The 487,587-nt window shown below is 42.1% G+C and overlaps 1 protein-coding gene and 3 long non-coding RNA genes across 7 annotated transcripts; all 4 read left to right on the top strand.

Moving 5' to 3' along the window:
* The first annotated feature begins 1,458 nt into the window (after positions 1 to 1,458).
* On the top strand, positions 1,459 to 251,082 carry LOC131402318 (uncharacterized). 3 transcript variants are annotated; one of them, XR_009218530.1, is made up of 5 exons: positions 4,157 to 4,397; positions 4,995 to 5,065; positions 5,386 to 5,508; positions 12,201 to 12,322; positions 250,118 to 251,082. It is a non-coding gene; the product is annotated as an uncharacterized LOC131402318 (long non-coding RNA). The 3 variants fall into 3 exon arrangements; XR_009218528.1 differs by lacking the exons at positions 4,157 to 4,397; positions 4,995 to 5,065 and adding an exon at positions 1,459 to 1,525; XR_009218529.1 differs by lacking the exons at positions 4,157 to 4,397; positions 4,995 to 5,065 and adding an exon at positions 5,146 to 5,176.
* Positions 111,301 to 114,854, top strand: LOC131402320 (uncharacterized). The gene is made up of 3 exons (XR_009218533.1): positions 111,301 to 111,372; positions 113,973 to 114,285; positions 114,457 to 114,854. It is a non-coding gene; the product is annotated as an uncharacterized LOC131402320 (long non-coding RNA).
* On the top strand, positions 117,700 to 120,401 carry LOC131402322 (uncharacterized). Its single transcript, XR_009218535.1, has 2 exons — positions 117,700 to 117,897; positions 120,127 to 120,401. It is a non-coding gene; the product is annotated as an uncharacterized LOC131402322 (long non-coding RNA).
* On the top strand, positions 235,239 to 236,436 carry LOC131402317 (ral-GDS-related protein-like). 2 transcript variants are annotated; one of them, XR_009218527.1, is made up of 2 exons: positions 235,239 to 235,322; positions 235,423 to 235,508. XR_009218527.1 is itself a non-coding variant. In XM_058537145.1 (2 exons), exons 1-2 carry the CDS (start codon positions 235,272 to 235,274, stop codon positions 236,341 to 236,343), a joined length of 303 nt encoding a protein of 100 aa, XP_058393128.1. In that variant the 5' UTR covers positions 235,239 to 235,271; the 3' UTR covers positions 236,344 to 236,436. The 2 variants fall into 2 exon arrangements, 1 of the variants encoding a protein (XP_058393128.1); XM_058537145.1 differs by lacking the exon at positions 235,423 to 235,508 and adding an exon at positions 236,092 to 236,436.
* Positions 251,083 to 487,587: the final 236,505 nt, after the last annotated feature.

Here is a 487,587-nt window from a genome sequence, read left to right as displayed (position 1 = left end):
GAGAAGCTTAATCTCATGGCCTTCCCTCCTAAGCTGGTGGTGGAGCAGTTGACCATGATGGATGCGGTGAGCAGCTGGGCTTTCAGGGCAGAGTGGGGCAGGCCTTCCCTCTGCTATCGTTGCCCCAGACCTGATCCAGACTCCTATGATCTGGGCCCAAATCCAGGCTCCACTCTTTACCAACCATAAGACCTGGGCAACTTTCTGAACACCCAAGCCTTTGCTGTCCACCTGCAGACCGTGGAGATGGACATTAAGAGGACCTGCTGCACAGAGTGACTGTGCCAACTCCATGAGGTAGAAGAGACGGAAAGCTGGGTGGGCCCTGGCTCATCTGTGCAGGGAGGGGCTCACTGTGTACAGCCTGGTCCCTGGTGGCCCAACCGCTGCTCAGGAGGCTCAACAGCCTCAGGACTTATTAGACATCTGATGTGTATTTCACTACAAGGGAGACAGACAAGGCCTGTGGTTGTAGCTGCCACGTGGGGATGCGCATCAGAATGTGGAGTGGGACCAGAGGGGGGATCAGGGTATTGGAAGATGCCCCCTTAGGATGAACCGAGTTGAGCCACCGTCTGGAGCTTGGAGTTAGCCAGGACGGGCTGGGTCAAAAGCCCCTCTCCCTTCCCTGCCAGTATTGGGTCCTGGGTCCTCCTGTGCTGGGTGTCCTCGGGGGACAGAGAAGAAAAGCCAGGGACTGTCACAAGGCTCAGGCCACATCCTGAGCTTTCTGAGCTCCAGCTCTAAACTGTGACTCCTGTGTGGGACTTTGGGGGCTATAGACACAGACCTGGGATGTGGCAGGGCACGGTGACACTCCCCCTGTTCTCCAGGACCTCTTCCGGAAGGTGATGCCCTCTCCGTGCCTGGGATCCACCTGGGGCAAGAGGAGCAAGCCCGAAATGAACACCAGACACCCACCGTCCAGGCCACCATCGACCACGTCAGAAGGGTGGCCAGCTTCGTCATCACCCCCTGCCTCGGGGACCCAAGCATGACAGCCCAGGACAGGGCGAGGGTGGTGGAGTGCTGGATCCAGGTGGCCCAGGTGTGCTGTGGGAGGCCCAGTGGAGCCCCTCTCTGAAGTCTTGGGAACTGCCTCTCCACCTTTATCAGCTCCCAGGATTGCAGTGTGTGGTCTAAGCCCCTGTACAGTCCCTAGACCCTTCCTGCCAGGGGCCCGCTGACTTTAACTCCAGGTCCCAGTGAGAGGATGCTCACTTCCTACCTGGCTCCTTCCCTGGGTTGAGCTAAAATCCTGCTCCCTGTGAGTGTTACTCTTTGGGTCCTAAATGTGCCCTTCTGGGACTCCCTGAGCATCTGTCTCATCCAGGAGGGGAGATTTAAATAGAAGGGAACTGAAGCTAGAGCAAGCGGGGCTACAGTGCCCCACCTCACAGCTCATTCTCTTCCCTTCCCCAGGAGTGCGAGATCCTGAAAAACTTCTCCTCGCCCCGCACTGTCATCTCTGCTCTGCAGAAAACCTCCACAAGCCACCTGAAGAACACACGGGGGAAGTTTCCCGGTGGGTAGGCCTCTCTCCATAGGAGGACCAGGGTGGATGGGGGATCTCCTGTGTGTCTGCCATTGGCCCCTCAGTCAGCTGGGAACTCCTGGGAGGCAGCAAATGCTGGGGACAGGGCCTGGGCCTCGGCAGGGGGTCTCTAAGCCTCCCGGGTCCTTAGTCACCAGTTCTGCTTCAGGACTTGGCTTCCCTGAGTGTCGGGTACTCAGTTGAGCCACATTGGAGATTTTCAAGTGTTTATAGCAACAGAACTCTATGCCCAGTTGAAACTCAAAGCAGTCAAAACAGAGCTGCTCTGTAGAGCTGGGGAGTGGAGACCCCAGTGACCAACAGGAGAGCCCCCTCCCAGTCCCATGAGACCTTAGCGCTCAGAGGAGCCCAGTGAGAGGACTCCTCCAGGCAGTTTGAATCTCTCGGGTTTGCAGAGAAAAGGGATTTGCATTCAGACCCCTCACATTATTCCTAAATTTATCCCTCATTCTTTCCCCTCCCCTGAGAGAGAACCCTGATAATCTTAAGGAACTCAATAGTCAAGACAAGTCCTTGAGCAGAGACCTGATGATCCAGGTAGAGTGGAGGCTGGGGGTCTGGAAAGAGAGGAGGGGTGCGGAGGAGGGATGCTGGGCAGGCTGTGGTTTTGATAGTTTCTCCCTTGAACTTTCTCTGAAACATTCCCGTCTATCTCATCCAGATTAACAAGCAGAGGGATCTGTTCTGCCCATGGGCAGGTGGGGTGCCGTTTGTGGGCGGGAGGCCCTGGTCATGGGACACAATGGTGTTGGCTGGGCTGTTCCAGGAGGAGTTGCCGAGCTGGCGCCATCAACAGGTCTCTGGCTTCCATGTATGTCCATCCTGCTGGATGTAGCTTCTTCCAGGCTGTTGGGTGGTTGGTGTGGGTTTAGCCCTCAGCCTAAACCTATCCTCAGGAAGCCAGGACCCTGCTGCTCCTTCTATCTTCACCACATCTCCAAGGGGCTGCAGCCTGCTTGCCCCAGGGATGTGCGTGGCAGAGGATTCCCATGGCCCAGGTGCACAAACAGGCTGCTCATCCTTAGGTGGCAGATGTGTGTGCATTCTGGGACTCCCCTCTGGACCCCTAGAGCAGTCACTTGAGTGAACCACAGGAGTCTAACCTGAGTGCCTGGTTGGCAATGACATATGCCCCCGGTGGCTTATGAGAAGCATCTAGGCAACTGATGGATTCTTAGTGAACCCTGCTGAAAGGAAGTTAGGAGCCTCATGTAAACAGGGAATCAAAATGTCCTGTCATCCCCTTCCCTGTTGATCAGAGGTGGCACCTTGGGGGTCCAGTTCCTGAGTGGATAAAGAAAGAGTTCAGGGGCCTGCCCCGTGGCGCAAGCGGTTAAGTGCGCGCACTCCGCTGCAGCGGCTGAGGGTTCACCGGTTCGGGTCCCAGGCACGCACCGACGCACCGCTTGTCGACCTATGATGTGGCAGCATCCCATATAAAGTGGAGGAAGATGGGCATGGATGTTAGCCCTGGGCCAGTCTTCCTCAGCAAAAAAAGAGGAGGATTGGCAGATGTTAGCACAAGGCTGATCTCCTCACAAAAAAAAAAAAAAGGATTCAGTGCAGGGGAATGTCCTGAGGCGTTCCTTGGGGAGGAGAAGGCTTTGGCTTGGCCTCTGGCCCAGCCTGGGGCCCAGACACTCCACGGGACTGGGGCAGGCAGGAGCCACTCAACCAGACTCCCAAGACACCCCGTCCTCTCCATCCATGACTCAGCCCAGGACCAAGCTTTGAGAGCTCAGGGGACAGGACTGTTTTCAGTGGTGGGGCTGGGGTTAGGTGAGGATGTTGGAACAGGGCCTCTGGCTGAGAGGGGCAAGTGGCCTCTCCTCTGTGGGCCCCTGAGCACCTCTGCCCATGTTTGGGCCTTTGTCTCCTCATCAGGGAAATGGAGGGACGGTGATTGTGTTGTGCAGGTCTCACAGGGTGGTGTTGAGGTAAGAGGGAGGAAAGGAATGTGGGAGCTTTCTGCCTGCTCCACCTGGAGGGGTGAGGGCCAGAACAAGGATGACAGTCTTGTGACAGTGAGTCCTCATAAGAACCTGTGTGGTAGCTGGAGTTCTCACACTTTCCAGATGAGGAAACAGGCTCAAGGAGGCCAGGCCACGAGCCCAAGCTCACACCCAGAGTGAGAGTTGGAGCTGGGCTTGTTCTGGAATCACAAGACCTTGGAGGATGGAATGACATTGATACCAGTTGACTCAAGTCAGATGTCCAGTGTCGGAGGCCAGTGGTGCTGGAGAGAAATGGGGTGAGGGGAGTATTGCCTCGCTGACACTGTCCTCGACCCTGACAGGAGGGGCCCTTCACGGTTGCCCCCCCAGAGAGCAACCCCCAGAGAGTGCAGGAGAAGCAGGAGCAGCAGCAGGTGAGTGTGCCTGTGGGGGAGGGGCTCTGCGCTCCCAGCTGGAGGCCTCAAATCAAGAGAGGAGGGCCCTTCCTCTTGGTGCCACAGTGCCCAAATCCCCCAGTAGAAGTGACCAAGAGGAGGGCCTGGAAGATCTGGTGCAGGATGGGTTGTTTTGGGGAGGGCCAGGGAAGGCACACCATGTGATTTGCCAGGAGCCGGCCCTGGGAGGAGGAGTGTGGTGTTCTTGGGGTGTGAAGGGAGGAAGAATTGAGGGGAGGCTGCTGAGGATCCTAGGCTGCTCCTCGTGGGAACCCTGTGGTGGGCCAGGTGGCTGAGGGTGGGGACTTTTCAGGAGAGGGTCTACATGGGCTCTACTTGAGAGCAAGGGCTCATCCCACCCGCACCCCGATGTCACAGGGTGTCTTCCCCTATCTTGGCAATCTGCTCAGTGACCTGCTGATGCTGCAACTGGCGATGGTTGACTATCTCGAGGTGGGTGAACCTGAGGACTAGGCAGGAAGGACCAGGATTCTGAGCCTTGGGATGCGGGAGCCCCCAAACTGAGCTCTGAGTTCTCAGCACTTGGCACATCTCCTGTCATGAGAGCCTCGCAGCTGCCCCTGGGAGATGGGGCATCAGGCTCTTCTTAGGGATGAGTGAAAAGAGGCTTTGCCAGAGACACCCATTCCAGTTCCTCAGGCTGGGGAAGCTCAGAGCTGCCTGATGGCACAGCTGCGTGAGGTTTTATCTGAGCTGGACTCAGCCTCCAACTCCTATGCTGTCCATGAAGGGAGAGAGAAGTCGGGTCCCCCCAAGTCAGGCAGCACATATGTGGCTGAGCAGTCCCCTCTGCCTGAGGCCTCAGCTTCCAAGTCTGTCATCAGAGAGTTGTGCTGCCAGGTCCCTCAGTCTCACCCCCATGTCCTCCTACTCTGGAGCCCAGAGCCCGGCCTAGGTCCAAGTCCTCTTTTCTCTGCGTGCCCGGCCCCCTCTGGGGACCTGGCATTAGTGCAACATGAGAAGGGGTGGGCATAGGGGCTAGTCAGGCTGGGGGCTCTGTCTGATGGACTTTGGCTGTCTACCTTCCAGGGGAATGAGATCAACCTTGAGAAGAGGACTGAGGAGCAGCTGTGGCACTCCCTGCAGGGGAGGGGAAAGAGGTGGAAATCAGAGACCTTCTGGGCAGAACAGTCCCTGGCTTCACCCCCTGTATCTTACATTGAGTGGAAGAGTTTGATAACAGAGAAGTGGGAGACCCATCCAATTGGCGGGTGGGTTGAGGGGAGGATGGCATCAAGGATATCTTCCTGGAGGAGGGGCTGATTATTCCCATTCTGATAACTGGTAGAGCCTGGATGGAACTGGAGGGAAGGATGGTTTCCAGGACTGGTCCCCTGCCCCACCCCTCACCTCCAACAAGGCCCCTGCAGCATCCCCCACCCAGGCCCTGTCTGCATCCTCTCCTTTCCTCTGGTCCCAGGAATACCGAGTCATGAGGAAGATCCTGCTGCTCCAGGAGGCTGCCAAGAATTACAACCTAGAACCCGAGGGAGCGATTTGCGGCCTGGCTCCAGGACATGCAGTTGCTCAACGAGAATGAGAGGTGAGGCCGAGCAGGAGTTGGGTGAGGGCAGGGGTGGACTCTCCCTGTTGGTCAGTCCAGAGAGCCTGTCTCCATGGTCCCCCACTCATCCCCCGGCCTTATTACATGGTGACCTCTGGGACACCCAGACTCCAGCTGCTGAGCAGGCAGTAGGGGGATACCTGAGGTGTGGTTCCTGGTAGGGTCACAGGTGCCTCTCTGTCCTGTAGCTACAAACTGTCCTGCCAGCCAGAGCCCTAGAAAATACGCAAGGCCAAGAAGAACCGGCCATCATCAAGGTCTGGGGTGAGTGAGTGTCTGGGCCGGGGTGACTGACTCCTGGGGGTTCAGTAAGTCTTCGGGCTAAGCGTGGCCTTGGGGAGTCGGATAGCTGCCACTGGGATCCCAGCTCCACTATTGACCAGTCCTGTGACTGGGGTGACTCTCTTCAGCTTCCTGAGACTCCGTTTCCCTCTCTGTGAAATAGGTGATACTAAATGACGGCTCACGTGGCAGGGACGAATGGGGTACTGGTGGCTGACAGCACTGAGCACAGGGTCTGAAGCACCCAGTGCAGTGGGGACAGGGTGGGGAGCCATGATTCAGAGGGAGGCCGCAGAAGATAACCCGACTCTTCTACTCAGCCCCCAGGCCCCAACCCCGAACCCCGTATCAGTGGCCGATCACAGCCCCATCCTCAGCAGCGGGGACACAGTTGGGATGCTTGTGATGCACCAGGCCAGCTCCTCCCACTTGATGGGAAGGGGAGCATTGTAAGCTGATTCCTGGGGTCCCCTGAAGCCCAAGAGAGAAGGGACGACCCCATCCCAGCTCCCTGACATCTCTACCTCAGCACCTACTCACCCATTGGGGAGGGTCAGTGGTTATTTGTTGTAAATAATAAATGACATATTTGAATATTATATTAAAGTCCTGTTTCCTTCACAGCTTGGGAGTTGTGGTGTGGTTCTCTCGCTTTCTGTAGGCATGTGAGTGAGACACAGAATCTCACATTTCTCCTTGAATCAGGAACTCTTCTGAGTCATCAACTTATTGTCTGTTGGAGAAGGGAGAAAGGCCAGCCCCTTTTTTGGCTAGTGACGTCACTCCCAATTCCCCCTAACTCCTAGGACAAGTTCATTTCAGTATCATTCAGCTGCTCCAGGGGCGGACACGGCCCCCCTCCCATTCTCTTGGGATTTAAAGGTTGATGGTACTTTCACAGGCAAAGCAACAACCACTGAAATGTGGGTGTCTTTAAAACAGCACTACCCAGGACCAGGTCGTGCCATAGGCAGGGGGTGCCTTTCTACATTCTGGAGGAAGAGAGAATGTTTTCTGCTTCTCTTGTTGAGGTTTCTTTTGACCAAATTTTAGGAACTTGTAGTTTTCTAGTTCAATCTCTGGAATTGCATCAGCTCTAAGTGGGGAAAACAATGTAAAAAGATCAAAACATGCACATGGAGAGGACAAGGCCTGAAAAGGTGATTTGCAAATGGACTAAAGGCAGACAGGACTTTCCCTCCTGAGACCCCTCTAGTGCCTCCATGTTCACTACTGACCTAGAATTGAATCTTGCTGGGATCCTTGTCCAGGACTGTTAATTCTGTTTCCCGCTTGTTTTGTATCCAATGGGAAAGATTTGTGATGCAGCTTTAAGGCTACCACTGGGCCTCATTCCATAAAAACGACCGCTCTCTGTGAACCAGGATTTCCAGCACACCTGCCTTCCTTATGCCATTCACTTTAGGGCAGAAATTCCCTAGAAGGCTCCTCCCTGGCTTGGGCTGATGGATCCCGGGTGAGCTCTACTTTACCAGGATAAGGGACCATAATCCTGACCAGTGAGTGACCCCACACTGTCCCTTGCTGTCCAAGGTGACTTCTGAGGCCATGTCATTCTGAGGTCCATGGTCTTGGACAGTCCTCCAGTTTACACACTCAGTGTTGATGTTGCCAACTTGTCCAAATGGGGCAATTGGGCCCGAGCCATTAAAGTGTGTCCCCCCTGGGTGGTTGTGTTTTTTTCCCCAGTCTTGTGCTGTGGTTACATTACAACCACCTGATGGGGTGTGAACCCTGTTTGGAGCTTTGAAAGATGAGGCATGACAGGGGTGTGGGGTGGTCCAGCAGGAAATGCCACGGAACTGATGATCCATGGTGGTGTATGAACACAGCCTTACCAATTAAAATACTGAAATGCTTCCCATCTGGTGGTGAATAGACACTGCTCTGAGCTCACACCGAGAACCCACCCCACGACAAGAGCTTTCAAAGGGTTACCAAGTGGCATTTTGAACCTCATCCCTTGGAAACACCCTGTAAGACAAGGGCCAGATGAATCACTTGGCACTTGTGAGTTATCGCCTCCTGTCTGATGGCTGCAAGTGTCACCCAGACACACAGGCTGGACTCTGCCAGGGAAGCCTTCTTAGGACAGCTAGAAGCTGAGGATGATTCCTGGTTCCCAACATCCCAGGCCCTTCCTGACATGGCACAGCCACCCAGGAAAGTGGTTTGGTAATGAAAAGACTGGGAAGGCAATACTTCGCCTCCAAAGAGAAAGAGAAGTGCCAACAGCGAAAGCTGGATCCCTCAAATAGTCAATTAAATCTCAACAAGCAGTGAGTTCTTGTCAGATTACTGATGCCGAAATGGTCTCTTTTGATAATAGCATGATCCCCCAGCTGCCATGTCCATCTTCATGAATCAAATTTCCAACACATATGGATCTAAAAAACTGAGGGAAATCTGGTATTTCCTTAGATGCAACTCTGAAGTAGCATGCAAGAAGGAACACAAAAATGGAGACCAAAAGTAAATATCTAATTTGAGAACATAGACATCGAAGTGCTTTTGAAATAATATTTTGGAATCTATTGGAATATTACACAAAAAGAATAATCCACTTTAAGTAGGTTTTACTGTGACTGTATGGAGCAAAACTGAATCATCCCGTGACGTTGATAACTCGCTGATGACTTGAAAGTACAAATAAATAACATACATAGTAAAGAAAAATGAGAGAACAGCATGAAAAAGGAAGATCTTTCTCTCCTCACCTGAAACTCAACCTCTCACCTCAGAAAGAAACCACTGTCTATATTTTCTGTCACGCAGCAGAGTTTAATAAAAGAAACATATTGGTATATTTCAAAGTTTCAAGAGCTCAAAGCAAGGAAACATTATGGACGCTGCCAAGAGACCTCACTGAGGTGCCTGCTCCATTTCGTCTGCTGTCAAGATGGCCTTCTTGGCCCCTCACTTTCTCTGCCTCACTAGCAAGTCTGTCCGCCTTCAGTGCTACCACCAGTCTCTCTCCTGTGCTCTTCACTGCCCTTTCCTCCTTCCTGATACCTTCCTCAGTCGCCGGAAATTGTTGGCAGTGGAGCTGTGGAATGCACAGATCAGCTCCTGGAATCATCTCTGCCAAATCTGAAGACCGGCAGGAGTGGGCATGGGACCTGGAGTGCAGACCACCTGCGAGCACACCTGGCAGGGATTCACCTGTGTGACTAGGTGCAAGTTTTTGCAACGCTTTTGTAAGATTGAAAGGAGTTACTAGATGTCCTGGTGTTCAGCATCACTAATCATCAGGGAATGCAAATCAAAACCACAATGAGCTGTCACTTCACACCTGTTAAGATGCCCATTATCAAAAAAACTAAAGATGGCAAATGTTGGTGAGGATGTGGAGAAAAGGAACCCTTGTGGGAATGTAAACTAGTACAACCATTATGGAAAACAGTATGGAGCTTACTCCAAAAATGAAAACTAGCATATGATCCAGCAATCCCACTTCTGGTATATGCCCACAGGATTGAACTCAGGGTCTCAAAGAAATACCTGCACTCTAATGTTCATTGTAGCTAATTCACGATAGACAAGATATGGAAGTAACCTAAATGTCACTGATGGATGAATGGATAAAGAAATGGAATATTAGTCAACCTTGAGAAAAGAAGGAGATCCTGCCATTTTTGACAACATGGATGGACTTAGAAGACATTATGCTAAGCGAAATAAGGCAGACAGAGAAAGGCAAATACTCACTTATATGTGGAATCTTAAATAGTCAAACTCATACAAGCAGAGGTTAGAAGAGTGGTTGCCAGGGGTTGAGGGGATGGAGAAATGGGGAGCTGATGATCAAAGGATACAGAGTTTCAGTAATCAAGATAAATAAGTTCTGGAGATCTAGGATATGGCATAGTGCTTACAGCTAACAAGACTGTATTGCATACATCACATTTGCTAATAGTGTAGATATTAAGAGTTCTTACCACAGAATAATAGTAATAAAGGAGATGAGAGAAAACTTTGGGAGGTGATGGATATGTTTGTGGCCTTGATGGTGGTGACAGTCTCAAGGGTGTATACTTATGTCCAAATTCATCAAGTTGTATATGGAAAAGTATGACACCATCGTTGATTCTTCTGCACCTTGAAATACGCCGTGTCCTCATCACAAGAGAAAAAAAATTGTAACTATGTATGGGGACGGATGTTAACTGGACTTATTGTGGTGATCATTTCAACATTTATACAAACACTGAATCATTATGTTGTACCGCTGAAACTAATTTAATGTTGTATGTTAACTTTACCTCAATAAAAAAAAAACACACACACAACAGAAAAAAACCATTTTAATATTGTAAATGAGTTCAGTGAATCCCTGAAACTGCCCCATTCTCATATGAGAGTTACAGGAAGCAGAGAGGATGAAGTAAGATGGAAGAAAGTTGTACAAAACAGTGTTCAAATTAAAATCATTTAAGTTGATATCAACTCCTTGTGGCAAAGTTCTGTGAGCACCAATCTTCTTTCACATTTTTCCTGGAAAAGCATACCTTCAGATCCAACCCATAATAGTTTCCTCATTTGCTCTAATAAGAAAATTTTAACTTAATAAATAAAACCAAAAGCATCCCTTATGTATGAATAAAGTTAGTGAACTTTACAGAGAAAAGAGCATATTTGCACAATCTCAATAAAGGTAACAGAAGAACGGAATGATGATGAAGTCTCATTCAAGCTTATCTTTGAAAGCCAGTAAAACCAGGTTATCTTTTCAAGAAAGTGTGTAGAGCTGTCAACCTTGGAAGATAGAAATAGTGACCTCCTCTGCAGCAAAAGTCATGCTTGCTTACTGCCCATTATAATAAAAATAACACCCCTCCCCAGGCCAAAGGGCAGCAGACTTCCTGCCTGTTATCAAAGATATGAGTTCCTTAAGCTCTGAGTTCTTGCAACCCTCTGTATGTCTCCTGGCCCACTGTGTATCACCCTTTGGGAAGTGAGATTTAGTGAACCAGTGCAAATGTTGATACTCGGGCCAGTGCCATTGCTCTGTCATTAAGTCCTTTGTCTCTGACCCATGGGTCTCGTGTCTTTTGCCAGCATCTGTAAGACCATGGTAGGCTAACTTATTGGTTTGCAGGTAAGGTAAAATGTCAGACCATTCACAGTTCCTGACAAGCCCTTAAAGTAACTAGTTGTCTTAGGAACAGAGAGCTATCCAGAACAATATGCATGGATGGTCTTCATAGAAGACTTCATGCAACCAAAACTTTAATAAGTGTCTCTGACCTCTTTTATTTCTACCTCAATTAGAAGGAGAGGTACCAAGCTTTATAGACCTAGGGTTTATGCAAGCCACGTGAAGACCCAGTGACCAGAAACTTCCCATGGGGAGCATTACAGATGGGCATATTTCCAAAATGGACCCATATGCCTCCCGATCATCCAAAAGACAGTACATTATCTTAATTTATGATGATTTGATTCATTAAAATCTTGTGATGGGCCAAAGATACACTTCTAAGAGGAATGAGGCACATGGCAGTTGTAAGCAGACTAACACATTTGGTGAATATCAAACTCTGAACTAACTTTAGTGTTCTAATCAATCAAAAGGTACAACAAATTTAATTAGGTAGATTAAATGATATTTAATGGTATGCCTGATTATTACTCTGCAATAATGAACAAGCAGCTCATGTAAATAACTATAATTGGCCTTTAAAATATGAGAGTCAGGACTGTTTGAGATAAGCTGGAGAGAAGGAAGGGGAGAAATAGATAAAAGCTAGCTGCTCTGACGCCACTCTCAGGACCCCTGGATCTACATGTAACCCAGGAGATCGAGGCAGATGGCTGTGTGCCTAGATCCTCCTGCACTGTGGTTCTCAGGGATGTCACAGGGCTGAAGCAGCTTCCTGAATCGTGTTTACACGTCCATGTGTACAATACCCTTGACCAAGGGGATGAACCACCATTCAATCATCCCTTACACCCCTCTAATTAACAATTAGATTTCAGAATCATTGTACCATTAAATGATAATTTATTCCTCAAACCTGTAGGATGCCGAGCTAAAAGAAAATCAAATTTCAATGGCTTCTTTTCTTTGAAGGACCAAGATGTTCTTTCACACTTAGAATCCGGATTAGAGGATAAATCCATCAAGTCAATGGAAACAACTTAAGAAATGGACAGAGGGATATTTCATTCATATATACACAGTTTGCACTGTGGCAAAAATAGAGTTATATTTTAAAAAATTAGAATTTTTTGAAATTTTATAGATATTACTGACTTTGTTCTGCTTATACTCCCTTTGGTTTACCAAATCAAACTCACTCTTTAATGGGCATTTCTAGCACTGAGTGCTAATAACAGCAGCTTTTTTAAATTCTTATTTTTCCCAGGTCAAAGACCAAGGGAAGAGGTCATCAAGAGGTCAAGTCTAATCTACCTATGGATGTGGCAGCCTTAACTATGGATGTTCAAACCAGACATTGCCAGCAGAACCACATCTCTTCACCCATAGGTGAGTTTTTACTAGTAATCACAGAGACTTGAGGATATCAAAGGAAATTCTTTATTAAGAACCAAAGTTATAGATCCCTATCTTGGGTTCTTTACTTTGAATTTTTGACCAAATCATATGCATTTATTGGACCATGTTCAAGTCTATGATCTTTAGAAGATGCAGCTTACAGCTGAAGAGAAACAGATACAACACCAATATCTTACCCTCTCTGAAGCCCAACTGAGAGCCCCTGGAGTCAGAAGTTTTCAAGACAAGGAAAAGTCATTCTTCTTCTGAACAGAGAGTAGAGGTTATTCAAACATTCAACTATAAATTGTTAACATGACTTGTTAGAATGTGATGGAGCAAGCCTCATACCTTCTAAGTTTCATGATTTTTCTCCAGAATACTGAGAGGGATGACCTTAAAGTCCAGTTTCCCCATAAATGTCTCTATTCAGTGATAAAATTAAATTCCCTATAAAATAATTCCCATAGGGCTGGCCCCGTCGCTTAGTGGTTAAGTGCTTTGCTACTGGTGGCCCAGGTTCAGATCCGGCATGCACTAACACGCTGCTTCTCCGGCCATGCTGAGGCCACATCCCACATACAGCAACTAGAAGGATGTGCAACTATGATGTACAACTATTTACTGGGGCTTTGGGGGAAAAAAAGGAGAAGGATTGGCAACAGATGTTAACTCAGAGCCGGTCTGCCTAGGCAAAAAGAGGAGGATTGGCATGGATATTACCTCAGGGCTGATCTTCCTCACACACACACAAAAATAATAGTAATAACAATAATAATACCCATAAAATTGTTAAAAATATATCATAGTCTCTGACCAAGAGGAAACAAGGAAAATTGAGCAGTTGAATAGCAGTGTAATAAACTCCATACAAGGATCTTACTGCAGCATTATGTATAATAGTGAAACTGGACATAATCCCATCTCTATCAAAGAAGAAATAAACAGATCATGGTATTCCTGTTCTTTGGAGTACCTCTAAAACTTCTAAAAAGCTAAGTTAGGGTGGCGAGCACTGATAAGGAGAGACATCTATGATATATAGTTTGGGAAACAGCAAATTGCAAAATGATGTAGTTATGTCATTTATGTTAAAAAAAACTTTATGTGTATTTATATATTCATAGGAAATGTCCAGAACAATAAGCTGCAACCTCTTAACTATAGTTCCTTCTGAGTAGGGGAGTGAGTTTGCAGGGAAAGGGATGGATGGGGTAGGTTTCGCTTTACTCTAAATAGATCTGGGTTACTTGACTTTTTTTATAGTATGTAATTCTTTCATAATTAGAAAAATGAGTGATGTGACCGTTTGGTGCAGGGCAATACTATTATGTTCACCTGTCTCTGTACTGTATGTTACTGCACAGCACGGACTGTAGGAGAAAGCCCAGAGGAGCAATGAAGACAAAGAAGACATAACACCTGCAAAAAGTCAGTGGAGTATTTCTCCATAACAAACCTTCCAGGTGAGTGACGGTCAGTATCTTCCACTGCTCCAGCTCTCACAATAAACCTAGAACCTGCCCTGGGTAAGCTGGAGGACCATGCCTGACTAGTCCACTCCCTGCATGGGGCCGGTTTGTGCAGGGTGACTGTCATCAAGCAGACAATGGACTCAGGTTGGGGTGTGTGCCTTTGGAGAGGATGGCAGAGAGGCACAAATTGGAACGCCAGCTAAGTGCACACACCTGAGAGGCGGAGTTCCAAGTTGAGACTCAAAATGTACCAAGAAACTGTGTGAAGTGAAGGAAGCTACTCGACCTCTCTGAGCCTCAGTGTTCCCCCCTGTAAAATGGGGATCACAGAGCTCTACCTCACAGAGCTGTTGGGGAAGATACATAAAAGTGCCTGGGACAGTCAGTGTCACATTATTAACAAAGTCGTCTCCGACTTCAGAAAATCAATGAAAAGAATAATGTTGATGAGACCAAAGATGAGATGCCCAGCTTCGTAAGCAGCCCCAGCAGCATGAGAATGAGAGGAGCTCCGAGTAAGCAGGGTTCTTCACAGCTCCACTGGAGAGGATGAACGTGGGCTACACCAGGATAAAGGGCTGTTGTACAGTGACATGTGTAGTGAGAGTGGGTCCCTAAAGATACTGTGAAATAGAGTTGCACACAGTGGCTCCTAGGAAACAACTACAAAGCAATGAATGCAGCAGATAGGAGTGGGAATGGGGCAAGCAGAGGAAGGTCAGAGCTACAAAATCTGACGGAAGACACTGAACCACGACGAGTGCCCAGCTCTGTCAACAGCTGCTGTGGTTGTGCCAGGAGATCAAACGTTTGAGACAGCCATTGTGAGGACTGCTGGGAGTACAGTTGTCACTGCGGCCACACCTCAACAGCAGTGCATCGGAGCACACACACCCCGAGACTTTCCTCTCTATTAATCCTTGTTTTAAGATGATGAATATCCTCATATTACAATGTTTCCTTCCAACACTTGTGGACGAGTGTCATCAGAACCCCCTGAAGAGGGCACAGGTCAGAGTAGGATGGAACACTGGGGGCTGGGGGAGCGGCGCTGCACCTGACTACACGGACTATCACCCGGGCCTATTGAACACTAGAGAAGAACCCGAGGATGTGGTCTAATGAGACTTCCCTCTCTTGCCACATTCAGAGACACTACACACTTTCTCATCCTTTCTTTACAAAAATGTTAAAGAATTCATGTGTCATTAATTCATACAGAGGCAAATTCTTGACAAAGTGACAGGGTCCAGTTTCCATGACCAGGTTTTTCAGTTGCTTTGATAATATCCCACATTCAGAAATCGGAAATGTAACCTATTGGGATGTGTAATATAAACAGGGACTTTTTTTCCTGTAGATCAACGCCCAGATTTTTAGGGACGACATAAATCATGAAAGCTGCTAACCATTCCTCCACAGGTTTCAATAAGACTTTTAAGTTAATTTACCAATCTCAGGAAAAGAGAATTTGGCAATTCAAAATTTTTGTTTCTGCATTCAAACGTACAGTACAGCCAAGAGAATGAGCAGAAAAAAATTAACAGGAAGGTCTTGCTTGCATTTTATCTTTTGCAAATAAGCAGGATATTTTATGCTCTATTCCTTTCACCACTCTAATCAATTTTTAAAGAATATGGTACCTCTGACTATCCCTAGGCATGTTTATCTGGGAACCTTGTCAGAATTCAAAGCAGAGATGTTAAAGCTGACGGGTTTCAAATGCTGCCCAAGTGCTGTCTACCTTGAACGTCCCTCTCCCAAAGCTGGACGACTGGTCTCTTCCTGAGTGATCAGAGTCGCCACCCGTGTCCCTGAGAGACTGGCCACTCATGCCTGAGCTGAGATTAGGTGATCAATCTAAAGGGCAAAATGCTTAAGCTATTCTCATCTTAAGGTTGCTGTTTTGGAGGCCACTGCACTGGAATGCGTTGGTGAAAACGGCCTACTAGATACTTGCCTGGGAATTGGGTTGTTCTCCTCTGCTCTTAGCGGATCCTGGGGAAACCAGTGATTAACCTCACAGATGCCTCAACTTCCATATCTGCAAAAAAGGCAAGCAACAGCTAATGTTACCACCCTGCAAAGCTCTTAAGTTGTACTTGCAAGAGCGGCCACAAGGGGAAATTTCTCTCAAAAGCTGATGAAATGATGGCACTTTGGCTGGAGAAGGCAGAGGGCAGCAGGCAAAGTGGAAAGTTTCTGGGATGTCAAACCAGTTCCCATAAGCACTTTAGAGAAGCACCTTTCCCTGGACTAGGTAGGAGGCTGTGGAAAGACCCACAGGCACGCAGGTGGGAGGAGGAATCAAGCAATGGAGGGAGGCGGTGTGGAAGAGGCACGAGTCTGACTTCAATTTTGGACAAAACCAGTTGCACGCTGCAGGCCCTCGGCTGCCCATGCAGCCGCCACACCCTCCTAACTCCCTGGTCCCACTCCTCCCGTCGCATCCCTCCGGGACTCAGCCCACGTGCAGCGGGTGCAGGACCAGAGTCCTGAGTCAAGGGCGGTTTGGCCCTCGGCTAAGCGCACACAGCCCTGCTCCTCCCCCCGGGGTTAGGCACCGCCCCATGCTCACAGCCTCCTGGGATTTGTAGTCCTGCAGTCCTGCAAGCTCCCAGCTGGGAGCGGTTAAGAGACAAAAGCTCCCAGCATACACAGCTAGGGGCCCCAACTCCCACCTTGTCCCCCCGCCCCTGGTCCCCATACCTCTGCTTCACCCCACCCTCTACCCCGCCTCTTCTCTATACCTAGCCCACTCTCTATGCCCTGCCCACCCCCCAGAGTATGCGCAGTGTGGTTGGGCTGCATCCCTTGAGGCCCGCACTCAGGTAGGGGTGGGGCTCACCAGCCTGGCTATTGCTGAGAATGCTTGCAGCCCTCGTGGAAACTTCCTGGCCAGTATTTGAAATGTAAATTCAATATCTAAAATGGAAATACTGGGTGCCTGGGATTCAGGAATTTGCCTTTTCAAGGCCACCTGTCCTACCATCCCCTCCATCCCTCCAGGTTGCCATAATCCTCCCTCTGGCTCCCGTGGTCAAGGTCGCTGCAGAGATCCTTCCCTTGGACCTCGCCCACCTGAAGGGCCCATACCCATCATAAAAACTCAAAGCCATGACACTTGCCAAATTGAGCCAAAAATGGAAAGACCCAGGGGACCACGCAAGGGTGAGGGCATTAATAGATACTTGGAAGTATTAAAATCCATCTGATGATGCCATGAGTGAACATGTTCCACTTTAAAACAAAACACTGCTGTTATTCTGAGATATTGAGTTAGGATCTTTGTGCAAATATGCAGGATTTAAAGTGTTTATTGATGTATAACATGAGTACAGAAATATACGCAGAAGTCATCCATGTAAACCTCAAAGAATTATTACAAAGTGAACACACTTGTGTGACCAAGAACTAGCACAGCTTCACTCAGGCGCTGACAATCCCTTTCTCCCTCCTTCCTCCCAAAAGGTAACCGATATCTTACCAGCAAACACTGTATATCGAGTTTGTCTTCTTATACAAGTGTTTTATTACAGAACAATTTAAACAATATACAAAATAAACAAAATAGCATAGTCGGCCCGTCACGCAGCTTCAACAACTACTAATTGTCTGCCAATTTTGTTTCATCCACATTCCATCCCATTCCCACCTCACTTTATTAATCTTTTAGTTCTTTGTGTGTGCGGGGGGGGGGGGTAAGATGTACGCACACAGAAAGACACAACTCTCAACTCTACAGTTTTGGCAAATAAACATGCCCATATAACCTTCACCCCTTTAAGACTAGAATAGTTCCATCACCCCCAGAAAACTCTTTCCTGTTCCTTCCCAGGCAATTTTTTCTTTCCCCCGAGGCAACTACTGTTCTGGTTTTTTCAGCATAGTTTCATCTTGGCTGAAATCATCCCACGTGTTTTGTTTTCTGTCCAGCTTGCCTCCCTCGGCACGAGGTTGATGAGACTCACCCAGCACGTGTGTGTCAGCGTTTGCTCCTCGGCACGGCTGAGGGCGTTCTGCTCTGTGGTTGCCCTACAGTGCGCTCGTCTTTCTCCTGGGGATGTGCAGGTCATCTCCTGTGAACATTCTTGTACAAACCCTTTTTTTTGCTGCTTAATTCCTTTATTAGCATTTAAGTGACACATCTTTGCATTTTATAGTGGTTGGTCCAGATTACAATATGCATCTTTAACATATCACAGCCTACCTAGACTTAATAGTGCACCAGTTTAATCAATGTAAAATATGGAAGTCTTGCTACAGAACAGTTCCATTTACCTATGTCTGTCCCTTATGCTATTGTTGTCATAAGTTTTACATCTACCCATGTTATAAATCCCACAATACAGTGTTATAATTTTTGCTTTAAATAGTCATAGGTCTTTTAAAGAAATTAAGAGAAAAAAGTTAAGTATTTGGAGGGAGATGCTTTGAGGCTCTGCAAATGTACTGTTTCTTCTTTAAGTTTCACCCACAGTTTTTGCATTCATCAATCAGTCTTGCTCACAGTAATTTCTTTTTATGTGTGTGAGGGAGATCAGCCCTGAGCTAACATCCATGCTAATCCTCCTCTTTTTGCTGAGGAAGACCGGCTCTGAGCTAACATCTATTGCCAATCCTCCTCCTTTATTTTTGCCCCAAAGCCCCAGTAGATAGTTGTATGTCATAGTTGCACATCCTTCTAGTTGCTGTATGTGGGACGAGGCTTCAGCATGGCCAGAGAAGCGGTGCGTCGGTGGGCGCCCGGGATCCGAACCCGGGCCACCAGTAGCGGAGCGTGCGCACTTAACCGCTAAGCCACCAGGCCTGCCCTTGCTCACAGTAATTATTACTGTGGTGTTTTAGTGGCGATTTTCTATTCCATGCTATCCAGCCACGTTTATTATTTGGAATTCTGTGAGAAAGATTCCGCCCCTACTTCTCCCTTCCTTCTTCCTCTCTTTCTCTCTTTCTCTCATTCTTTTTTTTTTCTCTTTCTTTCTTCCTTTCTTATTTAATCTATTTTATATCAGTATAGACTCATGGATATTTACTTTGTTCTCTGGGTAATAATCCAATGCCACCATTATTTATTTTGTTGCTCACAATTTTCCAGCTTGAGCCATTGGGAAGTCTTTCAGATTGATTCCTTTTGACACATCTCATCATTTTCTGTGTTTTGTTAAAGCACTTTCCTACTTTCTGGCACTACAGGATGTTCCAGGTTCATCTTGTATTTTCCATCTCCAGTCCTAGAATTAGCCACTTCTCCAAGAAAACCTGCTTCTTTTAATTGGAGAATGATATAAACCCAGATCTGGGAACTAGGTGTGCTCATTGATACTAGAGTGTCACTGCTTCTAGATCCACTCAGCAGAGCTTGGAAATGTATGTATGAATAGAAACTCAGGTATACACATCTATCTATTGATCTATCAATCTATCTATCAATCTAACTATCTGGATAGATATATTAAAAGAGACATGGATTCATACTGATACTTCCAACTCCAATCCAGCACCACAGAGTTTATTCTAGCATTCTCTTTTTGTTTATATGTAACTTCTTTTACCAACAGTGAGAAACTTAACTCCAGTTATCTACAATATATTTACTAATGTGTCAACTAGTTTCAGAATTGCTAATCCATACCCTTATGAAAAACACATTTATCACCTAGTGTACAGTGTTTGTGTCCAGTACTTTAGTTTTACAGTATCCCATCAAAGCACTGTCTTCCAAAGTTACTTAGGTCAGGACCTTTCATCCCCACCCCTTCTGTGTGGTTATGTCACATGCTTGTAATACAGTTAGATTCATTTGTCACTGCACTCCATCTGAGTTCCCCAGCATCCTGATTGATTTTTAAAATTTGCAGAGTAAAATTCACTCTTTGCAGTGTACAGTTCTATGGGTTTTGACAACTTTATGGTCATGTATCCACCTCCACAGTACCATACAGAGCTGTTTTTTCACCCCTAAAATTCTCTCATACTGTCTCTTTGTAGTCAACCGCTTCCCCCACTCCATCCCTTGGCAACCACTGATCACTTTGCATCCCTGTAATTCTGCCTTTTCTAGAAAGTCATATAAATGGAATTATATACCATATAGCCTTTTGAATCTGGCTTCCTTCACTTAGAGAAATGCATCCAAGATTCATCCATCTTGTTGTGTGAATCAAGAGTTTATCCTTTTGATTGCCAAGTACTATTCTAATGTACCGATGCACCACAGTTTCTTTCTCCATTCACCTGATGAAGGACATTTAGTTTATTTCCAGCTTTTGGCAATTATGAATAAAATGGCTATAAAGATTCACACAAAGGTTTTTGTTTAAACATGAGTTTTCAATTTGCGTCAGTAAATCTCTAGGAGTGGGATATCTGAGTCATATAATAAGTGTATGTTTAACTTTATAAGAACCTGCTAAACTGTTTTCCGAATGCAACTATCATGTTGCATTCCCAGTTCTAGTTGCTCCTAGTCCTCACCAGCACTTGGTATTTGCAATTTTATTTTTTATTTTAGCCACTAATAGGTGTATGGTATCTTATTGTGGCTTCTGCTTCCTTTATGAAAGTGAGTTCTGCTAAATATAGAATCCTGTGTTGACTTTTGGGTTTTCTTTCTGCACTTGAAAGATGTCATTTTATTATTGATTTGTTTCTTTTGTTTTTGATAATGTATCATCCATCATTCACATTATTTCTCCCTGTATGTAATGTCTTCCCCTGTATATATCTATTTCCCTGACTGCTTTCAAGATTTCCCTTTTATCTTTGGATATTAGCAGCTTGACTATCACGTGCCTAGGTATGGTTTTAATTTGTATTTTATTTTGTGTGTTTCCTGACTTTCTTGGATCTAAAATTTAAGACTTTCCACCAAATTTTGGAAATTATGCTATTACTTATTGATTTGCCTTTCTGCCTCATTTAATTTTTCTGTCTCTCCCCTCTCTGCTGGGGACTCAATCATCTCACAGGTTGTAAGGCTCTCTTCATTTTTCTTCAAAATTTTTACATTCTTTTCTTCAGACTGGATAATTTCTATTGCCCTATCTTCATGTTTCTTCTACTGTTTCTGATCTAATGGTAAACTCTAAGGTATTTTTTTTATTTCATCTTCCTATTTGGTTCTCTTTTGTAATTTCCATTTCTCTGCTGAGTTTCCACATCTGTTCATTCATTATGAGAATATTTTTGTTTACCACCATGATCATCTTTATAATAGCTACTTTCTTATGCTTGTTTGCTAATTGAAACACCTTAGGGATAGCTTCTACTGCCTGCTTTTGCTCATATATGGATCACACTTTCCTATTTCTTCAAATCTCATGATTTTTTAAATTTTTTCCTGGAAACCATGAATGATAGTTAAAGAGACTCTGGATTCTATTGTATCCCTTTGAAGAGTGTTGTTGTTTTTCTAGCAGGGAGTTAACTTGGCTGGACTGAAACTCCAATCCTATCTCTTTTACAGTGAGCATAGCTGAAATCCTCATTCAGTTCTTTCATCTTCCAACTGTTTTTACACTAGGCCCTCTGGGGCCTACCCTGCATGTGTGTTGTTCAAAGATCTGCCAATTTGGTGTGTGTAGGGGGGAGACATTCATACTTATTTTGAGATTTTCCTCTTTGTGGGTCCCTCTCTTCCTGAATTTCTCCCCTAACTTTCCAGCTACTCTGCCAGACCCAAAAGACATCCTCTAACATTACAAGTAAGACTGTAGTTTCTCCCCTGTCCGGGCCATGTACAGATTTTGGAATGCTTTGAGGTAAAAGACTCAAGCTTACAAATATCTCCTGGTGCAATTCCCATCATTTAAGGGAAGACTCCCTCTCAGTTCTGCTTGCTTTGGAAGAGATTTATACATACACACATATACACATTTATTATATGTGTATTACATATAGATACATGATTCTCTATAAATATATAAAATATTTTATGCAGATTTTATCATTGTTATCTGTGAGAGTGTTAGTTCAACATGCTACTCCACCATTACTGGAAGCCAGACCTCGGTTTTGTTTCTTTTTTGGATTTTATATAAATGGAATTATAAAATATATAGCCATTTGAATATAATTTCTTTTATGCCACATTATGGTTTTGATATTTATCCATGCTATTGTGTGTAGCTAGTGTTTGTTTATTTGTTGAAAATAATTAATTTTTTTAAATGGTCATAAAATATGCATAACATAAAATTCACCATTTTAACCATTTTTAAGTATACAGTTCAGTGACATTCAGTACATTCACATTATTGTGTAGTTATAACCTCCAACCATCCACAGATCTATTTTCACCTTGCACTGAAACTTTGTGCCCATTAAGCAACAACTCTCTGCTGTCTCTCCCTCTTACCCCTGGGAACCACCATTCTCCTTTCTATTCCTATGAATTTGACTACTCTAAGTATCTTATATGAGTGGAATCATACAGTATTTTTCCTTTTGTGGCTGGCTTTATTTCACTTAGCATAAAGTCCTTAAGGTTCATCCATGTCATAGCATGTGTCAGAAATCCTTCCTTTTTAAGAGTGAATGGTATTCCACTGTGTGTGTCCACCACATTTTTTTTTGTCAATTCATCCGTTGATGGACACCTGGCTTGCTTCCAGCTTCTGGCTATTTTGAATAACACTGTTAACAACACGGGTGTACGTATATGTCTTTATACCTCTGCATTGAGTTCTTTTGAGTGTATACCTATAAATAGTGTTCTGAGCTTCATTTTCTCCCATGTGGGAGGGTTCCTCAGACCTCCAACAAGCAATTCTTGGGATGTCAGCTGGTCGTCAGATAATTCAACTCAATTTGATGCAGTCAACCCAGAGATACATCAGATTCCACAGGTTGAGGGCTCAATCCTATAAGACTGCACACCCACCCAACCTCACCTCAACTTCAGATGCCAGTTAGAAGCCCAGGCTGTTACCTGTACTTCTGACTGACTGGCTATAAACCAGAGGTTCCCACAACCTCCTCCTTGGGTTTCATTAATTTTCTAGAGTGGCTCACAATACTCAGAGAAACATTTACTAGATCACTAGTTTATTATAAAAGGATATAACTCAAGAACAGCCTGATGGAAGTGGCTCATAGGGAAAGGTATGTAAGAAAGGGCACAGAGCTTTTATGCCATCTCCAGGTGCACCACTCTCCAGGAACTCCTTGTCATTGGCAACCTGGAAGCTCTCTGAACCTCTTTCTATTGGGATTTTTATGGAGGATCCCACATGTAGGCATGATCAATTATTAACTCAATGTCCAACCCCTCTCCCCTCTCTGGAGGATAAGGAGTAGAGCTAAACATTCCAATCTTCTAATCAGGGCTTGGTCTGTCTGGTGACCAGCCCCCATCCAGGAGCCATCCAGGAGCCCACCCAGAGTTGCCTCAATAGAACAAAAGATTCTCCTAGTGTTCTTATCACTTAGGAAATAACAAGGGTTTTAGGAGCTCTGTGTCAGGGATGGAGTCAAAGACAAATATTAGAACAAGAGATGCTACTAGTGTTCTTATCATTTAGGAAATTACAAGGGTTTTAGGAGTTCTGTGCCAGGAACTGGAGGCAGAGACCAATAAATATATTTTCTATTATTTCAGAACCCATAAGTGGAATTGCTAGATCATATGGTAATTCTATTTTTAATTTTTGAAGGAACTACCATACTGTTTTCCACAGTTTTATATTCTCACCATCAGAGTACATGGGTTCCAATTTCTCAACATTCTTGCCAACATGTTATTTTCTGATTTTGTGATAGTAACTATCCTAATGGGTGTGAAGATGTATCTCATTGTGGTTTTATTTTGCATTTTCCTGATACTTAGTGACGTTGAGCATCTTTTCATGTGTGTATGGGCCATTTTTTATCTTCTTTGGAGAAATGTCTATTCAAGTCCTTTGTGCATTTTTAAATTGGGTTGTTTTTTTTTTATTGTTGAGTTGTGGGAGTTCTTTATATATTCTAGATATTAATCCCTTATCAGATATGTGATTTGCAAATATTCTCAACCATTCTGTGGGTGGCCTTTTTACTCTGTTGATAGTATCTTGTGATACAGAAAACTTTTGCATTTTGATGAAGTCCAATTTGTTATTTTTTTTGTTGCTTATGTCTTTGGTGTCATATTAAAGAAATCACTGTTGGCAATGACATTTGGACACAATGACACACAGATTTTACCCTGTGTTTTCTTCTAAGGATTTTATAGCTTCAACTCTAACGTTCAAATCTTTGATCTATTTTGACTTAATTTTTGTATATGGTGTAAGGTAAGCATCCAACCTCATTCTTTTGCATGTGGGTATCCAGTTTTCCCAGCACCATTTGTTGAAAAACTTATCCTTTCTCCAATGAATGGTCTTTGCACCCTTTTCAAAAATCATTTGACCATATATGCAAAGGTTTATTTCTGGGCTGTCTATACTATTTCATTAGAATATTGTGTGTATTTATGCCAGTACCTCACTGTTTTGATTACTTTGTAGTAAGTTTTGAAATCAGGAAGTATGAGTTCTCTAACTTTCTTCTTCTTTTTCTAGATTGTTTTGGCTATTCAGAGTGCCTTGAGAGTCCATAGGCATTATAGGACAGATTTTTCTATTTTTGCAAAATCATCATTGAAACTTTTATCTTTTTGGATAAGTTGATTCTTAAGTATTTTACTCTTTTTGATGACATTGTAAATAAAAATGTAAAGTTTGTAGATTTCTTTTCCAGATTACTTATTATTAATGTATAGAAGAAAAACTAATTTTTGCATGTTGATTTTGTATCCCACTACTCTGCAGAATTTATTAGTTCTAACAATTTTTTTGTGGAATTTTTAGGGGTTTCAACATATAAGATAATATTTGTAAACAAATATAATATTACTTCTTCCTTTCCAATTTGGATGCTATTTCTTTCTTTTTCTTGCCTAATTGCTTTGTCTGGAACTTCTAATACCATGTTGAATAGAAGTGGTGAATGTGGGCCTTCTTGCCATGTTCCTGATCTTAAAGGAAAAGGTTTCAGTCTTTCACCCTTGAATATGCTGTTCTGTGTGAATTTCTATATATGGCTTTTATTATATTGAAGTAGCTTCCTTTAACCCTGAAGGATTTTTAGTGTTTTAACGTGAAAGCATGTTCAGTTTTGTCAAACGCTTTTTCTGCATCCATTGAGATGATCTTTTTATTTTTTCCTTCATTTTGTTAATGTGGTTTATTACATTGATTCATTTTCATATATTGAAACATCCTTGCATTCCAGGAATAAATCTCACCTAAAAATGATGTATAATCCTTTTAATATGCTGCTGAATTTGGTTTGTTACTATTTTATTGAGGATTTTTGTATCAATATTCATCAAAGATATTGTAGTTTTCTACAATAGAAATTGTACTTTTCTCTTCTGTTGTATTCTATTGTAGTTTTCCATTTCTGTAGTTTCAAAGATCGATCATTTTATTTTCTCTTAGCGTCTTTGGCACTGATATCAGGATAGTGCTAACCCCACAGGATGAGTTTAGAAGTAGTTTCTCCTCTTCAACTTTTTGAAAGGGTTTTAAAAGAATTGGTGTTATTTAATTTAAAAAAAATGTTTTGTGCCCAGGAATAAATTCAGCATAAAATAAATACAAATAAATATTTTTTTAAAATGTGAAAAAGTTGTTTTCCTAAAATAAGTTAAAAATTAAGCAAGTACATCACTTACCACTTTATTTCTTAAAATTTTTAACCTAATAATAGACATGAACAAATTGTTAGAATTAAAATGACTCAAGTGTTAATTTTCTTCATTGCAAATTTTCTGAGAGAAGTATATGATGCCATCATGTATGACATCTTTTATGAAAAAATGGTCATTTTTTATAGTATTTGAGAACATTATGAATTTTCCCAGTGGCCTCTGTTATGCAAAGTTATCTTTTCAACATATATGTCTTATCATCATCCTTACCAAATTAACAAACTCTGTCAGGTGCTAATTAATCAACTACTTTTCATATGATTCAGGTTCTCCACCATTAATTTCCCTAACCATCAGGAAATTCTACAACTTCTCAAGATTAAGAATTTTACCTTACACTCTATTTATCTCATGTGGTTTAAAACATCCAAAAATCATTGATAAACTGACCCTGCCCAAACTAAAGCATGGTGAATTATAAAAGATCGTCTCCGTTAAGTGGGGAGGGATTTCAGGTTGAACTGAATTTTATAAGTGGTCAATTTATTACAGTGTATTGTTCTCTTATGTATTTCAATTCTTTTTTAAAAAAAGTGATAGTTGAGGGCACTTAGATAATAAAAAGTTGAGAAAATAAGGAACTGATATACTTTGTAAGCTTCAAATGTTTTCAAGCATAAGATACAATAAGAACTAAAACTAAGAAATGGCAGAGGAAATAGAGATAAGAGGATGAAATTGCAAAACTGAATCTATAATAATATCTCAATGGCTAGCATTGTGGTGCCAAGAAGGTGGTGAAGTCAAAGAATTCGTAAAGATGATAATAAACAGACTGCAAAGAAAAAAGATGGAATTTTTATAGAGAGAATTTTTACAGCGATATTACAGATCGAGAACTGGGAAGAGAAGTTGGAGTGAGAGACTATCTGCTTGTTAAATTACTCTGACTGTAGAGAACAAAAAACCAATTTGCTGAAATCTTTGTTTCCCTCTATGACCCTATCTTTATCTGTAAAATCTCAGCTCTGAATCAAAGTCACAATCCAGCTTTTCCATCGCTGAGGAACAGAGCATTTAAGCTCATCTGAAACCTCATCTGCCCAGCCTGTGAAAGAAGGCTGGCCATCCATTCTCACAGAGGAGCCAACTGGAGGTAGGATTTTTGGTTCTGAATTCAGCTAAACATCTTCAAAGAATTGTGTCTGGCCTTCCTCATCCAAGGCTATCAGTGAAGGGCTGGCTGGCTTTCAGAGAAGACCAATTCACAGTCCCCTGAGACATTTTCTGTTGAGCTCTCTAGAGAAGGCTGTGGGGCTTGTCAGTAAGAGTTGATTTCTGTACGGGTTATATTTTTTAAAATTTATTCAGAGATTTATAAAGAAATTTATATGGTATTACTTATTATCAAGAAAAAATGTTGTCTATTCTCTGGTCATTTAAGCAAAATCCTCCTCCCAGGGACCACTCATGGACAAAGTCCAGATTTAATCTCCAAGTGTCTGCCAGGCACACTGTGGTCAGTGGGAAGGCCTACTGGGTTAGTTAACACAGTATTATATTTTATATATTACCAATTTTGAGATTATTTGTATTTAAAAATACTGTTTCAAACCTCTAAATCATTGTAAGTGGTAGAGTCTGCCATCTGCTTTGGCTGAACAATTATATACAATAAGTCAGCCAAAACTCTTCCATTCCTGTATAATCTTATATGTGGGTGGTAATGGTTGGTTCTTATAGATTGTTTGAACACGTGCATATCACAAAATACAAGTGACCATTAAAAATTAAAATGTTCACCAAATACAAGACTCTCTGATTCCTAGAAAAAGAAAACAATACTGTAACATTAAGGCTAAAACTGTCAAAAAGGAAGCCAAGATACACTCAAGTCAAGCTTTTGCTGAAAAGTTAATTGACTCATCTTTGAAACTTTGTCATGTTTATTGTGTAAGCAAGATACTTTCAGAGCCGAGAATATAGAAAGTGCTTATTGGTAAGTTAACATTGTGATCGTTTATTTTGTAAATGTTAATATGAGAGATGTAATTCATTTTCCACTATATTCAGATTTTCAAGTTCTGCTAAATCTAAGGCCACATTACTGGCAAGTTGGGATACCTCTAGACATCTGAAAAATATGAGTCCTACACAGAAGCATATAAATTCTCTATTCATCAGGTTCTAAATTCTAAAACATTCTAAGGTTTTGGAACAAACCAATGGCATTCCACATTTACAGTAAGGCTGCATGTGCAATACATGATCCTATAGGAAGAGAAATCCAGATTTTAAATAAAAGAGATTGTGAACAAAAAATAAAGTATATTTTCACGTCTGAAAGTGGATTTCAAGAAAGAAAGGACTCTCAGAACATGTGGTAAGTGGTAAATAAGTTACCCAAGGGTCTCTAAAAGAGAACATATTGTGGAAAAAAAAGCCTAAAAGCAGAGAGCTAAAATGGCATCTCTGGAATCCTTATGATGAAACAGACGCTGAACTACTTTTTCCTAAAATTTAAAATGCATCTTATCCTCTAAACAAATACCACCACGCTCCAGGGAGCTTACCTGGACATGGTGACGTGTTGGAATCATTTTTCTAATTCATTGGTTCTTAAACTTGATGGGCACCAGAAGCACCGGGAGGCCTTGTTGAAACCCAGATTGTCGGGCCCCACCGCAGAGTTTCCAGTTCAGCAGGTCTGTGGTGGCACCGGAGAATTTGCATTTCTACCGAGTTCCCAGGTGATGCTGATGCTGCAGGTCCAGGGACCCCACTTTGAGAACCACAGCCTAACTTACACCCTATATATGGTTACCAAATCCATTATTTCATCCTTTGGCTGCTACTTTTCCTTTATCACATCAGCACCTTAGATCCGAATCTCCTCACCTAACAATGGGAATACTTGGAGAATTTAACAGCTGGTCCTCCTTTCCAGCTCAGTTCTCCCTCTTCCTCTCAATACTACATTCTCTTGCCAGGTAATTGTTCCTTAAACATCAGTTCATCATAGATCTTCCTTGCTCAAAATCTCATGGCTCTTATGCTGAGCACAAGATATTTTAAATTCTCTACTTGGCTCATACGGTTTGTAATAGCCTGTAGAATGTGGACACCCTGATCCTTACCCTGCCTACTATAAAGAAGTACGTGAAGATTACATAAGATACAGTCAGTTCTCGTTATGCACAATGTGGCATTCTATAAAGTTGCTGTGAACACTGAATTGGTGAATATGACCCACTGCTCCTATGGGAAATGCAGGGTTAGGTTGCTGCAAGCCTTAGTCACAATTTCTTCAACTGATCAACACATAACCTTGTTCTCTGTGTGTTTCTCGTTAAAGTCACCTTATTTAATATATATTGTTGATATATTAACATTGAACTCACACCAACAGCACTGTACCTCGTCTGAAAGAAGATTGTCCAACACACATACTTTCTCTGTAAAGGTACGTCACAGCCTCCTGCCCTGAAGAACACCAGGCAGCATTGCAGCACTACACATGGGGGACATATTAAACAGCAAAATCATCAACACAAGGCACAAAAAGATAAGAAATGAGGCAATAAATAGACTGCAAGAAGGACACTTGTTTACGGTGTGGGCTGAAACGAGGACAGAGGGTCACCTGGTTCCCCCTCAGCTGGGAACGTGCACGTCCAGTGAATCAAATGTTTCCCCACTTTGTGCATATCTGCAAATGGACATGAAAGCCCTGTGGGTGTTTATTCGGAGGCTGCCAGTACATTTTAGCTAGTGGGCAAGTATGCAAACACGGAATCCACAAATAATGAGGATCAACTATATTATGAAGGCATCTTTTCAAAACCAGAGTATTGCTCAGATATAAGAGCAATAATGATAACTTAAGGTAGCTAACATTTTAGTGCCTACTATGTCCCAGGAGCTCTTCTAAGTACTTTACATAAGTTAATGCATTTAAATCTCACTAAAACCCTATGAGACAAGAGTTATCAGTAGCCGCATTTTATAGATGAGGAAACTAAGGCTCAGAGAGTAAATACTTTGCACCTGTTCCCCAGTTAAAAGTGGAATAACTGGGATTTGTGCCCAGACAAACTGGTCCAAAGCCCACAGCCTCAACCACTATGGTAGGAATGTGAGCGGATTTTCTACCACTCCCTGAAAAGCCCCTTCTGCTCCAGTCAGTGTGGTCTCCCACATACTTATTCACTCATCAAACATTTTCTGAGTGCCCCAAAGGTGTCAGGTACTGTGTTTAGATACTGGAAGGACTAATAGAATGTCGAAGCAAATAATCCAACCAATATATAAATCAAAATTGGGTTGAGTTTATTATGAGCCAACCTTTGAGGGCCATAAAGCCCAGGAGAGTCCTTTCACAAAGAAATGGAGGCCCAAAGAAGTGAGGTGTACAGAGTGGTTATATACCATCAAAGACCATGTATCACATGTGATTGCAATGTCCCTTTTACAGTAGTCATGATGTTGACCTGTCAGCACGTCAATTGATGGACACAGTGGGTATCAGGTCTGCTGTCTCCATGTGCGTGGCTGTTGTCTCGAGTTGGGTGGTCACAGGATGAGCACAGCAATCAAATCCTAGCCTAGGGAGAAATGCTTATCCTTAAGGAAATGCCAATGTGGGGGAAGTTGCATTTACAACTTAAGGACATTGCTTTTGTCTTTGGGACATGTTAATTGCTTAAAGCGGATATACAATGGATGAACAGAGGCTACAGGCCCCTTTTGGGAAAAAAAAAAAAACCAAGTTCAGGCCCAATTAGTTTTACACCAAATGGCTTCCCCATGTGCTCCAATATATCCTATTGCTTGCCATTTATTCATCAAGAAGAAGGATAGTCTCAGCTTTAAGGAGGTCACTGTCTATGAGACAGTTATGGAAAAGTAGATAAGTACAGGGTCCCAGAGTGGGGACATCAAAAGGGGTCTCTAGATGGAGACCTCTCAGGAAAAGTGTCCAAGAGGAAGGAACATTTGACATGAGTTTAGATTGAGAAATAGGAATTAAGTTGATCAAAAAAGAGGGTAGGAAGACAGAAGAAACACATATAAAAAGACAGATATAAAGGATGCTAAAGCTTTCAGAAAATTGCCAGCCATTTTTAAGGCTGGAACAAAGCGAACATGTAGGAAACAGTGGGTGATGAGGCTAAAGATGAGGACGGCAAGGCAAAGCCTGCGTGTCCAGCTCAGGAGTCTGAATGATCTCACGGATGCTCTGAGCAGTCATTGAAAGGGTTAAGCAGATGTCAGATTTAAGCAAATTTGGATTCTAGAAGGTAACTTTGGAGGCATTTTGGAGGAAAGATTAGAAAAAATTAAGACTGGAAGTAAAGGGACCTGTTGGGAGACTGGGCAGCGATCCAGATAAGATAGGCCTTGGCTCAGGCAGGGGGGCTGCAGGTGGAGGAGACCAGGAGGTGGGAGGCAGTGCTGGGCTCCTGCAGGAGGAAACTGAGCTGCCTCTCAGTCACGGGAAGACTGTGCCTGTCGTGGCCTCCACACCCCCATGCCCAAATGTCATGTTCCTTTCTACGTCTGTACCTTTCCCCTCTTCCCCCATCTGAAATCCTCACTCTTTCTTCCCTCCACCTGCCCAAAAGTGGTCCCTTTGAGGACATGATCTAGTCCACCTCTCCTAAGAGGCCGTCCTTAATTACAATTTCTCAATAACATTCTCATTTTTTTAAGTTCTGTAATACAACATAAACTAAATACCTTGGCAGAATCTAAATACATCTTGCAAACCATGTCATGGATGTGGAGGAGCTTGGAACCTTATAATTCTTTGTATTTCCTTCAATACCTACCACAGATACCTTGCACATATAGGTCAATGGATATCCAGTAAAGTTCAGTAAAGAAGAAGCACCTTTTATTAGCTAAGAACTTTTATGAGCTCAGTTATTCCTTTAGATCAGCTGCTTGAATCACTTGTCTTTCTCCACAGGTCAACAGTGTTGCCCAGCACAAATGAATTTCACATCTTCTCAAACTCAATAGAGCAAAGATGGAACTTCATTCCCCCTGCAAGCCTTGCTGCCCTACAGAAAAGCAAAAACAACGTGTGACATCTAATTCTTTCTCCACATTCTCATCCTAAATTGCAACTGTTTTCCAGATGCTAACCGGTTTTCATTCTTAAAACTGACAGAAAAGTTTCTCATTATTTCCTTTTCTTTCTTTTTTTGTGAGGAAGATCAGCCCTGAGCTAACTTCCGATGTCAATCTTCCTCTTTTTGCTGAGGAAGATTGGCCCTGGATTAACATCTGCGCCTATCTTCCCCTACTTTATATGGGATGCTACCACAGCATGGTTTGACAAGCGGTGCATCGGTGTGCGCCAGGATCCGAACCTGTGAACCCGGGGCCGCCGCAGCGGAGCATGTGCATTTAACCGCTGTGCCACAGGGCTGGCCCCTCTCTTTATTTCTAAAGCTGAAATGTCTAAATTGTTCTCTGGGCTAGTTGGAGTTTCCACAAAATGAAAACGCACATTCCAGAAAAATCGTTATCTTTCCAGGATAATCCTTAATATATTATGGTAAACACCTTGGCAAAATGTCACTGATTTTCAATGTCAGTGCCTCCACAAGGGTATCCTCGCATTGTCTCCCGTCCCAACCACCTCTCACTTTGCCTCTCCCCAGGCTCATGGGCTCAAAGTGTTTACTGAGCACTAAGAATGAGCAGAGTCTGAGGGAGACTTCAAGGATGACTAAGCCACGTTTTCTGACCCCAACCATCTCTCTCCATCTCTCCTTTAACCTCTATTTTTTTTTACTCTGGTTTCTACTTTAGTTGTTTACTTGTCTTGTGAATTGTTCTTTTGTGGTTTATAATTACCATGTAAATCCATATTACTTTTTGCCTTCGAGTTTTGAAAGAGCTTACATTAAACAAGGTTTTTTTCCCAGCCCTTTGATGTGTCTAATACCTTCCAACGCAATTCAAGTGGCTTCTTGCTTTTACGTCTCCATCATTATTCCTTCAGAATTATGTTCATCCCACACTTGTGATCTGACCAATGCTGCTTTACTCTTTAAACTTTTCTATGCCAAGATTCACGTGAGGAATCCCTCAAACACCATCAGCTAGGCGACCCCACATTCCTGACATCTGTTTCCTTGATTTGTTCCTAAATAAAGATGTTACTTTTTTTGTTTTGTTTTGTGAGGAAGATCAGCCCTGAGCTAACATCCCTGCTAATCCTCCTCTTTTTGCTGAGGAAGACCGGCTCTGAGCTAACATCTATTGCCAATCCTCTTCCATTTTTTTTCCGCAAAGCACCATTGGATAGTTGTATGTCATAGTTGCACATCCTTCTATGTGCTGTATGTGGGACACGGCCTCAGAATGGCCAGAGAAGCGGTGCGTCAGTGCTCGTCCAGGATCCAAACCTAGGCTGCCAGTAGCGAAGTGCGCGCACTTAACCGCTAAGCCACGAGGCCAGCCCAAGGTGTTTCTGAAACTAATAATAAATTGTACCAAGTGGTCATTGTATAAAAAGCACTATCACAGATACCTTCAAGAGAACAAATGGAAAAGAATATTTAATTCCTCAGATAGGTTTGCAACCAAATGACGCGTTGAGGGGACCAGGGGGCACTGATAAGAGCAGTGATCCTAAGAGAACAGTTTTAAGTCAATTTCAAATGAGGTTAATACTGGAATGAGATAGTATTTTACCAGTTATCTGAAATCAGAAGCATTTTTCTGACCTTTGAGAGTTTATTTGCATATAAACTGTACATGTGGGGTAAGAGAGTGCTGATATTGTTTAATTTCTTGTTATTATTCAGCACTTTGTAACAGATGTGGCTATTCACAATTAATAAATATCGTAATGTGGAGAGACCCAACTTTCAACTGCCTGATATTATCATTTCTTACACAAAGCTAGAGTTTTAAAGATCAAATTTCATTCTAGTTACTTGTCAACTAGTCCATTTATCAGAATGATGCTGAGTTTTAGGAAAATACTTCAAAACACAAATTTTATATGTAATTTCAAAAGCAAAAAATGAGTTAAAAACTGGGTGGTAACCCGTTTTGCTACAATATATTAATCTTTAACATGGGAGCAAACATTTTTAGAGAATATAATTGAAATTTGCCTGTTTGTATATTGTAGAATGTTAAAGGATTTACAGTTTTAATAGTATTTCAAATACCAGAGAATAAAAAACAGAATTTTTTCAGTTTTGTGAAATAATTTTTTAGACATAGCATATTTTCACAGCATATTACTTGAAAATAAAATAATCAGTTAGTGATATTTAAGTAATGTGGTTTTATTTTAAACTTGTTCATTCCATAGGAGCATCAATAAAAGCGCTTCAGGAGTGGCTGACGCTCTTTCCCTCCACATGAGCACCAGCTGCGTTTGCTTTAAGCATCAGACTCTCAGGCAACACCATAGCCCTCAACTCCGTTTAGTTGAGAAAAGGCTTTATGAGCCGTGTGTTTTTTTCTAGGGGTATGGAGCTCCCAGACTTATTAACTACAGGGAGAAAGTAAGAGTCAGAACACATTCAATAAACTCCAGTGTGCTCAGGTGAGAGGATAGGTGCCTGAACTCACATCTGAAAAAGAACTTAGAGGATGCTTTCTGACTCTGCTTCGTGCCTTTGACTAAGTAATCCTGGACATCGCCGTTACGGCCACAGAATAACACAAGCAGCCTTGATGGACCAGAAATCCTCCTTTGTCCATCATTTGTACAGAGCAAACTGGCTTAAGATCTCTCATTTCCTGCTGCAGTGGTAATTTACAGAGATACAAAACTGCCATCTAGTGACTAAGAAGAAAACAGCAAGGTGCTTTACATGGAAAATGAAATTGTAAGTTTTTTTAAAAAGAACAGTGCAGCACTAAAGTTGGTAAAGTTGACACAATGTGACACATGAAAGTTATAGTAAAACTGAAAAATGTGTAGGTGAAGTAATCAGTTGTTCTCTCTGTCTCTAAAACATGTCTTGACATCTGACTCATAAATAGTTAGTTTAAATATAATAGAATAACTTTGGAAATAAACTTCTCATCTCATCTCATCCAATGATGCTGGCAAGAACTGGTATTAAATAGCCAGATGGTGAGTACCCATGTTGCAGTACCATTTTTATCACAGTGGAGAGAATAGAGGCATAAAACCCAACAGACTGATCTTCAGATCTTCCCTCTACCCTTGATCAATTTTGTGAACATAGTCTTATTTTGTTTGTGAGGAAGATCAGCCCTGTGCTAATATCTGCCAATCCTCATCTTTTTTTGCTGAGGAAGACTGGCCCTGGGGTAACATCCGTGCCCATCTTCCTCCACTTTATACGGGAGGCCACCACAGCATGCCTTGCCAAGCGGTGCATCGGCGCGCGCCCAGGATCCGAACCAGTGAACCCCGGGCTGGTGCAGCGGACCGCGCACACTTAACCGCTTGCGCCACCGAGCAAGCCCCTAAACATGGTTTTCTTTATCAGTTAAATATGAATTATAATAGTTACTTTAAAGGATTACTGTAAGAATTGCATGAGGTAATACAGTAAAGGAACCGGTGTAGAGTGATAGTTAATTCTCCTGCCCTGTCTCTCTTCTATGAAACATACACAAATCATCTAAGGAGAGAACTCGTCTATACAATAAACTTATGACAAAGAGTCAATTGCTCCAGAAGTAAGGGCCACCATTGTTGAGGGCTTAACCTCAACTGCTTCCAAATACTGTTAACTCTCAATTAATTTTATGTCTTCCAGACACTTCACTGGCTAGAAGGAAAGAAGGTGTGAAATTTAAATTGATGTATTTCACCCTTGAATGGCAAAGCTGTAACATCAGGTGTTTTAAATCACCTAGTTCGTCAGGTTTTCTGCTTATTATTATATATTTACCATGGTTCACAGCCCGAGAAAAATAGAAAATCATTATAATTTTGCACACATGAATATATATCTTGACCATTACAGCTGGAATCTTAATATGTAGAGCAATGTTGTACATGTTTTGTCCTTGTTGATAGTACAGAATACTTTTGTCCAGGTTTTCTTTGGCATTATCATATATACTGAAGAACTCAGTAACATATGCCCTGGAGATAAGGATTTAGAAAAATCTAACATGCTATCCTAGTCATGCCTCAAAAAAAAAAAAAAAAAGCTATAAAAATAATGAGAGAATATTTTGAAGGCATTATTTTTCTTAATTATTTCCAACTTTATGTCCATTTACCTGTTTTTAATCATTCTGCATCCTATTCGCTATTGGCTAATCATCTCAAGGTAATTAAATTACCCTCAGCTGAATCCACCATGCCTCTTCAAGTGCCCCAGCCTGATGTTGGTTTCAGCTCTGACAAATGTAGCTGGGAAAACCTGTTTTGTGGCACTATTCTTAAGGATATCTTTACTCTTACAATAATAGCTATATTTTTGAAAGGCACCAGTGGATTATAAAATCAAGTACTCGACCAATGTTGTATCCTCATTTTCCCTCCAGGGCGAGGACAACTTTCATGTGTAATGCAGGGCTGCTGCTTTATTTTCTCCTTTCAAGACATTTTATTACTTGTAAAACATGTCGATGTAAATAATCCATAATCAATCTATAAATCAAAATTGGGGCGAGTTTATTAGGAACTAACTTTTGAAGACCATGGCCCTGGGCCTTCCTTCCCTAAGGAAGGAAGGGCACCGAAGAAGTGGTGTGTACAGAGTGGTTATATACTGTGAAAGAGTATGTATCACATGAGATTGCAATGTCCCTTTCACAATAGCCACAAGATCGCCCTGCCAGGTTGCCCTGCCAGAATAGCTATTGATGGACACAGTGAGGAGCAGGTCCACTGTCTCGATGGGCATGGCTGGTGTCAGGTCTGTTGTCTAGAGCTGGGCTGTCACAGGATGACTGCAGCAGTCAAATCCTAGCCTAGGGAAAAATGCTTATCCTTAAGGAAATGCCAAGGATGGGGAAGTTGCATCCTTATCTTAAGGCCATTTACTCTTATTTTGGGACATGGCAAAGCAGATACACAATGCAGGCGACAGGCCCTTCTGGAAAAACAAACCCAGGCCGAATTACTTTTACCCCAAACGGCTTCCTCATATGCTCCAATATATCCTATTGCTTGCCATTTATTTATCATTTTCCCCTTTTTGATTTATAATCTTTTGATAGAAAGCATTGATGATCAAAATACTGTCCGTCAGCCCCAGGGTGGTTGCTGCCTGCCCTGGGTCCCTCATGTCCCTCGGTGCCAGGCTTTTATCTCATTTATTTGCCCACTTGTCCCCGTTTGGGGGGATTTAATTGAATATAGTGGACAAGCAAAGAGGTATACATATATTAATAGAGGAAGCATTTCTTGGGTTTTGGATTAATTTTAGGTTGTTGCACAAGCATTGTGTATGTGCTTTTTATCACTGCTTGTATTTAAGCTACGCACAATTATAGAACAAGTACAATAACAATGATAATAATTTAACATCTTTGAAAAGATTAGTTTAAAATGAGTTCTTAGGCATAGTCCTTATCAAAAAGGGAAGTTTGTCCAAGGTTATAAGATCAATCAACCACCTCAGCTTTCATTACTCCAGCCTACATGACAGTCTTACAGCACTGAGTAAAGAAAACAGCAATTAGTTTAAATATTATGGCTAGTACAAGAATTTCAAGAAGTAATAGAAATAGGAATTGCAATCCAGATCAAAAAAGGGAACCAATACCAGAAGGGAGACAACCAAACAACTCAAGACTGAGCGCAGGCTCGCTTAAGGCATTCACCTGCTTTTTCATGGGCTTTAGCAGAGACGACACATTGGAAGACTCGTCAGGTATGAAAACACAGCATTCAGTTTGAATGATTGTACATGTACCACCTTGGGATGTAGTTTAAATATCTAAGGCCATTCTATTTTGAAAGACAGTCTTTTTATTAAAGACATTTTAGTATTTAATAAGGCAATTCCTGCTTGACTGTCACTAAGCGCTTCTGTATGTGATGTGACATCCTTTAGTCCTAAAAAAGGAACAAATATAGCTAGCTGCTCGGTGGTCATACCAGGGGAACACTGAATGAGCCCGTCTGGCCTTAAGCAGAGAAAGGTTGGCAGGAGTTGTCACTGTGAATCCTTCCCTGCATTTAAGGGAAGATCGGGTGCAGTGTTTTAGCCATCAGAGCAGTAGTCAAGGCCAGAGATTTGTTCTATACAACCATTAAGTTATATTAGGAGCCACCCGATAAATGCCTGGACATTAAGACCAGTCTGTTCCAAATCAAGCACCTTCCTTAAGTATGATAGTATTCTGAAAATCTTAACTGTAACAATTATAAAATAAGTATACAGTTTAAGCATAACAAAGGTTTAAATGAGTGGATTTAAGGTTGGGAATACAGTCCTGGTCCGGAGTCTTGGGACAGCTGTCTACAAGTGATGTTGTCTTCTTCTCATCCTGGTTTGGAGATATTCGTATTGGCCAGTTGAAGTCAGGTTTCAGAAATAGGAAGTGTAACGCGCTTAGAGGCAAAAGCCTCTTTTTAAAACAAGAAATGTGAATCCATGAGTCTATGTCTTTTGATTCTGCAGCGCACGAACTGGTTAAAAGTACCTGATATATTCCTTTCCAATAGGGCTGTAGAGTCTTTTATTTGATGACTCTTCTGATAAATAAATTTTCTAGGTTATCATCCTTAAGGTCTGGGAGGGCTCTGTAAAAAGAATCGGCTACCGACTTCTCATATATATATATATATATATATATATATTTTTTTTTAAGTGTCTCAATGAGACCTTGGCAGTAATTAAGATATTTTCTTTACGTGAAGTTGATTCATACATTTCTTTTTCTAATTGCATAGGCTGTCCAGTTATTATCTCAAAAGGAGACAGCCGATGTTTAGTAAAGGGCGTAGATGTAAGATTGAGGACCAGTAGTGGAAGAGCTTTCAGCCATGAGATGAAATGTTCCTGAAAGCTTTGCCAATTGAGTTTTGATTGTGCCGTTAGTTCTTTCCACCAATCGTGAGGATTGGGAATGTTAAGCGCAGTGGAAATGCTGTATCATTGGCCCAATATTAAAATAGACTAATTATTTGTCCAGTGAAATGAGTTCCCTGGTCACTATGTAACTCAGCAGGAATTCCCCAAACAGGACTTATTCTCTCTAATAGCAATTTACCTACTATTAGAGCCATTGCTCTTCTGCAAGGAAAGGCCTCAACCCAATGTGAGAACATGCAGTCATTACGAGATATATTTATCCTTGAGATGGTGGCATTTGGAGACAGTCCGATTGCTATACCTCAAAGGGTCCTTTAGTAAAGGCGAAGTGGCCTTGTGATTCATGTAGTAGTGTCCCTAGATGATATTTGGGGCATATAACACAATCAGTATAGCTTTATGAGCCACTGTGGGAGAAGGTTTTTAAAAGCATTGCTCTTCCCACAAAATTATCTTTTCAGGTGCCCAATGGGTTAATTGGTGTATATGCTGGAGCAGTGGCAATTGTGCTCCAATAGGTACTATGGGTTTTTTTACTGGGTGCAAACCACATCTGTGAGGGGCTGTCAAAAACTCCCCCTTTTGACTCCTATATCTGTTTCTCTTTTTCCGTGGCGATTTCTTTCAAGCCTGTGGAAAGAAGTCTTTTATTGGGTTAGCAGAGTTACTAGGAATAAGCAGGTGTGGGAGGTCAAGATTTGGCCACCCTGAAATATATCTCTTTACCTCGATTGTTTTCTCTGACGGACATTTGACCTCCCCCACTAACTGCCTAAAGAATTTGACATAGTAACTCTTTCCCGTAACAGATCTTCTATCTGATGGCTGTAATATAATGTAAAATAGATGTTACAATAGGAAAGACACCAACAAGCCCATCTTATCAGAAGTTCTGTCTCTCTGGCCACATTGTCTGGATGGCCCTGTGAGGAGTTGCCAGACAAACATTTACATTTATAAGGGAAATCTCCATTTGTAAAGGGATCTCTCTCTCTGTATTGGGAAGAGGGAGTATGACTTCATTTCTAGAAACTTATCAATGTGGAAGGTGAGGCCTTAAATCTGCATAATAACCTCACTCTTGTTTACAGAGCTTTAGTGGTGATCTCCTGTAACTGACACCCCCCACCCCCAACATCCTCCTCTGTCTTTACATAAAGACGGTATTTAAGATGAGAATTTCTGCTATTGTGTTGAGAAACGCAGTGTCCCTGGTTTCTCCCATGTATACATGTTATTATAGTTGGTATTATTTTCTCCAGCTAACCTGTCTTGTTTTTTATTTGGCCAGCCATAAGAACCTTAAGGGAAAGGGCAGAAGGTGATTCTCCCTCTTCCCCCACACAGGCATTCTCGAGGCTGGACAGCATATCCAGCTTGGTAATATCTTGTTTATCACTTAAGTAAGACTCATCTGTATACCAAATTAAATAGAATGCAGTCGTGGTCCTTCCTCTTGTAATGTTGGAAGCAAGATAACAGGGTTAAAATAGTGAGTAATATTTACCTACGCAGTATAACCTAAGAAGTTTTCTCATTTACTTGACAATGCTGCCCGTGCAATTTAGTATACTTAACAAGTCTAGTTAGTTTAGTATCTCCCTCTTTATAAGAAGAGATAAAATTTTCTTGAGAATTGCCAGGGCCCTTTGAAAATTCTCAAAGAAAAAGGTTATTAGACAGACTTTATTTAGGATATGAATTTTGGGGAGATTGTCAAAAATATAGAAGGGTTTTAAACACTTGGTCAGACAAGATCAAGGAGTTGCTGCTCTTGTAGCAGTGAAATCATGCTTAGTTAACAAACAGCAGTTAAACAGTCAAAAAGACCTTAATAGAGAGACCTCAGTCTTTTGAACTTAGGAAATTACCTTAACAAAACAGATCTCTGTTCTTTAGATAAACTTAACTCAAAGGTGAAGAAAAATCTTTTTACGTAATAACCTCTATCGAGAGTAGATTAAGAGTAGAATAGGGCCGGCCCCGTAGCTTAGCGGTTGAGTGCGCACTCTCCACTGCTGGCGGCCCTGGTTCGCATCCCAGGCTTGCACCGACGCACTGCTTCTTCAGCCATGATGAGGCCATGTCCCACATACAGCAAATAGAAGGATGTGCAACTATGATGTACAAGTATCTACTGGGGCTTTGGGGGAAGATAAAAAAGAGTAGAATAAAATTATCCCTTTAAAAGGATGAAGACCAAATTTGAATTTTGTACCAGCTTACTTTTGATATTAAAAATCATTTACTTAGTTGGATTTAGTTTAATCTTAGCCAACTTGACCATGTATAAAACTCCTCAGGGTTTCTCTTCAACAAACCTTCTATAACTTTTTGTTTACATTCAGAATTTGTACCATGCGCTCCTTTTTTTCCTTCTAGTACTTTTCAGGGCAAATTTATCTTTCTTAACCAAACAAAAATATTTCCATTTTTCATATCTTCTTAATGAAAACACACATCCTTACTCTCCTTGAATACAAACATAGTTTTCTTAATTTTTTAGTAGCTTAATCACATCTTAGAAATTTTTAACGCTTAGAAACCTTAATTTTTAAGTAAAAACTAAGTAAGCAATTATAAAATTTCTTTTACCATAGCATTTCGTGGCTTGACAAATTTATGTGGACACATTTTATAATTTTGGGAAACGTTACTTTATAGTACAATCTGTTAAATAAAACACAAGACATGTTTACCAATAGACCCAAAACACCTTTTAGTTTTTCTGTAATAAGGCAAAATTAGATAAACTTATATTTAGCAATCAATGTCTAATATTTTATCTTATTTGGAAATGATCTAGATACTCAATGAATTTTTTTTTTTCTGAGGAAGATCAGCCCTGAGCTAACATCCGTGCTAATCCTCCTCTTTTCTTGAGGAAGACTGGCCCTGGGCTAACATTTGTGCCCATCTTCCTCCACTTTATATGGGACGCCGCCACAGCATGGCCTGACAAGTGGTGCATCGCTGCGCACCCAGGATCCGAACCCGAGTCACCAGCAGCGGAGCGCGCGCACTTAACCGCCAAGTCACGCGGCCCGCCCCTCAATAATTATTTAGATTGCCTACAAGACTTTATGAGACATTAGATAATATTAGCCATCATTTACTATTTTTGAGACCAGTTTTGTAATAGAAATAACATCAATTTATTTGACGAATAAAGGCTGCATATCTGCATTATATCCAATGCTGAAAACTAACAAGCTTAAATAAGCTTTTATTTACCAAAGATTATTTCATATCACGTTAACTGGAAAAACATGTGGATTTAGAAACAACTTTTGTAAGTGCTTACTTCAAGTTAATTGAATAGACATCTTGATTTTGACCCTACCCTCCGGAGGTAAAATATCACGCACATATAACATACACGTAGAGACACACACATAAAGAACAGACAAATGCAACAAAGATTTTATAGTCGCTGTTTTAGAAAATTTATTAGTTTCTATCTGCAGAAAGCTTCTTAACCATTTTTTTTTCTTTCAGTCTTAGGCCCCCTGCTGTCTTAGCACTTGGGCAAGTCTCCTGGGTTCAGAGGCCAGGCCACCCAGCCAGGAACGGTCCAGCAAACTCAATTTCCCACTTTTCTTTGCTTTTATTTTGCTACAAAGTCTGAACAATTTCTAGGGACTGTGTAGTCGGTCAGGAGTGTGCTGCTTGTGAGTGTTACTCGCTAAAGAAAGGTCGTAATCACTCTCTTACGTACCACGGTTTCTCCCGCCCGCAGTCTAGGTACTGCCGTGGGGGTTTGGAGCGCGGGTGACCAACCCTCCTGTGCGCGTCCCCGGACGAACCTGTGATTAATTAACATGAATGATAGTGGAACTCCCTAAAGGAAGGACCGTTACACGTCGTGGTGTTCGCCTCTGACACCGCCGATGAGATTCTCAGTTGCCTGAGAATGCCCGAAAGGCCGGGAGGAGCAATGTCCCTTTTCTTCAGAGCTGAACAGATTCAGTCTCTCATTTCTCTATCAAGCAGTTTTGTTCATACTTTATAAACATAATTCTTCCCAATTTTAAGCCATATTAATAAGTCACCCTGCCCCATTCACTCCAAAAGTTCCCCCTAGGCTCCCCAGGCCTATGAAATTCCCTTTACATTTCTCTTTCCTAGGAATTCCTCCCTAGGTTCCTCTGACCTAGAGAATGTACCAGCACCCCCTTAAGACACCTAACCTTAAGCCTTGAAAACAGCTCAAATAAATTCTGGACCGTCGACTTAAAATAAAGAGGTCTAGGTTTCAGGAGAACTCACTGGGGTCACCTGAAGAATGCAGTGATCTGGAGGGCACAATGGGCCCCTATTGGTACCCAATGCCAGTTCAGTGTAGATTCCAGGTGGTCTCTGGTGGGTTTCTCTGAAATCCTGCCATAACTACACCAACAAATGTCTATGTAAATAATCTGTAACCAATGTATAAATCAAAATTGGGGTGAATTTATTATGAACCAACTTTTGAGGACCATGGCCCTGGGCCTTCCTTCCATTAGGAAGGAAGGGCACTGAAGAAGTGGGATGTACAGAGCGGTTATATATCGTCAAAGAGCATGTATCACATAGGATTGTAATGTACCTTTTACATTAGCCACAAGATCACCATGCCAGGTTGCCCTGCCAGAATAGCTATTGATGGACACAGCAGGGAGCAGGTCTGCTGTCTCGATGGGCATGGCTGGTGTCAGGTCTGTTGTCTGGAGCTGGGTGGTCACAGGATGAGTGAAGCAGTATAATCCCAGCCTAGGGAGAAATGCTTGTCCTTAAGGCAATGCCAATGAGGGGGAAGCTGCATCCTTATCTTAAGGGCATTTACTCTTCTCTTTGAGACATGGCAAAGCAGATACACAATGCAGGCGACAGGCCCTTTTGGAAAAACAAACTCAGGCCGAATTAGATTTACCCCAAACGGCTTCCTCATATGCTCCAATATACCCTATTGTTTGCCATTTATTTATCAAGCTCAGGGCATGTATTTCAAACAGAAATCATCGAGAATAGCATGAACTAGTCACTTACCAACAGATGTCACTGTGGCAACAGAAAATTAACAAGTGGCCATCAAATATAACCATTTTCCCAAATATTGTATTTCACTGAGTTAATCAAAAAGGGATTCTTCTTTCTTATACTCACAAATCTCAACTCTGAACTTAACACTAGTGGTAGCCAATCTTGAATAAAGACCTTTAACATCAAAGCCAGCCAATAGATCTTGTTAAAGCAAATCCAAACTTGGGAACACTTTGTTTTCAGTCACATGCAAATCCTCTCAAACTCAAGATGGGTCCTGGTTTTGTGCAGATGGAGAAAAGCTTCTCTTCCTCTTTTTCTATTCAGATAGTGCAGGGAAGAGCCCAAGAGGTCTCCTGGTGGAACATGAACAGTTCTTTACATTAGAAACGCAGGCAGTGTTTCCTAGCTTCTTTTCTATAGGCCGAGCGAGACCTGCTGACCTGCCCAGAGGAGCAAACTTCTGGGGTCCAACAGTAAATAAGACTGTGTGCAGTTTACCACACAAATGAACTACAAAGATGTATCAAGAAATATTTTTTTTTAAATCAATCATTACTTTTTTTTTAAGATTTTTTATTTATTTATTTTCCCCCCAAAGCCCCAGTAGATAGTTGTATGTCATAGCTGCACATCCTTCTAGTTGCTGTATGTGGGACGCGGCCTCAGCATGGCTGGAGAAGCAGTGTGTCGGTGAACACCTGGGATCCGAGCCCAGGATCCGAACCCGGGCCGCCAGCAGCGGAGCGCGCGCACTTAACCGCTAAGCCACGGGGTCGGCCCTCAAGAAATATTTTGAACACTCACACCTAAGCTCTCAGTTTCCCTCTAATTCCATGGCTGCCTGATCTGAATTCATTCTCCATCCCCATCCCTTTCGTGATAGTTTTTATCTCCTTGAATCACCATGTTATAACATCTAAGAGAAATTTATCAAAACACTTTCTTCAAAATAGCTAACTGAACTATAAAAGTTGTAGAGGGTCAAGATTTTAAGATGAACGTGATGTACAGAGTAACTGTACTACCAAATAAAAAGAAAATAAATGAGAACAATAAGAGAAGGAAGAAAAAAATGATAAGGAATAAATAAGGAATATAATAGAGAGTAAAAGTAAGAAAGAGAGAAAAAAGAAGAAAGAAGGTGTAGGAAAGAGAAAGAGTCAGGAGAAGCATGAGAAATGGCAAAAAGGGGCACGAGCAGAGGGAAGACACCATGTTCAGAGGGAATGACAAGTCAACTGGCTTCCGAGCAGGGCTCAGGTCTAGAGTCACTGGGCTGCATTTGAGAACTCCACTCAGTTCTAACATCCACGGAATGACCACGCCTCATCCAAACTCTGACGACACTGATTACCAGCGCTGTCTTCTCCCGGGATCTGCTGGAGCTTTGGGAACTGCCTCTGTCAGCAGCTCTGGGACTGACAGAGTCCCCACTAAATATTCATCAACTGGGATTGTGGTTTTCATTTTGAATTACATTTTTTAAATTTTATTTATTTTTATTTTTCCCCTAAAGCCCCAGTATACAGTTGTATGTCATAGCTGCACATCCTTCTAGTTGCTGTATGTGGGACGCGGCCTCAGCATGGCCAGAGAAGCTTTGTGTCTGTTTGCGCCTAGGATCTGAACCAGGGCCACCAGCAATGGAGCGTGTGCACCTAACTGCTAAGCCATGGGGTCGGCCCAGGATGGTTGTTTTGAAAGAGTAACCCAGAAAGAGATCTCTCAAGGGTACATTTAATCCTGCCAACTCCTTCACTCACCCATCTGAAGAGTTAAGACACTAAACTTTTTTATTTTTTAATTACTGTGAAGAAATTTAGAAGAAAATTTTTCTGGCAAAATTTTAAATGTTCCATCTTCTTTGAAGTTACCTCACAAAATTCTGAACATAATCTAAAATTCTGGGCTCCCTACAGTTCCAAACATGTTTCAGAAATGATCTCTTTATCATCACAACGTAAGCCTATGCCTTATAAAACAAAATAAACTTGGATGAGTTTTATCTTGTAGAGAGAAGGCAGCAAGAAAAAGAGTAGGATGTGCCTTTCTACTATGAAGGAAAATAAATGAAATCATCAAAATATACAAAATATGCCTCTAAAACTGAATGAAGCAGTCTCTAAAGAATTTTACATTTTAAGTAAAAATGCACCTATATAAAATTATACATCAGTTTGTCTGAAATCTAGTCAACTTGATAGAAGAAGAATTCATTCAGTTTCATTTAAATAGCATGACTTATGATTAGCTGCATAATAAATGGCAGATATTTTTATTCTGGTATACCATGTCCTTCCACCAATGAACGTGGCCTTAAACCTGTAATTTTCCTAAAAGGGGCCAACCGGATGTTCTGCTTATTTGATTATTTAATAGTATGGATCTACTCCTCATTGCCAACGAAGGATGTCTACACACAGGCTTTAGTTTGCATATGTAATGGGAAATGCAGACTGAGTTTACAAAAAGAAAAATTGAAAATGGAGCATTGTCTTGAGGAGACATGGTCAATCTGTTCAAGAACATTTTCTACTTTGGTCAAATGAGAAGCTGAGAGAGAATGCTGTCGGCCTCTTCCTTGGCCCCTTATAGAATTCTGCATTACCTCAATTGAACGTGTCCTAAAGTGTTTGAACTAAACTTGGAAATGAGTTGATGATACTGTATTTGCATCATGTCACACTGAATCTCTTTCATTTAGACACCATTCAAAACACTTTTTGGGACATTAGAGGCCAGGAAAGTTTTGCTTCTCTGAGAGACTGTTGCTTTTAATCTCATGGACATGAGATAATAGAGAATTGTTCCCATTTCCCTTTCTACTTTAAACCTGAGGGATACATTTCCAACTACCTTTAAAAACTGCGGGTCCTTCCGAAACACATTTCAGTGCACTGGCTTACTTCAGCTTCATCTCATTGTTCCATCCTAAATTCCTTTCAGTTTGATCTATTTTCCTTTGTAATCCTTTTGTATACCTAGATATTTAAAAGCTGCTCAAATCTATATTGGAGAAATGTTGGGTTATAGTTCTTTCAGCCAGCATGTAAACCCAATTTTTAGGGTTTCTACACAAAAAGTTTCTGCCGTGTTTCTACCAGTTCTCCTTCTATATTTTTTCCTCCAAGATTTCCTGTGACAAAATTGCCTTTCTAAAAGCCAGTCCTCTGTTCATTCTCTTGGCCAGTCACATTTTCATAGAAAGATAAAGGATTGGATTTTCCAAAGATGCAACAAGAATGATCAAGTCCTGATCCACACCTAGATATGCTGCTCCTGTTCTCCAAGAATTTTAAAACTAAAGTTAATTATCTCTTTCATTTTATTTAAATCTATTGAGTAACCTTGGCACTGAGCCCCTAAACTGGTCCACAGCCTGCTTCAGCATACACAAAACTCTCTCTCAAATGCTTGCATTCATGTGCTTAGTAGGTATTTTATTTATTTTGATCTTATTCCACAAAAGAGCATCATTTATTCATTCAAATACTTAAGTATACACTATGTGCCCAAAGGTCTTGAAATGTTGGCAGTCTGCAAGGAAGACAGATATGTATGAACAGATAAATTACAATACAGAAATAATTTGAATGAAAGAGATATGAATAAACTGCCATGGGACTCCAGGAAAAGAACCACCATGGGGGGTGGACACGGTTTGTACCATCTAAGTAAAGGAAAATGAAGATAGAGAACATAAAGAGAAAACAAGATAAATGGAAACGTGTTTTTCTTATTAATGTTTCTGCCACCAACTTTTGGAGCACACTGCTTGCTGATGTCCTTTCTAGCCAATCTTATCCTTCAGCAGGCTTCTATAGACTTCAAAAATTCGATTGTACCAAGCTAGGCTCCTCCGTGGAGACAATCCCAAATATGTAGAGAGTCAGGAGGGGATCAGAAGATTCACAGGAATCTGCAGGCCTTCTGCACCTCACTGGTGGGGAGGGGCACCGAGGCTTCACCTTGGCCTCTGTCTCCAAGTTCACATGAAGGATGGTCCGTACCTTCCTCCACTTATGAAGGTGGAGATAAACATCTTTCACAGACGGGATTATAGAAAAATTAAAGTGAGAGCCATGAAAGAGGCAGAGGAGGTAGCACCATGAATCTGAAGTAACTGGACATGTGAATTAGTAACCACTATAACGAAGAGCTTAGGACAAAAAAAACAAGTTCTCAATTTTCTAAGATGGAAATGCAAGTCTTTCTTCTTCAAAAAAAAAGTCATTGAACCCTTTCCTTTAAAATAAAATTGAAAGGGGTCACATGTTGCAAATAACGGTTTTAACCATGATGTCACTACACAATAATGTGTAGCAATCAGTTGTTACGTGCACTGCAAATAGTTCATTACTTAATAATTATGTTATCAAAGTTTGCTATTGATATATATATTTTAGTAAATAGTAGACTGTGTGCAAAGTTGTCACTATATTATTGACAGTGTCACTCTTACAAGTGAAGACATGACTAGGAGGGAAAAGATGGTGTGACCTCAGATTGCTAGAGTCACAGCAAGAAAAGTGAAGAAAGTGCCATCAAGGCATTTGGACAAAAGGATGCTATATGGCTGTTGGGTTTATAACAGATCAACTGGAGAAAAACAAGTCATTACATTAAATTACTCTCTACTTACCTCCATCACCCTCTCCAAGGACACATATATTAAAATGACACAATATATTACATGAAAAATTACTTGCTCTGTCATTTTGAAAACTACATCAAATAATGAAGAAGAAACTAGGTTACAAACATCCTGTTATCAATTCCAACTACCATCTTTTACCAAACTAAAACTCTATCACTAATTAACATGCAATCTAGAGCTCCTCCAGTATACAAAATCAATAACTTAAAATGTTTCATAACTTTTTTTAAATTGTCCTAAAATTTTAGAGAATAATATAAATATATCTCTTGGAAAAGTTGAGAAAGATAAAGACACTAGGAAAGGAAATGATGAAAATATTACCCTAATCAATGATGTAAAACACAAGATATGAACAACTGTTAAGAAGAATTCTCTATGAAATTGATCAATTCTACTATCTCCACACCTGGCTATTTCTTATCAGTAATTTGATGCATAAACAAATAGAATAGTGTATTTAATCAGATAAATTATTTTAGTTGTGTGCTTTTCCTTTGAAAACTTCATATGCTTTTATGTGCTTGCTTTATTTTCAGGTGGTGTCACATTAGAACACCCTCATCTCTGAAGATCTTTGCATTAAGGAACTCTACCTTTGCCCTTGATCAACTGAACTCAGAGTTATGATAAACTCAGAGACCTACATGGAACAATGTTTTCTACGTCTTATCTCCCATGAGTAGTTCACGTCAGGGAGTATAGTCCACCAAGTAAACACTAAGCAGTGTCTCAAAAGCATCGGATACTAAAAGGAGGACATGCAGGGCTGGGTGTGGACCTCCATTCAGTGCCTTAGTGCAAAGAAGAAAGAGGTAAATGCATCCCTCCAGAGACTGGGATAAAAACAGGAGGTTAAAAGCACGAGGCTCCCTTTGTAGGTCTTTAAGCAGGGACGTGGAATAAAACTGTTGACACTGTGGATCATTGTTGGTTTTACAGGGAACTCATGAGGAAGATAAGGAGATGAAATAATGATAATTATAATAACAGCACCAAACACTTCTACTTAACCAGGCACTGCACTCTGAATGTTAATTCTGTGCTTGAACGTACATTAACTCCCATAACCCTCAAAATATCCTGACGTAGTCGATGTTGTGCTTCTCATAATTTCATAGATGAAGAGACTGGGTACAGTGGCTGGAAAACTCAGCCAGGTTACAAAGCGGATAAATGGCCGAGCCCAAGCTCAGTGCTCTTCTGTGATGCTCTTGGACTACAACTCCAAGTGAAGTCTCTAATGACTATCTTTCTCTCTATAATCCAATGGGGGGAAAACCAAAATTCTTAACTCTAACACCCATGCTATCATTTAGGAAATGTTAGTGAGGAAGAGATTTATGAATAGTAATAATGCCCTTATATTTACTCTTCACTTATAGATCAGACATCAATATTCCTGATCAGTCCACCAAGAAGAAACTGGGACATTATTATGCCAAAAAGAAGAAAAAACAAGGAATAAAACAACCAAATTCCTTTAAACATCATTACACAAATGTGATTCTTAATTCCATATGACAAATATAAAGTGCTTTCCTGGTTTGGGGCTCAATATAAAGCTGATGTTAATATCATGTTATCTTCCCAGCCAATAACACAAAATACTTTAAGAGAACAAAAGGGAGAAAGACAAAAAACAACCCAACAGAAAAATAAATATTACATCTGAACGCTGTACAATTTTTTAAAGATTACTTAAGTGTTAGATTTAGTAAAATTTGTATCTCTATCTTGCCTTTCCCAGTTATCTCTGAAGGTAAAGAAAAGGACTAAGAAAAGCACAACGAAGCCAGTTAGGGAAGCGAGTCAGCGGGAAGAGGTGAGGTGGCCGCCCCTCTGCAGACGACAGACAGAAATCTCCCCTGTGAGCCGTCTCAGGCCTCACAAGATGTGGAGCTTTGACCTCGGGCAGTGGCTACAGCTAGACACCAGCAGCAGTGCTTCTCAGACTTCAGTCTACACGATAATAACTGGACAAGTCCAGTGTCCCTTCCCCGGAATTCTAACTCAGCAGCTTTGAAGTTGGGACACGAGAATTTTCCATTTAAGAAGCCTAAGAGTGATTTTCCTTGAGTTATTGGCAGATTATGACCAAAGGCATACCTTGAAGAGAAGCACAAACTCACTACCCAGTATGCACTGCACAGATACTTTGTGTCACACACTCTCAGAACATTCCCTGCCCCAGGGGTCCCACCTGCTTCAGCATCCTAGGGCCTGTGTTCTTCATCAGGAGGTTCCGAGGGTGGCAAAGCAGACAGGACTCACCTGGGAAACTGCCCTTCTGTGTAATTCAGTGAGTGCGTGGGCTGCCTGCAGCCCAGGTGTAAAATGGGTCTTGCTATATTTAAAAATAAATTTCTTTTTAATTTTATTGAGGTCATATGGCTTATAACTGTGTAAATTTCAGGCGTACATTACTATATTTCAGTTCTGTATAGACTGGATCATGTTCCCCACCAATAGTCTTGTTTTCATCTGTCACCATACATATGTGCCCCTTTACACCTTTCCCTCTTTCCCTCTGGTAACTACAATCTGTACTCCTTATCTATGTGTTTGTTTATTTTCCAAATATGAGTGAACTCAATCAGTATTTTTCTTTGTCTATCTGACTCGTTTCACTTAGTATAATACCGTCAATGTCCATCCATACTTTCACAAATGGCATGAGGTTGTCTTCTTTATGGCTGAGTAGTATTCCATAGTATATATGTATATATATCACATCTTTATTCATTCATCCATTGATAAGTACTTGAGTTGCTTCCCAGTGTTGGCTATTGTGAATAATGCTGTGAAGAACATAGGGGCGCATACATTTTTTGAATTACAGACTTCATATTCTTCAGATAAATATCCAGAGGTAGAATAGCTGGATCTTATGGTATTTTTATTTTTAATTTTTTGAGTAATCTCCATCCTTTTTTCCATTGTGGCTGCAGCAGTTTTTATTCCCACCAGCAATGTATGAGGGTTCCCTTTTCTCCACATCATTTTCAACACTTATTATTTCTTGCCTTTTTAATTATAGCCATTCTGATGGGTGTGATGTGATATCTCGTTGTAGTTTTGATTTGCATTGCCCTAATAATTAGTGATGTTGAACATCTTTCATGTGCCTGTTGGCCATCTGTATAACTTCTTTGGAAAAATGTCTTTTCATATCCTCTGCTCATGTTTTGATCAGGTCGTTCATTTTTTTGTTGTGGAGTTGTTTGTGTTCATTATATATTTTGGAAATTAACCCCTTGTCAGATATATGATTTGCAAATATTTTCTCCCAGTTGTTAGGTTGTCTTTTCATTTTGTTGACAGTTTCCTTTGCTGTGCAGAAACTTTTTAGTCTGATGTAGTCCCACTTCCTTATTTTTTCTTTTGTTTCCCTTGCCTGACAAGAGACAAAGACAGACATTACATAAGGATAAAAGGGACATTTCACCAAGAAGACATAATACATTAATATACATGCACCTAACACAGGAGCAACAAACTATATAAAGCAACTATTATCAGACTTAAAGGGAAAAATTGACAGCAACACAATAATTGTAGGAGACTTCAACACCCCACCCACATCAATGGATTGATCATCCACACAGAAAGTCAACAAGGAAACAGTGGCCTTATATGAAACATCAGACCAGATGGTCTTAATAGATATATATAGAACATTTCATCCTAAAACAGCAGAATACACATTCTTCTCAAGTTCACATGGAACATTATCAAAGATAGAAATACGTTGGGAAACAAAGCAAGCCTCAATATTTCTAAGAAGACTGAAATCATATCACGCATTTTTCTGACCACAAGTGTATGAAACTAGAAATCAACTAGAAGAAAAAATTGGAAAAGTCACAAATATTTGGACAGTAAACCACATGCTACTGAACAACTATTGGATCAATGAATAAGTCAAAGGAGAATTCAAAATATACCTAGAGACAAATGAAAATGAAAAACAACATATGAAAACATATGGGATGCAACAAAAGTAGTACTAAGAGTGAAATTTATAGCAATACAAGCCTACCTCAAGGAATGAGAAAAAGCCCAAATAAACAATCTAACACAGTATCTAAAAGAACTAGAAAAAGAAGAATAAACAAAGCCTAAAGTCAGTAGAAGGACAGAAATAAAAATCAGAGCAGAAATAGATGAAAGAGAGGCTAGAAAAAGAACAGAAAAGTTCAATGAAACTAAGAGCTGATTCTTTGAGACGATAAGTCTCTTTCTTTAGAGGTAGAGATGGCACGTGGGCCGAGATTATAAGATCAGAAAATCCAGACACTCAATCGGAGAGCTCCCTGAACTTTAAGCATCTTTTAAGCAATTTCTTAGCATCTTTACTACATTCAAATATGCTGTCCCTTTAACATCTGTTTGAATACGTGTGGCAAAGTCAAAGGACAGCGTATACTAGGCACCACAGGATGATAATAGCTTCCCTGCCTTCAACAACAAAAGGTCCAGGAAACCGAATTATCTTGGGTCCAAGTTGGGAAGTGTTTTGGAGAAATATAGTGAAAAAGTAAATAAACCAGACAAGAATGAAAGAATTGGACAGGGATCTGCTGGCAAAGAAAACTTTTCCCAGCTACAGGCCAATAGAATCTGGACAGAATGAGAAGGCTCACAACTACACCTGGCACCAGGGAATAAAGTGGAAATCTCACAAAGGAGGCCACTTTGAGGCCTATAAACACCTTGCAAAGCTACTCATTAGGGTTTCAGAACAACAACATGTTTAGGGTGTGTGTGTTCCATATCCGCACGTCCCGGGTTCTCCTCATGACATTTGCCTTACCTATATGTATATTCCGCTAAACCTTTGTGGATTATAAAGCAAAGCGAAGAGAGTAAGAGTGTGGCAGAGGTAAAGCGCAAATTAAAAGCAAAAAACATACTGTAGTCATCATGTTGAGACTATAAAGTAAACTGAATTAACTGATGGACAGGAGATGCTCTTTCTGTAATTTTTTTAAATAAATTAAGAAATTCATAAAATATTCTTCAACATTGACGGTAATATACAACGCATAGATGAGTTAGTTCAAGCTTTACCTTCAGGGACAGTCATTGACCCTAATAGAGAATTCAGATTCCAGGGGTCAGCTAGTCTTGTATCAGAAAGTGTCACATTTCAGACCTGGCTGTGCGTTTCAGCTATTCACGTCTCTTTAAGCTGTTTAGTCATATCTAGGGCCGGCCCCATGGCTTAGCGGTTGGGTGCACGCGCTCCGCTGCTGGCGGCCTGGGTTCGGATCCCGGGTGCGCACCGACACGCCACTTCTCTGGCCATGCTGAGGCCGTGTCCCACATGCAGCAGCTGGAAGGATGTGCAACTATGACATACAGCTATCTACTGGGGTTTTGGAGGGGAAAAAATAAATAAATAAAATCTTTAAGCTAGTCATATCTTGATAAGCACCACAGGCTTTGCTACTTAGCTTACTGAATATCAGAAATAGCTTTTCATTGGTGAAATGAGTGGTTCGTTTAATTAGCATGAATTTAGAAATGAGCTCTCATTGGTGAAACTGAAGGGATTCTGTATATGTGGATTGGCCAAAACATCAGAGAATATACTCATACTTAGAGGAAGAAGGTAAGAGTCGGGCAAGCGAGATGTCACGTGTGATGTCCTGACAGTGCTGCGCCAGCTGCTGGTTTAGGAAAATGTCTCCCTGCCTGTTGCCAGCCATTAGGCACAAGATCTTGCCTCCTTCATATCTGTATCATGTGAACCTTTCATGGAAGGTGTAGCCGGGCATCTATCCGGGTAGCAAGCTGCACATCCCCTGATGAATGGACTCTTGCTTAGAGCGCTTCATCATCCTAATACAATGCCACTCAGTCTTGGACATCTCTGCCTCCATGTAAAACAGGCGGCACCAACAGCCAAAGAGATAAATGGTTTCACTTAGGATTCCACGTTCACCCCAATACAATGTATGCTATAAGCACTCTATACAACCCCATGTAAACTATATATATATGGAAAGTTCAGTTGGTCCGCCAGGCTTTCAGACACGCCCCAGGGCTCTCACACATTACAGTGCTGTGATGTAATCTCAAAACCTCTCCTTCACCTCATGGCTCCAGTAGCAGAAAATAAGGAAAACACAATTTCTTTCGTGGCTTTTTAGTGTCTACAGATGCCATCTCTTCAAGCAGACTATCACTTATATTTTTCTACATGCCTCCCGTCCACCCCCCAAATTCGTCTCTCCCTGTTTCCTGAGTCAAGCTCCACTCCACTAGAAGGCCCTCCCTGGTCCTCCCCTCACAGAGTCTCATCAATCAATAAAGTCAGGTTGAAGCCCCAGCTCACCTGGACCCCTCTGGAATCAACACACAGACACGGCACACCTGCATCCCTCGTTTTGACAATAATGTTGTGCTGTCTGGAAGGGTAGCGCCTTAACACTTTCATGAGTGTATCTTATCTTCCCTCAAATGCACTGAAAGTCTCTTCAGCATGAGAAGTGTGCACACTTGTCCTGTCAATCCCCCCACTCTTGACAATTCCATGATGACTGCATAACAGCCACTTAATGTCTATTGCATGAACACGCTTGTCAGGTAGAAAAATAAATGAAATGGTTTGTCAATATGAGCAGCAGCTGTAGCTGGTAATCTAATTTTCCTCATTTGCTTAATAAGGTACCAAAAGATACCCACAAACTTTGTGGGTTTCATTTGAAAAACCATGGTAGCAAGTTACCAATTATATCGAAATCTAATGGCAATTACAGAAGATAAAGAAAAATACATAGTAGATAAAAATCCTAGGATATCATCAATACCGGCGCCCGGACAGATCTCCTAACTTTACAAGGCCTCAGCGTACTCATCAGGAAATCATGAATGATACCCGCCCTGGCCCTGTTCATAGGGCTGGTGTGAGGCAGGAGCAAACACTATACGGAAAGAGCTAAGACAATGACAGCTGTTATTCAGAAACAACACACCAGGAGTACCACTCATTTTGACATTTTAAAAATCTATGTTTAGGGCCAGCCCCGTGGCTTAGCGGTTAGGTGTGCGAACTCCACTGTTGGTGGCCTGGGTTCGGATCCCGGGCGCGAACTGACGCACCGCTTCTCTGGCAATGCTGAGGCCGTGTCCCACATACAGCAACTAGAAGGATGTGCAACTATGATATGCAACTATCTGTTGGGGTTTTGGGGGGGGGGGGGGAAGGAGGAGGATTGGCAATAGATGTTAGCTCAGAGCCAGTGTTCCTCAGCAAAAAGAGGAGGATTACCATGGATGTTAGCTCAGGGCTGATCTTCCTCACAAAAAAACAGAAAGAAATGTAGTTATTTTCCAAGTAGGGTAATAAGCTTCTTGTCTACAGACACTATATCCTATAACCCCCGTTTTCCCCAGGATATTACATATTCTGTATACATAACAGACACACAATGAGTACTAAGGAACTGATAAATAAATGGCAAGCAATAGGATATATTGGAGTACATGAGGAAGCCATTTGGGGTAAAACTAATTTGGCCGGAGTTTGTTTTTACAAAGGGGCCTGTCGCCTGCATTGTGTATCTGCTTTCCCATGTCCCAAAGAGAAGAGAATATGCCCTTAAGATAAAGATGCCCTCATTGGCAGAACCTTAAGGATGAGCATTTCTCCCTAAGCTAGGACTTGGTTGCTGCAGTCATCCTGTGACCACCCAGTTTGAGACAACAGACCTGACACCAGCCAAGCCCATCGAGACAGCAGACCTGCTCCCTGCTGTGTCCATCAATAGCTATTCTGGCAGGGCAGTCTGACAGGGCGATCTTGTCACTATAGTAAAAGGGACATTACAATCCTATGTGATACATGCTCTTTGACAGCATATAACTGCTCTCTACACCCCACTTCGTTGATGCCCTTCCTTCCTTAGGGAAGGAAGGCCCTGGCCATGGTCCTCAAAAGGCGGCTCATAATAAACTCACTCCAATTTTGATTTATACATTGATTATGGATTATTTACGTAGACATTTGTTGGTGTAGTCATGGCAGGATTTCAGAGAAACCCACCAGAGACCACCTGGAATCTACACTGAACTGGCATTGGGTACCAATAGGGGCCCACTGTGCCCTCCAGATCACTGCATTCTTCAGGTGACCCCAGTGAGTTCTCCTGAAACCTGGACCTCCTTATTGTAAGTCAACAGTTCAGAGTTTATTTGAGCTGTTTTCAAGGCTTAAGGCTAGCTGTCTTAAGGGGGTACTGGTACATTCCCTAGGTCAGAGGAACCTAGGGCGGAATTCCTAGGAACGAGAAACCCAGGGGGAATTTCCTTAACCAGGGGAGCCTAAGGGGCACTTTTGGAGTGAATGGGGGAGGCTGACCTTTTTAATTTGGCTTAAAATTGGGAAGAATTGTGTTTATAAGGTCTGAACAAAACTGCTTGATAGAGAAATGAGAGACTGAATCTGTTCAGCTCCGAAAAAAAGGGACATTGCTCCTCCCGGCCTTTTGGGCATTCTCAGACCTGAAGCTGTAAAACTGCTAGAAGAAAACATAGGGAAGAGGCTCCTCCACATTGGTCTTGGCAATGATTTTGTGGATACCCCACCAAAACTGCAAACAACAAAAGAAAAAATCAACAAATGGGACTACATCAAACTTAAAAGCTTCTGCCCAGCAAAAGAAACAACCAACAAAATCAAAAGGCTGGGAGAAAAGTTTTACAAACCATGTATCAGATAAAGAGTTAAATATCTAAATTTTATAAAAACTTTATACAACCCATAACAAAATTTATAAAGAACTCATACAACCCAATAACAAAAAAGCAATCCAATTGAAAAATGGGCAAAGGACTAAGTAGACATTTGTCCCAAGAAGACATTTAAATGGCCAACACGTACATTAGAAGGAGCTCAATGTCACTAATCATCAGGGAAATGCAAACCCAAAGCACAAAGAGCTATCACCTCACACCTGTAAGGGTGGTGATCATCAAAGTGACAAGAGATAATAAGTGTTGGCAAGGATGTGAAGAAAAGGAAACCCTTGTGTGCTGTTCATGGGGATTTAAACTGGTGCAGCCACTATGGAAAAGACAGTGGAGGTTCCTGAAAAAATTAAAAATAGATACACTTCAGTGTATTTATCCAAAGAAAATGAAAACACTAACTTGAAAAGATATATACACCCCTGTGATTATTACAGAATTATTTATAATAGCTAAGATATGGAAACAACCTAAATGTCCATCAATAGATGAATGGATAAAGAAAACGTGGTATGGGCTGGCCTGGTGGCATAGTGGTTAAGTGTGTGTGCTCTGCTGTGGCAGCCCGGGGTTCAGATCCCTGGCACGCACTGCCTCACCACTTCTCAGGCCATGTTGTGATGCAGTCCCATATAAAGTGGAGGAAGGTGGGCACGGATGTTAGCACAGGGCCAGTCTTCCTCAGCAAAAAGAGGAGGATTGGCACATGTTAGCTCAGGGCTGATCTTCCTCACAAAAAAAAAGGAAAGAAAATGGGGTATATACTTACAATGGAATATTATTCAGCCATAAAAATGAAAAAATCTTGCCATTTGCAATGTCATGGATGGACCTTGAGGTCATTATAGTAAGTGATATAACTGAGACAGAGAAAGACAAATACCATTTGATCTCAGTTATACATACAATCTGGCTCTGCAGTTTCTCACCAAATTGCCACTGGCAGGCCGAGTCAAGTACCGATTTTCTTTAGTGAATCCAAGGGAATGCCTCTCAGAAAAGGCTTTTAACTGCAGTGTGTCTTGGAATTTATGTGTGAGACAGTCTTAATTCCTAGAGCTGAGAGAGGTTCTGCACGGTCTCAGATCCAGAAATGGAAGACAGAGATAGTTTGGCTCAGCTCTAGGGACAAGACTTTAAGGGCTCTGCCGTTTCTTGCCAAATTGCCACTGGCGGGCCGAGTTGAGAACTGGCTTTCTTTAGTGAGTCCGAGGGAATGACTCTCAGAAAAGGCTTGTAACTGCAGTGTGTCTGGGAAGTTATGTGTGAGAGAGCCTTAATTCCTAGAGCCGAGGGAGGTTCAGGTCAGTCTCCATTTTAGGAATGGAAGACAGGGATAGTTTGTCTCAGCTCTAGGACCAAGCCTGTAAGGGCTCTGCAGTCTTCCTGCCAAACTGCCACTACCAGGCTGAGTGGAAAATGGGCGTTCTTTAATGAATCCGAGGGCATGCCTCTCAGAAAAGGCTTGTAACTGCAGTGTTAGTGGTGGCTGTGTGCCTTGGCAGTTCTGGTGAATGGCTGAAATTCAGTGTTCAGATTATTCAATGTTATGATTTGGGATGTTCAAACAGAAACGGAGCCCCCTGTTCTGTGCCCAGATGGGAATTTATAGAGATATCATGAAGAGAAGTTCAAATTCAGATACAAAATTCAGTTGATTTTCTATATACCAACAAATAATTGGAATATGAAACGATACCGTTAACAACACACACACATACACAAAGAAATCCTCAAGTGTAAATCCAATAAAATATTTACAGATATCTGTGGAAAAAAATATGAGACACTCTTAAAAACAATAAAGGAAAAATAAATCGATTGAGATATATTCCTTGCTCATGATCAAAAGTCACAATATTATTAAGATGTCAATTCATCTTAAATTGATCTAAAGATCCAGTGCAATTCCAATAAAAATCTCACCAAGCTATTTTGTAGATATTGAAGAACTCATTTGAAACCTTGAGTGGTCTAGACAATCCTGATGAAGAACAAATTGATGAACTCACACTTCTCAATGTCAAGATTAATTACAAAGTCAAGAGACTGTGATATTTTACAATACTACAATAATCAAGAGACAGTGATTTTTTTTTTATAATTTTATTTATTTATTGTTTTCCCCCAAAGAACCAGTAGATAGTTGAATGTCATAGCTGCACATCCTTCTAGTTGCTGTATGTGGGATTCAGCCTCAGCATGGCCGGAGAAGCCATGCATCGGTGCACGCCCGGGATCCAAACTGTGATATTTTAAAATGAATGGGGCTGGCCCCATGGCTTGGCGGTTGGGTACGCGCGCTCCGCTGCTGGCGGCCCGGGTTCGGATCCGGGGCGTGAACCGAAGCACTGCTTCTCTGGCCATGCTGGGGCGGCGTCCCACGTGCAGCAGCTGGAAGGATGTGCAGCTGTGACATACAACTATCTACTGGGGCTTTGGGGGAAAAATAAACAAATAAAAATTAAAAAATAAATAAAAAATAAAATGAATAGACATAGAGGTAAATGAAAAAGCACGGAAAGTCCACACACAGACCTCTGCAAATACAGACAACTTGATCTTGGTCAAGACAATAAATGCACTCCAACATAAAAAATAATAGTCTTTTAGGTCTTTAGTCATCATCAACCATGGTGATGATAAAAAAGGACGACCCTATGGAAATAAATGAACCAAGACACCAACTTTGCACCTTAGATATATTTTCTCAAAATCACTCATCAACTTAAATATAAAATGTAAAACTGTAAAAATCATACTGGGAAACAGGAGAAAATCTTCATGATATACAGTTTGATGATTAGTTTTCATGTACAACACAAAAAGCACAATCCATGAGGAAAATAATTGATCATGTGGACTTGGTTAAATTTAAACTGTCCAATCTGGGAAAGGCGGCATTCACAGAGTGGAAATACAAACTCCTGCCTAGGAGAATACATTTGTAAAACACATATCTGCAGAAAGACCTGTATGCAAAATATTCAAAGAACCAATCAAATGCTGCAACAAGAAAACAAACTCCCGAAATTAAAATAAATAGACGAAAATGTGAATAGACAAGTTACCAAAAATATATATATACATGGCAAATAAGCAAATAAAAATTGCTCAACAACAAGGAATTATTGGAAAATAAAATCCATTGTGCATTAAGAAAAAGCAAATTAAAACACCAATGAGATACTCTACTCTTCTAGTAGAATAGCTAAAAAACAAAAACTGACAATACCAATTACTGGTGAGGGGTTAGGAAAATAAGAAATCTCATTCACTGCTGATGGGAATACACACAATACAACCTCTTAAGAAGACATCTTGCTAATTCTTGTGAAGCTAAATATAGTGTCACTATATGGTGCACCAATTGTGCACCAGTGTATTTCTCCAACTACTGTGAAAATATACATCCACACACAGACCCCTAAGAACATCTAAAAAGCAGCTTTATTCACAGTGGCCAAAACCTAGAAGGAACCAATATGTCCTTTAACAAGTGAATGACACCCAAGTGTGGGACACTGAGTGAAGACACTTGAGGCACACATGGGCTACAGGCACAGGGTAAGGAAACACACGAGTTCAGACAAGGGCTAGAGGAACAGTAGATGAAAACACTGGTTGTCTAGATAGGCTGGAGGCACAGAGAATGTAGACAAACACGAGCTGGCATGGGCTGAAGCACAGCGGACAGGCACACTCAGGGGTGGAAAGGGATGCAGACACATGGAGTGAGAGAGACATGTGAGGTCTGGTATAAAATGTGGGCACAGGAGATAGAAACACTCGAGGAAATGTATGCGCTGCAGGTACATGAGAGAATTACATTAGTTGTCTGACATGGGTTTTCGAGAGAGGGGATGGAAACTCATATGGGTTGGCAAGGGCTACAGGAACAAGGAATGGAGAATTTTGAGAGGTGGTATGGACAGAGGGGAGAGAAAATCTTGACAAAACAAAAGGGCAGACATGGGCTGCAGTCATATGAGATGGTGACACTCGACACAAGATATGAGCTTCAGGTAGAGGGACGGAGACACACAAAGGCTGGCATGGTTGCAGACCATGGGCTGGAGACGTTATGGGGCAGACATGGCTTGCAGCACAGAGTTTAGTAATACATTAGGGAAAACAAAAGATACCAGCTACATCTGTGTGTAGCCTTAAATGAATGTATGAGTATGGAAGAAAGACAGGAAATCCACAATCTCAGCTTCTGTCCCAAGAATTAAAAGAGAATAACACTGAAAAAAATACAGATAGGAAACAATAATAAAGATAAGAATCAATGAAATGGAAAAATACTAAAGAAATAAATCAGGCTAAAAGTAGTTATTTTTAAAATATTAATAATGTTAATAAACCACTAGCAACACTGATTAAGGAAAAGAAAAAGAAGTGAAACACAAATGACCAGTATCAGAAATCAAATAAGAAGTATTGTCTACAGAGTGCTTAGATCTTAACGAGATACACCATTTTGTGAAATACTTAGCACTACGAATTAGACAGCAAAGGTCAAAATTCACTTTATAAAAAACCCATATACTGAAACTGACACACAAAAAAACATAAAATAGGAAAACTGACATATCTACTAAATAAATTGAATTGTTAGAACGTCAAGCCAACTAACCAACAAGAACAACAAACACTTTCCACAAGCCAAACTCTAGGTCTGGGATCATTAACTATTCCAGACAGTAGAGGGAGGGAGGAAGGAAAGGTTCAGATTCTAGATTAGACTGAACACAAAAGTAAGTATAGATTTTATTCACATTGAGTACAGTACAAAGATGATTCTTTACCACACAGGACCTCTGAAGTCACCTTTCCACTATACTACCCAATAAATTGAACCTAGAGAAGAACTGGAGAAAAAAAGCACAACACTTAATAAATATTTTTAATACAGTAAAGAAACTGAGGTTATCTAAACAGAAGAGGAAAAGGTTAATAGGTGACAATTACCATCTTCAATGTATGAGGAAGTCCAGAGAAGGCTAACTTTAAAAAGTGGATATAAAGTGAAAATTATTTAAATAACATGAAGAAAAATTTTATCATATGGCAAAGTAATATAGCAGACAATCAACCAATCAATAAAAAACCAATTAATTAATGTATATCATTGATTAGAGATATTAATATTCAACAGAACTAGTTTCTGGAGGTTGTGGAGTTTTTGTCCCTGGAAACTTCTCAGAAACAAACATTAAGCCATTTGTCCTGGATAGACTTTAGACCTTCTCCTGCTGGGGTTCACGACCCCTTCAAGTTTCTTCTGTAATTTTAATCTACTGCTAAATTAAATGAGAGAAGGCATGGTGAAGTCAAATATGAGTGTGGTCTGGGGGGTTCATTAGAGGAGTGGTGGAGAAACAGTGAACACACATGGGATGCCATAGGGTTCTGAGAAGCAGAGGAATAAAAGTATGTAAAGGGCTTGAGACATATTAGGTCCTCAGTAAATAACCATTGTTATCACTAATAATTTGTTTCCAATAGTGTAGATAAAAGAAAGTTGGCTATTCTGTCAAAAAAAATCTTACTCAAAAATGTCTTAATTGACTGAAGATTAAATAATCAAAGCTGGCTTTGTTTTTAATATTCTTTTCTAGCCAGGTAGGGGTCAAGGGAAGCAAGCAAAGGAATTGGGCGACACTTAGGAGAGTCACAAACCTTGAACTTAGCGTAATCTTTGCTTTAGTCTCTGAAAATTCAGGAGCCTCTAGATCCAAATGCCAACACATTGAAGTTGTTGGTGAATCTTGATTAAGATTTTGATAGTTTTGGCTGTCTGCTCAAGGAAAGCATCCTTTGAAACCTAAGGTTTCTAAGCCGGTGGTTCTCAATGTGTAGCTGGTTCAGGAGCATCACCTAGGAAATGGTCAGAGACGTAAATTCTCGGGTCCGCCATCCTACTGGATCACAAACTCTGGGATGGGCTCAGCATTCTGTGTTGTAGGGGACCTCCACACAGTTCTAATGCACACTGGAGTTGGAGAACCACTGTCTTAGGAGAAGCCAGTCCTAGGTACAACATAGAGTTAGCAAGGATTCCTCTCTCACGAGGGCTTCTCCTGAGGCCCCATGGACAAAATAAGGATTCTTTTTTATGGTTCTTTTTATAGGAAGAACTATCCGCTCAACTCCAGGCAGCCTTCTTCAGGAATTTTTCCAATACAACCAGGAGCTCTGAAATTTGGATTCAAAAAAGAAAAAAATATAAAAAATTGGTTCAACGTTCAAGAAATTTTCCTGCTTCAGATTGAGGGTGGAGAAGTAGCTGAAATAGAGAAAATTTTCCCAGAACACTGATCTATCATTTCTTGATGGAAACCACTGACTTCTTTCAGTGGAACTAAACAATGACCAGGAAGGTTATGGTTAGTCTGATGTGTTAGAGGAGAAAGCACAAAGAGGAAAAAAAAAAAAAAAGGAGAGAGGGAAAGTGAGGAAGGGAGATAGAAACAGCGACCATCAGTCAGAGGTAGTGAGAGGCGGGGTAAAGGAATAGAAGATGCAGAGGGAGAGAAGCAGGTGCCGCTCGGTAGGAAACACACCTGTTGATACTGTGCACGTGTGGCTTTCATAGAAAGGTGTAAGGTTTCTAAAAAGCAAAGAAAATAAAAACAAATCCACCCAATATAGTAATTTGTCCTAAATATTAATTGATCAGGTCTGATCACGCTGATGTCTTCCTTCTCCTTTACTTCATTCCTGTCTCAAAGTCTATGTCCTGCCCTTGTCTAAGGCTTCAGAAACACACCACAATTCAAACTTTCACAAGGTGAACTGTTTAAATCATTTCACCTTCTTCTTTCCTTGCCCTTCTGCACAAAATAGATGCCTTACACTGTTAAATTACCTTTCAGTGCCTTTCAAAAAAACTTTAAAAAATTTGATTCTTAAAAGTACAGTTTTAGATTTACAGATAATTGAACAGAGAGTACATAGCGTTCCATACACCCACCGCACTGCCCCTCTCCTCTCCTCCAAGCCCCATCTCCCCTATTATTAGCACCTTACATTAGTGTGATACATTTGTTATAATGAATGAACAATATTGATACATTGTTATGAACTACAGAGCCTAGTTTGAGGGTCACTCTTTGTGTTGTACAGTTCCATGGGTTTTGACACACATATAGTGACATGTAGCCACCATTATGTACAGAACAGTCTCACTACCCTAAAAATCCTCTAAACATCAGATTAGCTGTTAATGGCTTTTTAAAATATTAAGTTGTCAGAATAACGTAAATTTTTACGATGAAAAATGTTCCACAGGTGCTAAGTTTTGTTAGTTTCACTATTATGATCACTATTAGAAATAATGGAAAAAAAATGAATCCCTATATAAATAGCAAAAATCATAGAATTTGAAAGATAAAAAGATCTTTAAGATGAGGAAACCCCATATTCTTCAAGACCCTGCCCTCCAGTCTCTCAGCTTTCTGTGCCATTTATCTGCCAAATCCACTGAGGAGAAAGAAAGACATCGATAAAGAAAAACAAAGCAAAAAACAAATTTTGGTTCTAAGTGGTCCTCTTGAGCCCAATTTAATCAAATACGGATTCTTTTTTATTGCCTATTTGCATCAGGAACATAATTACTAGCTGGAGCCTAATTTGAGAACATTCATTATGAATGAAATGTCATATCTAAGAACAGAATGGAATTCACTGAGGCTTTATTCTTGGAACATTTGTAGGATTAAGTCAGGACACACTGTGAGAGTGATAAATAAGTTCTGTATATTTTTCTTCTCCAAGACCATGGATTTCAGCCACACTTTATACCCATGTACTTTGCAACAATGAAAAACAATTAAACAATGACCTTGAATATTTAGCCCTCAGATTCATTAGTCTTTAAAATATAAATTGAGCAATTTAAATGTAGATGACTGAAAGACTATGGAGATTTCTAGAATGTCACATTAGGTCCTTTAGAAGTGAAGAATTGACTCTATAAAACATTTCTATTCCTTCTCATACCTTGACAATAGTGCTACTGTGACTCTGTTTTAAAGAGGATAATGCCAGGCTTTACTTTAATTTACACGTTTTTAAGTACGTGTACTTAATAATTCTCAGTCTCTTGAAAACTTTTATCATTAAACTCAAACTTCATTTAAATCACCAGACCTATTTGATGAAGTCAACATGATGATTTACTTGCAAACCCCTCAGAAAATTACTAATTTAACCTTACTTTGGATGATCCATTCTAGAACTCAAACTGGATTTGCCAGGCCCGTCAAAACGGCTCATAGCTCTGTGTTTGTACATTTATCTGGGAAGATAGCAACTAAGGGTAATTGTTCTTCCCAGATGCTTTCTTTACCTCAAACAGCAATACTTCCAAAGTTTTAATGAAAATGTGGACAATTTGGTGAAAACCAAGTGACTTGTTTGTTTTAGCATGCCAATGAGATTAGGAAAATAAGTATTTTAATTATTGTTATTGATTATAAAAATCAGAAGAAAACAAACTTCTTTGTCCAAAGACATTTCTGCAAGTGAAATTGTCTAAAAAACTGACAGCTTGCCTCCTCTTTTAACCACTAAACCATAAGAAATGTAATACCGTGGGCAAACACTTGAGCACTGTCACCTGCACAAGTCCCCAGCGCTGTCACCCCATCAAGGCCACAGATCAGGGTGAGGAGTTGGCGGAGGGGAGACGGCTTTGCACTCAGCGTCTTTCCTTCCTGGGTCAGAACTCGGTCCCAGCTGCTCGCTGTCTAGTCTTCTGGGGAAGCAGAGAATTCTTCTGGGGACACGACACACTTCAGGTGTTAAGAATGTCATCATTCTTTTTTAAACAAATGTTAGATCGTGTGACGCACTTCTCAGGACAGGAGGAGCCGCCTCAAGGGAAGGCAGATCTTCTCCAGGAGCTGACGGTCATCCAGGGAGAGCAGAGTCAAGGGCTGCAAAGCGCCAGCCAGCTCCTGCTCGCGTCTCATGGACACCTCGGTAACCACGCGCCCATGCCCGGGCCGTGCCCCCCCCCCAGCCGTTCTCATTGTAGCCTCAGAGGCCCGCGCATGCGCAGAACCGGCGCTCAGAGCGGCAGAGGGGCCGGCGAGCTGGAGAGCTGCGTGACGCGTGCACTGGAGGCAGGGTCCCTGGTGCGGAGGTGGCGGCTGCGCTGGTTTGTGTGTGGGGATTGGCAGTTTCTGGATCCTTCCTCCAGGATTTTCAGCGCTGTGGAGCTCTCCTTTCTGCAGTGTGGAGGAGCGCTGGGCAGGAGGCGGCGCCGAGGTAGGCGGTGGGCGGTGGGCGGCGGGCTCCGCGAGGAGATCTCCGCCGCTGATGGCGGGAGCGCGGTGGGGGGGGGGGTCGGCGGATGGGGACGGGGCTGCTGGCGGGCTGCCTCAGGCGGGGGAGCCAAACCTCTGTCCCTTGGAGGAGCAGAGGAGCGTCGCCTGGCCGGCGGGCCCCTTTGCCTTGGCGGGGCCCCACCTCGGCAGGGCCTCCTGCCCACCCAGCAGAAGTGCAGGGGGCGGCAGGGAGTCGCCTGCCCTCTGTGTGCGCCCTTGAGTTCACGCTCCCCCAGGACCCCGTCTAGGCCAGGTCGCGACATCCCGGGGTGAACACTTTCCTTCAGAAGACGCCCGTGGTCAGCGCTCCTCTGCCTGACTCCGCGCAGGCTATTGGGCTCCTCACTGCGTTCTTGAAACAAATAAGCGTTCCTACTTCCTTGGGACCACTTTTATAGAAAAGCCTAATCCCATTAATGGTTTCTGATAATTGACTCTATATTTGCAAGGGGAACTTTGAAGCCTGTGAATTGTTGTAAACTGCATTTAATGAAAGGAGCTTCAAACAATCCTTGGTGAAAATTATGTAACTTCCTAATAATAACTCACCTTTGGTTAAGATAGATTGATGACTGATCAATTGATGATTGACATAATGTGTATGGAATTTTGGTTTCAGTGGAAAGGTTTTTCTTGGCAGTTGGTGCTAAAATTAAAATCGGATAAGGAGGAGGTTTTTAGAAGTAGTATGTAGTGTGTGTTTTGTCTCCGTACTCATTTAGAATCGTAAGAATTTAGATTTGGAAAGCCCATAGAACAAGAATTTTGAAATTTTGATTTGACATGGTGAAAGGTCAAAAGGCTAAATATGGTAGGATTTCATTTATATGATATTCTAGAAAAGATAAACCATAAAGAAAGACAACAGATCGTTAGTTGCCATTAGTTTTAATATTTAGTTAATTATTTAATTTAATAGTTTAATCATTAGTTTTAATATTTCTGATTAAAAAAATACATTTTAATGATAACATCCTAATTATGCTTTTGGATGATTACAGAAGTTAATAACCTATTAAATTCTGCAGTAGGAACAAATGACTTGTTATTGGTGTCTTTGAAGTGTAAGTATTGGTGGTACTGAAATTTTTAACTAAGCTTTTTGGATTCTGAACTACTGGTTTTTTTACTAGATCATGTGGGACGTGGCATATTACAAGTTTCAAAAGGCTCTTTAAATTATTGTAGCAGGCTGAAGCTATTAAATTGTAATGTAAGAGCTTTATAGATGAAACAGGCAAAATACAAAAAGCCATTCATCATTTTATCTTTGTTAAAAAATCAAGTAAATCTTATCATATACATGAATGACTTTTGGCTAGACAGACCTGAACTTGACAAGATGGACTCATTAGTATGGGGAACTTGTTTTGGAATGTTAAAATGGGAGAAGATATATTAGTTTTACCTGAGGGTGACCTGAGTCAATATGGTGGGTTTAGCTGCTTATACACTCTTTCTGAGTTACGATCTTGATTAAAAATCTGGTCATAGACATACCAAGAAATTTGGACCATTTTATGTATCAACATATTAAGAAGTCCTATTTCTCTAATAGTTTCTGATTTCAGGGTGTCTGGGAAGAACAGTTTCTCAACATAGGTACTTTGGAATATAATTTTTGATAGTTGGCTTATTGAATCATAGAATCGTGGAGATGGAAATAATTTTAGTGGTTGTAGAGCCTAAACTCTTCATTTTCCAGGAAATGGAAAGTGAGGTTTCTTGAGTTAAGTCATCCACAGTCTGACTGCTAGTTAGTGACAGAGTTGGAAGTAAATGCTCGGATGCTTGTCTCCAGATTCTTAGTACAGTGCTCTCTGTGCTGTATACATACTATTAAGGAGACAAACTAATGAGTTGCCTTCTCAGATCATATATGTAGCCAGCAGGGTTGATTCTTTCCCATATGCATTTTTTCCTTTCTTTTTAAAATAACTACTAACTACAATTAATTCATTCTCCTACCATGTCTAATGACTATCCTTATGTGTGTCTCCTTGAGCACACATGGATTCCCTAGAATGGACACCTGCCTGTGAGTGGATTGCTGGGCCAAAGGCTGATGTGCATCGGCAACTTGACGAGCTGCAGCCAAATCATCCTCTGAAGTTTTAACAATTTCCATTCCCACCAACAGTGTATGGGTCATCCTTGCCCTGGGAATTGTCAGATTGGCATTGTCAGATTTTTAAAGGTTTGCCAATCTGATGGGTGAGCAATGATGTATTTGTTTTCCTCTTGTTACAACTGTTTTGACAAATGCAGAGAGCTGTGCCACTACCACCTTCAATATACAGAACAGTTCCAGCACCCAGAACTCCCTTCAGCTGCTCTTTTGTAGTCAATTCTTCCCCCACCCTTAACCCCTGGAGACTAACGATCTGCTGTCTTTCCCTATGGTTTGTCCTTTCTAGAATATCATATAAATGGAATTCTACAGCATTTGGCCTTTTGAGTCTGGATTCCTTCATTTAGCACAATACATTCATTTTAGTGTTCATCCATGTTGTTGCCTGTATCAGCACTTCCTTCTGTTTTATTGCTGAATGTAGTATCCATTGTATGAATGTACCACAGTTTGTCCATCCACCAGTTGAAGGACATTTGAGTTATTTTCAGTTTTGTCTTTTTTGACTATGAATAAAGCTGCTATAAATCTTTGCAAACAAGTTTTTGTGTGAACATAAGTCTTCTTCTCTTGGGTAAGCACTTAAAAGTGGAATTGCTGGGTCACATGGTATGTGTATGTTTAACTTTATTTTAAAAACTGTTTGTGTAGCAAAGTCATGGCCCACAAATGTGTGTTAATCCCTGGAACATAGGAATATATTAGTTTACTTGCCAAAGGTGAATTAAATTTGCAGATGGAATTAAGGTTGCTAATCAACTGACTTCAAAATAGGGCGATTATCCTGGATTATCTAGGTGGGCCCAGTGCATCACAAAGGCCCTTAAAAGGGAAAGAGAAGCAGCAGAGTAGAAAAAGATGCAACAAGGGAAGCAGGGCCAGAGAGATGCAGAGTTTCTGGTTTTGAGGGTGGAGGAGGGGGGCCACAGCCTAAGGAATGTGGTTGTCTCTAGAAGCTTGAAAAGGCTAGGAAATGGATTAACCTTTAGAGTCCCCCAAAAAGAACCCAGCTCTGCCAACACCTTGATTATAGTCCAAGGAGACCCGTGTCAGACTGTTAACCTACAGAACTGTAAAACAATAAATCTGAGTTGTTTTTAAGCCATGAAATTTGTGCTAATTGGTTACAGCAGCATAACAAACTCCACTTTAAAACTTTTCCAAAGAGTCTGAACCACTTTGTGTTCCCACCAGCAATGTAGGAGTGTTCCAGTTACTTTCCATCCTCATTAACACTTGGTATGGTCAACCTCTTTAATTCTAGTCATTCTAATAGGTACGTAGCAGTATGTCAATGTGGTTTTTATGTGCATTTTTCTCATGATTAATGACATTGAGCATCTTTTCATGTGCTTATTTGCCATCTGTGTATCGTCTTTAGTGAAGTCTCCAAATCTGTGCCCATTTTAAACTTGGATTTTCTTATTGCTGAGTTTTGAGGGTTCTTTATAGTCCTGTCAGATATGTGACTGGCAAAAGTCTTCTTCCAGTCTGTGGCTTGCCTTCTCCATCCTCTCACCAGTGTCTTTGGAAGGTCTGTGTAATGTAACTCGAGAGGCTCCACATGAACTTGTCTTCCTTCCTTGGGAAACAGAGTGAGGTTGGAGCACCTGAGTCCAATCAGACGTTGATCAGAGTTGGGGCCGGGTCTCACTTTTAGTAAACCCAGCCCTTCCGCTTTCCCCTGTTCCTGTTTGGTGTGCTCCTCTCCCTCTGGTTCTAAGTCTGGTAGATCTCTGTCTCCTCTGGTTTGGGAGCCCACAGAAAATTCAGCTATGCCCTTCAGACATCTCAGCGCAGTTCTCCAACCTCCTACATTACATCGCTTCACAATATGGCACATTCCCTGAAGGTCAGACTAATAGTATGTTTGGCTTTGGCCACTTCCACCACTGCTGGAGGTTTCACTTTGCTTCGTGGAAGCTTTTGGCCTAGTTCCCCAGATTCCTGTGTGGCACCAAAACTTAGCACAGGTGCTGTGAGGAAGAGCAGTTTGTGTGTCTGAAAGCCCTCAGGTTTCCTCTGCCACACCAGTCCTGCAGAATCACTACAAGTTTGGCTAGTTTCTCTTTTCCCTAGCCGAGACTCAGGCTGAGCAAGCCAGATCCTCGGCAAGCACCCTGAATCAGAAAACGCCTGCAGGAGAAAGAAAGATAAAAATCCTTGCTCACATAAAAGTGTTTTTCTTCTTTCTGGAATTTTAGTTGGTTGGTTCTGAAGCTCTCTGATGCTCTAAAAATATATCTATAATTTATCTGGCTGTGTCCAGTTTTGCAGCAAGTGTGCTTTCCTGTCTTACTCTACTCTAAAACAGAAGTTCCCTTGTCATTAGTTTTTAACTCCATCAGTTATACATTGTCAATATTATTATTGTTTGGTAAAGTCATGCTTTCAATGATTTATTCAGATGTTTACCCTTTTTTATCCTGATGATCCATTTTTACATCTTAGCATTTCTTCTATCAATTTTTTGTTAAAGTACATTCATTTTACTTTTTATTTTTTTTCCTTGAGTAATATTAGCTCTGTGCTAACATCTGTGCCAACCTTCCTCTATTTTGATGTGTGTCACCACCGTGGCATGGCTGATGTGTGGTGTAGGTCCACGCCTAGGCTCTGAACCCATGAACCCAGGCCTTGGAAGCAGAGCGTGCTGAACTTAAACCTCTACACTGGGTGGCTGGCCCCCTTAAAGTACATTCATTAGAAGTTCCTTAATGAGCATTTGTTGGTGGTAATACTCTTAGTAAATGTTTGCATAAAAATATCTTTAGGGGCCGGCCCGGTGGCGCAAGCGGTTAAGTGCACGCTCTCCACTGCGGCGGCCCGGGGTTCGCTGGTTCGGATCCCGGGCGCGCACCGACGCACTGCTTGGTAAGCCATGCTGTGGCGGCGTCCCATATAAAGTGGAGGAAGATAGGCACCGATGTTAGCCCAGGGCCGTCTTCCTCAGCAAAAAAGGAGGAGGATTGGTGGATGTTAGCTCAGGGCTGATCTCCTCACAAAAAAAAAAAAAAAAAAATCTTTAATTCACCCCAGTTCTTGAGATATGGTTTGATTGGGTATACACTGAAAGTTATTTTCTCTCTGTACCTTGAAGATTTAATCCAACTCTCTCTTGCCTTCCATTGTTAAGAAATGTATCATAGGTCTAAATGTAAGTCTCTGTAAGTGTTCTGTCCCTCTGTGGGGCTTTGAATATCTTCTTTTGTATTTGGTGTTCTTTGGTTTCCCTGGATGGATCTGACTCTAGATTTTTTTGTTTTAATTGTGCTTGAGATGTGTTCAGCTGCCTGAATCTAGAATAGAAGTCTTTTATCAATTCTGGAAATTTCTTTGTGTGTGTGTGTGGGGAAAATCAGCCCTGAGCTAACATCCATGCTAATCTTCCTCTTTTTGCTGAGGAAGACTGACTCTGAGCTAACATCTATTGCCAATCCTCCTCCTTTTTTTGTTTCCCCCAAAGCCCCAGTAGATAGTTGTATTTCATAGTTGCACATCCTTCTAGTTGCTGTATGTGGGATGCTGCCTCAGCATGGCCAGAGAAGGGGTGCATTGGTGCGTGCCCAGGATCCAAACCTGGCCCATCAGCAGCACAGCGCGTGCACCTGACCGCTAAGCCATGGGGCTGGCCATGGAATCTTCTGTTATTATGTCTGAATATTCCTTTAAATCATATATATATTTATATTATTTGTGAATAGCTTCTGTTGGAATATGAATGTCCTTTTTCTTGTGTCTTAGAGGAGGAGAGTTCAATAGGGGAAGCTCACTCTGCCATGATGCTGATGTCACTCTCTTCTATATATTTATATGATTTAATTCAAATATATATACACATACTTATTTATACACATTCAATATATATTCATTAAATATATATTATTTAATTCAACATATTGTTCAATATAATGATTTATATTATTCAAAAAATGTACATATCTTATTTCTATATATGATCCTGTACTTGACCAAACTCAAGCCAGGCTCCATTGAGCCCTCTTCTTGACTAGGTCTCAATCTTGGCCAATTATAACTATGGCCTCTCAGCACAAATCATTTCACCCCCCCCACACACGTTATAAGACTTAAACGCTGACATAGTTTCTAACAGCTCAAATCCACTTCCTTAGGATGACCCCTGCCCCCTTAAAGTGCCTGCCAGAGAAAGCTCAAGGCAGCCAAAAGAATTGACTGTTTGTTCTCGCCAACACTCGATCATTGGCCCCTGACATCCTTTTCTTAGAGCATTTACCCAAAAGTGCTTACAACTGTGAATATTTCCTTTGTCCTTTTCAGTTCTATATGTGTCTCCAATAACCCAGGAGTGCATTTCTCAAGGTCCTGAGAGCCATTCCTTGAGCTGAGGACAGGGTGTCTGTCCCAGACTCTGTAAGAGGAGAGAAGTGAAACTTTGATCATTTCCAACCAGCAGACACAACTGGCCAGATCACACTGCACTGACCAACACTGTAACTTTCCCCTCCCTGACTCGACTGAGCCCCTGCTCACCCCTCTGCCTGCTCCCTCATTCTCCCTTTCAAATGTCCAGTCACTTCTGTACAAATCAAATTGAGTTCAGTTCATCCTGTTCCCTCTTCCCTATTGCAGTGGTATATTACTGATTAAAATCTGTCCTGACCACTTTAACTAGAGTCTGGCTTTGTGTATACGCTATATTTAACACACATACAGATAATCTCATGCATATACCAACATAACCATGGGCCCTCCAGGACCAGTTCAACTGACTCCTTCTTATCAACAGAGTAGTTAAGAGTTTTCTTTCAGGAACTGAGACCCCTAGTCCAGTTAAGGCCAGTTGAGACCACCAACCCATCAACTAGGCCTGCGCAAATGCTCAATAAATGCCATTTTTTATATCAAGGAGCTAAAAGCTCCATCCTCAGATCATCATAACACTGCCAATTTCTGAACACACATCAGATGAAGAGCCACAAAGCTTGACTTTGTTTGTGAAGATCATCAATTACCTCATTTCTCCTTACTTCCAATCATCTACCTCCACATGTCAGACCACCCTGCCCTTCATCCCATAAATTGTGCCCCAAGCCTTGCATCGGGGAGACAGATCTGAGACAGACACATGAGCCCTGTCTCCTTGTAGATAAATCTCACAAAATAAAGCTACAATTCTTTTCCCAAAAGTTGATGCCAGAATAATTGGCTTTTTTAATGTGCATTGGGAAAGAGAACCCCAATATTGTGCGGTAACATCAATACATACATATACACTTAATGGATGTTTTATCTTTTCTTTTTTTCTTTGCTGAGGATTCACCCTGAGCTAACATATGTGCCAGTCTTCCTCTATTTTGCATGTGAGTTGCCACTACAGCCTGGCCACTGATGAGTGGTGTAGGTCTACTCCCAGGAATGGAGCGTGGGCTGCTGAAGTAGAGTTCTCTGAACTTAACCACTAGGCCATGGGACCGGCCCATGTCTAATTGTTTTGAAGATGTTACTAGATATGCAATTGAAGTTTCACTATGATCTCTGGATTTCCTTGCTGCTCCTTTAGTCCCTCACTTCAGTGTATGTGTTTCTTGCTCCATTTTTCATGCTAGAGGAATTCTTCAAATATCAAGTGGTCCTTGGCTACCTGTTCATATTTCTGTGATGGGAAGAAAACAGCTGAGTAGGATCTCTGTGGGCCTGATGGGGCCTGTGAATGTCTGGACTCAATGTTTCTTCAGGGATGTTGAGTGTTGAACTAGTAACAGGCAAACAGTGTTGGTGCCCATGCTAGTCTGTAACAACATATTTATTCCACACATTCCTACAATGACAGACATCATCTGAACACATGGAAATGCTGACAACAAACCCACACACACACTATTTGCAAATGACCATCAGCATTCAGACTGTAAACTACACCTGATAATGCACACTGATACTCAGAACATACACACAAACTCAGACACACATACAGACCACTCAGAGCCCACAGTGACTTGAATTCTCTAAACACACACAGACATCAACAAAACACACCTTCTGAGTAGTTTTAAGCCATGAAATTTGTGCTAGTTTGTTACAGCAGCATAACAAACTCCACTTTAAAACTGTTGTCCAGGTGCCAGCCCCATGGCTTAGCGGTTAAGTGCGTCCGCTCTGCTACTGGCGAGCCGGGTTCGGATCCCAGGCCTGCACCGATGCACCGCTTCTCTGGCCATGCTACGGCCGCGTCCCACATACAGCAACTATAAAGATGTGCAACTATGACATACAACTATCTACTGGGGCTTTGGGGAAGAAAAAAAGTAGGAGGATTGGCATAGATGTTAGCTCAGGGTTGATCTTCCTCACAAAAATATAAATAAATAAATAAATAAATAAATAATGGACTGTTTTCCAACCACTTTGTGTTCCCACCAGCAATGTAGGAGTGTTCCAGTTACTTTCCATCCTCATTAACACTTCTTATGGTCCTCCTGTTTAATTCTAGTCATTCCAATAGGTACGTAGCGGTATGTCAATGTGGTTTTTATGTGCATTTTTCTCACGATTAATGACATTGAGCATCTTTTCATGTGCTTATTTACCATCTGTTTATCTTCTTTAGTGAAGTGTCCAAATCTGTGCCCATTTTAAACTTGGATTTTCTTATTGCCGAGTTTTGAGAGTTATTTATTGTCCTGTCAGATATGTGATTTGCAAAGGTCTTCTCCCAGTCTGTGGCTTGCCTTCTCCATCCTCTCACCAGTGTCTTTGGAAGGTCTGTGTAACGTAACTCGAGAGGCTCCACATGACCTTATTGTCCTTTGCTGAGAAACAGAGTGAGGTTGGATCACCTGAGTCCAATCAGATGTTGATCAGAGTTGGGGCTGGGTCTCACTTTTAGTAAACCCAGCCCTTCTGCTTTCCCCGTTCCTGTTTGCTGTGCTCCCCTCCCCCGCACAGGGGTCTGGTTCTAAGTCTGGTAGATCTCTCTCTCTTCAGGTTTGGGAGGCCACAGAAAATTCAGCTACTCCCTTCAGATATCTCAGCGCAGCTCTCCAGCCTCCTACCTTACATCGCTTCACAATATGGCACATTCCCTGAAGGTCAGACTAGCAGTATGTTGGACTTAGGCCACTTCCACCACTTCTGGACGTTTCACTTTGTTTTGTGGAAGCTTTTGGCCTAGTTCCTCAGATTCCTGTGCGGAACCAAAACTTAGCACATGTGCTGTGAGAAAGAGTAGTTGTGTGTTTGCAAGCCCTCAGGTTTCCTCTGCCACACCAGTCCTGCAGAATCACTACAAGTTTGGCTAGTTTCTCTTTTCCCTAGCCGAAGCTCTGACTGAGCAAGCCAGATCCTCGGCAACCAGCTAGAATCAGAAAACACCTGCAGGGGAAAGAAAGATAAATATCCTTGCTCACATAAAAGACTTTTTCTTCTTTCTGGAATTTTAGTTGGTTGATTCTGAAGTTGTCTGATGCTCTAAAAATATATTTATAATTTATCTGCCTGTGTCCAGTTTTGCAGCAAGTGTGCTTTCCTGTCCTAGTCTCCTCTAAAACAGAAGTTCTCTTGTCATTAGTTTTTAACTCCATCTGTTATACATTGTCAATATTATTATTGTTTGGTAAAGTCATGCTTTCAATGATTTATTCAGATGTTACCCTTTTTTACCCTCACGATCCATTTTTACCTCTTAGCAGTTCTTCTATCAGTTTCTTTCTTCTTAAAGAAGAAAGTTTTCACTTTTTAAGTTTTTTTCCTTGAGGAAGATTAGCCCTGGGCTAACATCTGTGCCAGTCTTCCTCTATTTTGTATGTGGGTCACCACCATGGCATGGCTGATGAGTGTTGTAGATCCACTCTTGGGATCCAAACCCACGAACCCAGGCCTTGGAAACGGAGCGTGCTGAACTTAAACCACTACACCAGGTGGCTGGCCCCCTTAAAGTATATTCTTTAGAAGATCCTTAATGAGCATTTGTTGGTGGTAATACCCTTAGTAAATGTTTGCATAAAAATATCTTTAAGTCACCCTAGTTCTTGAGGTATGGTTTGATTGGATATACACTGAAAGTTCTTTTCTCTCTGTACCTGGAAGATTTATTCCAACTCTCTTTTGCCTTCCATTGTTAAGAAATGTATCATAGGTTTAAATGTAAGTCTCTGTAAGTGTTCTGTTCCTCTGTGGAGCTTCGAATATCTTCTTTTGTATTTAGTGTTCTTTGGTTTCCCTGGATGGATCTGGCTCTAGATTTTTTTTTTTTTTTTTTAGTTGTGCTTGAGATGTATTCAGCTGCCTGAATCTAGAGTAGGAGTCTTTTATCAATTCTGTAAATTACTGTTATTATGTCTGAATATTCCTTTAAATCATATATATATTTATATTATTTAATTCAAATATATATAAACATACTTATACATATTTATTATATATTCATTAAATATATATTTATATTATTTAACTCATATTATTCAGTCTAGTGATTTGTATTATTCAAAAAATATACATATATTATTTATATATGTAGATTCCTGTACTTACTATTTGTACTGGGAGAAACACAGAAGAGATAGAAACAGACTGGATTAGTCTTGTCTGAACTCCTATCACGTAGGACTTGAATCATTCAACAAATGAGCCATTAATGGCGGCTATACCACTGGGATCACTTCTCCTTCCTTACCATCGCCTCCCCTCTGTGCTCCCACTCTACTTCCAGGGCAAGTTACCTGTGGCTCCTGAGTGCTGCTCCTTGGCCTGGAAGGGCCTTCCTTCACCACATCCACCCTGTGAGCTCACCTTACCCTTCAAGACTCGACTCCAGTGATGCCTCCTTGGGAAGCCCTCCCTGACGTTCTATCTCCCCAGACCTGCTCTAGGCCACCACCCTGCCTCCTGCCCACGTCCATCACTGCCTGGCACCTTGCTGGGCCCCCTTGTCTGGACTTCATGTCCAGCCCAGCCCCTCAGGAGGGGAGGAAATGCTTAGGCTCAGGGCAATGGAGCAGATTCCTGGACTGTGGTGACACTGCCCACCCCAGGAGAGGTCATTCTTTGGGCCTCTTCCAGCTTGGGCCCAATGCAGCTCAGGGGGAGCCAGGACACAGGGAGGCTGGCTCTGGGCTCAGCAGATCACAGGGTGGGCCTAGGGAAAAGGCACAGGGGGCCACACAGAGGGGCTCGGGGCAAAACTCCAAGTCGACAATACCCTTGCTAAGGGCAGCATGGGCCAAAGGCAGCTGCGCAGGCCGCAGGACGTGCTGGCGAGCCTTTCATCTGCTCAGAGAGTCCCAGGGCTGGATAGAAGGAACTCAGGAGGCCCATCTGAGGTGGAGGTCACCTCGGGGGCATGCAAGCAGAAGCTGAGGGTCCCACAGCAAGTGGAATCTGAAGAGGTGACCCTCAAACTCCTTGCGGCTCTAACGTCTCCGAGTTGGAAGTCAGTCCCCTCAGTCACAGCCTCTAGCTGCCCCCTCACAAGGCTGTGCCTCTCAAACACCGCTACCAAGGAGAGTGGAGGCTGAGGGTGAAGGCAACCTCCTACCCCTGAGAACCGTTGTGATCACAGCCTCCCGCAAGGGGCCAAGGATGATGAGAAAGGGACAGAGGGACTGACCCACATGACTTCCACTCGGATGCTGAACATGCTTGTGATTCACCAGGCCAATCAGTATCTGTCCCCATCCTCCACTCCTCTCTCCCCAAAAGGACATGTCAGTGTTTACTATGACATCCACAGACACATCAAGGGCATCTGGGAAGAATCGTGTACATCTGGAGAGAAGGGCACTGTGAAAACCAGTAATATCTGCATCCATGTGTGCAGATACTGACATCCACATACAGCTGTCACATTCCTCCAGCAGCCCTGGAATACTCTGCAATCACGCTGGCAGATTTTGGCACATGGTAGCCAAACCAACTTGTGGTGTCCCCAAGGGCCACCACTGCTGGGGCCTACCATGAGGGTGGGAGGAGGCAGGGTGCCATGCCTCATCTCACAAAAGTCTGGCTGGTGTCCAGGAGGGTCTCACAGCCTTCGACAATCATGCCCCCCATGGCTATGTTTTCCTGGATGCTCTGTGTTTCATTTACTTCATTGTGCATTATCCTGTGGAGAGAGAAAATGTCAGAGACAGGCTGCCCCACCTCTCAGCGAGAAGGTAATGCCAGGCCTCTGGCCAGACCTAGGAAGAAAGCCTAGGATTCTCAGGTGGATCCTGTGTTCACAAAGGGGGAGAGAGCATGCATATTGAATGCCCGCTCTGCAGGGCACTCTAGGGGCATGATCTCCCATCATCCTTTTGATAGCCCAAGGAGACAGGTGTTGGAAATGTAAATAGAAATTAATAGCTAGAAAGCAGGTCTGATTTAAAAGTCTGAACCACGTGGAACAGAGATGGCAAAACTGGGAGGACAGGAGTACTGGAAAAAACCTTTCTTCATTACTCTGATCTCCACACCACTACTGGGCTTATCTCCATCCATAGAACTCCACCCACCCATCCTTCCTCAGGGCCTTTGCACTTAATGTCTCCACCCTTCCCCCAATGCACTTTATACAGTTGCTTCCTTAATGTTTGGGCCCTGGAATGACTTAGTTTTGGAGCACCTGGCAATCCAGCTGGCTCACGGAAAGACTGACTCCATTAGGCTCCAGCACGTCTTGGGGGGAGCAAGACACACCTTGCCCCTTAATCTAGAAAGAAGGACAACTCTCTTATTTGTCCTGTTCTGACTGCCGCAACACCCCTCCTCCAGGAGGTGGCGCCATTTAACTGCTTTTTAAAAATAGCATTGGCGGTGGGGCCGGCCCCGTGGCTTAGTGGTTAAGTATGCAAGCTCCGCTACCGGTGGCCCGGGTTCGGATCCCCGGTGCTCACCAACGCACCGCTTCTCCAGCCATGCTGGGGACGCGTCCCACATACAGCAACTAGAAGGATGTGCAACTATGACACACAACTATCTACTGGGGCTTTGGGGAAAAAAAGGAGGAGGATTGTCAATAGATGATAGCTCAGAGCCGGTCTTCCTCAGCAAAAGAAAAAAAGGAGGATTACCATGGATGTTAGCTCAGGGCTGATCTTCCTTACCAAAAAAAAAAACAAAAATAGCAGTGGTGGGAAAAGAAGCCTGTGAGTTACCAACTTTGCTAAGAGCCTTGGTGGGTTTTCAGGAGTCTTAGGAGGTTAGTAATCATGTGGGGAGGAGCTTCTGGAGAAATTACCCCACCTACTCCAAGAAAAGCACAAAACCTCTTATTTGTCTGCTGATGCCTCAAATTCTACAACCACGACCAGATCACCAAGAGGGCTGGTTAATGTGTGTGGTAGTAGACACTGTCCAGTTTAACCCTCCCAGCAATGAGAGATGACACTGGTCGAGCTGCATCTCTAATTAATGAACTCAGCGTGATGAGCAAATTACTGGGCCCCTCCGACCCTCAGTTTGCTCACCTGTAGAAGGTCGGAGTGAGGATGGAAGAGAATGCATTTCACTTGCTGACCTCAGGCCCAGCACATGGCAGGCGCTTGAGTAAAGGGCCGTGATCGCTGTTGCTAGTATCACTGGTTGCAAAGGTGTTATTATAAAACTATTATTATCCGTTGTTTTCTGGTTATCAGACTGGGGCATGGAGATGGGGTCTCTTCCTTAGGAGCCTCAGTCTGTCTCTCCCAGCAATGCTCTTCTCAGCAGCCCAGGCCCTAGCCCTCTTCTGGAAGGGACGGGGCACAGGGAGGCACCTTTCAAGGATATGCTAGTTCCCTGGATAGGGATTCATATTTGGAGGTGAGCAAAAGTAAGCAGAACCATTTCTTTTGACGAGGGTGGGGATTTTGCTGAGGAGGGCTGTATTTGCTACAAACAAGGGGGCGATCCCACAGTAGCAACACTAGTTTCACTGTTAGACAAGTGCCAGCTGCAGCTGCTCAGGACTCCTGCCAGCCCCAACTGGAGTTTGTGCTGAGAGCCACACCGTCCAGGCAGCTGGGGAGGAGTTCCCAGGGCCACAGGCTCCCGGGGGAACTGGAAGTGACGACCTGGGTTACAGTGAGCCCAACAGATGAGATTCAGGAGAAAAAGCGGGACAAAGGCCAGAGGTAGGAGAGACCCAGCCCCAGGCGAGGAGTGTTTCTGAGCACAGCCAGAGAGGGTTGGTTATCTGATGGCTTCATGCCTGGCTGGGAGCCTTCCTCAGTCCCCCAAGGGGAGAGAGGAGCATGAAAGGGCTGCTGTCAGGGCGATGGGAAAACTCACTTCTGTGCCATTAAGGTTGTGTTCAGGTCAGATGCAGGTGATCAGGTGGAACAAAGGATGAGTAGGCTTTGGGAAAGGGGATCAGAATCTTAGGATAAATGCCTTGGCACCCATGTGCCTTCCTCGCAACTGCCCGCACCGGGACAGGGCATCCCACAGGGATGAGGAGCCTCGCTGGAGCCCCAAGTCTTCTCCTTGGGGAAGTGTGCAGGATTTGGCTCCTTGGGGTATGAGAGGACTGGGGTCCCCACCCCACAATGGTTTCTGTTAGTCTGCAATCACGCTCTGATTACATCTGCTCCCTGAATGAACCTCCACTCCGGGGCCTGTGCTCTGCCCTAGTCCAGCCTGGTTCTCCCACTGCCAGGCTGGGAGACATGGCCCTACTGGCTGCCTTTTGCTGGACACGGGAAGACATTTAGGGCACTGAGTGGTTGGCAGGGCTGGGGACTGTACCCCACATGCTGCAGAACCACACTCCCTTGCAGCTTCTGGCAGCCCATCACTGCGTATGAGGCTGCTCATCATCTCTTGGCCTCCATAAGGTGCAGACCCCAGGGCTCAGCTCTTGGTACGCACCTCGTTCCTGCCTAAACTCACTCCCCTGGTGATCGCACCACTCATGTGACTTTAAATACCACCTCTGACCTGATGGCTCCTGAATGGCTCACTCCCTTACACTCCAGACCCAAACGTCCTCCTCCCTTCTTGTCCTCTCCACCACTGTTGTCCATCTCAAGTTCAACACGCCCCCAGTAAAGCTCCAATGAAGCAAGAAAGACTTCCCCTCCACACCTGCCCCTCCTGCACCTTTCCCCATCTTGGTTAGCAGCAACTCCAACCTTCTGCTTGCTCAACCAAAAACTCTCGAATCACTCTTGACTCCCATCTTCTCTCTCCCTACATCTAATGCATCAGAAAATCCTGTTGTTTCCATCTTCAAAACACACCCAGAATCTGAACCTCCTGCTCACCTTCGTACCACCACCTGGTGCAGGCAAACCGTCAACTGCTGCCTGTGCTGTTGTAGGCGCCTCCTCCCTGATCCCTCTGCTTCTGACCCGGCAGAGGAAGTTTCCCCCTGGGCTTTGGGGACTGAAAGAGGGGCAGCAGAGGGGCCTTGACCAGAGGGCTGGGGCCTCTGACACTGGACAAGTCATGGGCTTGTCCACCCATGTCACTGCCTGCTGTTGACTGCAGCCTTTGGCACTTGAAGGCCCATCACCCAGGACCCCCTCTGGGGCTCCTATACCACAGGTTGTGACACACTGGCACTGGAGAACAGAGGAAGTTGGCAGAGTGCCTGTGAGTCCCTTGGCGGATCCCCACCCTGGCAGGCGGGCCCACGTGAGTGCCCAGGGCCCTTCCTCGAACCCCATCTCTGCCAGGGACAGCACACCACCCACACAATCCCACCAAGTGCCCCCTGGGCTTGAGCTATGACCTCCTCAGATTGCTCCGTGTCCCTGCTTCCAGGTGGGACAGGCTGGGGGTCCCCCAACACCCACCCCTTGGGATTCTAACCTGAACATGACATTTTACCATCTGGGGCTCAGCAAACTCCCACTGGGGAGCATCCTCAGCCCTGGCCTGTCCACCAGGGGGGGCACCTGGGAGCTGAGTTCACCCAGACAGCACCCCCAGTTTAGCCCTGGCGTTCTCCAAGCTGTTGGCTCGATGTGCTCGTGAAAAGTGGGCCAGGATCTCGTGCAGTGTCAGAATATGCCTGGGAATCTGCAGCAGGGAGAGGCAGGGGGACAGGGACAGAGGCAAGGATGGGGAAGGACAGAGGGACAGGGAGACAAAGGCAAGGAGAGAGACAGTGATGAAACAAGTCAGAGATATAGCAACAATGGAGAGAGGGAGAGAGAGACACCAAGTGGACGGAGAATGGTACTCGCAGCTCCCAGCACTCCCATGAGCAGGGCTGAGGACGGACACCCACAGCACTTCTGATCTCAGACTCTAACGTGGAGGCTCTTCCAGGGTCTTGTCTGAGCCAAGAGCCCAGAGCTTGAGGCTCTAAGCCGGCAAGCAGAAGGGCCTGGAGGTGGGCTCAGGACCAGGAGCTCCCCCTCACCTTCCCACACTGCCTGCTCTGTGAGGCTGGACAGGCCTGCGGTCCACTGGGTCAGGGGCTGGCTGTTACTTCATTCTCCAGGCAGCCCAGACCTGGGGACTGTTAGGGCCTGGGGCCTCCTGGCCATGGGCCCCTGGTGCCCCCAGTTATGGCTTCCTCCCAGCTGGGGCCGTCACTGCCATGGCCCCCCAGCAGGCTCCCCAGCCATGCGCCCTCAAGGACAGGGCTAGGTGCCAGCTGGAGCATGGGGTCAGTGAGGAAGGTCTCCAGAACTCTCTCCTTGCAGTCAGTTTGGCCTCATAGTGCTTCAGCAGCTTGTCAAAGTCACTGTTCTGCTTGCAGTGGGCCAGGATCTGCAGGCTGTACTGGTGGCTGGAGACCAACTCCTGATAGAAATTGACCATGGGCAGCAGGATGGCCAACAGGTCTGCTCGGTGGGATGTCCCACAAGCCCTTGGTCACCCAGCCCCACCCACGGAGGTCAGGGCCAGGCTCAGACCTCCCACCCAGAGACACCCTTGCCTTTGGGGATGACTCTGGCACCACTGCCCTATCCAGGGCCAGATAGGTGGCCTCAGGCAATAGGACAACATCAGAGTCACAGATCTTTATAGAGATGGGGCCCCGACTAGTCTGACTCCTGTGTATTGGAAGGTCGGAGGGGGCTGTTGTGGGTGCTGTGGTGTGCCTCGCCGCCTGAAGGGTCTGAAGGGCCACCCAGCTCTGGAGCTTTGGGGGGGTTGGCTGAGGTCTCTGTGGTAAGTGAATTGCAGCTCCACATCCCCCTTGGCCCTTTCCCCCCCATGAGGCCTTCCTCCCAGAGTGCCCCTCCAGTGACAGAAGTGACCCATCCGAGGTCATAAGGTGAGTCAGTAGCTGGCTTGGAACCAGGTCTCCTGAGTCTCCCATTCCAGTGCTTCCCCCACATGACATGCCCTCCCGAGTCTCGTCCCCTCAGCTGCCTGTCCACTTATCCACGTGTCCCTGTCCTTCCATGCCACCCAAGGTTCAGCAACTTGGGTCTGCTGCTGGCCTGCTCTGTCCCAACCTCTTGGAAACACAGTCCCCTGCCTTCCAGCCCCCAAAAGCCCAGCCAATCTCCCCAAAGTACTGCCCTTCAGTACTTGATTGGCAGGGATGGGTCCACTGAAACCTCTGCTTATAAACTCCATTGAAAAAGAGAAGCATGCCTCCTTTGCGATAAACTCTAAGTGGGAGCTTACACAGGGCATTCCACTACCCAAGGGACGGCACCTTCAACCACGTAACTACAGGAAGTGCAGACCTCGTCTTTCTAGGGCCGATTCCCATTGTGACCTTGGGGGAAAGTGGGGCTCTCTGACTTAGGGAAAGTGAAAAACAAAATGTCACACTCAGTGTGGGAGAGGCGCAATGCAGGGGTCCTGCTATGCAGCCCTCGGGGCCGTCAGGGCGGTTCACCCCGCTCGGAGAGCAGTGACGCAGGGTGGACGGAGTGGGAGCCTTGACCGTGCTTCTACCTTTTGTTTCAGTCATTCTACTTTTGGAAACCTGTCCCAAGGAGACGCTCTCTCATATGAACATTTCAGATGCAGAGATGAGTGTTTCTAGTAACAAAAATTTGCAACAACTCTAAGAGCCAAGGATGGGAGATGGCTGCATGGATGATGGCATGCTCACAGGTACTGGGGCATCATACAGCCATCAAAAAGCATACTTTCAGCATGAGAAAACAATTGTGCTACAATCTTAAGTAAAAAAAAAAAAAACACATTACGATTCAAATTCAATATTCATATGTGTGACATTATGTAAATAAAACGGGGAAAAATCCCAAGATCTGTGCATAGAAAAAATTTGAAGAAAACACAACAAAGTGTTTACAGTGGTTATCTTTGAGAAACAGAACTATGGTTGATACAGCTTTTAACATTTTCTGCTTCTCTAGATTGTCAGATTTTCTCAAATGGGTTCATATATATTATTTTTGAAAGGGAAATGTAGATAAGAAACTAAAAATATATCTCTTCCTCCTAGAAAAACAGCTTTTGCCAACTTGTCTTTCCTCTTCTGCTCCCTCTGAGGGATTCTGTGTTTTTAAGGGGCCACTGTTACATTCGGGGAGGATGGAAGTGCCGCCAGCCTGGAGGAGTGGGCCCTGGAGAGGGACTTCTCAGGTGGAGGCCGGAGCAGGAGGCCTGGGGACCTCTGCCAGGGCTGCCTGCTCATCCAGGCCCCAGAGGGCCAGCTGGAGACGCAGGCCTTCAGCCCTTGGTAGAGATCTGGTGCAAACACACGATGGCCTCACTGACAGAGGAGGCACAGGGTAAGCTCTGGCCACGGAGTTCCTGCCCCTCCAAGGGGCCCTCACCCCCAAGTCCAGCAGAGCTGAGGGGACCAGGGAGAGGGCAGGGGCTGCCACCACCGGTGGGACTCTAGCAGCAAACACCTTTCTCAAGTGACACCTTATGTGAAAACCCCATCAGCGGGATGGACTATGTAACTTGTGAGGCCCAGTGCAGAGAAAATATGCAGGACCCCTTCTTTAAAAAATGACAAAATTTCAAGATGGTGACAGCAGACCACTAAACCAAACACAGACTTTTGTAAACATGGGTCACACGCCTCAGAAGCTGGCAGAGGACGGGAGCTGCTCTCACTGCCAGCCCTCCTGGCACCCTCAGTGCCCACCTGCTGGGGTAACCCTAAGGGATCTTAGAGGAACTCAGGGCTCTGGAGAATTCAGAGGAAATGCCACTGATGATGTGAAAAGAGCTAGGGCTTGAGACCCACGCAGAGCAGGCTCAAATCCTCCTTATGCTGCTTCTCAGCTGTGTGACCTCCAGCAAGATGCCTAACATCTCTGAACCTCAGGTCTTTCCCGTAAAATATGAAGGTGAAATGAGGTCACCCCTGTATGTAATGGGAAAATTTGAGGGCTTGGTGCAGAGAAGGTGCTTAGTAAATGCTAGCTCTCCACCACCCCCTTTTGGGGGAAAACTTAGAAAAGCAAAAACACCCAGATTCTCCCAAGCACGTGCCCTGTCACCACATAAAGAGCCTTGGGGATCATGCCTCCTCACTGGCAGCTTAGCACCAGGCTGGGTAATGGGTCTCTGAGCACCCTCCAGCCACGTTGCTGTGGCTCCCCTCCCAGCACCCTTTTCCCCGCCCATGCTACCCGGCCAGCCAGCTCCAGAACACAGCCCGAGTCTCCTCTCCTAGGATGAGCTGTAAGGATGCCAGAGAGACTTTTGCTACTTCCTGCAGCCCCCTCCCCTCCCAACTGTTCCTCCTCTGCCCCTGCTCAACACCCTCAGCTCCTACCACCCTGGAGACCTGGGAACCTCCCCAATGTGTCTGGGATTTGAGCTGAACGACGGAATGGAAGCCAAAGGGACTCTGTCATACACCCCATTTGTGGACAGGCAAACAGGCTCAGAGAGAAAGAGTGAAACCCCTGGGAGTCAGGGCAGCCCCAGCCTAGAAGCCTGTCCCCCTCTTCCTGCAGTGGTCTCTGTCTTTCTCTGCCACATCAGATGCCCCTCCCTGGTCCCTTTCTCCACGTGTGTTCTCTGCTCCATCTCTCTGTGATGACCCAGCACTTTGGCTGTTGGAGGTCCCTGGTGTTGTCCTCCTTGGGGAGCTGTCACAGGGGACTGTGCCCTCTCCCAGCTGTTTGTGCACTGAGGGCCAACCCCCACCCTGGGGTCTCACTGAGTACAATAAGAGCAGGGGGTGGAAGGTGCTGAGTGGGCGCAGAGACAACCCTGAGCTGTGTGGCAGACGTCCAAAGATAGTAGCTCAGGAAATCACAAACATGCCACAGAGCCAACTCGCCTCCTTTTTCAGGGCATGTGGCTTTGTCCCCTCAAGACCACTTGCTGAACTGCAGGATGAATGGGCTCTGACCATTGAGCCTATGGAGCACTTTGAGAGCAAAATGGGACAGTTACCCAATCTCCACTTTCGGGTTGCTAAAACTACCCCGGCCTGTGCTTGAAGAGCTGCTGAAAATATCTAATGGAGAAATATTCAGGGCTGATGCAGGCTTTTCTGTTTTTTCAATTCTCTGAGAACCTTGGCACATGAAATAATGGCTGTTCTTGGATCTGAACTCTAAAGAGCTAAGGGACTCACACACACACGCTTGTGGAGAGCTCAGAGACTCGTGGGTGCCCAGTCAGCACCCTCACTGCCCTCATGTCAGCACCCCCATCCCAGTCTGCTCTCTTGGCCAGTTCTGGGATTTGCACGCGGTATTCTTTTCTCTTTAGGATGGCAGGGTGTGTGTGTGTGTGTGTGTGTGTAAATGTAGTCTGTATGTTAAACTGATGGCGCTCTTCTCAGAGACATCTACAGGACACCTACTCCCCAGGGACCAGAGCAAAAACCAGATGCAGTCAGGTCAGGCTCTCTGCTCCCTGCAAAAGTAGCACTGGCAGTCTGGGAGCCTAATTTAAGGATCGGGCCGGGTGGGCAAAGCTCTGGAAAGCTGTGAGCCTGCGGACCCTGCAGAAGCCTTGGGACACGGCCCACCCCTGCTACGAGCCAGTGTCAGGTTGGCGGGAGGAGCGCCAGCCCCACTGACCTCGCAGAGGCTGCCTTTCCCTTATCCTGCAGGTCCCTTCTCGGGATGCATTTGCTTTGGATCTGGGTTGGCTTGGCTAACATCCAAGCCTGCTCAGTTGACCTTTGTCAACGATGGTCATGGAGAGTTGGGACTTTGGCTTATACCCCAACTCTCTGGCTACAGTCTAGCTCTGGCTGCCCAACCTGGCCCAATGCCTGGCATCTCAGCTGAGCCCTGCCCACTTGCCACCCCACAGTCTGGCCTTCTTGGCCCATCACAGTCGAACCCTTGTTTGCCACACCCCTTAGGTGCACTGCTCGTTGGCTCCTGCCCCACCCCACTCCCCTCTCTAGAGACAGTGTCTTTAATCCAGAATTCATTTAGTCAGTGCAGTCATTGACGGAGGAATTAGTCCATGGTTTTCTCTCTTTTGTTAGCAGTCAAGGTTTTGCTAAAGATCTCTTTACTTCTTTCTTTTTAAACAGCTGCCACACAACTCAGTTCTCTCTCCTTCATTCTCGATTCCCTCTGACCTGTTCCAAGCCTAAGAGATGCCCATCTCTGTCTCCCTTTGTGCCAATCCTGTCAGCATGTCCTGATGGAGTCTCTGTGGTGGGCACCATCCTGGGCACGGGTGAAACACAGCCAGAGGTGGATAAGTCAGATCCCTTCCCTGGAGGAGCTTCCAGCCTAAGAAGCGGGTCAGATACCCACAGAGGTAACTTATACTCCAACAAGGTGAGGCCAGACCAGAGGTGCACACCTCCTGCAGTGGGAGGGTCTCACCATGGAAGCCACAAGCGCTACCCAGAGGATTAGCAGGACAAAAAAGGAGCCCAATTGGGCTGGCCTTGTGGTGTAGTGGTCAAGTGCACACGCTCTGCTGCTGGCGGCCTGGGGTTCTCATCCCGGGCCTGCACCCATGCACCGCTCGTCAGGCTATGCTGTGGTGGCATCCCATATAAAAGTGGAGGAAAATGGGCACAGATGTTAGCCCAGGGCCAGTCTTCCTCAGCATCAAGAGGAGGATTGGCGTGGATATTTGTTGAAGGCTGATCTTGCTCACACACACAAAAAGGAGCCCAGCAGGTGTGTTATAGAATGGAAGGAATTGGAGCAGAGGGGATGGTGTGAACAAAGATGCAGAGTACGACAGGGTGTTGAGTGCAGGGCAGCAGGGGTGGGGATGGCAGGAGGAACATGGGAAACAGGACTCAAGGCACAGAGTGGGCCCTGCAGAGGGGCTGACTGGGGAGGGGTCAAGGCGGCCCTCTCCATGACAAAGTTGGTTTGCAAACCTGATTCCTCGGCTACAGTTTTACCTTAAACTCTGAATTAAGATCTCTGCAGTTTCTTGCAGAGTCAGGCTTCCAGGATTCTGAGTGCTTCCAAGCCAGGAAAATACCACGACCATCTCTAAACTCCTACCCTGCCTTCTAGGGTTGCTTGAGCAGTCCCAACTTACTTCCAATCATAAATGGGAGAAAAATAGCTATTAAAACAATGAAATGGTGCCAAACTGAAGATTCTAGAGGAGGGGAGGATTCTTCTCAGAGGAGGATGCTCCCTTTGTTTTAGATGGTCCTTGGAGCTTTCTGGTTACAAAAGATGAGGTCCAAGAGGTCTGTTAGGTGGGAGAGAAGAGACTGAGCAAAGCTGGATAGTTTTGCTTAATAAATTTTGTGCAGACTTTTGTTTATGTGTCATCTCCCATTACCTCTAGGAAGAGATGGCTATGGGTGGAGGCTCCAGGGCTGGAGAATATAGAGGGAGTAGAGACAGGGCCGATGTCCTCGAAGTGTGACCTGTGAACAGCCCGCTTAGAAGGGCCTAATACCTGGTTTAAAGCTTCGCTGTTGCTGCCCTGAAATTCTTAAGAGCACTGCACTTTCATTTTGCACTGGGCCCAGCAAAGTATTTAGCTGGTCCTGAAAAAAGGTATAGAGAATCGTATATTGTTAAATGATTAACCACCAGCTCTCTCAAATAAAAACTCTGACTGGTAGCACCGGCCGATTTCCATGGTGTAAACATTCCTACCTTGGCCCATTTTAAGCTACCGAAGGGTGAATAACAAGCTTACAAGATTCTTGAAAATTTCACAAGTGACTTGCAAGTTGGTATGAGCCAGCTCCAGCACATCACTGGACAGGGACGAGGGTCTTGGCAGATAGAGGGATTATGAACACCCCCACCACCAACAAAATGGCAGTTGGGAGCGTGTGGAGAGAGGCCAGTGTGAGGAGAGGAGGTCAGCAAGAAATCCCTGTAGCAGGAAAGGCTGAGTGACAGGAGGTCAGGTATGTCTTCTATTCACATTTAAGCTGTTTTCTGTTTCAGTACTGGAAAACCCCTTGACTGTATCTAAACCATTCAGAAAGTCTGGTCCATACTTGGCTGGTGTCAGGGGCTTGGGGTCTGAAGGAGGAGCCAGTTGGGTGTCATTAGGGCTTTCCTGGATACTCTGGTTCTCCTCCTGGTACAAGGCAGGACTGTACAGCCCAGGACCCTGAAGTCCGGGTGTGATCATGTGACTCACTTTGTCCAGTGAAACATGAGCAGAGCTATCAGGCATGATTTGTCATGATCCTTCCCCTGCCATGGGACTGGTGAATTTCCTGATGGTGGAGCCCCATCAGACTGAGTCCCTGTCTCTGAGTGAGAATGTTGTGGAGCAGAACACACAATGGACACACAATGTGAGAGAGAAAGCAATCTTTGTTGTTTATGCCACTGAGATTCGGAGGCTGTTTGTAATTGCAGCAGAATCTAGCTCCACCTGATGGGCACGTGGAGTGACCACACGGGGACAAGGAGCAGTCAAGACTGAGTGAAGACAGCCACTGTGAGAAGTGATATTAGAAGTCAGGAGAGCAGAATTGGAAACCAGACATGGCTAGGAAAATGGAAGACCCTGAAAATCCTCAGGAATATGTGGGATGGGGTTTGAGGAAGTTTTCTGGCTATCAGGTGGACCATGAGAGCTTGACGCCATCCAGGTGACACAGTGGTTCCTGAACATGCACCTTTTAGATGGCCCATCTCCCCAGCAAGGAAGGAATCAGTTGTGCGGCAGGTACAGGTCAAGGATCTAAAGCCAGGAGACCCAAGGTTAAGCCTGGATTCCAGCGCTGGAAGTGACCTTGGAGTGACCTTGGATAAGTCCCTTCCTCTTCTGTGGACATCAGAGTTCTCAGATCCCTCCCAGCTCTGACGTTCTAAGACACTCTGTCTTTGTCATGGGCGTCACTCATCACTTACTTGTCTCCTTGGCGCCTCCTGCCTACCTGATGGCCTACTTCCTGGGAAATGTGCTCTGTTTCACCTTCCTGGAGCCCCTCCAGAGCACACAGCTGCCCTCTGCCCTGCAGGATGTTTATGTGTGTGTGTGTGTGTGTGTGTGTGTGTGTGTTAGAGAGAGAGAGAGAGAAAGAGAGAGACTATAGCCAGAAAGCTTTACCAAGCTGATCTTTTAAAGTCTTGTTTAAAGAAATCGTTTGCCCTGGAGAGTAATGTACTCAGTTGGAAACATTGTTCCAAATTCCCACCAAAAAGGCCTCTGCTGCCACACTGACACACACACACACACACACACACACACACACACACACACTTTCACTCAAAACTGACCAGTTTGGTGCTCTCCAACACCAGAGAGGGCCCTGCCCTTTGCACCCACCCCTTCTCTGGCCTATCAACCCCCGAAACCTTTCAAGGTCATATGCGACATGAACCCGCACCCTCTTTGGCCATAAAGTGACTCATTTTCTACCTGGGTTCACACCGAAAGCTCTATTATGGTGCCAGTCACACTTTACCACAATCAGACCTTAAGTGTAGAAACTTCCATCTCTTACTGCCTACCACAGAGCCTGATGTCCATTCATTCATCAAGCCCCTACAGAGTACCTACTATGTGCGAGGCAGAAGGGACACAGTGATAAAGGACACTCCTGCCTTCAAGGAGGTCCCACCAGGCTGGATGGAGGACAGACACCCAAGGACCTGGCTCTGACGTGGCATGCTGAGGGTGGGAAAGCCGAGGGAGCAGGGGACGTGGAGCACATTCTGTGATGAGAGTCCCCAGGAGGAGGCATTCGAGCTTGGTAGGATTCCACCAGGCAAGAAAGCGTGGGGGTGGCAGGAGCACTCCAAACAGAAGCCCCAGCATGTGCCAAGGCCAAGAGGTGCACAGCTCATGACCAGGGACACTGGCTGGAGCCCAAAGTGATGGGGAAAGAGGAGCCTGGGGCAGAGGACGAGGCAGTGGTCAGCTGATCTTAGGCAGTTAGTGAACGAGTGATTGAGTGAATGAATGACACCCTTGATCATGAAGCCACTAATCTGGTGCTGGTCCCTAGACCTATTCCCTGGTCCCTAACAAGGACTCAACTTGGCTTCAGGGATATGTGTAGGGCTAGGATAGATCTCAGAATGAACCAGATGGTTTAGACATGGGACAAGCCCTCATCCCAGGAGCCATGTGAGAAGAGGCTACGAGTGGCAAGACTGGCAAGTAGACACTCAGACCTGGGTTCTAGTCCTGGCTCTGCAACCTCCCAGCTGTGTGAGCTTGGGCAGGTGACTTGAGTTCTCTGAACCTGCTTCATCTTTTGATCCTATGAAGATGGCTATGGGGACTGACTAAGGAAGCTTGCCTGACAGTGCCTGATGCAGGGTAGAGGAGGTGTGTGGAATCTTAAACTTTTGTTCAAGCTCAAGTTCCAAGCTGATGTGACCATTAGTTCAGAGCTTGGCAACGGTACCATAAGGTGGAATTGGAAACTTTGGATCTTTGAACATTCCAGGCAGAGCTGGCTTCAAGGGCGTGTGATGGGGTCCTGTGCTCAGAAGGCCCCATGCTTGGGGCTTCAAGTTCTGCAGTTGCCACCCTGAAGTTCTTAATCATTTCTCTTTGAATTTGTTTTCACGAGTAACATCTGATGGAACAATGGAGCACTCCCCAGGGGCGTGGAGCCTCAGCCCTCATGTGTTACTGCCTCCTGCTGCCTCCCTGGGATGGTTTCTCAGCTGCTCGCTCCCCAAACGCCGGCACCCCAGAACCCATGACCTCGTCTACCCTCTGTCTGGGAGGAAATGGGTTGAGTCAGCCAGGAAGACACACCTCCCACTGTGAGTCACCCTCCACCCTCTGCAGGGGCCTCGGGGTAAGTGCAGAAAGGGTGAGTGCAGTGCACACCCGATGGTGTCTCAGGGCAGAGTGAGAAGACAGTGTCTGGCACTAGGTGGGTGACTCAGCATGGGCATCTTACCCACCCCTCATCTAGGTACCAATTGTATCATGGCACAGAGGTTAGAGGAGGTTGGAGGTTGAAATTGGGGGGTCGCCTGTCTGCCATGGGTGGGTTGGTGGGCTGTGAGAAGGAGAGGTCGACTTCCCCGACTCCACCCAGGGCCTTGCATTTTTCCCTTGCATCAGGCCCTACAAATCATGCAGCCAACCCTCGTTAGAATCTATGTTTCCATTTTCCCATCCTCAGCTCAGAGTCCACGGTCCTTGTGTGATGTGGCCAAATGGCTCTGAACATCTGGTGAGCATGGTGAGATGAGGGGGGAGAGGCAATCAGATCATTCGGCGCTGGGGTAGACAGCTGGTGAGGGGCATCTAAGGGACAGAGAGCCAGCGCCTCCCAAGCTTTAATGTAAATGGCAATCGACTGGGATGTTGTGAAAGTGCAGATTCTGATTCTGGAGGTCTGGGCAGGGCCTGAGATTCTGCATTTCCAACATGCTCTTGCTTCATGGACCACAGTTTGAGTAGTGAATTTCTACAAGGCTTAACCTAGGAGCAGCGTGGCCTCCAGACTCATGCGCGGTAAGCCCCTGTAGGAGCTCTTACAACAGGCAGAAGGAACGAATGCTTGGAACTGAGCCAGGATCCCACACTATGACGACCTACCCGGGACTCTGTGTCCCTGGACTCCAGCTGATAATGTGGGAATGCTTAGTCAATGTGGTCATCAGAAAAGTAACTAAAAACTCGCCCATAAATAACCTCACTCAATCCTCACAACCTGGCCAGGCAAATATAAAAAGGCTGTTGTATAGATGAAGGAAGGGAGGCACAGAGGATGGGGGGATGTACTCCAGGTTGCAACTGTCAAGTGGCAGAGGTAGGATCTGAACTCAGATCTAACTAAAGCCCTTCCCACTCTGCCAGCATCACTAAATTTAAGTTTCGAGGCTGGCATAGCTGTGACTGGAAGCTGCTCCCCCTGCTCGTCATGTGCCCCCTGGTCCTGCAGGAGCCTGGAGTGTGAGGTGTTGGGCCTGTGCCCTGTGTCCCCTGGCCAGCCTCCTCTGCACCCCTAGCCAGCAGTCACCTCTGCCTTCAGCCGCTCGATATTGATCTCCCCATCCTCGATCTGCTGCCGTAGCTGCTTGGCCACTGTCTTCTCGCCTCCACGATCTGCAGCAGGTGCAGGTACTCCTGCATCAGCGCTTCATGCTCCCTGGCCAGGGTCTGGTAGCTGTGGACAATCAGACGTGGTAAGACACTGTCTTCTTGTCCCCCAGAGATCCAAGCAAAAGTGGGGCTCCCCCACTGACTGCAATTAGAAGCTCCTGACTCCCAGACATGGTGCACAGGGCCTTGACCTGGCTGCTGTGCTGTTATTGACTGCTCTGGCCCCTTCTCCAACTCCTGTCTCACACTCTGAACTCTGGTCCTCTAACTGAGCCTGTTCTCTCCCCTCCCCCTCCAATCCACCCCCAGGCCTTTGTACAGGCTCACTCTCTTGTTAAGGGTAATGCATTTGGTAACTTTAAGTTAAAGTCAACTCTCAAATGGAAGAACAAAGCCCAGATGACAGCACATCTGTTTACAACACGGTTCACTGAGTATTTTAAGCCCACTGTTGAGACCTACTACTCAGAGAAAGAGATGCCTTTCAAAATATGACTGCTCACTGGCAAGTGCTGTGATTCCCATGGAGAGACTGATGCTGGTGTGTGCCCCCCTCCACACACACACAGAAGTTAGGAAAAGTCTTATGACTCACATAATAGAGGTCTCCGAGGAGAGCAGGGCCAGAATCTCAAGCAGCTCTGAAATGGCTTGAGGGAGCAAGGAAAGGAGTCTGGCCTGGGTTTTTATTGTGGTTTGGTGTTTTAAACAAAAAATCTTCAATGAAATTTGTCAAAGATGGTAACGCATATTTTATTCAGAACCACTGTGATACGCAGAGACCCCTGTGATGTGATTCACAGCGGGGGAGAAATGAGGTTGGGCTCGACTCTAAATGCAGCATGGGCAAGTGGGTTTTCACAGCCAGGCAGCATGGTGGGGGTCAGGGGATGGAAAATTACTAAGAGAAACTCAAGTGTTGGGGTTTCTGGCTAACCTGACCTAATAGGATTCTTACCAGAGACAGGCCAGCGTGATCAGACACCACCTGAGGGATGGTGGAGGAGGAGGAGGAGCCTGAGCAGATCTCAAGTGTGATCAGACATTCGTGAGTGGGTTCTGGTTAAACTGACTTTGCAAGGTTGTTGCTAAAACTGGATTTTACAAGGAAGTGCACAGACAGGCATACAAGAAGGTTCAGGGGCCTGACTAAAGTTTGGTCAAAGCGAAAAATCTTTGCCAGGGCTGAGACCAGGGCAAGACTTCTGCACACAGACAGGGATTGTGTGGTTGGATCCAAAGCCAATGTCAGAGAACAGAGCCTCCGGACTTGTTCCTCAGCTTGTCCAGGTGTGGACACGAGAGGAAGAGGGAGAGGAGAGGAGTAAGCTGTCAGCATACATCAAAAAGTGCAGAGTCTGACCGCTCATTGCAAGGACAAACATGCGTACAAAAATATGCATTCACAATGGCTTGTTTTTATAGAAAGAAACACCAACAGGAAGCTCAAGAATGATCAGAACTGTGCACTGGGGGTGGCTGGAGGGGACCCAGAAGTGTTGGCAGTGACTCTTCTGAGGTTAGACTTTTCTATCTTACAGATTTATCTAATATAAATAGAGAAATTTACACATACCATGTTTTCCCATTTCATAGCTTTTCTTTAATTTAAACTTCGGTACATAGGAAACCATTCTAAGATTTAATTCCTTTAGCACACTAACGGTTACAAAAGAGTAACCATACGAAATGACATTTTCATATCTCTCGCTAAGTAAAAGGACAAGCTGCATCCTAGTTTGTCCTCCACTGCGTCTCACACAGGCAGGATTTTCAGGAGTCAGTGGCACATTATAATGCAAGAGGGGTTTGGGATTATCTCCTTAAACATAGTGGGATTAGTTTGATTAATTTTCTTCACATCAATTAAAATAGAAATTCCATTGTTTTAGCTTTTTAAATCTCAATGTTCTCTAGGGACAAGCACATGCAAACACTGATGTAAAAATGAAAATGCACCTGAAAACTTCAACACATTCATTTCACATCTTGAGATTCTCTTGCCTAAAAACAAAAACTCTATTTAGTTCTACAATTTTCTTGCCTTACTGACATTATATCTCTCCATCAATTCACACTTTTAATCCCAAGAAACTCAAAATGTTATTTCTCATACAGGAAATAAAATTACAAAGAGCTAAGGGAAACCAGAAATATAGGGCTGCACTGCTCAATCGATACAGGAATCCAAAACAAAGAAACACAAATATTGGGATCAACACAGATAAGCTGCCTGCTTCCCACAGGACAGAAGGAAAGCCACATGCAGAAAGTTAAACACATTCTAAACACTCCTGGTAGAGACAGAAGCCCTGGAGTGGGTCAGTCCCTGGTGCAGAAGGGTGGCGATACCTGAACAGCCACAGGAATGGACTCTGGGAGCTCATACACCCTCCCCTGCCTGGGAAGGAAAAGAAGGGCTCCCTCTCTCAGCTTCCACTCTCACAAGTGAGGAGACTCTCGACAGGATGCAGTTTAATGTTGTAACTCAAATGAACCCTAAATTCATAAACTCTAATCCAGACACAGAACTCCTGACATTCACAGACTTTCTCAATGTGAACAAATTACACTCTGCGGGGCCCCTACACTGTGGGTGCAAAACTCCACCCTACGTGTAGACACAGGCTCAAGGGAAGCAAAGGGACAACCTCAGGAAGGGCAGCAACTCCCTCCCCCTGTGCAGGTGCCTTCCCAGCTTTCCAGGGCTCTGTAGCTTCTCTCAGCAGAAAGCCTCCTTCTGCAGTGAGTATGAGCAGGGAGGACACCCAGGAAGAACGTGTGGGCCTCAAGTACTTCTCTGTGCAGGCTCAAGGGGGGCTTATCTTAGAGACCCTGACCCCAGGCCTCTGCTCCCAGTCACGTTGCTTTGGACCACAGTGACCTTGTAAATGGCCAACCCAGTGTTTGAAGAATCCAGCAAATTCACACAAACCTACACTTTAATGGAAAGGAGAGAAGAAAGTTGTAAAGCATTTTTCTAGTTCAACAAGAAAAGCCACATGTATTTATTACTTTCAGAAAATAATGTTAATTAACTATTTCCGTGGAAAGACATTGTTTTATAAACAATTAATCATATTACAACTTGCTGTGCAATTGTAAGCCCTGGAATTCCATTTGAAAATACTGCATCACAAGGAAAAGAACAGAACTAACAATATGACTACACACGCTCAGGGGAGGCAGAAAGGGAAACAAGAATTTTTAACACATACAATGTAATACTAGAATCTTTTTTTTTCTGAAATTTGCCTATTTCTTGCGTCTTTGGAAATATTTTATACTGCTTTTCAAGCCCACTGATTACATAAACTTTAACTTTTGAAAACCTGAGGCTCCACTAAGTGAGTAAATCTTTTCAAGGTGACAAACCCAGGGAGGGGCAGTGCAAACAGGCCAGAACACCCAAGAAAGTTGGCACAGAGGAACCTCCACTCCAAGGCCTTCCCATAGGATGTCTGTGCCAGGAAGGAGCCTGGGAGGGGCACAGGGAGTTCATACGACAGATTCCAGGTGGCCATTCTCTGCTCTTCTCTCGTGGAAAAGAGCCACAGACAAACTATAAATCTCACAGTCAACTCAGCCAAAACCAAACTCCCACAGCTCCCCACCAAGCAGGACCTCTCCAAGTCTCCCCAGCTAAGTTTCTTGACTCAGGCCATAAACTCAGCACCGGCTTCAAGTCCTCCCTCCCCAGCCCCACCCCTCACCACTTCCCATCTGTACACAGTCCTACTGTCTCGATCTCCAAACACACCCAGAATTCAACCTCCTCTCCCCACCCTGACCTACATCTCCAAGGCCTCTTGCCTGGCTTATTGCAACAGCACCCTAACTGGTCTCCTTGCCTCTGCCCCGGCCCCTCTGTGGTATGTTCTCAACAGAGCAGCCAGATCAAGTCTGCTAAACCTATGTCCAGCCATGTTACTCCTGCTCTCAAAACCTTCCAAAGGGTCACCATCTCATTCAGAATAAATCAATGCCCGAGTCCTCGTTATGACCAACAAGGGCCGACGATTGGGCCAAAATCACAACTCTGCTTTCAGCTCCTGCTGCCGTCACCGGCTGTGCCCTGGCCACACTGGCCTCCTTGCTGCTCCCAGAGCAGGCCACTTGCTCTTCCTCCTGCACTGCTTTTGGAGCTTGTTCAAAATCTACCTCTGCGGTGAGACCTTTCCTGGCCCTCCTGGCTACAACTCCACCCCCCTCCAGCCTGGCACACATCACTCTCCCACATGAGCCACACCATTGGTGTCACATCTAGAACGTCACCCAGGGCATGCTTTTTGTGTTTTGCTCACTTCTCTGGCACCAGGGTCTAGGACAATGCATGAACCAAACCTTGCACTCAATAAGAAATGTAGCTTAATGAATGGATAACTATAAAAACTACCAGGAACTGCCTAACCCTTGGGCAAGGGAGGCTGAATCTGTAAGAACACCAGGGGCCAGGAGAGGCTGATCCATTAATCAGCCCTAAAAGGACGCACAGCATCATGTTAGAAAGAAAACTCCCCACCCCATCCTACAAATACCGTACATGTTCTTATCAGCATCAACAGAGGCCTTCAAACACAAACACCTTTTCTACTTTGAAGCAGCCTTCCGTGTCTCATTACCACTCATCGCATGTCTTTTCCTGACTTTACCATGATGACTTTCATATCTAAGGTAATATGACTGATATTAAACTGTGTTTTCTACCTTAACCAAGTCTCTCCTGGGAATGGTCGTAGGTATGTAAGCGGTAATAACCTGAGAACAGATGGAGAAGTAAATAATTCTATTCCTTCCCCCACCGTGTGCCCCCAGCAAACAGTGCATCACTGTCTGATTCTTTATCTTTTTTAAACAAACGTCACCAGAAATACATCTGCTGAACATGCTCCTTTGGAAGTCAGCCACCTCACGTTTAAGTGGCCAGATGCCACAAACCATTGAAATATTGCCTACTAGTCTACTGTACCGTTCCCAAACTGAGATTTCAGTAAATTTACGTTGCAGCTGCCAGGAAAAGAAAAAGGAATTAAAAACAATGCCATCCTGCCGCCTGGTCAGCCTGCTTCGAGGTTCAGCCTGAGGCAGGCGGCACTCTGTGCTCAGGCCCTCCTGGCCGGTCCAGCAGGTGAGTCAGCACGGGGCACTGTGTGGCCTTGGTCTGTGCCACCATCTCTGCTCTGGGTGCCTCGGGCCACTACGGCCTCCCCATGGCCACCAGCACCCACCTTATGGCCTCCACCACCCTCTCAGTCCCACCCCATGACCACCGTGCTCTCCATTGATTTGGGCTGAGGCCTACAATGTCGGGAAACAGGGTATTCTGGAAACGCTCTTCCTTAGGTCACTATCTTCTGGCATTTGCTGTGACTTTTCTGCTCTTTTGATGGCAGTGAGCCTGCCTTGATCTCTGTGATCAGGAATGTGGCTGAGCAAAAGCCGCTTGTACCTCCGGGATGGACGCACCTCCCAGATGCTCTTGCTAGACGGGTCCTGGCAGTGCAGGGAAAGGTGGCTCTGCACTGGAGGTGAGTCCTGGAGAGGCATCTGACAGTGGACTCTGCATTTGACAGCATCCTGGGTGGTGGAGAGCGTGGCCCACTCCTCACCCGGGGGTTTACCCTGGGGACTCGGGGAAGGGGCTCTCTCTTCACTTCTTCCTTGGGCTCCGACAGCATGGTGAGGAGTTTGCCTGTCCCCTGGCTTGGCTCCCTTCATGAGGGCTTCTGGAAATCAGCCAGTTCAGTGAGTCCTTTCCTGCTGACTCCGCACTGGAGGTCCCAAAACAGTGCACTGAACACATTTTACTTTGAAAATCTCCTGGCAGATCCTTTTGTTTTGCATTGCAGGTTCTTGTTGTATTTTGGAAGAGCTGAATGCCACTTGTCTGTAGAATTATTGAAGGTTTACAGTGGTTTGTTCTAAGTCGGAAGTTGTTACAATCTATCCAAAGAACTAGTAATGTGAGCTTGTTTCAGAGGTCAGCCACCCTGCTTTCTTGACAGTTCCTTCAGAGCCTGTGTCCCATAAGTTTTGTTACTGTTTTTGAGAATGAGGCAAAGCACTGCAGTGAAGGTTGCTCTTGGCATGTGTCATTGTTTAACGTGGTCTGGGGGCAAAGGAGGTGGTGGTCCTTTGGTAACTAGTCACAAAGCATTGAGAAAGGTTAGAAGGTCATGTTGCTTGGAACTCCCTGAGGACCTAGTATCCACCTGGTCTGGTCCACAGCGGACTCAGGGGGGCTAGATGACCTCAGGTGGAGCAGAAAGCCCTTGAGAGAGACCCCCCAAACCCCCATGTGCAGAGTTTGGTCTAAATAGAGAATTTACCTTAATGAGGAGAAGAGATGATGAAGTGTCTTGGTCAGTACCTTGCAGGGGCTTGTTGCTTTGTACAGAGAACAGCTTTCCTCCTGGTAAGGGGAGGACAGGAGGAACACGCAACCACAACCCTTGGGGCTGACCTTCTCCTGGCGGCAGTCCTGCATACCTCAGCTACTTGAGCAGAGCTGGGGCCAGACGCCCCGCTGAGTGCCTGGGAGGCTCTGCTGTCCGACACCTGGCCTGGCTTTGAAATAGGGGGACCAACCCTCGCCGTTTTAGCCCATGGACAGCAGGAGGGTTGGGTAGCCATGAGCTTCTAGGAACTATTTCTGAGGCTTCCTGAAGCCTTTCCTGTTGTCTTGATGCCATCCTGTGCTATCTGCCCGAGTGTCTGTGTCCCTACAGGGCACTTACCACAGCCTGGGAGGAGGTATTCACCTTTCTTCCTCCTCTGCCTTAGATGGTCAGTTTCTTAAGGTAGACAGTGGGTCTTTCATCTTTCTATTCCAGTAATAACTTGCAAGCAGAAGGTGCTTCTTAAATCTTTACTAAAGGTTTAAATGGGTAAATTGGCTACAGGTGTCGGTGTTCCCAAAAACACTTGTTTTGTTTCTATACTTGATTATTTTAGGGGTAGACATTTAATCCTTTCTTTCTAGTTACTTTTTCATTTATCCTTGCAGGCTCCACATAAAGGGCTCAATGTCTGGTTCAGTGGTTAAAAGCTGTTCACAGGGATGACTGGACCCCACTAAGCATTCTTTCGTCTGTAGTGAACGTTTCACCAAAAAAAGCTCTTGGAAAGGCTGGATGGTCAGTATTACATGCTCAAGCCATGGCCGTGCCCTCCATCTTCCACCTGATTGAGAAGGGGGGGCTGAAGTCCGTGGCTGCCCCAGGAGAAAGGACACCAGGAAGGCCACCGGGGACCTAAGGAACATGCGAGTGAAGCAGATGGGAAAGGAGGTGCAGGTTCATCGTTGTCCTTGAGGGAAAACCTGAGGGCCTAGCAGGGCTCCCGCAAGTTGAAGCAAGCCACTGTGCAGGGTGAACCTGCACCCAGGGCTACCCAGGAAGCCGCCAGTCAGGAGCAGGTGCAGAGTCTCTGGAAGGAACTCCAGGATACAGTGTGGCCTCCACAGCATCAGGCAGCCAGGGAGATGCAAACATGTCTGCTATGGATGCTGACAATGAGACCCCCCTCCTACCTGCCAGGGTCTCTTAGGTAAGAGTGGCATTTCCGTGGATGACTTTATCCCTCAGGATCTGGGGTGTGCAGATTTATTGGCTGGCAACTTTCTTACACTTTCTTCTCAGAGCACACTCGAGAAAGGTCATCTGTCCCCCACGAGGCTGTTGACCGAAAGAGGTTGAAGAGAGATGTGGAGCCCAGCTGCAGAGGGACCAGCCTTGTGCCTGACTAGGGCTTGGCCCAGAACCCTCAAGTTCATCATTCACAATGATGCCTCAGAAAGCCTCCCAGAGCCCCTCCACCCTCCAACAGATGTCACCTTAAAGCCAGACACAGAAGCTGTGCAGAGCAAGCACAGCAACACCGGCCCCACGTCTCTCAGAAAGGTCATCCTGTCAGCACTGGGGGCCCAAGAACTCCTCAACTCGCTGCACTCCTACTGCTTCTGCTCCCAGGGGAACAGGAGCATGGGTGCCACCTGTGGGAGCAGGTGGAGAAGAATGGCGAGCTGAAGAGGGGCAGCTGCCTACAGCCAGGTGCACACGCTGCAGGAGGAGCTGGACGAGCTGAAGGGAGGGGGCTCCCTGCCTTAGCAGCCTGCTGCCCCCAGCCAGGGTCAGTCCCGGTGCTCGGGGCTCCCCCACTGCCTGCTCATCATGAGGGGTTTCCTGCTATGCAGCAGACGGCCCCTGAGCACTTCTGTGTGCAGCATGCCTGCTGCTGTCTTGGGAGAAGGCTCTGCTGGTAGCCCCCCCTCGCAGACAGGGAGCCCAGGCTGCAGAGCTCACCCCGCCAGTTCTAGGGTGCTCGAGAGGCAGCGGTAGTTGTCAAGGTTTAGCCGCTGGGAAAGGAGGCATTGCAGGTCTGCTGGGAAAGCCAGACCTACACAATGAACGGTGCCTGGATCCTTGTTTTTCCACTTGAACAGGAGAAAATCAGCTTCTGTTGCATCCCTCACACAAATGTAAATTCCAATGAGTTAGGATCTAAATGTGAAATAAAATCGACATAGTAACTATTAGAAAAGTTATAGGAGACTCTTAAAGTCATGGGGAGGTTCTTTCCATTTGTGTTTTAATGAATATCCATGAACTGAAGTCATTTTGAACATTTTAATAATTTCTTTAAAATTTTAAACATCTTTTTGAGTAGAGTACATTCTCTTTTGTAAATATTAAAGCACTACAGAAATATATAAGGTAAGAAGTGGTAAAAACTCCTATTTCTCACCTACCTCCCAGCTTTTATTCCTTGTTGGTAGTAAAATTTGGTGTGTAATCTCCTCAACTCTTCCCTGTGCTTTACATGCATATTTCTCCACCTGTACGAATAGGTTGGATATATTTTTGGTGTGTTTATTGGCTATGTTTCTGATTTTCCCGCTCTCTTACAGTTTAGTAGTTGTAAACATTGGTTTCTCAATATTCCTTATGTATTGAGGGTACCATCTTTTGTCTGTTATACATCCATGGAAAACATTTCCTTACCACATAGTTCATTTAATCTGGATCAGTGCTCGTCTTCCCAGATGTCAGTAACACTTCAGGAGGGAAACGGCTCTATGTGACTGGCTGTTCAGGATCTCCGGGACCCCCCAGGGCAACAACCGTTAGGACAACACAAAACAAGAAACAAAACCCATCCTGCGTGTTTCCAGATGCATTCTGGTGGAAGGACAGCTCCAGTTGAGGACCGCTGATGTTTTGGTCAGAGTTATCCACTATGTTCTCCTATCACGTTAAAGCAGTTTCGGTAGTTTCTTGTACCTGATGGTACAGTTTGGTGCCTTTGTCTGTTCCTCTTGGTCAGACTGTGCAAGGTTTCTCACTGGTACAAGTCTTTCCAGAGAGCCAGCCCTTAACTCCATTGCTTAGGTCTGCATTGTTTTTCCTGCCTCGTGAATCCTCACTTCATTCTGCTGTTGTTGGTTTTATTGTGGTGTTATTCTGGCTCCTGGAGGGAAGTGCTCAGCTTCTTCATGTAGAGTTGATATTCCCTGATACCTGCAGTGGAGGCTGTGTCTCTTCTGTCCCTTAGTCTCCACGCCATGGATTTGGCTCATGCTGCTCTCAGTGCTGCTCATTTCTAAAGAGTTTGTCCTGTCTGTCTGGATCCCCTCTGTAACCTGAGAGATTTAGAAAGGTGTGGACAGATTTTCAAGTGGATAGGTTGGGGGAGGGGAGCCAATATTTTGTGATTATTTTTTATTTTTATTGCTTTAAGGTCCCGTAATATGGTTACTTATAGATTTCTGCCTTTTGGACTCTTTAGAGATTTCACTGTGGCTTAGCACACAGTCCATTGTGGTGACTGTTTCATTGTGGTTTGAGAAGAATGTTTCCTCTCCACTAGTTTCTTATGTTGTTGTCCCTCAGGCTGAGGCTAGATCTAGCTTTTTTGTGTTTGTCAACAGATCTGTTTCCTAACTTATTGTATCACTTAAGGGGAAGAGGAAAGTGACTGAATTGACTTAGTATAAGGAAATAGGAGGCTATCAGATAATGGACTATCTCATACACAAGATTTCTTGCCCAAACCTCAAGGTAAACACTAAACAAATAATCAAAGCAAAACCACATATGATAAACAAAGAGAAAACTAGAAGAATCATAAGACAGAACAACCAAACTGAATTGGCAGTCCAAAACAAATGGGACAAGAAACAAAGGAAATGCAAAAGAACCAGAAAATAAGTGACAAAACAGCAACATTAAGCCCTCATATATCAATAATTACCCTAAATGTAAATGGATTGAACTCTCCAATCAAAAGATACAGAGTGGCAGGAGGGATTAAAAAGCAAGACCCAACAATATGCTGCCTTCAGGAAACACATCTTAGCACTAAAGACAAGCACAGGGTCAGAGTGAAAGGATGGAAGACAATACTCCAAGCTAATGGCAAACAAAAGAAAGCAGGTGTTGCCATACTCACATCAGACAAAGTAGACTTCAAGATAAAACAGGTTAAGAAAGACAAAGAAGGGAAATATATAATGATAAAAGGGACACTACATCAAGAAGACATATCACTTATAAATATATATGCACCCAACATAGGAGCACCAATGTACATAAAGCAACTATTAACAAACCTAAAAGGAGAAATCAACAACAACACAATAATAGTAGGGGATCTTAACACCCCACTTACAGCAATGGATAGATCATCCAGACAAAAAGTTAATAAAGAAATATTAGACTTAAATGAAAAACTGGATGAGATGGACCTAGTAGACATATACAGAGCACTCCATCCAAAAACAGCTGACTACACGTTCTTCTCAAGCGCGCATGGAACATTCTCTAGGATAGACCATATGTTGGGAAACAAAGCAAGCCTCAATAAATTTAAGAAGATTGAAATCATAACAAGCATCTTTTCAGACCATAAGTCTATGAAACTGGAAATGAAACATGAAAAAAAAACTGGGAAAGTGACAAAAATGTGGAGATTAAACAACATGCTACTGAACAACCAATGGATCATTGATGAAATTAAAGGAGAAATCAAAAACTATCTGGAAACAAACGAAAATGATAACATGCCATATAAAGCCATATGGGATGCAGCAAAAGCAGTCCTGGGAGGGAAACTCATAGCGATACAAGCTGCTATTTTTTTTTTTAAGTAAACACTCTTTTCCTTTATCCCTGTCTTCTCCTCTGGTACTTTAATAATGCTTATCTATTTCTTTTCATGGTATCCCATAATTCACACTGCCTTTCCCCATTCCTATGCAGTACCGTTTTTCTTTTTGTTTCTTTGACTGGATGATTTCAAACGACACATCTTCTAGTTCACTAATTATTTCTTGTACATGGTTGAATCTGATTTAGAACCTCTCTATTAAATTCTTCAGTTCAGTCGTTGTGTTCTTCAATTCTAGGATTTCTGTTTGTTTTTCCTTAATGATTTCTGTTTCTATAATGAACTTCTCACTTATTCATGCACTGTTTCCTTATTTCATTTAGTAGTCTATCTATGTTTCCTTAGAGTTTTATGAATTTCTCAAAGAGGGTTGTTCTGAAGCCTTTGTGTCATAGTTCCTATATCTCCATTGCTTGGTCGGTCATTGGAGTTTTATTCTTTTTCTTTGGTGGTGTCATGAGTCTTTGATTATTCGTGATCCTTGTGGCCTTCCATTGGTGTCTGCAAATTTGAGGAAGTAGGCACCTCTTCCACCCTTTACAGACTGGCTTTAGCAAACCAAAGCCTTCATAGTCATCCCATCTAGGGGTCCTGGGTAGGCCATCTGGTGGTGTCCAGGGGCAAGCTTGCTGCTGGAGTCCTTGGACAGCCTGGTACTGGAGTGAGTGGAAAGCTTGGGTCTATGGTATTGTGTCTGGCCCTGGGCACAGCTGGGACCCTGAGATCATGAGTAGCCCCACTGGAGCCTGTTTTGGCAGGTCCTCTTTGAGAGCCTGCAGCCACAGGAGGCATCCAGGGCCATGAGAGTTCGCCAGTGCTGGGATGAGCTGAGAGCCTTGGTTCATGGGAGACTGCCAGGAGCCTGGCACCACGAGAGACAGCTTGTGCTGTGGTAGGCCAGAAGTCTGGATTCCTGGGAGCCTGCTGGGATCCTGGGGCCACAGGAGCTGCCTGAGGCTGCAGAAGCCAGCAGGCACTGGATCAAGATGGAAGCCTGGGTTCATGGGAACCTGCCGGTGCCTGGTGCCATGGGAGCTGCCTGGGGCCGCCTGAGTCAGCAAGCACCTGGGTAAACTGGGGGCCTGGTTTTGTGGGAGCCTGCAAGGAGCCTCGTTCCATAAGAGCTGTCTACAGCTGCTGGAACTGGCAGGTGGTGTGGTGAGCCATGGGCCTGAGTTCCCAGCAGCCCCCTGGGAGCCTGGTGTCATGGAATCTACCTGGGTTGCTGGAGCCAGCAAGTGCTGGAGTGACCTGGGGTCTTGGGTTTGTGGGAGCCCACTGGGGTCTTGGGTTTGCCCTGTTACAGAAGCTCCCTGTGGCTGTGAATGCTGCCTGTGGCTGCCTGGCATACGCAGGAACTTGGGTGAGCCAGGGTCTGGATTCACCAAAGCCCACCAGGAGCCTGGTGCCAAGGACACCACTTGTGGTCACAAGAGCCACCTTGGGCTGTTGAAGACGGCAGCCCCTAGGCTGAGATGGGGCCCTGGGTTCCCAGGAGCCTGGTGGGAGCCTGGTGCCAAGGATGCTGCTTGAGGCCACCAGAGCTGGCATGCTCCAGGGTGAGCCAGGGGCCTGGATTTGCAGAAGCCTGCAGGGAGCCAGCTAGGTCCACGGGAGTCAGCCTGGCGCTGGGGCAGGCTGGCTAAGGTCAGGCAGAGTGGAGAAGTCCCTTCTCATTGGGAGGTGTTTGATTACTGATTCAGTCTGCTTATTTGTTACTGGTCTGTTCAAGATTTCTATTTCTTCATGATTCAGCTTTTGTAGGTTGTTTCTAGGAATTTATCTATTTTGTCTAGGTTATGCAATTTACGAGTGTACACTAGTTCAGAATAGTCTCTTCTGATCTCTTTCTTTCTGAAGCATCTGTTGCAATGCCTCCTCTTTCATTTCTGATTTAGTTTGAGTCATCTTTCTTTGTTTTCCTAGATATTTTATCTAAGGGTTTCTCAATTTTATTTTTTCCAAAACTCAACTTTTACTTTTATTAATCGTCCATACTGTCTTTCATTTTTTTTCCACTCTCCTCTTGGTGACTTCCATCCTTCTGCTAACTTTGGGTTTCATTTTTTCTTTTTTTAATGCTGTGTGTTGTAAGTCAGGTTGTTTCTTTGACATCTTTCTTCTCTTGTAATGTACAAGTTTATCACTATAAATTTTCCTCTTAGTACTACTTTTGCTGCAGCCTATAAGTTTTGGTGTGTTTATTGTTTCTTTTTTTTTTTTTAAAGATTTATTTATTTATTTTCGCCCCAAAGCCCCAGTAGATAGTTGTATGCCATAGTTGCACAGCTTTCTAGTTGCCGTATGTGGGACGCGGCCTCAGCGTGGCCGGAGAAGCAGTGCGTCGGTGTGTGCCCGGGATCCGAACCCGGGCCACCAGCATCAGAGAGCACGCACTTAACCGCTAAGCCACAGGGCTGGCCCATATTGTTTCTTTTTGTGTGTGTGTGATGAAGATTGGCCCTGTGCTAACATCTGCCAATCCTCTTTTATTTTATTTTATTTTATTTTTTGCTGAGGAAGACTGGCCCTGGGCTAACATCCGTGCCCATCTTCCTGCACTTTATATGGGATGCCGCCACAGCATAGCTTGCCAAGCGGTGCGTTGGTGTGCACCCGGGAACTGAGCCGGCGAACTACGGGCCGCCGCAGTGGAGCGCACGCACTTAACCGCTTGTGCCACCCGGCCGGTCCCTATTGTTTCTTTTTGTATGTTTTGAGCTGTTTTCTAATTTCCCTTTTGATTTCTTCTTTGATCTACATTTTTTGTGTGTGAAGAAGATCAGCCCTGAGCTAACATCCATGCCAATCCTCCTCTTTTTGCTCAGGAAGACCGGCCCTGAGCTATCATCCTTGCCCATATTCCTCCACTTTATATGGGATGCCACTACAGCATGGCCTGACAAGCATGGGTTGGTGCGTGCCCAGGATCCGAACCCAGGCCGCCAGCAGCGGAACACATGCACTTAACCGCTACAGCACCTGTCTGCACCCTGATCTACTTTTAAGTTTAAGAGTTTTTGTTGAACTTCCACATATTATGAATGTTCCAGTTTTCCTTCTGTTATTGACTTCTAGTTTCATGCCATTGTGTTTAGAAAAGTTACTTGGTATTATTTCAGTCTTCTTTAATCTTGTTAAGACTTGTTTTGTGACCTAACATGTGATCTGTTCTGGAAAATAGTCTGTGTGCCCTTGAGAAGAGTGTACATTTTGTTGCTGTCCAGTAAAATATTCTGTGTGTGTCTGATAGGTCCATTTAGTATTTAATGTTTTCATGTCTGCTATTTCCTGATTTTCTGTATGGATATTCTATCCGTTAAAAGTGGTCTTTGAAGTCTCCTACTATTTGCAACTTATATACGTGAGAAGGCTCTTATATTGGGTATATATAAAGATCTCTTAGAACTCAATTATAAAAGACAAGTCAATGAAACGGGGTAAGCAACTGGAATAGACATGTCTCCAGGAAATACATAGATGACCAATAAGCACAAGATAGTTGCTCAGTATCATTAATTATTAGGAAAATACAAATTCAAAGCACAATGTGATACTATTTCACACTCAAAATGAAGGCTATATTCAACATAATGGAAAATAACAAGTGTTGGTAAAGATGTGTAGAAAGGGAAACCCACACACATTACTGGTGGGAAAGTAAAATGATGCAGCCACTGCAGAAAACAACTTGGCATTTTCTAAAATCTTAAACCTAGAATTACCATTGACCTGGAGAGGCCCATGGTAGATATGTCCAAAAGAGCAAACTTGCCCATAGACATTCAAAGCAACAGTGTTCACAATGGTCCAAAAGTGAAACAAACCCAAATTTCTATCCAGTTATCACTGCATAAACCAAATGTGGCCTATTCATAATATAGGATATTATAAGCCATAAAAAAGAATTAAGTACTGCTACATGCTCGGCCATGGGTGAATCTTGAAACGTGTGCTCACTGAAGCCATCCACAAAGGCAATAGATAACAGGATGCCATTTGAATGAAATGTCCAGAATAGGAAAATCCATAGGGGGAGAAAACAGATGAGTTGTTTCCATGGGTTTGGGTTAGCAGAAAATAGATTGTGAATGAGTATGGGTTTGTTTGGGGGTGTTGAAAATGTTCTGGAATTAGATAGTGGTGATAGCCACACGACATAATCATTGTGCTAAAAGCCACAGAAATGTATACTTTGAAATACTTAAAACGGTGTAGTCTATGTTAAGCAGATTTTCCACATAAAAATTTTGAATTTTTTAAGTTAATCAGGGTATTGGTTAATTTTAAGTTGCCTGGTATATTTAATAAGTGTAATTAGTGGAGTTATTAGGGGTGGGGCAAGTTGTAGCCAAGAGAGTAAACATCCGACGAGGGCTATAGTAACAAATCCTATGACTATACAAGCAACAGTCTAAAATCCAGTCCATTTCCATTGTCCCCAACTTGGAGAGACCAGCCATGAAAATAGGTCAGTGACCTCGGGGGCCTTTGGTATCTATTCAAAGATTTGGGTAATATTATGCAATATTTTAACCTCTTGGGCCATTTGGTGGAGGTAGGTTTGAACTTCTCTGTTGATGTACACTCAGCAAGTGTGGTTCTAGGAAAGGCACTAACCCCTCCTTCCTTGGCCGGTATAGACAGTCTAGGGCCAGGCCATTTTCTAAAACCATTTAGGCGAGAGACTCATGAGAGTGTTGTTCAGGGGTTAGGATATGTTCCTATGGAGTTGTTGTCCATGTTCTGTTAAGGTTGTTGATACTTCTTAGTTGCCTCAGTTTCCTGATTTTGTGTGGGTAGGGCCACCGCACCTGTGCCCAGTCCAGTCAGTCAATCCTAGTAGAACTGAACACCCAGTGCTATAGGTCTGACATTGTTTCTATGGGTTGGTAGTAGCCTGTCAGGGCAGGAAACTCAGGGGACCTGCGACCTGAGGGAAGCAGGCTGAGAGAGAAACAATAGTGCGTTGCACAATATAGCCTGGAGAAAGCTGCTCAGAGAGCTGGGGAGGAGAGACGCTCACTGGGTGAGAGCCTTGTGATATCAGCCCACAGTGAAACCCAAAAGTGGATGCTCCTGGTGTGAAATACTCCTTAGGTGACTTGAGGTAAAATAATTTGCACCCATTCACTGGTTACCTGTGCTATATGATTTCAAGGGGTATGGTTAAAGTGTTTGTCGGCCAAGAGCTGTTTGTGCCTGGGCACAAAATCACCAAGGTGGCCTCGAAGGCTACCCCAAAATGACCCCTCAAGGAGCAGTTGGGGCAGAAAGTGGGTGGAGCATTTTGAAGGAATCCTGGGGCAAAGATGTTGTTCGATGGAGTTGGCTACAACTGAGTCTCTCTGCAGGGTAAGCCCTTCAGCTGGGGTACAGTAGGTGATTGGAGGCCAAGTGACAGACCCTGTGACTCCTGATTCCCAGTGCACGGTTAGACCTCTAAGCCCATTGGACATAAATGGTTGTGGTGTTTGTGAAGCATCTTGCTGGCAGTGTGGAAAGTATAGGGGACGTGTGGTGGGAGACGTCATGATAGTGTCGGGAGGAGCTGTGTGTGAGATTACAGTGTTGAGGGGGAAGGACTGGAGGCAGGTGCAGTGGGTGTGTGACTAACAATGGTCAATGAAGGGACAGCCGGGGTGTAACTGGGGAAATCAGGGACCAGCAGAAGTAATGTGTTTAAAACAAGACACCAGGGCAGGCCCAGTGGCTTAGCTGTTAAGTGCGCACGCTCCACTACTGGCGGCCTGGGTTCGGATCCCGGGCGTGACCGACGCACCTCTTCCCCAGCCATGCTGAGACTACATCCCACATACAGAAACTAGAAGGATGTGTAACTATGACATACAAATATCTACCTGGGCTTTGGGGAAGGAAAAAAGGAGGAGGATTGGCAATAGATGTTAGCTCAGAGCTGGTCTGCCTCAGGAAAAAGGAAGAGGAGGATCAGCATGGATGTTAGCTCAGGGCTGATCTCCCTCACAAAAAAAATAAATAAATAAAATAATAAAACAAGACACCAGGCCCTAATAGAGCCACTTAGCCTAAGTCTCACGTCAACAAGCCGAGATTTAATTAGACTTTTTGCCCTCCCAGGAATAGAATCATAAACCAGTCAATTGGGAATCGCCTGATGAGCAGCAGGTAGGTCGCCTTCCTAATAGAGCCCTGCCATCCCCTAAAGGAAGGTAACCTTGCCGTAACCAACCCTCTTTTTGGTGTAGTGTAATTTCCTTGTTCCTGCTCCCTTCTGCCTATAAAAGTCTTTCATTTTGTACAGCTCCTTGGAGCTCCTTTCTCTCTGCTAGACTGGATGCTGCCTGATTCATGAACTGTTGAATAAAGCCGATAAGATGTTTAAAATTCACTCAGTTTTATTTTGTTTTGTACCAGTTTGGTGGCAGCAGTGGGATCCAAAGGAGACATCTGATGGCTTAGGGGATGAGAAACACAGGCAGTGGTACCTGCAAAACCTTTGAGTTCTCCATCTTTGTCACTGATTCTGAGAGCCGTGGGTAAGTTCCTCTCAGCAAGTGCTGTAGAGAAACACAGCAGGGGGCTGTGAGGGAGGGTTGGGCGTCACTTGGTAGAAGGGTCTGAAAGGCCTCAATAGGGTGACATTTGCTGGGACCAGAATGACAAGAGGGAGCCAGCCCTTCAGGGGTCTGGAAGCAGTGTGTCAGGGAGATGGCACCACCGGTCCTGAGTCTCACAGGCAGAAGTGAGTTTGGCCAGAGGAGGTCAGAAATATGGCCAGTGCAGCTGGAGGGAGGCTGGGAGGAGAGAACAGGAGCTGGGGTGGAAGGTAGGGCCAGGGCCTGGTAGGCTGTGTCAGTTACCTTTCCCTCTCTGACTTCATTGCCCCTAACCTTGCTTTTCAAAACTACAAATGTTGACTATCTCACAATTTGTGTGTATCAGCAATGAGGCACGTTTTAGCTGGGTGCCTCTGCCTCACTGAGTTGAACAGGTTGGGGCTGTGGCCTCAACTGAGGCTCAACTGGGGGAGGACAAGCCCCCAAGGTCACTCTCAGCCTTCAGGGTTCAGTTTGGACTGAGAGCCTGAGTTCCTTTCTGTCTGTTGGCCTGGGCACCCCCGTGCTTCTCTCCTCTATAGGCCTCCACATTGGGCAGTCCCAAAACACTGGTATTTGATTCCTCAGTTACAGGGATTCGACAGAGTGAGAGAGAGAGATGGAACATGAGAGAGGGAGTAAGAGGAAGTGAGAGACTTGTGTAGTTAAAATTTAGACAAGACATCCCATCACTTTGGCTCTTATTATGTTCAGAAGCCAGTTACTAACCACTTAGTGGCTCCACAGGGATGGCTATGCCATGAGTGGGGTTTACTGGGTACCATTGTGGAGGCTTCCCACCTCATAGGCCAAGATGAGGCCCTTGGGTCTCATTCTCCATAAAACAGGAAACAGTTGAATGGTTTTATGCCACAGAAGGCAGTATCTAAATTTCCGTTAGTTTCAAACCCCTCATGATGCTGACCTGAAAATGAGGCCAAGTTGGAAGTGACTATTCCAATATCACATTGCTAGAATCCAGGCCTGTTTTGAGTGGTGTTCTGTGCTACCTGTCACCCCTTCTTGTTATTCTTCCATCTCTAAGTTTGTGCCTTAGGTACATGTGACACCAGCCCACAGGGGTAATAGATATTATCTCATATACACCGGGTGAGGTCCCTAGGAAGTAGATTCTAGCCTGATCCCCATGGTGCAGGTTTGGAGACTAGGGAGGACCTGAGAGGCACAGGGACTTTCCCAGGATGCAGAACTGGTAAGAAAGAGGAGGTCTGCATTCATCTCTGTCTCCTCAAAGCTAGGACCTGAGTTAGGTTTCCAGGGAACTGTGGCTAGGGCTGTGTAGGCTCCTTGTGTACAGTTCAGGAAGTGACATGAGAGAGGAGGGTGAGCAGCCCGGGCTCAATGGGCAGCTCTGGAGAAATCTGATTGAGGTAAGGGTCCCAGGTAAAGGAATCTTGAAAAATGACCCCATCTCCTTGGTCCTAGGCCTCAACAGATCTTAGAACTCTGGTAACCAGGCACCCACAGTCCCCCATCCAGCTCACTTGAATGGAGACAGCCAAGAAGCAAAAATGTTTTGTTGTTGTATCCAAACTTTTGCAGGATCTGGCCTCAAAAAAACCCAGAAAGAGAATCTTTTTGATTGTTGCCGATGTTGGCTCAGCCCTCATCCCTGACGCCTCTGGGTGTCTGACAGGAGGCAGTGAAGGGTAACATGGGGGAGCCCAGGAAAGGCTAGTGCAGGCCAGGACACAACGGTGATCCCACCTGATCAACCCCACACTCCAGGCCCCTCATAGTGTGTGTGTGTGTGTTTGTGTGTCTGTGTGGAGTGGGGAAGGCAGGGTATGTGGGACAGGCCATTCCTAAGCAGGAGCTTGTTGTTAGGTGTCGGAAACCTGGTGGGTCTGTCACGTTCATACCCCAGATCATGGCTGACAGCATGAGAAGGTGAGCTCCTCTACTCGTATATTATTGAGCCCTAGAGGTTTCATTTCCTTCCCTCCCTGACCAAAGATCTTTGCCAGGATGCCCTCTGTGCCTGAACTGAGGAGCAGACTTTCTCTTGGGGGTTGGCCTCAGTGGCAGTGTGCAGGCCACCCCTGATTCCCTCTGGCCCAGCTCCCAGGCAGTCTTTGCAGAACTCCACTCAGGAGGTCGTCGAGTAGCTGCCCAATGGTTTCAACTCCACCAGCTCACTAGACAAGGAGCAGGTACATGAGGCCACCCACACCATCCAGTGCTGCTCTGAGATGAGAGCAGGAGCAGAGGGCCTCCACACTCAGGACCTTGAGATGATGGGGTTGGACCAGAACTAGGGTGGGACCAGTCAGGGGCTGTCTCTTTTTCAAGCTAAAGGGGACGTACATGCAGGTAACCTTGTCTGGTTCAGAGCTGTGCTCCCTTGACCCTATTTCCCTTGTCTGTTGTGAGTTTAGGAGGCCACTGAGGCAGAGCCAGAGGCTAAAGGGGACTGCAGGCTGGCTATTCCTGGAAGAGAAGTGGGATCTTTCCTGTATTTAGAAGGACACATGGAAAGTCAGCTATGTGAGTGAACCTTTCTCTTTATCCCGCTCCAGAGTCAGCTCCAGAGTTTCAGCCAGCAGCAGAAGCAGAGCTGTGGGCAGTGGTGGAGGTAGAGCTGGCTTCAGCTCCGTTGACACCACCCCCTCTAGCACTGGAGCCAGTGTCCCCTCTACCAGCAGTGTTGGAGGTGGAGCAAGGGCCAACATGGGCTCCAGCAGGAGTGGGAGCTGCTGAGTTGGAGTCACCTGGACCATCATTTCTAGTGGGAAGTCCATCTCCACCTGTGGCTAAGAAGTGTGAGAAGAAGCCCAACCTACGGCCTTCCCTCCTAAGCTGGTGGTGGAGCAGTTGATCGTGATGGATGCAGTGAGCAGCTGGGCTCTGAGGGCGGGGTGGGGTAGGCCTTCCCTCTGCCATCGTTGCCCCAGACCTCATCCAGTCTCCTATGATCTGGGCCCGAATCCTGGCTCCACTCCTTACCAACCATACGACCTGGGCAACTTTCTGAACCCCTAAGCCTTTGCTTTCCACCTGCAGAGCGTAGAGGTGGACACTAACAGGACCTGCTGCACAGAGTGGCTGTGCCGGCTCCTTGAAGAGAAGGAAGGGTGAGCAGGGCCTGGCACATCAGTAGTGGAGGGGAACTCACTGTATGCAGCCAGGTCCCTGGTGGCCCAACCGTCTGCTCAGGAAGCTCAACAGCCTCAGGACTTATTAGACACCTGATGTGTACTCCACTACAAGGGAGACAGACAAGGCCCGTGGTTGTAGCTGCCAGGGGAGAATGTGCATCAGAATGGGGAGTGTGACCAGAGGGGGATCAGTGTGTTGGAAGATGCCCCCTTGGGATGAGCCGAGGTGAGCCACCATCTGGAGCTTGGAGTTAGCCAGGACGGGCTGGATGCAAATGTCCCTCTCCCTTCCCTGCCAGTATTGGGTCCTGGGTCATCCTCTGTGTACCCTCAGTGGACAGAGAAGAAAAGCCAGGGACTCTCACAAGGCTCGGGCCACATCATGAGCTTCCTGAGCTCCAGCTCTAAACTGTGACCCCTGTGTGGGACTTTTGGGGATGTGGACACAGAGCTGGGGTGTGGCAATGTTGGGTGACACTCCCCCTGTTCCCCAGGAGCTCTTCTGGAAGGTGGTGCCCTCTCAGTGCCTGGGCTCCACCTGGGGCAAGAGGAACAAGCCAAGCAATGAGCACCTGGCACACACCGTCCGGGCCACCATCGACCACTTCAGAAGGGTGGCCAGCCTCGTCGTCACCACCTGCCTCGGGGACCCGAGCATGATGGCCCAGGACAGGGTGAGGGTGGTGGAGCGCTGGATCCAGGTGGCCCAGGTGTGCTGTGGGAGGCCCAGTGGAGCCCCTCTCTGGAGCCTTGGGAACTGCCTCCACCTTTATCAGATCCCAGGATTGCAGTGTGTGGTCTAAGCCCCTGCAAGTCCCTAGGCCCTTCTTGCCAGGGGAATGCTGACCTTGACTCCAGGTCCCACTGCAGGGATGCTCACTTCCTACCTGGCTCCCTCCCTGGGTTGAGCTAAAATCCTCCTCCTTGTGAGTGTTGCTCTTTGGGTCCTAAATGTGCCCTTCTGGGGCTCCCTGAGCATCTGTCTCATCCAGGAGAGGAGATTTAAATAGAAGGGGACTGAAGCTAGAGCAAGCAGGGCTCCAGCGCCCCACCTCACAGCTCATTCTCTTCCCTTCCCCAGGAGTGCAAGATCCTGAAGAACTTCTCCTCGCCCTGCACTGTCATCTCTGTTCTGCAGAAAACATCCATATGCCACCTGAAGAACACATGGGGGAAGTTTCCTGGTGGGTAGGCCTCTCTCCATAGGAGGACCAGGGTGGATGGGGGATCTCCCGTACGTCTGCCATTGGCCCCTCAGTCAGCTGGGAACTCCTGGGTGGCAGCAAATGCTTGGAACAGGGCCTGCGCCTCAGCGGTGGGTCTCTAAGTCTCCTGGTGTCCTTAGTGCACCAATTCTGCTTCAGGATTCGGTTTCTCTAAATGCCAGGTACTGGGTTGAGCCACATTGGAGATTTTCAAGTGTTTATAGCAACAGAACTCTATGCCCAGTTGAAACTGAAAGTGGTCAAAAGAGAGCTGCTCTGTATAGCGGGGGAATGGAGACCCCAGTGACCAACAGGAGAGCCCCCTCCCAGTCTCACAAGACCTTAGCCCTCAGAGGAGCCCAGTGAGAGCACTCCTCCAGGCAGTTTGAATCTCTCAGGTTGTCAAAGAAAAAGATTTGCACTCAGACCCCTCACATTATCCCTAAATTTATCCTTCCCTCTTTCCCCTCTCCTCAGGGAGCGCTCTGAAAAACTTAAGGAGCACTATAGCCAAGACGAGTCCTTGAGCAGAGAACTGATGACCAAGGTAGAGTGGAGGCTGGGGGTCTGGAAAGAGGGGAAGGGCCACGGGGGGAGGGGGACTGGGCAAGCTGTGGTTTTGATAGTTTCTCACTTGAGCTTTCTCTGAAACGTTCCCATCTATCTTCTCCAGGTTAACAAGCTTAGGGATCTGTTTGGCCCATGGGCAGGTGGGGTGCCGTTTGTGGGCAGGAGGCCCTGGTCATGCGACACAGTGGTGTTGGCTGTGCTGTTCCAGGGCGAGTTGCCCAGCTGGCGCCATCAGCAGATTTCTGGCTTCCATGCACTTCCGTCCTGCTGAATGTAGCTTCTCCCAGACTGTTGGGTGGTTGGGTGGGTTTATCCCTCAGCCTAAACCTGTCCTCAGGAAGCCAGGCCCCTGCTGCTCCTTCTATCTTCACCATGTCTCCAAGGGGAGAGCACACTGCCTACCCCAGGGACGGGCACAGCAGGGAATTCCCCTGGCCCAGGTGGACAAACAAGATGCTCATCCTTGGATCTGAACAGCTGGACCAGAGACAGATGTGTGTGCGTTCTGCGACCCCTTCTGGACGCCTAGAACAGTCACTCGAGTCAACAACGGAGTCTCACCTGAATGCCTGGTTGGCAATGACATATACCCCAGGTGGCTTATGAGTAGCGCCTAGGCAACTGATAGATTCTTAGTGGATCCTGCTGAAAGGAAGTTAGGAGCTTCATGTAAACAGGGAAGCAAAATGTCCTCTCACCCCTTCCCTGTTGATCAGAGGTGGCACCTTGGGGGTCCAGTTTCTGAGTGGATAAAGAAAGAGTTCAGTGCAGGGGAATATCCTGAGTGGTTCCTTGGGGAGGAGAAGGGTTTGACATTGCCTCTGTCCCAGCCTGGGGGCCAGACACTCCACGAGACTAGGGCAGGCAGGAGCCATTCAACCAGACTCCCAAGACACCACATCCTCTCCATCCACGCCTCGGCCCACGACCAAGCTTCGAGAGCTCGGAGGTCAGGACTGTTGTCAGTGGTGGGGCTGGGGGTTAGGTGAGGATTTTGGAACAGGGTCTCTGGCTGGGAGGGCCAAGTGGCCTCTCCTCTGTGGCCCCTGAGCAACTCACTGCCCCTGTTTGGGCCTCTGTCTCCCCATCAGGGAAATGGAAGGATGGTGATCGTGTGGTGCAGGCCTCACGTGGGGGTGATGAGGTAAGAGGGAGGAAAGGAATGTGGGAGTTTTCTGCCTGCTCCCTGGAGGGGTGAGGGCAAGAACAGTGATGACAGTCATGCGACAGTGAGTCCTCAGGAGAACCTGTGAAGTAGCTGGAGTTCTCACACTTTCCAGATGAGGAAACAGGCTCAGGGAGTCCAGGACGCAAGCCCAAGCTTACACTCAGAGAGTTGAAACTGGGCTTGTTCTGGAATCACAGGACCTTGGAGGGTGGAGTGGCATTGGTACCAGTTGACTCGAGTCAGATATCCAGTGTCGGAGGCGAGTGGTGCTGGAGAGAAATGCGGTGAGGGGACTATGGCCTCACTGACACTGTCCTCGACCCTGACAGGAGGGGCCTTCCACGTTTGCCCCCCGGAAATCAACCCCCAGAGGGTGCAGGAGAAGGAGCAGCAGCAGCAGCAGGTGAGTGTGCCTGTGGGGGAGGGGCTCTGCGTTCCCAGCTGGAGGCCTCAAATCAAGAGAGGAGGGCCCTTTCTCTTGGTGCCACAGTGTCCGAATCCCCCAGTAGAAGTGACCGGGATGGCCTGGAAGAGCTGGTGCAGGATGGGTTTGTTGTGGGGAGGGACAGGGACCGCATACCCTGTGATTTGCTAGAAGCCTGCCCTGGGAGAGGAGGAGGAGGAGTGTGGTGTTCTTGGGGTGTGAAGCAAGGAGGAATTGAGGGGAGGCTAGTAAGGGTCCTAGGCTGTTCCCCGTGGGAACCCTGGGGTGGGCCAGGAGGCTGTGGCTGTGGACTTTTCAGGGGAGGGTCTGCAGGGGGTCGACTTGAGAGCAAGGGCTCATCCCACCCGCACCCCAATGTCACAAGGTGTCGTCCCCTATCTTGGCACTTTCCTTGGTGACCTGCTTATGCTGTGTCTGGCGATGGGTGATTATCTCGAGGTGGGTGAACCTGAGGCCAGGCAGGAAGGACCACGATCCTGAACCTTGGGATGCGGGAGCCCCCGAAATGTGCTCCGAGCTCTCAGCACTTGACACATCTCTCCTGGGAGCCTCGCAGTGGCCCCTGGGAGCTGGGGCATCAGGCCCATCTTAGAGATGAGTGAACAGAGGCTCCACCTGAGACACCCATTCCGGTTCCCCAGGCTGGGGAAACTCAGAGCTGCCTGATGGCACAGCCGCGTGAGGTTTTATCTGAGCTGGACTCAGCCTCTAACTCCCATGTTCCCCATGGAGGGAGAGAGGGGTCGGCCCCCCCCCAAGTCAGGCAGCACATATGTGGCTGAGCAGTCCCCTCTGCCTGAGGCCTCAGCCTCCAAGTCTGTCATCAGAGAGGGTTGTGCTGCCAGGTCCCTCAGCCTCCCCCCATGTCCTCCTTCTCTGGAGCCCAGAGCCCGGCCTAGGTCCAAGTCCTGTTTTCTCTGCATGCTCCGCCCCCTCTGGGGACCTGGCAGTCGGGCACCATGAGAAGGGGTGGACATAAGGGGCTAGTCAGTCTATGGCATTCTGTCTGATGGACTCTGGCTCTCCACCTTCCAGGGGAATGAGATCAACCTTAAGAAAGGGACTGAGGTGAGCAGCTGTGGCACTCCCTGCAGGGGAGGGGAAGGAGGTGGAAATCAGAGACCCTCTGGGCAGAACAGTCCCTGGTTCCACCCCCTGTATCTTACATTGAGTGGAAGACTTCGATAACAGAGAAGTGGGAGACCCATCCAATTGGCGGGTTGGTTGAGGGGAGGATAGCATCAAGGATAACTTCCTGGAGGAGGGGCTGATTATTCCCATTCTGAGAACAGGTAGAGCCTGGATAGAACTGGTGGGAAGGAGCGTTGCCAGGACTGGTCCCCTGCCCCACCCCTCACCCCCCACAAGGCCCCTGCAGCATCCCCCACCCAGGCCCTGTGTGCATCCTCTCCTTCCCTCTGGTCCCAGGAATACTGAGTCATGAGGGAGATGCTGCTGCTCCCAGTGGTTGCAAAGAATTACAACCAGAGCTGGAGGAGTGATTTGGGGCCTGATTCCAGGACATGGAGCTGCTCAACGAGAATGATAGTTGAGGCTGTGCAGGAGTTGAGTGAGGGCAGGGGTGGACTCTCCATGTTGGCCAGTCCAGAGAGCCTGTCTCCATGGCCCCCTGCTCAGCCCCAGGCCTTATTGCTTGGCGAACTCTGGGACACCCAGACTCCAGCTGCTGGGAAGGCAGTGGGGGGATACCTGAGGTGTGGCTCCTGGTAGGCTCACAGGTGTCTCTCTGCCCTGTAGCTACAGCCTGTCCTGCCTGCTGGATCCCCAGATCTAATTGGCCAGCAGAATATTCAAGGCCAAGAAGAGCCGGCCATCATCAACTTCAGGGGTGAGTGAGTGTCTGGGCTGGGGTGACTGACTCCTAGGAGTTCAGTAAAGCTTTGAGCTAAGCGTGTCCTTGGGGAGTCCGATAGCTGGCACTGGGATCCCAGCTCCACTACTGAGCAGTCCTGTGACTGGGGTGACTCTCTTCAGCTTCCTGAGACTCCGTTTCCTCCTCTGTGAAATAGGTGATAGTAAACGATTTCTCCCGTGGCAGGGACAAGTGGGGTACTGGTGGCTAACAGCACTGAGCACAAGGTCTGCAGCACCCAGTGCAGTGGGGACAGGGTGGGTGGCCATGATTCTGAGGGAGGCCCCCCAAGATAACCCGACTCTTCTACTCAGCCCCCAGGCCCCAATACCGAGCCCCATACCAGTGGCCGATCACAGCCCCATCCTCAGCAGCCGGGACACAGCTGGGAAGCTTGCGATGCACCGGGCCAGCTCCTCCCACCTGACAGGAAGGGGAGCATTGTAAGCTGATTCCTGGAGTCCCCTGAAGCCCAAGAGAGAGAGGACGACCCCATCTCAGCTCCCTGACATCCCCCAGCACCTATGAACCCATTGGGGAGGGACAGTAGTTATTTGTTGTAAATAATAAATGCCATGTTTGAATATTATATTAAAGTCCTGTTCCCTTTACAGCCTGGAACTTGTGGTGTGGTTCTGTCGCTTTCTGTAGGCATGTGAGGGAGACACAGAATCTCACATTTCTCCTTGAATCAAGAACTCTTCCGAGTCATCAGCTTATTATATGTGGGAGAAAGGAGAAGGGCCATCCCCTTCTCTGGCTAGTGGGGACAATCCCAAGTCCCCCTAACACCGAGGACCAGTTCATTTCAGTATCATTCAGCTCCTCCAGGAGCAGACACAGCCCACCACCCCTTCTCCTGAGATTTAAAGGTTGAAGGTACTTTCACAGGCAGAGAAAAAAACCACTGAAATGTGGGTGACTTTAAAACAGCACTACGCAGGACCATGTCATGCCACAGGCAGGGGCTGCCTTCCTAATTCTGGAGGAAGAGGGAATGTTTTCTGCTTCTCTTCTTGAGGTTTCTTTTGACCAAATTTTAGGAACTTGTTGTTTTCTAGTTCAATCTCTGGGAATATATCAGCTCTAAGTGGAGAAAACAATGGAAAAAGATCAAAATGTGCACGTTGAGAGGACAAGACCCGCGGAAGTTCATTTGCAGATGGACTATAGGCAGGCAGGACTTTCCCTCCTGAGGGCCCTCTAGGGGCTCCATGTTCACCTCTGACCTAGATTTGAATCCTGCTGGAATCCTTGTCCAGGACCCTGAATTCCTTTTCCTGCTTGATTTGTATCCAGGAGGAAAGATTTGTGATGCAGCTTTTAAGGCTACAGCTGGGCCTTGTTACATAAACATTACTGCTCCCTGTGAACTAGGATTTTCAGCACCCCTGCCTTCCTTATGCAATTCCCTTTAGGACAGAATTTCCCTAGAAAGCCCCAAACCTCCTCCCTGACTTGGCCTGATGGATCCCGAGTGAGCTCTACTTTGCCAGGATAAGGGACCATAATCCTGGCCAGTCAGTGACCCCACATTGTCCCTTGCTGTCCAAGGTGACTTCTGAGCCCGTGTTCTTCTGAGGTCCATGGTCTTGGACAATCCTCAAGTTTACACACTCAGTGTTGGTGCTCCAAACTCGTCCAAATGGGGCAACTGGGCCCAAGCCCTTAAAGTGTGTCAACCCTGGGTGTCTGTGATTTTTTCCCCAGTCTTGTGTTGTGGTTACATTACAACCACCTGCTGGGGTGTGAACCCTGTTTGGAGCTTTGAAAGATCAGGTATGACGGAGGTGTGGGGGGCTCCAGCAGGGAAAGCCACGGAACTGATGATCCATGGACGTACATGAACACAGCCTTACCAATTAAAATACTGAAATGCTCCCCATCTGATGGTGAATAGACACTGCTCTGAGCTCACACCGAGAACCTACCACATGACTAGAAGCTTTCAAAGGGTTACTAAGTGGCATTTTGAAGCTCTTCCCTTGGGAACACCCTGTAAGACGAGGGCCAGATGAATCGCTTGGCACTTGTGAGTTATCGCCTCCTTTCTGATGGCTGCAAGTGTCACCCAGACACACAGGTTGGACTCTGTCAGGGAAGCCTTCTCAGGACAGCCAGAAGCTGAGGATGAATTCTGGTTCCCGGCATCCCAGGCCCTTCCTGACACAGCATAACCACCCAGGAAAGTGGTTTGGTAATGAAAAAACTGGGAAGGCCATACTTTCCCTCCAAAGAGAAAGCGAAGTGCCAACAGTGAAAGATTGATCCCCCAAATAGACAATTGAATCCCAACAAGCAGTGGGTTCTTGTCAGATTACTGATGCTGAAAAGGCCTCTTTTGATAATAGCACGATCCCCCAACTGCCGTGTCCATCTACATGAATAAAATTTCCAACACATATGGATCTAAAAAACTGAGGGAAATCTGGTATTTCCTTAGATGCAACTCTGAAGTAGCATGCAACAAAGAACATAAAAATGGAGACTTAGAAGTAAATATCTAATTTGAGAACATAGACATCGAAGTGCTTTTGAAATAATATTTTGGAATCTATTGGAATATTACACAAAAAGAATAATCCACTTTAAGTAGGTTTTACTGTGACTGTGGGGAAAAACTGAATCATCCCGTGACGTTGATAACTCTCTGCTGACTTGAAAGTAAAAATAAATAATGTGCATAGTAAAGGAAAATGAGAGAACAGCATGAAAAAAGATTTTTCTGTCCTCGCCTGAAACTCAACCTCTCACCTCAGAAAGAAACCACTGTCTATATTTTCTATTTCATGCAGCAGAGTTTAATAAAAGAAACGTATTGGTATGTTTTAAAGTTTCAAGAGCTCAAAGCAAGGAAACATTAGGGACGCTGCCAAGAGACCTCACTGAGGTGCCTGCTCCATTTCATCTGCTGTCAGGACGTCCTTCTTGGCCCCTCACTTTCTCTGCCTCGCTAGCAAGTCTGTCCGCCATCAGTGCTACCACCAGTCTCTCTCCTGTGCTCTTCACTGCCCTTTCCTCCTTCCTGATACCTTCCTCAGTCGCCAGAAATTGTTGACAGTGGAACTGTGGAATGCCCAGATCAGCTCCTGGAATCATCTCTGCCAAATCTGAAGACCGGCAGGAGTGGGCATGGAACCTGGAGTGCAGACTACCTGCGAGCACACCTGGCAGGGATTCACCTGTGTGACTAGGTGCAAGTTTTTGCAACGCTTTGGCAAGATTGAAAGGACTTACCAGTTGTCCTGCATTGCTGCAGGCCTGGAGTCCTTGCGGTCTCTCGGGCCAGCAGACCTGGTGGGGCTGGTCCAAAGTGTCCTCCCAGAGACCCGTCACTGCCAGAATGGGATGGGATTCTAGTATCCGGCCTCTTGAATATGTCACTGGACATCCTCAAAGGGTTGAAGATGCTTAAACCAGGCTTTGGTTTGGACTGGTTCCCACAGTTACACTGCTTCCTCTGTGAAGATGTGACTATCATCCTTCTTTTCCTTTTACCCTACAAAAGTAAATCATGAAATTGGGTCAAATGACAAAGGAACCCTGACTTTTTAGGACAATTATCCTGGTTGTTTTGTACTTCCACCCTCCCTCTGTCCTCCAGGGATAGATCTGACTTGTGTCCTGGGATGTCATCAGGCAAATTTGCATCAAGAACAGAAAGCTCCAGGTCAAAATTCAAGGCTACTCCAGATCATTTCTCCTCCCCCATCCTGTTAACACCCCTCCCTGTTTGAGTGTGTTTCTATTATATTCTTGTCCTTGTCACTCTAAACCGCACAAGTCCTGACACTCCCTCTCAGGGCAGTCGGTCCCCAAACCTTTACTAAATCCCAAATCCTACCATTTCTGTGTTTTCTGACTACTCATTTGCTTAATCCATTGACCACTTGGTGTTCATAGAAGTTAAATCAATAGTGACATTATCAACCACCCCCTGTTAACGACTTACTCCCATATCCCAGATGTTCACATAATCCAAACAATTATGGTCAAAAGTAAATAATTCAGAAAACGTATTCAGTCACCACAAATTCCTGATCTCTAATACTTTTATTCAAACACTCATACAGTAGATACCTGTCCCTCAAGATCAGAAGTAATGCCAGATCACCGATCCCCACCTTAAGTTCCTCCTACACCTATCAATCCTGGATTCCATGGACTATGATCTCAATACTTTCCTTGGAATAATAAAAAATTCCTTACCACTCATTTATGTTGTAAACCTCCAAACCAAGACGTTCCCAATTATCTGCCATGCCGTAGCTACTGCTGGTCTTATAACAAACTGAAGAAAAAACATGAAACATTATCTTTTGGTACCATTGTAAAAACAAAACCATCTGCATCAACTGGGAAGCACCCATAATGCCTGAAAATTTTGTTCTCTTTTTTTGTGTTGGGTCAATAACAAAAAGAAAAATCAATTAAAAAATGGGCAATGGACCAGAATAGACTTTTTCCAGTGAAGACATACAAGGGACCAATAGGTGTATGAAAAGGTGTTCGGCATCACTAATCAGGGAATGCAAATCAAAACCACAATGAGCTATCACTTCACACATGTTAAGATGGTGATTATCAAAAAAACTAAAGACGACAAATGGTGGTGAGGATGTGGAGAAAAGGAACCCTTGTGGGAATGTAAATTAGTACAGCCATTATGGAAAACAGTGAGCTTCCTCCAAAAATGAAAACTAACATATGATGCAGCAATCCCACTTCTAGTATATACCCACAGGAATTGAAATCAGGGTCTCAACGAGATACCTGCTCTCTAATGTTCATTGCAGCTAATTCACAATAGCCAAGACACGGAAGTAACATAAATGTCACTGATGGATGAATGGATAAAGAAATGCAATATTAGTCAACCTTGAAAAAAGAAGGAATTTCTGCCATTTTTGACAACATGGAAGACATTATGCTAAGTAAAATAAGGCAGACAGAGAAAGGCGAATACTCACTTATATGTGGAATCTAAAATAGTCAAACTCATACAAGCACAGGTTAGAATGGTGGTTACCAGGGGCTGGGGGGATGGATAAATAAGGAGCTGATAGTCAAAGGATACAAAATTTCTGTTATCAAGATAAATAAGTTCTGGAGATGTAGGACAAGCATAGTACCTACAGCTGACAAGACTGTATTGCATACGTCACATTTGCTAATAGAGTAGATATTAAGAGTTCTTACCACAGAATAATAGTACAAAAGGAGTTGAGAGAAAACTTTGGGAGGTGATGGATATGTTTGTGGCCTTGATGGTGGTGACAGTCTCAAGGGTGTATACTTAGGTCCAAATCCATCAAGCTGTATATGGAAAAGTAAGACATAATCGTTGATTCCTCTGCACCTTGAAATACACCGTGTCCTCATCACAAGAGAAAAAAATTTGTAACTATGTATGGGGATGGATGTTAACTGGACTTATTGTGGTCATCATTTCAACATATATACAAACAATGAATCATTATGTTGTACCCCTGAAACTAATATAATGTTGTATGTCAACATTACCTCAATAAAGACAATATAACAGAGAAAACCATTTGAATATTGTAAATGAGTTCAGTGAATCCCTGAAACTGCCCCATTCCCATATGAGAGTTACTGGAAGCAGAGAGGATGAAGTAAGATGGAAGAAAGTTGTACAAAACAGTAATCAAATTAAAATCATTTAAGTTGCTATGAGCTCCTTGTGGCAAAGTTCTATGAGCACTGATCATTCACCTTTTCTTGGAAAAGCATACTTTCAGATCCAACCCATAATAGTTTCATTATTTGCTCTAATAAGAAAATTTCAACTTAATAAATAAAACCAAAAGCATCCCTTATGTATGAATAAAGTTAGTGAACTTTACAGAGAAAAGAGCATATTTGCACACTCAATAAAGGAAACAGAAGAACTGAATGATGATTGATTCTCATTCAAGCTTATCTTTGAAAGCCAGTAAAACCAGGTTATCTTTTCAAGGATGTGTGTAGAGCTGTCAGCCTTGGAAGACAGAAATAGTGACCTCCTCTGGAGCAAAGGGCAGGCTTGCTTACTGCCCAGTATAATAGAAATAACACCCCTCCCTGGGGCAAAGGTCAGCAGACTTCCTGCCCATTATCAAAGATTTGAGTTCCTTAAGCTCTGAATTCTTGCAAACCTCTGCATGTCACCCGGCCCACTGTGTATCACCCTGTAAGAAGTGGGATTTAGTGAACCGGTGCAAATGCTGATACTCTGGCCACTGCTATTGCTGTGACATTAAGTCCTTTGTCTCTGACCCATGGGTCTCATGTCTTTTGCCAAGATCTATAAGACCATGGTAGGCTGACTTATTAACTTGCAGGTAAGGTAAAATATCAGGCCTTTCACAGTTCCTGACAAGCGCTTTAAGTAACTAGTAGTCCTAGGAACAGAGAGTTACCCAGAACAATATGCATGGATGGTCTTCATAGAAGACTTCATGCAACCAAAACTTTAATAAGGCTCTCTGACCTCTTTTATTTCTACCCCAATTAGAAGGAGAGGCACCAAGCTATTACAGACCTATGGCTTGTGCAAGCCACCTGGAGACCTAGTGACCAGAAACTTCCCATGGGGAGCAAAGACAGATGGGCATATTTCCAAAATGGACCCATCTGCCTCCCTATCATCCAAAAGACAGTACATTATCTTAATTTATGATGATTTCATTCATTAAAATCTTGTGATGGGCCAAAGATACACTTCTAAGAGGAGTGAGGCACATGGCAGTTGTCAGTAGATTAACAGATTTGGTGAATATGAAACTCTAAACTAAACTTAGTGTTCTAATCAATTATAAGGTACAACAAATTTAATTAGATCAATTAAATGATATTTAATGGTATGCCTGATTATTACTCTGCAATAATGATCAAGAAGCTCATATAAATAACTATAATTGGTCTTACTTTAAAATATGATAGTCAAGACTTTTTGAGATAAGCTGGAGAGAAGGTAGGGGAGAAATAGATAGCTGCTCTAAAGCCACTTTCAAGACAGCTGGATCTACATGTAACCCAGGAGATCGAGGCAGATGGCTGTGTGCCTAGATCCTCCCTGAACTGTGGTTCTCAGGGATGTCACGGGGCTGAAGCAGCTTTCTGAATTGTGTTTACATGTCCATGTGTACAATACCCCTGACCATGAGGATGAAACACCATTCAATCATCCCTTACACCCCTCTAATTTACAATTAGATTTCAAAATCATTGTATCATTACATGATCATTTATTCCTCAAACCTGTAGGATGCCGAGCTAAAAGAAAATCAAATTTCAATGGCTTCTTTTCTTTCAAGGACCAAGACGTTCTTTCACAGTTGGAATACGGATTAGAGGATAAATCCAAGTCAATGGAAACAACTTAAGAAATGAACAGAGGAATATTTCATTCCTATATATACACAGTTTTCACTGTGGCAAAAACAGAGTTACATTTTAAAAAATGAGAATTTTTTGAAATTTTATAGATATTAAAGACATTGTTTTGCTTATATTCCCTTTGGTTTACCAAATGAAACTCACTCTTTAATGGGCATTTCTAGCATTGAGTGCTAATAACAGCAGCTTTTTAAAATTCTTATTTTTCCCCGGTCAAAGACCAAGGGCAGAGGTCATCAAGAGGTCAAGTCTAATCTACCTACAGATGTGGCAGGCTTAACTATGGATGTTCAAGCCAGACATTGCCAGCAGAACCAAATCTCTTCACCCATAGGTGAGTTTTTACTAGTAATCACAGAGACTTAAGAATATCAAAGGAAATTCTGTGGTTTTTTTGTGTGTGTGTGTGAGAAGGACCAGTCCTGAGCTAACATCCAATGTCAATCCCCCACTTTTTTGCTGAGGAAGACCGGCTCTGGGTTAACATCCGTGCCCATCCTCCTCTACTTTATATGGGACACTGCTACAGCATGGCTTAAGAAGCGGTGCATCGCTGTGTGCCTGGGATCTGAACCGGCAAACCCCGGGCCGCTGCAGCGGAGTGTGTGGGCTTAACCGCTTGTGCCACTGGGCAGGTCCTCAAAGGAAATTCTTTATTAAGAACCAAAGTTATAGATTCCTATCTTGGGTTCATTACTTTGAATTTTTGACCCAAATCATATATATCGATTGGACCATGCTCAATTCTATGATCTTTGGAAGATTCAGCCTACAGCTGAAGAGAAACTGATGCGACACCAATATCTTATCCTCTCTGAAGTCCAACTGAGAGCCCCTGGAGTCAGAAGTTTTCAAGACAAGAAAAAGTCATCCTTCTGAACAGAGAGAGTAGAGGCTATTCAAACATTCAACTTTAAATTGTTAACATGACTCGTTAGAATGTGATGGAGCAAGCATAATACCTTCTAAGTTTCAAGATTTTTCTCCAGAATACTGAGATGGATGACCTTGAAGGCCAATTTCCCCATAAATGTATTTATTCAGTGATAAAATTAATTTCCCTATAAAATAATTCCCATAAAAATGTTAAAAATATATCATAGTCTCTCACTAAAAGGAAACAAAGCAAACTGAGCAGTTGAATAGCAGTGCAATAAATTCCATACAATGATCTTACTGCAGCGTTATGTACAATAGTGAAACTGGATATAATCCCATTTCTATCAAAGAAGAAGTAAACAGATTATGGTATTCCTGTTCTTTGGAATACCTCTAAAACATTTAAAATGGTAAGTTAGAATGATGTGCACTGATAACGGGAAACGTCTATGATATATGGTTTAGGAAACAGCAAATTGCAAAACGATGTAGTTATGTAATTTATGTTAAAAACTTTATGTGTGTTTATAAATACATAGGAAATGTCCAGAAGAATAAACCCCACCTTGTTAACAACAGTTCCCTCTGAGTAGAGGAGTGAGTTTTCAGGGAAGAGGATGAAAGTGGAGGGTTTCGCTTTCTATAGATCTGTGTAATTTGACATTTTTAACAGGATGTATTTCTTTCATAATTAGAAAAATGAGTGATGTGGCCATTTTGTGCAGGGCAACAGTATTATGTTCACCAGTCTCTGTACTGTATGTTACTGCACAGCACGGACTGTAGGAGAAAGCCCAGGGGAGCAATGAAGACAAAGAAGACATGACACCCGCAAAAAGAGTATTTCTACATAAACAAACCTTCCAGGCGAGTGATGGTCAGTGTCCACTGCTCCAGCTCTCGCAATAAACCTAGAACCTTCCCAGGATAAGCCGGAGGACCACGCCCAACTAGTCCACTGCCTGCCCGGGGCCTGTTTATGCAAGGTGACTGCCATCAAGCAGATAATGGACTCAGGATGGGGTGAGAGGCGGAGTTCCAAGTGGAGATTCAAAATGTACCAAGAAATTTTGTGAAGTGAAGGAAGCTACTCGACCTCTCTGAGCCTCAGTGTCCCCCCCCCTGTAGAATGGGGATCACAGGTCTACTTCACAGAGCTGTTGGGGAAGATACATAAAAGTGCCTGTGACAGCCAGTGTCCACATTATTAACAAAGTTGTATCTGACTTCAGAATAATCGATGAAAAGAATAATGTTAATGAGACCAAAGACGAGATGCCCAGCTTCGTAAGCAGCATGAGAGTGAGAGGAGCTCTGACTAAGCAGGGTTCTTCACAGCTCCACTGGAGAGGACGAACACGGGCTACACCTGGATAAGTCAATGTTGTACAATGACTCGTGTAGTGAGGGTGGGTCCCTAAAGACACTGCGAAATACAGTTACACACAGTGGCTCCTAGAAAACAACTACAAAGCAATCAACACAGCAGATAGGAATAGGAAAGGGGCAAGCAGAGGAGGGTAAGAGCCACAAAATCTGATGGAAGACACTGAACCACGATGAGCGCCCAGCTCTGTCAACAGCTGTTGTGGTTGCGCTAGGAGATCAAACATCTGAGAAAGCCATTGTGGGGACGCTGGGGGCACAGTGGTCACTGCAGCCACACCTCAACAGCAGTGCATCGGAGCACACACACCCCAAAACTTTCCTCTCCATTAATTCTTGTTTTAAGATGATGAATATCCTCATGTTTCAATGTCTCCTTCCAACCCATGTGGACGAGTGTTGTCAGAACCCCCTGAAAAATGCACAGGCCAGAGTGGGATGGAACACTGGGCGCTGGGGGAGCAGCGCTGCACCTGACCACACGGACTATCACCTGGGCCTATTGAACACGAGAGAAGAATCCGAGGATGTGGTCTAAAGAGAATTCCCTGTCTTGCCACATTCAGAGACACCACAGAGTTTCTCGTCCATTTTACAAAATAACATTTTACAAAAATGTTAGAGAATTCATGTGTCATTTATTCATAAAGAGGCAAATTCTTGACAAAGTGACAGGGTCCAGTTTCCATGACCAGGTTTTTCAGTTGTTTTGATAATATCCCACATTCAGGAATCGGAAATGTAACCTACTGGGATGTGTAATATAAACAAGGACTTTTTTTCATGTAGATCAATGCCCAGATTTTTGGGGAGGACATAAGTCGTGAAAGCTGCTAACCACTCCTCCACAGGTTTCAATAGAACTTTTAAATTAATTTACCAATCTCAGGAAAAGAGATTTTGGCCATTCAAATTTTTTATTTCTGCATTCAAGTGTACAGTACAGCCAAGAGAATAAACAGAAAAAAATTGACAAGAAGATCTTGCTTGCATTTCATCTTTTGCAAATAAGCAAGCTATTTTATGCTCTGTTCCTTTCACTATTCTAATCAATTTTTAAAGAATACGGTACATCTGACTATCCCTGGGCGTGTTTATCCGGGAACTTTGCCGGAATCCAAAGCAGAGATGTTAAAGCTGACGAATTTCAAATGCTGCCCAAGTGCTGTCTACCTTACACATCCGTCTCCCAAAGGTGGACCACCGGTCTCTTCCTGAGGGATCAGAGTCGTCACCTGTGTCTCTGAGAGACTGGCCACTCAGGCCTGAGCTGAGATTAGGTGATCAATCTAAAGGGCAAAATGCTTAAGCTATTCTCATCTTAAGGATGCTGTTTCAGAGGCCTCTACACTGGAATGGGTTGGTGAAAATGGCCTACTAGATACTTTCCTGGGAATTGGCTTGTTCTCCTCTGCTCTTAGCGGATCCTGGGGAAACCAGTGATTAACCTCAAGGATGCCTCAACTTCCACATCTGCAAAAAAGGCAAGCAACAGCCAATGTTACCACCCTGCAAAGCTCTTAAGTTGTGCTTGTAAGAGGGGCCACAAGGGCGAATTTCTCCCAAAAGCTAATGAAATGTTGGCACTTTGGCTGGAGAAGGCAGAGGGCAACATGCAAAGTGGAAAGTTTCTGGGATGTCAAACCAGTTCCCATAAGCATTTTAGAGAAGCACCTGGCCCTGGACTAGGTAGGAGGCTGTGGAAAGACCCACAGGCATGCAGGTGGGAGGAGGAATCAAGCCACGGAGGGAGGCGGTGTGGAAGAGGGATGAGTCTGGCTTCAACTTTGGACAAAAGCAGTTGCACGCTGCAGGCCCGAGGCTGCCCACGCAGCCGCCACACCCTCCTAACTCCCTGGTCCTTCTCGTCCCATCACATCCCTCCGGGGCTCAGTCCACGTGGAGCAGGTGCAGGACAAGTGTCTGCAACCAATGACGGTTTTGCCCTCAGCCAAACACACACCACCCTGTTCCTCCCCCTAGGGCTAGGCACCGCCCTGTGCCCAGAGCATCCTGGGAGTTGTAGTCCTGCAGCCCTACAGGCTGCCTGCTGGGAGCAGTTAAGAGACAAAAGCTCCCAGCATGCACAGCTAGGGGCCCCAATTCCTGCCTCGTCCCTCCGTCCCTGGGCCCCAATCCTCTGCTTCTCCACCCCACTCTCTACCCCGCCTCTTCTCTATACCACACCCACCCTTCATGCCCTGTGTACCCCCCAGAGTATGCGCAGTGAGGATGGACTGCATCCCTTGAGCCCGGTACTCAGGTAGGTGTGGGGCTCACCAGACTAGCTGTTGCTGAGGATGCTTGCAGCCCTATTGGAAGCACCTTGGTCAGTAGTTGAAAAGTAAATTCAATATCTAAAATGGAAATACCGGGTGCCTGGGATCCTGGAATTTGCCTTTTCAAGGCCACCGGTCCTACCATCCCCTGCATCCCTCCAGGCTGCCATGATCCTCCCTCTGGACCCCGTGGTCAGGGTCGCTGCAGAGATCCTCCTTTTGGACCCCACCCACCTGAAGGGCCCATACCTTGGTCAGGCATCTTAGAAGGACTGCCCTGAGACATGTCATAAAAAGGAGAAAACATCACAGTGCACAGCCCCAATTCCTGCATTGTACAGACAGGAAACTCAGATGCACTGGTAAGTGACCCCTAAGCCACTTTGGGTAACCACACTCATGCCCCTTGTCCAACGCTGCACACAGGCTTGTTCACTGGACTTCTTTATCCCAGTGTGGACCTCTTGGCCTCGTTAACACAGGCAACAGCACCAAAACTTCTCGTTGCTCTTTCCCACTATGTTAGGCAAGTTTGTGTAGGAAGGTAATATGCAATTTCTGCTCTACTATAGGGCTGGCTCCTTGGCAACCAGTTTTAATATCCCTTTTTAAATATACCCTCAGAATCACAAAATAATTAAGCAAAATAATTTGTTGCTGTTGGGGGTTATGGTGATAATTCTCTGAAGTCATTTTTCCATTTAGCTACTCTGACTCCAAATACTACAGCACCACATGCTTCTCAGACTGGTGGATGCACAGCTCCACTTCTTTGCAGAGAGGATGCACAACAGCAGAATATCCATGGCCCGACTTTCCGGAGCATCAGTATTACTACAAGATTTAGAAGAAGCAAAGTTATGTCATTTCCGAGGTAAGGAGTTAAAAACTTAAAACTAAGATGAGGTGGGAAAGTCATATGCCATTAATAATTGTCAGTAATCTGTGCCTGAAATGTCAGACTGTCTCTGAGAAAGAACTCTGAGACCCTATTTCCCATTGTTTTCAATAGGAAAAATTAGAAAACATAGCAAATCTATCGAAAAACCCTACCAATTTCCTAAGTCATGATATGGCACCTAGACATAAGTTACGAACATCATGTACTCCTCGTTTTGTTCCTCATTCAACCCAGTCCCACAGGTCTTGAGTGCATGCTGTGAACACTGCACTGTGCTAGGTGTCGAGGCCTTGGTGAGCATCATCGTGGGAGTGGAACTTGCTGGAGAAAGATGACATCATAAAATCTCAAAACCATGCCAGTTACCAAATTGAGGCAAGAATGGAAAGACCCAGGGGACCACACAGGGTGAGGGCATTAATAGATACTTGGGAGTATTAAAATCCATCTGATGATGTCATGAGTGAATGTGTTCCACTTTAAAACAAAACCCTGCTGTTATTCTGAGATATTGAGTTAGGATCTTTGTGCAAATATGCAGGATTTAAAATGTTTATTGATGTATAACATGCGTACAGAAATATATGCAGAAGTCATCCATGTAAACCTCAAAGAATTATTATAAAGTGAAGATACTTGTGTGACCAAGAACTAGCAGCAGCTTCACTCAGACCTGGACAATCCCTTTCTTCCTCCTTCCTCCTCAAAGGTAACCAATATCTTACCAAAAAACACTGTATATCAAGTTTGTCTTCTTATACAAGTGTTTTATTACAGAAAATTTCTGTTTTATTACAGAACAATATCTGAGAGCATTCTGCTCTGTGGATGCCAGAAAAATTTAAACAATATACTAAAAAACAAAATAGCATAGTAGGCCCATCACCCAGCTTCAACAACTACTAATCATCTGCCATTTTTGTTTCATCCACACTCCATCCCATTCCCACCTCACTTTATTATTTTTTTAGTCTTTTGTGTGTGTGTGGAGGTAAGATGTACAGTGAAAGGCACAAATCTCAATTCTATAGTTTTGGCAAATAAACATGCCCATATAACCTTCACCCCTTTAAGAATAGAATGTTTCCAACACCCCCAGAAAACTCCTTCCTGTTCATTCTCAGGCAATTTTTTCCTTCCCCTGAGGCAACCTCTGTTCTGGTTTTTTCACCATAGGTTCATCTTGGCTGAAATCATCCCACGTGTATTGTTTTCTGTCCAGCTTGCCTCCCTCGGCACGAGGTTGATGAGACTCACCCAGCATGTGTGTGTCAGCATTTGCTCCTTGGCACGGCTTAGGGTGTTCTGCTCTGTGGATGCCCCACAGTGTGCTCGTCTTCCTCCTGGGGACTTGCAGGTCATCTCCTGCGAACATTCTTGTACAAAAGCTTTTTGTATGCTGTTTGATTCCTTTATTAGCATTTAAGTGACACACATTTTGCACTTTTTAGTGGTTGTTCCAGATTACAATATACATCTTTAACATATCACAGCCTACCTAGACTTAATACTGCACCAATTTAATCAATGTAAAATATAGAAGCCTTGCTACAGAACAGTTCCACTTAACTCTGTCTGACCTTTGTGCTATTGTTTTCATAAATTTTACATCTACTCATGTTATAAATCCCACAATACAGTGTTATAATTTTTGCTTTAAATAGTCATAGGACTTTTAAATAAATTAAGAGAAAAAAGTTAAGTATTTGGTGGTAGATGCTTTGAGGTTCTGCAAATGTACTGTTTCTTCTTTAAGTTTCACCCACAGTTTTTGCATTCACCAGTCAGTCTTGCCCACAGTAATTATTACTGTGGTGTTCTAGTGGCAATTTTCTATTTCACGCCATCCAGCTGCGGTTATTATTTGGAATTCTGTGAGGAAGATTCCCCTCCTCCCTCTCCCTTCCTTCTTCCTCTCTTTCTCTCTTTCTTTCATTCTTTTTTCCCCCTTTTTTCTTTCTTTCTTATTTAATCTTTTTTATATCAGTATAGACTCATGGATATTTATTTTATTCTCTGGGTAATAATCCAATGCTACCATTATTTATTTTGTTGCTCACAGTTTTCCAACTTGAGCCATTGGGAAGTCTTTCAGATTGATTGCTTTTGACACATCTCATCATTTTCTGTGTTTTTTTTTTACAGCACTTTCAGACTTCCTGGCACTACAAGATGCTCCAGGCTTATCTTGTATTTTCCATCTCCAGCCCTAGAAGTACCCATTTCTCCAAGAAAACCTGCTTATTTTTATTGGAAAATGATATTTAGAAACCAAGATCTAGGAGCTAGGTGTGCTCATTGATACTAGGGTGTCACTGCTTCTAGACCCTCTCAGCAGAGCTTGGAAATGTATGTATGAATATAAACTCAGGTATACACATCTATCAATCGATCTATCAGTCTATCTATCAATCTGTCTATCTGGATAGATATATTAAAAGAGACATGGATTCATACTGAGAATTCCAACTCCAATCCAGCACCACAGAGTTTATTCTAGCATTCTCCTTTTGCTTATTTGTAACTTCTTTCACCAACAGTGAGAAACTTAACTCCAGTTAGCTACAATATATTTACTAATGTGTCAACTACTTTCAGAATTGCTAATCCATACCCTTATGAAAAACAAACTTACCACCTAGAGTACAGTATTTGTGTCGAGTACATTAGTTTTACAATATCCCGTCAAAACATTGTCTTCCACAGTTACTCAGGTCAGGACCTTTCATCTCCACACCTTCAGTGTGGTTATGTCACATGCTCATAATACAGTGAGATTCATTTGTCACTTCATTCCATCTGAGTTCCCTAGCATCCTGATTGATTTTTAAAATTTGCAGAGTAAAATTCACTCTTTGTGGTGTACAGTTCTATGGGTTTTGACAACTTTATGGTCGTATATCCACCCCCACAGTACCATACAGAGCTGTTTTATTCACCCCCAAATTTCTCTCATGCTGTCACTTTGTAGTCAACCCCTTCCCCCACTCCATCCGTTGGCAACCACTGATCATTTTCCATCCCTGTATTTCTGCCTTTGCTGGAATGTCATATAAATGGAATCATATACTATATAGCCTTTTGAATCTGGCTTCCTTCCCTTAGAGAAATGCATCCAAGATTCATCCATGTTGTTGTGTGAATTAAGAGTTTATCCTTTTTATTGCCAAGTAGTATTCTAATGTACCAATGCACCACAGTTTCTTTCTCCATTCACCTTATGAAGGACATTTAGTTTGCTTCCATCTTTGACAATTATGAATAAAATGGCTATGAAGATTCACACAAGGATTTTTCCTTAAACATTAGTTTTCAATTTGTTTCACTAAATACCTAGGTGTGGGATATCTGTGTCATATAATAAGTATATGTTTAACTTTATAAGAACCTGCTAAACTGTTGTCTGAATGCAACTATCATGTTGCATTCCCAGTTCTAGTTGCTCCTAGTCCTCACCAGCACTTTGTAGTTGCAATTTTATTGGTATTTGCAATTTTATTTTTTTATTTTAGCCATCTAATTGGTGTGTGGTATCTTGTTGTGGCTTCTGCTTCCTTTATGAAAGTGAGTTCTGCTAAATATAGGATCCTGTGTTGACTTTTGGGTTTTCTTTCTGTACTTGAAAGATGTGAATTTGTTGTTGATTTGTCTATTTTTTTTTTTATAATATATCATCCTTCATTCACGTTATTTCTCCTTCTATGTAATGTCTTCCCTGGTATGTATGTATTTCCCTGAATGCTTTCAGGATTTTCTTTTTATCTTTGGATTTTAACAGCTTGACTATCATGTGCCAAGGTATGGTTTTATTTTGTATTTTATTTTGTGGGTTTGTTGACTTTCTTAGATCTAAAATTTTAGATTTTCCACCAAATTTTGGAAGTTTTATGTTATTACTTATTGATTTGCCTTTCTGTCTCATTTAATTTTTCTGTCATTCCTCTCTCTGCTGGGGACTCAATCATCTCACAGGTTGTAAGGCTGTCTTCATCTTCCTTCAAAAATTTTACATTCTTTTCTTCAGACTGGATAATTTCTATTGCTCTGTCTTCATGTTTCTTCTACTGTTTCTAATCTACTGGTAAACTCATAAGTACTTTTTTTATTTCATCTTCCTATTTGGTTCGTTTTTATAATTCCCATATCTCTGCTGAGTTTCCACATCTGTTCATTCATTATGAGAATATGTTTCTTTACCACCATTATCATCTTTATAAAAGCTAATTTCTTATCCTAGTCTGCTAATTGCAACAACTTGGGGATAGTTTCTACTGCCTGCTTTTGGTCATATATGGATTACATTTTCCTATTTCTTCAAATCTCATGCTTTTTTAAATTGTGTACTGGAAATCATGTATGATAGTTATAGAGACTTTGGATTCTATTGTATTCCTTTGAAGAGTGTTGTTATTTTTCTAGCAGGGAGTTAACTTGGCTGGACTGAAACTCCAATCCTATCTCCTTTACAGTGGGCATAGCTGAAATCTTCAATCAGATCTTTCATCCTCCAACTGCTGTTTTTACAATAGTCCCTCTGGGACCTACCCTGCATGTGTGTTGTTCAAAGATCTGCCAATTTGGTGTGTGTGGGGGGGAGACTTTCATACATATTTTGAGATTTTCCTCTTAGTGGCTCCCTCCTTTCCAGAATTTCTCCCCTAACTTTCCAGCTACTCTGGCAGCCCCAAAATACATCCTCTAACATTACAAGTAAGACTGTAGTTTCTCCCCTGTCTGGGCCACGTACAGATTTTGGAATGCTTTGAGTTAAAAGCCTCAAGCTTACAAATATCTCCTGGTGCAATTCCCATCATTCAAGGGAAGACTCCCTCTCAGTTCTGCTTGCTTTGGAAGAGATTTATACATACACACATATACACATTTATTGTATGTGTATTACATATAGATACATGAGTCTATGTAAATATATATATATAAAGTATATATATATACTATATATATACAATATGTATATACTATATATATATATATACAATATGTATATACAATAAATATATAAAATATTTTATGCAGATTTTATCACTGTTATCTGTGAGAGTGTTAGTTCAACAAGCTACTCCACCATTACTGGAAGCCAGACCTCGGTTTTGTTTCTTTTTTGGATTTTATATAAATGGAATTATACAATACATAGCCTTTTGAATATAATTTCTTTTATGTATCATTATGGTTGTGATATTCATCCATGCTATTGCATGTAGCTAATGTTCGTTCATTTGTTGAAAATAATTAATTATTTAATGGTCATAAAATATGCATAACATAAAATTAACCATTTTAACCATTTTTATGTGTACAGTTCAGTGATATTCAGTACATTCACATTATTGTGTAGCCATAACTTCCAACCATCCACAGAACTATTTTCACCTTGCACTGAAACTCTGTGCCCATTAAGCAACAACTCCCTGTTATCCCTCCCTCTTGCCCCTGGGAACCACCATTATCCTCTCTATTCCTATGAATTTGACTTCTCTAAGTACCTTATATGAGTAGAATCATACAGTATTTTTCCTTTTGTGGCTGGCTTTATTTCACTTAGAATAAAGTCTTCAAGGTTCATCCATGTCATAGCATACGTCAGAATTCCTTCCTTTTTTTTTTTTGTTTTTTGGTGAGGACTATCGGCCCTGAGTTAACATCTGCCAGTCCTCCTCTTTTTGCTGAGGAAGACTGGCCGTGGACTAACATCCATGTCCATCTTCCTCCACTTTATATGGGAAGCCGCCACAGCATGGCTTGCCAAGCAGTGCATCAGTGCGTGTCCATTATCCGAACCGGTGAACCCCTGGCCACCGCAGCAGAGCGCACGCACTTAACCGCATGCACAACCGGGCGGACCCAGAATTCCTTCCTTTTTAAGGGTGATTGGTATTCCATTATGTTATAAACCACATTTTTCTTTTTTGTCAATTCATCCTTTGATGGACACCTGGCTTACTTCAAGCTTCTGGTTATTTTGAGTAATGCTGTTAAGAACACGGGTGTACATATATGTCTTTATACCTCTGCATTCACTTATTTTGGATGTATACCCATAAATGGTGTTTGAGATTCATTTTTTCACATGGAGGAGGGTTCCCCACACCTCCAACAAGAAATACTTGGAATGGCAGCTGGTCGTCAGATAATTCAACTCAATTTGATGCTGTCAACACAGAGATACATCCGATTCCACAGGTTGAGGGCTCAGTCCTATAAGACTGCACACCCACCCAACCTCACTTCAACTTCATATGTTAGTTAGAAGCCCAGGCTGTTTCCTGTACTTCTGACTGACTGGCTGTAAACCAGAGCTTCCCACAACCTCCTCCTTGGGTTTGATTAATTTGCTAGAGTGGCTCACAAAACTCAGAGAAACATTTCCTAGATCACCAGTTTATTATACAAGGATATAACTCAAGAACAGCCTGTTGGAAGTGGTGCATAGGGAAAGATATGTGAGAAGGGACACAGAGCTTTCATGCAATCTCCAGATGCACCACTCTTCAAGCACTCCTTGTCATTGTCAACCTGGAAGCTCTCTGAACCTCCTTCTATTGGGATTTTTATGGAGGCTCCCTCACGTAGGCATGATCAATTATTAACTCAGTTTCCAGCCCCTCTCCCCTCTCTGGAGGATAAGGGGTAGGGCTAAAAATTCCAAGCTTCTAATGAGGGCTTGGTCTTTCTGGTGACCAGCCCCCATCCAAGAGCCCACCCAGAGTTGCCTCAATAGAACAAAAGATTCTCCTAGTGTTCTTATCACTTAGGAAATTACAAAAGTTTTAGGAGCTCTGTGTCAAGGAATGGGTCAAAGACAAATATTAGAACAAGAGATGCTCTTAGTGTTCTTATTGTTTAGGAAAGTAAAAGGTTTTCAGTAGCTCTGTGCCAGGAATTGGAGGCAGACACCAATAAATATATTTTCTATCATTTCAGAACCCATAAGTGGAAATTCTAGATCATATGGTAATTCTATTTTTAATTTTTGAAGGAACTGCCATACTGTTTTCCAGTTTTATATTCTCACCATCAAAGTATAAGGGTTCCAATTTCTCAACATCCTTACCAACACATGTTATTTTCTTATTTTGTGATAGTAACTATCCTAATGGGTGTGAAGAGGTATCTCATTGTGGTTTTATTTTTGCATTTTCCTGATACTTTGTGATGTTGAGCATCTTTTCATGTGTTTATTGACCATTTTATATCTTCTTTGGAGAAATGTGTATTTAAGTCCTTTGTGCATTTTTAAATTGTTTTTTTTTATTGTTGAGTTGTAGGAGTTCTTTATATATTCTAGTTATTAATCCCTTATCAGATATGTGATTTGCAAATATTTTCAGCCATTCTGTGTGTTGCCTTTTTACTCTGTTGATTTTATCTTGTGATACAGAAAACCTTTGCATTTTAATGAAGTCCAATTTGTTTTTTTGTTGTTGCTTATGTCTTTGGTGTCATATTGAAGAAATCATTGTTGGCAATGGCATTTGGACCCAATGACATGCAGCTTTTTCTCTGTGTTTTCTTCTAAAGATTTTATAGCTTCAACTGTAACATTTATATCTTTGATCCATTTTGAGTTAATTTTTAGATATCGTGTGAGATAAGGGTCCAACCTCATTCTTTTGCATGTGGGTATCCAGTTTTCCCAGCACCATTTGTTGAAAAACTTATCCTTTCTCCAATGAATAGTCTTTGCACTCTTGTCAAAAATCATTTGACCGTATATGTAAAAGTTTATTTCAGGGCTCTGTATACTACTTCGTTAGTATATTGTGTTTGTTTATGCGAGTACTACACTGTTTTGATTACTTTGTAGTAAGTTTTGAAATCAGAAAGTGCGAGTTCTCCAAATTTGTTCTTCTTTTTCTAGATTGTTTTGTCTATTCAGGGTCCCTTGAGAGTCCATATGAATTTTAGGATAGATTTTTCTATTTTTGTAAAAAACATCATTGGAATTTTTACCTCCTTGTGTAAGTTGATTCTTAAGTATTTTACTCTTTCTGATGCTATTGTAAATAAAAATATAATGATTGTAAATTTCTTTTTCAGATTACTTATTATTAATGTATAGAAGAACAACTAATTTTTTCATGTTTATTTTGTGTTCCACTAGTCTGCAGAATTTATTAGTTCTAACAATTATTTATGTGGAATTTTTAGGGGTTTCAACGTATAAGATATTATTTGTAAACAAATATAATATTACTTCTTCCTTTCCAATTTGGATGTTATTTCTTTTTTTATCTTGCCTAATTGCTTTGGCTAGATCTTCTAATATCATGTTGAATAGAAGTGGTGAAAGTGGGCATTCTTGCCTTTTTCCTGATCTTAGAGAAAAAGCTTTCAGTCTTTCACCCATGAGTTCGATGTTATCTGTGGATTTCTGTACATGGCTTTTATTATGTTGAAGTAACTTCCTTTTACTCTGAGGGTTTTTTAGTGTTTTTAACATGAAAGCGTGTTTACTTTTGTCAAACACTTTTTCTGCATCCATCGAGATGATCAGGTGTTTTTTTCCTTCATTCTGTTAATGTGGTTTATTACATTGATTCATTTTCATATATTGAAACATCCTTGCATTCCAGGAATAAATCTCACTTCAAAATGATGTATAATCCTTTCAATATGCTGCTGAATTTGGTTTGCTAATGTTTTATTGAGGATTTTTGTATCACTATTCATCAAAGATATTGACATGTAGTTTTCTTTTCTCTTAGTGTCTTTGGCTTTGATATCAGGGTAGTGCTAACACCCTAGGGTGACTTTAGAAGCATTCTCTCTTCTTCAACTTTTTGGCATAGTTTGAAAAGGATTGGTGTTAGTGAATTAAAAGAAAGTCTTTGGGCCCAGGAATAAATTCAACATAAAGTAATATAAATAAATATTTTTTTAATGTGAAAAATTTTTTTCCTAAAAAAAATTAAAAATTAAGCAAGAACATCACTTATCACTTTATTTCTAAAAAGATTTTTTAACCTAATAGTAAGCATAAACAAATCGTTAGAATTAAAATGACTCAAGTGTTAATTTTCTTCATTGCAAATTTTCTGACAGGAGTATATGATGCCATCATGTATGACATCTTTTACGAAAAAATGGTCATTTTTTTGTAGTATTTGAGAACACTATGAATTTTCCCAGTGGCCTCTGACAATACTCTGATATGCAAAGTTATCTTTTCAACATGTCATATCATCATCCTTACCAAATTAAAAAACTCTGTCAGGTGGTAATTAATCAACTACTTTTCATATGATTCAGGTTCTCTGCCATCAACTTCCCTAACCAACCAGGAAATTCTACAACTTCTGCAAGATTAACAATTTCAGCTTACACTGTATTTGTCTCATATTGTTTAAAACATCCAAAAATCATTGATAAACTGACCCTGCCCAAACTAATGCATGGTGAATTATAAAAGATGGTCTCTGTTAAGTGGGGAGGGATTTCAGGTTGAACTTAATTTTATAAGTGGTCAATTTATGACAGTGTATTGTTCTGTTATGTATTTCATTTTTTTAAAAAGAGTGATAGGGCCGGCCCCGTGGCTCAGCGGTTAAGTGCGTGCGCTCCACTGCTGGCGGCCCGGGTTTGGATCCTGGGCGCGCGCCAACGCACCGCTTCTCCGGCCATGCTGAGGCCGCGTCCCACGTGCAGCGACTAGAGGGATGTGCGGCTATGACATACAACTATCTACTGGGTCTTTGGGGGGAAAAATAAATAAATAAAATTATAAAAAAAAAAGAGTGATAGTTGAGGCCACTTAGATAATCAAAAGTTGAGAAAATAAGGAACTGATATACTCTGTAAGCTTCAAATATTTTCAAGCATAAGATACAATAAGAACTAAAACTAACAAAATGGTAGAGGAGATAGAGATAAGAGGATGAGATTGCAAAACTGAATCTATGATAATATCACAATGGCTAACGTTGCGGTGCCAAGAAGGTGGTGAAGTCAAAGAATTCGTAAAGATGATAATAAACAGACTGCAAAGAAAAAGACTAAAATTTTTATAGAGAGAATTTTACAGCGATATTACAGATAGAGAACAGGGAAGAGAAGTTCGATTAAGAGACAATCTGCTTCTTAAATTACTTCCACAGTAGAGAACAAAAAATCAATTTGCTGAAATACTTATTCCCCTCTATGACCCTATCTTTATCTGCAAAATCTCAGCCCTGGATCAATGTCACAATCCTCCTTTTCCATACTTGGGGAACAGAGCAATTAAGCTCATCTGAAACCTCAACTGCCCAGCCTGTGAAATAAGGCCGGCCATCCATTCTCACAGAGAAGCCAACTGGAGGTAGGATTTTTGCTTCTGAATTCAGCTAAACATCTTCAAAGAATTGTGTCTGGCCTTCATTATCCAGGGCTATCAGTGAAGGGCTGGCTGGCTTTCAGAAAAGAGCAATTCACAGTCAGCTGAGACATTTTCTGGTGAGGTCTCCAGAGAAGGCTGTGGGGCTTGTCAGTAAGAGTTGATTTCTATACAGGTTATAATTTTTATTTATTCAGAGATTAATAAAGAAATTTACATGGTATTACTTGTTATCAAGAACCAATATTGTCTATTCTCTGGTCAGTTATGTAAAATCCTCCTCTCAGGGTCCACCCATGGACAAAGCCCAGATTTAATCTCCAACTGTCTGCCAGGCACTCTGTGGTCCGTGGGAAGCCCTCAAGTTGGCAGCCTCTTCCCTTGTGTCCTGTGCTGGTGTTTAATCTTCCATCTCTTCAGGGCGCAACTAGACAGAGGCCTATCAGATCCTCAAGGGACTTGACATTGGAGAAATGTACTTTTCATTATCTTTAGATTTCTACACTTTTCAAAAAGACTTTCAGCATTTCCAGTAATTGTGCAGCAGTTTACCCAACACTAAGGTTCTCACTATTGAAAATTAAAATAAATAAATTTTGTAAAGCAAAAAAATGATCTTTGCAATTTTGTACAGAATCTATGTAATGGGTGCATCCTTATAAATGGAGGAAAGATAACAAATTTAACTATTTTGGTTAGTTAACACAGTAAGTAATATACTTTATATATTATCAATTTTGAGATTATTTGTATTTAAAAATACTGCTTCAAACCCCTAAATCATTGTAAGTGGTAGAGTCTGCCATCTGCTTTGGCTGAACAGTTATATACAACAAGTCAGCCAAAATTCCTCCATTCCTGTATAATCTTATATATGGGTGGTAATGGTTAGTTCTTATAGATTGTTCGAACACGTGCATATCACAAAACACAAGTGGCCATTAAAAATTAAAATATTCACCAAATACAAGGTTATCTGATTCCCAGAAAAAGAAAATATTACTGTAAAATTAAGGCTAAAACTGTCAAAAAGGAAGCCAAGATACACTCAAGTCAAGCTTTTGCTGAAAAGTTAATTGTCTCATCTTTGAAACTTTATCATGTTTATTATGTAAGCAAGATACTTTCAGAGCTTAGAATATAGAAAGTCATTATTGGTAAGTCAACATTGTGATCATTTATTTTGTAAATGTTAATGTGAGAGATGTAATTCATTTTCTACTATATTAGGATTATCAAGTTCCGCTAAATCTAAGGCCACATTACTGGCAAGTTGGGATACCTCTAGACATCTGAAAAATATGAGTCCTACACAGAAGCTTATACATTCTCTATTCATCAGGTTCTAAATTCTAAAACCTTCTAAGGTTTTGGAACAAACCAATGGCATTCCAAATTGACAGTAGGGCATACATGATCCTATAGGAAGAGAAATTCAGATTTTGTTTTTTTTTAAATTTTATTTATTTATTCATTTTTCCCCCAAAGCCCAAGTAGATAGTTGTATATCATAGCTGCACATCCTTCCAGTTGCTGCATGTGGGAAGCAGCATCAGCATGGCCGGACACGTGGTGTGTCGGTGTGCTCCTGGGATCAGAACCTGGGCCACCAGCAGCAGAACACATGCACTTAACTGCTAAGACACGGGGCCGGCCCAAAAATCCAGATTTTAAGTAGAGGAGCTTGTGCACAAAAATAAAGTAGGTATTCAAGTCTGAAAGGGGATTTCAAGAAGGAAGGGACTCTCAGAACATGTGGTAAGTGGTAAATAACTTACCAAGGGCTCTCTAGAGGAGAACATATTGTGAACAAAACAGCTTCACAGGCAGAGAGCTAAAATGGCATCTCTGGAACCCTTAAAATGAAACAGACGCTAAACTATTTTTTCCTAAAACTTAAAATGCGTCTTATCCTCCAAACAAATACCACCTCCCTGCCTTGCGGCTTACCTGGGCATGGTGACGTGTTGGAATCATTTCTTTAATTCCCTGGCTCTTAAACTTGATGGGCACCAGAAGCACTGGGAGGCCTTGTTGAAACCCAGATTGCCAGGCCCCACCCCAGAGTTTCCAGTTCAGCAGGTCTGCAGCAGCACCTGAGAATTTGCATTTCTACCCAGTTCCCAGGTGATGCTAATGCTACTGGTCCAGGGACCCCACTTTGAGAACCACAGCCTAACTTACACCCTATATATGGTTACCAAATCCATTATTTCATCCTTTGGCTGCTACTTTTCATTTATCACATCAACACCTTAGCTCTGAATCTCCTCACCTAGCAATGGGAATACTTGGAGAGTTTCACAGCTGGTTCTCCTTTCTGGCTCAGTTCTCCCTCTTCCTCTCAATACTACATTCTCTTGCCAGGTAATTGTTCCTTAAACATCAGTTCATCATAGTTCTTCCTTGCTCAAAAACTCATGGCTAGGGGCCAGCCCCGTGGCGTAGCAGTTAAGTGCTCATGCTCTGCTGCTGGCAGCCCAGGTTCGGATCCCAGGTGCACACCAATGCACTGCTTGTCAGGCCATGCTGTGGCGGCGTCCCATATAAAATGGAGGAAGATAGGCACAGATGTTAACCCAGGGTCAGTCTTCCTCAGCAAAAAGAAGAGGATTGGCCATAGATGTTAGCTCAGGGCTGATCTTCCTAACCAAAAAAAAAAAGAAAAAATTCATGGCTCTTATGGTGAGCACAAGACATTTTAAATTCTCTACTTGGCTCATAAGGTCTTTAATAGCCTTACTTGAATAGTAAAATGTGGACACCCTGTTCCCTACCTATCTACTATAAAGGAGTATGTGAGGATTACATAAGATACAGTCAGTTTTCATTATGCACAGTGTGACATTCTATAAATTCACTGTGAACACTGAATCAGTGAATATGCTCCTACGGGAACACTGCTCCTATGGGAAATGCAGGGTTAGGTTCCTGCAAGCTTTAGTCACATTTTCTTCAACTGATCAATACATAACTTTGTTTTCTGTGTTTCTCTTTAAAGTCACCTTATTTAATATATATTGTTGATATATTAACATTGAACTCACACCAACAGCACTGTAACTCGTGACTGAAAGAAGCTTGTCTAACACACATACTTTCTCTGTAAAGACACGTCACAGCCTCTTGCCCTGAGGAACACCAGGCAGCATTGCAGCACTACACATGGGGGACATATTAAACAGCAAAGTCACCAACACAATGCACAAAAAGATAAGAAATGGGGCACTAAATAGACTGCAAGAAGGACACTTGTTTACAGTATGGGCTGAAACAAGAGGGCAGAGCGTCACCTTGTTCCCCTCAGCTGGGAACATGCACGTCGAGTGAATCAAATTTTTCAACACATTGTGCATATCTACAAATGGACATGAAAGCCCTGAGAGTGTTTATTTGGGGGCTGCCAGTTCATTTTAGCTAGTGGGCAAGTGTGCAAACCCGGAATCCACAAATAATGAGGATCAACTATATTATGAAAGCATCTTTTCAAAACCAGAGTATTGCTCAGAAATAAGAGCAATAATGATAACACAACAGCTAACATTTAAGTGCCTACTATGTGCCAGGAGCTCTTCTAAGCACTTTATATTAGTTAATGCATTTCAATCTCACTAAAACCCTATGAGACAGGAGTTAGCAGTAGCCCCATTTTATAGATGAGGAAACTAACGCTCAGAGAGTAAATATTTTGCACAGATTCCCCAGTTGAAAGTGGAATAACTGGGATTGGTGCCCAGACAAACTAGTCCAAAGCCCACAGCCTCAACTACTATGGTGGGAATGTGAGCGAATTTTCTACCACTCCCCAAAAAGCCCCTTCTGCTCCACCAAGTGTGGTCTCCCACATACTTATTCACTCATCAAACATTTTCTGAGTGCCCCAAATGTGTCAGGTACTGTGTTTAGATACTGGAGGGACAAATAGAATGTCAATGCAAATAATCTATAACCAATATATAAATCAAAATTGGGTTGAGTTTATTATGAGCCAACCTTTGAGAACCATATAGCCCAGGGGAGTCCTTTCATGAAGAATGGGAGCACTCCAAAGAAGTGGGGTGTACAGAGTGCTTATATACCATCAAAGAGCATGTACCACTTGTGATTGCAATGTCCCTTTTACAATAGCCACGACATTGACCTGTTGGCACGTTGATTGATGGACACAGTGGGTATCAGGTCTGCTGTCTCCATGGGCGTGGCTGTTGTCTCAAGTTGGGTGGTCACAAGATGAGCACAGCAATCAAATCCTAGCCTAGGGAGAAATGCTTATCCTTAAGGAAATGCCAATGTGGGGGAAGTTGCATTTACATCTTAAGGGCATTGTTCTTGTCTTTTGGACATGTTAATTGCTTAAAGTGGGTATATAATGGATGAACAGAGGCTACAGGCCCCTTTTGGAAAAAAAAAATGGTCAAGCCCAAATAGTTTTACACCAAATTGTTTCCTCATGTGCTCCAATATATCCTATCACTGGCCATTTATTTATCATTTTCCCCCTTTTGATGTATAATCTTTCAACAGAAAGCATTGATGATCAAAATATTGTCCCTCAGAGCCAGGGTGGTTCCTGCGTGCCCTGGGTCTATCATGTCCCTCAGTGCCAGGCTTTTATCTCGTCTATTTGCCCAGTTGTTCACGTTGGGTGGAATTAGTTGGATATTGTGGACAAGCAAAGAGGTACATATATATATATATATATATATATATATATATATATATATATATATATAAACAGAGGAAGCATTTCATGGGTTTTGGATTAATTTTAGGTTGTTGCACAAACATTGTATATGCACTTTTTTAAAATATTTTTTTATATTTTATATTATATTTATTTTTATTTTATATTAAAAAAATATATTTTTAAATATATATAGCCCCTTATGTTACATTGTGCACAATTATATAACAAGTACGGTAACAATGATAATAATTAAACATTTTTTTAAAAGATTAGTTTAAAATGAGTTTTTAGGCATAGTCCTTATCAGAAAAGGAAATTTGTCCAGGGTTATAAGATTGATTGGCCATCTCAAGTCACTGAGCCACCATTACTCTAGTTTGCATGCCAGTCTTACAACACTAAGTAAAGAAAACAATAATCAGTTTGAATATTATGATTAGTACAAGAATTCCAAGAAGTAATAGAAATAGGAATTGCAATCCAGTTCACAAAAAGGAACCAATACCAGGAGGGAGCCAACCAAACAAATCAAGGCTGGGTATAGGATCGCTTAAAGCATTCACCTGTTTTTTCATGTGCTTTAGTAGAGATGACACATTGGAAGACTCGTCAGGTATAAACATACAGTATTCAGTTTGAATGATCGCACGTGTACCACCTTGGGTTGCTGTAAGAATATCTAAGGCCATTCTATTTTGAAGGACGGCTTTTCTCATTAAAGACATTTCAGTATTTAAGAAAGCTATTCTTGCCTGACTATCGTTAAGGGCTTGTTGAGTAAATTTTGTCAGAGCCTCTATATGTGATATGACGTCTTCCAGCCCCAAGGAAGGAGCAAATATAGCTGCTAGGTGGTCATACCAGTGGAACACTGAACGAGCCCATCTGGCCTTAAGGAAAGGCAGATTAGCCACAGATATTAGCTCTGGTCGAATCTTTCCCTGTATCCAAGAGAAGCCAAGAGTGCAGCGCCCTAGCCATCCTGGTGGCAGCCAAGGCTAGAGATTTGTTCCACATAACCATTGAGTTCCATTAGGAGCCATCCAATAGATGCTTGGTCTTCGAGACCAGTCTGTTCCAAACCAATCACTTTTTTTATGTATAATAGTATTCTGACATTACTCGGGGGATATCCAGCCCATCTTTAGAGTGTAATTTGGTAGATTTTGTTTGGAATGATTTCTCTGTTCCCAACATAAAGGTGCTGGTATGTTTAAAGATCCATGGCTAGGAGTAAGCCAAACATACCCATCCAAATTTGTGTGAAACCTTCCATAGTTTTTACTGTAATGTCTGGTTTCTTTTGTTTATCTGCAATTTGTTCGGATAATTGGATGGTTTGAGTAACAGAAAAAGAATGACCGTGTCCTGTATTATTAATAGTATGGGCTATTGACCATGTTTCAGGATCATAATTAGTAATATCAGATGAACTGTGAACATTAGAACTAGATCTTTCTATCACAATAAATTGCTTTAGAGCTTTCCAATCTGTGCCTTGAAAGGGAAAGACCCACCAAGGCAACCCAGAGGTGTTAGAAAGCGGAAGTTGGCCACATAGCCAACAATTGGACTGATTTTTGTGTGTAGCAGAGAAATGTGCCCATTGCAGAAAAACATTGCCGTCAGAGGTCCATTCAGATGTAGACTGGAAAAACAAAGCATTAGGGAAACCTTGAATGGCATTTTTTTTTTGTAATCAACAAAAGGTTTTGTAATTAGGTTCTGATCTATCTTATAAAGTTGAAGGGTAAAGCATTGGTGTAGGAAAATGGTAAGGCAATCTAGAAATTGATTATTTTAGCAATTACATAAAGCTTAAACACTACAAGGGTTTAAATGAGGAGATATAAGGTTAGGAATACGGGCCTGGTCCAGAGTCTCGGGACAGCTGTCTTCAACAGATGTCATCTTCTTCTCATCATGGTTTGGAGATATTCGCCTTGGTCAGTCGAAGTTGGGTGTCAGAGACTGGAGTTGAAGTCCATTCAGGAGGAGAAGACTATGTTAAATGAGAAATGTGAATCCATGAGTCTACGCCTTTTAATTTTGCAGCACATGGATTGGTTAAAAGCACCTGACATGGTCCTTTCCAAAGGGGCTGCAAAGAGTCCTTTATCAGGTGTCTTTTCCAATAAAGAAAATCTCCAGGTTGTAATCCATGATCCTTAAGGTCTTCGTCTCCCGGGAGCTTACTGTGAAAAGAATTAGCTACCAGTTTCTCATTTCTTTTAAGACCCTCAATGAGACCTTGACAATAATGTAAAATATCTCCTTTAAGTAAAGTTGGTTCATACATTTCTTCATTTAATTGCATAGGTCGTCCAGTTATTATTTCGAAAGGAGACAGTCGATATTTACCAAATGATGTAGATCTAAGACTGAGGAGCACTAACGGAAGACCTTTTGGCCATGAGAGATTAAATGCTTCTGAAAGCTTTGCCAATTGAAGTTTGATCCTGCTATTAGTTCTTTCCACCAATTGTGAGGATTGGGGATGGTAAACACAGTGGAAATGCTACATTATTGGCCAAATATTACAAATAGATTTAATTATTTGTCCGGTGAAATGAGTTCCCTTGTCACTATGTAACTCGGTAGGAATTCCTCAAGCAGGAATTATTCTCTCTAATAGTAATTTACCTACTGTTAGAGCCGTTGCTCTTCTGCAAGGAAGGGCCTCAACCCAATGTGAGAAGATACAGATCATTACCAAGATGTATTTATATCCTTGAGGTGGTGGCATTTAGACAAAGTCCAATTGCCATACCTCAAAGGGTCCCTTAGGAAGGGGAAAGAGACCTTGTGACCCATGAAGTGGTTTCCCTGGATTCTACTTTGGGCATATAACACAACGAATATAAGTTGTATGGGCCACTGTGGGAGAAAGTTTCCAAAAGTATTGTTTTCCCCATAAAATCATCTTTTCAGGTGCCCAGTGGGTTAGTTGGTGTATATGTTGGAGCAGGGGCAATTGTGCTCCAACAAGTACTATGAGTTTCCTATTGGGCCCAAACCACATCTGTGAGGGGGGTCTAAAATTCCCCCTTTTGACTGCCATATCTGTTTTTCTTCTTCCGTGGCCACTTCTTGGGCCTGTAGAAGGAAGTCTTTTCCTGGGTTAGCAGAGTTACTAGGAAGCAGCAGGCATTCTCGAGGCTGGGTAGGGCAAGCCTTCAAGGCTGCTTGTTTAGCAGCTGCATCAGCAAGCCGGTTTCCTTTAGCTTCCAAAGTATCAGATTTGGAATGCCCTAGTATTTTAATAATCGCTAGTTGTCTCGGCAGCTGTATAGAATGTAATAATTCTGCAACCTGTTTCTCCGTCTTTATAGGCTGATCTGAAGAGGTTAAAAACCCTCGTTGTTTCCACAGCATTCCAAAGTCATGTGCTACTCCGAAAGCATAACGGCTGTCAGTGTCGATATTTGCTACCTGGTCTCTGGCCAATTGACAAGCTCGAGTTAAAGCAATTGACTCGGCCTTGCTGTGCTGACTTTATCTCTGGTAAATTACGTCTACTGAGGACGTTACTGCATATCCAGCCCGATAACACCCTTGTTCATCCTTTGAGTAAGATCCATCTGTAAACCAAATTAGATCAGCATTATCAATGGGAGTTTCTTGCAAATCATTCCTAGGAGTAAGTAGGTAATTAGTTAATAAATGTAGTAGTGGGCATCTTCTTCTTGTGATGTTGGAAGTAAATTTGCAGGGTTAAGATTATTACACCGGGCTAAGGTAATATTAGGAGCAGAGAGCAACAGAGCTTCATAGGAGGCTAGTCAGCTGACAGAGTAATGCTGAGTGTGATGAGATTTTAGGAGAGATTAGACTGAGTGAGGAACGTAGATAGTCAAAGGAGACCCCATCACTATTTCTTCAGTGGTCTTGCATAAGAGCGCTGCTGCTGAAATGGCTCTCATACAAGGCGGAAGCCCTTTTGCCACTGAGTCTAACTGCTGACTATAATACCCTATAGGTAGATGTCGACCTCCGTGTTTTTGAGTTAAGATACCTAAAACATTTCCTTTATCTTCATGTACGAAGAGGAAAAATGGCAAGCTGTAATTAGGATGTCCTAAGGCTGGTGCTTGGGCCAAAACAGACTTAAAGGTAGTTACTGCCTTCTCTCCTTCTGGTGTCCATTCAATTACATCAGGCTGGTCAGACTTTAGTAATGTATACAAGGGCTGGGCAATAAGTGAAAAGTTAGGTACCCAGTTCCTGCAATATCCAGTTAGTCCTAGGAATCCTCAACTGTTTCTTTGTCTTAGGGAGAGAAAAAGCCAGGATTCCTTTAATCCTTTCAAAATCAATCAACAGTCCATCCTTAGATATCAAGTGTCCTAGATATTTTACAACAGGCAGGCAAAAATGCAATTTGTCCTTGGAGACTTTATGCCCCTTAGATGCTAGCTGTTGCAACAGATAAATTGTGTCCTTCTCAGAATCCAACTTAGTGTTTGAACACAAGAGAAATCATCCACATATTGAATTAAAGTGGAGTCATTAGGGAATTCTATATTCACTAAATCAGCCTGGCGTATCCGGGAAAAATAAGTGGGCATCTCAGTATAGCCCTGTGGCATAACTGTCTAGGTATCCTGACGATCTTCCCACGTGAAGGCAAAAAGATATTGACTATTATTTTCTACGGGAATGTTGAAGAAGGCACTGCATAAATCAGTGACTGAGAAATAGCAGCTGTTAGTTGGAATGGCCGAGAGCAAAGTGTGTGGGTTAGGAACCACAGGATGTCGGGGAATCACGATGTTATTTATAGCTCTGGGATCTTGAACAAATCTCCAGCCTTTCCCATTTGGCTTTTTACAGGCAAGATAGGTGTATTACAGGGACTAGTACAAGGAATTATAAGTCTCTTTTCAAGAAATTCCTGAATGATAGGGCTTATCCCATTTAATGCCTCTGGTCTAAGTGGATATTGCCGAATATTAGATAGAGGCTTAGGGTTGTCAACAGTCACCTTAATAGGAGTGGCTGATTTAATTTTCCCAATAGCTGAAGAGGACGATGACCATAATTCTCTAGGCACTTGTAATAACAGGTCATCAAATTTCTCTTTTATTTGAGTCATTGATTTCACAATCATCAACCTTTCAGCAATTACAGTCTGGTCAGCATCCCGATTTTCTGAATCTAGAATCATTTTGCCCTTTCGTGAAAAGGCAATATGGACGTTGTATTGTTCTAGAAGATCTCGTCCAATCAAATGAATTGGAGCACATTTAACCAGGAGAAACACATTTTTACTGTGATGGTTCTTAATTGAAAAATTATTGGTTCTGATTTAAAAACCTACGTTGGAAAATTCGAAACCTCTACCATTTCAACTGCCTGTTTACTCCGAGGGAGAGGGCAATGAATAAGGGTAGGGTTGAGGACAGATAAGGTAGCCCCGGTATCTACAAGGACCTTTAAAGTTTCTCCTCCATTATTTATCTAATTTCCCCTAAGGCATTTGTGAGGAGGAGGGGAAATGCCCTCTCGTAATCCTTGGAGCAGCCCTATTCCTGTGTTTTGTTGTCACTCCCTAAATCCCATTTGAGTTTATGGCAGTCTTGTTTGAAATGACCGGGATTTTTGCAATAGTAACAAACACGGTGATTTCGTTTCTGGTCAGATTTTAAAAGGATGGCGTTTGTTGGGCCACTAAGCTGTTGTAGCTGTATACTCATAACCTCAGTGGCCTTTTTTTTTTGCTGGAGGGTTTTAAAGATTTTATTTATTTATTTTTTCCCTCCAAAGCCCCAGTAGATAGTTTATGTCATAGCTGCACATCCTTCCAGTTGCTGTATGTGGGATGCATCCCCAGCATGTTCCGGAGAAGTGGTGCGCGCCTGGGATCCGAACCCGGGCTGCCAGCAGCGGAGCGCGTGCCCTTAACCTCTAAGCCACGGGGCCGGCCCTCTGGAGGGTTTTAGATAGTTTATCTGTAATAGTGACAAGAGCACTAGTGTGCATTAAAGTCCAATCCAGTTCATGTCTCTTAACTAATTTTGCTAATTCCTCATCTAATCCTTCCAAGGAAATTGAATTGAAAATTGAATCATTTTAATGATCCTCAAAACATTCGGGAGCCGCCCCAGAGTGCTGTTTGAAGGCTCTCTCAAGCCTTTCGAAATAATCAAAGATAGAGTCCTCGGGTCTGTGCTTACATTGATGGACTTTAGCCCAATCTATCCTCCTGGGAAAAACTACTGGAATGGCTTTGTGTAAGTTTCGAGCGATATCCCTACACTCCTTAAGGCGGTGAGCCTCATGCTTATGGAAATCCTCCAGGGGGTCTCTCCAATCTGCCTCTTTTATCCATTCATTTGCTTTGTTCTCAGACACCAGCAAATGCACAAGCTGATATAAATCTAAATATCCTGTGCATATGTTCTAACAATAAAATCAAATTCTTGAGCAAACTCTAAATGATCTTGCAGAGGGCCTGGGAAGTCCTTCGTCAAATTCTTAAATTCAGTTCTAGTCCAAGGAGTATACACAAGAGCAGGCTCACCTCACCCAGTAACAGTTTTCTCCTTAAAGGCAGCCACTATAACTTTAGGACTTTCAGTATCTGCTCCCTGAGAGTTACTTCTTGTTTTCTCTAGGGGTGGAGGAGGAGGGGAAGGTGAAGGAGGAGGAGGAGGTGAAGGAGGAGGAGAAGGTGACGGAGGAGGAGTAGGTGAGGGAGGAGGAGGAGAGGAAGGAGGAGGAGGTGTGGGAGGAGAGAGAGGAGGAGGAGGTGAGGGAGGAGGAGGAGGTGAGGGAGGAGGAGGAGGTGAGGGAGGAGGAGGAGGAGAGGGAGGAGGAGGAGGTGAGGGAGGAGGAGGAGGTGAGGGAGGAGGAGGTGAAGTGGATAGGTCAGGGTACGGAAGCTCAGAAAGGAAAGGATACACGGGTGCTGAGGGAGAAGGAGATGAGCTCTGAGGTGCTGAAAGCAGCGGTGGTGGAGGAGGTAGAGGAGGTGAAGGGGGTGGACAGCTTCTGACTTCTTATCTCTCTTTAATTCAGAAATATTCTCAGTCAGTTTATGGTTAGTCTCCTGTAAAGAGGTCATTTTATCATTATTACACTTTGAAGCCTCTAAATGCCAATCGTAATAATCTTCCCCTTCTTTTGTTTTGGTTTTATCGCCGGCTTTTTCAACATGGGCGTGCAAATACAGTAGTTTTCAGAGGTCAAACGTTCCCCATTTTGGCCATTTACGACCTAAGTCATCCTTAGTTAACCTTTCCCATTTAGTTAAATACTTGCAAGCATTGTTTCCGTCTGCAGTATACGGGAAACCAGCGGGAGTCCCCGTCGGGGGTTGTCCATCTGGAAGCCGGCAGGCTTTTGAAGCACGGTTTCCCATTTTTAGTTCTGTTTGTTCGTTTGTTTTTTCTAAAGTCTGAACAACTTCTTGAACTGTGTAGTGGGTCACAAGTGTGCTGCTTTGAGTGTTATTCCCTAAAGGAATGTCGTAATCACTGTCTTATTTGTCTAGGTTTCTCCCGCTGGCAGTCTAGGACCACTGTGGCGGTTCGGAGCGCGGGTGACCAACCCTCATGTGCGCATCCCCGGACGAAGCTATAATTAATTAACGTGAGTGATAACGGAATGCCTTATAGGACGGCTACACATCGTGAGGTTCACCTCTGACACTCCTACTGAGGTTTTCCAGTCACCTGTAAAACGCCTTTTCAGCCGGGAGGAGCCATGTCTCTTTTCTTCATAGCTGAACAAGATCAGACTCTCATTTCTCTATCAAGCAGTTTTGTTCAGACCTTATAAACATAATTCTTTCCAATTTTAAAGCCAAATTAAAAGGACAACCAACCCAGTTTACTCCAAGCTTCCCCTAAAGTTCCTTGGCCTGGGAAATTCCCCCTAGGTTTTTCTCCACCTAGGAAATGTACTGGTACCCTTCAAAACCTCTAGTCTTAATATCTTAAAACAGCTCAAATAAACTCTTGGACTATCAACTTAAAATAAAGAGGTCCAGGATTCAGGAGAACTCACCAGGGTCACCTGAAGAATGCAGTGATCCGGGTGGGGCTCAAAGTGCCCCTGCGGTACCAACTGTCGGTTCAGTGTAGATTCCAGGTGGTATCCGGTGGGTTTCTCTGAGATCCTGCCGCAATTACACCAAGAAATGTCGATGCAAATAACCCATAACCAATCTATAAATCAAAACTGGGGTGAGTTTCTTACGAGCCAACCTTTGAAGACCATATAGCCTGGGAGAGTCCTTTCATGAAGAAATGGAGCACTCTGAAGAAGTGGGGTGTACACAGTGGTTATATACTATCAAAGAGCACGTATCACATGTGATTGCAATGTCCCTTTTACAATAGCCGTGACATTGACCTGTGAGCACCTCAATTGATGGACACAGTGGGTATCAGGTCTGCTGTCTCCATGGGCGTGGCTGTTGTCTCGAGTTGGGTGGTCACAGGATGAGCACAGCAATCAAATCCTAGCCTAGGGAGAAATGCTTATCCTTAAGGAAATGCCAATGTGGGGGAAGTTGCATTTACATCTTAAGGGCATTGTTCTTGTCTTTGGGACATGTTAACTGCTTAAAGTGGATGTACAATGGATGAACAGAGGCTACAGGCCCCTTTTGGAAAAAAGTTATAAAAAAATAGGTCAGGCCCAATTAGGTTTACACCAAATGGCTTCCTCATATGCTCCAATGTATCCCACTGCATGCCATTTATTTATCAAGAAGAAGGATAGTCTCAGCTTGAAGGAGCTCACTGTCTATGAGACATGAATAAAACAACAGTTATGGAAAAGCAGATAAGTACAGGGTCCCAGAGTGGGGACATCAAAAGGAGTCTCTAGATGGAGACCTCTCAGGAAAAGTGTCCAAGAGGAAGGAACATTTGATATGAGTTTAGATTAAGAAATAGGAATTAAGTTGATTAAACAAGGGGTAGGAGTGCAGTAGACACACATAAAAAAGGCAGATATAAATGATGCTAAAGCTTTCAGAATATGGGGGTATTTTTAAGGCTGGAACAAAGCGAACATGTAGGAAACAGTGGGTGATGAGGCTAAAGATGAGGACAGCAAGGGAAAGCCTGCGTGTCCAGCTCAGGAGTCTGAATGTTCTCTCCAATGCTCTGAGCAGTCATTGAAAGAGTATAAGCAGATGTCACATTTAAACAAATTTAGATTCTAGAAGGTAACTCTGGAGGCATTGTGGAGGAAAGATTAGAAGAAATTAAGACTGGAAGTAAAGGGACCTGTTGGGAGATTAGGCAGTGATCCAGATAAGATAGGCCTTGGCTCAGGCGGGAGGTCTGCAGGTGGATTAGGCCAGGAAGTGGGAAGCAGTGCTGGGCTCCTGGAGGAGGAAACTGAGCTCCCTCTCAGTCACGGGAAGACTGTGCCTGTCATGGCCTCCCCACCCCCATGCCCAAATGCCATGTTCCTTTCTATGTCTGTACCTTTCCTCTCTTCCCCCATCTGAAATCCTCACACTTTCTTCCCTCCACCTGCCCAAAAGTGGTCCCTTTGAGCACTTGATGTAGTCCACCTCTCCTAAGAAGCTTTCCTTAATTACAATTTCTCGATAACATTCCCATTTTTTTTAGGTTCTCTAATACAACATACACTAAATACCTTGGCAGAATCAAGTGACATCTTGCAAGCCATGTCATGTATGTGGAGGAGCTTGGAACCTTATAATTCTTTGTATTTCCTTCAATACCTACCACAAATACCTTGCACATATAGGTCATGCCTTTAGATTAGCTGCTTGAACCATTTGTCTTTCTCCGCAGGTCAACAGTGTTGCCCAGAACAAATGAATTTTACACCTTCTCAAACTCAATAGAGCCAAGATGGAACTTCATTCCCCCCGCAAGCCTTACTGTCCTAGATAAAAGCAAAAACAACTTGTGACATCTAATTCTTTCTCCACATTCTGATCTCAAATTGCAACTGTTTTCCAGATGCTAACTGGTTTTCATTCTTAAAACTGACAGAAAATTTTCTCATTATTTCCTTTTCTTTCTTTTTTTGTGAGGAAGATCAGCCCTGAGCTAACTTCTGATGCCAACCTTCCTCTTTTTGCTGAGGGAGAATGGCCCTGGATTAACATTTGTGCCCATCTCCCTCTAATTTATATGGGATGTTACCACAGCATGGTTTGACAAGCGGTATGTCGGTGCGCACCAGGATCCGAACCTGTGAACCGGGGCTGTCACAGTGGAGCACGGGCACTTAACCGCTGTGCCACAGGGCTGGCCCCTCTCTTTATTTCTAAAGCTGAAATGTCTCAATCGTTCTCTGGGCTAGTTGGAGTTTCTATAAAATGAAAATGTACATTCCAGAAAAATCCTTAACTTTCCAGAATAATCCATAATATATTATGGTAAACACCTTGGCAAAATGTCACTGATTTTCAACGTCAGTGCCTCCACAAGGGTATCCTTGCATTGTCTTCCCTCCCAACCACCTCTCACTTTGCCCCTCCCCAGGCTCATGGGCTCAAAGTGTTTACTGAGCACTAAGAATGATCAGAGTCTGAGGGAGACTTCAAGGATGACTAAGCCATGTTTTCTGACCCCAACCAGCTCTCTCCATCTCTCCTTTAACCTCTATTTTTCTTATTTTGGTTTCTACTTTAGTTGTTTACTTGTCTTGTGAATTGTTTTGTGGTTTATAATTACCATGTAAATTCATATTACTTTTTGCCTTAGAGTTTAGAAAGAACTTACATTAAACAAGGTTTTCTCCCAGCCCTTTGATGTGTCTAATACCTTCCAATGCAATTCAAGTGGCTTCTTGTTTTTACGTCTCCATCATTATTCCTTCAGAATTATGTTCACCCCACACTTTTGATCTGACCAATGCTGCTTTACTCTTTAAATTTTTCTATGCTGAGACACGTGAAGAATCCCTCAAGCACCATCAACTAGGCTACCCCACATTCCTCACATCTGTTTCCTTGATTTGTTCCTAAATAAAGATATTTCTCTTTTTTTGTGAGGAAGATCAGCCCTGAGCTAACATCCATGCTAATCCTCCTCTTTTTTTTTGCTGAGGAAGACCAGATCTGAGCTAAGATCTATTGCCAATCCTCCTCCTTTTTTTTCCCCCAAAGCCCCACTAGATAGTTGTATGTCATAGTTGCACATCCTTCTAGGTGCTGTATGTGGGATGCAGCCTCAGCATGGCCAGAGAAGCGGTACGTCAGTGCGCGCCCGAGATCAGAACTCAGGCTGCAAGTAGTGCAACGTGCAAACTTAACCGCTAAGCCACAAGGCCGGCCAAAGATGTTTCTGAAACTAATAATAAATTGTACCAAGTGGTCATTGTATAAAAAGCACTGACACAGATACCTTATAGAGAACAAATGGAAAAGAATATTCAATTCCTCAGATAGGTTTGCAATCAAATGAGACATTGAGGGGACCAGGGGGCACTGATCAGAGCAGGATCCTAAGAGAAGAGTTTTAAGTCAATTTCAAATGAGGTTAAAACTGGAATGAGATAGTATTTTACCAGTCAGCTGAAATCATAAGCATTTTCCTGACCTTTGAGTGTTTATTTGCGTATAAACTGTACATGTGGGGTAAGAGAAGGCTTATATTGTTTAATTTCTTTTTATTATTCAGCACTTTGTAATAGATGTGGCTATTCACAATTAATAAATATCATAATGTGGAGAGACCCAACTTTCAACTGCTTGATATTATCAATTCTTACACAAAGCTAGAGTTTTAAAGATCAAATTTCATTCTAGTTACCTGTCAACTAGTCTATTTATATCGGAAAATTGCTGAGTTTTAGGAAAATACTTCAAAACACAAATTTTATATGTAATTTCAAAAGCAAAAAATTAGTTAAAAACTGGGTGGTATCCCGTTTTGCTACCATATATTAATCTTTAACATGGGAGCAAACATTTTTAGAGAATATAATTGATATTTGCCTATTTGTATATTGTAGAACGTTAAAGGAGTTACAGTTTTAATAGTATTTCAAATACCAGAGAATAAAAAACAGAATTGTTTCAGTTTTATGAAATAGTTTCTTAGACGTAGCAGATTTTCACAGCATATTACTTGAAAATAAAATAATCAGTTAGTGAGGTTTAAGCAATGTGGTTTTATTTTAAACTTGCTCATTCCATAAGAGCATCAATAAAAGCGCTTCAGGTGTAGCTGACGCTCTTTCCCTCCATATGAGCACCAGCTGCGTTTGCTTTAAGCATCAGACTCTCGGGCAGCACCATAGCCCTCAACTCCATTTAGTTGAGAAAAGGCTTTATGAGTCGTGTGTTTTTTCTAGGGGTATGGATCTCCCAGACTTATTAACTAGAGGGTGAGAGTAAGAGTCAGAACACATTCATTAAACTCCAGTGTGCTCAGGTGAGAGGGTAAGTACCTGAACTCACATCTGAAGAAGAACTTAGAGGATGCTTTCTGACTCTGCTTCATGCCTCTGACTAAGCAGTCCTGGACATCCCTGTTACGGCCACAGAATAACACAGGCAGCCTTGATGGACCAGAAATCCTCCTATGTCCATCATTTGTACAGAGCAAACTGGCTTAAGACCTCTTGTTTCCTGCTGCAGTGGTAATTTACAGACATACAGAACTGCGATCTAGTGACTAAGAAGAAAACAGCAAGGTGCTTTACATGGAAAATGAAATTGTTAGTGTTTTAAAAAAGAACAGTGAAGCACTAAAGTTGGTAAAGTTGACACAAAGTTGACACAATGTGGCACAACAAAGTTATAATAAAACTGAAAAATGTGTAGGAGAAGTAATCAGTTGTTCTCTATGCCTCTAAAATATGACTTGACATTTGACTCATAAACAGTATAGTTTAAATATAATAGGATAACTTTGGAAGTAAACTTCTCATCTCATCTCATCCAATGATGTTGGCAGGAGCCGGTATTAAATAGCCAGATGGTGAGTACCCATGTTGAAGTACCATTTTTATCACAGTGGAGAGAATAGAGGCATAAAACCCAACAGACTGATGTTCAGATCTTCCCTCTACCCTTGATCAATTTTGTAAACATGGTCTTTTTTATTTTTTTTTGTGAGGAAGATCAGCCCTCTGCTAACTTCTGCCAATCCTCATCTTTTTTTGCTGAGAAAGACCGACCCTGGGCTAACATTCGTGCCCATCTTCCTCCACGTTATACGGGACGCCGCCACAGCATGTCTGGTCAAGCAGTGCATTGGTGCGTGCCCAGGATCAGAACTGGTGAACCCCAGGCTGACGCAGCAGAGTGCGTGTGCTTAACCGCTTGCGCCACAGGGCAGGCCCCTAAACATGGTTTTGTTTATCAGTTAAATATGAATTATAATAGTTACTTTAAAGGATTACTGTAAGAATTGCATGAGGTAATATATATCACTCCACAACCGGTGTGGAGTGATAGTTAATTCTCCCGCCCTGTCTCTCTTCTATGAAACATACACAAATCATCTAAGGAGAGAACTCGTCTATACAATAAACTTATGACAAAGAGTCAATGGCTCCAGAAGTAAGGGCCACCATTGTTGAGGGCTTAACCTCAACTGCTTCCAAATACTCTTAACTCTCAATTAATTTTATGTGCTTTCCGTCTTCCAGACACTTCACTGGCTACAAGGAAAGCAGAAGGTGTGAAATTTAAATTGATCTATTTCACCCTTGAATGTCCAAGCTGTAACATCAGGTGTTTTAAATCACCTAGTTCATCAGGTTTTCTGCTTATTACTATATATTTTACCATGGTTCACTGCCTGAGAAAAATAGAAATTCATTATAATTTTACTCACATGAATATATATCTTAACTATTACAGCTGGAATCTTAATATATAGAGCAATATTGTACATGTTTTGTCCTTGTTGATAGTACAGAATACTTTTGTCCAGGTTTTCTTTGGCATTATCTTATTTAATGAAGAACTCAGTAATATATGTCCTGGAGATAAAGATTTAGAAAAATCTAACATACTATCCTAGTTATGCCTCAAAAAAAAATGCTATAAAATAATGAGAGGATATTTTGAAGGCACTATTTTTCCTAATTATTTCCAACTTTATGTCCCTTTAACTCTTTTTAATCATTCTGCATCTTATTTGCTATTGGCTAATCATCTCACAGTAATTAAATAGCCCTCAGCTGAGTCCACCATGCCTCTTCAAGTGCCCCAGGCTGATGTCACTCTCATAGTTGACAAAAAGAAGCTGGGAAAACCTGTTTTGTGGCACTATTCTTAAGGATATCTTTACTCTTACAATAATAAAGCTATATTTTTGAAAGGCACCAGTGGATTATAAAATCAAGTACTTGACCAATGTTGTATCCTCATTTTCCCTCCAGGGGGAGCACAACTTTCATGTGTAATGCAGGGCTGCTGCTTTATTGTTTTTTCCTTTCAAGATATTACTTGTAAAACATGTCGACGTAAATAATCTATGATCAATCCATAAATCAAATTGGGGTGAGTTTATTATGAACCAACTTTTGAGGACCATGGCCCAGGGCCTTCCTTCCCTAAAGAAGGAAGGGTACCAAAGAAGTGGAGTGTACAGAGCTGTTATATACCATCAAAGAGCATGTATCACATCAGATTGCAATGTCCCTTTCACAATAACCACAAGATCCCCCTGCCAGATTGCCCTGCCAGAATAGCTATTGATGGACACAGTGGGGAGGGCGTGGCTGGTGTCAGGTCTGTTGTCTGGAGCTGGGTGGTCACAGGATCAGTGCAGCAGTCAAATCCCAGCCTAGGGAGAAATGCTTATCCTTAAGGAAATGCCAAGGAGGGGGAAGTTGAATCCTTATATTAAGGGCATTTATTCTTCTCTTTGGGACATGGCAAAGCAGATACACAACGCAGGTGACAGGCCCTTCTGGAAAAACAAACCCAGGCCAAATTTGTTTTACCCCAAACGGCTTCCTCATATGTTCCAATATATCCTATTGCTTGCCATTTATTTGTCATTTTCTCCCTTTTGATCTATAATCTTTTGATAGAAAGCATTGAATGATCAAAATATTGTCCCTCGGCACCAGAGTGGTTGCTGCCTGCCCTGGGTCCCTCATGTCCCTCGGTGCCAGGCTTTTATCTCATTTATTTGCCCAATTGTCCACCTTGGGGGGAATTAATTGGATATAGTGGACAAGCAAAGAGGTATATATATATTAATAGAGGAAGCATTTCATGGGTTTTGGATTAATTTTAGGTTGTTGCACAAACATTGTATCTGTGCTTTTTATGAATCCTTATATTTACGCTATTCACAATTATAGAACAAGTACAGTAACAATGATAATAATTTAACATCTTTGAAAACATTAGTGTAAAATGAGTTCTTAGGCATAGTCCCTATGAAAAAAGGAAGTTGGTCCAAGGTTATAAGATCAATCGACCACCTCAGCTTTCATTACTCTAGCTTACATGACAGTCTTACAGCACTGAGTATAGAAAACAGCAATTAGTTTAAACATTATGGCTAGTACAAGAATTCCAAGAAGTAATAGAAATAGGAATTGCAATGCAGATGGAAAAAGGGAACCAATACCAGAAGGGAGCCAACCGAACAACTCAAGACCGGGTGCAGGCTCGCTTCAGGCATTCACCTGCTTTTTCATGGGCTTTAGCAGAGACGACACATTATAAGACTCGTCAGGTATGAAAACACAGCATTGAGTTTGAATGATTGTACATGTACCACCTTGGGATGTAGTTAAAATATCTAAGGCCCTTCTATTTTGAAGGACAGTGTTTTTATTAAAGACATTTTAGTATTTAATAAGGCAATTCCTGCTTGACTGTCTTTAAGGGCTTCTGTATGTGATGTGACACCATTTAGCCCTAAAAAAGGAACAAATATAGCTAGCTGCTCGGTGGTCATACCAGGGGAACACTGAATGAGCCCGTCTGGCCTTAAGCAGCGGCAGGTTGGCAGCAATTGTCACTGTGAATCCTTCGCTGCATTTAAGGGAAGATCGGGTGCAGAGTTTTAGCCATCAGGCCAGTAGTCAAGGCCAGAGATTTGTTCTATAGAACCATTAAGTTCTATTAGGAGCCACCCGATAAATGCCTGGACTTTAAGACCAGTCTGTTCCAAATCAATCACTTTCCTTAAGTATGATAGTATTCTGAAAATCTTAAATGTAACAATTATAAAATAGGTATACAGTTTAAGCATAACAAAGGTTTAAATGAGTGGATGTAAAGTTGGGAATACAGTCCTGGTCTGGAGTCTTGGGACAGCTGTCTACAACTGATGTTGTCTTCTTCTCATCCTATTTTGGAGATATTTGCTCTCTTCCTATAAGGAGGAAGATACTAAACTTATTAGGCTTACTCAGTATGTTAAACTACATGGGAAGCATTGTCAGACAAGTGATGATAAACATGCTTAGGTGGTAGTTTGTGGGTAAATGTTATTGATATAGGCGTTTTAAAATTGTAAAAATTACTGAAATTCTGATCTGTCCTGGTTATCAGTCATAATTCTGGTTATTATTATTGATGGTGCTCAGGGCAAGCTGCCCCAGGAAGCACCACTCTGGTATGCGGATTATTTCGAGCTGAAGACAATAAGGACTCAGAGAGCTCAGGAAAAATATTTGAGTTTCCCCTCCCAAACTGCCTAAAGAATTTAAAACCAAAAAAAATCTGTTTTAGGAAGGGGTTATTATCATGACTGCTATAAAAGATAATTTAGGATAGAGGTTACAATAGAAAAGGCACCAACAAGCCCATCTTATCCGGAGTCCTGTCTCTCTGGCCACATTCTTTGGATGGCCCTGCAGGAGTTGCCAGACAATCATTTACATTTATAAGGGAAATCTCCATTTGTAAAGGTATCTCCCTCTCTGTTTGGAGAAGAGAGGGGGGGTGAGCTCATTTCTAGTAACTTATCAATGTGGAAGATAAGGCCTTGGGGCTGTATAATAAACCTTACTCTTGTTTACTGTGCTTTAGTGGTAATCTCCTGTAATTGACTCCCCCACCCCCAAAATCCTCCTTTGTCATTGGCTGAAAATGATATTTAAGACGAGAATTTTTGCTATTGTGTTGAGAAACGCAGTGTCCCTGCTTTCTCCCATGTATACATGTTATTAAACTTGGTATTATTTTCTCCTGCTAACCTGTCTTGTTGATTATTTGGCCAGCCAGAAGAACCTTAAGGGAAAGGGCAGAGGGAGATTAGCCCTCTTCCCCCGACAGTTTTGGCGAGCCAGCCAGGAGAAGAACTGGCTGGTAAGTTGTCTTCTCTGGCTGGAAGACCTGCCTTCTCCCTGGACTACTGCAGATGATGAGATACGGGAACGCCTGACGAAAGCCGGCAAAAGGTAAGACTTCTTACCACGTCAGCCTCCCGGAATCTCTATCTGCGGGGTCCGGCGGAAGGAAGTGGTGAGAATTTTTTCTCTTTCTAAATTTAGATTGGCAGGAGAAAATATTTGGGAAACTAGTTTCTTGGGCTTTTAGTGACTCTTGGTTTAAATTTGGTAGAGTACTCTTGGTTTTTGATCTTGATCCCTTTTCCTCCCAGAGATAGTCTCTGTTTTTCTCTTTTGTCTGTGTCTTTTGTCGTAAGAAGGAAATACCATAGGGTAGGACGCAGGCATAGGCCCTATAAGCCTGCTGTCCGGGCCGGCCCCACAGACTGGTGAGTTTGCGGGTCTCACCAGACCGGCGTCTACAAACTTTGCTGTGGGTTATTATGCACATGAAGTGAATGTCATTGCCAAGGGCATCTTGGAAGCCAAAAAGGCCGCAAATTTAAGTGGGCGCGGGTCGAGCAGTTAAGAGCCATTAGGGCGCTCGCCACTTTCAGAAGACTCCCGTGTCAGGATAAGTTGGGTCACGGAACGGGGTAGATGACACAGGTCCCCCGCCAACTGCAAGAAAATGTCCGTGCAACGACGAGGTACTCTGTAAAAGCACACAGTCCCCAACCCCGCGGCACCTCCCCCCCAGGTATTATTCTGGCTCCAAGAGACCTAAGGCGTGACTAAAGCTGTCATTGTGCACAGAAAAAAAAAAAACCGGATGAGGTTTTTCCTTCTGTCTTGTTCTGTGTCCTGAGAAAACTTGGCTTTGTGACCAGTGAGAATATTCTCCTTGGTCTCCACCATACGGAAGGTGCATTTACCGGGGTGCACCTTGGTGGCCAGTCGAGTAGACTGGGGTTCCGAACTGTCTCTTTGTCCGGCTGTGCCAAGTTCTCAGGGGAGTTTGTCATAAAGGGCCCAGTCCATAAGGGCTTTTGTTGTCTTAACCTTCGTTGCTTGTTAGTGCTGGAAAAATCCCATTCCAGTATCGCCCGCCCGGTGTCACAGATTAGCGGGTCTGTGACTGGAGGCGTCCCACACTATTGTGGGAGACCGGAGACACCCTTTTATCCTTACCGCCTGTGCAACAAAGGTCTTTACTTTCTCTGAATATCTTTGGGAGTAAATTCTGTGGATCATGGGGGCTACATCATCTGCGCCCTCACCAGGGACGCCTCTTGCGTCCATGGTAGATTTATTCTAAGCGTGGAAAGTTACCTCCGGGTCTTTCCTTAAAAAGGCTTATTGGTTCGAGTCACTATTGGAATAAATATACAAGTGAAGATCCTACTCGTCAATGGCCAGACGACGGATCCTTTGAATTGGAAAAACTTCTAAATTGGGGAAAAAAAATTTTTTGAGAGCTCTCACATAATTGCTTAATTGGTACCTAAGAATTAAGGCCAGAAAATGGAAGGAAAAAAAAATTTGACTAGTCTTAAGACCTTGACTCAGGTTACAATTAAATTGAAAACATGTAAAAGTGTAAGTGTTGATAAGATTATAAAGGTTGGAATGTTTGAGATAATTTTATACAAAGAGGTTACATCAACTTTGCCTGAGTATGTTTTAAAATGTCTGACTGGGAATGCTTCTCTTGTCCAAAGTTAGAAGACCAAGACCTATTGATAAAAATCTTAATGATAATTATGTTTAAAGGTATAAGAAGTGATAAAAATTGCATAAAATTTTGTAGAAAAAAACTGATGTTATTTCTATTACAGAACTGGTTAACAAAAATAGTAATTTAAATGATGGCTAATTTTATCTAATGTCTTATGAAGTCTTATAGGCAATCTAAATAGTTATTGGAAATAAGTAACTAAATAGTTGTAAAAAAGATAAATGTTAGATAAACTTTAAACAATAATTATGTGTTATTGTGGTTACAGCTTCCAAACTCTTTTTGGTGACTTACAACTTGAGAGTTTTGCTAAGTTTTATGATAAAAATTCACTGAGTATCATCATTTCCAAATAACATAAGATATTAGACATTGATTGCTAAATGTACGTTTGTCTACTTTTGGCTTTTCGTTACAGGAAAACTAAAAGGTGTTTTGGCTCTATTGGTAAACGTGTGTTTTATTAAAAGATTGTACTATAAAGTAACATGTTTCTAGAAGTTATGAAGTATTTATAAATTTTCCAAGCCACAAGATACTAATGTAAAAGAAAGTTTACAATTGTTTACTTAGTTTTTACTTACAAATTAAGGTTTCTAAGGGGTAAAATTCCTAATTAGTATATGTGATTGAAGCTACTAAAAATTAAGAAAAATATGTCTGTGTACAAGGAAAGTAAGATGTATAAAGGTACAAAGAATGGAAATATTTTGTTTGGTTAAGAAAGATAAATTTGTCCTCAAGTACTAGGAGGGAAAAGAAAGACATGGGACAAATTCTGAATGTAAAAGGAAAGTTATAAAAGGTTTGTGGAAGAAGAATTCTGGAAAAAGAGTTTTATGCATGGTCAAGTTGGCTAAGATTGAAATAAATTTTAATTAAGTAAATGAGTTTTAATAGCAGAAATAAGCTGGTGCAAAATTAAAATTTGGTCTTCTGTCTCTTAAAATGATAATTTTCTTAAACTTGATAAAGAGGTTACAAAAGATTTTTCTTTACCTTTGAGTAAGTCTACCTAAAAGACAGAAAAAAAAAAAAAACTGTTAAAATAACTTACTACGTTCAAAAGACTGAGGTCTCTCTATTAAGGCTTTTGGACTGTTAATGCTCTGTTTGCTTTGATTGTTTATATTTTTGACAAGCTCCACCAAAATTCATATCTTAAATAAAGTCTTTTTTTTACTTTTTCTTTGAGAATTTTCAAAGGGCCCTGGAACTTCTCAAAGAAATTTGCTCTCTTCCTATAAGGGGAAAGATACTAAACTTATTAGGCTTATTCAATATGTTCAATTATATGGAAAGCATTGTCAGACCAGTGATGATAAGCCTGCTTAGGTGCTACTATGTGGGCAAATGTTATTGACATAGGTGTTTTAAAATTGTATAACATTACTGAAATTCTGATCTGTCCTGGTTATCAGTCATAATTCTGGTTATTATTATTTTAAAGTGTTGTATGTCACAAAATTAACCAAATTTCCTTGTCAATTGCCATTTTGAGGTCTTGTTGTTTACATACTTATTTCTTTGCTCTAATGCTTTTGCAAAATGTTTCAACTTCAAAAAATTCATAGAAAGGACTCTGACATTTACACTGGAACTGTACAGGCTTCTGACAAACTTTCTGATCATAAAACTGAACTAGGTAAAAAAAAAAATTATAGAAATCTGATGGAGAGACTGATAACTTCATAAAGCTGCTAACAAAAAGATTGGGATCAAGAATAGATTACACAGGACTGAACCAACTGATAAGGATGATTATAATTTTTATGATTTTTCATTTAAAGTATTGCTGAATTTTTAATGTTTTTTCAGATTTAAGAAAAACTTTTTCTCTTTTCTCCTGAGCTAGCTATGACTTATAGCAATTTGGTAAATGATACTTTTATAAATAAAATTGAAATATTTATCTTTTTCTCTCTACCTGATCCCTCAAATTTAGAAACTCTTAGTAAGTAAATATTGTTGTTTTCATGGCAATATAGTTATTTACATAAGTTCAATAAAAATCTGTTCTCCTTATAACAGGACACAATTGGAAACACTGGTTCTATTACCAAGGTTGTGACTGGAACATCATATTTACAATATAACCATACAGCTTTTAAAGAATGAAGATTAGACTTTATGAAATAAAGCCACGTAGAAATATTGGCCTGGTACCTTATGTTCCAAGCAGCACTTACCAGGATAAGTAAAGAATGTCACTTATCTGGCAGGTACAAGGAACCTTGAAATATTTTGGGGAAACCTCGGAATAGAGGAATTCACTCAAATTTATAGGTATTGCAGACAAAGTCTGATGACAAAATCCTTGGCTTGGCTTTCCTGGCCTCGAGAGACCTTTAAAGTTCAATGTGAGATTCCTTATAAAAAGTTCCAGCAAAGCAGATTTAAAAGAGCCTATGTGATCAACTGCTATTCTTGCTGTACCTATGTAAATAATTGAGCCAACTCTATTAAAACTAGACTTATTTTGCAAACTAGTTTTAATTTTGCTATCTTAATAAAAATGAGGGTGATTTTAGAGAAAAAAATTATATTTCAGTAAAAACTATTTCAGTATAAATTTGCGGATATTAGATCCTAGTTTTGTTGTCTTTTGAGGTTTTTACTTTATATCTGTTGACTGGACTGGATCCTGATTTCTTCTAGTCTCCTGAAATATCTGGCTACAGATGTCCAAACTAACGTTTTTGATTTTTTCCATCATTTTCATTTGAAATCACTGAGAACTGAACCTGCCCTTTTTCCTGAAGCCTTACAAACTGAAGCTGATGAACTTGATATAAACTTAAGAGATGACCTGACGACACCATCAGAGACATTTTAAACTGCAAAAGATACTTTGACGCTGACATCTAAAATTCTTCTTCACTGGCAGTCCTCTAAACTCAAAAACTGGTTTACAATTTGCTCTAACCATTAACCTTGTTTTTCTTTCGTTTACACAAATATGCTTTTGGAGTCTGCCATGCTGTTGGCACAATTTGGAAATCCCGTGGTTTCTTAACTTCTGCAGGAACTCCTATTGCTAATGGACACTTAATTACAGCCTTATTACAAGCTATTCACCTTCCTTCAAAAATTGCCATTGTTCATTGTTCAGCCCATACTAAGGAGACTGATGTCATATCTTTAGGAAATGACAGGGCTGACAGAGCTGCTAAACATGCAGCTCACTATGGACCCCCTTATCCGTTTTCCACCCAATTCTTAAACCTGCCTTTATCCCTGACTGATGTTATTAACTATCAGGCAAATGCCCCACAATCTGAAAAAGACAATTGGATACAAAAGGGTGCCAAACAATTATCAGATAGATTATACATTGGACCAAATGGACTTCCAGTAGCTCCTTTTCTTTTGACTTTTTGGCTTGCACTTATCTCCCACCAAATGGGACATATGTGCAAACGGGGGATAGTTAAGGAACTGAAAGACAATTGGTTTTGCCCTGGCATCCATAAAATTTCTGACCAAATCACCTCCCAGTGCACAACTTGCAAATCTTACCAAGTCTCTGGGAGAAATCAGTGTGATCCAGGAAGTCCTCCCAGGCCCACGTTGCCTTTTGCGGCACTCCAAATGGATTTTATAGACTTCCCTTCAGCTTTAGGTTACTCTCACTGTTTGGTTATTGTCTGCATGTTTAGTGGATGGACTGAATGCTATCCGACCAGACATGCAGATGCCACAACAGTGGTAAAGAAATTAATAACTGAAGTTATTCCTCGCTTTGGCATTCCTTTATGGATTGAATCAGACCAAAGAACTCATTTTACAGTAGAGATAAACCACTTGCTTGCAAAAACTCTGGGGTATTCATTAAAATTTCATACCCCATATCACCCTCAGTCATCAGGGCAAGTAGAACGTAAAAATCTAGATATAAAAAGAACTCTAAGAAAAGTCTGTCAAGAAACTGGACTTAAATGTCCAGAGGCTCTGCCCTTGGCCCTTATAAAGATTCAAAATACTCCAAATAGAAGACATGGACTGACTCCTTTTGAAATAGTTTTTGGACGTCCGATGCCTACTGGCGTCTCTAAACCTTCAATTCCTGGATTAAATGAATATTATGGGAACTTAAGTGAACAATTTGATGCTATGACTTGTTATATACAAAAATTAACTAGTATACTTGAAGCATATCATCAACAGGTAGAAGAGGCATGGCCACCACCTTCTGACAAGCCTTGCCATCCCTTTCGACCAGGAGACCGGGTGTACATCAAGGTCTTTAGAAGAAAACACGCACTGTCACCTCGCTGGGAAGGACCTTATGAAGTCTTACTGATGACCTGCACTGCCATCAAAATAAAGGAAAAATCTTCCTGGATCCATGCGAGCCACGCCAAAATAGACCCAGAACATCGCTCTCAAGACAACTGGGAGATAATCCCCACAGGAGACCTTAAACTAAGGAGGGCCAAAAGCCAGGCCCCAGAAGCAGCCGACATCACGAAGTAGACAGCTTTTCCCAAGATCACGGATCAAAAAAACCTACTTTGACCCATTTCCTCCCCCTTGCTTCAAAACTCCCTATATATATACACACTCACACACACAAACTATTAGTGGATATATATATATATATTTTTTTTTTTAATCATTTAATAGAAAGCTGACTGGAGAGTGCTAGTCTCTATCTGTCCCTCTTCCCCTCTCTAAGTCTCCGCTAAGGGCTCTTTTCCCATCCGTGTCTTGCTTTTACTAACCCTCTCCTTTTCAACAGGTCGGGCACAGACCAAACACCCCCTTATGCCAGTTTACCAAGCCCTAGCCACGCTAACTAATCAATCTGACTGTTGGTTATGTCAACAGCTAGATAGTGCAAAAGAACCTGAACTAGTCTTTGTTCCTGCTAATATGAACACCTGGTGGACTAAGTACGGAAAATGGACGAGTAACAGAGTATGGTATCCGCAAGAAGGGAAACTTCACTCTGCTTCTTCTCCTGGTGAGTCACTTGGGCCCCAGAAAGATTACTTAGAAGGTCAAGGACTGTCCCTTGCCCAAGCACAAACAATAAGTGAAAGTTTTTCCCTCTGCATTGAAAGTAAACATGGCGCTGGACCTTTCCTGGGTGATATACCGAGACAATATTGCCGTCAAACTCTGTGGTTTGATTCCGCAGGTGGCATCTTCAGAACTCTCAAGGGAATTGTAAGTGACTCTATCACTACTCCCTCTGGCACAAACATTTGCCAAATCACCAAGTGCTCTGGATGGCCTACGAGCCACCCGTGTGCAACTTGGGGTATAGCAGCTATCCGCATGGTTAAGCTGCCCAATGCCACAGACTATATATGGGTGGATCAAAAATCTGGACTCACCTGGTCCAGCTCATCTGACAGCTATAAAGCTGTCAGAATCAGACTGCAGGCCTCCTGTACCAGCTATTCCGCAATCTGTTCTGTTCTCGCAGACTGACTGGAGTTCATGGAAAATGGAGATGTTTAGGTAGTAACAGTACAAGTGGCACAGATCATGAAATAGTCCAGATCCTGGGAACTACAGACTCAATTCTAACCTTGTCTTTAACCTACACTGGTCTTTTCATTTTATGCGGCAACAAAGTGTATAAAGGATTCCCACCTAATTGGTCAGGACGATGCGGACTTGGATACCTGGCTCCTTCTGTCACCAAACACTCCACCTTAAATGCTAGCCAAATTACAAACTTGGGTTCGTTTGTTCATAAGATTGTGCCACATAAACGTGCCAGTTGAAAAATCATGGAAAATCCACTTGTGTATCACAACTCCAAGTTCTTTTCAGCCTTGAGAGTCCTATTCCCCGGCTTTGGAGATTATGAGTTAGAAAAAGCAATATTAAATCTCTCTATGGTAATGGAACAAGAGTTCAACACCACCATGCAAACCTTAAACATACTCCAGTCAGAGATTAACAGCCTAGCATCTGTGGTGCTCCAAAATCGGCGTGCTCTGAACGTACTCACTGCCCAGCAAGGAGGAGCATGCGCAATCATTGGAGAAAAATGTTGTTTTTATGTGAATCAAACAGGTCAAGTAATATCTAACTTAAATCTATTAAAAGAAAAGATTGACATTTTTCATCAGATAAACGAAGCTCACACATTTTATTGGACTGACTTGTTTCCAGGATTGGGGGACTGGTTTAATGGAGTGTGGGGAAATGTGCTCCGATTTGTTCTTTTCTGCTTGTTCATCCTCATTCTAATCTATGTTCTTTTCTCTCTTTGCAGACTTCTTATCACCCGGGTACTAACACGATTTCTCTCTCCACAGTCACCAGCTCAGCTTTTAATATGTGAAACTTCTAGGGAAGTTTCAGAGGAGGGAACTGATGGTGCTCAGGGCAAGCTGCCCCAGGAAGCACCACTCTGGTATGCGGATTATTTCGAGCTGAAGACAATAAGGACTCAGAGAGCTCAGGAAAAATATTTGAGTTTCCCCTCCCAAACTGCCTAAAGAATTTAAAACCAAAAAAAATCTGTTTTAGGAAGGGGTTATTATCATGACTGCTATAAAAGATAATTTAGGATAGAGGTTACAATAGAAAAGGCACCAACAAGCCCATCTTATCCGGAGTCCTGTCTCTCTGGCCACATTCTTTGGATGGCCCTGCAGGAGTTGCCAGACAATCATTTACATTTATAAGGGAAATCTCCATTTGTAAAGGTATCTCCCTCTCTGTTTGGAGAAGAGAGGGGGGGTGAGCTCATTTCTAGTAACTTATCAATGTGGAAGATAAGGCCTTGGGGCTGTATAATAAACCTTACTCTTGTTTACTGTGCTTTAGTGGTAATCTCCTGTAATTGACTCCCCCACCCCCAAAATCCTCCTTTGTCATTGGCTGAAAATGATATTTAAGACGAGAATTTTTGCTATTGTGTTGAGAAACGCAGTGTCCCTGCTTTCTCCCATGTATACATGTTATTAAACTTGGTATTATTTTCTCCTGCTAACCTGTCTTGTTGATTATTTGGCCAGCCAGAAGAACCTTAAGGGAAAGGGCAGAGGGAGATTAGCCCTCTTCCCCCGACATTATTTTAAAGTGTCGTATGTCACAAAATTAACCAAATTTCTTTGTCAATTGCCATTTTGAGGTCTTGTTAGCAGACTTATTTCTTTGCTCTAATGCTTTTGCAAAATGTTTCAACTTCAGAAAAATTCATGGAAAGGACTGTGACAGTTACACTGGAGTACAGGCTTCTGATAAACTTGTTGATCATAAAACTGAACTGGGTAAGAAATTACAGAAATATGATGGAGAAACTGATGACTTCATGAGGCCACTAACAAAAAGATTGGGATCAAAAATGGATTACACAGGACTGAATGAACTGATAAGGATGATTATAATTTTTATGATTTTTTATTTGAAGTATTGTGGAATTTTTAATGTTTTGTTTTTTCAAATTTAAGGAAAACTTTTTCTCTTTTCTCCTGAGCTAGCTATGACTTATAGCAATTTGCTAAATGATACTTTTGTAAGCAATATTAAATATTTCTCTTTTTCTCTCTACCTGATCCCTCCAGAATTTAAAAACTCTTAGTAAGTAAGTATTGTTGTTTTCATGGCAATATAGTTATTCGCATAAGTTCAATAAGAATCTGTTCTCCTTATAACAGGACACAATTGGAAACACTGGTTATATTACCAAGGCTGTGACTGGAACATCATATTTGCGATGTAGCCATACAGTTTAGAGGAATGAAGATTGGACTTTATGGAATAAAGCCATGTGGAAATATTGGCCTGGTACCTTATGTTCAATGTTCCAAGCAGCATTTACTGGATAAGTAAAGAATGTCACTTATGTAGCAGGTACAAGGAACCTCGAAATATTTTGGGGGAATCTCGGAAGAGAGGAATTCACCCAAATGTGTAGGTATTGCAGGTGTGGGGAGAGAGGGAGAATCCCCCTATGCCCTTTTCCTTAAGGATTTTATGGCTGCCCAAATAATCAACAAGACAGGTTAACAGGAGAAAATAATACCAAGTTTAATAACATGTATACATGGGAGAAAGCAGGGACACTGCGTTTCTCAACACAATAGCAGAAATTCTCGTTTTACATACCATATGGAGCTAATGACAAAGGAGGATGTTGGGGGTGGGGGGAGTCAGTTACAGGAGATTACCACTAAAGCACAGTAAACAAGAGTAAGGCTGTTATGCAGATTTAAGGCCTCACTTTTCACATTGATAAGTTTCTAGGAATGAGTTCATCCCCCCTCTTCCCAAATACAGAGAGGGAGATACCTTTACAAATGGAGATTTCCCTTATAAATGTAAATGTCTGTCTGGCAACTCCTTGCAGGGCCATACAAAGAGACAGTTCTGGAGACAGAACTTCTGATAAGATGGGCTTGTTGGTGCCTTTTCTATTGTAACATCTATTTTACAATATATTACAGCCATTAGATAGAAGATCTGTTCCAGGAAGGAGTTACTACGTCAAATTCTTTAGGCAGTTAGTGGGGGAGGTCAAATGTTCTCAGAGAAAACAACCAAGGTAAAGAGATAGATTTCAGGGTGGCCAAATCTTGATCTCTCACATTATGAACTACAGTCCCTAAATTAAGGGTCACTCTTTATGTTGTACAGTTCCATGGGTTTTGACACACATATAGTGACACGTAGCCACCATTATATACAGAACAATCTCACCACCCTAAAAATCCTCTGAGCATCAGATTAGCTCTTAGTGGCTTTTTAAAATATTAACAGTTGTCAGAATGACGTAAATTTTTACGACGAAAAATGTTCCACAGGTGCTAAGTTTTGTTAGTCTCACTATTATGATCACTATTAGAAATAATGAAAAAAATGAACCCCTATATAAATAGCAAAAATCACAGAATTTTAAAGATAAAAAAGATCTGGAAGTTTAGGAAATCCTACATTCTTCAAGACCCTGCCCTCCAGTCTCTCAGCTTTCTGTGTCATTTATCTGCTGACTCCGCTGAGCAGAAAGAAAGAAATCGATAAAGAAAAACAAAGCAAAAAACAAATTTTGGTTCTAAGTAGTCCTCTTGAGCCCAAGTTAATCAAGCATGGATTCTTTTTTACTTCCTATTTGCATCAGGAACATAATTACTAGCTAGAGCCTAATTTGAGAATATTCATTAGAAATGAAAGATGTCATATTTAAGAACAGAATGGAATTCACTGAGGTTTTATTCTTGGGATATTTGTAGGATTAAGTCAGGACATGCTGCGAGAGTGATAAAGTTCTATATATTTTTCTTCTCCAAGACCATGGATTTCAGACACATTTTATACCCATGTACTTTGCAACAATGAAAAACAATTGAACACTGACCTTGAATATTTTGCCCTCAGATTCATTAGTCTTTAAAATATAAATTGAGCAATTTTATCTAGATGAGTGAAAGACTATGGAGACTTCTAGAATGTCACGTTAGGTCCTTTAGAAGTGAAGAATTGACTTTATAAAGCATTTCTATTCCTTCTCATACCTTGACAATACTGCTACTGTGACTCTGTTTTAAAGAGGATAATGGCAGGCTTTACTCTGATTTGCACCTTTTTGTTTTAAGTGCATTTACTTAACATTTCTCAGCCTCTTTAAAACTTTTATCATTAAGCTCAACCTTCATTTAAATCACCAGACCTATTTGATGAAGGCGACGTGAATATTTACTTGTAAACTCCTCAGAAATTACTGATTTAACCTTACTTCAGATGATCCATTGTAGAACTCAAACTGGATTTCCCAGGCCCCTCATAACGGCTCATAACTGTGTGTTTGTACATTTATCTGGGAAGATATTATCCAAGGGTAATTGTTCTTCCCAAATGCTTTCTTTACCTCAAACAGCAATACTTCCAAAGTTTTAATGAAAATGTGGCCAATTTGGTGAAAACCAAGTGACTTGTTTGTTTTAGCATGCCAATGAGATTAAGAAAATAAGTATTTTAACAATTGTTATTGATTACTAAAATCAGAAATTAAGAAAACAAACTTCTTTGTCCAAAGACATTTCTGCAAGTGAAATCATCGGAAAAACAGACAGCTAGCCTCCCGTTTTAACCACTCAATCATAAGAAATGTAATATGGTGGGCAAACATGTGAGCGTTGTCACCTGCACGAGTCCCCAAAGCTGTGTCCCCATCACGGCCACAGATCAGGGGAAGGAGCCAGCAGAGGGGAGACAGCTGTGCCCTCAGTGTCCTTCCTTCCTAGGTCAGAACTCAGTCCCAGTTGCTCGCTGTCTAGTCTTCTGGGGAAGCAGAGAATTCTTCTGGGGACACGACACGACACATCAGGTGTTAAGGATGTCATTCTTTTTTAAACAAATGTTAGATCATGTAACGTGCTTCTCAGGACAGGAGGAGCCACCTCAAGGGAAGGCAGATTTTCTCCAGGAGCTGATGGTCATCCAGGGAGAGCAGAGTCAAGGGCTGCAGAGAGCCAGCCCGCTTCCGCTCTCCCTCTCAGGGACACCTTGGACCCCACACCCCCACCCCCCTCCCGGTGCCCCTCAGAGGTTCCCATTGTAGCCTTGGAGGCCGCGCATGCGCAGGACTGGCTCTCAGAGCGGCAGAGGGGATGGCGAGCTGGAGAGCCCCGGGGAACGTGCACTGGAGGCGGGGTCCCTGGTGCGGAGGTGGCCTCCTCGGAGGTTTGTGTGGGGGGATGGGCGGTTTCTGGATCCTTCCTCCAGGATTTTCAGCGCTGGGGAGCTCTCCTTTCTGCAGTGTGGAGGAGCGCTGGGCAGGAGGCGGCGCTGAGGTAGGCGGTGGGCGGTGGGCTCGGTGTGGAGATCTCCGCCGCAGATGGCGGGAGCGCGGTGGGGGGTCGGCGGATGGGGCCGGGGGCCGGGGCTGCTGGCGGGCTGCCCCAGGTGGGGGAGCCCAACTCTGTCCCTTGGAGGAGCAGAGGAACGCCGCCTGGCCGGCGGGCCCCTCTGCCTTGGCGGGGCCCCACCCCGGCGGGGCCTCCTGTCCACCCAGCGGAGGTGCAGGGGACGGCAGGGAGTCGCCAGCCCTCTGCGCGCGCCCTTGAGTTCGTGCCCCCGGGGGCCCCGTCTAGGCCAGGTCTCTACATCCCCGGGTGAACACTTTCCTTCAGAAGATGGACTGTGGTCTGCGATCCTCTGCCTGACTCAGCTCAGGCTATTGGGCTCCTCATTGCGTTCTTTAAACAAATAAACGTTCCTACTTCCTTGGGACCACCTTCAGAGAAAAGCCTAATCCCATTAATGGTTTCTGATAATTGACTCTATATTTGCAAGGCGAACTTTGAAGCCTGTGAATTGTTGTAAACTGCATTTAATGAAAGGAGCTTTAAACAGTCTTTGGTGAAAATTATGTAGCTTCCTAATAATAACTCACCATATGTTAACATAGACTGATGACTGATCAATTGATGATTGACATAATGTGTACGGAATTTTGGTTTCAGTGGAAAGGTTTTTCTTGGCAGTTGGTGCTAAATTTAAAATCGGATAAGGAGGAGGTTTTTAGAAGTAGTATATAGTGTGTGTTTTGTCTCCATACTCATTTACAATTGTAAGATTGATTTGGAAAGCTCATAGAACAAGAATTTTCAAATTTTGATTTGGATGAGAGGGTGAAAGGTTAAAAGGCCAAATACGGTAGGATTTCATTTATATGATATTCTAGAAAAGATAAACCATAGGGAAAGACAACAGATCGTTAGTTGCCATTAGTTTTAATATTTAGTTAATCATTTAGTTTAATAGTTTAATCATTAGTTTTAATATCTCTGATTAATAAAATACATTTTATTGATAGCAGCCTAATTATAGTTTTGGATGATACCAGAATTTAACAACCTATTAAATTCTGCAGTAGGAACAAATGACATGTTGGTTATAGGTGTCTTTGAAGTGTAAGTATTGTTGGTAATGAATCTAAATAAGCATTTTTGGATTGTGAACTACTGATTTTTTTACTAGATCCTGTTGGACATGGCATATTACAAGTTTCAAAAGGCTCTTTAAATTATTGTAGCAGGCTGAAGCTATTAAATTGTAATGTAAGAGCTTTATAGATGAAACAGGCAAAAATACAAAAAGCCATTTATCTTTTTATCTTTGTTAAAAAATCAAGTAAATCTTACCATATACATGAATGACTTTTGGCTAGACAGACCTGAACTTGACAAGATGGACTCATTAATATAGTGAATTTGTTTTGCATTGTTAAAATGGGAGAGGACATATGTTTTTCCTGAGGGTGACCCAAGTCAATATGGTAGGTTTCGCTGTTTATATGCTCTTTCTGAGTTACAATCTTGATTAAACAGCTTGTCATAGACGTACCAAGAAATTTGGGCCATTTTATGTATCAATATTTTAAGATATCCTATTTCCCTGATAGTTTCCAGTTTCAGGGTATCTGGGAAAAACAGTTTCTGAACATAGGTACTTTGGAATATAATTTTTGATTGTTGACATTGAATCATAGAATTGTGGAGTTGGAAATGATTTTAGTGGTTGTCGAGCCTAACCTCTTCATTTTCCAGGAAATGGAAAGTGAGGTTTCTCAAGTTAAGTTGTCCATAGTCTGACTGCTACTTAGTGGCAGAGTTGGAACTATATGCTCAGATGCTTGTCTCCAGATTCCTAGTACAGTGCTGTCTGTGCTACATACTATTAAGTAGACAAACCAATGAGTTACCTTCCCAGATCACATATGTAGCCAGCAGGGTTGATTCTTTCCCATATGCATATTTCCTTTCTTTTTTAAATAACTACTAACCACAATTAACTCATTCCCATACCATGTTTAATGACTATACTTGTGTGTGTCTCCTCGAGCACACGTGGATTCCCTAGAATGGAAACCTGCCTGTGAGTGGATTGCTGGACAAGGGGCTGATGTGAATCTGCAACTTGACGAGCTGCAGCCAAATCATCCTCTGAAGTTTTAACAATTTCCATTCCCGCCAACAGTGTCTGAGTCATCCTTGCCCTGGGAATTGTCAGATTGGGATTGTCAGATTTTTAAAGTTTTGCCAATCTGATGAGTGAGAAATGATGTATTTGTTTTCCTCTTTGTACAACTGTTTTGACAAAAGCATAGAGCTGTGCAACTACCAAAATCAAGACACAGAACAGTTCCAGTACCCAGAACTCCCTTGAGCTGCTCTTTTGTAGTCAACTCTTCCCCCACCCTTAACCCCTGGCAACTGATGATCTGTTGTCTTTCCCTATGGTTTGTCTTTTCTAGAATATCATATAAATGGAATCCTACAGTATTTGGCCTTTTGAGTCTGGATTCTTTCATGTAGCACAATACATTCATTTTAGTGTTCATCCATGTTGTTGTCTGTATCAGCAGTTCCTTCTGTTTTATTGCTGAATGTAGTATCGTGTGAATGTACCACAGTTTATCCATACAGCAGTTGTAGGACATTTGAGTTATTTTCAGTTTTGTCTTTTTTGACTATGAATAAAGCTGCTATAAATCTTTGCAAACAAGTTTTTGTGTGAGCATTAGTCTTCTCCTCTTGGGTAAGCACATAGAAGTGGAATTGCTGGGTCACATGGTATGTGTATGTTTAACTTTATTTTAAAAACTGTTTGTGGTAGCAAAGTCATGGCCCACAAAGATGTCCTAATCCCTGGAACCTGGGAATACATTAGTTTACTTGGCAAAGGTGAATTAAGTTTGCAGATGGAATTAAGGTTGCTAATCAACTGACTTCAAAATAGGGAGATTATCCTGGATTATTCAGGTGGGCCCAGTGCATCACAAAGGCCCTTAAAAGGGAAAGAGAAGCAGGAGAGTAGAAAAAAGATGCAACAAGGGAGGCAGGGCAAAAGAGGTGCAGAGTTCTTGGTCTTGAGGGTGGAGGAGGGGGGCCATAGGCTAAGGAACGTGGTGGTCTCTAGAAGCTTGAAAAGGCTAGGAAATTGATTAACATTTACAGTCCCCCCAAAAGAACCTAGCTCTGCCAACACCTTGATTTTAGTCCAAGGAGACCCGTGTCAGACTGCTACCCTACAGAACTGTAAAACAATAAATCTGAGTTGTTTTAAGCCATGAAATTTGTGTTGATTTGTTACAGCAGCATAACAAACTCCACTTTAAAACTGTTTTCCAGGGGCCGGCCCCATTGGTTAGTGGTTAAGTGCGTCCGCTCCAATACTGGCGGCCCAGGTTCGGATCCCGGGCATGCACTGATGCACCGCTTCTCCGCCCATGTTGAGGCCGCATCCCACATACAGCAAATATAAAGATGTGCAACTATGACATACAACTATCTACTGGGGCTTTGGGGAAAAAAAGAGGAGGATTGGCATGAATGTTAGCTCAGGGTTGATCTTCCTCACAAAAAATAAATAAAACTGTTTTCCAAAGAGGCTGAACCACTTTGTCTTCCCACCAGCAATGTAGGAGTGTTCCAGTTACTTTCCACCCTAAATTAACACTTGGTATGTTCATCCTCTTTAATTCTAGTCATTCCAATAGGTACGTAGCAGTATCTCAATGTGGTTTTTATGTGCATTTTTCTCACGATTAATGACGTTGAGCATCTTTTCCTGTGCTTATTTGCCATCTGTGTATCTTCTTTGGTGAAGTGTCCAAATCTGTGCCCATTTTAAACTTGGATTTTCTTATTGCCGAGTTTTGAGTGTTCTTTATAGTCCTGTCAGATATGTGATTTGCAAAGGTCTTCTCCCAGTCTGTGGCTTGCCTTCTCCATCCTCTCACCAGTGTCTTTGGAAGGTCTGTGTAACGTAACTCGAGAGGCTCCACATGACCTTATTGTCCTTCGTTGAGAAACAGAGTGAGGTTGGATCACCTGAGTCCAATCAGACGTTGATCAGAGTTGGGGCTGGGTCTCACTTTTAGTAAACCCAGCCCTTCCGCTTTCCCCGGTTCCTGTTTGCTGTGCTCCCCTCCCCCGCACAGGGGTCTGGTTCTAAGTCTGGTAGATCTCTCTCTCTTCAGGTTTGGGAGCCCACAGAAAATTCAGCTACATCCTTCAGACATCTCAGCGCAGCTCTGCAGCCTCCTACCTTACATCGCTTCACAATATGGCAAATTCCCTGAAGGTCAGACTAGCAATATGTTTGACTTAGGCCACTTCCACCACTTCTGGAGGTTTCACTTTGTTTTGTGGAAGCTTTTGGCCTAGATCCCCAGATTCCTGTGTGGCACCAAAACTTAGTACATGTGCTGTGATAAGAGCAGTTGTGTGTCTGAAAGCCCTCGGGTTTCCTCTGCCACACCAGTCCTGCAGAATCACTGCAAGTTTGGCTAGTTTCTCTTTTCCCTAGCCGAGGCTCTGACTGAGCAAACCAGATCCTCAGCAGGCACCCAGAATCAGAAAACGCCTGCAGGGGAAAGAAAGATAAAAATCCTTGCCCACATAAAAGACTTTTTCTTCTTTTTGGAATTTTAGTTGGTTGATTCTGAAGTTCTCTGATGCTCTGAAAATATATTTATGATTTATCTGGCTTTGTCCAGTTTTGCAGCAAGAATGCTTTCCTGTCCTAGTCTCCTCTAAAACAGAAGTTCTCTTGTCATTAGTTTTTAACTCCATCAGTTATACATTGTCAATATTATTATTGTTTCATTAAGTCATGCTTTCAATGATTTATTCAGATGTGTAACCGTTTTTATCCTCACCATCCGTTTTTACCTCTTGGCATTTCTTCTTCTGTCAATTTCTTTCTCCTTAAAGTACATTCTTTTATAATTTTTAAGTTTTCTCCTTGAGGAAGATTAGCCCTGGGCTAACATCTTTGCCAATCTTCCTTTATTTTGTATCTGGGTCGCCACTATGGCATGGCTGATGAGTGGTGTAGGTCCACACCTGGGATCCAAACCCACAAACTCAGACCTTGGAAGCGGAGTGTGCTGAACTTAAACCACTACACCAGGTGGCTGACCCCCTTAAAGTACATTCTTTAGAAGATCCTTAATGAGCATTTGTTGGTGGTAATACTCTTAGTAAGTGTTCCCATAAAAATATCTTTAAGTCACCCTAGTCCTTGAGATATGGTTTGATTGGATATACACTGAAAGTTATTTTCTCTCTGTACCTTGAATATTTAATCCAACTCTCTCTTGTCTTCCACTGTTAAGAAATGTATCATATGTCTAAATGTAAGTCTCCGTAAGTGTTCTGTTCCTCTGTGGGGCTTTGAGTATCTTCTTTTTTATTTAGTGTTCTTTGCTTTCCCTGGATGGATCTGGCTCTAGATTTTTTTTTTTTAATTGTTCTTGAGATGTATTCAGCTTCCTGAACCTAGAGTAGAAGTCTTTTAGGAATTCTGTAAATTTCTGTTATTATGTGTCAATATTCCTTTAAATCATATATATATTTATATTATTTAATTCAAAAATATATAAACATACACATTCATTATATAATCATTAAATATATATTTAATTCAATATATTATATTATTCAATATACTGATTTATATTATTCAAAAAATATACATATATTATTTATATATGTAGTTTCCTGTACTTGACCAAACTCAAGCCAGGCTCCTTTGAGCCCTATTCTTGTCTAGGCCTCGATCTTGGCCTATAATATCTACAGCCTCTCAGCACAAATGATTTCACCTCCCCACACACAGTTTATAAGACTTAAAAACTGACATAGTTTCTAACAGCTCAAATCCACATCCTTAGGATGACCACTGCCCCCTTAAAGTGCCTGCCTGAGAAAGCTCAAGGCAGCAATAAGGATTGACTGTTCTGGCCAACACTCGATCATTGGACCCTGACATTCCTTTCTTAGAGCATTTACCCAAAAGTGCTTACAACTGTGAATCTTTCCTCTGTCCTTTTGAGTTGTATGTGTGTCTCCTATAACTCAGGAGTGCATTTCTCAAGGTCCTGAGAGCCATTGGAGGACAGGGTGTCTGTCTCCCAGACTCTGTGAGAGCAGAGAAGTGAAACTTTGATCATTTCCAACTAGCAGACACAACTGGCCAGATCACATTGCACTGACCAACACTCTGTAACTTTCCCCTCCCTGACTCTACTGAGCCCCTGCTCACTCCTCTGCCTGCTTCCTCATTCTCCCTTTCAAATGCCCAGTCACCTCTGTACAAATCAAATTGAATTCAGTTCATCCTGTTCCTTCTTCCCTATTGCAGTGGTATATGCCTGATTAAAATCTGTCCTGACCACTTTAACTAGAGCCTGGCTTTGTGTATACTGTACATTTAACACACATACAGATAATCCCATGCATATGCATACACACGCATATACAAACACAACCTTGGGCCCTCCAGGACCAGTTAAACTGACCCCATCTTATCAACAGAGTATTTAAGAGTTTTCTTTCAGGAACTGAGACCCCTCGTCCAGTTCAGACCAGTTGGGACCACCAACTCATCAACTGGGAGTTCACAAATGCTTTATATGTGACGTTTTTGACATCAAGGAGCTAAAAACTCCATTCTCCGATCATGGTAACACTGCCAATTTGTGAACACACATCCGATGAAGAGCCATGAAGCTTGACTTTGCTTGTGCAGATCATCAATTCCCTCACTTCTCCTTACTTCCAATCATGTACCTCCACATGTCAGACCACCCTGCCCTTCATCCCATAAATTGTGCCCCAAGCCCTGGATCAGGGCTTGAGATCTGAGACAGACACATGCCCTCTGTCTCCTTGCAGATCAATCTCACAAAATAAAGCTACACTTCATTTCCCAAAAGCTGATGCCAGAATAATTGGCTTTTTTAATGTGCATTGGGCAAAAGAACCCCAATATTGTGCAGTAACATCAATACATATATATACACTTACTGGTTGTTTTCTCTTTATTTTCTTTGCTGAGGAGGATTCACCCTGAGCTAACATCTGTTGCCAATCTTCTTCTTTTTGCTGAGGAAGATTCACCCTGAGCTCACATCTGTGCCAGCCTTCCTCTATTTTGTATGTGGGTTGCCACCACAGCCTGGCCACTGATGGGTGGTGTAGGTCCACGCCCAGGAACTGCACCTGGACCACTGAAGTGAAGTTCTCTGAACTTAACCACTAGGCCATGGAACTGGCCCATCTCTAATTGTTTTGAAGATGTTACTAGATATGCAGTTGAAGTTTCACTATGATCTCTGGATTTCCTTGCTGCTCCTTTAGTCCCTCACTTCAGTGTATGTGTTTTTTGCTCCATCTTTCATGCTAGAGAAATTCCTCAAATATCAAGTGGTCCTTGGCTACCTGTTCATATGTTTGTGATGGGAAGAAAACAGCTGAGTAGGATCTCTGTGGGCCTGATGGAGCCTGTGAATGTCTGGACTCAATGTTTCTTCAGGGGTGTTGAGTGTTGAACTAGTAACAGGCAAACAATGTTGGTGCCCACACTGATCTCTAACAACTTACTTATTCCACACATTCCCACAATGACAGACATCCTCTGAACATGTGGAAATGCTGACAACACACACCCACACCCACATACACACTATTTGCAAATGACCAGCAGCATTCACACTGTAAACTACACGATAATGAACACTGATACTCAGAAGACACACACAGACACATACAGACCACTCACTGTCTCAGAGACCACAGTGACTTGAACTCTCTAAACACACACACATCAACAAAACACACTTTCACATAGATGCCATAATAGCCATGCACCCTGTGACCATACAGAATTGCTGAACACACACACATCCACACAACAAGGAACGTGGTTGTGCACGAGTGGGCTTGATCAAGAGGTTTTTCACACCTCAGCATCAACATGGACACCCCAGGGCGAGAGAGAGGGGCAGAGGGCACAGGGAAAAAATGTGGGGAGCTGTCAGGAGGCACTTGCATAAAGCACATATGATACCTACAAAGCTGGTTGCTAAATGACATATGACTCAAGGGTATGAGGACCCAAAAGGATCTGAAATGGTACAAAAAAGGTGACTGATACAAACCCATCACAAGATATTTAAATGTAAGGAACAGTGATATTTTAAAAGGCACTGAAGAGAGTGCATCAAAGCTTAGATATAATTCCAAACAATGAATGACATGGAATTCTGGCCAAAGAACAGCCATTATTGCTGTTAAAATTCCTATTTAAATGTTTCTTATAAAATTATAGAAATATTCCTTGAAAAATGACAAATATTCATTGGTTTAAAATATTTAAAACATTTCAGGATAAAATTACTGCAGGTTCCACTTTTTTTTTTAAAGATTTTATTTATTTATTTTTTCCCCCCAAAGCCCCAGTAGATAGTTGTATGTCATAGCTGCACATCCTTCCAGTTGCTGTATGTGGGACGCGGCCCCAGCATAGCCGGAGAAGTGATGCGCGCCCGGGATCCGAACCCGGGCTGCCAGCAGCGGAGCACATGCACCTAACTACTAAGCCACGGGGCCGGCCCCAGGTTCCACTTTTATTGAGTAGCTTTTCTTGGGCAGCTATAAGAGCTGGACAAAGCACACAACAGCTGTTTGGAGGGTTGTAGAACATCCTGTGCAAACAGGACTTGGGGGTCTACAATCTCTGAGACAAAGGAAACACAAGATTGTGAGCACCAGCTCCATGCGGCTTCTCCCCTAAGGCATTTGCTATTTCAGTGGTGAGAGAAGAGAGTCTGAGCAGAAAGAGGAGGAAAAATGAACTGAAATTTGGTTCCAGCCAAGTCCAGTAACTTCTGCTTCCAGTCAGATGTGGTAAAGGCAGAGCAACAGTTAAACATTGATTTAATAAATACTATATGTTTGAAAACACCAAAGGGATGTGGAAGCAAACAGGACTAGATGAAATAAAATTTCAAAAAGGAAAGAGCCTTTTTAGGTGAGATTGCCAGACATGCCCTCACCCGGGGGAATTTGCTTAATCTGGACTCTGATAATCAGACCTGTCTTACCAAAAGACAATTGTAAGTACAGTCTGTCAGAATTGATCTATGTTAGCTTTTAAATAGCACAAGTTTTCTTTGACTGTTAATTTTTACTGCCTCCACTAGGAGACTCTATGTAGGGAAAGACATTGTATCATTTGCCACATGATCTCCAGAACATTCTTCAGTTTGGGCTGTATGACTTCTATAAATATTTGTTAATTGTTGGTTTCATGAATGCTATGGACTGAATGTCTATGTAATCCAATTTCATAAGTTAAAATCCTAATCCCCGACGTGATGGTATTTGGAAGTGGGGCCTTTGTGAGTTAATTAGCTTAGATGAGGCCATGAGTGTAATGCCCCCATGATGAGATTAGTGCCCTTACAAGGAGATGGAGGGCCAGAGCTCTCTCTGCCAGATGAGGGTAGAGCAAGAAGCTGTCCTTCTGCAAAACAGGAAGAGAGCTATCACCAAAAGCCACTCAGCTTGAACCTAGATCTTGAACATCCCAGTCTTCAGAACTGTGAGGAATGCACTTCTCTTGTTAAGAGTGCCCAGTCTAGGGATGGCCCGGTGGTGCAGTGGCTAAGTGCGGGTGCTCTGCTTCGTGGCCCCAGGGTTCATAGGTTCAGATCCCGGGCATGCACTGATGCACTTCTTCTCAAACCATGATGTGGCAGCGTCCCATATAAAAAGTAGAGGAAGATGGGCAAATACGTTAGCTCAGGGCCAATCTTCCTCAGCAAAAAAGAGGAGGATTGGCATCAGATGTTAGCTCAGGGCTGATCTTCCTCACACACACACACACACACAAACACACACACACACACACACACACACACAAAAGCCAAAGATGCCCAGTCTAGGGGTCTGCCCCATGGCCTAATGTTTAAGTTCAATGAGCTCCTCTTCGGTGGCCTGAGTTCGGTTCCTGGACACAGACCTATACCACTCACCAGCAGCCATGCTGTGGGCATGACCCATATACAAAATAGAGGAAGACTGGCAAGGATGTTAGCTCATGGTGAATCTTCCTCAGAAAAATATAAATAAATAAAGTGCCCAGTCTATGATATTTTTGTTACAGCATCCCATACTGACTAGGACACTGACTGTGTGAATAAGTTCATTTAGATTGACGATCCTTCTTCTACATGACACGTTATTGTCAATCATTCCTAAATTGATGTGAGTCAAATTTCCCTTAAGGATCATAAAGATGTTAAGACCCTTCTCCCTAGTTATGCACATATTGATACACATGAAAACATGTTGCGTCAAGTGCTTTATTGACAACTTAGTCTCACACTAGATCTTATTGGCCTTCAGTGAACCTCAGTGTTACAGTCAGTGTATTCCCCAAAGGGCAATAAAGGAAAGTCCCTGGACTGAAGAGGAGTCGGTATCCATCGTGCAGCTCCTGCCCTCTGCCCAGTCAGCTCCAGGGCAGGGTCAATTTACAAGATAGGCTTTTTTCCAGGCAGCTCTGTGTTTCTCCCAGCCTGTTCTCATTTAGGATGATCTCACCAGGAGGAATGAGTGGAAATTTGGAGGGAAGAGCTACAGAAGGCATCTCCCAGGGGAAATTCTTTGTGGTTACATGACCTAGAATATGGACACCTGACTGCTCTAAGGTGTCCTGAAAATGGAACCCTTCCCATGTCTGCCATATCCTTCCATGTCCTCTTTCCCCTCCATCTCTCTGTTCTTGGTGGAAAAATTCCCTTGGCAACGACAATAAAAAAATGAAGGTAGGGAATGGCCCATTTCCAGTCTCAGAATTCTGTGAAATTTTACTGCCTATCCCCAGTCTCCCAGGACTGACACTCTTTTTATTCTTTTAAGATTAGATTACATTTTAATCTCCTTTAATCAGAGTTTTCTCTCATCCTCGTTATGTATATACATGTTCTAATACATAATATTGAAAACATTATTTTTGGCCCTACAATTTCCAGATTCACTCATAGTTGTTTTCTGATGGAAGCATGCATTTGTAATTATGTTTATAACTCCATTAACTATAGAAATGACTAAATGATGAGTAGTAATGTACTAATACAGGAAAATGGTCCATTTTTATTCAACATAAAGTTTCATGTTTTCATCAAGACAAATACATGAATACTTAATTGTTCAGCAAAAACTCTGTGTACAAGTAAGCAATTATAAATCTATTGGAGTTGGTTTACCTTGTCGATTATTCCTTGTTTCCGAATTGTGCATTCAGCATTTCCATGAACCCATTAGAATCCTGCATCTTTATCCTACCATTTTATTTTTTTGTTATAATTTTTATTTATTTATTTTTTCCCCCAAAGCCCCAGTAGATAGTTGTGTGTCATAGCTGCACATCCTTCTAGTTGCTGTATGTGGGACTTGGCCTCAGCATGGCCGGAGAAGCGGTGTGTCGGTGTGCGCCTAGGATCCGAATCCGGGCCACCAGCAGCGTAGCTCTCGCACTTACCACTCAGCCATGGGGCCAGCCCTATCCTCCCGTTTTAAATACTAGGTAATTGACAAAAGTCCACATGACTTGTTCAGTTGTGTGCTAGTGGATCCTTTGTAGGGTGTCTTCCCAGTTACGTTTTCAAATGATCATCGACAAAAGTCCACATTACTTGTTCAGTTGTGTGCTAATGGGTCCTCCGTAGGGTGTCTTCCCGGGTACGTTTTCCAATGTGAACTCCAGCTGATGGCCTTGTGACACTGATATAAATACTGGTGTCTCCACAGATCATGGGGCCAATGATGTGTGGTCCTTTACATAGTCATATATAACCTAATACTTTTCATCCTATTAGTGTAAGGAATTCTATGGAAGGTAGATTGGTGACAATTAACAAAAGATGATTGATTATGAACATGCTGTTAGGGAGAAAAATTGAACCTCTGGGTATAAAGGTTTACTTTTTATGCAATTAATCAGCCGCCCTAACAAACCCTGTTTATAGGCAGGTCTATATACATATATATATTAGATTAAGATTATGTCACCTATTAGTTTGAATGTGCTTTTGTAAAGTATGCCTTGTTTCTCTTGCCCTTTCGTACTGGGAGAAATATGGAATAGCTAGAAACTGACTGGATTACTCTGGTCTGAACTCAGATCATGTAGGGCTTGAATCGTTTAACAAATGAGCGATTAATGGCGGCTACACCACTGGGATCTCCTGATCCAACATCGCGGTCATACACCCTATAGTGGATATGGACAGTAAAATAGGACTGTGCTGTTTTCCCGAGGGTAACTTGTTCTGTTGATCAATATTTTGGATCAATAAGTGATAAAATATTTTGACTAGCTGGTCTAGATTTTAATCACTCAGAGGTTATTTTATTCTCTGAGGTCACCCCAACCAAAATTGTTAGTCCCTTTAAGTTTTGTTAGCCCTTGATTTGGCTTACCTTTGATTTTTTTTAATTAATTGGAGCTCCATAGGGTCTTCTCGTCTTTGTCATTCCCGCCTCTTCAGGGAAAGGTCAATTTCACTGATTAAAAGTAAGAGAGAGTAAAACCCTTGAGTGGCCGTTCATACAAGTCCTCATTTAGACAACAAATGATGATGCTGCCTTTGCAGGGTCCAGTCACTGTGGCCTTTACACCGTGTCACTGGGCAAGCAGTGCCTGTAACACCAGAAATGCCAGAGGAGATGCTTTTGGTAAACAGGTGGGGGTTGTGTTTGCCGAGTTTCTTTTACTTTTTTAAATCTTTGCTTGAATGCCTACCTGTGTTGGGTTAACAGTTAATGTAATAAATAATTATTGGGTTGAATTTATTTTATTGTTAACTTTCGGTGATTATCTATCTGTTCTAAGATTAGGCAAGGAGAAATAATTCTTGTTCCTCATAGTAACAGTACTACTTCTATGAATTAATAGATTAATGCAGTATTAGATTAGGAGTTAGTTTCTGAGATTGAAATTAAGATAAGTATATTGTTGCACCTGAAGGCTTTCTTAATTGGTGGCTGAATTTAGGCCAACTAGTGTATTGTTTGTACTCCCTCTCTAAGGAAGGTTGTATCCTGTATCTAAAAGGCTGTACCTCTTTAGGGCTGAGTCTGGGGAAGGCAGGAGGCTGGACAAGTGTGGAGCTGGCTCTGGCCCAGAGGGATGAGCAAGAGACACAGGACACCTGCTGCCACACACAGCCACAGCAGACATCACCAATCAGTCACGACATGCTGGGCTGCAGAGCCCAGAGAGCCCACCAGTCCTCAACAAGTTGCACACGGAAGCCACTCCCGGGCAGAGCAGGGGGCAGTGATGAACCCATTTGCCATCCCAGCTCCCCTAAGACGTGCTCCAGGCCTCCTTTCCCCACTTACTCCGCCAGCTCCTCACTGTCCTCGGGACTCAGGCCTTCAAGGCCCGCCAGCAGGCTGCTCCAGCACTTCTCCTTCCTTACCATCGCCTCCCCTCTCTGCTCCCACTCTAGTTCCAGGGCAAGTTACCTGTGGCTCCTGAGTGATGCTCCTTGGCCTGGAAGGGCCTTCCTTCACGTCATCCACCCTGTGCATGCCTACTTACCCTTCAAGACTCGACTCCAGTGATGCCTCCTCAGGAAGCCCTCCCTGACGCTCCATCTCCCTAGGCCTGCTCTGGGCCACCACTCTGCCTCCTGCCCACATCTGTCACTGCCTGGAACCTTGCTGGGCCCCATTCTCTGGTCTTCACGTGTACCCCAGCCCCTCAGGTGGGAAGGAAATTCTTAGGCTCAGGGCAATGGAGCAGATTCCTGGACTGTGGTGACACTGCCCACCCCAGGAGAGGTCATTCTTTGGGCCTTTTCCAGCTTTGGCCCATTGCAGCTCAGCTGGAGCCAGGACACAGGGAGGCTGGCTCTGGGCCCAGCAGATCACAGCGTCGGCTTAGGGAAAAGTTACAGGGGGCCACACAGAGGGGCTCGGGACAAAACTCCAAGTCGATGATACCCTTGCTAAGGGCAGCAGGGGCCAAAGGCAGCTGCACAGGCCACAGGAAGTGCTGGCGAGCTTTTCATCTGCTCCGAGAGTCCCAGGGCTGGATAGAAGGAACTCAGGAGGTCCATCTGAGGTGCAGGTCACCTCGGGGGCATGCAAGCAGAAGCTGAGGGTCCCACAGCAAGTGGAATCTGAAGAGGTGACCCTCAAACTCCTTGCGGCACTAACGTCTCTGAGTTGGAAGTCAGTCCCCTCAGTCACAGCCTCTAGCTGCCCCCTCACAGGGTTGTGCCTCACAAACACCGCTCCCAAGGAGAGTGGAGGCTGAGGGTGAAGGCAACCTCCTACCCGTGAGAACCGCTGTGATCACGGCCTCCCACAAGGGGCTAAGGATGATGAGCAAGGGACAGAGGGACTGACCCACATGACTTCCCCTCGGATGCTGAACATGCTTGTGATTCACCAGGCCAATCAGTATCTGTCCTTCTCCTCCACTCCTCTCTCCCCAAAAGGACATGTCAGTGTTTACTATGACATCCAAAGACACATCAAGGGCATCTGGGAAGAATCATGTGTACATCTGGAGAGAAGGGAACTGTGAAAACCAGTAATATCTGCATCCATGTGTGCAGATACCGACATCTACATACAGCTGTCACATTCTTCCAGCAGCCCTGGAATACTCCACAATCATGCTGGCAGGTTTTGGCACATAGTAGCCAAACGAACTGGTGGTGTCCCCAAGTGCCACCACTGCTGGGGTCTACCTTGAGATTTGGGGGAGGCAGGGTGCCATGCCCCATCTCACAAAAGTCTGGCTGGTGTCCAGGAGGGTCTCACAGCCTTCGACAATCATGCCCTCCATGGCTATGTTTTCCTGGATGCTCTTTGTCTTGTTTACTTCATTGTACATTATCCTGTCAGGACAGAAAATGTCAGAGACAGGCTGCCCCCGTCTCTCAGGGAGAAGGGAATGCCGGGCGTCTGGCCAGACCTAGGAAGAAGGCCCGGCACCCAGGATTCTCAGGTGGAGCCTGTGGTCACAAAGGGGGAGAGAGCATGCATATTGAATGCCCGCTCTGCCGGGCACTCTATGGGCATGGTATCACATCATCCTTCTCATAGCCCAAGGAGACAGGTGTTGGAAATGGAAATGGAGAGTAACAGCTAGAAAGCAGGTCTGATTTAAAAGTTTGAACCACGTGGAACTGAGACGGCAAAACTGGGAGGACAGGAGTATAGGAAACAACCTTTCTTCATTACTCTGCCCCCCACACCACTGCTGGCCTTATCTCCATCCATAGAACTCCACCCACCCATCCTTCCTCAGGGCCTTTGCATTTACTGTCTCCACCCCTCCCTCAATGCATGTTATATAGCTGCTTCCTTAATGTTCAGGTCCTGGAATGGCTTAGTTTTGGAGCACCTGGCAATCCAGCTGGCTCAATGAAAGTCTGACTCCCGTAGGCTCCAGCATGTTTGGTGGGAGCAAGACACACCTTGTCCCTTAATGTGAGAATAAGGACAACTCTCCTATTTGTCCTGTTCTGACTGCCGCAACACCCCTCCTCCAGGAGGTGGCGCCATTTAACTGCTTTTTAAAAATAGCATTGGTGGTGGGGCCGGCCCCGTGGCTTAGCGGTTAAGTGTGCACGCTCCGTTACTGGCGGCCCGGGTTCGGATCCCGGGCGCGCACCGACACGCTGCTTCTCCGGCCATGCTGAGGCCACGTCCCACATACAGCAACTAGAAGGATGTGCAACTATGACACACAACTATCTACTGGGGCTTTGGGGAAAAAAAGGAGGAGGATTGGCAATAGATGTTAGCTCAGAGCCGGTCTTCCTCAGCCAAAAAAAAAAACAAAAGGATTAGCGTGGATGTTAGCTCAGGGCTGATCTTCCTCACACACAAACAAATAGCATTCGTTGGAAAAGAGGCCTGTGAGTTGCCAACTTTGTTAAGAGCCTTGGTGGGTTTTCAGGAGTCTTAGGAAGATAGTAATTTTGTGGGGATGAGCATCTGGAGAAAGTACCCCACTTACTCCAAGAAAAGCACAAATGTCTTATTTGTCTGCTGATGCCTCAAATTCTACAACCACGACCAGATCACCAAGAGGGCTGCTTAATATGCATGGCTTCCAAAGTTCTCTAGTAGACACTGTCCAATTTAACCCTCCCAGCAAAGAGAGATGACACTGGTCGAGCTGGATCGGTGATTAACGAACTCAGCGATGAGCCAATTACTGGGCCCCTCTGACCCTCAGTGTGCTCACCTGTAGAATGTCGGAGTGAGGATGGAAAAGAATGCATTTCACGTGCTGACCTCAGGCCCAGCACACACGGCAGGTGCTTGAGTAAAGGGCCGTGATCACTGTTGCTAGTATCACTGGTTGCAAAGGTGTTATTATCCAACTATTATTACCCGTTGTTTTCTGGCTATCAGACTGTGGCATGGAGATGGAGTCTCTTCCTTAGAATCCTCAGTCCCTCCCTCCCAGCAATGCTCTTCTCAGCAGCCCAGTCCCTAGCCCTCTTCTGGAAGGGTCGGGGCACAGGGAGGCACCATTCAAGGATATGCTAGTTCCCTGGATAGGGATTCATTTTTGGAAGTTAGCAAAGGTAAACAGAACCATTTCTTTTGACGATGGTGGAGATTTTGCTGAGGAGGGCTGTATTTGCTACAAACAAGGGGGCGATCCCACAGTAGCAACACTAGTTTCACTGTTAGACAAGTGCCAGCTGCAGCTGCTCAGGACCCCTGCCAGCCCCGGCTGGGTTTTGTGCTGAAAGCCACACCGTCCAGGCAGCTGGGGAGGAGTTCCCAGGGCCGCAGTCTACCGGGGCAGCTGGAATTGACAACCTGGGTTACAGTGAGCCCAAGAGATGAGGTTCAGGAGAAAAAGCGGGACAAAGGCCAGAGGTAGGAGAGAGTCAGCCCCAGGGCAGGAGTGTTTCTGAGCACAGCCAGGGAGGGTTTGTTATCTGATGGCTTCCTGCAGGGCTGGGAGCTTTCCTCAGTCCCCCAAGGGAGAGAGAGAGGAGGATGAAAGGGCTGCTGTCAGGGCTATAGGAAAACCCTCCTCTGTGCCACTAGGGGTGTGTTCAGGCCAGATGCAGGGGATCAGGTGATCAGATGAGTAGGCTTCGGGAAAGGGGATCGGGATCTTAGGATAAATGCCTTGGCACTCATGTGCCTTCCTTGCTATGGCCCGCACCGGTACAGGGCATGCCACAGGGATGAGGAGCCTCGTTGGAGTCCCAAGTCTTCTCCTTGGGGAAGTGTGCAGGATTTGGCTCCTTGGGTCATGAGAGGACTGGGGTCTCCACCCCACAATGGTTTTTGTTAGTCTACAAACACACTCTGATTACATCTGCTCCCTGAATGAACCCCCACTCCGTGGCCTGTGCCCTGCCCTAGTCCAGCCTGGTCCTCCCTCTGCCCAGCTGGGAGACGTGGCCCTACTGGCTGCCTTTTGCTGGGCTCGGGAAGCCATTTAGGGCACTGAGTGGTTGGCAGGGCTGGGTACTGGATCCTACATGCTGCAGACCGACCCTCCTTTGCAGATTCTGGCAGCCCATCGTTGAGTACAAGGCTGCTCATCATCTCTTAGCCTCCATAAGGTGCAGACCCCAGGGGTCAGCTCTTGGTACGCACCTCGTTCCTGCCTAAACCTACTCCCTTGGTGATCTCACCAGTCTTGTGACTTTAAATACCATCTCGAGCTGATGGCTCCTGAATGGCTCACTCCCTTACACTTCAGACTCAAACGCCCTCCTCCATCTTGTCCCCTCCACCACTGTTGTCCATCTCAAGCTCAACATGCCCCCAGTCAAGATCCAGTGAAGCAAGAAAGATTTCCCCTCCACACCTGCCCATCCTGCCAGTTTTTCCATCTTGGTTAGCAGCAACTCCAACCTTCTGCTTGCTCAGCCAAAAACTGTCGAATCACTCTTGCCTCCCATCTTCTCTCTCCCCACATCTAATGCATCAGAAACTCCTGTTGGTTCCATCTTCAAAACACACCCCGAATCTGAACCTCCTCCTCACCTCCACTGCCACCACCTGGTGCAGGCCACCGTCAACTGCTGCCTGGGCTGTTGTAGGCGCCTCCTCCCTGGTCTCTCTGCTTCTGCCCCGGCAGAGGAAGGATCCCCCTGGGCTTTGGAGACTGAATGAGGGGCAGCGGAGGGGCCTTGACCAGAGGGCTGGGGCCTCTGACACTGGAAAAGTCAGGCGTTTGTCCATCCATGACACTGCCTGCTGTGACTGCACCCTTGGGCACATGAAGGCCCATCAGCCAGGACTCCCTCTGGGGCTCCTATACCACAGGTTGTGAGACACTGACACTGGAGAACAGGGGAAGTTGGCAGAGTGTCTGCGAGTCCCTGGGCGGATCCCTGTTCTGGCAGATGGGCCCACGTGAGTGCCCAGGGCCCTTCCTCAAACCCCATCTGTGCCAGGGACAGCACACCACCCACACCATCCCACCAACTGCCCCCTGAGCTTGAGCTGTGAACTCCTCAGATTGCTCCGGAGACCCTGCTTCCAGGTGGGGCAAGCTGGGGGTGCCCCAACCACCACCGCTTGGGATCCTAACCTGAACATGATATTTTAGCATCTGGGGCTCAGGAAACTCCTGCTGGGGAGCATCCTTAGCCCTGGCCTTTCCACTGATGGGGGCACCCCGGAGCCGGGCTCACCCAGAGAGCTCCCCCAGTTTAGCCCTGGCATCGTCCAGTCTGTTGGCTCTATGTGCTCGTGAAAAGTGGGCCAGGAGCTCATGCAGTGTCAGAATGTGCCTGGGAATCTGCGGCAGGGAGAGGCAGGGGGACAGGGCCAGAGGCAAGGAGAGAGACAGTGATGAAGTAAGTCAGAGAGAAAACAGCAATGTAGAGAGGGAGAGAGAGTGACCAAGTGGACGGAGAATGGTTCTCTCAGCAACCAGCACTCTCATGAGCAGGGATGAGGACGGACACCCACAGCACTTCTGATCTCAACTCTAATGTGGAGGATCTTCCAGGGTCTTGTTTGGGGCAAGAGCCCAGATCTTGATGCTCTAAGCCAGCAGGAGAAAGGGCCTGGAGGTGGGCTCAGTACCAGGAGCTCCCGCTCACCTTCCCACACTGCATGCTCTGCGGAGCTGGACAACCCTGCGGTCTGCTGGGTCAAGGGCTGGCCCTAACCCCATTCTCCAGGCAGCTCAGAGCTGGGGCCTGTTAGGGTCTGGGCTCTCCCGGCCATGGCTCCATGGTGCCCCCAGCTGTGGCTTGTTCCCAGCTGGGGCCCTCACTGCCATGGACCCCCAGAAGGCTCCCAAGGCATGTGCCCTCAAGGACAGGGCTAGGTGTCAGCTGGAACATGGGGTCAGTGAGGAAGATCTCCAGAACTCTCTCCTTGCAGTCAGTTTGGCCTCATAGTGCTTCAGCAGCTTGTCAAAGTCACTGTTCTGCTTGCAGTGGGCCAGGATCTGCAGGCTGTACTGGTAGCTGGAGACCAACTCCTGATAGAAATTGACCATGGGCAGCAGGATGTCTAATGGGTCTGCACGAGGAGTGGCTCCACAAGCCCTTGGTCACCCAACCCCACCCACAGAGGTTGAGACATAGTTCAGAGCTCCCACCCAGAGACACCCTTGCCTTTGAGGATGATTCTGGCACCACTGCCCTATCCAGGGCCAGATAGTTGGCCCCAGGCATCAGGACACCATCAGAGTCACAGATCTTTATAGAGATGGGGCCCCATCTTGTCTGACACCTGTGTATTGGAAGGTCGGAGAGGGCTGTTGTGGGTGCTGTGGTGTGCCTCGCCGCCTGAAGGGTCTGAAGGGCTACCCAGCTCCGGAGTTTTGGGGGTTCAGCTGAGGCCTCCGTGGTCACTGAATTGCAGCTCCACATCCCCCTCAGCCCTGGCTCCCCCAAGAGGCCTCCCTCCCAGTGTGCCCCACCAGTGACAGAAGTGACTCATCCGAGGTCATAAGGTGAGTCAGTAGCTGGCCTGGAACCAGGTCTCCTGAGTCCTCCATTCCAGGGCTTCCCTCCACAAGACATGCCCTCCCGAGTCACGTCCCTTCAGCTGTCTGTCCCTTTATCCATTTGTCCCTGTCCTTCCACACCTCCCCAGGCTCAGCAACTTGGGTCTGCTGCTGGCCTGCTCTGTCCCAACCTCTTGGAAACACAATACCCTGCCTTCCAGCTCCCGAAAGCCCAGCCAATCTCCCCAAACCTGCCCTTCAGTACTTGATTGGCAGGGATGGGTCCACTGAAACCTCTGCTTATAAACTCCATTAAAGAAAAACATGCCTCCTTTGCAATAAACTCTAAGTGGGAGCTTACACAGGGCATTCCACTACCCATGGGACGGCACCATCACCCACACAACTACAGGAAGTGCAGACCTCGTCTTTCTAGGGCCTCTTCCCATTGTGACCTTGGGGGAAAAGCGGGGCTCTCTGACTTAGGGAAGTGAACAAGAAAATGTCACACTCAGTGTGGGAGAGGCGCGATGCAGGTGGTCCTACTGTGCAGCCCTCGGGGCCGTCAGGGCGTTGCAGTCAGCTCAGAGAGCAGTGACGCAGGGTGGAAGGAGTGGGAGCCTTGACCGTGCTTCTACCTTTTGTTTCAGTCATTCTACTTTTGGAAACCTGTCCCAAGGAGACGCTCTCTCATAGGAACATTTCAGTTGCAGAGATGAGTGTTTCTAGTAACAAAAATTTGCAACAACTTTAAGAGCCAATGATGGGAGATGGCTGCATGGATGATGGCATGCTCACAGGTACTGGAGGATCATACAGCCATCAAAAAGCATACTTTCAGCATGAGAAAACACTTGTGCTATAATGTTAAGTAAAAAAACAAACACATCAAGATTCAAATTCAACATTCATATATGTGATATTATGTAAATAAAGCGGGGGGAACATCCCAAGGTCTGTGCATAGAAAAAAATTTGAAGAAAACACAACAAAGTGTTTACAGTGGTTATCTTTGGGAAGGAGAACTATGGTTGGTATAGCTTTGAACATTTTCTGATTCTCTAGATTGTCAAATTTTCTCAAATGGGTTCATATACATAATTTTTAAAAGGGAAAAGTAGATAAGGAACTAAAAATATATCACTTCCTCCTAGAAAAACAGCTTTTGCCAACTTGTCTTTCCTCTTCTGCTCCCTCTGAGGGATTCTGTGTGTTTTAAGGTGTGTTTTACACCCCGGGAGGATGGAAGAGCTGCCAGCCTGGAGGAGTGGGCCCTGGAGAGGGACTTCTCAGGTGGATTTTGGTGCAGGTGGGGCTGGGGACCTCTACCAGGGCTGCCTCCTCACCCAGATCCCAGAGGGCCAGCTGGAGATGCAGGTCTTCAGGCCTTGGTCAAGATCTGGTGCAAACACACGATGGCCTCACTGACAGAGGAACCACAGGGTAAGCTCCGGCCACGGAGTTCCTGCCCCTCCAAGACCTCGCCCACAAGTCCAGCAGAGCTGAGGGGACTAGGGAGAGGGCAGGGGCTGCCACCACCGGTGGGACTCGAGCAGCCTTTCTCAAGTGACACCTTATGTGAAAACACCATCAGCGGGATGGACTATGTAACTTGTGGCCCAGTGCAGAGAAAATATGCAGGACCCCTTCTTAAAAAATGACAAAATTTCAAGATGGTGACAGCAGAGCACTAAACCAAACATAGACTTTTCTAAACATGGATCACACGCCCCAGAAGCTGGCAGAGGACGGGAGCTGCTCTCGCTGCCAGCCTTCCTGGCACCCTCAGTGTCCACCTGCTGCGGTGACCCCAAGGGATCTTAGAGGAACTCAGGGCTCTGGAGAATTCAGAGGAAATGCCACTGATGATGTGAAAAGAGCTAGGGCTTGAGACCCACACAGATCAGGCTCAAATCCACCTTATCCTGCTTCTCAGCTGTGTGACCTCCAGCAAGATGCCTAATATCTCTGAACCTCAGGTCTTTCCTGTAAAATATGAAGGTGAAATGATGTCACTCCTGTAAGTAATGGGACAATTTGAGGGCCTGGTACAGAGAAGTTGCTCAGTAAAGACTACCTCTCGACCACCCCCTTTTGTGGGGACAACTTAGAAAAGCAAAAACACCCAGATTCTCCCAAGCACATGCCCTGTCACCACCTAAAGATCCCTGGGTATCATGCCTTCTCACTGACAGCTTAGCACCAGGTTGGGTAATGGGCCTCTGAGCACCCCTGGCAGCCACATTTGCCGTGGCTCCCCTCCCAGCACCCTCTTCCCCGCCCATGCTCCCCAGCCAGCCAGCTCCAGAACACAGCCCGAGTCTCCTCCCTCAGGATGAGCTGTAAGGATACCAGAGAGACTTCCTGCAGCCCCCTCCCCTCCCAACTGTTCCTCCTCTGTTCTTGTTCATCACCCTCAGCTCCTACCACCCTGGAGACCTGGGAACCACCCCAATGTGTCTGGTGTTTGAGCTGAACGACAGAGGGGAAGCCAAAGGGACTCTGTCGTGCACCCCATTTGTAGACAGGAAAACAGACCCAGAGAGAAAGCGTGAAGCCCCCGGGAGTCAGGGCAGCCCCAGCGTAGGAGCCTGTCCTCATATCCCTGCAGTGGTCTCTGTCTTTCTCTGCCACATCAGATGCCCCTCCCTAGTCCCATTCTCCACGTGTGCTCTCTGCTCCCTCCCTCTATGATGACCCAGCACTTTGGGTGTTGGAGTCCCCTGGTGCTTTCCTCTTCTGTGAGCTGCCACGGGGCTGTCTCCTCTCCCAGCAGTTTGTGCCCTGAGGGCAAACCCCCACCTTGGGGTCTCACTCTCTCAGTACAACAAGAGCAGGGGTGGAACGTGCTTAGTGGGCACAGAGACACCCTTGAGCTGTGTGGCACACGTCCAAAGATAGTAGCTCAGGAAATCACAAACATGTCACAGAGCCAGCTCCCCTCCCTTTCCAGGGCATGTGGCTTTGTCCCCTCAAGGCCACTTGCTGAAGCACAGGATGAATGGGCTCTGACAATTGACGGAATGGAGCACTTTGAAAGCAAAATGGGACAGTTAGCCACTCTCCACTTCCGGGTTGCTAAAACTACACCAGCCTGTGCTTGAAGAGCGGCTGAAAATATCTAATGGAGAAATATTCAGTGTCAATGCAAGCTTTTCTATTTTTTCCATTCTCTGAGAACCTAGGCACATGAAATAATGGCTGTTCTTGGATCTGAACTCTAAAGAACTAAGGGACTCACACACAGGCTCATGGAGAGCTCAGAGACACGTGGATGCCCAACCAGCACCCTCACTGCCCTGATTTCATCACCCCCATGCCAGTCTGCTCTCTTTGCCAGTTCTGGGATTTGCACGTGGTAGCCTTTTCTCTTTAGGATTGTGGGGTATGCGTGTGGGTGTGGGTGTGTGGGTAAATGTAGTCTGTACGTAAAACTGATGGCGCTCTTCTCAGAGGCATCTACAGGACATCTACTCCCCTGGGACCAGAGCAAAAACCAGATGCAGTCAGGTCAGATGCTCTGCTGCCTGCACAGGCAACACTGGCAGTCTGGGAGTCTGATTTAAGGATTGTGCTGGGTGGGCAATGCTCTGGAGAGCTGTGAGCTTGGAGACCTTGCAGAAGCCTTGGGCCACGGCCCACCCCTGCTAGGAGCCAATGTCAGGATGGCCGCAGGAACCCCAGCCCCTCTGAGATCACAGAGACAGCCTTTCTCTTATCCTGAAGGTTCCTTCTGAGGATGCATTTGCTTTGGATCCAGGTTGGCTTGGCTGACGTCCAAGGCCTGCTCAGTTGACCTTTGTCAATGATGACCACGGAGAGTTGGGAATTCGGCTTATTATCCCAACTCGCTGGCTAGAGTCCAGCTCTGGCTACCCAACCTGGCTCAATGTCGGGCGTCTCAGCTGAGCCCTGCCCACTTGCCATCCCACAGTCTGGCCTTCTTGGCCCATCAGAGGCAAACCCTCATTTGCCGCATCCCTCGGCGGCACTGCTCGTTCGCTCCTGCCCCACCACAGTCCCCTCTCTGGAGACAGTGTCTTTAATCCAGAATGCATTTAGTCGGTGCAGTCATTGATGGAGGAATTAGTCCATGGTTTTCTCTCTTTTGTTAGCAGTCAAGGTTTTGCTAAAGATCTCTGTACTTCCTGTTTTTCAAACAGCTGCCACACAACTCAGTTCTCTCTCCTTCCTTCTCCATTCCCTCTGGCCTCTTCCAAGCCTAAGAGATGCCCATCTCTGTCTCCCTTTGTGCCAATCCTGTCAGCATGTCCTGATGGAGTTCGTGTGGTGGCACCATGCTGGGCATGGGTGAGACAGCCAGAGGGGGATAAGTCAGATCCCTTCACTGGAGGAGTTTCCAGCCTAAGAAAAGGGTCAGAAACCCACAGAGGTAACTTATACTCCAACAAGGTGAGGCCAGAACAGAGGTGGGCCCCTAATGCAGTGGGAGGGTCTCACCATGGAATCCACAAGTGCTACTCAGAGGTTTTGAAGGACAAAACAGGAGCCCAATTGGGCTGGCCCCGTGCTGTGGTAGTTAAGTGCATGAGCTCCGCTGCTGGTGGCCCGGGATCCAAACTGATGCACCGCTTGTCATGCCATGCTGTGGTTGTGTCCCATATAAAAGTGGAGGAAAATGGGCACAGATATTATCCCATGGCCAGTCTTTCTCAGCAAAAAGTGGAAGATTGGCATGGATGTTAGCTCAGGGCTGACCTTCCTCACAAAAAAAAAAAAAAGAAACTCAACATGTGTGCTAGAGTATAGAAGGAATTGGAGCAGAAGGGATGATGTGAACAAAGATGCAGAATACAACAGGGTGTTGAGTTCAGGGCAGCAGGGGTGGGGATGGCAGGAGGAACATGGGAAACAGGACTCAAGGCATGGAGTGGGCCCTGCAGAGAGGCTGCCTGGGGAGGGTCAAGGTGGCCCTCTCCATGTCAAAGTTGGTTTGTAAACATGATCCCAAGGCTACAGTTTTACTACAAACCCTGAACTGAAGATCTGTGCAGTTTCTTGCAGAGTCAGCCTTCCAGGATTCTGAGTGCTCCCAAGCCAGGAAAATACCATGACCACCTCTAAATTCCTACCCTTCCCTTTGGGCTGCCTGAGCCGTCCCAACTTACTTCCAATCATAAATGGGAGAAAAATAACTATTAAAACAATGAAATGGTGCCAAACTGAGGATTCTAGAGGAGGGAAGGATTCTTCTCAGAAGAGGATGTTCCCTTTGTTTTAGATGGTCCTTGTAGCTTTTTGGTTACAAAAGATGAAGCCCAAGAGGACTCTTTAGATGGGAGAGAAGAGACTGAGCAGAGCTGGACAGTTTTGCTTAATAACTTTGCTTTTGTTTGGGTGTGATCTCCCGTTACCTCTAGGGAGAGTTGGCTGCTGGTGGGGGCTCTGAGTGTAGAGGGTATAGAGGGAGTAGAGACAGGGCCAGTGTCCTCGATGTCTGACCTGTGCACAGCCTGCTAAGAAGGGTCTAATGCCTGGTTTAAGGCTCTGCTGTTGTTGCCTTGAAATTCTTAAGAGCCCTGCATTTTCAATTTGCACTGGGCCCAGCAAAGTATTTAGCTGATCCTGAAAAAAGGTGTAGACAAGGGTATATTGGTAAAGGATTAATGACCAGCTCTCTGAAAGAAAAACTCTGATTGGTAGCACTGGCCAATTTCCATGCTGTAAACATTCCTACCTTGGCCCATTTTAAGCTACCAAAGAGTGAATAACAAGCTTGCAAGATTCTTGAAAATTTCACAACCGACTTGCAAGTTGGTGTGAGCCAGCTCCAGCACATCACTGGATGTAAGGCGAGGGTCTTGGCAGATAAAGGGATTATGAACACCCCCGCACCACCACCAAAATGGCAGTTGGGAGAGTGTGGAGAGAGGCCAGCGTGAGGAGAGGAGGTCAGCAAGAAATCCCTGTAGCAGGAAAGGCTGAGTGACAGGAGGGCAAGGATGTCTTCTATTCAGCTTTCAGCTGTTTTCTGTTTCAGTACTGGAAACCCCCTCGAGTGCATCTAAGCCTTTCAGAAAGTCTGGTCCATACTTGGCCCATGTTGAGGGCTTGGGGAGTGAAGGAGGAGCCAGCTGGGTGTCATTAGGGCTTTCCTGGATACTCTGGTTCTCCTCCTGGGTCAGGGCAGGACTGTACTGCCCAGGGCCCTGAAGTCGGGTGCGGTCATGTGACTCGCTGTGTCCAATAAAACTTGAGCAGAGTTGTCAGGCATCATTTGCCACATTCCTTCCCCTGCCCTGGGACTGGTGAATTTCCTGATGGTGGGAGCCCCGTCAGCCTGTGTCCCTGACTCTGAGTGAGAATTTTGTGGAGCAGAACACACAATGGACACACAGTGTGAGAGAGAAAGCATTCTTTGTTGTTTTAAGCCTCTGAGACTTGGGGGCTGTTTGTAATTGCAGCAGAATCTAGCTCCACCTGACGGACACATGGAGCGACCACAAGGGGGCAAGGAGCAGTCAAGACTGAGTGGAGACTGGCACTGTGAGAAGTGATACAAGAAGCCAGGAGAGCAGAATTGGAAGCCAGATGTGGCCAGGAAAATGGAAGACCCTGAGAATCCTCAGGAATACGTGGGATGGGGCTTGAGGGAGTTTTCTGGCTATCAGGTGACACAGTGTTTCCTGAATATGCACATTTTATATGGCCCGTCTCCCCAGCAAGGAAGGAATAACGTGTGTGGCAGGCACAGGCCACGGATCTACAGCCAGGAGACCCAAAGTTAAGCCTGGATTCCAGCGCTGGAAGTGACCTTGGAGTGACCTTGGATAAGTCCTTTCCTCTTCTGTGGACCTCTCAGTTCTCAGATCCCTCCCAGCTCTGACATTCTATGACCCTCTGTCTTTGTCACGGGCATCATTCATCACTTACTTGGCTCCTCAGCACCTCCTGCCTACCTGATGGCCTACTTCTTGGGAAATGGGCTCTGTTTCAACTTCCTGGAGCCCCTCCAGAACATACAAGTGCCCTCTGCTCTGCAGGGTGTGCGTGTGTGTGTGTGTGTGTGTGTTTGTGTGTGAGAGAGAGAGAGAGAGAGAGTGAGAGTGAGTGAGTGAGGGAGTGAGAGAGAGAGAGAGAGAAAGACTACAGCCAGAAAGGTTTACCAAGCTGATCTTGCAAAGTCTTACTTAGGGGCCGGCTACATGGCTTAGTGGTTAAGTGCACCCGCTGCGCTACTGGTGGCCCGGGTTCGGATCCCGGGTGCGCACTGACGCACCGTTCGTCCAGCCATGATGAGGCGGCGTCCCACATACGACAACTAGATGGATGTGCAACTGTGATATACACTTATGTACTGGGGCTTTAGGGAGAAAAAGGAGGACTGGCAATATATGTTAGCTCACAGCCGGTCTTCCTCAGCAAAAAGAGGAAGATTGGCATGAATGTTAGCTCAGGGCTTATCTTCCTCACACACACACAAAAAAAGCCTTACTTTAAAATATCGTTTTCCCTGGAGAGTAATATACTCAGTTGGAAACGTTGCTCCTAATTCTCACCACAAAGGCCTCTGCTGCCACGCTGACACAAACACACACACACACACTTTCACCAAAACTGACCAGTTTTGTGCTCTCCAGCACCAGAGAGGGCCCTGCCCTTTGCACCCACCCCTTCTCTGGCCTACCAACCCCCGAAAACTTTCAAGGCCATATGCGATATGAACCCATACCTTCTTTGGCCATAAAATGACTCGTTTTCTACCTGGGTTCACACTGCAAACTATATTATGGTGCCCATCACACTCTACCACAATCAGACCTTAAGGCTAGAAGCTTCCATCTCTTTGCTGCCTCCCACAGAACCTGATGTCCATTCATTCATCAAGTCCTTACAGAGTACCTACTATGTGCGAGGCAGAAGGGACAGAGTGATAAAGGACACCCCTGCCTTCAAGGAAGTCCCACCAGACCAGGTGAGGGACAGACACCTGAGGAGCCGGCTCTGCCATGGCATGCTGAGGGTGGGAAAGCTGTGGCAGCAGGGGTCATGGAGCACATTCTGGGATGAGAGTCCCCAGGAGGAGGCATTTGAGCTTGGTAGGATTCCACCAGGCAGGGAAGCGTGGGGGTGGAAGGGGCACTCCATACAGAAGCCCCAGCATATGCAAAGGCCAAGGTGTGCACAGCTCATGACCGGGGACACTGGCTGGAGCCCCGAGTGATGGGGTAAGAGGAGCCTGGGGAAGAGGATGAGGCAGTGGTCAGCAGATTTTAGGCAGTTAGAGAATGAGTGAGTGAGTGAATGACCCCCTTGATCATGAAGCCAGTAACCTGGTACTGGTCCTTAGACCTATTCCTTCGTCCTTAGCAAGGACTCAGCTTGGTTTCAGGGCTATGTGTAGGGCTAGGATAGATCTCAGAATGAACTAGATGGTTTAGACATGGGACAAGCCCCGATCCCAGGACCCACAAGTAGAGTGGCAAGACTGGCAAGCAGACACACAGACCTGGGTTCTAGTCCTGGCTCTGCCACCTCCCAGCTGTGTGAGCTTGGTCAGGTGCCTTGAGTTCTCTGAGCCTGCTTCCTCGTTCCAACCTATGAGGATGGTTATGGGGACTGACTAAGAAAGCATCTCTGACAGTGCCTGCTGCAGTGTAGAGGAGGTGTGTGGAATCTGAAACTTTTGTTCAAGCTCAAGTTTCAAGCTGATGTGATCATTAGTTCAGAGCTTGGCAGCGGCACCATAAGGTGGAATTAGCAACTTCAGAGCGTTGAACATTCTAGGCAGAGCTGGCTTCAAGGGCGTGTGATGGAGTCCTGTGCTCAGAAGGCCCCATGCTTGGGGCTTCAAGTTCTGCAGTTGCAACCTTGAAGTTATTATTTCTCTTTGAATTTGTTTTCATGAGAAACATCTGATGGAACAATGGAGCACACCCCAGGGGCTTGGAGCCTCAGCCCTCATGTGTTCCTGCCTACTGTTGCCTCCCTGGGATGGTGTCTCAGCTGCTTGCTCCTCACATGCCGGCACCCCCAGAACCCATGACCTCCTCTATCCTCTGTCTGGGAGCAAATGGGTGGAGTCAGCCAGGAAGACTCACATTCCACAGTGAGTCACCCTCCACCTTCTGCAGGGGCCTTGGGGTAGGTGCAGAAATGGCGGGTGCAGTGAACAACCGATCCTGTCTCAGGGCAAGGCAAGGAGACAATGCCTGGGCACTAGGTGGGTGACTCAGCAGGGGCATCTTGCCCACCCCTCATCTAGGTACCAAGTGTATCATGGCACAGAGTTTAGAGGAGGTTGAAGGTTGATATTGGGGGGTTGCCTGTCTGCCATGGGTGGGTTGGTGGGCTGTGAGAAGGGGAGATCGACTTCCCCGACTCCACCCAAGGCCTTGCATTTTTCCCTTGCATCAGGCCCTACAAATCATGCAGCCAACCCTGGTTAGAATCTGTTTCCATTTTCCCATCCTCAGCTCAGAGTCCACGGTCCTTATGTGATGTGGCCAAATTGCTCTGAGCATCTGATGCGCACTGGTGAGATGAGGGGGGGAGAGGCAATCACATCATTCGGCGCTGGGGTAGACAGCTGGTGAGGGGCATCTAAGGGACAGAGAGCCAGCGCCTCCCAAGCTTTAATGTAAATGGCAATCGACTGGGATGTTGTGAAAGTGCAGATTCTGATTCTGGAGGTCTGTGCAGGGCCTGAGATTCTGCATTTCTAACATGCTCTTGCTTCATGGACCACATTTTGAGTAGTGAAGTTCTAGAAGCCTTAACCTAGGAACAGCGTGGCCTCCAGACTGATGCCCGGCAAGCCCCTGTAGGAGCTCTTATGACAGGCAGAGGGAACGACTGCTTAGAACTTAGCCAGCAGCCCACACTATGATGACTCACCAGTAACTCTGTGTCCCCGGACACTTCAGCTGATAAAGTGGGAATGCTTAGTCAATGTGGTCATCAGCAGAGTAATTAAAAACTCGCCCATAAATAACCTCACTCAATCCTCACAACTTTGTCAGGCAAGTATAAAAAGGCTGCTTTATAGATGAAGGAATTGAGGCACAGATGATGGGGGGATGTACTCTAGGTTGCAACCGTCAAGTGGCAGAGGTAGGATCTGAACTCAGATCTGGCTAAGGCCCTTCCCACTCTGCCAGCATCACTAAATTTAAGTTTCTAGGCTGGCATAGCTGTGGCTGGAAGCTGGTCCCCCTGCCCATCATGTGCCCCCCCGATCTTGCAGGAGCCCAGAGTGTGAGGTGTTTGGCCTGTGCCCTGGGCCCCCTGGCCAGCCTCCTCTGCACCCCTAGCCAGCAGTCACCTCTGCCTTCAGCCACTCGATATTGATCTCCCCATCCTCGATCTGCTGCCGTAGCTGCTTGGCTACTGTCTTCTCGTCTCCATGATCTGCAGCAGGTGCAGGTACTTCTGCATCAGCTCTTCACACTCCCTGGCCAGGGTCTGGTAGACGTGGACAGACAGATGTGGTAAGACACTGCCTTCTTGTCCCCCAAGAGATCCAACCAGAAATGGGGCTCTGCCACTGACTGCAATTAGGAGATGGTCCTGACTCCCAGATATGGTGTGCGGGGCATTGACCTGGCTGCTGTGCTGTTACTGACTGCTCTGGCTCCTTCTCCAAATCCTGTCTCACATTCTGACCTCTGGTCCTCTAACTGATCCTGTTCTCTCCCCTCTCCCTCCGATCCACATCCTAGGGCCTTTGTACAGGCTCACTCTCTTGTTAGACATAATGCATCTGCTGACTTGAAGTTAAAGTCAATGCTCAAATTGAACAACAAGGATGTGACAGCACATCTGTTTACAACATGGTTCACTGAATATTTTGAGTCCACTGTTGAGACCTACCACTCAGAGAAAGAGATTCCTTTCAAAATATGACTGCTCACTGGCAAGTGCTGGGGTTCCCATGGAGAGACTGATGTTGGTGTGTGCCCCCCTCCACACACGCACCAAAGTTAGGAAAAGTCTTATGACTCGCATAATAGAGGTCTCTGAGGAGAGCAGGGCCAGAATCTGAAGTAGCTCTGAAATGGCTTGAGGGAGCAAGGAAAGGAGCCTGGTCTGGGTTTTTGTTGTGGTTGGAGGTTTTAAAGAAAAATTATTTAATGACACCTGTCAAAGATGGTAAGGCATATTTTATTCAGAACCACTGTGATACGTAGGGACCACCGTGATGGGATTCACAGCGGGGGAGAAATGAGATTGGACTCTACTCTGAATGCAGCATGGGCAAGTGGGAATTCATGGCCAGGCAGCATGGTGGGGGTCACAGGATGGAAAATTACTAAGAGAAAAAACAAGTGTTGGGGTTTTTGGCTAACCTGACCTAACAGGATTCTTACCAAAGAGAGGCCAGAGTGATCAGACACCACCTGAGGGATGGTGGAGGAGGAGGAGGAGCCTGAGCAGATCTCGATGGTGATCAGACATACGGGTGGGTGTTCTGGTTAAACTGAATTAGCAAGGTTCTTGCTAAAACTGGATTTTACAAGGAAGTGTACAGACAGGCCTACAAGAAGGTTCAGGAGCCTGACTAAAGTTTGGTCAAAGCAAGAAATCTTTGCCAGGCGTGAGACCAGGGCAAGAGTTCTGCACACAGACAGGGATTGTGTGGTTGGATCCGAAGCCAGTTCCAGAGAAGGGACTTCTTAATCCTGGTGGGGAAGGAAAAAGCCTCCCAAGAACCATTGCCCCAGCCCCGCCCAGCACGCCCCTCCCCTCCCTGACTCCCTGCTGCCCCTCCTGCCCCAACAGCCATGGGCTTGTCAGGCCAGCGCCAGAGCACCGAGGGCGGATGGAAAGAGCGTCCAGACCCGCAGGGACCTGGTTGTCAGACGCACCGGTCTCACTATGGGAGCTGCCCCCACCCGCTCCACCTGAGGAGCTGCTCCCCCCGACGGCCCCGCCCCAAACCATGCCAGCCAGTCCCAGCGGCTAAGAGTCCAGGCGAGCACAGTCTTCCATGCTGACCGGTGCAGGTGCCCCTACCCGCGTCCCTCTCCCCGCTGCCCAGGAGAATGAGCAGAATGTGATGCTCAACCACTGGGGCCAATCCAGGTGAGCAACGTGGGCAGGGCCAGAAGTGTGGGCGGAAGTGCATCGGTCGCCATCTTGGCGTCCGGCGGGGCCCATCTCGGAGGGCCGGCCACATTCTCCCTCCCCCCTCGGTCTGGGTCATTTGCTATGAACACCGCAGCAGCGACCCATCAGGGCAGCGGAACAGACGCGTTTTGGCAGCGCTACCCCAGGGTGGGTGCATCAGGCAGCAGTTTGCCTAGGCCCACAGATGTGGCCATCTTGCTTTACGGAGGACAGATGGGCACGCGCCGCCATCTTGCCATCCTGCGGGGCGTGGGGACCAGCTCCCACTTGCTGCACAGTGTCGCTTTGAGCCCTACTCTTGTGGTAGTCCCACTGTGGGGCGGAGAAGAGGGGGCCGGAGCCTGGCAGCATGACAGCCTGAGGCCCGGGATGGTGATCACTGCACTGCCACGAACTGCTCCCACCACTGGGCAACGAGGAGAAACAGCCATCTCATTCCACAGGTAACCAGCTGCTGCCGCCCAGTCAGACCCCTGGTGTTCCAGCCCAAGGCAGGCAGCACTCTGTGCTTGGGGTCTCGGGGCCGGTCCAGAAGGTGAGTGAGCGCCGGGCGCTATGTGGCCTTGGTCTGTGCCACTGTCTCTGCTCTGGGCACCTCGGGCCACTGCGGCCATCCCATGGCCACTGGCACCCACCTTATGGCCTCCACCACACTGTCACCCCCACCCCCTGGCCACTCTGCTCTCCACTGATTCAGGCTGGGGCCAACAATGTCAAGAAACAGGGTATTCTGGAAACACTCTTTCTTAGGTCACTATCTTCTTGCATTTGCCATGACTTTTCTGCTCTTTTGATGGCAGGGAGCCTGCCTTGATCTCTGAGATCAGGAATGTGGCTGAGCAAATGCAGCTTCTACCTCCAAATTGACACACCTCTCAGATGCTCTGTTGCTAGAAGGGTCCTGGCAGTGCAGGGAAAGGTGGCTCTGCACTGGAGGTGAGTCCTGGAGAGGCGTCTGACTCTGCAGATTCTGCATGTGACAGCATCCTGGGTGGAGGAGGTTGCAACCCACTCCTCACTGGGAGGCTTACCCTGGGGACTCAGGGAAGGGGCTCCTCTCTTCACTTCTTCCTTGGGATCCCACAGCAAGATGAGGGGTTTGCCTTCCCTTTGGCCTGGCTCCCTTCATGAGGGCTTCTGGAATTCAGCCAGTTGAGTGAGTCCTTTCCTGCAGACTCTGCAATGGAGATCCCAGAACAGTGCACTGAAGACATTCTACTTTGAAAACCTCCTGGCAGATCCTTTTGTTTCATGTTGCAGGTTGTTATTGAATATTTAAAGACCTGAATGCCACTTGTTGTCTTTAGTCTTATTCAAAGTTAACAGTGGTTTGTTTTAAGTCGGAAGTTGTTACAATCCATCCAAAGAACTAGTAATGTGAGCTTGTTTCAGAAGTCAGAGAACATGCTTTCTTGACAGTTTCCTTCAGAGTCTGTGTCCCAAAAGTTTTGTTACTGTTTTTGAGAATGATGCAAAACACTACAGAGAAGGTTGCTCTTGGCATGTGTCATTGTTTAACGTGGTATGGGGGCAAAGGAAGTGGGGGTCCTTTTGTAACTTGTCACAAAGCATTGAGAAATGTTAGAAGGTCAGGTTGCTTGGAACTCCCTGAGGACCTAGTATCCACTCGGCCTCATGAGGGTTAGATGAACTCAGGAGGAGAAGAAAGCCTCGAGAGAGACCCCCTTCCTCCCCATGTGCATAGTTTTCTCTAAATAGAGATTTTACCTTAATGAGGAGAAAAGATTATGAAGTGTCTTGGTCAGTACATTTCAGGGGCTGGTTGCTTGGTACAGGAAGCAGTTTTCCTCCTGGTAGTGGAAGGACAGGAGGAACACAGAACCACAGCTCTTGGGGCTGACCTCCTCTTGGCGGCAGTCCTGCATCCTCGGCTGCTTGAGTAGAGCTGGGGCCAGGCGCCCTGCTGAGTGCCTGGGAGGCTCTGCTGGCCGACACCTGGCCTGGCTTTGAAATAGGGGGACCAATCCTCCCCATTTTAGCACCCAAAGTCCTGCATCCCAGGGACAGCAGGAGGGTTGGACAGCCATGAGCTTCTAGGAACTATTTCTGAGGCTTCCTGAAGCCTTTCGTGTTGTCTTGGTGCCATCCTGTGCTCTCTGCCCGAGCATCTTTGTTCCTACAGGGCACTTACCACAACCTGGGAGAAGGTCTTCACCTTCCTTCCTTCTCTGCCCTACAGATGGTCAGCTCCTTAAGGTAGACAGTGGGTCTTTCATCTTTCTATTACAGTAATAACTTGCAAGCAGAGGTGTTCCTTAAATCTTTACTAAAGTTTTAAATGGGCAAAATTCCTAAGTGTGGGTGTTCCCAAAAACATTTGTTTTGCTTTTATAATTGATTATTTTAGGGGGAGACATTTAATTCTTTCTTTTTAATTACTTTTTCATGTATCCTTGCAGGCTCCACATAAAGGACTCAAAACGTCTTGTCCAGTTGCTAAAAGTTGTTCACAGGGATGACTGGACCCTATTAAGTATTCTTTCATCTGTAGTGAACATTTCACCAAAAAAAACTCTTGAACAGGCTGGAGGGTCAGTACTACATGTTAAAGCCCACGGCCTTGCCCTCCATCTTCCACCTGACTGAGAAGGAGGAGCTGAAGGCCACTGCCGCCCCAGAAGAAATGAGACCAAGATAGCCGCCAGGGACAAGAGGAACATGCCAGTGAAGCAGATGGGAAAGGAGCTTCAGGTTCATCCTCATCCTCGAGGGAAAACCTGAGGGCCCAGGAAGGGTCCCGCAAATTGAAGCGAGCCCTTCTGCAGGGCAAACCCGAACCCAATGCCACCCAGGAAGCCACCAGTCAGGAGCGGGCAAAGAGTCTCTGGAAGGAACTCCAGGAGACAGTGTGGTCTCCACAGCGTGAGGCAGCCAGGGAGATGCAAACAGGTCTGCTGTAGATGCTGGCGATGAGACCGCCTCTTCCCAGCCAGGGCCTGCTGGATAAGAGTGGCATTTCCGTGGGTGACTTTATCCCTCAGGATCTGAGGCATGCAGATTTATTGGCTGGCATCCTTCTTACAGTTTCTCCTCAGCACACACTCAAGAGAGGCCATCTGTCCCTCGAGAGGCTGTTGACCGAAAGAGGCTGAAGAGAGATGTGGAGCCCACCTACAGTGGGGCCAGCCTTGGGCCTGATGAGAGCTTGGCCCAGAGCCCCCACGTTCATCATTCACAATGATGCCTCAGAAACTCTCCCAGAGCCCCTTCACCCTCCAACAGATGTCACCCCGGAGCCAGCCGTGGAAGATGTGCAGGATGAACACAGCAACACCGGCCCCAGGTCCCTCAGCGGGGTCATCCTGTCAGCGCTGGGGCCTAAGAACTCCTGGACTCGCTGCACTCCTACTGCTTCTGGTCCCGGGGGAACAGGAGCACGGGTGCCGCCTGCAGGAGCAGGTGGAGAAGGACAGCGAGCTGAAGAGGGGCAGCTGCCGACAGCCAGGTGCACACGCTGCAGGAGGAGCTGGACGAGCTGAAGGGAGGGGCTCCCTAACTGAGCAGCCTGCTGCCCCCAGCCGAGGTCAGTCCTGGGGCTCAGGGCTCCCCCACTGCCTGCTCCTCATGAGGAGTTTCCTGCTCCACAGCAGACGGCCCCTGAGCACCTCTGTGTGCAGCATGCCTGCTGCTGTCTTGGGAGAAGGCTCTGCTGGTAGCCGCCCCTTGCACACAGGGAGCCCAGGCTGCAGAGCTCACCCCGCTCGCTCTAGGGTGCTCAAGAGGCACCGGTAGTTGTCAGGGTTTAGCAGGTGGGGAAGGAGGCATTGCAGGTCAGCTGGGAAAGCCAGACCTACTCAATGAATGGTGCCTGGATAGTTGGTTTTCCACTTGAACAGGAGAAAATCAGCTTCTGTTGCATCCCTCACACAAATGTAAATTCCAATGAGTTAGGATCTAAATGTGAAATAAAATCGACATAGTAAACTATTGGAAAAGTTATAGGAGACTCTTAACATTATGGGGAGGTGCTTTCCATACATGTTTTAATGAATATCCTTGAACTGAAGTCATTTTGAACATTTTAATAATTTCTTTAAAATTTGAAACATCTTTTTGAGTAGAATACATTCTCTTTTGTAAAAATTAAAACACTAGAGAAATACATAAGCTAAGAAGTGGTAAAAACTCCTATTTCTCACCTACCTCCCAACTTTTATTCCTTGTCGGTAGTAAAATTTGGTGTGTAATCTCCTCCACTGTTTCCTGTGCTTTACCTACATATTTCTCCACCTGTACAAATAGGTTGGATATATTTTTGGTGTGTTTCTTTGCTATGTTTCTGATTTTCCTGCTCTCTTACAGTTTAGTAGTTGTAAACATTGGTTTCTCGATATTCCTTACATATTGAGGGTACCATCTTTTCCCTGTTATACATCCATGGAAAACATTTTCCTACCACATTGCTCATTTAATCTGGATCAGTGCTTGTCTTCCCAGATGTCAGTAACACTTCAAGAGGGAAACGGGTCTATGTGACAGGCTATTCAGGATCTCCGGGACCCCTGGGGCAACAACCAGTAGGACAACCCAAAACAAGAAACAAAACCCATCCCGCATGTTTCCAGATGCATCCTATGGGAAGGACGGCTCCAGCTGAGGACTATTGATGTCCTGGTCAGAGTTATCCACTATGTTCTCATATCACGTTAAAGCTGTTTCTGTAGTTTCTCGTACCTGATGGTACAATTTGGTGCCTTTGTCTGTTCCTCTTGGTGCCTTTGTCTGTTCTTCTTGGTCAGACTGACCAAGGTTTCTCACTGTTACAGGTCTTTCCAGACAGCCAGCCCTTGACTCCATTGCTCAGGTCTATGTTGTTGTTCCTGTCTGGTGAATTCTCCCTTCATTCTGCTGTCATTGGTTTTATTGTGGTGTTGTTCTGGCTCTTGGAGGGAAGTGCTCAGCTTGCTGTACAGGTGATATTCCCTGATACCTGCAGTGGAGGCTGTGTCCTTTCTTCCGTCCCCTTGTCCCCACGTCATGGATTTGCCTCATGCTGCTCTCATTGCTGTTCATTTCTAAAGAGTTTCTCCTGTCTGTCTGGATTCCGTCTTTAACCTGAGAGATTTAGAAGGGTGTGGACAGATTTTCAAGTGGCTATGTTGGGGGAGGGGAGCCAATATTTTGTGATTATTTTTTACTTTTATTGCTTTAAGTTCCAGTAATATAGTCACTTATAGATTTCTGCTTTTTGGACTCTTTAGAGATTTCATTGTGGCTTAGCACACAGTCCATTGTGGTGACTGTTTCATCGTGGTTTGAGGAGAATGTTCGCTCTCCACTAGATGCTTACGTTGTCCCTGGGGCTGAGGCTAGATCTAGCTTTTTTGTGTTTGTCAGCAGATCTGTTTCCTAACTTACTGTATCACTTGACCTGTGGCTTTTTAAGAGAGGTAAGGTAGGTTTCCCTGTGGAAAGGGAAGGCACCTCCCTTGGGGTGCCTGTGTCTTCTTGTTTGTCCAGTTTTGCTTTATGTTTCAAGACCATATTGTTAGGTGCATAAGTGTCCCTGACAGTTATCAACACAGAGAACCCCTTTTTGTCCCATTTAAAGTCTTATTTCTTTATCTCCTTATTTTCAACCGTATTATATCCCTTTATTTTATAACAATATTTTAACTCAACTTGAGAACCTTCATGTTTTTATAGAGCAATTTGATCTATTTACAATTGTGATTATTGATAAATTGGAATGTGAGTCTACCATTTAATTTAATTTTTAATTTGTTAGGTTTTCTCATGATTTTTCTATTCCTTTAGTGGGTGTCTTTCAGCTTTTAGGAACAACCATTTCTGCCTCTCTTTCTGTAAATGCTTAGAGTTGATCAGTTCCTGTGTTTTACACTCCCAACTCATCACCTTCCGGTCCCCGGCTTGAGAATATCTGATCTTAGTTCTGTGTTCTTATTTTCCCCATCAAGCAACCAGGATTGGATGTAAGTATACGTTTTATTGGTTACTTTGTTCACAACTGTTTATTGTATCCAAATTTTTCCTCCTTTTGGAAAGATTTGATGCTATTTTGGAACTCATATGACAGTGAAATTTTGAGACGAATCGAGTCTGAGATAGTCCTTAGGTACTGATGCTGGGGAGCTAGCACCTAACCTCTTAAAGTTGCATCAGTGTGTCAGCAGAGTCGGGATGAGGTCAGAGATATTTAAAAACGTGGAATTGAATGAGGTTTCCTGGAGACACTGTAGCTGTGGAAGGGCCCTGGGCCCAGCCTAGGAGCAGGCAGTGTTTGCAGAGGTGTAGCTGAAGAGGGTCCAGGAAAGGGGCCTGAAATGGTGGAGCATGAAGTTGCAGGAACCATGAGGGGAAAGGGTATTGCAGAAAGGAAGGGTGCTCAGCTGGATGGGATACAGCTCTGATCAGAATGGAGAAAAGATGGCTGGACTCGGCCACATGGGATCACTGGTGACCTCAGTCTCCTTGAGAGGGTGAGAATAAAGCTGGGTCTAGAGTGGGGGAAGGGAAGCCATGGGAGGGCAGTAGGTATGAGGCACTTTATTTAAGAGGTTTAGCCATGAAGGGGAGTTGGGAAAGTGGACAATAACCAAAAGGGAGCATGGGTCCAAGGGAGAGTTTTGTTTGTAAGGCGGAGATTAGCTACAAGGTGTCTGTGCTGCAGGTAGGACCAGATGGGGAGGAGGAGTCTGCTGGGCCCTGAAGAGGTGCCGGGCTGGGCTCCTGTTATGAGAGGTTTGGGGATTCGATTGGAGAGGTAAAAGAAACTTTCCACTCCAAACAAATGGACTGAAGGTATATTTTATTATAGAGAGGATGGTAAAGGTGATAGTCCGCAAACAGATCTGAATAGGTCAAATAATAAGAGGGAAAAAACACCAGCTCGACTGGAAAGGGAAAACATCCCCATCGGCTGAGATAGCAGCACATTTGAATAGGTCATATAATAAGAGGGAAAAACATCAGATCTATCGGATAAGGAAACACCAGATCGACTGAAGTGAAATGACACAAATCAACCAGAAAGAGAAACACCAGGTTGACTGAAAAGAGAACACATCAGATCTATTACTTCACAATAAATCAATTACTCACAACATCCATGCCCCACTGCTGGGAGAGTCCTGTCAATTGACACTGCTGGGCGGGAATCACAGTCCTGGGCAAGGCGTCTCTTCCACAGGTGGAACTCTCACCGTGTCTCAGTCTCCAGCAGTTTATATAAGCAGTTACAGAGTTTACAGAGAGAGCATTCAATGTTCCCATGCACAAATGGTTATCAGTGGCGTACTAGCACTGAGCCCCACCCTCTGGCTATTGTCCCAGCCCAGTAGTTGTGTACGTGCATTGTTTACCCTGCTTATCCTCCCAGCCCAGCTCAGATGGCCAGTCTGCCCCAGGCTGCGGCGCTTGAAGGGCCTTGAATTTTTTACACATTGCAACCATCTCCATGGGAGAAGGGCCAGTTCCCACCATGCAGAAAGCAGCTTTTATATTTCTTTTTGTGCTGGTGGCTGTAGGTCAATGGAGCGGCCAAACATGGCTGTACTAATGTCAAGAGAGCTCCGCTGCCTGGTGACGGGCAGAGAGCAAGAGGACAGATGTGGTCGTGGAAAGGGCGCCCTGTGCCTCTGCTCCTGTGGGCAGTGAGGTGGGCAGTGGTTGGGAGTGGAGGGGCGATGCAGAAGGTGTTAGGTGAACGGCAGGGGGAGGAGGGAGAGGGAGAGAGGACACTGTGGCTTGGTCTTCATGGCTCACATGGAGCTCCCCACTGGGATCTCCGATCACCAACTGTTGACTCTCTTTGATGTTTTCATCAAAATGTCGGCTCTCTTGATGGTTCCCAAGGCTATTATGAATTTGTTCATCAATGAAGGAATCTTTGGGTCATTTTTAAGGGATTCTACGTCAAAGGGGCTCTACATGTGTTTATTCAGTCCATCATCTGTACCCAATCCCTTTGTTTTTGGACAGATTCCATACAACAGAGCAGCCGAGCCAGTGGCCTGCAGGTTCCAGGGTTAGGGAGATTTGCCCTCCAGAAAGCCGATGCTGGTTGGTATTCTCACAGGACGTGGTGCTCTGTCCCTGAGCCCGCTCTAATTCTGGGTGTCATGACATTATAAATCCTGGGGCAGTTCTGTCAGGGCCCATGGTTGGCATTTCTGTGATTAGTGAGGGCAAACATTTTTCTGTGATCATTATCTGTCACTTCCCTGACTGTGCTGTCACCTGCCTTGCTCACTGAGCTCTGAACCTTCCTGGTAGAACCAGGACGTTCACTCTCTATCCAGTGTGATTGCACGTTCCCTCAGTGTACTTGCTTCAAAAATATCTGTTTTCTTCACATTCTTTGATTCCTTGTACATATAATCTAGATTTAATCTGGAGCTTTAAAAATGTTTTATTGTGGAAAACCTTGAACATACACAAATTAAACAGAAAAGTGTGATAGCCCCCCATGTTTCTATTACCCAGCTTCAACATTTATTAATATTCTGATATTCCTGTTTCGTCTATATTTCTACCCACTCCCTACCTTCCATTGATTATTTTTTAATTAATAGATTGTTTTTTAGGAAAGTTTTAGATGGACAGAGAAATTCAGCAGAGAGTGCAGAGCATTTCTCCCTCCTCCCCCACAGTTTCCCCTACGGTTAACATCTTGCTTGACCACCTGTGTTAGTGCAGTCCATTCCTTACAAGTGAGGAGCTGATGCTCATAGAGCGTTCATAACCAAGTCCGTAGTTTACATTAAAGTTCATTGTCTTGCTGTCATGTACTTGGATTTTGACAAATGCATAATCTCATGTATCCACCATGACAGTATCCTACGGAAGAGTTGGATTGCCCTAAAATCCCTGTGCTTTACCTCTTCGTCCCTTGCCCCCCAACTCCTGGCAACACTGATCTTTATACTGTTTCTCTAGTTTTGCCTTTTCTGGAATGTCGTGTAATTGGAATATATGAAAACTATGGAACAGTGTATATAGCCTTTTCCGGTTGGCTTCTTTCACTTAGCAGTATGTATTTAAGTGTCCACTATGTCTTTTTGTGACTTGATAGCTCATTTCTTTTTTTTTCCTTTTTGTATATTGAGTCAAAATATACATAACAAAAAGTGTTTCATCTTAACCATTTTTAAGTGTATACTTCAATGGCGTTAAATACATTTCCACAGTTGTACAGTCACCACCACTATTCATCCACATAACTCTTGTAAATCTGAAACTCTATACCTATTAAACAATAACCCTCCCTTCTCCCCTCCCCCAGCCCTTGGCAGCCACCATTCTACTTACTCTCTCTATGATTTGACTACTCTCAGTTCATACAGTATTTGTCTTTTTGTGACTGGCTTATTTCAGTTAGCATAATGTCTCCAAGGTTAATCCATGTATAGCATATTGGAGAATTTGCTTCCTTTTTAAGACTGAATAATATTCCATTGTATGGATATACTACATTTTGTGTATCCACTCATGTGTCAATAAACACTTGGGTTGCTTCCACGTTTTAGCTATTGTAAATAATACTGCTATGAACATGGGTGTACAAATATCTCTTCAAGGCTCTGCTTTCAAATCTTTTGGGTGTATATGCAGAAGTGGAATTGCTGGATCACATGATAATTCTATGTTCAATTTTTTGGAGGAACATCCACACTGTTTTCCATAGCAGCTGCACCATTTTACATTCCTATCAACAGTGTACAAGTGTTCCCATTTTGCCGCATCTTGGCCAACACTTGCTGTTTTGTCTTTTCGATAGCACTCAACTTAGTGGGTGTGAGGTGGTGTCTCATTGTGGTTTTGATGTGCATTTCCCTAATGATTAGTGGTGTTGAGCATCTTTTCATGTGCTTATATGCCATTTCTAAGTCTTCTTTCGCAACGGAGTCTTCAAATCCATGCCCATTTTTGAATTGGCTTGTTTTTTATTTGTTTAATTTAGGACTTCTCTGTATATTCTGGATACCAGTCTCTTGTCAGAAATATGATTTGCGAATATTTTGTCCCACTCTGTGGGTGCCTCTTGATGTACCAACTTATAAAATTTTCATGGAGTTCAATTTTTCCATTGTTTTTCTTTTGTTACCTGTGCCTTTGGTGTCATATCCAAGAAATCATTGCCAAGTCTGGTGTCATGAAGATTTAATCTCATGTTTTCTTCTAAGAATTTTCTTGTTTGAGGTCTTACATTTATGTCCTTGATCCATTTTGAGTTAATTTTTGTATCTAGTGTTGGATGGGGTCCAGCTTCAAGATTTTGCATGGGGATATCCAGTTTTCCCAGCACCATTTGTTGAAAAGAAACCTTTCTCCATTCCATGGTCTTGGCACCCTTGTCAAAAATCACTTGACCATATATGTGAGGGTTTGTTTCTGGGCTTGCTATTCTATGCCATTGATCTCTATGTTTGTCTTTATGACAATACCATACTATTGATTACTGTAGCTTTGTAGTAAGTTTTGAAATCAGGAAGTGTGAGTCCTCCAGTTTTGTTCTTCTTTTGCAAGATTGTTGTTGGCTGTTCTGAGTCCCTTGAGATTCCATGTGAATTTTAGGACGGGTTTTTCTATTTCTGCAAAAAATATCATTAGGATTTGGATAGGGAATACATTGAATCTGTAGATTGCTTTGGGTAATACTGACACTTTAACAATAGTAAGCCTTCCAATCCATGAACATGGGATGTGTGTCCATTTATGAACGTCTTCTTTAATTTCTTTCTGAAATGTTTTGTAGTTTTTATGGTGTAAGCCTTTCACCTCCTTGGTTAAGTTAATTCCTAAGCATGTTATTCTTTCTGATACTATTATAAATGAATTGTTTTTGTAATTTCCTTTCCAGAGAGCTCATGGTTCGTGTATAGAAATGCTGCCGATTTTTGTGTGTTGACTTTGTATCCTGCTACTTTTCTGAATTCATTTGTTAGATCAAACGGCTTTTTTGTGGAGTCTTTTGGATTTTTCTACATACGACATGATATCATCTTCAAACAGAGACCATTTTACTTATTTCTTTCCAATTTAGATGCCTTTTATTTATTTATTTATTTTTATTGCCTCATGGTTCTGGCTTGAACTTTCAATACTGTGTTGAATAGAAGTGGTGCAAGTGAGCATCCTTGCCTTGTTCCTGATCTTAGAGGAAAAGCTTTCAGTCTTCCATCATTCAGTAATATGTTTGCTGTGTGTTTTTCATATATGGCTTATGTTATGTTGAGGCACTTTCCTTCTATTCCTAGTTTGTTGAGTGTTTTATCATGAAAGGGCGTTGAATTTTGCCAATTGGTTTTCTGCATCAATTGAGTTGGTCATTTTTTTCCCCTTCATTTTCTGGATGTGGCTTATTACATTGATCGATTTTTGTATACCAGGAATAAATTTCACTTGGTGGTAGTGTATAACTCTTTTAATATGCTATTGAATTCATTTTTAATTGGCTAGTATTTTGTTGAGGATTTTTGCATCTATGTTCATCAGGGATAATGGTCTGTAATTTTATTTTCTTTTAGTGTCCTTGTCTAGTGTTGGTATCAGGGTAATGCTGGCCTCGTAAAGTGAGCTTGGAAGTGTTCCCTCTTTTTCAATATTTGACAGAGTGTAAGAAATCTTGTTTTTAATACTTCTTTAAATGTTTTGGTAGAATTCACCAGTGCAGTCATCTGGTCCTGGGTTTTACTTTGTTGAGAGATTTTTTTTTTAGATTTCTTTAAATATTAGTGACATATAACATATGTAAGTTTTAGGTGTTCAAGATGGTGATTTGTGAAAGGATTACCACAATACCCTGAGTTAACACCTCCATTCCCTCACATAATTAACTTGTTTTTTCTAGTGATCACTTTCAAGATCTACTCTCTTAACAAATTTCAAGTCTATAATATAGTATTGTTAATTATGATCACCATGCTGTACATTAGATCCCCAAAACTTGTTCATTTTACAGCTAGAAATTTGTGCAATTTGACTCACATCTCCCCATTTCCCCTAACCCCGGGACCCTGGGAAACCCATTCTTGTCTCTATTCCTTTGAGTTGGGCTTTTTTCGATTTCACATATGAGTGAGAATATATAGTATTTGTCTTTCTCCGTCTGACTTATATCACTTAGCGCAATGCCTCAAGGTCCATCCATGGTATCTCAAAATGCAGGATTTCATTCTCCTGCATGGCTGAATAATATCCCATTATATATTACATGTATACATATATCTCACATTTTCTTTATCTATTTATCCATTGAGGGACACCTGGATTGTGTCCATGTTCTCTGTTTGTGAATAATGTTAAAATGAACATGGGGGTGCAGATATCTCTTCAGAATAGTGACTTCATTTCCTTTGGATATACAAGCAGAAGTGGAATTGCTCATTTATATATATTTCTATTTTTATTTTTTTGAGAAAATTCCATATTTTTTCCATAGTGACTGTAGCAATTTACATTCATACCATCAGTGCACAGGGTTCTCTCTTCTATACAGCCTCGCCAACACTTGTTGTCTGTTGTCTCTTTGAGAATAACCATTCTAGCAGGTGTGAGGTGATATCTCATTGTAGTTTTGATTTCATTTCCCTGATGATGAGTGATTACGAGCATCTTTTCATGTACCTGTTGACCATTTTTATGTCTTCTTTGGAAAAGTATCTATTCAGGTCCTTTGACCATTTTCATATTGTTTTGTTGGTTTCTTTGCTGTTGAGTTGTAAGAGTTTCTTATATACTGTGGATATTAACCCCTTTAGTTTGCCGATTTTTTCATTTGCTATGCAGAAGCTTTTTAGATTGATGTCATCCCACTTGTTAAGTTTTGCATTTGTTGCTTGCACTTTTGATATTATATCCAAAAAACTCGATGTCAAGACCAGTTTCATGGGGCTTTTTTCTCTATATTTTCTTCTAGTTGTTTTATATTTGGTGTCTTACCTTTAAGTCTTTAATTCAATTTGGGATCATTTTTAGAGTGGTGTAAAATAGGGGTCCAATTTCAGTTTTCTGCATGTGGTTATCCAGTTTTCCCAACAGCATTTGTTGTAGAAACTATCCATTCCCCATGGAGTCTTCTTAGCTGACTTGTCAACTGTTAGCAAACTGTATGTGTGTGGTTTTATTTCTGGGTCCTTGATTCTGTTCTATTGGTCTAGATGTCTCATTTTATACCTGTATCATACTGTTTTTATTACTATAGATTTGTAATAAAATTTGAAATCAGAAATTGTGATGCCTTCAGCTTTTTCTTTCTCGGGGTTCCTTTGGTTATTGGAGGTCTTTTGTGGATCCACATGAATATTAGGATTATCTGTTCTATTTCTCTGAAAAATGCCATGGGAATTTTAATAGGAATTGCAGAGAATCTTGAGATGGCATTGAATAGCATGAACATTTTAACAATACTAATTCTTCTGATCCATGAGCATAAGATATCTTTTCATTTCTTTGTGTCTTTGATTTCTTTCCTCTGTGTCTTATAGTTGTTAGTTTCTAGATCTTTCACCTTCTTGGTTAAATTTATTCATGAGTATTTTACTATTTTTGATGGCATTGTAAATAGGATTTTTTTCTTTATATCATTTTTTTTAATAATTTTTATTTATTTATTTGTTCCCCCAAAGCCCCAGTAGATAGTTGTATGTCATAGCTCCACGTCCTTCTAGTTGCTGTATGTGGGACTCGGCCTCAGCATGGCCGGAGACGTGGTGCGTCAGTGCGCGCCCAGGATCCGAACCCCGGCCGCCAGCAGTGGAGCTCGCACACTTTACCGCTAAGCCACGGGGCCGGCCCTTTATATCATTTTTAAATAGTTCATTGTTAGTGTAGAGAAAGGCAAGAGATTTCTATATGTTGATTTTGTCTCCTGCAGCTTGAGTGAATTTGTTTATTAGTCCTAACAGTTTGGGGAGGAGTCTTTAAGTATTTCTCTACATAAAATCATATCTGCAAACAGAGACCACTTTGTTTCTTCATTTCCAATTTAGATGCTTTATATTTCTTTCTCTGGCCAAATGTCTCTGGTTAAGACTTGCAGCAGTATGTTGAAGAGTGGTGTTGAGACTGGGCTCCCTTGTCTTGTTCTTTGTCTTAGCAAGAAAGCTTTCAACCTTTCACTGTTCAATATGATGTTAGCTGTGGGTTTGTCATGTAAACCTTTTATTATGTTTAGGTATGTTCCTTCTGTAACCCTTTCTTGAGAGTTTTTATCATGAAGGGGCGTTGAATTTGTCAAACTGCTTTTTCTGATTTGAGAGATTATTTTAGGATTTTTATCTTTCATTCTATCAATGTGGTGCATCACATTCATTGATTTGCATCATGTTGAACTTGATCATGTTGTTTGATCCTTTTTTTGAGTTTAGATAGTTTTGTTACAATGTGTCTTGGAGAAGAATGTTTTAGTTTGAAATTTTAGGGTGACTGATCGGCTTCAGGACCTTGGATGTCTACATCTCTCCCCAGATTTGGGAGGGTGTCAGCTGCTACTTTTTTAAGTCAACTTTCTTTTCCTTTCTCCCTGTCTTCTCCTCTGGTATTTTAATAATGCTTATCTATTTCTTTTCAAGGTATCCCATAATTCACACTGCCTTTCCCCAATCTTATCTGTTCCTTTTTTTTCTTTTTGCTCCTTTGACTCGATGATTTCAGATGACACATCTTCTAGTGCACTAATTATTTCTTGTACATGGTTGAATCTGATTTAGAAGGTCTCTATTGAATTCTTCAGTTCAGTCATTGTGTTCTTCAACTCTAGGATTTCTGTTTATTTTTCCTTAACGATTTCTGTTTCTATGTTGAACTTCTCACTTGTTCATGCACTATTTCCTTATTTTATTTAGTAGTCTATCTTTGTTTCCTTAGAGTTTTATGAATTTCTCAAAGAGCATTGTTCTGAAGTCTTTGTCACATAGTTCCTATATCTCCATTTCTTTGTCGGTCATTGGAGTTTTATTCTTTTTCTTTGGTGGTGTCGTGGATCTTTGATTATTCATGATCCTTGTGACCTTCCATTGGTGTCTGCAAATTTGAGGAAGTAGGCATTTCTTCCACTTATTACAGACTGGCTTTAGTAAACCAAAGCCTTCACATTCAGCCCATCTAGGGGTCCTGGGTAGGCCATCTGGTGGTGTCCAGGGGCAGGCTTGTTGCTGGAGTCCTTGAGCAGCCTGGTACTGGGGTGAGTGGAAAGCTTGGGTCCACGGTATTGTGTCTGGCCCTGGGCACAGCTGGGACCCTGAGTTCACGAGTAACCCCACTGGACCCTGGTTTGGCAGGTCCTCATTGAGAGCCTGTGACCACAGGAGTCATCCAGGGCCATGAGAGTTGGCCAGAGCTGGGATGATCTGAGAGTCTTGGCTCACGGGAGCCTGCCAGAAGCCTGTGCCATGAGAGACAGTTTGTGCTGGTGTGGGCCAGAAGTCTGGATTCCTGGTAGCCTGGGGCCACAGGAGCTACCTGAGATTGCAGGAGCCAGCAGGCGCTGGGTCAAGATGGAAGACTGGGTTCATGGGAACCTGCCAGTGCCTGGTGCCATGGGAGCTGCCTGGGGCCGCCTGAGTCAGCAAGCACCTGGGTGGGCTGGGGGCTTGGTTCTGCAGAAGCCTGTCAGAAGCCTGGTTCCATGAGAGCTGTCTATGGCTGCTGGAACTGGCAGGTGGTGTGCTAAGCCACGGGCCTGAGTTCCTAGTAGCCCCCGGGGAGCCTGGAGCCATGGAATCTACCTGGGGTAGATCTCTTAGAACTCAATTATAAAAAACAAAGAAGTTTGAAATGAAACTTCATTCAAAGAAATTTGAAATGAAACCATTTTCATTGGTTACCCAATGAAAATGGGTAACTAGCTGCAATGGACATGTCTCCAGGTGAAACACAGATGGCCAATAAGCACTAGATAGATGCTTAGTATCATAAATCATTAAGAAAATGCAAATTCAAAGCATAGTGTGATACTATTTCACACTCAAAATGAAGGCTATACTCCACATAATGGAAAGTAACAAGTGTTAGTAAAGATATGGAGAATGGGAAACCCACATACATTACTGGTGGGAAAGTAATTTGATGCATCCACTGCAGAAAACAGTTTGCCATTTTTAAAAATCTTAAACCTAGAATTACCATGGACCAGGAGAGTCACAAGGTTGGTATGTCCAAAAGACCATTGGAAACATATGTTCAAAGAAAAACTTTTCCATGGATATTCAAAGCAACATTATTCACAGTGGTCCAAAAGTGGAACAAACCCAAATTTCTATCCAGTTATGACTGCATAAACCAAATGTGCCCTATTCATAATATAGGACATTATGGAGCCATAAAAAGGAATAAGCTACTGCTACATGCTCGGCCATGGATGAACCTTGAAACATGTGTGCTCACTGAAGTCGTCCACAAAGGCCACAGATAGCATGATGCCATTTGAATGAACTGTCCAGAATAGGCAAATCAATAGGGAGAGAAAACAGATGAGTTGTTTTCATGGGCTTGGGTTAGGAGAAAATAGTGTGAATGAGTATGGGTTTGTTTGGGGGTGTTGAAAATGTTCTGGAATTAGTTAGTGGTGATAACTACACGACATAATCATTGTACTAAATGGCACTGAACTGTATACTTTAAATGCTTACAACAGTGTATTCTGTGTTAAGTAGATTCTCCATAAAAATTTTGAATTTTTTAAATTAATCAGGGTATTGATTAATTTTAATTTAGTTAATTTAAAGTTGGTTGGGATAGTTAATAAGGGTAATTAATAGAGTTATTAGGGATAGGGCACATTGTAGCCAAGAGAGTAAATATCCGATGATGGCTATAGTAACAGATCCTAAAATTGTACAAGCAACAGTCTAAAATCCAGTCTGTTTCCATTGTCGCCAACTTGGAAAGACCAGCCATGAAAATAGGTCAGTGATCTCGGGGGCCTTGGGTATCTTTTAAAAGATTTAGGTAACATTACGCAATATTTTAACCTCTTGGGCCATCTGGTGGAGGTAGGTTTGAACTTGTGTGTTGATGTACATTCAGCAAGTGGTTCTAAGAAAGGCAAAAACCCCTCCTTCGTTGGTTGGTATAGACAATCTAGGGCCAGGCCATTCTCTAAAACCATTTAGGCAAGAGACTCATGAGACTGTTCCACAAGGGCTAGGATAGGGTCTTATGGAGTTGTTGTCGATGTTGGGTTAAGGTTTTTGATACTTCTTGGTTGCCTCAGTTACCTGATTTTGCGTGGGTAGGGCCACCGCACCTGTGTCCAGTCCAGTCAGTCAGTCCTAGTAGAACTGAACACCCAGTCCTATAGGACTGACAGTGTCTCTATGGGTTGGTGGTAGCCAGTCAGGGCAGGAACCTCAGGGGACCTGCAACCTGAGGGAAGCAGGCTGAGATAGAAACAATGATGTATTGCAGAATATAGCTTGGAGAAATCTGCTCAGAGGGCTGGGGAAGAGAGAGCCTCACTGTGTGAGAGCCTTGTGATATCAGCCTACAGTAAAACCCAAAAGTGGATGTTCCTGGTGTGAAATATTCATTACGGCCTTTGGAAGTAAAACCAGTAATTTGCACCCATTCACTAGTTACCTATGCTATATGATTTCAGGGGGTATGGTTAAAGTGTTTGTCGGCCAAGATCTGTTTGGGCCTGAGCACAAAATCACCAAGGTGGTCTCGAAGGCTACCCCAAAATGACTCCTCAAGGAGCAGTTGGGGCAGAAAGTGGGTGGAGCATTTTGAAGGAAGCCTGGGGCAAAGATGTTGTGCGATTGAGTTGGGTAAAACTGAGTGTCTCCGCAGGGTAAGCCCTTCAGCTGGGGTACAATAGGTGATTGGAGGCCAAGTGACAGACCCTGCGGCTCCTGATTCCCAGTGCACGGGCAGGCCTCTCAGCCCATTGGACATAAATGGTGGTGGTGTTTGTGAAGCATCTTGATGGCAGTGTGGAAAGTATAGGCGACGTGTGGTGGGAGACGTCATGATAGTGTCGGGAGGAGCTGTGTGTGAGATTACGGTGTTGAAGGGGAAGGACTGGAGGCAGGTGCAGTGGGTGTGTGACCAACAATGGTCAGTGAAGGGACAGCCGGGGGGTAACTGGGGAAAGCAGGGACCAGCAGAAGTCATGTGTTTAAAACAAGACACCAGACCCAAATGGAGCCGCTTAGGCTATGCCTCACATAAACAAGTCGAGACTTAATTAGACTTTTGGCCCAGGAATAGAATCTTAAACCAGTCAATCAGGAATCACCTCATGCGCAGCAGGTAGGTCATCTTCCTGATAGAACCCTGCCATCCTCTAAAGGAAAGTAACCTTGCAGTAACCAACCCGCTTTTTTATCTAGTGTAACTTCCTTGTTCTTGCTCCCTTCTGCCTATAAATTCCTTCATTTTGTAGAACTCCTTGGAGGTCCTTTCTCTCTGCTAGACTGGATGCTGCCTGATTCATGAACTGTTGAATAAAGCCAATAAGATGTTTAAAATTTACTGAATTTTATTTTGTTTTGTACCAGTTTGGTGGCAGCAGTGGGATCCAAAGGAGACGCCTGATGGCTTCGAGGATGAGAAACAGTCATTGGTACCAGCAAAACCTTTGAGTTCTCCATCTTTTTCACTGTTTCTGAGGGCTGTGGGTAAGTTTCTCTTGGATCTGAGATCCACTCTGTTTGCCTTGACCTCCTGATCTACCTGGCTTTCCAGTCCAGGGTCAGTGGGTCAGTCTAGACTGACAGGATGCTCTAAGAGAGCATCAGTCTTAGCACTTGGTTAGTCAGCAGTGCCAGGCAAAGGCTTAGTGGTTCAGCTTGAGCTGCCAGATGGTTCTGCCAGGAACCCGAGTCCCTGGCCCTTAGTTAGTCCACAGTCCCCGTTTGTTGGGGTCTGCTGGGTGAGTCTGCAGTCTCCATGTGTTAGGGTCTGCTGCTTCAGTCCGTGGTTCTTGCTAATGGAGAGGAGTGGAAGAAATGTGTGCTCCATGCACATCCAATCTTTGAAAACTTCCTGCGTGCATTTTACATGCATTTTGACCTCTGTTGACTGTTGATGGGTTCTAAGGAAATGGGGAAGGCACAGTGAGGAGGAACTGTGGGTTTCTTCACGACTACCTCGAGGAGGCCCCCCCCCCACCTGAACAGCCATCCGGCACTATTAGAAATGAAAGACATCCGATCACCGTGGATTGGAACACTCCTTATTGTGACGGTATCAACATTATCCAAAGAGATCAACAAATGCAGTGCAGTCCTTATCAAAATCCCAAGGGCATTTTGTGCTGAAATAGAAAAAAACCCATCCTAAGATTCTTATGGAATCTCAAATAAGCCCAGATACCAAAAATAATCTTGAAAGGAGATACTAAGTTGGAGGACTGATTCTTCCTGATTGAAAACTTACTATAAATCTACAGTATCAAAACAGCATTGTCATGGCATAAAGACAGCCATATTGAGCAATGGAAACAGAATTGAGAGCCCAGAAATTAACCCTCACCCATGTGATCAAATGATGTTTGACAAGGGTGCCAAGATTATTAAATGGGGAAAAGTCTTTTCAACAAGTTGTGCTGGAAATAGTGGATATCTACATGCAAAGGAATCAACTTGGACATTTACCTAACACTGTATACATAACTTGATTCCCAGTGAATCAAATACCTAAGTGTAAGAGCTAATGCTATAATACCCTTAGAAGAAAACATAAGGCAAAACTTGACAAGATAGGATTTGGTAATGATTTCATGGTTCTGACACCCAAGAGCAGCCAATAAAATAGGAAAATACATATGCTGGACTTCATGGATATTAAAAAGTTTTGTGCCTCAAAAGCCATTATCAACAGAGTAAAAGCACAACCCATAGGATGGGCGACCATATTTGCAAACCATGTATCTGACAAAGGCTTAATATCCAGAATAGTTAGAGAACTCCTAAATTCAACAACAAAAAACAAACAACTCAAATCAAATTTGAACAAAGTATATGAGTAGACATTTGCTCAAAGAAGATATGCAAATAACCAATAAGCATATGAAAAGATGCTCATCATCAGTAATCATTAGGGAAATGCAAATCAGATACACAGTGAGAGACCACCTCACATTCATTAGGATGGCATCTATCAAAAAGAAAAAAAAAAGAAGAAGAAAAAGAATAGAACCACTGTTGGCCAAGATGTGGAGAAGTTGGAACCCTTGTGTATTGTGGTGGGAATATATAGTTGCTGTAGAAATCAGTATAACAATTCCTAAAAAAAATTAAAAATATAATTATATAGGACCCAGCAATTCCTATTCTGGGTGTATACCCCACCAAGGAGTTGAAAGCATGTTCTCAAAGACATATTTCAACACTCATGTTCATGGCATCATTATTCATAATAGCTAAAACATGGAAGCCACACAAGTATTGTAATCAAGGAAGGGCTTACAGCCCAATGCACCCATTAGCCAAACAGGATACCCGCTCTTGTAGAAGGGGAAAAAGCTTTATTACGAGGTTGGCCAGCAAAGAGACGAAGGTTAAATCTTTCTCCCCAATGGGCTGTTGAAAAGGGCTTGAAAAGGGCAAAGGAGCGGGTGCAGTAAGTTTGGGAGCAGTCCTAGGCATTTTGTGCAAGCACAGATTTTCATGTTCTGTCACACATCCCACGTTCAAAAGATGGTGTCCTTAACATGATTGGCAGGGGAGTTCTTGGTCCCCCAGTTCATCCTCCAGTCACTTATGCAGTTGCAGTTTGAGTCTTGCAAGCCGTCTTGTTGTCTCATTGGTTCAAAGTAGTTGAAACTTGCTTAAGGAAGAGAAATGGAGTTTCTGAAAAGCAACTCTCGGCCCAAGATTAAATCCTTAGTAAATATCATATGGGATATGGCTTAAAAAAGTAGTCTCCAGGGTACTGTTGAGAAAAATCTGGCTGGGGCCCCATTTTATTTTGGGCTTGGTTGTGGGCCTTGCTATGGTATCTGTCCAGGGATGTATGGATGAGCAAAATGTGCTATATACATACAATGGTATATTATTCATCCTTGAAAAATGAAGGAGAGTCTAATATACGGCACACCATGGATGAACCTTCAAGATATTACTCTAAATGAAATAAGCTAGTCACAAAAATACAACCTTGTGTGATTTCCCTTCTAGAGCTTCCTGAAATCACCAGATTCAGAGAGACAGAAAGTAGAATGGTGTTTGCCAGTGGGTGGGAGGAGGGGGAATGGGGGATTATTCATGAATGGGTATAGAGTTTCAGTTTTGTAAAATGAGAAGTGTTCTGAAGATGGATCGTGGTGATGATTGCACAGCAATATTAATGTCTTCAATACACTTCAATACACATTAAAACATACTTAATGTATCTATGGGGCCTGATGACTTGTCCTGGCCGAGCACATGCTTGTGCTGTTGCACATCTTACCCCTCACTGTGCAGTTGGGAAACTGGCCTAGAAAGAGGCAGGTACTGTCCCAGACCACAGGAGGTCGTCAGAGTCCTGAAGACTAGAGAGAGCTCCAGCTTACTTGGCCAAGGCTCCACCTCTTCCCTCAGGTTTCCTTTGGCAATGAGTGGCTTTAAGATCCTAGAGGATTGCTGCGCACCCTTTTCCATATGGGGTCATTTTCCTCTCCTCATCATCACACCTGCACAGGCACACTCCGTCACACTTGACTTCTCATATGGAGAACACTGAGGTGCAGTCAAGAAAGAGCTGACACCGGGGATGTGACAAGAGGCAGGAGGGAGAGAGGTTGGAGGCAGCTCTCCCACGGGGCAGTAGCATCCGTTCTCCTAGATTCGTGCACAGGGGCCCAGAGATGGGAAGAGGAATCCCTAAGGTTCCTAGGTGTCTACCTGTTCCAGATCCATCCCTGGACCAGCCTGGGGATCACAGGACTGGGGTCCTGCAGTCCACCTCTGTGGGCACCCAAAACTGTGATGAGCCCATCCTCCCTTTGTGTAGGCATTGGGAACAGGAGAGAAGATCTCAGTGAGGGTCCTCCTGTATAAAGTGGAGTGCATCCAGCGAGTGACTCCAAGTGTTCCATGCACTCACTACATGTCTGTTGGACTAGGTTCTCTGTTGATGACCTACTGTGCTCTGAAACCCTGAGAAAATGATTTCCAGCCCCTGGAGATCCTTTAGAACTGACGAGGCTAGGGGGCTTGGGTGGATGAGAACTGAGGATAAGGAAGAAGATGCCAGAGCACTGGACACCAAGTCCAGAGTCCAGGGAGAAGACTAATCCTTGTTGGACCCTTGCGGTCCTCATCTGGAAGTAGGGGAAATCATTGTCATGGCTGCAGTTAGGATGCCTTAGGAGTGAAGAGGACACCTGGTGGGGAAAAGCAAGAGAGGTGCACGGTAGGCTCCCGAGATTCCTCCCACTCCCTCGAAGCTGACAGGTCCTGCTGCTTTACCCCTGGGACCCTGGAGAGCATCTGCCTTGAGGACACCTGAAGAAAGATTCCTTTCTGTTTGGAGTTCCGGCCTGGGCAGCAGTGCTAGTTCTGGCCACGAGGGGGCGGGCAGCCTCTTGTGTCAGTGGTGGCCAGTGAGTTTTTGCTTTTATTTTTTTTCAGTTGTATTGAGGTATACTTGATATACAGCACTAAGTTAACATTGCTGTGTGGTATATTTGAAACTTGCTAAGAGAGTAGATCCTAAAAAGTCTCATCATCAGGAAACAATCTTTTTTTCTGTTTGGTGATTGATGTTAACTAAACTTATTTTGGTAACCATTACATAATATATATATATATCAAGTCATTCTGCTGTAATCCTGGAATTTACTTGGTGTCCACTGAACTATTCTTGAGCTCCTGGAGCAGCGAAGAGTCAACCAGAGGTCTTTCTGGCTGTCCCCCTGCCTCAGAAACAACTTGTACCTCCTATTACTAGTGTTCATCTCCACAATGAAAGTTGGTCAAAAGCAGGGGGCGGGGTGCAAGATCTACCCATATACTCATTCAGCAGCTGTGTCCTGAGCACTCACCCTGTGCCAGGTGCCCTGGTGGGCTGAAGTGCAGGATGAAAATGACCAAGTGGTCCCTGCCTGCCGGGAGCTCACAGTCTAGAGGGGAAATGGACAAAAGCAAAGACATGAGAAAGAAAAGAGCAAGTGCTGTAGAGAAACACATCAGGGGGCTGTGAGGGAGGGCTGGGCGTCACTGGGTAGGAGGGTCTGAAAGACCTCTCTAGGGTGACATTTTCTGGGACCGGAATGACAAGAGGGAGTCAGCCTTGCACAAGTCTGGGAGCAGTGTGTCAGGGAGATGGCACCAGTGGTCCTGAGTCTCACAGGCAGAAGTGAGTTTGGCCAGAGGAGGTTAGAAAGGTGGCCAATGCAACTGGAGGGAGGCTGGGAGAAGAGAACAGGAGCTAGGGTGGAAGGTAGGGCCAGGGCCTGGTAGGCTGTGTTCGTTACCTTTCCCTCTCTGACTTCATTGCCCCTAACCTTGCATTTCAAAACAACAAATGTTGACAATCTCACAATTTGTGTGGGTCAGCAATCAGGCATGTTTTAGCTGGGTGCCTCTGTCTCAGTGAGTTTAACAGATTGGGGCTGTGGCCTCAACTGAGGCTCGACTAGGGGAGGACTGGCCCACAAGTTCACTCTCAGCCTTCAGAATTCATTTTGTATTGAGAGCCTGAGTTCCTTTCTGTCTGTTGGCCCAGGCACTCCCTTGCTTCTCTCTTCAATGTGCCTCCACATTGGGCAGCCCCAATACACCGGTATTTGATTCCTCACTTCCAGGGATTTGACAGAGTGAGAGAGAGAGAGATGGCACATGAGAGAGGGAGTAAGAGGAAGTGAGAGACATTTTTAGTTAAAATTTAGACAAGACATCCCATCACTTTGGCTCTTATTATGTTCAGAAGCCAGTTACTAACCTCTTTGTGGTTCCACGGGGAAGTGTATAACATGGGTGGGGCTTACTGGGTACCACTGTGGAGGCTGCCCACCTCATAGGCCAAGATGAGGCACTTCGGTCTCATTCTCCATAAAACAGGAAACAATTGAATGGTTTTATGCCACAGATGGCAATATCTGAATTTCCATTAGTTGCAACCCCCTCATGGTGTTGACCTGAAAATGAGGCCAAGTTGGAAGTGACTGTCCCAATATCACATTCTTGGAGCCCAGGCCTGTTTTGAGTGGTGTTCTGTACTACATCCCACCCCTCCTTGTTATTCTTCCATCTCTAAGTTTGTGCCTTAGGTACATGTGACACCAGCCCACAGGGGTAATAGATATTATCTCATATACACCGGGTGATGTCCCTAGGAAGTAGATTCTAGCTTGATTCCCATGGTGCAGGTTTAGAGACTGGGGAGGACCTGAGAGGCACAGGGACTATCCCAGGATGAAGAAATAGTAAGGAAAAGGAGGTCTGCATTCATCTCTGTCTCCTCAAAACTAGGTCCCTAGTTAGGTTTCCAGGGACCTGTGGGTAGGGCTATGTGGTCTCATTGTGTACAGTTCAAGAGATGACGTGGGGTCATAGACCTCAACAGATCTTAGAACTCTGGTAACCAGGCACCCACATTGCCCCATCCACCTCACTTGATTGGAGACAGTCAACAGGCAAAGATGTTTTGTTGTTGTTTCCCAACTTTTGGAGGATCTGGGCTCAAAAAATCCCAGAAAGAGAATCTTTTTGGTAGTTGGCGATGTTGGCTCAGCCTTAATTCTTGACGCCTCTGGGCATCTGGCAGGAGGCTGTGAAAGGTAACACGGGGCAGCCCAGGGGAGGCTAGTGCAGGCCAGGGCACAGCTGTGATCCCACCTGATCAGCCCCACACCCCTTGCCCCTCTTTGTGTGTGTGTGTGTGTGTGCATGTGTCTGTGAGGAGGAGAGAAGGCAGGACATAAGGGGCGGGTCATTCCTGAGCAGGTGCTGGTTGTTAGGTGTCGGAAACCTAACAGCTAGGTCATGTTCATACTTCAGGCCATGCCTGGCAGCATGAGAAGGTGAGCACCTCTACTCATATTGTTACCGAGCACTAGAGGATTCATCTCCTTCCCTCCCTGACCAGAGTTCTTTGCAGAGATGCCCCTCTGTGCCTGAACTGAGGAACAGATATTCTCTTGGTGGTTGGCCCCAGTGGCAGTGTGCAGGCAGCCCCTGATTTCTTCTGGCCCAGTTCCCAGGCAGTCTTTGCAGAACTCCACTCATTAGGTTGTCGAGTAACTGCCCAATGGTTTCAACTCCACAAACTCACTAGACAAGGGGCAGGTACATGAGGCCACCCACACTTTCCAGTGCTGCTCTGAGATGAGAGCAGGAGCAGAGGGTCTCCACACTCAGGAGCTTGAGATGATGAGGTTGGACTAGAACTAGGGAGGGACCAGACTCAGGCTGTCCCTTTTTGAAGCTAAAGGGGATGTACATGAATGTCACCTTGCCTGGCTAGGAGATGAGCTGCCGTGACCCTCTTACCCTTGTCCGGTGTGAGCTTCTGGAGGCCACTGAGGCAGAGCCAGATGGTAAGGGGGACTGCAGGCTGGGTATTCCTGGAAGGGAGTGGGATCTTTCTTGTGTTTAGAAGGTCACATGGAAAGTCAGCTATGTGGGTGAATCTTTGTTTTTATCCCACTCCAGCGTCAGCTGCTGAGCTCCAGCCAGCGGCAGAAGAAGAGCAGTGGGCAGTGGTGGAGGTAGAGCTGGCTCCAGCTCCGTTGACACCACCCCCTCTAGCACTGGAGCCAGTGTCCCCTCCACCAGCAGTGTTGGAGGTGGAGCAAGGGCCAACATGGGCTCCAGCAGGAGTAGGAGCTGCTTAGCTAGAGTCACCTGGACCATCATTTCTAGTGAGAAGTCCATCTCCACCTGTGGCTCTTAAGGAGCGTGAGAAGCTTAATCTCATGGCCTTCCCTCCTAAGCTGGTGGTGGAGCAGTTTACCATGATGGATGCGGTGAGCAGCTGGGCTTTCAGGGTGGTGTGGGGCAGGCCTTCCCTCTGCTATCGTTGCCCCAGACCTGATCCAGACTCCTATGATCTGGGCCCAAATCCAGGCTCCACCCTTTACCAATCATAAGACCTGGGCAACTTTCTGAACACCCAAGCCTTTGCTGTCCACCTGCAGACCGTGGAGGTGGACATTAAGAGGACCTGTTGCACAGAGTGACTGTGCCAACTCCATGAGGTAGAAGAGATGGAAAGCTGGGTGGGCCCTGGCCCATCTGTGCAGGGAAGGGCTCACTGTGTACAGCCTGGACCCTGGTGGCCCAACCGTCTGCTCAGGAGTCTCAACAGCCTCAGGACTTATTTGACGCCTGATGTGTACTCCACTACAAGGGAGACAGACAAGGCCTGTGGGTGTAGCTGCCACGCGGGGATGTGCATCAGAATGTGGAGTGGGACCAGAGGGGGGATCAGGGTATTGGAAGATGCCCCCTTGGGATGAGCCTAGTTGAGCCACCATCTGGAGCTTGGAGTTAGCCAGCACGGGCTGGGTTCAAATGCCCCTCTCCCTTCCCTGCCAGTATTGGGTCCTGGGTCATCCTGTGCTGGGTGTCCTCAGTGGACAGAGAAGAAAAGCCAGGGACTGTCACAAGGCTCAGGCCACATCCTGAGCTTTCTGAGCTCCAGCTCTAAACTGTGACTCCTGTGTGGGACTTTGGGGGCTGTAGGCACAGACCTGGGGTGTGGCAGGGCTCGGTGACACTCCCCCTGTTCTCCAGGAGCTCTTCCAGAAGGTGGTGTCCTCTCCGTGTCTGGGCTCCACCTGGGGCAAGAGGAACAAGCCCGGCAATGAGCACCAGACACCCAACGTCCAGGCCACCGTCGACCACGTCAGAAGGGTGGCCAGCTTCGTCATCATCCCCTGCCTCGGGGACCCGAGCAAGACAGCCCAGGACAGGGTGAGGGTGGTGGAGCGCTGGATCCAGGTGGCCCAGGTGTGCTGTGGGAGGCCCAGTGGAGCCCCTCTCTGAAGCCTTGGGAACTGCCTCTCCACATTTATCAGCTCCCAGGATTGCAGTGTGTGGTCTAAGCCCCTGCACAGTCCCTAGGACCTTCCTGCCAGGGGCCCGCTGACTTTAACTCCAGGTCCCAGTGAGAGGATGCTCACTTCCTACCTGGCTCCTTCCCTGGGTTGAGCTAAAATCCTGCTCCCTGTGAGTGTTACTCTTTGGGTCCTAAATGTGCCCTTCTGGGACTCCCTGAGCATCTGTCTCATCCAGGAGGGGAGATTTAAATAGAAGGGTACTGAAGCTAGAGCAAGCTGGGCTACAGTGCCCCACCTCACAGCTCATTCTCTTCCCTTCCCCAGGAGTTCGAGATCCTGAAGAACTTCTTCTCGTCCTGCACTGTCAACTCTGCTCTGCAGAAAACCTTCACAAGCCACCTGAAGAACACACGGGGGAAGTTTCCCGGTGGGTAGGCCTCTCTCCATAGGAGGACCAGGGTGGATGGGGGATCTCTTGTATGTCTGCCATTGGCCCCTCAGTCAGCTGGGAACTCCTGGGAGGCAGCAAATGCTGGGGACAGGGCCTGGGCCTCGGCAGGGGGTCTCTAAACCTTCCGGGGTCCTTAATGCACCAGTTCTGCTTTAGGACTCGGCTTCCCTAAGTGTCAGGTACTAAGTTGAGCCAAATTGGAGATTTTCAAGTGTTTATAGCAACAGAACCCCATGCCCAGTTGAAACTCAAAGCAGTCAAAACAGAGCTGTTCTGTAGAACTGGGGAGTGGAGACCCCAGTGACCAACAGGAGAGCCCCCTCCCAGTACCATGAGACCTTAGCGCTCAGAGGAGCCCAGTGAGAACACTCCTTCAGGCAGTTTGAATCTCTTGGGTTTGCAAAGAAAAGGGATTTGCATTCAGACCCCTCACATTATTCCTAAATTTATCCCTTGTTCTTTCCCCTCCCCTGAGAGAGAGCTCTGAAAATCTTAAGGAACTCAATAGTCAAGACAAGTCCTTGAGCAGAGAACTGATGATCAAGGTAGAGTGGAGGCTGGGGGTCTGGAAAGAGAGGAGGGGTGCGGAGGAGGGGCACTGGGCAGGCTGTGGTTTTGATAGTTTCTCCCTTGAACTTTCTCTGAAACATTCCCGTCTATCTCATCCAGATTAACAAGCAGAGGGATCTGTTCTGCCCATGGGAAGGTGGGGTGCCGTTTGTGGGCGGGAGGCCCTGGTCATGAGACACAATGGTGTTGGCTGGGCTGTTCCAGGAGGAGTTGCCGAGCTGGCGCCATCAACAGGTCTCTGGCTTCCATGTATGTCCATCCTGCTGGATGTAGCTTCTTCCAGGCTGTTGGGTGGTTGGGGTGGGTTTAGCCCTCAGCCTAAACCTATCCTCAGGAAGCCAGGACCCTGCTGCTCCTTCTATCTTCACCACATCTCCAAGGGGCTGCATCCTGCCTGCCCCAGGGATGTGCGTGGCAGAGGATTCCCATGGCCCAGGTGGAAAAACAGGCTGCTCATCCTCAGGTGAGAGATGTGTGTGCATTCTGGGACTCCCCACTGGACCCCTAGAGCAGTCACTTCACTTGAATCAACCACAGGAGTCTAACCTGAGTGCCTGGTTGGCAATGACATATGCCCCCAGTGGCTTATGAGAAGCGTCTAGGCAACTGATGGATTCTTAGTGGATCCTGCTGAAAGGACCTTAGGAGCTTCATGTAAACGGGGAATCAAAATGTCCTGTCATCCCCTTCTCTGTTGATCAGAGGTGGCACCTTGGAGGTCCAGTTCTTGAGTGGATAAAGAAAGAGTTCAGGGGCCGTCCCTGTGGCGCAAGCGGTTAAGTGCGCGCACTCCGCTGCGGCGGCTCAGGGTTCGCCGGTTCGGATCCCGGGTGCGCACCGACGCACCGCTTGTCGACCTATGATGTGGCAACGTCCCATATAAAGTGGAGGAAGATGGGCATGGATGTTAGCCCAGGGCCAGTCTTCCTCAGCAAAAAAAGAGGAGGATTGGCAGATGTTAGCACAAGGCTGATCTCCTCACGAAAAAAAAAAAAAGGATTCAGTGCAGGGGAATGTCCTGAGGCGTTCCTTGGGGAGGAGAAGGCTTTGGCTTGGCCTCTGGCCCAGCCTGGGGCCCAGACACTCCACGGGACTGGGGCAGGCAGGAGCCACTCAACCAGACTCCCAAGACACCCCGTCCTCTCCATCCATGACTCAGCCCAGGACCAAGCTTTGAGAGCTCAAGGGACAGGACTCTTGTCAGTGGTGGGGCTGGGGGTTAGGCAAGGATGTTGGAACAGGGCCTCTGACTGAGAGGGGCAAGCGGCCTCTCTTCTGTGGGCCCCTGAGCAACACACTGCCTATGTTTGGGTCTCTGTCTCCTCATCAGGGAAATGGAGGGATGGTGATTGTGTGGTGCAGGCCTCACAGGGTGGTGTTGAGGTAAGAGGGAGGAAAGGAATGTGGGAGCTTTCTGCCTACTCCACCTGGAGGGGTGAGGGCCAGAACAATGATGACAGTCTTGTGACACTGAGTCCTCATGAGAACCTGTGTGGTAGCCGGAGTTCTCACACTTTCCAGATGAGGAAACAGGCTCAAGGAGGCCAGGCCACAAGCCCAAGCTCACACCCAGAGTGAGAGTTGGAGCTGGGCTTGTTCTGGAATCACAAGACCTTGGAGGATGGAATGACATTGGTACCAGTTGACTCAAGTCAGATGTCCAGTGTCGGAGGCCAGTGGTGCTGGAGAGAAATGGGGTGAGGGGAGTATGGCCTCACTGACACTGTCCTCGACCCTGGCAGGAGGGGCCCTCCACGTTTGCTCCCCCAGAGAGCAACCCCCAGAGAGTGCAGGAGAAGCAGCAGCAGCGGCAGGTTAGTGTGCCTGTGGGGGAGGGGCTCTGTGCTCCCAGCTGGAGGCCTGAAATCAAAAGATGAGGGCCCTTCATCTTGGTGCCACAGTGTCTGAATCCCCCAGTAGAAGTGACCAAGAGGAGGGCCTGGAAGAGCTGGTGCAGGATGAGTGTGTTTTGGGGAGGGCAAGGGACTGCACACCCTGTGATTTGCCAGAAGCCGGCCCTGGGAGGTGAGGAGGAGGAGTGTGGTGTTCTTGGGGTGTGAAGGGAGTAGGAATTGACGGGAGGCTGCTGAGGGTCCTAGGCTGCTCCTCGTGGGAACCCTGGGGTGGGCCAGGTGGCTGAGTGTGGGGACTTTTCAGGAGAGGGTCTACATGGGGTCGACTTGAGAGCAAAGGTTCATCCCACCCACACCCCGATGTCACAAGGTGTTGTCCCCTATCTTGGAACTCTGCTCAGTGACCTGCTGATGCTGCACCTGGTGATGGGTGACTATTTCGAGGTGGGTGCACCTGAGGTCTAGGCAGGAAGGACCAGGATTCTGAGCCTTGGGATGCGGGAGCCCCCGAACTGAGCTCTGAGTTCTCAGCACTTGGCACATCTCCTCTCATGAAAGCCTTGCAGCCACCGCTGGCAGCTGGGGCATCAGGCCTATTTTAGCGATGAGTGAACAGAGTTTCTGCCAGAGAAACCCATTCCAGTTACCCAGGCTGGGGAAGCTCAGAGTTGCCTGATGGCAGAGCTGCGTGAGGTTTTATCTGAGCTGGACTCAGCCTGTAACTCCCATGTTGCCCATGAAGGGAGAAAGAAGTCGGCCCCCCCCAAGTCAGGAAGCACATAAGTGCCTGAGCAGTCCCCTCTGCCTGAAGCCTCAGCCTCCAAGTCTGTCATCAGAGAGAGTTGTGCTGCCAGGTCCCTCAGTTACACCCCCATGTCCTCCTCCTCTGGAGCCCAGAGGCAAGCCTAGGTCCAAGTCCTGTTTTCTCTGCATGCCTGGCCCCCTCTGGGGATCTGGCAGTAGTGCAACATGAGAAGGGGTGGGCATAGGGAGCTAGTCAGGCTAGGGGTCTTTGTCTGATGTACTCTGGCTGTCTACCTTCCAGGGGAATGGGATCAACCTTGAGAAGAGTACTGAGGAGCAGCTGTGGCACTCCCTGCAGGGGAGAGGAAGGAGGTGGAAATCAGAGACCTTCTGGGCAGAACAGTCCTTGGCTTCACCCGCTGTATCTTACATTGAGTGGAAGAGTTTGATACCAGAGAAGTGGGAGACCCATCCAATTGGCGGGTGGGTTGAGGGGAGGATGGCATCAAGGAAATCTTCCTGGAGGAGGGGTTGATTATTCCCATTCTGAGAACTGGTAGATCCTGGATGGAACTGGAGGGAAGGATGGTTTCCAGGACTGGTCCCCTGCCCCACTCCTCACCTCCAACAAGACCCCTGCAGCATCCCCCACCCAGGCCCTGTCTGCATCCTCTCCTTCCCTCTGGTCCCAGGAATACCGAGTCATGAGGGAGATCCTGCTGCTCCAGGAGGCTGCAAAGAATTACAAGCTAGAGCCCGAGGGAGCCATTTGGGGCCTCGTTCCAGGACATGGAGTTGCTCAACGAGAATGAGAGGTGAGGCCGGGCAGGAGTTGGGTGAGGGCAGGGGTGGACTCTCCCTGTTGGCCAGTCCAGAGAGCCTGTCTCCATGGTGCCCCACTCATCCCCCGGCCTGATTACATGGTGATCTCTGGGACACCCAGACTCCAGCTGCTGGGCAGGCAGTGGGGGGACCCCTGAGGTGTGGTTCCTGGTAGGCTCACAGGTGCCTCTCTGTCCTGTAGCTACACCTTGTCCTGCCAGCCAGAGCGCTAGACCTAGTTGGCCTGCAGAGTACGCAAGGCCAAGAAGAACCGGCCATCATCAAGGTCAGGGGTGAGTGAGTGTCTGGGCCGGGGTGACTGACTCCTAGGGGTTCAGTAAGGCTTTGGGCTAAGCGTGGCCTTGGGGAGTCGGATAGCTGGCACTGGGATCCCAGCTCCACTATTGACCAGTCCTGTGACTGGGGTGACTCTCTTCAGCTTCCTGAGACTCCGTTTCCCCCTCTGTGAAATAGGTAATACTAAATGATCGCTCACGTGGCAGGGACAAATGGGGTACTGGTGGCTGACAGCACTGAGCACAGGGTCTGAAGCACCCAGTGCAGTGGGGACATGGTGGGGGGCCATGATTCTGAGGGAGGCCACGCAAGATAACCCGACTCTTCTACTCAGCCCCCAGGCCCCAACCCCGAACCCCATACCAGTGGCCGATCACAGCCCCATCCTCAGCAGCGGGGACACAGCTGGGATGCTTGCGATGCACAGGGTCAGCTCCTCCCATTTGATGGGAAGGGGAGCATTGTAAGCTGATTCCTGGGGTCCCCTGAAGCCCAAGAGAGAAGGGATGACCCCATCCCAGCTCCCTGACATCTCTACCTCAGCACCTACTCACCCATTGGGGAGAGACAGTGGTTATTTGTTGTAAATAATAAATGACATATTTGAATATTATATTAAAGTCCTGTTCCCTTTACAGCTTGGGAGTTGTGGTGTGGTTCTGTCGCTTTCTGTAGGCATGTGAGTGAGACACAGAATCTCACATTTCTCCTTGAATCAAGAACTCTTCTGGGCCGGCCCCGTGGCTTAGTGGTTAAGTGCGCACGCTCCGCTGCTGCCGGCCTGGGTTCGGATCCCGGGCGCACACCGATGCACCGCTTCTCCGGCCATGCTGAGGCCACGTCCCACATACAGCAACTAGAAGGATATGCAACTATGACATACAACTATCTACTGGGGCTTTGGGGGAAAAAAATAAATAAATAAAATTATAAAAAAAAAAAAAGAACTCTTCTGAGTCATCAACTTATTGTATGTTGGAGAAGGGAGAAAGGCCAGCCCCCTTTTTGGCTAGTGACATCACTCCCAATTCCCCCTAACTCCGAGAACAAGTTCATTTCAGTATCATTCAGCCGCTCCAGGGGCGGACACGGTCCCCGGCCCGTTCTCCTGGGATTTAAAGGTTAATGGTACTTTCACAGGCAAAGCAACAACCACTGAAATGTGGATGTCTTTAAAACAGCACTACCCAGGACCAGGTCGTGCCATAGGCAGGGGGTGCCTTTCTACATTCTGGAGGAAGAAGGAATGTTTTCTGCTTCTCCTGTTGAGGTTTCTTTTGACCAAATTTTAGGAACTTGTAGTTTTCTAGTTCAATCTCTGGAATTGCATCAGCTGTAAGTGGGGAAAACAATGTAAAAAGATCAAAACATGCATGTGGAGAGGACAAGGCCCGCAAAGGTGATTTGCAAATGGACTAAAGGCAGACAGGACTTTCCCTCCTGATACCCCTCTAGTGCCTCCATGTTCACCACTGACCTAGAATTGAATCCTGCTGGGGTCCATGTCCAGGACTGTGAAATCTGTTTCCTGCTGTTTTGTATCCAATGGGAAAGATCTGTGACGCAGCTTTAAGTCTACCACTGGGCCTCATTCCATAAACACGACCGACCGCTCTCTGTGAACCAGGATTTCCAGCACAACTGCCTTCCTTATGCCATTCACTTTAGGGCAGAAATTCCCTAGAAGGCTCCCAGCCTCCTCCCTGGCTTGGGCTGATGGATCCCGGGTGAGCTCTGCTTTACCAGGATAAGGGACCATAATCCTGACCAGTGAGTGACCCCACACTGTCCCTTGCTGTCCAGGTGACATCTGAGGCCGTGTCATTCTGAGGTCCATGGTCTTAGACAGTCCTCCAGTTTACATACTCAGTGTTGATGTTGCCAACTTGTCCAAATGGGGCAATTTGGCCCGAACCATTAAAGTGTGTCACCCTTGGGTGGTTGTGTTTTTTTCCCCTGTCTTGCGCTGTGGTTACATTACAACCACCTGATGGGTTGTGAACCCTGTTTGGAGCTTTGAAAGATGAGGCATGACAGGGGTGTGGGGTGGTCCAGCAGGAAATGCCACGGAACAGATGATCCATGGTCGTGCATGAACACAGACTTAGCAATTAAAATACTGAAATGCTTCCCATCTGGTGGTGAATAGACACTGCTCTGACCTCACACCGAGAACCCACCCCGTGACCAGGAGCTTTCAAGGGGTTACCAAGTGGCATTTTGAACCTCATCCCTTGGAAACACCCTGTAAGACAAGAGCCAGATGAATCGCTTGGCACTTGTGAGTTATCGCCTCCTTTCTGATGGCTGCAAGTGTCACCCAGACACACAGGCTGGACTCTGCCAGGGAAGCCTTCTCAGGACAGGCAGAAGCTGAGGATGAATCCTGGTTCCCGGCATCCCAGGCCCTTCCTGACAGGGCACAGCCACCCAGGAAAGTGGTTTGGTAATGGAAAGACTATGAAGGCAATACTTCCCCTCCAAAGAGAAAGAGAAGTACCAATAGTGAAAGCTTGATTCCTCAAATAGTCAATTAAATCTCAACAAGCAGTGAGTTCTTGTCAGATTACTGATGCCGAAAAATGGTCTCTTGATAATAGCATAATCCCCCAGCTGCCATGTCCATCTTCATGAATCAAATTTCCAACACATATGGATCTAAAAAACTGAGGGAAATCTGGTATTTCCTTAGATGCAACTCTGAAGTAGCATGCAAGAAGGAACACAAAAATGGAGACCTAGAAGTAAATATCTAATTTGAGAACATAGACATCGAAGTGCTTTGGAAATAATATTTTGGAATCTATTGGAATATTACACAAAAAGAATAATCCACTTTAAGTAGGTTTTACTGTGACTGTATGGGGAAAAACTGAATCATCCTGTGACGTTGATAACTCGCTGCTGACTTGAAAGTACAAATAAATAAAGTACATAGTAAAGGAAAATGAGAGAACAGCATGAAAAAGGAAGATCTTTCTCTCCTCACCTGCAACTCAACCTCTCACCTCAGAAAGAAACCACTGTCTATATTTTCTATTTCACGCAGCAGAGTTTAATAAAAGAAACGTATTGTTATATTTCAAAGTTTCAAGAGCTCAAAGCACAAAAACATTTGGGATGCTGCCAAGAGACCTCACTGAGGTGCCTGCTCCATTTCATCTGCTGTCAAGACGGCCTTCTTGGCCCCTCACTTTCTCTGCCTCACTAGCAAGTCTGTCCGCCATCAGTGCTATCACCAGTCTCTCTCCTGTGCTCTTCACTGCCCTTTCCTCCTTCCTGATACCTTCCTCAGTCGCCAGAAATTGTTGGCAGTGGAGCTGTGGAATGCCCAGATCAGCTCCTGGAATCATCCCTGCCAAATCTGAAGACCGGCAGGAGTGGGCATGGGACCTGGAGTGCAGACCACCTGCGAGCACACCTGGCAGGGATTCACCTGTGTGACTAGGTGCTAGGTTTTGCAACCCTTTGGCAAGCTTGAAAGGAGTTACCAGTTGTCCTGCATTGCTGCAGGCCTGGAGTCCTTGCAGTCTCTCTGGCCAGCAGACCTGGTGGGGCTGGTCCAAGGTGTCCTCCCAGAGACCCTTCATTGCCAGGATGGGATGGAATTCTAGTACCCAGCCTCTTGAATATGTCACTGGACATCCTTATAGGGATGGAGATGTTTAAACCAGGCTTTGGTTTGGACTGGATCCCACAGTTATGCTGCTTCCTCTGTGAAGACGTGGCTATCATCCTTCTTTTCCTCTTACCCTACAAAAGTAAATCATGAAATTGAGACAAATGATAAAGGAAGCCTGCCTTTTTAGGACAATTATCCTGGCTGTTTTGTACTTCCACCCTCCCTCTATCCTCTGGGAATAGATCTGACCTGTGTCCCGGGATGTCATCAGGCAGATTTGCATCAAGAACAGAAAGCTCAAGGTCAAAACTCAAGGCTACTCCAGATCATTTCTCCTCCCCCATCCTGTTAACACCCCCTCCTTGTTTGAGTGTGTTTCTATTCTTTTCTTGTCCTTGTCACTCTCAACCTCATAAGTCCTGGCACTCTCTCTCAGGACAGTCGGTCCCCAGTCCTTTACTAAATCCCAAATCCTACCATTTCTGTGTTTTCTGATTACTCATTTGCTTAATCCATTGACCACTTGGTGTTCATAGCAGTTAAATCAATAGTGATATTATCAACCACCCCCTGTTAACGACTTACTCCCATATCCCAGATGTTCACATAATCCAAATGGTTATGTTCAAAAGTAAATAATTCAGAAAACATATTCACCCACCACAAATTCCTGATCTCTAATATTTTTATTCAAACACTCATACAGTAGATACCTGTGCCTCATGATCACAAGTAGTGCCAGATCACCGATCCTCACCTTAATTTCCTCCTACACCTATCAATCCTGAATTCCACGGACTATGATCTCAATAATTTCCTTGGAATAATAAAAAATTCCTTACCACTCATTTATGTTGTAAACCTCCAAACCCAGAAGATCCCAATTATCTGCCATGCCGCAGCTACTGCTGGTCTTATAACAAGCTGAAGAAAAAGCATGAAACATGATCTTTTGGTACCACTGTAAATACAAAACCATCTGTATCAACTGGGAAGCATCCATAATGCCTGGAAATCTTGTTCTCTTTTTTCGTGTTGGCTCAATAACAAGACGATAAATCAATTTAAAAAATGGGCAAAGGACCAGAGTAGACTTTTCCTAATGAAGACATACAAGTGGCCAACAGGTGTATGAAAAGGTGTTCAGCATCACTAATCATCAGGGAATGCAAATCAAAACCACAATGAGCTATCACTTCACACCTGTTAAGACTGCGATTATCAAAAAAACTAAAGATGGCAAATGTTTTTGAGAATGTGGAGAAAAGGAACCCTTGTGGGAATGTAAACTAGTAAAACCATTATGGAAAACAGTATGGAGCTTACTCCAAAAATGAAAACTAGCATATGATCCAGCAATCCCACTTCTGGTATATGCCCACAGGATTGAACTCAGGGTCTCAAAGAAATACCTGCACTCTAATGTTCATTGTAGCTAATTCACGATAGCCAAGATATGGAAGTAACCTAAATGTCACTGACGGATGAATGGATAAAGAAATGGAATATTAGTCAACCTTGAAAAAAGAAGGAGTTCCTGCCATTTTTGACAACATGGATGGACCTAGAAGACGTTATGCTAAGTGAAATAAGGCAGACAGACAAAGGCAAATACTCATTTATATGTGGAATCTTAAATAGTCAAACTTATACAAGCAGAGGTTAGAATGGTGGTTGCCAGGGGTTAAGGGGATGGAGAAATGGGGAGCTGATGATCAAAGGATACAGAGTTTCAGTAATCAAGATAAATAAGTTCTGGAGATCTAGGATATGGCATAGTGCTTACAGCTAACGAGACTGTATTGCGTACATCACATTTGCTAATAGTGTAGATACTAAGAGTTCTTACTACACAATAATAGTAATAAAGGAGGTGAGAGAAAACTTTGGGAGGTGATGGATATGTTTGTGGCCTTGATGGTGGTGACAGTCTCAAGGGTGTATACTTATGTCCAAATTCATCAAGTTGTATATGGAAAAGTATGACATCATCATTGATTCTTCTGCACCTTGAAGTACGCCGTGTCCTCATCACAAGAGAAAAAAATTTGTAACTATGTATGGGGACATATGTTAACTGGACTTATTGTGGTGATCATTTCAACATTTATACAAACACTGAATTATTGTGTTGTACCGCTGAAACTAATTTAATGTTGTATGTTAACTTTACCTCAATAAAAAAAAAAAACAACAGAAAAAACCATTTTAATATTGTAAATGAGTTCAGTGAATCCCTGAAACTGCCTCATTCCCATATGAGAGTTACAGGAAGCAGAGAGGATGAAGTAAGATGGAAGAAAGTTGTACAAAACACTATTCAAATCAAAATCATTTAAGTTGATATCAACTCCTTGTGGCAAAGTTCTGTGAGCACCGATCTTCTTTCACATTTTTCCTGGAAAAGCATACCTTCAGATCCAACCCATAATAGTTTCCTCATTTGCTCTAATAAGAAAATTTTAACTTAATAAATAAAACCAAAAGCAACCCTTATGTATGAATAAAGTTAGTGAACTTTACAGAGAAAAAAGCATATTTGGACAATCTCAATAAAGGTAACAGAAGAACGGAATGATGATGAAGTCTCATTCAAGCTTACCTTTGAAAGCCAGTAAAACCAGGTTATCTTTTCAAGAATGTGTGTAGAGCTGACAACCTTGGAAGATAGAAATAGTGGCCTCCTCTGGAGCAAAAGGCAGGCTTGCTTACTCCCCAGTATAATAAAAATAACACCCTTCCCCAAACCAAAGGTCAGCAGATTTCCTGCCTCTTATTGAAGATTTGAGTTCCTTAAGCTCTGAGTTCTTGCAACCCTCTGCATGTCTCCTGACCCACTGTGTATCATCCTGCAGGAAGTGGGATTTAGTGAACCAGTGCAAATGTTGATACTCTGGCCACTGCCATTGCTGTGTCATTAAGTCCTGTGTCTCTGACCCATGGGTCTCGTATCTTTTGCCAGCATCTGTAAGACCATGGTAGCTAACTTATTCGTTTGCAGGTAAGGTAAAATATCAGACCATTGACAGTTCCAGACAAGCCCTTAAAGTAGCTAGTAGTCTTAGGAACAGAGAGCTATCCAGAACAATATGCATGGATGGTCTTCATTGAAGACTTCATACAACCAAAACTTTAATAAGTCTCTCTGACCTCTTTTATTTCTACCTCAATTAGAAGGAGAGGCACCAAGCTTTATAGACCTAGGGCTTGTGCAAGCCACCTGGAGACCTAGTGACCAGAAACTTCCCATGGGGAGCAAAGACAGATGGGCATATTTCCAAAATGGACCCATATGCCTCCCGATCATCCAAAAGACAGTACATTATCTTAATTTATGATGATTTGATTCATTAAAATCTTGTGATGGGCCAAAGATACACTTCTAAGAGGAATGAGGCACATGGCAGTTGTAAGCAGATTAACACATTTGGTGAATATCAAACTCTGAATTAACTTTAGTGTTCTAATCAATCAAAAGGTACAACAAATTTAATTAGGTAGATTAAATGATATTTAATGGTATGCCTGATTATTACTCTGCAGTAATGAACAAGCAGCTCATGTAAATAACTATAATTGGTCTTTAAAATATGATAGTCAGGACTGTTTGAGATAAGCTGGAGAGAAGGAAGGGGAGAAATAGATAAAAGCTAGCTGCTCTGACACCACTCTCAAGACCCCTGGATCTACATGTAACCCAGGAGATCTAGGCAGATGGCTGTGTGCCTAGATCCTCCTGCACTGTGGTTCTCAGGGATGTCACAGGGCTGAAGCAGCTTCCTGAATCTTGTTTACACGTCCACGTGTACAATACCCTTGACCATGGGGATGAACCACCATTCATTCATACCTTACACCCCTCTAATTAAAAATTAGATTTCAGAATCATTGTACCATTACATGATAATTTATTCCTCAAACTTGTAGGATGGCGAGCTAAAAGAAAATCAAATTTCAATGGCTTCTTTTCTTTGAAGGACCAAGATGTTCTTTCACACTTAGAATCTGGATTAGAGGATAAATCCATAAAGTCAATGGAAACAACTTAAGAAATGGACAGAGGGATACTTCATTCATGTATACACAGTAATCACAGAGACTTGAGGATATCAAAGGAAATTCTTTATTAAGAACCAAAGTTATGGATTCCTATCTTGGGTTCATTACTTTGAATTTTTGACCCAAATCATATACATTTATTGGACCATGTTCAATTCTATGATCTTTAGAAGATGCAGCCTACAGCTGAAGAGAAACAGATACAACACCAATATCTTACCCTCTCTGAAGCACAACTGAGAGCCCCTGGAGTCAGATGTTTTCTAGACAAGAAAAAGTCATTCTTCCTCTGAACAGAGAGAGTAGTGGCTATTCAAACATTCAACTTTAAATTGTTAACATGACTTGTTAGATTGTGATGGAGCAAGCCTCATACCTTCTAAGTTTCATGATTTTTCTCCAGAATACTGAGATGGATGACCTTAAAGTCCAGTTTCCCCATAAATGTCTTTATTCAGTGATAAAATTAAATTCCCTATAAAATAATTCCCATAGGGCTGGCTCCGTGGCTTAGTGGTTAAGTGTTCTGCTACTGGTGGCCCGGGTTCAGATCCGGCATGCACTAACACGTCGCTTCTCCGGCCATGCTGAAGCCACATCCCACATACAGCAACTAGAAGGATGTGCATCTATGACGTACAACTATTTACTGGGGCTTTGGGGGAAAAAAAGGAGAAGGATTGGCAACAGATGTTAACTCAGAGCCAGTCTTTCTCAGCAAAAAGAGGAGGATTGGCATGGATGTTACCTCAGGGCTGATCTTCCTCACACACAAAAAATAATAATAATAATAACAATAATAATTCCCATAAAATTGTTTAAAATATATCATAGTCTCTGACCAAGAGGAAACAAGGAAAATTGAGCAGTTGAATAGCAGTGTAATAAACTCCATGCAAGGATCTTACTGTAGCATTATGTATAATAGTGAAACTGGACATAATCCCATCTCTATCAAAGAAGAGATAAACAGATCATGGTATTCCTGTTCTTTGGAGTACCTCTAAAACTTCTAAAAAACTAAGTTAGAGTGGCGAGCACTGATAAGGAGAGACATCTATGATATATGGTTTGGGAAACAACAAATTGCAAAATGATGTAGTTATGTCATTTATGTTAAAAAAACTTTATGTGTATTTATAAATTCATAGGAAATGCCCAGAAGAATAAGCTGCAAACTCTTAACAATAGTTCCTTCTGAGTAGGGGAGTGAGTTTGCAGGGAAAGGGATGGATGGGGGAGGTTTCACTTTGCTCTACACAGATCTGGGTAATTTCACTTTTTTTACAGTATGTAACTCTTTCATAATTAGAAAAATGAGTAATGTGACCGTTTGGTGCAGGGCAACAACATTATGTTCCCCAGTCTCTGTACTGTATGTTACTGCACAGCACGGACTGTAAGAGAAAGCCCAGAGAAGCAATGAAGACAAAGAAGACATGACACCTGCAAAAAGTCAGTGGAGTATTTCTACATAACAAACCTTCCAGGTGAGTGATGGTCAGTATCTTCCACTGCTCCAGCTCTCCCAAGAAACCTAGAACCTCCCCAGGGTAAGCTGGAGGACCATGCCCGACTAATCCACTCCCTGCATGGGGCCGGTTTGTGCAGGGTGACTGCCATCAAGCAGAAAATGGACTCAGGATGGGGCGTGTGCCTTTGGAGAGGCTGGCAGAGAGGCACAAAGTGGAACACCAGCTAAGTGCACACACCTGAGAGGCGGAGTTCCAGGTGGAGACTCAAAATGTACCAAGAAACTGTGTGAAGTGAAGGAAGCTACTCAACCTCTCTGAGCCTCAGTGTCCCCCCCCTGTAAAATGGGGATCACAGGCCTACTTCACAGAGCTGTTGGGGAAGATACATAAAAGTGTCTGTTAGAATCAGTGTCACATTATTAACAAAGTCGTCTCTGACTTCAGAAAATCGATGAAAAGAATAATGTTGATGACCAAAGATGAGATGCCCAGCTTCGTAAGCAGCCCCAGCAGCACGAGAATGAGAGGAGCTCCGACTAAGCAGGGTTCTTCACAGCTCCACTGGAGAGGATAAACATGGGCTACACCAGGATAAGGGGCTGTTGTACAGTGACTTGTGTAGTGAGAGTGGGTCCCTAAAGACACTGTGAAATAGAGTTACACACAGTGGCTCCTAGGAAACAACTACAAAGCAATCAACACAGCGGATAGGCGTGGGAATGGGGCAAGCAGAGGAGGGTCAGAGCGACAAAATCTGATGGAAGACACTGAACCACGATGAGTTCCCAGCTCTGTCAACAGCTGCTGTGGTTGCGCCAGGAGATCAAACGCCTGAGACTGCTATTGTGGGGACTGCTGGGAGCACAGTGGTCACTGCGGCCATACCCCAACAGCAGTGCATCAGAGCACACACACCCTGAGACTTTCCTCTCCATTAATCCTTGTTTTAAGATGATGAATATTCTCATGTTACAATGTCTCCTTCCAACACTTGTGGACCAGTGTCATCAGAACCCCCTGAAGAGGGCACAGGCCAGAGTAGGATGGAACACTGGGGGCTGGGGGAGCGGCGCTGCACCTGACTACACGGACTATCACCTGGGCCTATTGAACACGAGAGAAGAACCCTAGGATGTGGTCTAACAAGACTTCCCTATCTTACCACATTCAGAGACACTACACACTCTCATTCTTTCTTTACAAAACTGTTAAAGAATTCATGTGTCATTAATTCATAAAGAGGCAAATTCTTGACAAAGTGACAGGGTCCAGTTTCCATGACCAGGTTTTTCAGTTGTTTTGATAATATCCCACATTCAGGAATCGGAAATGTAACCTATTGGGATGTGTAATATAAACAGGGAGTTTTTTTCATGTAGATCAACGCCCAGATTTTTAGGGACGACATAAATCATGAAAGCTGCTAACCATTCCTCCACAGGTTTCAATAAGACATTTAAGTTAATTTACCAATCTCAGGAAAAGAGAATTTGGCAATTCAAGTTTTTTGTTTCTGCATTCAAACATACAGTACAGCTAAGAGAATGAGCAGAAAAAAATTAACAGGAAGGTCTTGCTTGCATTTTATCTTTTGCAAATAAGCAAGATATTTTATGCTCTGTTCCTTTCACAACTCTAATCAATTTTTAAAGAATATGGTACCTCTGACTATCCCTAGGCATGTTTATGTGGGAACCTTGCCAGAATCCAAAGCAGAGATGTTAAAGGTGACGGGTTTCAAATGCTGCCCAAGTGCTGTCTACCTTGAACATCCCTCTCCCAAAGCTGGATGACTAGTCTCTTCCTGAGTGATCAGAGTCGCCATTCGTGTCCCTGAGAGACTGGCCACTCAGGCCTGAGCTGAGATTAGGTGATCAATCTAAAGGGCAAAATGATTAAGCTATTCTCGTCTTAAGGTTGCTGCTTTGGAGGCCACTGCCCTGGAATGCGTTGGTGAAAATGGCCTACTAGATACTTGCCTGGGAATTGGGTTGTTCTCCTCTGCTCTTAGCGGATCCTGGGGAAACCAGTGATTAACCTCACAGATGCCTTAACTTCCACACCTGTGAAAAAGGCAAGAAAGAGCCAGTGTTACCACCCAGCAAAGCTCTTAAGTTGTACTTGCAAGACCAGCCACAAGGGGGAATCTCTCTCAAAAGCTGATGAAAGGATGGCACTTTGGCTGGAGAAGGCAGAGGGCAGCAGGCAAAGTGGAAAGTTTCTGGGATGTCAAACCAGTTCCCATAAGCATTTTAGAGAAGCACCTGGCCCTGGACTTGGTAGGGGGCTGTGGAAAGACCCACAGGCACGCAGGTGGGAGGAGGAATCAAACAACGGAGGAAGGCGGTGTGGAAGAGGCACGAGTCCGACTTCTATTTTGGACAAAACCAGTTGCACGCTGCAGGCCCTTGGCTGCCCATGCAGCCGCCACATCCACCTAACTCCCTGGTCCCGCTAGTCCCGTCGCATCCCTCTGGGATTCAGTCCACGTGCAGCGGGTGCAGGACCAGAGTCCTGAGTCAAGGGCGGTGTGTCCCTCGGCCAAGCGCACACAGCCCTGTTCCTCCCCCCAGGGTTAGGCACCGCCCCATGCTCACAGCCTCCTGGGATTTGTAGTCCTGCGGTCCTGCAAGCTCCCAGCTGGGAGCGTTTAAGAGACAAAAGCTCCCAGCATACACAGCTAGGGGCCCCAACTCCTACCTTGTCCCCCCGCCCCTGGTCCCCATCCCTCTGCTTCTCCACCCCACTCTCTATTCCGCCTCTTCTCTATACCATGACCACTCTCTATGCCCTGCCCCCCCCCAGAGTATGCGCAGTGTGGTTGGGCTACATCCCTTGAGGCCAGCACTCAGGTAGGGGTGGGGCTCACCAGCCTGGCTATTGCTGAGGATGCTTGCAGCCCTCCTGGAAACTTCCTGGCCAGTATTTGAAGGGTAAATTCTATATCTAAAATGGAAATATTGGGTGCCTGGGATTCTGGAATTTGCCTTTACAAGGCCACCTGTCCTATCATCCCCTCCATCCCTCCAGGTTGCCATGATCCTCCCTCTGGTTCCCGTGGTCAAGGTCGCTGCAGAGATCTTTCCCTTGGACCTCGCCCACCTGAAGGGCCCATACCCATCATAAAAACTCAAAGCCATGCCACTTGCCAAATTGAGGCAAAAATGGAAAGACCCAGGGGGACACGCAAGGATGAGGGCATTAATAGATCCATCTGATGATGTCATGAGTGAACGTGTTCCACTTTAAAACAAAACATTGCTGTTATTCTGAGATATTGAGTTAGGATCTTTGTGCAAATATGAAGGATTTAAAATGTTTATTGATGTATAACATGAGTACAGAAATATATGCAGAAATCATCCATGTAAACCTCAAAGAATTATTACAAAGCGAGCACACTTGTGTGACCAAGAACTAGCACCAGCTTCATTCCAGCGCCAACAATCCATTTCTCCCTCCTTCCTCCCAAAAGGTAAGCGATATCTTACCAGCAAACACTGTATATCGAGTTTGTCTTCTTATACGAGTTTTTTATTACAGAACAATTTAAACAATATACAAAATAAACAAAATAGCATAGTAGGCCCGTCACCCAGCTTCAACAACTACTAACTGTCAGCCAATTTTGTTTCATCCACATTCCATCCCATTCCCACCTCACTTTATTATTCTTTTAGTCCTTTGTGTGTGGGGGGTGTAAGATGTACGCACACTGAAAGACACAACTCTCAACTGTACAGTTTTGGCAAATAAACATGCCCATATAACCTTCACCCCTTTAAGAATAGAATAGTTCCATCACCCCCAGAAAACTCCTTCCTGTTCCTTCCCAGGCAATTTTTTCTTTCCCCCGAGGCAACCACTGCTCTGGTTTTTTCATCATAGGTTCATCTTGGCTGAAATCATCCCAAGTGTTTTGTTTTCTGTCCAGCTTGCCTCCCTCAACACGAGGTTGATGAGACTCACCCAGCATGTGTGTGTCAGCGTTTGCTCCTTGGCATGGCTGAGGGCGTTCTGCTCTGTGGTTGCCCTACAGTGCGCTCGTCTTGCAGGTCATCTCCTGTGAACATTCTTGTACAAACCCTTTTTTTTGCTTCTTAATTCCTTTATTAGCATTTAAGTGACACACCTTTGCATTTTTTAGTGGTTGGTCCAGATTACAATATGCATCTTTAACATATCACTGCCTACCTAGACTTAATAGTGCACCAGTTTAATCAATGTAAAATATGGAAGCCTTGCTACAGAACAGTTCCATTTACCTATGTCTGTCCATTATGTTATTGTTGTCATAAATTTTACATCTACCCATGTTGTAAATCCCACAATACAATGTTATAATTTTTGCTTTAAATAGTCATAGGTCTTTTAAAGAAATTAAGAGAAAAAATTTAAGTATTTGGAGGGAGATGCTTTGAGGCTCTGCAAATGTACTGTTTCTTCTTTAAGTTTCACCCACAGTTTTTGCATTCTTCAGTCAGTCTTGCTCACAGTAATTATTACTGTGGTGTTCTAGTGGCAATTTTCTATTTCATGCTATCCAGCCACGTTTTTATTTGGAATTCTGTGAGGAAGATTCCCCCCCTACTTCTCCCTTCCTTCTTCCTCTCTTTCTCTCTTTCTCTCATTCTTTTTTTTTTTCTCTTTCTTTCTTCCTTTCTTATTTAATCTATTTCATATCAGTATAGACTCATGGATATTTATTTTGTTCTCTGGGTAATAATCCAATGCTACCATTATTTATTTTGTTGCTCACAATTTTCCAGCTTGAGCCATTGGGAAGTCTTTCAGATTGATTCCTTTTGACACATCTCATCATTTTCTGTGTTTTTTTTAAAGCACTTTCCTACTTTCTGGCATTACAAGGTGTTCCAGGTTCATCTTGTATTTTCCATCTCCAGCCCTAGAATTAGCCACTTCTCCAAGAAAACCTGCTTCTTTTTATTGGAGAATGATATAAATGCAGATCTGGGAGCTAGGTGTGCTCATTGATACTAGAGTGTAACTGCTTCTAGACCCACTCAGCAGAGCTTGGAAATGTATGTATGAATATAAACTCAGGTATACACATCTATCTGTTGATCTATCCATCTATCTATCAATCTAACTATCTATCTGGATAGAGATATTAAAAGAGACATGGATTTATACTGATACTTCCAACTCCAATCCAGCACCACAGATTTTATTCTAGCATTCTCCTTTTGTTTATATGTAACTTCTTTTACCAACAGTGAGAAACTTAACTCCAGTTATCTACAATATATTTACTAATGTGTCAACTAGTTTCAGAATTGCTAATCCATACCCTTATGAGAAACACATTTATCACCTAGTGTACAGTGTTTTTGTCCAGTACTTTAGATTTACAGTATCCCGTCAAAGCACTGTCTTCCAAAGTTACTTAGGTCAGGACCTTTCACCCCCACCCCTTCTGTGTGGTTATGTCAGGTGCTTGTAATACAGTGAGATTCATTTGTTGCTGCATTCCATCTGAGTTCCCCAGCATCCTGATTGATTTTTAAAATTTGCAGAGTAAAATTCACTCTTTGCGGTGTACAGTTCTACGGGTTTTGACAACTTTATGGTCGTGTATCCATCTCTACAGTACCATACAGAGCTGTTTTTTTCACCCCCAAAATTCTCTCATACTGTCTCTTTGTAGTCAACCGCTTCCCCCACTCCATCCCTTGGCAACCACTGATCACTTTCCATCTCTGTAATTCTGCCTTTTCTAGAAAGTCATGTAAATGGAATCATATACCATATAGCCTTTTGCATCTGGCTTCCTTCACTTAGAGAAATGCCTCCAAGATTCATCCATGTTGTTGTGTGAATCAAGAGTTTATCCTTTTTATTGCCAAGTACTATTCTAATGTCCCGATGCACCACAGCTTCTTTCTCGACTCACCTGATGAAGGACACTTAGTTTATTTCCAGCTTTTGGCAATTATGAATAAAATGGCTATAAAGATTCACACAAAGGTTTTTGTTTAAACATTAGTTTTTAATTTGTTTCAGTAAATACCTAGGAGGGGGATATCTGAGTCATATAATAAATGTATGTTTAACTTTATAAGAACCTGCTAAACTGTTTTCCAAATGCAACTATCATGTTGCATTCCTAGTTCTAGTTGCTCCTAGTCCGCACCAGCACTTGGTATTTGCAATTTGATTTTTTATTCTAGCTATCTAATATGTGTGCGGTCTCTTATTGTGGCTTCTGCTTCCTTTATGAAAGTGAGTTCTGCTAAATATAGAATCCTGTGTTGACTTTTGGGTTTTCATTTTGCACTTGAAGGATGTCATTTTGTTATTGATTTGTCTCTTTTGTGTTTGATAATGTATCATCCATCATTCACATTATTTCTCCCTGTATGTAATGTCTTCCCATGTATATATGTAGTTCCTTGACTGCTTTCAAGATTTTCCTTTATCTTTGGATTTTAGCAGCTTGACTATCACGTGCCTAGGTATGGTTTTAATTTGTGTTTTATTTTGTGGGTTTCCTGACTTTCTTGGATCTAAAATTTTAGATTTTCCACCAAATTTTGAAAGTTATGCTATTACTTATTGATTTACCTTTCTGCCTCATTTAATTTTTCTGTCTCTCCCCTCTGCTGGAGACTCAATCATCTCACAGGTTGTAAGGCTCTCTTCATTTTTCTTCAAAATTTTTACATTCTTTTCTTCAGGCTAGATAATTTCTATTGCTCTATCTTCATGTTTCTTCTACTGTTTCTCATCTACCGGTAAACTCAAAAGTATTTTTTTATTTCATCTTCTTATTTGGTACTTTTTTGTAATTTCCATTTCTCTGCTGAGTTTCAACATCTGTTCATTCATTATGAGAATATTTTTCTTTACCACCATGATCATCTTTATAATAGTTACTCTCTTATCCTTGTTTGCTAATTGCAACACCTTGAGGATAGCTTCTACTGCCTGCTTTTGCTCATATATGGATTACATTTTCCTATTTCTTCAAATCTCATGATTTTTCAAAATTGTGTACTGGAAACCATGAATGATAGTTATAGAGACTCTGGATTCTATTGTATTCCTTTGAAGAGTGTTGTTGTTTTTCTAGCAGAGAGTTAACTTGGCTGGACTGAAACTCCAATCCTGTCTCCTTTACAGTGAGCATAGCTGAAATCCTCATTCAGGTCTTTCATCTTCCAACTGTTGTTTACACAAGGCCCTCTGGGGCCTACCGTGCATGTGTGTTGTTCAAAGATCTGCCAATTTGGTGTGTGTTGGGGGGAGACATTCATACATATTTTGAGATTTTCCTCTTTGTGTGTCCCTCCCTTCCAGAATTTCTCCCCTAACTTTCCAGCTACTCTGCCAGCCCCAAAATATGTCCTGTAGCATTACAAGTAAGACTGTAGTTTTTCCCCTGTCTGGGCCATGTACAGATTTTGGAATGCTTTGAGGCAAAAGACTCAAGCTTGCAAATATCTCCTGGTGCAATTCCCATCACTTAAGGGAAGACGCTGTCTCAGTTCTGCTTGCTTTGGAAGAGATTTATACATACACACACATACACATTTATTATATGTATATTACATATAGATAAATGATTCTCTATAAATATATATAATATTTTATGCAGATTTTATCATTGTTATCTGTGAGAGTGTTAGTTCAACAAGCTACTCCACCATTACTGGAAGCCAGACCTTGTCTTTTTTGGATTTTATATAAATTGAATTATAAAATATATTGCCTTTTGAATATAATTTCTTTTATGCCGCATTATGATTGTGATAGTTATCTATGCTATTGCATGTAGCTAGTGTTTGTTTATTTGTTGGAAATAATTAATTTTTTTAAATGGTCATAAAATATGCATAACATAAAATTGACCATTTTAACCATTTTTAAGTGTACAGTTCAGTGACATTCAGTACATTCACATTATTGTGTAGCTATAACCTCCAACCATCCACAGAACTATTTTTACCTTGCAGTGAAACTCTGTGCACATTAAGCAACAACTCCCTGTTGTCTCTCCCTCTTGCCCCTGGGAACCACCATTTTCCTTTCTATTCCTATGAATTTGACTACTCTAAGTACCTTATATGAGTAGAATCATACACTATTTTACTTTTGTGGCTGGCTTTATTTCACTTAGCATAAAGTCTTTAAGGTTGATCCATGCCATAGCATGTGTCAGAATTCCTTCCTTTTTAAGGGTGAATGGTATTCCACTGTGTGTATCCAGCACATTTTTTTTGTCAATTCATCCGTTGATGGACACTTGGCTTGCTTCCAGCTTCTGGCTATTTTGAATAACACTGTTAATGACAGGGGTGTATGTATATGTCTTTTTACCTCTGCATTCAGTTCTTTAGGGTGTATACCCATAAATGGTGTTCTGAGATTCATTTTCTCCCATGTGGGAGGGTTCCCCAGACCTCCAACAAGCAATTCTTGGAATGTCAGCTGGTCGTCAGATAATTCAACTCAATTTGATGCTGTCAACACAGAGATACATCCGATTCCACAGGTTGAGGGCTCAGTCCTATAAGACTGCACACCCACCCAACCTCACTTCAACTTCATATGCTAGTTAGAAGCCCAGGTTGTTTCCTGTACTTCTGACTGACTGGCTGTAAACCAGAGCTTCCCACAACCTCCTCCTTGGGTTTGATTAATTTGCTAGAGTGGCTCACAAAACTCAGAGAAACATTTACTAGATCACCAGTTTATTATACAAGGATATAACTCAAGAACAGCCTGATGGAAGTGGCGCATAGGGAAAGGTATGTGAGAAAGAGCACAGAGCTTTTATGCCATCTCCAGGTGCACCACTCTCCAGTCACTCCTTGTCATTGGCAACCTGGAAGCTCTCTGAACCTCCTTCTATTGGGATTTTTACTGAGGCTCCCTCATGTAGGCATGATCAATTATTAACTCAGTTTCCAGCCCCTCTCCCCTGTCTGGAGGATAAGGAGTAGGGCTAAATATTCCAAGCTTCTAATCAGGGCTTGGTCTGTCTGGTGACCAGCCCCCATCCAGGAGCCATCCAGGAGCCCACCCAGAGTTGCCTCAATAGAACAAAAGATTCTCCTAGTGTTCTTATCACTTAGGAAATTACAAGGGTTTTAGGAGCTCTGTGTCAGGGATGGAGTCAAAGACAAATATTAGAACAAGAGATGCTCCTAGTGCTCTTATCATTTAGGAAATTACAAGGGTTTTAGGAGCTCTGTGCCAGGAACTAGAGGCAGAGACCAATAAATATATTTTCTATTATTTCAGAACCCATAAGTGGAAATGCTAGATGATATGGTAATTCTATTTTTAATTTTTGAAGGAACTACCATACTGTTTTCCACAGTTTTATATTCTCACCATCAGAGCACAAGGGTTCCAATTTCTCAACATTCTTGCCAACATGTTATTTTCTGATTTTGTGATAGTAACTATCCTAATGGGTATGAAGATGTATCTCATTGTGGTTTTATTTTGCATTTTCCTGATTCTTAGTGATGTTGAGCATCTTTTCATGTGTGTACTGGCCATTTTTTATCTTGTTTGGAGAAATGTCTATTCGAGTCCTTTGTGCATGTTTAAATTGGGTGTTTTTTTAATTGTTGAGTTGTGAGAGTTCTTTATATATTCTAGATATTAAGCCCTTATCCGATATGTGATTTGCAAATATTCTCAACCATTCTGTGGGTGGCCTTTTTACTTTGTTGATAGTATCTTGTGATACAGAAAACTTTTGCATTTTGATGAAGTCCAATTTGTTATTTTTTTGTTGCTTATGTCTTTAGTGTCATATTAAAGAAATCATTGTTGGCAATGGCATTTGGACTCAATGACACACAGCTTTTACCCTGTGTTTTCTTCTAAGGATTTTATAGCTTCAACTCTAACATTTACATCTTTGATCTATTTTGACTTAATTTTTGTATATGGTGTAAGGTAAGCATCCAACCTCATTCTTTTGCATGTGGGTATCCAGTTTTCCCAGCACCATTTGTTGAAAAACTTATCCTTTCTCCAATGAATGGTCTTTGCACCCTTGTCAAAAATCATTTGACTGTATAAGCAAAGGTTTATTTCTGGGCTCTCTATACTATTTCATTAGTATATTGTGTGTATTTATGCCAGTACCACACTGTTTTGATTACTTTGTAGTAAGTTTTGAAATCAGGAAGTATGAGTTCTCTAACTTTGTTCTTCTTCTTCTAGATTGTTTTGGCTATTCAGGGTCCCTTGAGGGTCCATATGCATTTTAGGACATATTTTTATATTTTTGCAAAAAACATCATTGGAACTTTTACCTCTTTGAATAAGTTGAGTCTTAAGTATTTTATTCTTTTTGATGATATTGTAAATAAAAATGTAATGTCTCTAGATTTCTTTTTCAGATTACTTATTATTAATGTATAGAAGAACAACTAATTTTTGCATGTTGATTTTGTGTCCCACTACTCTGCAGAATTTATTAGTTCTAAAAATTTTTTTCTGGAATTTTTAGGGGTTTCAACATATAAGATAATATTTGTAAACAAATATAATATTACTTCTTCCTTTCCAATTTGGATGCTATTTCTTTCTTTTTCTTGCCTAATTGCTTTGTCTAGAACTTCTAATACCATGTTGAATAGAAGTGGTGAATGTGGGCCTTCTTGCCGTGTTCCTGATCTTCGAGGAAAAGTTTTCAGTCTTTCAACCATGAATATGGTGTTCTGTGTGAATTTCTATATACGGCTTTTATTATGTTGAAGTAGCTTCCTTATATCTGAGGGTTTTTAACATGAAAGCATGTTCAGTTTTGTCAAATGCTTTTTCTGCATCCATTAAGATGATCTTTTTATTTTTTCCTTCATTTTGTTAATGTAGTTTATTACATTGATTTATTTTCATATATTGAAACATCCTTGCATTCCAGGAATAAATCCCACCTAAAAATGATGTATAATCCTTTTAATATGCTGCTGAATTTGGTTTGTTACTATTTTATTGAGGATTTTTGTATCAATATTCATCAAAGATATTGTACTTTTCTACAATAGAAATTGTACTTTTCTCTTCTATTGTATTCTATTATAGTTTTCTATTTCTGTAGTTTCAAACACCTGTCATTTTATTTTCTCTTAGTGTCTTTGGCTCTGATAACAGCATACTGCTAACCCCACAGGAGGACTTTAGAAATAGTCTCTCCTCTTCAACTTTTTGAAAGAGTTTGAAAAGAATTGGTGTTATTTAATTTAAAAAAAAGGCTTTGTGCCCAGGAATAAATTCAGCATAAAATAAATACAAATATTTTTTAAAAATGTGAAAAAGTTGTTTTCCTAAAAGAAATTAAAAATGAAGCAAGTACATTACTTACCACTTTACTACTTAAAATTTTTTTAACCTAATAATAGGCATGAAAAAATTGTTAGAATTAAAATGACTCAAGTGTTCATTTTCTTCATTACAAATTTTCTGACAGAAGTATATGATACCATCATGTATGACATCTTTTATCAAAAAATGGTCATTTTTTGTAGTATTTGAGAACATTACGAATTTTCCCAGTAGCCTCTGACAATACTCTGATATGCAAAGTTATCTTTTCAACATATATGTCTTATCATCATCCTTACCAAATTAACAAACTCTGTCAGGTGCTAATTAATTAACTACTTTTCCTATGATTCAGGTTCTCCGCCATTGATTTCCCTAACCATCAGGAAATTCTACAACTTCTGCAAGATTAACAATTTTACCTTACACTGTATTTCTCTCATGTGGTCTAAAACATCCAAAAATCATTGATAAACTGACCCTGCCCAAACTAAAGCATGGTGAATTATAAAAGATGGTCTCTGTTAAGTGGGGAAGGATTTCAGGTTGAACTTAATTTTACAAGTGGTCAGTTTATTACAGTGTATTGTTCTGTTATGTATTTCACTTCTTTTTTTAAAAAAGTGATAGTTGAGGGCACTTAGATAATAAAAAGTTGAGAAAATAAGGAACTGATATACTTTGTAAGCTTCAAATGTTTTCAAGCATAAAATACAATAAGAACTAAAGCCAAGAAATGGCAGAGGAAATAGAGATAAGAGGATGAAATTGCAAAACCGAATCTATACTAATATCTCAATGGCTAGCGTTGTGGTGCCAAGAAGGTGGTGAAGTCAAAGAATTCGTAAAGATGATAATAAATAGACTGCAAAGAAAAAAGACTGAAATTTTTATAGAGAGAATTTTTACAGCGATATTACAGATCGAGAAGAGGGAAGAGAAGTTGGAGTGAGAGACTATCTGCTTGTTAAATTACTCCCACTGTAGAGAACAAAAATCCAATTTGCTGAAATATTTGTTTCCCTCTATGACCCTATCTTTATCTGCAAAATGTCAGCTCTGAATCAATGTCACAATCCAGCTTTTCCATCCCTGGGGAACAGAGCTCATCTGAAACCTCATCTGCCCCTCCTGTGAAATAAGGCCGGCCATCCATTCTCACAGAGGAGCCAACTGGAGGTAGGATTTTTGGTTCTGAATTCAGCTAAACATCTTCAAAGAATTGTATCTGGCCTTCCTCATCCAAAGCTATCAGTGAAGGGCTGGCTGGCTTTCAGAGAAGACCAATTCACAGTCAGCTGTGACATTTTCTGTTGAGCTTTCTAGAGAAGGCTGTGGGGCTTGTCAGTAAGAGTTGATTTCTGTACGGGTTATATTTTTTTATTTTATTCAGAGATTTATAAAGAAATTTATATGGTAAGTATTACTTATTATCAAGAAAAAATGTTGTCTATTCTTTGGTCATTTAAGCAAAATCCTCCTCTCAGGGCCCACCCATGGACAAAGACCAGATTTAATCTCCAAGCGTCTGCCAGGCACACTGTGGTCAGTGGGAAGGACTCAAGTTGGGAGCCTGTTCTCTTGTGTCCTGTGCTGGTACTTAATCTTCCATCTCTTCAGTGTACTACTAGACAGAGGCTCAAAGGACTTGACATTGGAGAAATGTACTTTTCATTGTCTTTAGACTTTTACACTTTTCAAAAAGACTCTCAGCATTTCCAGTAATTGTGCAGCAGTTTACCCAATACTAAGCTTCTCACTATTAAAAATTAAAATAAATAAACTTTGAAAAGGAAAAAAGTGATCTTTGCAATTTTGTACAGAATCTATATAATGGGTGCATCCTTATAAATGGAGGAAAGGTAACAAATTTAACTCTTTTGGTTAGTTAACACAGTATTATATTTTATATATTACCAATTTTGAGATTATTTGTATTTAAAAATACTGCTTCAAACCCCTAAATCATTGTAAGTGGTAGAGTCTGCCATCTGCCTTGGCTGAACAATTATATACAGTGTCAGCCAAAATTCTTCCATTCCTGTATAATCTTATATATGGGTGGTAATGGTGGGTTATTATAGATTGTTTAAACACGTGCGTATCACAAAATACAAGTGGCCATTAAAAATTAAAATATTCACCAAATACAAGGTTATCTGATTCCTAGAAAAAGAAAACAATACTGTAACATTAAGGCTAAAACTGTCAAAAAGGAAGCCAAGATAGACTCAAGTCAAGCTTTTGCTGAAAAGTTATTTGGCTCATCTTTGAAACTTTATCTTGTTTATTATGTAAGCAAGATACTTTCAGAGACTGGAATATGGAAAGTGCTTATTGGTAAGTTAACATTGTGATCATTTATTTTGTAAATGTTAATACGAGAGAAGTAATTCACTTTTGGGCCGGCCCCGTGGCTTAGCAGTTAAGTGCACGCGCTCTGCTGCTGGTGGCCAGGGTTCGGATCCCGGGAGCGCACTGACGCACCGCTTCTCTGGCCATGCTGAGGCTGTGTCCCACATACAGCAACCAGAAGGATGTGCAGCTATGACATACAAATATCTACTGGGGCTTTGAGGGGAAAAAATAAATAAATAAAATCTTAAAAAAAAAAAAGAAGTAATTCACTTCCTACTATATTAGGATTTTCAAGTTCTGCTAAATCTAAGGCCACATTACTGGCAAGTTGGGATACCTCTAGACATCTGAAAAATATGAGTCCTACAGAGAAACATATAAATTCTCTCTTCATCTTGTTCTAAATTCTAAAACATTCTAAGGTTTTGGAACAAACCAATGACATTCCAAATTTACAGTAAGGCTGCATGTGCCGTACATGATCCTATAAGAAGAGAAATCCGAATTTTAAATAGAGGAGATTGTGTACAAAAATAAAGTACATTTTCACGTCTGAAAGGGTATTTCAAGAAAGAAGGGATTCTCAGAACATGTGGTAAATGGTAAATAACTTACCAGGGGCTCTCTAAAGGAAAACATATTGTGGAAAAAAGATCTTAAATGCAGAGAGCTAAAAGATCTTAAATGCTGGAATCCTTATGATGAAACAGACGTTGAACTACTTTTTCTTAAAGTTTAAAATGCATCTTATCTTCCAAACAAATACCACCTCTCTGCCTTGTCGCTTACCTGGGCATGGTGACGTGTTTGAATCATTTTTCTAATTCATTGGCTCTTAAACTTGATGGGCAGCAGAAGCACCTGGAGGCCTTGTTGAAACCCAGATTGCCAGGCCCCACCCCAGAGTTTCCAGTTCAGCAGGTGTGCAGCAGCACCTGAGAATTTGCATTTCTACCCGGTTCCCAGGTTATGCTGATGCTGCTGGTCCAGGGACCCCACTTTGAGAACCACAGCCTAACTTACACCCTATATATGGTTACCAAATCCATTATTTCATCATTTGTCTGCTACTTTTCTTTTATCACATCAGCACCTTAGCTCCGAATCTCCTCATCTAGCATTGGCAATACTTGGAGAGTTTAACAACTGGTCCTCCTTTCTGGCTCAATTCTCCCTCTTCCTCTTGATACTACATTCTCTTGCTAGGTAATTCTTCCTTAAACATCAGTTCATCATAGATCTTCCTTGCTCAAAATCTCATGGCTCTTATGCTGAGCACAAGACATTTTAAATTCTCTACTTGGCTCATAAGGTCTGGAATAGCCTGTAGAATGTGGACAACCTATTCCCTACCCTGCCTACTATAAAGGAGTATGTGAGGATTACATAAGATATGCACAATGATGCTTGTTATGCACAGTGTGACATTCTATAAAGTCACTGTGAACACTGAGTCAGTGAATATGACCCACTGCTCCTACGAGAAATGCAGGGTTAGGTTGCTGCAAGCCTTAGTCACATTTTCTTCAACTGATCAATACGTAGCCTTATTCTCTGTGTGTTTCTCTTTAAAGTCACCTTATTTAAAATATATTGTTGATATATTAACATTGAACTCACACCAACAGCACTGTACCTCATGTCTGAAAGAAGCTTGTCGAACACACATACTTTCTCTGTAAAGGCATGTCACAATCTCTTGCCCTGAGGAACACCAGGCAGCATTGCAGCGCTACACATGGGGGACATATTGAACAGCAAAGTCACCAACACAAGGCACAAAAAGATGAGAAATGAGGCACTAAATAGACTGCAAGAAGGACACTTGTTTACAGCATGGGCTGAAACAAGAGGGCAGAGCGTCACCTTGTTCCCCTCAGCTGGGAACGTGCATGTCGAGTGACTCAAGTTTTTCACCACTTTGTGCATATCTGCAAATGGACATGAAAGCCCTGTGAGTGTTTATTTGGAGGCTGTCAGTACATTTTAGCTAGTGTGCAAGTGTGCAAACACGGAATCCACAAATAATGAGGATCAACTATACTATGAAAGCATCTTTTCAAAACCAGAGTATTGCTTATATATAAGAGCAATAATGATAACATAACAGCTAACATTTTAGTGCCTACTATGCGCCAGGAGCTCTTCTAAGCACTTTACATAAGTTAATGCATTTCAGTCTCACTGAAACCCTATGAGACAGGAGTTCTCAGTAGCCTCATTTTATAGATGAGAAAACTAAATCTCAGAGAGTAAATACTTTGCACAGGTTCCCCAGTTAAAAGTGGAATAACTGGGATTGGTGCCCAGACAAACTGGTCCAAAGCACACAGCCTCAACCACTGTGGTAGGAATGTGAGCGAATTTTCTAGCACGCCCCGAAAAGCCTCTTCTTCTCCAGTCAGTGTGGTCTCTCACATACATATTCAATCATCAAACATTTTCTGAGTGCCCCAAAGGTGTCAGGTACTGTGTTTAGATACTGGAGGGACAAATAGAATGTTGACACAAATAATCCATGACCAATCTATAAATCAAAATTGGGTTGAGTTTATGATGAGCCAACATTTGAGGGCCATATAGCCGGGGAGAGTCCTTTCACTAAGAAATGGAGCACTCCAAAGAAGTGGGGTGTACAGAGTGGTTATATACCATCAAAGAGCATGTTTCACATGTGATTGCAATGTTCCTTTCATAATAGCCGTGACATTGACCTTTCAGCACGTTGATTGATGGACACAGTAGGTATCAGGTCTGCTGTCTCCATGGATGTGGCTGTTGTCTCGAGTTGGGTGGTCACAGGATGAGCACAGCAATCAAATCCTAGCCTAGGGAGAAATGCTTATCCTTAAGGAAATGCCAATGTGGGAGAAGTTGCATTTATCACATCAGCACCTTAGGTCATTGTTTTTGTCTTTGGGACATGTTAATTGCTTAAAGCTGATATACAATGGATGAACAGAGGCTACAGGCCCCTTTTGGGGGGGAAAAAAAAACAAGGTCAAGCCTAATTAGTTTTACACCAAATGGCTTCCTCATATGCTCCAATATATCCTATTGCTTGCCATTTATTTATGAAGAAGAAGGATAGTCTCAGCTTTAAGGAGCTCACTGTCAATGAGACATGAAAAAAACAACAGTTAAGAAAAAGTAGATAAGTACAAGGTCCCCGAGTGGCGACATCAAAAGGGGTCTCTAAATGGAGACCTCCCAGGAAAAGTGTCCAAGAGGAAGGAACATTTGACATGAGTTTAGATTGAGAAATAGGAATTAAGTTGATCAAAAAAGAGGGTAGGAAGACAGAAGAAACACATATAAAAAGACAGATATAAAGGATGCTAAGGATTTCAGAGTATGGGGGTATTTTTAAGGCTGGAAAAAAGCCAACATGTAGGAAACAGTGGGTGATGAGGCTAAAGATGAGGACAGCAAGAGAAAGCCTGCGTGTCCAGCTCAGGAGTCTGAATGTTCTCTCGGATGCTCTGAGCAGTCATTGTAGCAGTCTAAGCAGATATCAGATTTAAGCAAATTTAGATTCTAGAAGGTAACTCTGGAGGTATTGTGGAGGAAAGATTAGAAGAAATTAAGACTGGAAGTAGAGGGACCTGTTGGGAGACTGGGCAGCGATCCAGATAAATAGGCCTTGGTTCAGGCCGGGGGTCTGCAGGTGGAGGAGGCCAGGAGGTGGGAAGCAGTGCTGGGCTCCTGGAGGAGGAAACTGAGCTGCCTCTCAGTCACAGGAAGACTGTGCCTGTCATGGCCTCCCCACCCCCATGCCCAAACGCCATGTTCCTTTCTACGTCTGTACCTTTCCCCTCTTCTTCCATTTGAAATCCTCATTCTTTCTTCCCTCCACCTGCCCAAAAGTGATCCATTTGAGGACTTGATCTAGTCTACCTCTCCTAAGGAGCTGTCCTTAATTACATTTTCTGAATAACATTCCCAATTTTTTTAGGTTCTGTAATACAACATACACTAAATACCTTGGCAGAACCTAATTACATCTTGCAAACAGTTTCATGTATGTGGAGGAGCTTGGAACCTTATAATTCTTTGTATTTTCTTCAATACCTACCACAAATATCTTGCACATATAGGTCAATGGATGTCCAGTAAAGTTCAATAAAGAAGAAGCACCTTTTATAAGCTAAGAACTTTTATGAGCTCAGTTATTCCTTTAGATCAGCTGCTGGAACCATTTGTCTTTCTCCACAGGTCAACAGTGTTGCCCAGCACAAATGAATTTTACACCTTCTCAAACTCAATAGAGCAAAGATGGAACTTCATTCCCCCTGCAAGCCCTACTGCCCCAGAGAAAAGCAAAAACAACGTGTGACATCTAATTCTTTCTTCACATTCTCATGTCAAATTGCAACTGTTTTCCAGATGCTAACTGGTTTTCATTCTTAAAACTGACAGAAAAGATTCTCATTATTTCTTTCTTTCCTTTTTTTTGGGGGGAGGAAGGTCAGCCTTGAGCTAACTTCTGATGTCAATCCTCCTCTTTTTGCTGAGCAATATTGGCCCTGGGCTAACATCTGTGCCCATCTTCTTCTACTGTATACGGGATTCCGCCACACCATGGCTTGACAAGAGGTGCATTGGTGCGCGCCTGGGATCTGAACCTGTGAACCCGGGGCTACCACAGCAGAGTGTGCGCAATTAACTGCTGTGCCACCGAGCCGACCCCTCTGTTTATTTCTAAAGCTGAAATGTCTAAATCGTTCTCCAGGCTAGTTGGAGTTTCCATAAAATGAAAATGTACATTCCAGAAAAATCCTTAACTTTCCAGAATAATCCTTAATATATTATGGTAAACACCTTGGCAAAATGTCACTGATTTTCAATGTCAGTGCCTCCACAAGGGTATCCTTGCATTGTGGTCCCTCCCAACCACCTCTCACTTTGCCCCTCCCCAGGCTCATGGGCTCAAAGTGTTTACTGAGCACTAAGAATGATCAGAGTCTGAGGGAGACTTCAAGGATTGTCTGTTTTCTGACCCCAAACATCTCTCTCCATCTCTCCTTTAACCTCTATTTTTCTTACTCTGGTTTCTACTTTAGTTCTTTACTTGTCTTGTGAATTTTTGTTTTGTGGCTTATAATTACCATGTAAATTCATATTACTTTTTGCCTTAGAGTTTAGAAAGAACTTACATTAAACAAGGTTTTTTTCCCAGCTCTTTGATGTGTCTAATACCTTCCAACGCAATTCAAGTGGCTTCTTGTTCTTATATCTCCATCATTATTCCTTCAGAATTATGTTCACCCCACACTTTTGATCTGACCAATGATGCTTTACTCTTTAAACTTTTCTATGCCAAGACTCCCATGAGGAATCCCTCAAGCACCATCAGCTAGGCAACCCCACATTCCTCACATCTGTTTCTGATACCAGCCCTGATATCTGTTCCCCAGCATTGAACCCACCATATATGGGGTTAAATCAAAAAGCACTCATTCCCCCTTCTCTGCTTCTCTAAGTTATATTCACATGTAGATATGGGTTGTTTTACCCTTTGTGTTCCTGAATTCCACAAGACAAATGGAGGTAATAAATTGTTGAAAGCCCAGGTGTCTACAAACTGAAACTCTGACTAATTACCAGTTCTTGTGGTTTGTTACAGGGAGACTGAGATCTCAAAATTATCAAGAAGCTGAAGCTCCCGAACTCCCGCTTCCTGGCGCCGAATCCACCATTCATCACAGGGACAGACAAACAGAGGACACCTGCAGCTCCCCTAACTCAGCTAAACGCAGGCTGATGGGAGGACGCCGAACTGCAAAGCCGCAGCTCCCCTCCCCCACCTAAAACCTTGTAAACTGTAATCGTTAATTGGCAGCAGTTGCCGTCCACACCCCAAGGCCAAATTTCTGGTGATGAGAGAAGATTGGTTGATGGAGCCCTAGATCTCTCGCTGTAGATAGAGATGACAGCGGCTTGGCGCCAGAAGACTGGGATCACTCCTCCAACAAATAATCAGTCACCAAGGATATATTATTTCCCACAGACTTTCCTTTAAAAGCCTCAACTCCTAATGCCTCAGGAGGACTGTGGATTTTGGGGCATGTGCCCACTACAGCCTCATTTTGCTGGCAAAATTAAACCACTTTTCTTTTCCTCGGTCCCTGGTCATTGCGTTCATTGATTCGGCTACGGTGACAGGGTCCTGGGTTTTTCTGGCTACATTTCCTTGATTTGTTCCTAAATAAAGATGTTTCTGAAACTAATAATAAATTGTACCAACTGGTCATTGTATAAAAATCACTATCACAGATATTTTAAAGAGAACAAATGGAAAAGAATATTAAATTCTTCAGATAACTTTGCAATCAAATGAGGCATTGAGGGGAGCAGGGGGCACTGATTAGACCAGGATCCTAAGAGAAGAATTTTAAGTCAATTTCAAATGAGGTTAAAACTGGAATGAGCAAGTATATTACCAGTTATCTGAAATCATAAGCATTTCTCTGACCTTTGAGAATTTATTTGCATATAAACTGTACCACATGTGGGGTAAGAGTGCTGATATTGTTTAATTTCTTTTTATTATTCAGCACTTGGTAATAGATGTGGCTACTCACAATTAATAAATATAATGTGGAGAGACTCAACTTTCAACTGCCTGATATTATCAATTCTTACATAAAGCTAGAGTTTTAAAGATCAAATTTCATTCTAGTTACCTCTCAACTAGTCCACTTATGTCAGAAAGATGTTGAGTTTTAGGAAAATACTTCAAAACACAAATTTTATATGTAATTTCAAAAGCAAAAAATTAGTTAAAAACTGGGTGGTAACCAGTTTTGCTACCATATATTAATATTTAGCATGGGAGCAAACATTTTTAGAGAATATAATTGATATTTGCCTGTTTGTATATTGTAGAATGTTAAAGGAGTTACAGTTTTAATAGTATTTCAAATACCAGAGAATAAAAAACAGAATTGTGTCAGTTTTATGAAATAGTTTTTTAGACATAGCAGATTTTCAGAGCACATTATTTGAAAATAAAACAATCAGTTAGTGAGGTTTAAGCAATGTGGTTTTATTTTAAACTTGCTCATTCTATAGGAGCATCAATAAAAGCCCTCCAGGAGTAGGTGACCCTCTTTCTTCCTCATGAGCACCAGCTGTATTTTCTTTAAGCATCAAACTCTCTGGCAACACCACAACCCTCAACTCCGTTTAGTTGAGAAAATTCTTTATGAGTCATGTGTTTTTTCTAGGGGTATGGAGCTCCCAGACTTATTAACTACAGAGAGAGTAAGAGTCAGAACACATTCAACAAACTCCATTGTACTCAGGTGAGAGGGCAGGTGACTGAACGCACATCTGAAGAAGAACTTAGAGGATGCTTTCTGACTCTGCTTCGTGCCTCTGACTAAGCTGTCCTAGACATCCCCGTTACGGCCACGGAAAAACACAGGCAGCCTTGATGGACCAGAAATCCTCCTATGGCCATCATTTGTACAGAGTAAACTGGCTTAAGACCTCTCGTTTCCTGCTGCAGTGGTAATTTACAGACATACAGAACTGCCATCTAGTGACTAAGAAGAAAACAGCAAGGTGCTTTACAAGAAAAGTGAAATTGTGAGTTTTTTAAAGAAGAACAGTGAAGCACTAAAGTTGGTAAAGTTGACACAAGGTGGCACACGAAAGTTATAGTGAACCTGAAAAATGTGTAGGTGAACTAATCAGTTGCTCTCTCTGCCTCTAAAACATGTCTTGACATCTGACTCATAAATAATATAGTTTAAATATAGTAGAATAACTTTGGAAATAAACTTCTCATCTCATCTCATCCAATGCTGTTGGCAGGACCTGGTATTAAATAGCCAGACGGTGAGTACCCATGTTGAAGTACCATTTTTATCACGGTGGAGAGAATATGAGGCATAAAACCCAACAGACTGATGTTCAGATCTTCCCTCTTATCCTTGATCAATTTTGTAACCATGGTTTTCTTTATCAGTTAAATATGAATTATAATAGTTACTTTAAAAGATTAGTGTAAGAATTGCATGAGATAATACAATAAAGGAACCGGTGCACAGTAGATTGACAGTTAATTCTCCTTCTTTGTCTCTCTTCTATGACACATACACAAATCATCTAAGAAGAGAACCCGCCTATACAATAAACTCATAACAAAGAGTCAATAGCTCCAGAAGTAAGGAACATCATTGTCGAGTGCTTAACCTCAACTGCTTCCAAATACTGTTAACTCTCAATTAGTTTTATGTGTTTTCTGTCTCCAGACACTTCACTGGCTACAAAGAAAGGAGAAGCTGTGAAATTTAAATTCATCCATTTCACCCTCGAATGGCCAAGCTGTAATATCAGGTGTTTTAAATCACCTAGTTCATCAGGTTTTCTGCTTATTACTGTATATTTTACCACGGTTCATAGCCCGAGAAAAATAGAAAATCATCACAATTTTACACACGTGAATATATATCTTGACTATTACAGCTGGAATCTTAATATATAATAATAAATATAAAATTATATAATTATATATATAAATTATATAAAATATAATAAATAATATAATAATAATAAATTAACATGTTGTACATGTTTTGTCCTTGTTGATAATATAGAATACTTTTGTCCAGATTTTCTTTGGCATTTTCATATATAATGAAGAACTCAGTAATATATGCCCTGGAGATAAGGATTCAGAAAAATCTAACATACTATCCTAGTCATGCCTCAAAAAAAAAAAAAAAGCTATAAAAATAATGAGAGGATATTTTGAAGGCACTATTATTCTTATTTCCAGCTTTGTTTCCCTTTACCTCTTTTTAATCTTTCTCCATCTTATTCGCTATTTGCTAATCATCTCACAGTAATTAAGTAACCCTCAGCTGAGTCCACCATGCCTCTTCAAGTGCCCCAGCCTGATGTAGGTCTCAGCTTTGACAAAAAGAAGCTGGGAAAACCTGTTTTGTGGCACTATTCTTAAGAGTATCTTTACTCTTACAATAATAGCTATAGTTTTGAGAGGCACCAATGGATTACAAAATGAAGTACTCGACCAATGTTGTATCCTCATTTTCCCTCCAGGGGAGCACAACTTTCATGTGAAATGCAGGGCTGCTGGTTTATTGTTTTTTCCTTTCAAGATATTTTATTACTTGTAAAACATAATAGGGTTAATAGTGATATGTGAGTAACAATATAAACTTACAAATTGGAAAAACCTGCTATTTTAGTGTCATAATTTTATATACTGTAATAAGCAGTAATACTTTCATAATGTAGTATCTTGATTGATCATAAATTTTTTCCTGGATCATTTTTATGCTAATTCATTTATTAGATTCCTAAATTTATACTTTTATGATCTTTATTTTCAATAAATATAATTAAAGGGACATCAGTTGTTCTTGACAAGTGAAAGGTCACAAAACATTTTTGATAATTTTTAAGTTTAAGGAGGATATGTCTGCTTCTTTTTAAAAGAGAAGTCATTTACTATTTGGAAAAGTTTTCAAAAATCATCAAATTCTTTAATTTTACAGAAAGGAATACTACATTCCAGAGAGCCTAAGTACATTTTCACACACTACCCAGAAACAGACCTGGGCCTAGAACTCATGTCTCAGTCGCCTGACTTCTACTGGACCACACTCAAGAGAGCACACCCTCTTCTTACTGGTAATTTCTAATACTAAGTTATTTTCAAAAGCCGAGTTGGGAGAAAGTATAAATAAATTAAACAGTTTTATATAAAAAGTAGCAACTGCTATCCACAATTTCTATCCCATATGAGTGTTTCCTTTCTTGCAGGTTTCCTTTTTTTAATAGTGAGTCCATTTTGGTACAAGAAAAAAAGACATAAAATGTGGCTTCTTTAGTAACAGAAAAAAAAGCTGTGAAAATTAAAAAGACACTAACTAATGTTTCATCTACTAAAGCAACTTAAGAATATTATTTGATTTTAGAAAAGCTCTGAGAGATTTTGTTAAAAATCATATCCTTGTCATTATTAGTCCAACCAAGCACATTTCCACATGACATCTCCTAGAGTGGCCAGTTTTCTGCTGGATCCAGTTGTTGTCAGGTCCAATGTTCTGGCTGGGTAGAGAATGATGCAGCTTCTGAAAAGCATGTGCTCAGTTCCACTTCAAGGTTGATTTCCTCTGCAAAGTCTAAGTGGAAGAAAACATCCCCTTCCACCTGATTGGATTCCCCTGCAGGCTTAGAGAAACAAGGTGGCCTAGCCAGCTGGGCAGACAGGAAGATAAATCAGAGTTTGTCACAATTTTATGACAAATAAGAGAGAAAAGGATTCCACATCCTAACAAGATCTTCTTACTTGTTGAACAACATCTGAACATTTTTTTCGGAGTTTCCAAAATAGCAGATTGAGATTCTATGTTGGAAAGGAAGAAGATAGTCAGTATACTAAAAAATAAATTTTCTCATTTTCTCAATCAGAAAATAGAACTAAATAAAATATATCTTTAGCTATAAGTACCAAAAACATCCAGTTTATCTTCCAGTTATACTTCTGTGTTATGAGAACATGACTGCTTTTCAATATATTTAATATGTACAGTGACTAACACTCATGCAGTTAATTACTTTTGGAATTAGAATAGCCCTATGCCCTTATTGACAGACATCAATCATAATTACTTTTCTCAATTCCTAGTTTCTATTTTGTGCCAGAAAGTACCTGCTGAGACATTCACTTTTTATATTATTCACTTATCGTAAGTCTGTACAATGATAGATGACAACTCAGCCATCTTGAAGGATGGGGTCTCAAATGCCACATCTCACTATTGACAAATCACGTTCTGGTTTGAATGAGAGATGATGAGCACTGTCACCAGAGACATTCGGGAGAAAGGGATTGTGCTCCTTTAGTCTGTCCTTTAGGAGTCTGTGAGACTGCAAATTCTTCATACTGGAAAACCTGAGGGATAACCAAGTCTAGGAATCTTTTTAAAGCTAGGGGACACTTTCTTCTACGTGAAGCTTGCAGTGATGTTTACAAACATAAGAAGAAAAACAAAAAGCCTTCAGGAATCCCCAGTGCTCCATGGATCGGAGTCTGAAAACCACTCGTCTTTTCCATCCTCCACGTTTTACAGATGAGACATAACACAAGCAGTTGGTGGCAACCTGAAGACTAGACTTCATCTCCTGACTGTCACGTCACTCCCACCTCCGACTGCTGTGCAGACTAGACACCTGACAAGATACAGCAGTCACTCCTGGGGATAATTTAGACATTCCCAATTTAGCAACATTTTAGTTGATGTACGTGACAAGGCTATAGAAAAACAAAAGGTATTTACTACCTAAATTGTATAACGTATAGTTAAATGACATTGAAAGTTTTCATTTCACTTACAGCACAATTTTGATGGGCCCAGGGGCCTTCTTTCATCTGCTCACCCTCCCTGACATCTCAAACCTTCTCTGCATTTCTGCTCTTGCTCACTGTGCTCCAGCCACACTGGCATCTTGCTGCCCACTGACATCCGAGTCACAGTCCCTCCACAGCATCTCTGCAGCCCTGGGACATCTGCATGTCCTCCTGCCCTGTCTCTTCCCTCTGGGCCTTGCTCCAGCCTCCCTGGGCTCTCTAAAGTAGCAACCCACTCATTCCCTAGCTCTCCCCATTGCCTGTCACTTACCTTCTTCATGAAACAGATCATCACATGATAGACTATGTAATTCACTTGTCTGCCTACTTAGCCATTATCTCTCTTACCCAACAAAAACAAACTCTGTGAAGACAGAGATTTTGTAGAAAATTTTTTCCTTAGTGTATCCCAAGCCTGGCATAGAGTAGGTGTTTAAATATTTGTTGAGTAATTGTAGGAGGGAATGAAAGGAGTAATCAGAAGAATGAGCACAGCATGGAAGTAGGTGAAACCATGAAGAGTGGGCATCCTGGGAAGGGAAAGAGGGAGGAAAGATTTTATATCTGGCAACACAGATACCACTGTGCCTTTACTACTTCCTGCATGTCAGCTTGTCGATGTAAATAATCCATAATCAAACTATAAATCAAAATTGGGGTGAGTTTATTATGAGCCAACTTTTGAGGACCGTGGCCCGGGGCCTTCCTTCCCTAAGGAAGGAAGGGCAACAAAGAAGTGGGGTGTACAGAGCAGTTACATACTGTCAAAGAGAAAGTATCACATATGATTGCAATGTCTCTTTTACTATAACAAGATCCGCCCTGCCAGGTTGCCCTGCCAGAATAGATATAGATGGACACAGCGGGGAGCAGGTCTGCTGTCTCGATGGGCTTGGCTGGTGTCAGGTCTGTTGTCTGGAGCTGGGTGGTCACAGGATGACTGCAGCAATCAAATCCTAGATTAGGGAGAAATGCTTATCCTTAAGGCAATGCCAGTGGCGGGGAAGTTGCATCCTTATCTTAAAGGCATTTACTCTTCTCTTTGGGACATGGCAAAGCAGTTACACAATGCAGGCCACAGGCCTTTTTGGAAAAACAAATTCAGGCCGAATTAGCTTTACCCCAAATGGCTTCCTCATATACTCCAATATATCCTATTGCTTGCCATTTATTTATCAAGCTCAAGGTGTGTCTTTCAAACAGAAATGATTAAGAATAACATGAAGTAGTCACTTACCAACAGATGTCACTGTGGCAACAGAATATTAACAAGTGGCCTTCAAATATAACCATTTTCCCAAATACTATATTTCACTGAGTTAATCAAAAAGGGATTCTTCTCTCTTATACTGACAAATCTCCACTCTGAACTTAGCACTAGAGGTAGTCAATTTTGAATAAAGACCTTTAACATCAAAGCCAGCCAATAGATCCTATTAAAGCAAATCCAAACTCTGGAACACTTGTGTTTTCAGTCACATGCAAATCCTCTCAAACTCAAGATAGGGTCCCGGCTTTGTGCAGATTGAGAAAAGCTTCTCTTCCTCTGTTTCTATTCAGATAGTGCAGGGAAGAGCCCAAAGGGTCTCCTGGTGGAACACGAACAGCTCTTTACATTAGAAATGCAGGCAGTGTTTCCTAGAGTCTTTTCTATAGGCCAAGACATGCTGACTTGCCCAGAGGAGCAAACTTCTGGGCTCCAACAGTAAATAAGACTGTGTGCAGTTTACCACACCAATGAACTACAAAGATGTATCAGGAAATATTTTGAACACCCACACCTAAGCTCTCAGTTTCCCTCTGTCTTATTTCATGACTACCTGAACTGAATTCATTCTCCATCCCCATCCCTTTCGTGATAGTTTTTATTTCCCTGAATCAGCATGTTATAACATCTAAGAGAAATTTATCAAAATACTCTCTTCAAAATAGCTAGCTGAAGTATAGGAGTTGTAGAGGGTCAAGATTTTAAGATGAAAGTGATGTACAGAGTAACTGTACTACAAAATAAAAAGAAAATGAATGAGAACAATGAGAGAAGAAGAAAAAAATGATAAGGAGAAAGAATATAAGATAGAGTAAAAGTAAGAAAGAGAGAAAAAAGAAGAAAGAAGGTGTAGGAAAGAGAAAGAGTTAGGGGAAGCATGAGAAATGGCAAAAAGGGGCACGAGCAGAGAGAACACACTGTGGGAAATCAAAATTGACCACCCTGAAATATATCACGTTACTTTGATTATTTTCTCTGGCGGACATTTGACCTTCCCCACTAACTGCCTAAGGGAATTTAACTCTGGGTATGGACAGCCTGGCAGGGTCCTCAATAAGGCCATTCTTTTCAATGTTCTGTTTACCAAATATTTACATTTGTAAAGGTATCTCCCTCCATGTACTGGGAAGGGGGGGTATGGCCTTGTCTCTGGAAACTCTTATCAGTACAGAAGGAGAGGTCTTAAATGTACATACTTTTTGTGTGTGTGTGAGGAAGATCAGCCCTGAGCTAACATCCATGTTAATCCTCCTCTTTTTGCTGAGGAAGACCGGCTCTGAGCTAACATCTATTGTCAATCCTCCTCCTTTTTTCCCCCAAAGCCTCAGTAGATAGTTATATGTCATAGTTGCACATCCTTCTAGTTGCTGTATGTGGGACGCGGCCGCAGCATGGCTGGACAAGTGGTGCATCGGTGCGCACCTGGGTTCTGAACCTGGGCCGCCAGTAGCGAAGTGCATGCACTTAACCGCTAAGCCACGGGGCCGGCCTTATATACTCTTGATTACTGTGATTTCTGTCTCTCTAACCACATTCTCTATAGGCAGCCCTGTAAAGAATTTTCTGACAAATATTTACATTGCCCTTTCCTTGTGAATTGCATTCTTCCCCTCTGAAATCCGAAAACACTACCTACACCAACATCCTCCTTTGTCTTTAGCTGAAGATGGTATTTAAGATGAGAATCGCTGCCATTGTGTTGAGAAACTCAGTTTCCCTGGTTTCTCCCATGTATACATGTTATTATACTTGGTATTATTTTCTCCTGCTAACCTGTCTTTTAATTATTTGGCCAGCCAGAAGAACCTTAAGGAAAAGGGAAGAGGGGGCTCCTCCCTCTTCCCTGACAACACCATGCTCAGAGCAAATGACAACTCAACTGGCTTCTGAACAGGGCTCAGGTCTAGAGTCCCTGGGCTGCATTTGAGAACTCCACTCAGTTCTAACATCTTGAGAATGACCACGCTTCATCCAAGCTCTGATGGCACTGCTTATCAGTGCTCTCCTCTCCCAGTACCTGCTGGAGCTTTAGGAACTGCCTCTCTCATCTCTGGGACTGACAGAGTCCCCATTAAATATTCATCAACTGGGATGGTTGCTTTGAAAGAGTAACTCAGAGAGAGCTCTCTCAAGGGTACATTTAAACCTGCCAAATCCTTCACTCACCCTTCTGAAGAATTAAGAAACTAAACAGTTTTTTTTTTTTAATTACTGTGAAGCAAAGTAGGAGAAAACTTTCCTGGCAAAACTTTAAATGTTCCATTTTTTTTGAAGTTACATCACAAAATTCTGAGCATAATCTAAAATTCTGGGCTCCCCACAGTTCCAAATATGTTTCAGAAATGATCTCTGTATCATCACAAAGTAAGCCTATGCCTTAAAAAACAAAATAAACTTGGATGAGTTTTATCTTGTAGAGAGAGGGCAGCAAGAAAAAGACTAGGATGTGCCTCTCTGCTATGAAGGAAAATAAATAAAATCACACCAAAATATACAAAATACACCTCTAAAACTGAATGAAGCTGTCTCTAAAGAGTTTTACATTTTAAGTAAAAATGCACCTATATGAAATTATACATCAGGTTGACTAAAGTCTAGTCAACTTAATAGAAGAAGAATTCATTAAATTTCATTTAAATAACATGATTTATGATTAACTACATAATAAATGGTAGATATTTTAATTCTGGTATACCATGTCCTCCACCAATGAAGGTGGGGTTGAACCTGTAATTTTCCTGAAAGGGCCCAACCGTATGTTCTGCCTATTTGATCATTTAACAGCATGGATCTGCTCCTCATTGCCAACAAAGGATGTCTACACTCAGGCTTTAGCTTGCATATGTAAGGGGAAATGTGGGCTGAGTTTACAAAAAGAAAAATTGAAGATGGAGCATTATCTTTAGGAGACATGGTCATTCTGTTCAAGAACATTTTCTCCCTTCAAGTGAGAAGCTGAGAGAGGGAATGCTGTCAGCCTCTTCCTTGGCCCCTTATAGAATTCTGCATTGCCTCAACCGAACGTGTCCTAAAGTGTTTGAACTAAACTTGAAAATGAGCTGATGACACTGTATTTGCATTACGTCACACAGAATCTCTTTCATTAGGCACCATTCAAAACACTTTTTTGGGACATTAGAGGCCAGAAAAGTTTTGCTTCTCTGAGAGACTGTTGCTTTTAATCTCATGGACATGAGATGATAGAGAATTGTTCCCATTTCCCTTTCTACTTTAAACCTGAGGGATACATTTCCAACTACTTTTAAAAACTGCAGGTCCTCGGGCCAGCCCCATGGCTTAGTGGTTAAGTGCCCAAGCTCTGCTACTGTCAGCCTGGGTTCGGATCCCAGGCACGCACCGACGAACTGCTTCTCTGGCCAAGCTGAGGCTGCATCCCACATAAAGCAACTAGAAAGATGTGCAACTATGACATACAACTATCTGCTGGGGCTTTGGCGGAAAAAAAGGAAGAGGATTGGTGACGGATGTTAGCTCAGGGCCAGTCTTCCTCAGCAAAAAAAGGAGGAGAGGTATGGATTTTAGCTCAGTGTTGATCTTCCTCACACACACACACACAAAAAAAATTAAAACATTAAAAAAAAAACTGCAGGTCCTTCTGAAACACATTTCAGTGCACTGGCTTATTTCAGCTTCATTTCATTGTTCCATCCTAAATTCCTTTAGGTTTGATCTATTTTCCATTGTAATCCTTTTGTATACCTAGATATTTAAAAGCTGCTCAAATCTATATTGGAGAAAAGTTGGATTACAATTCTTTCAGCCAGCATGTAAACACAATTTTTAGGGTTTCTACACAAAAAGTTTCTGCCATGTTTCTACCAGCTCTCCTTCCATATATTTTCCTCCAGGATTTCCTGTGACAAAATAGCCTTTCTAAAAGCCAGTCCTCTGTTCACTCTCTTGGCCAGTCACATGTTCATAGAAAGATAAAGCACTGGATTTTTCAAAGATGCAACAAGAATGATCAAGTCCTGAGTCACACCTAGATATCCTGCTCCTGTTCTCCATGAATTTTAAAACTGAAGTTAATTATCTCTTTCATTTTATCTAAATCTATTGAGTAACCTTGGCACTGAGCCCCTAAACTTGTCCACAGCCTGCTTCAGCAGACACAAAACTCTCTCTCAAATGCTTGCATTCGTGTGCTGGGTAGGTATTTTATTTATTTAGATCTTATTCCACAAAAGATCTTCATTGATTCACTCAAATACTTAAGTATATACTATGTGCCCAAAGGTCTTGAAATGTTGGGGGTCTGCAAGGAAGACAGATATGTATAAACAGATAAATTACATTACAGAAATAATTTGAACTAAAGAGATATGTATAAAATGCAAGGGGACTCTAGGAAAAAGAACCACCAGGGGTTGAACCACAACCAAGATATACAGCTAAGTACTGGGGATTTGAGGGAAAAAAAAACCGCCATGGGGGGTGGACAGGGTTTGTACCATATAAGTAAAGGAAAACAAAGAGCGAGAAGATAAAGACAAAAGAAGATAAATGCAAAGGTTTTCTTCTTCTTAATGTTTCTGCCACCAACTTTAGGAACACACTGCTTGTTGGTGTCCTTTCTAGCCAGTCTCATCCTTCAGCCAGCTCCTATAGACTTCAAAAATTCCATTGTAACAAGCTGGGCTCCTCCATGGAGACAATGCCAACTATGTAGAGAGCCAGGAGGGGAGAAAAAGATTCACAGGAATCTGCAGCCCTTCTGCCACTCACTGGTGGGGAGGGGCACTGAGGCTTCACTTTGGCCTCTGTCTCCAAGTTCACATAAAGGAGGGTCAGTTCCTTCCTTGATATATGAAGGTGGAGAGAAACCTCTCTCACAGACGGGATTATGAAAAAATTAAAGTGAGAACCATGAAAAAGGCAGAGGAGGTAGCACCATGAATCTGAAGTAACTGGACATGTGAATTAATAAGCAATATAAAGAGCTGAAGAGAAAAACGAAGGCAAAAAACAAGTTCTCAATTTTCTGAGATGGAAATGCAATTCTTTCTTCTTCAAAAAGAGAAAGATTATTGAACCTTTTCCTTTAAAATAAAATTGAAATGGGCCACATGTTGCAAAGAATGGTTTTAACCATGATGTCACTACACAGTAATGTGTAGCAATCAGTTCTTAAGTGCACTGCAAATAGTTCCTTACTTAACAATTATGTTATCAAAGTTTGCAATTGATATATATATATTTTAGTAAATATTAGACTGTGTGCAAATTTGTCACTATATTATTGACAATGTCACTGTTACAACTGAAATCCTGACTAAGAGGGAGAAGATAGTGTGATCCCAGATTGCTCGATTCACAGCAAGAAAATTTATGTGCCATCAGGTCATTTGGACAAAAGAATGCTATATGGCTGTTGGGTTTATAACAGATCCATTAGAGAAAAACAAGTCACTACAGTAAATTATTTTCTACTTACTTCCATCACCCTCTCCAGGAACACATATTTTAAAATGAGACTCTTTATTATATTAAAAATGACCAGCTCTGGCACTTTGAAAACTACATCAAATAATGAAGAAAAACTAGGTTACAAACATCCTGGTATTAATTCCAACTACCATCTTTTACCAAACTAAATCTCGAATTATCACTAATTAACTTGCAATCTAGTGCTATTCCAATATACAAAATCAACAACATTAATTTAATACAAATTAAAATGTTTCAGAACTTTTTAAAAATTTCTCTAAAATTTTAGAGGATAATATAAATATATCTCTTGGAAAAGTTGAGAAAGATAGAGACACCAGGAAAGGAAAAGGTGAAAATATTACCCTAATCAAAGATGTAAAACACAAGATATGAACAATTGTTAAATAATTCTCTATGAAATTCTTCAATTCTACTATCTCTACACCTGGCTATTTCCTATCAATAATTTGATACATAAACAAATAGAATAGTGTATTTAATGGGATCAATTCTTTTAGTTGTGTGCTTTTCCTTTTAAAACTACTTATGCTTTTATGTGCTTGTTTTATTTTCAGGTGGTGTCACATTAGAACACACTCATCTCTGAAGATTTTTGCATTAAGGAACACTACTTTGGTCCTTGATCAACTGTAATCTGTGTTATGATAAACTCAGAGTCCTACATGTAACGATTCCTACATCCTATCTTCTGTACGTTGTTCATGTGAGGGAGTATAATCCACCAGGTAAACAGTAATAAGTGTTTCAAAAGCATCGGATATTAAAAGAACATGCAGGGTTGGGTGTGGGCCCCCAATTCAGCACCTTAGTGCAAAGAAGAAAGGAATAAATGTATCCCTACAAGGACTGGGATAAAAACAGGAGATTAAGAGCACGAGGCACCAACTGCAGGCCTTTAAGCAGGGACCAGGAAGAAAACTGTTGACACTGTGGATAATGGTTGGTTTTACAGGCAACTCACGAGGATGATAAGGACGTGAAATAATGATAATTATGATAATAGCATCAAACAGTTCTTCTGAGCCAGGGACTACACTCTGAATGTTAATTCTGCGCTTGAACATACATTAACGCACATAACACTCAAAATATCCAGATGTAGTAGATGTTTTTCTTCTCACAATTTATAGATGAAGAGACTGGGTACACAGGCTAGGAAACTCACCCAGGTTACAAATGGCAGAGCCCAAGCCCAATGTTCTTATGTTAGGCTCTTTTACTACAAGTCCAAGTTAAGTCTCTAATGACTACCTACACTCGCAACTGCCAAGACCGTCGTGCTCCCTCGATGAAGGTAGGCATGGGTGGGGCAGGGACCCAGGTGTGGGAGACTGCCAGATCTCATGTCTGGCACACAGGTTGCCAGACTGCTTCCACCTGTGAAGGGGCCCAGCACACGCCCCAGAAAACTTGGCGGCAGGCCCCAGGGCTCTTTGCTCCGGAACTTGTCCCCTTGAAAGGGGCCTGGCAAATGTGGCTGGTTCGGCTGGTTCGGCTGGTTGGCCAGCCTCCTTTGGACAAAGCAGGCGAGCCAAGCCAGCGTTGCAGTCTGCCCTGGGTGTGGCACCTGGGCCCTCAGACACAGGGTCTCACAGGTGCCCTCCATCGTGCATTTCTCCCTGGAGCTGTGGCCTGGGCACTAGGAAGGCCAGGCCTTGCCAACTCAAGAGAAGAGACTAGGACCTGTCGCTGGAAGGGATTCCCCAGCATGGACCTGGCTCCCTAGTCCTGTAGCCTGCTGGGGCCACACTCACTGCTTTGCTGTATGCCTGTCTCAGCCCTTCTGACTCCACAGAGCCTTTCCTCTATCTGGTTGGAGTCAAAAAGTGCGTGCGTGGGGTGAGGCCATGGTTCTGTCTTTCCAGGAAGAAATGAGGCCTGGGTCGAAGCAGCTGGCCAAGGCAGAACCTTGACCTCGCACCCCAGTCCACCTTTGGCCATCAGGGCCAGACCACCGCTTCCAAAGAAGGGAAGCAGCCTGCGAGCTGAGTGGAAGTGGGGGATGGGAGAGAGACAACACCTGAAGCCAAGTCAAGAATGGCTGTGCACCTTCTTCACCTGCACCTGGCAGGCATGAGGGAATGCCCAAGCTGGTCAGAGTCTCGCAGATGGGGGGAGCCTTCACTAAGGACCCCCAAGGCCCACCATAGGCCCCAGTGGCCACGCATGCACCCTTGGCCTGACAGGTTGAACCCAAGCACACAGGGCCCCAGGAGGGGCCAGAGAAAGAAAGGCCCATGGGAGAGGTAGGCAAGGTGCGCAGGGCATGCCCCCCTCCTCTTGTCAGGTCCCTGAGACAGACAGAGAGAGAGAGACACAGAGAGAGAGAAACACAGAGAGAGAGAGATAGAGAGAGAGAAATCCCAGACCATTAGTCTCTGCCGCCACCGCTGGTGACATCTCATATACCATACCACTTCCCCCACCACCCCCACGCCCTCACCCATTCCAACCCCACCACAGAGAGGCCGGTTCCTGATTCTCTCCATTCTGGCCCTTCTGGACCTGACCCCAGTGCTGGGCAAAGGGTTCAGAGAAACATTTACATGTCACTCTCCATGGGAATTGTCTTCTTCCCCTCTCAAATCCCAAAACCTAACCCTCAACATCCTCCTTTGTCTTTAGTGGAAAATAGGATTCAACAGGACAATCTCTGCTACTGTGCTGAGAGATTCAGTTTCCTGGGATTCTCCCATGTACACAAGTTCTTAAGCTTGGTACTATTTTCTCCAGCTAACCTGACTTGTTAATGATTTGGCCAGTCATAAGAACCTTAAGGGAAAGTGCGGAGGGGGATTCTCTCTCTGCTCCCGACAGCTCTGAGCTGGCTTGGTCCCTGAGACCTGGCCAGGGGTAGCCCATCCCCAGGCGCCCTCTCCTGGGGCATCCCAGGAAATGCTCAGCACCAGCCCCACCACATTCGCCACTGCCAAGTCCGTCTTCCTCCCTTGGGAGGCCTGGGCAGGAATGGAACTCGGGTGTGGTAGGGCGCCAGATCTCAGGTCTGGCACACCGGTTGCCAGGCTGCTTCTTCCTCTGACGGGGCCCAGAACAAGCCCCAGAAAACTTGGCGGCAGGCCCCAGGGCTCTTTGCTCCAGAACTTGTCCCCTTGAAAGGGGCCTGGCACACGTGGCTGGTTCAGCTTGTTGGCCAGACTCCTTTGGACAAAGCAGACGAGCCGAGACAGCCTTGCAGTCTGCCCTGGGTATGGCACCTGGGCCCTCAGGCACAGGGATTCATGTGTGCCCTCCATCATGGATTTCTCCCCAGAGCCGTGGCCTGGGCATTAAGAAGGCCAGGCCTTGCTGACTCCAGAGAAGAGGCTGGGACCTGTCATCAGAAGGGCTTGTCTAGTGTGGCCCCGGCTCCCTAGGCCTGTAGCCTGCTGGGGCCACACTCACTGCTTTGTCCTATGCCTGTCTCGGCCTTTCTGACTCCACAGAGCATTTCCTCCACCTGGTTGGAGTTGAAAAGTTCAGGCGTGGGGTGAGGCTGTGGTTCTGTCTTTCCAGGAAGAAATGAGGCCCGGGACGAAGCAGCTGGCTGAGGCAAAACCTTGGCCTGGCACCCCAGTCTGCCTTTGGCCACCAGAGCCAGACCACTGCTTCCAAAGAAGGGAAGCACCCTGCGAGCTGAGTGGAAGCGGAGGATGGGAAGGAGACAACACCTGAAGCCAAGTCAAGAACGTTGGTGCACCTTATTCACCTGTACCTGGTGGGCGCAAGAGAGCACCCCAGTCTGTCAGAGCCTGGAGGGCAGGTGGCGCCTTGACTGAGGACCCCCGATGCCTGCCCTAGGCCCCGGCAGCCATATTTGCGCCCTTGGCCTGACAGTTTGAACCCAAGCCTGCAGGGCTCCCGGAGCAGCCAGAGAAAGAAAGGCTCATGGGAGAGGTAGGCGAGGTGGGCAGGACATGCCAACCTCCTCTCCTTAGGTGCCCGAGAGAGAGACAGAGAGACAGACAGACAGAGAGACAGAGAGATCCCTCATCTCTGAGTCGCTGTCACCATGGCTGGTACCAACTCAGATGCCATCCCACTTCCACCCACCACCACTGCTGTCTTGGGCCAGCCCCACCACAGAGAGGCCAGTTCCTGGTCACCTCCATGCTGTCCCTTCTGGACCTGAACCCAGTGCAGGGGAAATGGTTCAGACAATTGTTTACATGTCCCACTCCATGATAATTATCTTCTGCCTCTCTCTAATCCCAAAACCCCATCCCCAAAATCCTCCTTTGTTTTTGGGTGAAGATAGGATATAAGAGGAGAATCTCTGCCATTGTGTTTAGAGACTCAGTTTCCCTGGTTTCCCCCATGTACACACGTGCTTAAGCTTGGTATTATTTTCTCCAGATAATCTGATTTGTTAAGCATTTGGCCTGCCATAAGAACCTAAAGGGAAGGGGCAGAGGGTGATTCTCTCTCTGCCCCTGACAGCCCTGAGCTGGGTCAGTCCCGCAGTCCTGGCCAGGGGCAGGCCATCCCCTGGCCCCCTCTCCCGGAGCATCCCAGGAAAGTCTTACTGCCAGTCCTACCTCACTCACCACTGCCAAGACCATCGTCCTCCCTCGAGAGGTCTGGGTTGGACAGGGATGCAGGTGTGGGAGACCAGATCTCAGGTCTGGCACACTGGTTGCCAGGCTGCTTCCTGCTCTGATGGGGCCCAGCACACATCCAAGGAATCTTGGTGCCAGGCCCCAGAGCATTTTCCTCCAGAACTTGTCCACTCAAAAGGGGCATGGACCAGGTGGCTGCTTTGGCTGGTTGGCCAGCCTCCTTTGGAGAAAGCAGGCAAGCCGAGCCAGCCTTGCTGTCGCCATGGGCACTGCACCTGCACCCTCAGGCAGAGGACCTTACACATGCCCTCCATCATGGATTTCTCCTCAGAGCCATAACCTGGGCACTAGGAAGGCCAGGCCTTCCCAACTCCAGAGAAGAGGCTGGGACCTGATGCTGGAAGGGTGTGCCCAGTGTGGGCTCGGGTCCCTAGGCCTGAGGCCTGCTTGGGCCACACTCATTACATTGCCATATGCCTGTCTCAGCCCTTCGGACTCCACAGAGCCTTTCCTCCACCTGGTTGGAGTCAAAAAGTGCAGGCCTGGGGTGACGCTATGGTTCTGTCTTTCCAGGATGAAATGAGGCCTGGCACAAAACAGCTGGCTGAAACAGAGCCTTGACCTCCCACCCCAGTCTGCCTTTGGCCACCAGGGGCAGACCACCGCTTCCAAAGAAGGGAAGCAGCCAGCCAGTTGAGTGGAAGTGGGGGAATGGAGGGAGACAACAGCTGAAGCCAAGTAAAGAAGGGCGGCATTCCTTCTTCACCTGAATCTGGCAGGCAAGAAAGAGAGCCCCACCCGGTCAGAGCCTGGCAGTCGGCGGGGCCTCAACTGAGGACTCTTGAGGCCCGCCACAGGTCCCGGTGGCTGCGCATGTACCCTTGGTCTGATGGGTGGAATCCAAGCCCGCAGGGCTCCTGGAGTGGCCTGAGAAAGAAGGGCCCAGGGGAGAGGTAAGTGAGGTGGGCAGGGCATGCCAACCTCCTCTCCTCAGGTCCCTGAGAGAGAAAAAGAGAGAGAGACAGAAAGACAGAGAGAGAGAGAGAGAGAGATCCCTGATCTCTGAGTCTCTGTCGCCACTGCTGGTGCCAACACACACGCCATCCCAATTCCACCCACCACCCTCACGACCGCCTCGGGGTGAGCCTCACCTGGGCACGGCACCTGCACAGCCACTTCTTCCTTCCAATTAGTAAGGATCAAGTAGTAACTGAACAACATTTGGAACGGGTTCCCAGTTAGGGACTTCAGAGGGAATCACACGTTCCTTTGAGAAGGCACATTCTCATTCCAAGTTCCAAGTCGCTGTCTAGCAACAAGTTTGTATAGGATGGGCAATCATACCAGTGGTGATCTAAACTTGGTATGACACCCATTCCTGGAAATAACTTTGTGCCTGATCTCTCCCCGTTACATCTCGTAAGGATCACACAGTGAAACCAGGTTTACAACATGATGCCATATATGGCACATGAGAAGGATTCTCACATGCCTTTCAGAAGGCAGTGTTCTGATCCTGGCTTGTCAGTGCTGATCAGGGAAGAGGTTTGTATAGGACTGGAAATCCAAAGTGGACCTGAGGCAAACCAGGTCTAGCACACAATCCTGGAAATAACTTCATTCCCCATCTACCTTCCTTCCAGCTAGTATCTCATAATACCTAAACAAATTTTGGTACAGATTCACGTTTTGGGCCTTCACAAAGAATCTCACGTTCCTTTGAGAAGGCAGTATCTGATTCCAAGTTCCAAGTCGCTGTCTAGCAACAAGTTTGCATAGGACTGGCAATCATACCTAGAGCTTAGCTAAACTGGGTATGATGCCCACTCCAGAAAATAACTTTGTACCAGATCCCTCTCCCTTCCATCTCGCAAAGATCATACACTGAAACCAGGTTTAGAACATGATGGCATTTACAGCCCTTGAGAAGGATTTTCACATGACTTTCAGAAGGCAGAGTTCTGAATCAGGCTTGTCAGGTCACGTCTGGGAACAGGTTTGTATAGGACAGGAAATCTAGAGTAGACATAAGCCAAAACATGTCTAGCACTCATTTCTGGAAATAACTTGATGCCCCATCTCACTTCCTTCAATCTAGTAAGGATCACATAGTACCTAAACAAGATTTGGCTCAGAATGCTCTTTGGGGCCTTGAGAAGGATTTGCACGTTCCTTTGAGGAGGCACATTCTGATTCCAAGTTGCAAGTCGCTGTCTAGCAACAAGTTTGTATAGGACTGCAAAACATAGCTAGAGCTGAGTTAAACTGGGTATGACACCCTTTCCTGAAAATGATTTTGTGCCTGATCCCTCTCCCTTCCATCTCATAAGGATCACATACCTAAACGAAGTTTAGAACATGAAGCCATTTACGGCCCTTGAGAAGGATTCTCACATGTCTTTCAGAAGACAATGTTCTGATACCGGCTTCTCAGGGCAGCTCTGGCAACAGGTTTGTAGAGGACTGACAATCCAGAGTGGAGCTGAGCCAAACCATGTATAGCACCCATTCCTGGAAATAAATTCATGCCGCATCTCCCTTAGTGCAAGTTAATAAGGCTCACATAATACTTAAACAAGTTTGGCACAGACTACCATTTTGGGACTTCAGAAATAATTACACATTTCTTTGAGTTGGCACTTTCTTTCTTCAAGTTCCAAGTCGCTGTCTGGCAAAATGTTTGTATAGGACTGGCAGTAATACCTTGAGCTGAGCGAAACTGGGTGTGACATCCATTCCTAAAAATTGCTTTGTGCCTGAACTCTCTCCCTTCCATCTTGTAATGATCAGACACGTAAACCAGGTTAAGAAAAAGATGCCATTTTTGGTCCTTGAGAAAGAATCTCAAATGCCTTTCAGAAGACAGTGTCTTGATCATGGCTTCTCAGGGCAGGTATGGCAACAGGTTACTATAGGACTGGCAATCCAGAGTTGAGGTAAGCCAAGCCATATATAGCACCCATTCCTGGAAAGAATTTCAAGCCGCATCTCACTTACTTCCAGCTAGTAAGGATCACATAATTCCTAAGAAAGTTTTGACACAGATTCCCAATTCGGGCATTCAGAACATATAGCACGTTGCTGTAAGCAAGCACATTCTCATTCAAAGATGTAAGTTACTATGTAGGAACAAGTTTGTATAGGTATTTCAAAGATGCCCAGAACTGAGCTAAACTTGGTATGTGTCCAACTCCTAGAAATACCTTCATGCCCCAACTCCCTTACTTCCAGCTAGTAAGGATCACATAATTCCTAACAAATTTTGACACAGATTCCGAATTCGGGCATTCAGAACATATAGCACGTTGCTGTAAGCAAGCAGATTCTCATTCAAAGTTGCAAGTTACTATGTAGGAACAAGTTTGCATAGGTATTTCAAAGATGCCCAGAACTGAGCTAAACTTGGTATGTGTCCAACTCCTAGAAATAACTTCATGCCCCATCTCCCTTACTTGCAGCTAGTAAGGATCACATAATTCCTAACAAAGTTTTGACACATATTCCTAATTCGGGCATTCAGAACATATAGCACGTTGCTCTAAGCAAGCAGATGCTCATTCAAAGATGCAAGTTACTATGTAGGAACAAGTTTGTATAGGTATTTCAAAGATGCCCAGAACTGAGCTGAACGTGGTATGTGTCCAACTCCTAGAAATAACTTGATGCCCCATCTCCATTACTACCAGCTAGTAAGGATCACATAATTCCTAACAAAGTTTTGACACAGATTCCCAATTCGCGCATTCAGAACATATAGCACGTTGCTGTAAGCAAGCACATTCTCATTCAAAGTTGCAAGTTACTATGTAGGAACAAGTTTGTATAGGTATTTCAAAGATGCCCAGAACTGAGCTAAACTTGGTATGTGTCCAACTCCTAGAAATAACTTCATGCCCCATCTCCCTTACTTCCAGCTAGTAAGGATCACATAAATCCTAACAAATTTTTGACACAGATTCCCAATTCGGGCATTCAGAACATACAGCACGTTGCTGAAAGCAAGCACATTCTCATTCAAAGTTGCAAGTTACTATGTAGGAACAAGTTTGTATAGGTATTTCAAAGATGCCCAGAACTGAGCTAAAGTTGGTATGTGTCCAGTCCTAGAAATAACTTCATGCCCCATCTCACTTACTTCCAGCTAGTAAGGATCACATAATTCCTAACAAAGTTTTGACACAGATTCCCAATTCGGGCATTCAGAACATATAGCACGTTGCTGTAAGCAAGCACATTCCATTCAAAGTTGCAAGTTACTATGTAGGAACAAGTTTGTATAGGTATTTCAAAGATGCCCAGAACTGTGCTAAACTTGGTTTGTGTCCAACTCCTAGAAATACCTTCATGCCCCAACTCCCTTACTTCCAGCTCGTAAGGATCACATAATTCCTAACAAATTTTGACACAGATTCCCAATTCGGGCATTCAGAACATATAGCACGTTGCTGTAAGCAAGCACATTCTCATTCAAAGTTGCAAGTTACTATGTAGGAACAAGTTTGTATAGGTATTTCAAAGATGCCCAGAACTGAGCTAAACTTGGTATGTGTCCAACTCCTAGAAATACCTTCATGCCCCATCTCCCTTACTTCCAGCTAGTAAGGATCACATAATTCCTAACAAAGTTTTGACACAGATTCCCAATTCGGGCATTCAGAACATATAGCACGTTGCTGCAAGCAAGCTCATTCTCATTCAAAGTTGCAAGTTACTATGTAGGAACAAGTTTGTATAGGTATTTCAAAGATGCCCAGAACTGAGCTAAACTTGGTATGTCTCCAACTCCTAGAAATACCTTCATGCCCCAACTCCCTTACTTCCAGCTAGTAAGGATCACATAATTCCTAACAAAGTTCTGACACAGATTCCCAATTCGGGCATTCAGAACATATAGCACGTTGCTGTAAGCAAGCACATTCTCATTCAAAGTTGCAAGTTACTATGTAGGAACAAGTTTGTACAAGTATTTCAAAGATGCCCAGAACTGTGCTAAACTTGGTTTGTGTCCAACTCCTAGAAATACCTTCATGCCCCAACTCCCTTACTTCCAGCTCGTAAGGATCACATAATTCCTAACAAATTTTGACACAGATTCCCAATTCGGGCATTCAGAACATATAGCACGTTGCTGTAAGCAAGCACACTCTCAAAGTTGCAAGTTAATATGTAGGAACAAGTTTGTATAGGTATTTCAAAGATGCCCAGAACTGAGCTAAACTTGTTATGTGTCCAACTCCTAGAAATAACTTCATGCCCCATCTCCCTTACTTCCAGCTAGTAAGGATCACATAATTCCTAACAAAGTTTTGACACAGATTCCCAATTCGGGCATTCAGAACATATAGCACGTTGCTGTAAGCAAGCACATTCTCATTCAAAGATGCAAGTTACTATGTAGGAACAAGTTTGTATAGGTATTTCAAAGATGGCCAGAACTGAGCTAAAATTGGTATGTGTCCAACTCCTAGAAATACCTTCATGCCCCAACTCCCTTACTTCCAGCTAGTAAGGATCACATAATTCCTAACAAATTTTGACACAGATTCCCAATTCGGGCATTCAGAACATATAGCACGTTGCTGCTAGCAAGCACATTCTCATTCAAAGTTGCAAGTTACTATGTAGGAACAAGTTTGTATAGGTATTTCAAAGATGCCCAGAACTGAGCTAAACTTGGTATGTGTCCAACTCCTAGAAATAACTTCATGCCCCATCTCCCTTACTTCCAGCTAGTAACGATCACATAATTCCTAACAAAGTTTTGACACATATTCCCAATTCGGGCATTCAGAACATATAGCACGTTGCTCTAAGCAAGCAGATGCTCATTCAAAGATGCAAGTTACTATGTAGGAACAAGTTTGTATAGGTATTTCAAAGATGCCCAGAACTGAGCTGAACGTGGTATGTGTCCAACTCCTAGAAATAACTTCATGCCCCATCTCCCTTACTTCCAGCTAGTAAGGATCACATAAATCCTGACAAAGTTTTGACACAGATTCCCAATTCGCGCATTCAGAACATACAGCACGTTGCTGAAAGCAAGCACATTCTCATTCAAAGTTGCAAGTTACTATGTAGGAACAAGTTTGTATAGGTATTTCAAAGATGCCCAGAACTGAGCTAAACTTGGTATGTGTCCAACTCCTAGAAATAACTTCATGCCCCATCTCACTTACTTCCAGCTAGTAAGGATCACATAATTCCTAACAAAGTTTTGACACAGATTCCCTTTTCGGGCATTCAGAGCATATAGCACGTTGCTGTAAGCAAGCACATTCTCATTCAAAGTTGCAAGTTACTATGTAGGAACAAGTTTGTATAGGTATTTCAAAGATGTCCAGAACTGACCTAAACGTTGTATGTCTCCAACTCCTAGAAATAACTTCATGCCCCATCTCACTTACTTCCAGCTAGTAAGGATCACATAATTCCTAACAAAGTTTTGACACAGATTCCCAATTCGGGCATTCAGAACATATAGCACGTTGCTGTAAGCAAGCACATTCTCATTCAAAGTTGCAAGTTACTATGTAGGAACAAGTTTGCATAGGTATTTCAAAGATGCCCAGAACTGAGCTAAACTTGGTATGTGTTCAGCTCCTAGAAATACCTTCATGCCCCAACTCCCTTACTTCCAGCTAGTAAGGATCACATAATTTCTAACAAATTTTCACACAGATTCCCACTTTGGGCATTCAGAACATATAGCACGTTGCTGTAAGCAAGCACATTCTCATTCAAAGTTGCAAGTTACTATGTAGGAACAAGTTTGTATAGGTATTTCAAAGATGCCCAGAACTGAGCTAAACTTGCTATGTGTCCAACTCCTAGAAATACCTTCATGCCCCAACTCCCTTACTTCCAGCTAGTAAGGATCACATAATTCCTAACAAAGTTTTGACACAGATTCCCAATTCGGGAATTCAGAACATATAGCACGTTGCTGCAAGCAAGCACATTCTCATTCAAAGTTGCAAGTTACTATGTAGGAACAAGTTTGTATAGGTATTTCAAAGATGCCCAGAACTGAGCTAAACTTGCTATGTGTCCAACTCCTAGAAATACCTTCATGCCCCAACTCCCTTACTTCCAGCTAGTAAGGATCACATAATTCCTAACAGAGTTTTGACACAGATTCCCAATTCGGGCATTCAGAACATATAGCACGTTGCTGTAAGCAAGCACATTCTCATTCAAAGTTGCAAGTTACTATGTAGGAACAAGTTTGTATAGGTATTTCAAAGATGCCCAGAATTGAGCTAAACTTGGTATGTGTCCAACTCCTAGAAATAACTTCATGCCCCATCTCCCTTACTTCCAGCTAGTAACGATCACATAATTCCTAACAAAGTTTTGACACAGATTCCGAATTCGGGCATTCAGAACATATAGCACGTTGCTGTAAGCAAGCAGATGCTCATTCAAAGATGCAAGTTACTATGTAGGAACAAGTTCGTATAGGTATTTCAAAGATGCCCAGAACTGAGCTAAACTTGGTATGTGTCCAACTCCTAGAAATAACTTCATGCCCCATCTCCCTTACTTCCAGCTAGTAAGGATCACATAATTCCTAACAAAGATTTGACACATATTCCCAATTCGCGCATTCAGAGCATATAGCACGTTGCTGTAAGCAAGCACATTCTCATTCAAAGTTGCAAGTTACTATGTAGGAACAAGTTTGTATAGGTATTTCAAAGATGCCCAGAACTGAGCTAAACTTGGTATGTGTCCAACTCCTAGAAATAACTTCATGCCCCATCTCCCTTACTTCCAGCTAGTAAGGATCACATAATTCCTAACAAAGTTTTGACACAGATTCCCAATTCGGGCATTCAGAACATATAGCACGTTGCTGTAAGCAAGCACATTCTCATTCAAAGTTGCAAGTTACTATGTAGGAACAAGTTTGTATAGGTATTTCAAAGATGCCCAGAACTGAGCTAAACGTTGTATGTCTCCCACTACTAGAAATAACTTCATGCCCCATCTCACTTACTTCCAGCTAGTAAGGATCACATAATTCCTAACAAAGTTTTGACACAGATTCCCTTTTCGGGCATTCAGAGCATATAGCACGTTGCTGTAAGCAAGCACATTCTCATTCAAAGTTGCAAGTTACTATGTAGGAACAAGTTTGTATAGGTATTTCAAAGATGCCCAGAACTGAGCTAAACTTGGTATGTGTCCAACTCCTAGAAATACCTTCATGCCCCAACTCCCTTACTTCCAGCTAGTAAGGATCACATAATTCCTAACAAATTTTGACACAGATTCCGAATTCGGGAATTCAGAACATATAGCACGTTGCTGTAAGCAAGCAGATTCTCATTCAAAGTGGCAAGTTACTATGTAGGAACAAGTTTGTATAGGTATTTCAAAGATTCCCAGAACTGAGCTAAACTTGCTATGTGTCCAACTCCTAGAAATAACTTCATGCCCCATCTCCCTTACTTCCAGCTAGTAAGGATCACATAATTCCTAACAAAGTTTTGACACAGATTCCCAATTCGGGCATTCAGAACATATAGCACGTTGCTGCAAGCAAGCACATTCTCATTCCAAGTTGCAAGTTACTATGTAGGAACAAGTTTGTATAGGTATTTCAAAGATGCCCAGAACTGAGCTAAACGTTGTATGTCTCCAACTCCTAGAAATAACTTCATGCCCCATCTCACTTTCTTCCAGCTAGTAAGGATCACATAATTCCTAACAAATTTTGACACAGATTCCCAATTCGGGCATTCAGAACATATAGCACGTTGCTGTAAGCAAGCACATTCTCATTCAAAGTTGCAAGTTACTATGTAGGAACAAGTTTGTATAGGTATTTCAAAGATGCCCAGAACTGAGCTAAACTTGGTATGTGTCCAACTCCTAGAAATAACTTCATGCCCCATCTCCCTAACTTCCAGCTAGTAAGGATCACATAATTCCTAACCAAGTGTTGACACAGATTCCCAATTCGGGCATTCAGAACATATAGCACGTTGCTGTAAGCAAGCACATTCTCATTCAAAGTTGCAAGTTACTATGTAGGAACAAGTTTGTATAGGTATTTCAAAGATGCCCAGAACTGTGCTAAACTTGGTATGTGTCCAACTCCTAGAAATACCTTCATGCCCCAACTCCCTTACTTCCAGCTAGTAAGGATCACATAATTCCTAACAAATTTTGACACAGATTCCCAATTCGGGCATTCAGAACATACAGCACGTTGCTGCAAGCAAGCACATTCTCATTCAAAGTTGCAAGTTACTATGTAGGAACAAGTTTGTATAGGTATTTCAAAGATGCCCAGAACTGAGCTAAACTTGGTAGGTGTCCAACTCCTAGAAATACCTTCATGCCCCAACTCCCTTACTTCCAGCTAGTAAGGATCACATAATTCCTAACAGAGTTTTGACACAGATTCCCAATTCGGGCATTCAGAACATATAGCACGTTGCTGTAAGCAAGCACATTCTCATTCAAAGTTGCAAGTTACTATGTAGGAACAAGTTTGTATAGGTATTTCAAAGATGCCCAGAATTGAGCTAAACTTGGTATGTGTCCAACTCCTAGAAATAACTTCATGCCCCATCTCCCTTACTTCCAGCTAGTAACGATCACATAATTCCTAACAAAGTTTTGACACAGATTCCGAATTCGGGCATTCAGAACATATAGCACGTTGCTGTAAGCAAGCAGATGCTCATTCAAAGATGCAAGTTACTATGTAGGAACAAGTTTGTATAGGTATTTCAAAGATGCCCAGAACTGAGCTAAACGTGGTATGTGTCCAACTCCTAGAAATAACTTCATGCCCCATCTCCCTTACTTCCAGCTAGTAAGGATCACATAATTCCTAACAAAGTTTTGACACAGATTCCCAATTCGCGCATTCAGAACATATAGCACGTTGCTGCAAGCAAGCACATTCTCATTCAAAGTTGCAAGTTACTATGTAGGAACAAGTTTGTATAGGTATTTCAAAGATGCCCAGAACTGAGCTAAACTTGGTATGTCTCCAACTCCTAAAAATAACTTCATGCCCCATCTCCCTTACTTCCAGCTAGTAAGGATCACATAATTCCTAACAAAGTTTTGACACAGATTCCAAATTCGGGAATTCAGAACATATAGCACGTTGCTGTAAGCAAGCACATTCTCATTCAAAGTTGCAAGTTACTATGTAGGAACAAGTTTGTATAGGTATTTCAAAGATGCCCAGAACTGAGCTAAACTTGGTATGTGTCCAACTCCTAGAAATAACTTCATGCCCCATCTCCCTTACTTCCAGCTAGTAAGGATCACATAATTCCTAACAAAGATTTCACACATATTCCCAATTCGGGCATTCAGAACATATAGCACGTTGCTGTAAGCAAGCACATTCTCATTCAAAGATGCAAGTTACTATGTAGGAACAAGTTTGTATAGGTATTTCAAAGATGCCCAGAACTGAGCTAAACTTGGTATGTGTCCAACTCCTAGAAATACCTTCATGCCCCATCTCCCTTACTTCCAGCTAGTAAGGATCACATAATTCCTAAGAAAGTTTTGACACAGATTCCCAATTCGGTCATTCAGAACATATAGCACGTTGCTGCAAGCAAGCACATTCTCATTCAAAGTTGCAAGTTACTATGTAGGAACAAGTTTGTATAGGTATTTCAAAGATGCTCAGAAGTGAGCTAAACTTGGTATGTCTCCAACTCCTAGAAATAACTTCATGCCCCATCTCCCTTACTTCCAGCTAGTAAGGATCACATAATTCCTACCAAATTTTGACACAGATTCCCAATTCGGGCATTCAGAACATATAGCACGTTGCTGTAAGCAAGCACATTCTCATTCAAAGTTGAATTTTACTATGTAGGAACAAGTTTGTATAGGTATTTCAAAGATGCCCAGAACTGAGCTAAACTTGGTATGTGTCCAACTCCTAGAAATACCTTCATGCCCCAACTCCCTTACTTCCAGCTAGTAAGGATCACATAATTCCTAACAAATTTTGACACAGATTCCGAATTCGGGAATTCAGAACATATAGCACGTTGCTGTAAGCAAGCAGATTCTCATTCAAAGTGGCAAGTTACTATGTAGGAACAAGTTTGTATAGGTATTTCAAAGATTCCCAGAACTGAGCTAAACTTGCTATGTGTCCAACTCCTAGAAATAACTTCATGCCCCATCTCCCTTACTTCCAGCTAGTAAGGATCACATAATTCCTAACAAAGTTTTGACACAGATTCCCAATTCGGGCATTCAGAACATATAGCACGTTGCTGCAAGCAAGCACATTCTCATTCCAAGTTGCAAGTTACTATGTAGGAACAAGTTTGTATAGGTATTTCAAAGATGCCCAGAACTGAGCTAAACGTTGTATGTCTCCAACTCCTAGAAATAACTTCATGCCCCATCTCACTTTCTTCCAGCTAGTAAGGATCACATAATTCCTAACAAATTTTGACACAGATTCCCAATTCGGGCATTCAGAACATATAGCACGTTGCTGTAAGCAAGCACATTCTCATTCAAAGTTGCAAGTTACTATGTAGGAACAAGTTTGTATAGGTATTTCAAAGATGCCCAGAACTGAGCTAAACTTGGTATGTGTCCAACTCCTAGAAATAACTTCATGCCCCAACTCCCTTACTTCCAGCTAGTAAGGATCACATAATTCCTAACCAAGTGTTGACACAGATTCCCAATTCGGGCATTCAGAACATATAGCACGTTGCTGTAAGCAAGCACATTCTCATTCAAAGTTGCAAGTTACTATGTAGGAACAAGTTTGTATAGGTATTTCAAAGATGCCCAGAACTGTGCTAAACTTGGTATGTGTCCAACTCCTAGAAATACCTTCATGCCCCAACTCCCTTACTTCCAGCTAGTAAGGATCACATAATTCCTAACAAATTTTGACACAGATTCCCAATTCGGGCATTCAGAACATACAGCACGTTGCTGCAAGCAAGCACATTCTCATTCAAAGTTGCAAGTTACTATGTAGGAACAAGTTTGTATAGGTATTTCAAAGATGCCCAGAACTGAGCTAAACTTGGTATGTCTCCAACTCCTAGAAATACCTTCATGCCCCAACTCCCTTACTTCCAGCTAGTAAGGATCACATAATTCCTAACAGAGTTTTGACACAGATTCCCAATTCGGGCATTCAGAACATATAGCACGTTGCTGTAAGCAAGCACATTCTCATTCAAAGTTGCAAGTTACTATGTAGGAACAAGTTTGTATAGGTATTTCAAAGATGCCCAGAATTGAGCTAAACTTGGTATGTGTCCAACTCCTAGAAATAACTTCATGCCCCATCTCCCTTACTTCCAGCTAGTAACGATCACATAATTCCTAACAAAGTTTTGACACAGATTCCGAATTCGGGCATTCAGAACATATAGCACGTTGCTGTAAGCAAGCAGATGCTCATTCAAAGATGCAAGTTACTATGTAGGAACAAGTTTGTATAGGTATTTCAAAGATGCCCAGAACTGAGCTAAACGTGGTATGTGTCCAACTCCTAGAAATAACTTCATGCCCCATCTCCCTTACTTCCAGCTAGTAAGGATCACATAATTCCTAACAAAGTTTTGACACAGATTCCCAATTCGCGCATTCAGAACATATAGCACGTTGCTGCAAGCAAGCACATTCTCATTCAAAGTTGCAAGTTACTATGTAGGAACAAGTTTGTATAGGTATTTCAAAGATGCCCAGAACTGAGCTAAACTTGGTATGTCTCCAACTCCTAAAAATAACTTCATGCCCCATCTCCCTTACTTCCAGCTAGTAAGGATCACATAATTCCTAACAAAGTTTTGACACAGATTCCAAATTCGGGAATTCAGAACATATAGCACGTTGCTGTAAGCAAGCACATTCTCATTCAAAGTTGCAAGTTACTATGTAGGAACAAGTTTGTATAGGTATTTCAAAGATGCCCAGAACTGAGCTAAACTTGGTATGTGTCCAACTCCTAGAAATAACTTCATGCCCCATCTCCCTTACTTCCAGCTAGTAAGGATCACATAATTCCTAACAAAGATTTCACACATATTCCCAATTCGGGCATTCAGAACATATAGCACGTTGCTGTAAGCAAGCACATTCTCATTCAAAGATGCAAGTTACTATGTAGGAACAAGTTTGTATAGGTATTTCAAAGATGCCCAGAACTGAGCTAAACTTGGTATGTGTCCAACTCCTAGAAATACCTTCATGCCCCATCTCCCTTACTTCCAGCTAGTAAGGATCACATAATTCCTAAGAAAGTTTTGACACAGATTCCCAATTCGGTCATTCAGAACATATAGCACGTTGCTGCAAGCAAGCACATTCTCATTCAAAGTTGCAAGTTACTATGTAGGAACAAGTTTGTATAGGTATTTCAAAGATGCTCAGAAGTGAGCTAAACTTGGTATGTCTCCAACTCCTAGAAATAACTTCATGCCCCATCTCCCTTACTTCCAGCTAGTAAGGATCACATAATTCCTACCAAATTTTGACACAGATTCCCAATTCGGGCATTCAGAACATATAGCACGTTGCTGTAAGCAAGCACATTCTCATTCAAAGTTGAATTTTACTATGTAGGAACAAGTTTGTATAGGTATTTCAAAGATGCCCAGAACTGAGCTAAACTTGGTATGTGTCCAACTCCTAGAAATAACTTCATGCCCCATCTCCCTTACTTCCAGATAGTAAGGATCACATAATTCCTAACAAAGTTTTGACACAGATTCCCAATTCGGGCATTCAGAACATATAGCACGTTGCTGTAAGCAAGCACATTCTCATTCAAAGTTGCAAGTTACTATGTAGGAACAAGTTTGTATAGGTATTTCAAAGATGCCCAGAACTGTGCTAAACTTGGTATGTGTCCAACTCCTAGAAATACCTTCATGCCCCAACTCCCTTACTTCCAGCTAGTAAGGATCACATAATTCCTAACAAATTTTGACACAGATTCCCAATTCGGGCATTCAGAACATATAGCACGTTGCTGTAAGCAAGCACATTCTCATTCAAAGTTGCAAGTTACTATGTAGGAACAAGTTTGTATAGGTATTTCAAAGATGTCCAGAACTGACCTAAACGTTGTATGTCTCCAACTCCTAGAAATAACTTCATGCCCCATCTCACTTACTTCCAGCTAGTAAGGATCACATAATTCCTAACAAAGTTTTGACACAGATTCCCAATTCGGTCATTCAGAACATATAGCACGTTGCTGTAAGCAAGCACATTCTCATTCAAAGTTGCAAGTTACTATGTAGGAACAAGTTTGCATAGGTATTTCAAAGATGCCCAGAACTGAGCTAAACGTTGTATGTCTCCCACTACTAGAAATAACTTCATGCCCCATCTCCCTTACTTCCAGCTAGTAAGGATCACATAATTCCTAACAAAGTTTTGACACAGATTCCCTTTTCGGGCATTCAGAGCATATAGCACGTTGCTGTAAGCAAGCACATTCTCATTCAAAGTTGCAAGTTACTATGTAGGAACAAGTTTGTATAGGTATTTCAAAGATGCCCAGAACTGAGCTAAACTTGGTATGTGTCCAACTCCTAGAAATACCTTCATGCCCCAACTCCCTTACTTCCAGCTCGTAAGGATCACATAATTCCTAACAAATTTTGACACAGATTCCCAATTCGGGCATTCAGAACATACAGCACGTTGCTGTAAGCAAGCACATTCTCATTCAAAGTTGCAAGTTACTATGTAGGAACAAGTTTGTATAGGTATTTCAAAGATGCCCAGAACTGAGCTAAACTTGCCATGTGTCCAACTCCTAGAAATAACTTCATGCCCCATCTTCCTTACTTCCAGCTAGTAAGGATCACATAATTCCTAACAAAGTTTTGACTCAGATTACCAATTCGGGCATTCAGAACATATAGCACGTTGCTGCAAGCAAGCACATTCTCATTCCAAGTTGCAAGTTACTATGTAGGAACAAGTTTGTATAGGTATTTCAAAGATGCCCAGAACTGAGCTAAACGTTGTATGTCTCCAACTCCTAGAAATAACTTCATGCCCCATCTCACTTACTTCCAGCTTGTAAGGATCACACAATTCCTAAAAAATTTTGACACAGATTCCCAATTCAGGCATTCAGAACATATAGCACGTTGCTGTAAGCAAGCACATTCTCATTCAAAGTTGCAAGTTACTATGTAGGGATAAGTTTGTATAGGTATTTCAAAGATGCCCAGAACTGAGCTAAACTTGGTGTGTGTCCAACTCCTAGAAATAACTTCATGCCCCATCTCCCTTACTTCCAGCTAGTAAGGATCACATAATTCCTAACAAAGTTTTGACACAGATTCCCAATTCGGGCATTCAGAACATATAGCACGTTGCTGCTAGCAAGCACATTCTCATTCCAAGTTGCAAGTTACTATGTAGGAACAAGTTTGTATAGGTATTTCAAAGATGCCCAGAACTGAGCTAAACGTTGTATGTCTCCAACTCCTAGATATAACTTCATGCCCCATCTCACTTACTTCCAGCTAGTAAGGATCAAATAATTCCTAACAAAGTTTTGACACAGATTTCCTTTTCGGGCATTCAGAGCATATAGCACGTTGCTGTAAGCAATCACATCTCATTCAAAGTTGCAAGTTACTATGTAGGAACAAGTTTGTATATGTATTTCAAAGATGCCCAGAACTGTGCTAAACTTGGTATGTGTCCAACTCCTAGAAATACCTTCATGCCCCAATTCCCTTACTTCAAGCTAGTAAGGATCACATAATTCCAAACAAATTTTGACACAGATTCCCAATTCGGGCATTCAGAACATATAGCACGTTGCTGTAAGCAAGCACATTCTCATTCAAAGTTGCAAGTTACTATGTAGGAACAAGTTTGTATAGGTATTTCAAAGATGCCCAGAACTGTGCTAAACTTGGTATGTGTCCAACTCCTAGAAATACCTTCATGCCCCAACTCCCTTACTTCCAGCTAGTAACGATCACATAATTCCTAACAAAGTTTTGACACATATTCCCAATTCGGGCATTCAGAACATATAGCACGTTGCTGCAAGCAAGCACATTCTCATTCAAAGTTGCAAGTTACTCTGTAGGAACAAGTTTGTATAGGTATTTCAAAGATGCCCAGAACTGAGCTAAACTTGCTATGTGTCCAACTCCTAGAAATACCTTCATGCCCCAACTCCCTTACTTCCAGCTAGTAAGGATCACATAATTTCTAACAAAGTTTTGACACAGATTCCCTATTCGGGCATTCAGAACATATAGCACGTTGCTGTAATCAAGCACATTCTCATTCAAAGTTGCAAGTTACTATGTAGGAACAAGTTTGTATAGGTATTTCAAAGATGCCCAGAACTGAGCTAAACTTGGTATGTCTCCAACTCCTAAAAATAACTTCATGCCCCATCTCCCTTACTTCCAGCTAGTAAGGATCACATAATTCCTAACAAAGTTTTGACACAGATTCCAAATTCGGGAATTCAGAACATATAGCACGTTGCTGTAAGCAAGCACATTCTCATTCAAAGTTGCAAGTTACTATGTAGGAACAAGTTTGTATAGGTATTTCAAAGATGCCCAGAACTGAGCTAAACTTGGTATGTGTCCAACTCCTAGAAATAACTTCATGCCCCATCTCCCTTACTTCCAGCTAGTAAGGATCACATAATTCCTAACAAAGATTTCACACATATTCCCAATTCGGGCATTCAGAACATATAGCACGTTGCTGTAAGCAAGCACATTCTCATTCAAAGATGCAAGTTACTATGTAGGAACAAGTTTGTATAGGTATTTCAAAGATGCCCAGAACTGAGCTAAACTTGGTATGTGTCCAACTCCTAGAAATACCTTCATGCCCCATCTCCCTTACTTCCAGCTAGTAAGGATCACATAATTCCTAAGAAAGTTTTGACACAGATTCCCAATTCGGTCATTCAGAACATATAGCACGTTGCTGCAAGCAAGCACATTCTCATTCAAAGTTGCAAGTTACTATGTAGGAACAAGTTTGTATAGGTATTTCAAAGATGCTCAGAAGTGAGCTAAACTTGGTATGTCTCCAACTCCTAGAAATAACTTCATGCCCCATCTCCCTTACTTCCAGCTAGTAAGGATCACATAATTCCTACCAAATTTTGACACAGATTCCCAATTCGGGCATTCAGAACATATAGCACGTTGCTGTAAGCAAGCACATTCTCATTCAAAGTTGAATTTTACTATGTAGGAACAAGTTTGTATAGGTATTTCAAAGATGCCCAGAACTGAGCTAAACTTGGTATGTGTCCAACTCCTAGCAATACCTTCATGCCCCAACTCCCTTACTTCCAGCTAGTAAGGATCACATAATTCCTAACAAATTTTGACACAGATTCCGAATTCGGGAATTCAGAACATATAGCACGTTGCTGTAAGCAAGCAGATTCTCATTCAAAGTGGCAAGTTACTATGTAGGAACAAGTTTGTATAGGTATTTCAAAGATTCCCAGAACTGAGCTAAACTTGCTATGTGTCCAACTCCTAGAAATAACTTCATGCCCCATCTCCCTTACTTCCAGCTAGTAAGGATCACATAATTCCTAACAAAGTTTTGACACAGATTCCCAATTCGGGCATTCAGAACATATAGCACGTTGCTGCAAGCAAGCACATTCTCATTCCAAGTTGCAAGTTACTATGTAGGAACAAGTTTGTATAGGTATTTCAAAGATGCCCAGAACTGAGCTAAACGTTGTATGTCTCCAACTCCTAGAAATAACTTCATGCCCCATCTCACTTTCTTCCAGCTAGTAAGGATCACATAATTCCTAACAAATTTTGACACAGATTCCCAATTCGGGCATTCAGAACATATAGCACGTTGCTGTAAGCAAGCACATTCTCATTCAAAGTTGCAAGTTACTATGTAGGAACAAGTTTGTATAGGTATTTCAAAGATGCCCAGAACTGAGCTAAACTTGGTATGTGTCCAACTCCTAGAAATAACTTCATGCCCCAACTCCCTTACTTCCAGCTAGTAAGGATCACATAATTCCTAACCAAGTGTTGACACAGATTCCCAATTCGGGCATTCAGAACATATAGCACGTTGCTGTAAGCAAGCACATTCTCATTCAAAGTTGCAAGTTACTATGTAGGAACAAGTTTGTATAGGTATTTCAAAGATGCCCAGAACTGTGCTAAACTTGGTATGTGTCCAACTCCTAGAAATACCTTCATGCCCCAACTCCCTTACTTCCAGCTAGTAAGGATCACATAATTCCTAACAAATTTTGACACAGATTCCCAATTCGGGCATTCAGAACATACAGCACGTTGCTGCAAGCAAGCACATTCTCATTCAAAGTTGCAAGTTACTATGTAGGAACAAGTTTGTATAGGTATTTCAAAGATGCCCAGAACTGAGCTAAACTTGGTATGTGTCCAACTCCTAGAAATACCTTCATGCCCCAACTCCCTTACTTCCAGCTAGTAAGGATCACATAATTCCTAACAGAGTTTTGACACAGATTCCCAATTCGGGCATTCAGAACATATAGCACGTTGCTGTAAGCAAGCACATTCTCATTCAAAGTTGCAAGTTACTATGTAGGAACAAGTTTGTATAGGTATTTCAAAGATGCCCAGAATTGAGCTAAACTTGGTATGTGTCCAACTCCTAGAAATAACTTCATGCCCCATCTCCCTTACTTCCAGCTAGTAACGATCACATAATTCCTAACAAAGTTTTGACACAGATTCCGAATTCGGGCATTCAGAACATATAGCACGTTGCTGTAAGCAAGCAGATGCTCATTCAAAGATGCAAGTTACTATGTAGGAACAAGTTTGTATAGGTATTTCAAAGATGCCCAGAACTGAGCTAAACGTGGTATGTGTCCAACTCCTAGAAATAACTTCATGCCCCATCTCCCTTACTTCCAGCTAGTAAGGATCACATAATTCCTAACAAAGTTTTGACACAGATTCCCAATTCGCGCATTCAGAACATATAGCACGTTGCTGCAAGCAAGCACATTCTCATTCAAAGTTGCAAGTTACTATGTAGGAACAAGTTTGTATAGGTATTTCAAAGATGCCCAGAACTGAGCTAAACTTGGTATGTCTCCAACTCCTAAAAATAACTTCATGCCCCATCTCCCTTACTTCCAGCTAGTAAGGATCACATAATTCCTAACAAAGTTTTGACACAGATTCCAAATTCGGGAATTCAGAACATATAGCACGTTGCTGTAAGCAAGCACATTCTCATTCAAAGTTGCAAGTTACTATGTAGGAACAAGTTTGTATAGGTATTTCAAAGATGCCCAGAACTGAGCTAAACTTGGTATGTGTCCAACTCCTAGAAATAACTTCATGCCCCATCTCCCTTACTTCCAGCTAGTAAGGATCACATAATTCCTAACAAAGATTTCACACATATTCCCAATTCGGGCATTCAGAACATATAGCACGTTGCTGTAAGCAAGCACATTCTCATTCAAAGATGCAAGTTACTATGTAGGAACAAGTTTGTATAGGTATTTCAAAGATGCCCAGAACTGAGCTAAACTTGGTATGTGTCCAACTCCTAGAAATACCTTCATGCCCCATCTCCCTTACTTCCAGCTAGTAAGGATCACATAATTCCTAAGAAAGTTTTGACACAGATTCCCAATTCGGTCATTCAGAACATATAGCACGTTGCTGCAAGCAAGCACATTCTCATTCAAAGTTGCAAGTTACTATGTAGGAACAAGTTTGTATAGGTATTTCAAAGATGCTCAGAAGTGAGCTAAACTTGGTATGTCTCCAACTCCTAGAAATAACTTCATGCCCCATCTCCCTTACTTCCAGCTAGTAAGGATCACATAATTCCTACCAAATTTTGACACAGATTCCCAATTCGGGCATTCAGAACATATAGCACGTTGCTGTAAGCAAGCACATTCTCATTCAAAGTTGAATTTTACTATGTAGGAACAAGTTTGTATAGGTATTTCAAAGATGCCCAGAACTGAGCTAAACTTGGTATGTGTCCAACTCCTAGAAATAACTTCATGCCCCATCTCCCTTACTTCCAGATAGTAAGGATCACATAATTCCTAACAAAGTTTTGACACAGATTCCCAATTCGGGCATTCAGAACATATAGCACGTTGCTGTAAGCAAGCACATTCTCATTCAAAGTTGCAAGTTACTATGTAGGAACAAGTTTGTATAGGTATTTCAAAGATGCCCAGAACTGTGCTAAACTTGGTATGTGTCCAACTCCTAGAAATACCTTCATGCCCCAACTCCCTTACTTCCAGCTAGTAAGGATCACATAATTCCTAACAAATTTTGACACAGATTCCCAATTCGGGCATTCAGAACATATAGCACGTTGCTGTAAGCAAGCACATTCTCATTCAAAGTTGCAAGTTACTATGTAGGAACAAGTTTGTATAGGTATTTCAAAGATGTCCAGAACTGACCTAAACGTTGTATGTCTCCAACTCCTAGAAATAACTTCATGCCCCATCTCACTTACTTCCAGCTAGTAAGGATCACATAATTCCTAACAAAGTTTTGACACAGATTCCCAATTCGGTCATTCAGAACATATAGCACGTTGCTGTAAGCAAGCACATTCTCATTCAAAGTTGCAAGTTACTATGTAGGAACAAGTTTGCATAGGTATTTCAAAGATGCCCAGAACTGAGCTAAACGTTGTATGTCTCCCACTACTAGAAATAACTTCATGCCCCATCTCCCTTACTTCCAGCTAGTAAGGATCACATAATTCCTAACAAAGTTTTGACACAGATTCCCTTTTCGGGCATTCAGAGCATATAGCACGTTGCTGTAAGCAAGCACATTCTCATTCAAAGTTGCAAGTTACTATGTAGGAACAAGTTTGTATAGGTATTTCAAAGATGCCCAGAACTGAGCTAAACTTGGTATGTGTCCAACTCCTAGAAATACCTTCATGCCCCAACTCCCTTACTTCCAGCTCGTAAGGATCACATAATTCCTAACAAATTTTGACACAGATTCCCAATTCGGGCATTCAGAACATACAGCACGTTGCTGTAAGCAAGCACATTCTCATTCAAAGTTGCAAGTTACTATGTAGGAACAAGTTTGTATAGGTATTTCAAAGATGCCCAGAACTGAGCTAAACTTGCCATGTGTCCAACTCCTAGAAATAACTTCATGCCCCATCTTCCTTACTTCCAGCTAGTAAGGATCACATAATTCCTAACAAAGTTTTGACTCAGATTACCAATTCGGGCATTCAGAACATATAGCACGTTGCTGCAAGCAAGCACATTCTCATTCCAAGTTGCAAGTTACTATGTAGGAACAAGTTTGTATAGGTATTTCAAAGATGCCCAGAACTGAGCTAAACGTTGTATGTCTCCAACTCCTAGAAATAACTTCATGCCCCATCTCACTTACTTCCAGCTTGTAAGGATCACACAATTCCTAAAAAATTTTGACACAGATTCCCAATTCAGGCATTCAGAACATATAGCACGTTGCTGTAAGCAAGCACATTCTCATTCAAAGTTGCAAGTTACTATGTAGGGATAAGTTTGTATAGGTATTTCAAAGATGCCCAGAACTGAGCTAAACTTGGTGTGTGTCCAACTCCTAGAAATAACTTCATGCCCCATCTCCCTTACTTCCAGCTAGTAAGGATCACATAATTCCTAACAAAGTTTTGACACAGATTCCCAATTCGGGCATTCAGAACATATAGCACGTTGCTGCTAGCAAGCACATTCTCATTCCAAGTTGCAAGTTACTATGTAGGAACAAGTTTGTATAGGTATTTCAAAGATGCCCAGAACTGAGCTAAACGTTGTATGTCTCCAACTCCTAGATATAACTTCATGCCCCATCTCACTTACTTCCAGCTAGTAAGGATCAAATAATTCCTAACAAAGTTTTGACACAGATTTCCTTTTCGGGCATTCAGAGCATATAGCACGTTGCTGTAAGCAATCACATCTCATTCAAAGTTGCAAGTTACTATGTAGGAACAAGTTTGTATATGTATTTCAAAGATGCCCAGAACTGTGCTAAACTTGGTATGTGTCCAACTCCTAGAAATACCTTCATGCCCCAATTCCCTTACTTCAAGCTAGTAAGGATCACATAATTCCAAACAAATTTTGACACAGATTCCCAATTCGGGCATTCAGAACATATAGCACGTTGCTGTAAGCAAGCACATTCTCATTCAAAGTTGCAAGTTACTATGTAGGAACAAGTTTGTATAGGTATTTCAAAGATGCCCAGAACTGTGCTAAACTTGGTATGTGTCCAACTCCTAGAAATACCTTCATGCCCCAACTCCCTTACTTCCAGCTAGTAACGATCACATAATTCCTAACAAAGTTTTGACACATATTCCCAATTCGGGCATTCAGAACATATAGCACGTTGCTGCAAGCAAGCACATTCTCATTCAAAGTTGCAAGTTACTCTGTAGGAACAAGTTTGTATAGGTATTTCAAAGATGCCCAGAACTGAGCTAAACTTGCTATGTGTCCAACTCCTAGAAATACCTTCATGCCCCAACTCCCTTACTTCCAGCTAGTAAGGATCACATAATTTCTAACAAAGTTTTGACACAGATTCCCTATTCGGGCATTCAGAACATATAGCACGTTGCTGTAATCAAGCACATTCTCATTCAAAGTTGCAAGTTACTATGTAGGAAGAAGTTTGTATAGGTATTTCAAAGATGCCCAGAACTGAGCTAAACTTGGTATGTGTCCAACTCCTAGAAATACCTTCATGCCCCATCTCCCTTACTTCCAGCTAGTAAGGATCACATAATTCCTAAGAAAGTTTTGACACAGATTCCCAATTCGGTCATTCAGAACATATAGCACGTTGCTGCAAGCAAGCACATTCTCATTCAAAGTTGCAAGTTACTATGTAGGAACAAGTTTGTATAGGTATTTCAAAGATGCTCAGAAGTGAGCTAAACTTGGTATGTCTCCAACTCCTAGAAATAACTTCATGCCCCATCTCCCTTACTTCCAGCTAGTAAGGATCACATAATTCCTACCAAATTTTGACACAGATTCCCAATTCGGGCATTCAGAACATATAGCACGTTGCTGTAAGCAAGCACATTCTCATTCAAAGTTGAATTTTACTATGTAGGAACAAGTTTGTATAGGTATTTCAAAGATGCCCAGAACTGAGCTAAACTTGGTATGTGTCCAACTCCTAGAAATAACTTCATGCCCCATCTCCCTTACTTCCAGATAGTAAGGATCACATAATTCCTAACAAAGTTTTGACACAGATTCCCAATTCGGTCATTCAGAACATATAGCACGTTGCTGTAAGCAAGCACATTCTCATTCAAAGTTGCAAGTTACTATGTAGGAACAAGTTTGTATAGGTATTTCAAAGATGCCCAGAACTGTGCTAAACTTGGTATGTGTCCAACTCCTAGAAATACCTTCATGCCCCAACTCCCTTACTTCCTGCTAGTAAGGATCACATAATTCCTAACAAATTTTGACACAGATTCCCAATTCGGGCATTCAGAACATATAGCACGTTGCTGTAAGCAAGCACATTCTCATTCAAAGTTGCAAGTTACTATGTAGGAACAAGTTTGTATAGGTATTTCAAAGATGTCCAGAACTGACCTAAACGTTGTATGTCTCCAACTCCTAGAAATAACTTCATGCCCCATCTCACTTACTTCCAGCTAGTAAGGATCACATAATTCCTAACAAAGTTTTGACACAGATTCCCAATTCGGTCATTCAGAACATATAGCACGTTGCTGTAAGCAAGCACATTCTCATTCAAAGTTGCAAGTTACTATGTAGGAACAAGTTTGCATAGGTATTTCAAAGATGCCCAGAACTGAGCTAAACGTTGTATGTCTCCCACTACTAGAAATAACTTCATGCCCCATCTCACTTACTTCCAGCTAGTAAGGATCACATAATTCCTAACAAAGTTTTGACACAGATTCCCTTTTCGGGCATTCAGAGCATATAGCACGTTGCTGTAAGCAAGCACATTCTCATTCAAAGTTGCAAGTTACTATGTAGGAACAAGTTTGTATAGGTATTTCAAAGATGCCCAGAACTGAGCTAAACTTGGTATGTGTCCAACTCCTAGAAATACCTTCATGCCCCAACTCCCTTACTTCCAGCTCGTAAGGATCACATAATTCCTAACAAATTTTGACACAGATTCCCAATTCGGGCATTCAGAACATACAGCACGTTGCTGTAAGCAAGCACATTCTCATTCAAAGTTGCAAGTTACTATGTAGGAACAAGTTTGTATAGGTATTTCAAAGATGCCCAGAACTGAGCTAAACTTGCCATGTGTCCAACTCCTAGAAATAACTTCATGCCCCATCTTCCTTACTTCCAGCTAGTAAGGATCACATAATTCCTAACAAAGTTTTGACTCAGATTACCAATTCGGGCATTCAGAACATATAGCACGTTGCTGCAAGCAAGCACATTCTCATTCCAAGTTGCAAGTTACTATGTAGGAACAAGTTTGTATAGGTATTTCAAAGATGCCCAGAACTGAGCTAAACGTTGTATGTCTCCAACTCCTAGAAATAACTTCATGCCCCATCTCACTTACTTCCAGCTTGTAAGGATCACATAATTCCTAACAAATTTTGACACAGATTCCCAATTCAGGCATTCAGAACATATAGCACGTTGCTGTAAGCAAGCACATTCTCATTCAAAGTTGCAAGTTACTATGTAGGGATAAGTTTGTATAGGTATTTCAAAGATGCCCAGAACTGAGCTAAACTTGGTGTGTGTCCAACTCCTAGAAATAACTTCATGCCCCATCTCCCTTACTTCCAGCTAGTAAGGATCACATAATTCCTAACAAAGTTTTGACACAGATTCCCAATTCGGGCATTCAGAACATATAGCACGTTGCTGCTAGCAAGCACATTCTCATTCCAAGTTGCAAGTTACTATGTAGGAACAAGTTTGTATAGGTATTTCAAAGATGCCCAGAACTGAGCTAAACGTTGTATGTCTCCAACTCCTAGATATAACTTCATGCCCCATCTCACTTACTTCCAGCTAGTAAGGATCAAATAATTCCTAACAAAGTTTTGACACAGATTCCCTTTTCGGGCATTCAGAGCATATAGCACGTTGCTGTAAGCAATCACATCTCATTCAAAGTTGCAAGTTACTATGTAGGAACAAGTTTGTATAGGTATTTCAAAGATGCCCAGAACTGTGCTAAACTTGGTATGTGTCCAACTCCTAGAAATACCTTCATGGCCCAATTCCCTTACTTCAAGCTAGTAAGGATCACATAATTCCCAACAAATTTTGACACAGATTCCCAATTCGGGCATTCAGAACATATAGCACGTTGCTGTAAGCAAGCACATTCTCATTCAAAGTTGCAAGTTACTATGTAGGAACAAGTTTGTATAGGTATTTCAAAGATGCCCAGAACTGTGCTAAACTTGGTATGTGTCCAACTCCTAGAAATACCTTCATGCCCCAACTCCCTTACTTCCATCTAGTAAGGATCACATAATTCCTAACAAAGTTTTGACACATATTCCCAATTCGGGCATTCAGAACATATAGCACGTTGCTGCAAGCAAGCACATTCTCATTCAAAGTTGCAAGTTACTCTGTAGGAACAAGTTTGTATAGGTATTTCAAAGATGCCCAGAACTGAGCTAAACTTGCTATGTGTCCAACTCCTAGAAATACCTTCATGCCCCAACTCCCTTACTTCCAGCTAGTAAGGATCACATAATTTCTAACAAAGTTTTGACACAGATTCCCTATTCGGGCATTCAGAACATATAGCACGTTGCTGTAATCAAGCACATTCTCATTCAAAGTTGCAAGTTACTATGTAGGAACAAGTTTGTATAGGTATTTCAAAGATGCCCAGAACTGAGCTATACGTTGTATGTCTCCAACTCCTAGAAATATCTTCATGCCTCATCTCACTTACTTCCAGCTAGTAAGGATCACATAATTCCTAACAATGTTTTGACACAGATTCCCAATTCGGGCATTCAGAACATATAGCACGTTGCTGTAAGCAAGCACATTCTCATTCAAAGTTGCAAGTTACTATGTAGGAACAAGTTTGTATAGGTATTTCAAAGATGCCCAGAACTGAGCTAAACGTTGTATGTCTCCAACTCCTAGATATAACTTCATGCCCCATCTCCCTTACTTCCAGCTAGTAAGGATCACATAATTCCTAACAAAGTTTTGACACAGATTCCCAATTCGGGCATTCAGAACATATAGCACGTTGCTGCAAGCAAGCACATTCTCATTCAAAGTTGCAAGTTACTATGTAGGAACAAGTTTGTATAGGTATTTCAAAGATTCCCAGAACTGAGCTAAACTTGCTATGTGTCCAACTCCTAGAAATACCTTCATGCCCCAACTCCCTTACTTCCAGCTAGTAAGGATCACATAATTCCTAACAAAGATTTGACACAGATTCCCAATTTGGGCATTCAGAACATATAGCACGTTGCTGTAAGCAAGCACATTCTCATTCAAAGTTGCAAGTTACTATGTAGGAACAAGTTTGTATAGGTATTTCAAAGATGCCCAGAACTGTGCTAAACTTGGTTTGTGTCCAACTCCTAGAAATACCTTCATGCCTCAACTCCCTTACTTCCAGCTCGTAAGGATCACATAATTCCTAACAAATTTTGACACAGATTCCCAATTCGGGCATTCAGAACATATAGCACGTTGCTGTAAGCAAGCACATTCTCAAAGTTGCAAGTTCACATGTAGGAACAAGTTTGTATAGGTATTTCAAAGATGCCCAGAACTGAGCTAAACTTGGTATGTGTCCAACTCCTAGAAATACCTTCATGCCCCAACTCCCTTACTTCCAGCTAGTAAGGATCACATAATTCCTAACAAATTTTGACACAGATTCCCAATTCGGGCATTCAGAACATACAGCACTTTGCTGTAAGCAAGCACATTCTCATTCAAAGTTGCAAGTTACTATGTAGGAACAAGTCTGTATAGGTATTTCAAAGATGCTCAGAACTGAGCTAAACTTGGTATGTGTCCAACTCCTAGAAATAACTTCATGCCCCATCTCACTTACTTCCAGCTAGTAAGGATCACATAATTCCTAACAAAGTTTTGACACAGATTCCCAATTCGGGCATTCAGAACATATAGCACGTTGCTGCCAGCAAGCACATTCTCATTCCAAGTTGCAAGTTACTATGTAGGAACAAGTTTGTATAGGTATTTCAAAGATGCCCAGAACTGAGCTAAAAGTTGTATGTCTCCAACTCCTAGAAATAACTTCATGCCCCATCTCACTTACTTCCAGCTAGTAGAGATCAAATAATTCCTAACAAAGTTTTGACACATATTCCCAATTCGGGCATTAGAACATATAGCACGTTGCTGTAAGCAAGCACATTCTCATTCAAAGATGCAAGTTACTATGTGGAAACAAGTTTGTATAGGTATTTCAAAGATGCCCAGAACTGAGCTAAACTTGGTATGTGTCCAACTCCTAGAAATACCTTCATGCCCCAACTCCCTTACTTCCAGCTAGTAAGGATCACATAATTCCTAACAAATTTTGAAACAAATTCCCAATTCGGGCATTCAGAACATATAGCACGTTGCTGTAAGCAAGCACATTCTCATTCAAAGTGGCAAGTTACTATGTAGGAACAAGTTTGTATAGGTATTTCAAAGATGCCCAGAACTGAGCTAAACTTGGTATGTGTCCAACTCCTAGAAATAACTTCAGGCCCCATCTCCATTACTTCCAGCTAGTAAGGATCACATAATTCCTAACAAAGTTTTGACACAGATTCCCAATTCGGGCATTCAGAACATATAGCACGTTGCTGCAAGCAAGCACATTCTCATTCAAAGTTGCAAGTTACTATGTAGGAACAAGTTTGTATAGGTATTTCAAAGATGCCCAGAACTGAGCTAAACTTGCTATGTGTCCAACTCCTAGAAATACCTTCATGCCCCAACTCCCTTACTTCCATCTAGTAAGGATCACATAATTCCTAACAAAGTTTTGACACAGATTCCCTATTCGGGCATTCAGAACATATAGCACGTTGCTGTAAGCAAGCACATTCTCATTCAAAGTTGCAAGTTACTATGTAGGAACAAGTTTCTATAGGTATTTCAAAGATGCCCAGAACTGAGCTAAACGTTGTATGTCTCCAACTCCTAGAAATACCTTCATGCCCCATCTCACTTACTTCCAGCTAGTAAGGATCACATAATTCCTAACAAAGTTTTGACAGAGATTCCCAATTCGGGCATTCAGAACTTATAGCACGTTGCTGTAAGCAAGCACATTCTCGAAGTTGCAAGTTAATATGTAGGAACAAGTTTGTATAGGTATTTCAAAGATGCCCAGAACTGAGCTAAACTTGGTATGTGTCCAACTCCTAGAAATAACTTCATGCCCCATCTCCCTTACTTCCAGCTAGTAAGGATCACATAATTCCTAACAAAGTTTTGACACAGATTCCCAATTCGGGCATTCAGAACATATAGCACGTTGCTGTAAGCAAGCACATTCTCATTCAAAGTTGCAAGTTACTATGTAGGAACAAGTTTGTATAGGTATTTCAAAGATGCCCAGAACTGAGCTAAACTTGGTATGTGTCCAACTCCTAGAAATACCTTCATGCCCCAACTCCCTTACTTCCAGCTAGTAAGGATCACATAATTCCTAACAAATTTTGACACAGATTCCCAATTCGGGCATTCAGAACATACAGCACGTTGCTGTAAGCAAGCACATTCTCATTCAAATTGCAAGTTACTATGTAGGAATAAGTTTGTATAGGCATTTCAAAGATGCCCAGAACTGAGCTAAACTTGGTGTGTGTCCAACTCCTAGAAATAACTTCATGCCCCATCTCCCTTACTTCCAGCTAGTAAGGATCACATAATTCCTAACAAAGTTTTGACACAGATTCCCAATTCGGGCATTCAGAACATATAGCACGTTGCTGCTAGCAAGCACATTCTCATTCCAAGTTGCAAGTTACTATGTAGGAACAAGTTTGTATAGGTATTTCAAAGATGCCCAGAACTGTGCTAAACTTGGTATGTGTCCAACTCCTAGAAATACCTTCATGCCCCAACTCCCTTACTTCCAGCTAGTAAGGATCACATAATTCCAAACAAATTTTGACACAGATTCCCAATTCGGGCATTCAGAACATATAGCACGTTGCTGTAAGCAAGCACATTCTCATTCAAAGTTGCAAGTTACTATGTAGGAACAAGTTTGTATAGGTATTTCAAAGATGCCCAGAACTGTGCTAAACTTGGTATGTGTCCAACTCCTAGAAATACCTTCATGCCCCAACTCTCTTACTTCCATCTAGTAAGGATCACATAATTCCTAACAAAATTTTGACACATATTCCCAATTCGGGCATTCAGAACATATAGCACGTTGCTGTAAGCAAGCACATTCTCATTCAAAGATGCAAGTTACTATGTGGAAACAAGTTTGTATAGGTATTTCAAAGATGCCCAGAACTGAGCTAAACTTGGTATGTGTCCAACTCCTAGAAATACCTTCATGCCCCAACTCCCTTACTTCCAGCTAGTAAGGATCACATAATTCCTGACAAATTTTGACACAGATTCCCAATTCGGGCATTCAGAACATATAGCACGTTGCTGCAAGCAAGCACATTCTCATTCAAAGATGCAAGTTACTATGTAGGAAAAAGTTTGTATAGGTATTTCAAAGATGCCCAGAACTGAGCTAAACTTGCTATGTGTCCAACTCCTAGAAATACCTTCATGCCCCAACTCCCTTACTTCCAGCTAGTAAGGATCACATAATTCCTAACAAAGTTTTGACACAGATTCCCAATTCGGGCATTCAGAACATATAGCACGTTGCTGTAAGCAAGCACATTCTCATTCAAAGTTGCAAGTTACTATGTAGGAACAAGTTTGTATAGGTATTTCAAAGATGCCCAGAACTGTGCTAAACTTGGTTTGTGTCCAACTCCTAGAAATACCTTCATGCCCCAACTCCCGTACTTCCAGCTCGTAAGGATCACATAATTCCTAACAAATTTTGACACAGATTCCCAATTCGGGCATTCAGAACATATAGCACGTTGCTGTAAGCAAGCACATTCTCAAAGTTGCAAGTTAATATGTAGGAACAAGTTTGTATAGGTATTTCAAAGATGCCCAGAACTGAGCTAAACTTGGTATGTGTCCAACTCCTAGAAATAACTTCATGCCCCATCTCCCTTACTTCCAGCTAGTAAGGATCACATAATTCCTAACAAAGTTTTGACACAGATTCCCAATTCGGGCATTCAGAACATATAGCACGTTGACTGTAAGCAAGCACATTCTCATTCAAAGTTGCAAGTTACTATGTAGGAACAAGTTTGTATAGGTATTTCAAAGATGCCCAGAACTGAGCTAAACGTTGTATGTCTCCAACTCCTAGAAATAACTTCATGCCCCATCTCCCTTACTTCCAGCTAGTAAGGATCACATAATTCCTAACAAAATTTTGACCCAGATTCCCAATTCGGGCATTCAGAACATATAGCACGTTGCTGCAAGCAAGCACATTCTCATTCAAAGTTGCAAGTTACTACGTAGGAACAAGTTTGTATAGGTATTTCAAAGATGCCCAGAACTGAGCTAAACTTGCTATGTGTCCAACTCCTAGAAATACCTTCATGCCCCAACTCCCTTACTTCCAGCTAGCAAGGATCACATAATTCCTAACAAATTTTGACACAGATTCCCAATTCTGGCATTCAGAACATACAGCACGTTGCTGTAAGCAAGCACATTCTCATTCAAAGTTGCAAGTTACTATGTAGGAACAAGTTTGTATAGGTATTTCAAAGATGCCCAGACCTGAGCTAAACTTGGTATGTGTCCAACTCCTAGAAATAACTTCATGCCCCATCTCCCTTACTTCCAGCTAGTAAGGATCACATAATTCCTAACAAAGTTTTGACACAGATTCCCAATTCGGGCATTCAGAACATGTTGCACGTTGCTGCTAGCAAGCACATTCTCATTTCAAGTTGCAAGTTACTATGTAGGAACATGTTTGTATAGGTATTTCAAAGATGCCCAGAACTGAGCTAAACGTTGTATGTCTCCAACTCCTAGAAATAACTTCATGCCCCATCTCACTTACTTCCAGCTAGTAAGGATCAAATAATTCCTAACAAAGTTTTGACACAGATTCCCTTTTCGGGCATTCAGAGCATATAGCACGTTGCTGTAAGCAAGCACATCTCATTCAAAGTTGCAAGTTACTATGTAGGAACAAGTTTGTATAGGTATTTCAAAGATGCCCAGAACTGTGCTAAACTTGTTATGTGTCCAACTCCTAGAAATACCTTCATGCCCCAACTCCCTTACTTCCAGCTAGTAAGGATCACATAATTCCTAACAAATTTTGACACAGATTCCAAATTCGGGCATTCAGAACATACAGCACGTTGCTGTAAGCAAGCAAATTCTCATTCAAAGTTGCAAGTTACTATGTAGAAACAAGTTTGTATAGGTATTTCAAAGATGCCCAGAACTGTGCTAAACTTGGTATGTGTCCAACTCCTAGAAATACCTTCATGCCCCAACTCCCTTACTTCCATCTAGTAAGGATCACATAATTCCTAACAAAGTTTTGACACATATTCCCAATTCGGGCATTCAGAACATATAGCACGTTGCTGTAAGCAAGCACATTCTCATTCAAAGATGCAAGTTACTATGTGGAAACAAGTTTGTATAGGTATTTCAAAGATGCCCAGAACTGAGCTAAACTTGGTATGTGTCCAACTCCTAGAAATACCTTCATGCCCCAACTCCCTTATTTTCAGCTAGTAAGGATCACATAATTCCTAACAAATTTTGACACAGATTCCCAATTCGGGCATTCAGAACATATAGCACGTTGCTGTAAGCAAGCACATTCTCATTCAAAGTTGCAAGTTACTATGTAGGAACAAGTTTGTATAGGTATTTCAAAGATGCCCAGAACTGAGCTAAAATTGGTATGTGTCCAACTCCTAGAAATAACTTCATGCCCCATCTCCATTACTTCCAGCTAGTAAGGATCACATAATTCCTAACAAAGTTTTGACACAGATTCCCAATTCGGGCATTCAGAACATATAGCACGTTGCTGCAAGCAAGCACATTCTCATTCAAAGATGCAAGTTACTATGTAGGAACAAGTTTGTATAGGTATTTCAAAGATGCCCAGAACTGAGCTAAACTTGCTATGTGTCCAACTCCTAGAAATACCTTCATGCCACAACTCCCTTACTTCCAGCTAGTAAGGATCACATAATTCCTAACAAAGTTTTGACACAGATTCCAAATTCGGGCATTCAGAACATATAGCACGTTGCTGTAAGCAAGCACATTCTCATTCAAAGTTGCAAGTTACTATGTAGGAACAAGTTTGTATAGGTATTTCAAAGATGCCCAGAACTGTGCTAAACTTTGTTTGTGTCCAAATCCTAGAAATACCTTCATGCCCCAACTCCCTTACTTCCAGCTCGTAAGGATCACATAATTCCTAACAAATTTTGACACAGATTCCCAATTCGGGCATTCAGAACATATAGCACGTTGCTGTAAGCAAGCACATTCTCAAAGTTGCAAGTTACTATGTAGGAACAAGTTTGTATAGGTATTTCAAAGATGCCCAGAACTGAGCTAAACTTGGTATGTCTCCAACTCCTAGCAATAACTTCATGCCCCATCTCCCTTACTTCCAGCTAGTAAGGATCACATAATTCCTAACAAAGTTTTGACACAGATTCCCAATTCGGGCATTCAGAACATATAGCACGTTGCTGTCAGCAAGCACATTCTCATTCAAAGATGCAAGTTACTATGTAGGAACAAGTTTGTATAGGTATTTCAAAGATGCCCAGAACTGAGCTAAACGTTGTATGTCTCCAACTCCGAGAAATAACTTCATGCCCCATCTCCCTTACTTCCAGCTAGTAAGGATCACATAATTCCTAACAAAGTTTTGACACAGATTCCCAATTCGGGCATTCAGAACATATAGCACGTTGCTGCAAGCAAACACATTCTCATTCAAACTTGCAAGTTACTATGTAGGAACAAGTTTGTATAGGTATTTCAAAGATGCCCAGAACTGAGCTAAACTTGCTATGTGTCCAACTCCTAGAAATACCTTCATGCCCCAACTCCCTTATTTCCAGCTAGTAATGATCACATAATTCCTAACAAAGTTTTGACACAGATTCCCAATTCGGGCATTCACAACATATAGCACGTTGCTGTAAGCAAGCACATTCTCATTCAAAGTTGCAAGTTACTATGTGGGAACAAGTTTGTATAGGTATTTCAAAGATGCCCAGAACTGAGCTAAACTTGCTATGTGTCCAACACCTAGAAATACCTTCATGCCCCAACTCCCTTACTTCCAGCTTGTAAGGATCACATAATTCCTTACAAATTTTGACAGAGATTCCCAATTCGGGCATTCAGAACATATAGCACGTTGCTGTAAGCAAGCACATTCTCATTGAAAGTTGCAAGTTACTATGTAGGAACAAGTTTGTATAGGTATTTCAAAGATGCCCAGAACTGAGCTAAACTTGGTATGTGTCCAACTCCTAGAAATAACTTCATGCCCCATCTCCCTTACTTCCAGCTAGTAAGGATCACATAATTCCTAACAAAGTTTTGACACAGATTCCCAATTCGGGCATTCAGAACATATAGCACGTTGCTGCAAGCAAGCACATTCTCATTCAAAGATGCAAGTTACTATGTAGGAAAAAGTTTGTATAGGTATTTCAAAGATGCCCAGAACTGAGCTAAACTTGCTATGTGTCCAACTCCTAGAAATACCTTCATGCCCCAACTCCCTTACTTCCAGCTAGTAAGGATCACATAATTCCTAACAAAGTTTTGACACAGATTCCCAATTCGGGCATTCAGAACATATAGCACGTTGCTGTAAGCAAGCACATTCTCATTCAAAGTTGCAAGTTACTATGTAGGAACAAGTTTGTATAGGTATTTCAAAGATGCCCAGAACTGTGCTAAACTTGGTTTGTGTCCAACTCCTAGAAATACCTTCATGCCCCAACTCCCTTACTTCCAGCTCGTAAGGATCACATAATTCCTAACAAATTTTGACACAGATTCCCAATTCGGGCATTCAGAACATATAGCACGTTGCTGTAAGCAAGCACATTCTCAAAGTTGCAAGTTAATATGTAGGAACAAGTTTGTATAGGTATTTCAAAGATGCCCAGAACTGAGCTAAACTTGGTATGTGTCCAACTCCTAGAAATAACTTCATGCCCCATCTCCCTTACTTCCAGCTAGTAAGGATCACATAATTCCTAACAAAGTTTTGACACAGATTCCCAATTCGGGCATTCAGAACATATAGCACGTTGACTGTAAGCAAGCACATTCTCATTCAAAGTTGCAAGTTACTATGTAGGAACAAGTTTGTATAGGTATTTCAAAGATGCCCAGAACTGAGCTAAACGTTGTATGTCTCCAACTCCTAGAAATAACTTCATGCCCCATCTCCCTTACTTCCAGCTAGTAAGGATCACATAATTCCTAACAAAATTTTGACCCAGATTCCCAATTCGGGCATTCAGAACATATAGCACGTTGCTGCAAGCAAGCACATTCTCATTCAAAGTTGCAAGTTACTATGTAGGAACAAGTTTGTATAGGTATTTCAAAGATGCCCAGAACTGAGCTAAACTTGCTATGTGTCCAACTCCTAGAAATACCTTCATGCCCCAACTCCCTTACTTCCAGCTAGTAAGGATCACATAATTCCTAACAAATTTTGACACAGATTCCCAATTCAGGCATTCAGAACATACAGCACGTTGCTGTAAGCAAGCACATTCTCATTCAAAGTTGCAAGTTACTATGTAGGAACAAGTTTGTATAGGTATTTCAAAGATGCCCAGAACTGAGCTAAACTTGGTATGTGTCCAACTCCTAGAAATAACTTCATGCCCCATCTCCCTTACTTCCAGCTAGTAAGGATCACATAATTCCTAACAAAGTTTTGACACAGATTCCCAATTCGGGCATTCAGAACATATAGCAGTTTGCTGCTAGCAAGCACATTCTCATTTCAAGTTGCAAGTTACTATGTAGAAACATGTTTGTATAGGTATTTCAAAGATGCCCAGAACTGAGCTAAACGTTGTATGTCTCCAACTCCTAGAAATAACTTCATGCCCCATCTCACTTACTTCCAGCTAGTAAGGATCACATAATTCCTAACAAAGTTTTGACACAGATTCCCTTTTCGGGCATTCAGAGCATATAGCACGTTGCTGTAAGCAAGCACATCTCATTCAAAGTTGCAAGTTACTATGTAGGAACAAGTTTGTATAGGTATTTCAAAGATGCCCAGAACTGTGCTAATCTTGGTATGTATCCAACTCCTAGAAATACCTTCATGCCCCAACTCCCTTACTTCCAGCTAGTAAGGATCACATAATTCCTAACAAATTTTGACACAGATTCCCAATTCGGGCATTCAGAACATACAGCACGTTGCTGTAAGCAAGCAAATTCTCATTCAAAGTAGCAAGTTACTATGTAGAAACAAGTTTGTATAGGTATTTCAAAGATGCCCAGAACTGTGCTAAACTTGGTATGTGTCCAACTCCTAGAAATACCTTCATGCCCCAACTCCCTTACTTCCAGCTAGTAAGGATCACATAATTCCTAACAAAGTTTTGACACAGATTCCCAATTCGGGCATTCAGAACATATAGCACGTTGCTGTAAGCAAGCACATTCTCATTCAAAGATGCAAGTTACTATGTGGAAACAAGTTTGTATAGGTATTTCAAAGATGCCCAGAACTGAGCTAAACTTGCTATGTGTCCAACTCCTAGAAATACCTTCATGCCCCAACTCCCTTACTTTCAGCTAGTAAGGATCACATAATTCCTAACAAATTTTGACACAGATTCCCAATTCGGGCATTCAGAACATATAGCACGTTGCTGTAAGCAAGCACATTCTCATTCAAAGTTGCAAGTTACTATGTAGGAACAAGTTTGTATAGGTATTTCAAAGATGCCCAGAACTGAGCTAAACTTGGTATGTGTCCAACTCCTAGAAATAACTTCATGCCCCATCTCCATTACTTCCAGCTAGTAAGGATCACATAATTCCTAACAAAGTTTTGACACAGTATCCCAATTCGGGCATTCAGAACATATAGCACGTTGCTGCAAGCAAGCACATTCTCATTCAAAGATGCAAGTTACTATGTAGGAACAAGTTTGTATAGGTATTTCAAAGATGCCCAGAACTGAGCTAAACTTGCTATGTGTCCAACTCCTAGAAATACCTTCATGCCACAACTCCCTTACTTCCAGCTAGTAAGGATCACATAATTCCTAACAAAGTTTTGACACAGATTCCAAATTCGGGCATTCAGAACATATAGCACGTTGCTGTAAGCAAGCACATTCTCATTCAAAGTTGCAAGTTACTATGTAGGAACAAGTTTGTATAGGTATTTCAAAGATGCCCAGAACTGTGCTAAACTTTGTTTGTGTCCAACTCCTAGAAATACCTTCATGCCCCAACTCCCTTACTTCCAGCTCGTAAGGATCACATAATTCCTAACAAATTTTGACACAGATTCCCAATTCGGGCATTCAGAACATATAGCACGTTGCTGTAAGCAAGCACATTCTCAAAGTTGCAAGTTAATATGTAGGAACAAGTTTGTATAGGTATTTCAAAGATGCCCAGAACTGAGCTAAACTTGGTATGTCTCCAACTCCTAGCAATAACTTCATGTCCCATCTCTCTGACTTCCAGCTAGTAAGGATCACATAATTCCTAACAAAGTTTTGACACAGATTCCCAATTCGGGCATTCAGAACATATAGCACGTTGCTGTCAGCAAGCACATTCTCATTCAAAGATGCAAGTTACTATGTAGGAACAAGTTTGTATAGGTATTTCAAAGATGCCCAGAACTGAGCTAAACGTTGTATGTCTCCAACTCCTAGAAATAACTTCATGCCCCATCTCCCTTACTTCCAGCTAGTAAGGATCACATAATTCCTAACAAAGTTTTGACACAGATTCCCAATTCGGGCATTCAGAACATATAGCACGTTGCTGCAAGCAAGCACATTCTCATTCAAACTTGCAAGTTACTATGTAGGAACATGTTTGTATAGGTATTTCAAAGATGCCCAGAACTGAGCTAAACTTGCTATGTGTCCAACTCCTAGAAATACCTTCATGCCCCAACTCCCTTATTTCCAGCTAGTAATGATCACATAATTCCTAACAAAGTTTTGACACAGATTCCCAATTCGGGCATTCAGAACATATAGCACGTTGCTGTAAGCAAGCACATTCTCATTCAAAGTTGCAAGTTACTATGTAGGAACAAGTTTGTATAGGTATTTCAAAGATGCCCAGAACTGAGCTAAACTTGCTATGTGTCCAACACCTAGAAATACCTTCATGCCCCAACTCCCTTACTTCCAACTAGTAAGGATCACATAATTCCTAACAAATTTTGACACAGATTCCCAATTCAGGCATTCAGAACATACAGCACGTTGCTGTAAGCAAGCACATTCTCATTCAAAGTTGCAAGTTACTATGTAGGAACAAGTTTGTATAGGTATTTCAAAGATGCCCAGAACTGAGCTAAACTTGGTATGTGTCCAACTCCTAGAAATAACTTCATGCCCCATCTCCCTTACTTCCAGCTAGTAAGGATCACATAATTCCTAACAAAGTTTTGACACAGATTCCCAATTCGGGCATTCATAACATATAGCACGTTGCGGTAAGCAAGCACATTCTCATTCAAAGTTGCAAGTTACTATGTAGGAACAAGTTTGTATAGGTATTTCAAAGATGCCCAGAACTGAGCTAAACTTGCTATGTGTCCAACTCCTAGAAATACCTTCATGCCCCAACTCCCTTACTTCCAGCTAGTAAGGATCACATAATTCCTAACAAATTTTGACACAGATTCCCAATTCGGGCATTCAGAACATACAGCACGTTGCTGTAAGCAAGCACATTCTCATTCAAAGTTGCAAGTTACTATATAGGAACATGTTTGTATAATATTTCAAAGATGCCCAGAACTGATCTAAACTTGGTATGTGTCCAACTCCTAGAAATAACTTCATGCCCCATCTCCCTTACTTCCAGCTAGTAAGGATCACCTAATTCCTAACAAAGTTTTGACACAGATTCCCAATTCGGGCATTCAGAACATATAGCACGTTGCTGTAAGCAAGCACATTCTCATTCCAAGTTGCAAGTTACTATGTAGGAACAAGTTTGTATAGGTATTTCAAAGATGCCCAGAACTGAGCTAAACGTTGTATGTCTCCAACTCCTAGAAATAACTTCATGCCCCATCTCCCTTACTTCCAGCTAGTAAGGATCACATAATTCCTAACAAAGTTTTGACACAGATTCCCAATTCGGGCATTCAGAACATATAGCACGTTGCTGCTAGCAAGCACATTCTCATTCCAAGTTGCAAGTTACTATGTAGGAACAAGTTTGTATAGGTATTTCAAAGATGCCCAGAACTGAGCTAAACGTTGTATGTCTCCAACTCCTAGAAATAACTTCATGCCCCATCTCACTTACTTCCAGCTAGTAAGGATCACATAATTCCTAACAAAGTTTTGACACAGATTCCCTATTCGGGCATTCAGAGCATATAGCACGTTGCTGTAAGCAAGCACATCTCATTCAAAGTTGCAAGTTACTATGTAGGAACAAGTTTGTATAGGTATTTCAAAGATGCCCAGAACTGTGCTAAACTTGGTATGTGTCCAACTCCTATAAATACCTTCATGCCCCAACTCCCTTACTTCCAGCTAGTAAGGATCAGATAATTCCTAACAAATTTTGACACAGATTCCCGATTCGGGCATTCAGAACATATAGCACGTTGCTGTAAGCAAGCACATTCTCAAAGTTGCAAGTTAATATGTAGGAACAAGTTTGTATAGGTATTTCAAAGATGCCCAGAACTGAGCTAAACTTGGTATGTGTCCAACTCCTAGAAATAACTTCATGCCCCATCTCCCTTACTTCCAGCTAGTAAGGATCACATAATTCCTAACAAAGTTTTGACACAGATTCCCAATTCGGGCATTCAGAACATATAGCACGTTGCTGTAAGCAAGCACATTCTCATTCAAAGTTGCAAGTTACTATGTAGGAACAAGTTTGTATAGGTATTTCAAAGATGCCCAGAACTGAGCTAAACGATGTATGTCTCCAACTCCTAGAAATAACTTCATGCCCCAACTCCCTTACTTCCAGCTAGTAAGGATCACATAATTCCTAACAAATTTTGACACAGATTCCCAATTCGGGCATTCAGAACATACAGCACGTTGCTGCAAGCAAGCACATTCTCATTCAAAGATGCAAGTTACTATGTAGGAACAAGTTTGTATAGGTATTTCAAAGATGCCCAGAACTGAGCTAAACTTGCTATGTGTCCAACTCCTAGAAATACCTTCATGCCCCAACTCCCTTACTTCCAGCTAGTAAGGATCACATAATTCCTAACAAAGTTTTGACACAGATTCCCAATTCGGGCATTCAGAACATATAGCACGTTGCTGTAAGCAAGCACATTCTCATTCAAAGTTGCAAGTTACTATGTAGGAACAAGTTTGTATAGGTATTTCAAAGATGCCCAGAACTGTGCTAAACTTTGTTTGTGTCCAACTCCTAGAAATACCTTCATGCCCCAACTCCCTTACTTCCCGCTCGTAAGGATCACATAATTCCTAACAAATTTTGACACAGATTCCCAATTCGGGCATTCAGAACATATAGCACGTTGCTGTAAGCAAGCACATTCTCATTCAAAGTTGCAAGTTACTATGTAGGAACAAGTTTGTATAGGTATTTCAAAGATGCCCAGAACTGAGCTAAACTTGGTATGTGTCCAACTCCTAGAAATAACTTCATGCCCCATCTCCCTTACTTCCAGCTAGTAAGGATCACATAATTCCTAACAAAGTTTTGACACAGATTCCCAATTCGGGCATTCAGAACATATAGCACGTTGCTCTAAGCAAGCACATTCTCAAAGTTGCAAGTTAATATGTAGGAACAAGTTTGTATAGGTATTTCAAAGATGCCAAGAACTGTGCTAAACTTGGTGTGTGTCCAACTCCTAGAAATACCTTCATGCCCCAACTCCCTTACTTCCAGGTCGTAAGGATCACATAATTCCTAACAAAGTTTTGACACAGATTCCCAATTCGGGCATTCAGAACATATAGCACGTTGCTGCTAGCAAGCACATTCTCATTCCAAGTTGCAAGTTACTATGTAGGAACAAGTTTGTATAGGTATTTCAAAGATGCCCAGAACTGAGCTAAACGTTGTATGTCTCCAACTCCTAGAAATAACTTCATGCCCCATCTCACTTACTTCCAGCTAGTAAGGATCACATAATTCCTAACAAAGTTTTGACACAGATTCCCTTTTCGGGCATTCAGAGCATATAGCACGTTGCTGTAAGCAAGCACATCTCATTCAAAGTTGCAAGTTACTATGTAGGAACAAGTTTGTATAGGTATTTCAAAGATGCCCAGAACTGTGCTAAACTTGGTATGTGTCCAACTCCTAGAAATACCTTCATGCCCCAACTCCCTTACTTCCAGCTAGTAATGATCACATAATTCCTAACAAATTTTGACACAGATTCCCAATTCGGGCATTCAGAACATATAGCACGTTGCTGTAAGCAAGCACATTCTCATTCAAAGTTGCAAGTTACTATGTAGGAACAAGTTTGTGTAGGTATTTCAAAGATGCCCAGAACTGTGCTAATCTTGGTTTGTGTCCAACTCCTAGAAATACCTTCATGCCCCAACTCCCTTACTTCCAGCTCATAAGGATCACATAATTCCTAACAAATTTTGACACAGATTCCCAATTCGGGCATTCAGAACATATAGCACGTTGCTGTAAGCAAGCACATTCTCATTCAAAGTTGCAAGTTACTATGTAGGAACAAGTTTGTATAGGTATTTCAAAGATGCCCAGAACTGAGCTAAACTTGGTATGTGTCCAACTCCTAGAAATAACTTCATGCCCCATCTCACTTACTTCCAGCTAGTAAGGATCACATAATTCCTAACAAAGATTTGACACAGATTCCCAATTCGGGCATTCAGAACATATAGCACGTTGCTGTAAGCTAGCACATTCTCATTCAAAGATGCAAGTTACTATGTAGGAACAAGTTTGTATAGGTATTTCAAAGATGCCCAGAACTGAGCTAAACTTGGTATGTGTCCAACTCCTAGAAATACCTTCATGCCCCAACTCCCTTACTTCCAGCTAGTAAGGATCACATAATTCCTAACAAATTTTGACACAGATTCCGAATTCGTGCATTCAGAACATATAGCACGTTGCTGTAAGCAAGAACATTCTCATTCAAAGTTGCAAGTTACTATGTAGGAACAAGTTTGTATAGGTATTTCAAAGATGCCCAGAACTGAGCTAAACGTTGTATGTCTCCAACTCCTAGAAATAACTTCATGCCCCATCTCACTTACTTCCAGCTAGTAAGGATCACATAATTCCTAACAAAGTTTTGACACATATTCCCAATTCGAGCATTCAAAACATATAGCACGTTGCTGTAAGCAAGCACATTCTCATTCAAAGTTGCAAGTTAATATGTAGGAACAAGTTTGTATAGGTATTTCAAAGATGCCCAGAACTGAGCTAAACTTGGTATGTGTCCAACTCCTAGAAATAACTTCATGCCCCATCTCACTTACTTCCAGCTAGTAAGGATCACATAATTCCTAACAAAGTTTTGACACAGATTCCCAATTCGGGCATTCAGAACATATAGCACGTTGCTGTAAGCAAGCACATTCTCATTCAAAGTTGCAAGTTACTATGTAGGAACAAGTTTGTATAGGTATTTCAAAGATGCCCAGAACTGTGCTAAACTTTGTATGTGTCCAACTCCTAGAAATCCCTTCATGCCCCAAATCCCTTACTTCCATCTAGTAAGCATCACATAATTTCTAACAAATTTTTGACACAGATTCCCTATTCGGGCATTCAGAACATATAGCACGTTGCTGTAAGCAAGCACATTCTCATTCAAAGTTGCAAGTTACTATGTAGGAACAAGTTTGTATAGGTATTTCAAAGATGCCCAGAACTGAGCTAAACGTTGTATGTCTCCAACTCCTAGAAATACCTTCATGCCCCAACTCCCTTACTTCCATCTAGTAGGGATCACATAATCTCTAACAAAGTTTTGACACAGATTCCCTATTCGGGCATTCAGAACATATAGCACGTTGCTGTAAGCAAGCACATTCTCATTCAAAGTTGCAAGTTACTATGTAGGAACAAGTTTGTATAGGTATTTCAAAGATGCCCAGAACTGAGCTAAACGTTGTATGTCTCCAACTCCTAAAAATAACTTCATGCCCCATCTCACTTACTTCCAGCTAGTAAGGATCACATAATTCCTAACAAAGTTTTGACACAGATTCCCAATTCGGGCATTCAGAACATATAGCACGTTGCTGTAAGCAAGCACATTCTCATTCAAAGTTGCAAGTTACTATGTAGGAACAGGTTTGTATAGGTATTTCAAAGATGCCCAGAACTTTGCTAAACTTGGTATGTGTCCAACTCCTAGAAATACCTTCATGCCCCAGTCCCTTACTTCCAGCTAGTAAGGATCACATAATTCCTAACAAATTTTGACACAGATTCCCAATTCGGGCATTCAGAACATATAGCACGTTGCTGTAAGCAAGCACATTCTCATTCAAAGTTGCAAGTTACTATGTAGGAACAGGTTTGTATAGGTATTTCAAAGATGCCCAGATCTGAGCTAAACTTGGTATGTGTCCAACTCCTAGAAATAACTTCATGCCCCATCTCCCTTACTTCCAGCTAGTAAGGATCACATAATTCCTAACAAAGTTTTCACACAGATTCCCAATTCGGGCATTCAGAACATATAGCACGTTGCTGTAAGCAAGCACATTCTCATTCAAAGTTGCAAGTCACTATGTAGAAACAAGTTTGTATAGGTATTTCTAAGATGTTCAGAACTGTGCTAAACTTGGTATGTGTCCAACTCCTAGAAATACCTTCATGCCCCAACTCCCTTACTTCCAGCTAGTAAGGATCACATAATTCCTAACAAATTTTGACACAGATTCCCAATTCGGGCATTCAGAACATATAGCACGTTGCTGTAAGCAAGCACATTCTCATTCAAAGTTGCAAGTTACTATGTAGGAACAAGTTTTTAAAGGTATTTCAAAGATGCCCAGAACTGAGCTAAACGTTGTATGTCTCCAACTCCTAGAAATAACTTCATGCCCCATCTCCCTTACTTCCAGCTAGTAAGGATCACATAATTCCTAACAAAGTTTTGACACAGATTCCCAATTCGGGCATTCAGAACATATAGCACGTTTCTGTAAGCAAGTACATTCTCATTCAAAGTTGCAAGTCACTATGTAGGAACAAGTTTGTATAGGTATTTCAAAGATGCCCAGAACTGTGCTAAACTTGGTATGTGTCCAACTCCTAGAAATACCTTCATGCCCCAACTCCCTTACTTCCAGCTAGTAAGGATCACATAATTCCTAACAAAGTTTTGACACAGATTCCCAATTCGGGCATTCAGAGCATATAGCACGTTGCTGTAAGCAAGCACATTCTCATTCAAAGTTGCAAGTTACTATGTAGGAACAAGTTTGTGTAGGTATTTCAAAGATGCCCAGAACTGAGCTAAACTTGGTATGTGTCCAACTCCTAGAAATAACTTCATGCCCCATCTCCCTTACTTCCAGCTAGTAAGGATCACATAATTCCTAACAAAGTTTTCACACAGATTCCCAATTCGGGCATTCAGAACATATAGCACGTTGCTGTAAGCAAGCACATTCTCATTCAAAGTTGCAAGTCACTATGTAGAAACAAGTTTGTATAGGTATTTCTAAGATGTCCAGAACTGTGCTAAACTTGGTATGTGTCCAACTCCTAGAAATACCTTCATGCCCCAACTCCCTTACTTCCAGCTAGTAAGGATCACATAATTCCTAACAAATTTTGACACAGATTCCCAATTCGGGCATTCAGAACATATAGCACGTTGCTGTAAGCAAGCACATTCTCATTCAAAGTTGCAAGTTACTATGTAGGAACAAGTTTTTAAAGGTATTTCAAAGATGCCCAGAACTGAGCTAAACGTTGTATGTCTCCAACTCCTAGAAATAACTTCATGCCCCATCTCCCTTACTTCCAGCTAGTAAGGATCACATAATTCCTAACAAAGTTTTGACACAGATTCCCAATTCGGGCATTCAGAACATATAGCACGTTTCTGTAAGCAAGTACATTCTCATTCAAAGTTGCAAGTCACTATGTAGGAACAAGTTTGTATAGGTATTTCAAAGATGCCCAGAACTGTGCTAAACTTGGTATGTGTCCAACTCCTAGAAATACCTTCATGCCCCAACTCCCTTACTTCCAGCTAGTAAGGATCACATAATTCCTAACAAAGTTTTGACACAGATTCCCAATTCGGGCATTCAGAGCATATAGCACGTTGCTGTAAGCAAGCACATTCTCATTCAAAGTTGCAAGTTACTATGTAGGAACAAGTTTGTGTAGGTATTTCAAAGATGCCCAGAACTGTGCTAATCTTGGTTTGTGTCCAACTCCTAGAAATACCTTCATGCCCCAACTCCCTTACTTCCAGCTCATAAGGATCACATAATTCCTAACAAATTTTGACACAGATTCCCAATTCGGGCATTCAGAACATATAGCACGTTGCTGTAAGCAAGCACATTCTCATTCAAAGTTGCAAGTTACTATGTAGGAACAAGTTTGTATAGGTATTTCAAAGATGCCCAGAACTGAGCTAAACTTGGTATGTGTCCAACTCCTAGAAATAGCTTCATGCCCCATCTCACTTACTTCCAGCTAGTAAGGATCACATAATTCCTAACAAAGATTTGACACAGATTCCCAATTCGGGCATTCAGAACATATAGCACGTTGCTGTAAGCTAGCACATTCTCATTCAAAGATGCAAGTTACTATGTAGGAACAAGTTTGTATAGGTATTTCAAAGATGCCCAGAACTGAGCTAAACTTGGTATGTGTCCAACTCCTAGAAATACCTTCATGCCCCAACTCCCTTACTTCCAGCTAGTAAGGATCACATAATTCCTAACAAATTTTGACACAGATTCCGAATTCGTGCATTCAGAACATATAGCCCGTTGCTGTAAGCAAGCACATTCTCATTCAAAGTTGCAAGTTACTATGTAGGAACAAGTTTGTATAGGTATTTCAAAGATGCCCAGAACTGAGCTAAACGTTGTATGTCTCCAACTCCTAGAAATAACTTCATGCCCCATCTCACTTACTTCCAGCTAGTAAGGATCACATAATTCCTAACAAAGTTTTGACACATATTCCCAATTCGAGCATTCAGAACATATACCACGTTGCTGTAAGCCAGCAGATTCTCATTCAAAGTTGCAAGTTACTATGTAGGAACAAGTTTGTATAGGTATTTCTAAGATGCCCAGAACTGTGCTAAACTTGGTATAGGACCAACTCCTAGAAATACCTTCATGCCCCAACTCCCTTACTTCCAGCTAGTAAGGATCACATAATTCCTAACAAATTTTGACACAGATTCCCAATTCGGGCATTCAGAACATATAACACGTTGCTGTAAGCAAGCACATTCTCATTCAAAGTTGCAAGTTAATATGTAGGAACAAGTTTGTATAGGTATTTCAAAGATGCCCAGAACTGAGCTAAACTTGGTATGTGTCCAACTCCTAGAAATTACTTCATGCCCCATCTCCCTTACTTCCAGCTAGTAAGGATCACATAATTCCTAGCAAAGATTTCACACATATTCCCAATTGGGGCATTCAGAACATATAGCACGTTGCTGCAAGCAAGCACATTCTCATTCAAAGTTGCAAGTTACTATGTAGGAACAATTTTGTATAGGTATTTCAAAGATGCCCAGAACTGAGCTAAACTTGGTATGTCTCCAACTCCTAGAAATAACTTCATGCCCCACTCCCTTACTTCCAGCTAGTAAGGATCACATAGTTCCTAACAAAGTTTTGACACAGATTTCCAATTCGGGCATTAAGAACATATAGCACGTTGCTGTAAGCAAGCACATTCTCATTCAAAGTAGCAAGTTACTATGTAGGAACAAGTTTGTATAGGTATTTCAAAGATGCCCAGAACTGAGCTAAATTTGGTATGTGTCCAACTCCTAGAAATAACTTCATGCCCCATCTCACTTACTTCCAGCTAGTAAGGATCACATAATTCCTAACAAAGTTTTGAGACAGATTCCCAATTCGGGCATTCAGAACATATAGCACGTTGATGTAAGAAAGCACATTCTCATTCAAAGTTGCAAGTTACTATGTAGGAACAAGTTTGTATAGGTATTTCAAAGATGCCCAGAACTGTGCTAAACTTTGTATGTGTCCAACTCCTAGAAATCCCTTCATGCCCCAACTCCCTTACTTCCATCTAGTAAGCATCGCATAATTTCTAACAAAGTTTTGACACAGATTCCCTATTCGGGCATTCAGAACATATAGCACGTTGCTGTAAGCAAGCACATTCTCATTCAAAGTTGCAAGTTACTATGTAGGAACAAGTTTGTATAGGTATTTCAAAGATGCCCAGAACTGAGCTAAACGTTGTATGTCTCCAACTCCTAGAAATACCTTCATGCCCCAACTCCCTTACTTCCATCTAGTAGGGGTCACATAATCTCTAACAAAGTTTTGACACAGATTCCCTATTCGGGCATTCAGAACATATAGCACGTTGCTGTAAGCAAGCACATTCTCATTCAAAGTTGCAAGTTACTATGTAGGAACAAGTTTGTATAGGTATTTCAAAGATGCCCAGAACTGAGCTAAACGTTGTATGTCTCCAACTCCTAGAAATAACTTCATGCCCCATCTCACTTACTTCCAGCTAGTAAGGATCACATATTTCCTAACAAAGTTTTGACACAGATTCCCAATTCGGGCATTCAGAACATATAGCACGTTGCTGTAAGCAAGCACATTCTCATTCAAAGTTGCAAGTTACTATGTAGGAACAGGTTTGTATAGGTATTTCAAAGATGCCCAGAACTGTGCTAAACTTGGTATGTGTCCAACTCCTAGAAATACCTTCATGCCCCAACTCCCTTACTTCCAGCTAGTAAGGATCACATAATTCCTAACAAATTTTGACACAGATTCCCAATTCGGGCATTCAGAACATATAGCACGTTGCTGTAAGCAAGCACATTCTCATTCAAAGTTGCAAGTTACTATGTAGGAACAAGTTTGTATAGGTATTTCAAAGATGCCCAGAACTGAGCTAAACTTGGTATGTGTCCAACTCCTAGAAATAACTTCATGCCCCATCTCCCTTACTTCCAGCTAGTAAGGATCACATAATTCCTAACAAAGTTTTCACACAGATTCCCAATTCGGGCATTCAGACATATAGCACGTTGCTGTAAGCAAGCACATTCTCATTCAAAGTTGCAAGTCACTATGTAGGAACAAGTTTGTATAGGTATTTCTAAGATGTCCAGAACTGTGCTAAACTTGGTATGTGTCCAACTCCTAGAAATACCTTCATGCCCCAACTCCCTTACTTCCAGCTAGTAAGGATCACATAATTCCTAACAAATTTTGACACAGATTCCCAATTCGGGCATTCAGAACATATAGCACGTTGCTGTAAGCAAGCACATTCTCATTCAAAGTTGCAAGTTACTATGTAGGAACAAGTTTTTAAAGGTATTTCAAAGATGCCCAGAACTGAGCTAAACGTTGTATGTCTCCAACTCCTAGAAATACCTTCATGCCCCAACTCCCTTACTTCCATCTAGTAGGGATCACATAATCTCTAACAAAGTTTTGACACAGATTCCCAATTCGGGCATTCAGAACATATAGCACGTTGCTGTAAGCAAGCACATTCTCATTCAAAGTTGCAAGTTACTATGTAGGAACAAGTTTGTATAGGTATTTCTAAGATGCCCAGAACTGTGCTAAACTTGGTATAGGTCCAACTCCTAGAAATACCTTCATGCCCCAACTCCCTTACTTCCAGCTAGTAAGGATCACATAATTCCTAACAAATTTTGACACAGATTCCCAATTCGGGCATTCAGAACATATAGCACGTTGCTGTAAGCAAGCACATTCTCATTCAAAGTTGCAAGTTAATATGTAGGAACAAGTTTGTATAGGTATTTCAAAGTGCCCAGAACTGAGCTAAACTTGGTATGTGTCCAACTCCTAGAAATAACTTCATGCCCCATCTCACTTAGCTCCAGCTAGTAAGGATCACATAATTCCTAACAAAGTTTTGACACAGATTCCCAATTCGGGCAGTCAGAACATATAGCACGTTGCTGTAAGCAAGCACATTCTCATTCAAAGTTGCAAGTTACTATGTAGGAACAAGTTTGTATAGGTATTTCAAAGATGCCCAGAACTGTGCTAAACTTTGTATGTCTCCAACTCCTAGAAATCCCTTCATGCCCCAACTCCCTTACTTCCATCTAGTAAGCATCACATAATTTCAAACTAAGTTTTGACACAGATTCCCTATTCGGGCATTCAGAACATATAGCACGTTGCTGTAAGCAAGCACATTCTCATTCAAAGTTGCAAGTTACTATGTAGGAACAAGTTTGTATAGGTATTTCAAAGATGCCCAGAACTGAGCTAAACGTTGTATGTCTCCAACTCCTAGAAATACCTTCATGCCCCAACTCCCTTACTTACATCTAGTAGGGATCACATAATCTCTAACAAAGTTTTGACACAGATTCCCTATTCGGGCATTCAGAACATATAGCACGTTGCTGTAAGCAAGCACATTCTCATTCAAAGTTGCAAGTTACTATGTAGGAACAGGTTTGTATAGGTATTTCAAAGATGCCCAGAACTGTGCTAAACTTGGTATGTGTCCAACTCCTAGAAATACCTTCATGCCCCAACTCCCTTACTTCCAGCTAGTAAGGATCACATAATTCCTAACAAATTTTGACACAGATTCCCAATTCGGGCATTCAGAACATATAGCACGTTGCTGTAAGCAAGCACATTCTCATTCAAAGTTGCAAGTTACTATGTAGGAACAAGTTTTTATAGGTATTTCAAAGATGCCCAGAACTGAGCTAAACGTTGTATGTCTCCAACTCCTAGAAATAACTTCATGCCCCATCTCACTTACTTCCAGCTAGTAAGGATCACATAATTCCTAACAAAGATTTGACACAGATTCCCAATTCGGGCATTCAGAACATATAGCACGTTGCTGTAAGCAAGCACATTCTCATTCAAAGTTGCAAGTCACTATGTAGGAACAAGTTTGTATAGGTATTTCAAAGATGCCCAGAACTGTGCTAAACTTGGTATGTGTCCAACTCCTAGAAATACCTTCATGCCCCAACTCCCTTACTTCCAGCTAGTAAGGATCACATAATTCCTAACAAATTTTGACACAGATCCCAATTCGGGCATTCAGAACATATAGCACGTTGCTGTAAGCAAGCACATTCTCATTCAAAGATGCAAGTTACTATGTAGGAACAAGTTTGTATAGGTATTTCAAAGATGCCCAGAACTGAGCTAAACGTTGTATGTCTCCAACTCCTAGAAATAACTTCATGCCCCATCTCCCTTACTTCCAGCTAGTAAGGATCACATAATTCCTAACAAAGTTTTGACACAGATTCCCTTTTCGGGCATTCAGAGCATATACCACGTTGCTGTAAGCAAGCACATTCTCATTCATAGTTGCAAGTTACTATGTAGGAACAAGTTTGTATAGGTATTTCTAAGATGCCCAGAACTGTGCTAAACTTGGTATAGGTCCAACTCCTAGAAATACCTTCATGCCCCAACTCACTTACTTCCAGCTAGTAAGGATCACATAATTCCTAACAAATTTTGACACAGATTTCCATTTCGGGCATTCAGAACATATAGCACGTTGCTGTAAGCAAGCACATTCTCATTCAAAGTTGCAAGTTACTATGTAGGAACAAGTTGGTATAGGTATTTCAAAGATGCACAGAACTGAGCTAAACTTGGTATGTGTCCAACTCCTAGAAATAACTTCATGCCCCATCTCCCTTACTTCCAGCTAGTAAGGATCACATAATTCCTAGCAAAGATTTCACACATATTCCCAATTCGGGCATTCAGAACATATAGCACGTTGCTGCAAGCAAGCACATTCTCATTCAAAGTTGCAAGTTACTATGTAGGAACAATTTTGTATAGATATTTCAAAGATGCCCAGAACTGAGCTAAACTTGGTATGTCTCCAACTCCTAGAAATAACTTCATGCCCCATCTCCCTTACTTCCAGCTAGTAAGGATCACATAGTTCCTAACAAAGTTTTGACACAGATTTCCAATTCGGGCATTAAGAACATATAGCACGTTGCTGTAAGCAAGTACATTCTCATTCAAAGTTGCAAGTTACTATGTAGGAACAAGATTGTATAGGTATTTCAAAGATGCCCAGAACTGAGCTAAACTTGGTATGTGTCCAACTCCTAGAAATAACTTCATGCCCCATCTCCCTTACTTCCAGCTAGTAAGGATCACATAATTCCTAACAAAGTTTTGACACAGATTCCCAATTCGGGCATTCAGAACATACAGCACGTTGCTGTAAGAAAGCAGATTCTCATTCAAAGTCGCAAGTTACTATGTAGTAACAAGTTTGTATAGGTATTTCAAAGATGCCCAGGACTGAGCTAAACTTGGTATGTGTCCAACTCCTAGAAATAACTTCATGCCCCATCTCCCTTACTTCCAGCTAGTAAGGATCACATAATTCCTAACAAAGTTTTGACACAGATTCCCAATTCGGGCATTCAGAACTTATAGCACGTTGCTGTAAGCAAGCACATTCTCATTCAAAGTTGCAAGTTACTATGTAGGAACAAGTTTGTATAGGTAATTCAAAGATGCCCAGAACTGAGCTAAACGTTGTATGTCTCCAACTCCTAGAAATAACTTCATGCCCCATCTCACTTACTTCCAGCTAGTAAGGATCACATAATTCCTAACAAAGTTTTGACACATATTCCCAATTCGGGCATTCAGAACATATACCACGTTGCTGTAAGCAAGCACATTCTCATTCAAAGTTGCAAGTTACTATGTAGGAACAAGTTTGTATAGGTATCTCTAAGATGCCCAGAACTGTGCTAAACTTGGTATAGGTCCAACTCCTAGAAATACCTTCATGCCCCAACTCCCTTACTTCCAGCTAGTAAGGATCACATAATTCCTAACAAATTTTGACACAGATTCCGAATTCGTGCATTCAGAACATATAGCCCGTTGCTGTAAGCAAGCACATTCTCATTCAAAGTTGCAAGTTACTATGTAGGAACAAGTTTGTATAGGTATTTCAAAGATGCCCAGAACTGAGCTAAACTTGGTATGTGTCCAACTCCTAGAAATAACTTCATGCCCCATCTCCCTTACTTCCAGCTAGTAAGGATCACATAATTCCTAGCAAAGATTTCACACATATTCCCAATTCGGGCATTCAGAACATATAGCACGTTGCTGCAAGCAAGCACATTCTCATTCAAAGTTGCAAGTTACTATGTAGGAACAATTTTGTATAGGTATTTCAAAGATGCCCAGAACTGAGCTAAACTTGGTATGTCTCGAACTCCTAGAAATAACTTCATGCCCCATCTCCCTTACTTCCAGCTAGTAAGGATCACATAGTTCCTAACAAAGTTTTGACACAGATTTCCAATTCGGGCATTAAGAACATATAGCACGTTGCTGTAAGCAACCACATTCTCATTCAAAGTAGCAAGTTACTATGTAGGAACAAGTTTGTATAGGTATTTCAAAGATGCCCAGAACTGAGCTAAACTTGGTATGTGTCCAACTCCTAGAAATAACTTCATGCCCCATCTCACTTACCTCCAGCTAGTAAGGATCACATAATTCCTAACAAAGTTTTGACACAGATTCCCAATTCGGGCAGTCAGAACATATAGCACGTTGCTGTAAGCAAGCACATTCTCATTCAAAGTTGCAAGTTACTATGTAGGAACAAGTTTGTATAGGTATTTCAAAGATGCCCAGAACTGTGCTAAACTTTGTATGTCTCCAACTCCTAGAAATCCCTTCATGCCCCAACTCCCTTACTTCCATCTAGTAAGCATCACATAATTTCAAACTAAGTTTTGACACAGATTCCCTATTCGGGCATTCAGATCATATAGCACGTTGCTGTAAGCAAGCACATTCTCATTCAAAGTTGCAAGTTACTATGTAGGAACAAGTTTGTATAGGTATTTCAAAGATGCCCAGAACTGAGCTAAACGTTGTATGTCTCCAACTCCTAGAAATACCTTCATGCCCCAACTCCCTTACTTACATCTAGTAGGGATCACATAATCTCTAACAAAGTTTTGACACAGATTCCCTATTCGGGCATTCAGAACATATAGCACGTTGCTGTAAGCAAGCACATTCTCATTCAAAGTTGCAAGTTACTATGTAGGAACAAGTTTGTATAGGTATTTCAAAGATGCCCAGAACTGAGCTAAACGTTGTATGTCTCCAACTCCTAGAAATAACTTCATGCCCCATCTCACTTACTTCCAGCTAGTACGGATCACATAATTCCTAACAAAGTTTTGACACAGATTCCCAATTCGGGCATTCAGAACATATAGCACGTTGCTGTAAGCAAGCACATTCTCATTCAAAGTTGCAAGTTACTATGTAGGAACAGGTTTGTATAGGTATTTCAAAGATGCCCAGAACTGAGCTAAACTTGGTATGTGTCCAACTCCTAGAAATACCTTCATGCCCCAACTCCCTTACTTCCAGCTAGTAAGGATCACATAATTCCTAACAAATTTTGACACAGATTCCCAATTCGGGCATTCAGAACATATAGCACGTTTCTGTAAGCAAGCACATTCTCATTCAAAGTTGCAAGTTACTATGTAGGAACAAGTTTTTATAGGTATTTCAAAGATGCCCAGAACTGAGCTAAACGTTGTATGTCTCCAACTCCTAGAAATAACTTCATGCCCCTTCTCACTTACTTCCAGCTAGTAAGGATCACATAATTCCTAACAAAGTTTTGACACAGATTCCCAATTCGGGCATTCAGAACATATAGCACGTTGCTGTAAGCAAGCACATTCTCATTCAAAGTTGCAAGTCACTATGTAGGAACAAGTTTGTATAGGTATTTCAAAGATGCCCAGAACTGTGCTAAACTTGGTATGTGTCCAACTCCTAGAAATACCTTCATGCCCCAACTCCCTTACTTCCAGCTAGTAAGGATCACATAATTCCTAACAAATTTTGACACAGATCCCAATTCGGGCATTCAGAACATATAGCACGTTGCTGTAAGCAAGCACATTCTCATTCAAAGATGCAAGTTACTATGTAGGAACAAGTTTGTATAGGTATTTCAAAGATGCCCAGAACTGACCTAAACGTTGTATGTCTCCAACTCCTAGAAATAACTTCATGCCCCATCTCCCTTACTTCCAGCTAGTAAGGATCACATAATTCCTAACAAAGTTTTGACACAGATTCCCTTTTCGGGCATTCAGAGCATATACCACGTTGCTGTAAGCAAGCACATTCTCATTCAAAGTTGCAAGTTACTATGTAGGAACAAGTTTGTATAGGTATTTCTAAGATGCCCAGAACTGTGCTAAACTTGGTATAGGTCCAACTCCTAGAAAAACCTTCATGCCCCAACACACTTACTTCCAGCTAGTAAGGATCACATAATTCCTAACAAATTTTGACACAGATTTCCATTTCGGGCATTCAGAACATATAGCACGTTGCTGTAAGCAAGCACATTCTCATTCAAAGTTGCAAGTTACTATGTAGGAACAAGTTGGTATAGGTATTTCAAAGATGCCCAGAACTGAGCTAAACTTGGTATGTGTCCAACTCCTAGAAATAACTTCATGCCCCATCTCCCTTACTTCCAGCTAGTAAGGATCACATAATTCCTAGCAAAGATTTCACACATATTCCCAATTCGGGCATTCAGAACATATAGCACGTTGCTGCAAGCAAGCACATTCTCATTCAAAGTTGCAAGTTACTATGTAGGACAATTTTGTATAGATATTTCAAAGATGCCCAGAACTGAGCTAAACTTGGTATGTGTCCAACTCCTAGAAATAATTTCATGCCCCATTTCACTTACTTCCAGCTAGTAAGGATCACATAATTCCTAACAAAGTTTTGACACAGATTCCCAATTTGGTCATTCAGAACATATAGCACGTTGCTGTAAGCAAGCACATTCTCATTCAAAGTTGCAAGTTACTATGTACGAACAAGTTTGTATAGGTATTTCAAAGATGCCCAGAACTGAGCTAAACGTTGCATGTCTCCAACTCCTAGAAATAACTTCATGCCCCATCTCACTTACTTCCAGCTAGTAAGGATCACATAATTCCTAACAAAGTTTTGACACAGATTCCCTTTTCGGGCATTCAGAGCATATAGCACGTTGCTGTAAGCAAGCACATTCTCATTCAAAATTGCAAGTTACTATGTAGGAACAAGTTTGTATAGGTATTTCAAAGATGCCCAGAACTGTGCTAAACTTGGTATGTGTCCAACTCCTAGAAATACCTTCATGCCCCAACTCCCTTACTTCCAGCTAGTAAGGATCACATAATTTCTAACAAAGTTTTGACACAGATTCCCTATTCGGGCATTCAGAACATATAGCACGTTGCTGTAAGCAAGCACATTCTCATTCAAAGTTGCAAGTTACTATGTAGGAACATGTTTGTATAGGTATTTCAAAGATGCCCACAACTGAGCTAAACGTTGTATGTCTCCAACTCCTAGAAATAACTTCATGCCCCATCTCCCTTACTTCCAGCTAGTAAGGATCACATAATTCCTAACAAAGTTTTGACACAGATTCCCAATTCGGGCATTCAGAACATATAGCACGTTGCTGTAAGCAAGCACATTCTCATTCAAAGTTGCAAGTTACTATGTAGGAACAAGTTTGTATAGGTATTTCAAAGATGCCCAGAACTGTGCTAAACTTGGTATGTCTCCAACTCCTAGAAATACCTTCATGCCCCAACTCCCTTACTTCCATCTAGTAAGGATCACATAATTTCTAACAAAGATTTGACACAGATTCGCAATTCGGGCATTCAGAACATATAGCACGTTGCTGTAAGCAATCACATTCTCATTCAAAGTTGCAAGTTACCATGTAGGAACAGGTTTGTATAGGTATTTCAAAGATGCCCAGAACTGAGCTAAACGTTGTATGTCTCCAATCCTAGAAATAACTTCATGCCCCATCTCCCTTACTTCCAGCTAGTAAGGATCACATAATTCCTAACAAAGTTTTGACACAGATTCCCAATTCGGGCATTCAGAACATATAGCACGTTGCTGTAAGCAAGCACATTCTCATTCAAAGTTGCAAGTTACTATGTAGGAACAAGTTTGTATAGGTATTTCAAAGATGCCCAGAACTGAGCTAAACGTTGTATGTGTCCAACTCCTACAAATAACTTCATGCGCCATCTCCCTTACTTCCATCTAGTAAGGATCACATAATTCCTAACAAAGTTTTGACACAGATTCCCAATTCGGGCATTCAGAACATATAGCACGTTGCTGTAAGCAAGCACATTCTCATTCAAAGTTGCAATTTACTATGTAGGAACAAGTTTGTATAGGTATTTCAAAGATGCGCAGAACTGTGCTAAACTTTGTATGTGTCCAACTCCTAGAAATACCTTCATGCCCCAACTCCCTTACTTCCATCTAGTAAGGATCACATAATTTCTAACAAAGTTTTGCCACAGATTCCCAATTCGGGCATTCACAACATATAGCACGTTGCTGTAAGCAATCACATTCTCATTCAAAGTTGCAAGTTACTATGTAGGAACAAGTTTGTATAGGTATTTCAAAGATGCCCAGAACTGAGCTAAACGTTGTATGTCTCCAACTCCTAGAAATAACTTCATGCCGCATCTCCCTTTCTTCCAGCTAGTAAGGATCACATAATTCCTAACAAAGTTTTGACACAGATTCCCAATTCGGGCATTCAGAACATATAGCAGGTTGCTGTAAGCAAGCACATTCTCATTCAAAGGTGCAAGTTACTATTTAGGAACAAGTTTGTATAGGTATTTCAAAGATGCCCAGAACTGTGCTAAACTTGGTATGTGTCCAACTCCTAGAAATCCCTTCATGCCCCAACTCCCTTACTTCCATCTAGTAAGGATCACATAATTCCTAACAAAGTTTTGACACATATTCCCAATTCGGGCATTCAGAACACACAGCACGTTGCTGTAAGGAAGCACATTCTCATTCAAAGATGCAAGTTACTATGTAGGAACAAGTTTGTATAGGTATTTCAAAGATGCCCAGAACTGAGCTAAACTTGGTATGTCTCCACCTCCTAGAAATAACTTCATGCCCCATCTCCCTTACTTCCAGCTAGTAAGGATCACATAATTCCTAACAAAGTTTTGACACAGATTCCCAATTCGGGCATTCAGAACATATAGCAATTTGCTGTAAGCAAGCACATTCTCATTCAAAGTTGCAAGTTACTATGTAGGAACAAGTTTGTATAGGCATTTCAAAGATGCCCAGAACTGTGCTAAACTTGGTTTGTGTCCAACTCCTAGAAACACCTTCATGCCCCAACTCCCTTACTTCCAGCTCGTAAGGATCACATATTTCCTAACAAATTTTGACACAGATTCCCAATTCGGGCATTCAGAACATATAGCACGTTGCTGTAAGCAAGCACATTCTCATTCAAAGTTGCAAGTTACTATGTAGGAACAAGTTTGTATAGGTATTTCAAAGATGCCCAGAACTGAGCTAAACTTGGTATGTGTCCAACTCATAGAAATAACTTCATGCCCCATCTCCCTTACTTCCAGCTAGTAAGGATCACATAATTCCTAACAAAGTTTTGACACAGATTCCCAATTCGGGCATTCAGAACATACAGCACGTTGCTGTAAGCAAGCACATTCTCATTCAAAGTTGCAAGTTACTATGTAGGAACAAGTTTGTATAGGTATTTCAAAGATGCCCAGAACTGAGCTAAACTTGGTATGTGTCCAACTCCTAGAAATAACTTCATGCCCCATCTCCCTTACTTCCAGCTAGTAAAGATCACATAATTCCTAACAAAGTTTTGACACAGATTCCCAATTCGGGCATTCAGAACATATAGTACGTTGCTGCAAGCAAGCACATTCTCATTCAAAGTTGCAAGTTACTATGTAGGAACAAGTTTGTATAGGTATTTCAAAGATGCCCAGAACTGTGCTAAACTTGGTATGTGACCAACTCCTAGAAATATCTTCATGCCCCAACTCCCTTACTTCCAGCTAGTAAGGATCACATAATTCCTAACAAATATTGACACAGATTCCCAATTCGGGGATTCAGAACATATAGCACGTTGCTGTAAGCAAGCACATTCTCATTCAAAGATGCAAGTTACTATGTAGGAACAAGTTTGTATAGGTATTTCAAAGATGCCCAGAACTGAGCTAAACGTTGTATGTCTCCAACTCCTAGAAATAACTTCATGCCCCATCTCACTTACTTCCAGCTAGTAAGGATCACATAATTCCTAACAAAGTTGTGACACAGATTCCCAATTCGGGCATTCAGAACATATAGCACGTTGCTGTAAGCAAGCACATTCTCATTCAATGTTGCATGTTACTATGTAGGAACAAGTTTGTATAGGTATTCCAAAGATGCCCAGAACTGAGCTAAACGTTGTATGTCTCCAACTCCTAGAAATAACTTCATGCCCCATCTCACTTACTTCCAGCTAGTAAGGATCACATAATTCCTAACAAAGTTTTGACACAGATTCCCAATTCGGGCATTCAGAACATATAGCATGTTGCTGTAAGCAAGCACATTCTCATTCAAAGTTGCAAGTTACTATGTAGGAACAAGTTTGTATAGGTATTTCAAAGATGCCCAGAACTGTGCCAAACTTGGTATCTGTCCAATTCCTAGAAATACCTTCATGCCCCAACTTCCTTACTTCCAGCTAGTAAGGATCACATAATTCCTAACAAATTTTGACACAGATTCCCAATACGGGCATTCAGAACATATAGCACGTTGCTGTAAGCAAGCACATTCTCATTCAAAGTTGCAAGTTACTATGTAGGAACAAGTTTGTATAGGTATTTCAAAGATGCCCAGAACTGAGCTAAACGTTGTATGTCTCCAACTCCTAGAAATAACTTCATGCCCCATCTCACTTACTTCCAGCTAATAAGGATCACATAATTCCTAACAATGTTTTGACACAGATTCCCAATTCGGGCATTCAGAACATATAGCACGTTGCTGTAAGCAAGCACATTCTCATTCAAAGTTGCAAGTTATTATGTAGGAACAAGTTTGTATAGGTATTTCAAAGATGCCCAGAACTGTGCTAAACTTGGTATGTGTCCAACTCCTAGAAATACCTTCATGCCCCAACTCCCTTACTTCCATCTAGTAAGGATCAGATAATTTCTAACAACGTTTTGACACAGATTCCCTATTCGGGCATTCAGAACATATAGCACGTTGCAGTAAGCAAGCACATTCTCATTCAAAGTTGCAAATTACTATGTAGGAACAAGTTTGTATAGGTATTTCAAAGATGCCCAGAACTGAGCTAAACGTGGTATGTCTCCAACTCCTAGAAATAACTTCATGCCCCATCTCTATTACTTCCAGCTAGTAAGGATCACATAATTCCTAACAAAGTTTTGACACAGATTCCCAATTCGGGCATTCAGAACATATAGCACGTTGCTGTAAGCAAGCACATTCTCATTCAAAGTTGCAAGTTACTATGTAGGAACAAGTTTGTATAGGTATTTCAAAGATGCCCAGAACTGTGCTAAACTTGGTATGTGTCCAACTCCTAGAAATACCTTCATGCCCCAACTCCCTTACTTCCAGCTAGTAAGGATCACATAATTCCTAACAAATTTTGACACAGATCCCAATTCGGGCATTCAGAACATATAGCACGTTGCTGTAAGCAAGCACATTCTCATTCAAAGATGCAAGTTACTATGTAGGAACAAGTTTGTATAGGTATTTCAAAGATGCCCAGAACTGACCTAAACGTTGTATGTCTCCAACTCCTAGAAATAACTTCATGCCCCATCTCCCTTACTTCCAGCTAGTAAGGATCACATAATTCCTAACAAAGTTTTGACACAGATTCCCTTTTCGGGCATTCAGAGCATATACCACGTTGCTGTAAGCAAGCACATTCTCATTCAAAGTTGCAAGTTACTATGTAGGAACAAGTTTGTATAGGTATTTCTAAGATGCCCAGAACTGTGCTAAACTTGGTATAGGTCCAACTCCTAGAAAAACCTTCATGCCCCAACTCACTTACTTCCAGCTAGTAAGGATCACATAATTCCTAACAAATTTTGACACAGATTTCCATTTCGGGCATTCAGAACATATAGCACGTTGCTGTAAGCAAGCACATTCTCATTCAAAGTTGCAAGTTACTATGTAGGAACAAGTTGGTATAGGTATTTCAAAGATGCCCAGAACTGAGCTAAACTTGGTATGTGTCCAACTCCTAGAAATAACTTCATGCCCCATCTCCCTTACTTCCAGCTAGTAAGGATCACATAATTCCTAGCAAAGATTTCACACATATTCCCAATTCGGGCATTCAGAACATATAGCACGTTGCTGCAAGCAAGCACATTCTCATTCAAAGTTGCAAGTTACTATGTAGGACAATTTTGTATAGATATTTCAAAGATGCCCAGAACTGAGCTAAACTTGGTATGTGTCCAACTCCTAGAAATAATTTCATGCCCCATTTCACTTACTTCCAGCTAGTAAGGATCACATAATTCCTAACAAAGTTTTGACACAGATTCCCAATTTGGTCATTCAGAACATATAGCACGTTGCTGTAAGCAAGCACATTCTCATTCAAAGTTGCAAGTTACTATGTACGAACAAGTTTGTATAGGTATTTCAAAGATGCCCAGAACTGAGCTAAACGTTGCATGTCTCCAACTCCTAGAAATAACTTCATGCCCCATCTCACTTACTTCCAGCTAGTAAGGATCACATAATTCCTAACAAAGTTTTGACACAGATTCCCTTTTCGGGCATTCAGAGCATATAGCACGTTGCTGTAAGCAAGCACATTCTCATTCAAAATTGCAAGTTACTATGTAGGAACAAGTTTGTATAGGTATTTCAAAGATGCCCAGAACTGTGCTAAACTTGGTATGTGTCCAACTCCTAGAAATACCTTCATGCCCCAACTCCCTTACTTCCAGCTAGTAAGGATCACATAATTTCCAACAAAGTTTTGACACAGATTCCCTATTCGGGCATTCAGAACATATAGCACGTTGCTGTAAGCAAGCACATTCTCATTCAAAGTTGCAAGTTACTATGTAGGAACATGTTTGTATAGGTATTTCAAAGATGCCCACAACTGAGCTAAACGTTGTATGTCTCCAACTCCTAGAAATAACTTCATGCCCCATCTCCCTTACTTCCAGCTAGTAAGGATCACATAATTCCTAACAAAGTTTTGACACAGATTCCCAATTCGGGCATTCAGAACATATAGCACGTTGCTGTAAGCAAGCACATTCTCATTCAAAGTTGCAAGTTACTATGTAGGAACAAGTTTGTATAGGTATTTCAAAGATGCCCAGAACTGTGCTAAACTTGGTATGTCTCCAACTCCTAGAAATACCTTCATGCCCCAACTCCCTTACTTCCATCTAGTAAGGATCACATAATTTCTAACAAAGATTTGACACAGATTCGCAATTCGGGCATTCAGAACATATAGCACGTTGCTGTAAGCAATCACATTCTCATTCAAAGTTGCAAGTTACCATGTAGGAACAAGTTTGTATAGGTATTTCAAAGATGCCCAGAACTGAGCTAAACGTTGTATGTCTCCAACTCCTAGAAATAACTTCATGCCCCATCTCCCTTACTTCCAGCTAGTAAGGATCACATAATTCCTAACAAAGTTTTGACACAGATTCCCAATTCGGGCATTCAGAACATATAGCACGTTGCTGTAAGCAAGCACATTCTCATTCAAAGTTGCAAGTTACTATGTAGGAACAAGTTTGTATAGGTATTTCAAAGATGCCCAGAACTGAGCTAAACGTTGTATGTGTCCAACTCCTAGAAATAACTTCATGCGCCATCTCCCTTACTTCCATCTAGTAAGGATCACATAATTCCTAACAAAGTTTTGACACAGATTCCCAATTCGGGCATTCAGAACATATAGCACGTTGCTGTAAGCAAGCACATTCTCATTCAAAGTTGCAATTTACTATGTAGGAACAAGTTTGTATAGGTATTTCAAAGATGCGCAGAACTGTGCTAAACTTTGTATGTGTCCAACTCCTAGAAATACCTTCATGCCCCAACTCCCTTACTTCCATCTAGTAAGGATCACATAATTTCTAACAAAGTTTTGCCACAGATTCCCAATTCGGGCATTCACAACATATAGCACGTTGCTGTAAGCAATCACATTCTCATTCAAAGTTGCAAGTTACTATGTAGGAACAAGTTTGTATAGGTATTTCAAAGATGCCCAGAACTGAGCTAAACGTTGTATGTCTCCAACTCCTAGAAATAACTTCATGCCGCATCTCCCTTTCTTCCAGCTAGTAAGGATCACATAATTCCTAACAAAGTTTTGACACAGATTCCCAATTCGGGCATTCAGAACATATAGCAGGTTGCTGTAAGCAAGCACATTCTCATTCAAAGGTGCAAGTTACTATTTAGGAACAAGTTTGTATAGGTATTTCAAAGATGCCCAGAACTGTGCTAAACTTGGTATGTGTCCAACTCCTAGAAATCCCTTCATGCCCCAACTCCCTTACTTCCATCTAGTAAGGATCACATAATTCCTAACAAAGTTTTGACACATATTCCCAATTCGGGCATTCAGAACACACAGCACGTTGCTGTAAGGAAGCACATTCTCATTCAAAGATGCAAGTTACTATGTAGGAACAAGTTTGTATAGGTATTTCAAAGATGCCCAGAACTGAGCTAAACTTGGTATGTCTCCACCTCCTAGAAATAACTTCATGCCCCATCTCCCTTACTTCCAGCTAGTAAGGATCACATAATTCCTAACAAAGTTTTGACACAGATTCCCAATTCGGGCATTCAGAACATATAGCAATTTGCTGTAAGCAAGCACATTCTCATTCAAAGTTGCAAGTTACTATGTAGGAACAAGTTTGTATAGGCATTTCAAAGATGCCCAGAACTGTGCTAAACTTGGTTTGTGTCCAACTCCTAGAAACACCTTCATGCCCCAACTCCCTTACTTCCAGCTCGTAAGGATCACATATTTCCTAACAAATTTTGACACAGATTCCCAATTCGGGCATTCAGAACATATAGCACGTTGCTGTAAGCAAGCACATTCTCATTCAAAGTTGCAAGTTACTATGTAGGAACAAGTTTGTATAGGTATTTCAAAGATGCCCAGAACTGAGCTAAACTTGGTATGTGTCCAACTCCTAGAAATAACTTCATGCCCCATCTCCCTTACTTCCAGCTAGTAAGGATCACATAATTCCTAACAAAGTTTTGACACAGATTCCCAATTCGGGCATTCAGAACATATAGCACGTTGCTGTAATCAAACACATTCTCATTCAAAGGTGCAAGTTACTATTTAGGAACAAGTTTGTATAGGTATTTAAAAGATGCCCAGAACTGTGCTAAACTTGGTATGTGTCCAACTCCTAGAAATCCCTTCATGCCCCAACTCCCTTACTTCCATCTAGTAAGGATCACATAATTCCTAACAAAGTTTTGACACATATTCCCAATTCGGGCATTCAGAACACACAGCACGTTGCTGTAAGGAAGCACATTCTCATTCAAAGATGCAAGTTACTATGTAGGAACAAGTTTGTATAGGTATTTCAAAGATGCCCAGAACTGAGCTAAACTTGGTATGTCTCCACCTCCTAGAAATAACTTCATGCCCCATCTCCCTTACTTCCAGCTAGTAAGGATCACATAATTCCTAACAAAGTTTTGACACAGATTCCCAATTCGGGCATTCAGAACATATAGCAATTTGCTGTAAGCAAGCACATTCTCATTCAAAGTTGCAAGTTACTATGTAGGAACAAGTTTGTATAGGCATTTCAAAGATGCCCAGAACTGTGCTAAACTTGGTTTGTGTCCAACTCCTAGAAACACCTTCATGCCCCAACTCCCTTACTTCCAGCTCGTAAGGATCACATATTTCCTAACAAATTTTGACACAGATTCCCAATTCGGGCATTCAGAACATATAGCACGTTGCTGTAATCAAGCACATTCTCATTCAAAGTTGCAAGTTACTATGTAGGAACAAGTTTGTATAGGTATTTCAAAGATTCCCAGAACTGAGCTTAACGTTGTATGTCTCCAACTCCTAGAAATAACTTCATGCCCCATCTCCCTTACTTCCAGCTAGTAAGGATCACATAATTCCTAACAAAGTTTTGACACAGATTCCCTATTCGGGCATTCAGAACATATAGCACGTTGCTGTAAGCAAGCACATTCTCATTCAAAGTTGCAAGTTACTATGTAGGAACAGGTTTGTATAGGTATTTCAAAGATGCCCAGAACTGTGCTAAACTTGGTATGTGTCCAACTCCTAGGAATACCTTCATGCCCCAACTCCTTTACTTCCATCTAGTAAGGATCACATAATTTCTAACAAAGTTTTGACACAGATTCCCTATTCGGGCATTCAGAACATATAGCACGTTGCTGTAAGCAAGCACATTCTCATTCAAAGTTGCAAGTTACTATGTAGGAACAAGTTTGTATAGGTATTTCAAAGATGCCCAGAACTGAGCTAAACGTTGTATGTCTCCAACTCCTAGAAATAACTTCATGCCCCATCTCACTTACTTCCAGCTCGTAAGGATCACATAATTCCTAACAAAGTTTTGACACAGATTCCCAATTCGGGCATTCAGAACATATAGCACGTGTGCTGTAAACAAGCACATTCTCATTCAAAGTTGCAAGTTACTATGTAGGAACAGGTTTGTATAGGTATTTCAAAGATGCCCAGAACTGTGCCAAACTTGGTATGTGTCCAACTCCTAGAAATACCTTCATGCCCCAACTTCCTTACTTCCAGCTCGTAAAGATCACATAATTCCTAACAAATTTTGACACAGATTCCCAATACGGGCATTCAGAACATATAGCACGTTGCTGTAAGCAAGCACATTCTCATTCAAAATTGCAAGTTACTATGTAGGAACAAGTTTGTATAGGAATTTCAAAGATGCCCAGAACTGACCTAAACGTTGTATGTCTCCAACACCTAGAAATAACTTCATGCCCCATCTCACTTACTTCCAGCTAGTAAGGATCACATAATTCCTAACAAAGTTTTGACACAGATTCCCAATTCGGGCATTCAGAACATATAGCAGGTTGCTGTAAGCAAGCACATTCTCATTCAAAGGTGCAAGTTACTATTTAGGAACAAGTTTGTATAGGTATTTCAAAGATGCCCAGAACTGTGCTAAACTTGGTATGTGTCCAACTCCTAGAAATCCCTTCATGCCCCAACTCCCTTACTTCCATCTAGTAAGGATCACATAATTCCTAACAAAGTTTTGACACATATTCCCAATTCGGGCATTCAGAACACACAGCACGTTGCTGTAAGGAAGCACATTCTCATTAAAAGATGCAAGTTACTATGTAGGAACAAGTTTGTATAGGTATTTCAAAGATGCCCAGAACTGAGCTAAACTTGGTATGTCTCCACCTCCTAGAAATAACTTCATGCCCCATCTCCCTTACTTCCAGCTAGTAAGGATCACATAATTCCTAACAAAGTTTTGACACAGATTCCCAATTCGGGCATTCAGAACATATAGCAATTTGCTGTAAGCAAGCACATTCTCATTCAAAGTTGCAAGTTACTATGTAGGAACAAGTTTGTATAGGCATTTCAAAGATGCCCAGAACTGTGCTAAACTTGGTTTGTGTCCAACTCCTAGAAACACCTTCATGCCCCAACTCCCTTACTTCCAGCTCGTAAGGATCACATATTTCCTAACAAATTTTGACACAGATTCCCAATTCGGGCATTCAGAACATATAGCACGTTGCTGTAAGCAAGCACATTCTCATTCAAAGTTGCAAGTTACTATGTAGGAACAAGTTTGTATAGGTATTTCAAAGATGCCCAGAACTGAGCTAAACTTGGTATGTGTCCAACTCCTAGAAATAACTTCATGCCCCATCTCCCTTACTTCCAGCTAGTAAGGATCACATAATTCCTAACAAAGTTTTGACACAGATTCCCAATTCGGGCATTCAGAACATATAGCACGTTGCTGTAAGCAAGCACATTCTCACTCAAAGTTGCAAGTTACTATGTAGGAACAAGTTTGTATAGGTATTTCAAAGATGCCCAGAACTGAGCTAAACTTGGTATGTGTCCAACTCCTAGAAATAACTTCATGCCCCATCTCCCTTACTTCCAGCTAGTAAAGATCACATAATTCCTAACAAAGTTTTGACACAGATTCCCAATTCGGGCATTCAGAACATGTAGTACGTTGCTGCAAGCAAGCACATTCTCATTCAAAGTTGCAAGTTACTATGTAGGAACAAGTTTGTATAGGTATTTCAAAGATGCCCAGAACTGTGCTAAACTTGGTATGTGTCCAACTCCTAGAAATATCTTCATGCCCCAACTCCCTTACTTCCAGCTAGTAAGGATCACATAATTCCTAACAAATATTGACACAGATTCCCAATTCGGGCATTCAGAACATATAGCACGTTGCTGTAAGCAAGCACATTCTCATTCAAAGATGCAAGTTACTATGTAGGAACAAGTTTGTATAGGTATTTCAAAGATGCCCAGAACTGAGCTAAACGTTGTATGTCTCCAACTCCTAGAAATAACTTCATGCCCCATCTCACTTACTTCCAGCTAGTAAGGATCACATAATTCCTAACAAAGTTGTGACACAGATTCCCAATTCGGGCATTCAGAACATATAGCACGTTGCTGTAAGCAAGCACATTCTCATTCAAAGTTGCAAGTTACTATGTAGGAACAAGTTTGTATAGGTATTCCAAAGATGCCCAGAACTGAGCTAAACGTTGTATGTCTCCAACTCCTAGAAATAACTTCATGCCCCATCTCACTTACTTCCAGCTAGTAAGGATCACATAATTCCTAACAAAGTTTTGACACAGATTCCCAATTCGGGCATTCAGAACATATAGCATGTTGCTGTAAGCAAGCACATTCTCATTCAAAGTTGCAAGTTACTATGTAGGAACAAGTTTGTATAGGTATTTCAAAGATGCCCAGAACTGTGCCAAACTTGGTATCTGTCCAATTCCTAGAAATACCTTCATGCCCCAACTTCCTTACTTCCAGCTAGTAAGGATCACATAATTTCTAACAAATTTTGACACAGATTCCCAATACGGGCATTCAGAACATATAGCACGTTGCTGTAAGCAAGCACATTCTCATTCAAAGTTGCAAGTTACTATGTAGGAACAAGTTTGTATAGGTATTTCAAAGATGCCCAGAACTGAGCTAAACGTTGTATGTCTCCAACTCCTAGAAATAACTTCATGCCCCATCTCACTTACTTCCAGCTAGTAAGGATCACATAATTCCTAACAATGTTTTGACACAGATTCCCAATTCGGGCATTCAGAACATATAGCACGTTGCTGTAAGCAAGCACATTCTCATTCAAAGTTGCAAGTTATTATGTAGGAACAAGTTTGTATAGGTATTTCAAAGATGCCCAGAACTGTGCTAAACTTGGTATGTGTCCAACTCCTAGAAATACCTTCATGCCCCAACTCCCTTACTTCCATCTAGTAAGGATCAGATAATTTCTAAAAACGTTTTGACACAGATTCCCTATTCGGGCATTCAGAACATATAGCACGTTGCTGTAAGCAAGCACATTCTCGTTCAAAGTTGCAAATTATTATGTAGGAACAAGTTTGTATAGGTATTTCAAAGATGCCCAGAACTGAGCTAAACGTGGTATGTCTCCAACTCCTAGAAATAACTTCATGCCCCATCTCTATTACTTCCAGCTAGTAAGGATCACATAATTCCTAACAAAGTTTTGACACAGATTCCCAATTCGGGCATTCAGAACATATAGCACGTTGCTGTAAGCAAGCACATTCTCATTCAAAGTTGCAAGTTACTATGTAGGAACAAGTTTGTATAGGTATTTCAAAGATGCCCAGAACTGAGCTAAACTTGGTATGTGTCCAACTCCTAGAAATACCTTCATGCCCCAACTCCCTTACTTCCAGCTAGTAAGGATCACATAATTCCTAACAAAGTTTTTACACAGATTCCCAATTCGGGCATTCAGAACATATAGCACGTTGCTGTAAGCAAGCACATTCTCATTCAAAGATGCAAGTTACTATGTAGGAACAAGTTTGTATAGGTATTTCAAAGATGCCCAGAACTGAGCAAAACTTGGTATCTGTCCAACTCCTAGAAATAACTTCATGCCCCATCTCCCTTACTTCCAGCTAGTAAGGATCACATAATTTCTAACAAAGTTTTGACACAGATTCCCAATTCGGGCATTCAGAACATATAGCACGTTGCTGTAAGCAAGCACATTCTCATTCAAAGTTGCAAGTTACTATGTAGGAACAAGTTTGTATAGGTATTTCAAAGATGCCCAGAACTGAGCTAAACTTGGTATGTCTCCAACTCCTAGAAATAACTTCATGCCCCATCTCACTTACTTCCAGCTAGTAAGGATCACATAATTCCTAACAAAGTTTTGACACAGATTCCCAATTCGGGCATTCAGAACAATTATCACGTTGCTGTAAGCAAGCACATTCTCATTCAAAGTTGCAAATTACTATGTAGGAACAGGTTTGTATAGGTATTTCAAAGATGCCCAGAACTGTGCTAAACTTGGTATGTGTCCAACTCCTAGAAATACCTTCATGCCCCAACTCCCTTACTTCCAGCTAGTAAGGATCACATAATTCCTAAAAAATTTTGACACAGATTCCCAATTCGGGCATTCAGAACATATAGCACGTTGCTGTAAGCAAGAACATTCTCATTCAAAGTTGCAAGTTACTATGTAGGAACAAGTTTGTATAGGTATTTCAAAGATGCCCAGAACTGAGCTAAACGTGGTATGTCTCCAACTCATAGAAATAACTTCATGCCCCATCTCACTTACTTCCAGCTAGTAAGGATCACATAATTTCTAACAAAGTTTTGACACAGATTCCCAAATCGGGAATTCAGAACATATAGCACGTTGCTGTAAGCAAGCACATTCTCACTCAAAGTTGCAAGTAACTATGTAGGAACAAGTTTGTATAGGTATTTCAAAGATGCCCAGAACTGTGCTACACTTGGTATGTGTCCAACTCCTAGAAATATCTTCATGCCCCAACACCCTTACTTCCAGCTAGTAAGGATCACATAATTCCTAACAAATATTGACACAGATTCCCAATTCGGGCATTCAGAACATATAGCACGTTGCTGTAAGCAAGCACATTCTCATTCAAAGATGCAAGTTACTATGTAGGAACAAGTTTGTATAGGTATTTCAAAGATGCCCAGAACTGAGCTAAACTTGGTATGTCTCCACCTCCTAGAAATAACTTCATGCCCCATCTCCCTTACTTCCAGCTAGTAAGGATCACATAATTCCTAACAAAGTTTTGACACAGATTCCCAATTCGGGCATTCAGAACATATAGCACGTTGCTGTAAGCAAGCACATTCTCATTCAAAGTTGCAAGTTACTATGTAGGAACAAGTTTGTATAGGTATTTCAAAGATGCCCAGAACTGAGCTAAACGTTGTATGTCTCCAACTCCTAGAAATAACTTCATGCCCCATCTCCCTTACTTCCAGCTAGTAAGGATCACATAATTCCTAACAAAGTTTTGACACAGATTCCCAATTCGGGCATTCAGAACATATAGCATGTTGCTGTAAGCAAGCACATTCTCATTCAAAGTTGCAAGTTACTATGTAGGAACAAGTTTGTATAGGTATTTCAAAGATGCCCAGAACTGTGCCAAACTTGGTATGTGTCCAACTCCTAGAAATACCTTCATGCCCCAACTTCCTTACTTCCAGCTCGTAAGGATCTCATAATTCCTAACAAATTTTGACACAGATTCCCAATACGGGCATTCAGAACATATAGCACGTTGCTGTAAGCAAGCACATTCTCATTCAAAGTTGCAAGTTACTATGTAGGAACAAGATTGTATAGGTATTTCAAAGATGCCCAGAACTGACCTAAACGTTGTATGTCTCCAACTCCTAGAAATAACTTCATGCCCCATCTCACTTACTTCCAGCTAGTAAGGATCACATAATTCCTAACAAAGTTTTGACACAGATTCCCAATTCGGGCATTCAGAACATATAGCACGTTGCTGTAAGCAAGCACATTCTCATTCAAAGTTGCAAGTTACTATGTAGGAACAAGTTTGTATAGGTATTTCAAAGATGCCCAGAACTGTGCTAAACTTGGTATGTGTCCAACTCCTAGAAATACCTTCATGCCCCAACTCCCTTACTTCCAGCTAGTAAGGATCACATAATTCCTAACAAATTTTGACACAGATTCCCCATTCGGGCATTCAGAACATATAGCACGTTGCTGTAAGCAAGCACATTCTCATTCAAAGATGCAAGTTACTATGTAGGAACAAGTTTGTATAGGTATTTCAAAGATGCCCAGAACTGAGCTAAACGTTGTATGTATCCAACTCCTAGAAATAACTTCATGCCCCATCTCCCTTACTTCCAGCTAGTAAGGATCACATAATTCCTAACAAAGTTTTGACACAGATTCCCAATTAGGGCATTCAGAACATATAGCACGTTGCTGTAATCAAGCACATTCTCATTCAAAGGTGCAAGTTACTATATAGGAACAAGTTTGTATAGGTATTTAAAAGATGCCCAGAACTGTGCTAAACTTGGTATGTGTCCAACTCCTAGAAATCCCTTCATGCCCCAACTCCCTTACTTCCATCTAGTAAGGATCACATAATTCCTAACAAAGTTTTGACACATATTCCCAATTCGGGCATTCAGAACACACAGCACGTTGCTGTAAGGAAGCACATTCTCATTCAAAGATGCAAGTTACTATGTAGGAACAAGTTTGTATAGGTATTTCAAAGATGCCCAGAACTGAGCTAAACTTGGTATGTCTCCACCTCCTAGAAATAACTTCATGCCCCATCTCCCTTACTTCCAGCTAGTAAGGATCACATAATTCCTAACAAAGTTTTGACACAGATTCCCAATTCGGGCATTCAGAACATATAGCAATTTGCTGTAAGCAAGCACATTCTCATTCAAAGTTGCAAGTTACTATGTAGGAACAAGTTTGTATAGGCATTTCAAAGATGCCCAGAACTGTGCTAAACTTGGTTTGTGTCCAACTCCTAGAAACACCTTCATGCCCCAACTCCCTTACTTCCAGCTCGTAAGGATCACATATTTCCTAACAAATTTTGACACAGATTCCCAATTCGGGCATTCAGAACATATAGCACGTTGCTGCAAGCAAGCACATTCTCATTCAAAGTTGCAAGTTACTATGTAGGAACAAGTTTGTATAGGTATTTCAAAGATGCTCAGAACTGAGCTAAACTTGGTATGTGTCCAACTCCCAGAAATAACTTCATGCCCCATCTCCCTTACTTCCAGCTAGTAAGGATCACATAATTCCTAACAAAGTTTTGACACAGATTCCCAATTCGGGCATTCAGAACATATAGCACGTTGCTGTAAGCAAGCACATTCTCATTCAAAGTTGCAAGTTACTATGTAGGAACAAGTTTGTATAGGTATTTCAAAGATGCCCAGAACAGAGCTAAACGTGGTATGTGTCCAACTCCTAGAAATAACTTCATGCCCCATCTCCCTTACTTCCAGCTAGTAAGGATCACATAATTCCTAACAAAGTTTTGACACAGATTCCCAATTCGGGCATTCAGAACATATAGTACGTTGCTGCAAGCAAGCACATTCTCATTCAAAGTTGCAAGTTACTATGTAGGAACAAGTTTGTATAGGTATTTCAAAGATGCCCAGAACTGTGCTAAACTTGGTATGTGTCCAACTCCTAGAAATATCTTCATGCCCCAACTCCCTTACTTCCAGCTAGTAAGGATCACATAATTCCTAACAAATATTGACACAGATTCCCAATTCGGGCATTCAGAACATATAGCACGTTGCTGTAAGCAGCACATTCTCATTCAAAGATGCAAGTTACTATGTAGGAACAAGTTTGTATAGGTATTTCAAAGATGCCCAGAACTGAGCTAAACGTTGTATGTCTCCAACTCCTAGAAATAACTTCATGCCCCATCTCACTTACTTCCAGCTAGTAAGGATCACATAATTCCTAACAAAGTTTTGACACAGATTCCCAATTCGGGCATTCAGAACATATAGCATGTTGCTGTAAGCAAGCACATTCTCATTCAAAGTTGCAAGTTACTATGTAGGAACAAGTTTGTATAGGTATTTCAAAGATGCCCAGAACTGTGCCAAACTTGGTATGTGTCCAATTCCTAGAAATACCTTCATGCCCCAACTTCCTTACTTCCAGCTAGTAAGGATCACATAATTCCTAACAAATTTTGACACAGATTCCCAATACGGGCATTCAGAACATATAGCACGTTGCTGTAAGCAAGCACATTCTCATTCAAAGTTGCAAGTTACTATGTAGGAACAAGTTTGTATAGGTATTTCAAAGATGCCCAGAACTGAGCTAAACGTTGTATGTCTCCAACTCCTAGAAATAACTTCATGCCCCATCTCACTTACTTCCAGCTAGTAAGGATCACATAATTCCTAACAATGTTTTGACACAGATTCCCAATTCGGGCATTCAGAACATATAGCACGTTGCTGTAAGCAAGCACATTCTCATTCAAAGTTGCAAGTTATTATGTAGGAACAAGTTTGTATAGGTATTTCAAAGATGCCCAGAACTGTGCTAAACTTGGTATGTGTCCAACTCCTAGAAATACCTTCATGCCCCAACTCCCTTACTTCCATCTAGTAAGGATCAGATAATTTCTAACAAAGTTTTGACACAGATTCCCTATTCGGGCATTCAGAACATATAGCACGTTGCTGTAAGCAAGCACATTCTCATTCAAAGTTGCAAATTACTATGTAGGAACAAGTTTGTATAGGTATTTCAAAGATGCCCAGAACTGAGCTAAACGTGGTATGTCTCCAACTCCTAGAAATAACTTCATGCCCCATCTCCATTACTTCCAGCTAGTAAGGATCACATAATTCCTAACAAAGTTTTGACACAGATTCCCAATTCGGGCATTCAGAACATATAGCAATTTGCTGTAAGCAAGCACATTCTCATTCAAAGTTGCAAGTTACTATGTAGGAACAAGTTTGTATAGGCATTTCAAAGATGCCCAGAACTGTGCTAAACTTGGTTTGTGTCCAACTCCTAGAAACACCTTCATGCCCCAACTCCCTTACTTCCAGCTCGTAAGGATCACATATTTCCTAACAAATTTTGACACAGATTCCCAATTCGGGCATTCAGAACATATAGCACGTTGCTGCAAGCAAGCACATTCTCATTCAAAGTTGCAAGTTACTATGTAGGAACAAGTTTGTATAGGTATTTCAAAGATGCTCAGAACTGAGCTAAACTTGGTATGTGTCCAACTCCCAGAAATAACTTCATGCCCCATCTCCCTTACTTCCAGCTAATAAGGATCACATAATTCCTAACAAAGTTTTGACACAGATTCCCAATTCGGGCATTCAGAACATATAGCACGTTGCTGTAAGCAAGCACATTCTCATTCAAAGTTGCAAGTTACTATGTAGGAACAAGTTTGTATAGGTATTTCAAAGATGCCCAGAACAGAGCTAAACTTGGTATGTGTCCAACTCCTAGAAATAACTTCATGCCCCATCTCCCTTACTTCCAGCTAGTAAGGATCACATAATTCCTAACAAAGTTTTGACACAGATTCCCAATTCGGGCATTCAGAACATATAGTACGTTGCTGCAAGCAAGCACATTCTCATTCAAAGTTGCAAGTTACTATGTAGGAACAAGTTTGTATAGGTATTTCAAAGATGCCCAGAACTGTGCTAAACTTGGTATGTGTCCAACTCCTAGAAATATCTTCATGCCCCAACTCCCTTACTTCCAGCTAGTAAGGATCACATAATTCCTAACAAATATTGACACAGATTCCCAATTCGGGCATTCAGAACATATAGCACGTTGCTGTAAGCAAGCACATTCTCATTCAAAGATGCAAGTTACTATGTAGGAACAAGTTTGTATAGGTATTTCAAAGATGCCCAGAACTGAGCTAAACGTTGTATGTCTCCAACTCCTAGAAATAACTTCATGCCCCATCTCACTTACTTCCAGCTAGTAAGGATCACATAATTCCTAACAAAGTTTTGACACAGATTCCCAATTCGGGCATTCAGAACATATAGCACGTTGCTGTAAGCAAGCACATTCTCATTCAAAGTTGCAAGTTACTATGTAGGAACAAGTTTGTATAGGTATTTCAAAGATGCCCAGAACTGAGCTAAACGTTGTATGTCTCCAACTCCTAGAAATAACTTCATGCCCCATCTCACTTACTTCCAGCTAGTAAGGATCACATAATTCCTAACAAAGTTTTGACACAGATTCCCAATTCGGGCATTCAGAACATATAGCATGTTGCTGTAAGCAAGCACATTCTCATTCAAAGTTGCAAGTTACTATGTAGGAACAAGTTTGTATAGGTATTTCAAAGATGCCCAGAACTGTGCCAAACTTGGTATGTGTCCAATTCCTAGAAATACCTTCAGGCCCCAACTTCCTTACTTCCAGCTAGTAAGGATCACATAATTCCTAACAAATTTTGACACAGATTCCCAATACGGGCATTCAGAACATATAGCACGTTGCTGTAAGCAAGCACATTCTCATTCAAAGTTGCAAGTTACTATGTAGGAACAAGTTTGTATAGGTATTTCAAAGATGCCCAGAACTGAGCTAAACGTTGTATGTCTCCAACTCCTAGAAATAACATCATGCCCCATCTCACTTACTTCCAGCTAGTAAGGATCACATAATTCCTAACAAAGTTTTGACACAGATTCCCAATTCGGGCATTCAGAACATATAGCATGTTGCTGTAAGCAAGCACATTCTCATTCAAAGTTGCAAGTTACTATGTAGGAACAAGTTTGTATAGGTATTTCAAAGATGCCCAGAACTGAGCTAAACTTGGTATGTCTCCAACTCCTAGAAATAACTTCATGCCCCATTTTCCTTACTTCCATCTAGTAAGGATCACATAATTCCTAACAAAGTTTTGACACAGATTCCCAATTCGGGCATTCAGAACATATAGCTCGTTGCTGTAAGCAAGCACATTCTCATTCAAAGTTGCAAGTTACTATGTAGGAACAAGTTTGTATAGGTATTTCAAAGATGCCCAGAACTGAGCTAAACTTGGTATGTGTCCAACTCCTAGAAATACCTTCATGCCCCATCTCACTTACTTCCAGCTAGTAAGGATCACATAATTCCTAACAAAGTTTTGACACAGATTCCCAATTCGGGCATTCAGAACATATGGCACATTGCTGTAAGCAAGCACATTCTGATTCAAAGTTGCAAGTTACTATGTAGGAACAAGTTTGTATAGATATTTCAAAGATGCCCAGAACTGAGCTAAATTTGGTATGTGTCCAACTCCTAGAAATAACTTCATGCCCCATCTCCCTTACTTCCAGCTAGTAAGGATCACATAATTCCTAACAAAGTTGTGACACAGATTCCCAATTCGGGCATTCAGAACATATAGCACGTTGCTGTAAGCAAGCACATTCTCATTCAAAGTTGCAAGTTACTATGTAGGAACAAGTTTGTATAGGTATTTCAAAGATGCCCAGAACTGAGCTAAACGTTGTATGTCTCCAACTCCTAGAAATAACTTCATGCCCCATCTCCCTTACTTCCAGCTAGTAAGGATCACATAATTCCTAACAAAGTTTTGACACAGATTCCCAATTCGGGCATTCAGAACATATGGCACGTTGCTGTAAGAAAGCACATTCTCATTCAAAGTTGCAAGTTACTATGTAGGAACAAGTTTGTATAGATATTTCAAAGATGCCCAGAACTGAGCTAAACTTGGTATGTGTCCAACTCCTAGAAATAACTTCATGCCCCATCTCCCTTACTTCCAGCTAGTAAGGATCACATAATTCCTAACAAAGGTGTGACACAGATTCCCAATTCGGGCATTCAGAACATATAGCCCGTTGCTGTAAGCAAGCACATTCTCATTCAAAGTTGCAAGTTACTATGTAGGAACAATTTTGTATAGGTATTTCAAAGATGCCCAGAACTGAGCTAAACGTTGTATGTCTCCAATTCCTAGAAATAACTTCATGCCCCATCTCACTTACTTCCAGCTAGTAAGGATCACATAATTCCTAACAAAGTTTTGACACAGATTCCCTTTTCGGGCATTCAGAGCATATAGCACGATGCTGCAAGCAAGCACATTCTCATTCAAAGTTGCAAGATACTATGTAGGAACAAGTTTGTATAGGTATTTCTAAGATGCCCAGAACTGTGCTAAACTTGGTTTGTGTCCAACTCCTAGAAATACCTTCATGCCCCAACTCCCTTACTTCCAGCTAGTAAGGATCACATAATTCCTAACAAATTTTGACACAGATTCCCAATTCGGGCATTCAGAACATATAGCACGTTGCTGTAAGCAAGCACATTCTCATTCAAAGTTGCAAGTTACTATGTAGGAACAAGTTTGTATAGGTATTTCAAAGATGCCCAGAACTGTGCTAAACTTGGTATGTGTCCAACTCCTAGAAATACCTTCATGCCCCAACTCCCTTACTTCCATCTAGTAAGGATCACATAATTTCTAACAAAGTTTTGACACAGATTCCCTATTCGGGCATTCAGAACATATAGCACGTTGCTGTAAGCAAGCACATTCTCATTCAAAGTTGCAAGTTACCATGTAGGAACAAGTTTGTATAGGTATTTCACAGATGCCCAGAACTGAGCTAAACGTTGTATGTCTCCAACTCCTAGAAATAACTTCATGCCCCATCTCACTTACTTCCAGCTAGTAAGGATCACATAATTCCTAACAAAGTTTTGACACAGATTCCCTTTTCGGGCATTCAGAGCATATAGCACGTTGCTGCAAGCAAGCACATTCTCATTCAAAGTTGCAAGTTACTATGTAGGAAAAAGTTTGTATAGGTATTTCAAAGATGCCCAGAACTGAGCTAAACTTGGTATGTGTCCAACTCCTAGAAATACCTTCATGCCCCAACTCCCTTACTTCCAGCTCGTAAGGATCACATAATTCCTAACAAATTTTGACACAGATTCCCAATTCGGGCATTCAGAACATATAGCACGTTGCTGCAAGCAAGCACATTCTCATTCAAAGTTGCAAGTTACTATGTAGAAACAAGTTTGTATAGGTTTTTCAAAGATGCCCAGAACTGAGCTAAACTTGGTATGTGTCCAACTCCTAGAAATAACTTCATGCCCCATCTCCCTTACTTCCAGCTAGTAAGGATCACATAATTCCTAACAAAGTTTTGACACAGATTCCCAATTCGGGCATTCAGAACATATAGCACGTTGCTGTAAGCAAGCACATTCTCATTCAAAGTTGCAAGTTACTATGTAGGAACAAGTTTGTATAGGTATTTCAAAGATGCCCAGAACTGAGCTAAACTTGGTATATGTCCAACTCCTAGAAATAACTTCATGCCCCATCTCCCTTACCTCCAGCTAGTAAGGATCACATAATTTCTAACAAAGTTTTGACACAGATTCCCAATTCGGGCATGAAGAACATATAGCACGTTGCTGTAAGCAAGCACATTCTCATTCAAAGTTGCAAGTTACTATGTAGGAACAAGATTGTATAGCTATTTCAAAGATGCCCTGAACTGAGCTAAACGTTGTATGTCTCCAACTCCTAGAAATACCTTCATGCCCAACTCCCTTACTTCCAGCTAGTAAGGATCACATAATTCCTAACAAATTTTGACACAGATTCCCAATTCGGGCATTCAGAACATATAGCACGTTGCTGTAAGCAAGCACATTCTCATTCAAAGTTGCAAGTTACTATGTAGAACAAGTTTGTATAGGTATTTCAAAGATGCCCAGAACTGAGCTAAACTTGGGATGTGTCCAACTCCTAGAAATAACTTCATGCCCCATCTCCCTTACTTCCAGCTAGTAAGGATCACATAATTCCTAACAAAGTTTTGACACAGATTCCCAATTCGGGCATTCAGAACATATAGCACGTTGCTGCAAGCAAGCACATTCTCATTAAAAGTTGCAAGTTACTATGTAGGAACAAGTTTGTACAGCTATTTCAAAGATGCCCAGAACTGAGCTAAAAGTGGTATGTCTCCAACTCTTAGAAATAACTTCATTCCCCATCTCCCTTACTTCCAGCTCGTAAGGCTCACATAATTCCTAACAAATTTTGACACAGATTCCCAATTCGGGCATTCAGAACATATAGCACGTTGCTGTAAGAAAGCACATTCTCATTCAAAGTTGCAAGTTACTATGTAGGAACAAGTTTGTATAGGTATTTCAAAGATGCCCAGAACTGAGCTAAACTTGGTATGTGTCCAACTCCTAGAAATAACTTCATGCCCCATCTCCCTTACTTCCAGCTAGTAAGGATCACATAATTCCTAACAAATTTTGACACAGATTCCCAATTCGGGCATTCAGAACATATAGCACGTTGCTGTAAGCAAGCACATTCTCATTCAAAGATGCAAGTTACTATGTAGGAACAAGTTTGTATAGGTATTTCAAAGATGCCCAGAACTGAGCTAAACTTGGTATGTCTCCAACTCCTAGAAATAACTTCATGCCCCATCTCCCTTACTTCCAGCTAGTAAGGATCACATAATTCCTAACAAAGTTTTGACACAGATTGCCAATTCGGGCATTCAGAACATATAGCACGTTGCTGTAAGCTAGCACATTCTCATTCAAAGATGCAAGTTACTATGTAGGAACAAGTTTGTATAGGTATTTCAAAGATGCCCAGAACTGAGCTAAACTTGGTATGTGTCCAACTCCTAGAAATAACTTCATGCCCCATCTCCCTTACTTCCAGCTAGTAAGGATCACATAATTCCTAACAAAGTTTTGACACAGATTCCCAATTCGGGCATTCAGAACATATAGCACGTTGCTGTAAGCAAGCACATTCTCATTCAAAGTTGCAAGTTCCTATGTAGGAACAAGTTTGTATAGGTATTTCAAAGATGCCCAGAACTGAGCTAAACTTGGTATGTGTCCAACTCCTAGAAATAACATCATGCCCCATCTCCCTTACTTCCAGCTAGTAAGGATCACATAATTCCTAACAAAGTTTTGACACAGATTCCCAATTCGGGCATTCAGATCATAAAGCACGTTGCTGTAAGCAAGCACATTTTCATTCAAAGTTGCAAGTTACTATGTAGGAACAAGTTTGTATAGGTATTTCAAAGATGCCCAGAACTGAGCTAAACTTGGTATGTGTCCAACTCCTAGAAATAACTTCATGCCCCATCTCCCTTACTTCCAGCTAGTAAGGATCACATAATTCCTAACAAAGTTTTGACACAGATTCCCAATTCGGGCATTCAGAACATATAGCACGTTGCTGTAAGGAAGCAGATTCTCATTCAAAGATGCAAGTTACTATGTAGGAACAAGTTTGTATAGGTATTTCAAAGATGCCCAGAACTGAGCTAAACTTGGTATGTGTCGAACACCTAGAAATAACTTCATGCTCCATCTCCCTTACTTCCAGCTAGTAAGGATCACGTAATTCCTGACAAAGTTTTGACACAGATTCCCAAATCGGGCATTCAGAATATATAGCACGTTGCTGCAAGCAAGCACATTCTCATTCAAAGTTGCAAGTTACTATGTAGGAACAAGTTTGTATAGGTATTTCAAAGTGCCCAGAACTGAGCTAAACTTGGTATGTCTCCAACTCCAAGAAATGACTTCATGCCCCATCTCCCTTACTTCCAGCTAGTAAGGATCACATAATTCCTAACAAAGTTTTGACACAGATTCCCAATTCGGGCATTCAGAACATATAGCACGTTGCTGTAAGCAAGCACATTCTCATTCAAAGTTGCAAGTTACTATGTAGGAACAAGTTTGTATAGGTATTTCAAAGATGCCGAGAACTGAGCTAAACATTGTATGTGTCCAACTCCTAGAAATAACTTCATGCCCCATCTCCCTTACTTCCAGCTAGTAAGGATCACATAATTCCTAACAATGTTTTGACACAGATTGCCAATTCGGGCATTCAGAACATATAGCACGTTGCTGTAAGCAAGCACATTTTCATTCAAAGTTGCAAGTTACTATGTAGGAACAAGTTTGTATAGGTATTTCAAAGATGCCCAGAAGTGAGCTAAACTTGGTATGTGTCCAACTCCTAGAAATGACTTCATGCCCCATCTCCCTTACTTCCAGCTAGTAAGGATCACATAATTCCTAACAAAGTTTTGACACAGATTCCCAATTCGGGCATTCAGAACATATAGCACGTTGCTGTAAGCAAGCACATTCTCATTCAAAGATGCAAGTTACTATGTAGGAACAAGTTTGTATAGGTATTTCAAAGATGCCCAGAACTGAGCTAAACTGGTATGTGTCCAACTCCTAGAAATAACTTCATGCCCCATCTCCCTTACTTCCAGCTAGTAAGGATCACATAATTCCTAACAAAGTTTTGACACAGATTGCCAATTCGGGCATTCAGAACATATAGCACGTTGCTGTAAGCAAGCACATTCTCATTCAAAGATGCAAGTTACTATGTAGGAACAAGTTTGTATAGGTTTTTCAAAGATGCCCAGAACTGAGCTAAACTTGGTATGTGTCCAACTCCTAGAAATAACTTCATGCTCCATCTCCTTTACTTCCAGCTAGTAAGGATCACATAATTCCTAAAAATTTTTGACACAGATTCCCAAATCGGGCATTCAGAACATATAGCACGTTGCTGCAAGCAAGCACATTCTCATTCAAAGTTGCAAGTTACTATGTAGGAACAAGTTTGTATAGGTATTTCAAAGATGCCCAGAACTGAGCTAAATTTGGTATGTCTCCAACTCCAAGAAATAACTTCATGCCCCATCTCCCTTACTTCCAGCTAGTAAGGATCACATAATTCCTAACAAAGTTTTGACACAGATTCCCAATTCGGGCATTCAGAACATATAGCACGTTGCTGTAAGCAAGCAGATTCTCATTCAAAGATGCAAGTTACTATGTAGGAACAAGTCTGTATAGGTATTTCAAAGATGCCCAGAACTGAGCTAGACTAGGTATGTGTCCAACTCCTAGAAATAACTTCATGCTCCATCTCCCTTACTTCCAGCTAGTAAGGATCACATAATTCCTAACAAAGTTTTGACACAGATTCCCAATTCGGGCATTCAGAACATATAGCACGTTGCTGTAAGCAAGCACATTCTCATTCAAAGATGCAAGTTACTATGTAGGAACAAGTTTGTATAGGTATTTCAAAGATGCCCAGAACTGAGCTAAACTTGGTATGTGTCCAACTCCTAGAAATAACTTCATGCCCCATCTCCCTTACTTCCAGCTAGTAAGGATCACATAATTCCTAACAAAGTATTGACACAGATTCCCAATTCGGGCTTTCAGAACATATAGCACGTTGCTGTAAGCAAGTACATTCTCATTCAAAGTTGCAAGTTACTATGTAGGAACAAGTTTGTATAGGTATTTCAAAGATGCCCAGAACTGAGCTAAACTTGGTATGTGTCCAACTCCTAGAAATAATTTCATGCCCCATCTCCCTTACTTCCAGCTAGTAAGGATCACATAATTCCTAACAAAGTTTTGACACAGATTCCCAATTCGGGCATTCAGAACATATAGCACGTTGCTGTAAGCAAGCACATTCTCATTCAAAGTTGCAAGTTACTATGTAGGAACAAGTTTGTATAGGTATTTCAAAGATGCCCAGAACTGAGCTAAACTTGGTATGTGTCCAACTCCAAGAAATAACTTCATGCCCCATCTCCCTTACTTCCAGCTAGTAAGGATCACATAATTCCTAACAAATTTTTGACACAGATTCCCAATTCGGGCATTCAGAACATATAGCACGTTGCTGTAAGCAAGCACATTTTCATTCAAAGTTGCAAGTTACTATGTAGGAACAAGTTTGTATAGGTATTTCAAAGATGCCCAGAACTGAGCTAAACTTGGTATGTGTCCAACTCCTAGAAACAACTTCATGCCCCATCTCCCTTACTTCCAGCTAGTAAGGATCACATAATTCCTAACAAAGTTTTGACACAGATTCCCAATTCGGGCATTCAGAACATATAGCACGTTGCTGTAAGCAAGCACATTTTCATTCAAAGTTGCAAGTTACTATGTAGTAACAAGTTTCCATAGGTATTTCAAAGATGCCCAGAACTGAGCTAAACTTGGTATGTGTCCAACTCCTAGAAATAACTTCATGCCCCATCTCCCTTACTTCCAGCTAGTAAGGATTACATAATTCCTAACAAAGTTTTGACACAGATTCCCAATTCGGGCATTCAGAACATATAGCACGTTGCTGTAAGCAAGCACATTCTCATTCAAAGATGCAAGTTACTATGTAGGAAAAAGCTTCTATAGGTATTTCAAAGATGCCCAGAACTGAGCTAAACTTGGTATGTGTCCAACTCCTAGAAATAACTTCATGCCCCATCTCCCTTATCCAGCTAGTAAGGATCACATAATTCCTAACAAAGTTTTGACACAGATTCCCAATTCGGGCATTCAGAACATATAGCACGTTGCTGTAAGCAAGCACATTCTCATTCAAAGATGCAAGTTACTATGTAGGAACAAGTTTGTATAGGTATTTCAAAGATGCCCAGAACTGAGCTAAACTTGGTATGTCTCCAACTCCAAGAAATAACTTCATGCCCCATCTCCCTTACTTCCAGCTAGTAAGGATCACATAATTCCTAACAAAGTTTTGACACAGATTCCCAATTCGGGCATTATGAACATATAGCACGTTGCTGTAAGCAAGCACATTCTCATTCAAAGTTGCAAGTTACTATGTAGGAACAAGTTTGTATAGGTATTTCAAAGATGCCCAGAACTGAGCTAAACTTGGTATGTGTCCAACTCCTAGAAATAACTTCATGCCCCATCTCCCTTACTTCCAGCTAGTAAGGATCACATAATTCCTAACAAAGTTTTGACACATATTCCCAATTCGGGCATTCAGAACATATAGCACGTTGCTGTAAGCAAGCACATTTTCATTCAAAGTTGCAAGTTACTATGTAGGAACAAGTTTGTATAGGTATTTCAAAGATGCCCAGAACTGAGCTAAACTTGGTATGTGTCCAACTCCTAGAAATAACTTCATGCCCCATCTCACTTACTTCCAGCTAGTAAGGATCACATAATTCCTAACAAAGTTTTGACACAGATTCCCAATTCGGCATTCAGAACATATACCACGTTGCTGTAAGCAAGCACATTTTCATTCAAAGTTGCAAGTTACTATGTAGGAACAAGTTTGTATAGGTATTTCAAAGATGCCCAGAACTGAGCTAAACTTGGTATGTGTCCAACTCCTAGAAATAACATCATGCCCCATCTCCCTTACTTCCAGCTAGTAAGGATCACATAATTCCTAACAAAGTTTTGACACAGATTCCCAATTCGGGCATTCAGAAGATATAGCACGTTGCTGTAAGCAAGCAGATTCTCATTCAAAGATGCAAGTTACTATGTAGGAACAAGTTTGTATAGGTATTTCAAAGATGCCCAGAACTGAGCTAAACTTGGTATGTGTCCAACTCCTAGAAATAACTTCATGCCCCATCTCCCTTACTTCCAGCTAGTAAGGATCACATAATTCCTAACAAACTTTTGACACAGATTCCCAAATCGGGCATTCAGAACATATAGCACGTTGCTGCAAGCAAGCACATACTCATTCAAAGTTGCAAGTTACTATGTAGGAACAAGTTTGTATAGGTATTTCAAAGATGCCCAGAACTGAGCTAAACATGGTATGTCTCCAACTCCAAGAAATAACTTCATGCCCCATCTCCCTTACTTCCAGCTAGTAAGGATCACATAATTCCTAACAAAGTTTTGACACAGATTCCCAAATCGGGCATTCAGAACATATAGCACGTTGCTGTAAGCAAGCACATTCTCATTCAAAGTTGCAAGTTACTATGTAGGAACAAGTTTGTATAGGTATTTCAAAGATGCCCAGAACTGAGCTAAACTTGGTATGTGTCCAACTCCAAGAAATAACTTCATGCCCCATCTCCCTTACTTCCAGCTAGTAAGGATCACATAATTCCTAACATAGTTTTGACACAGATTCCCAATTCGGGCATTCAGAACATATAGCACGTTGCTGTAAGCAAGCACATTCTCATTCAAAGTTGCAAGTTACTATGTAGGAACAAGTTTGTATAGGTATTTCAAAGATGCCCAGAACTGAGCTAAACTTGGTATGTGTCCAACTCCTAGAAATAATTTCATGCCCCATCTCCCTTACTTCCAGCTAGTAAGGATCACATAATTCCTAACAAAGTTTTGACACAGATTCCCAATTCGGGCATTCAGAACATATAGCACGTTGCTGCAAGCAAGCACATTCTCATTCAAAGATGCAAGTTACTATGTAGGAACAAGTTTGTATAGGTATTTCAAAGATGCCCAGAACTGAGCTAAACTTGGTATGTGTCCAACTCCTAGAAATAACTTCATGCCCCATCTCCCTTACTTCCAGCTAGTAAGGATCACATAATTCCTAACAAAGTTTTGACACAGATTCCCAAATCGGGCATTCAGAACATATAGCACGTTGCTGCAAGCAAGCACATTCTCATTCAAAGTTGCAAGTTACTATGTAGGAACAAGTTTCTATAGGTATTTCAAAGATGCCCAGAACTGAGCTAAACTTGGTATGTGTCCAACTCCTAGAAATAACTTCATGCCCCATCTCCCTTACTTCCAGCTAGTAAGGATCACATAATTCCTAACAAAGTTTTGACACAGATTCCCAATTCGGGCATTCAGAAGATATAGCACGTTGCTGCAAGCAAGCACATTCTCATTCAAAGTTGCAAGTTACAATGTAGGAACAAGTTTGTATAGATATTTCAAAGATGCCCAGAACTGAGCTAAACTTGGTATGTCTCCAACTCCAAGAAATAACTTCATGCCCCATCTCCCTTACTTCCAGCTAGTAAGCATCACATAATTCCTAACAAAGTTTTGACACAGATTCCCAATTCGGGCATTCAGAACATATAGCACGTTGCTGTAAGCAAGCACATTCTTATTCAAAGTTGCAATTTACTATGTAGGAACAAGTTTGTATAGGTATTTCAAAGATGCCCAGAACTGAGCTAAACTTGGTATGTGTCCAACTCCTAGAAATAATTTCATGCCCCATCTCACTTACTTCCAGCTAGTAAGGATCACATAATTCCTAACAAAGTTTTGACACAGATTCCTAATTCGGGCATTCAGAACATATAGCACGTTGCTGCAAGCAAGCACATTCTCATTCAAAGTTGCAAGTTACTATGTAGGAACAAGTTTGTATAGGTATTTCAAAGATGCCCAGAACCGAGCTAAACTTGGTATGTGTCCAACTCCTAGAAATAACTTCATGCCCCATCTCCCTTACTTCCAGCTAGTAAGGATCACATAATTCCTAACAAAGTTTTGACACAGATTCCCAAATCGGGCATTCAGAACATATAGCACGTTGCTGCAAGCAAGCACATTCTCATTCAAAGTTGCAAGTTTCTATGTAGGAACAAGTTTGTATAGGTATTTCAAAGATGCCCAGAACTGAGCTAAACTTGGTATGTCTCCAACTCCAAGAAATAACCTCATGCCCCATCTCCCTTACTTCCAGCTAGTAAGGATCACATAATTCCTAACAAAGTTTTGACACAGATTCCCAATTCGGGCATTCAGAACATATAGCACGTTGCTGTAAGCAAGCACATTCTCATTCAAAGTTGCAAGTTACTATGTAGGAACAAGTTTGTATAGGTATTTCAAAGATGCCCAGAACTGAGCTAAACTTGGTATGTCTCCAACTCCTAGAAATACCTTCATGCCCCATCTCACTTACTTCCAGCTAGTAAGGATCACATAATTCCTAACAAAGTTTTGACACAGATTCCCAAATCGGGCATTCAGAACATATAGCACGTTGCTGCAAGCAAGCACATTCTCATTCAAAGTTGCAAGTTACTATGTAGGAACAAGTTTGTATAGGTATTTCAAAGATGCCCAGAACTGAGCTAAACGTTGTATGTGTCCAACTCCTAGAAATAATTTCATGCCCCATCTCACTTACTTCCAGCTAGTAAGGATCACATAATTCCTAACAAAGTTTTGACACAGATTCCCAATTCGGGCATTCAGAACATATAGCACGTTGCTGCAAGCAAGCACATTCTCATTCAAAGTTGCAAGATACTATGTAGGAACAAGTTTGTATAGGTATTTCAAAGATGCCCAGAACTGAGCTAAACTTGGTATGTCTCCAACTCCTAGAAATACCTTCATGCCCCATCTCACTTACTTCCAGCTAGTAAGGATCACATAATTCCTAACAAAGTTTTGACACAGATTCCCAATTCGGGCATTCAGAACATATAGCACGTTGCTGTAAGCAAGCACATTCTCATTCAAAGTTGCAAGTTACGATGTAGGAACAAGTTTGTATAGGTATTTCAAAGATGCCCAGAACTGAGCTAAACTTGGTATGTGTCCAACTCCTAGAAATAATTTCATGCCCCATCTCCCTTACTTCCAGCTAGTAAGGATCACATAATTCCTAACAAAGTTTTGACCCAGATTCCCAATTCGGGCATTAAGAACATATAGCACGTTGCTGTAAGCAAGCACATTTTCATTCAAAGATGCAAGTTACTATGTAGGAACAAGTTTCTATAGGTATTTCAAAGATGCCCAGATCTGAGGTAAACTTGGTATGTGTCCAACTCCTAGAAATAACTTCATGCTCCATCTCCCTTACTTCCAGCTAGTAAGGATCACATAATTCCTAACAAAGTTTTGACACAGATTCCCAATTCGGGCATTCAGAACATATAGCACGTTGCTGTAAGCAAGCACATTCTCATTCAAAGTTGCAAGTTACTATGTAGGAACAAGTTCGTATAGGTATTTCAAAGATGCCCAGAACTGAGCTAAACGTTGTATGTCTCCAACACCTAGAAATAACTTCATGCCCTATCTCACTTACTTCCAGCTAGTAAGGATCACATAATTACTAACAAAGTTTTGACACAGATTCCCAATTCGTGCATTCAGAACATATAGCACGTTGCTGTAAGCAAGCACATTCTCATTCAAAGTTCCAAGTTTCTATGTAGGAACAAGTTCGTATAGGTATTTCAAAGATGCCCAGAACTGAGCTAAACGTTGTATGTCTCCAACTCCTAGAAATAACTTCATGCCCCATCTCACTTACTTCCAGCTAGTAAGGATCACATAATTCCTAACAAAGTTTTGACACAGATTCCGTTTTCGGGCATTCAGAGCATATAGCACGTTGCTGTAAGCAAGCACATTCTCATTCAAATTTGCAAGTTACTATGTAGGAACAAGTTTGTATAGGTATTTCAAAGATGACCAGAACTGAGCTAAACTTGGTATGTGTCCAACTCCTAGAAATAACTTCATGCCCCATCTCCCTTACTTCCAGCTAGTAAGGATCACATAATTCCTAACAAATTTTGACACAGATTCCCAATTCGGGCATTCAGAACATATAGCACGTTGCTGTAAGCAAGCACATTCTCATTCAAAGATGCAAGTTACTATGTAGGAACAAGTTTGTATAGGTATTTCAAAGATGCCCAGAACTGAGCTAAACTTGGTATGTCTCCAACTCCTAGAAATAACTTCATGCCCCATCTCCCTTACTTCCAGCTAGTAAGGATCACGTAATTCCTAACAAAGTTTTGACACAGATTCCCTATTCGGGCATTCAGAACATATAGCACGTTGCTGTAAGCAAGCACATTCTCATTCAAAGATGCAAGTTACTATGTAGGAACAAGTTTGTATAGGTATTTCAAAGATGCCCAGAACTGAGCTAAACTTGGCATGTGTCCAACTCCTAGAAATAACTTCATGCCCCATCTCCCTTACTTCCAGCTAGTAAGGATCACATAATTCCTAACAAAGTTTTGACACAGATTCCCAATTCGGGCATTCAGAACATATAGCACGTTGCTGTAAGCAAGCACATTCTCATTCAAAGATGCAAGTTACTATGTAGGAACAAGTTTGTATAGGTATTTCAAAGATGCCCAGAACTGAGCTAAACTTGGTATGTGTCCAACTCCTAGAAATAACTTCATGCCCCATCTCCCTTACTTCCAGCTAGTAAGGATCACATAATTCCTAACAAAGTTTTGCCACAGATTCCCAATTCGGGCATTCGGAACATATAGCACGTTGCTGTAAGCATGCACATTCTCATTCAAAGATGCAAGTTACTATGTAGGAACAAGTTTGTATAGGTATTTCAAAGATTCCCAGAACTGAGCTAAACTTGGTATGTGTCCAACTCCTAGAAATAACTTCATGTCCCATCTCCCTTACTTCCAGCTAGTAAGGATCACATAATTCCTAACAAAGTTTTGACACAGATTCCCAAATCGGGCATTCAGAACATGTAGCACGTTGCTGCAAGCAAGCACATTCTCATTCAAATTTGCAAGTTACTATGTAGGAACAAGTTTGTATAGGTATTTCAAAGATGCCCAAAACTGAGCTAAACTTGGTATGTCTCCAACTCCAAGAAATAACTTCATGCCCCATCTCCCTTACTTCCAGCTAGTAAGGATCACATAATTCCTAACAAAGATTTGACACAGATTGCCAATTCGGGCATTCAGAACATATAGCACGTTGCTGTAATCAAGCACATTCTCATTCAAAGTTGCAAGTTACTATGTAGGAACAAGTTTGTATAGGTATTTCAAAGATGCCCAGAACTGAGCTAAACTTGGTATGTCTCCAACTCCAAGAAATAACTTCATGCCCCATCTCCCTTACGTCCAGCTAGTAAGGATCACATAATTCCTAACAAAGATTTGACACAGATTGCCAATTCGGGCATTCAGAACATATAACACGTTGCTGTAAGCAAGCACATTCTCATTCAAAGTTGCAAGTTATTATGTAGGAACAAGTTTGTATAGGTATTTCAAAGATGCCCAGAACTGAGCTAAACTTGGTATGTGTCCAACTCCAAGAAATAACTTCATGCCCCATCTCCCTTACTTCCAGCTAGTAAGGATCACATAATTTCTAACAAATTTTGACACAGATTCCCAATTCGGGCATTCAGAACATATAGCACGTTGCTGTAAGCAAGCACATTCTCATTCAAAGTTGCAAGTTACTATGTAGGAACAAGTTTGTATAGGTATTTCAAAGATGCCCAGAACTGAGCTAAACTTGGTGTGTCTCCAACTCCTAGAAATAATTTCATGCCCCATCTCACTTACTTCCAGCTAGTAAGGATCACATAATTCCTAACAAAGTTTTGACACAGATTCCCAATTCGGGCATTCAGAACATATAGCACGTTGCTGCAAGCAAGCACATTCTCATTCAAAGTTGCAAGTTACTATGTAGGAACAAGTTTGTATAGGTATTACAAAGATGCCCAGAACTGAGCTAAACGTTGTATGTGTCCAACTCCTAGAAATAACTTCATGCCCCATCTCCCTTACTTCCAGCTAGTAAGGATCACATAATTCCTAACAAAGTTTTGACACAGATTCCCAAATCGGGCATTCAGAACATATAGCACGTTGCTGCAAGCAAGCACATTCTCATTCAAAGATGCAAGTTACTATGTAGGAGCAAGTTTGTATAGGTATTTCAAAGATGCCCAGAACTGAGCTAAACTTGGTATGTGTCCAACTCCTAGAAATACCTTCATGCCCCAACTCCCTTACTTCCATCTAGTAAGGATCACATAATTCCTAACAAAGTTTTGACACAGATTCCCAATTCGGGCATTCAGAACATATAGCACGTTGCTGTAAGCAAGCACATTCTCATTCAAAGTTGCAAGTTACTATGTAGGAACAAGTTTGTATAGGTATTTCAAAGATGCCCAGAACTGAGCTAAACGTTGTATGTCTCCAACTCCTAGAAATAACTTCATGCCCCATCTCACTTACTTCCATCTAGTAAGGATCACATAATTACTAACAAAGTTTTGACACAGATTGCCAATTCGGGCATTCAGAACATATAGCACGTTGCTGCAAGCAAACACATTCTCATTCAAAGTTGCAAGTTACTATGTAGGAACAAGTTCGTATAGGTATTTCAAAGATGCCCAGAACTGAGCTAAAGGTTGTATGTCTCCAACTCCTAGAAATAACTTCATGCCCCATCTCACTTACTTCCAGCTAGTAAGGATCACATAATTCCTAAAAATGTTTTGACACAGATTCCCAAATCGGGCATTCAGAACATATAGCACGTTGCTGTAAGCAAGCACATTCTCATTCAAAGTTGCAAGTTACTATGTAGGAACAAGTTTGTATAGGTATTTCAAAGATGCCCAGAACTGAGCTAAACTTGGTATGTGTCCAACTCCAAGAAATAACTTCATGCCGCATCTCCCTTACTTCCAGCTAGTAAGGATCACATAATTCCTAACAAAGTTTTGACACAGATTCCCAATTCGGGCATTCAGAACATATAGCACGTTGCTGTAAGCAAGCACATTCTCATTCAAAGTTGCAAGTTACTATGTAGGAACAAGTTTGTATAGGTATTTCAAAGATGCCCAGAACTGAGCTAAACTTGGTATGTGTCCAACTCCTAGAAATAACTTCATGCCCCATCTCCCTTACTTCCAGCTAGTAAGGATCACATAATTCCTAACAAAGTTTTGACACAGATTCCCTATTCGGGCATTAAGAACATATAGCACGTTGCTGTAAGCAAGCACATTCTCATTCAAAGTTGCAAGATACTATGTAGGAACAAGTTGTATAGGTATTTCAAAGATGCCCAGAACTGTGCTAAACTTGGTATGTGTCCAACTCCTAGAAATACCTTCATGCCCCATCTCCCTTACTTCCAGCTTGTAAGGATCACATAATTCCTAAAAAGTTTTGACACAGATTCCCAATTCTGGCATTCAGAACATATAGCACGTTGCTGTAAGCAAGCATATTTTCATTCAAAGTTGCAAGTTACTATGTAGGAACAAGTTTGTATAGGTATTTCAAAGATGCCCAGAACTGAGCTAAACTTGGTATGTGTCCAACTCCTAGAAATAACTTAATGCCCCATCTCCCTTACTTCCAGCTAGTAAGGATCACATAATTCCTAACAAAGTTTTGACACAGATTGCCAATTCGGGCATTCAGAACATATAGCACGTTGCTGTAAGCAAGCACATTCTCATTCAAAGATGCATGTTACTATGTAGGAACAAGTTTGTATAGGTATTTCAAAGATGCCCAGAACTGAGCTAAACTTGGTATGTGTCCAACTCCAAGAAATAACTTCATGCCCCATATCCCTTACTTCCAGCTAGTAAGGATCACATAATTCCTAACAAAGTTTTGACACAGATTCCCAATTCGGGCATTCAGAACATATAGCACGTTGCTGTAAACAAGCACATTCTCATTCAAAGTTGCAAGTTACTATGTAGGAACAAGTTTGTATAGGTATTTCAAAGATGCCCAGAACTGAGCTAAACGTTGTATGTCTCCAACTCCTAGAAATAATTTCATGCCCCATCTCACTTACTTCCATCTAGTAAGGATCACATAATTACTAACAAAGTTTTGACACAGACTGCCAATTCGGGCATTCAGAACATATAGCACGTTGCTGTAAGCAAGCACATTCTCATTCAAAGATGCAAGTTACTATGTAGGAACAAGTTCGTATAGGTATTTCAAAAATGCCCAGAACTGAGCTAAACGTTGTATGTCTCCAACTCCTAGAAATAACTTCATGCCCCATCTCACTTACTTCCAGCTAGTAAGGATCACATAATTCCAAACAAAGTTTTGACACAGATTCCGTTTTCGGGCATTCAGAGCATATAGCACGTTGCTGTAAGCAAGCACATTCTCATTCAAAGTTGCAAGTTACTATGTAGGAACAAGTTTGTATAGGTATTTCAAAGATGCCCAGAACTGAGCTTAACTTGGTATGTGTCCAACTCCTAGAAATAACTTCATGCCCCATCTCCCTTACTTCCAGCTAGTAAGGATCACATAATTCCTAACAAATTTTGACACAGATTCCCAATTCGGGCATTCAGAACATATAGCACGTTGCTGTAAGCAAACACATTCTCATTCAAAGATGCAAGTTACTATGTAGGAACAAGTTTGTATAGGTATTTCAAAGATGCCCAGAACTGAGCTAAACTTGGTATGTGTCCAACTCCTAGAAATAACTTCATGCCCCATCTCCCTTACTTCCAGCTAGTAAGGATCACATAATTCCTAACAAAGTTTTGACACAGATTCCCTATTCGGGCATTCAGAACATATAGCACGTTGCTGTAAGCAAGCACATTCTCATTCAAAGTTGCAAGTTAGTATGTAGGAACAAGTTGTATAGGTATTTCAAAGATGCCCAGAACTGTGCTAAACTTGATATGTGTCCAACTCCTAGAAATACCTTCATGCCCCATCTCCCTTACTTCCAGCTAGTAAGGATCACATAATTCCTAACAAAGTTTTGACACAGATTCCCAATTCGGGCATTCAGAACATATAGCACGTTGCTGTAAGCAAGCACATTCTCATTCAAAGTTGCAAGTTACTATGTAGGAACAAGTTTGTATAGGTATTTCAAAGATGCCCAGAACTGAGCTAAACTTGGTATGTGTCCAACTCCTAGAAATAACTTCATGCCCCATCTCCCTTACTTCCAGCTAGTAAGGATCACATAATTCCTAACAAAGTTTTGACACAGATTCCCAATTCGGGCATTCAGAACATATAGCACGTTGCTGTAAGCAAGCACATTTTCATTCAAAGTTGCAAGTTACGATGTAGGAACAAGTTTGTATAGGTATTTCAAAGATGCCCAGAACTGAGCTAAACTTGGTATGTGTCCAACTCCTAGAAATAACTTCATGCCCCATCTCCCTTACTTCCAGCTAGTAAGGATCACATAATTCCTAACAAAGTTTTGACACAGATTCCCAATTCGGGCATTCAGAACATATAGCACGTTGCTGCAAGCAAGCAGATTCTCATTCAAAGATGCAAGTTACTATGTAGGAACAAGTTTGTATAGGTATTTCAAAGATGCCCAGAACTGAGCTAAACGTTGTATGTCTCCAACTCCTAGAAATAACTTCATGCCCCATCTCCCTTACTTCCAGCTAGTAAGGATCACATAATTCCTAACAAAGTTTTGACACAGATTGCCAATTCGGGCATTCAGAACATATAGCACGTTGCTGTAAGCAAGCACATTCTCATTCAAAGATGCAAGTTACTATGTAGGAACAAGTTTGTATAGGTATTTCAAAGATGCCCAGAACTAAGCTAAACATGGTATGTCTCCTACTCCAAGAAATAACTTCATGCCCCATGTCCCTTACTTCCAGCTAGTAAGGATCACATAATTCCTAACAAAGTTTTGACACAGATTCCGAATTCGGGCATTCAGAACATATAGCACGTTGCTGTAAGCAAGCACATTCTCATTCAAAGATGCAAGTTACTATGTAGGAACAAGTTTGTATAGGTATTTCAATGATGCCCAGAACTGAGCTAAACTTGGTATATGTCCAACTCCTAGAAATAACTTCATGCCCCATCTCCCTTACTTCCAGCTAGTAAGGATCACATAATTCCTAACAAAGTTTTGACACAGATTCCCAATTCGGTCATTCAGAACATATTGCACGTTGCTATAAGCAAGCACATTTTCATTCAAAGTTGCAAGTTACCATGTAGGAACAAGTTTGTATAGGTATTTCAAAGATGCCCAGAACTGAGCTAAACTTGGTATGTGTCCAACTCCTAGAAATAACTTCATGCCCCATCTCCCTTACTTCCAGCTAGTAAGGATCACATAATTCCTAACAAAGTTTTGACACAGATTCCCAATTCGGGCATTCAGAACATATAAAACGTTGCTGTAAGCAAGCAGATTCTCATTCAAAGATGCAAGTTACTAGGTAGGAACAAGTTTGTATAGGTATTTCAAAGATGCCCAGAACTGAGCTAAACTTGGTATGTGTCCAACTCCTAGAAATAACTTCATGCCCCATCTCCCTTACTTCCAGCTAGTAAGGATCACATAATTCCTAACAAAGTTTTGACACAGATTCCCAATTCGGTCATTCAGAACATATTGCACGTTGCTGTAAGCAAGCACATTTTCATTCAAAGTTGCAAGTTACTATGTAGGAACAAGTTTGTATAGGTATTTCAAAGATGCCCAGAACTGAGCTAAACTTGGTATGTGTCCAACTCCTAGAAATAACTTCATGCCCCATCTCCCTTACTTCCAGCTAGTAAGGATCACATAATTTCTAACAAAGTTTTGACACAGATTCCCAATTCGGGCATTCAGAACATATAAATCGTTGCTGTAAGCAAGCAGATTCTCATTCAAAGATGCAAGTTACTAGGTAGGAACAAGTTTGTATAGGTATTTCAAAGTGCCCAGAACTGAGCTAAACTTGGTATGTGTCCAACTCCTAGAAATAACTTCATGCCCCATCTCCCTTACTTCCAGCTAGTAAGGATCACATAATTCCTAACAAAGTTTTGACACAGATTCCCTATTCGGGCATTCAGAACATATAGCACGTTGCTGTAAGCAAGCACATTCTCATTCAAAGATGCAAGTTACTAGGTAGAAACAAGTTTGTATAGGTATTTCAAAGATGCCCAGAACTGAGCTAAACTTGGTATGTGTCCAACTCCTAGAAATAACTTCATGCTCCATCTTCCTTACTTACACCTAGTAAGGATCACATAATTCCTAACAAAGTTTTGACACAGATTCCCTATTCGGGCATTCAGAACATATAGCACGTTGCTGCAAGCAAGCACATTCTCATTCAAAGTTGCAAGTTACTATGTAGGAACAAGTTTGTATAGGTATTTCAAAGATGCCCAGAACTGAGCTAAACTTGGTATGTCTCCAACTCCAAGAAATAACTTCATGCCCCATCTCCCTTACTTCCAGCTAGTAAGGATCACATAATTCCTAACAAAGTTTTGACACAGATTCCCAATTCGGGCATTCAGAACATATAGCACGTTGCTGTAAGCAAGCACATTCTCATTCAAAGATGCAAGTTACTATGTAGGAACAAGTTTGTATAGGTATTTCAAAGATGCCCAGAACTGAGCTAAACTTGGTATGTGTCCAACTCCTAGAAATAACTTCATGCCCCATCTCCCTTACTTCCAGCTAGTAAGGATCACATAATTCCTAACAAAGTTTTGACACAGATTCCCAATTCGGGCATTCAGAACATATAGCACGTTGCTGTAAGCAAGCACATTCTCATCCAAAGATGCAAGTTACTAGGTAGGAACAAGTTTGTATAGGTATTTCAAAGATGCCCAGAACTGAGCTAAACTTGGTATGTGTCCAACTCCTAGAAATAACTTCATGCCCCATCTCCCTTACTTCCAGCTAGTAAGGATCACATAATTCCTAACCAAGTTTTGACACAGATTCCCAATTCGGGCATTCAGAACATATAGCACGTTGCTGTAAGCAAGCACATTCTCATCCAAAGATGCAAGTTACTAGGTAGGAACAAGTTTGTATAGGTATTTCAAAGATGCCCAGAACTGAGCTAAACTTGGTATGTGTCCAACTCCTAGAAATAACTTCATGCCCCATCTCCCTTACTTCCAGCTAGTAAGGATCACATAATTCCTAACAAATTTTGACACAGATTCCCAATTCGGGCATTCAGAACATATAGCACGTTGCTGTAAGCAAACACATTCTCATTCAAAGATGCAAGTTACTATGTAGGAACAAGTTTGTATAGGTATTTCAAAGATGCCCAGAACTGAGCTAAACTTGGTATGTGTCCAACTCCTAGAAATAACTTCATGCCCCATCTCCCTTACTTCCAGCTAGTAAGGATCACATAATTCCTAACAAAGTTTTGACACAGATTCCCTATTCGGGCATTCAGAACATATAGCACGTTGCTGTAAGCAAGCACATTCTCATTCAAAGTTGCAAGTTAGTATGTAGGAACAAGTTGTATAGGTATTTCAAAGATGCCCAGAACTGTGCTAAACTTGATATGTGTCCAACTCCTAGAAATACCTTCATGCCCCATCTCCCTTACTTCCAGCTAGTAAGGATCACATAATTCCTAACAAAGTTTTGACACAGATTCCCAATTCGGGCATTCAGAACATATAGCACGTTGCTGTAAGCAAGCACATTCTCATTCAAAGTTGCAAGTTACTATGTAGGAACAAGTTTGTATAGGTATTTCAAAGATGCCCAGAACTGAGCTAAACTTGGTATGTGTCCAACTCCTAGAAATAACTTCATGCCCCATCTCCCTTACTTCCAGCTAGTAAGGATCACATAATTCCTAACAAAGTTTTGACACAGATTCCCAATTCGGGCATTCAGAACATATAGCACGTTGCTGTAAGCAAGCACATTTTCATTCAAAGTTGCAAGTTACGATGTAGGAACAAGTTTGTATAGGTATTTCAAAGATGCCCAGAACTGAGCTAAACTTGGTATGTGTCCAACTCCTAGAAATAACTTCATGCCCCATCTCCCTTACTTCCAGCTAGTAAGGATCACATAATTCCTAACAAAGTTTTGACACAGATTCCCAATTCGGGCATTCAGAACATATAGCACGTTGCTGCAAGCAAGCAGATTCTCATTCAAAGATGCAAGTTACTATGTAGGAACAAGTTTGTATAGGTATTTCAAAGATGCCCAGAACTGAGCTAAACGTTGTATGTCTCCAACTCCTAGAAATAACTTCATGCCCCATCTCCCTTACTTCCAGCTAGTAAGGATCACATAATTCCTAACAAAGTTTTGACACAGATTGCCAATTCGGGCATTCAGAACATATAGCACGTTGCTGTAAGCAAGCACATTCTCATTCAAAGATGCAAGTTACTATGTAGGAACAAGTTTGTATAGGTATTTCAAAGATGCCCAGAACTAAGCTAAACATGGTATGTCTCCTACTCCAAGAAATAACTTCATGCCCCATGTCCCTTACTTCCAGCTAGTAAGGATCACATAATTCCTAACAAAGTTTTGACACAGATTCCGAATTCGGGCATTCAGAACATATAGCACGTTGCTGTAAGCAAGCACATTCTCATTCAAAGATGCAAGTTACTATGTAGGAACAAGTTTGTATAGGTATTTCAAAGATGCCCAGAACTGAGCTAAACTTGGTATGTGTCCAACTCCTAGAAATAACTTCATGCCCCATCTCCCTTACTTCCAGCTAGTAAGGATCACATAATTCCTAACAAAGTTTTGACACAGATTGCCAATTCGGGCATTCAGAACATATAGCACGTTGCTGTAAGCAAGCACATTCTCATTCAAAGATGCAAGTTACTATGTAGGAACAAGTTTGTACAGGTATTTCAAAGATGCCCAGAACTGAGCTCAACTTGGTATGCGTCCAACTCCTAGAAATAACTTCATGCCCCATCTCCCTTACTTCCAGCTAGTAAGGATCACATAATTCCTAACAAAGTTTTGACACAGACTCCCAATTCGGGCATTCAGAACATATAGCACGTTGCTGTAAGCAAGCACATTCTCATTCAAAGTTGCAAGTTACTATGTAGGAACAAGTTTGTATAGGTATTTCAAAGATGCCCAGAACTGAGCTAAACTTGGTATGTGTCCAACTCCTAGAAATAACTTCATGCCCCATCTCCCTTACTTCCAGCTAGTAAGGATCACATAATTCCTAACAAAGTTTTGACACAGATTCCCAATTCGGGCATTCAGAACATATAGCACGTTGCTGTAAGCAAGCACATTCTCATTGAAAGTTGCAAGTTACTATGTAGGAACAAGTTTGTATAGGTATTTCAAAGATGCCCAGAACTGAGCTAAACTTGGTATGTGTCCAACTCCTAGAAATAACTTCATGCCCCATCTCCCTTACTTCCAGCTAGTAAGGATCACATAATTCCTAACAAAGTTTTGACACAGATTCCCAATTCGGGCATTCAGAACATATAGCACATTGCTGTAAGCAAGCACATTCTCATTCAAAGTTGCAAGTTACTATGTAGGAACAAGTTTGTATAGGTATTTCAAAGATGCCCAGAACTGAGCTAAACTTGGTATGTGTCCAACTCCTAGAAATAACTTCATGCCCCATCTCCCTTACTTCCAGCTAGTAAGGATCACATAATTCCTAACAAAGTTTTGACACAGATTGCCAATTAGGGCATTCAGAACATATAGCACGTTGCTGTAAGCAAGCACATTCTCATTCAAAGATGCAAGTTACTATGTAGGAACAAGTTTGTATAGGTATTTCAAAGATGCCCAGAACTGAGCTAAACTTGGTATGTGTCCAACTCCTAGAAATAACTTCATGCCCCATCTCCCTTACTTCCAGCTAGTAAGGATCACATAATTCCTAACAAAGTTTTGACACAGATTGCCAATTCGGGCATTCAGAACATATAGCACGTTGCTGTAAGCAAGCACATTCTCATTCAAAGCTGCAAGTTACTATGTAGGAACAAGTTTGTATAGGTATTTCAAAGATGCCCAGAACTGAGCTAAACTTGGTATGTGTCCACCTCCTAGAAATAACTTCATTCTCCATCTCCCTTACTTCCAGCTAGTAAGGATCACATAATTCCTAACAAAGTTTTGACACAGATTCCCAAATCGGGCATTCAGAACATATAGCACGTTGCTGCAAGCAAGCACATTCTCATTCAAAGTTGCAAGTTACTATGTAGGAACAAGTTTGTATAGGTATTTCAAAGATGCCCAGAACTGAGCTAAACTTGGTATGTGTCCAACTCCTAGAAATAACTTCATGCCCCATCTGCCTTACTTCCAGCTAGTACGGATCACATAATTCCTAACAAAGTTTTGACACAGATTGCCAATTCGGGCATTCAGAACATATCGCACGTTGCTGTAAGCAAGCACATTCTCATTAAAAGTTGCAAGTTACTATGTAGGAACAAGTTTGTATAGGTATTTCAAAGATGCCCAGAACTGAGCTAAACTTGGTATGTGTCCAACTCCTAGAAATAACTTCATGCCCCATCTCCCTTACTTCAAGCTAGTAAGGATCACATAATTCCTAACAAAGTTTTGACACAGATTCCCAGTTCGGGCATTCAGAACATATAGCACGTTGCTGTAAGCAAGCACATTCTCATTCAAAGTTGCAAGTTACTATGTAGGAACAAGTTTGTATAGGTATTTCAAAGATGCCCAGAACTGAGCTAAACTTGGTATGTGTCCAACTCCTAGAAATAACTTCATGCCCCATCTCCCTTACTTCCAGCTAGTAAGGATCACATAATTCCTAACCAAGTTTTGACACAGATTGCCAATTCGGGCATTCAGAACATATAGCAAGTTGCTGTAAGCAAGCACATTTTCATTCAAAGTTGCAAGTTACTATGTAGGAACAAGTTTGTATAGGTATTTCAAAGATGCCCAGAACTGAGCTAAACTTGGTATGTGTCCAACTCCAAGAAATAACTTCATGCCCCATCTCCCTTACTTCCAGCTAGTAAGGATCACATAATTTCTAACAAAGTTTTGACACAGATTCCCAATTCGGGCATTCAGAACATATAGCATGTTGCTGTAAGCAAGCAGATTCTCATTCAAAGATGCAAGTTACTAGGTAGGAACAAGTTTGTATAGGTATTTCAAAGATGCCCAGAACTGAGCTAAACTTGGTATGTGTCCAACTCCTAGAAATAACTTCATGCCCCATCTCCCTTACTTCCAGCTAGTAAGGATCACATAATTCCTAACAAAGTTTTGACACAGATTCCCTATTCGGGCATTCAGAACATATAGCACGTTGCTGCAAGCAAGCACATTCTCATTCAAAGTTTCAAGTTACTATGTAGGAACAAGTTTGTATAGGTATTTCAAAGATGCCCAGAACTGAGCTTAACTTGGTATGTCTCCAACTCCAAGAAATAACTTCATGCCCCATCTCCCTTACTTCCAGCTAGTAAGGATCACATAATTCCTAACAAAGTTTTGACACAGATTCCCAATTCGGGCATTCAGAACATATAAAACGTTGCTGTAAGCAAGCACATTCTCATTCAAAGTTGCAAGTTACTATGTAGGAACAAGTTTGTATAGGTATTTCAAAGATGCCCAGAACTGAGCTAAACTTGGTATGTGTCCAACTCCTAGAAATAACTTCATGCCCCATCTCCCTTACTTCCAGCTAGTAAGGATCACATAATTCCTAACAAAGTTTTGACACAGATTGCCAATTCGGGCATTCAGAACATATAGCACGTTGCTGTAAGCAAGCACATTCTCATTCAAAGATGCAAGTTACTATGTAGGAACAAGTTTGTACAGGTATTTCAAAGATGCCCAGAACTGAGCTCAACTTGGTATGCGTCCAACTCCTAGAAATAACTTCATGCCCCATCTCCCTTACTTCCAGCTAGTAAGGATCACATAATTCCTAACAAAGTTTTGACACAGACTCCCAATTCGGGCATTCAGAACATATAGCACGTTGCTGTAAGCAAGCACATTCTCATTCAAAGTTGCAAGTTACTATGTAGGAACAAGTTTGTATAGGTATTTCAAAGATGCCCAGAACTGAGCTAAACTTGGTATGTGTCCAACTCCTAGAAATAACTTCATGCCCCATCTCCCTTACTTCCAGCTAGTAAGGATCACATAATTCCTAACAAAGTTTTGACACAGATTCCCAATTCGGGCATTCAGAACATATAGCACGTTGCTGTAAGCAAGCACATTCTCATTGAAAGTTGCAAGTTACTATGTAGGAACAAGTTTGTATAGGTATTTCAAAGATGCCCAGAACTGAGCTAAACTTGGTATGTGTCCAACTCCTAGAAATAACTTCATGCCCCATCTCCCTTACTTCCAGCTAGTAAGGATCACATAATTCCTAACAAAGTTTTGACACAGATTCCCAATTCGGGCATTCAGAACATATAGCACATTGCTGTAAGCAAGCACATTCTCATTCAAAGTTGCAAGTTACTATGTAGGAACAAGTTTGTATAGGTATTTCAAAGATGCCCAGAACTGAGCTAAACTTGGTATGTGTCCAACTCCTAGAAATAACTTCATGCCCCATCTCCCTTACTTCCAGCTAGTAAGGATCACATAATTCCTAACAAAGTTTTGACACAGATTGCCAATTAGGGCATTCAGAACATATAGCACGTTGCTGTAAGCAAGCACATTCTCATTCAAAGATGCAAGTTACTATGTAGGAACAAGTTTGTATAGGTATTTCAAAGATGCCCAGAACTGAGCTAAACTTGGTATGTGTCCAACTCCTAGAAATAACTTCATGCCCCATCTCCCTTACTTCCAGCTAGTAAGGATCACATAATTCCTAACAAAGTTTTGACACAGATTGCCAATTCGGGCATTCAGAACATATAGCACGTTGCTGTAAGCAAGCACATTCTCATTCAAAGCTGCAAGTTACTATGTAGGAAGAAGTTTGTATAGGTATTTCAAAGATGCCCAGAACTGAGCTAAACTTGGTATGTGTCCACCTCCTAGAAATAACTTCATTCTCCATCTCCCTTACTTCCAGCTAGTAAGGATCACATAATTCCTAACAAAGTTTTGACACAGATTCCCAAATCGGGCATTCAGAACATATAGCACGTTGCTGCAAGCAAGCACATTCTCATTCAAAGTTGCAAGTTACTATGTAGGAACAAGTTTGTATAGGTATTTGAAAGATGCCCAGAACTGAGCTAAACTTGGTATGTGTCCAACTCCTAGAAATAACTTCATGCCCCATCTGCCTTACTTCCAGCTAGTACGGATCACATAATTCCTAACAAAGTTTTGACACAGATTGCCAATTCGGGCATTCAGAACATATCGCACGTTGCTGTAAGCAAGCATATTCTCATTAAAAGTTGCAAGTTACTATGTAGGAACAAGTTTGTATAGGTATTTCAAAGATGCCCAGAACTGAGCTAAACTTGGTATGTGTCCAACTCCTAGAAATAACTTCATGCCCCATCTCCCTTACTTCCAGCTAGTAAGGATCACATAATTCCTAACAAAGTTTTGACACAGATTCCCAATTCGGGCATTCAGAACATATAGCACGTTGCTGTAAGCAAGCACATTTTCATTCAAAGTTGCAAGTTACTATGTAGGAACAAGTTTGTATAGGTATTTCAAAGATGCCCAGAACTGAGCTAAACTTGGTATGTGTCCAACTCCTAGAAATAACTTCATGCCCCATCTCCCTTACTTCCAGCTAGTAAGGATCACATAAGTCCTAACAAAGTTTTGACACAGATTCCCAATTCGGGCATTCAGAACATATAGCACGTTGCTGTAAGCAAGCACATTTTCATTCAAAGTTGCAAGTTACTATGTAGGAACAAGTTTGTATAGGTATTTCAAAGATGCCCAGAACTGAGCTAAACTTGGTATGTGTCCAACTCCTAGAAATAAATTCATGCCCCATCTCCCTTACTTCCAGCTAGTAAGGATCACATAATTCCTAACAAAGTTTTCACACAGATTCCCAATTCGGGCATTCAAAACATATAGCACGTTGCTGTAAGCAAGCAGATTCTCATTCAAAGATGCAAGTTACTATGTAGGAACAAGTGTGTATAGGTATTTCAAAGATGCCCAGAACTGAGCTAAACTTGGTATGTGTCCAACTCCTAGAAATAACTTCATGCCCCATCTCCCTTACTTCCAGCTGGTAAGGATCACATAATTCCTAACAAAGTTTTGACACAGATTCCCAATTCGGGCATTCAGAACATATAGCACGTTGCTGTAAGCAAGCACATTTTCATTCAAAGTTGCAAGTTACTATGTAGGAACAAGTTTGTATAGGTATTTCAAAGATGCCCAGAACTGAGCTAAACTTGGTATGTGTCCAACTCCTAGAAATAACTTCATGCCCCATCTCCCTTACTTCCAGCTAGTAAGGATCACATAATTCCTAACAAAGTTTTGACACAGATTCCCAATTCGGGCATTCAGAACATATAGCACGTTGCTGTAAGCAAGCACATTTTCATTCAAAGTTGCAAGTTACTATGTAGGAACAAGTTTGTATAGGTATTTCAAAGATGCCCAGAACTGAGCTAAACTTGGTATGTGTCCAGCTCCTAGAAATAACTTCATGCCCCATCTCCCTTACTTCCAGCTAGTAAGGATCACATAATTCCTAACAAAGTTTTCACACAGATTTCCAATTCGGGCATTCAGAACATATAGCACGTTGCTGTAAGCAAGCAGATTCTCATTCAAAGATGCAAGTTACTATGTAGGAACAAGTGTGTATAGGTATTTCAAAGATGCCCAGAACTGAGCTAAACTTGGTATGTGTCCAACTCCTAGAAATAACTTCATGCCCCATCTCCCTTACTTCCAGCTAGTAAGGATCACATAATTCCTAACAAAGTTTTGACACAGATTCCCTATTCGGGCATTCAGAACATATAGCACGTTGCTGTAAGCAAGCAGATTCTCATTCAAAGATGCAAGTTACTATGTAGGAACAAGTGTGTATAGGTATTTCAAAGATGCCCAGAACTGAGCTAAACTTGGTATGTGTCCAACTCCTAGAAATAACTTCATGCCCCATCTCCCTTACTTCCAGCTAGTAAGGATCACATAATTCCTAACAAAGTTTTGACACAGATTCCCAATTCGGGCATTCAGAACATATAGCACGTTGCTGTAAGCAAGCACATTTTCATTCAAAGTTGCAAGTTACTATGTAGGAACAAGTTTGTATAGGTATTTCAAAGATGCCCAGAACTGAGCTAAACTTGGTATGTGTCCAACTCCTAGAAATAACTTCATGCCCCATCTCCCTTACTTCCAGCTAGTAAGGATCACATAATTCCTAACAAAGTTTTCACACAGATTCCCAATTCGGGCATTCAGAACATATAGCACGTTGCTGTAAGCAAGCAGATTCTCATTCAAAGATGCAAGTTACTATGTAGGAACAAGTGTGTATAGGTATTTCAAAGATGCCCAGAACTGAGCTAAACTTGGTATGTGTCCAACTCCTAGAAATAACTTCATGCCCCATCTCCCTTACTTCCAGCTAGTAAGGATCACATAATTCCTAACAAAGTTTTGACACAGATTCCCTATTCGGGCATTCAGAACATATAGCACGTTGCTGTAAGCAAGCACATTCTCATTCAAAGATGCAAGTTACTATGTAGGAACAAGTTTGTATAGGTATTTCAAAGATGCCCAGAACTGAGCTAAACTTGGTATGTGTCCAACTCCTAGAAATAACTTCATGCCCCATCTCCCTTACTTCCAGCTAGTAAGGATCACATAATTCCTAACAAAGTTTTGACACAGATTCCCAATTCGGGCATTCAGAACATATAGCACGTTGCTGTAAGCAAGCACATTTTCATTCAAAGTTGCAAGTTACTATGTAGGAACAAGTTTGTATAGGTATTTCAAAGATGCACAGAACTGAGCTAAACTTGGTATGTGTCCAACTCCTAGAAATAACTTCATGCCCCATCTCCCTTACTTCCAGCTAGTAAGGATCACATAATTCCTAACAAAGTTTTGACACAGATTCCCAATTCGGGCATTCAGAACATATAGCACGTTGCTGTAAGCAAGCAGATTCTCATTCAAAGATGCAAGTTACTATGAAGGAACAAGTTTGTATAGGTATTTCAAAGATGCCCAGAACTGAGCTAAACTTGGTATGTGTCCAACTCCTAGAAATAACTTCATGCCCCATCTCCCTTACTTCCAGCTAGTAAGGATCACATAATTCCTAACAAAGTTTTGACACAGATTCCCAATTCGGGCATTCAGAACATATAGCACGTTGCTGTAAGCAAGCACATTTTCATTCAAAGTTGCAAGTTACTATGTAGGAACAAGTTTGTATAGGTATTTCAAAGATGCCCAGAACTGATCTAAACTTGGTATGTGTCCAACTCCTAGAAATAACTTCATGCCCCATCTCCCTTACTTCCAGCTAGTAAGGATCACATAATTCCTAACAAAGTTTTGACACAGATTCCCAATTCGGGCATTCAGAACATATAGCACGTTGCTGTAAGCAAGCAGATTCTCATTCAAAGTTGCAAGTTACTATGTAGGAACAAGTTTGTATAGGTATCTCAAAGATGCCCAGAACTGAGCTAAACTTGGTATGTGTCCAACTCCTAGAAATAACTTCATGCCCCATCTCCCTTACTTCCAGCTAGTAAGGATCACATAATTCCTAACAAAGTTTTGACACAGATTCCCAATTCGGGCATTCAGAACATATAGCACGTTGCTGTTATCAAGCACATTTTCATTCAAAGTTGCAAATTACTATGTAGGAACAAGTTTGTATAGGTATTTCAAAGATGCCCAGAACTGAGCTAAACTTGGTATGTGTCCAACTCCTAGAAATAACTTCATGCCCCATCTCCCTTACTTCCAGCTAGTAAGGATCACATAATTCCTAACAAAGTTTTGACACAGATTCCCAATTCGGGCATTCAGAACATATAGCACGTTGCTGTAAGCAAGCAGATTCTCATTCAAAGTTGCAAGTTACTATGTAGGAACAAGTTTGTATAGGTATTTCAAAGATGCCCAGAACTGAGCTAAACTTGGTATGTGTCCAACTCCTAGAAATAACTTCATGCCCCATCTCCCTTACTTCCAGCTAGTAAGGATCACATAATTCCTAACAAAGTTTTGACACAGATTCCCAATTCGGGCATTCAGAACATATAGCACGTTGCTGTAAGCAAGCACATTTTCATTCAAAGTTGCAAGTTACTATGTAGGAACAAGTTTGTATAGGTATTTCAAAGATGCCCAGAACTGAGCTAAACTTGGTATGTGTCCAACTCCTAGAAATAACTTCATGCCCCATCTCCCTTACTTCCAGCTAGTAAGGATCACATAATTCCTAACAAAGTTTTGACACAGATTCCCAATTCGGGCATTCAGAACATATAGCACGTTGCTGTAAGCAAGCACATTCTCATTCAAAGATGCAAGTTACTATGTAGGAACAAGTTTGTATAGGTATTTCAAAGATGCCCAGAACTGAGCTAAACTTGGTATGTGTCCAACTCCTAGAAATAACTTCATGCCCCATCTCCCTTACTTCCAGCTAGTAAGGATCACATAATTCCTAACAAAGTTTTGACACAGATTCCCAATTCGGGCATTCAGAACATATAGCACGTTGCTGTAAGCAAGCACATTTTCATTCAAAGTTGCAAGTTACTATGTAGGAACAAGTTTGTATAGGTATTTCAAAGATGCCTAGAACTGAGCTAAACTTGGTATGTGTCCAACTCCTAGAAATAACTTCATGCCCCATCTCCCTTACTTCCAGCTAGTAAGGATCACATAATTCCTAACAAAGTTTTGACACAGATTCCCAATTCGGGCATTCAGAACATATAGCACGTTGTTGTAAGCAAGCAGATTCTCATTCAAAGATGCAAGTTACTAGGTAGGAACAAGTTTGTATAGGTATTTCAAAGATGCCCAGAACTGAGCTAAACTTGGTATGTGTCCAACTCCTAGAAATAACTTCATGCGCCATCTCCCTTACTTCCAGCTAGTAAGGATCACATAATTCCTAACAAAGTTTTGACACAGATTCCCTATTCGGGCATTCAGAACATATAGCACGTTGCTGTAAGCAAGCACATTCTCATTCAAAGATGCAAGTTACTACGTAGGAACAAGTTTGTATAGGTATTTCAAAGATGCCCAGAACTGAGCTAAACGTTGTATGTCTCCAACTCCTAGAAATAACTTCATGCTCCATCTCCCTTACTTACAGCTAGTAAGGATCACATAATTCCTAACAAAGTTTTGACACAGATTCCCTATTCGGGCATTCAGAACATATAGCACGTTGCTGCAAGCAAGCACATTCTCATTCAAAGTTGCAAGTTACTATGTAGGAACAAGTTTGTATAGGTATTTCAAAGATGCCCAGAACTGAGCTAAACTTGGTATGTGTCCAACTCCTAGAAATAACTTCATGCCCCATCTCCCTTACTTCCAGCTAGTAAGGATGACATAATTCCTAACAAAGTTTTGACACAGATTCCCAATTCGGGCATTCAGAACATATAGCACGTTGCTGTAAGCAAGCACATTCTCATTCAAAGATGCAAGTTACTATGTAGGAACAAGTTTGTATAGGTATTTCAAAGATGCCCAGAACTGAGCTAAACTTGGTATGTGTCCAACTGCTAGAAATAACTTCATGCCCCATCTCCCTTACTTCCAGCTAGTAAGGATCACATAATTCCTAACAAAGTTTTGACACAGATTCCCAATTCGGGCATTCAGAACATATAGCACGTTGCTGTAAGCAAGCAGATTCTCATTCAAAGTTGCAAGTTACTATGTAGGAACAAGTTTGTATAGGTATTTCAAAGATGCCCAGAACTGAGCTAAACTTGGTATGTGTCCAACTCCTAGAAATAACTTCATGCCCCATCTCCCTTACTTCCAGCTAGTAAGGATCACAAAATTCCTAACAAAGTTTTGACACAGATTCCCAATTCGGGCATTCAGAACATATAGCACGTTGCTGTAAGCAAGCACATTCTCATTCAAAGATGCAAGTTACTATGTAGGAACAAGTTTGTATAGGTATTTCAAAGATGCCCAGAACTGAGCTAAACTTGGTATGTGTCCAACACCTAGAAATAACTTCATGCCCCATCTCCCTTACTTCCAGCTAGTAAGGATCACATAATTCCTAACAAAGTTTTGACACAGATTCCCAATTCGGGCATTCAGAACATATAGCACGTTGCTGTAAGCAAGCAGATTCTCATTCAAAGATGCAAGTTACTAGGTAGGAACAAGTTTGTATAGGTATTTCAAAGATGCCCAGAACTGAGCTAAACTTGGTATGTGTCCAACTCCTAGAAATAACTTCATGCCCCATCTCCCTTACTTCCAGCTAGTAAGGATCACATAATTCCTAACAAAGTTTTGACACAGATTCCCAATTCGGGCATTCAGAACATATAGCACGTTGCTGTAAGCAAGCAGATTATCATTCAAAGATGCAAGTTACTAGGTAGGAACAAGTTTGTATAGGTATTTCAAAGATGCCCAGAACTGAGCTAAACTTGGTATGTGTCCAACTCCTAGAAATAACTTCATGCCCCATGTCCCTTACTTCCAGCTAGTAAGGATCACATAATTCCTAACAAAGTTTTGACACAGATTCCCTATTCGGGCATTCAGAACATATAGCACGTTGCTGTAAGCAAGCACATTCTCATTCAAAGATGCAAGTTACTAGGTAGGAACAAGTTTGTATAGGTATTTCAAAGATGCCCAGAACTGAGCTAAACTTGGTATGTGTCCAACTCCTAGAAATAACTTCATGCCCCATCTCCCTTACTTCCAGCTAGTAAGGATCACATAATTCCTAACAAAGTTTTGACACAGATTCCCAATTCGGGCATTCAGAACATATAGCACGTTGCTGTAAGCAAGCAGATTCTCATTCAAAGATGCAAGTTACTAGGTAGGAACAAGTTTGTATAGGTATTTCAAAGATGCCCAGAACTGAGCTAAACTTGGTATGTGTCCAACTCCTAGAAATAACTTCATGCCCCATCTCCCTTACTTCCAGCTAGTAAGGATCACATAATTCCTAACAAAGTTTTGACACAGATTCCCAATTCGGGCATTCAGAACATATAGCACGTTGCTGTAAGCAAGCACATTTTCATTCAAAGTTGCAAGTTACTATGTAGGAACAAGTTTGTATAGGTATTTCAAAGATGCCCAGAACTGAGCTAAACTTGGTATGTGTCCAACACCTAGAAATAACTTCATGCCCCATCTCCCTTACTTCCAGCTAGTAAGGATCACATAATTCCTAACAAAGTTTTGACACAGATTCCCAATTCGGGCATTCAGAACATATAGCACGTTGCTGTAAGCAAGCAGATTCTCATTCAAAGATGCAAGTTACTAGGTAGGAACAAGTTTGTATAGGTATTTCAAAGATGCCCAGAACTGAGCTAAACTTGGTATGTGTCCAACTCCTAGAAATAACTTCATGCCCCATCTCCCTTACTTCCAGCTAGTAAGGATCACATAATTCCTAACAAAGTTTTGACACAGATTCCCAATTCGGGCATTCAGAACATATAGCACGTTGCTGTAAGCAAGCAGATTATCATTCAAAGATGCAAGTTACTATGTAGGAACAAGTTTGTATAGGTATTTCAAAGATGCCCAGAACTGAGCTAAACTTGGTATGTGTCCAACTCCTAGAAATAACTTCATGCCCCATCTCCCTTACTTCCAGCTAGTAAGGATCACATAATTCCTAACAAAGTTTTGACACAGATTCCCAATTCGGGCATTCAGAACATATAGCACGTTGCTGTAAGCAAGCAGATTATCATTCAAAGATGCAAGTTACTAGGTAGGAACAAGTTTGTATAGGTATTTCAAAGATGCCCAGAACTGAGCTAAACTTGGTATGTGTCCAACTCCTAGAAATAACTTCATGCCCCATCTCCCTTACTTCCAGCTAGTAAGGATCACATAATTCCTAACAAAGTTTTGACACAGATTCCCTATTCGGGCATTCAGAACATATAGCACGTTGCTGTAAGCAAGCACATTCTCATTCAAAGATGCAAGTTACTAGGTAGGAACAAGTTTGTATAGGTATTTCAAAGATGCCCAGAACTGAGCTAAACTTGGTATGTGTCCAACTCCTAGAAATAACTTCATGCCCCATCTCCCTTACTTACAGCTAGTAAGGATCACATAATTCCTAACAAAGTTTTGACACAGATTCCCTATTCGGGCATTCAGAACATATAGCACGTTGCTGCAAGCAAGCACATTCTCATTCAAAGTTGCAAGTTACTATGTAGGAACAAGTTTGTATAGGTATTTCAAAGATGCCCAGAACTGAGCTAAACTTGGTATGTGTCCAACTCCTAGAAATAACTTCATGCCCCATCTCCCTTACTTCCAGCTAGTAAGGATCACATAATTCCTAACAAAGTTTTGACACAGATTCCCTATTCGGGCATTCAGAACATATAGCACGTTGCTGCAAGCAAGCACATTCTCATTCAAAGTTGCAAGTTACTATGTAGGAAAAAGTTTGTATAGGTATTTCAAAGATGCCCAGAACTGAGCTAAACTTGGTATGTGTCCAACTCCTAGAAATAACTTCATGCCCCATCTCCCTTACTTCCAGCTAGTAAGGATCACATAATTCCTAACAAAGTTTTGACACTGATTCCCAATTCGGGCATTCAGAACATATAGCACGTTGCTGTAAGCAAGCACATTTTCATTCAAAGTTGCAAGTTACTATGTAGGAACAAGTTTGTATAGGTATTTCAAAGATGCCCAGAACTGAGCTAAACTTGGTATGTGTCCAACTCCTAGAAATAACTTCATGCCCCATCTCCCTTACTTCCAGCTAGTAAGGATCACATAATTCCTAAGAAAGTTTTGACACAGATTCCCAATTCGGGCATTCAGAACATATAGCACGTTGCTGTAAGCAAGCAGATTCTCATTCAAAGATGCAAGTTACTATGTAGGAACAAGTTTGTATAGGTATTTCAAAGATGCCCAGAACTGAGCTAAACTTGGTATGTGTCCAACTCCTAGAAATAACTTCATGCCCCATCTCCCTTACTTCCAGCTAGTAAGGATGACATAATTCCTAACAAAGTTTTGACACAGATTCCCAATTCGGGCATTCAGAACATATAGCACGTTGCTGTAAGCAAGCACATTTTCATTCAAAGTTGCAAGTTACTATGTAGGAACAAGTTTGTATAGGTATTTCAAAGATGCCTAGAACTGAGCTAAACTTGGTATGTGTCCAACTCCTAGAAATAACTTCATGGCCATCTCCCTTACTTCCAGCTAGTAAGGATCACATAATTCCTAACAAAGTTTTGACACAGATTCCCAATTCCGGCATTCAGATCATATAGCACGTTGCTGTAAGCAAGCACATTTTCATTCAAAGTTGCAAGTTACTATGTAGGAACAAGTTTGTATAGGTATTTCAAAGATGCCTAGAACTGAGCTAAACTTGGTATGTGTCCAACTCCTAGAAATAACTTCATGCCCCATCTACCTTACTTCCAGCTAGTAAGGATCACATAATTCCTAACAAAGTTTTGACACAGATTCCCAATTCGGGCATTCAGAACATATAGCACGTTGTTTTAAGCAAGCAGATTCTCATTCAAAGATGCAAGTTACTAGGTAGGAACAAGTTTGTATAGGTATTTCAAAGATGCCCAGAACTGAGCTAAACTTGGTATGTGTCCATCTCCTAGAAATAACTTCATGCGCCATCTCCCTTACTTCCAGCTAGTAAGGATCACATAATTCCTAACAAAGTTTTGACACAGATTCCCTATTCGGGCATTCAGAACATATAGCACGTTGCTGTAAGCAAGCACATTCTCATTCAAAGATGCAAGTTACTAGGTAGGAACAAGTTTGTATAGGTATTTCAAAGATGCCCAGAACTGAGCTAAACGTTGTATGTCTCCAACTCCTAGAAATAACTTCATGCTCCATCTCCCTTACTTACAGCTAGTAAGGATCACATAATTCCTAACAAAGTTTTGACACAGATTCCCTATTCGGGCATTCAGAACATATAGCACGTTGCTGCAAGCAAGCACATTCTCATTCAAAGTTGCAAGTTACTATGTAGGAACAAGTTTGTATAGGTATTTCAAAGATGCCCAGAACTGAGCTAAACTTGGTATGTCTCCAACTCCAAGAAATAACTTCATGCCCCATCTCCCTTACTTCCAGCTAGTAAGGATCACATAATTCCTAACAAAGTTTTGACACAGATTCCCAATTCGGGCATTCAGAACATATAGCACGTTGCTGTAAGCAAGCACATTCTCATTCAAAGATGCAAGTTACAATGTAGGAACAAGTTTGTATAGGTATTTCAAAGATGCCCAGAACTGAGCTAAACTTGGTATGTGTCCAACTCCTAGAAATAACTTCATGCCCCATCTCCCTTACTTCCAGCTAGTAAGGATCACATAATTCCTAACAAAGTTTTGACACAGATTCCCAATTCGGGCATTCAGAACATATAGCACGTTGCTGTAAGCAAGCACATTCTCATTCAAAGATGCAAGTTACTATGTAGGAACAAGTTTGTATAGGTATTTCAAAGATGCCCAGAACTGAGCTAAACTTGGTATGTGTCCAACTCCTAGAAATAACTTCATGCCCCATCTCCCTTACTTCCAGCTAGTAAGGATCACATAATTCCTAACAAAGTTTTGACACAGATTCCCAATTCGGGCATTCAGAACATATAGCACGTTGCTGTAAGGAAGCAGATTCTCATCCAAAGTTGCAAGTTACTATGTAGGAACAAGTTTGTATAGGTATTTCAAAGATGCCCAGAACTGAGCTAAACTTGGTATATGTCCAACTCCTAGAAATAACTTCATGCCCCATCTCCCTTACTTCCAGCTAGTAAGGATCACATAATTCCTAACAAAGTTTTGACACAGATTCCCAATTCGGGCATTCAGAACATATAGCACGTTGCTGTAAGCAAGCACATTCTCATTCAAAGTTGCAAGTTACTATGTAGGAACAAGTTTGTATAGGTATTTCAAAGATGCCCAGAACTGAGCTAAACTTGGTATGTGTCCAACTCCTAGAAATAACTTCATGCCCCATCTCCCTTACTTCCAGCTAGTAAGGATCACATAATTCCTAACAAAGTTTTGACACAGATTCCCAATTCGGGCATTCAGAACATATAGCACGTTGCTGTAAGCAAGCACATTCTCATTCAAAGTTGCAAGTTACTATGTAGGAACAAGTTTGTATAGGTATTTCAAAGATGCCCAGAACTGAGCTAAACTTGGTATGTGTCCAACTCCTAGAAATAACTTCATGCCCCATCTCCCTTACTTCCAGCTAGTAAGGATCACATAATTCCTAACAAAGTTTTGACACAGATTCCCTATTCGGGCATTCAGAACATATAGCACGTTGCTGTAAGCAAGCACATTCTCATTCAAAGATGCAAGTTACTAGGTAGGAACAAGTTTGTATAGGTATTTCAAAGATGCCCAGAACTGAGCTAAACTTGGTATGTGTCCAACTCCTAGAAATAACTTCATGCCCCATCTCCCTTACTTCCAGCTAGTAAGGATCACAAAATTCCTAACAAAGATTTGACACAGATTCCCTATTCGGTCATACAGAACATATAGCACGTTGCTGTAAGCAAGCACATTCTTATTCAAAGATGCAAGTTACTAGGTAGGAACAAGTTTGTATAGGTATTTCAAAGATGCCCAGAACTGAGCTAAACTTGGTATGTGTCCAACTCCTAGAAATAACTTCATGCTCCATCTCCCTTACTTACAGCTAGTAAGGATCACATAATTCCTAACAAAGTTTTGACACAGATTCCCTATTCGGGCATTCAGAACATATAGCACGTTGCTGCAAGCAAGCACATTCTCATTCAAAGTTGCAAGTTACTATGTAGGAACAAGTTTGTATAGGTATTTCAAAGATGCCCAGAACTGAGCTAAACTTGGTATGTGTCCAACTCCTAGAAATAACTTCATGCCCCATCTCCCTTACTTCCAGCTAGTAAGGATCACATAATTCCTAACAAAGTTTTGACACAGATTCCCAATTCGGGCATTCAGAACATATAGCACGTTGCTGTAAGCAAGCACATTTTCATTCAAAGTTGCAAGTTACTATGTAGGAACAAGTTTGTATAGGTATCTCAAAGATGCCCAGAACTGAGCAAAACTTGGTATGTGTCCAACTCCTAGAAATAACTTCATGCCCCATCTCCCTTACTTCCAGCTAGTAAGGATCACATAATTCCTAACAAAGTTTTGACACAGATTCCCAATTCGGGCATTCAGAACATATAGCACGTTGCTGTAAGCAAGCAGATTCTCATTCAAAGATGCAAGTTAGTAGGTAGGAACAAGTTTGTATAGGTATTTCAAAGATGCCCAGAACTGAGCTAAAATTGGTATGTGTCCAACTCCAAGAAATAACTTCATGCCCCATCTCCCTTACTTCCAGCTAGTAAGGATCACATAATTCCTAACAAAGTTTTGACACAGATTCCCAATTCGGGCATTCAGAACATATAGCACGTTGCTGTAAGCAAGCACATTTTCATTCAAAGTTGCAAGTTACTATGTAGGAACAAGTTTGTATAGGTATTTCAAAGATGCCTAGAACTGAGCTAAACTTGGTATGTGTCCAACTCCTAGAAATAACTTCATGCCCCATCTCCCTTACTTCCAGCTAGTAAGGATCACATAATTCCTAACAAAGTTTTGACACAGATTCCCAATTCCGGCATTCAGAAAATATAGCACGTTGCTGTAAGCAAGCACATTTTCATTCAAAGTTGCAAGTTACTATGTAGGAACAAGTTTGTATAGGTATTTCAAAGATGCCTAGAACTGAGCTAAACTTGGTATGTGTCCAACTCCTAGAAATAACTTCATGCCCCATCTCCCTTACTTCCAGCTAGTAAGGATCACATAATTCCTAACAAAGTTTTGACACAGATTCCCAATTCGGGCATTCAGAACATATAACACGTTGTTGTAAGCAAGCAGATTCTCATTCAAAGATGCAAGTTACTAGGTAGGAACAAGTTTGTATAGGTATTTCAAAGATGCCCAGAACTGAGCTAAACTTGGTATGTGTCCATCTCCTAGAAATAACTTCATGCGCCATCTCCCTTACTTCCAGCTAGTAAGGATCACATAATTCCTAACAAAGTTTTGACACAGATTCCCTATTCGGGCATTCAGAACATATAGCACGTTGCTGTAAGCAAGCACATTCTCATTCAAAGATGCAAGTTACTAGGTAGGAACAAGTTTGTATAGGTATTTCAAAGATGCCCAGAACTGAGCTAAACGTTGTATGTCTCCAACTCCTAGAAATAACTTCATGCTCCATCTCCCTTACTTACAGCTAGTAAGGATCACATAATTCCTAACAAAGTTTTGACACAGATTCCCTATTCGGGCATTCAGAACATATAGCACGTTGCTGCAAGCAAGCACATTCTCATTCAAAGTTGCAAGTTACTATGTAGGAACAAGTTTGTATAGGTATTTCAAAGATGCCCAGAACTGAGCTAAACTTGGTATGTCTCCAACTCCAAGAAATAACTTCATGCCCCATCTCCCTTACTTCCAGCTAGTAAGGATCACATAATTCCTAACAAAGTTTTGACACAGATTCCCAATTCGGGCATTCAGAACATATAGCACGTTGCTGTAAGCAAGCACATTCTCATTCAAAGATGCAAGTTACAATGTAGGAACAAGTTTGTATAGGTATTTCAAAGATGCCCAGAACTGAGCTAAACTTGGTATGTGTCCAACTCCTAGAAATAACTTCATGCCCCATCTCCCTTACTTCCAGCTAGTAAGGATCACATAATTCCTAACAAAGTTTTGACACAGATTCCCAATTCGGGCATTCAGAACATATAGCACGTTGCTGTAAGCAAGCAGATTGTCATCCAAAGTTGCAAGTTACTATGTAGGAACAAGTTTGTATAGGTATTTCAAAGATGCCCAGAACTGAGCTAAACTTGGTATGTGTCCAACTCCTAGAAATAACTTCATGCCCCATCTCCCTTACTTCCAGCTAGTAAGGATCACATAATTCCTAACAAAGTTTTGACACAGATTCCCAATTCGGGCATTCAGAACATATAGCACGTTGCTGTAAGCAAGCACATTCTCATTCAAAGATGCAAGTTACTAGGTAGGAACAAGTTTGTATAGGTATTTCAAAGATGCCCAGAACTGAGCTAAACTTGGTATGTGTCCAACTCCTAGAAATAACTTCATGCCCCATCTCCCTTACTTCCAGCTAGTAAGGATCACATAATTCCTAACAGTTTTGACACAGATTCCCAATTCGGGCATTCAGAACATATAGCACGTTGCTGTAAGCAAGCACAATCTCATTCAAAGATGCAAGTTACTATGTAGGAACAAGTTTGTATAGGTATTTCAAAGATGCCCAGAACTGAGCTAAACTTGGTATGTGTCCAACTCCTAGAAATAACTTCATGCCCCATCTCCCTTACCTCCAGCTAGTAAGGATCACATAATTCCTAACAAAGTTTTGACACAGATTCCCTATTCGGGCATTCAGAACATATAGCACGTTGCTGTAAGCAAGCACATTCTCATTCAAAGATGCAAGTTACTATGTAGGAACAAGTTTGTATAGGTATTTCAAAGATGCCCAGAACTGAGCTAAACTTTGTATGTGTCCAACTCCAAGAAATAACTTCATGCCCCATCTCCCTTACTTCCAGCTGGTAAGGATCACATAATTCCTAACAAAGTTTTGACACAGATTGCCAATTCGGGCATTCAGAACATATAGCACGTTGCTGTAAGCAAGCACATTCTCATTCAAAGATGCAAGTTACTATGTAGGAACAAGTTTGTATAGGTATTTCAAAGATGCCCAGAACTGAGCTAAACTTGGTATGTCTCCAACTCCTAGAAATAACTTCATGCCCCATCTCCCTTACTTCCAGCTAGTAAGGATCACATAATTCCTAACAAAGTTTTCAAACAGATTCCCAATTCGGGCATTCAGAACATATAGCACTTTGCTGTAAGCAAGCACATTCTCATTCAAAGATGCAAGTTACTATGTAGGAACAAGTTTGTATAGGTATTTCAAAGATGCCCAGAACTGAGCTAAACTTGGTATGTGTCCAACTCCTAGAAATAACTTCATGCCCCATCTCCCTTACTTCCAGCTAGTAAGGATGACATAATTCCTAACAAAGTTTTGACACAGATTCCCAATTCGGGCAGTCAGAACATAGAGCAGGTTGCTGTAAGCAAGCACATTTTCATTCAAAGTTGCAAGTTACTATGTAGGAACAAGTTTGTATAGGTATTTCAAAGATGCCCAGAACTGAGCTAAACTTGGTATGTGTCCAACTCCTAGAAATAACTTCATGCCCCATCTCCCTTACTTCCAGCTAGTAAGGATCACATAATTCCTAACAAAGTTTTGACACAGATGCCCAATTCGGGCATTCAGAACATATATCACGTTGCTGTAAGAAAGCAGATTCTCATTCAAAGATGCAAGTTACGAGGTAGGAACAAGTTTGTATAGGTATTTCAAAGATGCCCAGAACTCAGCTAAATTTGGTATGTGTCCAACTCCTAGAAATAACTTCATGCCCCATCTCCCTTACTTCCAGCTAGTAAGGATCACATAATTCCTAACAAAGTTTTGACACAGATTCCCAATTCGGGCATTCAGAACATATAGCACGTTGCTGTAAGCAAGCACATTTTCATTCAAAGTTGCAAGTTACTATGTAGGAACAAGTTTGTATAGGTATTTCAAAGATGCCTAGAACTGAGCTAAACTTGGTATGTGTCCAACTCCTAGAAATAACTTCATGCCCCATCTCCCTTACTTCCAGCTAGTAAGGATCACATAATTCCTAACAAAGTTTTGACACAGATTCCCAATTCCGGCATTCAGAACATATAGCACGTTGCTGTAAGCAAGCACATTTTCATTCAAAGTTGCAAGTTACTATGTAGGAACAAGTTTGTATAGGTATTTCAAAGATGCCTAGAACTGAGCTAAACTTGGTATGTGTCCAACTCCTAGAAATAACTTCATGCCCCATCTCCCTTACTTCCAGCTAGTAAGGATCACATAATTCCTAACAAAGTTTTGACACAGATTCCCAATTCGGGCATTCAGAACATATAGCACGTTGTTGTAAGCAAGCAGATTCTCATTCAAAGATGCAAGTTACTAGGTAGGAACAAGTTTGTATAGGTATTTCAAAGATGCCCAGAACTGAGCTAAACTTGGTATGTGTCCATCTCCTAGAAATAACTTCATGCGCCATCTCCCTTACTTCCAGCTAGTAAGGATCACATAATTCCTAACAAAGTTTTGACACAGATTCCCAATTCGGGCATTCAGAACATATAGCACGTTGCTGTAAGCAAGCACATTCTCATTCAAAGATGCAAGTTACTATGTAGGAACAAGTTTGTATAGGTATTTCAAAGATGCCCAGAACTGAGCTAAACTTGGTATGTGTCCAACTCCTAGAAATAACTTCATGCCCCATCTCCCTTACCTCCAGCTAGTAAGGATCACATAATTCCTAACAAAGTTTTGACACAGATTCCCTATTCGGGCATTCAGAACATATAGCACGTTGCTGTAAGCAAGCACATTCTCATTCAAAGATGCAAGTTACTATGTAGGAACAAGTTTGTATAGGTATTTCAAAGATGCCCAGAACTGAGCTAAACTTTGTATGTGTCCAACTCCAAGAAATAACTTCATGCCCCATCTCCCTTACTTCCAGCTAGTAAGGATCACATAATTCCTAACAAAGTTTTGACACAGATTGCCAATTCGGGCATTCAGAACATATAGCACGTTGCTGTAAGCAAGCACATTCTCATTCAAAGATGCAAGTTACTATGTAGGAACAAGTTTGTATAGGTATTTCAAAGATGCCCAGAACTGAGCTAAACTTGGTATGTGTCCAACTCCTAGAAATAACTTCATGCCCCATCTCCCTTACTTCCAGCTAGTAAGGATCACATAATTCCTAACAAAGTTTTCACACAGATTCCCAATTCGGGCATTCAGAACATATAGCACTTTGCTGTAAGCAAGCACATTCTCATTCAAAGATGCAAGTTACTATGTAGGAACAAGTTTGTATAGGTATTTCAAAGATGCCCAGAACTGAGCTAAACTTGGTATGTGTCCAACTCCTAGAAATAACTTCATGCCCCATCTCCCTTACTTCCAGCTAGTAAGGATGACATAATTCCTAACAAAGTTTTGACACAGATTCCCAATTCGGGCATTCAGAACATAGAGCACGTTGCTGTAAGCAAGCACATTCTCATTCAAAGATGCAAGTTACTAGGTAGGAACAAGTTTGTATAGGTATTTCAAAGATGCCCAGAACTGAGCTAAACTTGGTATGTGTCCAACTCCTAGAAATAACTTCATGCCCCATCTCCCTTACTTCCAGCTAGTAAGGATCACAAAATTCCTAACAAAGATTTGACACAGATTCCCTATTCGGTCATTCAGAACATATAGCACGTTGCTGTAAGCAAGCACATTCTTATTCAAAGATGCAAGTTACTAGGTAGGAACAAGTTTGTATAGGTATTTCAAAGATGCCCAGAACTGAGCTAAACTTGGTATGTGTCCAACTCCTAGAAATAACTTCATGCTCCATCTCCCTTACTTACAGCTAGTAAGGATCACATAATTCCTAACAAAGTTTTGACACAGATTCCCTATTCGGGCATTCAGAACATATAGCACGTTGCTGCAAGCAAGCACATTCTCATTCAAAGTTGCAAGTTACTATGTAGGAACAAGTTTGTATAGGTATTTCAAAGATGCCCAGAACTGAGCTAAACTTGGTATGTGTCCAACTCCTAGAAATAACTTCATGCCCCATCTCCCTTACTTCCAGCTAGTAAGGATCACATAATTCCTAACAAAGTTTTGACACAGATTCCCAATTCGGGCATTCAGAACATATAGCACGTTGCTGTAAGCAAGCACATTTTCATTCAAAGTTGCAAGTTACTATGTAGGAACAAGTTTGTATAGGTATTTCAAAGATGCCCAGAACTGAGCTAAACTTGGTATGTGTCCAACTCCTAGAAATAACTTCATGCCCCATCTCCCTTACTTCCAGCTAGTAAGGATCACATAATTCCTAACAAAGTTTTGACACAGATTCCCAATTCGGGCATTCAGAACATATAGCACGTTGCTGTAAGCAAGCAGATTCTCATTCAAAGATGCAAGTTAGTAGGTAGGAACAAGTTTGTATAGGTATTTCAAAGATGCCCAGAACTGAGCTAAAATTGGTATGTGTCCAACTCCAAGAAATAACTTCATGCCCCATCTCCCTTACTTCCAGCTAGTAAGGATCACATAATTCCTAACAAAGTTTTGACACAGATTCCCAATTCGGGCATTCAGAACATATAGCACGTTGCTGTAAGCAAGCACATTTTCATTCAAAGTTGCAAGTTACTATGTAGGAACAAGTTTGTATAGGTATTTCAAAGATGCCTAGAACTGAGTTAAACTTGGTATGTGTCCAACTCCTAGAAATAACTTCATGCCCCATCTCCCTTACTTCCAGCTAGTAAGGATCACATAATTCCTAACAAAGTTTTGACACAGATTCCCAATTCCGGCATTCAGAAAATATAGCACGTTGCTGTAAGCAAGCACATTTTCATTCAAAGTTGCAAGTTACTATGTAGGAACAAGTTTGTATAGGTATTTCAAAGATGCCTAGAACTGAGCTAAACTTGGTATGTGTCCAACTCCTAGAAATAACTTCATGCCCCATCTCCCTTACTTCCAGCTAGTAAGGATCACATAATTCCTAACAAAGTTTTGACACAGATTCCCAATTCGGGCATTCAGAACATATAACACGTTGTTGTAAGCAAGCAGATTCTCATTCAAAGATGCAAGTTACTAGGTAGGAACAAGTTTGTATAGGTATTTCAAAGATGCCCAGAACTGAGCTAAACTTGGTATGTGTCCATCTCCTAGAAATAACTTCATGCGCCATCTCCCTTACTTCCAGCTAGTAAGGATCACATAATTCCTAACAAAGTTTTGACACAGATTCCCTATTCGGGCATTCAGAACATATAGCACGTTGCTGTAAGCAAGCACATTCTCATTCAAAGATGCAAGTTACTAGGTAGGAACAAGTTTGTATAGGTATTTCAAAGATGCCCAGAACTGAGCTAAACGTTGTATGTCTCCAACTCCTAGAAATAACTTCATGCTCCATCTCCCTTACTTACAGCTAGTAAGGATCACATAATTCCTAACAAAGTTTTGACACAGATTCCCTATTCGGGCATTCAGAACATATAGCACGTTGCTGCAAGCAAGCACATTCTCATTCAAAGTTGCAAGTTACTATGTAGGAACAAGTTTGTATAGGTATTTCAAAGATGCCCAGAACTGAGCTAAACTTGGTATGTCTCCAACTCCAAGAAATAACTTCATGCCCCATCTCCCTTACTTCCAGCTAGTAAGGATCACATAATTCCTAACAAAGTTTTGACACAGATTCCCAATTCGGGCATTCAGAACATATAGCACGTTGCTGTAAGCAAGCACATTCTCATTCAAAGATGCAAGTTACAATGTAGGAACAAGTTTGTATAGGTATTTCAAAGATGCCCAGAACTGAGCTAAACTTGGTATGTGTCCAACTCCTAGAAATAACTTCATGCCCCATCTCCCTTACTTCCAGCTAGTAAGGATCACATAATTCCTAACAAAGTTTTGACACAGATTCCCAATTCGGGCATTCAGAACATATAGCACGTTGCTGTAAGGAAGCAGATTCTCATCCAAAGTTGCAAGTTACTATGTAGGAACAAGTTTGTATAGGTATTTCAAAGATGCCCAGAACTGAGCTAAGCTTGGTATGTGTCCAACTCCTAGAAATAACTTCATGCCCCATCTCCCTTACTTCCAGCTAGTAAGGATCACATAATTCCTAACAAAGTTTTGACACAGATTCCCAATTCGGGCATTCAGAACATATAGCACGTTGCTGTAAGCAAGCACATTCTCATTCAAAGATGCAAGTTACTAGGTAGGAACAAGTTTGTATAGGTATTTCAAAGATGCCCAGAACTGAGCTAAACTGGGTATGTGTCCAACTCCTAGAAATAACTTCATGCCCCATCTCCCTTACTTTCAGCTAGTAAGGATCACATAATTCCTAACAGTTTTGACACAGATTCCCAATTCGGGCATTCAGAACATATAGCACGTTGCTGTAAGCAAGCACATTCTCATTCAAAGATGCAAGTTACTATGTAGGAACAAGTTTGTATAGGTATTTCAAAGATGCCCAGAACTGAGCTAAACTTGGTATGTGTCCAACTCCTAGAAATAACTTCATGCCCCATCTCCCTTACCTCCAGCTAGTAAGGATCACATAATTCCTAACAAAGTTTTGACACAGATTCCCTATTCGGGCATTCAGAACATATAGCACGTTGCTGTAAGCAAGCACATTCTCATTCAAAGATGCAAGTTACTATGTAGGAACAAGTTTGTATAGGTATTTCAAAGATGCCCAGAACTGAGCTAAACTTTGTATGTGTCCAACTCCAAGAAATAACTTCATGCCCCATCTCCCTTACTTCCAGCTAGTAAGGATCACATAATTCCTAACAAAGTTTTGACACAGATTGCCAATTCGGGCATTCAGAACATATAGCACGTTGCTGTAAGCAAGCACATTCTCATTCAAAGATGCAAGTTACTATGTAGGAACAAGTTTGTATAGGTATTTCAAAGATGCCTAGAACTGAGCTAAACTTGGTATGTGTCCAACTCCTAGAAATAACTTCATGCCCCATCTCCCTTACTTCCAGCTAGTAAGGATCACATAATTCCTAACAAAGTTTTGACACAGATTCCCAATTCGGGCATTCAGAACATATAGCACGTTGTTGTAAGCAAGCAGATTCTCATTCAAAGATGCAAGTTACTAGGTAGGAACAAGTTTGTATAGGTATTTCAAAGATGCCCAGAACTGAGCTAAACTTGGTATGTGTCCATCTCCTAGAAATAACTTCATGCGCCATCTCCCTTACTTCCAGCTAGTAAGGATCACATAATTCCTAACAAAGTTTTGACACAGATTCCCAATTCGGGCATTCAGAACATATAGCACGTTGCTGTAAGCAAGCACATTCTCATTCAAAGATGCAAGTTACTATGTAGGAACAAGTTTGTATAGGTATTTCAAAGATGCCCAGAACTGAGCTAAACTTGGTATGTGTCCAACTCCTAGAAATAACTTCATGTCCCATCTCCCTTACCTCCAGCTAGTAAGGATCACATAATTCCTAACAAAGTTTTGACACAGATTCCCTATTCGGGCATTCAGAACATATAGCACGTTGCTGTAAGCAAGCAGATTCTCATTCAAAGATGCAAGTTACTATGTAGGAACAAGTTTGTATAGGTATTTCAAAGATGCCCAGAACTGAGCTAAACTTGGTATGTGTCCAACTCCTAGAAATAACTTCATGCCCCATCTCCCTTACTTCCAGCTAGTAAGGATCACATAATTCCTAACAAAGTTTTGACACAGATTGCCAATTCGGGCATTCAGAACATATAGCACGTTGCTGTAAGCAAGCACATTTTCATTCAAAGTTGCAAGTTACTATGTAGGAACAAGTTTGTATAGGTATTTCAAAGATGCCCAGAACTGAGCTAAACTTGGTATGTGTCCAACTCCTAGAAATAACTTCATGCCCCATCTCCCTTACTTCCAGCTAGTAAGGATCACATAATTCCTAACAAAGTTTTGACACAGATTCCCAATTCGGGCATTCAGAACATATAGCACGTTGCTGTAAGCCAGCAGATTCTCATTCAAAGATGCAAGTTACTAGGTAGGAACAAGTTTGTATAGGTATTTCAAAGATGCCCAGAACTGAGCTAAACTTGGTATGTGTCCAACTCCTAGAAATAACTTCATGCCCCATCTCCCTTACTTCCAGCTAGTAAGGATCACATAATTCCTAACAAAGTTTTGACACAGATTCCCAATTCGGGCATTCAGAACATATAGCACGTTGCTGTAAGCAAGCACATTCTCATTCAAAGATGCAAGTTACTATGTAGGAACAAGTTTGTATAGGTATTTCAAAGATGCCCAGAACTGAGCTAAACTTGGTATGTGTCCAACTCCTAGAAATAACTTCATGCCCCATCTCCCTTACTTACAGCTAGTAAGGATCACATAATTCCTAACAAAGTTTTGACACAGATTGCCAATTCGGGCATTCAGAACATATAGCACGTTGCTGTAAGCAAGCACATTCTCATTCAAAGATGCAAGATACTATGTAGGAACAAGTTTGTATAGGTATATCAAAGATGCCCAGAACTGAGCTAAACTTGGTATGTGTCCAACTCCTAGAAATAACTTCATGCCACATCTCCCTTACTTCCAGCTAGTAAGGATCACATAATTCCTAACAAAGTTTTGACACAGATTCCCAATTCGGGCATTCAGAACATATAGCACGTTGCTGTAAGCAAGCACATTCTCATTCAAAGTTGCAAGTTACTATGTAGGAACAAGTTTGTATAGGTATTTCAAAGATGCCCAGAACTGAGCAAAACTTGGTATGTGTCCAACTCCTAGAAATAACTTCATGCCCCATCTCCCTTACTTCCAGCTAGTAAGGATCACATAATTCCTAACAAAGTTTTGACACAGATTCCCAATTCGGGCATTCAGAACATATAGCACGTTGCTGTAGGCAAGCACATTTTCATTCAAAGTTGCAAGTTACTATGTAGGAACAAGTTTGTATAGGTATTTCAAAGATGCCCAGAATTGAGCTAAACTTGCTATGTGTCCAACTCCTAGAAATAACTACATGCCCCATCTCCCTTACTTCCAGCTAGTAAGGATCACATAATTCCTAACAGAGTTTTGACACAGATTCCCAATTCGGGCATTCAGAACATATAGCACGTTGCTGTAGGCAAGCACATTCTCATTCAAAGTTGCAAGTTACTATGTAGGAACAAGTTTGTATAGGTATTTCAAAGATGCCCAGAACTGAGCTAAACTTGGTATGTGTCCAACTCCTAGAAATAACTTCATGCCCCATCTCCCTTACTTCCAGCTAGTAAGGATCACATAATTCCTAACAGAGTTTTGACACAGATTCCCAATTCGGGCATTCAGAACATATAGCACGTTGCTGTAAGCAAGCACATTCTCATTCAAAGTTGCAAGTTACTATGTAGGAACAAGTTTTTATAGGTATTTCAAAGATGCCCAGAACTGAGCTAAACTTGGTATGTGTCCAACTCCTAGAAATAACTTCATGCCCCATCTCCCTTACTTCCAGCTAGTAAGGATCACATAATTCCTAACAGAGTTTTGACACAGATTCCCAATTCGGGCATTCAGAACATATAGCACGTTGCTGTAAGCAAGCACATTCTCATTCAAAGTTGCAAGTTACTATGTAGGAACAAGTTTGTATAGGTATTTCAAAGATGCCCAGAATTGAGCTAAACTTGGTATGTGTCCAACTCCTAGAAATAACTTCATGCCCCATCTCCCTTACTTCCTGCTAGTAAGGATCACATAATTCCTAACAGAGTTTTGACACAGTTTCCCAATTCGGGCATTCAGAACATATAGCACGTTGCTGTAAGCAAGCACATTCTCATTCAAAGTTGCAAGTTACTATGTAGGAACAAGTTTGTATAGGTATTTCAAAGATGCCCAGAACTGAGCTAAACTTGGTATGTGTCCAACTCCTAGAAATAACTTCATGCCCCATCTCCCTTACTTCCAGCTAGTAAGGATCACATAATTCCTAACAAAGTTTTGACACAGATTCCCAATTCGGGCATTCAGAACATATAGCACGTTGCTGTAAGCAAGCACATTCTCATTCAAAGATGCAAGTTACTAGGTAGGAACAAGTTTGTATAGGTATTTCAAAGATGCCCAGAACTGAGCTAAACTTGGTATGTGTCCAACTCCTAGAAATAACTTCATGCCCCATCTCCCTTACATTCAGCTAGTAAGGATCACATAATTCCTAACAGTTTTGACACAGATTCCCAATTCGGGCATTCAGAACATATAGCACGTTGCTGTAAGCAAGCACATTCTCTTTCAAAGATGCAAGTTACTATGTAGGAACAAGTTTGTATAGGTATTTCAAAGATGCCCAGAACTGAGCTAAACTTGGTATGTGTCCAACTCCTAGAAATAACTTCATGCCCCATCTCCCTTACCTCCAGCTAGTAAGGATCACATAATTCCTAACAAAGTTTTGACACAGATTCCCTATTCGGGCATTCAGAACATATAGCACGTTGCTGTAAGCAAGCACATTCTCATTCAAAGATGCAAGTTACTATGTAGGAACAAGTTTGTATAGGTATTTCAAAGATGCCCAGAACTGAGCTAAACTTTGTATGTGTCCAACTCCAAGAAATAACTTCATGCCCCATCTCCCTTACTTCCAGCTAGTAAGGATCACATAATTCCTAACAAAGTTTTGACACAGATTGCCAATTCGGGCATTCAGAACATATAGCACGTTGCTGTAAGCAAGCACATTCTCATTCAAAGATGCAAGTTACTATGTAGGAACAAGTTTGTATAGGTATTTCAAAGATGCCCAGAACTGAGCTAAACTTGGTATGTGTCCAACTCCTAGTAATAACTTCATGCCCCATCTCCCTTACTTCCAGCTAGTAAGGATCACATAATTCCTAACAAAGTTTTGACACAGATTGCCAATTCGGGCATTCAGAACATATAGCACGTTGCTGTAAGCAAGCACATTCTCTTTCAAAGATGCAAGTTACTATGTAGGAACAAGTTTGTATAGGTATTTCAAAGATGCCCAGAACTGAGCTAAACTTGGTATGTGTCCAACTCCTAGAAATAACTTCATGCCCCATCTCCCTTTCCTCCAGCTAGTAAGGATCACATAATTCCTAACAAAGTTTTGACACAGATTCCCTATTCGGGCATTCAGATCATATAGCACGTTGCTGTAAGCAAGCACATTCTCATTCAAAGATGCAAGTTACTATGTAGGAACAAGTTTGTATAGGTATTTCAAAGATGCCCAGAACTGAGCTAAACTTGGTATGTGTCCAACTCCTAGAAATAACTTCATGCCCCATCTCCCTTACTTCCAGCTAGTAAGGATCACATAATTCCTAACAAAGTTTTGACACAGATTCCCAAATCGGGCATTCAGAACATATAGCACGTTGCTGTAGGCAAGCACATTCTCATTCAAAGTTGCAAGTTACTATGTAGGAACAAGTTTGTATAGGTATTTCAAAGATGCCCAGAACTGAGCTAAACTTGGTATGTGTCCAACTCCTAGAAATAACTTCATGCCCCATCTCCCTTACTTCCAGCTAGTAAGGATCACATAATTCCTAACAGAGTTTTGACACAGATTCGCAATTCGGGCATTCAGAACATATAGCACGTTGCTGTAAGCAAGCACATTCTCATTCAAAGTTGCAAGTTACTATGTAGGAACAAGTTTGTATAGGTATTTCAAAGATGCCCAGAACTGAGCTAAACTTGGTATGTGTCCAACTCCTAGAAATATCTTCATGCCCCATCTCCCTTACTTCCAGCTAGTAAGGATCACATAATTCCTAACAGAGTTTTGACACAGATTCCCAATTCGGGCATTCAGAACATATAGCACGTTGCTGTAAGCAAGCACATTCTCATTCAAAGTTGCAAGTTACTATGTAGGAACAAGTTTGTATAGGTATTTCAAAGATGCCCAGAACTGAGCTAAACTTGGTATGTGTCCAACTCCTAGAAATAACTTCATGCCCCATCTCCCTTACTTCCAGCTAGTAAGGATCACATAATTCCTAACAAAGTTTTGACACAGATTCCCAATTCGGGCATTCAGAACACATAGCACGTTGCTGTAAGCAAGCAGATTCTCATTCAAAGATGCAAGTTACTATGTAGGAACAAGTTTGTATAGGTATTTCAAAGATGCCCAGAACTGAGCTAAACTTGGTATGTGTCCAACTCCTAGAAATAACTTCATGCCCCATCTCCCTTACTTCCAGCTAGTAAGGATCACATAATTCCTAACAAAGTTTTGACACAGATTGCCAATTCGGGCATTCAGAACATATAGCACGTTGCTGTAAGCAAGCACATTCTCATTCAAAGATGCAAGTTACTATGTAGGAACAAGTTTGTATAGGTATTTCAAAGATGCCCAGAACTGAGCTAAACTTGGTATGTGTCCAACTCCTAGAAATAACTTCATGCTCCACCTCCCTTACTTCCAGCTAGTAAGGATCACATAATTCCTAACAAAGTTTTGACACAGATTCCCAAATCGGGCATTCAGAACATATAGCACGTTGCTGCAAGCAAGCACATTCTCATTCAAAGTTGCAAGTTACTATGTAGGAACAAGTTTGTATAGGTATTTCAAAGATGCCCAGAACTGAGCTAAACTTGGTATGTGTCCAACTCCTAGAAATAACTTCATGCCCCATCTCCCTTACTTCCAGCTAGTAAGGATCACATAATTCCTAACAAAGTTTTGACACAGATTCCCAATTCGGGCATTCAGAACATATAGCACGTTGCTGTAAGCAAGCACATTCTCATTCAAAGTTGCAAGTTACTATGTAGGAACAAGTTTGTATAGGTATTTCAAAGATGCCCAGAACTGAGCTAAACTTGGTATGTGTCCAACTCCTAGAAATAACTTCATGCCCCATCTCCCTTACTTCCAGCTAGTAAGGATCACATAATTCCTAACAAAGTTTTGACACAGATTCCCAATTCGGGCATTCAGAACACATAGCACGTTGCTGTAAGCAAGCAGATTCTCATTCAAAGATGCAAGTTACTATGTAGGAACAAGTTTGTATAGGTATTTCAAAGATGCCCAGAACTGAGCTAAACTTGGTATGTGTCCAACTCCTAGAAATAACTTCATGCCCCATCTCCCTTACTTCCAGCTAGTAAGGATCACATAATTCCTAACAAAGTTTTGACACAGATTGCCAATTCGGGCATTCAGAACATATAGCACGTTGCTGTAAGCAAGCACATTCTCATTCAAAGATGCAAGTTACTATGTAGGAACAAGTTTGTATAGGTATTTCAAAGATGCCCAGAACTGAGCTAAACTTGGTATGTGTCCAAATCCTAGAAATAACTTCATGCTCCACCTCCCTTACTTCCAGCTAGTAAGGATCACATAATTCCTAACAAAGTTTTGACACAGATTCCCAAATCGGGCATTCAGAACATATAGCACGTTGCTGCAAGCAAGCACATTCTCATTCAAAGTTGCAAGTTACTATGTAGGAACAAGTTTGTATAGGTATTTCAAAGATGCCCAGAACTGAGCTAAACTTGGTATGTGTCCAACTCCAAGAAATAACTTCATGCCCCATCTCCCTTACTTCCAGCTAGTAAGGATCACATAATTCCTAACAAAGTTTTGACACAGATTCCCAATTCGGGCATTCAGAACATATAGCACGTTGCTGTAAGCAAGCACATTCTCATTCAAAGTTGCAAGTTACTATGTAGGAACAAGTTTGTATAGGTATTTCAAAGATGCCCAGAACTGAGCTAAACTTGGTATGTGTCCAACTCCTAGAAATAACTTCATGCCCCATCTCCCTTACTTCCAGCTAGTAAGGATCACATAATTCCTAACAAAGTTTTGACACAGATTCCCAATACGGGCATTCAGAACATATAGCACGTTGCTGTAAGCAAGCACATTCTCATTCAAAGTTGCAAGTTACTAAGTAGGAACAAGTTTGTATAGGTATTTCAAAGATGCCCAGAACTGAGCTAAACTTGGTATGTGTCCAACTCCTAGAAATAACTTCATGCCCCATCTCCCTTACTTCCAGCTAGTAAGGATCACATAATTCCTAACAAAGTTGTGACACACATTCCCAATTCGGGCATTCTGAACATATAGCACGTTGCTGTAAGCAAGCACATTCTCATTCAAAGTTGCAAGTTACTATGTAGGAACAAGTTTGTATAGGTATTTCAAAGATGCCCAGAACTGAGCTAAACTTGGTATGTGTCCAACTCCTAGAAATAACTTCATGCCCCATCTCCCTTACTTCCAGCTAGTAAGGATCACATAATTCCTAACAAAGTTTTGACACAGATTCCCAATTCGGGCATTCAGAACACATAGCACGTTGCTGTAAGCAAGCAGATTCTCATTCAAAGATGCAAGTTACTATGTAGGAACAAGTTTGTATAGGTATTTCAAAGATGCCCAGAACTGAGTTAAACTTGGTATGTGTCCAACTCCTAGAAATAACTTCATGCCCCATCTCCCTTACTTCCAGCTAGTAAGGATCACATAATTCCTAACAAAGTTTTGACACAGATTGCCAATTCGGGCATTCAGAACATATAGCACGTTGCTGTAAGCAAGCACATTCTCATTCAAAGATGCAAGTTACTATGTAGGAACAAGTTTGTATAGGTATTTCAAAGATGCCCAGAACTGAGCTAAACTTGGTATGTGTCCAACTCCTAGAAATAACTTCATGCCCCATCTCCCTTACTTCCAGCTAGTAAGGATCACATAATTCCTAACAAAGTTTTGACACAGATTCCCAATTCGGGCATTCAGAACATATAGCACGTTGCTGTAAGCAAGCACATTCTCATTCAAAGATGCAAGTTACTATGTAGGAACAAGTTTGTATAGGTATTTCAAAGATGCCCAGAACTGAGCTAAACTTGGTATGTGTCCAACTCCTAGAAATAACTTCATGCCCCATCTCCCTTACTTCCAGCTAGTAAGGATCACATAATTCCTAACAAAGTTTTGACACAGATTCCCAATTCGGGCATTCAGAACATATAGCACGTTGCTGTAGGCAAGCACATTTTCATTCAAAGTTGCAAGTTACTATGTAGGAACAAGTTTGTATAGGTATTTCAAAGATGCCCAGAACTGAGCTAAACTTGGTATGTGTCCAACTCCTAGAAATAACTTCATGCCCCATCTCCCTTACTTCCAGCTAGTAAGGATCACATAATTCCTAACAAAGTTTTGACACAGATTCCCAAATCGGGCATTCAGAACATATAGCACGTTGCTGTAGGCAAGCACATTCTCATTCAAAGTTGCAAGTTACTATGTAGGAACAAGTTTGTATAGGTATTTCAAAGATGCCCAGAACTGAGCTAAACTTGGTATGTGTCCAACTCCTAGAAATAACTTCATGCCCCATCTCCCTTACTTCCAGCTAGTAAGGATCACATAATTCCTAACAGAGTTTTGACACAGATTCCCAATTCGGGCATTCAGAACATATAGCACGTTGCTGTAAGCAAGCACATTCTCATTCAAAGTTGCAAGTTACTATGTAGGAACAAGTTTGTATAGGTATTTCAAAGATGCCCAGAACTGAGCTAAACTTGGTATGTGTCCAACTCCTAGAAATATCTTCATGCCCCATCTCCCTTACTTCCAGCTAGTAAGGATCACATAATTCCTAACAGAGTTTTGACACAGATTCCCAATTCGGGCATTCAGAACATATAGCACGTTGCTGTAAGCAAGCACATTCTCATTCAAAGTTGCAAGTTACTATGTAGGAACAAGTTTGTATAGGTATTTCAAAGATGCCCAGAACTGAGCTAAACTTGGTATGTGTCCAACTCCTAGAAATAACTTCATGCCCCATCTCCCTTACTTCCAGCTAGTAAGGATCACATAATTCCTAACAAAGTTTTGACACAGATTCCCAATTCGGGCATTCAGAACACATAGCACGTTGCTGTAAGCAAGCAGATTCTCATTCAAAGATGCAAGTTACTATGTAGGAACAAGTTTGTATAGGTATTTCAAAGATGCCCAGAACTGAGCTAAACTTGGTATGTGTCCAACTCCTAGAAATAACTTCATGCCCCATCTCCCTTACTTCCAGCTAGTAAGGATCACATAATTCCTAACAAAGTTTTGACACAGATTGCCAATTCGGGCATTCAGAACATATAGCACGTTGCTGTAAGCAAGCACATTCTCATTCAAAGATGCAAGTTACTATGTAGGAACAAGTTTGTATAGGTATTTCAAAGATGCCCAGAACTGAGCTAAACTTGGTATGTGTCCAACTCCTAGAAATAACTTCATGCTCCACCTCCCTTACTTCCAGCTAGTAAGGATCACATAATTCCTAACAAAGTTTTGACACAGATTCCCAAATCGGGCATTCAGAACATATAGCACGTTGCTGCAAGCAAGCACATTCTCATTCAAAGTTGCAAGTTACTATGTAGGAACAAGTTTGTATAGGTATTTCAAAGATGCCCAGAACTGAGCTAAACTTGGTATGTGTCCAACTCCTAGAAATAACTTCATGCCCCATCTCCCTTACTTCCAGCTAGTAAGGATCACATAATTCCTAACAAAGTTTTGACACAGATTCCCAATTCGGGCATTCAGAACATATAGCACGTTGCTGTAAGCAAGCACATTCTCATTCAAAGTTGCAAGTTACTATGTAGGAACAAGTTTGTATAGGTATTTCAAAGATGCCCAGAACTGAGCTAAACTTGGTATGTGTCCAACTCCTAGAAATAACTTCATGCCCCATCTCCCTTACTTCCAGCTAGTAAGGATCACATAATTCCTAACAAAGTTTTGACACAGATTCCCAATTCGGGCATTCAGAACACATAGCACGTTGCTGTAAGCAAGCAGATTCTCATTCAAAGATGCAAGTTACTATGTAGGAACAAGTTTGTATAGGTATTTCAAAGATGCCCAGAACTGAGCTAAACTTGGTATGTGTCCAACTCCTAGAAATAACTTCATGCCCCATCTCCCTTACTTCCAGCTAGTAAGGATCACATAATTCCTAACAAAGTTTTGACACAGATTGCCAATTCGGGCATTCAGAACATATAGCACGTTGCTGTAAGCAAGCACATTCTCATTCAAAGATGCAAGTTACTATGTAGGAACAAGTTTGTATAGGTATTTCAAAGATGCCCAGAACTGAGCTAAACTTGGTATGTGTCCAAATCCTAGAAATAACTTCATGCTCCACCTCCCTTACTTCCAGCTAGTAAGGATCACATAATTCCTAACAAAGTTTTGACACAGATTCCCAAATCGGGCATTCAGAACATATAGCACGTTGCTGCAAGCAAGCACATTCTCATTCAAAGTTGCAAGTTACTATGTAGGAACAAGTTTGTATAGGTATTTCAAAGATGCCCAGAACTGAGCTAAACTTGGTATGTGTCCAACTCCAAGAAATAACTTCATGCCCCATCTCCCTTACTTCCAGCTAGTAAGGATCACATAATTCCTAACAAAGTTTTGACACAGATTCCCAATTCGGGCATTCAGAACATATAGCACGTTGCTGTAAGCAAGCACATTCTCATTCAAAGTTGCAAGTTACTATGTAGGAACAAGTTTGTATAGGTATTTCAAAGATGCCCAGAACTGAGCTAAACTTGGTATGTGTCCAACTCCTAGAAATAACTTCATGCCCCATCTCCCTTACTTCCAGCTAGTAAGGATCACATAATTCCTAACAAAGTTTTGACACAGATTCCCAATTCGGGCATTCAGAACATATAGCACGTTGCTGTAAGCAAGCACATTCTCATTCAAAGTTGCAAGTTACTAAGTAGGAACAAGTTTGTATAGGTATTTCAAAGATGCCCAGAACTGAGCTAAACTTGGTATGTGTCCAACTCCTAGAAATAACTTCATGCCCCATCTCCCTTACTTCCAGCTAGTAAGGATCACATAATTCCTAACAAAGTTGTGACACACATTCCCAATTCGGGCATTCTGAACATATAGCACGTTGCTGTAAGCAAGCACATTCTCATTCAAAGTTGCAAGTTACTATGTAGGAACAAGTTTGTATAGGTATTTCAAAGATGCCCAGAACTGAGCTAAACTTGGTATGTGTCCAACTCCTAGAAATAACTTCATGCCCCATCTCCCTTACTTCCAGCTAGTAAGGATCACATAATTCCTAACAAAGTTTTGACACAGATTCCCAATTCGGGCATTCAGAACACATAGCACGTTGCTGTAAGCAAGCAGATTCTCATTCAAAGATGCAAGTTACTATGTAGGAACAAGTTTGTATAGGTATTTCAAAGATGCCCAGAACTGAGTTAAACTTGGTATGTGTCCAACTCCTAGAAATAACTTCATGCCCCATCTCCCTTACTTCCAGCTAGTAAGGATCACATAATTCCTAACAAAGTTTTGACACAGATTGCCAATTCGGGCATTCAGAACATATAGCACGTTGCTGTAAGCAAGCACATTCTCATTCAAAGATGCAAGTTACTATGTAGGAACAAGTTTGTATAGGTATTTCAAAGATGCCCAGAACTGAGCTAAACTTGGTATGTGTCCAACTCCTAGAAATAACTTCATGCTCCACCTCCCTTACTTCCAGCTAGTAAGGATCACATAATTCCTAACAAAGTTTTGACAAAGATTCCCAAATCGGGCATTCAGAACATATAGCACGTTGCTGCAAGCAAGCACATTCTCATTCAAAGTTGCAAGTTACTATGTAGGAACAAGTTTGTATAGGTATTTCAAAGATGCCCAGAACTGAGCTAAACTTGGTATGTGTCCAACTCCTAGAAATAACTTCATGCCCCATCTCCCTTACTTCCAGCTAGTAAGGATCACATAATTCCTAACAAAGTTTTGACACAGATTCCCAATTCGGGCATTCAGAACACATAGCACGTTGCTGTAAGCAAGCACATTCTCATTCAAAGTTGCAAGTTACTATGTAGGAACAAGTTTGTATAGGTATTTCACAGATGCCCAGAACTGAGCTAAACTTGGTATGTGTCCAACTCCTAGAAATAACTTCATGCCCCATCTCCCTTACTTCCAGCTAGTAAGGATCACATAATTCCTAACAAAGTTTTGACACAGATTCCCAATTCGGGCATTCAGAACACATAGCACGTTGCTGTAAGCAAGCAGATTCTCATTCAAAGATGCAAGTTACTATGTAGGAACAAGTTTGTATAGGTATTTCAAAGATGCCCAGAACTGAGCTAAACTTGGTATGTGTCCAACTCCTAGAAATAACTTCATGCTCCACCTCCCTTACTTCCAGCTAGTAAGGATCACATAATTCCTAACAAAGTTTTGACACAGATTCCCAAATCGGGCATTCAGAACATATAGCACGTTGCTGCAAGCAAGCACATTCTCATTCAAAGTTGCAAGTTACTATGTAGGAACAAGTTTGTATAGGTATTTCAAAGATGCCCAGAACTGAGCTAAACTTGGTATGTGTCCAACTCCAAGAAATAACTTCATTCCCCATCTCCCTTACTTCCAGCTAGTAAGGATCACATAATTCCTAACAAAGTTTTGACACAGATTCCCAATTCGGGCATTCAGAACATATAGCACGTTGCTGTAAGCAAGCACATTCTCATTCAAAGTTGCAAGTTACTATGTAGGAACAAGTTTGTATAGGTATTTCAAAGATGCCCAGAACTGAGCTAAACTTGGTATGTGTCCAACTCCTAGAAATAACTTCATGCCCCATCTCCCTTACTTCCAGCTAGTAAGGATCACATAATTCCTAACAAAGTTTTGACACAGATTGCCAATTCGGGCATTCAGAACATATAGCACGTTGCTGTAAGCAAGCACATTCTCATTCAAAGATGCAAGTTACTATGTAGGAACAAGTTTGTATAGGTATTTCAAAGATGCCCAGAACTGAGCTAAACTTGGTATGTGTCCAAATCCTAGAAATAACTTCATGCTCCACCTCCCTTACTTCCAGCTAGTAAGGATCACATAATTCCTAACAAAGTTTTGACACAGATTCCCAAATCGGGCATTCAGAACATATAGCACGTTGCTGTAAGCAAGCACATTCTCATTCAAAGTTGCAAGTTACTAAGTAGGAACAAGTTTGTATAGGTATTTCAAAGATGCCCAGAACTGAGCTAAACTTGGTATGTGTCCAACTCCTAGAAATAACTTCATGCCCCATCTCCCTTACTTCCAGCTAGTAAGGATCACATAATTCCTAACAAAGTTGTGACACACATTCCCAATTCGGGCATTCTGAACATATAGCACGTTGCTGTAAGCAAGCACATTCTCATTCAAAGTTGCAAGTTACTATGTAGGAACAAGTTTGTATAGGTATTTCAAAGATGCCCAGAACTGAGCTAAACTTGGTATGTGTCCAACTCCTAGAAATAACTTCATGCCCCATCTCCCTTACTTCCAGCTAGTAAGGATCACATAATTCCTAACAAAGTTTTGACACAGATTCCCAATTCGGGCATTCAGAACACATAGCACGTTGCTGTAAGCAAGCAGATTCTCATTCAAAGATGCAAGTTACTATGTAGGAACAAGTTTGTATAGGTATTTCAAAGATGCCCAGAACTGAGTTAAACTTGGTATGTGTCCAACTCCTAGAAATAACTTCATGCCCCATCTCCCTTACTTCCAGCTAGTAAGGATCACATAATTCCTAACAAAGTTTTGACACAGATTGCCAATTCGGGCATTCAGAACATATAGCACGTTGCTGTAAGCAAGCACATTCTCATTCAAAGATGCAAGTTACTATGTAGGAACAAGTTTGTATAGGTATTTCAAAGATGCCCAGAACTGAGCTAAACTTGGTATGTGTCCAACTCCTAGAAATAACTTCATGCTCCACCTCCCTTACTTCCAGCTAGTAAGGATCACATAATTCCTAACAAAGTTTTGACAAAGATTCCCAAATCGGGCATTCAGAACATATAGCACGTTGCTGCAAGCAAGCACATTCTCATTCAAAGTTGCAAGTTACTATGTAGGAACAAGTTTGTATAGGTATTTCAAAGATGCCCAGAACTGAGCTAAACTTGGTATGTGTCCAACTCCTAGAAATAACTTCATGCCCCATCTCCCTTACTTCCAGCTAGTAAGGATCACATAATTCCTAACAAAGTTTTGACACAGATTCCCAATTCGGGCATTCAGAACACATAGCACGTTGCTGTAAGCAAGCACATTCTCATTCAAAGTTGCAAGTTACTATGTAGGAACAAGTTTGTATAGGTATTTCACAGATGCCCAGAACTGAGCTAAACTTGGTATGTGTCCAACTCCTAGAAATAACTTCATGCCCCATCTCCCTTACTTCCAGCTAGTAAGGATCACATAATTCCTAACAAAGTTTTGACACAGATTGCCAATTCGGGCATTCAGAACACATAGCACGTTGCTGTAAGCAAGCAGATTCTCATTCAAAGATGCAAGTTACTATGTAGGAACAAGTTTGTATAGGTATTTCAAAGATGCCCAGAACTGAGCTAAACTTGGTATGTGTCCAACTCCTAGAAATAACTTCATGCTCCACCTCCCTTACTTCCAGCTAGTAAGGCTCACATAATTCCTAACAAAGTTTTGACACAGATTCCCAAATCGGGCATTCAGAACATATAGCACGTTGCTGCAAGCAAGCACATTCTCATTCAAAGTTGCAAGTTACTATGTAGGAACAAGTTTGTATAGGTATTTCAAAGATGCCCAGAACTGAGCTAAACTTGGTATGTGTCCAACTCCAAGAAATAACTTCATTCCCCATCTCCCTTACTTCCAGCTAGTAAGGATCACATAATTCCTAACAAAGTTTTGACACAGATTCCCAATTCGGGCATTCAGAACATATAGCACGTTGCTGTAAGCAAGCACATTCTCATTCAAAGTTGCAAGTTACTATGTAGGAACAAGTTTGTATAGGTATTTCAAAGATGCCCAGAACTGAGCTAAACTTGGTATGTGTCCAACTCCTAGAAATAACTTCATGCCCCATCTCCCTTACTTCCAGCTAGTAAGGATCACATAATTCCTAACAAAGTTTTGACACAGATTCCCAATTCGGGCATTCAGAACATATAGCACGTTGCTGTAAGCAAGCACATTCTCATTCAAAGTTGCAAGTTACTAAGTAGGAACAAGTTTGTATAGGTATTTCAAAGATGCCCAGAACTGAGCTAAACTTGGTATGTGTCCAACTCCTAGAAATAACTTCATGCCCCATCTCCCTTACTTCCAGCTAGTAAGGATCACATAATTCCTAACAAAGTTGTGACACAGATTCCCAATTCGGGCATTCTGAACATATAGCACGTTGCTGTAAGCAAGCACATTCTCATTCAAACTTGCAAGTTACTATGTAGGAACAAGTTTGTATAGGTATTTCAAAGATGCCCAGAACTGAGCTAAACTTGGTATGTGTCCAACTCCTAGAAATAACTTCATGCCCCATCTCCCTTACTTCCAGCTAGTAAGGATCACATAATTCCTAACAGTTTTGACACAGATTCCCAATTCGGGCATTCAGAACATATAGCACGTTGCTGTAAGCAAGCAGATTCTCATTCAAAGATGCAAGTTACTATGTAGGAACAAGTTTGTATAGGTATTTCAAAGATGCCCAGAACTGAGCTAAACTTGGTATGTGTCCAACTCCTAGAAATAACTTCATGCCCCATCTCCCTTACTTCCAGCTAGTAAGGATCACATAATTCCTAACAAAGTTTTGACACAGATTGCCAATTCGGGCATTCAGAACATATAGCACGTTGCTGTAAGCAAGCACATTTTCATTCAATGTTGCAAGTTACTATGTAGGAACAAGTTTGTATAGGTATTTCAAAGATGCCCAGAACTGAGCTAAACTTGGTATGTGTCCAACTCCTAGAAATAACTTCATGCCCCATCTCCCTTACTTCCAGCTAGTAAGGATCACATAATTCCTAACAGTTTTGACACAGATTCCCAATTCGGGCATTCAGAACATATAGCACGTTGCTGTAAGCAAGCAGATTCTCATTCAAAGATGCAAGTTACTATGTAGGAACAAGTTTGTATAGGTATTTCAAAGATGCCCAGAACTGAGCTAAACTTGGTATGTGTCCAACTCCTAGAAATAACTTCATGCCCCATCTCCCTTACTTCCAGCTAGTAAGGATCACATAATTCCTAACAAAGTTTTGACACACATTGCCAATTCGGGCATTCAGAACATATAGCACGTTGCTGTAAGCAAGCACATTCTCATTCAAAGATGCAAGTTACTATGTAGGAACAAGTTTGTATAGGTATTTCAAAGATGCCCAGAACTGAGCTAAACTTGGTATGTGTCCAACTCCTAGAAATAACTTCATGCCCCATCTCCCTTACTTCCAGCTAGTAAGGATCACATAATTCCTAACAAAGTTTTGACACAGATGCCCTATTCGGGCATTCAGAACATATAGCACGTTGCTGTAAGCAAGCACATTCTCATTCAAAGTTGCAAGTTACTATGTAGGAACAAGTTTGTATAGGTATTTCAAAGATGCCCAGAACTGAGCTAAACTTGGTATGTGTCCAACTCCTAGAAATAACTTCATGCCCCATCTCCCTTACTTCCAGTTAGTAAGGATCACATAATTCCTAACAAAGTTTTGACACAGATTGCCAATTCGGGCATTCAGAACATATAGCACGTTGCTGTAAGCAAGCACATTTTCATTCAAAGTTGCAAGTTACTATGTAGGAACAAGTTTGTATAGGTATTTCAAAGATGCCCAGAACTGAGCTAAACTTGGTATGTGTCCAACTCCTAGAAATAACTTCATGCCCCATCTCCCTTACTTCAAGCTAGTAAGGATCGCATAACTCCTAACAAAGTTTTGACACAGATTGCCAATTCGGGCATTTAGAACATATAGCACGTTGCTGTAAGCAAGCACATTCTCATTCAAAGATGCAAGTTACTATGTAGGAACAAGTTTGTATAGGTATTTCAAAGATGGCCAGAACTGAGCTAAACTTGGTATGTGTCCAACTCCTAGAAATAACTTCATGCTCCATCTCCCTTTCTTCCAGCTAGTAAGGATCGCATAATTCCTAACAAAGTTTTGACACAGATTCCCTATTCGGGCATTCAGAACATATAGCACGTTGCTGCAAGCAAGCACATTCTCATTCAAAGTTGCAAGTTACTATGTAGGAACAAGTTTGTATAGGTATTTCAAAGATGCCCAGAACTGAGCTAAACTTGGTATGTCTCCAACTCCAAGAAATAACTTCATGCCCCATCTCCCTTACTTCCAGCTAGTAAGGATCACATAATTCCTAACAAAGTTTTGACACAGATTCCCAATTCGGGCATTCAGAACATATAGCACGTTGCTGTAAGCAAGCACATTCTCATTCAAAGTTGCAAGTTACTATGTAGGAACAAGATTGTATAGGTATTTCAAAGATGCCCAGAACTGAGCTAAACTTGGTATGTGTCCAACTCCTAGAAATACCTTCATGCCCCATCTCCCTTACTTCCAGCTAGTAAGGATGACATAATTCCTAACAAAGTTGTGACACAGATTCCCAATTCGGGCATTCAGAACATATAGCACGTTGCTGTAAGCAAGCACATTCTCATTCAAACTTGCAAGTTACTATGTAGGAACAAGTTTGTATAGGTATTTCAAAGATGCCCAGAACTGAGCTAAACTTGGTATGTGTCCAACTCCTAGAAATACCTTCATGCCCCATCTCCCTTACTTCCAGCTAGTAAGGATCACATAATTCCTAACAAAGTTTTGACACAGATTCCCAATTCGGGCATTCAGAACATATAGCACGTTGCTGTAAGCAAGCACATTCTCATTCAAAGATGCAAGTTACTATGTAGGAACAAGTTTGTATAGGTATTTCAAAGATGCCCAGAACTGAGCTAAACTTGGTATGTGTCCAACTCCTAGAAATAACTTCATGCCCCATCTCCCTTACTTCCAGCTAGTAAGGATCACATAATTCCTAACAAAGTTTTGACACAGATTGCCAATTCGGGCATTCAGAACCTATAGCACGTTGCTGTAAGCAAGCACATTCTCATTCAAATATGCAAGTTACTATGTAGGAACAAGTTTGTATAGGTATTTCAAAGATGCCCAGAACTGAGCTAAACTTGGTATGTGTCCAACTCCTAGAAATAACTTCATGCCCCATCTCCCTTACTTCCAGCTAGTAAGGATCACATAATTCCTAACAAAGTTTTGACACAGATTCCCTATTCGGGCATTCAGAACATATAGCACGTTGCTGTAAGCAAGCACATTCTCATTCAAAGTTGCAAGTTACTATGTAGGAACAAGTTTGTATAGGTATTTCAAAGATGCCCAGAACTGAGCTAAACTTGGTATGTGTCCAACTCCTAGAAATAACTTCATGCCCCATCTCCCTTACTTCCAGCTAGTAAGGATCACATAATTCCTAACAAAGTTTTGACACAGATTCCCAATTCGGGCATTCAGAACATATAGCACGTTGCTGTAAGCAAGCACATTCTCATTCAAAGTTGCAAGTTACTATGTAGGAACAAGTTTGTATAGGTATCTCAAAGATGCCCAGAACTGAGCTAAACTTGGTATGTGTCCAACTCCTAGAAATAACTTCATGCCCCATCTCCCTTACTTCCAGCTAGTAAGGATCACATAATTTCTAACAAAGTTTTGACACAGATTCCCAATTCGGGCATTCAGAACATATAGCACGTTGCTGTAAGCAAGCAGATTCTCATTCAAAGATGCAAGTTACTATGTAGGAACAAGTTTGTATAGGTATTTCAAAGATGCCCAGAACTGAGCTAAACTTGGTATGTGTCCAACTCCTAGAAATAACTTCATGCCCCATCTCCCTTACTTCCAGCTAGTAAGGATCACATGATTCCTAACAAAGTTTTGACACAGATTCCCTATTCGGGCATTCAGAATATATAGCACGTTGCTGTAAGCAAGCACATTCTCATTCAAAGATGCAAGTTACTAGGTAGGAACAAGTTTGTATAGGTATTTCAAAGATGCCCAGAACTGAGCTAAACTTGGTATGTGTCCAACTCCTAGAAATAACTTCATGCTCCATCTCCCTTACTTCCAGCTAGTAAGGATCACATAATTCCTAACAAAGTTTTGACACAGATTCCCTATTCGGGCATTCAGAACATATAGCACGTTGCTGCAAGCAAGCACATTCTCATTCAAAGTTGCAAGTTACAATGTAGGAACAAGTTTGTATAGGTATTTCAAAGATGCCCAGAACTGAGCTAAACTTGGTATGTGTCCAACTCCAAGAAATAACTTCATGCCCCATCTCCCTTACTTCCAGCTAGTAAGGATCACATAATTCCTAACAAAGTTTTGACACAGATTGCCAATTCGGGCATTCAGAACATACAGCACGTTGCTGTAAGCAAGCACATTCTCATTCAAAGATTCAAGTTACTATGTAGGAACAAGTTTGTATAGGTATTTCAAAGATGCCCAGAACTGAGCTAAATTTGGTATGTGTCCAACTCCTAGAAATAACTTCATGCCCCATCTCCCTTACTTCCAGCTAGTAAGGATCACATAATTCGTAACAAGGTTATGACACAGATTCCCAATTCGGGCTTTCAGAACATATAGCACGTTGCTGTAAGCAAGCACATTTTCATTCAAAGTTGCAAGTTACTATGTAGGAACAAGTTTGTATAGGTATTTCAAAGATGCCCAGAACTGAGCTAAACTTGGTATGTGTCCAACTCCTAGAAATAACTTCATGCCCTATCTCCCTTACTTCCAGCTAGTAAGGATCACATAATTCCTAACAAAGTTTTGACACAGATTTCCAATTCGGGCATTCAGGACATATAGCACGTTGCTGTAAGCAAGCAGATTCTCATTAAAGATGCAAGTTACTATGTAGGAACAAGTTTGTATAGGTATTTCAAAGATGCCCAGAACTGAGCTAAACTTGGTATGTGTCCAACTCCTAGAAATAACTTCATGCCCCATCTCCCTTACTTCCAGCTAGTAAGGATCACATAATTCCTAACAAAGTTTTGACACAGATTGCCAATTCGGGCATTCAGAACATATAGCACGTTGCTGTAAGCAAGCAGATTCTCATTCAAAGATGCAAGTTACTATGTAGGAACAAGTTTGTATAGGTATTTCAAAGATGCCCAGAACTGAGCTAAACTTGGTATGTGTCCAACTCCTAGAAATAACTTCATGCCCCATCTCCCTTACTTCCAGCTAGTAAGGATCACATAATTCCTAACAAAGTTTTGACACAGATTCCCAATTCGGGCATTCAGAACATATAGCACGTTGCTGTAAGCAAGCACATTCTCATTCAAAGTTGCAAGTTACTATGTAGGAACAAGTTTGTATAGGTATTTCAAAGATGCCCAGAACTGAGCTAAACTTGGTATGTGTCCAACTCCTAGAAATAACTTCATGCCCCATCTCCCTTACTTCCAGCTAGTAAGGATCACATAATTCCTAACAAAGTTGTGACACAGATTCCCAATTCGGGCATTCAGAACACATAGCACGTTGCTGTAAGCAAGCAGATTCTCATTCAAAGATGCAAGTTACTATGTAGGAACAAGTTTGTATAGGTATTTCAAAGATGCCCAGAACTGAGCTAAACTTGGTATGTGTCCAACTCCTAGAAATAACTTCATGCCCCATCTCCCTTACTTCCAGCTAGTAAGGATCACATAATTCCTAACAAAGTTTTGACACAGATTGCCAATTCGGGCATTCAGAACATATAGCACGTTGCTGTAAGCAAGCACATTCTCATTCAAAGATGCAAGTTACTATGTAGGAACAAGTTTGTATAGGTATTTCAAAGATGCCCAGAACTGAGCTAAACTTGGTATGTGTCCAACTCCTAGAAATAACTTCATGCCCCATCTCCCTTACTTGCAGCTAGTAAGGATCACATAATTCCTAACAAAGTTTTGACACAGATTGCCAATTCGGGCATTCAGAACATACAGCACGTTGCTGTAAGCAAGCACATTCTCATTCAAAGATTCAAGTTACTATGTAGGAACAAGTTTGTATAGGTATTTCAAAGATGCCCAGAACTGAGCTAAATTTGGTATGTGTCCAACTCCTAGAAATAACTTCATGCCCCATCTCCCTTACTTCCAGCTAGTAAGGATCACATAATTCGTAACAAGGTTATGACACAGATTCCCAATTCGGGCATTCAGAACATATAGCACGTTGCTGTAAGCAAGCACATTTTCATTCAAAGTTGCAAGTTACTATGTAGGAACAAGTTTGTATAGGTATTTCAAAGATGCCCAGAACTGAGCTAAACTTGGTATGTGTCCAACTCCTAGAAATAACTTCATGCCCTATCTCCCTTACTTCCAGCTAGTAAGGATCACATAATTCCTAACAAAGTTTTGACACAGATTCCCAATTCGGGCATTCAGAACATATAGCACGTTGCTGTAAGCAAGCAGATTCTCATTAAAGATGCAAGTTACTATGTAGGAACAAGTTTGTATAGGTATTTCAAAGATGCCCAGAACTGAGCTAAACTTGGTATGTGTCCAACTCCTAGAAATAACTTCATGCCCCATCTCCCTTACTTCCAGCTAGTAAGGATCACATAATTCCTAACAAAGTTTTGACACAGATTGCCAATTCGGGCATTCAGAACATATAGCACGTTGCTGTAAGCAAGCAGATTCTCATTCAAAGATGCAAGTTACTATGTAGGAACAAGTTTGTATAGGTATTTCAAAGATGCCCAGAACTGAGCTAAACTTGGTATGTGTCCAACTCCTAGAAATAACTTCATGCCCCATCTCCCTTACTTCCAGCTAGTAAGGATCACATAATTCCTAACAAAGTTTTGACACAGATTCCCTATTCGGGCATTCAGAACATATAGCACGTTGCTGCAAGCAAGCACATTCTCATTCAAAGTTGCAAGTTACTATGTAGGAACAAGTTTGTATAGGTATTTCAAAGATGCCCAGAACTGAGCTAAACTTCGTATGTGTCCAACACCTAGAAATAACTTCATGCCCCATCTCCCTTACTTCCAGCTAGTAAGGATCACATAATTCCTAACAAAGTTTTGACACAGATTGCCAATTCGGGCATTCAGAACATATAGCACGTTGCTGTAAGCAAGCACATTCTCATTCAAAGATGCAAGTTACTATGTAGGAACAAGTTTGTATAGGTATTTCAAAGATGCCCAGAACTGAGCTAAACTTGGTATGTGTCCAACTCCTAGAAATAACTTCATGCTCCACCTCCCTTACTTCCATCTAATAAGGATCACATAATTCCTAACAAAGTTTTGACACAGATTCCCAAATCGGGCATTCAGAACATATAGCACGTTGCTGCAAGCAAGCACATTCTCATTCAAAGTTGCAAGTTACTATGTAGGAACAAGTTTGTATAGGTATTTCAAAGATGCCCAAAACTGAGCTAAACTTGGTATGTCTCCAACTCCAAGAAATAACTTCATGCCCCATCTCCCTTACTTCCAGCTAGTAAGGATCACATAATTCCTAACAAAGTTTTGACACAGATTCCCAATTCGAGCATTCAGAACATATAGCACGTTGCTGTAAGCAAGCAGATTCTCATTCAAAGTTGCAAGTTACTATGTAGTAACAAGTTTGTATAGGTATTTCAAAGATGCCCAGAACTGAGCTAAACTTGGTATGTGTCCAACTCCTAGAAATAACTTCATGCCCCATCTCCCTTACTTCCAGCTAGTAAGGATCACATAATTCCTAACAAAGTTTTGACACAGATTCCCAATTCGGGCATTCAGAACATATAGCACGTTGCTGTAAGCAAGCACATTCTCATTCAAAGTTGCAAGTTACTATGTAGGAACAAGTTTGTATAGGTATTTCAAAGATGCCCAGAACTGAGCTAAACTTGGTATGTGTCCAACTCCTAGAAATAACTTCATGCCCCATCTCCCTTACTTCCAGCTAGTAAGGATCACATAATTCCTAACAAAGTTGTGACACAGATTCCCAATTCGGGCATTCAGAACACATAGCACGTTGCTGTAAGCAAGCAGATTCTCATTCAAAGATGCAAGTTACTATGTAGGAACAAGTTTGTATAGGTATTTCAAAGATGCCCAGAACTGAGCTAAACTTGGTATGTGTCCAACTCCTAGAAATAACTTCATGCCCCATCTCCCTTACTTCCAGCTAGTAAGGATCACATAATTCCTAACAAAGTTTTGACACAGATTGCCAATTCGGGCATTCAGAACATATAGCACGTTGCTGTAAGCAAGCACATTCTCATTCAAAGATGCAAGTTACTATGTAGGAACAAGTTTGTATAGGTATTTCAAAGATGCCCAGAACTGAGCTAAACTTGGTATGTGTCCAACTCCTAGAAATAACTTCATGCTCCACCTCCCTTACTTCCAGCTAGTAAGGATCACATAATTCCTAACAAAGTTTTGACACAGATTCCCAAATCGGGCATTCAGAACATATAGCACGTTGCTGCAAGCAAGCACATTCTCATTCAAAGTTGCAAGTTACTATGTAGGAACAAGTTTGTATAGGTATTTCAAAGATGCCCAGAACTGAGCTAAACTTGGTATGTGTCCAACTCCTAGAAATAACTTCATGCCCCATCTCCCTTACTTCCAGCTAGTAAGGATCACATAATTCCTAACAAAGTTTTGACACAGATTCCCAATTCGGGCATTCAGAACATATAGCACGTTGCTGTAAGCAAGCACATTCTCATTCAAAGTTGCAAGTTACTAAGTAGGAACAAGTTTGTATAGGTATTTCAAAGATGCCCAGAACTGAGCTAAACTTGGTATGTGTCCAACTCCTAGAAATAACTTCATGCCCCATCTCCCTTACTTCCAGCTAGTAAGGATCACATAATTCCTAACAAAGTTGTGACACAGATTCCCAATTCGGGCATTCTGAACATATAGCACGTTGCTGTAAGCAAGCACATTCTCATTCAAACTTGCAAGTTACTATGTAGGAACAAGTTTGTATAGGTATTTCAAAGATGCCCAGAACTGAGCTAAACTTGGTATGTGTCCAACTCCTAGAAATAACTTCATGCCCCATCTCCCTTACTTCCAGCTAGTAAGGATCACATAATTCCTAACAGTTTTGACACAGATTCCCAATTCGGGCATTCAGAACATATAGCACGTTGCTGTAAGCAAGCAGATTCTCATTCAAAGATGCAAGTTACTATGTAGGAACAAGTTTGTATAGGTATTTCAAAGATGCCCAGAACTGAGCTAAACTTGGTATGTGTCCAACTCCTAGAAATAACTTCATGCCCCATCTCCCTTACTTCCAGCTAGTAAGGATCACATAATTCCTAACAAAGTTTTTACAGAGATTGCCAATTCGGGCATTCAGAACATATAGCACGTTGCTGTAAGCAAGCACATTTTCATTCAATGTTGCAAGATACTATGTAGGAACAAGTTTGTATAGGTATTTCAAAGATGCCCAGAACTGAGCTAAACTTGGTATGTGTCCAACTCCTAGAAATAACTTCATGCCCCATCTCCCTTACTTCCAGCTAGTAAGGATCACATAATTCCTAACAGTTTTGACACAGATTCCCAATTCGGGCATTCAGAACATATAGCACGTTGCTGTAAGCAAGCAGATTCTCATTCAAAGATGCAAGTTACTATGTAGGAACAAGTTTGTATAGGTATTTCAAAGATGCCCAGAACTGAGCTAAACTTGGTATGTGTCCAACTCCTAGAAATAACTTCATGCCCCATCTCCCTTACTTCCAGCTAGTAAGGATCACATAATTCCTAACAAAGTTTTGACACACATTGCCAATTCGGGCATTCAGAACATATAGCACGTTGCTGTAAGCAAGCACATTCTCATTCAAAGATGCAAGTTACTATGTAGGAACAAGTTTGTATAGGTATTTCAAAGATGCCCAGAACTGCGCTAAACTTGGTATGTGTCCAACTCCTAGAAATAACTTCATGCCCCATCTCCCTTACTTCCAGCTAGTAAGGATCACATAATTCCTAACAAAGTTTTGACACAGATGCCCTATTCGGGCATTCAGAACATATAGCACGTTGCTGTAAGCAAGCACATTTTCATTCAAAGTTGCAAGTTACTATGTAGGAACAAGTTTGTATAGGTATTTCAAAGATGCCCAGAACTGAGCTAAACTTGGTATGTGTCCAACTCCTAGAAATAACTTCATGCCCCATCTCCCTTACTTCCAGTTAGTAAGGATCACATAATTCCTAACAAAGTTTTGACACAGATTGCCAATTCGGGCATTCAGAACATATGGCACGTTGCTGTAAGCAAGCACATTTTCATTCAAAGTTGCAAGTTACTATGTAGGAACAAGTTTGTATAGGTATTTCAAAGATGCCCAGAACTGAGCTAAACTTGGTATGTGTCCAACTCCTAGAAATAACTTCATGCCCCATCTCCCTTACTTCAAGCTAGTAAGGATCGCATAACTCCTAACAAAGTTTTGACACAGATTCCCAATTCGGGCATTCAGAACATATAGCACGTTGCTGTAAGCAAGCACATTCTCATTCAAAGTTGCAAGTTACTATGTAGGAACAAGATTGTATAGGTATTTCAAAGATGCCCAGAACTGAGCTAAACTTGGTATGTGTCCACTCCTAGAAATACCTTCATGCCCCATCTCCCTTACTTCCAGCTAGTAAGGATCACATAATTCCTAACAAAGTTGTGACACAGATTCCCAATTCGGGCATTCAGAACATATAGCACGTTGCTGTAAGCAAGCACATTCTCATTCAAACTTGCAAGTTACTATGTAGGAACAAGTTTGTATAGGTATTTCAAAGATGCCCAGAACTGAGCTAAACTTGGTATGTGTCCAACTCCTAGAAATACCTTCATGCCCCATCTCCCTTACTTCCAGCTAGTAAGGATCACATAATTCCTAACAAAGTTTTGACACAGATTCCCAATTCGGGCATTCAGAACATATAGCACGTTGCTGTAAGCAAGCACATTCTCATTCAAAGATGCAAGTTACTATGTAGGAACAAGTTTGTATAGGTATTTCAAAGATGCCCAGAACTGAGCTAAACTTGGTATGTGTCCAACTCCTAGAAATACCTTCATGCCCCATCTCCCTTACTTCCAGCTAGTAAGGATCACATATTTCCTAACAAAGTTTTGACACAGATTGCCAATTCGGGCATTCAGAACCTATAGCACGTTGCTGTAAGCAAGCACATTCTCATTCAAATATGCAAGTTACTATGTAGGAACAAGTTTGTATAGGTATTTCAAAGATGCCCAGAACTGAGCTAAACTTGGTATGTGTCCAACTCCTAGAAATAACTTCATGCCCCATCTCCCTTACTTCCAGCTAGTAAGGATCACATAATTCCTAACAAAGTTTTGACACAGATTCCCTATTCGGGCATTCAGAACATATAGCACGTTGCTGTAAGCAAGCACATTCTCATTCAAAGTTGCAAGTTACTATGTAGGAACAAGTTTGTATAGGTATTTCAAAGATGCCCAGAACTGAGCTAAACTTGGTATGTGTCCAACTCCTAGAAATAACTTCATGCCCCATCTCCCTTACTTCCAGCTAGTAAGGATCACATAATTCCTAACAAAGTTTTGACACAGATTCCCAATTCGGGCATTCAGAACATATAGCACGTTGCTGTAAGCAAGCACATTCTCATTCAAAGTTGCAAGTTACTATGTAGGAACAAGTTTGTATAGGTATCTCAAAGATGCCCAGAACTGAGCTAAACTTGGTATGTGTCCAACTCCTAGAAATAACTTCATGCCCCATCTCCCTTACGTCCAGCTAGTAAGGATCACATAATTTCTAACAAAGTTTTGACACAGATGCCCAATTCGGGCATTCAGAACATATAGCACGTTGCTGTAAGCAAGCAGATTCTCATTCAAAGATGCAAGTTACTATGTAGGAACAAGTTTGTATAGGTATTTCAAAGATGCCCAGAACTGAGCTAAACTTGGTATGTGTCCAACTCCTAGAAATAACTTCATGCCCCATCTCCCTTACTTCCAGCTAGTAAGGATCACATGATTCCTAACAAAGTTTTGACACAGATTCCCTATTCGGGCATTCAGAATATATAGCACGTTGCTGTAAGCAAGCACATTCTCATTCAAAGATGCAAGTTACTAGGTAGGAACAAGTTTGTATAGGTATTTCAAAGATGCCCAGAACTGAGCTAAACTTGGTATGTGTCCAACTCCTAGAAATAACTTCATGCTCCATCTCCCTTACTTCCAGCTAGTAAGGATCACATAATTCCTAACAAAGTTTTGACACAGATTCCCTATTCGGGCATTCAGAACATATAGCACGTTGCTGCAAGCAAGCACATTCTCATTCAAAGTTGCAAGTTACAATGTAGGAACAAGTTTGTATAGGTATTTCAAAGATGCCCAGAACTGAGCTAAACTTGGTATGTGTCCAACTCCAAGAAATAACTTCATGCCCCATCTCCCTTACTTCCAGCTAGTAAGGATCACATAATTCCTAACAAAGTTTTGACACAGATTCCCAATTCGGCCATTCAGAACATATAGCACGTTGCTGTAAGCAAGCACATTCTCATTCAAAGATGCAAGTTACTATGTAGGAACAAGTTTGTATAGGTATTTCAAAGATGCCCAGAACTGAGCTAAACTTGGTATGTGTCCAACTCCTAGAAATAACTTCATGCCCCATCTCCCTTACTTCCAGCTAGTAAGGATCACATAATTCGTAACAAGGTTATGACACAGATTCCCAATTCGGGCATTCAGAACATATAGCACGTTGCTGTAAGCAAGCACATTTTCATTCAAAGTTGCAAGTTACTATGTAGGAACAAGTTTGTATAGGTATTTCAAAGATGCCCAGAACTGAGCTAAACTTGGTATGTGTCCAACTCCTAGAAATAACTTCATGACCTATCTCCCTTACTTCCAGCTAGTAAGGATCACATAATTCCTAACAAAGTTTTGACACAGATTCCCAATTCGGGCATTCAGAACATATAGCACGTTGCTGTAAGCAAGCAGATTCTCATTAAAGATGCAAGTTACTATGTAGGAACAAGTTTGTATAGGTATTTCAAAGATGCCCAGAACTGAGCTAAACTTGGTATGTGTCCAACTCCTAGAAATAACTTCCTGCCCCATCTCCCTTACTTCCAGCTAGTAAGGATCACATAATTCCTAACAAAGTTTTGACACAGATTGCCAATTCGGGCATTCAGAACATATAGCACGTTGCTGTAAGCAAGCAGATTCTCATTCAAAGATGCAAGTTACTATGTAGGAACAAGTTTGTATAGGTATTTCAAAGATGCCCAGAACTGAGCTAAACTTGGTATGTGTCCAACTCCTAGAAATAACTTCATGCCCCATCTCCCTTACTTCCAGCTAGTAAGGATCACATAATTCCTAACAAAGTTTTGACACAGATTCCCTATTCGGGCATTCAGAACATATAGCACGTTGCTGCAAGCAAGCACATTCTCATTCAAAGTTGCAAGTTACTATGTAGGAACAAGTTTGTATAGGTATTTCAAAGATGCCCAGAACTGAGCTAAACTTCGTATGTGTCCAACACCTAGAAATAACTTCATGCCCCATCTCCCTTACTTCCAGCTAGTAAGGATCACATAATTCCTAACAAAGTTTTGACACAGATTGCCAATTCGGGCATTCAGTACATATAGCACGTTGCTGTAAGCAAGCACATTCTCATTCAAAGATGCAAGTTACTATGTAGGAACAAGTTTGTATAGGTATTTCAAAGATGCCCAGAACTGAGCTAAACTTGGTATGTGTCCAACTCCTAGAAATAACTTCATGCTCCACCTCCCTTACTTCCATCTAATAAGGATCACATAATTCCTAACAAAGTTTTGACACAGATTCCCAAATCGGGCATTCAGAACATATAGCACGTTGCTGCAAGCAAGCACATTCTCATTCAAAGTTGCAAGTTACTATGTAGGAACAAGTTTGTATAGGTATTTCAAAGATGCCCAAAACTGAGCTAAACTTGGTATGTCTCCAACTCCAAGAAATAACTTCATGCCCCATCTCCCTTATTTCCAGCTAGTAAGGATCACATAATTCCTAACAAAGTTTTGACACAGATTCCCAATTCGAGCATTCAGAACATATAGCACGTTGCTGTAAGCAAGCAGATTCTCATTCAAAGTTGCAAGTTACTATGTAGTAACAAGTTTGTATAGGTATTTCAAAGATGCCCAGAACTGAGCTAAACTTGGTATGTGTCCAACTCCTAGAAATAACTTCATGCCCCATCTCTCTTACTTCCAGCTAGTAAGGATCACATAATTCCTAACAAAGTTTTGACACAGATTCCCAATTCGGGCATTCAGAACATATAGCACGTTGCTGTAAGCAAGCACATTCTCATTCAAAGTTGCAAGTTACTATGTAGGAACAAGTTTGTATAGGTATTTCAAAGATGCCCAGAACTGAGCTAAACTTGGTATGTGTCCAACTCCTAGAAATAACTTCATGCCCCATCTCCCTTACTTCCAGCTAGTAAGGATCACATAATTCCTAACAAAGTTGTGACACAGATTCCCAATTCGGGCATTCAGAACACATAGCACGTTGCTGTAAGCAAGCAGATTCTCATTCAAAGATGCAAGTTACTATGTAGGAACAAGTTTGTATAGGTATTTCAAAGATGCCCAGAACTGAGCTAAACTTGGTATGTGTCCAACTCCTAGAAATAACTTCATGCCCCATCTCCCTTACTTCCAGCTAGTAAGAATCACATAATTCCTAACAAAGTTTTGACACAGATTGCCAATTCCGGCATTCAGAACATATAGCACGTTGCTGTAAGCAAGCACATTCTCATTCAAAGATGCAAGTTACTATGTAGGAACAAGTTTGTATAGGTATTTCAAAGATGCCCAGAACTGAGCTAAACTTGGTATGTGTCCAACTCCTAGAAATAACTTCAGGCTCCACCTCCCTTACTTCCAGCTAGTAAGGATCACATAATTCCTAACAAAGTTTTGACACAGATTCCCAAATCGGGCATTCAGAACATATAGCACGTTGCTGCAAGCAAGCACATTCTCATTCAAAGTTGCAAGTTACTATGTAGGAACAAGTTTGTATAGGTATTTCAAAGATGCCCAGAACTGAGCTAAACTTGGTATGTGTCCAACTCCTAGAAATAACTTCATGCCCCATCTCCCTTACTTCCAGCTAGTAAGGATCACATAATTCCTAACAAAGTTTTGACACAGATTCCCAATTCGGGCATTCAGAACATATAGCACGTTGCTGTAAGCAAGCACATTCTCATTCAAAGTTGCAAGTTACTATGTAGGAACAAGTTTGTATAGGTATTTCAAAGATGCCCAGAACTGAGCTAAACTTGGTATGTGTCCAACTCCTAGAAATAACTTCATGCCCCATCTCCCTTACTTCCAGAAGTAAGGATCACATAATTCCTAACAAAGTTTTGACACAGATTCCCAATTCGGGCATTCAGAACACATAGCACGTTGCTGTAAGCAAGCAGATTCTCATTCAAAGATGCAAGTTACTATGTAGGAACAAGTTTGTATAGGTATTTCAAAGATGCCCAGAACTGAGCTAAACTTGGTATGTGTCCAACTCCTAGAAATAACTTCATGCCCCATCTCCCTTACTTCCAGCTAGTAAGGATCACATAATTCCTAACAAAGTTTTGACACAGATTGCCAATTCGGGCATTCAGAACATATAGCACGTTGCTGTAAGCAAGCACATTCTCATTCAAAGATGCAAGTTACTATGTAGGAACAAGTTTGTATAGGTATTTCAAAGATGCCCAGAACTGAGCTAAACTTCGTTTGTGTCCAACTCCTAGAAATAACTTCATGCTCCACCTCCCTTACTTCCAGCTAGTAAGGATCACATAATTCCTAACAAAGTTTTGACACAGATTCCCAAATCGGGCATTCAGAACATATAGCACGTTGCTGCAAGCAAGCACATTCTCATTCAAAGTTGCAAGTTACTATGTAGGAACAAGTTTGTATAGGTATTTCAAAGATGCCCAGAACTGAGCTAAACTTGGTATGTGTCCAACTCCAAGAAATAACTTCATTCCCCCTCTCCCTTACTTCCAGCTAGTAAGGATCACATAATTCCTAACAAAGTTTTGACACAGATTCCCAATTCGGGCATTCAGAACATATAGCACGTTGCTGTAAGCAAGCACATTCTCATTCAAAGTTGCAAGTTACTATGTAGGAACAAGTTTGTATAGGTATTTCAAAGATGCCCAGAACTGAGCTAAACTTGGTATGTGTCCAACTCCTAGAAATAACTTCATGCCCCATCTCCCTTACTTCCAGCTAGTAAGGATCACATAATTCCTAACAAAGTTTTGACACAGATTCCCAATTCGGGCATTCAGAACATATAGCACGTTGCTGTAAGCAAGCACATTCTCATTCAAAGTTGCAAGTTACTATGTAGGAACAAGTTTGTATAGGTATTTCAAAGATGCCCAGAACTGAGCTAAACTTGGTATGTGTCCAACTCCTAGAAATAACTTCCTGCCCCATCTCCCTTACTTCCAGCTAGTAAGGATCACATAATTCCTAACAAAGTTGTGACACAGATTCCCAATTCGGGCATTCTGAACATATAGCACGTTGCTGTAAGCAAGTACATTCTCATTCAAACTTGCAAGTTACTATGTAGGAACAAGTTTGTATAGGTATTTCAAAGATGCCCAGAACTGAGCTAAACTTGGTATGTGTCCAACTCCTAGAAATAACTTCATGCCCCATCTCCCTTACTTCCAGCTAGTAAGGATCACATAATTCCTAACAGTTTTGACACAGATTCCCAATTCGGGCATTCAGAACATATAGCACGTTGCTGTAAGCAAGCAGATTCTCATTCAAAGATGCAAGTTACTATGTAGGAACAAGTTTGTATAGGTATTTCAAAGATGCCCAGAACTGAGCTAAACTTGGTATGTGTCCAACTCCTAGAAATAACTTCATGCCCCACTCCCTTACTTCCAGCTAGTAAGGATCACATAATTCCTAACAAAGTTTTGACACAGATGCCCTATTCGGGCATTCAGAACATATAGCACGTTGCTGTAAGCAAGCACATTCTCATTCAAAGTTGCAAGTTACTATGTAGGAACAAGTTTGTATAGGTATTTCAAAGATGCCCAGAACTGAGCTAAACTTGGTATGTGTCCAACTCCTAGAAATAACTTCATGCCCCATCTCCCTTACTTCCAGTTAGTAAGGATCACATAATTCCTAACAAAGTTTTGACACAGATTGCCAATTCGGGCATTCAGAACATATAGCACGTTGCTGTAATCAAGCACATTTTCATTCAAAGTTGCAAGTTACTATGTAGGAACAAGTTTGTATAGGTATTTCAAAGATGCCCAGAACTGAGCTAAACTTGGTATGTGTCCAACTCCTAGAAATAACTTCATGCCCCATCTCCCTTACTTCAAGCTAGTAAGGATCGCATAACTCCTAACAAAGTTTTGACACAGATTGCCAATTCGGGCATTCAGAACATATAGCACGTTGCTGTAAGCAAGCACATTCTCATTCAAAGATGCAAGTTACTATGTAGGAACAAGTTTGTATAGGTATTTCAAAGATGGCCAGAACTGAGCTAAACTTGGTATGTGTCCAACTCCTAGAAATAACTTCATGCTCCATCTCCCTTTCTTCCAGCTAGTAAGGATCGCATAATTCCTAACAAAGTTTTGACACAGATTCCCAATTCGGGCATTCAGAACATATAGCACGTTGCTGCAAGCAAGCACATTCTCATTCAAAGTTGCAAGTTACTATGTAGGAACAAGTTTGTATAGGTATTTCAAAGATGCCCAGAACTGAGCTAAACTTGGTATGTCTCCAACTCCAAGAAATAACTTCATGCCCCATCTCCCTTACTTCCAGCTAGTAAGGATCACATAATTCCTAACAAAGTTTTGACACAGATTCCCAATTCGGGCATTCAGAACATATAGCACGTTGCTGTAAGCAAGCACATTCTCATTCAAAGTTGCAAGTTACTATGTAGGAACAAGATTGTATAGGTATTTCAAAGATGCCCAGAACTGAGCTAAACTTGGTATGTGTCCAACTCCTAGAAATACCTTCATGCCCCATCTCCCTTACTTCCAGCTAGTAAGGATCACATAATTCCTAACAAAGTTGTGACACAGATTCCCTATTCGGGCATTCAGAACATATAGCACGTTGCTGTAAGCAAGCACATTCTCATTCAAACTTGCAAGTTACTATGTAGGAACAAGTTTGTATAGGTATTTCAAAGATGCCCAGAACTGAGCTAAACTTGGTATGTGTCCAACTCCTAGAAATAACTTCATGCCCCATCTCCCTTACTTCCAGCTAGTAAGGATCGCATAATTCCTAACAATGTTTTGACACAGATTCACTATTCGGGCATTCAGAACATATAGCACGTTGCTGCAAGCAAGCACATTCTCATTCAAAGTTGCAAGTTACTATGTAGGAACAAGTTTGTATAGGTATTTCAAAGATGCCCAGAACTGAGCTAAACTTGGTATGTCTCCAACTCCAAGAAATAACTTCATGCCCCATCTCCCTTACCTCCAGCTAGTAAGGATCACATAATTCCTAACAAAGTTTTGACACAGATTCCAAATTCGGGCATTTAGAACATATAGCACGTTGCTGTAAGCAAGCACATTCTCATTCAAAGTTGCAAGTTACTATGTAGGAACAAGTTTGTATAGGTATTTCAAAGATGCCCAGAACTGAGCTAAACTTGGTATGTGTCCAACTCCTAGAAATAACTTCATGCCCCATCTCCCTTACTTCCAGCTAGTAAGTATCACATAATTCCTAACAATGTCTTGACACAGATTCCCAATTCGGGCATTCAGAACATATAGCACGTTGCTGTAAGCAAGCACATTTTCATTCAAAGTTGCAAGTTACTATGTAGGAACAAGTTTGTATAGGTATTTCAAAGATGCCCAGAACTGAGCTAAACTTGGTATGTGTCCAACTCCTAGAAATAACTTCATGCCCCATCTCCCTTACTTCCAGCTAGTAAGGATCACATAATTCCTAACAAAGTTTTGACACAGATTCCCAATTCGGGCATTCAGAACATATAGCACGTTGCTGTAAGCAAGCAGATTCTCATTCAATGATGCAAGTTACTATGTAGGAACAAGTTTGTATAGGTATTTCAAAGATGCCCAGAACTGAGCTAAACTTGGTATGTGTCCAACTCCTAGAAATAACTTCATGCCCCATCTCCCTTACTTCCAGCTAGTAAGGATCACATAATTCCTAACAAAGTTTTCACACAGATTCCCAATTCGGGCATTCAGAACATATAGCACGTTGCTGTAAGCAAGCACATTCTCATTCAAAGATGCAAGTTACTAGGTAGGAACAAGTTTGTATAGGTATTTCAAAGATGCCCAGAACTGAGCTAAACTTGGTATGTGTCCAACTCCTAGAAATAACTTCATGCCCCATCTCCCTTACTTCCAGCTAGTAAGGATCACATAATTCCGAACAAAGTTTTGACACAGATTCCCAATTCGGGCATTCAGAACATATAAAACGTTGCTGTAAGCAAGCACATTCTCATTCAAAGTTGCAAGTTACTATGTAGGAACAAGTTTGTATAGGTATTTCAAAGATGCCCAGAACTGAGCTAAACTTGGTATGTGTCCAACTCCTAGAAATAACTTCATGCCCCATCTCCCTTACTTCCAGCTAGTAAGGATCACATAATTCCTAACAAAGTTTTGACACAGATTCCCAATTCGGGCATTCAGAACATATAGCACGTTGCTGTAAGCAAGCAGATTCTCATTCAAAGATGCAAGTTACTATGTAGGAACAAGTTTGTATAGGCATTTCAAAGATGCCCAGAACTGAGCTAAACTTGGTATGTGTCCAAATCCTAGAAATAACTTCATGCCCCATCTCCCTTACTTCCAGCTAGTAAGGATCACATGATTCCTAACAAAGTTTTGACACAGATTCCCTATTCGGGCATTCAGAACATATAGCACGTTGCTGCAAGCAAGCACATTCTCATTCAAAGATGCAAATTACTAGGTAGGAACAAGTTTGTATAGGTATTTCAAAGATGCCCAGAACTGAGCTAAACTTGGTATTTGTCCAACTCCTAGAAATAACTTCATGCTCCATCTCCCTTACTTCCAGCTAGTAAGGATCACATGATTCCTAACAAAGTTTTGACACAGATTCCCTATTCGGGCATTCAGAACATATAGCACGTTGCTGCAAGCAAGCACATTCTCATTCAAAGTTGCAAGTTACTATGTAGGAACAAGTTTGTATAGGTATTTCAAAGATGCCCAGAACTGAGCTAAACTTGGTATGTGTCCAACTCCAAGAAATAACTTCATGCCCCATCTCCCTTACTTCCAGCTAGTAAGGATCACATAATTCCTAACAAAGTTTTGACACAGATTGCCAATTCGGGCATTCAGAACATATAGCACGTTGCTGTAAGCAAGCACATTCTCATTCAAAGATGCAAGTTACTATGTAGGAACAAGTTTGTATAGGTATTTCAAAGATGCCCAGAACTGAGCTAAACTTGGTATGTGTCCAATTCCTAGAAATAACTTCATGCCCCATCTCCCTTACTTCCAGCTAGTAAGGATCACATGATTCCTAACAAAGTTTTGACACAGATTGCCAATTCGGGCATTCAGAACATATAGCACGTTGCTGTAAGCAAGCACATTCTCATTCAAAGATTCAAGTTACTATGTAGGAACAAGTTTGTATAGGTATTTCAAAGATGCTCAGAACTGAGCTAAACTTGGTATGTGTCCAACTCCTAGAAATAACTTCATGCCCCATCTCCCTTACTTCCAGCTAGTAAGGATCACATAATTCCTAACAAAGTTTTGACACAGATTGCCAATTCGGGCATTCAGAACATATAGCACGTTGCTGTAAGCAAGCACATTCTCATTCAAAGATGCAAGTTACTATGTAGGAACAAGTTTGTATAGGTATTTCAAAGATGCCCAGAACTGAGCTAAACTTGGTATGTGTCCAACTCCTAGAAATAACTTCATGCCCCATCTCCCTTACTTCCAGCTAGTAAGGATCACATAATTCCTAACAAAGTTTTGACACAGATTCCCAATTCGGGCATTCAGAACATATAGCACGTTGCTGTAAGCAAGCACATTCTCATTCAAAGTTGCAAGTTACTATGTAGGAACAAGTTTGTATAGGTATTTCAAAGATGCCCAGAACTTAGCTAAACTTGGTATGTGTCCAACTCCTAGAAATAACTTCATGCCCCATCTCCCTTACTTCCAGCTAGTAAGGATCACATAATTCCTAACAAAGTTTTGACACAGATTCCCAATTCGGGCATTCAGAACATCTAGCACGTTGCTGTAAGCAAGCACATTCTCATTCAAAGTTGCAAGTTACTATGTAGGAACAAGTTTGTATAGGTATTTCAAAGATGCCCAGTACTGAGCTAAACGTTGTATGTCTCCAACTCCTAGAAATAACTTCATGCCCCATCTCCCTTACTTCCAGCTAGTAAGGATCACAGGATTCCTAACAAAGTTTTGACACAGATTGCCAATTCGGGCATTCAGAACATATAGCACGTTGCTGTAAGCAAGCAGATTCTCATTCAAAGATGCAAGTTACTATGTAGGAACAAGTTTGTATAGGTATTTCAAAGATGCCCAGAACTGAGCTAAACTTGGTATGTGTCCAACTCCTAGAAATAACTTCATGCCCCATCTCCCTTACTTCCAGCTAGTAAGGATCACATAATTCCTAACAAAGTTTTGACACAGATTCCCAATTCGGGCATTCAGAACATATAGCACGTTGCTGTAAGCAAGCACATTCTCATTCAAAGTTGCAAGTTACTATGTAGGAACAAGTTTGTATAGGTATTTCAAAGATGCCCAGAACTGAACTAACTTGGTATGTGTCCAACTCCTAGAAATAACTTCATGTCCCATCTCCCTTACTTCCAGCTAGTAAGGATCACATAATTCCTAACAAAGTTTTGACACAGATTCCCAATTCGGGCATTCAGAACATATAAGCACGTTGCTGTAAGCAAGCACATTTTCATTCAAAGTTGCAACTTACTATGTAGGAACAAGTTTGTATAGGTATTTCAAAGATGCCCAGAACTGAGCTAAACTTGGTATGTGTCCAACTCCTAGAAATAACTTCATGCCCCATCTCCCTTACTTCCAGCTAGTAAGGATCACATAATTCCTAACAAAGTTTTGACACAGATTCCCAATTCGGGCATTCAGAACATATAGCACGTTTCTGTAAGCAAGCACATTCTCATTCAAAGATGCAAGTTACTATGTAGGAACAAGTTTGTATAGGTATTTCAAAGATGCCCAGAACTGAGCTAAACTTGGTATGTGTCCAACTCCTAGAAATAACTTCATGCCCCATCTCCCTTACTTCCAGCTAGTAAGGATCACATAATTCCTAACAAAGTTCTGACACAGATTCCCTATTCGGGCATTCAGAACATATAGCACGTTGCTGTAAGCAAGCACATTCTCATTCAAAGATGCAAGTTACTAGGTAGGAACAAGTTTGTATAGGTATTTCAAAGATGCCCGGAACTGAGCTAAACTTGGTATGTCTCCAACTCCAAGAAATAACTTCATGCCCCATCTCCCTTACTTCCAGCTAGTAAGGATCACATGATTCCTAACAAAGTTTTGACAGAGATTCCCAATTCGGGCATTCAGAACATATAGCACGTTGCTGTAAGCAAGCACATTTTCATTCAAAGTTGCAAGTTACTATGTAGGAACAAGTTTGTATAGGTATTTCAAAGATGCCCAGAACTGAGCTAAACTTGGTATGTGTCCAACTCCTAGAAATAACTTCATGCCCCATCTCCCTTACTTCCAGCTAGTAAGGATCACATAATTCCTAACAAAGTTTTGACACAGATTCCCAATTCGGGCATTCAGAACATATAGCACGTTGCTGTAAGCAAGCAGATTCTCTTTCAAAGATGCAAGTTACTAGGTAGGAACAAGTTTGTATAGGTATTTCAAAGATGCCCAGAACTGAGCTAAACTTGGTATGTGTCCAACTCCAAGAAATAACTTCATGCCCCATCTCCCTTACTTCCAGCTAGTAAGGATCACATAATTCCTAACAAAGTTTTGACACAGATTCCCAATTCGGGCATTCAGAACATATAGCACGTTGCTGTAAGCAAGCAGATTCTCATTCAAAGATGCAAGTTACTAGGTAGGAACAAGTTTGTATAGGTATTTCAAAGATGCCCAGAACTGAGCTAAACTTGGTATGTCTCCAACTCCAAGAAATAACTTCATGCCCCATCTCCCTTACTTCCAGCTAGTAAGGATCACATAATTCCTAACAAAGTTTTGACACAGATTCCCTATTCGGGCATTCAGAACATATAGCACGTTGCTGTAAGCAAGCACATTTTCATTCAATGTTGCAAGTTACTATGTAGGAACAAGTTTGTATAGGTATTTCAAAGATGCCCAGAACTGAGCTAAACTTGGTATGTGTCCAACTCCTAGAAATAACTTCATGCCCCATATCCCTTACTTCCAGCTAGTAAGGATCACATAATTCCTAACAAAGTTTTGACACAGATTCCCAATTCGGGCATTCAGAACATATAGCACGTTGCTGTAAGCAAGCACATTCTCATTCAAAGATGCAAGTTACTATGTAGGAACAAGTATGTATAGGTATTTCAAAGATGCCCAGAACTGAGCTAAACTTGGTATGTGTCCAACTCCTAGAAATAACTTCATGCCCCATCTCACTTACTCCAGCTAGTAAGGATCACATAATTCCTAACAAAGTTTTGACACAGATTGCCAATTCGGGCATTCAGAACATATAGCACGTTGCTGTAAGCAAGTACATTCTCATTCAAAGATGCAAGTTACTATGTAGGAACAAGTTTGTATAGGTATTTCAAAGATGCCCAGAACTGAGCTAAACTTGGTATGTGTCCAACTCCTAGAAATAACTTCATGCCCCATCTCCCTTACTTCCAGCTAGTAAGGATCACATAATTCCTAACAATGTTTTGACACAGATTCCCAATTCGGGCATTCAGAACATATAGCACGTTGCTGTAAGCAAGCACATTCTCATTCAAAGATGCAAGTTACTATGTAGGAACAAGTTTGTATAGGTATTTCAAAGATGCGCAGAACTGAGCTAAACTTGGTATGTGTCCAACTCCTAGAAATAACTTCATGCCCCATCTCCCTTACTTCCAGCTAGTAAGGATCACATAATTCCTAACAAAGTTTTGACACAGATTCCCAATTCGGGCATTCAGAACATATAGCACGTTGCTGTAAGCAAGCACATTCTCATTCAAAGATGCAAGTTACTAGGTAGGAACAAGTTTGTATAGGTATTTCAAAGATGCCCAGAACTGAGCTAAACTTGGTATGTGTCCAACTCCTAGAAATAACTTCATGCCCCATCTCCCTTACTTCCAGCTAGTAAGGATCACATAATTCCTAACAAAGTTTTGACACAGATTGCCAATTCGGGCATTCAGAACATATAGCACGTTGCTGTAAGCAAGCAGATTCTCATTCAAAGATGCAAGTTACTATGTAGGAACAAGTTTGTATAGGTATTTCAAAGATGCCCAGAACTGAGCTAAACTTGGTATGTGTCCAACTCCTAGAAATAACTTCATGCCCCATCTCCCTTACTTCCAGCTAGTAAGGATCACATAATTCCTAACAAAGTTTTGACACAGATTCCCAATTCGGGCATTCAGAACATATAGCACGTTGCTGTAAGCAAGCACATTTTCATTCAAAGTTGCAAGTTACTATGTAGGAACAAGTTTGTATAGGTATTTCAAAGATGCCCAGAACTGAGCTAAACTTGGTATGTGTCCAACTCCTAGAAATAACTTCAAGCCCCATCTCCCTTACTTCCAGCTAGTAAGGATCACATAATACCTAACAAAGTTTTGACACAGATTCCCAATTCGGGCATTCAGAACATATAGCACGTTGCTGTAAGCAAGCACATTTTCATTCAAAGTTGCAAGTTACTATGTAGGAACAAGTTTGTATAGGTATTTCAAAGATGCCCAGAACTGAGCTAAACTTGGTATGTGTCCAACTCCTAGAAATAACTTCATGCCCCATCTCCCTTACTTCCAGGTAGTAAGGATCACATAATTCCTAACAAAGTTTTGACACAGATTCCCAATTCGGGCATTCAGAACATATAGCACGTTGCTGTAAGCAAGCACATTTTCATTCAATGTTGCAAGTTACTATGTAGGAACAAGTTTGTATAGGTATTTCAAAGATGCCCAGAACTGAGCTAAACTTGGTATGTGTCCAACTCCTAGAAATAACTTCATGCCCCATCTCCCTTACTTCCAGCTAGTAAGGATCACATAATTCCTAACAAAGTTTTGACACAGATTCCCAATTCGGGCATTCAGAACATATAGCACGTTGCTGTAAGCAAGCACATTCTCATTCAAAGATGCAAGTTACTATGTAGGAACAAGTTTGTATAGGTATTTCAAAGATGCCCAGAACTGAGCTAAACTTGGTATGTGTCCAACTCCTAGAAATAACTTCATGCCCCATCTCCCTTACTTCCAGCTAGTAAGGATCACATAATTCCTAACAAAGTTTTGACACAGATTCCCAATTCGGGCATTCAGAACATATAGCACGTTGCTGTAAGCAAGTACATTCTCATTCAAAGATGCAAGTTACTATGTAGGAACAAGTTTGTATAGGTATTTCAAAGATGCCCAGAACTGAGCTAAACTTGGTATGTGTCCAACTCCTAGAAATAACTTCATGCCCCATCTCCCTTACTTCCAGCTAGTAAGGATCACATAATTCCTAACAATGTTTTGACACAGATTCCCTATTCGGGCATTCAGAACATATAGCACGTTGCTGTAAGCAAGCACATTCTCATTCAAAGATGCAAGTTACTATGTAGGAACAAGTTTGTATAGGTATTTCAAAGATGCCCAGAACTGAGCTAAACTTGGTATGTGTCCAACTCCTAGAAATAACTTCATGCCCCATCTCCCTTACTTCCAGCTAGTAAGGATCACATAATTCCTAACAAAGTTTTGACACAGATTCCCAATTCGGGCATTCAGAACATATAGCACGTTGCTGTAAGCAAGCAGATTCTCATTCAAAGTTGCAAGTTACTATGTAGGAACAAGTTTGTATAGGTATTTCAAAGATGCGCAGAACTGAGCTAAACTTGGTATGTGTCCAACTCCTAGAAATAACTTCATGCCCCATCTCCCTTACTTCCAGCTAGTAAGGATCACATAATTCCTAACAAAGTTTTGACACAGATTCCCAATTCGGGCATTCAGAACATATAGCACGTTGCTGTAGGCAAGCACATCTTCATTCAAAGTTGCAAGATACTATGTAGGAACAAGTTTGTATAGGTATTTCAAAGATGCCCAGAACTGAGCTAAACTTGGTATATGTCCAACTCCTAGAAATAACTTCATGCCCCATCTCCCTTACTTCCAGCTAGTAAGGATCACATAATTCCTAACAAAATTTTGACACAGATTCCCTATTCGGGCATTCAGAACATATAGCACGTTGCTGTAAGCAAGCACATTTTCATTCAAAGTTGCAAGTTACTATGTAGGAACAAGTTTGTATAGGTATTTCAAAGATGCCCAGAACTGAGCTAAACTTGGTATGTGTCCAACTCCTAGAAATAACTTCATGCCCCATCTCCCTTACTTCCAGCTAGTAAGGATCACATAATTCTTAACAAAGTTTTGACACAGATTCCCAAATCGGGCATTCAGAACATATAGCACGTTGCTGTAAGCAAGCACATTCTCATTCAAAGTTGCAAGTTACTATGTAGGAACAAGTTTGTATAGGTATTTCAAAGATGCCCAGAACTGAGCTAAACTTGGTATGTGTCCAACTCCTAGAAATAACTTCATGCCCCATCTCCCTTACTTCCAGCTAGTAAGGATCACATAATTCCTAACAGAGTTTTGACACAGATTCCCAATTCGGGCATTCAGAACATATAGCACGTTGCTGTAAGAAAGCACATTCTCATTCAAAGTTGCAAGTTACTATGTAGGAACAAGTTTGTATAGGTATTTCAAAGATGCCCAGAACTGAGCTAAACTTGGTATGTGTCCAACTCCTAGAAATAACTTAATGCCCCATCTCCCTTACTTCCAGCTAGTAAGGATCACATAATTCCTAACAGTTTTGACACAGATTCCCAATTCGGGCATTCAGAACATATAGCACGTTGCTGTAAGCAAGCAGATTCTCATTCAAAGATGCAAGTTACTATGTAGGAACAAGTTTGTATAGGTATTTCAAAGATGCCCAGAACTGAGCTAAACTTGGTATGTGTCCAACTCCTAGAAATAACTTCATGCCCCATCTCCCTTACTTCCAGCTAGTAAGGATCACATAATTCCTAACAAAGTTTTGACACAGATTGCCAATTCGGGCATTCAGAACATATAGCACGTTGCTGTAAGCAAGCACATTCTCATTCAAAGATGCAAGTTACTATGTAGGAACAAGTTTATATAGGTATTTCAAAGATGCCCAGAACTGAGCTAAACTTGGTATGTGTCCAACTCCTAGAAATAACTTCATGCCCCATCTCCCTTACTTCCAGCTAGTAAGGATCACATAATTCCTAACAAAGTTTTGACACAGATTCCCTTTTCGGGCATTCAGAACATATAGCACGTTGCTGCAAGCAAGCACATTCTCATTCAAAGTTGCAAGTTACTATGTAGGAACAAGTTTGTATAGGTATTTCAAAGATGCCCAGAACTGAGCTAAACTTGGTATGTCTCCAACTCCAAGAAATAACTTCATGCCCCATCTCCCTTACTTCCAGCTAGTAAGGATCACATAATTCCTAACAAAGTTTTGACACAGATTCCCAATTCAGGCATTTAGAACATATAGCACGTTGCTGTAAGCAAGCACATTCTCATTCAAAGTTGCAAGTTACTATGTAGGAACAAGTTTGTTTAGGTATTTCAAAGATGCCCAGAACTGAGCTAAACTTGGTATGTGTCCAACTCCTAGAAATAACTTCATGCCCCATCTCCCTTACTTCCAGCTAGTAAGGATCACATAATTCCTAACAAAGTTTTGACACAGATTCCCAATTCGGGCATTCAGAACATATAGCACGTTGCTGTAAGCAAGCACATTCTCATTCAAAGTTGCAAGTTACTATGTAGGAACAAGTTTGTATAGGTATTTCAAAGATGCCCAGAACCGAGCTAAACTTGGTATGTGTCCAACTCCTAGAAATAACTTCATGCCCCATCTCCCTTACTTCCAGCTAGTAAGGATCACATAATTCCTAACAAAGTTTTGACACAGATTCCCAATTCGGGCATTCAGAACATATAGCACGTTGCTGTAGGCAAGCACATTCTCATTCAAAGTTGCAAGTTACTATGTAGGAACAAGTTTGTATAAGTATTTCAAAGATGCCCAGAACTGAGCTAAACTTGGTATGTGTCCAACTCCTAGAAATAACTTCATGCCCCATCTCCCTAACTTCCAGCTAGTAAGGATCACATAATTCCTAACAAAATTTTGACACAGATTCCCAATTCGGCATTCAGAACATATAGCACGTTGCTGTAAGCAAGCACATTCTCATTCAAAGATGCAAGTTACTATGTAGGAACAAGTTTGTATAGGTATTTCAAAGATGCCCAGAACTGAGCTAAACCTGGTATGTGTCCAACTCCTAGAAATAACTTCATGCCCCATCTCCCTTACTTCCAGCTAGTAAGGATCACATAATTCCTAACAAAGTTTTGACACAGATTCCCAATTCGGGCATTCAGAACATATAGCACGTTGCTGTAAGCAAGCACATTTTCATTCAAAGTTGCAAGTTACTATGTAGGAACAAGTTTGTATAGGTATTTCAAAGAGGCCCAGAACTGAGCTAAACTTGGTATGTGTCCAACTCCTAGAAATAACTTCATGCCCCATCTCCCTTACTTCCAGCTAGTAAGGATCACATAATTCCTAACAGTTTTGACACAGATTCCCAATTCGGGCATTCAGAACATATAGCACGTTGCTGTAAGCAAGCAGATTCTCATTCAAAGATGCAAGTTACTATGTAGGAACAAGTTTGTATAGGTATTTCAAAGATGCCCAGAACTGAGCTAAACTTGGTATGTGTCCAACTCCTAGAAATAACTTCATGCCCCATCTCCCTTACTTCCAGCTAGTAAGGATCACATAATTCCTAACAAAGTTTTGACACAGATTGCCAATTCGGGCATTCAGAACATATAGCACGTTGCTGTAAGCAAGCACATTCTCATTCAAAGATGCAAGTTACTATGTAGGAACAAGTTTATATAGGTATTTCAAAGATGCCCAGAACTGAGCTAAACTTGGTATGTGTCCAACTCCTAGAAATAACTTCATGCCCCATCTCCCTTACTTCCAGCTAGTAAGGATCACATAATTCCTAACAAAGTTTTGACACAGATTCCCTTTTCGGGCATTCAGAACATATAGCACGTTGCTGCAAGCAAGCACATTCTCATTCAAAGTTGCAAGTTACTATGTAGGAACAAGTTTGTATAGGTATTTCAAAGATGCCCAGAACTGAGCTAAACTTGGTATGTCTCCAACTCCAAGAAATAACTTCATGCCCCATCTCCCTTACTTCCAGCTAGTAAGGATCACATAATTCCTAACAAAGTTTTGACACAGATTCCCAATTCAGGCATTTAGAACATATAGCACGTTGCTGTAAGCAAGCACATTCTCATTCAAAGTTGCAAGTTACTATGTAGGAACAAGTTTGTTTAGGTATTTCAAAGATGCCCAGAACTGAGCTAAACTTGGTATGTGTCCAACTCCTAGAAATAACTTCATGCCCCATCTCCCTTACTTCCAGCTAGTAAGGATCACATAATTCCTAACAAAGTTTTGACACAGATTCCCAATTCGGGCATTCAGAACATATAGCACGTTGCTGTAAGCAAGCACATTCTCATTCAAAGTTGCAAGTTACTATGTAGGAACAAGTTTGTATAGGTATTTCAAAGATGCCCAGAACCGAGCTAAACTTGGTATGTGTCCAACTCCTAGAAATAACTTCATGCCCCATCTCCCTTACTTCCAGCTAGTAAGGATCACATAATTCCTAACAAAGTTTTGACACAGATTCCCAATTCGGGCATTCAGAACATATAGCACGTTGCTGTAGGCAAGCACATTCTCATTCAAAGTTGCAAGTTACTATGTAGGAACAAGTTTGTATAAGTATTTCAAAGATGCCCAGAACTGAGCTAAACTTGGTATGTGTCCAACTCCTAGAAATAACTTCATGCCCCATCTCCCTAACTTCCAGCTAGTAAGGATCACATAATTCCTAACAAAATTTTGACACAGATTCCCAATTCGGCATTCAGAACATATAGCACGTTGCTGTAAGCAAGCACATTCTCATTCAAAGATGCAAGTTACTATGTAGGAACAAGTTTGTATAGGTATTTCAAAGATGCCCAGAACTGAGCTAAACCTGGTATGTGTCCAACTCCTAGAAATAACTTCATGCCCCATCTCCCTTACTTCCAGCTAGTAAGGATCACATAATTCCTAACAAAGTTTTGACACAGATTCCCAATTCGGGCATTCAGAACATATAGCACGTTGCTGTAAGCAAGCACATTTTCATTCAAAGTTGCAAGTTACTATGTAGGAACAAGTTTGTATAGGTATTTCAAAGAGGCCCAGAACTGAGCTAAACTTGGTATGTGTCCAACTCCTAGAAATAACTTCATGCCCCATCTCCCTTACTTCCAGCTAGTAAGGATCACATAATTCCTAACAGTTTTGACACAGATTCCCAATTCGGGCATTCAGAACATATAGCACGTTGCTGTAAGCAAGCAGATTCCCATTCAAAGATGCAAGTTACTATGTAGGAACAAGTTTGTTTAGGTATTTCAAAGATGCCCAGAACTGAGCTAAACTTGGTATGTGTCCAACTCCTAGAAATAACTTCATGCCCCATCTCCCTTACTTCCAGCTAGTAAGGATCACATAATTCCTAACAAAGTTTTGACACAGATTCCCTATTCGGGCATTCAGAACATATAGCACGTTGCTGTAAGCAAGCAGATTCTCATTCAAAGATGCAAGTTACTATGTAGGAACAAGTTTGTATATGTATTTCAAAGATGCCCAGAACTGAGCTAAACTTGGTATGTGTCCAACTCCTAGAAATAACTTCATGCCCCATCTCCCTTACTTCCAGCTAGTAAGGATCACATAATTCCTAACAAAGTTTTGACACAGATTCCCTATTCGGGCATTCAGAACATATAGCACGTTGCTGTAAGCAAGCAGATTCTCATTCAAAGATGCAAGTTACTATGTAGGAACAAGTTTGTATAGGTATTTCAAAGATGCCCAGAACTGAGCTAAACTTGGTATGTGTCCAACTCCTAGAAATAACTTCATGCCCCATCTCCCTTACTTCCAGCTAGTAAGGATCGCATAATTCCTAACAAAGTTTTGACACAGATTCCCTATTCGGGCATTCAGAACATATAGCACGTTGCTGCAAGCAAGCACATTCTCATTCAAAGTTGCAAGTTACTATGTAGGAACAAGTTTGTATAGGTATTTCAAAGATGCCCAGAACTGAGCTAAACTTGGTATGTCTCCAACTCCAAGAAATAACTTCATGCCCCATCTCCCTTACTTCCAGCTAGTAAGGATCACATAATTCCTAACAAAGTTTTGACACAGATTCCCAATTCGGGCATTCAGAACATATAGCACGTTGCTGTAAGCAAGCACATTTTCATTCAAAGTTGCAAGTTACTATGTAGGAACAAGTTTGTATAGGTATTTCAAAGATGCCCAGAACTGAGCTAAACTTGGTATGTGTCCAACTCCTAGAAATAACTTCATGCCCCATCTCCCTTACTTCCAGCTAGTAAGGATCGCATAATTCCTAACAAAGTTTTGACACAGATTGCCAATTTGGGCATTCAGAACATATAGCACGTTGCTGTAAGCAAGCACATTCTCATTCAAAGATGCAAGTTACTATGTAGGAACAAGTTTGTATAGGTATTTCAAAGATGCCCAGAACTGAGCTAAACTTGGTATGTGTCCAACTCCTAGAAATAACTTCATGCCCCTTCTCTCTTACTTCCAGCTAGTAAGGATCGCATAATTCCTAACAAAGTTTTGACCCAGATTCACTATTCGGGCATTCAGAACATATAGCACGTTGCTGCAAGCAAGCACATTCTCATTCAAATTTGCAAGTTACTATGTAGGAACAAGTTTGTATAGGTATTTCAAAGATGCCCAGAACTGAGCTAAACTTGGTATGTGTCCAACTCCTAGAAATAACTTCATGCCCCATCTCCCTTACTTCCAGCTAGTAAGGATCACATAATTCCTAACAAAGTTTTGACACAGATTGCCAATTCGGGCATTCAGAATATATAGCACGTTGCTGTAAGCAAGCAGATTCTCATTCAAAGATGCAAGTTACTATGTAGGAACAAGTTTGTATAGGTATTTCAAAGATGCCCAGAACTGAGCTAAACTTGGTATGTGTCCAACTCCTAGAAATAACTTCATGCCCCATCTCCCTTACTTCCAGCTAGTAAGGATCACATAATTCCTAACAAAGTTTTGACACAGATTCCCAATTCGGGCATTCAGAACATATAGCACGTTGCTGTAAGCAAGCACATTTTCATTCAAAGTTGCAAGTTACTATGTAGGAACAAGTTTGTATAGGTATTTCAAAGATGCCCAGAACTGAGCTAAACTTGGTATGTGTCCAACTCCTAGAAATAACTTCAAGCCCCATCTCCCTTACTTCCAGCTAGTAAGGATCACATAATACCTAACAAAGTTTTGACACAGATTCCCAATTCGGGCATTCAGAACATATAGCACGTTGCTGTAAGCAAGCACATTTTCATTCAAAGTTGCAAGTTACTATGTAGGAACAAGTTTGTATAGGTATTTCAAAGATGCCCAGAACTGAGCTAAACTTGGTATGTGTCCAACTCCTAGAAATAACTTCATGCCCCATCTCCCTTACTTCCAGGTAGTAAGGATCACATAATTCCTAACAAAGTTTTGACACAGATTCCCAATTCGGGCATTCAGAACATATAGCACGTTGCTGTAAGCAAGCACATTTTCATTCAATGTTGCAAGTTACTATGTAGGAACAAGTTTGTATAGGTATTTCAAAGATGCCCAGAACTGAGCTAAACTTGGTATGTGTCCAACTCCTAGAAATAACTTCATGCCCCATCTCCCTTACTTCCAGCTAGTAAGGATCACATAATTCCTAACAAAGTTTTGACACAGATTCCCAATTCGGGCATTCAGAACATATAGCACGTTGCTGTAAGCAAGCACATTCTCATTCAAAGATGCAAGTTACTATGTAGGAACAAGTTTGTATAGGTATTTCAAAGATGCCCAGAACTGAGCTAAACTTGGTATGTGTCCAACTCCTAGAAATAACTTCATGCCCCATCTCCCTTACTTCCAGCTAGTAAGGATCACATAATTCCTAACAAAGTTTTGACACAGATTCCCAATTCGGGCATTCAGAACATATAGCACGTTGCTGTAAGCAAGTACATTCTCATTCAAAGATGCAAGTTACTATGTAGGAACAAGTTTGTATAGGTATTTCAAAGATGCCCAGAACTGAGCTAAACTTGGTATGTGTCCAACTCCTAGAAATAACTTCATGCCACATCTCCCTTACTTCCAGCTAGTAAGGATCACATAATTCCTAACAATGTTTTGACACAGATTCCCAATTCGGGCATTCAGAACATATAGCACGTTGCTGTAAGCAAGCACATTCTCATTCAAAGATGCAGGTTACTATGTAGGAACAAGTTTGTATAGGTATTTCAAAGATGCCCAGAACTGAGCTAAACTTGGTATGTGTCCAACTCCTAGAAATAACTTCATGCCCCATCTCCCTTACTTCCAGCTAGTAAGGATCACATAATTCCTAACAAAGTTTTGACACAGATTCCCAATTCGGGCATTCAGAACATATAGCACGTTGCTGTAAACAAGCAGATTCTCATTCAAAGTTGCAAGTTACTATGTAGGAACAAGTTTGTATAGGTATTTCAAAGATGCGCAGAACTGAGCTAAACTTGGTATGTGTCCAACTCCTAGAAATAACTTCATGCCCCATCTCCCTTACTTCCAGCTAGTAAGGATCACATAATTCCTAACAAAGTTTTGACACAGATTCCCAATTAGGGCATTCAGAACATATAGCACGTTGCTGTAGGCAAGCACATCTTCATTCAAAGTTGCAAGATACTATGTAGGAACAAGTTTGTATAGGTATTTCAAAGATGCCCAGAACTGAGCTAAACTTGGTATGTGTCCAACTCCTAGAAATAACTTCATGCCCCATCTCCCTTACTTCCAGCTAGTAAGGATCACATAATTCCTAACAAAGTTTTGACACAGATTCCCAATTCGGGCATTCAGAACATATAGCACGTTGCTGTAAGCAAGCACATTTTCATTCAAAGTTGCAAGTTACTATGTAGGAACAAGTTTGTATAGGTATTTCAAAGATGCCCAGAACTGAGCTAAACTTGGTATGTGTCCAACTCCTAGAAATAACTTCATGCCCCATCTCCCTTACTTCCAGCTAGTAAGGATCACATAATTCTTAACAAAGTTTTGACACAGATTCCCAAATCGGGCATTCAGAACATATAGCACGTTGCTGTAAGCAAGCACATTCTCATTCAAAGTTGCAAGTTACTATGTAGGAACAAGTTTGTATAGGTATTTCAAAGATGCCCAGAACTGAGCTAAACTTGGTATGTGTCCAACTCCTAGAAATAACTTCATGCCCCATCTCCCTTACTTCCAGCTAGTAAGGATCACATAATTCCTAACAGAGTTTTGACACAGATTCCCAATTCGGGCATTCAGAACATATAGCACGTTGCTGTAAGAAAGCACATTCTCATTCAAAGTTGCAAGTTACTATGTAGGAACAAGTTTGTATAGGTATTTCAAAGATGCCCAGAACTGAGCTAAACTTGGTATGTGTCCAACTCCTAGAAATAACTTCATGCCCCATCTCCCTTACTTCCAGCTAGTAAGGATCACATAATTCCTAACAGTTTTGACACAGATTCCCAATTCGGGCATTCAGAACATATAGCACGTTGCTGTAAGCAAGCAGATTCTCATTCAAAGATGCAAGTTACTATGTAGGAACAAGTTTGTATAGGTATTTCAAAGATGCCCAGAACTGAGCTAAACTTGGTATGTGTCCAACTCCTAGAAATAACTTCATGCCCCATCTCCCTTACTTCCAGCTAGTAAGGATCACATAATTCCTAACAATGTTTTGACACAGATTGCCAATTCGGGCATTCAGAACATATAGCACGTTGCTGTAAGCAAGCACATTCTCATTCAAAGATGCAAGTTACTATGTAGGAACAAGTTTATATAGGTATTTCAAAGATGCCCAGAACTGAGCTAAACTTGGTATGTGTCCAACTCCTAGAAATAACTTCATGCCCCATCTCCCTTACTTCCAGCTAGTAAGGATCACATAATTCCTAACAAAGTTTTGACAAAGATTCCCTTTTCGGGCATTCAGAACATATAGCACGTTGCTGCAAGCAAGCACATTCTCATTCAAAGTTGCAAGTTACTATGTAGGAACAAGTTTGTATAGGTATTTCAAAGATGCCCAGAACTGAGCTAAACTTGGTATGTCTCCAACTCCAAGAAATAACTTCATGCCCCATCTCCCTTACTTCCAGCTAGTAAGGATCACATAATTCCTAACAAAGTTTTGACACAGATTCCCAATTCAGGCATTTAGAACATATAGCACGTTGCTGTAAGCAAGCACATTCTCATTCAAAGTTGCAAGTTACTATGTAGGAACAAGTTTGTTTAGGTATTTCAAAGATGCCCAGAACTGAGCTAAACTTGGTATGTGTCCAACTCCTAGAAATAACTTCATGCCCCATCTCCCTTACTTCCAGCTAGTAAGGATCACATAATTCCTAACAAAGTTTTGACACAGATTCCCTATTCGTGCATTCAGAACATATAGCACGTTGCTGTAAGCAAGCACATTCTCATTCAAAGTTGCAAGTTACTATGTAGGAACAAGTTTGTATAGGTATTTCAAAGATGCCCAGAACCGAGCTAAACTTGGTATGTGTCCAACTCCTAGAAATAACTTCATGCCCCATCTCCCTTACTTTCAGCTAGTAAGGATCACATAATTCCTAACAGTTTTGACACAGAATCCCAATTCGGGCATTCAGAACATATAGCACGTTGCTGTAAGCAAGCAGATTCTCATTCAAAGATGCAAGTTACTATGTAGGAACAAGTTTGTATAGGTATTTCAAAGATGCCCAGAACTGAGCTAAACTTGGTATGTGTCCAACTCCTAGAAATAACTTCATGCCCCATCTCCCTTACTTCCAGCTAGTAAGGATCACAAAATTCCTAACAAAGTTTTGACACAGATTGCGAATTCGGGCATTCAGAACATATAGCACGTTGCTGTAAGCAAGCACATTCTCATTCAAAGATGCAAGTTACTATGTAGGAACAAGTTTGTATAGGTATTTCAAAGATGCCCAGAACTGAGCTAAACTTGGTATGTGTCCAACTCCTAGAAATAAATTCATGCCCCATCTCCCTTACTTCCAGCTAGTAAGGATCACATGATTCCTAACAAAGTTTTGACACAGATTGCCAATTCGTGCATTCAGAACATATTGCACGTTGCTGTAAGCAAGCACATTCTCATTCAAAGATGCAGGTTACTATGTAGGAACAAGTTTGCATATGTATTTCAAAGATGCCCAGAACTGAGCTAAACTTGGTGTTTGTCGAACTCCTAGAAATAACTTCATGCTCCATCTCCCTTACTTCCAGCTAGTAAGGATCACATAATTCCTAACATAGGTTTGACACAGATTCCCAAATCGGGCATTCAGAACATATAGCACGTTGCTGCAAGCAAGCACATTCTCATTCAAAGTTGCAAGTTACTATGTAGGAACAAGTTTGTATAGGTTTTTCAAAGATGCCCAGAACTGAGCTAAACTTGGTATGTCTCCAACTCCAAGAAATAACTTCATGCCCCATCTCCCTTACTTCCAGCTAGTAAGGATCACATAATTCCTAACAAAGTTTTGACACAGATTCCCAATTCGGGCATTCAGAACATATAGCACGTTGCTGTAAGCAAGCACATTTTCATTCAAAGTTGCAAGTTACTATGTAGGAACAAGTTTGTATAGGTATTTCAAAGAGGCCCAGAACTGAGCTAAACTTGGTATGTGTCCAACTCCTAGAAATAACTTCATGCCCCATCTCCCTTACTTCCAGCTAGTAAGGATCACATAATTCCTAACAAAGTTTTGACACAGATTCCCAATTCGGGCATTCAGAACATATAGCACGTTGCTGTAGGCAAGCACATTCTCATTCAAAGTTGCAAGTTACTATGTAGGAACAAGTTTGTATAAGTATTTCAAAGATGCCCAGAACTGAGCTAAACTTGGTATGTGTCCAACTCCTAGAAATAACTTCATGCCCCATCTCCCTAACTTCCAGCTAGTAAGGATCACATAATTCCTAACAAAATTTTGACACAGATTCCCAATTCGGCATTCAGAACATATAGCACGTTGCTGTAAGCAAGCACATTCTCATTCAAAGATGCAAGTTACTATGTAGGAACAAGTTTGTATAGGTATTTCAAAGATGCCCAGAACTGAGCTAAACCTGGTATGTGTCCAACTCCTAGAAATAACTTCATGCCCCATCTCCCTTACTTCCAGCTAGTAAGGATCACATAATTCCTAACAAAGTTTTGACACAGATTCCCAATTCGGGCATTCAGAACATATAGCACGTTGCTGTAAGCAAGCACATTTTCATTCAAAGTTGCAAGTTACTATGTAGGAACAAGTTTGTATAGGTATTTCAAAGAGGCCCAGAACTGAGCTAAACTTGGTATGTGTCCAACTCCTAGAAATAACTTCATGCCCCATCTCCCTTACTTCCAGCTAGTAAGGATCACATAATTCCTAACAGTTTTGACACAGATTCCCAATTCGGGCATTCAGAACATATTGCACGTTGCTGTAAGCAAGCACATTCTCATTCAAAGATGCAGGTTACTATGTAGGAACAAGTTTGCATATGTATTTCAAAGATGCCCAGAACTGAGCTAAACTTGGTGTTTGTCGAACTCCTAGAAATAACTTCATGCTCCATCTCCCTTACTTCCAGCTAGTAAGGATCACATAATTCCTAACATAGGTTTGACACAGATTCCCAAATCGGGCATTCAGAACATATAGCACGTTGCTGCAAGCAAGCACATTCTCATTCAAAGTTGCAAGTTACTATGTAGGAACAAGTTTGTATAGGTTTTTCAAAGATGCCCAGAACTGAGCTAAACTTGGTATGTCTCCAACTCCAAGAAATAACTTCATGCCCCATCTCCCTTACTTCCAGCTAGTAAGGATCACATAATTCCTAACAAAGTTTTGACACAGATTCCCAATTCGGGCATTCAGAACATATAGCACGTTGCTGTAAGCAAGCACATTTTCATTCAAAGTTGCAAGTTACTATGTAGGAACAAGTTTGTATAGGTATTTCAAAGAGGCCCAGAACTGAGCTAAACTTGGTATGTGTCCAACTCCTAGAAATAACTTCATGCCCCATCTCCCTTACTTCCAGCTAGTAAGGATCACATAATTCCTAACAAAGTTTTGACACAGATTCCCAATTCGGGCATTCAGAACATATAGCACGTTGCTGTAGGCAAGCACATTCTCATTCAAAGTTGCAAGTTACTATGTAGGAACAAGTTTGTATAAGTATTTCAAAGATGCCCAGAACTGAGCTAAACTTGGTATGTGTCCAACTCCTAGAAATAACTTCATGCCCCATCTCCCTAACTTCCAGCTAGTAAGGATCACATAATTCCTAACAAAATTTTGACACAGATTCCCAATTCGGCATTCAGAACATATAGCACGTTGCTGTAAGCAAGCACATTCTCATTCAAAGATGCAAGTTACTATGTAGGAACAAGTTTGTTTAGGTATTTCAAAGATGCCCAGAACTGAGCTAAACTTGGTATGTGTCCAACTCCTAGAAATAACTTCATGCCCCATCTCCCTTACTTCCAGCTAGTAAGGATCACATAATTCCTAACAAAGTTTTGACACAGATTCCCTATTCGGGCATTCAGAACATATAGCACGTTGCTGTAAGCAAGCAGATTCTCATTCAAAGATGCAAGTTACTATGTAGGAACAAGTTTGTATAGGTATTTCAAAGATGCCCAGAACTGAGCTAAACTTGGTATGTGTCCAACTCCTAGAAATAACTTCATGCCCCATCTCCCTTACTTCCAGCTAGTAAGGATCACATAATTCCTAACAAAGTTTTGACACAGATTCCCTATTCGGGCATTCAGAACATATAGAACGTTGCTGTAAGCAAGCAGATTCTCATTCAAAGATGCAAGTTACTATGTAGGAACAAGTTTGTATAGGTATTTCAAAGATGCCCAGAACTGAGCTAAACTTGGTATGTGTCCAACTCCTAGAAATAACTTCATGCCCCATCTCCCTTACTTCCAGCTAGTAAGGATCGCATAATTCCTAACAAAGTTTTGACACAGATTCCCTATTCGGGCATTCAGAACATATAGCACGTTGCTGCAAGCAAGCACATTCTCATTTAAAGTTGCAAGTTACTATGTAGGAACAAGTTTGTATAGGTATTTCAAAGATGCCCAGAACTGAGCTAAACTTGGTATGTCTCCAACTCCAAGAAATAACTTCATGCCCCATCTCCCTTACTTCCAGCTAGTAAGGATCACATAATTCCTAACAAAGTTTTGACACAGATTCCCAATTCGGGCATTCAGAACATATAGCACGTTGCTGTAAGCAAGCACATTTTCATTCAAAGTTGCAAGTTACTATGTAGGAACAAGTTTGTATAGGTATTTCAAAGATGCCCAGAACTGAGCTAAACTTGGTATGTGTCCAACTCCTAGAAATAACTTCATGCCCCATCTCCCTTACTTCCAGCTAGTAAGGATCGCATAATTCCTAACAAAGTTTTGACACAGATTGCCAATTTGGGCATTCAGAACATATAGCACGTTGCTGTAAGCAAGCACATTCTCATTCAAAGATGCAAGTTACTATGTAGGAACAAGTTTGTATAGGTATTTCAAAGATGCCCAGAACTGAGCTAAACTTGGTATGTGTCCAACTCCTAGAAATAACTTCATGCCCCTTCTCTCTTACTTCCAGCTAGTAAGGATCGCATAATTCCTAACAAAGTTTTGACCCAGATTCACTATTCGGGCATTCAGAACATATAGCACGTTGCTGCAAGCAAGCACATTCTCATTCAAATTTGCAAGTTACTATGTAGGAACAAGTTTGTATAGGTATTTCAAAGATGCCCAGAACTGAGCTAAACTTGGTATGTCTCCAACTCCAAGAAATAACTTCATGCCCCATCTCCCTTACTTCCAGCTAGTAAGGATCACATAATTCCTAACAAAGTTTTGACACAGATTCTCAATTCGGGCATTCAGAACATATAGCACGTTGCTATAAGCAAGCACATTCTCATTCAAAGATGCAAGTTACTATGTAGGAACAAGTTTGTATAGGTATTTCAAAGATGCCCAGAACTGAGCTAAACTTGGTATGTGTCCAACTCCTAGAAATAACTTCATGCCCCATCTCCCTTACTTCCAGCTAGTAAGGATCACATAATTCCTAACAAAGTTTTAACACAGATTCCCAATTCGGGCATCCAGAACATATAGCACGTTGCTGTAAGCAAGCACATTCTCATTCAAAGTTGCAAGTTACTATGTAGGAACAAGTTTGTATAGGTATTTCAAAGATGCCCAGAACTGAGCTAAACTTGGTATGTGTCCAACTCCTAGAAATAACTTCATGCCCCATCTCCCTTACTTCCAGCTAGTAAGGATCACATAATTCCTAACAAAGTTTTGACACAGATTCCCAATTCGGGCATTCAGAACATATAGCACGTTGCTGTAAGCAAGCAGATTCTCATTCAAAGATGCAAGTTAGTAGGTAGGAACAAGTTTGTATAGGTATTTCAAAGATGCCCAGAACTGAGCTAAACTTCGTATGTGTCCAACTCCTAGAAATAACTTCATGCCCCATCTCCCTTACTTCCAGCTAGTAAGGATCACATAATTCCTAACAAAGTTTTGACACAGATTCCTAATTCGGGCATTCAGAACATATAGCACGTTGCTGTAAGCAAGCAGATTCTCATTCAAAGATGCAAGTTACTAGGTAGGAACAAGTTTGTATAGGTATTTCAAAGATGCCCAGAACTGAGCTAAACTTGGTATGTGTCCAACTCCTAGAAATAACTTCATGCCCCATCTCCCTTACTTCCAGCTAGTAAGGATCACATAATTCCTAACAAAGTTTTGACACAGATTCCCTATTCGGGCATTCAGAACATATAGCACGTTGCTGTAAGCAAGCACATTCTCATTCAAAGATGCAAGTTACTAGGTAGGAACAAGTTTGTATAGGTATTTCAAAGATGCCCAGAACTGAGCTAAACTTGGTATGTGTCCAACTCCTAGAAATAACTTCATGCCCCATCTCCCTTACTTACAGCTAGTAAGGATCACATAATTCCTAACAAAGTTTTGACACAGATTCCCAATTCGGGCATTCAGAACATATAGCACGTTGCTGTAAGCAAGCACATTCTCATTTAAAGATGCAAGTTACTATGTAGGAACAAGTTTGTATAGGTATATCAAAGATGCCCAGAACTGAGCTAAACTTGGTATGTGTCCAACTCCTAGAAATAACTTCATGCCCCATCTCCCTTACTTACAGCTAGTAAGGATCACATAATTCCTAACAAAGTTTTGACACAGATTGCCAATTCGGGCATTCAGAACATATAGCACGTTGCTGTAAGCAAGCACATTCTCATTCAAAGATGCAAGTTACTATGTAGGAACAAGTTTGTATAGGTATATCAAAGATGCCCAGAACTGAGCTAAACTTGGTATGTGTCCAACTCCTAGAAATAACTTCATGCCCCATCTCCCTTACTTCCAGCTAGTAATGATCACATAATTCCTAACAAAGTTTTGACACAGATTCCCAATTCGGGCATTCAGAACATATAGCACGTTGCTGTAAGCAAGCACATTCTCATTCAAAGTTGCAAGTTACTATGTAGGAACAAGTTTGTATAGGTATTTCAAAGATGCCCAGAACTGAGCTAAACTTGGTATGTGTCCAACTCCTACAAATAACTTCATGCCCCATCTCCCTTACTTCCAGCTAGTAAGGATCACATAATTCCTAACAAAGTTTTGACACAGATTCCCAATTCGGGCATTCAGAACATATAGCACGTTGCTGTAAGCAAGCACATTCTCATTCAAAGATGCAAGTTACTATGTAGGAACAAGTTTGTATAGGTATTTCAAAGATGCCCAGAACTGAGCTAAACTTGGTATGTGTCCAACTCCTAGAAATAACTTCATGCCCCATCTCCCTTACTTCCAGGTAGTAAGGATCACATAATTCCTAACAAAGTTTTGACACAGATTCCCAATTCGGGCATTCAGAACATATAGCACGTTGCTGTAAGCAAGCACATTCTCATTCAAAGCTGCAAGTTACTATGTAGGAACAAGTTTGTATATGTATTTCAAAGATGCCCAGAACTGAGCTAAACTTGGTATGTGTCCAACTCCTAGAAATAACTTCATGCCACATCTCCCTTACTTCCAGCTAGTAAGGATCACATAATTCCTAACAAAGATTTGACACAGATTCCCAATTCGGGCATTCAGAACATATAGCACGTTGCTGTAAGCAAGCACATTCTCATTCAAAGATGCAAGTTACTATGTAGGAACAAGTTTGTATAGGTATTTCAAAGATGCCCAGAACTGAGCTAAACTTGGTATGTGTCCAACTCCTAGAAATAACTTCATGCCCCATCTCCCTTACTTCCAGCTAGTAAGGATCACATAATTCCTAACAAAGTTTTGACACAGATTCCCAATTCGGGCATTCAGAACATATAGCACGTTGCTGTAAGCAAGCACATTTTCATTCAAAGTTGCAACTTACTATGTAGGAACAAGTTTGTATAGGTATTTCAAAGATGCCCAGAACTGAGCTAAACTTGGTATGTGTCCAACTCCTAGAAATAACTTCATGCCCCATCTCCCTTACTTCCAGCTAGTAAGGATCACATAATTCCTAACAGAGTTTTGACACGGATTCCCAATTCGGGCATTCAGAACATATAGCACGTTGCTGTAAGCAAGCACATTCTCATTCAAAGATGCAAGTTACTATGTAGGAACAAGTTTGTATAGGTATTTCAAAGATGCCCAGAACTGAGCTAAACTTGGTATGTGTCCAACTCCTAGAAATAACTTCATGCCCCATCTCCCTTACTTCCAGCTAGTAAGGATCACATAATTCCTAACAGAGTTTTGACACAGATTCCCAATTCGGGCATTCAGAACATATAGCACGTTGCTGTAAGCAAGCACATTCTCATACAAAGTTGCAAGTTACTATGTAGGAACAAGTTTGTATAGGTATTTCAAAGATGCCCAGAACTGAGCTAAACTTCGTATGTGTCCAACTCCTAGAAATAACTTCATGCCCCATCTCCCTTACTTCCAGCTAGTAAGGATCACATAATTCCTAACAGAGTTTTGACACAGATTCCCAATTCGGGCATTCAGAACATATAGCACGTTGCTGTAAGCAAGCACATTCTCATTCAAAGTTGCAAGTTACTATGTAGGAACAAGTTTGTATAGGTATTTCAAAGATGCCCAGAACTGAGCTAAACTTCGTATGTGTCCAACTCCTAGAAATAACTTCATGCCCCATCTCCCTTACTTCCAGCTAGTAAGGATCTCATAATTCCTAACAGAGTTTTGACACAGATTCCCAATTCGGGCATTCAGAACATATAGCACGTTGCTGTAAGCAAGCACATTCTCATTCAAAGTTGCAAGTTACTATGTAGGAACAAGTTTGTATAGGTATTTCAAAGATGCCCAGAACTGAGCTAAACTTGGTATGTGTCCAACTCCTAGAAATAACTTCATGCCCCATCTCCCTTACTTCCAGCTAGTAAGGATCACATAATTCCTAACAGAGTTTTGACACAGATTCCCAATTCGGGCATTCAGAACATATAGCACGTTGCTGTAAGCAAGCAGATTCTCATTCAAAGTTGCAAGTTACTATGTAGGAACAAGTTTGTATAGGTATTTCAAAGATGCCCAGAACTGAGCTAAACTTGGTATGTGTCCAACTCCTACAAATAACTTCATGCCCCATCTCCCTTACTTACAGCTAGTAAGGATCACATAATTCCTAACAAAGTTTTGACACAGATTGCCAATTCGGGCATTCAGAACATATAGCACGTTGCTGTAAGCAAGCACATTCTCATTCAAAGATGCAAGTTACTATGTAGGAACAAGTTTGTATAGGTATATCAAAGATGCCCAGAACTGAGCTAAACTTGGTATGTGTCCAACTCCTAGAAATAACTTCATGCCCCATCTCCCTTACTTCCAGCTAGTAATGATCACATAATTCCTAACAAAGTTTTGACACAGATTCCCAATTCGGGCATTCAGAACATATAGCACGTTGCTGTAAGCAAGCACATTCTCATTCAAAGTTGCAAGTTACTATGTAGGAACAAGTTTGTATAGGTATTTCAAAGATGCCCATAACTGAGCTAAACTTGGTATGTGTCCAACTCCTACAAATAACTTCATGCCCCATCTCCCTTACTTCCAGCTAGTAAGGATCACATAATTCCTAACAAAGTTTTGACACAGATTCCCAATTCGGGCATTCAGAACATATAGCACGTTGCTGTAAGCAAGCACATTCTCATTCAAAGATGCAAGTTACTATGTAGGAACAAGTTTGTATAGGTATTTCAAAGATGCCCAGAACTGAGCTAAACTTGGTATGTGTCCAACTCCTAGAAATAACTTCATGCCCCATCTCCCTTACTTCCAGCTAGTAAGGATCACATAATTCCTAACAAAGTTTTGACACAGATTCCCAATTCGGGCATTCAGAACATATAGCACGTTGCTGTAAGCAAGCACATTCTCATTCAAAGCTGCAAGTTACTATGTAGGAACAAGTTTGTATATGTATTTCAAAGATGCCCAGAACTGAGCTAAACTTGGTATGTGTCCAACTCCTAGAAATAACTTCATGCCACATCTCCCTTACTTCCAGCTAGTAAGGATCACATAATTCCTAACAAAGATTTGACACAGATTCCCAATTCGGGCATTCAGAACATATAGCACGTTGCTGTAAGCAAGCACATTCTCATTCAAAGATGCAAGTTACTATGTAGGAACAAGTTTGTATAGGTATTTCAAAGATGCCCAGAACTGAGCTAAACTTGGTATGTGTCCAACTCCTAGAAATAACTTCATGCCCCATCTCCCTTACTTCCAGCTAGTAAGGATCACATAATTCCTAACAAAGTTTTGACACAGATTCCCAATTCGGGCATTCAGAACATATAGCACGTTGCTGTAAGCAAGCACATTTTCATTCAAAGTTGCAACTTACTATGTAGGAACAAGTTTGTATAGGTATTTCAAAGATGCCCAGAACTGAGCTAAACTTGGTATGTGTCCAACTCCAAGAAATAACTTCATGCCCCATCTCCCTTACTTCCAGCTAGTAAGGATCACATAATTCCTAACAAAGTTTTGACACAGATTCCCAATTCGGGCATTCAGAACATATAGCACGTTGCTGTAAGCAAGCACATTTTCATTCAAAGTTGCAAGTTACTAGGTAGGAACAAGTTTGTATAGGTATTTCAAAGATGCCCAGAACTGAGCTAAACTTGGTATGTGTCCAACTCCTAGAAATAACTTCATGCCCCATCTCCCTTACTTCCAGCTAGTAAGGATCACATAATTCCTAACAGAGTTTTGACACGGATTCCCAATTCAGGCATTCAGAACATATAGCACGTTGCTGTAAGCAAGCACATTCTCATTCAAAGATGCAAGTTACTATGTAGGAACAAGTTTGTATAGGTATTTCAAAGATGCCCAGAACTGAGCTAAACTTGGTATGTGTCCAACTCCTAGAAATAACTTCATGCCCCATCTCCCTTACTTCCAGCTAGTAAGGATCACATAATTCCTAACAGAGTTTTGACACAGATTCCCAATTCGGGCATTCAGAACATATAGCACGTTGCTGTAAGCAAGCACATTCTCATACAAAGTTGCAAGTAACTATGTAGGAACAAGTTTGTATAGGTATTTCAAAGATGCCCAGAACTGAGCTAAACTTGGTATGTGTCCAACTCCTAGAAATAACTTCATGCCCCATCTCCCTTACTTCCAGCTAGTAAGGATCACATAATTCCTAACAGAGTTTTGACACAGATTCCCAATTCGGGCATTCAGAACATATAGCACGTTGCTGTAAGCAAGCACATTCTCATTCAAAGTTGCAAGTTACTATGTAGGAACAAGTTTGTATAGGTATTTCAAAGATGCCCAGAACTGAGCTAAACTTCGTATGTGTCCAACTCCTAGAAATAACTTCATGCCCCATCTCCCTTACTTCCAGCTAGTAAGGATCTCATAATTCCTAACAGAGTTTTGACACAGATTCCCAATTCGGGCATTCAGAACATATAGCACGTTGCTGTAAGCAAGCACATTCTCATTCAAAGTTGCAAGTTACTATGTAGGAACAAGTTTGTATAGGTATTTCAAAGATGCCCAGAACTGAGCTAAACTTGGTATGTGTCCAACTCCTAGAAATAACTTCATGCCCCATCTCCCTTACTTCCAGCTAGTAAGGATCACATAATTCCTAACAGAGTTTTGACACAGATTCCCAATTCGGGCATTCAGAACATATAGCACGTTGCTGTAAGCAAGCAGATTCTCATTCAAAGTTGCAAGTTACTATGTAGGAACAAGTTTGTATAGGTATTTCAAAGATGCCCAGAACTGAGCTAAACTTGGTATGTGTCCAACTCCTACAAATAACTTCATGCCCCATCTCCCTTACTTCCAGCTAGTAAGGATCACATAATTCCTAACAAAGTTTTGACACAGATTCCCAATTCGGGCATTCAGAACATATAGCACGTTGCTGTAAGCAAGCACATTCTCATTCAAAGATGCAAGTTACTATGTAGGAACAAGTTTGTATAGGTATTTCAAAGATGCCCAGAACTGAGCTAAACTTGGTATGTGTCCAACTCCTAGAAATAACTTCATGCCCCATCTCCCTTACTTCCAGCTAGTAAGGATCACATAATTCCTAACAAAGTTTTGACACAGATTCCCAATTCGGTCATTCAGAACATATAGCACGTTGCTGTAAGCAAGCACATTCTCATTCAAAGATGCAAGTTACTATGTAGGAACAAGTTTGTATAGGTATTTCAAAGATGCCCAGAACTGAGCTAAACTTGGTATGTGTCCAACTCCTAGAAATAACTTCATGCTCCATCTCCCTTACTTACAGCTAGTAAGGATCACATAATTCCTAACAAAGTTTTGACACAGATTCCCTATTCGGGCATTCAGAACATATAGCACGTTGCTGCAAGCAAGCACATTCTCATTCAAAGTTGCAAGTTACTATGTAGGAACAAGTTTGTATAGGTATTTCAAAGATGCCCAGAACTGAGCTAAACTTGGTATTTCTCCAACTCCAAGAAATAACTTCATGCCCCATCTCCCTTACTTCCAGCTAGTAAGGATCACATAATTCCTAACAAAGTTTTGACACAGATTCCCAATTCGGGCATTCAGAACATATAGCACGTTGCTGTAAGCAAGCACATTTTCATTCAAAGTTGCAAGTTACTATGTAGGAACAAGTTTGTATAGGTATTTCAAAGATGCCCAGAACTGAGCTAAACTTGGTATGTGTCCAACTCCTAGAAATAACTTCATGCCCCATCTCCCTTACTTCCAGCTAGTAAGGATCACATAATTCCTAACAAAGTTTTGACACAGATTCCCAATTCGGGCATTCAGAACATATAGCACGTTGCTGTAAGCAAGCAGATTCTCATTCAAAGATGCAAGTTACTAGGTAGGAACAAGTTTGCATAGGTATTTCAAAGATGCCCAGAACTGAGCTAAATTTGGTATGTGTCCAACTCCAAGAAATAACTTCATGCCCCATCTCCCTTACTTCCAGCTAGTAAGGATCACATAATTCCTAACAAAGTTTTGACACAGATTCCCAATTCGGGCATTCAGAACATATAGCACGTTGCTGTAAGCAAGCACATTTTCATTCAAAGTTGCAAGTTACTATGTAGGAACAAGTTTGTATAGGTATTTCAAAGATGCCTAGAACTGAGCTAAACTTGGTATGTGTCCAACTCCTAGAAATAACTTCATGCCCCATCTCCCTTACTTCCAGCTAGTAAGGATCACATAATTCCTAACAAAGTTTTGACACAGATTGCCAATTCGGGCATTCAGAACATATAGCACGTTGCTGTAAGCAAGCACATTCTCATTCAAAGATGCAAGTTACTAGGTAGGAACAAGTTTGTATAGGTATTTCAAAGATGCCCAGAACTGAGCTAAACTTGGTATGTGTCCAACTCCTAGAAATAACTTCATGCTCCACCTCCCTTACTTCCATCTAGTAAGGATCACATAATTCCTAACAAAGTTTTGACACAGATTCCCTATTCGGGCATTCAGAACATATAGCACGTTGCTGCAAGCAAGCACATTCTCATTCAAAGTTGCAAGTTACTATGTAGGAACAAGTTTGTATAGGTATTTCAAAGATGCCCAAAACTGAGCTAAACTTGGTATGTCTCCAACTCCAAGAAATAACTTCATGCCCCATCTCCCTTACTTCCAGCTAGTAAGGATCACATAATTCCTAACAAAGTTTTGACACAGATTCCCAATTCGGGCATTCAGAACATATAGCACGTTGCTGTAAGCAAGCAGATTCTCATTCAAAGTTGCAAGTTACTATGTAGTAACAAGTTTGTATAGGTATTTCAAAGATGCCCAGAACGGAGCTAAACTTGGTATGTGTCCAACTCCTAGAAATAACTTCATGCCCCATCTCCCTTACTTCCAGCTAGTAAGGATCACATAATTCCTAACAAAGTTTTGACACAGATTCCCAATTCGGGCATTCAGAACATATAGCACGTTGCTGTAAGCAAGCACATTCTCATTCAAAGTTGCAAGTTACTATGTAGGAACAAGTTTGTATAGGTATTTCAAAGATGCCCAGAACTGAGCTAAACTTGGTATGTGTCCAACTCCTAGAAATAACTTCATGCCCCATCTCCCTTACTTCCAGCTAGTAAGGATCACATAATTCCTAACAAAGTTTTGACACAGATTCCCAATTCGGGCATTCAGAACATATAGCACGTTGCTGTAAGCAAGCACATTCTCATTCAAAGATGCAAGTTACTATGTAGGAACAAGTTTGTATAGGTATTTCAAAGATGCCCAGAACTGAGCTAAACTTGGTATGTGTCCAACTCCTAGAAATAACTTCATGCCCCATCTCCCTTACTTCCAGCTAGTAAGGATCACATAATTCCTAACAAAGTTTTGACACAGATTCCCAATTCGGGCATTCAGAACATATAGCACGTTGCTGTAAGCAAGCACATTCTCATTCAAAGATGCAAGTTACTATGTAGGAACAAGTTTGTATAGGTATTTCAAAGATGCCCAGAACTGAGCTAAACTTGGTATGTGTCCAACTCCTAGAAATAACTTCATGCCCCATCTCCCTTACTTCCAGCTAGTAAGGATCACATAATTCCTAACAAAGTTTTGACACAGATTCCCAATTCGGGCATTCAAAACATATAGCACGTTGCTGTAAGCAAGCACATATTCATTCAAAGTTGCAAGTTACTATGTAGGAACAAGTCTGTATAGGTATTTCAAAGATGTCCAGAACTGAGCTAAACTTGGTATGTGTCCAACTCCTAGAAATAACTTCATGCCCCATCTCCCTTACTTCCAGCTAGTAAGGATCACATAATTCCTAACAAAGTTTTGACACAGATTCCCAATTCGGGCATTCAGAACATATAGCACGTTGCTGTAAGCAAGCACATTTTCATTCAAAGTTGCAAGTTACTAGGTAGGAACAAGTTTGTATAGGTATTTCAAAGATGCCCAGAACTGAGCTAAACTTGGTATGTGTCCAACTCCTAGAAATAACTTCATGCCCCATCTCCCTTACTTCCAGCTAGTAAGGATCACATAATTCCTAACAAAGTTTTGACACAGATTCCCAATTCGGGCATTCAGAACATATAGCACGTTGCTGTAAGCAAGCAGATTCTCATTCAAAGATGCAAGTTACTAGGTAGGAACAAGTTTGTATAGGTATTTCAAAGATGCCCAGAACTGAGCTAAACTTGGTATGTGTCCAACTCCTAGAAATAACTTCATGCCCCATCTCCCTTACTTCCAGCTAGTAAGGATCACATAATTCCTAACAAAGTTTTGACACAGATTCCCTATTCGGGCATTCAGAACATATAGCACGTTGCTGTAAGCAAGCACATTCTCATTCAAAGATGCAAGTTACTAGGTAGGAACAAGTTTGTATAGGTATTTCAAAGATGCCCAGAACTGAGCTAAACTTGGTATGTGTCCAACTCCTAGAAATAACTTCATGCCCCATCTCCCTTACTTACAGCTAGTAAGGATCACATAATTCCTAACAAAGTTTTGACACAGATTCCCAATTCGGGCATTCAGAACATATAGCACGTTGCTGTAAGCAAGCACATTCTCATTTAAAGATGCAAGTTACTATGTAGGAACAAGTTTGTATAGGTATATCAAAGATGCCCAGAACTGAGCTAAACTTGGTATGTGTCCAACTCCTAGAAATAACTTCATGCCCCATCTCCCTTACTTACAGCTAGTAAGGATCACATAATTCCTAACAAAGTTTTGACACAGATTGCCAATTCGGGCATTCAGAACATATAGCACGTTGCTGTAAGCAAGCACATTCTCATTCAAAGATGCAAGTTACTATGTAGGAACAAGTTTGTATAGGTATATCAAAGATGCCCAGAACTGAGCTAAACTTGGTATGTGTCCAACTCCTAGAAATAACTTCATGCCCCATCTCCCTTACTTCCAGCTAGTAATGATCACATAATTCCTAACAAAGTTTTGACACAGATTCCCAATTCGGGCATTCAGAACATATAGCACGTTGCTGTAAGCAAGCACATTCTCATTCAAAGTTGCAAGTTACTATGTAGGAACAAGTTTGTATAGGTATTTCAAAGATGCCCAGAACTGAGCTAAACTTGGTATATGTCCAACTCCTACAAATAACTTCATGCCCCATCTCCCTTACTTCCAGCTAGTAAGGATCACATAATTCCTAACAAAGTTTTGACACAGATTCCCAATTCGGGCATTCAGAACATATAGCACGTTGCTGTAAGCAAGCACATTCTCATTCAAAGATGCAAGTTACTATGTAGGAACAAGTTTGTATAGGTATTTCAAAGATGCCCAGAACTGAGCTAAACTTGGTATGTGTCCAACTCCTAGAAATAACTTCATGCCCCATCTCCCTTACTTCCAGGTAGTAAGGATCACATAATTCCTAACAAAGTTTTGACACAGATTCCCAATTCGGGCATTCAGAACATATAGCACGTTGCTGTAAGCAAGCACATTCTCATTCAAAGATGCAAGTTACTATGTAGGAACAAGTTTGTATAGGTATTTCAAAGATGCCCAGAACTGAGCTAAACTTGGTATGTGTCCAACTCCTAGAAATAACTTCATGCCCCATCTCCCTTACTTCCAGCTAGTAAGGATCACATAATTCCTAACAAAGTTTTGACACAGATTCCCAATTCGGTCATTCAGAACATATAGCACGTTGCTGTAAGCAAGCACATTCTCATTCAAAGATGCAAGTTACTATGTAGGAACAAGTTTGTATAGGTATTTCAAAGATGCCCAGAACTGAGCTAAACTTGGTATGTGTCCAACTCCTAGAAATAACTTCATGCTCCATCTCCCTTACTTAGAGCTAGTAAGGATCACATAATTCCTAACAAAGTTTTGACACAGATTCCCTATTCGGGCATTCAGAACATATAGCACGTTGCTGCAAGCAAGCACATTCTCATTCAAAGTTGCAAGTTACTATGTAGGAACAAGTTTGTATAGGTATTTCAAAGATGCCCAGAACTGAGCTAAACTTGGTATTTCTCCAACTCCAAGAAATAACTTCATGCCCCATCTCCCTTACTTCCAGCTAGTAAGGATCACATAATTCCTAACAAAGTTTTGACACAGATTCCCAATTCGGGCATTCAGAACATATAGCACGTTGCTGTAAGCAAGCACATTCTCATTCAAAGTTGCAAGTTACTATGTAGGAACAAGTTTGTATAGGTATTTCAAAGATGCCCAGAACTGAGCTAAACTTGGTATGTGTCCAACTCCTAGAAATAACTTCATGCCCCATCTCCCTTACTTCCAGCTAGTAAGGATCACATAATTCCTAACAAAGTTTTGACACAGATTCCCAATTCGGGCATTCAGAACATATAGCACGTTGCTGTAAGCAAGCAGATTCTCATTCAAAGATGCAAGTTACTAGGTAGGAACAAGTTTGTATAGGTATTTCAAAGATGCCCAGAACTGAGCTAAATTTGGTATGTGTCCAACTCCAAGAAATAACTTCATGCCCCATCTCCCTTACTTCCAGCTAGTAAGGATCACATAATTCCTAACAAAGTTTTGACACAGATTCCCAATTCGGGCATTCAGAACATATAGCACGTTGCTGTAAGCAAGCACATTTTCATTCAAAGTTGCAAGTTACTATGTAGGAACAAGTTTGTATAGGTATTTCAAAGATGCCTAGAACTGAGCTAAACTTGGTATGTGTCCAACTCCTAGAAATAACTTCATGCCCCATCTCCCTTACTTCCAGCTAGTAAGGATCACATAATTCCTAACAAAGTTTTGACACAGATTGCCAATTCGGGCATTCAGAACATATAGCACGTTGCTGTAAGCAAGCACATTCTCATTCAAAGATGCAAGTTACTAGGTAGGAACAAGTTTGTATAGGTATTTCAAAGATGCCCAGAACTGAGCTAAACTTGGTATGTGTCCAACTCCTAGAAATAACTTCATGCTCCACCTCCCTTACTTCCATCTAGTAAGGATCACATAATTCCTAACAAAGTTTTGACACAGATTCCCTATTCGGGCATTCAGAACATATAGCACGTTGCTGCAAGCAAGCACATTCTCATTCAAAGTTGCAAGTTACTATGTAGGAACAAGTTTGTATAGGTATTTCAAAGATGCCCAAAACTGAGCTAAACTTGGTATGTCTCCAACTCCAAGAAATAACTTCATGCCCCATCTCCCTTACTTCCAGCTAGTAAGGATCACATAATTCCTAACAAAGTTTTGACACAGATTCCCAATTCGGGCATTCAGAACATATAGCACGTTGCTGTAAGCAAGCAGATTCTCATTCAAAGTTGCAAGTTACTATGTAGTAACAAGTTTGTATAGGTATTTCAAAGATGCCCAGAACGGAGCTAAACTTGGTATGTGTCCAACTCCTAGAAATAACTTCATGCCCCATCTCCCTTACTTCCAGCTAGTAAGGATCACATAATTCCTAACAAAGTTTTGACACAGATTCCCAATTCGGGCATTCAGAACATATAGCACGTTGCTGTAAGCAAGCACATTCTCATTCAAAGTTGCAAGTTACTATGTAGGAACAAGTTTGTATAGGTATTTCAAAGATGCCCAGAACTGAGCTAAACTTGGTATGTGTCCAACTCCTAGAAATAACTTCATGCCCCATCTCCCTTACTTCCAGCTAGTAAGGATCACATAATTCCTAACAAAGTTTTGACACAGATTCCCAATTCGGGCATTCAGAACATATAGCACGTTGCTGTAAGCAAGCACATTCTCATTCAAAGATGCAAGTTACTATGTAGGAACAAGTTTGTATAGGTATTTCAAAGATGCCCAGAACTGAGCTAAACTTGGTATGTGTCCAACTCCTAGAAATAACTTCATGCCCCATCTCCCTTACTTCCAGCTAGTAAGGATCACATAATTCCTAACAAAGTTTTGACACAGATTCCCAATTCGGGCATTCAGAACATATAGCACGTTGCTGTAAGCAAGCACATTCTCATTCAAAGATGCAAGTTACTATGTAGGAACAAGTTTGTATAGGTATTTCAAAGATGCCCAGAACTGAGCTAAACTTGGTATGTGTCCAACTCCTAGAAATAACTTCATGCCCCATCTCCCTTACTTCCAGCTAGTAAGGATCACATAATTCCTAACAAAGTTTTGACACAGATTCCCAATTCGGGCATTCAAAACATATAGCACGTTGCTGTAAGCAAGCACATATTCATTCAAAGTTGCAAGTTACTATGTAGGAACAAGTCTGTATAGGTATTTCAAAGATGTCCAGAACTGAGCTAAACTTGGTATGTGTCCAACTCCTAGAAATAACTTCATGCCCCATCTCCCTTACTTCCAGCTAGTAAGGATCACATAATTCCTAACAAAGTTTTGACACAGATTCCCAATTCGGGCATTCAGAACATATAGCACGTTGCTGTAAGCAAGCACATTTTCATTCAAAGTTGCAAGTTACTAGGTAGGAACAAGTTTGTATAGGTATTTCAAAGATGCCCAGAACTGAGCTAAACTTGGTATGTGTCCAACTCCTAGAAATAACTTCATGCCCCATCTCCCTTACTTCCAGCTAGTAAGGATCACATAATTCCTAACAAAGTTTTGACACAGAATCCCAATTCGGGCATTCAGAACATATAGCACGTTGCTGTAAGCAAGCAGATTCTCATTCAAAGATGCAAGTTACTAGGTAGGAACAAGTTTGTATAGGTATTTCAAAGATGCCCAGAACTGAGCTAAACTTGGTATGTGTCCAACTCCTAGAAATAACTTCATGCCCCATCTCCCTTACTTCCAGCTAGTAAGGATCACATAATTCCTAACAAAGTTTTGACACAGATTCCCTATTCGGGCATTCAGAACATATAGCACGTTGCTGTAAGCAAGCACATTCTCATTCAAAGATGCAAGTTACTAGGTAGGAACAAGTTTGTATAGGTATTTCAAAGATGCCCAGAACTGAGCTAAACTTGGTATGTGTCCAACTCCTAGAAATAACTTCATGCCCCATCTCCCTTACTTACAGCTAGTAAGGATCACATAATTCCTAACAAAGTTTTGACACAGATTCCCAATTCGGGCATTCAGAACATATAGCACGTTGCTGTAAGCAAGCACATTCTCATTTAAAGATGCAAGTTACTATGTAGGAACAAGTTTGTATAGGTATATCAAAGATGCCCAGAACTGAGCTAAACTTGGTATGTGTCCAACTCCTAGAAATAACTTCATGCCCCATCTCCCTTACTTACAGCTAGTAAGGATCACATAATTCCTAACAAAGTTTTGACACAGATTGCCAATTCGGGCATTCAGAACATATAGCACGTTGCTGTAAGCAAGCACATTCTCATTCAAAGATGCAAGTTACTATGTAGGAACAAGTTTGTATAGGTATATCAAAGATGCCCAGAACTGAGCTAAACTTGGTATGTGTCCAACTCCTAGAAATAACTTCATGCCCCATCTCCCTTACTTCCAGCTAGTAATGATCACATAATTCCTAACAAAGTTTTGACACAGATTCCCAATTCGGGCATTCAGAACATATAGCACGTTGCTGTAAGCAAGCACATTCTCATTCAAAGTTGCAAGTTACTATGTAGGAACAAGTTTGTATAGGTATTTCAAAGATGCCCAGAACTGAGCTAAACTTGGTATGTGTCCAACTCCTACAAATAACTTCATGCCCCATCTCCCTTACTTCCAGCTAGTAAGGATCACATAATTCCTAACAAAGTTTTGACACAGATTCCCAATTCGGGCATTCAGAACATATAGCACGTTGCTGTAAGCAAGCACATTCTCATTCAAAGATGCAAGTTACTATGTAGGAACAAGTTTGTATAGGTATTTCAAAGATGCCCAGAACTGAGCTAAACTTGGTATGTGTCCAACTCCTAGAAATAACTTCATGCCCCATCTCCCTTACTTCCAGGTAGTAAGGATCACATAATTCCTAACAAAGTTTTGACACAGATTCCCAATTCGGGCATTCAGAACATATAGCACGTTGCTGTAAGCAAGAACATTCTCATTCAAAGCTGCAAGTTACTATGTAGGAACAAGTTTGTATATGTATTTCAAAGATGCCCAGAACTGAGCTAAACTTGGTATGTGTCCAACTCCTAGAAATAACTTCATGCCACATCTCCCTTACTTCCAGCTAGTAAGGATCACATAATTCCTAACAAAGATTTGACACAGATTCCCAATTCGGGCATTCAGAACATATAGCACGTTGCTGTAAGCAAGCACATTCTCATTCAAAGATGCAAGTTACTATGTAGGAACAAGTTTGTATAGGTATTTCAAAGATGCCCAGAACTGAGCTAAACTTGGTATGTGTCCAACTCCTAGAAATAACTTCATGCCCCATCTCCCTTACTTCCAGCTAGTAAGGATCACATAATTCCTAACAAAGTTTTGACACAGATTCCCAATTCGGGCATTCAGAACATATAGCACGTTGCTGTAAGCAAGCACATTTTCATTCAAAGTTGCAACTTACTATGTAGGAACAAGTTTGTATAGGTATTTCAAAGATGCCCAGAACTGAGCTAAACTTGGTATGTGTCCAACTCCAAGAAATAACTTCATGCCCCATCTCCCTTACTTCCAGCTAGTAAGGATCACATAATTCCTAACAAAGTTTTGACACAGATTCCCAATTCGGGCATTCAGAACATATAGCACGTTGCTGTAAGCAAGCACATTTTCATTCAAAGTTGCAAGTTACTAGGTAGGAACAAGTTTGTATAGGTATTTCAAAGATGCCCAGAACTGAGCTAAACTTGGTATGTGTCCAACTCCTAGAAATAACTTCATGCCCCATCTCCCTTACTTCCAGCTAGTAAGGATCACATAATTCCTAACAGAGTTTTGACACGGATTCCCAATTCGGGCATTCAGAACATATAGCACGTTGCTGTAAGCAAGCACATTCTCATTCAAAGATGCAAGTTACTATGTAGGAACAAGTTTGTATAGGTATTTCAAAGATGCCCAGAACTGAGCTAAACTTGGTATGTGTCCAACTCCTAGAAATAACTTCATGCCCCATCTCCCTTACTTCCAGCTAGTAAGGATCACATAATTCCTAACAGAGTTTTGACACAGATTCCCAATTCGGGCATTCAGAACATATAGCACGTTGCTGTAAGCAAGCACATTCTCATACAAAGTTGCAAGTTACTATGTAGGAACAAGTTTGTATAGGTATTTCAAAGATGCCCAGAACTGAGCTAAACTTGGTATGTGTCCAACTCCTAGAAATAACTTCATGCCCCATCTCCCTTACTTCCAGCTAGTAAGGATCACATAATTCCTAACAGAGTTTTGACACAGATTCCCAATTCGGGCATTCAGAACATATAGCACGTTGCTGTAAGCAAGCACATTCTCATTCAAAGTTGCAAGTTACTATGTAGGAACAAGTTTGTATAGGTATTTCAAAGATGCCCAGAACTGAGCTAAACTTCGTATGTGTCCAACTCCTAGAAATAACTTCATGCCCCATCTCCCTTACTTCCAGCTAGTAAGGATCTCATAATTCCTAACAGAGTTTTGACACAGATTCCCAATTCGGGCATTCAGAACATATAGCACGTTGCTGTAAGCAAGCACATTCTCATTCAAAGTTGCAAGTTACTATGTAGGAACAAGTTTGTATAGGTATTTCAAAGATGCCCAGAACTGAGCTAAACTTGGTATGTGTCCAACTCCTAGAAATAACTTCATGCCCCATCTCCCTTACTTCCAGCTAGTAAGGATCACATAATTCCTAACAGAGTTTTGACACAGATTCCCAATTCGGGCATTCAGAACATATAGCACGTTGCTGTAAGCGAGCAGATTCTCATTCATAGTTGCAAGTTACTATGTAGGAACAAGTTTGTATAGGTATTTCAAAGATGCCCAGAACTGAGCTAAACTTGGTATGTGTCCAACTCCTAGAAATAACTTCATGCCCCATCTCCCTTACTTCCAGCAAGTAAGGATCACATAATTCCTAACAGAGTTTTGACACAGATTCCCAATTCGGGCATTCAGAACATATAGCACGTTGCTGTAAGCAAGCACATTCTCATTCAAAGTTGCAAGTTACTATGTAGGAACAAGTTTGTATAGGTATTTCAAAGATGCCCAGAACTGAGCTAAACTTGGTATGTGTCCAACTCCTAGAAATAACTTCATGCCCCATCTCCCTTACTTCCAGCTAGTAAGGATCACATAATTCCTAACAAAGTTTTGACACAGATTCCCAATTCGGGCATTCAGAACATATAGCACGTTGCTGTAAGCAAGCACATTCTCATTCAAAGATGCAAGTTACTATGTAGGAACAAGTTTGTATAGGTATTTCAAAGATGCCCAGAACTGAGCTAAACTTGGTATGTGTCCAACTCCTAGAAATAACTTCATGCCCCATCTCCCTTACTTCCAGCTAGTAAGGATCACATAATTCCTAACAAAGTTTTGACACAGATTCCCAATTCGGGCATTCAGAACATATAGCACGTTGCTGTAAGCAGGCACATTCTCATTCAAAGTTGCAAGTTACTATGTAGGAACAAGTTTTATAGGTATTTCAAAGATGCCCAGAACTGAGCTAAACTTGGTATGTGTCCAACTCCTACAAATAACTTCATGCCCCATCTCCCTTACTTCCAGCTAGTAAGGATCACATAATTCCTAACAAAGTTTTGACACAGATTCCCAATTCGGTCATTCAGAACATATAGCACGTTGCTGTAAGCAAGCACATTCTCATTCAAAGTTGCAAGTTACTATGTAGGAACAAGTTTGTATAGGTATTTCAAAGATGCCCAGAACTGAGCTAAACTTGGTATGTGTCCAACTCCTAGAAATAACTTCATGCCCCATCTCCCTTACTTCCAGCTAGTAAGGATCACATAATTCCTAACAAAGTTTTGACACAGATTCCCAATTCGGGCATTCAGAACATATAGCACGTTGCTGTAAGCAAGCAGATTCTCATTCAAAGTTGCAAGTTACTATGTAGGAACAAGTTTGTATAGGTATTTCAAAGATGCCCAGAACTGAGCTAAACTTGGTATGTGTCCAACTCCTAGAAATAACTTCATGCCCCATCTCCCTTACTTCCAGCTAGTAAGGATCATATAATTCCTAACAAAGTTTTGACACAGATTCCCAATTCGGGCATTCAGAACATATAGCACGTTGCTGTAAAGAGCACATTCTCATTCAAAGTTGCAAGTTACTATGTAGGAACAAGTTTGTATAGGTATTTCAAAGATGCCCAGAACTGAGCTAAACTTGGTATGTGTCCAACTCCTAGAAATAACTTCATGCCCCATCTCCCTTACTTCCAGCTAGTAAGGATCACATAATTCCTAACAAAGTTTTGACACAGATTCCCAATTCGGGCATTCAGAACATATAGCACGTTGCTGTAAGCAAGCACATTCTCATTCAAAGATGCAAGTTACTATGTAGGAACAAGTTTGTATAGGTATTTCAAAGATGCCCAGAACTGAGCTAAACTTGGTATGTGTCCAACTCCTAGAAATAACTTCATGCCCCATCTCCCTTACTTCCAGCTAGTAAGGATCACATAATTCCTAACAAAATTTTGACACAGATTCCCTATTCGGGCATTCAGAACATATAGCACGTTGCTGCAAGCAAGCACATTCTCATTCAAAGTTGCAAGTTACTATGTAGGAACAAGTTTGTATAGGTATTTCAAAGATGCCCAGAACTGAGCTAAACTTCGTATGTGTCCAACACCTAGAAATCACTTCATGCCCCATCTCCCTTACTTCCAGCTAGTAAGGATCACATAATTCCTAACAAAGTTTGGACACAGATTGCCAATTCGGGCATTCAGAACATATAGCACGTTGCTGTAAGCAAGCACATTCTCATTCAAAGATGCAAGTTACTATGTAGGAACAAGTTTGTATAGGTATTTCAAAGATGCCCAGAACTGAGCTAAACTTGGTATGTGTCCAACTCCTAGAAATAACTTCATGCTCCACCTCCCTTACTTCCATCTAGTAAGGATCACATAATTCCTAACAAAGTTTTGACACAGATTCCCAAATCGGGCATTCAGAACATATAGCACGTTGCTGCAAGCAAGCACATTCTCATTCAAAGTTGCAAGTTACTATGTAGGAACAAGTTTGTATAGGTATTTCAAAGATGCCCAAAACTGATCTAAACTTGGTATGTGTCCAACTCCTAGAAATAACTTCATGCCCCATCTCCCTAACTTCCAGCAAGTAAGGATCACATAATTCCTAACAGAGTTTTGACACAGATTCCCAATTCGGGCATTCAGAACATATAGCACGTTGCTGTAAGCAAGCACATTCTCATTCAAAGTTGCAAGTTACTATGTAGGAACAAGTTTGTATAGGTATTTCAAAGATGCCCAGAACTGAGCTAAACTTGGTATGTGTCCAACTCCTAGAAATAACTTCATGCCCCATCTCCCTTACTTCCAGCTAGTAAGGATCACATAATTCCTAACAAAGTTTTGACACAGATTCCCAATTCGGGCATTCAGAACATATAGCACGTTGCTGTAAGCAAGCACATTCTCATTCAAAGATGCAAGTTACTATGTAGGAACAAGTTTGTATAGGTATTTCAAAGATGCCCAGAACTGAGCTAAACTTGGTGTGTGTCCAACTCCTAGAAATAACTTCATGCCCCATCTCCCTTACTTCCAGCTAGTAAGGATCACATAATTCCTAACAAAGTTTTGACACAGATTCCCAATTCGGGCATTCAGAACATATAGCACGTTGCTGTAAGCAGGCACATTCTCATTCAAAGTTGCAAGTTACTATGTAGGAACAAGTTTTATAGGTATTTCAAAGATGCCCAGAACTGAGCTAAACTTGGTATGTGTCCAACTCCTAGAAATAACTTCATGCCCCATCTCCCTTAGTTCCAGCTAGTAAGGATCACATAATTCCTAACAAAGTTTTGACACAGATTCCCAATTCGGTCATTCAGAACATATAGCACGTTGCTGTAAGCAAGCACATTCTCATTCAAAGTTGCAAGTTACTATGTAGGAACAAGTTTGTATAGGTATTTCAAAGATGCCCAGAACTGAGCTAAACTTGGTATGTGTCCAACTCCTAGAAATAACTTCATGCCCCATCTCCCTTACTTCCAGCTAGTAAGGATCATATAATACCTAACAAAGTTTTGACACAGATTCCCAATTCGGGCATTCAGAACATATAGCACGTTGCTGTAAAGAGCACATTCTCATTCAAAGTTGCAAGTTACTATGTAGGAACAAGTTTGTATAGGTATTTCAAAGATGCCCAGAACTGAGCTAAACTTGGTATGTGTCCAACTCCTAGAAATAACTTCATGCCCCATCTCCCTTACTTCCAGCTAGTAAGGATCACATAATTCCTAACAAAGTTTTGACACAGATTCCCAATTCGGGCATTCAGAACATATAGCACGTTGCTGTAAGCAAGCACATTCTCATTCAAAGATGCAAGTTACTATGTAGGAACAAGTTTGTATAGGTATTTCAAAGATGCCCAGAACTGAGCTAAACTTGGTATGTGTCCAACTCCTAGAAATAACTTCATGCCCCATCTCCCTTACTTCCAGCTAGTAAGGATCACATAATTCCTAACAAAGTTTTGACACAGATTCCCTATTCGGGCATTCAGAACATATAGCACGTTGCTGCAAGCAAGCACATTCTCATTCAAAGTTGCAAGTTACTATGTAGGAACAAGTTTGTATAGGTATTTCAAAGATGCCCAGAACTGAGCTAAACTTCGTATGTGTCCAACACCTAGAAATAACTTCATCCCCCATCTCCCTTACTTCCAGCTAGTAAGGATCACATAATTCCTAACAAAGTTTTGACACAGATTCCCAATTCGGGCATTCAGAACATATAGCACGTTGCTGTAAGCAAGCACATTCTCATTCAAAGATGCAAGTTACAATGTAGGAACAAGTTTGTATAGGTATTTCAAAGATGCCCAGAACTGAGCTAAACTTGGTATGTGTCCAACTCCTAGAAATAACTTCATGCCCCATCTCCCTTACTTCCAGCTAGTAAGGATCACATAATTCCTAACAAAGTTTTGACACAGATTCCCTATTCGGGCATTCAGAACATATAGCACGTTGCTGTAAGCAAGCACATTCTCATTCAAAGATGCAAGTTACTAGGTAGGAACAAGTTTGTATAGGTATTTCAAAGATGCCCAGAACTGAGCTAAACTTGGTATGTGTCCAACTCCTAGAAATAACTTCATGCCCCATCTCCCTTACTTCCAGCTAGTAAGGATCACATAATTCCTAACAAAGTTTTGACACAGATTCCCAATTCGGGCATTCAGAACATATAGCACGTTGCTGTAAGCAAGCACATTCTCATTCAAAGATGCAAGTTACTATGTAGGAACAAGTTTGTATAGGTATATCAAAGATGCCCAGAACTGAGCTAAACTTGGTATGTGTCCAACTCCTAGAAATAACTTCATGCCCCATCTCCCTTACTTACAGCTAGTAAGGATCACATAATTCCTAACAAAGTTTTGACACAGATTGCCAATTCGGGCATTCAGAACATATAGCACGTTGCTGTAAGCAAGCACATTCTCGTTCAAAGATGCAAGTTACTATGTAGGAACAAGTTTGTATAGGTATATCAAAGATGCCCAGAACTGAGCTAAACTTGGTATGTGTCCAACTCCTAGAAATAACTTCATGCCCCATCTCCCTTACTTCCAGCTAGTAATGATCACATAATTCCTAACAAAGTTTTGACACAGATTCCCAATTCGGGCATTCAGAACATATAGCACGTTGCTGTAAGCATGCACATTCTCATTCAAAGTTGCAAGTTACTATGTAGGAACAAGTTTGTATAGGTATTTCAAAGATGCCCAGAACTGAGCTAAACTTGGTATGTGTCCAACTCCTAGAAATAACTTCATGCCCCATCTCCCTTACTTCCAGCTAGTAAGGATCACATAATTCCTAACAGAGTTTTGACACAGATTCCCAATTCGGGCATTCAGAAC

Source organism: Diceros bicornis (assembly GCF_020826845.1).
Source record: "Diceros bicornis minor isolate mBicDic1 chromosome 7 unlocalized genomic scaffold, mDicBic1.mat.cur SUPER_7_unloc_2, whole genome shotgun sequence".
NCBI classification, from domain to species: Eukaryota; Metazoa; Chordata; class Mammalia; order Perissodactyla; family Rhinocerotidae; genus Diceros; species Diceros bicornis.
The sequence above is the reverse complement of the archived record's forward strand: the minus strand, read 5'-3'. Positions and strand labels throughout refer to the sequence as shown.

Excerpts from the sequence above, each read along its gene's own strand:
- LOC131402317 (XM_058537145.1), top strand. The coding sequence starts at position 235,272 with ATGGCCTTCCCTCCTAAGCTGGTGGTGGAGCAGTTTACCATGATGGAT. Across the intron at positions 235,323-236,091 it reads AGTTTACCATGATGGATGCG|GAGCTCTTCCAGAAGGTGGT; the intron begins GTGAGCAGCTGG and ends CCTGTTCTCCAG.